Below are 576716 nucleotides of genomic sequence, written 5' to 3' on the forward strand. Positions count from 1 at the left end.
TTGCTTCAGAAGTCGTGGAAAGTCCTTCCTCACTGGCGGATAGTAGTGTTAAGCGTGTGTTGAGAATTGCAGTTGGAGGCTGGAAAACAAGTGAATTGTTCAAGCCCTTCATAGTTTACAAAGCCATTTAAGAGAACAATGGGTTGCAAACAATAGGAGCTTACTGTACATTTAGTGACCTATCCAATATGTGTAATAAACGTGACTCAAGAGGAAGAGTTGGCCAGAAGGGAACTCTTAAACATTCACAGACAGAAACTTCCTGCACTTTGGGTCTCTCTTTACTGACTGCAAAGGAAACTCAGGACTTCAGAACTGGGTCTATAAAAAGCTGGGCGACACCGTTTCACCTCCCTGGTCTGCAAGCAGCTCCACCAAGCTTGCTGTGGCATTTATGGGACTGATAACTGCCTCAGAGAAGGCTAAAAAGATCTTAAGGTGCAGTGGGAAGCAACTGGCAGAGTTCTCGTGAAAACAAATAAAACCTCAGATCTTCCACTGTTAATCTCTTTGCAGTTTGCTTTATTTATAACTGTGTAAATGTGTTGTAGCAACAACCCTGTTCGTAAACACAGCCACCTCATTGCTTATTAATAAACAGGAAGATATTAATAAACAGCCACCTCTCATTTCAAGGCAACTTGACATATAGAATTTAGCTAAGAAATAAGGATTGCAGAAGGAGGTTTTGATTTATTACATGCAGTTCCCTGTGTTTGTTTTAAAGGAATTTGGAGGTGGCCTTGACCCAATTTCGGGGTCCTTGCCAGGGTCAAAGTGGGAAGCCCAGAAGTCAGCCAGCGCCTTGTCGTCCAGGCTCTAAGGAAGCAGTGAGCAGAGGAGCGGGCACAGGGTGACTTCCAGTGCTTAGGAAACGTTTAAGAAAGCTTGAAAACCTTTTCAGACTTATTTTCTTTCTTTTAGCATACATTATGAACCTTCTCCCTCTGCCACTGGGGACATAAAAATAAATGGCACAGTTTCTGCCCCCAAAAGCCCACAGTCTCATGGGAAAGATGGTCCCATAAACAGCAACTGTAATGCGGGTGATAAGGACCATTCTAAAGTTTGTGGACTAAATACTAGGTGAGCAGAGATGAGATGTTTGATTATGTTGGTCACACTGGGGATAGGGGGGTGTAGTATGGGGTGAAACTCATGAGAGTTTGAGAAAAGAGAGGACTTTAAAACTGGGAGGGTGAGGGAAGATGTGCTTATGAGTGGGTGTGAGTGTTGGGGAGAGGGAAGAAAGCTGTCTAGAAAACACAGAACTCTTGAGTTTCACTGAGGTTAGAAAGAGATACTTTCATGGTTGGAATGTGGGAACCAGTTGGAGGGGCAGGTTGGGGAAAGAGTTTAATTGACCATATCTCATGTCCCTATTGCATCAGTGAGAAAAAACAAACGTGTAGAACATTTAGGTGACCTACTTTGCCTTCACAAAAATGAGAATGCAAAGAGTCATGGAAAAATGACGCGGAGGAGATGATCTTCTGAGATGCTATGAAGGACAAAGCTTCCTGTTTTCCTTGGAGTACAGATGATTTTATAATAGCATGATTTTAGATGTCAGGAGTCAGAAAACATACTACTGAAGGCCTGTCACAGCAAAAACGTTGTGGAGGGCAGGACTTGAATGTTAGATGTGGAGGTGCTGGTGTGGGGTGAAACGGGTCCCCGGCTTCTGGCCTCCATTTGTGGTCTTACATAGGATCGTGATTTCTTCACTTTCCATTTTCAGCAATTTTATTCTGAGATTTTGTTTTGGTGATTATTATTATTATTTTATTTATTTATTTTTATTTTTGAGACATCGTTTCGCTCTCGTTGCCCAGGCTGGAGTGCAATGGCGCGATCTCAACTCACTGCAACCTCTGCCTCCCGGGTTCAAGTGATTCTCCTGCCTCAGGCTCCCGAGTAGCTGGGATTACAGGCATGGGCCACCACGCCTGGCTAATTTTGTATTTTTATTTTATTATTATTATTATTATTTTGGATACAGAGTCTCCCTCTGTCACCCAGGCTGGAGTGCAGTGGCATGATCTTGGCTCACTGCAAGCTCCGCTTCCCGGGTTCAGGCCATTCTCCTGCCTCAGCCTCCTCAGTAGCTGAGACTACAGGCACCCGCCACCACTCCCGGCTAATTTTCGTTTTTGTATTTTTAGTAGAGACAGGATTTCACCATGTTAGCCAGAATGGTCTCGATCTCCTGACCTCGTGATTCGCCCGCCTCGGCCTCCCAAAGTGCTGGGATTACAGGCGTGAGCCACCGCGCCCAGCCTAATTTTGTATTTTTAGTACAGACAGGGTTTCTCCATGTTGGCCAGGCTGGTCTCGAACTCCTGACCTCAGGTGATCCGCCCACCTCGGCCTCCTAAAGTGCTGGGATTGCAGGTGTGAGCCACCGCGCCCAGCCTTGGTGATTATTTTCTATCATATATTTATCCATATTCACTTTAGATTTTAGGCTAATAATATTTTTGTTCAAATACATTTTCTACACTTTGCAGGCTGATTTCATTGACCTGAGCTTAACTTTTCTTTCCTTGGGAAATATAGTTTCATTCTTACCAAGGAATTCAGGGGAAAAATTCTACTTTAGTCTACAAATTCCTACCAGGTTCAAGTAATTTGAGTATTTCATGTATCAATTAAAATTCCATTTGCCAGAATTGAGAAATTGAAATATATTATTTATTACTATTTTTTTTTAGAGACAGGGTTTTACTCTGTCACCCAAGCTGGGGTGCAGTGGCAGGATCATAGCTCACTGCAGCCTCCAACTTCCAGGCTCAAATGATCCTCCCACCTCAGCCTCCCAAGTAGCTGGGACCACAGGCTCACACCACCACCCTGGCTAATTTTTTTTTTTTTTTTTTTTTTTTGTAGAGATGGGGTCTCCCTATATTGTTCAGTTTGGTCTTGAACTCCTGGCCTCAAGTGAGCCTCCCACCTATGCCTCCCGAAGTGCTGAGATCACAGGTAGCAGCCGTCATGCCCAAACAGAAATTGAAATATATGTGCTAAATATTCACCATTTGCCAATTGAAATGAGCTGTTTATCTCTCTCTCAATTCTGTTCTGTGCCCAGCACTGCCTGTACTTTCCTTGCTTGCTGGTGTCCAAGGCTATCTGAGGCAACCACTCCCTCTACTCCCCAACCCACCCATCCCCACCCCACTGATCCCCCAGGCAAATCAACCAAAGATGGTGGAAGCCCCTAGCCTAAGCATTACTAGGGCTCCTGCTGTCTTTGGTTGGTTTGCTAATTCCTTAAGAGCCCCACCCACATCTTTGTAAACAGTATATTCATTGAATTCTCCTTAATTGCTCTCTTTGAAAGCATGGTTTCTTGCAGACCCAACTGATGCATTATTTAGGTGTGCTCACAAAGTATATTGAAGATACATATATGATGCTTTGCATTTATGTGCTAAGCTTATTAAATAAACTGAATTTAGTAGGGTACAATTAGGAAACTGCATTTTTCTTTACATAAAAAATGTATTGCTTGATGACTTGAGATATAGATTTTTTTGTTTTGTTTTGTTTTGTTAGGTTTTGTTTTTGAGACAGAGTCTCGCTCTGCTGCCCAGGCTGGAGTGCAGTGGCGCAATCTCGGCTCACTGCAAGCTCCTCCTCTCGGGTTCATGCCATTCTCCTGCTTCGGCCTCCTGAGTAGCTGGGCCTACAGGCGCCCGCCACCACGCCCGGCTAATTTTTTGTATTTTTAGCAGAGACGGGGTTTCACTGTGTTAGCCAGGATGGTCTCCATCTCCTGACCTAGTGATCTGCCCACCTTGGCCTCCCAAAGTGCTGGAATTACAGGTGTGAGCCACTGTGCCTGGCCATGATACAGAAATTTAAAATAGTAATGTAAAACTTTAAAAAGTGTTTCCACAACGAATGTAAAATAATGTTCTTTTGGATTTTTCTTCCTCACCTCTGGAAAACAGCTTCAACAAGGTTTTGTGTTTTTTGTTTCCTTTTGTTTTGTTTTGTTTTTTGAGACGGAGTCTCACTCTGTTATCCAGGCTGGAGTGCAGTGGTGCCATCTTGGCACATTGCAACCTCCACCTCCTGGGTTCAAATGATTCGTGTGCCTCAGCCTCCCAAATAGCTGGGACTATAGGCACATGCCACCATACCCGGCTAATTTTTTTGTATTTTTAGTAGAGAGGGGGTTTCACCACGTTGGCCAGGCTGGTCTTGAACTCCTGACCTCAGGTGATCTGCCCGCCTTGGCCTCTCAAAGTGCCGGGATTACAGGCGTGAGCTACCGCGCCCAGCCTAGCAAGGTTATTTTTGGATATCAGTAGAGAGTGATGTTTTCAGGTACTTGGAAGCCCAGTTCAATCTAAATAAATCTTTCATCCTTCATACAACTTAAGGTTCCTACAACCTCCCACCCTCTGCCCAACACAATCCTGATGCAAAGCTTGGGTTCAGCAGTGGGAAGGATAGGCAATATCTGTTCTTTTACTTTCCCTTCCTCTCCTGACTCCCCTATACTCCAAGATTGTGGCTCTTGATAAATATCTAGTTTAAGAATAAGATACCAGCTTCTGACAAGCACCAGCACTCTATGAGTGATCCACTTAAAAGCCTTCCTCACTTGGCTCAGGCTGAGACCATCCATTTATTATCTCTACATAAAAATTCAGCTTTGAAAACTTCCTTCCTAATGAATCTCTAGTTTTCTTTTTTACAGGCTGCTGGAGAGAACTGCAGTGGATAAGTTTGGCCCCCTCTTAGTAATTCCTGAGAGGGTTTGTCCATGCCTCTGTGGGAGGACTCTGTCACCTGTGTCAACAGCTTTGAGACTGTAGCTAAAATTGTGAGAGATCAGAAAATGTCTAATCGTACATCCTGTTATGTTTGCATATATTAAAATGCATATTGAAAGAAGCAAACAGGACTATATAAATGGAAGGAAGAAAGTGAGAAAAAGAAAAGATTATCAACAAAATTGAGCGAAAGAAAAACAAGAGGAAGTGGAGAGAAAAAAAGAACAAGAAAAACTCCTAACTTAGATGTCTTGAAATGCCTCCTAACATTTTGCTTTGCATTAGTTGACTCTTAGTTTATGGTTGCCTTTGGATATTAAAGCCTAATATTTTATTTGGAAAGAGTCCAATATAGTGAAATAAGTAATTTTTTTTTCTTTTTTTTTTTTTTTTGAGACAGAGTCTTGCTCTGTCGCTCAGACTGGAGTGCAGTGGCGTGATCTCGGCTCACTGCAACCTCCACCTCCCAGGTTCAAGTGATTCTCCTGCCTCAGCTTCCCAAGTAGGTGGGACTACAGGCACCCACCACCATGCTCGGCTAATTTTTGTATTTTTAGTAGAGATGGGGTTTCACCATATTGGCCAGGCTTGTCTCAAACTCCTGACCTTGTGATCCACCCACCTCGGCCTCCCAAAGTGCTGTGATGACAGGCGTGGGCCACTGTGCCCAGCCTAAGTGATAATTTTAAAATGAAGAAAAGGCATTTAGGAGCCCTGCATTAAATTGCTAAAATTATTCTTACTATTATTATTATTTTTGGAGATGGAGTCTTGCTCTGTCATCCAGGCTGGAGCGTAGTGGCACCATCTAGGCTCACTGCAAGCTCCGCCTCCCGGGTTCACGCCATTCTCCTGCCTCAGCCTGCCGAGTAGCTGGGACTACAGGCGCCCGCCACCATGCCCGACTAAGTTTTTGTATTTTTAGTAGAGATAGGGTTTCACCGTGTTAGCCAGGATGGTCTCAATCTCCTGACCTCGTGATCCGCCCGCCTCGGCCTCCCAAAGTGCTGGGATTACAGGCGTGAGCCACTGCGCCCGGCCAAAATTATTTTTTAATTGTAGCAGACATTGAAATTATTCTTCTACTACCCATTTCAGTTCCCTTGAGTGACAACCATGATGTTTAGGAGGAGTGGACCTCATATTCAGATCCAGAAGAGGGACCTGATTTTCTAGATCACTGAGAATAATTCCATTTCCTTGTCATAGGGATTGATACGAATTTAAGTCAATTAGAGGATGGCACTTCCCTAGCTACAGAAATAGGATCAGAATCTATGGCCATATCACCCTGCGCATGCTTGATCTCAGAAGTTAAACAGGGTTGGGCCTGGGAAGTGCTTGGATGGGAGAAATAGGATCAGGGTAGTCCAATCAGAGTGAAGCTTGGGACTTCTGTATGGAGGTCCTAAAAACTGGCCTTGGCCTTAGCTCTGTGTTGGATGTGAATGAGAAACCATCACGAATGCTGTTAGCAGTCATTTTATGAGGCCAGCCTGAGAACAAAGCCAACATTTAGAGGCAGAAAAAACTGAGAGGATTGCAGGAAAAATTGAGCCAGAGCCTGGACCAAACCATCCCTGGATCAAGCCATGAAAAGTCCTGTGGACTTTTCAGTTACAGGAGCCAGTAAATTCCCTTAATTGTTTAAGCCAGTTGAATAGCTTTTCTGTTACTTGACACAGAAATAATCTCAATCGATAGTTCCTTTGTTGTGCTTGAGTAATTTAGGCTTAATTGAAACAAACAGGCCTCATTAAAAAAGGGTACATTTATAGCTTCAGAATATAAAATACATTTATTGTTTTTGTTATATGCATATTGTAAAGGATCAAAACTAAAGTCCCAAAAGCCAAACCTCACTGTCTCATTCACAAAGAATATGGGCTATGAAATTTTAAGAAAAGCAAACCATTATAATTAAAGTTGTTTGAAGATAAAGAAAAAATTATGGATGAGCCAAAGCTGAAGCAGTTTGAAAGAGCAACAGATATTTTGACAAACTTCTGCCGAGCTAGGCAGAATAGAAATGAAGAAAAATGGATACCAGTTTAAGATTTGTGGTTTGCTCATTACTTTCATGTATATTATCACACTGAATTCTTATAATAAGCCTTTGAGATTGCAATTATCCCCTCCCCCACCCCACCACCATTTGTGGAAAGAGGCTCAGAGAGGAAAAGTAATTTTTTCAAGATCATATAGTTATTTAGTATCAGAGGCAGGATTTGAGCACAGATTATGCTCTTTCTACAAACTTGCTGTTTCCTTATGATATATAGCTGGAAACTCTAGGGGTCCTTAATGCCAGCCAGGGTTGGAACAACTTAGCTGAAACTGTCATCCCCTGGTTTCGGATGCATGTAGCAGTTGCTCCATGTGCTGGAGGTGCCTTATATTTCAGATCCTAAGCTTTAGCTATTTTGGATATTATTTAATTTACAAACAAGACTGGCCTGTTGCCTTGGGAATTGCAATGCAAGGAAAGATTTGGACTCAGTAGTGTTTGCCTGCACATAACCTAACCAAACATAGGCTGCCTTATTCTGATGCATTGCCTTCTTCTTGTTTTTCTAAAAAGATTCACTAACCCTCTGCCAATATGATAAGTGTTGGGGGAAATGAGTTTCTGAATTGTCATTCTAGGAATTGCCTTTTGCAGCTGAAACTTCACCACTTAGTTAAGCCCTCCCCTGCCATCTGCTCGGCTCCAAAACTGCTGCAAAGGTTGAGAGGAACTGCTAAAATTACAAAAAACCATATCTATGATAGAAATTCCATGGCATGAAATCTTCTCATTTTTACATCTTATTGAACACTGGCTTCAGAGGACCATACTCTTAAGATCACCAAGGATACTGTCTTCAAAGGCAGTCCTTTCATCAACAGACGATTGTTCACAAAAATTCATCTGAACCAACCTCATAGTCCATGCTTGCTCATCTCATCCCCAGCTCTGGGGCCAATCAAGCCTGAGAGAATTCAAGGAGACCTCAGTCAGTTTTGACAGCTTACTGTTATCTTAGTCTGTTGGTACATATGAAAGTAACTTACACAGTGCTGGGCACACAGTAGGCATTGTTCCTCAGGTCTAATCGGTAGATCTGCCCACGTTTATGAGCAAATTCATTGTCTTGTGCCCTTGTTCAAGAATCCACATCATTATCTTTTCTCTATGTCTCCAGTCTATAATTTGTCAGGAACTGAAGTTTCTTTTTTTTTCTTTTTGAGATGGAGCCTCACTCTGTCACCCAGGCTGGAGTGCAGTAGTGGGATCTTGGCTCACTGCAACCTCCGCCTCCCGGGTTCAAGTGATTCTCCTGCCTCAGCCTCCCAAGTAGCTGGGATTACAGGAACGTGTCACCACACCTGGCTAATTTTTGTATTTTCAGTAGAGACAGTTTTACCATGTTGGCTAGGCTGGTCTTGAATTCTCGACCTCAGGTAATCCACCCACCTCAGCCTCCCAAAGTGCTGGGATTACAGGCGTGAGCCACTGCGCCCGGCCAAGAACTGAAGTTTCTTTTATGATCAGTTCAGTCCATCTAAAGTCCTGGCGAGGTCTTTCATACTTGCTTCCATGTCTCTCTAACGTTTACTCATTCAATATAAGTGTTTATTAGATAATTTTTGCCAGTGTCAATGCTTGCCATGGAGATCCAAAGCGTCGTAGGTCATGTTGCCTAGAAACAGAGATTGAGATAGGAATTCTTAGGCAAGTAATTTAGTGAGGGAATGCTGCAAAGGTAGGAGGGATACAGTATAAGGTAGGGGAAGAAGCAAGGCAATGATGTGATTTGATGGGGCACTATGGAGAGTGAATTATACCCATACAGGTTATTCTCCCCATCAGCAAAGGTGCTGGGCTGTGATATCCCTGCCACCACCAGTGATTGGCTATGGACCACCCTGAGAGCAGGGATGAGTGAAAGTCCATGCAGACTCTCCAGCTTCTCCAGGCCAAGTGTATGAGCATGTGTACTGGTGAACACAGCTGTGTGATGACTTTTGTGTGCTCTGGGCACTTTTGCCTTCTAAGGGCTCCTTCCTTCATTAAACAATATATTAAAAATTAGGGTGGTGGGGCCAGGCACGGTGGCTCATACCAGTAATCCCAGCACTTTGGGAGGCCGAGGTGGGTGGAGCATGAGGTCAGGAGATGGAGATCATCCTGGCTAACATGATGAAACCCTGTCTCTACTAAAAAAGTACAAAAAACTTAGCCAGGCGTGGTGGCGAACACCTGTAGTCCCAGCTACTCGGGAAGCTGAGGCAAGAGAATGGCGTGAACGTGGAAGGAGGAGCTTGCAGTGACCCCAGACAGCATCACTGCACTCCAGCCTGGGCTACAGAGCGAGACTCCGTCACACACACACAAAAAAAATTAGGGTGGTGGGCTGGGCATGGTGGCTCACACCTGTAATTCCAGCGCTTTGGAGGCCGAGGTGAGCACATCACCTGAGGTCAGGAGTTCGAGATCAGCCTGGCCAACATGGTGAATCCCCATCTGTACTAAAAATACAAAATTAGCCAGGAGTGGTGGTGCGAGCCTGTAATCCCAGCTACTTGGGAGGCTGAGACAGGAGAATTGCTTAACCCAGGAGGCAGAGGTTGCAGTGAACCGAGATAGCACTACTGCACTCCAGCCTGGGCAATAAGAGTGAAACTCCATCTCAAAAAAAAAAAAAAAAAATTCGGGTGGTGATGACCCCAACATTCCATCTGAATGCCTGTGCTGAAACCCAGAGGCTGTTTCTGAACCACTGCATAAAAAAGCATTAAAATTAAATTTTATGACTGCATTGATATACATATGAATATAATCCAGGTTGGAATATATTTGTTTATTTATTTTTAGATTTTGAAAGAGATTAAAACATTTTCATGGGTTTCTAAAAGTATCATGGGAACTTGGCATTGTGCCTACTGTGTGTAATGGATAAACTGACCCTGTTAGTGAAGTTGGAATCCTGTGGAGAGCCAGCCCTGTGTGGTTCAGGGATGCTGGGGTGCCAAGTGTGTAGCTGGTTCTGTGTCTGGTCTTTGCTTCCATTTCCTACCTGCCTGGATTCCAACTAAACCTATTACCTTCTTTTTCTAAAGTCCCTGCTCTACTGAGACTGTACTGGGTTGAACAACAGTGTCCCCCCAAAATTTATGTCCTCCTGGAACCTCAGGATGTGTCTTATTTAGAAATATAATCCTTGTAGATATAATTAGTTAAATTTAGGTGAATGTCCTGAATTAGGGCCCTAAATTAAATGACTGGTGTCCTTGGAAGTGGGGAGAACACAGAGGGAGGGCAACGTCACAGCCATTGACTATGGAGGCAGAGATTGGGGTGATACAGCCAGAAGCCAAGGAAAGCCAAGTTTCCCAGCAATTACCAGAAGCTAGAAGAGAGGCATGGAACAGTTTCTTCTTTAGAGCCTTCAGAGGGAGCATGCGCCTGCTGACACCTTGATGCTGAATTTCTAGCCTCCAGAATGATGAGAGAATACTTTTTTTTTTTTTTTTTTGAGACGGAGTCTCGCTCTGTCGCCCAGGCTGGAGTGCAGTGGTGTGATGTCGGCTCACTGCAACCTCCGCCTCCCAGGTTCACGCCATTCTCCTGCCTCAGCCTCCTGAGTAGCTAGGACTACAGGCGCCCGCCATCACGCCCGGGTAATTTTTTGTATTTTTAGTAGAGACGGGGTTTTACCGTGTTAGCCAGGATGGTCTCAATCTCCTGACCTCATGATCCGCCTGCCTCGGTCTCCCAAAGTGCTGGGATTACAGGCGTGAGCCACTGTGCCCGGCCTAAATTTTGTTGTTTTAAGCCACCTAGCTTGTGAAACTTTGATGTGGCAGCCCTAAAAACTAATACAAAGTATCCCTGCAAAATGTCTTGTTTGAATCTTAGGCCTCTGTGGCTTTGATTATCTCGGCACAGTTGGGCCCAGATTCCTAAACTCTTTGCCCGTTACTTTCTAGAGCTTGCTGTCCACTTCCCAGCACAGATATATAATCCTGCAGTACTGAAGAGCAAGCAGAGAATTGCACAGGTCAGAGAAGTTGCCAAGGTAGCCTTCACCCTACCAGAGTAGCTCCCTTCCTTCATTGCATCACACTTCCTATCAGCAGTGCTGGATGCCAGAAGAAAATGTAACAATGTCTTCAAAGTTCCAAAGAAAATTATTTGCTTTTGAAGACAGGAAGAGGAGAGGAAGCGAGGTGCACTTGTTTAATATCTTTCTATTATCCCCAGTTCAGAAGGAATAGCCATAAATACCTTGTCCATAAAACAAATGTTTTCTAGTTTTTTAGCTATGTTAACAACAACAAAAAAATTGGTTGAGAAATACATGTAGGCGGGGCATGGTGGCTCATGCCTGTAATCCTAGCACTTTGGGAGGCTAAGGCGGGGTGATCATGAGGTCAAGAGTTCAAGACCAGCCTGGCCAACATGGTGAGACCCAGTTTCTACTAAAAATACAAAAATTAGCTGGGCATGGTGGTGTGTGCCTGCAGTCCCAGCTACCCAGGAGGCTGAGGCAGGAGAATTGCTTGAACCCGGGAGGCAGAGGTTTCAGTGAGCCGAGATCGTACCACTGCACTCCAGCCTGGGTGACAAAGCGAGACTCTGTATCAAAAAAAAAAAAGAAAGAAGTACATGCAGATATGAAGATGATATGCTGCAAAATCTCATAGACTATGTGTTACTTGAGAAGAAGGACCATATCTTTTTACTCAATGCTCAGCATCTAGTAGAGTACCTGGAATATCATAATTTTCCAGTAAATGTTTGCTGAGTGAATTTATCTGCTATTGCATTAATCACCAAGCTTATTTAGCTCAGGTGGGTCACTGGGCAGATGTCCGGAGTTGCAGCACATGCACAAACCCTGAAGTTGCATCATTTGAATAGGATCTTGCTTTCTTTGGTGAGATGTGTGAATGAATACTTATGTTCTCCAGGTGGTACCCCCTGGTTTGATCTTGAAAACTCTTGAACAAGTCTTCAAGATCAAATACTCTCCACTTATCTGTTGATACACTTGTCCTTTAGATATAGAAATAATTCAGGAATACCAATACAAAGTCAAAATTTGACAAGGGAAAATTTTTGTAAGTGATTTAACATACTTTATTTCTAGTAAGTTTTTGTATATGAAAAGTAATTTTAACATTTACTGAGTACTTATTATAAACCAGGACTATGCTAAGCACAGTCTATGTAGCATGTCACTTAATCATCATAACTTGCCTATGAGTTTGTAAATTATCATTGCTTTATTGGTGAAAAAACTGAAATACAGATGGATTAATAAATATGCCTATATGTGGCAAAGGTGGGATTCAGATGGTTGTTTTCCTAAATGAAAAACACTGTGCCAGTTGGGTGTGGTGGCTCATGCCTGTAATCCCAGCACTTTGGGAGACCGAGGCAGGTGGATCACTTGAGGCCAAGAGTTCGAGACCAGCCTGGGCAACATGATGAAGCCCTGTCTCTACTAAAAATACAAAAATGAGCTGGATGTGGTGGTGCGTGCCTGTAATCCCAGCTACTCAGGAGGCTGAGGCAGGAGAATCGCTTGAACCAAGGAGGAAGAGGTTACAGTGAGGCGAGATCGAGCCACTGCACTCCAGTCTGGGAAACAGAGTGAGACGCTGTCTCAAAAAACAAAACAAAACAAAACAAACACTGTGCTGATGAAGCTGAAGCTTTAGTGTACTGAAAATCATCTAAGGGAGTTTAGGCCAGGCGCGGTGGCTCATGCCTGTAATCTCAGCACTTTGGGAGGCCAAGGCGGGTGGATCATGAGGTCAGGAGATCGAGACCATCCTGGCTAACACGGTGAAATCCCATCTCTACTAAAAATACAAAAAATTAGCCGGGCATGGTGGCAGACGCCTGTAGTCCCAGCTACTCAGGAGGCTGAGGCAGAAGAAAGGCGTGAACCCGGGAGCCAAGATCGTGCCACTGCACTCCAGCGTGGGTGACAGAACGAGACTCTGTCTCAAAAAAAAAAAAAAAGGAAATCATCTAAGGGAGTTTAACAAAAATGCAGATTGTTAGGTTTCACTTCTAGAGAATCAATGAGTCTAAGGCTCAAGAATGTACATCTTTAACTATAACCCCGGTAAGTTGGATCAAGTGGTCCATGAACCACACTTTGAAAAGCACTGCTCTGTACTATGAGATGCCAAATACACAGTGTGAATTATTTTGTATCCAACAATATTTTATTCAACACAAGTTTCCACCTTGTGTATATCTAGCTGTCCCAGCACCATTTATTGTAATGACCATTCTTTCTCCATTGCTGGTAGTTTCATTTTTTGTCGTAAATCAAGTGTCCATATGTACTCAAGTTCTAGGCATGACTCTCCTATTTTATTCTCTCTATATAATCCCTATCATCATCCATTGTAAACACACTTTGAGAAATTCTTCTGTGGATCAAAGGGCAAGAAACCTTGGAACACCCCATGAATCATTTTATGAGTGGGCATAATATCAGTAAAATTTAGAGATGGTCATTTAGAAAGCAGTGCCCAGCATTTCCTGGAATCCTCATTTAAATATATCCATATGATCTACCAAATACAATTTCTGATGTTTTCAGAAATCTGTATATAGTTCAGTAACACCCAGGAACTACTCTTTTTCCCCTCTCTATTTTCATTGCTTTCCTTCCCCAAAACCTCCTTTGCCAAATCAGTAGTACAACATTTTGGAAAACAAGTCCTCTTTTATTAAGAGCACCTTATCTGACATTCAAATGTCATCAGGAAAGAAAGACAAAATATAGACTTAGTTATTTATCTCTCAGCTGTTCTACCTTTGAACAAAGTTTTCTCCTCCCAGCAATTTGCTACTGCCTCAAATAGGGTGCCTGTTGTAAATGTAGCTTGATTGAGTTAGATTTAAAAATGAGAAAAAAGGCCAGGCACGGTGGCTCATGCTTGCAATCCCAGCACTTTGGGAGGCTGAGGCAGGCGGATCACGAAGTCAAGAGATCGAGACCATCCTGACCAACATGGTGAAACGTCATCACTACTAAAAATTTAAAAATTAGCTGGGCATGGTGGTGCATGCCTGTAGTCCCAGCTACTCAGGAGGCTGAGGTGGGAGAATTGCTTGAACCCAGGAGGCAGAGGTTGCAGTGGGCCAAGATTGTGCCACTGCACTCCAGCCTGGCAACAGAACGAGACTCCATCTCAAAAAAAAAAAAAAAAAAAGAGAGAGAGAGAAAAAACCCCTCAATATATTATACATACTTGCCTGCTGGAAAAAGAGACTTCTGTTTAAATGTAGTTTAATACCAGCAAAGTAATTTTGGTCAAGCAAGCTCTTAAAAACAACTTTTAGGCCAGGCACGGTTGCTCACGCCTGTAATCCCAGTACTTTGGGAGGCCGAGGCTGGCGGATCATGAGGTCAGGAGTTCAAGACCAGCCTGGCCAAGATGGTGAAACCCTGTCTCCACTAAAAATACAAAGCTTAGCCGGGCGTGGTGGTGAGCGCTTGTAATCTCAGCTACTTGGGAGGCCGAGACAGAGAAATGCTTGAACCCAGGAGGCAGTGGTTGAGCCGAGATCTTGCTACTGCACTTCAGCCTGGGCGACAGAGTGACACTCCATCTCAAAAAAAACAAAACAACAACAACAAAAACAAAACAAAAAACCCTTATTTTTATAGTATTATATAAAACAAGTTAAAAAGATTGCATTTGTGATGAATCACAGGTTAGGAAACTGAGGAACACAGCTGTGAAATTACTTAGCTAAAACCATGAAGGAAATTGTATAAACAACACGAGATTTTACTGCATTGCTTTTCAGTGAGTTCTGAGGTTGGAGGCAGTCACCCAGCTGGATTCCCAGGGAGGGCAGCAGCTTTCCATTAGAAATGGTTCAGGCTTGCAATACCCAGTTTCCATTTATATCTGTAGTTGTGGATAGTCAAGTGGTGACCCAGCTGGTCACAGGAAAAGTGTGTGGGCTAAATGAAGGGTTGCTATTCGCATGATTACGGTATCACCACCTCCAATTCTGAACAGCACAGAATTTTTCAACAGCACAGAAAGGGACTTTTTGTTTTTTTCTTCAGTATATGGGGTGTGATGGCCTCAGAATGAGCCATGTTATGTGGTATATACCATTTCTCCATTCTCTGTCAGTAAGAAGCCCAACAACTAAGTGTGGAAAGAATTTCAATTATTCTGTAGCCAACTGCCCAGCATGTGGGACCTCAACTGATGAACTGATGATCAACTGGGGAGAAGCAAACAGGTTTGGAGACCTAAGAAGTCACCCATAGCTACCATGCTAAGATGTGCATGGGCCCTCCACTTTCTGCTCTGAGAGCATAGTTCTCTACTTTTTTTTTTTTTTTTTTTTGAGACAGGGTCTCACTCTGTCACACAGTCTGGAGTAGGGTGGCATGATCTTGACTCACTGCAACCTCCACTTCCTGGGCTTAAACAATCCTCCCACCCCAGCCTCCCAAGTAGCTGGGATTATAGGCATGTGCCACCATGCCCGGCTAATTTTTGTATTTTTAGTAGAGATGGGGTTTCACCATGTTGTCCAGGCTGGTCTCAAACTCCTGGCCTCAACTGATCCACCTGCCTTGCCTCCCAAAGTGCTGGGATTACAGGTGTCAGCCACTGCGCCCAACTTCTCTACCTTTTGAGCATAATTGGCTGAAAATTTCCTCCAGTAGTGTGCATAATTATCCCAATGACCAGTACTTTCTCTGTGCTAGTCTAGTCATATTTTATTGTCATATTGGAAATAAAGGTCATTATGTTAATGGTTGAAGTGGATGTTTTGGGTAGCCATCATCCCTGATGGGGGAGTGGGCAGTGCTGGGGAACAGGATGGTGAGTCATATCTGTAAGAGAAAAGGGAATTCCCTTTGAACATATTTCTCAAGCTTCTCTGATAATACGGGTTACCTGCAGTGTTGGTTAGACATACAGATTTCCAGGCTTTTCCTTTGGGGATGCTCATTAAGATTGAGATATGTCCCTGGAATATGTATTTTTAATAACCATGTGATTTTTGTCATTAGAGAAGTGTGGGAAGCACTACCCTATGTAGTATGATTTTGAAAAAGTGGTCAGAGACTGGGAGTCCCTGATTCCCAAATATCCACCATCATTGCCTTAGAATATTTCTCTCTTTCTTACCACTTTCTCAAACCTCTATTGTCTACCTCCCACTAATTACCACTCAGTCCCACCTGGTTGTCTTATTCTTACCTCAAATTTATCGTGTCCTCATCATTTCACCTCTGTCAACAATTTCCATTCCATTTCAAGTCATACCCATTCTACACACTGAGTCATAGTGGCACCAAGTGATTTGCTATTCCACCCTATATCATGCTCTTCAAACCTTTTTACGTTTCCACGTTGCATTTTCTGCATACACTGCCTTCTCTCACTATTCAGCCCATTGCACTTCTGTTTCTTCTTCAAGAGTTCATACATCATTTCCCTAGGGAAAGCTGGCTAACCATATGCAGAAAGATGAAACTGGACCCCTACCTATCACCATAGACAAAAATTAACTCAAGATGGATTAAAGATAAATGTAAGACCTCAAACTATAAAGTTTCTAGAATAAGATCTAAGAAATCCCCTCTGGACATCAGCCTTGGCAAAGAATTTATGACCAAGTCCTCAAAAGCAATTGCAGCAAAAATAAAAATTGACAATTGAGACCAAATTAAACTAAAGAGCTTCTGCCAGAAAAAAAGAAAAAGAAAAAGAAAAAAAAAACTATCAAAAGAGTAAATAGACAACTGACAGAATGGCAGAAAATTCTCAAACTATGCATCTAATAAAGGATTAATATCCAGAATCTATAAGGAACTTAAATCAACACACAAAAAAGCATAACACCATTAAAAAGTAGGCAAAGGACATGGACAGACACTTCTCAAAAGAAGACATACAAATGGCCAACAAAAGTACAAAAAAATGCTCAGCATCACTAATCATCAGAGAGATTCAAATCAAAACCACAATGAGATACCATCTCACATCAGGCAGAATGACTATTACTAAAAAGTAAAAACATAACAGATGCTGTCAAGGCTGTGGGGAAAAGGGAATGCTTATCCACTGTTGGTGGGAATATAAATTATAGGTTAGTGCAAAAGTAACTGCAGTTATTGCCATTAAAAGCAATGGCAAAAACCTCAGTTACTTTTGCACCAACCTAATAGTTAAGCCACTGTGGAATTAATTTGGAGATTTGTCAAAGACCTAAAAGTAGAGCTATCATTTGACCCAGCAATCTAATCACTGGGTATATACCCAGAGGAAAATAAATCATTCTACTAAAAAGACACATGCACTCATATATTCATTGCAGCACTATTCATAATAACAAAAACCTGGAATCAACGTAGGTGTCCATCAGTGGTGGACTGGATAAACAAATCACGGCCGTAATCCCAGCACTTCGGGAAGTCAAGGCGGGTGGATCATGAGGTCAGGAGCTCGAGACCAGCCTGGCCAACATAGTGAAACCCTGTCTCTACTAAAAATACAAAAATTAGCTGGGCGTGGTGGTGCACACCTGTAGTCCCAGCTACTTGGGAGGCTGAGGCAGGAGAATCACTTGAACCTGGGAGGCAGAGGTTGTGGTGAGAGATGATGCTACTGCACTCTAGCCTGGGTGACACAGCGAGACTCTGTCTCAAAAAAAAAAAAAAAAAAAAAAAGAAAATGTGGGACATATACACCATGGAATACTATGCAGCCATAAAAAGAAGAAAATCAAGTTCTTTGCAGCAACGTGGATGCAGCTGGAGGCCATTATCCTAAGTGAATTAACACAGAAACAGAAATCCAAATGCTGCAGGTTCTTACCTGTAAGAGGGAGCTGAACACTGGGTACTCATGGACATCAAGATGGGAGCAATAGACACTGGGGACTCCACAAGGAGGGTGGAAGGGATGGGGAAAGGGCTGAAAAACTTCCTGTTGGTTACTATGTTCACTCTCTGGGTGACGGGATCATTTATACCCCACACCTCAGCATCAAGTAATATACCCATGTAACAAAGCAGCACATGTACCCACTGAATCGAAAATAAAAAATGGAAAACAAAAAATAAATAAAACTAAAATAAAGTAAAAGGAAATCTTCTGTAGCTCCTCCAGGAGGAGTTAATTCTTGCCTCTATCTTCTGACACTTTGGATTTCTGTTGTCTAGAATGCAGGGTGCATTGTAATTATTTGTTTTCTTGTCTGTCTCTCTCAGTAGGCAGCATGCGTAGGGACAATGCCTTTATCTTTATATTCCAGTGCCTAGCAGAGTATACAGTGGGAATTTTAGAGATATTTGCTGAGCAAACTTTAGACTTTTAATAACTTTATTAAATGTTACTATCCAATAAAAAGATATGGGTTAATTTTAAAAAGTCATTTGAGAAAGACACATGTACACACATGTTTATAGTAGCACAATTTGCAATTGCAATGATATGAAACCAACCTAAGGGCCTATCAAGAAATGAATGGGTAAAAAAAATGTAGTATATATACACACCATAGAATACTACTTAGCCCTGAAAAAGAATGAAATAATATTTTTTGCAGCATCTTAGATAGAGCTGGAGGCCTTTATTCTAAGTAAAGTAATTCAGGAATGGAAAACTCAATATCATATATTCTCACTTATAAGTGGGAGCTAAGCTATGAGGATGCAAAGGTATCAGAATGATATAATGGACTTTGGGGACTCAGCGGGGAAGGGTTGGAAAAGGGTGAGGGATAAGACTATATATTGGGTACTGTGTACACTACTTTGGGAATGGGTGCACCAAAATCTTAGAAATCACCACTAAAGAACTTATCCATGTAACTAAAAACCACCTGTACCCCTATTGAAATAAAAGCTATTGAAATAAAAATGGGCCAGGTGCGGTGGCTTATGCCTGTAGTCTCAGCACTTTGGGAGGCCGAGGCAGGTGGATCACGAGGTCAGGAGATCGAGACCATCCTGGCTAACACGGTGAAACCCCGTCTCTACTAAAAAATACAGAAAATTAGCCGGGTGTGGTGGCGGGTGCCTGTAGTCCCAGCTACTTGGGAGGCTGAGGCAGGAGAATGACATGAACCTGGGAGGCGGAGCTTGCAGTGAGCCAAGATCCCACCACTGCACTCCAACCTGGGCGACAGAGCGAGACTCCATCTCAAAAAAAAAAAAAAAAAAAAAGAAAGAAACATGAAAACGTTATGTATGGATTAATTTATTTACATAACTATTCATTCATGGGTCCATTTATTTATATGCTAAGCATAAAAGTGGAGAGATGCATATCTTTTACTTAAAAATTTTTTTCTTTTTCTTTTCTTGGGTTATCTTCAGACTGAAGAGAAACAAATATAAAATAATTATATAATGAATGAAAGATTTGCTGTAGTGAAAAGTGCCAAGAAAGATACCCAGTGGGTACAGTGGAAGTATATGGAGTGTGGGGTGAGTGCTGCTGATGAAAAGAAATGGTCTAGGGAAAAGGGGAGTGCAGAGCCTTCCAGGCCCAGGAAAGAGTCTGCTCAAAGGCCCTGAGATAGAAGGGAGCATACTCAGACAGGGAACCGAAAGACAGGGTATCTGGAGCAGAGAGAGCAAGTGGATCTATGTCCAGAAGAAAGGCTGTTTCCCAGAGCACACAGATTCTCACAGGCCCTTTTAGGAAGCTTTGTCTTTATCCTAAATGCAGAGGGAAACCAGTGAAAAGTGGAGTGGTTTTGGTATGTGTATTATTACATTTTTGTGGGAATTACATTGGCCAAATGATAATTTGCTCTATTGTTTATTTTTGTGTTGACTACGCCAGTTTCTTTAGGACAGGAACCATAGCTTACATTTCTTAGAGTTCCCAGCATTTCATACTATACAGTAAGTAGAGTTGGGGAACAAAGAAATGTGTGCTGCCTGTTCTATTTCAGATTCTTGAGGGTGAGGTTTTATGTAAACACACTTACAAAGAAACTAAGTTGGCTGGGCACTATGGATCATGCCTGTAATCTCAGCAGTTTGGGAGGCTGAAGCAGGTGGATTGCTTGAGCTGTGGAGTTCAAAACCAGCCTGGGCAACATAGCGAAACCTGTCTCTACAAAAAAAAAAAAAAAAAAAAAATCAACAACAAAAATTAGCTGGGTGTAGTGGCACGTGCCTGTAGTTACAGCTACTTGTGAGGCTGAGGCAGGAAGACCACTTGAGCCAGGGAGTTTGAGGCTGCAGTGAGCTATGATTTCACCACTGTACTCCAGCCTGGGTGACAGAGCAAGACCCTGTCTCAAAAAAAAAGAAAAAAAAAAGAACTTAGTTAACCAAGTCCATTGGATAGCTTGCTATGATATGCAATTTGTGTGAAAATGGTGAGAAATGAATATGGTGGATGGACAGCTGGTTATCCATTACTAACTTGATTGAAAAAAACTGTTTCTTAAGTGTTTGGGAAACTAATAGCCAGGGTTAGTTGCGGAAGAGCCTACTTCCTTTGTTCCATTAAGTTATTTTATTGCTCATGATGTTTCAAGTTTTGCCATTACAAAATCATTATTCAGGCCTTGAAAGACTCTTTGGTCTTTAAAAAATCCTCTTTGAAAATATAAGTACCTAATGTCGGGTAAAAGATGTACTAAATTTGTCAGCTGACATCTTTGGGATATTTTGATGGGCTCCAAATATTAAAGATACACACACACACACACACACACACACACACACACACACACTTGGGTTAGAGCAGACACATCTGTGATGTGGAAGTGAAGTTAGTTTGGTGGCCAGAAATGAGTATCATTTTGTGAATATTGGCAATGATTCTGCCATTGACTATCACTGAATCTGTCTGGAATTAGGTTTCACAGTAAAACAGAGTGCTTGTCTCTCTAATCTCCAGGACACTATGAAATTTAATCATATGATGAGGAAAAGTGTGATGAACTTTGGGACGTGAGCTGCTTTGTTATATAAGCTGAGCTGGTGGCACTGTCTACACAAAGCCTTTGTATTTCCTTCCTTCCTTCCTTTCTTCCTTACTCCCTCCCTCCTTCCCTGCTTCCCTCCCTCCCTCCCTCCCTTTCTCCCTTCCTCCGTTCTTCCTCTCCTCTCCTCTCCTCTCTTCTCCTCTCCTCTCCTCCCCTCCCCTCCCCTCTGCTCCCCTCTCCTCTCCTCTCCTCTCCTTTCCTTTTTCTTCCTTCTTTTCACAGTTAATCACAAGCCTTTAATGAGACAGGGCCACAGACCTGATCACTTAACATCTGATATAAGGAAGGGGGAGGTTAAATACATGTGCAGGGTGTCACCGAGCCACAGGCCAGGAGTGTGTTGGATGGGTCTACATGATCCATATGGACTACTAATCACGGGAGTTCCGTGTGGGGGCAGGACCAGGTGGGGTGGGGTATCCCAGTGCCTGCTGCATAGCTCTCTGGGGATCTGGCCTCCTCTCAGCTCAGCAGCCTGCAGGGTTTGCCTGCACCATGACACTCACTGGTTTTATGGCAGGAGGCAGAAGCCACCTTGGACTCTCAAAGTGCTGGGATTACAGGTGTGAGCCATCGTGCCTGGCTGAATGATTTTTTAATAACGACAATTTTAGATTGATTCTCAAAAATACCTGCGTCAATAGGGCAGACTCTGATCTTGGTGCCCTCCAAAGAGTTGCCTGTGTTCTCATTCCAGCAATCCAGGGATGGGAAGAGACCAATGTAACTTTTGCTTTACAAAGAGAATTTTCATACCTAATCTCCCAAAAGTATTTCTAAGGATGCCTCAGTGTCAGGTGCTGGGCAGCATGGCCAAGAAATAGCTAAGCCAGGATGCTGGGGATATTTGCATTCTCCACTCACTCTTCCAGCAGGCAAATTCTGTTTTGCAATTTGTTATTACATGAAAAAAAGGAAGTGTTTGGGAAGCAATGTAGCCTGTATTCTGTACTTTTTCTACCTTTGTTTGAATGCCCTTGGTTGACTTTGCCTACGAATGTAAATTTGAGAAATGACTGGAATGCAATTTTTTAAATTGATGTATTTAATACCTTGTTTGAGTAAGGATTGGAAAGGGCTCAGAAAAAATAATCTTGGGTAGTTTCCTTAATATCCAAGCCAAAGGTGGCAAATATGTAGCAAGTTTATTATCAGTCTGACCCCTTTCCTCCCTTCTCCTACCAGATGTCACTAACAGAGCACTGCATTTTTTTTTTTCAGACAGACCCTCCGAATCCTTAAAATGTGCCCAGATAGCCACCATTATTAGAATTGGCACATGAGGTGCACTTACCTTCCAAAGCTGATCTTTGGAAATACTCCCAAAGTATTTCTAGATGTGAGAATCTTGAGTGATGTGAGTCACGTTTTAGTTGGATTTTCATACGTTTTCAGATAGATTTTAGTTAGATTTTCACAAAAAGCATTACTATCTTAATTGTTTGTGAAGTTCACTTAGGCAAAAATTATGTATTTCAAGGCAACACAAGATAAAACTTGGTGCTTTTTGAGCCCTCCTCTTGGTGCTGGTAGGTTATTTAGGGCCTTGGAAAGGAAGAAATCTCATATTCTGTGTCTAAATTATGTTAAAACTGTGCAGACATCCAGTTTCCAAGGTCCCTGAGAGAAAACACACATACAGACACACACATACACACGTGCATGCAACAATGAATTAAGGAGAAAAGAATTAAACCTATGTTGGCCTCAGTTTCCAATTTGTAAAATGAGAAAGCAGACGGGGTTTCTCAGTCAGACTGGAAAGTTCTCCAAGGTCACTTCCAAGAGTGTAGCAGACATCTCACCTCCTGTTGCCCGTATTAGCCCTTCATGGACAGTGAGATTAAAAACACAGGTTGCTCTCCAGTGAAACTTTAATTGCAGAGCTTTAATTAGAAAAAGAAACAAAATACTCTTAGATTATGTTTTTTAAATTTTATTTTTAATTGTGTTTTTATTGTTTCCATTTTATTTCAAAAAGAGAAATGAAAACCTCAAGTTTCCATCCCCATACGACTTCTTTAGCAAGTTAACTAAAACGATTTTCTAAAATGTACTTTTAATGAAAAACTCCAATCTCTGAAATTTGTCTTGAACATTTTTTTTTTCTTCAGACCTCTTACAGGACTCTGGAGTTTCCATATCTCAGTGCCAAGAGCATAGCAAAGGAATTTGACTCAATTTAGTAATTACCTCATGTTAGTCTAGCTCAAAATTGTTTTGCTCTTAATGGCTTAGGAGAGCCATTTGGATACTTTGATTCTAGCAATAAAGTTCCAATGGGAAGGTGGGTGAATGGGCATGTAATGTTTAGCTTATTATAATGGCCATAGCCAAAGCTTTTCCAGAGTAAATTTTTACTAGACTCGGACTAAGGATGGGTCACTGTGGAGGAAAGCATGAGAAAATAGGAGGGAGAAAATAAGTCTGGGAGAGTCCTTTCCCTCTCCAAATTAAGCCCCAGGATTATAGTGGACATTTGTTTTAGTCCTTTCTCATAGCCAGAGGGAAAGGTTTCCCCAGCATTCTCCCCATGTGCTTCCCGGATCCTGACACACCCTTACTGTATTAGTCAGTGTTCTCCAGAAAAACAGAACCAGTAAGATACATATAAGCTATGGCCTGAGAACCAAAGGGGCCCATGGTGTAAGTCTCAGTCTGAGGGCGGGAGAAGATTGATGTCCCAGCTCAGGCAGGAAGGTAGAAAAAAGGGGCAAATTCTTCTTTCCCTTATGTTAACTCATAAAATTAACCACACACCAACGCTTCAGAGTGGAGCATGTACATTAAGCCACAGATTCTAAAACTATCTGTGGTGAAGGACTCCCCACCCCTGCATCCACTGTGGATTGATACTTGTGTAAAATACAAAAAAAATGAATCAACGAAAAAAAATGACACACAAGGCCGGGCGTGGTGGCTCAGGCCTGTAATCCCAGCACTTTGGGAGGCCGAGGAGGGCAGATCACGAGGTGGGGAGATCGAGACCATCCTGGCTAACATGGTGAAACCCCATCTCTACTAAAAATACAAAAATTAACCGGGCGTGCTGGCAGTAGCCTGAGTCCCAGCTACTCAGGAGGCTGAGGCAGGACAATGGCGCGAACACGGGAGGCAGAGTTTGCAGTGAGTTTGAGAGTGTTGGCAAGAGGGCAAAGTGAGGCACCCAGAGACTTGATGAAAAGTGCATTTAGACCCCAAAGCTCTCATTTCATAAAGATTCTAATATGGTTGGTTGTACTACAAAAATCTCAGAGAGCAACAAGCTTGGACAAAATGTAACTTTATTGCCATGTATACTGAGTATCCTCAAATGGTAGCATATTACTGTAGTAGCGTTTTTGGAAAAGACTCCTCCTTGGAGACAATATAACCAAGTGCAGTGTGAAATCCAAGAACAGACTTCTGGGTGGTGATGTAGGTAAATTGGGAAGATGTCATGGGGTAGTGGTGAGACAGTCCCACTCTACCAGAAGCCACCTCTGCCACCTCCCAAAGGCTGCCTAAAATGCTCTTGTAAGAGCTTATTACAAGGCATGGAGGTAGATACATGTAGAATGTGTGAAATGTTTTCCTGGGAGGAATGATATTTTAAACTTTTATACATTAATGGGAGTCATATGTAACATAGTTCTTGAAAGCAAGTTTTAAGAAGAGGATAGGAAAAAAAAAACCCTATAAAGAAAATGATGCTAAGTGTGGAAAGAAAAAGTTACCTAAGAGGTGATAGAGTACCAAAATAGTTTTTCATTACTTCTCAAATTTGTCAGCATTTAATGGGCAAAGTGAATATTCTTAGCTATACAACTGCTTTAATTTTAGGATTAGGGGATACTTTTAATTTTACAAAATTACATATTACTATTGTTTAAAGTGGAAGCATCGAGAATGTAGAGAATTTATTCATTAGAGCTCTAATACTTATTTGCTGTCTGATCTAGAGAAGTCACTTACCCTCTCTGAGCTTTGGTTGCATTCATTGATAAAATAGGCACAATATTCAGAGAAAATCTAAGTGCCTGTTGTAATAAAAGCAAATTAAAAGGGAAAAAAACAAAAAAAAACCAGGCATAATACCTGACCTGCTAACCTCATAGGTTGTGAAAATGCACTGAGATGGCTGGAAGTAGACCTCTTTATAAGGTAGACAAATCTATTATTTCTAGTTGGTGCTAGTGCAGAAAGGATAAGTGGTGTGAAGCACTGCCACTCAATGTCAATGGAATTTACTGTTGGTGGTACAAAAAAAGAAAATAAATATATCTCTAGTCTCTTGTTCCTTTAAATTTTGAAGGAGCTTCTACCAGGTTCAGAAAGGGAATCTTATTAGCATTTGGGGAAAAGCCTTTTTACTGAAACTTCTTGAAGCTTTCAACTGTGGGCACACGTATGTTTGTAAAGATATCTAGCTAATGAATGACATTTTAAAAGAGAGAAGCTGTTCTTTGACCATCTTCTCAAAGAATTATTAATTGGTATCAGAAAATTGGAGAGGGTGGACATGCAGGGATTTCTTGCTAAAGAGCATGATGTGTCTGAGGAGTTATGACCCACAGTATCTGATCTGTTCCAGAGATCGTTTGGCGATTGTAAATGCTGGAGGCGGGGGAACTCTCCTCTACGTTTGTATAGATCTTGAGCTGTGTAGAACTAATTGCTCCAACTGCACCAGGAGGTCAAGGGCAGAGCCGGTGGCTTACAGATGCTTGTGTCTCCTAGTTTCCAGCAGTAAATATTTATTAGATGAAAGCTTGACTGAGACTGCATATCAAAGAGAGGAGGAAGGGGCATCTCTTGGCAGATTTTATCCTCAAGGCAGGTTACCTTCTCCTGTATAATTGAAAGGAGACCTGGCCTGGCTTGAAGGCTGTCTTACCCCTTCAAAAGGGATCAAATAGCAGTGGTGGCCCATGGGTGTCAGATAAAGGGCTTCATAGTTTAAGAAAGACATGAGAAATTAAGAGACAGTTCAGAGGACAGCTGTCATGATAGAGTTTAGAAAAGAATGTGTAGGAAGACGGGTTAGGGATGGGGGATATTGGGATCATTCAAACCTGACAAGAGGAGCCTGAATAAAGTATGACAGGCAGTTGGTATTTGGATATTTGCACGGGTAATTATATAGAATATAGAGCAGTTGTTCTCAAGTTTTTTTGGATACCAAGGCACTCAGGAAAAGATCACATGTACATGGCCCACAGTGTAGTCAGGTGAGGTTGCTTAAGACTACGTTCTGCTCTAAGTCTTTGACACACCTAAGTCTCACTCTGCCACCAAACACTGATGGGATCAATAGTATCATCCAAAAGACTACCAAGATGGTTAAATAGTAGAAAGGAGAGCCTCATTGCTCTTATCAATTTGCAATCCAGGAGGGGAAAGCATCCACTGTGGAATGAAGGTGCTGTCTGTTGGAATAGGGGAAGGACAGGTTGGGTTTTATATTCATATTCACACATATTCAACAAGTTTGGGGGAAAAGCTATATATATTTATGCGGGAGCCGAGCACACCATAATGAGTAAACATATGTAACATACATCCCATGTTGACTTTGGAGTGGGGGTTTAGCACTAAAATGAGGTAGAATTTGGCCCTTTACATCATAAGGTGAACTACAGGATGCAAATGTGGTTCGTGTGCAGCCTCTATAAGCTGGTAGAAACTGGCAGTCTAATATTAGTAGCTTATCAGAAAAAGACGTTTGTAAGGCCGGTCCTCTGTCCAATCAGAGCTGATAGCTCGTTTGGTTAGAGGCAGTCTATTTATACAAAGTTAGAAATTTGCCATGCCATCCAGGCCCTGAACCCTTGACCCATCGGTAACTTTGTTTCCTTAACCTAAGGATCTGTCTTGGTTGATAAAGGGGCATCTATTTTGGTCTCTTAGATCACAATAGCTTAGGGCACTGTAACCTATCCCTGCTTTAAGGGAGTTGCATACTTGTTACCAAATTGATGTGGAGGGCTGGGCCTGGTTGTGTTTGAGGTAGAGTTAGAAAATGTGGGGTAAAAATGACAAGAGATTGAAATAAAAGGAGGAACTAATTGATTCTGGATTTGAAAATACTGATAGATTTGTCACAGGATGGGTGTGTGGGTGTGTTTGTAAAGAAAAGAACTTTTATCTGAGGACTGTGAGTCCTCTTAAGTTATCAGGCCTAGAGAGACATTAAAATGAGGCAGGAATCATGGCCCTACTTCCTCCTTGAGCTATGTATTCATCTCTTGAAACTGCCTGGTATTGCCACATGTAGCTAGACATTAATCAAATAATGCCACACCTGACAATATAACCCACCCCCTATAGCTTAACAACGTATAGCCAATCACTAACCAATGTCATTTCTGTAAACCAATGAGAATTCGTGATAACAACTTTGTATCAGCCCACTCCTTGTCCCCTTTTATGACTTTAAAAACCCACTTGTAACTGCTGCTAATTGGAGTGTATATTTAGGTCGACTTGCATCTGTGTTCCCAGGTTGTAATCCTCAAGCTTGACCCAAATGAACACTCTACTTTGATAAAAGAAAAACTTCAGCCAAATTAAATTTAAAGGAATTTAATTGAGCAATGAATGATTCATGAATTGGGCAGCCTCCAGAATCATAGCAGATTCACAGAGACTCCAGGGGTGCCTCGTGGTTAAAACAAATTTATAGACAAAAAAGGTAAAATGACATACAGGAATTGGAAGTGAGGTACAGAAACAGTGAGATTGGTTATAGCTTGGCATTTGCCTTATTTGAATGCAGTTTGAACATTCAGCAGGCTATGAGTGGTTGAAGTATGTCCGCTGGGATTGGCCAACACTCAGCTGTTGTTACATGTGCATACTATTGAGTTAGGTTTTAAATTTTTCTGACTATTAAGCTAGGTTACAGTTCATCTATGAGGACTCAAATACAGAGGTGCAGAGTCCTTCTCAGGCCATATTTAGTTTGCTTTAAAAATTCCCCCCTTTTGGTCATTTTCTCAATTTTGAGAGATTGTCCATAACATTAGTCATTGATGTTACTATCACGATTGTAAATGCACTTATATGGTTTTGAAACCCACTGGGAAAGAGTAGAACAGTAGGTTTTGCAAGGAGAGAATAAAGACAGAGTAGAGGGAACCTCCTTACACTGGAGCATCCTGTTTATAGGAGAAAAGCAAAACCTTGTCTGTTATAGGATCAATTTTCTTTTAAGCCTTAGTTTGATTATGTCACATTTAGCATGAGTGACTTCATTTTAGTTTGGTTTGGTTTGGTGGGGCCAAGTGCATGAGGTCAGTCCAAAATAATGGCCTCCCATAATTTTATTTAAAAAAAAATTCCCCCCTTTTGGCCAGGTTCTCACTTAAGTGAGAATGTGACCAAAACTTAGGGCCTTAGTGCCACTCTCAGTTACCATCATTTTGGTTTCTGGTCTCAGCATGTTATTCATAGGTTACTGTGTCCTCGTAGTCACACATTTCTTTCAGCTTTTGCCATTCCAGTTGAAGAGAGAACATTTGGTGTTCTAGAGATGGCTGTGTGCAAACATTTAAAACTTTTGAGGGAATACACCCCACCAGGGAGACTGTTATGACTACTGGGAGGATAATACCAAGAGTTTGGAGTGTGACCCTTACCCAGGGCCCCCATAAACCAAAGGACATAAAATTAAATAGATTAAAGAATGAGCTAGGTGAAGAGTCTACTCATGTGACTAAGTGGATTTTTCATTAATCCCTTGAAACTGAATTTTTATAATCTACATTTTATGTGTTTCTCCATAGGCCACAAGTGTCAGCAGCTGCAAAGGCACTTTTCTGTTTAGCCAATTCTATTATTTAGCATAACTTTCAGGAGAGAATTTAGTCTGTTGTGTAATGATAGCCTTTAAAGTAGAATTTGCTGTAAAGCCTATTACGAGGGAGACATTTCTAATTATTGCTTCTTTTATTCTAAGTCATGGAAAAAGGAACTAACAAATGATGTCCTTCTAGAAGAGTGAAGGCCTCATGGCAATGTTCTCTTTAATCCATGATGTGTGTTAAGAGGAGTTTTGACTGATTATAAAGCAATGTATGAACCACTAAACTTTCTCACCTACATTGGGCCTTCATCTTCTATCAATTAAAGTATAAGTTTATTCATATATAAGGCTGGCTGCAAAATCATTCACAAATAAAAGTTTACCCTGTAAGTTTACATAATAGACCTCCTTTTCATTTCTATTGTTCATAGAGGCATAAACACAGAAAAAATATTCAAAGATAAGAGTCTTGTGATAGTAGAAGTCTTGATCCGTGATCTTGGGAAAAGCTGTTCACATCAGGGATGCCATCTTCTTCTGGGGAGAAACTTTCCTGGTTAGTTTTACCTTAAGGGTACCAATGGAGGTACAGTTCCAGGAGTGTGGAGGAACTCTTCTCAGTTGTGAGATTATGACCCCAAAGTTCAAGGCTCCAGTTTTGCTGTAGTGTGGATGGCAAGGACAGTCTTTCTCTGATATTCTCAGAAGATCCAATCAGGTTCTAGATTGTGAAGGGATTGTCCTCAGTGAACCATAAAGAGCTTTCTTTACCTAGTGAAAATACACTGTAGCATAATAATCTACTGTTATAACATCAGCCTTCTTGCATGGGAAAGCTTTTATACAACAAGAAAATATGCATTGAAAATGACAATTGCATGAAACCCCTTTATAAATGTTTATATGGCCCATCAGGTACCTGAAGCTTTGATTGTCTTCCCAGGAATATGGAACCAAACATTGGTTTTAAGCTATTTCTGCAATTGATAAATCATCACATCAATATCTTCAATTTGGATTATTTTATCTCTTCCATGATGAGTCATGGAATGCAGAGCCTTTAATAACAAAAGCTTTAAGGACTCAGGAAGGATAAGGCAGCTGTACTGTTTCTTCATGAGTCCATGCTTAACAATGGTCTTATGTCCTCTTGAATACCAGTTGTTTCTCCAATTTGGGTGCATAGCACTGACAACTAATGGGTTATCATAGATAATTTGACTTAGACCATGGAGTTCATTCAAATTGTATGTTTAAACAATTTTAGTATTGGCTGATTTAGCATGATAATCCAGAGCTTGGTTTTGAAAGGTTTATTAAATACCACAGGTTTAAAATGTTGGATATTACAAAATAGAATCTTAGGTTACCATAAGTCATTCATTTAGCCAAAAAGATGACTGAAAACTTTTTTTTAAAGGAAAAACATCATTCTGATAGAGAAGAGACTCAGCTTCCCAAACAAGACCCAATGAAGATAGCATGAGGCCAACTGACTCTCTCTTCTTTCCTTCCCTTCCCCGCTTTGTCCTTTGTAGTTTACTTAAAAGGTAAACAAAAAACTTTCATCTTTTAATACTACATAAAAATCCTTTTTAAAAGAGAAAATCCAAATTTTATGTTTTTATTAGTGTATTTTTAATGCTAAAGCTAGTTTTTAATAACATCTTATAAATCTATTCAGTTTTAACTAATTTGACCATAAAGTAAAATTTTTATAAGCCTTTTACAACCCTTTACAATTTTTTTTTCTCAGAGCAGAACAACGTTCTAAGAAAACTCTGTTGTGCTTTTATTCCAATGTCCAATTTATAGAAAAAACTGAATAATGCCATTTTAACTTTAGCCAATTTGTTCACACATAGAATCTCTTACAATCAATTTTTCATAAACTTTCCACAACTTGTTCTAACCTTTAGCTTTATTTAATTTAAAACAATCCTTTAACCCTCTAACCTAGGCAAAAAATTTACATTCTCATACCTTCATATAATCTCTTATAAAAAACACATTTCATTCTCCTTACACATCTTGAATCTAAACCTATTTTTTCAGCAGTCTCAATTACATATTACAATGTTAACTCTTAGCAACTTTTACTTTTGGTGAAAGCCTTGGTAAGTAAGGGATTTCAATGATGTACTAGGTGTGGAGCCTGGGACCCAGACAGAAATGCAGATAAGGCCTGACTGTTTCCAACATCTAACTACATGTGTTCCAGGCCTTACCAAGCTGTAAAGCTTGCAGGCTGTACAGTTAAGAGTCATAGTGGCATTTTGTGAAGCATTTAGGAGGCCTAATCACCTTTAAATTGTACGACATTTCTGGCATAAATTCTTTTTTATAAATTCTTTCATGACTTACACAGACCATGTACAACATATTTAGACTTTCTGACTTGCCCTAAATATCCCTCTTTTTAAACAACCAGTCATTTTACTTCAGGACAAGAATTTACCATACAACATCCTTTCTTATATAAAATCTCTTTTTTTATAACGTTCTTTGCATAGCTAGGGGGCATGGTTAATTCCATAAATCCCCAGGCCTTATTTAGAATATAACATCTCCAAAATAAATTGAACAATTTTCAAAAGTCAAAGTAGTTTATGACCTTAAAGCATTTAGCAGACCTAATATCTGACCTGCATAATTGAGACAAAATGTCATTATTTTATTTATTTATTTATTTTTGAGATGGAGTCTTGCTCTGTCACCCAGGCTGGAGTGCAGTGGCATGATCTCGACTCACTGCAAGCTCCATCTCCTGGGTTCACATCATTCTCCCTCCTCAGCTTCCAGAGTACCTGGGACTACAGGCACCCAACACCATGCCCAGCTAATTTTTTTGTATTTTTAGCAGAGATGAGGTTTCACCATGTTGGCCAGGATGGTCTCGATCTCCTGACCTCGTGATCTGCCCACCTCGGCCTCCCAAAGTGCTGGGATTACAGGCGTGAGCCACTGCGCCTGGCCAAAATGTCTTTATTTTATCAATAATCTTTAAAGCTGTTTTTATTTCCCAAAGATTACTAAAGTTACATGAACTAAAAGGCATTACAGTTTTTATTTTGCTTTCAAAATATTTGATTTAAGTGCTTGTTTTTGCTTAAGCCAATTAATTAGAGCTCTTTTATATGAACATTACACACAACACATGTATAATTACACAGACAGAGAGAAGAAGATTACTACAATAATTGTAAGATTTTTCATTTGCCAGTTTTTAAGTTTCTCAATTGCTTACTGGCTTTATGGTGGAGTCCTTGGAAGAACAGGGCCAAGAAAGGGGTCTCTGGTTCCTCCTGTTTTTCCCAAGGAGTCCAGGCTTTTAGAGCTTAAATATCCACTTTTAAGTAAGCCGACTTTTAACCATAGTACTCTTTAATAAAGTCTTTTAAAATTTCTTATTACCTTATTTTAGCCAGGCCAAATGGCTGATATTTCTGGCTTTTGAACTTTACTGAAAGTAACCTCCCAGGTGCTCAGAGAAAGGAAAATTTAAGACACCTGTGGAGGAGAAGAGACTATACAAGGTCATGTAGATATTAAACCAGAAAGAACTTACTTTCTAAGTAGGGAATCAAATCTGACTGCCAGTGTGAAAGGGCAATACCTTAGCTACTGAGCTACAGCACAGGGCACATCACAATAGCTAAGGACACTGTAACTTGTATCTGGTTGAAGGGAGTCATAGACTTGTTATGAAACTGATGAGGAGGGCTGGGACTGTGTGTATTTGAGGTACAGTTAGAAAATGTGGGTCCAAATGACAAATAAGAGATTGAAATAAAAGAGGAACTAATTGATTTTGGATTTGAAAATACTGATTGATTTGTCACACTATAGGTACGTGGGTGTGTCTATAAAGAAAGGAATTTTATCTGAGGAATGTGAGTCCTTTTAAGTTATCAGGCCTAGATAGACATTAAAATGAGACAGCAATCATGGCCCTACTTCCTCCTTGAGCTATGTATTCATCTCTTGAAACTGCTTGGTATTGCCACGTGTAGCTAGACATTAACCAAATAATGCCACATTTGACAATATAACCCACACTCTATAGCTTAACAAAGTATAGCCAATCACTAATCAATGTCGCTTCTGTAAACCAATGAGAATTCCTGATAACAACTTTGTATCAGCCCACTCCTTGTCCGCTTTTTCAACTTTAAAAACCCATTTGTAACTGGTGCTAATTACAGCGTATATTTAGGGTGACTTGCATCTGTGTTCCCAGGTTGCGATCCTCAAGCTTCACCCAAATGAATTCTCTATTTATATTGATTTTGCCTGAATTCTTCTTTTTGGGTCGATGCGTATGTGTGTTTGTGTATAGAGCATGTTCCAAAGGTCTTTGAACAGTTTAAACTTCACTAACTTCAGAAAAATAAGTGTTATAAATTCACCCCCAAGAACCTTGAAGTTTTAATTATATATGTTTATTTTATACTCGTTTTAGTTTTGAAGATGTTAAATAATGAATTATTAGTTAAACCATGCCCCAGAGAGTTAAAAAGCCAATGACTAACAAAAATTATCAGTTTACAGGATAGCAGATTAAACAACAAGTTGCTAAAACACCAAAAATGTCTCTGCTTGTAAGATTAAAAAACCGGCTAAAATGGATTAAAACTAATAAGGCCAACTGGAGTTGGCCAGAACAGGCTTGCTGAAGTCATAGGCCAAATTTCTACCATGTTTCAAACTAACTCCCCCAAAATGTGCACATGCGATCCATGAAGTAGCGTTAAACAAAACTGTGCATGCCTGAGGATGTCCCAGACCTCCTCTTTCCTTCCACAGATCACCTACTAATCCCAGAGGCCACCTCCTAAACCTTTTCTAATAAAAAGATTGCATGAAAGCCAGCACACGGGACAGATCTGAGCTGGACTCCTGTCTCCTTGTTGGTGTAATGTTCAACATTCACAAAATGAAGTAAGTATAAAGGAAATTAAAGTTTCATATCTGGGTTAATGTAAGGCAAAAACATTCTGTAGATAAGACGGATTTGAGGACATATGTGATCCTGAGAGTAGCAAAGCCTGGGTACAGCAAATATTCCAGGCAGTATTTCAGGCTTTCAAGGCAGTGTAGTTGGTGGGGTCCAAGTTAAGGGCTCCAAACAGTAAAGGGGGACTCGGATAATACCTGGTTTACTGTTGGAACAAACCGAAAATTCGACTAAGGTAAATATATGACATGAAGAAAGGATGGAGTTGGGAAACAGAGTGTCAGGGTAGGACAGAGGGACCTAGAGGGCCCAGGAGGGGTGGAGACAGCTGGACGGGTAAAAGGCAGGGCTGTGGACACACCCTTCTCTTCTTGCTACCCCCACCCTCAGAAACCGTCTATGACTCTTCCATGCTCTGTGATGCAGGTCTGGGCCTATAGTTAAGACTGGGCACCTACAACACTCAGTTGCCTTAGGAAGCCATGCTATTCAAACCATGGAGAATATCCTCTGTTTTCTAAACAGCTATACTGAGACAGGGCTTAGCCCTGACTCACCTTGTTTGGATGGATATTGACCACAACTGCATCTACTTGAGTGGGTTGGGGTTGTTTATGCTGTACTTTTTCTATGTGGTATTGATGCTGTGTTTGTCAACCCTTGGGAAAAATAATGATATCCAAAAGGTAAGGAACTGTGGATGAACACCCAAGAGAGATTCCCTCTTGTTGTTTCCCAATCCCATTTCCACATTTCTAAATAAATTTGGGTGGTTCAGAGAGATGTCTTAGATGGGAAGTCTGAAGAGAGGATAGAACTTCATTCTTCTATGGAAGAGGTTGGGCAGATGTAGGGGTTCAGAAGGACTAAGGTTTCCATATGAAGCTCATAGACTACCTATCTGGCTGTGGTGAAGAGTTACAGGATAAAATCCAAAACACAATAATTCTGTGGTCCTGGATTGAATTATTTAGAAAATGTGGGCTCTCTGAAGGAGAATAGTCTCTCCTAAAGTTTGATCATGAGTCAGATTCCCATGTCACCTGTCACTTGACCAAGTCTTCCTTCATGTTGGGCTGACAAGAGGAGTAATGCTGATAGTCTCTGAGCAGAGGCTGGAACCAGAGTTCTGTCTGCGGGACACTTGTCCTGTGAGGGAGCACAGATGTGACTGTTGGCCTCTGAGTCTGTGCCCTCCTTGAGGACTGCTAACTGAATACATCAAGTGTGGTTTGCACAGACAAAATCCTCTTTGAGTCTTTCAGAGAAGGAAAAATTGGAAATATTTTATCACCTTCAAAAATTGATAACAGGAACACTTTTCTATTAATTACAGAGTCATATTATTCTTGTATAATGAATGAATGTGCTTCCTAGAGGAGTGAGATAAGTGAGTCCTAGCCTCTCATTATCTTTCTTTCATTCTCAGCATCAGGGCAGAGCCAGGAGGAGAAAGAAAGGTGGGACATATAAAGGTAATGTCGACCTGCTCTATCTGAGCTTCAGGGTGACCCTTCCTGTCTCTTTCATGAGGACTCAGTCCCATGACTTCTTAGAATGTCAGTTACTAGATACAGTCTCAGAAAACAGAGCCCTCAGAAGACAGGCTCATGGGAAAGCGATAAGACCTGAGACACCGCTCAGAGGCCCTGCTCTGCCCATCCATGGGCAAGACTTAGTGATGGACCTGAGCAATGAGTGTTGCCCAATAGGCAGCCAAGTTAGATATCGAGGAAGGACTACTGGTTGACTTGGAGTCAGAGCTTCTGTCTCACAACTTTGCATAAGTAATTTGACTTCCTTGATGCTCAGATTCCTCCTGGAGGTAACCACTGATGTCTATGTTTCACGTGGTGGTTTTGAGCATCACATGGGGTAATGTATGTGAAAGGACTTTACTAATGATGCCACATACACATGTGAACTTGTGAATATTATCAATGACTATTTGCCCTTTTCTACTGATTCTTGGGACTATCAGAGTTTAATATCCCAAGGGTCTTCCACAGAGTGACTTCTGTATGAGCCATGTGCCTCTACCTTCATTGCATATAACATACTGTTCTGCTTTCCCAGACCGGAAAAGTTTCCAGAGAGAAGCCGAAGAGGAAAGGAAGTTGCTTTCTATTCTGAAAAGGTGATTAATCATTCCCCTTCTGTCCTTGTTCCCACCCCCCCCTTTTTTTTTTTTTTTTTTTAGCACGTTCTATTCACTTCAGGGATTCCTTGTAGCCTGCTATAGTTGTGGGCGTGGGTCCCCACAGGAATGGGTATGTGAATTGAATGCACTGGGGAGAGGCTACAGAGTGCATAGTGAGGTCATGGGTGGGGGGCAATGTGAAACAGGTAGCAGGATTCAGGGGCCCCCACCCCTGCCAGGCTAACAGACCCTCCTTTCTTTGTTCTCGTCCTGGCTGCAGCTTTGGACCTCCTGCTTCCTGCAGTCCCCTGGGTCAGCATCATGATACCACCCGCTTTCATCGACTGTTATGCCCAGACCCCGTCTGTCAGGTGTGTAACAGAGCAACTGCTGATATCCAGCGACTGCTGTCTTGGGAGTCCCTGAAAGATGCTGTTCCCTTTGTGTCCCCTTTGGCTTCTTCAGCTTCTGCGACTGAGTCATCATTCACTCTGGCTTCCACCCCCTCAGCAACCACTCCAGAAGACCTAATATTGTCCCCGCAGCCTAAGCCTTCTCTACTGCCCCACTTAATTCTCTCCCCTGACCTGATCACCACCTTAGCTGACTTATTTTCACCCTCACCACTGAGGGACCCTCTGCCACCACAGCCTGTTTCTCCCTTGGATTCCAAGTTCCCCATAGACCATTCCCTACCCCAACAGCTTCCCTCTCCCCTTTTCCCACCGCATCACATTCAGAGAGCGGAGCCCAGTCTCCAACCTGAGGCCAGTTTGTCTCTGAACACTGTCTTTTTATTTGACTCCACCCTATCCCAAGATATGAACCCCTTATCAAATATTTCCCAGGCCATGAATGCCACTGATTCATGTGCTTGGCATCACGAACCACCAAACCCATCTGCTTTACCACTGGAGGACTGCCCTGTAACTCAGTCTAAAGCAAGTCCCACAGTATTGAAGCCTTTTCCGGAGATGTTATCTCTAGGTAGTTCTGGTGGATCATCCACATGTGCCCCAACAATCAGAGGCATTGACATTCATGCCCTGCATCTTCAGAATTCTCCTGGTGGCAGCCTCATGACAAGGACTTTTTTCCTTCCACTATTGCACCATATGATTTCATGCAAGAGCTTCTTACCCTTCATTCTTCTGAGATCACTATAGGAGGGCACTCTGTGGTCAACCTCACAGAGCCTATTAACCTCTCATTTATCAGTCATGACATTCTGGCACTCCTGGAGAGACAAGTCAAAAAAAGGAGTGATTTCCTGATGTGGAAAGAAAATGAAAATAAAGCAGAATCTTTTCCAAAACAACGTAGGCCAAACTATCAACTAAATTCTTCACAGAAAATGTTAGCCTCAATTGCAGATAAGCAAGACTTGGCAACCTCCCTTCCTTTTTGGGGCCAGTAAAGACAGACTAGAACAACTGCACATCCATCAGCAGCCCCCATATTCTAAGTGTTTTGAGGACCATTTGGAGCAAAAATATGTCCAGCTCTTCTGGGGTCTCCCATCTTTGCACAGTGAGTCTCTGCATCCTACTATTCTTGTCCAACGTGGCCATTCCTCCATGTTTGTATTCTTCAATGGCATTACAAATACATCTATATCCCATGAATCCCCAGTACTTCCCCCTCCCCAGACTCTGTCCTTGCCTAGTACCCAACCTCTACCCTCGCCTCAAACCCTGCCCAGAGGTCAGTCCCCACATCTCACTCAGGTCCAGTCCCAGGCTCAATATCAATCTCCAATCCCAGCCCTACTACCTAGTCCTCTATTTCTGTTTAGGTGTGTGGATTGTGTTTTCATAGACCCCAGGATGAGGCACGGTCTCTTATGCCATCTGAAATTAATCATCTGGAGTAGAACGTGTTGCAGAAAGTGCAGGAAAGTGTGTGGGGTTTACCCTCTGTGGTTCAAAAATCCCAGGAAGACTTTTGTCCTCCAGGTACCAATGCTGTATTGGTCAGAAAGTCTTTCAAGGTCCATGTTCCCATCTCCATCATTCCTGGAGATTTTCCACTCAGCTCTGAGGTAAGGAAGAAACTAGAGCAACACATTCGAAAGAGGCTCATCCAGCGCAGATGGGGCCTGCCCCGCAGAATCCATGAGTCTCTGTCATTGCTACGTCCTCAGAGCAAAATTTCAGAGCTATCTGTGTCAGACAGCATTCATGGACCGTTAAATATCTCTTTGGTTGAGGGTCAGAGGTGCAATGTTCTAAAGAAGTCCGCATCAAGCTTCCCTAGAAGCTTCCACGAGAGGAGCTCAAATATGCTTTCCATGGAGAATGTGGGGAATTATCAGGGATACAGCCAGGAGACTGCCCCAAAAGATCACCTATTGCATGATCCAGAGACATCTTCAGACGAGGATCTGAGGTCTAACTCTGAGAGAGACCTAGAAACTCATATGATGCATCTGTCAGGGAATGACTCAGGGGTGAGACTAGGTCAGAAACAACTTGAAAATGCCCTGACAGTACGTTTGAGCAAGAAATTTGAGAAAATCAATGAGGGTCGAATGCCTGGGACTGTGCATAGTTCATGGCACTCAGTCAAGCAGACAATGTCTCTTCCTGAGAAATCCCAAAGCCAAATTAAACATCAAAATCTGGTAGCATTGGTGAGTGAGGACCACTGCGTTGATACTTCCCAGGAGATTTCCTTCCTTAGTTCCAACAAACAAAAGATGTTGGAAGCCCATATTAAAACTTTCCGTATGAGGATGCTGTGGGGCCTTCCCTGCAAGGTCCTTGAATCCATAGAAATCTTCAAATCGGAAGAGGATATTTCCAATTCCTTTTCCCATTTCTACCTTCCCTCCTCAGCCAGCTTTATTTCTCAGGGAGATTCCAAAGATGGGGTCTCTAAGTCTTGTAGACGAAGCACTTTTCAAGGAGAAAAGTTGGGAACAACAAGCTCAGTCCCTGTCCTTAATCATCCTCAGCCTGTCTCCTCACCTATTGGCAAAGAAGGGCAGGGGACCCTGAGAAGACAATTTTCTGATATTGACCATGACCTTATAGAGACAGATGCCAAAGATGGTGCCTCCACGCCCCTTAGAAGAGGCACTACATATTTTCAAGGAGAAAAATTAGAAACAACAAGCTCATTCTCCATCTTGGGTCATCCTCACCTCGTCACCTCACCTGTTGATCAAGAAAAGCAGGGGACCCTCAGAAGAGAATTCGCTGATACTGACGAGGATCTTACAGAAAGTGTCTGGACAACTGAGGATGGCAGACAGACTTTTCTGCCCCCCACATACAGCATCATAGACGAAGTCAGTCAGAAACAGACTATACTTGCCAGTAGATGCAGCGCAGAGCTGCCCATACTGCAAGCTGGAGTTGGCCGTGATTCAAGGGATAAGAGAGAGAGTGCCAGTAATAATGTTAACAGGCTTCAGGGCAGTGGAAAGACCTTTCCTGTCACCAATGGGTCGAAGGAGATGTTCAAGGAAGAGGAGATCTGTACTCTTCAATCACAAACTAGGAACAACTTGACAACCAGCAAGTCAGGAAGCTGCTTAGTGACAAACGTGAAAAGAAGCACTTCTCATGAAACTGAAATTTTCCCACCAAGAATATCAGTTCCTCAAACTCCTAAATCATCATATCTTAAAAATCAGATGTTGAGCCAGTTAAAGTTGGTCCAGAGGAAGCATAGCCAACCTCAGAGCCATTTCACTGGCATGTCTCTTGCCTTAGATAACTTGAGTTCCAAGGACTTACTGACTCATGCCCAGGGCATCTCGAATCAGGACTTGGGAACTTCCCAGGTGCTGCATGTCCACTTGGAGGTCAGAGGAATCCGTGTGGCACAGCAGCAGGAGCACAGGGTCCCTACGCATGTCTTACAGAAATGCCAAGTTAAGAATTTTTCACCAGCTGCAAAGAGAGTGAGCCCTTTAAGACCCAATGGAGGAGAGCTTGGTGGAGGGGATGCAGGGCTGGGGACATCCCAACTCACTAGAAAGAGCCTCCCTGTTCATAACAAGGCATCAGGAGAGGTGCCTGGGAGCAAATCTTCCCCAACCTTGAAAACACAGCCTCCTTCTGAAAACCTTTTCAGAAAATGGATGCAGACCTTATTGCAGTGGTTTAATAAACCTAGCATAATGTGTGAAGAACAAGAAAGTTCTTGGGAAAAGGGTAGCTCCCTGTCATCATCTGTGCAGAATAGAAGTCGAGTTACAAGTAGAGCTGCTTTTACTGGTGCTACTGAAGCTCAGAAAATTAGGAAAGACACTGGGGAGTTCCTAGAAGAAAAGCTGGGGCATAGCCATGGGATAGATATCACCTGTCCCTAAGAACCCTTTTCCTTCCCAGTGGAGCTTGGGAAAGCTCAGCACAACCCAGAAGTGCAGGTCAGAGCAGAGCCTTTCCAGGGCTATCCCCGCAACTACACAGCTCCCTCCCGCAAAGTGACATGTACCAAATCTTGCAGCCAACAAGCTATCTTTGTTGGACAGAATTATCCTACAAGGATTAGACAGATCATAGACAAGGACAGACAGCCCCAGGAAGTTGAGGCATTTAAGGGGAAGATATTGTATCAAAGGCATCCCCAATCCATGCCCCACAGGGATCCTGTACCACATCTAAACCCCACTTGTCAGCGTCAAGTCACCCTGGTGTGTCCAGCTGTCCCAATTAGTGGCAAAAGCACTGTGTTCAGTGATGTGCCTTTACTAACTGGACACAAAATGCATTGGAAGTATTTGCAGGGAGGCAAATCTCCCCCCACAAAATAATTCACTACTTGTTGAGAATCTTGATTCTCCCTAATAAATGTTCTAATAAGATTGGTGTCTTTTCTGTGTACTGTGTTGGGAGGTATAGGTTTTGGGTAACCCAAGCTTGTGCTTAGGGAAAGGTAGGAGTTAGCTCAGCTCTTACTGACTCCCTCTTTTGACTTTTAAAAGGTGACCAATCCCCTGGAACTAGTGTGAAGGAATGAGTATCATGTGCCTCCAAAAGCCCCTTTTCTCCCTGATCAAGTCTGAGGAGATGGGCTCTTTTCTACCTCTTTGCTTTAGACTTACTGATACCGTATGGCAGCCTGCACCTTCCTCCCCATTCACTGCTTCATATCCTTTAGAGCAGTAAGGAAGGCAGCCCTTCCATATCTGAAGAGAGAGTGAAGGACAGATACATTTTTCAGAAATAGTGGTTTAATCACTATTTAAAAAAAGTTGTCACTGACCACAGGATCATATAAGTTGGTGGGAGTGTTTAGGGTATTGCTGGTTGGGGTAGGGTGTCAGGAACACTGTGGATGCTGCTTAAGAATTTGACAAGCAGGGCATGCTCATGATTTAGGGAGGCATATTTTGACCTCAACGTTGAGGTCTTTCTACTAATAAGTCACTTGGGAAAGTAGTTCCCCTCCCTGTGTATTTCTCTATGCTACCTGGATTGATGACATTTTTACAGAGCAAAAAGATCACCTGGCTGTCTGTGGCAGGACTGCTGACCAGACAACCACCTACCTCCTAGGGTAAAATATAGCTTACAGTAAGGAAAATATGTCTTTGAATGAGAAAGTAAGAAAAAAGTGAAGCTAGGAAAGGATGACCATGCTAGTCGAAAAAGGTTTATGCCCCATCATGCCCATATCATGACCCTTTCTCAATCTGGATCTAGGTACCACCACCTTGAGGATTACCAGGGCACTGAAGAGCTGACAGATGCCATTTTGGCAGAAGTGTACATGGGGCTGTTCTTTAAGGAGTAAAACAGTATCTGCAGGGCTGTTGTCAACATGGCATCCCTCTCTTTAGGGAAGGTGATCTTTGTGCCTTCTTTCTAGCCATGTTGATGGCAACATGCAAGATCTTCCCTTAATGTATACGGTGCACCTCAGGATGGATGTGTCACCTCTGATCTTCATGGGGTTAGTGGAATATAATAAATATTGTGTAGAACACCTGAAGCTCATGATCCAGAGGTGAGTCCTTGACTATGCATGAGTATTACAGACATTTGGAGGCTAGCTATGAATCTTTACAGAATGCTCCTTATGACTAAGAGTGTGCACATATGCACCCTTAAAATATTAGAGGTCTGAAGAGAAGGGAACTCCACTTATACAGACTGGGACTAATAAATGAGGTGAGTTTTCTAGAGGGCACTTGAGGTAGGTTTTCCAGAAAAATTTGTGAATGCTTGGTGTCAAAACAAAAGCAAAACAAAACAAATCAAAACAGATGTCCACTACAGCTCCCTCACTCAACCATCCTTCTCTTTTCCTGTCCATGCGTATGCCACTGACCCTGCAGTGTCTGAAGTTTGGGATTGCAGAAATAATTCAGATTTCAGGAAGGCTTTAAGAGAACAAAATTGGGATGAAGTCCAGGGCAAAGAACTTGTGGAGGTGGAGAATCAGCGACCCATGGATGCCTGGGGATTCTCCATGTTCTTCCCTGTAAGCCTGTCCCCTAAGTCTTGTAAGGCAGCCAGCCATGCTAATTGTTTTAAAATGACTGAAGGGGGCCCAGTATTTGGTTTGATTTGGTTCTAAAATGAAGGCCGAGAGCCTTGAAATGAAGGGACAGAGTTGGAGTCCGCTCCTCTATTCACCATGTCAATAAAGGTTGTACCTTGGTATCAGACATGAGCCCCCAGTTTGAAGGGGCTACATTATCTGGGGTATATGCCCTGGCGTTCATCATCTTGTGCCAGGAAAATTTAGAACACAGACACACACGAGGAGTTTAGGAGCAGATGTTTAATAGGCAGAAGATAAGAGAAAGAGAAACAGCTCTCTCTACAGACCAAGAAAAGTCTCCAAGTGGAAAAGACTGGCTGGCAGCGAATGCACCAGATTTTATAGTCAGGTTTGAGGAGGCAGTGTCTGATTTCCATAGGGCTCACAGATTGGTTCAATCAGGTATGATGTTTACATAGTGTACAGGCAAGGCTGGTTGCCCCAACGTAATCTTATTGCACAAATGGGCTTTCCAGTTGATCGGTGCCATCTTGTCTGCTCCTTACTGTACATGTGGCTGACAGAGAAAAGAAGATGGAGCCACCATCTTGAACATGTCTAGTCCCCTAATTCCTGCTGGCATTCACTTGTGCAAGCTCCCAGCTTGCTTATCTATGTCTGCAGCTCGAATTTACAGGCTGCTCTTTGTTAGAAAATGATTTGGGGCTGATTCTCATTAAAAAGAAAAGATTTACTGAGGACTCCCATACCCTTATTATCTGCCTAGGTAATTTCTTCTTAACTACTGTATCAGCAGCATTATAGCCCCAAAGTGAAAACAACCCAAATGTTCACCAACTAAATCAATAGATAAACAAAATGTGATATATCCATACAATGGGATGTCACTTGTCCATAAAAAGAAATGAAGTATCTATACATGCTGCAACATGAACGGACCTTGAAAACATCATGGTAAGAAGCCAGACACAAAAATCCACATATTGTATGATTCCATTTAGATGAAATGTCTAGAAATGAAAAATAGATAGAGACAGAAAGTAGATTACTGGTAACATAGGGAGGAAGGCAAATATTGAGGGGTGAAGGCTAAGTGAAGCAGAGTTTCTTTTTGGGGTGATGAAAATGTTCTAAAATTGATTGTGGTGATACATGCATAACTGTGAATATGCTAAAAACTGTTGAATGGTATACTTTTGGCGAGTGAATTGTATAGTATACAAATTATGTTTCAATAAATAATTTTTAAAAAGAAAGTTTATATAGTAGCTTTATTCATAATTGGCAAAATTAGAAGCAACAGAAATGTCTTTCAGTAGGTAAGTAAATTTTTTTGTATATCCTAAAATGGAATATTATATGCCATTGAAAAGAAATAAACTGGCAAAACATAAAAAAGGAGGAAAACTATTAAGTGAAAGAATACAATCTGAAAAGGGTGTATGATTCCAACTATATGACATTTGAAAATGGGCAAAACTATGAAGGCAGTAAAAAGGGCAATGGTTGTCAGGGGCTAGTGGGGAGGGGGGGATGAAGAAACAGCACAGAGGATTTTTAGGGCAGTGAACTATTCTACATGATAGTACAATAGTGGATATGGGTCATTATACGTTTGTCAAAACCCACAGAATGTACAACATCAAGAGTGAACGTTAATGTAAACTACGGACTTTGGATAATAGTGATGTGTAACAAATGTACCACTCTAGTATGGGATGTTGACAACTGGGGAAGCTGTGCCTGTGTGGGGATAGTTGGTATATAGGAATTTTCCCACTTACTTTTGCTGTCAACATAAAATATCTGTAAAAAATAAAAGTCAGTTAAAAAAAAGAAGAGGAGGTTGTTAATATCTCACAAGGCCCAACATCAGAGAGTTGGCATCAACTCTCTGAAGTATTCCCTGAACCCTGTTTTCCCTTCCTCCTGGCAGAAGAATTCTACTTCTTTATCTATCTTCCCATTGTGTATTATTTTTGCTTGTTTTACAGCTTTTTGTAGCATATTTAATTACACTTGTTTGCAGGTCTCACTTTCTGTACTATGACCTGTCCAAGGGCAGAGGCAATGTCTTATTTTACTGATATTTTTACAGTAGTAGGAATACTACATAGTAAAGTTCAATAAATATTTGTTGTGTGAATGTATGAAGAACATCTTACGACTACTGTTTTATTATTTTTATTTTTCTGGGACAGAGTTTCACTCTGTTGCCCAGGCTGTAGTACAGTGGTGTAATCTCGTCTCACTATAACTTACCCTTCTGGGTTCAATCTAATCTCCTGCCTCGGCCTCCCAAGTAACTGGGATTACAGGTGTCTCCCACCATGCCTGGTTAAATTTTTGTATCTTTAGTAGAGACTGGATTTCACCATGTTGGCCAAGCTTGTCTTGAACTCCTGACCTCAGGTGTTCCGCCTGCCTTGGTCTCCCCAGGAGCTGGGATAAAACTACTGTTTAAAAATACAATTATAAAGGATTTTGGCTCAGAACCTGTTCTGCTTCAGGCTTTTGGGGAACCTGAAAACAGCTGCCTCCAAGTGACTTATTCCAGGGACAGTGGTCAGGATGTGAGGGCGTGAGCATTGAGGAAACGTCCTAGGAAATTGGGAACATATGAAAGTCCTAAACTAATAGTTTATCTATACTGAGCATCCTCAAGTGGTAACATATTACTCTAAGAGCTTTTGGAAAAGATTCCTCCTTGGAGATAATAAAACCAAGTGCAGTGTGAAATCCAAGACCAGACTTCTGGGTGGTGGTTTAGGTAAATTGAGAAGATGTCATGGGGCCAATGGTGAGACAGTCCATCCTACCAGAAGCCACCTCTGCCACCTCCCAAAGGCTGCCTAAAATGCTTTGGTAAGAGCTTATTACAAGGCATGGGGATAGATATACGTAGAATGTGTGAAATGTTTTCCTGGGAGGGATGACATTTTAAACTTTTATTTTCTACATTACTGGGAGTCATATGTAGATTTTAAGAGGGGGCTAGGAAAAAAAAACTATGAAGACTTTGATGCTAAGAGTGGAAAGGAAAAGTTATCTAAGAGGTGATAGAGTACCAAAAATAGCTTTTCCCTTACTTCCCAAATTTGTCAGCATTTAACAGACAAAGTGAATATTCTTAAGCATCTAACTATTTTAACATTAGGGCATACTTTTTACTTTAAGAAATTACATATTAATATGTGTAAAGTAGAAGCATTATGAATGTAGAGAATTTATTCATTAGGGCTTTGATATTTACTACTGTCTGATTTAGAGAAGTCACTTACCCTCTCTGGGCTTCGGTTTCATTCATTGATAAAATAGGCACATGAGGTCAAGGGCAGAGCCTGTGGCTTACAGATGCCTGTGTCTCCTAGTTTCCAGCAGCAAATATTTATGAGATGAAAACTTGGCTGAGGCTACATATAAAAGAGAGGAGGAAGGGGCATCTCTTGGCAGATTTTATTCTCAAGGCAGGTTACCTGCTCTTGCATAAATGAAAGGAGACCTGGCCTGGCTTGAAGGCTGTCTTATCCTTTCAAAGGAGATCAGTAACAGTGGTGGCCCATGGGTAACTGTGGTGGCCCATGGGTGTCTAATAAGGAGCTTTATAGTATTAAAAGAAACTTCAGAGAAATTAAATTTAAAGTAGTTTAACTGAGCAATGAAAGATTTGCGAATCGTCCAGCCCCCAGAATCACAGCAGATTCACAGAGACTCCAGGGGTGCTTTGTGGTTAGAACAAATTTATAGACAAAAAGGCAAAGTGACGTACATGAATCAGAGGTGAGAGGTACAGAAAGAGTGAGATTGATTACAACTCGGCGTTTGCCTTTTTGAATGCAGTTTGAACATTAAGCAGTCTATGAGTGGTTGAATTATGGCTGCCGGGATTGGCCAACACTCAGCTATTGTTACAGGTGCATACTATTGAGTTAGATTTTCAATTTGTGTAACTATTAGGCTAGGTTACAATTCATCTGCAAGCACTCAAATATAGAAGCATGGAGTCCTCAAGCCATATTTGTTTGCTTTAACAATAGTTTAAGAAAGACATGAGAAGTTAAGAGCCAGTTCAGATGACAGCTGTCATGATAAAGAGTTTAGAAAAGAATGTGTAGGAAGATGGGTTAGGGGTGGAGGATATTGGGATCATTTAAACCTGACAGGAGTCACCTGAATAAAGTATGACAGGTAGTTGGTATTTGGACATTTGCAGAAGTGATTATATAGAATATAAAGCAGATGTTCTCAAGTTTTTTGGATGCCAAGGCACTCAGGAAAAGATCACATTTACATGGCCCACAGTGTAGTCAGGTGAGGTTGCTTAAGACTACGTTCTGCTCTAAGGCTTTGACACACCTAAGTCTCACTCTGCTACCAAACACTGATGGGATCAGTAGTATCATCCAAAAGAGCACCAAGATGACTAAATAGTAGAAAGGAGAGCCTTATTGCTTAATCAGTTTGCAAGCCAGGAAGGGAAAGCATCCAGTGTGGAATAAAGCTGCTGTCTGTTGGAATAGGGGAAGGACAGGTTGGGTTTTATATTCATATTCATACATATTCAATAAGTTTGGGGGAAAAGCTATATATATTTATGCAGGAGCCAAGCACACCATAATGAGTAAACATATGTAACATACATCCCATGTTCACCTTGGTTTTAGCACTAAAATGAGGTAGAATTTGGCCCTTTACATGATAAGGTGAACTGTAGGACAGAGGCGGTTTGTGTGCCGCCTCTATAATCTGGCAGAAACTGGAAATCTCTAATATTAGTAGCTTATCAGAAAAGAATGTTTGTAAGGCCGGTCCTCTGTCCAATCAGAGCCGATAGCTCATTTGGTGAGAGGGAGTTTAGTTATAGAAAGTTAGAAATTTGCCATGCCATCCAGGCCCTGAACCCTTGACCCATCGGTAACTTTGTTTCCTTAACCTAAGGGTCTGTCTTAGTTGATAAAGGGGCATCTATTTTGGTCTTTTAGATCACAATAGCTTAGCGCACTGTAACCTATCCCTGCTTTAAGGGAGTTGCATACTTGCCACCAAAGTGATGTGGAGGGTTGGGCCTGGTTGTGTTTGCGGTAGAGTTAGAAAATGTGGGGTCAAAATGACAAATAAGAAATTAAAATAAAAGGAGGAACTAATTGATTCTGGATTTGAAAACACTCATTGATTTGTCACAGGATGGGTGTGTGGATGTGTTTGTAAAGAAAAGAACTTTTATCTGAGGCATGTGAGTCCTTTTAAGTTATCAGGCCTAGAGAGACATTAAAATGAGACAGAAATCACAGCCTTATTTCCTCCTTGAGCTACACATTCATCTCTTGAAACTGCTTGCTATTGCCATATGGAGCTATATAGTAACCCAATAATGCCACACCTGACAGGATAACCCACCCCCTATAGCTTAATAATGTACAGCCAATCACTAAGCAATGTCACTCCTGTAAACCAATGAGAATTCCTGATTACAACTTTGTATCAGCCGACTCCTTGTCCCCTTTTTCCACTTTAAAAACCCACTCATAACTACTGGTAATTGGAGTGTATATTTAGGCTGACTTGCATCTGTGTTCCCAGGTTGCAATCCTCAAGCTTGACCCAAATTAACTCTCTACTTATAATAATTTTCCATCAACTTCTCCCTTTTAGGTCGATGCGTATGTGTGTTTGTGTACAGAGTATGTTCCAAAAGTGCTTGAACAGTTTAAACTTCACTAACTTGAGAAAAATAAGTTCTATAAATTTACCCCTAAGGTCCCTGGAAGTTTCAATTATATACATTTATTGTACACTTATTTTCATTTTGTAGATGTTAAATAATGCATTATTAGTGAAACCATGCCCCAGAGAGTTGAAGAAAACAATGACTAATGAAATTAATCAGTTTACAAGAAAGGAGATCAAACAAAAACAACAACAGTAACTTGCTAAAATGCCGAAACTCTCCCTGCTTCTGAGATTTAAAAACTGGCTAAAATGGATTAAAACTATTAAGGCCAACTGGAGTTTGCACAGAACAAGCTGGCTGGCGTCACAGCCCAAATTTCTGCCACATTTTAACCAACTCCCCACAAATGTGCCCATGGAATACATGAGGCAGCGTTAAAGAAAACTGTGCATGCCGAGGATTTTCAGACCTCCCCTTTCCTTCCAGCAATCAACTATTAATTCCAGAGGCCACTCCCTAAATGTTTTCTAATAAAATGACTGCATGAAAGCCAGCACACAGGACTGATTTGAGCTGGACTCCTGTCTCCTTTTTGGTTAATTTCCAATAAAAACATCTTTTCTCAAAAAAATCAAATTGGGCAGGGAGCTTCTTTTCCTTGATAACGTTAGTTTTAATCATTTGAGTCAGTCCCTCTGATTGGAAATAGTAAAAACTGACTTCAAACAAAGAATGTAATGTTCACCATTCACGAAACGAAGTAAGAATAAAGGAAGTTTAAGTTTTATATCTGCATTTATGTAAGGCAAAAACATACTGTAGATAAGACGGATTTGAGGACATATGTGATCCTGAGAGTAGAAAAGCCTGGGTACAACAAATATTCCAGGCAGTATTTCAGGCTTTCAAGGCAGTGTAGTTGGTGGGGTCCAAGTTAAGGGCTCCAAACAGCGAAGTGGGACTTGGGTAATGCCTGGTTTACTGTTGGAACAAACGGAAAATTCAACTAAGATAAATATATGACTTGAAAAAGGATGGAGTTGGGAAATGGAGTGTTAGGGTAGGACAGAGCGACCTAGAGGGCCCAGGAAGGTGGAGTCAGCTGGGCTGGTGGGGTTGGGGCTGTGGACACACCCTCCTCTTGTTGATCCCTCCACCCTCAGAAACCCTCTGTGACTCTTCCACGCTCTGTGATGCAGGCCTGTGCTTACAGTTAAGCCTGGGCACCCTCAGTGCTCAGTTGCTTCAGGCAGCTGAGCTATTCAGACCATGGAGAATATCCTCTGTTTTCTGAACAGCTATACTGAGACAGGGCTGAGCCCTGACTCACATTGTTTGGATATTGACCTCAACTTCATCTGCTTGAGTGGGTTGGGGTTGTTTATACTGTACTTGTTCTACATGGTATTGACCCTGTATTCATCACCCACCGAAAAAAATAATGACACCCAAAAGGTAAGGAACTGTGGGTGAACACCCAAGAGAGATGCCCTGTTTTTGTTTCCGAATCCTATTCCCACATTTCTAAATAAGTTTGGTTAGTACAGAGACATGTCTTAGATGGGAAGTCTGAAGAGAGGATAGAACTTCACTCTTCTGTGGAACAGGTTGGGCAGATGTAGGGGTTCAGGAGGACAAAGGTTTCCATCTGTAGCTCATAGACTACCTATCCGGCTGTGGTGGAGAGTTCCAGGATAAAATCCCAAACAGTAATTCTGTGGTCCCAGGTGGGATTATTTAGAGAGTCTGGGCTCTCTGAAGGAGAATAGTCTCTGCTGAAATTTGATCATGAGTCAGATTCCCATGTCACCCGTCATTCAACAAAGCCTTCCTTCTTGTTGGGCTGACCAGGGGAGTAACGCTGAGAGTCTCTGAGCAGAGGCTGGAGCCAGAGCTCTGTCTCTGGGATGCTTGCCCTGTGAGGGAGCACAGATGTGACTGTCGACCTCTGAGTCTGTGCCCTGGATGAGGACTTCTAACTGAGCACATCAAGTGTGGCTCTCACAGAAGAAATCCTCTTTCAGCTTTTCAGAGAAGGGAAAACAAGAAATATTTTATGACCTTTAAAAATTGATAACAAGAATATATTTCTATTAATTAGAGAGTCATATCATTCTTGTATAATGAATGAATGAATGAATGAATGAATGAGCTTCAAAGAGTGTGAGAGAAGTGAGTACCAGCCTGTCATTATCTTTGTTTCATTCTCAGCATCAGGGCAGAGCCAGGAGGAAAAGAAAAAGCGTGACATTTAAAGGTAATGTCAGCCTATTCTATCTGAGCTTCAGGGTGACCCTTTCTGTCTCTTTCATGAGGACTCAGTCCCATGATTTCTTAGAATGTCAGTTACTAGATAGTCTCAGAAAACAGAGCCCTCAGAAGACAGGCTCGTGGGAAATCAATCAGACCTGAGACACTGCTCATAGGCCCTGCTCTGCCCATTCATGGGCATGACAAAGTGATGGACCTGAGTAATGGGTGTTGCCCAATTGGTGGCCACCTGAGATATCGAGGAAGGACTACTGGTTGGCTTGGAGTCAGAGTTTCTGTCTTACAACTTTGCATAAGTACTTTGACTTCCTTGATGCTCGGATTCCTCCTGGAGGTAACCACTGATGTCTATGTTTCACGTGGTGGTTTTGAGCATCACATGGGATAATGTATATGAAAGAATTCTACTAATGATTCCACATACACATGTGAACTTGTGAACATTATCAATGAATATTTGCCCTTTTCTACTGATTCTTGGGGCTATCAGAGTTTAATATCCCAAGGGTCTTCCACAGAGTTACTTCTGTATGATCCCTGTGCCTCTACCTTCATTGCATGTAACATGCTGTTCTGGTTTCCAGACCGGAAAAGTTTGCAGAAGGAAGCAGAAGAGGAAAGAAAGCTACATTCTTTTCTGAAAAGGTGATTAATCATTCCCCTTCTATCCTGTTCCCACCGCCTTCTTTTTTTTTTTTTTTTTTTTTTTTGCATGTTCTATTCATTTCAGGGATTCCTTGTAGCCTGCTGTAGTTTTGGGAGTGGGTAGCCATAGGAACGGATATGTGAATGAATGCTTTGAGGAGAGGCTATAGTGAGGTCATATGACCTCACATACGGTGAGCTCATGGATGGGGGGTAATGTGAAGCAGGATTCAGGGGGCCCCACCCCTGCCAGGCTAACAGATCCTCATTTCCTTGTTCTGATCCTGGCTGCAGCTTTGGACCTCCTGTTTCCTGCAGTCCCCTGGGCCAGCATCATGATACCACCCTCTTTCGTCGACTGTTATGCCCAGACCCTGTCTGTCGGGTGTGTAACAGAGCAACTGCTGATATCCAGCGACTGCTGTCTTGGGAGTCCCTGAAAGATGCTGCTCCCTCTGTGTCCCCTTTGGCTTCTTCAGCTTCTGGGGCTGAGTCATCGTTCACTCTGGCTTCCACCCCCTCAGCAACCACTCCAGAAGACCTAATATTGTCCTCTCGGCCTAAGCCCTCTCCACCACCCCCCTTAATTCTCTCACCTGACCTGATCACCACCTTAGCTGACTTATTTTCACCCTCACCACTGAGGGACCCTCTGCCACCACAGCCTGTTTCTCCCTTGGATTCCAAGTTCCCCATAGACCATTCCCCACCCCAACAGCTTCCCTTTCCCCTTCTCCCACCACATCACATTGAGAGAGTGGAGCCCAGCCTCCAACCTGAGGCCAGTTTGTCTCTGAACACCATCTTTTCATTTGGCTCCACCCTATGCCAAGATATTTCCCAGGCCGTGAATCGCACTGATTCATGTGCTCGTCATCATGGACCACCAACCCCATCTGCTTTACCACCGGAAGATTGCACTGTGACTCAGTCTAAATCAAATCTCACCGTCTTGAAGACTTTTCCGGAAATGTTATCTCTAGGTGGCTCTGGTGGGTCATCCACCTCTGCCCCAACAACGAAAGGCATTGACCATTCATGCCCTGCATCTTCAGAATTCTCCTGGTGGCAGCCTCATGCCAAGGACTCTTTTTCCTCTAATTTTGTGCCATCTGATTTCATGGAGGAGCTTCTTACCCTTCATTCTTCTGAGGCCTCTTTAGGGGGGCACTCTGTGGCCAACATCATACAGCCTGTTAACATCTCTTTTCTCAGCCATGACATTCCGGCACTCCTGGAGAGACAAGTCAAAAGAAGGGGTGATTTCCTGATGTGGAAAGAAAATGGAAAGAAACCAGGATCATTCCCAACACAACTTAGGCCAAACTACCAACTAAATTCCTCACGGAATATGTTAACCTCAACTGCTGTTAAGCATGACTTAGCAGAATCCTTTCCTTTTTGGGCCAGTAAAGGCAAACTAGAGTGGCAGCACATCCATCAGCAGCCCCCATATTCTAAGTGTTTTGAGGACCATTTAGAGCAAAAATATGTCCAGCTCTTCTGGGGTCTCCCATCTTTGCACAGCGAGTCTCTGCATCCTACTGTTTTTGTCCAACATGGCCGTTCCTCCATGTTTGTATTCTTCAATGGCATTACAAATACATCTATGTCCCATGAATCCCCAGTACTTCCCCCTCCCCAACCTCTGTTCTTGCCTAGTACCCAACCTCTACCCTTGCCTCAAACCCTGCCCCGAGGTCAGTCCCTACATCTCACTCAGGTGAAGTCCCTGGCTCAACCTCAATCTCCATTCCCAGCCCTACCACCTAGTCCTCTATTCCTGATTAGGGTGTGTGGCGTGTGTTTTCATAGACCCCAGAATGAGGCACGGTCTCTTATGCCATCTGAAATTAATCATCTGGAGTGGAACGTGTTGCAGAAAGTGCAGGAAAGTGTGTGGGGTTTACCCTCTGTGGTTCAAAAATCCCAGGAAGACTTTTGTCCTCCAGCTCCCAATCCTGTATTGGTCAGAAAGTCCTTCAAGGTCCATGTTCCCATCTCCATCATTCCTGGAGATTTTCCACTCAGCTCTGAGGTAAGGAAGAAACTAGAGCAACACATTCGAAAGAGGCTCATCCAGCGCAGATGGGGCCTGCCCCGCAGAATCCATGAGTCTCTGTCATTGCTACGTCCTCAGAACAAAATTTCAGAGCTATCTGTGTCAGAGAGCATTCATGGTCCATTAAATATCTCTTTGGTTGAGGGTCAGAGGTGCAATGTTCTAAAGAAGTCCGCATCAAGCTTCCCTAGAAGCTTCCACGAGAGGAGCTCAAATATGCTTTCCATGGAGAATGTGGGGAATTATCAGGGATGCAGCCAGGAGACTGCCCCAAAAAACCATCTCTTGCATGATCCGGAGACATCTTCAGACGAGGATCTGAGGTCTAACTCTGAGAGAGACCTAGGAACTCATATGATGCATCTGTCAGGGAATGATTCAGGGGTGAGACTAGGTCAGAAACAACTTGAAAATGCCCTGACAGTACATTTGAGCAAGAAATTTGAGGAAATCAATGAGGGTCGAATGCCTGGGACTGTGCATAGTTCATGGCACTCAGTCAAGCAGACAATATGTCTTCCTGAGAAATCCCACAGCCAAATTAAACATCGAAATTTGGCAGCATTGGTGAGTGAGGACCACGGCGTTGATACCTCCCAGGAGATGTCCTTCCTTAGTTCCAACAAACAAAAGATGTTGGAAGCCCATATTAAATCTTTCCATATGAAGCCCATATTAAATCTTTCCATATGAGGATGCTGTGGGGCCTTCCCCGCAAGATCCGTGAACCCATAGAAATCTTCAAATCAGAAGAGGATATTTCCAATTCCTTTTCCCATTTCTACCTTCCCTCCTCAGCCAGCTTTATTTCTCAGGGAGATTCCAAAGATGGGGTCTCTAAGTCTCATAGACGAAGCACTTTTCAAGGAGAAAAGTTGGGAACAACAAGCTCAGTCCCTGTCCTTAATCATCCTCAGCCTGTCTCCTCACCTATTGGCAAAGAAGGGCAGGGGACCCTGAGAAGACAATTTTCTGATACTGACCATGACCTTATAGAGACAGATGCCAAAGATGGTGCCTCCACGCCCCTTAGAAGAGGCACTACATATTTTCAAGGAGAAAAATTAGAAACAACAAGCTCATTCTCCATCTTGGGTCATCCTCACCTCGTCACCTCACCTGTTGATCAAGAAAAGCAGGGGACCCTCAGAAGAGAATTCGCTGATACTGACGAGGATCTTACAGAAAGTGTCTGGACAACTGAGGATGGCAGACAGACTTTTCTGCCCCCCACACACAGCATCATAGACGAAGTCAGTCAGAAACAGACTGTACTTGCCAGTAGATGCAGTGCAGAGCTGCCCATACTGCAAGCTGGAGTTGGCCGTGATTCAAGGGATAAGAGAGAGAGTGCCAGTAATAATGTTAACAGGCTTCAGGGCAGTAGAAAGACCTTTCCTGTCACCAATGGGTCGAAGGAGATGTTCAAGGAAGAGGAGATCTGTACTCTTCAATCACAAACTAGGAACAACTTGACAACCAGCAAGTCAGGAAGCTGCTTAGTGACAAACGTGAAAAGAAGCACTTCTCATGAAACTGAAATTTTCCCACCAAGAATATCAGTTCCTCAAACTCCTAAATCATCATATCTTAAAAATCAGATGTTGAGCCAGTTAAAGTTGGTCCAGAGGAAGCATAGCCAACCTCAGAGCCATTTCACTGGCATGTCTCTTGCCTTAGATAACTTGAGTTCCAAGGACTTACTGACTCATGCCCAGGGCATCTCGAATCAGGACTTGGGAACTTCCCAGGTGCTGCATGTCCACTTGGAGGTCAGAGGAATCCGTGTGGCACAGCAGCAGGAGCACAGGGTCCCTACGCATGTCTTACAGAAATGCCAAGTTAAGAATTTTTCACCAGCTACAAAGAGAGTGAGCCCTTTAAGACCCAATGGAGGAGAGCTTGGTGGAGGGGATGCAGGGTTGGGGACATCCCAACTCACTAGAAAGAGCCTCCCTGTTCATAACAAGGCATCAGGAGAGGTGCCTGGGAGCAAATCTTCCCCAACCTTGAAAACACAGCCTCCTTCTGAAAACCTTTTCAGAAAATGGATGCAGACCTTATTGCAGTGGTTTAATAAACCTAGCATAATGTGTGAAGAACAAGAAAGTTCTTGGGAAAAGGGTAGCTCCCTGTCATCATCTGTGCAGAATAGAAGTCGAGTTACAAGTAGAGCTGCTTTTACTGGTGCTACTGAAGCTCAGAAAATTAGGAAAGACACTGGGGAGTTCCTAGAAGAAAAGCTGGGGCATAGCCATGGGATAGATATCACCTGTCCCTAAGAACCCTTTTCCTTCCCAGTGGAGCTTGGGAAAGCTCAGCACAACCCAGAAGTGCAGGTCAGAGCAGAGCCCTTCCAGGGCTATCCCCGCAACTACACAGCTCCCTCCCGCAAAGTGACATGTACCAAATCTTGCAGCCAACAAGCTATCTTTGTTGGACAGAATTATCCTACAAGGATTAGACAGATCATAGACAAGGACAGACAGCCCCAGGAAGTTGAGGCATTTAAGGGGAAGATATTGTATCAAAGGCATCCCCAATCCATGCCCCACAGGGATCCTGTGCCACATCTAAACCCCACTTGTCAGCGTCAAGTCACCCTGGTGTGTCCAGCTGTCCCAATTAGTGGCAAAAGCACTGTGTTCAGTGATGTGCCTTTACTAACTGGACACAAAATGCATTGGAAGTATTTGCAGGGAGGCAAATCTCCCCCCACAAAATAATTCACTACTTGTTGAGAATCTTGATTCTCCCTAATAAATGTTCTAATAAGATTGGTGTCTTTTCTGTGTACTGTGTTGGGAGGTATAGGTTTTGGGTAACCCAAGCTTGTGCTTAGGGAAAGGTAGGAGTTAGCTCAGCTCTTACTGACTCCCTCTTTTGACTTTTAAAAGGTGACCAATCCCCTGGAACTAGTGTGAAGGAATGAGTATCATGTGCCTCCAAAAGCCCCTTTTCTCCCTGATCAAGTCTGAGGAGATGGGCTCTTTTCTACCTCTTTGCTTTAGACTTACTGATACCGTATGGCAGCCTGCACCTTCCTCCCCATTCACTGCTTCATATCCTTTAGAGCAGTAAGGAAGGCAGCCCTTCCATATCTGAAGAGAGAGTGAAGGACAGATACATTTTTCAGAAATAGTGGTTTAATCACTATTTAAAAAAAGTTGTCACTGACCACAGGATCATATAAGTTGGTGGGAGTGTTTAGGGTATTGCTGGTTGGGGTAGGGTGTCAGGAACACTGTGGATGCTGCTTAAGAATTTGACAAGCAGGGCATGCTCATGATTTAGGGAGGCATATTTTGACCTCAACGTTGAGGTCTTTCTACTAATAAGTCACTTGGGAAAGTAGTTCCCCTCCCTGTGTATTTCTCTATGCTACCTGGATTGATGACATTTTTACAGAGCAAAAAGATCACCTGGCTGTCTGTGGCAGGACTGCTGACCAGACAACCACCTACCTCCTAGGGTAAAATATAGCTTACAGTAAGGAAAATATGTCTTTGAATGAGAAAGTAAGAAAAAAGTGAAGCTAGGAAAGGATGACCATGCTAGTCGAAAAAGGTTTATGCCCCATCATGCCCATATCATGACCCTTTCTCAATCTGGATCTAGGTACCACCACCTTGAGGATTACCAGGGCACTGAAGAGCTGACAGATGCCATTTTGGCAGAAGTGTACATGGGGCTGTTCTTTAAGGAGTAAAACAGTATCTGCAGGGCTGTTGTCAACATGGCATCCCTCTCTTTAGGGAAGGTGATCTTTGTGCCTTCTTTCTAGCCATGTTGATGGCAACATGCAAGATCTTCCCTTAATGTATACGGTGCACCTCAGGATGGATGTGTCACCTCTGATCTTCATGGGGTTAGTGGAATATAATAAATATTGTGTAGAACACCTGAAGCTCATGATCCAGAGGTGAGTCCTTGACTATGCATGAGTATTACAGACATTTGGAGGCTAGCTATGAATCTTTACAGAATGCTCCTTATGACTAAGAGTGTGCACATATGCACCCTTAAAATATTAGAGGTCTGAAGAGAAGGGAACTCCACTTATACAGACTGGGACTAATAAATGAGGTGAGTTTTCTAGAGGGCACTTGAGGTAGGTTTTCCAGAAAAATTTGTGAATGCTTGGTGTCAAAACAAAAGCAAAACAAAACAAATCAAAACAGATGTCCACTACAGCTCCCTCACTCAACCATCCTTCTCTTTTCCTGTCCATGCGTATGCCACTGACCCTGCAGTGTCTGAAGTTTGGGATTGCAGAAATAATTCAGATTTCAGGAAGGCTTTAAGAGAACAAAATTGGGATGAAGTCCAGGGCAAAGAACTTGTGGAGGTGGAGAATCAGCGACCCATGGATGCCTGGGGATTCTCCATGTTCTTCCCTGTAAGCCTGTCCCCTAAGTCTTGTAAGGCAGCCAGCCATGCTAATTGTTTTAAAATGACTGAAGGGGGCCCAGTATTTGGTTTGATTTGGTTCTAAAATGAAGGCCGAGAGCCTTGAAATGAAGGGACAGAGTTGGAGTCCGCTCCTCTATTCACCATGTCAATAAAGGTTGTACCTTGGTATCAGACATGAGCCCCCAGTTTGAAGGGGCTACATTATCTGGGGTATATGCCCTGGCGTTCATCATCTTGTGCCAGGAAAATTTAGAACACAGACACACACGAGGAGTTTAGGAGCAGATGTTTAATAGGCAGAAGATAAGAGAAAGAGAAACAGCTCTCTCTACAGACCAAGAAAAGTCTCCAAGTGGAAAAGACTGGCTGGCAGCGAATGCACCAGATTTTATAGTCAGGTTTGAGGAGGCAGTGTCTGATTTCCATAGGGCTCACAGATTGGTTCAATCAGGTATGATGTTTACATAGTGTACAGGCAAGGCTGGTTGCCCCAACGTAATCTTATTGCACAAATGGGCTTTCCAGTTGATCGGTGCCATCTTGTCTGCTCCTTACTGTACATGTGGCTGACAGAGAAAAGAAGATGGAGCCACCATCTTGAACATGTCTAGTCCCCTAATTCCTGCTGGCATTCACTTGTGCAAGCTCCCAGCTTGCTTATCTATGTCTGCAGCTCGAATTTACAGGCTGCTCTTTGTTAGAAAATGATTTGGGGCTGATTCTCATTAAAAAGAAAAGATTTACTGAGGACTCCCATACCCTTATTATCTGCCTAGGTAATTTCTTCTTAACTACTGTATCAGCAGCATTATAGCCCCAAAGTGAAAACAACCCAAATGTTCACCAACTAAATCAATAGATAAACAAAATGTGATATATCCATACAATGGGATGTCACTTGTCCATAAAAAGAAATGAAGTATCTATACATGCTGCAACATGAACGGACCTTGAAAACATCATGGTAAGAAGCCAGACACAAAAATCCACATATTGTATGATTCCATTTAGATGAAATGTCTAGAAATGAAAAATAGATAGAGACAGAAAGTAGATTACTGGTAACATAGGGAGGAAGGCAAATATTGAGGGGTGAAGGCTAAGTGAAGCAGAGTTTCTTTTTGGGGTGATGAAAATGTTCTAAAATTGATTGTGGTGATACATGCATAACTGTGAATATGCTAAAAACTGTTGAATGGTATACTTTTGGCGAGTGAATTGTATAGTATACAAATTATGTTTCAATAAATAATTTTTAAAAAGAAAGTTTATATAGTAGCTTTATTCATAATTGGCAAAATTAGAAGCAACAGAAATGTCTTTCAGTAGGTAAGTAAATTTTTTTGTATATCCTAAAATGGAATATTATATGCCATTGAAAAGAAATAAACTGGCAAAACATAAAAAAGGAGGAAAACTATTAAGTGAAAGAATACAATCTGAAAAGGGTGTATGATTCCAACTATATGACATTTGAAAATGGGCAAAACTATGAAGGCAGTAAAAAGGGCAATGGTTGTCAGGGGCTAGTGGGGAGGGGGGGATGAAGAAACAGCACAGAGGATTTTTAGGGCAGTGAACTATTCTACATGATAGTACAATAGTGGATATGGGTCATTATACGTTTGTCAAAACCCACAGAATGTACAACATCAAGAGTGAACGTTAATGTAAACTACGGACTTTGGATAATAGTGATGTGTAACAAATGTACCACTCTAGTATGGGATGTTGACAACTGGGGAAGCTGTGCCTGTGTGGGGATAGTTGGTATATAGGAATTTTCCCACTTACTTTTGCTGTCAACATAAAATATCTGTAAAAAATAAAAGTCAGTTAAAAAAAAGAAGAGGAGGTTGTTAATATCTCACAAGGCCCAACATCAGAGAGTTGGCATCAACTCTCTGAAGTATTCCCTGAACCCTGTTTTCCCTTCCTCCTGGCAGAAGAATTCTACTTCTTTATCTATCTTCCCATTGTGTATTATTTTTGCTTGTTTTACAGCTTTTTGTAGCATATTTAATTACACTTGTTTGCAGGTCTCACTTTCTGTACTATGACCTGTCCAAGGGCAGAGGCAATGTCTTATTTTACTGATATTTTTACAGTAGTAGGAATACTACATAGTAAAGTTCAATAAATATTTGTTGTGTGAATGTATGAAGAACATCTTACGACTACTGTTTTATTATTTTTATTTTTCTGGGACAGAGTTTCACTCTGTTGCCCAGGCTGTAGTACAGTGGTGTAATCTCGTCTCACTATAACTTACCCTTCTGGGTTCAATCTAATCTCCTGCCTCGGCCTCCCAAGTAACTGGGATTACAGGTGTCTCCCACCATGCCTGGTTAAATTTTTGTATCTTTAGTAGAGACTGGATTTCACCATGTTGGCCAAGCTTGTCTTGAACTCCTGACCTCAGGTGTTCCGCCTGCCTTGGTCTCCCCAGGAGCTGGGATAAAACTACTGTTTAAAAATACAATTATAAAGGATTTTGGCTCAGAACCTGTTCTGCTTCAGGCTTTTGGGGAACCTGAAAACAGCTGCCTCCAAGTGACTTATTCCAGGGACAGTGGTCAGGATGTGAGGGCGTGAGCATTGAGGAAACGTCCTAGGAAATTGGGAACATATGAAAGTCCTAAACTAATAGTTTATCTATACTGAGCATCCTCAAGTGGTAACATATTACTCTAAGAGCTTTTGGAAAAGATTCCTCCTTGGAGATAATAAAACCAAGTGCAGTGTGAAATCCAAGACCAGACTTCTGGGTGGTGGTTTAGGTAAATTGAGAAGATGTCATGGGGCCAATGGTGAGACAGTCCATCCTACCAGAAGCCACCTCTGCCACCTCCCAAAGGCTGCCTAAAATGCTTTGGTAAGAGCTTATTACAAGGCATGGGGATAGATATACGTAGAATGTGTGAAATGTTTTCCTGGGAGGGATGACATTTTAAACTTTTATTTTCTACATTACTGGGAGTCATATGTAGATTTTAAGAGGGGGCTAGGAAAAAAAAACTATGAAGACTTTGATGCTAAGAGTGGAAAGGAAAAGTTATCTAAGAGGTGATAGAGTACCAAAAATAGCTTTTCCCTTACTTCCCAAATTTGTCAGCATTTAACAGACAAAGTGAATATTCTTAAGCATCTAACTATTTTAACATTAGGGCATACTTTTTACTTTAAGAAATTACATATTAATATGTGTAAAGTAGAAGCATTATGAATGTAGAGAATTTATTCATTAGGGCTTTGATATTTACTACTGTCTGATTTAGAGAAGTCACTTACCCTCTCTGGGCTTCGGTTTCATTCATTGATAAAATAGGCACATGAGGTCAAGGGCAGAGCCTGTGGCTTACAGATGCCTGTGTCTCCTAGTTTCCAGCAGCAAATATTTATGAGATGAAAACTTGGCTGAGGCTACATATAAAAGAGAGGAGGAAGGGGCATCTCTTGGCAGATTTTATTCTCAAGGCAGGTTACCTGCTCTTGCATAAATGAAAGGAGACCTGGCCTGGCTTGAAGGCTGTCTTATCCTTTCAAAGGAGATCAGTAACAGTGGTGGCCCATGGGTAACTGTGGTGGCCCATGGGTGTCTAATAAGGAGCTTTATAGTATTAAAAGAAACTTCAGAGAAATTAAATTTAAAGTAGTTTAACTGAGCAATGAAAGATTTGCGAATCGTCCAGCCCCCAGAATCACAGCAGATTCACAGAGACTCCAGGGGTGCTTTGTGGTTAGAACAAATTTATAGACAAAAAGGCAAAGTGACGTACATGAATCAGAGGTGAGAGGTACAGAAAGAGTGAGATTGATTACAACTCGGCGTTTGCCTTTTTGAATGCAGTTTGAACATTAAGCAGTCTATGAGTGGTTGAATTATGGCTGCCGGGATTGGCCAACACTCAGCTATTGTTACAGGTGCATACTATTGAGTTAGATTTTCAATTTGTGTAACTATTAGGCTAGGTTACAATTCATCTGCAAGCACTCAAATATAGAAGCATGGAGTCCTCAAGCCATATTTGTTTGCTTTAACAATAGTTTAAGAAAGACATGAGAAGTTAAGAGCCAGTTCAGATGACAGCTGTCATGATAAAGAGTTTAGAAAAGAATGTGTAGGAAGATGGGTTAGGGGTGGAGGATATTGGGATCATTTAAACCTGACAGGAGTCACCTGAATAAAGTATGACAGGTAGTTGGTATTTGGACATTTGCAGAAGTGATTATATAGAATATAAAGCAGATGTTCTCAAGTTTTTTGGATGCCAAGGCACTCAGGAAAAGATCACATTTACATGGCCCACAGTGTAGTCAGGTGAGGTTGCTTAAGACTACGTTCTGCTCTAAGGCTTTGACACACCTAAGTCTCACTCTGCTACCAAACACTGATGGGATCAGTAGTATCATCCAAAAGAGCACCAAGATGACTAAATAGTAGAAAGGAGAGCCTTATTGCTTAATCAGTTTGCAAGCCAGGAAGGGAAAGCATCCAGTGTGGAATAAAGCTGCTGTCTGTTGGAATAGGGGAAGGACAGGTTGGGTTTTATATTCATATTCATACATATTCAATAAGTTTGGGGGAAAAGCTATATATATTTATGCAGGAGCCAAGCACACCATAATGAGTAAACATATGTAACATACATCCCATGTTCACCTTGGTTTTAGCACTAAAATGAGGTAGAATTTGGCCCTTTACATGATAAGGTGAACTGTAGGACAGAGGCGGTTTGTGTGCCGCCTCTATAATCTGGCAGAAACTGGAAATCTCTAATATTAGTAGCTTATCAGAAAAGAATGTTTGTAAGGCCGGTCCTCTGTCCAATCAGAGCCGATAGCTCATTTGGTGAGAGGGAGTTTAGTTATAGAAAGTTAGAAATTTGCCATGCCATCCAGGCCCTGAACCCTTGACCCATCGGTAACTTTGTTTCCTTAACCTAAGGGTCTGTCTTAGTTGATAAAGGGGCATCTATTTTGGTCTTTTAGATCACAATAGCTTAGCGCACTGTAACCTATCCCTGCTTTAAGGGAGTTGCATACTTGCCACCAAAGTGATGTGGAGGGTTGGGCCTGGTTGTGTTTGCGGTAGAGTTAGAAAATGTGGGGTCAAAATGACAAATAAGAAATTAAAATAAAAGGAGGAACTAATTGATTCTGGATTTGAAAACACTCATTGATTTGTCACAGGATGGGTGTGTGGATGTGTTTGTAAAGAAAAGAACTTTTATCTGAGGCATGTGAGTCCTTTTAAGTTATCAGGCCTAGAGAGACATTAAAATGAGACAGAAATCACAGCCTTATTTCCTCCTTGAGCTACACATTCATCTCTTGAAACTGCTTGCTATTGCCATATGGAGCTATATAGTAACCCAATAATGCCACACCTGACAGGATAACCCACCCCCTATAGCTTAATAATGTACAGCCAATCACTAAGCAATGTCACTCCTGTAAACCAATGAGAATTCCTGATTACAACTTTGTATCAGCCGACTCCTTGTCCCCTTTTTCCACTTTAAAAACCCACTCATAACTACTGGTAATTGGAGTGTATATTTAGGCTGACTTGCATCTGTGTTCCCAGGTTGCAATCCTCAAGCTTGACCCAAATTAACTCTCTACTTATAATAATTTTCCATCAACTTCTCCCTTTTAGGTCGATGCGTATGTGTGTTTGTGTACAGAGTATGTTCCAAAAGTGCTTGAACAGTTTAAACTTCACTAACTTGAGAAAAATAAGTTCTATAAATTTACCCCTAAGGTCCCTGGAAGTTTCAATTATATACATTTATTGTACACTTATTTTCATTTTGTAGATGTTAAATAATGCATTATTAGTGAAACCATGCCCCAGAGAGTTGAAGAAAACAATGACTAATGAAATTAATCAGTTTACAAGAAAGGAGATCAAACAAAAACAACAACAGTAACTTGCTAAAATGCCGAAACTCTCCCTGCTTCTGAGATTTAAAAACTGGCTAAAATGGATTAAAACTATTAAGGCCAACTGGAGTTTGCACAGAACAAGCTGGCTGGCGTCACAGCCCAAATTTCTGCCACATTTTAACCAACTCCCCACAAATGTGCCCATGGAATACATGAGGCAGCGTTAAAGAAAACTGTGCATGCCGAGGATTTTCAGACCTCCCCTTTCCTTCCAGCAATCAACTATTAATTCCAGAGGCCACTCCCTAAATGTTTTCTAATAAAATGACTGCATGAAAGCCAGCACACAGGACTGATTTGAGCTGGACTCCTGTCTCCTTTTTGGTTAATTTCCAATAAAAACATCTTTTCTCAAAAAAATCAAATTGGGCAGGGAGCTTCTTTTCCTTGATAACGTTAGTTTTAATCATTTGAGTCAGTCCCTCTGATTGGAAATAGTAAAAACTGACTTCAAACAAAGAATGTAATGTTCACCATTCACGAAACGAAGTAAGAATAAAGGAAGTTTAAGTTTTATATCTGCATTTATGTAAGGCAAAAACATACTGTAGATAAGACGGATTTGAGGACATATGTGATCCTGAGAGTAGAAAAGCCTGGGTACAACAAATATTCCAGGCAGTATTTCAGGCTTTCAAGGCAGTGTAGTTGGTGGGGTCCAAGTTAAGGGCTCCAAACAGCGAAGTGGGACTTGGGTAATGCCTGGTTTACTGTTGGAACAAACGGAAAATTCAACTAAGATAAATATATGACTTGAAAAAGGATGGAGTTGGGAAATGGAGTGTTAGGGTAGGACAGAGCGACCTAGAGGGCCCAGGAAGGTGGAGTCAGCTGGGCTGGTGGGGTTGGGGCTGTGGACACACCCTCCTCTTGTTGATCCCTCCACCCTCAGAAACCCTCTGTGACTCTTCCACGCTCTGTGATGCAGGCCTGTGCTTACAGTTAAGCCTGGGCACCCTCAGTGCTCAGTTGCTTCAGGCAGCTGAGCTATTCAGACCATGGAGAATATCCTCTGTTTTCTGAACAGCTATACTGAGACAGGGCTGAGCCCTGACTCACATTGTTTGGATATTGACCTCAACTTCATCTGCTTGAGTGGGTTGGGGTTGTTTATACTGTACTTGTTCTACATGGTATTGACCCTGTATTCATCACCCACCGAAAAAAATAATGACACCCAAAAGGTAAGGAACTGTGGGTGAACACCCAAGAGAGATGCCCTGTTTTTGTTTCCGAATCCTATTCCCACATTTCTAAATAAGTTTGGTTAGTACAGAGACATGTCTTAGATGGGAAGTCTGAAGAGAGGATAGAACTTCACTCTTCTGTGGAACAGGTTGGGCAGATGTAGGGGTTCAGGAGGACAAAGGTTTCCATCTGTAGCTCATAGACTACCTATCCGGCTGTGGTGGAGAGTTCCAGGATAAAATCCCAAACAGTAATTCTGTGGTCCCAGGTGGGATTATTTAGAGAGTCTGGGCTCTCTGAAGGAGAATAGTCTCTGCTGAAATTTGATCATGAGTCAGATTCCCATGTCACCCGTCATTCAACAAAGCCTTCCTTCTTGTTGGGCTGACCAGGGGAGTAACGCTGAGAGTCTCTGAGCAGAGGCTGGAGCCAGAGCTCTGTCTCTGGGATGCTTGCCCTGTGAGGGAGCACAGATGTGACTGTCGACCTCTGAGTCTGTGCCCTGGATGAGGACTTCTAACTGAGCACATCAAGTGTGGCTCTCACAGAAGAAATCCTCTTTCAGCTTTTCAGAGAAGGGAAAACAAGAAATATTTTATGACCTTTAAAAATTGATAACAAGAATATATTTCTATTAATTAGAGAGTCATATCATTCTTGTATAATGAATGAATGAATGAATGAATGAATGAGCTTCAAAGAGTGTGAGAGAAGTGAGTACCAGCCTGTCATTATCTTTGTTTCATTCTCAGCATCAGGGCAGAGCCAGGAGGAAAAGAAAAAGCGTGACATTTAAAGGTAATGTCAGCCTATTCTATCTGAGCTTCAGGGTGACCCTTTCTGTCTCTTTCATGAGGACTCAGTCCCATGATTTCTTAGAATGTCAGTTACTAGATAGTCTCAGAAAACAGAGCCCTCAGAAGACAGGCTCGTGGGAAATCAATCAGACCTGAGACACTGCTCATAGGCCCTGCTCTGCCCATTCATGGGCATGACAAAGTGATGGACCTGAGTAATGGGTGTTGCCCAATTGGTGGCCACCTGAGATATCGAGGAAGGACTACTGGTTGGCTTGGAGTCAGAGTTTCTGTCTTACAACTTTGCATAAGTACTTTGACTTCCTTGATGCTCGGATTCCTCCTGGAGGTAACCACTGATGTCTATGTTTCACGTGGTGGTTTTGAGCATCACATGGGATAATGTATATGAAAGAATTCTACTAATGATTCCACATACACATGTGAACTTGTGAACATTATCAATGAATATTTGCCCTTTTCTACTGATTCTTGGGGCTATCAGAGTTTAATATCCCAAGGGTCTTCCACAGAGTTACTTCTGTATGATCCCTGTGCCTCTACCTTCATTGCATGTAACATGCTGTTCTGGTTTCCAGACCGGAAAAGTTTGCAGAAGGAAGCAGAAGAGGAAAGAAAGCTACATTCTTTTCTGAAAAGGTGATTAATCATTCCCCTTCTATCCTGTTCCCACCGCCTTCTTTTTTTTTTTTTTTTTTTTTTTTTTTTTTTTTTTTTTTTTTTTGCATGTTCTATTCATTTCAGGGATTCCTTGTAGCCTGCTGTAGTTTTGGGAGTGGGTAGCCATAGGAACGGATATGTGAATGAATGCTTTGAGGAGAGGCTATAGTGAGGTCATATGACCTCACATACGGTGAGCTCATGGATGGGGGGTAATGTGAAGCAGGATTCAGGGGGCCCCACCCCTGCCAGGCTAACAGATCCTCATTTCCTTGTTCTGATCCTGGCTGCAGCTTTGGACCTCCTGTTTCCTGCAGTCCCCTGGGCCAGCATCATGATACCACCCTCTTTCGTCGACTGTTATGCCCAGACCCTGTCTGTCGGGTGTGTAACAGAGCAACTGCTGATATCCAGCGACTGCTGTCTTGGGAGTCCCTGAAAGATGCTGCTCCCTCTGTGTCCCCTTTGGCTTCTTCAGCTTCTGGGGCTGAGTCATCGTTCACTCTGGCTTCCACCCCCTCAGCAACCACTCCAGAAGACCTAATATTGTCCTCTCGGCCTAAGCCCTCTCCACCACCCCCCTTAATTCTCTCACCTGACCTGATCACCACCTTAGCTGACTTATTTTCACCCTCACCACTGAGGGACCCTCTGCCACCACAGCCTGTTTCTCCCTTGGATTCCAAGTTCCCCATAGACCATTCCCCACCCCAACAGCTTCCCTTTCCCCTTCTCCCACCACATCACATTGAGAGAGTGGAGCCCAGCCTCCAACCTGAGGCCAGTTTGTCTCTGAACACCATCTTTTCATTTGGCTCCACCCTATGCCAAGATATTTCCCAGGCCGTGAATCGCACTGATTCATGTGCTCGTCATCATGGACCACCAACCCCATCTGCTTTACCACCGGAAGATTGCACTGTGACTCAGTCTAAATCAAATCTCACCGTCTTGAAGACTTTTCCGGAAATGTTATCTCTAGGTGGCTCTGGTGGGTCATCCACCTCTGCCCCAACAACGAAAGGCATTGACCATTCATGCCCTGCATCTTCAGAATTCTCCTGGTGGCAGCCTCATGCCAAGGACTCTTTTTCCTCTAATTTTGTGCCATCTGATTTCATGGAGGAGCTTCTTACCCTTCATTCTTCTGAGGCCTCTTTAGGGGGGCACTCTGTGGCCAACATCATACAGCCTGTTAACATCTCTTTTCTCAGCCATGACATTCCGGCACTCCTGGAGAGACAAGTCAAAAGAAGGGGTGATTTCCTGATGTGGAAAGAAAATGGAAAGAAACCAGGATCATTCCCAACACAACTTAGGCCAAACTACCAACTAAATTCCTCACGGAATATGTTAACCTCAACTGCTGTTAAGCATGACTTAGCAGAATCCTTTCCTTTTTGGGCCAGTAAAGGCAAACTAGAGTGGCAGCACATCCATCAGCAGCCCCCATATTCTAAGTGTTTTGAGGACCATTTAGAGCAAAAATATGTCCAGCTCTTCTGGGGTCTCCCATCTTTGCACAGCGAGTCTCTGCATCCTACTGTTTTTGTCCAACATGGCCGTTCCTCCATGTTTGTATTCTTCAATGGCATTACAAATACATCTATGTCCCATGAATCCCCAGTACTTCCCCCTCCCCAACCTCTGTTCTTGCCTAGTACCCAACCTCTACCCTTGCCTCAAACCCTGCCCCGAGGTCAGTCCCTACATCTCACTCAGGTGAAGTCCCTGGCTCAACCTCAATCTCCATTCCCAGCCCTACCACCTAGTCCTCTATTCCTGATTAGGGTGTGTGGCGTGTGTTTTCATAGACCCCAGAATGAGGCACGGTCTCTTATGCCATCTGAAATTAATCATCTGGAGTGGAACGTGTTGCAGAAAGTGCAGGAAAGTGTGTGGGGTTTACCCTCTGTGGTTCAAAAATCCCAGGAAGACTTTTGTCCTCCAGCTCCCAATCCTGTATTGGTCAGAAAGTCCTTCAAGGTCCATGTTCCCATCTCCATCATTCCTGGAGATTTTCCACTCAGCTCTGAGGTAAGGAAGAAACTAGAGCAACACATTCGAAAGAGGCTCATCCAGCGCAGATGGGGCCTGCCCCGCAGAATCCATGAGTCTCTGTCATTGCTACGTCCTCAGAACAAAATTTCAGAGCTATCTGTGTCAGAGAGCATTCATGGTCCATTAAATATCTCTTTGGTTGAGGGTCAGAGGTGCAATGTTCTAAAGAAGTCCGCATCAAGCTTCCCTAGAAGCTTCCACGAGAGGAGCTCAAATATGCTTTCCATGGAGAATGTGGGGAATTATCAGGGATGCAGCCAGGAGACTGCCCCAAAAAACCATCTCTTGCATGATCCGGAGACATCTTCAGAGGAGGATCTGAGGTCTAACTCTGAGAGAGACCTAGGAACTCATATGATGCATCTGTCAGGGAATGATTCAGGGGTGAGACTAGGTCAGAAACAACTTGAAAATGCCCTGACAGTACATTTGAGCAAGAAATTTGAGGAAATCAATGAGGGTCGAATGCCTGGGACTGTGCATAGTTCATGGCACTCAGTCAAGCAGACAATATGTCTTCCTGAGAAATCCCACAGCCAAATTAAACATCGAAATTTGGCAGCATTGGTGAGTGAGGACCACCGCGTTGATACCTCCCAGGAGATGTCCTTCCTTAGTTCCAACAAACAAAAGATGTTGGAAGCCCATATTAAATCTTTCCATATGAAGCCCATATTAAATCTTTCCATATGAGGATGCTGTGGGGCCTTCCCCGCAAGATCCGTGAACCCACAGAAATCTTCAAATCAGAAGAGGATATTTCCAATTCCTTTTCCCATTTCTACCTTCCCTCCTCAGCCAGCTTTATTTCTCAGGGAGATTCCAAAGATGGGGTCTCTAAGTCTTGTAGACGAAGCACTTTTCAAGGAGAAAAGTTGGGAACAACAAGCTCAGTCCCTGTCCTTAATCATCCTCAGCCTGTCTCCTCACCTATTGGCAAAGAAGGGCAGGGGACCCTGAGAAGACAATTTTCTGATACTGACCATGACCTTATAGAGACAGATGCCAAAGATGGTGCCTCCACGCCCCTTAGAAGAGGCACTACATATTTTCAAGGAGAAAAATTAGAAACAACAAGCTCATTCTCCATCTTGGGTCATCCTCACCTCGTCACCTCACCTGTTGATCAAGAAAAGCAGGGGACCCTCAGAAGAGAATTCGCTGATACTGACGAGGATCTTACAGAAAGTGTCTGGACAACTGAGGATGGCAGACAGACTTTTCTGCCCCCCACACACAGCATCATAGACGAAGTCAGTCAGAAACAGACTGTACTTGCCAGTAGATGCAGTGCAGAGCTGCCCATACTGCAAGCTGGAGTTGGCCGTGATTCAAGGGATAAGAGAGAGAGTGCCAGTAATAATGTTAACAGGCTTCAGGGCAGTAGAAAGACCTTTCCTGTCACCAATGGGTCGAAGGAGATGTTCAAGGAAGAGGAGATCTGTACTCTTCAATCACAAACTAGGAACAACTTGACAACCAGCAAGTCAGGAAGCTGCTTAGTGACAAACGTGAAAAGAAGCACTTCTCATGAAACTGAAATTTTCCCACCAAGAATATCAGTTCCTCAAACTCCTAAATCATCATATCTTAAAAATCAGATGTTGAGCCAGTTAAAGTTGGTCCAGAGGAAGCATAGCCAACCTCAGAGCCATTTCACTGGCATGTCTCTTGCCTTAGATAACTTGAGTTCCAAGGACTTACTGACTCATGCCCAGGGCATCTCGAATCAGGACTTGGGAACTTCCCAGGTGCTGCATGTCCACTTGGAGGTCAGAGGAATCCGTGTGGCACAGCAGCAGGAGCCCAGGGTCCCTACGCATGTCTTACAGAAATGCCAAGTTAAGAATTTTTCACCAGCTACAAAGAGAGTGAGCCCTCTAAGACCTAATGGAGGAGAGCTTGGTGGAGGGGATGCAGGGCTGGGGACATCCCAACTCAGAAGAAAGAGCCATGCTATTCATAACAAGACATCAAGGGAGTCGCTTGGGAGCAAATCTTCCCCAACCTTGAAAACACAGCCTCCTCCTGAAAACCTTTTCGGAACATTGATGAAGACCTTTTTGCAGCAGTCTAATAAACCCATCATAACATATGGAAAACAAGAAAGTTCCTAGGAAAAGGGTAGCTCCTTGTCATCATCTGTGCAGAATAGAGGTCGAGTTAAAAGTAGAGCTGTCTTTACTGGGACTATTGAAGCTCAGAAAATTAGGAAAGACACTGGGGAGTTCATAGAAGAGAAGCTGGGGCATAGACATTGAATAGATATCACCTGTCCCCAGGAGCCCCTTTCCTCCCCAGTGCAGCTTGGGAAATCTCAGAATGTGCCAGAACTGCAGGTCAGAGCAGAGCCTGTCCAGGGCTATCCCTGCAACTACATGGCTCCCTCCTGCAAAGTGACATGTACCAAATCTTGCAGCCAACAAGCTATCTTTGTCGGCCAGAATTATCCTGCAATGATTAGACAGATCATAGACAAGGACAGATAGCCCCAGGAAGTTGGACATTTAAGGGGAAGATATTGTGTCAAAGGCATCCCCAATCCATGCCCCACAGGAAGCCTGTGCCACAGCCAAACCCCACTTGCAGTGTGAAGTCAACCTGGTGCCTCCGGTCATCCTGACCAGTGCTAAAAACACTGTGTTCAGTGATGTGCCTTTACTAACTGGACAGAAAATACTTCCAAAGCATTTGCAGGGAGGAAAATTTCCCCCCAAAAAATAATTAACTCCTTGTTGAGAATCTTGACTCTCCCCAATAAACGTTCTAATAAGAATAAGAAGGATGTCTTTTCTGTGTATTGTGTTGGAGGTATAGGTTTTGGGTAACCCAAGCTTGTGGTTAGGGAAAGGTAGGAGTTAGCTCAGCCCTTACTGACTCCCTCTTTTGAATTTTAAAAGATGACCAATCCCCTGGAGCTCTTGTGGAAGAATGAGTATCATGTGCCTCCAAAAGCCCCTTCTCTCCCTGATGAAGTCTGAGGAGATGAGCTCTTTTCTACCTCTTTGCTTTAGACTTACTGATATCGTATGGCAGCCTGCACCTTCCTCCCCATTCACTGCTTCATATCCCTTAGAGCAGTAAGGAAGGCAGCCCTTCCATATCTGAAGAAAGGTTCAAGGACAGGTACATTTTTCAGAAATAGTGGTTTAATCACTATTTAAAAAAAGTTGTCACTGACCACAGGATCATATAAGTTGGTGGGAGTGTTTGGGGTATTGCTGGTTGGGGTAGGGTGTCAGGAACACTGTGGATGCTGCTTAAGAATTTGACACGAAAGGCATGCCCATGATTTAGGGAAGCATATTTTGACCTCAACGTTGAGGTCTTTCTACTGTTAAGTCACTTGGGGAAGTAGTTCCCCTCCCTGTGTATTTCTCCACGCTGCCTGGATTGATGACATTTTTACAGAGCAAAAAAATCACCTGGCTGTCTGTGGCAGGAATGTTGACCAGGCAGCCACCTACCTCCTAGGGTAAAATATAGCTTACAGTAAGGAAAAGATGTCTTTGAATGAGAAAGTAAGAAAAAAGTGAAGCTAGGAAAGGATGACCATGCTAGTCGAAAAAGGTTTATGCCCCATCATGTCCATATCATGACCCTTTCTTAATCTGGATCTAGGCACTGCCCCTTTGAGGTTTACCAGGGCACTTGAAGAGCTGACAGATGCCATTTTGGCAGAAGTGTACATGGGGCTGTTCTTTAAGGAGTAAAACAGTATCTGCAGGGCTGTTGTCAACATGGCATCCCTCTCTTTAGGGAAGGTGATCTTTGTGCCTTCTTTCTAGCCATGTTTATGGTAACAAGCAAGATCTTCCCTTAGTTTATACGGTGCACCTATCAGGATGGAAGTGCAACCTATGATCTTCATGGGGTTAGTGGAATATAATAGATATTGTCTAGAACACCTGCAGCTCATGGTCCAGAGATGAGTCCTTGACTATGCATGAGGATTAAAGACATTTGGAGGCTAGCTATGAATCTTTACAGAATGCTCCTTATGACTAAGAGTGTGCATATATGCACCCTTAAAATATTAGAGGTCTGAAGAGAAGGGAACTCCACTTATACAGACTGGGACTAATAAATGAGGTGAGTTTTCTAGAGGGCACTTGAGGTAGGTTTTCCAGAAAAATGTGTGAATTCTTGGTGTGAAAACAAAAACAAAACAAAACAAAACAAAACAGATGTCCACTACAGCTCCTTCACCATCCTTCTCTTTTCCTGTCCTTGCTTATGCCACTGACCCTACTGTGTGTGAAACTTAGGATTGCAGAAATAATTCAGATTTCGTGAAGGCCTTAAGAAGGACAAAATTGGGATGAAGCCCAGAGCAAAGAACTTAAGGAGGTGGAGTATCCATGGAGGGCCCAAGCATCCATGTGGATAGGCTTCCAATAACCTGGCCTCCTAATTCCTCTGTCATTCCATGTTAGGTCCTTTACCTCCATTCCAGTTCAGTTACTGCCACACCCAGAAGCTATCATCAGAAACATCTAAAAGTTATCATCAGAAACCCTCTGTTTTTGGAGGCAGAGTCTTGTTCATTCGCCCAGCCTGGTGTGTAGTGGCATGTTCTTGGCTCACTGCAACCTCCGCCTGCCAGGTTCAAGTGATTCTCCTGCCTCAGCCTCCTGAATAGCTGGGATTAAAGGCACATGCCATGATGCCGGGTTTTGTTTTGTTTTTTTTCGTAGAGACAAGTTTTCACCATGTTGGCCAGGCTGGTCTAGAACTCCTGACCTCAAGTGATCTGCCTGCCTTGGCCTCTCAAAGTGCCGGGATTATAGGTGTGAAGCACTGCTCTCGGCCACCTTCCAAGGGTTTTATCTTCAGAGGAATTATATGTCCTGAAATGCATCTATTGAGTGGTAGCTAAACTCTAGTCTTGATGGACTGATCCATTCTTGCCTTGAAATAGGTACACAGTATATGCTTTAAATGGGTGAATTTTGTGGTTCATGTATTATATTGCAATAAAACTTAAAGGATTTAAAAAGAAGAAGTGCTTGAGGATAATAAGAATACAATACGATACACCAAAAAGGAGTTAACACATTTTTGGAAGATGAAAACCTGGTGGAGGAGAGAAAGCTGATTTAGCAAAGTAGACAAAGCACCAGTTATGCTTATTGCTGCTTCCTTCTCTTCATGAGGCACTGAACATGTTTTATTTCTTAAGTCCTTTCATTGAAGAGATGGTTAAACATACACAAGAGCAGGTAGAACAATATAACTCCCGATGTACCCACCACCTAAATTTCACAATTATCATTTAGTATGGATGATGCATCCCATGTTTTACATATGATTAAAGTGCAAAAGTCCATTTAAACATCTTGCCATCCATCTCTTAGAAGATATGCTATGTGCCATATGTCAATGCTGTCACATTCCTTTGATATTTATCACACGAGGAACACACTTATCTACAACAGATGTACACAGCATTGGTGACAAACACATTGAACTTTAGTGGCCTTTGCAATCAGTTCTCTTTAAACTTCTCCTTTAAGTCAACCCCAAGGAGTCATTTGAATTTTTACCCACAGTCCATACAAGAAGCAACCTTACAGAGCAAATTCAGTGCACAATATTGCAGTCCCTTAATCACACAGTAACTATAACACGAAAATAACAGTAGAAAACTGTGCATGTTGCTAAAAACTTGAGATTGCCATATAAGTGTTTTCAAATATTTAAAAGAAATTTTTTCTATCACATATTTAAAATGAGTATTCATGTTTCCACTTATATAAATTAGATCAAATATACATGTTTATCTACCCTCCTTCCCATAGTGCAATTAAGAGTAAAAGATTATATGAAAAGAGGCTCAACATCATTAGTCATCAGAAAAATACAAATAAAAATCAACATGAGATAGCACTTCATGCCCACTAGGATGGCTGGAATAAAATAGACAAGTGTTTGAGATAAGTTGGAGAAATTGGAAGCCTCATACACTGAGAGTGGGAATGTGAAATGGTACAGCTGCTTTGGAAAACAGGCAGTTCCTCAAAATGTTGGCATATAACCCAGCAAATCCAATCCTAAGTATATACCAAGAGAAATGAAAATATGTGAGTGCAAAGTAACTTGTACACAAAGGTTCATCGCAGCATTATTCAAATAGCCAAAAGATGGAAACAATTCAAATATCCATCAACTGATGAATGTATAAACAGAATGTGGTATATCCATACAACAGATTACTATCTAGCCATAAAAAGGAATAAAGTATTGACACATGGTACAACATAGATAAACCTTGAAAATTTTATGCTGAGTGAAAGGTCAATCACAAATAACCACAAATGATTCCATTCTGATGTCCAGAATAGAGACATTATTACACAGAGATAAAGTAGACTTAGAACTAGATTAATGAGGTGCAAGAAATGTAATAGCTAAAGGATATATGGTTTCTTTTTGAAGTCATAAAAATGTTTTTAAAATGACTGGTGATGGATACACAACTCTGTGAATATAAAAATCACTGAATTATACACTTAAAATGGGTGACTTATACGGTATGTGAACTGTATTTCAATAAAACTGCTTTAAAAACTGAAGGATTTAAAAAATAAATGCTTGACATGACAGGGACAGGAGAGGATACAACAAAAAAGGTCAACTCATTTTTGGAAGGTGGAAATCTGGTAGAGGACAGGTAATTGACTTAGTGCCTGCAAACCAATTCACACCATGTATTAGTCCATTTTCATGCTGCTATAAAGAACTACCTCAGAGTGGGTAATTTATGAAGAAAAGAGGTTTCATTGACTGATAGTTCCACAAGTTGTTCAGGAGGCATGGCTGGGGAGGCCTCAGGAAACTTACAATCATGGCAGAAGGCAAAGGGAAAGCAAGCATGTCTTCACATGGCACAGGAGAGAGAAAGCTAAGGAGGAAGTACTACACACTTTCAGACAATCAGGTCTTGTGAGAACTTGCTAACACAAGAACAGCAAAGGGAAGATCTACCCCCATGATCCAATCACCTCCCACTGGATCTCTCCCCCAACACTGGAGATTACAATTCAACATGAGATTTGGGAGGGGACAGAGAGTCAAACCACATCACACCACAAAACTGCAGAATACAAGTGACATGATGGAACCAAACAAGAAATTAGGAGTTACATGCCATAAACAAGGTTCATTGAAATTTTGATTCTTTTTTGTTTTACATTGTATATTAGTCTGTTCTCATGGTGCGGATAAAGACATACCTGAGACTGGGTAATTTTTAAAGAAAAAGAGGTTTAATGGACTCACAGTTCCATGTGGTTGGGGAGGCCTCACAATCATGGCAGAAGGTGAAAGGCACATCTTACATGGCAATGGACAAGAGAGAATGACAGTCAAGTGAAAGGGGAAACCCCTTATAAAACAGTCAGATATTGTAAGACTTATTCACTACCATGAGAACAGTATGGGGGAAACTGCCCCCATGATTCAGTGATCTCCTACAAGGTCCCTCCCACAACACATGGGAATTATGAGAGCTACAATTCAAGATGAGATCTGGGGACAGGTGCAGTGGCTCACGCCTGTAATCCCAGCATTTTGGGAGGCTGAGGTGGGTGGATCATGAGGTCAGGAGATCGAGGCCATCCTGGCTAACATGGTGAAACCCCGTTTCTACTAAAAAATACAAAAAATTAGCCAGGCATGGTGGCAGGCAACTGTAGTCCCAGCTACTCGGGAGGCTGAGGCAAGAGAATGGCATGAACCCATGAGGCAGAGCTTGCAGTGAGTGGAGATCACACCACTGCACTCCAACCTGATGTGACAGAGCAAGACTCCGTCTCAAAAAAAAAAAAAAAAAAAAAAAGATGAGATTTGGGTGGGGATAGCCAAACCATATTATTCCTCCTGTGGCCCCTCCTAAATCTCATGTACTCACATTTGAAAACCAATCATGTCTCCCAACAGTCCCCCAAAGTCTTGACTCACTTCAGCATTAACTCAAAAATCCACAGTTCAAAGTCTCTTCTGAGACAATGCAAGTCCCTTCAACTTATAAGCCTGTAAAATCAAAACAAGTTAGTTACTTCCTAGATACAATGGGGTTACAGGCATTAGGTATATACAGCCATTTCAAATTGGAGAAATTGGCCAAAACAAAGGGGGCTCCAGGTCCCATGCAAGTCCAAAATCCAGCAAGGCAGTCAAATCTCCAAAATTATCTCTTTTCACCCCATGTCTCACATCCAGGTCATGCTGATGCAAGAGGTGAGTTCCCATGGTTTTGGCATTTTCCTTCCACATTTCCCTAGCAGAGGTTCTCCATGAGGTCCCCACCCCTGCAGCAAACTTCTGCCTGGACATCCAGGAATTTCTATAGATCCTCTGAAATCTATGCAGAGGTTCCCAAATCTCAATTCTTCTGGGCACCCACAGGAATACCATGTAGAAACTGCCAAGGCTTTGGGCTTGCACCCTCTGAAGCCACAGCCTGAGCTGTACCTTGGACACTTTTAGCTATGGGTAGAGCAGCTGGGATGCAGGGCACTAAGTCCCTAGGCTTCACAAAGCAGGAGGACCCTGGGCCTGTCCCATGAAACCATTTTTTCCTCCTAGGCCTCTGGGTCTGTGATGGGAGGGGCTGCTGCAAAGGTCTCTGACATGCCCTAAATACATTTTCCCCATTGTCTTGAGGATTAACAATTGGGTCCTCATTACTCATGCAAATTTCTGCACCTGACTTGAATTTCTTCTCAGAAAATGGGTTTTTCTTTGCTATTGCATTGTCAGGCTGCAAATTATCCAAACTTTTATGCTCTGTTGTCTTTTTAAAACTGAATGCTTTTAACAGCACCCAAGTCACCTCTTCAATGCTTTTTGTTGCTTAGAAATTTCTTCTGCCAGACACCCTAAATCATCTCCCTCAACTTCAAAGTTCTGCAAATCTCTAGTGCGGGGCAAAATTCTCCCAGTCTCTTTGCTAAAACATAGCAAGAGTCACCTTTATTCCAGTTCCCAACAAGTTCCTCATCTCCATCTGAGACCACCTCAGCCTGGATTTCATTGTCTATATCATCATCAACCTTTTGGTCAAAGCCATTCAACAAGTCTCTAGGAAGTTCCAAACTTTCCCACATTTTCCTGTCTTCTTCTGAGCCCTCCAAACTGTTCCAACCTCTGCCTGTTACCCAGTTCCAAAGTCGCTTCCACATTTTCAGGTATCTTTAGAGCAGCACCCCACTACACCCGGTACCAATTTACTTTATTAGTCCATTGTCACACTGCTGATAAAGACATATCTGAGACTAGGTAATTTATAAAGAAAGGTTTAATGGAATCAGAGTTCCATGTGTCTGGGGAGGCCTCACAATCATGGTGGATGGTAAAAGGCACGTCTTACATGGTGGCAGACAAGAGATAATAAGAGCCAAGTGAAAGGGGAAAACCCTTATAAAACGGTCAGCTCTCATGAGATGTATTCACTACCATGAGAACAGGATGGGGGAAACTGCCCCCATGACTAAATTATCTCCCATCAGGGCCCTCCCACAACACATGGGAATTATGGGAGCTACAATTCAAGATGAGATTTGGGTGGGGATACAGCCAAACCATATTGCAGTGTATAAATTTTTTATACATAATTAAAATCTTTTTTTGGGGGAGCTCTTTTTCAGTATATTGTAAAACCCTGTTGAAATGTCAGCATGCTTCAAATGTGGAAAGGGAATCCCAGGTTCTTGCCTGGAACAGAACCTGAAACAAGTGTTTTAAAGTTGGCATGGCATACTACTTTGGTGTATTAGTACACCATGCCAACTTTGTACACTACTAGGTCCAGGTGTGGTGGTGGCAACTGTGGGAATCAAAGCCAAAAATCTCAAATGTTATATAAAAATGTAGTCAATGGTCCATTAAAAATGTATTTATTTGAAGTTTAATATAATTAAACTTGCAGAAGAGTTGCATGGATGGTAAACAACAATATATTGGTTCATTTGCATTGCCATAAAGAAATACCTGAGGCTGGGTAATTTATGACAAAAAGAATTTTATTTTGGCTCACAGTTCTGCAGGCTATACAGGAAAGGTGGCAACAGCATCTGCTTCTGGAGAGGGCCTCAGAAGATTTTTAATCATGGCAGAATGAAGACTAGAGCCAACATGTCACATGGTGGGAGAGGGATCAGGAGAGAGAGTGGAGGAGGTGGCACATTCTTTTAAACAGCCAGATCTCATATGAACTCATTTATTACCATGGGGAGGGCACCAAGCCATTCATGAGGGATCCACCCCTTTGACACAAACACCTCCCACTAGACCCACCTCCAACACTGGTGGTCATATTTTAACATGAGATTTGGAGGAAACGAAACATCCAAACCATATCACAACAGTGTAACTTTTATCCAGATTTGCCTATTCACATTTTGACCCATTTGTGATCTCTCTCCTATATCCCTCCCTCCTACCTCCTCTCTTCTCTCTCTCTCTCTACACACACACACACACACAAACACACACACACACACACACACACGAATTCCTGGACATCAGAGAATACTTTTCATACATCATCCACTTTCTTCTTGACTATTTCACTGTGTATTTCTTAAGAAAAGAATATTCTTTTACATAGTCAATTATCCCCTTCAGTAAATTGAGCATTGGTGTAAAACTTTTAATTAATCTCTTATCCATATTCCATTTTTGTCAGTAATATCCTTTGTGGCTTAAAAATAACCTCCATTACAGGATCCAGTCTAGAATTATGTATTGCATTTAGTTCTCATGTGTCTTTAGTCTCTAATCTAGAGCAGTTTCTCAACATTTTTTTATGGCATCACCCTTTTTGAAGAATATATTCAATGTGTAATTTTTATAATCCTCTCTTCTTAGAAAGTTTATGGTGGAGCTTATCTTGCTCTGGCTGTAAAGGACATTTTTACATTTGTGAGTTCTAGGGACCATACAGGCTGTTAGGACCAGACATTATAAACAAACAGAATGAAACCAAACATACAAAACAACAAAAACCATCAGGATGCAAGGCTGTATGGAGATATATTTCTCAACAGAGAGACCTCCTGTAGTCAAGGGAGGGTAGATGTGAGGAGGCAGGCTTAAAGTTTACCTCCTTTTGGGTAGAGAAAATGGAGAAGCTGTGGATACAGAAGACAGGCAAAGCTGTCATCACTGGTAAACCCTCATCAGATGAAAAGGATTGGGTGCCTGGGGTCAAGATGGAGTCATCAGACTCAGTGAGGGAATTTAGGCAAGCAGTGTAAGGCAATGACACAAGGCTTAATTTCAGCAGTTCATAACCTAAGTAGAGAAGCTTCAAGGGTTGTAACTGTTAAATGACTGGCTAACATGGGGAGATAAATACATATATACTATAAACAAAATAGACATTGTTTGAAAAAAGTATAGAGGAGCCATAGGAATTGGGGTGAAAAGTTAGGAAGTAGATGGAAAAAAATAATAAAAACTTTCATAAAAGAAGTAATCATAGGCATAATTCAAAACAAAATGCTATGCTAAGTTTCAGTTGTGCTCATTATAGGCTATATTACACTAAGGAGAAATCTGCTTCCTAAATCAGGATAAGTTTGGTTATGTGGGTTGTGGTTCAGCACAGTTGCTCTGTGAAATTGAGGCAGAATTTTAAAATGCTGGGAAGAAGAGAGGGGGTTTGGTAAAGAGAAGAAAGAAGGTGCATAGGATAGAACACTGTATAGGTAGAGGGAGCTAGATTTGAGAGCCCTTAGGGGTGAATAGCCTAAGAGAGATTAGAGGAGAAAAAATTACTGAAAGAGTTCCAAATTTTTTGCCAGAGATGGGCCATGCCTTTGTGTCCCTCTTTGTTGTACAGGTTACTCTGTTCTCTGATGGCTTTTGGTAAACATGGATCTTTTTGAAGAAATATGGAGGGGATAGGTTGCTGCTGAGTATATTCCTGGTTTTGTACAGGTGAAAAAAAAACATTGTGTTCATGGGGAGGTTATAGTTGAGGACAGAGTAGATCTTGAAGGTGTAAATCCATGGCCACGTCACTTTCAAAGATAGTGGGCTCCAAAGGCGGATCATGAAGCAGTAAAAGGTAATAGGTGGAATAAATAGAAAATGTTACTAATGTAAACATATAGTATCATGAAAGGGTGCAGTTGGAGGGTAAGATGAAGATCTAAAAGGACCCAGGGGAATGGACAGATCAGTTGGGCTAGATGATAGGGGGAAGAACTGTGGGTTCATCTTCCATTTGTTGTCCCCGCCCCACCCTCAAGAACTTCTGGTGTCTGTGTTAAAGTTCCATGATATAGGCCTGGAACTCTGATCTGGAATGGGGACTCAGCACTCAGCTTCTGATAATGAAGACTACCTTCTTTGTCTCAGAAGCCTTACTGCACCATGGCTGAGCTCCAGCTTGACTTCCTGGGTATTCCTATCCTTGCCTTCCTGTGTAGGATGGGGCTCCTCCTTCTATCTCTGTGCTACCTAAAGAGTAATCTGTGTTTTCCAATATTTTGGAAACAGAGAGACATCTGTCAGTTAAGTGAGCCAGAGCTGTACAGAGATTTTAGGTCTTTATTCTTTTCTAACATGTGTATTTAATGCTAGAAATTTCCTTCTAAACACTATTTTTGCTACAATTTTGATTTTGCAGCAAATTTTGATTTTTCCACTTTCATTTAGTTTAAAATATTTTAAAATTTCTCTTGATACTTCTTCTTTGCCCATGTGTGTTGTTTAATCTTCATGTATTTTGGGATTTTCTGGATATCTTTATGTTATTGATTTCTAGTTTTGCTACATTATGGTTAGACCATATGTAGCATTATATGAGTAGACATTATATAATTTCTTTTATAGTTATTAAGGTATGCTTTATGGCCCAGAATGTTATCTACCTTAGTTAATGTTCCATGTAAGCTTGAACAGAATGCTGTTGAATGAAGTATTCAATACATGTCAGTTAGATCAAGCTGATTACTAGTGGTGTTCTGATCAACTATATCTTCACAGATTTTCTGCTTTATCTGTCAATTACTAATAGAGACATTTTGAAATCTCCCACAATAATAGTGGATTTATCTATTTCTCCTTGTAGTTCTACCACTTTTGCCTCATATATTTTGACACTCTTGTTGTTAGATGTGTACACATTAGGAATTATTATGGCTTTTTGGAAAATTGACCCCTTTGTTATCATGTAATGCCCCTCTTTATCCCTGACAATTTTCCTTGTGCTGAAATCTGACTTGTTTTAAATTAATATAGCTGCCTCTATTTTCTTCCGATTACTGTTAGTATGGTATGTTTATCTCCATCCCTTTGCTTTTAATCTATCTGTGCCTTTATATATTAGATGGCTATCTTGTGGGCTGGACATGGTGGCTTACCTGAGGTGCAATCCCAGCACTTTGGGAGGCCGAGGCAGGTGGATCACCTGAGGTCAGGAGTTCCAGACCAGCCTGGCCAACATGGTGAAACCCCGTCTCTACTAAAAATACAAAAAATTAGCCGGGCGTAGTGGCGGGCGCCTGTAGTCCCAGCTACTTGGGAGGCTGAGGCAGGAGAATGGCGTGAACCCGGGAGGCGGAGCTTGCAGTGAGCCGAGATCCCGCCACTGCACTCCAGCCTGGGCGACAGAGCGAGACTCCGTCTCAAAAAAAAAAAAAAAAAAAAAAAAAAAAAATACAAAAATTAGCTGGGCATGGCAGCAGGTGCCTGTAATCCCAGCTACTCACTGGGGCTGAGGCAGAAGAATCACTTGAACCCGGAAGACGGAGGTTGCAGTGAGTCACGATCACGCCATTGCACTCCAGCCTGGGCGACAAGAGCAAAACTGTCCCTAAATAAACAAACAAATAAATAAATAAATAAATGGGTATCTTGTGGACAACACATAGTTGGGTCTTGTTTTTTAATCTACTCTGACAGTTTGTCTTTTAATTGGTTAATTTAGGCGATTCACATTTAAAGCAATTTTTAAAATACAGTTGGATTAATATCTACCATTTCTGCAACTGCTTACTATTCATTGTACCAGTTCTTTCCTTTTTCTCCCTCACTTTTTTGCCTTCTATGGTTTTAAACAAGAATTTTACACTATTTATTTTTAATTATTCATATTTAAGGTGTAAAACATGATGTTTTGATAAACATAGTGAAATGATTACTATAGTCAAGCCAATTAACATAGCCATCAGTTACTTTTTTTGTGGCAAGAGCATCTAAAACCTACTCTTTTAGCAAGCTTCCAGCATACAATACAGTATTATTACCTAAAATCATGTTGTACATTATCAAGTCTCTAGACTTTTTTATCCTACATAACTACAATTTTGTACCTACTTCTTCCCTGCTTCCTTCACTCCCACTGCCCCCACCCTGGTAACCACTGTTCTACTCTGTTTCTATATATTCAACTTTTTATAAAAAAAGATTCCAAATACAAGTGAGACCATGTAGTATTTTTCATTCTGTGTCTTGACTTATTTCATTTAGCATAAGCCCACCAGGTTCATCCATGTTTTTGCAAATGACAGGATCTCCTTCTTTTTTAAAGGCTGATATATATATATCTCATAATTCCTTTATTCATTAACTGATGAACAGTTTGGTTGTTCTTATATCTTGGCTATTGTGAGTAATGTTGCAATGAACATGGGAGTGTAGATATCTCTACAAGGTACTGATTTCATTTTCTTTTGGTATACATTATATCTATTTTGTCTGATATAAGTATAGCCACTCCTGCTCTCTTCTGGTTACCATTTGCACGAAATATCTTTTTCCATCTCTTTACTTTCAGTCTATGTGTGTTCTTAAAGCTAAAATGAATCTCTTGTAGGCAGTATAAGAGTTAATTATATCTTTATTATTATTATTATTTACTTTTTAATTTATTTATTTTTGAGACGGAGTTTCACTCTTGTTGCCTAGGCTGGAGTGCAGTGGTGCGATCTCAGCTCACCACAACTTCCACATCCCGGGTTCAAGCTATTCTCCTGCCTCAGCCTCCCAAGTAGCTGGGATTACAGGCATGCGCCACCATGCCCGGCTAATTTTGTATTTTTAGTAGAGACGGGGTTTCTCCATGTTGGGCGGGCTGGTCATGAACTGCCAACCTCAGGTGATCCACCTGCCTCGGCCTCTCAAAGTGCTCGGATTACAGGCGTGAGCCACCAAGCCTGGCCAGTTATATCTTTTTTTAAAACCCAGGCACTCTATGTCTTTTGATGGGAGATTCACATTTAAAATAATTATTGATATGTAAGGATTTCCTATGGCCATTTTATCAATTTCTGTTTTGTAGTTCCTTTGTTCCTTTTACCAACTTCCTTTATGATTTGAGGATTTTTTTTTTTTTGAGACAGAGTCTCGCTCTGTTGCCCAGGCTGGAGTGCAGTGGTGTGATCTCCGTTCACTGCAAGCTCTGCCCCCCGGGTTCATGCCATTCTCCTGCCTCAGCCTCCCGAGTAGCTGGGACTATAGGCACCTGCCACCACGCCCGGCTAATTTTTTTTGTATTTTTAGTAGAGACGGGGTTTCACCGTGTTTGCCAGGATGGTCTCGATCTCCTGACCTCGTGATCCGCCTGCCTCGGCCTTCCAAAGTGCTGGGATTACAGGCTTGAGCCACTGCGCCCGGCTGGTTTGAGGATTTTTTTTAAACAAGCATTTTATATGATTCAATTATTCTCTTTTCTCTTAGGTTGTAAATTATATTTGATTATTTTTGATATGGGGTCTAGCTCTGTTGCCCAGACTGGAGTACAGTGGGATGGTAATGACTCACTGCGGCCTTTACCTCTTGGGCTCACAAAATGCTCCCACCTCAGCCTCCCAAGTAGCTGGGATAACAGGAATGTGCCACCATGCCCAGCTAATTTTTAAAAAACCTTTTTGTACAGTTGGAGTCTCACTATGTTGCCTAGGCTGGTCTTTAACTCCTAGGTTAAAGTGATCCTCCTGCTTTGGTCTCCTAAAGTGCTGGGATTACAGGTATGAGCCACTGTGCCCAGCCATAAATTACATTTCTTAAAAAAAAAAAATTAGTGGTTGCCCTAGTTTGTAATATATTGCATTTACAGCCAATCTTAATTCACTTTCAAATAACACTATACAGTTTCACAGTGTAGTAGCACAGGTACCTTATAATAAAATGCTTCCAATTCTTTCTTCCTCTCACTTATAACATTATTGTCATTCATTTTACTCATCCATGATACTATAATCACAAAAATGTTGTTTTTGGTGTCGTTCTTATTATGGCAATTAAGAATAAGAACAATGAAAGTTTTATTTTACCTTCATTTATTCCTTTGTTGGTGTCCTATCTTTTTTTTAAAAAAATAGATAGATAGATAGATAGATAGATAGATAGATAGATGATAGATAGATAGATAGATCTGAGTGATCATTTTCCTTCTCTCTGAAGAGCTACCTTTAAATTTCTTGTAGGGCAGATTTGCTGGTAATTAATTCCTCCTGTTTTGTTTGTTTGCTTGTTTGTTTTGGCCAGGGAAAGTTTTTACTTCTTCTTCACCTTTGAAAGATAATTTTGCTGGATACAGAATTCTGGGGGTGGGGTGTGGGGTAAAGGGGGTGGGCTTCTAGGCTTCTAGCAACACTTTAAATATTTTACTCTATTCTTCTTCCTTGCATTGTTTATCATGAGAAATCCAAAATTTTTATTCTTGTTCCTTTATAGGTAAGGTGTTTTTTACCCCTCTGGATTCTTTCAAGATCTTTTTCACTGAGTTTTCTGCAGTTTGAGTATGACATGCCCAGCTGTATATATATATATTTTTTTTGAGACAGAGTCTCACTCTGTCACCCCGATGGCCCATCAAAGGCATTCTTCATGTCCATTGTGATTTTTTTTATTTCTAACATTCCTTTTTGATTCTTAGAGTTTCCATCTCTTTATTTACAGTCGTCATCTGTTCTTGCATGTTGCCTACTTCTTCCATTAGAACGCTTAATAATCATAGTTTTTTCTATTCCACGTATGATAAATCCTAAATTGGTGCCATATGTGAGTGCAGAACTGATGCTTACTTTGTTTATTTAGAATTTTTTCCTTGCCTTTTGGCATGCCTTGTGATTTTTAGTTGAAAGCCAGACCCAATGTATTGGGTAATAGGAAATGAGGTAAACAGGCTATTAGTGCTAGGATTTATGTTAATGTGGCTAGTACTTGAGCTGTGTTAAGTGTTTGCTGTTGTAGTATATGACAGAGCCTCCTGAATTTTCTCCAGTTTCCTTGTTTTTGTCTCCTCTGGTATCATTAGCTTTCCCTAAGATTACCTTCTTAAACAGAGTCTACACCTTGTAGCTCTTTGTGCCGTCATCCCCTGTTACTATACTGGAGCTCTGTTAATGTGGTGTAAGGTATGTAGGAGGTGATGCAATTAAACGTCAGTCTTTTAGTCCTGTGTCCCTGGGTTGTGATGTTCACAAGTGTTTCCAAGCCTTTTCTCCCCCACCTCTTAGGTGAGACACGAAGGCTAGAGAGGGCTGGAGTTGGGTAACTTCCCTTTCCTCATGTGGGATCATGCTCTGGTAGCCTTTTTCCCTAATGAGTAGGCCTCTATTATGAAGAACACTCAGTATATTTGAAAATGGTAAACTTTCCCTTGTCCCTGCCAGAAGCATGAGAGTTTTCTCATTGCTATTCATTGTGAGAACCTGATGGGTTTCCCAGGGGTAAAACCCATGAAAATGCAGGGGAGTCCCTAAGACTGTGACCCCAGGAATTTTCTCACTCTCATACTAGTTCACAAACATCCTCCAGCAATTTGTCAAAGTGTCCATTTAAATGTTCCTACCAGTTTATGGCTTCAGTGGCTTCTGCTCCAGGTAAGCTGATCTCAATTATGATTCTCTTTATTCATCTTTCTGAGGATTTTAGGAGGGTTTGCCCTACAACCTCAATTCCCCAGTGGCTCCAAGAATAGTTATTTTCAGTTTGTTCAGCTTTTTGCTTCCAAAGATGGGAGTGGTAAGTTTTTTGAATGTCAGAGCTGGAACCAGAAGTATCCCCTCAGAAAATGATTCCTTATTTTCCTGTTCTTCTTCCCAAATTTATAAATGAGTTTGGTTGGCTTAGAGAGACACTTGACATGGGAAGTCTGAGGAGAGGCTAGAACATCACTCTTCTAAGGGAAGATGTCAGACAGGGCAGGGGTTCAGGAGGACTAAGGTTTCCATCTGAAGCTCACAGACTACCTATCTGGCTGTAATGGAGAATTCCAGGATAAAATCCCAAACACAGTAATTCTGTGGTCCTGGATTAAATTATTTAGAGACTGGGCTCTCAAAAGAACAGTTTCTCCTGACACTTGATCATGAGTAATATTTCCATGTCACGTGTCACTCGACCAAACCTTCCTTCATGTTGGGCTGACGAGGAGGGCAATGCTGAGGGCCCCTGAGCAGAAGCTGGAGCTGGAGTGCTGTTTCCAGGACACAGGTTCTGTGAGGGAGCAAGATGTGACTGTTGGCCTCTGAATCTGTGCCTTCCTTGAACTGAGGACTGCTAACTGAGAACATCAAGTGCAGCTCTCACAGACAAAACTGTCCTTTGAATTTTTCAAAGGGAAAAATTGGAAATATTTTATCACCTTTAAAACTTGAAAAAAGAAGCGTTTTTTTTGTTTGTTTTTTTGTTTTTTTTTTTGATACTGAGTCTCGCTCTATTGCCTAGGCTAGAGTGCAGTGGCATGACTTGGCTCACTGCAGTCTCCGCCTCCCGGGTTCAAAAAATTCTCATGCCTCAGATTCCTGAGTAACTGGGATTACAGGCTTCCGCCATCACACCTGGAAGAAACACATTTCTTTTCTTTTCTTTTTTTTTTTTGAGACGGAGTCTTGCTCTGTCGCCCAGGCTGGAGTTCAGAGGCGCCATCTCGGCTCACTGCAAGCTCCACCTCCTGGGTTCACGCCATTCTCCTGCCTCAGCCTCCTGAGTAGCTGGGACTACAGGCGCCCGCCACCACGCCTGGCTAATTTTTTGTATTTTTAGTAGAGACAGGGTTTCACCATGTTATCCAGGATGGTATTGATCTCCTGACTTCGTGATCCGCCCGTCTCGGCCTCCCAAAGTGCTGGGATTACAGGGGTGAGCCATCGCGCCCGGCCGGAAGAAACACATTTTTATTAATTAAGATAGAGAGTCATATTATTCTCGTATAATGAAGGTCTGAGCTTCCTAGACGAGTGAGAGAAGTGATTTCTGGCCTCGCATTATTTTCTTTTTGTTCTTAGCATCAAGGCAGAGCCAAGAGGAGAAAGAAAAATGGGACATTTAAAGGTAAGGTTCTGCCCATTCAACTTCAGCTCGCCAAGGATGACCCTTCCTGTCTCTTCCATGAGGTCTCAGGTTCCCAATTTCTGAGGATGTCAGTTACTAGATACAGTCTCTCTTAGAAAACAGTCCTCACAGGAGAGGCTCACGGGAAAGCAATCAGACCTGAGACACCTCTGGGAGTCCCTGCTCTGCCCATCCATGCACATGAAAGAGTGATGAACCTGGACAATAGGTGCTGCCCAATAGGTGGCCATGTGAGATCTATTGTGGAAGGACTACTGGTTGGTTGGTTTGGAGTCACAACTTCTGCCTCTCCACTTTGTATAAGTACTTTGACTTCCTCCTCTTTGAGATAACCACTGACATCCGTACTTCATGTGATTTATTTTTATTATTTTTATTTTATTTTATTTTATTTGAGACAGAGTCTTGCTCTGCTGCCCAGGCTGGAGTGCAGTGGTGCGATCTCCACTCACTGCAAGCTCCACCTCCCGGGTTCACGCCATTCTCTTGCCTCAACTTTTGAGTACCTGGGACTACAGGCGCTGGCCACCATGCCTGGCTAATTTTTTGTATTTTTAGTAGAAATGGGGTTTCACCATGTTAGCCAGGATGGTCTCAATCTCCTGACCTTGTGATCCTCCCGCCCTGGCCTCCCAAAGTGCTGGGATTACAGGCATAAGCCACCACACCTGGCCCCATGTGATGGTTTTGAGCATCACATGGAATACTGTATGTAAAAGGACTTTATAAATGAAGCCACTTACATATGTGAACCATGTTAATATTATCAATGACAATTTGAGCTTTTCTACAGATCCTTGAGGTTCTTCAAGACCAATCAACTAAGGGCACCCCTAAGGGGCATTCTACTCAGGCTCCTATAAGATCTCTTTGCTTCTAACTTCATCACTATCCTGTTACTCACCCTACTGGCTTGTCAGGTTGGAGAACTTGCCAGAGTGAAGTAGAGGAAGAGAGGAAGTTGTTTTTTCTTCTGCAAAGGTGTCTCAACATTATTCTTCTTTCCAGTATCCCTCTTTTTAGTAGAGTTCATGTAATTATAGGGCATCACAAAAGCCTGGGGTTGAAATGGGAGGAAAAATCCAGTGTCAGAATGTAAGAGCCATAGGGAAAGGGGTAAAAGATATACTGTGAGATAAGGAAAGCGGAGGGGGTCATATGAAAAGACAGCACGCATTGTGAGGCCTTAGCTTTGCAAGACCTGTCAAGGTCACATATGTTTGGCTGCAGCTTTGTACCTCGTCTCCTGTAGTCCTCTGGGCCAGCATTACAATACCATCCATTTTCGGCAACTATTATGTCCAGACCCCCTCTGTGAGGTGAGTAATAGAGCAAGTGCTGAGGTCAAGTGACTGCTGTTCCAGGAGTCCCCAGAAGATGCTGCTCCCTCTGCGTCCCCTTTGGCTTCCACAGCTTTTGTGACCAAGTCATCATTCACTTTGATCTCTGCCCTTCCAGCAACCCTTCCAGAAGATCTAATACTGGCTCCTCTGCCTGAGCCTTCTCCACTGCCGTGCTCCATTCTCTCACCTGACCTGAATATCCCCTTAGCTGACTCATTTTCACCCTCACCGCTGAGTGACCGTCTGCCACCACAGCCTGTTCCTCCCTTGGATTCCAAATTCTCTGTGGACCATTTCCCATACCAACAGCTTGCTTTTCCCCCTCTCCCACCACAACACACTCAGAAGGCAGATACTGATTTCCAACCCAAGGCCTCTCTGTCTCTGAACCCCACCCTTGACCCCACCCTTTCCCAAGATATCAACCCCTTATCAGATGTTTCCCAGGCAATGAATCCCACTGATTTACGTGATTGTGATCATACACCACTAACCCTGTCTGCTTCACCGCCACAAGACTGAACTGTGACTCAGTCTAAATCAAGTTCCATCTTATTGAAACCTGTTTCAGAGATATCCTCTATGGAAAGTCCTATTTGGTTGTCCACTTATGTTCCGACAATCAGAGGCATGGACCATTCCAACTCAGAATTCTCATGGTGGCAGCCTTACGTCAGGAACATGTTCCTCCCCAGATTACCATATCCTTATTTTCAGCGGGAGCATGTTTCCCTTCCTTCACCAGAGACCTGTCTCTGGGGAGACTCTGATACCAAGCACTTGGAGGCCAGTAGATATTCGTTTTTGGCCTTAAGATACAGGCACTCTTGGAAAAACAAATAAAAAAAAGAATGGCTTTCCAGATTTTGGAGAAGAAAGAAAAGGAGAAGGGATTATTTTCAAAATAAATGTGGCCAGAATACCAACTGACATCTTCAGGAATTCTATTGCAGTCACTTGTTGATGAGCAGGACACCACAGCCCCCCAAAGCAGCTGGAACACCAAAGGCACAGCAGAGCAGCTGCAGGTTTGTCAGCAGCTCCTGTATGTCAAAACTTTGGGGGGAAATTTGCAACAGAAATATAGCTAGCTCTTCTAGGGTCTTCCCTCTCTGCATAGTGAGTCCTCAGTGGCTACTCTCCTGGTGTCTAGGAGCAGCTCCCCACTAGTGTGTTGCTTTATTGTATTCAATACAGTCCAAATGCATGATCAAGAATCTCTACCACTTCCTCAGTTCCACCATTATCCCCTCACCCCTATACATCCCCAATCCTTTCCTCAAACCAACCACCAACCCCAGATCCTACCTATCACTCAGGTCCATTCCCAGGCTCACCTTCACTCCTCACTCCCTACCCTACCATCACCTTCTCCATCCCAGGTTAAGGACTGTGGAATATCTTCCCATATACTCCAGAATGAGGCTGACTCTTACACCTCAAATCAACATCTGGAATGCCATGTGTTGCAGAAACAACAGGAAGGTTTGAAGGGTTTAGTCCCTTTGCTCCAAAAATCTTAAGAAGCCCTTCATCCTCCAGCTCCCAACCTTCCATTGGTCAGCCAGTCCTTCCAGGCCTATGTTCCAGTCTCCACCTTTCCTGGTTATTTTCATATCAGAAATGATCCCCAAGAGAAATTGGAGCTCCATGTTCCAAAGAGGCCAGTCTTACACTGGTGCCTCCATACCTGCAGGAATCTAGGATATCTAGCACTGATGAAGACTTGGTGCAAATCAACAGAAATATCTTAGCAGAATTGCAGACATACTCACTCACAACCCCTTGAACTTCAGGGTCACAGTAGCAAAAATCTAGGGAAGACAGAATTGAATCTCCCAGGAAGTTTCCATGAGAGGTCCCAACAAAGTTTCAGCTATGAAATGACATGGCAAAGAATCTTGGGTATATCTTAGCGAAGTGTTCATTACACAACCCACCAATGGTCTCAGAAAACTACCTGGTGAAGGGTTTGAGGGCTGTCTCTGACAGAAAAAGTAACTGGGTAGATAACTCAAGGAATGAATTACTAAGTTTATCAAGGAGGAACATAGACCAGAATCAAGTGAAAACCATTCTTAGATTACATTTGAGCAGGAAGTTTTGGCAGGTCACTTTGGATAGGATTCCTATCAGAGTATGTCATTCATGGCTGGCTAACAATACCTTGCCTCCTTGTGGGAGTTCCCATACCAATAAGGAAAACAGAAATGTGGCACCACTGGTGGGCAGGGTGTACTGCAAGATTACCACTCTGGAGCTTTCCTTTCTTGATTCCAAAACCCATCAGGTGTTGGAGGCTCATATGATGAGGGTTAGGGTAAATCAGAGGGGGGCTCTACCCTTCAAGGTTCTTGAATCCATAAAATTCTATATGTTGAGAAAAGCCAAAACATGGCCTCTTCCCCAGCTTAACTTTCCTTTGTCTGCCACCTATATTTCTAGGATGGTTTCTAAAGGTATGGTTTCAAGGTCTCTCGAGGGATGCTCTAATGCTTTTCAGGGAGACAAGTTAGAAATGACAAATCCAGTTCCCAGCTTGGATTGTCCTCTACCTGCCACTTCATCTGTAAACACAGGACAGGGAGCCTTGAGACAATCACCCTCTGCTACTCGCCATAAACTTACAGAGAATGCCCAGACAATTGAGAATGGCAGATAGACTTTTCTGCCCTCTACACACAGCATCATAGACAAAGAGAATCAGAATGAGACTGTACTAGCCAACAGACACAGCTCAGAGCTGTCCACAAGGCAAGACGGGGGTAGAGATGAATCAAGGAATGAGAAAGTGAGTCCCAGCAATAGTGTAGAAAGGCTTCAGGGCAAACAAAATGGTAGCAGAGACTTCAGAACATTTTTCTATGTCCAACGTGTCCAGGGAGATAGAGGAGCTCTGTGCTTTTCAATCACAATCTAATCATATCTTGACAACCAGTGAGTTGGGAAGCTCCTCAGTGATGAACACGAATACAAGTAAAGAAGAAACTACTCTGACCACCAAATACTCCCCACCAAGAATATTGATTGCTGAAGATCCTAAATCATCAGACTTTAAAGGACAGCTGGTGAGTTAAAGTTTAAATTGGAGAGTGGGGAACATAGTCAGGCTCAAGGCTGTCCCCGCGACATGTTCTTTACTTCAGATAGCTTGATTTCTGATTCCTCACTGGCTCACTCCCTGAATGTCTCCAGTGAGGATAGGGCAGCTTCCCAGGTACAGCATATACACCCGGATGATGACGGATCAGCATGAAGCAGTTGCAAGAGCCCCAAGTCTCTAAGTACGTCTTATGGGAGTGCCAGGATAAGAATTTCCCATTAGCCAAGAGGGGACCCAAAGCAAGAGCCTTTTGGGACCCAAAGCAAGAGAATGTGGGAGCGAGGACTTGGGATTAGGAACATCCAAAGCCACAAGGAAGAGCCATCTTGGCAAGGACAGGAAATTAGAGGAGACTTCAATGTCTCTGTCACAGAAAGAACCATTTTGTCTTGAAAGTTACTTTGGAAAAAAGATGAGGCATTTTCTTCAGTGGATTGATTTCAAGAGAAAAAGCAATGGGCAAGAAAGTCCCATGCAAAAAGACAAGTTAATGCCAGCCTTTCTACAGCACCAAGACCTAGTTGAAGGTAGACCTGTCTTTATGAGGACTCGTGAAGCTCTTGAGCTCATGACAGCCATTGGGAAGATACTAGAGGAGAAACTGGCATGTAGGCAGGAACCTGAGGACTTGGAATTAAGTCAGCCAAAGAAGAGCCACAGACTCAGGCAGAGCCTGACAACAGACAACCCTCCAACTATGGGCTTCCCTCTGAACAGTGGCAAGGGGAAGAGTCAAGTACCAACCCTTATAACCAAGAAGCTGTCTCTGATGGCCCAAGTTATCTTTCAAGTGTTAGATGGATCAGGACTAGGATTAGTCATCCTCAGAAAGTTGTGACATTTAAAGAGCAGCTATTATGCCAGAGTAATCCCCCCCCCCTGCTGCCCTCTAGTGAGCCTGTGTCCCATCCAAGCCCCATCTGCATGCAAGTATGCCAGGTGCCCCTGGCTGACATTAAACCAGCTTAAGGCACTGTGTTCAGAGATTTGGCCCTTCTTTGCAAACAGAAAATGCTTCTCCAGCACTTACAGGAAGGAAAAATTTTCCACAAAGAATAATCCAGTTCTTGTAGAGCCTCTCAGTTTTCATGATAGTATATCCTCTGATGAGAGCAATCTCTTTTTAGCATAACCAAGAATATTGACCCTCCCCAATAAATGTTTCTTTTAATATAGAGTGGTGTTCTCCATGTACTGCTCTGGAGGTGTGGATTTTGGGTATTCCAGAGCTTGTGCTCAGGGAAAGGAAGGAATTAGTTTAGGTCTTACTATTTTTCTCTTTTGGCTTCTAAAAGATGACCAGTCCCTTGTAGGGAGCCTGATAATGGCCTCCTCAGTCTTATCCTAGGATCTTTTGACACTTTTCAGATGTCCTGTAATTAAAACACTATTATTTCATAAAAGTACAAAAAGTTTACTCTAAAACCTTTCAGGAAGTTCCCCCTACCCTACCGTACCCTACCCTACCCTACCCTTCCCTTCCCTTCCTTTTTCGAGTTTTGCTCTTGTTGCCCAGGCTGGAGTGCAATGGCATGATCTCGGCTCACTGCAACCTCTGCCTCCTGGGTTCAAGCGATTCTCCTGCCTCAGCCTCCCGAGTAGCTGGGAATACAGGCATGTGCCACCACACCTGGCTAATTGCATATTTTTAGTAGAAACAGGGTTTCTCCATGTTGGTCAGGCTGGTCTCGAACTCCTGACCTCAGGTGATCCGCCCACCTCAGCCTCCCAAAATGCTGGGATTACAGGCATGAGCCACTGTGCCCGGCCTTTAGGAAGTTTTAGAGTTGGAAATGTGGGGGGTTTTAGACCCTAAAATCAGTGACATGGAGAAATCTTTTTCTTGGATCTCTTGGTGAGGAATAAATATTCCTCCCAAGAGGCAGCCCTTCTCTCCCTCATGAAGTTTGGGGCAATGTGCCATGTTCCCCACCTCCTACCTTACCCTAATGAAAATGGAAAATGGGTAGTAGTACATCTTTTCCCTTTCTGTACCCTTTTTGGAGCAGTAGTGGGGATAGAAAATGCATCTCTGAAAGAGGCCAGGAATAAAAATAATTTTCTGAAAATAGTGGTTTACTTTCATTTTTAAAAAGCTACTGACTCCAGAGCATCAGACAGGTGAGTGGTCATTGTATGAGGCATGAATGGGTGGATTTTGCTATTGTGGACACTTATTTGGCTGAGGTATGGTCCAGGCAGTGTGGGTCCTGCTGAAAAATCTGTTATATGTGGCATGTTACTGTGTCTAAAAAGAACATTTTGAAGTTGACCATAAGGTCTCTTTGCTTATGAGGTTATCTTGAGGAAAGAGAAGACTCCCTTCTCTAGGGAATCTCTTCAAGATGCATGGCTTGATAGCACTCTTACAAGACCAAGAGATTGCCTGGCAATGACTTGTAGGAATGGTCACCAGGCAGTTACTCAGAACTTGGGAAAAAAGGAGACAGAGACCAAGAAAAATGTAATGGGAGAGTGAGTGGGCAAGGAAAAAAAGAGAAGAGGGAAAAGTATAACCTCATCATCCCTGCTCATAACTCCATCCTGGCATCCACTGCACCCAACACTCCTTTACCTAGGCCTCACTTCCTAGAGTCTAATAAGCGATATTTAGAGCACAGTGATGCCACTTCAGTATAAGAGTATGAGGGATGATCTTTGAGCATAAAGACAATATTTGCAGGGATGTTGTCAGACACAATATCATCCTATTTGGAGAAGGTGATCTTGGTCCCTGCCTTCCAGCCATGCTACTACATCTTACACCAAGGTTATGATGATTTACAAGTATGTTAGATATGTATTGCTGTGTAATAGATACCTCAAAATTTAGTGGCCTAAAAATATATATTTATTATCTTACAGTTTGTGGATCAGGAATCCAGGCAAGGCCTAGCTGGTTTCTCTGCTTCAGGGTCTCTCACAAGGCTTCAATCAAGGTGTCAGCTGGGGCTGGGGTCTCATCTGAAGGCTTTACTGGGGAAGGATACACTGCCATGCTCACTTGTGTAGCTGTTGCAGGATTCAGTTCCTCAAGGTCTATTGGACTCAGGTCCTCAATTCCTTGCCAACTGTTGGCTGGAGCTAGCTGGAGGCCACCTTCAGGTCCTTATCATGTAGGCCTCTCCAGTGTGGCAGCTTGCTTCATCAAAGCCAGGAAAGGAGAGAGTCTGCTAACAAAACAGAAGTTACACCTTTTGTAAACTAAAATTGAAAATGATATCCCGTCATCTGTATCTTTTTTCTACTGGTTAGAAGCAAATCAGAATGTCCAGCCCACATTTAAGGGGAGGGATAATTACACGTGTGTCAATACCATGAGGTAGAGTCACTGGAGACTTCTTAGAAGACTTCCTAACACAAGGGTTTCTTTTTGGCCATCCCATTGAGTTCACTGAAGCCAAAGTGGCCAAAGGTGCCAAATAGGTCATCATCCTGATCCATATCCAGATGATCAAGGTGGAAGTTGTTTAACAGCTGTGTGGAGTGGTGGCTAGTTAAAAAAAAACACACATACACACACACAAACAACCCGCAAATATCAAAGAAGTTGTAGCATCCAAAGAAAAAGAGAAAGTTGGTATGAAGGTAGAAATTGTGTGGTAAAGTGAAAAGATCCCTTAGAACCACCTGAAATACCACTGCCAGTATTCAAACTTAGAGAAGAAATTAGGGGCAAAAAGTCTGGAAGTAAGACTGGCCCTAGGCAGGAGGGTTCATATAGGAACTCGATTAATTTCCTCAGCTTCCATTTCTATCCATGTCTTTGCTCTGTGTTATGAGTTGGCTTCATTAAGACTTTGTGTCTGGCAAGTTCATAGCTATATTCTCCAGGCTTCAAGTGCAGATAAAAATAGGTTGCCTCTCCCACTAGTTACTTCAAAAGTTCCATTAGTACCCTGCTGGCTCCAATCGGGTCACATGCCCATTCCTAACCAATCACTGTTGCCAAAAACGTGGAATGATCTTTTTGGCCAAGTCTGAGTTACATACCATCCTCAAAATAGGAGTGTTGGGAAAGGCAACTCCACCTGCACGTAGACTGAAATCGAAATTGGGTTTAGTTTCCCATAAGGCAATAGAGGAAATATTTCCAGAAGGTGAGTAAATTCTGGGTGACAAAAGTAAGATGGATTTACTAAAGCCCTCTCTCTTACTGCTCCATTTCTTCCTTCTTGTTCAGAGTGATGTCATTGACCAAAGCTTAGACGTTCAGGAAGAATGGTAATTCTGTGGATAGCCTTGGGAGGGGAAAAAGTTGGGATTGGGGTTCAGGGTAAGGAACCCTCAATGTGAAGGAAATCAGTTGAAGGCCTCAACATCCAGGTGAATAGATGTCATCTTAAAGCCCTTTACCTTCATTCCAGTTCAGTTACTGCCATACCCTAGAACTACCAGGAACATCTCTGCTTTTTGAAAAAATACAGTCTGACATTCCACCCTTTGTCCTTCTCACTTATGCCCTCAGTATGCCAATTCTTCAACCAATTCAGGAATTGCAAGCCACTTTAAACTTTCTCCTTGTCAATCCAATACCCTTTTAATTTCCTTCCTCTCCAAGAAAAACTTCATGATCCACACTTAACCACAAACCTGGTTAAGATCTGGACTTTATGGTCTACTCCAAACAACCTATCCCAGTGTCTTTTCATCTTTCCTGCCTGGGAAAATCCAACTTGCTACCTTTACTAGACCTGTCTTCTAAAAACAAGCTGATTCTTTTTGGATAAAATCACACAATTAAGTGTTTGGTGCCACCATTAATTTATTATCTACAACTAATGGCCAGTTTCTAACACTGCCTGAAAATAATCCATTCATTCCTCCAGTGAGTACTTTGTGCTAGGCAGTCTTCTAAGCACTTGGGACACACCAGTGAGGAAGCAAAGCTCTCTGTCTTGTGGAGTTTATCTTATTATTTTCTTAGTAAATTTCTTTGCTTTTCTACTCAAAATTACAATTTCACTTTCCTAATTTTCTCCACCCCACTCACCCATTGAACATATGTGCTGGACCACATATATTACAAAGGAATGAGAAGACAACAGATGGGAACCTTTCATCATAAAACTTAAAAATATCCCAAACACCTTGAACTCCCATCAAATAACTTTGCTCTTTCCTTCCATTATACTTAAAGAGGTTTCCCTCAGATACCTGCCTTGATCCTCCCAAGCTGTGATCCGTCCTTGGTTTCCAATTCACAACACCCTCCACAGTGTTTTGGAATATTTGGCTTAATAGTCTGTCTTCCAGACTGAGATCATGTCTCCCTCATCACGGCTCTGTGCCCTGCACTTGGTAATTAGATAGCTCAGAAACTTCTGGAGGAATGAAAGAGCAATAGGAAAGATTTCAGACAGGAGGCATACTACAGCATCTGTACAGCAAATTTGTATAGCGTCCTTTGGGGCCCAACCTTGCCTGGGGGTGGAGCCACGGCCAGGGGCAAGGCTTCATCCAGAGACCCGGCCTGCGAGGAAGCGCTGCTGGGCTTCCTAAAGGCGGCAGCGTTGGCCACAAATCTCACCTCAGGCTTCTGGATTCTGTCTCCATCGCTTCCGGAAGACAAGAGCTGAGATTTGCTTCAAAGACATGGTCCTGGAAAAGGTCTCTGGTCACCGAGTGCCCTTCTTCCCTACCCTGCCTGAAGGAGGATCTCTTCCTTTGTCCGCCAGTTTCTTTTCTTTTCTTTTTTTTTTTTTTTTTTTTTGAGATGGAGTCTCGCTCTGCTGCCCAGGCTGGAGTGCAGCGGCGCCATCTTGGCTCGCTGCAAGCTGCGCCTCCCGGGTTCACGCCATTCTCCTGCCTCAGCATCCTGAGTAGCTGGGACTACAAGCGCCCGCCACCACGCCTGGCTAATTTTTTTTTGTATTTTTAGAAGAGACGGGGTTTCACAGTGTTCGCCAGGATGGTCTCGATTTCCTGACCTTGTGATCCGCCCGCCTCGGCCTCCCAAAGTGCTGGGACCACAGGCGTGAGCCACCGCGCCCGGCCTCATCCGCCATTTTCATCCCAACTGGCAGCGCGCCTCGCGGCCTGGGAGCCCCCAACCGATCTCAACAGCCCCGCCAGCGCGTGAGGCCTCGGAAACCGCTCAGAGCCCTGGGCGCGGGGCTGCACCTGCCAAGGATACTCGATGGAACTCGAGGGAGATGATGGTATAATAATTAGAGTAACAATGTTGACCGCTATTAAGGCTTCGCTTTGCATTGGCTGCCTGGCTTTGAATCTCATATTTCACGTAATTTTTGAGGAGATACTGATATCTGCTAGTAGGGTTGGCCCTGAGTACTGCAATGAACAAGTAAAGAACTTTGTTCAGTTAAGGGCCGAAGTTAAGGAATGGGCTAAGGGCCCTGATGCAGTTACAACATGGGATTTTTCAGACACCAGAGAGGCCAGTGCCTTGGAAATAAATGCCTGCGCTGGACAGGAGGACAGTGTAAGATGTCAAAATGCTGGTCCACACACAAAATTAAGAGATCATCATCCCTCTCTGTAGGATCAGTAACCGGAAGAAGGATGCTGTCTCTACACGCTGTTTTTCAGAGGCGTCAACAAGTGCTTTTTCCCCTTCTCTGAGGGAGCCAGAAGTGTGTCTGGTAGGAACCGTGGCTGGGAACCCCAGGTAAAGGTCTACCAAGGCGCAGTGCCAGTGGACAGAGATTAGGTGTACTCCTGAGAGTGGAAGCACAGCCATTTGTCACGCCTTTCAAGATACAGAACAGCAAGACAGGAGGCTCTCCAGCAGAGAGGACTGCAGGCTTTTGCAGGACAGAAAATCTCAGGTAACTGTCTTTAATTACACAAATATTGATATATTCATGCATTTATTGAGAGCCTACTACGTGTCCGTGTTCCTTGTAAGACAGGAATATCACTATGTTTGCCCTCATAACAGGTGAGAGGGCGTCCTTTTTGTGACTGTTTCCCTTTTTAGAAAGTAGTACAGGCCGGGCGCGGTGGCTCATGCCTTTGTAATCCCAGCACTTTGGGAGGCCGAGACGGGCAGATCACGAGGTCAGGAGATCGAGCCCATCCTGGCTAACATGGTGAAACCCCGTCTCTACTAAAAATGCAAAAAAAATTAGCCGGGCATGGTGGCAGGCGCCTGTAGTCCCAGCTACTTGGGAGGTTGAGGCAGGAGAATGGTGTGAACCAGGGAGGCGGAGCTTGCAGTGAGCCAAAATCAAGCCACTGCACTCCAGCCTGGGTGACAGAGCAAGACTCCCTCTCAAAAAAAAAAAAAAAAAAAAAAAAGAAAGGAAAGTAGTATACGGACAGTCCCTGACTTGATGGTTCTACTTATGGTATTTTCAACTCATGATGGGTTTAATCAGATGCGACCCCCTTGTAAGTCAAGGAGCATCTGTATAGCAAATTTGAAAGATACGGAAAAGTAGAAGGCAGAACCCTGTAGATTTCCATCCTTAAAACAATTATTCTTAGCATTTTGATGTTTATTTCCAGATTTTGCTATGAAAAATTTTTTTACATTGCTTAAATAAGTACTTAAAAAGAAAAACACATCATGTACATTTTATGTGATTATAAACTTTCATAATCTTTTTATAATATATTAAATGGTAGAATATTAATTTTACTTTGTATCGATGTTTGAGTAGTTTCTAGTTTTTTAAAATATAATTTCAACTTTTATTTTAGATTCAGGGGGTACATATGCAGGTTCATTACCTGGGTATATTGCATGATGCTGAGGTGTTGGATACAAATGATCCTGTCACCCAGGTACTGAGCATAATACTCAATTGTTACTTTTTCAACGCTTTCCCCTTCCTGCCCCCCTCTAGTAGTCCCTAGTGTCTATTGTTGCCATCTTTATGTCCATGAGTACCCAGTGTTTAATTCCCACTATAAGTGAGAACATGCGGTATTTGACTTTCTGTTCCTGCTTTAATTTGCAAAGTGTAATGGCTTCCAGCTGCACCCATGCTGCTGCAGAGGACATGATTTCCTCGTTTTTTTATGGATGCATAGTATTCCACGCTGTACATGTACCACAATGTCTTTATCCACTTCACCATTGATAGACACCTCGGTTGATTCCATGTGTTTGCTATTGTGAATAGTGCTGCAACGAACATATGAGTGCATGCGTGTTTTTGGGAGAGTGAATAATTTTGGATATATACCCAGAGTGAGAATGTGGGACAGAATGGTGGGTCTGTTTTAAGTTCTTTGAGAAATCCCCAAATTGCTTTCCACAGTGGCTGAAGTAATTTACATTCCTCACAGCAGTGTATAAGCATTCACTTTTTTCTGTGGCCTCACCAGCACCTGTTGTTTTTTGACTTCTTAGTAGCCATTCTGACGGGTGTGAGATGGTATCTCACTGTGGCTTTAATTTGCATTTCTCTGATGATTAGTAATGCTGAGCATTTTTTCATGTTTGGCAGCTTGTATGTCTTCTTATGAGAAATATCTGTTAATTTTACTTTTTGTTGACATTTGAGCAGTTGCTAATTAAAACATTTTAAAAAATATTTTGCTTACTGTGTTTGTTCGTAATTGTACTTGCTTATAAACTGTCCTATTACAAACTGCAGAAAGCTTTTTTCTAAGTGTTTATTTTCTTACTGCCCTTGGTCTACTACTTTTCTTTTTTTTTCAGTTTCCTTAGATAAGTTATCCCCTCGTGTAGTTAACTATTTTAGCACTAACTTAATTCTTTGAATTTTAAGCCAGTGAAACCAACTGATTGCTAAACATCCTCAAGGTAAAATCTTACGAACTGAACTATCGTCTTCTGTCACCAAGCTGCTTTTCCTCTGATATCCCCATTATTAATTAGTAGCACCAGGACACCCAAGCTAGAAACAGAACAGCTATTCTATGCTTCTCTCTTCATTTTCTCCATAGCTAGTCTACTAATATGTGGATGAAGTGGAAATATATGCTGGGCAAAGAAATCCTAGAATTCTCACTGTTCACTATGCTTCCCCCCAATAGACTTTAAGAACCTTCAGATCATCAGCTGTACTTTGAAGTACATTTTTAATTATATTAGTAATACATGTTCACAATCTGAGTCAAAATTAAAATATTCTCGTTGAGGTTAAATGTCCCATTCCAAAACAAAAACAGATATGCAATTCCACATAAAATTTTCTATCTATTGACTTACTTTATATCAATGTAGATTCTTGTTTTCTTACTGAATCCAATTCAGTCTGTTACTATCAATATTTATTTTGATGCCCAAATTGTCATAGATTTAGCTAGTTACTTCAATTTGACTTCTGTGTTCTTTGGATATATCTCTGTTATTTCTTACTTTCTGATACAAAAAGATGTTTCAGGCTCATCGTATACTTTTGCTGCATCAGTCCTGGGTCCAGCCATTTCTCTTAGTACCCCTTGTTCCTTTATTGGAGAATGGTATTTAGAAGTCAAGGTCGGAGTGCTACTTGTGTTCATTATTATTAATCTTAGGTGGTGTTGGTTTTAGGCCCTCTCGATGGACAGAGCTAGTATACATACATGTTCACACATTTAAATCTCAACCTATTTCTCTACATATCTATGTATCTTGAAAATCATGAGTTTACATCAGTACCTCTAGTTGTAATTTAACACTACAGGGTTTATTCTAGTTTTCTTCCTTTCCACATTGGTGACTTCTTTCTCCAACAATGAGAAATCTGGTTCCCATTAGCCTAAACATATTTGCTTATTTAGTCAGTCCTCCTGTCTGTAAGCAATCTCTCATCACCACCATGGCCCTTCAGGTATGGCTGTCCTCTTCCACCCACTTGGGCTTAGACCTCTATGTGCCCAGCAGCTGTGTTATGTAGGCACCCTCCTCAACTCACTGGATATCCAAAACCTGGAACCAGGCAACCTTTCTATGATAAATGCCTATTCACCCTGCTTCAGCTCTTACACTCTGCTCTGGGACACTGTAACAGCTCCTAACTGCTCCCTTCCTCCTCTTTAGGTTTGGATACCTATTTTGCTTGACTTAACTAATGATTATAAGATTGAATTAGGAAGGGAAGAGGAAGAGACATACTGTATTCCCTCCCAGCACCCCACCCCTTATTTTATTGAGGAGTAATTGACATGCAAAAAATGCATGCATTTAAAGTGTACAATTTGAGGAGTTTTGATATACATGAATATGTACATGTTAAATCATTACACTCAAGATAGCAAACACATCCTTATTCCCCCATTCAGTTTGAGGTTTTTTTTTGAATTAAACTTTTTATTTTGAGATAAATATACATTCATGTGTGGTTGTAAGAAATAATAGAGAGATCTCATGTACACTTAACCCATTTTCCTCCAGTGGTAACATCTTACAAAATTGTAGTATGATATCACAACCATTGACATTGACATTGAAATAGCCAAGACACAGAACATTTCTCTCACCATGAGAACCCCTCATGTTGCCATTTTATAGACATACCCACTTCCTACCTCCCTCCACTCCATCTAATCTGTTTTCCAATGTTACATTTTTGCCATTTCAGTAATATTATATATATATATATATATGTACACATGGAATATATATATATATATATATATATATATATATATATATATATATATATATATATGGAATCATATAGTACATAATTTTGGGGGAATTTTTTCCCCCTCAGCTTAATTCTTTTGAGTGTCATTTAAGCTGTTGGATTTATCAGTAGTTTATTATTTTTATTCCATGGCATGGGTGTACTGCAATTTGCTTTACCACTCATTAAATGACAATTGGGTTGTTTCCAGTGTTGAGCTGTTATGAATAAAGCTTTCATAAACATTTCTGTACAGTTTTCATGTGAACATAAATCTTCATTTCTTTATGATAAATGACCAGGAGTATGATTGCTGAGTTGTATGATAGTTGCATGTTTAGTTTTTTATGAAGCTGTCAAGCTGTAGCCGTACCGTTTTACATTTCCGTCAGCAGTGTATGAGTGATCCAGTTTCACCTCATCTTTGTCAGCATTTGGTGTTGTCACTATTTTTTAGAAACAAAATGCGCTGCTCTGACAAGTGTGTAGTGATATCTCACTGTGGTTTTAATTTGCATTTTCTGAGTGGCTAATGATGGTGAACCTTTTTCATGTGCTTATTTTCCATCTGTATATCTTCTCTGGTAAAATGTCTCTTCAAGGCTTTTGTCCATGTTCTAGTAGGATTGTTTGCTTTTTTTATTGTTGAGTTGTCAGAGTTCTTAACATATTCTAGATACGACGCCTGTGTTGGATAGATGATTTGTTAAGAGTTTCTCCCAGTCTGTAGCTTCTTTTCATCTTCTCAATAGAGTATTTTACAGAGCAATAGTTTTAAACTTTGATGAAATTCAACTTAGCCATTTTTTCCTTTTATGAATTGTGCTTTTGTTGTCATGTCTAAGACTCTGCCTGGCCTTTGACCCTGAAGACTTTCTCTTTTTTTTCCCTGAAAGTTTTATAGTTTAGTATTTACATCCAAGTCTGTGATTCATTTTGAATTAATTTTTGTGTAAGGTGTGAGACTTAGGCAGAGGATTTTTTTTTGCCTCTATGGATATCCATATGCTCAACACTACTGAATTGAATTGAATATGTTTACTCCATTGAATTGTTTTTTGTACTTTGTCAAAAATTCATCGAGCATATTTGTGTGGGTCTATTTCTGGGTTTTCTGTTCTGTTTCACTGGTCTGTGTATCTCTCTGTTAACACTACAGAGTCTTGATTCCTGTAGTTACATAGCAAGTCTTAAAATTAGATAGACTGATTTTTTCTAATTTATTCTTCTTTTCCAAAATTGAGCTGTTCCTGTTCCTTGCCCTTTCTATATAATTTGTAGAATAATCTTGTGTATAAAAATATGCTGAGATTTTGATAGCAACTGTATTAAACATTTGTATAATTAGGGGAGAACTGACATCTTTATATATTAAATCTTCCAACCCATGAACATGCTATACTAAAGCTTTCCATTTATTTAGGTCTTCTGCATTTCATTCATTGGTACTGTGTAGTTTTTAGCATACAAGTCTTGTACATGTTTTATTAGATTTACACTTAAGTATTTTTTTTAGTTATTCCATATGATACTGCACTTTTAAATTTCTTGCCTATGTACTGATTGATAATATATAGAAACAATAGGATTTCGTCTTTATTTTGTATCCTTTGACTTTGCTGAACTAATGTATAACTTCTAGGAGTGTTTTTGCAGATCCCTTGATATGTAAAAGGGAGGTGATCCACCCACCCTGGCCTCCCAAAGTGCTGGGATAAAACTACTGTTTTAAAATACAATTATAAAGGATTTTGCCTCAGAACCTGTTCTGCTTCAGGCTTTTGGGGATCCTGAAAACAGCTGCCTCCAAGTGGCTTATCCCAAGGACAGTGGTCACGATATGAGGGCGAGAGCATTGAGGAGCCTTCCTAGGCAATTGGGAAGATATGAAAGTCCTAAACTAGTAGTTTATCTATACTGAGCATCCTCAAGTGGTAGCATATTACTCTAAGAGCTTTTGGAAAAGACTTCTCCTTGGAGATAATAAAACCAAGTGCAATGTGAAATCTAAGACCAGACTTCTGGGTGACGGTGTAGGTAAATTGGGAAGATGTCATGGGTCCAGGGGTGAGACAGTCTTATCCTACCAGAAGCCACCTCTGCCACCTCCCACAGGCTGCTTAAAATGCTTTGGTAAGAGCTTATTACAAGGCTTGGTGGTAGAATGTGTGAAATGTTTTCCTGGGAGGGATGACATTTTAAACTTTTATTTTATACGTTACTGGTAGTCATAAGTAATATAGTTCTTAAAAGCAGATTTTAAGAGGGGGATAGGAAAAAAAAAACCTATGAAGACACTGATGCTACGAGTGGAAAGTAAAAGTTATCTAAGAGGTGATAGAGTACCAAAAATAGCTTTTCGTTACTTCCCAAATTTGCCAGCTTTTAATGGACAAAGTGAATATTCTTAAATGTATGACTACTTTAATTTGAATATTACAGCATACTTTTTACTTTAAGAAATTACATATTGCAGGGCATGGAGGCTCACGCCTGTAATCCCAGGATTTTGGAAGGCCAAGGCGGGCGGATCACGAGGTCAGGAGATTGAGACCATCCTGGCTAACACGGTGAAACCCCATCTGTACTAAAAATACAAAAAATTAGCCGGGCATGGTGGCGGGCGCCTGTAGCCCCAGTGACTCAGGAAGCTGAGGCAGGAGAATGGTGTGAACTCGGGAGGCGGAGCTTGCAGTAAGCCGAGATCGTGCCACTGCACTCCAGCCTGGGCGACAGAACGAGACTACGTCTCAAAAAAAAAAAAAAAAAAAAAGAAAAGAAATTACATATTAATATTGTGTAAAGTAGAAGCATTATGAATGTAGAGAATTTATTCATTAGGGCTCTAATATTTACTACTGTCTGATCTAGAGAAGTCACTTACCCTCTCTGGGCTTCGGTTTCATTCACTGATAAAATAGGCACAATATTCAGAGTAAGATCAAAGTGCCTGTTACAATAAAAACAAATATTAACAATAAAAAAAATAGGTATAATACCTGACCTGCTGACCTTGTAAGTTGTGAAAATGCACTGAGATGGCTGGAAGTAGAATTCTTCATAAAGTAGACAAATTTATTATTTATAGTTGGTGCTAGTGCAGAAAGGATAAGTGGTGTGAAGCACTGTCACTCAATGTCAATGGAATTTACTGTTGGTGGTACAGGAAAAGAAAATAAATATATCTCTAGTCTCTTGTTCCTTTACATTTTGAAGGCGCTTCTACCAGGTTCAGAAAAGGAATCTTATTAGCATTTGGGGAAAAGCCTTTTTACTGAAACTTCTGGTAGGTTTCAACTGTAGGCATACATATGTTTGTAAAGATATCTAGCCAATGAATGACAGTTTAAAAGAGAGAAGCTGTTCTTTGACCATCTCCTCAAAGAATCATTAATCCATATTAGAAAATTGGAGAGAGTGCACATGCAGGGATTTTTTGCTAAAGAGCATGATGTGTCTGAGGAGTTATGACTCACAGTATCTCTGTTCCAGAGATCACTTGGCGATTGTAAATGCTGGAGGCGGGGGAACCTCTCCTCTGCATTTGTATACCTCTTGAGCTGTGTAGAATTAATCGCTCCAACTGCACCAGGAGGTAAATGGCAGAGCCCGTGGCTTACAGATGCTTGTGTCTCCTAGTTTCCAGCAGTAAGTATTTATTAGATGAAAACTCGGCCGAGACTGCATATTAAAGAGAAGAGGAAGGGGCATCTCTTGGCAGATTTTATCCTCAAGGCAGGTTACCTGCTCCTGCATAATTGAAAAGAGACCTGGCCTGGCTTGGAGGCTGTCTTAGCCCTTCAAAAGAGATCAACAAACAGTGGTGGCCAATGGGTGTCAAATAAAGAGCTTTATAGTGTTAAAAGAAACTTCAGACAAATTAAATTTAAAGGAGTTTGAGCAATGAATGACTTGTGAATTGGGCAGACCCCAGAATCAGAGCAGATTCACAGAGACTCCACGGATGCCTCGTGGTTAGAACAAATTTATAGACAAAAAAGGTAAAGTGATGTATAGGAATTGGAAGTGAGGTACAGAAAGAGTGAGATTGGTTACAGCTTGGCGTTTGCCTTATTTGAACACAGTTTGAACATTCAGCAGTCTGTGAGTGGTTGAATTATGGCCGCTGGGATTGGCCAACACTCAGCTGTTGTTACAGGTGCATACTATTGAGTTAGGTTTTCAATTTGTCTGACTATTAAGCTAGGTTACAGTTCATCCCCAAGGACTCAAATATAGAAGTATGGAGTCCTTCTCAAGCCATACTTACTTTGCTTTAACAATAGTTTAAGAAAGACATAAGAAATTAAAAGACAGTTTAGAGGACAGCTGTCATGATAAAGAGTTTAGAAAAGAATGTGTAGGAAGGTGGGTTAGGGGTGGGGGATATTGGAATTATTTAAACTGACAAGAGTCACCCGAATAAAGTGTGACAGGCAGTTGGTATTTGGACATTTGCAGAAGTGATTATGTAGAATATAGAGCAGATGTTCTCAAGTTTTTTTGGATGCCAAGGCACTCGGGAAAAGATCACATTTACATGACCCACAGTGTAGTCAGGTGAGGTTGCTTAAGACTACATTCTGCTCTAAGGCTTTGACACACCTAAGTCTCACTCTGCTACCAAACACTGATGGGATCAGTAGTATCATCCACAATACCAGCAGGATGACTTAATAGTAGAAAGGAGAGCCTCATTGCTCTTATCAGTTTGCAAACCAGGAAGGGACAGCATCCAGTGTGGAATGAAGGTGCTCTCTGTTGGAATAGGGGAAGGACAGGTTGTGTTTTACATTCATATTCATACATACTCAACAAGTTTTGGGGAGAAGCTATACATACTTCTGTGGGAGCTGAGCACACCACAATGAGTAAATATATGTATCATACATCCCATGTTCACTTTGGAATGGGGTTTTAGCACTAAAATGAGGTAGAATTTGGTCCTTTACATCATAAGGTAAACTATGGGACACAAAGGTGGTTTGTATGCAGCCTCTATATGCTGGCAGATACTGGCAATCTGTAATATTAGTAGCTTATCAGAAAAGAATGTTTGTAAGGCCGGTCCTCTGTCCGATCAGAGCTGATAGCTCGTTTGGTTAGAGGCAGTCTATTTATAGAAAGTTAGAAATTTGCCATGCCATCCAGGCCCTGAACCCTTGACCCATAGGTAACTTTGTTTCCTTACCCTTAGGGCCTGTCTTAGTTGATAAAGGGGCATCTATTTTGGTCTTTTAGGTCATAATAGCTTAGCGCACTGTAACCTATCCCTGCTTTAAGGGAGTTGCATACTTGTTACCAAATTGATGTGGAGGGCTGGGACTGTCTGTATTTGAGGGAGAGTTAGAAATGTGGGGTCATAATGACAAATAAGATTGAAATAAAAGGAGGAACTAATTGATTCTGGATTTGAAAATACTGATAGATTTGTCACAGGATGGGTGTGTGGGTGTGTTTGTAAAGAAAAGAACTTTTATCTGAGGCATGTGAGTCCTCTTAAGTTATCAGGCCTAGAGAGACATTAAAATGAGACAGAAATCACAGCCCTATTTCCTCCTTGAGCTATGTATTCATCTCTTGAAACTGCTTGCTATTGCCACATGGAGCTATATAGTAACCCAATAATGCCACACCTGACAGGATAACCCACCCCATATAGCTTAACAATGTATAGCCAATCACTAATCAATGTCGCTTCTGTAAACCAATGAGAATTCCTGATTACAACTTTGTATCAGCCCACTCCTTGACCTCTTTTTTTGACTTTGAAAACCCACTCATAACTGCTGCTAATTGGAGTGTATATTCAGGGGGACTTGCATCTGTGTTCCCAGGTCGCAATCCTCAAGCTTGACCCAAATGAACTGTGTGTTTATAATAATTTGCCTCAACTTCTTCCTTTTAGGTCGATGTGTATGTGTGTTTGTGTAGAGAGTATGTTCCAAAAGTGCTTGAACAGTTTAAACCTCACTAACTTCAGAAAAGTAAGTTCTATAAATTAACCCCCAAGATCCCTTGAAGTTTTAATTATATATATTTATTGTACACTTATTTTTGTTTTATAGATGTTAAATAATGCATTATTAGTGAAACCATGCCCCAGAGAGTTGAAGAAAACAGTGACTAATGAAATAATCAGTTTACAGGATAGGCGATTAAAAAACAACAACAACAATAACTTACTAAAATGCCAAAACTCTCCCTGCTTCTGAGATTAAAAAACTGGCTAAAATGAATTAAAACTATTAAGGCCAACTGGAGTTGGCACAGAACAAGCTGGCTGGCGTCACAGCCCAAATTTCTGCCACGTTTCAACCAACTCCCCACAAATGTGCACATGGAATACATGAGGCAGCGTTAAACAGAACTGTGCATGCGGAGGACTTACAGACCTCCGCTTTCCTTCCACCAATCAACTATTAATTCCAGAGGCCACTCCCTAAACTTTTTCTAATAAAATGACCCCATGAAAGCCAGCACAGGGGACAGGTTTGATCTGGACTCCTGTCTTATTGTTCGTTAATTTACAATAAAAACCTTCTTTTCTCAAAAACCCAAATTGGGCAGTGAGCTTCTTTTCCTTGATAACATTAGTTTTAATCATTTGAGACAGTCACTCTGATTGGAAATAGTAAAAACTGACTTCAAAACAAAAAATGTAATGTTCAACATTCACAAAACGAAGCAAGTATAAAGGAAATTTAAGTTTTATATCTGCATTTATGTAAGGCAGAAACGTTCTGTAGGTAAGATGGATTTGAGGACATATGTGATCCTGAGAGTGGCAATGCCTGGGTACAACAAATATTCCAGGCAGTATTTCAGGCTTTCAAGGCAGTGTGGTTGGTGGGGTCCAAGTTAAGAGCTCCAAACAGTAAAGCGGGACTTGGGTAATGCCTGGTTTACTGTTGGAACAAACCAAAAATTCCACTAAGATAAATATATGACATGAAAAGGGATGGAGTTGGGAAATGGAGTGGCAAGGTAGGGCAGAGGGACCTAGAGGGCCCAGGAGAGTCAGCTGGGCTGGTGGGGTTGGGGCTGTGGACACACCCTCCTCTTGTTGCTCCCTGCACCCTTAGAAACCTTCTGTGACTCTTCCATGCTCTGTGATGCAGGCCTGTGCTTATAGTTAAGCCTGGGCACCCTCAGTGCTCAGTTGCTTCAGGCAGCTGAGCTATTCAGACCATGGAGAATATCCTCTGTTTTCTGAACAGCTATACTGAGACAGGGCTGAGCCCTGACTCACATTGGTTGGATATCGACCCCAACTTCATCTGCTTGAGTGGGTTGGGGTTGTTTATACTGTACTTGTTCTACGTGGTATTGACCCTGTATTCGTCACCCACCGAAAAAAATAATGACATCCAAAAGGTAAGGAACTGTGGGTGAACACCCAAGAGAGATGCCCTGTTGTTGTTTCCCAATCCTATTCCAACATTTCTAAATAAGTTTGGTTGGTACAGAGACATGTTTTAGATGGGAAGTCTGAAGAGAGGATAGAACTTCACTCTTCTATGGAAGAGGTTGGGCAGACATAGGGGTTCAGGAGGACTAAGGTTTCCATCTGAAGCTCATAGTTTTCCATGTGAAGCTACCTATCTGGCTGTGGTGGAGAGTTCCAGGATAAAATCCCAAACACAGTAATTCTGTGGTCCCAGGTGGGATTATTTAGAGATTGTGGGCTCTCTGAAGGAGAACGGTCTCTGCTGAAATTTGATCATGAGTCAGATTCCCATGTCACCTGTCACTTGACCAAGTCTTCCTTCGTGTTGGGCTGACCAGAGGAGTAATGCTGAGAGTCTCTGAGCAGAGGCTGGAGCTATAGGCCTGTCTCCGTGACACTTGTCCCATGAGGGAGCACAGATGTGACTGTTGACCTCTGAGTCTTTGCCCTCCTTCAGAATTGCTAACTGAGTACATCAAGTGTGGCTCTCACAGCAAAATCTTCTTTGAGGATTTTTCAGAGAAGGAAAAATGGGAGCTATTTTATCACCATTAAAAATTGATAACAGGAACATATTTCTATTAATTAAAGAGTAATATTCTTGTATAATGAATGAATGAATGAATGAATGAATGAATGAGCTTCATAGAGAGTGAGAGAAGTGAGTCCCAGCCTGTCATTATCTGTCTTTTGTTCTCAGCATCAGGGCAGAGCCAAGAGGAGAAGGAAAGGTGGGACATTCAAAGGTAATGTCAGCCTGCTCTATCTGAGCTTCAGGGGTGACCCTTTCTGTCTCTTTCATGATGACTCAGTCCCATGATTTCTTAGAATGTCAGTTACTAGATGCAGTCTTAGAAAACAGAGCCCTCAGAAGACAGGCTCATGGGAAAGCAATCAGACCTGAGACACTGCTCAGAGGCCCTGCTCTGCCCATTTACGGGCAGGACAAAGTGATGGACCTGAGCAATGGGTGTTGCCCAATTGGTGGCCAACTGAGATATCCAGGAGGGACTGCTGGTGGGCTTGGAGTCAGAGCTTCTGTCTCACAACTTTGCATACGTACTTTGACTTCCTCAATGCTCGGATTCCTCCTGGAGGTAACCACTGATGTCTGTGTTTCACGTGGTGGTTTTGAGCATCACATGGGGTAATGTATGTGAAAGGACTTTACTAATGATGCCACATACACATGTGAACTTGTGAATATTATCAATGACTATTTTCCCTTTTCTACTGATTCTTGGGGCTCTCAGAGTTTAATATCCCAAGGGTCTTCCACAGATTGACTTCTGTATGAGCCGTGTGCCTCTATCTTCATTGCATATAACATACTATTCAGGTTTCCCAGACTGGAAAAGTTTCCAGAGAGAAGAGGAAGAGGAAAGGAAGCTGCTTTCTCTTCTGAAAAGGTGATTAATCTTTCCCTTTGTGTCCTGTTCCCACCCCACTCCTTCTTCTTTAGTACGTTCTATTCATTTCAGGGATTCCTTGTAGCCTGCTGTAGTTTTGGGAGTGGGTAGCCATAGGAATGGGTATGTGAATGAATGTGTTGGGGAGAGGCTATAGTGAGGTCATAGGACCTCATATACGGTGAGGTCCTGGGTTGGGGGCAATGTGATATGGGCAGCAGGCTTTAGGGAACCCACCCCTGCCAGGCTAACAAATCTCCTTTCCTTGTTCTGGTCCTGACTGCAGCTTTGGACCTCCTGTTTCCTGCAGTCCTCGGGGCCAGCATCATGATACCAACCACTTTCGTCGACTGTTATGCCCAGACCCCGTCTGTCGGGTGTGTAAGAGAGCAACTGCTGATATCCAGCAACTGCTGTCTTGGGAGTCCCTGAAAGATGCTGCTCCCTCTGTGTCCCCTTTGGCTTCTTCGGCTTCTGCGACTGAGTCATCGTTCACTCTGGCTTCCACCCCCTCAGCAACCCCTCCAGAAGACCTAATACTGTCCCCTCGGCCTAAGGCCTCTCCACCACCCCCCTTAATTCTCTCACCTGACCTGATCACCACCTTAGCTGACTTATTTTCACCCTCACCACTGAGGGACCCTCTGCCACCACAGCCTGTTTCTCCCTTGGATTCCAAGTTCCCCATAGACCATTCCCCACCCCAACAGCTTCCCTTTCCCCTTCTCCCACCACATCACATTGAGAGAGTGGAGTCCAGCCTCCAACCTGAAGCCAGTTTGTCTCTGAACACCATCTTTTCATTTGGCTCCACCCTATGCCAAGATATTTCGCAGGCCATGAATCCCATTGATTCTTGTGCTCGTCATCACGGACCACCAATCCCATCTGCTTTACCACCGGAAGATTGCACTGTGACTCAGTCTAAATCAAGTCTCACCATCTTGAAGACTTTTCCGGAAATGTTATCTCTAGGTGGCTCTGGTGGGTCATCCACCTCTGCCCCAACAATCAAAGGCATTGACCATTCACACCTTGCATCTTCAGAATTCACCTGGTGGCAGCCTCATGCCAAGGACTCTTTTTCCTCTAATTTTGTGCCATCTGATTTCATGGAGGAGCTTCTTACCCTTCATTCTTCTGAGGCCTTTTTAGGGGGGCACTCTGTGGCCAACCTCATAGAGCCTGTTAACATCTCATTTCTCAGCCATGACATTCTGGCACTCCTGGAGAGACAAGTCAAAAAAAGGGGTGATTTCCTGATGTGGAAAGAAAATGGAAAGAAACCAGGATCATTCCCAAAACAACTTAGGCCAAACTACCAACTAAATTCCTCACGGAATATGTTAACCTCAATTGCTGTTAAGCATGACTTGGCAGAATCCTTTCCTTTTTGGGCCAGTAAAGGCAAACTAGAATGGCAGCACATCCATCAGCAGCCTCCACACTCTAAATGCTTTGAAGACCATTTAGAGCAAAAATATGTCCAGCTCTTCTGGGGTCTCCCATCTTTGCACAGCGAGTCTCTGCATCCTACTGTTCTTGTCCAACGTGGCCATTCCTCCATGTTTGTATTCTTCAATGGCATTACAAATACATCTATATCCCATGAATCCCCAGTACTTCCCCCTCCCCAACCTCTGTCCTTGCCTAGTACCCAACCACTACCCTTGCCTCAAACCCTGCCCCAAGGTCAGTCCCCACATCTCACTCAGGTGAAGTCCCTGGCTCAACCTCAATCTCCATTCCGAGCCCTACTACCTAGTCCTCTATTCCTGATTAGGATCTGTGGAGTGTGTTTTCATAGACCCCAGAACGAGGCACGGTCTCTTTTGCCATCTGAAATTAACCATCTGGAGTGGAACGTGTTGCAGAAAGTGCAGGAAAGTTTGTGGGGCTTACCCTCTGTGGTTCAAAAATCCCAGGAAGACTTTTGTCCTCCAGCTCCCAATCCTGAATTGGTCAGAAAGTCCTTCAAGGTCCATGTTCCGATCTCCATCATTCCTGGAGATTTTCCACTCAGCTCTGAGGTAAGGAAGAAACTAGAGCAACACATTCGAAGGAGGCTCATCCAGCGCAGATGGGGCCTGCCCCGCAGAATCCATGAGTCTCTGTCATTGCTACGTCCTCAGAGCAAAATTTCAGAGCTATCTGTGTCAGAGAGAATTCATGGACCGTTAAATATCTCTTTGGTTGAGGGTCAGAGGTGCAATGTTCTAAAGAAGTCCGCATCAAGCTTCCCTAGAAGCTTCCACGAGAGGAGCTCAAATATGCTTTCCATGGAGAATGTGGGGAATTATCAGGGATACAGCCAGGAGACTGTCCCAAAAGATCACCTGTTGCATGGTCCGGAGACTTCTTCAGACAAGGATCTGAGGTCTAACTCTGAGAGAGACCTAGAAACTCATATGATGCATCTGTCAGGGAATGACTCAGGGGTGAGACTAGGTCAGAAACAACTTGAAAATGCCCTGACAGTACGTTTGAGCAAGAAATTTGAGGAAATCAATGAGGGTCGAATGCCTGGGACTGTGCATAGTTCATGGCACTCAGTCAAGCAGACAATGTCTCTTCCTGAGAAATCCCACAGCCAAATTAAACATCGAAATCTGGTAACATTGGTGAGTGAGGACCACTGCGTTGATACTTCCCAGGAAATTTCCTTCCTTAGTTCCAACAAACAAAAGATGTTGGAAGCCCATATTAAAACTTTCCGTATGAGGATGCTGTGGGGCCTTCCCCTCAAGGTCCTTGAATCCATAGAAATCTTCAAATCGAAAGCGGACCTTTCCACTTCCTTTTCCCATTTCGACCTTCCCTCCTCAGCCACCTTCATCTCTCAGGGAGATTCCAAAGATGGGGTCTCTAAGTCCCGTAGTCGAAGCACTTTTCAAGGAGAAAAGTTGGGAACAACAAGCTCAGTCCCCATCCTTGATCGTCCTCACCCTGTCTCCTCACCTGTCGTCCAAGAAGGGCAGGGGACCCTGAGAAGACAATTTTCTGATACTGACCATGACCTTATAGAGACAGATTCCAAAGACGGGGCCTCCACATCCCTTAGAAGAGGTACTACAGATTTTCAAAGCGAAAAATTAGATTCAACAAGCTCATTCCCCATCCTCGGTCATTCTTACCTTGTCACTTCACCTGTCAACCAAGAAAAGCAGGGGACCCTGAGAAGAGAATTCTCTGATACTGACAATGATCTTACAGAAAGTGTCCGGACAACAGAGGATGGCAGACAGACTTTTCTGCCCCCGCCACACAGCATCGTAGACGAAGTCAGTCAGAAACAGACTGTACTGGCCAGTAGATGCAGCGCAGAGCTGCCCATAATGCAAGCTGGAGCTGGCTGTGAGTCATGGGATAAGAGAAAGAGTTCCTTTCATAATGTAGACAGGCTTCAGGGCAGTAGAAAGACCTTTCCTGTCACCAATGCTCTTCAATCACAAACTAGGAACAACTTGACAACCAGCAAGTCAGGAAGCTGCTCACTGACAAATGTGAAAGCAAGCACTTCCAATGAAACTGAAATTTTCCCACCAAGAATATCAGTTCCTCAAGATCCTAAATCATCATACCTTAAAAATCAGATGTTGAGCCAGTTAAAGTTGGTCCAGAGGAAGCATAGCCAACCTCAGAGCCATTTCACTGACATGTCTTTTGCCTTAGATAACTTGAGTTCCAAGGACTTACTGACTAATTCCCAGGGCATCTCGAGTGGGGACATGGGAACTTCCCAGGTGGTGCATGTCCACTTGGAGGACAGCGGAATCCGTGTGGCACAGAAGCAGGAGCCCAGGGTCCCTACCTGTGTCTTACAGAAGTGTCAAGTTACGAATTTCCCACCAGCTGTAAACAGAGTGAGTCCTGTGAGACCCAAAGGAGGAGAGCTTGATGGAGGGGATGCAGGGCTGGGGACATCCCAACGCAGGAGAAAGAGCCTCCCTGTTCATAACAAGACATCAGGGGAGGTGCTTGGGAGCAAATCTTCCCCAACCTTGAAAACACAGCCTCCTCCTGAAAACCTTTTCAGAAAATGGATGAAGACCTCTTTGCAGTGGTTTAATAAACCCAGCATATCATATGAAGAACAAGAAAGTTCCTGGGAAAAGGGTAGCTCCCTGTCATCATGTGTGCAGAATATTGGTCGAGTTATAAGAGCTGCCTTTACTGGGACTACTGAAGCTCAGAAAATTAGGAAAGACACTAGGGAGTTCCTAGAAGAGAAGCTGGGGCATAGGCATGGGATAGATATCACCTGTCCCCAAGAGCCCCTTTCCTTCCCAGTGGGGCTTGGGAAAGCTCAGCACAACCCAGAAGTGCATGTCAGAGCAGAGCCTGTCCAGGGCTGTCCCTGCAACTACAGGGCTCCCTCCTGCAAAGTGACACGTACCAAATCTTGCAGCCAACAAGCTATCTTTGTTGGCCAGAATTATCCTACAAGGATTAGACAGATCATAGACAAGGACAGACAGCCCCAGAAAGTTGAGGCATTTAAGGGGAAGATACTGTGTCAAAGCCATCCCCAATCCATGCCCCACAGGAAGCCTGTGCCACATCCAAACCCCACTTGCCGGCGTCAGGTCAGCCTGGTGTGTCCAGCCGTCCCAACCAGTGCTAAAAGCCCTGTGTTTAGTGATGTGCCTTTCCTAACTGGACAGAAAATGCTTCCAAAGCATTTACAGGGAGGAAAATTTCCCCCCACAAAATAATTCACTCCTTGTTGAGAATCTTGATTCTCCCCAATAAATGTTCCAATAAGAAGGATGTCTTTTCTGTGTATTGTGTTGTGGGGTATGGGTTTTGGGTAACCGAAGCTAGTGGTTAGGGAAAGGTGGGGTTAGCTCAGCTCTTACTGACTCCCTGCTTTGACTTTTAAAATGTGCCGAACCCCCTGGAGCTGTTGTGGTGGAATGAGTATCATGTGCCTCCAAAAGCCCCTTCTCTCCCTGATGAGGTCCGAGGAGATGAGGTCTTTCCTACCTCTTTGCTTGAGACTTACTGATATTGTATGGCGGCCTTCACCTTCCTCCCCATTCACTGCTTCATATCCTTTAGAGCAGTGAGGAAGGCAGCCCTTCCATATCTGAAGACAGGGTGAAGGACAGGTATATTTTTCAGAAATAGTGGTTTAAGCACTGTTTAAAAAAAGTTGTCACAGACCACAGTATCTTATAGGTTGGTGGGAGTGTTTGGGATATTGCTGGTTGGGGTAGAGTGTCAGGAACACTGTGGATGCTGCTTAAGAATTTGACAAGCAGGGCATGCTCATGATTTAGGGAGGCATATTTTGACCTCAACGTTGAGGTCTTTCTACTAATAAGTCACTCTGGAGATGTAGTTCCCCTCCCTGTGTATTTCTCCATGCTGCCTGGATTGATGACATTTTTACAGAGCAAAAATTCACCTAGCTGTCTGTGGCAGGACTGTTGACCAGGCAACCACCTACCTCCTAGGGTAAAATATAGCTTAGAGTAAGGAAAAGATGCCTTAGAATGATGAGAAAGTAAGAAAAAAGTGAAGCTAGGAAAGAATGACCATGCTGGTGGAAAAAGGTTTATGCCCCATCATGCCCATTTCATGACCCTTTCTTAATCTAGATCTAGGCACCATCCCCTTGAGGCTTACCAGGATGCTGCAGAGGTTACAGATGCCATTTTGGCAGAAGTGTACCTCGGGCTGTTCTTTAAGGACTTAAACAGTATCTGCAGGGCTGTTGTCAACATGGCATCCCTCTCTTTAGGGAAGGTGATCTTTGTGCCTTCTTTCTAGCCATGTTGATGGCAATATGCAAGATCTTCCCTTAGTGTATACAGTGCACCTATCAGGATGGAGGTGTCACCCATGATGTTCATGGGCTTAGTGGAATATAATAGATATTGTCTAGAATACCTGCAGCTCATGGTCCAGAGGTTAGTCCTGGACTACGCATGAGGGTTACAGATATTTGGGGGCTTACTATGAATCTTTACAGAATGCTCCTTATTTCTAAGAGTGTGCACATATGCACACTTAAAATATTAGGGGCCTGAAGAGAAGGCAATTCCACTTATACAGACTGGGACTAATAAATGAAGTGAGTTTTCTAGAGGGCACTTGAGGTAAGTTCTCCAGAAAAATTTGTGAATGCTTGGTGTCAAAACAAAAACAAAACACAACAAAGCATAACAAAACAAAACAAAACAAAACAGATGTCCACTACAGCTTCTTCACTATCCTTCTCTTTTCCTGTCCATGCTTATGCCACTGACCCTGCAGTGCCTGAATCTTAGGATTGCAGAAATAATTCAGATTCTGTGAAGGCCTTAAGAAGCACAAAATTGGGATGAAACCCAGGGCAAAGAACTTGTGGATGTGGAGAATCCATGGAGGACCCAAACATCCATGTGGATAGACTTGCCAATTACCTGGCCTCCTAATTCCTCTGTCATTCCATCTTAGGGTCCTTTACCTCCATTCCATTTCAGTTACTGCCACACCCAGAAGCTGTCATCAGAAACATCTAAAAGTTATCATCAGAAACACCTCTTTTTTTGGAGGCAGAGTCTTGCTCAGTTGCCTGGCCTGGTGTGCAGTGGCACGTTCTTGGCTCACTGCAACCTCTGCCTACCAGGTTCAAGTGATTCTCCTGCCTCAGCCTCCTGCATAGGTGGGATTAAAGGCACATGCCATGATGCCCAGCTGTTTTTTTTTTGTTTGTTTGTTTTGTTTTTTTTTTTTTTTTGTAGAGATAAGCTTTCACCATGTTGGCCAGGCTGGTCTTGAACTCCTGACCTCAAGTGATCCGCCTGCCATGCCTCTCAAAGTGCTGGGATTATAGGCATGAGCCACCATGCCTGGCCTCATCAAAACCACCTCTACATCTGTAATAATACAGTCTAACATTCCACCCTTTGACCTCATCCTACTATCCTTCCAGCCTAGCCCCTCAATTTGTCAAATTTTCACACTGGGTTATTATTTTTCTACTTATCTGTCTACCAAGTTTTTGACTTAATTTCCTCCTTCTTCAATGCAGGTTTTACGGTCTATCCTATAACCAATATTTAACAAGCCCTACTTGAAATATGCCATATGCAATTCCCTTTAATCCTTCCTGTCTGACAAAATCCCATCTCTCTGCCTTTTCCATAAATGTCTTCCCTTAAATGACCTATCACTGTTGGATTAAATCTCACAATCAAGTCTACTGACACCATGATAAATGCATGGTCAGTCTTAGCACTACCTGGAAATAATTCACTCATTCATCCAAAAAATACTTATCCTGTGCTTACTAACAGAGAACAATACTAATGAAGCTTTGGTCATTTTTCCTTAGTCCACTTTTTCACCCATGTATTTCAAACCTTCTGCACTTTTCTCAAGTTTAGGCCATCTCCACTTGCTCAGCAGATGTGCTGGCCTCACCATTCGGGAAACTAGAATCCATTGGATAGAAACGTTTCATAAAAAATTCTTCAAAAAACTATATCCATCCCTCCTTTGTTTCCTTCCAAGGTTTCTTCATTTTTTTTTGAGACAGAGTCTCGCTCTGTTGCCCAGGCTGGAGTGCAGTGGCGCGTTCCCGGCTCACTGCAACCTCTGCCTCCTGGGTTCAAGTGATTTTCCCAACTCAGGCTCCTGAGTAGCTGGGATTACAGGTGCGCACCACCACACCTGGTTAAGTTTTGTATTTTTAGTATAGATGAGGTTTCTCCTTGTTGGCCAGGCTGCTTTTGAACTCCTAACCTCAGGTGATATGCCTGCCTCGACCTCTCAAAGTGCCGGGATTACAGGTGTGAACCATCATGTTTGACCACCTTGCAAGGTTTCTATCTTCAGAGGAATTATACTTCCTGAAATGTCTCTATTGAGTGGTAGCTAAACTCTAGTCTTGATGGACTGATCCATTCTTGCCTTGTAATAGGTACACAGTATATGCTTTAAATGGGTGAATTTTGTGGCATGTGTACTAGATTGCAATAAAACTGAAAGGATTTAAAGAGAAGAAGTGCTTGAGGATAAGAAGAATGCAAGAGGGTACACCAAAAGGAGTTAACACATTTTTGGAAGATGAAAACCTTGTGGAGGAGAGATAACTTACTTAGCAAAGTAGACAAAGCACCAGCTATCCTTATTGCTGCTTCCTTCTCTTCATGAGGCACTGAACATGTTTTATTTCTTAAATCCTTTCATTGAAGCGATGGTTAAACATGCGCAAGAGCAGGTAGAACAATATAACTCCCCATGTACCCACCACTTAACTTTCACAATTATCATTTGGTATGGGTGATACCTCCCATCTTTTATACTATGATTAAAGTGCAAAAGTCCATTTAAACATCTTGCCATCCATCTCTTAGAAGATGTGCCACGTGCCATATGTCAATGCTGTCACATTCCTTTGATACTTATCACATGAGGAACACACTTATGTACAACAGATATACACAGCATTGGTGACAAACACATTGAGCTTTAGTGGCTTTGGCAATCAGTTCTCCTTTGACTTTAAGTCAACCCCAAGGAGTCATTTGAATTCCTACCCACAGTCCACACAAGAAGCAATCTTACAGAGCAAATTCAGTGCACAATATTGCAGTCCCTTAATCACATAGTAACTATAAGTTGAAAAAAATATGAGTAGAAACTGTACATGTTGCTGAAACCTTGAGATTGTCATATAAATGTTTTCAAATATTTAAAAGAAATGTTTTCTATCACACATTTAAAAGGAGTTTTTGTGTTTCCACTTAAATAAAGTAGATCAAATATACTTGTTTATCTACCCTCCTTCCCAAAATGCCATTAAGAGTAAAAGATTATATGAAAAGATGCTCAACATCATTAGTCTGATCACAGAAATACAAATAAAAATCACTATGAGATAACCACTTCACACCTACTAGGATGGCTGGAATAAAAAAGATAAGTGTTTGAGATAATTTGGAGAAATTGGAAGCCTCATACACTGAGAGTGGGAATGTAAAATGGTGCAGCTGCTTTGGAAAACAGGCAGTTCCTCAAAATGTTGGCATATAACACAGCAAATCCACTCCTAGGTATATACCAAGAGAAATGAAAACATGTGCATGCAAAGAAACTTGTACGCAAAGTGTCTGGTGTGTCTGTTCTTTTCCCCAGTGGTTAATCTTTGGCCCTTTGACAGTGGCTTGTTCATTTGCTCTTTTGTGCTTTTGAGGAAAGTCCTTTGTGTAGCTACTTCTCTGCCCTGAGGAAGTTCTGAGTTAGGTGAAACAAAGGCAAGCCCCTTGGATCAGTTCTTCAGGGACTTCCCAGACAGATCAAAACAGACAAACTGAACTACTTAGAACAAGGTTTGCTCTGCTTTTTCCTCTGGAACCAGGTACCCACACTCTGTATGGGGTCTGATATCTTCAAGGCTGCCACTGGGCTGGGAGTGAGGTGGAGCAATGGTAAATTAAAATGCTACAATGCTTTGTACAGTGTTTTAGTGGTTTTTCTCCTTGTTAGCCTTTGTTTGGCTGCAGTAAACCTTTGGCCATCTTCCAGAGTTTTGACAAGGTTGACTCTGACTGTGTTTGCCAGGTTTCTTTGTGTATCTGAGGAAGGTCACCTTCTCAGAATTCTCTAGTCTGCCATTTTGCTGACATCACTCCCCTATGTCCAGCTTTCTTTTGATCAAGATAGTTTATCTTTTCCTATTATTTTATTGCATACAATTCATTTCTTTATATTTAAAGTGGTTTTCTTTTAGGCATCATATAGTTAGGTCTTACTTTTTAATCCAGCTGACAATTTCTGACTTTTAATGAGTGATTAGATCATGATAGGCACATTGCTAGCCCCCTAAAGATGTCCATGTCCCAATTTCTGGAACTTAAGAATATGTTACTTTACATGGCATAAGGGAATTAAGTTTTCAGATGGAATTAAGGTTGTTTATCAGTAGATCTTAAAATAGAGAAGATTCTGAATTATCCATATAGGCCCTATCTAATGATATGAGCCCTAAAATCCAAAACTTTAGAGAGATTTGAAGACAGAAGAGGCAGGAGCAGTTTAAACTGTGAGAGAGTCTCTGAATTTCTCTTGCTCGTCTTGAAGATGGAGGTAGGGGACCATGACCTAAGGCAGGAAGCAGTCTCTAGAAGCTCAAACAGCCTGACAGATAGCAGGTAAATGAAAACATCAGACAATGAATTCTACTAACAACCTGAATGAGCAAGGAAACAGATTCTCTTACAGAGTCTCCAAAAAAGAATTGTGTTCTCACCTTGCTTTTAGCCTAGTAAGACCAGTACCAGACTTCTGACATACAGACTGTAATATAATAAATTTGTGTTGCTTTAAGCCACTAAGTTTATGGTAACTTATTATGGCAGCAGTAGAAAACTAATGCAGACCATTTATATATAGTGTGATTATTGATATAGTTGGGTTTCAATCTACTTTATAGGTTCACAGCAAAATTGTATGGAAGGTACAGAGATTTTCCATACATCCTCTGCCCTCACACATGCACAACCTCTCTTGTTATCAACATCCTCCACCAGAATGGTACATTTGATGGAACTACATTGACACATTATTATCATCCAGAGTGTGTAATCTACATTAGGGTTCATTCTTGGTGTTGTGCATTCTGAATCTTCTATGATATCATTTTTCTCCTTTTGGGAGGCTTATTAGCAATAACTTTCTTCAGTGGTTGTAGTGGTTGTTTTAGACTTTACAGTATGCATCTTTAATTTATAACAGTTTTAGTTGTTGTTGTTGTTGTTGTTTGTTGTTGTTGTTTTTTTGAGACAGAGTCTAGCTCCGTCGCTAGGCTGGAGTGCAGTGACGCTATCTTGGCTCACTGCAACCTGTGCCTTCTGGGTTCAAGCAATTCTCCAGCCTCAGCCTTCCAAGTAGCTGGGATTACAGGCATACTCTGCCACACCCAGCTAATGTTTGTATTTTTAGTAGAGATGGGGTTTCACCATGTTGGCCAGGATGGTTTTGATCTCCTGACCTCGTGATCCACACACTTCAGCCTCCCAAAGTGCTGGGATTATAGGCGTGAGCCACCTCGCCTGGCCAACAGTCTAATATATCACTTCCCATAGTGTTTCTCTTACATTCACTTGGCTTATTCTCTTGAAAATACCTGTTTAAGTGTATGTCTCCCTGCATTTGTTAGAACTTTTTTTGGATGCAAGTTGATAGAATTCCAACCCAGTGTAGCTTAAATGGAAAACAATGATGTGATGGCCTTGTATTGAGTATTTGCTAATCCCTGAAACAAAAAATGTAGCCATATGGCTAGAAATGTTGATGGGCCAGATTGGGTTGTGGACTTATCTCTAGGATAAGAAGGGCACTGGGTTGAATGTCCCCAAAACAACATGAAGTAGGGGTATAACTCCTGGAAGATCAGGGTAGTTGGATGGGAAAGCATGGCTGAGAAATACTAGAGTTCTCATTGTCCATATATTCCTGAAATCAGTTTCTTAGGATAGGTGTTATTTTCTTTTAATTATTTTTTCTCATGTAAGTAACGCATCATTATATTATCTGAGTTTAAAAAAATAAAACAGTCTCCATAAGTCTAAACACCTCCACTGATAATCCCTTTCTAGGAGGTAAACTCTTTATTTATTTTATTTTATTTTATTTTATTTTTTGAGATGGAGTCTCGCTCAGTCACCCAGGCTGGAGTGCAGTGGCGCAATCTCGGCTCACTGCAACCTCCGCCTCCCGGGTTCACGCCATTCTCCTGCCTCAGCCTCCCGAGTAGCTGGGACTACAGGCGCCTGCCACCACGCCCTGCTAATTTTTTGTATTTTTAGTAGAGACGGGGTTTCACTGTGTTAGCCAGGACGGTCTTGATATCCTGACCTCGTGATCTGCCCTCCTCGGCCTCCCAAAGTGCTGGGATTACAGGCGTGAGCCACTGCGCCTGGCCGTCTTTATTATCACGATTTTCAGTGTGGTGTGCATTGCATTCTGTGCTGTGCATTGCATTTTGTGCTGTGCATTGACCTAGAATATTTATAGTTTATTTATTCATTTTACATAAAAAGAGATCACATTATGCATGTTACTCTGCAGCACGGTTCTTGTATTCAACAAATATCTTGTCATTCTATGTATAATAGTGCATATAGATATACTTCATGCTTTTTAACTGCTGTGTAGTATTTCTTTAGATGAATAGTTCATATTTTTTCGATTGTTGAATATTTATTTCCTATTTTTTATTATTAACAATGCTGCCATGAACATCCTTCTATATGCTTTATTGTGCATATTTTCAAGTGCTTCTCTAGAGTGTATGCCTAGAAATGAAATTTCAGTGTCAGACTTCACATTTAAAATACATGTATTATTATTTATTTAAAAAATATATATAGTTTGAATAGGAAATAAATGCACATGGTAAAAGAAAAAACACTGAAAAGTTATGTAATGAAAAGTAGTCTCCCTCAATCTTGAACAGACTCAGTTGGTGATTTACTTTCATTACGTGTTAAATATTACAAGCCAGCTATTAATATTTTAAATATATCTTTCAATTTATGTTTGTCGAATATTTCTTCATGTTTAGTTTCAGGATATATGCCTTTGGTATAAATAGCATACCAGTTAGTCTGACTTCTCATTTTATACTGTCAGGTGATACATGGTTTATAATCCTATTTCTGATGTTTTTCAGTTTAATTGCTTGTTAAGTGTTGTCTGCTAGACTTTAACATTGTAAAGTTCTCTCTTCTTTTTTGTAATTACTGTTTTGTATACTTTGAGACTGTATAAATATTTTGTTATTCGTCAAACTTTTCATTTATTCATTCATTTATATTCATATGAACTCACGGTTTTCAATTTTATTTAGTTAATTATAATCCGTTGCTATCATTATTTATTTTGGTGTTCATATTGTCATAGGTTCGAATAGTGGGAGCCCCTTCAAACTGATATCTGGGTCCTTTTGACATATCTCCATCATTGTTTGAACATTTTGTTACTTTGCTATCCAGCAATATGTGTTCGGGCCATCTTATATTTTTCCTGCACAAATCCTAGAATTAACCATTTCTCCAAGATACCCTAGTTCCATTTGCTGGAGAATGATATTTAGAAGCCAGTGTGTGGACACTAAGTGTGTTCATTGCTATTGGGGTATCAATGCTCCCATGCTTTCTCAGTGTACAGATTTATCTATCTATCTATATATAATATTATCTATATTATATTTATTTCTGTACCTATCTATATACATTGAAAACTATGAATTCATACCCATACCTTAAATTCTTACCAAATATCCAACACCACAGTGTTCATTTTAGTTTTCTTTCTCTCCCCCTCTTCTCTCTTTTTCCAGCAGTGAGAAATCTAGCTCTTATTCTTCTTAAAACAGGGAACACTTGTGATGTTTGATAGACTGATATTAATTCTTTCGCTCACTTGGGGTATACTAGTGGCAGTAATCATGCAACATGAAAGCATGGATGATAGAGCTTTATTTGACAGTTGAATCTGAATGTACCATCTTAGAACATAACAAAAGGAGTAAAATCTCTAATTTCACATATGTAGATATTTATACTGTATTATCACTACCAAGAGAAGCAAAATCCTAATTTGATATCTCAGGAGATAATTATATTATTATGCTTTTTAAAGTATAATGATGAAAATGAATTATGTGATATGAAACTGTCTATAAAACATCTTAGTGACTTTACATTTTTAATGACAATAATAGCAACTGATTTCAAGGTTCAACTATGAGCAACTCTGAGGGTGTATTTTAAGCATTTATTTAAATCATTTTCCCTTTAATTGGAAACTGTTTTTGATAATTGTTTAAGTGACCGTCTACCATTTTACTTTCCAAGATTTATGGTTAATATTAGAATCAGATATAAAACTTTATATACTTTTCACATTTATATGTTTTTAAATTAAATAATCTTTAATTGAAGGTGATATTTGATTCATTGATTATCTTATATTTCTTCCTAATAACTGCAGATATTTTAAATGCAATATCAATTATTCTTTTTCAGGTTTTTGGCCTGACATTTCTCCATTCACACACTTGCCTGTTCACATTTTTAAATACTGTATATTAATATATGTTGATGAGGCTGGATGTCTCTGAACTGAACTCCAACTTTGTATATCAAACAGTCTATTTCTATATTCATTTTATCAAATAGAAAGCTAAACTTAATATGTACAAAACCAAAACCTTGTGTTTGTTTCTTTTTAAGATCAAACCTTATTCTCTCACATTTTCCCCATCTCAGTAAATGGCAACATCCTTCTTTGAGTTTCTCAGGCCAGAAACTCTGGAGTCAGCTGTGACTTCTTTCTCATTCTTATACTCTGTAATTGGTCCATCATAAAATTCTTTATAATATATCCAGGATCTGTCCAATTCTATTTCCTTCTCATCTGTTATAGTGGATCAAGCCACCATCACCTCTTGCCTGAATTCTTGCTGTAGCATCTTAACTGTCCTCCTGGTTCCATGCTTGCCTTTGGGTCTTTTCTCCACCTTGAAGCCAGAGTGATCTTTTTCAAATATATATTGTATTATGCCACTTCTCTGCTCAAAACTTTCAGAAGCTTCTTTTTCAACTCAGAAAAAAGCCCAATAGCCTTTGAGTACCTTCTATATGATCTAACGTCTCTCTATTTCTGTAGAGCCATTTCCAGAATCTTTCCTTTACTTATTCTACTGTAGTCTCACTACTGGCCTTCTTGCTATTCTTTTAAAGTACCAAGCATTTGCTTACCTCAGGGCCCTTGCAGTCGTTATTCCCTGAGGCTAGCATGCTCTTTACCATGATATCTGCCTGGCTAGATCCTTCCATTTTGTTCAGATTTCTATGCAAGCATCACCTTATCAGAGAAAGCTTTCCTGACCACCTAAAGTAAAATAGCACCTACCTTTTCACACTTCCTATCTCTCTTATCAGGTTTAATATTTCTACATAGTACTTGTCACTGTCTAACATATTTTAAATATAATATGCTATATATATAGTTATATATATGTATAACATATACATATAATATGTTATATATATACTATATACTATATACAGTATGTTTACTTATAGCTCCCACTAGATTATAAACTCCATGCAATCAGGAACTTTGATTTTCTTAATACGTGCCTCCTGTGTTTAGAACAGTTCCTAGAAAGTGATTGCCGTTCCATTAATATTTGTGGAATAAATAAATAAATTAAAACTCTTTGTGAGAGAAAGAATCCATTGTGTTTGGATTTCAATAGTGTCAATCAAGTTAAGACATTTCCTGGTACTTCCTTCTCCTGTCTTTGCCTGACTCCATCCTGGATGAAAGCAGAGGCAGCTTTGTGTGTGGAGATGGGATTGGATGGGTAAGAAATTGCAAGGTGGGCAAATGGAGGAAAAGGTCATATCCTCTCCTCGTCCACTCTAGGTCTCCCTGCTTAAAAGCACTAGCAATCTGGCAGAAGGAAGACATTTTAACTTAAACTGAAGTTGGTGTTTTGATGGATACATTGTACAGGACGTTTTAATTACTGAGCTAGATTATTCTTGGCACTATGAATGACTTAAAAGAAGAATGTTTAAGAACAGTCTGGGACCTTCCATCACCTAATATTTCCTTCACAGGGCAAGAGAAAAATAAGTCTCCAGATTGTTTATGAAGGGTCTGTGAGGGGAACACGTGAAAAATTTTCCCCCTGCATCCTATGGAGTTCTGCTTATTTGTTTAACCTAATGATTATCCTTCTATGTGGTCTTCATCACAGTGCTAAGTAATCTACTGTTTACCCTCTGTCTGCCTTACTAGACTGAGAACTCAAGAAGACAGGGGCAGCATTTTTATTAATCCTGTTAATCCAAGACCAACTATGGTACTTGACATGTAGCAACCATTTAGTGTTTGTTGAATAACCTCCCTCCCATCATCTTGTTGCAAGGGTTACTTGAATGCCAAAAGTACTTTGAGTATGAGAAATTCAGTATTTCATGATACAAAGGAGGCAGAAAATGCTTAGGTATATAAAGAGATATTGTGTTCCAAGATTTAGATCCATTTACCCAATGAAAATTTACCATCACTCCATTCTATGGGAAAACACTTTACTTCTGAACTGTATCACAGTGTTGGCTTTATCCTTCCCTTCTTATTCAAGCTCTCAGCTACCTAATCTTTCTCCCCTATTGCAGCAGGCCAGGTGGGCTTTCATGAAGCCCAGTGTTTGGAATAAATGCTAAAAATAATCCCCTTTTCTCCACATCTTATTCTTCTTTAAAGGCAGAGCCTGAATCCTTACTGTTTAAAAGTTAACATCTCCTGTATTCTTGTGGCAAATGCAAAAAATATGACAATGTTTTGAAAGACTGTGGAGAGGGTTTGTTTCAGTATAAAAACTATAGCATTACTATCACTGTGATCCAGAGATGAAAAGTTATAAAACATTTTGACTCAAATAGATGCCACATGAATTTAATGATTTTCATGTGGATAATCATTTTTCAAACAAACTGTAGCCATGACTTAATCCCTCCTAGAAAGACAGGAGTGTATCTTCAAACAAACTGCCTAAGCTGTTTGTTCACAGTTTGCTTTTTGATTCAGCAAGATGGATTATGAGGGGTAACAACCAGAGCTGTGACAGCTCTGGCTAAATCCCACCTGGCGTTCCATCCGCCTCTCCTTTAAAAATCTCTCCAAGTTTATAATTCTACAAAAGGCTTAACGGTACTCACTGGAGGAATGCCTTGGCTTGGGAGCAGGGGTAGGGAGTGGGGATTTAATATGCCAATTAAAAAATTTATTGTTAATAACAAATTCTTGGGTTGTTTCATTTGCAACCCAAGTGTAAATCCTATGTGAACAATGCAAGCACTGGGCTGAAAATGAAGTGAAATAAACACTTAGGGCTTATCCCTAAGTGTTTCACTAACCTTAGTGAATCTTTTCTGGTCAGTGACAGCCTAGTGAACTTTCTTGAGGGACAGTGAAACTGCCATTTTTCTGGCCTCTAGACATGGTCTCGTCTATAGCACACATCCACAATCATATTGCTTATACAATACATTTATGAAACTTCCTTCCTCTTATTATTAGCCTCCTTTCTACTGTGATTACCATCAACTTCATTTCCCTCCCCATGGCTAAAACTGTCAGTAGGGAGGAAATAAAAATTATGATAATGTTTTAATACCTGCTCTCACATGTATTAAAAGAGAAGAGTTCCAGAGAGAAGAGTTCTCAAATAGGACACTAAACGGCGACTATGTATTCTATGACTTCTGTGATATCATACAAGATACTTTATAGCCTTTTGGTTAGAACAGGCAAGTTAGTTGTTAATTGTTTAATGCCAGGAACTGTCCCCTTTGGACTGTTAACATATTGATCAGTCTTCATCACTCATGAACTGTGTAGCAGATAATTTGCCATTAATAATTAAAATGCAGATGTTTAAGAATAAATTATTTTAAAAATGAGAGCTCAGTCTAAGCTAGCATTACAGTAAAATAATATTTCATTTACTTGCATTGAAACAGCAGAAAAGAAGGTAGGGTAAACATGGAGAATCCCATATTTCCATAACAGTATGATGTTTCTGGGAGTATAAAAAATGTTAAGAACCACTGATTTAGGCCAAAAGGTCCCCAAAAGTAGAAGCAATATATGGCAATATTAGTATAGACTCCCTCATTCCTTGTCATCATTCCCTGAATGGGAAGGTAATTCTGTACTTCATACTTTCTTCTTGACGTTATCTTTGAGACTTGGTTTCTAATATATAAGTATTTAGCATACATTCAATCACACATGCTAACAAGAAAGGGACACTATCAGTAAAAAACTATAAATCAAATTTTGCTTTGAGAATGAACTTTGGATTTCAGCCTACTCTGTCAGACTTTATTCCTGTTTTGTTATTAAATGCCAATATTATTTACATCTAACTTTCTTTCCCTTTATCACACACATATGATGGAAGTGCTAAGCAGGAGTACAGAGGAACAAGGTCTGGTAGCCTATGGGGAAAAAAATTAAATCTGGCATTTGGTTCCTGGACCATTCAAGAGTAGCAGCCTATCCAAGTATTGATGTTTGTATGTGTTAGAATAAAAGTGTCATCTGTTCAGGATATTCCATTAACAACATGTCTTTGAAATTTAGTGGGCTTAATATTCAGGAAAAGCATAAAATGAGAATATGGAATTATACAAGTCTTTTTCTTTCTTTAGATCTTTGATGGGTATGTGCAATCAACTTAAAGCCTTTTTTTGTCCTTTGATTATTCAATTTAATTATTGTATTCCATTGTTTTAATATATTTCTGTGGTTTCTATGTTTTGCACATTTCACACCATTATTTCACTTCATTGTATTTTAAGACCTGAGATTCAGGTACAATTTGTTGAAACTGTTAACATTTTTTTTTTTTTTTTTCCTGCCTGAATCAGGGAGACCCAGGATGCTGTTCAGGCCTTATCCCAACCAAATTCCCCTCTTCACTTTGCAGGGCCCATCGTAGTCAAATGTGCTAACTTCTAAAATAATAAATAGCACTAATTCAAAATTTTTGGACTCTTAAATTAGCTACTTGCAGGTTCTTGTTGAAAGGTATATAATATTGCATTGTAAAGAAATTTAAAATATTTATGGGTATTTTTGAAAAGCTGCATTATGTTAAATAATATTACATGTAAAGCTATTTAAAAGAATTTTTTTTTTGTATTTTGTGTAACAAAAATTGCTCAGGAGCATGCTAAACCTGAGGCCAAGTTGTTTCTTAGTATGACTTTTTTAAAAAACATCTGCTGAGTAACGACAGGGCCAAAGACTTGGAGAACTTGTTTCTGTTGCATTTGCATATCTTTTTTTTAAATTTTATTATTATTGTACTTTAAGTTTTAGGGTACATGTGCACAATGTGCAGGTTTGTTACATATGTATACATGTGCCATGTTGGTGTGCTGCACCCATTAACTCGTCATTTAGCATTAGGTATATCTCCTAATGCTATCCCTCCCGAAACTGTTACATTTTTAACAGTGCTTTAGGAATATATTAGAACCTGTTATAATTTTTTTAATTAACTTCTGTTTGCATATTTATTAATGTGAATGAGAAATTATAGCTTACATATACAGTTATCTATATGTAACACCATAAATGCATTTATAAATATACATATCGAAAGCATATTTCTAGCATCTATAAATGCCTATTTTTTAGTGTATACACATATGAAAACAATTTTCAGTGTACGTATAGTCACAAATGTTTCCTATTGGCATTTGAAATGAAATTTAAATTCCATTTTGTTTTTCTAAAAAATTGATCAATATAATTGATTAAATAATCAGCTTTCATCTTTTTGTGTATGAAATGAATGTTTTTTGCTTTTACCTGATACGGTCTTTTTAGGGTAGTTAGAGTTTGGGGAACGGAGAAGCAGCAGGGAGTTCTTAGAATAAAAGTGTTAATTCCCTGATGAAAAAGAGTTGAGAAGCAATGTAGTGACAATTGCTTGGCACTAGTCTAACAGAAGCAAGATTTAACATGCAAATCCTGTTTTGTTGCTCTTGTTTTCCTGGTACCCAAACAAAAGCAAGATAATCATTTTCACCCCATCCACAACTACTCAAAATGGGCTCTAATTCAATAAGAAAATAAAGAAACTTTTCTATTTGCTTTTGAGAGTCTGAGTTCTTCGGAGAGGGGCTGAAAACAGCGAGGAAAACAAATATTTGTTAAGTGATAAGAGTGTGCCTGAATTATGCTAAATGGTATCAGATAGAAAAGAAAAATGCTAACATTTCTATAAACAGGGACCCACAAACAAGGCACATAGAGGAGACAATGAATAAACAAGGCATTGTTTATCTACAAGATTGGCATTGTACAAAATTTGGGGTCATAGACCCCTGATAATCTATTGAAAGAATAATACACAGTCACACATAATTTGTACACAGTTTTGGCAGGGGAAGGTCCAAGGAAAAACCCTAACATGGAGGACAGGACTATAATTTTAGGTCACCATTTCTTCATTATTTATTCAGAGGAGTCCTAGATAAGGGCATATACGACTCTTATGTTCTTTCATAACACCGTATGTCTCTCCTTAGGTTTTCATTGTTATAAAATAGTATATATTTGAATAATTATTTGCTAAAGCCTGTACCCTCGACTATAAGCTCCATGTGGGCAGAAATATCCTCGCTCCTCATTTAATTCCCCAGGATGAACACAGTTCCTGGTACATAGTAATCACACAAATATTGGTTGAATGAAACAATGAATGAATGTGGATTTGACATGAAATATGGAAGAAGTTAGAGAAGACAGCATTATGTGTGCTAGAGTTGTTGGTAAGTTTCATAGGGGATGAGTCACCAGTGCAATCCATGATTCTTGAGGACCTATCATGGGCATGGCCTTGAGCTATTCATGCGGTAGAGCTTGTTTTTGAAAGGAAGTATTGATGGTCTCAGAGGCAGGGAAGAGGCATCTTGGATTAGGGGAAATAGGCTAAAAGAGTAGTGTGAAATAAGCACAGTGCATTAGAAAACTAGTTCTTCTGGTGGATGAAGGATAATTGTAGAAAATTTGGTGGGACCATGCATTGTTTTGATAAAGGTGTTGTAGTAGTTTGGATTCTTCATAAGCAGATCCTGCGGTGAGTATTTGTGAGCAAGTGATTTCTTAAATAAGTGCTTCCAGAAGAGATTTATAAGGGAGTAGAGGGAAAGGGAAGAAGCCAAGCAAGCACGTGTGTATGTTTAGGCAAAGTCTCAGTCTCAGCCTGATCCTGCCAGGGAGTTCTCAAGTATAAATGACACCTCAGAGTATGTGCAGACCCAGGCAAGGGAGCCACATATTCACGCTTCCACTTTAGGGCTATTCCAGGGCATGTAAACTTCCAGGTCCTTCCTGTTTTCTCTCAGGAGCAGGTATAAAGTAGCTCAGGAGAAAGTATCAGGTGCTGTGGGCCATTAGAAGCAAAACACACTGAGGCCAAAGGCTAGCCACACAGAAAGGTCAAAGTGGGGATGGGAAGGAATCTGGACAGAGGATTTGTGGGGTCTGCTTCAGGAATTCTAGCCTGACTTGATAGGCAACAGAGATTTGTCACAGGTTCGCAAACCTTGATGCACATTAGAAGCACCTGAGGAGCTTTTAAAGAAAAATTAATTCATCTGGCTCAAGCCCAGATGAATTAAATCAGAACCTCTTCAGGTACAGTTTAGGCATCAATGGTTTTTAAAAGCTTCTCCTGTGGAATCAAATGATTGCCTGGATTATAGACTCTTGGGTAAGGATGTGGCAGGATGCAAATAGTATTTTAGGGAGATATATTGGTAGGGACTTTTAGACTGGACTGAAGGGAGAATAAACTGGAGGAGACAATGGAGTTTTGGCCAAAGGTGATGACTTAGACTGTGATGGTGGCAGAGCAAATGGACATAAAGAAACAAATGTGAGGGATAGTTTAAGGAAAAATTCAAGAGACTTACTAACTGATTGAATGGGAGGGCTTGAGGGGATGGAGGAGTCAAAGATGGCTTGAAAATGTCCAGGCTGGGAGTCTGGCTTTGAAGCAATGTCTTTGAAGTACTGTGACTCTCAGACCATGTGGAAAATTATATCAGCATAGCCCTTTGACATTTTCAGTTGGAAAAGGAAAGATGCTATTATTAATGAGGAAGCTTCTCTCAGGGACTAGATTATTCTTTGGTCATGAATTAGACATTCTGTTACCACATTCAGGCTAAAAGTGACTGTTTAAATCATATGATCCTTAATATAACAAAACTAAATATACCTTATGTGGCCTGAAAAATTTGTTCCCAAGGAACTTGGACTTTGGGTATTCATAAAATGGTGTTCATAATTCCATCATACTGTGCTAGTGTCAATATTCCAGTTGAAAGTATTGGCATTGGTTAGTTCTGCTATTAATTTGGCTAAATATACCAGTTTACAGCCATCTATCTTTTCCTTTATAGTAGTCATAAATTGTAACCTTTGACACAACATATATTACTAGATATAACTTTAGCATTTTATGCTTTTTTAATATGGTAAGGTGCTTTTTATGTTTGGGGAGTGGTAAAGATAATAACCTTTATCTCAATACAACAATTATACAAGCATTGAGAGTTGCATATTTTACTTAACCGTGTAACATTTCTTTGTAGGGACAAAGTAAAAGATAAAACTAGTAATGGTACTCTTTTAACATAATGCTTTCTCAACAATTCACATGAAGAATTCTGTAGGATAGTAAAGAAGGTACTGTAATTATTTGTACCTTACAAATGAAATAGTTGAGGCCCACAGACCATGGTTACTCAGCACAAAAAGTGCTGGAAAAGAGACTGATGTCAGAACATTTGTTTCCCAAGTGAAATGTCTTTCCTTTATGGACTAGCAGTGATGTCATTCTGAAGCACTAAAAAGTGATTCTTCTGAGTTCTGCTTCTCCCAGGTAATGATCATTTAGATTTGGTTATCTTGCTTCTTGTATATGAACTGTGGCGTTTTACTGGGAGCAGCAGCAGCAGCAACAGTTATCAGTTTGACACTATCAGATGTTAGACGTTATTACTGGTACTTTGCAAACATTTTCTTTAATCTTCTTAAAAACCCTATATGGTAGATAAATAATAACCTCATTTTGCAAATAAGAAAACTGAGGCTTAGAATGATGTTTTTCTTTGACAAAACAGTGTATTTTTTTAGGCATTATGGTTCAAAGCAAAGAAGAAAAGAAAAAGTGTATTCCTGATTTAAAGTTTACGCTACAAATATGGGCTGGGCGCAGTGGCTCACGTCTGTAATCCCAGCACTTCGGGACGCTGAGGTGGGTGGTCACTTGAGGTCAGGAGTTTGAAATCAGCCTAGCTAACATGGTGAAACTCCATCTCTACTAAAAAAACAAAAATTAGCTGGGCGTGGTGGCGGGTGCCTTTAATCCCAGCTATTCGGGAGGTTGAGGTGGGAGAATCACTTGAACCTGGGAGGCAGAGGTTGCAGTGAGCCGAGATCGTGCCACTACACTCCATCCTAGGCAACAGAGGGAGACTCTGTCTCAAAAAACAACAAACACAGCAACAACAAAACAAACAAATATGTATTGAAACCATACTCCTCAAATAGCTTTCTTATATGCATGTTTAATGTTTTACTTAGAAGGATTTCTCTTTGATTAGTTTCTAGTCCTGGGATGTTTAGAATAATTTTTTCCTACTTCCCCTAAGACTCCCATTATTTTTTAAAGTATGAATACTATTAGGTAGTTAGGTAATATTTATGATCAATTGTGGACAACTGTGGCTGCAGGTTATGTCTGTCTTTCATGTATATTGTTCTAGCTTTCTTCTCATGGCTCCTTCCAGGAACTTCCTCTTTAGCAGCCTGTATTTTCACCACTGAGATATAAACATGATCCAGTTTGGCCAATCAGATTATTTGATTAACCAAGCCTTAATGATTGATTATTTTAGGGATGGGCAAGTAGGGCTGTGTAATAAAGAACTTGGCCTCAGCTCAGGCAGAGGTCTGGCTGGCCTTTGATTCCAGTTCCTGGGAGGTAACTTCTAATCCTTTGCATTTCCTGCTAAGATGTCCTTTGTTATTCATGGTGGGCACCTGGGACCACAACTGGTAGTTTATGTTCACAAGGTGACTTCTGTAGGTCTTTCAGGCCATGTGATGTCAGACTGACATCTGGAGAGTGTGGAGGGCTGGAAATTAAATTAAACTATGTGGATAATTATTTATTCAACCAGGCCTACATCATGAAGCCCCAATAAAAACTTAGGACACAGAGTTTGGGTTTTGTCATGTATTAGTGCTGCTGGGGTAATGCACCTCTAAGGATGATGGAAGCTTCACATCTGGACCCCTCCCAGACTTCACCCTGTGCATCTTTTCTGTTGGTTTGTTCTTACTTGTATCCTTTTATTATAATAAGAATGTAATCATAAGTATAATACTTTCCAGTCATGTGAGTTGTTCTAACAAATTATTGAACCTGAGCTGATCATGGGATCTACCAAATTTGTAGCCAGCTGGTCTAAAGTGAAGGCGGTCCTGGGAACCCCCAAACTTGTGGCTGGTGTCTAAGTGAGATCAGTCTTATAGGAACTGTCTCTTCTCACTTTGCACTTTGGCAGACTCATTGCAGTTGGTGTCTTGATAGACTTGGTAGTCTGGAGGACTGTGCTCTTAACCTTGAGTTTGACCAACATTGAGTAAGGGCCAAGCAGATTATTCCATAGAATTGAGCAGAGTATTCCATGTGGACTTAGAGAGGGAAATTCTGTTTCTGGAAATATTAAGCTGGAGATTTTAAGCTGGAAAGGTGTGGTTTGTTTGCTGGTAGCCATCTTGACTATCATATGATGATAGCCTGTGTGTAGATTGTAGCTAGGTAGAGTAGGAATGATGAAATGGAGAGAAAAACATCCCTTATAGTATTGTCTGAGCCCGTTGATCTCGCTGTGCTAAAAGCTGTATGTATCTATGGTTTCCTGATTCAGCAAATCATTAAATATCCTTTGTGCTTACACTAGTTTAGCTTCCACCATTGCAATCAGAGAGTTTTGTCAATATCTGTTGTTTGGACCTCATGTTTCTCCTGGAGGATCACATGTATTAGTGAATAAAACTTTGATTGAGAGTCTTCTTATTTTCATGTAATTGATATAGTTTGCATATTTGTCCCTGCCCAAATCTCATGTTGAATTATAATCTCCAGTGTTGAAGGTGGGGCCTGCTGGGAGGTGTTTGAATCACAGGGGCGTATCCCTCATGGCTTGGTGCTATCTTTGTGATAGTGAGTTCTCATGAGATTGGGTCATTTAAAAGTGTGGCAGGCACCCTCCTTCCCCCTGGCTCACCACACACACAACTTTTTCCTCTCATGCTCCTGCTCTGGCCATGTGACCTGCCTGCTCCCTCTTTGTCTTTTGCCATGACTGTAAGCTTCCTGAGGCTTCCCCAGAAGCTGAGCAGATGCCAGCCCCATGCTTCCTGAAAAACCTGCAGAACTATGAATGAATTAAACCTCTTTTCTTTATGAATTACCCAGTCTCAGGTATTTCTTTCTTTTTTTTTTTTATTATACTTTAAGTTTTAGGGTACATGTGCACATTGTGCAGGTTAGTTACACATGTATACATGTGCCATGTTGGTGTGCTGCACCCATTAACTCGTCATTTAACGTTAGGTATATCTCCTAATGCTATCCCTCCGCTCTCCCCCCACCCCACAACAGGCCCCGGTGTGTGATGTTCACCTTCCTGTGTCCATGTGTTCTCATTGTTCAGTTCCCACCTATGAGTGAGAACATGCAGTGTTTGGTTTTTTGTCCTTGTGATAGTTTGCTGAGAATGATGGTTTCCAGCTTCATCCATGTCCCTACAAAGGAGATGAACTTATCATTTTTTATGGCTGCGTAGTATTCCATGGTGTATATGTGCCACATTTTCTTAATCCAGTCTGTCATTGTTGGACATTTGGGTTGGTTCCAAGTCTTTGCTATTGTGAATAGTACCGCAATAAATATACGTGCGCATGTGTCTTTATAGCAGCATGATTTATAATTCTTTGGGTATATACCCAGTAATGGGATGGCTGGGTCAAATGGTATTTCTAGTTCTAGATCCCTGAGGAATCGCCACACTGACTTCCACAATGGTTGAACTAGTTTACAGTCCCACCAACAGTGTAAAAGTGTTCCTATTTCTCCACATCCTCTCCAGCACCTGTTGTTTCCTGACTTTTTAATGATCACATTCTAACTGGTGTGAGATGGTATCTCACTGTGGTTTTGATTTGCATTTCTCTGATGGCCAGTGATGATGAGCATTTTTTCATGTGTCTTTTGGCTGCATAAATGTCTTCTTTTGAAACAGAGTTGTTTTATAGAGTTTTATATGTGAGTTTTAATATATGTAAGTTTTAATATATGTAATGAGTTTTAATATATGTAAGGCAATTAATTCCAGGTACCTAACAATTGTATATGCAATTTTATATTCTTGCTATACGAGACAATGTTATAAATTTAATTTAATTTAATTTAATTTAATTTAATTTAATTTAATTTAATTTTTTGAGACAGGGTCTCACTTTCTTACCCAGGGTGGAGTGCTGTGGCATGAGTTCGGCTTACTGCAACCTCAACCTCCCAAGCTAAAGCAATCTTCCCACCTTTGCCTCCCTAGTAGCTGGTACTACAGCCTTGCACCACCATGCCTGGCTAATTTTTTGTACTTTTTGTAGAGATGGGGTTTTGCCATGTTGCCCAGGCTGGTGTCAAACTCCTGAGCTCAAGCTATCCACCTGCCTCGGCCTCCCAAAGTGCTAGGATTACAGGCATGAGCCATTGCACCTGACCTATAAATTTTTTTTCAACTATCAAACTTAGTTTAGAAGACTCAAGAGAAGAAGGAAAGTCAATTGTATTTACCCATGTTGTTGCTTACTCTTTTCTTTTTTCCTTCCAGGTTTTCCGTGATTCCTACTTTTGTCATTTGATTTCTGTTTAGAGAACTTCTTTAGTCATTTTCTTTTGTTAAGGATAGATCTGCTGGCAACATATTCTCTTAGTTTCCCTTCATCTGAGAATGCACTGATTTTCCCTTCACTCTTGAAGGATATTTTCACTGAATATAATATTCTGCTTTCAGAAGTATTTTATTTCAACATTTGAAAAATGTCATACCAATTGCTTCTGGTCTTCATGAGTTCTGATGAGGAATTAACTATCTTGGATTTGTTTTTCCTGTAAAGGTAAAGTGTCATTTCTTTAGTTGCTTTGAATATTTTTCCTTTGTTTTTAACTTTTCAAGAAGGTTTTATCTATAATTTGTCTTGATATGGATTTCTTTTTTTTTCTTTCTTTTTCTTTTCTTTTCTTTTCTTTCTTTTTTTTTTTTTTTGACACAGAGTCTCGCTCTGTTGCCCAGGCTGGAGTGCAGTGGTGCAATCTCGGCTCACTGCAAGCTCTGCCTCCCGTGTTCACGCCATTCTCCTGCCTCAGCCTCCCGAGTAGCTCGGACTACAGGCGCCCGCCATCATGACCGGCGAATTTGTGTGTGTGTGTGTTTTTAGTAGAGATGGGGTTTCACCGTGTTAGCCAGGATGGTCTCGATCTCCTGACCTTGTGATCTGCCTGTCTCGGCCTCCTGAAGTGCTGGGATTACGGGCGTGAGCCACTGCGCACGGCCTTGATATGGATTTCTTTTCTTTGAGACAGTGTCTTGCTCTGCTGCCCTCGCTGGAGTGCAGTGGCACAGTTACTGCTCACTGCAGCCTCTACCTCCTGGGCTCAAGTGATCCTTCCATCTCAGCCCCATGAGTAGCTGGGACCACAGGGGCACGTCACCTCGCTTGGCTGCTTTTTCTTTTATTTTTTGTAGAGGCGGAGTCTCATTGTGTTGCCGTGGCTGGTCTTGCACTCCTGGGCTCAAGCGATTCTCCTGCCTCAGTCTCCCAAAGTTCTGGGATTATGTGTGTGAGCCACTGCGCCTGGTCTTGACATGAATTTCTTTTTTATTTACTCTGTTTGAGATTTGCTCACCTTCTTAAGTCTATAAATTTGTGTCTTTTTGCCAAATTTGGGAAGTTTTAGCTATTACGTCTGTAAGTACTTTTTCAGCCTCACCTTTTTCCTCCTCTTCTCTGGGACTTTTATCAGGCAAATATTAGATTTTTTTTTTAATAGTCCCACAAATTCCTGAGGCTTTGTTCACTTTTTTTTTTCAGTCTATTTTGTCTGTTGTTCAGTTTGGGTAATTTCTATTGTACTATTTTCAAGTTCACTGATTCTTTCCTCTGTCACTTGCATTCTAATGTTGTACCCATACATTGAGTTTTTTGTTTTGGTTATTGTATTTTTCAGTTCTAATATTTCTACTTGATGGTTCTTTATATCTTTGATATCTTTGCTGAGATTTTCTGTTTATTTGCTGAGACTCTCAATTCTTTTATTTGCTTCAAGTGCATTTGTAGTTACTTGCTGAAGTATTTTTATGATGGCATTTTCAATTTTTTGTGAAATAATCCTCTCATGTCATGTTGGTGTTGGTATGTATTAGGCATTCTTTGTTTTCATTTAATTTGATCTTTTTCTGCTGTGTGGCATGTTGTGTTTGGCTGTAGTGAAGCTATTATTATATACGCTTTCTGTCTTGCAAGGCTACCCCTTTTCTGGTACTTTAACTAGAGAGAGTAGGTTTTTTGGGGGACTTTTTTTTGGCAGGCACCCTTTGGCATTTTCCAGTTTTCAGTTTCTTCAGCTGCAAACTCGGGATATATGAAGCAATAGGAAAACAAAGGGAACTCACCACCACTTGTCTTTTTCCTTGGGTCTTAAAGTGTCTAGCTAGTCTGTCTTCTTTTCTCCATTTCTCAGAGAATAGAGAAAAGGTTGGGTGTAGTGGCTCACGCCTCTAATCTCAGCATTTTGGGAAGCTGAGGCAGGAGGATCGCTTGAGCTTAAGAATGTGAGACCAGCCTGGGCAATACAGTGAGACTCTGTCTCTACACAAAATATTAATAAAAGGGTCCTCTTATATTTGTTTAATAGAAAACATCCAGGGCTTTTAAATTGTACTTAGCAGGAGAAATAGGGAAAAATATAACTACTTTAGTTTCTAGTAGTGGAAGTCCACTGGCTCTAATTTTTTTTTTTTTTTTGAGACAGAGTCTTGCTCTGTCACCCAGGCTGGAGTGCAGTGGCACTATCTCGGCACACTGCAACCTCTGCCTCCCAGGTTCAAGCCATTCTCCCTGCCTCAGTCTCCTGAGTAGCTAGGATGACGGGCTCCCGCCATCAAGCGCAGCTAATTTTCGTAGTTTTTTAGTAGATATGGGGTTTTGCAATGTTGGGCAGGCTGGTCTTGAACTCCTGACCTCAGGTGATCCACCCACCTTGGCTTCCCAAAGTGGTGGGATTACAGGCATGAACCACCATGCCCAGCCCATTGGCCCTATTTTGATAATTATTTTCTTTATGCCTTCTTGAAAGATAATAGCTATCTTTGACCTACTACTTGCCAACATGTATATGTGAAGATAGTTTCTTCTATTGTCTGCTCGAGAATGTATGGAGCCCATTTCTAGCTGAAAGGTAGGTAGACGTACTTAGTTCTCAGCATAAATTCTAGTAATTAATATTTATAGGCATTTACCAAGTTGATTCTTCTAGCTAAACAATGGTAGTATCACTTTTTAGCCCCAAGTCTGATTCTTTGGCAGCCTGAGTTAAGGGGGCATAGATTGGTCTCCTAAAATAAACTTTTAAAGGCTTTCCTAGTGTGTTTTCCTTACCTTATAAAATTATGGAATCATTCTACCTAGGATACATTATATGAATTCTGATCCTCATGTACTCTTTGACTACTCTGTCTTTTTATTTTTGGGGACTTGGAGGATATAAAAAGATGTTGAAGAGTCAGAGGAGGAGAAGTATTAAGTACTATGGCTGTCTCACATCACCTTCCATTCAGTTGAGAAATGACCACTTATTTTTCTTCTGATTGGATATAAGCATGTCTCTCCAAGCCAAAGGGGTAGAGAATGGGTGAAAAAGACAATTCTGTAGCCTTCAACTAGGCCATCTTCATTTTCAGAGTGATGTATTGATCAGCCATTGCCTTCTTTGCTCATTTCAGCTCCATTGCTTTAATAGTTAAAGGAAATTCCTTCCAGATTTAGACAATAGTTAGTCAGTTTTTAGCATTGCTGTTTTTAATCTCTTTTTCTGGGTCCGTATAGGTATTTTAGGATAAGGGAGCGGCAGCCAGCCAGATGCCATTTAAAACTAGAATCTCCCATAAGCTAAACTAATCTTAAGGGAAATTTAAAAGTGAGTCTGAGTGAAAGCAAGTTTTTTCAAAATTGAATTGAACAATTAAGTTGCTAAAATAATCTCTTCATTTAAAAATCAATGACATACAAAAATAATTTTATTGTTTGAGTTTTTAAACTTTTTCAAATCTGTGAATCAAGCTCCTCTTGGTGCTTGAATAGGTGCCATCTGCTGAGTTGTAACTGAGCCAGTTCTTGCATTTGGGCCTAAATTTAATATTTAATTCTGATAGATGAAACATGCATCTTTAAAAGCAGTGAGCCATTTGTAGATTTTTAGTTTAATACTTGCCTAAAACTTAGATTTACTTCTTAGTAGTAACTTACATAGATACATTTCTTAAATACACAGATGCTTCTCAACTTATGATGAGGTTACATCCTGATAAACCTATCATAGGCTGATTTATGGTGGTTTGACTCATGATTTTTAAAATTTATGATGGTATAAAAGCAATACACATTTAGTAGAAACCGTACTTCAAGTACCCATACAACCATTCTGTTTTTCGCTTTCAGTATAATATTCAATAAATTACATGAGATATTCAATAATTTATTATAAAAAAGGCTTTGTGTTAGATGATTTTGCCCAAATGTAGGCTAATGTCAGTGTTCTGAGCATGTTTAAGAGAGGCTAGGCTAAGCTATGATGTTTGGTAGGTTAGGTGTATTAAGTGCATTTTTGATTTACAGTATTTTCAGCTTATACTGGGTTTATTGGGATGTAACCCCATTGTAAGTTGAGGATCATCTGTACTTGCTTATACATAACCTATCCTAGGTATCAGTTAGCTATTATTTAAAAAAAAAATAATTGATATGCTTGGAACAATAACCAGAAGCTTAGAACAGTTGAATCTTTAACTCAACTGGGTGGTTTCTGCTGACTTGAACTGGGTTTGGCAAAGCTCACTCACATTTCTCTGGTCAGCTGTGAATTGGCTAGGTGACTTTGCTAATCTTGGCTACACTTAATTGTTTGTCTGGAGCTTTGCCTGGGACACTAGACTGACTCACCTCTGTTCCATGTGTCTCATCCTCCAGCAGGCTAGCCCAGGCATGTTCTTGTGATGAAGGCAGTGGAGAGTGGAGAAGAAAGAGAGAGAGTGAATAAGAGAGAACAAGTGAACACAGAAAATGCACCATACACCTTGAGGCCTAGGCTTGGAACTGACAAAATGCCACTTCCTTCACATTTTATTGGCTAAGCAGGTTGCAAGGGTCCATGAAATAGACTCCATCTCTTAATGGGATGAACTGCAAAGTAACATTTGAAAGGTTGCTGATATACAGAGGGGTGAATAATTATAGTCATTTCTACAATCAATACACTATTTTAGGAAAGGATGGAATGGGACTAGAACCCTATTTTATGCCTCTAGACCCGATTTCTTTTTATTGCACTAGTTTTTCTTCCTACTTACCTATACCATGAGTCTGAATGTTTCTGAGGAAAATAAAAAGCATTTATGTTTTCAGCATAGAGAATCTATATTGAAATGTTACCAATATAGAGAATCTTTTGAAAGTTAAGAAGGATTTTTTCACATTGCTTTACCTGTTTATTTCTTTTGACTATAAGTCTCTGGAAACTCGAACAATAATATTAGGGTTATATAACCCTAGTTATCAGGGTTTTAGGTTCACTTCACATCTTATATTTTTTATCATTAGTATCATTAGTATTTGTGACAGATTCTTTTTGGAAATCAAGTTATAGGATAAGACATAAAACTTCAGGGTGTGTTTTTTCTCACATTGATATTTTTATCATAGCCCACTCACCCCTTGTTACTGCCCTTGCCTTTGTGGACCTAGAGACGGATGAAAAAGATAAAATTGTTATTGAATTGTAGCAGCTTCAAGCTGTCCTGTTTGTTTGTCCCCAGATCTTTCTATGCCAGTTCCAAATTCCCTCTTGCCAAAATTAGGTTTGGAAAAATAATGTATTTCGTATATGACATATGTTTGAAATTAGCAGGAAATGCAGCCAAGATTTGGAAATTAACAAGGAAAAAGTTATTTCTGAAAACAGTTGGGAGCCAAAGAAGAGTGTTTGGCTTAAAACATTAGGGTATTTCATTGTTTAGCAAATTAAATAATTCAAAAAAATCCAAGAAGGAACAACACAGCATTTTTTTTCAATATATGTGGATAGTTCTTATTTAAGAACCTTTTAGACAGAAATTAAATGAGGAATCCAAATGTACCATCTACAGGATATATAATCTTCTAATATCTAGTAAATCTAATTCTTCATGAATTTTTTTGAAATTAAGTCACATACTTCTGTTTGCCCATATGTGAAAAAGAGATTTACTATTGATCTGCTACTTACAAAATAAACAGGAATAGTTGAGGGGACCCAGAACAAGAATCAGATCTTCCCTTTCCAATATGAAGGACTATTTGGACCTGACTTCTTGATAAACACATTATCATTTCTGTATTAAATGTTGAATTGTCTCCTCTAGCAATTTATCTCTTTGAATTAATTTAATTCAAGGTAAGGAACATTACTAGGCATTGTCTATACAGGGGAGTAAGATGATAAGGAGGCATGTAGATTGACAAACTGTGGTCCTTAACCACAGGAGACTTAAAGTCTGATTGAAGAGAATAGGATTATTTAATGCGAGGTATTGTTCTTTTCAGGCCCCATTTATAGAAACGTGCATTCCTTTAGAGTCCTAGATCAATTTATAAGAAGGTGAAGGCCTGTCTGGGCTAAGAATCTCAGAGTTGTTGATTTCATGAATCCTGGCTGAATTCATGAAAATTATACATTTTGAATACACTTTTATAATCAGAGGAAAACCTGTTTCGTTATTACAGTGTTTTGCAATGTCTTCCTAGTTTGTTTCTTTGCATGATTATAAGATGGGGCATTATCAAGGAGGTGTCAACCTGGCACTATGACCTTTGCCCCTAAAATAGAGATGTTTGTTCTGAGAAGTTAACTCGTATATCTTAGTAGTTCTCAGCATTCTGTGTCATTGAGATGGGATCCAGCATTAATAGATCAGACAAATCATTAGAATTATGTAGACATTAAATATCAACTAGAGGAATGATGAATTGGTCTCAGCCAACAAGATTTCAGAGTATGGCTTGTTGATAGAGGAGGAAATTCAAGATACTAAAGACCTTAATATTGTCTAATTCTGGAGCACAATGTAGAGGAAATACTGACCACTTGGCTTTGCCTGCCACATTAGAAAGTGAGTACTCCTTGTTTTTATTGATGATACCATTAGCAAGAAGCAGTGACTGGGATTTACAGACTGGATTAACTAGTTACCATTGTTTGACATTCATCAGGCCCCTTAGCTCTCTAATTTCTTTGATTTGTAAAATAGAGCTAATAAAAATAACCCTCAGAATTCCTCTGAGGACTAAATGAGAAAATACATTAAAACTTGTCAGCCAGGAGTGGTGGCTCACGCCTGTAATCCCAGCACTTTGGGAGTCCAAGGTGCACGGATCACAAGGTCAGGAGTTCGAGACCGGCCCGGCCAACATGGTGAAACCTCATCTCTATTAAAAAAATACAAAAAAAATTAGCTGGACATCATGGTGTGCGCCTGTAATCCCAGCTACTCGGGAGTCTGAGGCAGGAGAGTTACTTGAACCCGGGAGGCAGAGGTTGCAGTGAGCCGAGATTGTGCCACTGCGCTCCAGCCTGGGCGACAGAGCAAGACTCCATCTCAAAACAAACAAACAAACAAACAAACGAAACCAGCAAAACAACAACAACAAAAAACCCATGTCTTTAAAGATACAGCATTATAGATATGTCAGTTATTTTTATAGTACAAGGAATAAGTAGAGCCATTTTGCAAAAAGTTGAAGAGCCCAAAGGCTGAAGGCCTAACTTAGCCAGTGTTTCCTCTGGAATGGCTATGTACAATGTACCTTGTGCTCATAAATACTCTGACTCTCAAAGAGCTTGCTGTCTTATAGGAAAATTACTAGAATAATATGAATATCTGAAACTTCAAATGTAAAGTGACAAATGACATGAGGAAATTATTAGCAAAGATTTCAAGAGTACAGAAAATCCAGGGATCACTTTTTGCTGAGGCCATTTTTGAAAGGCTTCTTTGTCAGGCAAAACTTTGTTAGGCAATTTAAGGTGAGTCTCAAAGGACAAGGTGGATTTCAACAGGTGAAGATAGTAAGGGGAAGTAGAAGGGCATTCCATACATGGGGATGGATATGAATACGGCTGAGTAGATGAAGGTGGTGAATGCAGACTCTTTTAAAGGTCAAAAGAAAGACAGCTATGGTTTGTGATGGTAGCAGTCCTGAGATCCCTTGTTTGGGAAATCTAGGAATGGAGTATAGGTAGGAGGGAAGGAAAGAATGAAGCTTTGAAAAAAGAGGCAAAATGGAAAAAGAAGTGAGAGGAGACGGGGACCAAGAACATGGATAAGGAGTATCAAAGAATAAAACAAACATCAAAGGAACTTTAAGAGATAAAGCTGAGTCTATTTTTTTGTCAGACAGGGAACACATACTAGTCAAGAAATTCACTGAGTGGACACGGAGTGGGAAATGTGTTGTAAAGGGGGTCTCATGATGCCTGTGTTGATAAAAATTGAAAACTAGTACTCTGGGTAGAATAGAAGAGTTCTTTGGTCTGTATATGGCTGATTCAAATAAATCCTGTTATTCATTGCTCAGGAAAGAGTCTTTCATTAGTCTAGAAGGGTCTGGCATCTCAGGGTCATTCAGAGTTCATGGTCATTTATCAACTTCAGTTCCTTGGAATCAGTTGTGATAAAACACAATGTTCAATTTTATATCATTTAGGCAAGTGTTTCTGTAAGCAGAAAATTTTCTTTGACCTAGTTAGCCAGAGAAAAGATGAGTGAGATAACTTGATATGGAGAGAAACAAGATTTTTGGCTTGTCCTTTTTGCCTTCTCTTGCCTCATGATACATCTACTTCAATTCCGCACCATTATCTGAGTGGCCATTATTAAATTCTATGCTCCATGCATTCTTTTTAAAGAAATAGATTTATTGAGATATAATTAACGTACTATACAATTCACCCATTTAATGTGTAGAATTCCATAGTTTTAGTATATCCGCAGATAAGTGAAACCAACAGCAGTCAATTTTAGAACATTTTCATCACCTCAAAAACCCCCTGCCCTTTAGCTGTCATCCTCTAATCTCATTAACCCCCTTACCCCCAGAGCTAAGCAGACATGAACTTTCTTTTTTTGACCATCGCCTAGTCTGGAGTGCAGTGGCGTGATCTTGGCTCACTGCAATCTCCGGCACCCGAGTTCAAGTGATTTTCCTGCCTCAGTCTCCTGAATAGCTGGGATTACAGGTGTGTGCTGCCACGCTTGGCTAATGTTTGTATTTTTAGTAGAGAAGGGGTGTCACGATGTTGGCCAGGCTGGTCTTAAACTCCTGACCTCAGGTGATCCACTGGCCTCGGCCTTCCAAAGTGCTGGGATTACAAGTGTGAGCCACCACGCCTGGTCTCTACTTTCTATCTCTGTAGATCTCTCTGTTCTGGACTTTCATATTATTATATATAATTATATAATATCTGGTCTTTTGTGACTAGTTTCTTTTACTTAGCATAATGTTTTCAAGATTTATCCATGTTGTAGCATGTATCAGTACTTTATATGGCCAAATAATATTCTATTGTCTAAATATATTGAATTTTATATATTCAGATATTTCAGTTCTTTCCACCTTTTAGGCATTATGAATAATGCTGCTATAAAAATTTGTGTACAAGTTTATTTGTGAACACATTTTTAAAAAATCTTGGGTATACACCTAGAAGTGGAATTGCTGGGTCATATAGTAGCTATGTGGTAACTATGTAATTGTGTGAGGACCTGGCAGGCTGTTTTCCAAAGTGATTATGCCATTTTTCATTCCCACCAGCAGTGTATGGAGCTTCCAAATTCTCTAATTCTTGACAACACTTGTTATTATCTGACTTTTTGATTCTAGGCATCCTGGTGGGTGTGAAGTAGTATCTCATTGTGGTTTTGATTTGCATTGGTAATGATGTTGAGTATCTTTTCATGTGCTTATTCATCATTTGAATATCTTCCTTGGAGGAATGTTTATTCTCATCCTTTGCTCATTTTTAAGTTGAGTTTTTTAATTTCTGAATTCTAAATAGTTTTTTATATATTTTGTTACATATATATTTTTATGAGATATGTGATTTGCAAGTACAATTGATTCTCATTATTTGTGGATTCCATATTTGCAAATTTACCTACTCACTAAATGTATTTGTAACTTTCAAATCAGTACTGGTGGCAGTTTTGTGGGCATTCAAGGACATGTAGATGTGCAGATTGGCAAAAAGTTTGAGTCATCTGATAAGTTTTCAGCTGAGGTAGAACAAGTCAATGCTCTACCTTCTTATTCCCAGCATTCTTCCTGTAAACAAATTTCCCCTTTTCAATCTATTTAGTGTTATATTTTTCATATTTTTGTGCTCTTTATTGATCATTTTGCTGTTTAAAATAGCTCTCAAGTGGAGCACAAAACTGCTGTCTAGTATTCCAAAGCACATGGAGGCTGTGATGTTCCTTTTGGAGAAAATACATGTGTTAGATAAGCTTCATTTGGGTGTAAGCTATAGTGCTGCTGGCCATGGGTTCAATGTTAATGAATTAACAATATATATTCAATAAAGTGTCTTTAAACAGAAACACACATGAAACAAGTTTATATGTATGAACTGGTTGAATAAAAATGTGACCAGATGCACACAGGAACCTAATCCTGTATTTCCCCTAGGGGAAACAATTCAGTATTTGATAAGTCAGTGTTTGCAGTGACATTATAGAACATAATTACTGTGAATAATGGGAATCAACTGTATTTTCTCCTGTTATGAGGGTTGCCTTTTCACTCTCCTGATGGTGTGCTTTAAAGCACAGAAGTTTTAAATTGTTATGAAGTCCATTTTATTTAGTTTTTCTTTTGTTGCTCAAGTTTTTGGTGTTCTGAGAATCCTTTGCTAAATCAAGGTTGTAAAGATTTACCCCTATCTTTTCATCTAAGAGTTTTATAGTTTTAGCTCTAACATTGTCTGATCCATTTTGAGTTAATTTTTAAATATGATGTGAAGTAAGGGCTCAACTTCATTCTTTCGCATGTAGCTATCCAGTTGTCTCAGTACCACAGAGAAAAAAACTGTTGAAAAGACTGTCCTTTCCTCATTGAATGGTCTTGGTACTATTGTTGAAAATCAGTTGACCATAAATGTAAAGCTTTATTTATGTACTGTCAGTTCTATTCCATTGATCTATATGTCTGTTCTTTTGCCAGTGCCAGTGCGTCTTGATTACAGTTGCTTTGTTAGTAAGTCTTGAAACCGGGAAGTAAGAGTTCTACTTGGTTTTTCTGTTTAGTTTTGGCTATTCTAGCCCCTTGCAATTGCAGATGAATTTTAGAATCAATTTGTCAATTTCCATCAGCTGAGATTCTGATGAGATTGCATCGAATCTATAGATGTAGTGAATATTGCCATCTTAAAAATGTGAAGTCTTCTGATCCAATGAATGTGGTATTTTTTCTTATTATTTAGATCTTCTTTAATTTCTTTTAGCAATGTTATGTAGTTTTTGGAGTGTAAATTTTATACTTATTTTCTTAAATGTGTTTGTAAATATTTTATTCTTTTTGATGTTATTGTAAATTAAATTTAATTATTCGTTTTCTTATAGTTTATTGCAATCCACCCATTGTTAATTGTCTATCATCTCTCAAACATGCTCTGTTGTTTGAGCATGTTTGAGCATACCTCTAGGCCCTCATAAATTCTGTTCCTTCTGCCTAGAAAGTCTTCCTGCTGCAAGTCTCATTGTTGAATTTTTTATTGTTGAATTCTCACACACTTTTGATGAGAATGTAAATTGGTATATCCACTATGGAAAATAGTGTGGAGATTCCTCAAAAAATTAAAAATAGAACTACCAAGTGATCCAGCCATCCCACTTGTGGGTATATATCCAAAGAGGATGAAATCAGTATCTCCAAGAAGTATCTGCACTCCCATGTTCATTGTAGCATTACTCACAATAGCCAAAATATAGAAACACCCTAAGTGTCCATTGATGGACGAGTGGATAAAGAAAATGTGACCACACACACACACACATACACACACACACACACACACCAGAATATTATTCAGCCTTAAAAAAAGAAGAAAATCCTGTCAATTTTGACAACATGGATGAACCTGGAAGACATTATGCTAAGTGAAATAAACCAGGCACAGAACGACAAATCCTGCATAACCTCACTTGTATCTGGAATCTTAAAAGGTTGAGCTCAAAGGAACAGAGAGTAGAATGGTGGTGGTTACCAGGGACTGGAAGGTGGGGGAAATGGGGAGATGTTGGTCAAAGGGTGAAAAGTTTTTACAGGATGGATAAGTTATGGAGATCTAATGTAAAGAATGGTGACTATAGTTATAGATATGTTAATTAGCTCCATTGTGGTAATCATCTCACAATGTATACCTATATCAAAACGTTATGTTGTACACCTTAAATACATACAATTGTTTTTGACAATTATACCCCAATAAAGCTGGAGGAAAAAAGGCTCAGTTTTTCCTCTATAAAGCATTTTATGGCTGTTTTTGCAACCTTTCCTAAAAACAAGGAGACAAACAAACAAATAAATAAAAAACAGAGGAATTGAGAGTTTATAACAGTTTCCTTTATCAAATTTCACATTAAGGTAGCCTAACTCAGTGATTAAGAGCCTGGATGTTTTAATTGGACAATTCTGGGTCTAAATCCCAGTTCTACCATCACCTTTGACATGACTTTTGATTTTGAGCAAGTTAGTTGACTTCTCTCAATTTCAATTTTATTATCATACAGTGAGGGCAAGGTGTGTAACTTTTTGCATCAAATTTCTTATTTCATAGGCTTTTTGAGAGGATTATATTTGTTAATATGGGTATAGCACTTAGAAGAGTTTTTGACCCATAGTAATGCTTTATTATTTTTATCTGTCCAGTTTTAAAATCCATGCTATTTTCACCAATCCATACCACTCACATAAGCTGGGCTTGATAAATATTTGTTACTGGGAAAACTATGGTGATGGTGGTGGTGACAGTTAGAGGGGCAGCTGTTTTAGTTGGAACTCAGTCCTGAAGGGAAACATCAAATGCCTTTCTTTTCTAATGAAAGTATCAGGATAAGATCCAATTACTTGATCATAAGCCAAATGTCAAGCTTTTCCATCCATCCTCTGAGAGCTGCCTTATTGGAAATGACTGCCCTTTTATTAAATACACTTTTATGCTACAATTTCTTGATTTAAAAAAATTGTCAGCTGTACTGAGAATTCAAATGGCTATTACAAGTCAGTAAAATCTGCAGACCATAAATGCTTTCAGGTCTAGTTCTGAGTATTATTCACTTTCTATGAATACTTTAGCACCTAGTAGTACCATGGACACAATGTGATTAAAATGTGTGATGATGATTTAAGTAAAGAGCTCTAAATATAAAATTCTTAGAATATTCTCAAGAGCATATGATTAGAGAGTACATAGGGACTTGGAAAATATACCTTTTCATAAAGGATATCAAATTTCTTTCATGGTTTTAAAAATCATTTCATTTTTCAATAAACCTAAGACCTCAGAAGATGTTCTATGTCCCTGTTCAAATGAGCAAGTTGCTGCAAAAATTATAACTGATTATGCTCATTTATAAAATGTACTTGATTTACACTGACCATGCATGATTTATACCAAGAGCTATCGAAAATGACTTTGCCTCTTCTTTGGACAGAAAACCCTAAGAATGTGCCAAAATGGATCTTATTATTATGTGCTACAAATGTTGTGGAAAACTTACTATAGAAATGATCTAAAACAATGTTGACCTTGGAACCAAATTCAAAATATTTTCTCCCGTGTGTTCATAAATCCAATAAATAAATTTAGGTAAACATTTGTCCACTATTTTTTAAAACCAGGATACTATTATTATACCTCTATGGTTGGCTAGAGTCCTGCGGATGTAGAAGATGGATTATATTCATGGAAACCAGTTGAGACTATATGTTTCTAGAGTATTATATCACTGGGAGCTTGAATCTTGTGAGTGCTATAAGCAATGTAAGTATCTTTTCCACCTGTGAGATGTATTCATTTCCTCCCCTGGTACTCACTTCCACTCATGTACACATCTGCCAATTTAGGTCTTTATTCTTCTTCCTCACAAAATGTTCTGATACACCTGGACATCCTATCTTGTGACATTTTATCTGTTCTTTTTTTTGTCCAAAGGGTCATTTTGTAATGATCAGATTAGGTCACTTTTCAAGATAAATGTTTGTGTACCTAATTCCATTTCTTACAAGAGTGTTAAGTGCAGTGAGAACTAGATTGTTCACTTCTGCCTTACAATTATTTCTTGCACCCTGGAACAATGAGGGAGTTTCTGTGATGCAAATTTCATTCATTCATGCTCATTCATTCATTCAATGATTCTCAAATCAAAAATAGTTATTGTTGCATACCATCTTAGGTATTCTGCATACCTCTTAATATACACTCATAAATGAGAGCGAAAACCTGTTTTATTTAGTTATTTTCCTCTAAGGCTCTGTCTCCCTGCTAGACTATAAATATTACGAAGTCAGAGACCATATTTGTTTTGTTCCTTCTCATATGTCCTGCACCTGATACCGTCACTTAATAATTTGTTGATTGAATGATTAGAGGTTTCATGGAGATATGCTAAGAAACTGAAAAAAAAAAAGTTATTCAGTAACTTATTAGGAAGAAGGGCACTTTTGGCCTAAAATGAAAATAATTCTATTTATACTCATCTGTTAAACTCCACAGTTATCTTCAGTAAAAAACAGAAAATAATATTAGAATATCAGCTGATTATCAATAATCAACTGATAAAATTCCTCCCTCCGTTTTCAGTGAGGCTAGAAAAATTAAAGGGATCAACCAAGTTCCCACAATTGTCATGCAACAGATCTGGGACTTTAATCTGGGTTTTAAGAGTATCAGATCTTAGATCATCTTTCTACACCGTGACATTATGTGAGGATTACCTGAAGGCAGTGATTCTGTGTTTTACACTCAAGGCTTCAGACACCAAGGTGAAATTACATCACCCTAGATAAAGATCTTAACCTTGGAGAGAGTTATTTAAGCAAATCAAGATAATCAAATGAGGCAGATGTTAGTTGGCATCACATTTCAGGAAAAAATAACTTGAGTTGGCTGAGTCCTAAAGCTTATCCTTGTCTCTTGCATGAAAATGTTGCATGAAAATGTGTTGGGGCTTTGACATGTGTGGCAACCAATCCTCAAAAGAGTGAGTCACACCTCCTCCTACTCTGCAACTGTCAGTACTGGCTTCCGGCAAAAGGTTGGAAACACTGCAGTCACGTGGCTTGGCTTGCTGGGAGAGAAGAGGCCATGAGCCAGGAGAAGGCAGCACTAGAGGAAAGTCAGGATGAATATGGGACAAAATGAGTGTAAAAATGGAGCCCCCAGAGAAGGGGTCTGAGCATTGGATATAGAATCTAAAAAGGAATGAGGCTAATCTGGAGCATTTTATAAGATCCACCAGCTTCAGTTCCTGCACAGAGGAACGGGAGATACAATTTTGAAGATGCTGAGATAAAGGATTTCTGAGTGGGTTGCATTATAAGGGCTGTTAAGAGAGACTATAAGGGCTGATAAGGGAGACGATAAGGGAGAATGGGTCAGGCAAACAGGCTCCAGCCTCCTTGAGATACAAGATAGAGCTTCTCTTAGGGAATAGCGCTTGGGTTAGGCTTTCACTGGAGGGTACCTTGGGAGTGCCTGGCTATCCCTCTGCCAGCCAGAGGCAGTGAATTCATTTTACTCTTGCTGTGGGGCATACTGTTAGGCTACTGCTGCCAGGTTTCTCACTGGTTCTAAAGTAGGATTGTGGCAGGGGTATTCATGCTAAACAGCTGAGATAGGGCTCGGGTATTATGGGAACTGACTAGCTCAAATAAGAGTCTTGGAATATTTTGGAGTGAGGGAGGCTTCCATGACTTCTGATTTATGAGGTCCTCTAAGTTGTGATCTTCAAGGAAGGTAAGAGTTTTTGAAAATATAAAAGCTGTGTGCAAAGAAAGTTTATATATATATATATATACACACACACACACACACACACACACACATACCCCCCCACACAGAGGAGCAAGTAGTAATAGCAGGTTAATTGACATGAAGTATGGGTGGGGCTAATGGAAGAGGAGTAAACAACCAAAAGGCAGCCACTATTCATATGCAGAGTAAACTGCGTTCTGACTCAGGCAGGAGCATGTATTTCTGAGAATAAGTGGTACATACATATGACTTCCCATATGGAGAAGGAGCCAGAATTATGAGACTGGATACATAATGTATAAGTAATAATTCATCTCATTTGTATAGACTTTTAATGTTTGAAATTGCTTTCAAATGCTTTTTTTGTTTTTCCTTGTACAAAACATGTGAACAGGTATTATTTTATTCTTATTTCACGGATGAGGACATTGAGCCTCAGAGTCTCATATAATTGCTCAGTCATGCAAATAGTGAATCAGGGACTAACCTCAGATCTTCTGATCCCCAATTCTGACTTTTTCTTCCTAGATTATATGGCTTAATTCCCGTGAAGTATGTGCATTGCTCTAGATGATCTTGGTGAGGTCCATGGCTCTCTTGGTCACCACTGTGTCCACAGTGCCTAGTCTGATGCCCCTGGCATGCAGTAGGCACTCAGTAAATATATTTAAGGGAAGAGTAAACAAAAAATGGGTTAATAAAAATAGATGATGTTTAGTGATGACATGAATTTTATAATGATGTATTAGACATTTACCCCAGTAAACTCCACTTCTAGATATAGTGCCTTTTTACTTACACCAGTATTGACTACTTGACTCTCTTCTTCTCAATTACAATGAGAAAGTTAACACAAGGATGGGTATGGGAAATTAATTCAGAGTTCAACTAGTAACTAAGTAAAATTTTGGATTAAACACTGCTCCATATTAAGCCAGATCATGGATCAGCATCATCCATCCTACATTAAATACTGCTGGTATAGCACACCTACCCAGCCCATAATATTTTTGTTGTTTTCTTCTTGCCCTCATCCTCTTTCCCGGTGAAAGAGAGTGATAGCTTTTACTAATACCTTTCCCCTACTTTGTTTGTACTGAGTATTCCTTAATATTATTGTATAATAATATGTGTATTTTTGGCATTTTTAAAGTTGTTCTAACAGTATTGAAATCTCCTTGGGAAAAGGCAGGCTGTTTCATACTTTTTCCATTTCTCCTATAATGCTGAGTGCATTGCTAAGTATTTAATTGACACTTAGTAAGTACTTGCTGATGGAGTAATTTTCTGAAAAGAAAGTCAATATTCTCCTTAATTTTGCTCTTGTCTGTCACTGCATAGTAAAAGTTGTACATGTCATACAAGTATGACTTTGCTTGTCACGGAAAAAAATCTGGTTTTGGTATCAGACACAACTAGGTTTTCATCCTTCCCCAGCATTTAAATAGCTGTGAGACTTTTGGTAAGTTTTATAATGCTTGACACCTCAGCGTTATCACCTCTGAATGAGAATAAATGATTTTTATCTCATAAGGTTATCATAATTATCTGAGCTAAGAACTCTCTATAATGCTATATAACATATAGTAGGCAATTCCTCTTCCTTCTGTCTGTCTTTAAATAATATTCCATGGGAAAGGCCAGTTTTAACCTTAGCTCCCACATTTATGAGATGTATAATTCTGGACAAATGACTCAACCTCTCCAAATTCAGATTTCTGCAAAATGAGATGAATAGAGAGGATCAAACATAATGAGAATCAATTTTGTGAACTATAAATTTGTATACAAATGAAAGCTATTTATTGCCATCTGTGGTTTTATTGACCATGATAAGGCACTAAGAAAGGAGATTGTGTTTTTAATTTTCTTTCTTTTTTCAGTAGAAGAAACTTGCCCAGTGACTTAAAGGTTGTCCAGACTAACCTAATTTTAGGAGACCTGGCCTCATAGTAGAGTATTATCCTTTATCTCTTGACCACAACAGTCTAATTATGATGGAATACTAGTTGATATACACATTATTCAATAGAAATGTTAAACATAATTTTCTTCAGTTTGCAGCTAATGCCAGCCTTTTTTTTGCCATTAGATATACTATTAATCTATTGATACCATTCTAGAACCATTTTTTCTCTCCCCCTCACCGTATTTTCTAAAAATGATTTTTCATAGTTGATCATAGTAATAGACATATTATAAAAGCTAACAGACATCAAACACATTATCAAACACATGCATTTGTAAGCTTTAACTTCAGGAATGGAATGAGCAACACTCAGAACAGTCATAGCAAACATGGAAAGAAGGTGAATACACAATGCATGTTTCTTAAGGCATTACATGTAAGGCTTGTCGATGATGCAAATGTAAGGTTAGTATTAGGAATAACTCTCTTTCTGAACTACAGTGGCAACGTGACTATTTGGCTTCCATTCATTGAACTTCCAGAACCTCCTTAGTAGGATTTATCTTTTCACATGGGAGCATTAATCAAGACAAATTCCATCACAACTGTTGTCACACATTTCTTGCCATGTGCTATGTAGTTAGTTTACCCGGAGCCTACTTCAAAGGACTGTAATTTCAGTATTTCATCATTTCAGCATTTCATCTGTCATTCTGGCAATATTTGATGCCTCTTTTATCCTTCAGTTTTTTTCTCCATATGAACTATTAATATATATGAAAATGCATGTGTCTCTCTTAGGCTCTCATTACCATCTTGCCTGCTCTGCTAGTTTTGCATGCATACTGCAGTAAATTCGGAGTGGATGGTCTAAGTAAGTTATGGGAAAGCCAAATGTGATTGGACAGATTCATAAAATGTAGTCAGATCATACGTTACTGAATATATATTTCTTTCTTCTTTCTCTAAACCTACACACTAGGCAGCATGGCTGCATATATACATGGTCCGGGAACAAGTCTTGGCCACACATAAACAAGTTGATGAAGTCCAGGAGTCACACAGCACTTACCAGACATTGAGTTGCAGCTCATGAATCAGCTAGAGTTAACTATAAATAAACAGCCATGGGCTCATTACTGAACTGGTTATGGGCTTTTCCAGTGATTGGTTTTTAATCTAAAAATAGGGACCAGTGGGCTGTTTCAAATATTTCGTGTCAAGGGAGCAAATGCCCATAATCAGCTGCTCCATTTTTTTCCTTCTTGAATCAGGACTCATTGTTAATACATAATGGCTAGGGAGAATGGTTGGCTACAGGATTTCTAGGTTGTAATTTCACCTCAGATGCCACAGAAGAAAACCTATGTGACCCTATATTTCTGGTTTGTCATCCCTGTGTTCCTGTTTACTAATTTTCTGAAATGAATTTAAAATCATGTCATAAAATTAATCTCAGCTGATTAGCTGGTTGGTTTACTTTCTGGGCGCCCATTGCATTTTTCATCATTCTTAATTTCTTCTTTCTTGTGCAGTGTTATTTGTCAGAACTCTTTTGGTTGCAAGGGGACAGAAATACAATTTGAATTGGTTTAAGCAAAAAGGTAACTGATTGACTTACATGCTTCCTGACCTTATGGTGCTTTAACCAAGAACACGGTTTTGAAGAGCCGACATGTGACCTTTCTTTCTTGTTACAAAGGAGAATTTTACTTATTCTTCTTGAAATTTCCCTTTTCTAGACTCTGCCAGGTCTTCTGGTGGGTTTCCCAGAGCTTTTATCCCAGAATACCCAGGGTGTCTAAGCCCTTCATATGAAAGCTTTCAGCCAGAAAAAACAGATGGCAGTGGGAGAAAGATTTTCCTTGCTTCCTTCTGTGGGAGGAAACGAACCGTCCTTCCATGTTATATCAAAGGCCTTGTTGGGCTTAACTCAGTTAAGCTTGTTAGGCATGGTCTGCAAGGGACTAAAATGTGGTACTTCTCTCCCCGCCCCTGCCTTTTAAAAAAATGACATAATCAGAATTCTAAAGGATATGCCAGTTCTATAAGACTATGTTGTTAGACTTGATTTTACACCTCTCAGAATTTTGTTTCCTGCTTACTTCGTTTCCAGGACAATTCTAAAGGCCCCTGATATATATCATTTGATGAAAACAGTAATTTTGGTGACTGATATATATTTATACTCCCTATTACCCTCTTCTCTTCCCATATTATTTTCAGATTCTGTCACAATATTATCTGGTTTATGATGACAGATTGACAGATGGAAAACATGCCACATGGTTATCTTCTTTGGGCTCAGCATCCTTTGCCAGCAAAGAAAAGGCCTTTGCCTCCTTCCTACAGCTACCAGTGTTAAGATGTCCCCAACAACGGCCCTCTCATTGTCTTTTTGGTCAGGGATCACCATATGTATCCCCAACCTGGGAATCCTTCTAGTATTGATGGCTCCTTATAGAATTGTTTTCTACTCACCCTTTAGCCTACAGTTGCTTCAGGTTTGGTCTTCTCTATATCAGAGACCAGATGGTCTCAGGTGGGATTTGCTTAATTTCCAGGTTCCTTGTGTAACAGGGTCTTTAAATTAATTGAAGAAGGGAATCAGATTTATCTGGGAGATGTCTAATGAACTGGTGGGGCAGACTGCCAGGAAATTATTTAGATGGACCAATTTGCACCTGAGTTCCCATTTTGTTTGTTTTCTTGGCTAGAGGAGGCTGGAGAAGTATATACTTGAGATGGGAGTAGGGAATGAGGGAATGAGGATTATAGCACAAGTCTGTTTTTTTCAAATTAACCTCTGGGTCTGGCCACATCAATATTTATTTGTCTGAGCATCTCAAAGAGAACAGAATGTGAAAGCTGAGGAAGCCCTTTTCTTAGAGGTTCTGTGAAATGCATGGGCACTTACTTCACTACTTTAATCCTCTTGTGGTAAATGGTGTCAGAAAGTGGGGAAGAAGCACAGCCTTCCCACTTCTGCATAAATGGCATGGCTGTGTCAGAGCATTGAGGTTTCTGGGGAGAATTAGTATCGTTTTTGTCTTAAGGTTTTGCAGGCAGCTTTGCAAACAACAGGAGGCTATACCTTTCCACAACCATAGACATAGTTATATTGAGCTGCTGCTGTACTGAATTTAATAAATGCCTCATGTTATTTCTCCAGCTGCAGACATCATTGAAAGGGGTTAGAATGGAAAGAGCATGGTGGAACCCACTTGGTAATAGGGAGGACTGTTCATGAACTCCTGTAAAACACACCTGAGGGACTCCTAGGAATTACTGTGTAAGACTTGAGATCCTATGTGAGCAATCTGAGCTAATAGTCAGTGAAATGAGGTATTATTTTTAATTGAGCTGCAGTTATATTTGATGAGGCCTGGCCAGTTTACTCTTGCAAAGAGTTTGACTTCATGGTTCTCTTAAAGAGATATTTTAAGAATTGATATAAATATCTTGAGGGAAAAGACTTTAAGTAAATGTGGAATTACTGTTGTCACCTTATTTCTTAGATAAATTTTGTGATACACCAAAGGCATATATATCTCAAATACATAAATATACATGTGTACACACATATGTATGTATACATGTATATATACATATACATGCTTATGTGTATGTATACATGTGTACATATAAGTAAATGTACATATGTATATATGTAGAGAGAGAGAAGGATGGAGAAGAAGAATGACAGAGAGACAGTTCATTTTAAAGAATGGTTGACCATAGAATGATGCCAAATGCAGACTATTTTAATGTACTTTCATTGCTTTATTTACTATTTCTTAGAGACACATAATTTACATAATCACAGATGTTTGGAAATACTGCTATTTACTGAGACTTGCATTGTAGTCAACTTTTTTATTTTCCATAAAGGAAATAAGCTATGGGTGCCCCAAGAAATATTCTCTATTTCTCTAATAAGTAGGAATGCTTGGTGAGGTGAACCACACATGTAAGATCTTCACATGACTGGGTTTTGGGTAAGAGGAGCTTATGTTTGCTATTTTCCCACTGAGCTGAGGTAAGGTGATTGTTTCTAACATCTACCTGAATCCTTTCCTTTTTTAGGGGAAAACCATTAATAAAAAACTGATGGCATCAGTATACTCCATAGCTTCATTTGCTGTATCCAGTTGAGAATATTTAATTCTACTCACTAGAAGTGCTTGATTTGTTTTTCTAAACAAATCTGTACTAACCCATCTAGCAGCAGCTCCTTCCAACACATTCTTGGGTTCCCATTTAGTCAGCCTATTAACTAAGTCACATTTGAAGCCTGACTGATGTTGTACAATCTTAGCATGTCATCTTCATTATTTATTTACTATGGAAGGTCCATGAGAACATGATATTTTTTCTATGGTTGCCTGGAGTTTGTGTTTGGACACAGTTAACTTGTTTCTACTTCATTGGCTGTGACTTACATTTATGTAAAATTTTTTGGTCAAATATTTTAAAGATTTATATAAACACAGCCAAGACAAAGCCTTCCTTTCTCGAAGAACATCCTTTAGGAATAGTAATATTTATGCTTTAGCGTATTCTCCTCTCTTCTTGGTAGTATGCTGACAACCATGAGAAATGTGTTTTCTTTAGAGGGATCAGATGTCATTATTCTCAAGTCATTAGAGCCACCTCCTGCAGAAATTTGGCTCCTTTGCTTACCTTGAATTTCCCATTGATATTTCATTTAACTATAACTAGGTCAAGCAAAGCTGACTGGGTCTAGACAGGACTTCATTTTTTCCCTTCTTTGGCATACCTACTTTACAAGTAGGTTATTTTCAACCCTTCTCTTGTCTCTTTAAGCCTTAAGATCATATGTATCTTTTAAGAGATGTAAAAACAAATAGGAAGAATGAAAAAGATATATACTTAGTGAAGTTTGGAATCTATTCAGAAATGGAGAGCTTGACACAAGAAACCAAAACCAGTCTTCGTATATTAAGAGATTTTTGCCCATGATAATATGTGACTTCCTGTTTACAAACCTAATCCAAGTTCTTGAAAATTTACTTGGTTATTGAGGGCTCTTGCCAAACTGTTTTTTAGGTAATGTAACTTCAAGTAGTTAAAAAATATGGTCACAGAAAGTCTTATTTAAATATAGAACTGGAATATTGAAATATTTTTTGATGAGGCCGGGCATGGTGGCTCATGCCTGTAATCCCACTTTGGGAGGCCAAGGTGGGCGGGTCACCCGAGATCAGGAGTTTGAGACCAGCCTGGCCAACATGGTGAAACCCTATCTCTACTAAAAATACAAAAATTAGCCAGGCATGGTGGTGCACGCCTGTAGTCCCAGCTACTCTGGAAGCTGAGGCATGAGAATCACTTGAACCTGGGAGGTGGAGGTTGCAGTGAGCTGAGATCTCGCCAGTACACTCCAGCCTGGGTGACAGAGTGAGACCCCATCTTAAAAAAAAAGAAAAAAAAAAGAAATATTTCTTGATGAAATATAATTAAACAAAAAGTCGCTTCTATGACATACTCAAAACAAATAGGGCACATGTGTTTAACATTCTGTATAGAAACCCTATGTTTAATGTAAAAAATTGCAAATAAATACTTTAAAAGGTATGTGATTGTCAATATCCATAAATTGACAAGTTTGGTTTTCCTGTGGAATTTTTATATTCGTAGGCTGGAGTGATCACAGGGAAACCACATCCAACTGACCTTTGGAAAATAGTATACCTAAGCATTTTACAGAAGACAGATGACCTTCTGGGGGCAAGCAAAGGGCTCCTGGAATGTTGGGAGAGGTCAGTCTGTCAGGATAATCAGGTGCATAGAGACATAAGTGTACTAACATCTGAGGGTCTGATTACCTTTGTACAGTTTCATACTTTTTAACCAGCTGGAATGAATTTCTGTTTATGGGGCAGAGAGTGGGGCCCAAGATTAGCCAAGGCCATGGTAGGAGCAGTGGGAGTGAGGATGGGTGAGATTTTGCAGGCTCTTACTAGGAAGAAAATCTACTTTCTGCTTTAACCTTTTCTTACCCTGCCCCATTCACACCTTTTTCCTTTAATCTATTTAGCCTTTTCAAAACTCTGGTAAACAGACTCATACGTTAAATAAAGATGGTATATATTCCACTTCTAGAAGAAACATGTTATAAAAAAATGACATTGCAGATAGTTTAAAAAGTAACTATTGGAATATGACTTAAGTCAGTATAAATTCTTTTTATAAAAACATATTTATTGAGATATAATTCATATACCATAACATTAACCCATTTAAAGTATACAATTCAGTGGGTTTTTTTTAGCATATTCACAGGGCTGTATAACAATCACCTAAGTATAATTTTAGAATATTTTCAACTTATTTTCCCTAAAGAAATTCTGTACTTATTAGCAGTCACTCTCCATTCCCTCATCTCCTCCCCACCATCCTTAAGCTACCATTAATCTACTTTCTGTCTCTATAGATTTGCTTATTCTGGGCATTTCGTATATATAAATGGAATCATATAATTTGTAGCCTTTGGTGATGACTGGCTTCTTTGATTTAGTACAATTTTCCAGTTTAATCCCGGTTGTAGCACATATTAGTACTTCATTTTTTTTTGCCAAATAATATTCCATTGTATGATATACCATATCTTGTTTATTCATTCATCAGTTGTTGGACATTGGGTTGTTTTCTTCTTTTGTTTATTGTGAATAGTGTTGCTGTAAACTTTCATGTATAAATTTTCATTTGAACATCTGGTTTTAATTCTAACATCACCTGTGTTTGTAAATAAAGTCTTATTGTAACACAGCCACACCCTTAGGCATGTAGTTCTCCACTCTTTGTTCTAAATAAATCAGTCCCGTCAAGCAGAGTTGTAGAGCATTTTGCCCCTATTGTCTGCCTTTGTACATGGTCAGAACCCCTGAGCTGCTGCACTAGGTATAAGGACAGGGACTTGCTTGTCCACAGTGACCCTTTCCCCGCTACCGTATCTGTGTGCGAGGGGAGGTGGCAACCACTGTTATTTTTACATAGAATCTCCATTTTATGAGTGAGCTGTGGTGTGGTGGTTGAGGCCCCAGTTTTCTTGGCCTCTTGCTCCTGGGGTAGAGCTTCCGCCCTAAGAGTAGGGGCTAGTTGAGAAAGGGACCTTCTCCTCTTGACTGTACCAGCCAAAGAAGAATTTCTGAAACATGGGGCTAAGGGATATGAGAAACACTAGCAGCCTGCATGGGATGGAACTATAGCCCTAGACTGGAAGCTAGGGGAGAGGGCACATAATGAGTGAGTCCTGGCTCAAAACCAACAGACTCTTGCAGTTCTTACTGAGATTTAGTATATTTTCTTCAATGAATATTTCTCTGCTTGCTTATGCCCCTGGGACAATTTGCAGAAACTTTCAGGAATTACTTTTTAGAATTTTCACTAGTTAAATTGTTTTTTTGCTGAGGAGTGGGTCTCCTGAGCTAATTCACCATTGTGGATTCTCTGCCTCCTCCATTCACATTTAAGTTCAGATATTTGAGTAACGCTGATAAAATGAAACTTACACATTTCATTCATCATTGCTTTTTGGATTTTAAAAGAGTCTCTCTTTTTATTTTTTTCACATTTTTTGATGCATGCAGCCCAAGGGTTTGTTATTTTAAAAAATTGATTTATTTATCTTAAACATTTTTCTAGCTGTTTTGAGGAATAACTGACAAAGAAAAATTGTATGTACTTAAGGAATGCAATGTAATGTTTTGATTATATCTACATTGTGAAATGATAAACCCTATCAAGCTAATTAACATATCTATCGCCTCACATAGTTATTTTGTGTATGTGTGGTGAGAACATTAAGATCTACTCTCTTAGAAAATTTTAACTGTTTAATACAGTATTATTGACTGTAGTCACCATGCTGTACATTAGATTTCTAGAACTTAACACATCCTGCATACTTGATACTTTGTACCCTTTGACCAATTTCTCTCTATTTCCCCAACCCCCAAGTCTGGCAACCAATATTCTACCCTCTGCTTCTATGAGTTCAACTTTGTTAGATTCCACATGTAAGTGAGATCATGCAGTATTTGTCTTTCTGTGCTTGGCTTATTTCACTTAGCACAATGCTCTCCAGATTCATTCATGTTGTTGCAGATGGCACAGTTTTTAAAGGTGGAATAATATTTTGTTGTTTGTATATACATTTTCTTTATTCACCCATCTACAGACACTTGGATAGTTTCCATATCTTGGCCATTATGAATAATGCTGCAATAAACATGGAGTGTAGATATCTCTTTGACATACTGATTTCATTTCCTTTGGATATATACCCAGAAGCAAGATTGCTGGATCCTATGGTAGTTCTATTTGTAGTATTTTGAGGAGTCTCTATACTGTTTTCCATAAGGGCTATACCAATTTACCTTATCATCAGTAGTGTATAAGGGCTTCTTTTTCTTTACATCCTTGCCAACACTTGTCATCTTTTATATTTTTGATAATACCCATTCTAAAGGGTATTAATTATCACCTTAGATGTGAGGTGACACTGCACTGTGGTATTCATTTGCATTTCTCTGTTGATTAGTGGTGATGAGCATTTTTTATATACCTATTGACCATTTGTACGTCTTCTTTTGAGAAATGTCCATTCAGGCCCTTTGCTCATTTTAAAATCAAGTTGTTTTCTTGCTATTGAGTTATTTGAATTCTTTATGTATTTGTGATATTAACCTCTTATCAAATGTGTGGTTTCCAAGTATCTTTTCCCATTTTATAGGTCGTCTCTTCATTCTGTTGATTGTTACCTTTGCTGTGCAGAAGCCTTTTAGTTTGATGCAATCTCATTTGCCTATTTTTGCTTTAGTTGCCCATGCTTTTGGGGTCATATCAAAAGAATCAATGCCAAGACCAGTGTCAAAATATTTTTACATATGTTTTCTTCTAGTGGTTTTACAGTTTCAGGTCTAATGTTTTAATATATTTTGAAATCAGATAGTGTGACGCCTCTAGCTTTCCTTTTCTTGCTTAAGATGGCTTTGTTGATTCTGGGTCTTTTGTGATTTCATATCAGTTTTAGGATTTTTTTTCTATTTCTGTGAAAAATGCCATTGGGATTTTGATAGAGATTGCGTTGAATCTGTGGATCACTTTAGATAATATGGACATTTTAACAATATTGATTCTTTCAATCCATGAACATGGATAACTTTCCATTTATTTGTCTTCTTCAATTTCTTTAATCAATATCTTATAGTTTTCAAGGTATAGATCTTTCACCTCCTTGGTTATATTTATTCCTAAGTGTTTTATTTTTTGATGCTATTAATAAATGTGATATATTGGGATATATCACAATATATAAATGGGATATTTTCTTAATTTCTTTTTGGGATAGTTTATTTTTAGTGTATAGAAATGCAACTGATTTTTGTATGCTAACTTTGTATCTTACTGAATTTATTAGTTCTAACAGTTTTTGTGTGGAGTCTTTAGGGTTTTCTGTATATAAGGTCATGTCATCTGCAAACAGAGACCGTTTTACTTCTTCTTTTCCAAGTTAGAGTTCCTTTTGTTTCTTTTCCTTCTCTGATTCTCTCATTAGTACTTTTAGTACTATGTTGAATAAGGGTGTTGAGAGCAGGTGGGCATCCTTGTCTTATTCCTGATCTTAGAGGAAAAGCTTTGAGCTTTTCACTGTGGAGCATGATATTAGTTGTGGATTTGTCATATATGACCTTTATTATGTTGAAGTACCTTCTTTCTATACCTAATTTGTTGTGAGTTTTTTTTTCATAAAAAGATTTTGGATTTTGTTAAATGTCTTTTCTGCATCTATTGAGATGGTCGTGTCATTATTGTGGTATATCACATTTATTAATTTGTGTACGTCGAACCATCTTTGTATCCCAAGGATAAACTCCACTTGATCATGATATATGATCCTTTAATTGTGCTGTTGAATTTAACTTGCTAGTATTTTGTTAAAGGTTTTTGCATCTGAGTTCATGAAGGATATTGGCCTGTATTTGTCTATTCTTGTAGTGTCTTTGTCTGGCTCTGGTGTCAGGGTAATGCAGGCCTCATAAAATGAGTTTGGAAGTATTCCCTACTACTCAGTTTTTGGAAGAGATTGAGAAATATTGGTGTCAATTATTCTTTAAATGTTTGCTTGAATTCAGTTGTGAAGCCATCAGGCCCTAGGCTTTTCATTGTTGAGAGGTATTTTTTATTGATTCAGTCTCCTTACTTGTTATTGGTCTGTTCAGATTTTCTATTTCTTTGTTATTCAGCCTTGGTAAGTTGTATGTTTCTTTTCTTTTCTTTTTTTTTTTTTTTTGAGATGGAGTCCCTTTCTGTCACCCAGGCTGGAGTGCAGTGGCACGATCTCGGCTCACTGCAAGCTCTGCCTACGAGGTTCACGCCATTCTCCTGCCTCAGCCTCCTGAGTAGCTGGGACTACAGGCACATGCCACCACGCCTGGCTAACTTTTTATATTTTTAGTAGAGATGGGGTTTCACTGTGTTAGCCAGGATGGTCTTGATCTCCTGACCTTGTGATCTGCCTGCCTCGGCCTCCCAAAGTGCTAGGATTACAGGTGTGAGCCATCGTGCCTGGCAATAAGTTGTATGTTTCTATGAATTTATTCATTTCTTCTAAATTATCCACTTTATTGGCATATAATTGTTTTAGTAGTCTGTTACGCTCTTTTGTATTTCTGTATGTCAGTTACAATGCCTCCTCTTTCATTTATTTATTTATTTAAGATGGAGTCTCACTCTTGTCACCCAGGCTGGAGTGCCTTGGCATGATCTTGGCTCACTGCAACCTCTGCCTCCCAGGTTCAAGAGATTCTCCTGCCTCAGCCACTGGAGTAGCTGAGATTACAGGTGGGCACTACTATGCCTGACTACTTTTTTTTGTATTTTTAGTAGAGACAGGGTTTTGCCATGTTGGCCAGTTTGGTCTCAAACTGCTGACCTCAAGTGATCTGCCCCTCTTGGCCTCCCAAAGTGCTGGGATTACAGGCATGAGCCACTGTGCCCGACCTCCTCTTTCATTTATAATTTTGAGTCCTTTCTCTTTTATCTTAGTTTAGCTAGAGGTTGTCTCAATTTTGTTTGTATTTTCAAAAAGATCAAGTCTTAGTTTCATTAATCTTTTCTATTTTTCTAGTCTCTGTTTCTGCTCTTTTCTTTTATTATTTCCTTCCTTCTATAAACTTTGGGCTCAGTTTTTTCCTCTTCTTCTTGTTACCTGGAGAGTATTGTTAGGCTGTTTATTTGAGATCTCTCTTTTTTCTCAATGTAGATACTTATTATTATAAATTTCCCTCTTAGAACTGTTTTTGCTGGATCTCCTAAGTTCGGTATCTTGTATTTCCATTTTTATTTGTTTCAAGATATTTTTCCTTATTTCTTTTTTTGATTTTTCATTTGATCTACTGGTTGTTTAGAAGTTTGTTTAATTTTCACATTTTGTGAAATTTTCCAATTTTACTACTGTTATTGATTTCTAAATTGCATACTGTTGTGGTTGGGAAAGATACTTGATATGATTTCAATTTTCTTAAATTTGTTAAGAATTGTTTTGTGGGGTAACATATAACCTATCCTGGAGAATGACTCATGTATGCTTGAAAAGAATGTGTATTCTGTTGTTGTTGGATGCAATGTTTAGCATATATCGTTTAGGATCATTTAGTCTGTAGTGTTCAAGTCTGCTGTTTCCTTACTGATTTTTTTGCTTGGGCAATCTATCCATTGTTGAAAGTGGGATATTGAAGTTTCCTACTATTATTGTATTCCTGCCTATGTATCCCTTCAGTTTTATTAATATTTGCTTTATTTACCTAGGTGGTTTGATGTTGGGTGCATATATGTTTATTATTGTTACATCTTCTTGATGAATTGACCCCTTTATCATTGTATAATGGCCTTCTTTGTTTGTTGTGACAGTTTTTGACTTAAAGTTTATTTTGCATATTAAGTATAGTTACCCTGGCTCTCTTTTGGTTACCATTTGCATTTTTCCCATTTCTTCACTTTTATCCTATGCATGTCATTAATACTAATGTGAATCTGTTGTAGACTCTCATTAGTTGAATCTTTTCATTTTTTTAACCATTCAATCACTTTATGTCTTTTAATTGGAGAATTTAATTGATTTACATTTAAAGTAATTATCGATAGGTAAAGACCTGCCGTTGCCATTTTGTTAATTGTTTTCTGACTATTTTGTAGATTCTTTGTGCCTTTCTTCCTGTCTTGCTATTTTCTTTTGTGATTTGACAGTTTTTTATAGTGTTATGATTTGATACCTTTCTCTCTGCTTTTAGTGTACCTACTGTAGATATTTTCTTTGTGGTTACCATGAATTGTACATAAAACAACTCATAGTTATAGCAGTCTATTTTAAGCTGATAACAACTTCAACTGCATATGAAATCTCTACACTAACTTTTTCTCTCCCTGCATTTTATATTATTGATATCACAATTTACAATCTTTTTTTTTTTTTTTGACGGAGTCTTTCTCTGTCACTCAGGAGGGAGTGCAGTGGCTCAATCTTGGCTCATTGCAAGCTCCACCTCCCAGGTTCATGCCATTTTCCTGCCTCAGCCTCCTGAGTAGCTGGGACTACAGGCACCCACCACCACGCCCGGCTAATTTTTTGTATTTTTAGTAGAGATGGGGTTTCACTGTGTTATCCGGGATGGTCTTGATCTCCTGACCTCATGATCCACCCGCCTCAGCCTCCCAAAGTGCTGGGATTACAGGCGTGAGCCACCGCGCCTGGCCCAATTTACATCTTTTTATACTGTGTATTGCTTAACAAATTTTTGTAGCTGTAGTTATTTTAATATTTTTGTCTTTTAACCTTTATCCTAAAGTTAAAAGTGATTTAGGCACCACCCTTAAAATATTAGAGTATTCTGAATTTGACTATATTCTTACCTTTTTTTTTCTTTTGAGACAAGGTCTGTTCTGCTGTCCAGGCTGGAGTATAATGATGTGATCACAGCTCACTCCAGCCTCCAGCTCCTAGGCTCAAGCAATACTTCTGCCTCAGCCTCCTGAGTAGCCAGTACTACTGGTACACATTATATGGCCCAGATAAGTTTTAAATCTTTTTTGTAGAGACCGGATCTTGCTTTGTTGCTCAGGCTGGTCTTGAAGTCCTAGCTTGAAGCAATTCTCCCGCCTCAGCTTCTCAAAGTGCTGGGATTATACACATGAGCCACTGTACCTGGTCTATATTTTTACCTTTACAGATAATTTTGTACTTTTGTATGTTTTCATGTTGTTAGTATTCTTTCACTTCAACTTGAAGGACTTCTTTTAGCATTTCTTTAAGGCATTTTGAAACCACAATTCCTTAAGGACCCCTGTTTTTATGGATCTGAGTGTCTGTTCTTAAGCAGTCAATCAGCATTCTAAAAGGCTGAGCAAGTAATGTTTTCTCTGGTCTTACATTTGAGATTATTGTCCATTTATTTTACTGCACTAGAATTAGACATCTGCCAATGATCCTATTTTAGAATAAATATTATATCTCTTAGTACTTTTTACCCTTCTAATGAATACTTTCAAAATGTTTTATAAAAAGATGAGCCCATTTTATCCTTAAATGTGAGCTTTTTTAAAGAGATAAAGCTGCCCATGAACTTTGGGGAAGATTTGCAGATACCCGTGGTTAGTTTTGCCAGTGACTACAGAAGTGTTCTGGAGTTTCCCTCAGTTCTTGGATTGAGAGGGGTTTAGGATTACAGAAGGTAATAGAAAAGGTAGTAGATGGAATTTTAGCAATTTTTGTTCTGGTTGTGTTACTGTACTCTCTCTATTGTCTTTCTCCAACCTGGGAATGTCTATTTATTGAATAATTTCTATGTTCAAGATAGTCCATCCATATATATGTGCATCCTAGTATACTGTTTTATTTATTTAATCCTGAAAGTTAGCCAGGGAGGGAGGTGTTGCTTTTGCATTAAGAGAAGTTAGCTTGAGCATAGCCACACAGAGCACAAGTAGCAAAGCTATTTAAACTCGATGTCTTATTCCAAGTTGATGCTCTTTTCATTGTACTGCAGAGCATGAATGTGGGAGACAGTAACATCTGTGGGATGTAGGGGAGACAAATAGGAGGAGAAAGACTGCACAGGTTTTAGGAAATGAGGGCAAGGTAAGGTAAGCATGAGGCAGAGGAGAAAGGGTCTTTCCTTTTCTTTTCTTTTTGACATAAAATGTACCCCACTTAGGCTCCAAAATTTTAGTTTTCTAAATTCCCTGTAAGCAAATATTTAAATAGTTTACTAATACTTATATTTCTTTAGGTTAGGAAGATTAGGAAAATTTACCAGACTTAGGCTGGGCACGGTAGCATAAGTAAAATATACTATCTACCTCATTGTGTTGTTTGAAGATTAATATATGTAGATATATATATAAAGAAATTTGAGTTATTGCATGTATAGAAATGAATGGTGCCTGGCACACTGTAAGTACTCAATAAATATTAACTATTATTTAAAATTAGAAAATTTGAATGGAACTTATTAATTTTCAACATCTGGAATTACCCACAAGGTATAGATGACTTAATTGTAGTTATAGAATGAAATTAAAATGTTAACAGTCTTATGAAAATGCATCTATCAGAAGCTGGGAGGCAAAAGAGGAAAGGACAGGTGGAAAAAAGAGTGGGAGTTTAACATAAAGTAGGGAGTCAAGGGATATGGTCTAAAATTAAAAAATAAGAAACAGAGGTTATATGAAAATGTATATATTTATAAAGGAAACAAATGAGAAATCATAATAGTATTATCAAAAAATTAGGAAGATGGGGAGAAATCAAGGTGGGAAATGCAGTAAAGGAGCTCAATCCTCATATCATCTGTTATCTGTCACACTAGGAAGAATACATGTACAAATAAATTTTCAAGGCAAAAACTCAAGAATTTTTGGTCTATACATGTTTACTTAGAGATATAACAAGAAACATATAGGCTGCCTCTGCAGACAGGCTAGGATGGGAAAAGGTGAAACAATGAAATTTCTTTTATTATATTAGTTCTGTTACCTATTTACACATGACTTTAATAACTTTTCTTTTTTATAAAAGTAAGAGACAAAAAGATTCCCCAAACCAACTGTACTTTAGGTCAAAAATATAGTGTTTTTCAAAAACTAAGTCTGGTAAATTTTCTTTTCTTTTTTTTCTTTTTTTTTTTTTGAGCTAGAGTCTCCCTCTGTTGCCCAGACTGGAGTGCAATGGCGCGATCTTAGCTCACTGCCACCTCCACCTCCCAGGTTCAAGCGATTTTCCTGCCTCAGCCTCCTGAGTAGCTGGGATTACAGGCGTGCGCCACCATGCCCGGCTAGTTTTTTTTTTAAGTTTTAGTAGAGACGGGGTTTCAGCATGTTGGTCAGCTGGTCTCGAACTTCTGGCCTCGCGTTGGCTTCCCAAAGTGCTAGGATTACAGGCATGAGCCACAGCGCCCGGCCGACAGCAACCATTTCTTTACTTCACAATTCCATGGGCCAAAAATTTGGTCTGGCCTTAACTGGGCAGTTGTTCAGGTCTTGGCTGTGCCCATTCCAGCATCTGCGTGTAGCTGGGCAGTTCTGCTTCTGGAAGGTAGGTGGACGTTGGTTGGGGTTAAGCAGGAAAATGGGCCATGTGTGTCTTATCATCTAGCATGCTACTTTGGTCTGTTCACAAGGCTACTGTCAGGGTTTGAAGAAAGAGAGCAGAAGCGGGCCAGGCCTCTTGAGACCTGGGCTTGGAAATGAATGGCACACTGCTACTTTGGCTGCATTCCTTGGGTCAAAAGGACTCACAAAATTAGCCCAGATTCAAAAAGAAAGGAAGTAGACTCCATTCTTGTTATGAATAGTTATAAAGTTACATTGTTGTGGTGTGCTTTTACAGGAAGGTGGATTGTCATCTTTGCATTCTATCACAATTCCCTTGACCATGGCACATATTGCCCCTTTATTATGTAAATATTACACTGGAGAGCCAATATGTGTTTATTCTATACAGTTCCAATATCATCACTCAGTATGAAGAAAATTAATAAAAAAGAGATCTATTTCAGACTTCATCAATTGTTCCAAAGTTAGATTTTATTTTACTTTTATATTAGGCCATTGCTTTTTTGAAAGTTTTTTTTCCTGGACATTATTATTGCCCTCTTGCTTTTTTGAGCAGAAATACGTGCTTACTTTACAATACCTATAATATTTTATGGCACTTTAGTTTCTTTAATAAATATATTCCAATTTTTTTTCATAAAGTTATCCTGGATCTAAATGACTTTGGTTATAATTTGCACAGATTGCTTTGCAGGCTGTCATCCTGGGATTTCTTTTCGTGCATATTTTGGTTTGTTGCACAGTTCTTTGTATCTTACATCTTTTCTTGATTTTTACCATTGTTTTGCTGGGGGATAGCTTTACCATCTTCTGCAGAATGTAAGTAAATTTTCTGAGGTTTCGAGTGTCAGAAAATAGATTTATTTTCCTTCTATGTTTACCAAAAATTTGTCTGGATATAGAATTCCAGGATCAGAATATCTTCCTTCAGCATTTAAAAAATCTTGCACAACCATCTTCGAGTTTTTACCACTTCTAATGAAAAATTTGAAAGAGCATGACTTTCTTGTTCCTTTGTAGATTCTGTATTTTGTTTATTCTCTTTCTAAGATGTAGGATTTCTCTATCATTTTGCTTTGAAATTTCACAAAAATGTCTTTAAGCATGGATTTTCTGTTGATATTTCTTGGATCCTTTTAAAGTTTCTGTCTCTCAAGCTCTGGGAAATTTTCTTTTATTGCTTTAATAGTAATCTTCCCTTCCTTTTCTCTATTCTTACTAGAATTTCTGTTAATTAGATATTTTACTTCTTAGGTTGATTCTCTCTCTGTTTTTCTTTCTTTCTCTCTCACTCTCCCTCCTCTTTTTCATTCTCTCTCATTCCACATCCTGGAAGATTTCCTCAGCTTTACTTTTTAAACTTCTGATTGAATTTTAAAAATCTTGTTACACATTCAGGGAGTATATGTGCAAATTTTTTGCATGGATATGTTGTGTAATGGTCAGGTTTGGGCTGCTAGTATACACATCACCCAAGCAGTGAATGTTGTTCCCAATAGGTAAGTTTTCAATCCTTTTCCCCCTTTCTCCTTCCCCCTTTGGAGCCCCCAGTGTCTATGATTTCCATCTTTATGTCCATGTGCATCCATTGTTTATCTCTCACTTATAAGTGAGAACATGCAGTATTTGATTTTGTGTTTCTGAGTTAATTCAGTTAGGATGATGGCCTTCAGCTCCATCCATGTTGCTGTAAAAGACATGATTTCATTCTTTTTTATGGCTGCATGGTTGAATTTTAGATTTTTAAAATTATGCTTTTAATTTTTGTTTTTTGATTTTTAGATTTCTCTCCATACATTACTTTAAAAAAAGGAAAAAAAATCTTAACTTTATATTCTTTGCCCATGAGGAATATTCAGTCTTCTTTAATTGATCTTCTTTCACGTGTTAACATCTATGTTTGCTATATCTTCAGGTCTTTTCAGCTAATAGCTCTTGAAAAGAAAGGAAGATGCTGTTTATGGTTTAACATTTAGTGGGGTAGCAATGAAATACTCATATTGGATATTACTACATTATCCAGATGTCACTATACTACAGAATATGGTAAGACTGTTATATTCTCCTCTCCCAGCTGTCCTTAGATTGTGTGATATATGGGACAGGAACTCTTACCATACATGTATATAAATATGCTTAATTAACATAGACAGATTTCTTGTCAGTGGTTGGTATATTAATCTGGCAAATCCTCCTTCTCCCATCCTGCCAAATTTTTGATCTTTTGAAAGTCTGCCAATCTAGTTTTTAATGGCTCTAAATATGGGGAACCCTTTATTTGGGCTTTCTTGAAACAGGTGCCTGCCTTCTTGCTGCTCTTGTAGTAAGTCTTTTGGGTTGTTCTATTTTTGCTCATCCCTGTTCAAAATTCTAGAAAGTTGCTCTCTTCCTCAGTGGATAGATTTGCTTGGTTTACTCTCAAACTCAGTTCATATTTTAATAAGCCCTTTTTGAATTCTCTGAGGGCCATGGTTTCATGTTGTCATCTTTTGTTTTTCCCCTGTGAATACATCCAGCTCTGTACCTTCACCATCAGCAGAAGTGTCCCCTAGACCCCCCTTGAGAGCTTTCACCCACACTTTTTCCTGTGTTACTTTTCCCTGTCCATGATGAGAGAGTGTTTTCTTTGCTGTTTATGGTAGCCTTTTGGAAACACACAGATTAGATAAATAAGACGAGACCTGAGAAATCATTTGGACTTTCACTTTATTTTTTTGGGGGGGAAATCAATATTCAGGATTTAATATATTTTTTTAAAAGTCTGAAGTATCTTATTCAATCAATTTTACCTGTGAACATTCATTCATTTAAGAATATACATTGAATCATTCTATGTGACAAACATTTGCTGGGGTATTTGGTGATCAGAGAACAGATGTGTATGCGATTCAGGTATTAATAAAATAATCACACAAATAAATGTAAAATTACACAAGAACTATGAAGAGGAGGGAAAATGCCATGATAATTAATCATGGTCTTAGAGAGTGAGGAAGGGTAAAATAGACAAGACTTAATGATTGGTTAAGTAATGTCAAGGTGGGAGGGAAAGAAAGGTATCAAGGTGTGAGAGAAAGAACAATGTCCAAAGTAATTTCAAGGATCAAGGCATGAGCAGATAGATGGACTTGGGTGGGTAACATTGGATCAGGGCCAAGTTTGACAGGAAGAAAGAAGATTATGTGTTGAATTCTGGACATGCCAAATTTGAAGAACTGTTTCAACATTTGAGTATAGGTATCATATAGACATTTAATTATACAGTAGCTTCCCACTTATCTATGTGGGATCCGTTCCAAGACCCCCAGTAGGATGCCTGAAACTGTAGAAAGTACTGAACTATATACATTCTGTTTTTCCTATACATATATACCTATGATAAAGTTTAACTTGTAGGCACAGTAATGTGTCCAGAATTGGTGGGTTCTTGGTCTCACTGACTTCAAGAATGAAGCCGCGGACCCTCATGGTGAGTGTTATAGTTCTTAAAGGTGATGTGTCCAGAGTTTCTTCCTTCTGATATTCAGACGTGTTCGGAGTTTCTTCCTTCTGGTGGACTTGAGGTCTCACTGGCTTCAGGAGTGAAGCTGCAGACCTTCGCGGTGAGTGTTACAGCTCTTAAGGCGGCACGTCTGGAGTTGTTTGTGCCTCCCGTCTGGAGTTGTTCGTTCCTCCTAGTGGGTTCATGGTCTCACTGGCCTCAGGAGTGAAGCTGCAGACCTTTGCAGTGAGTGTTACAGCTCATAAAGGCAGTGTGGACCCAAAGAGTGAATAGCAGCAAGATTTATTGCAAAGAGTGAAAGAACAAAGCTTCCAGTGTGGAAGGGGACCCAAGTGGGTTGCCACTGCTGGCTCGGGCAGCCTGCTTTTATTCCCTTATCTGGCCCCACCCACATCCTGCTGATTGGTCCATTTTACAGAGAGCTGATTGGTCCGTTTTACAGAGAGCTGATTAGTACATTTTGACAGGGTGCTGATTGGTGTGTTTACAAACCTTGAGCTAGACACAGAGTGCTGATTGGTGTATTTACAATCCCTTAGCTAGACATAAAGGTTCTCCAAGTCCCCACCAGATTAGCTAGATACAGAGAGCTGATTGGTCCATTTTACAGAGAGCTGATTGGTCCGTTTTGACAGGGTGCTGATTGGTGTGTTTACAAACCTTGAGCTAGACACAGAGTGCTGATTGGTATATCTACAATCCCTTAGCTAGACATAAAGGTTCTCCAAGTCCCCCCTAGACTCAGGAGCCCAGCTGGCTTCACCCAGTGGATCCTGCACCGGGGCCACAGGCGGAGCTGCCTGCCAGTCCCGTGCCATGTGCCTGCACTCCTCAGCCCTTGGGTGGTCAATGGGACCAGGCGCCGCAGAGCAGGGGGCGGTGCTCATTGGGGAGGCTCGGGCCACGCAGGAGCCCACGGTGGTTGGGGGAGGCAGCTGAGGCCCGGTGAGAATTTGAGCGCAGCGCTGGTGGGCTGGCACTGCTGGGGGAGCCGGTGCACCCTCTGCAGCTGCTGGCCTAGCTGCTAAGCCCCTGACTGCCTGGGGTTGGTGGTGCCAGCTGGCTGCTCCGAGTGCGGGGCTGCTGAGCCCACGCCACCCGGAACTCACGCTGGCCTGCAAGCGCCATGCACAGCCCTGGTTCCCACCCATGCCTCTCCCTCCACACATCTCTGCAAGCTGAGGGAGCCAGCTCCAGCCTCGGCCAGCCCAGAGAGGGCTCCCACAGTGCAGTGGCAGGCTGAAGGGCTCCTCAAGTGTGGCCAGAGTGGGCGCCGAAGCCGAGGAGGCACTGGGAGCGAGCGAGGGCTGCAAGGGCTGCCAGCATGCTGTCACCTCTCAGTAAGAGATTAACAACAGTGACTAATAATAAAATAGAACAATTATAGGCCAGGTGTGATGGCTCACTCCTGTAATCCCAGCACTTTGGGAGGCTGAGGCAGGTGGATCACGAGGTCAGGAGATAGAGACCATCCTGGCTAACATAGTGAAACCCCATCTCTACTAAAAATACAAAAAATTAGCCGGGCGTGGTGGCAGGCACCTGTAGGCCCAGCTACTCAGGAGGCTGAGGCAGGAGAATGGCATGAACCTGGGAGGCAGAGCTTGCAATGAGCCAAGATTGCGCCACTGCACTTCAGCCTGGGTGACAGAGCAAGACTCCATCAAAAAAAAAAAAAAAAAAAGATTGTAAATTGCGATATCAATAATATAAAATAGGGTGACCTGGTCAGCGGGGATCTGAGCAGTGGGTGCCCATTCAGTGGGGCCTACTCACTAGGGTCATAGTCAGGGGCATCTGGTCACCTGGGGCCTGCTTAATAGGGGACTGGTAAGTGGCAGCCTGTTCCCTGGAGGCCTGGTCAGCGGGGCCTCATCTGTGGGGCCAGGCAATGGGATCATGATCGGTGGAAACTAATCAATGAGGCCTTGTCAGTAAGGACCTGGTCAGTGAGGCCCTGGTCTGTAAGGCCCTGGTCAGTAGGGCCCTGGTCATTGTGGGCCTGGCAGTGGGGGCCTGGTTAGTGGGGCATTGTCATGGGGTTTTAATCAGTGAGGGTGTGGTCAGGGAGGACCTGATGTCCAGGATCTGGTCAGCAAGTACCTGGTGCGGGGGCTGCTGAGCACTGCTGGGAGATGTCAGGTGCAATGCACATTATCGAAGGCCCTGTGGACAGCTCGGATGGGCCAGTGGTGCCCAAAGGCCCAGTCAAAAGTGGACGAAGCATGTGTTTGGATGGACCTGGGAGATCTTGCTCAGAGATTTTGACAGGACAAAGGCAAAGGAAGGGCCAGAGTGGCCGGTGAGATGGTCACAGTCTATGGGCTGCACAGGATGGAGAAAGCCAGAGAACAGGCAGGGTGGGCAGCTGGGGTGCAGGGAGAGGCAGGTGCATGCTGGGAGGTCAGACCCTGTCAGTGCTGTGGGGGCATCAGGTGGGGTGGGCTCCAGGTGTACCCTCAGTGCACTGGGCAGGTCTCAGCCCAGGCTCCCTGCACCCTGGCCGAGTGATGCGGTCACTCCCTGGGGGACTGCCATCAGGCCCCAGCCACCCACCCTGGGCAGTGCTGTCCCATCTCAGGACTGGACTTTCTCAGATCCTGCAGAGGGCACAACCTCCAGCCCAGGAGGGACAGCCCCATGATGCAGCCTGAGCTCTCCATGGGCCTGGAGCATCCCCTGCCAGCCCTGCACTCCCTCTTCTCCCAGGTCCCACTTTTCCAGTGTCAGCTAGCAGGGAGGCCCTGTCCTGGGCCTATGTGTCCCTTCCCTATGTGTCTCCTGGGCCGAAACTTGCGGCGGATTGGGACAGGGATGGTGCTTCCCTCAGGCCCATTTAGGGAGGGGACTGGCTCCCAGCCTGGCACAGGTCCTCAGCTCTGCCTTGGTTGCTGTAGAGTGAGAAGGATCAGTCAGTGCCCTCAAGGTAAATGTAAGAGACTGTCCATGCTGTGTGGGAGGCTGGTCTAGGGATGGAGGACTTAACAGGTCCTCCCAGTCTGTCAGGCCTGGGCAGTACTGTCCTGTCTCAGGACTCAGAATGTCCAGCCCTGCGATGGGACGGTGCTGCTCAGGGTGGGTGGCTGGGGCCTGACAACAGTCCCCCAGAGAGTGACCACATCACCCAGACAGGTCCAGGGAGCCTGGCCTCAGACCTGCCCAGTGCATTGAGGGTACACCTGGAGCCCACTCCACCTGATACCCCTACAGCCCTTACAGGGTCTGACCTCCTAGCAGGGTCATTCATTCATCTGTGGTAGGGGAGTTCACCGCCCTCAGCAGCCTCCATGAAGGCCACCCCCCAACCCCCCACCCCCCACCTACACATGCACAGAGCTGGAAGGTCTGTCCCCACCACCACTCCAGAGTGTGAGAAATGGAGAGGCAGTGGGATAGGGACTCTGTGCTTCACATGTTGGTTGAGCTAAGAGGGCCCATCTCCATCCCAGCCTTTGTCAGGGAGAGAAGGGGCTTCCCAGGGGCAGACATTATCTATTCTCCACCAGGATACCCAGGGTCAAGACTTCTCCCTCTTCTCAACTCAGGGTCCAGCACTCTCCCACCCAAACTTCCACTATTTTGTGACACATGAAGCTACTCGGCTGTGGTACTTCCTGGAGCCTGCATGGAGATGTTCAGCCCTGTGACATCTCTGCAAACCTTCTCCCTACAGCTGCATAAAGTTTGAGGTAGACAGTAAGTAGTGGAAAGATGGGTTGAACCTTATTTCAGAGTGGGATCTTCATAGGTTTTTCTCATCTTGTTTTTAGAATTTTTTGTTGTTTGTGTAAAGACAGTATTACGGAAATGTAAGATTCACTAAAGGAACTCAGGATGAAAGTGGGCTTACAGCACCACTGTCAGCATCCCTCCATGTCCTGTCGCTTCTAGAAACCAAGCCCACACCAAGCATGGCAAAAATAAAAGCCATCACCCTCTTATGAATAAAAAACCATATATATTGTGGAATATTAAATGTTCTGCATGTACTAACATGAGAGAAAATACTTTTTCTCTACATAGAGTGAATTTTTTCTTGGGGACTTGTTTTTCCCTAGGGAAGGCTAAAAAAGAATTTGTGACTGACCAAATTAGATACCTCCCCGAAGAAGACAGTGCCTTGGACAGTGGTGATGGTGGCTGGAGGCACCAGGTATTTTTGGCCCATGCTGAGGGGGACTGACTGGGGATACAGCTTTCTTGGGGAGCAAGAGTTGGGGATGTCACAGGCCCCATTGCTCATTGTTGCACCGGACACTTTTCAAGGGCTGCTGATCTCTGCTTTGCCTGTCTCTGTTGGGACAACTCTGGCTCTTGGGAGTGGCTTGTTGACTGCTGGCTGCATAGTTCAGCATTCTGCTGTGTTCTGAGTAGAAGGGGTGCCTGTGGTTGCAGGGAAACCCACAGACTGGGGCTTGAAACTGCTGTCTTTGCTGATTTACCTTCGAGGCATGGCACTCACGGCAAAGTGACATTTTCTCCTCCAGCATCTGTCCAACTGATGTCATGAGCTCCTGCACTTCAGCACTGCTGCAGTACACGCATGATCTGTTTTTTACTGTTTTATGGCTCTCGGCAGTGACTGGTGCTGGCTTCCTTTTTTTCTTTGAAAAAAACCCTCTGAAAAAGTTGCTTGATGTTTTCTCCAAAGTGGCTTATTGAAGGAGGCTGTTTCTTTGATGGCAGTAGCTGGATGCCTTCATTCTGACGGGTGTCTTCTGTCTTCCTGCCTGGGGTAAGTTGAGGCGTCCTCAATCCTTGATACATTTCTTCATGTTTTTCTAAGTTGGGCTTCCTAGAGTTCTCCCTCTTGTGAGTAGGGAGAAACATTGGGCTTTGGCTCTTGCATGAGCCTTGACAGTTTGGGTTCCTGGGCTCCTTGTGCCTCAGGTTGCTCCTTCTGGCTGCCATGAGGTCACATAGCCCCTGGGAAGCCTGCATGTTCCCAGTAGGCATGCTCTGGAGATGGCCCTGGGGCACTTGAGAAGCCAAATTCTCTGAAGCATGGGGCAGAACAGATGCTTGCCCATCTGGAAGGAGCACAACAGCGGCAGAAACTTGAGGCTGGGTCTCTGACTTCATGGCCATTCCAGGCTCAAATTCACTAACAACCTCCTCCATAAGACACAGCTTTCTTGGATCTTGGGAGACAGACATTCTAGGGAGTAGAGAGCTTTTGCTGGCCCCTGGAGCCTCGAAACCATGGACATCCTCACTTGTGGCTTGGAGGTTTGCCATCATACAGGTTGCCAAGGGGACTCTGGGTTGTGGCTCTGCCTCCCTGGTCTCTCCAGCCCTTGAAGATTGGGCTCCTAAGCTCCTGCTCTGCTGGGTGCTGCCTGTGAGGCTGTATGTGAGGGGCTTAGATGGCCACCTGCCCTCCTGTCCAGCTGTAGGAGCCTTCAAGGACCCATGATCATTCCAAGATGGGATCCCTCATGGGGCCCTCTGGAACTGCTTACATGCAGATGAGGAGGCCTGAAGACTCTCTGGCATATGAACAGATGCTTTGGTCAGCACCTGCTTTCTCAGACTTGGCATTGGTGGCTCTCTAAGGAACGTGGCCACCTCAACTTTTGAGCCAGCCCCAGGTTCACAGGTGGCTGAGGAGGGACCAGCAAGCTGTGTACTGCACAAGGACAAAATCTTTTCCAGTTTAAGGCACTGAATAGGCTTGAGGACCCTGAGGGGTAGACCCCACCTGTGTTTGGCCCAAAACCTCACAATATGGGCTCCCAGCACCTGCTGAGTACACGGCTCAAGGAAGGAAAGCACCTGCACTGTGTTCACACAGGCTTTCCCACTTTTCAGGGGAGCTAGATTGTTGGTTTTCACGTGGATGTTGGACATGGGAAAAGCCTGGTTGACAGCAAGCCAGGATCGACGCACATCACGGGGATCAAGCCCTTGTTGATCTGGCCCAACTTCCTGCCCATGTGGGCTTTCAGGGTGTTTTCTATATGATTCCTCTCTGTGCATCTTAATAAATCACTTCCCGAGTCACTCCTCAAGGGCTTCCTCAAGTTCCTTTCCGACTCCTCAGAGGTCGCCCCCAGAACCTTCCCTGGGAAGCTTTCCATGCCCCTGGATAGATTTTGTGGGGTCTCACCCAGAATTTGCCCCAGATGTGGGCACGGGTCCCTCTCTAGCTGGAGCTTCACCTTCTGTGTCTCCTTGCTGCTTTCACCTGTGGACATGGAGGACTGCCAGGGCCTGGGCTTGCCCTTGGCCTGACTTGTCCCTGGAGATTCATCCTGAAGCTGCATCAGATCCAGAGACTCTTGGATCCTTCCAGGTTGCCCCATGTGTTGCTCCAGTTGTCTCCAGAGTTCAGGACTGACTGGAAAGTTCTCAGGCAGAATGGATGTCAAGCTTTCCTGGGGAAGGTTAGGAGTGGAGACACTAAAGACGTCCTGAGATTTTTGGACCCTAGAGGGTAAAGCCAACCCACCTTCTAGTTGCTTCCTCAACAAAGGCCATTCAGGGTGCTGAGTTTCAGATAGGGAGAGAGCTTGCACTTTATTTTGTGACACAGGGCAAGCTACTCCAGTGTTCTTAATCGGGGATGGAAAAGTAGGAGATGGGACTGGGAAAGAGGATTGAAGATGGGCCTGAGCCTCAGCCTGAGCCATAGGTGTGGGCCAGAATTGGGGTGTGGATGAAATAAAGGGTTGGGACTCAGGCCCCAGATGGGACAGGGGCTGGGCCTGGAAAAGCAGTGGGGACATTGTAGTCTCCCTTTGAATTGGGCAGACATTGGAAATTTGATTGAAGAAAGGAGGAGACTGCAAAGTGCAAGACCGGTCAGTGACCCAGGCATTAGCCACCAGGGATTCTCTGTGCCGAGAGGGGAGGCCCCAGAAAAGCTGGCTGTAATTCTTCTGAAAACTTTCCTGCAAAAGCCTAAGATCTGAGAACTTCTGAGGACTGGGCAGCTCTTTCAAGTTCTCTCCCTTGTTCCAGAAGGATTTTGGGGTTGTGGTGTCCTGCTCAGCATCCAATGATTTAACCAAATTCCCCAAAGAATTTAAGTGCTTTTCTGGGGTCATTTGGTTTGTAAATGATCCATCATTTTCTTTTTCTTCCCAAATGTTGACCTTGGCTCTTTCTGTGACTTGTATCCCCACGACATTCTGGCCATCAGAGCTGAGCAAAAATGGGCTACCAGCTTCCATCTGACAGGTCTCTGGTGGGTGGCGGGAAAGATGATCTTGCTAGACTGATGAATTGAAGATGCACCAGGTTCTGGTAGTCTCCTGCCACCAGGAGAAGGCAGAAACTTGACTGTTTGAGCTGCCAAGGCCTGAGATGGCTGGGACAGAAGCCGCCAAATCCTCATGTGGAGACAAGCTTTGAGGGACGGTGCCCAGTGGAAGTGCCACTGAGTCACAGTGAAATGGAGTTATCAGAGTGGAGTCCCACAGGGGAGGAGCAGTGAAGTCTTTTGGAGGAGGAGGAGAGCAGGCCAGAGGATCAGGGGTGTGTGGTGGGTGAGGAAAAGTGCAGGTGGCTTGGGTGAGGGGCGTTCTAGGAGAAGGGAAGGTTCTGGTGGCTGGGAGGCACTTAGGGAGGAGACTGAGGTGGTCATTGGGCCTGGTGATGGGGTGGAGGCCAGATCCTGAGGATGCTTGATTCGAGGATCTGGGGAAGCTAACAGGTAGATAATGGGAGCAGCATCTTCCATAGGCTCAAGAGAGGACCGGGAGGCTCCATCAGGTGCTCTTTTGCCCACCTCACCTGGGGGTTCTGGACCAGAGAGCTGACCAAAGTCACCTTTGTCAAGGTGTGTCCCCAGGAGGCTGCAGGAGCCAGGAGGCACAAGCTGCAGCCAGAAGCAGGTGGGTTTGGAGGGCAGAGTGGGCGTTAGGGCCACAGCCCCTCCACCACCCCACATCCTGACCGCCCAATTCTCCTGTTACCCGTCGCCCCAGGCCTTTACTCCCATCCTCTGTCCCCCTGGTCTCCCCATCCCAGGTCAGCTCCAGGCTGCCTATGGCCCTGGGGTGGCATCCCAGCCCTGGTAGGAAGGATGCAGGGAAGGGGAAGTGCCTCACCTCTGCAGTTGTGAAAGCAGGTCCCAAGTCTCCTCCAGGCCTCTCGGGCACTCTCTACAAGCTGGAAATCAGACCGGGTTAGGGCAGTGAGGGAGGGGCCTGGGATCTCACAGGAGGCTGAGTGTATGTTTCTTTAGGGAAGACCTTGGGGAATTAGACCCTGGAATCCACCCATCTATGTCCAAAGCCACTTGGCCCCGACGGTAATAGCAAGGCATAGAGGACAGGGCTTTGTCATTCACAAAGGACTTCTACACACGGACCCTCCACCCCCACAGTCCTCACAACTGCCCTGTGGGGAGAAAGGACTGGGGTGGTCTCAAAAAGGAATCAGCCTTAGCAGAGTTGAACAGCTGTTCCCAGGGAGCGGGAGGCCCCCTCACCCCTCTCTGCATCCAGGCAGGCATTGGTCTCCCCAGGACACACACACTGCCCCCTGCTGGGTAACGCCCAGTCCCTGGCCCACCATGGCTTCATTCCGGCATGGAATCTGAGAAGGACCCGGGGTTCTGATTTCCCTCCTAGGAGCCCCCACCTCAGGCTTCTTCAACTGACTTCTTCAGAGTCAGTTCCCTCTGGGACAGACAAGATCAAATTAACTCTAGTGTGCCCTGGCAGAGCCTTACCTCTCAGACTGTGGTTTTTCATCCTGCCTCTGGGCCTCCCCCTCTGCCCTACTGGACACTGGGAGACACGATGACATGGGGAGACAAGATGATGTGGGGAGACAAGATGACACTGGGAAACAAGAAATGGCGAGGATCTAGGACCAGCTCTCCCTCTCTGCCTCCAGCCCAGCCGCAGCACGCTGCACTCACGAACCGTATGGCTCTGTCTTGCTCAGGGAGCTCTGTCTGCTTCCTCCCACTCATGTTTAAATGGATGATAAACTGCTTTTCTTTTTATAAAAACAGGAAGAGGGGGCCGGGAGCGGTGGCTCACGCCTATAATCCGAGCACTTTGGGAGGCCGAGGCAGGTGGATCACCTGAGGTCAGGAGTTTGAGACCAGCCTGGCCATGGTGAAACCCCGTCTCTACTAAAAATACAAAAATTAGCCAGGCATGGTGACGGGCGCCTGTAATCCCCAGCTACTCAGGACGCTAAGACAGGAGAATAGCTTGAACTCAGGAAGCAAAAGTTGCAGTAGCCGATATCGCTCCATTTCACTGCAGCACACGTGACAGAACAAGACTCTGTCTCAAAAAATAAAATAAAATAAATAAAAATACACACACACACACACACACACACACACACACACACACACAGACGGAGGGAGTTTCAATATGAGGTCCACCATGGACGCCATCAGTCCCTGTTCCTCGGCTCCAGGAACACCCAGGCTCAGGCCCGCAGGCACCACTGAGCTGTCAGATAGGATTCTGCTTCCCAGGAGACCAGAGGAGACACCGGGCCTGGTGGGAGGCCCTCGGGGGCCCAGCACAGGCCCAATATCACCCCACACAGAGGAGGCTAGGCCCAGAGTCACCTGCCCCAGGAAGGGGCTGATGAGCCAGGGCTCAGGGCCTGGCCTCGGACAGAGACCTCCCCTGTCTCATGACCAGAGACTTCACCTGTCTCATGACCAGAGACCTCCCCCGTCTCATGACCGGTCCTGGCCACTGAGCCCACGGGTTTGATTTTGCCTTGACGCCTCCTGCGCTTCCCCACAGATGGACTGAGAGCTTGGCATGGAAATCCCAGTACACGATCTACCCCTACCAACCCCTGGCTGCCCTGCCTCTCCCTGGAAGGATGATGTTCTGGTCTCTCCTGAGACTTCCCATCACAGAAATCTCTCCACTGGATTTGGAAAAGTGGAACTAATAATAAAAAGAAAGGAGAGAATCAAGCTCTGTGGGTCCAGACTGAGGGCTCCTTACCTTTCTCTTCCCAGGCGATGGTGAGGGTGGGTCATCACAACGGAGGTAAGAGAAGTAGGGGAGTAATAGGAAGAAGAACCCCAGGGCAAACACCAAGGTGAGGAAGATATCCAACACCCATGGTGTGGAGCTGGGGGTGTTTAGTGATGAGGCACTAAGTAATTTTAGAGGAAAGGGAAGATTCTCCATGTGAATAGGCGTGTTGCTTTCAAGCAACTGAGCTCTGGGCATCCCTGTGGAGACTAGGGACTGGGGCCCAGGCCTGCGTCACAGAGCTGGGGCTTCACATCGCAAAGGGCAACTTTGTTGGGGAGGGGCAGTGAGAGGGGAGGGGCAGTGGGAGGGAGAGGCTGAACGACAGCCCCTCCCCACCCCCCAAGCTGGGGATCCCTCCACCCTCCCACCTTCCAGATCCCTCCTTCCCACTAAGTTTTGTCAGTGATAGAACTCAGCCAATTTTCTATTCTTTCTCCCTGGAACACAGATATTACCTGGTTCCTTTTATCTGTTGGAGATGGTGGCTTGAAGTTACCTACTTTATAGCCCTTGAAAATCTGAAGTTGATTCTGAAATTTTGGCTATGTACCAGGGATTTTTATTCTCAGAATCTCGTTCGTCCTCAACTCCAGCTTTCCCACGCAATGTTTTTGTCTTATATCAATCCAGGAACAAAATGTAAATTCCTTTTACTCTTATTTAGTTTTGCAAATTTTGAATAGTAAGTTTAAAAAAATTATTTCTATCTCACTATTTTTTTTCTTTTTTTCTTTTTTTGAGACGGAGTCTCTCTCTGTCACCCAGGCTGGAGTGCAGTGGCGTGATCTTGGCTCACTGCAAGCTCCGCCTCCCGGGTTCAAGCTATTCTCCTGCCTCAGCCTCCCGAGTAGCTGGGACTACAGGTGTCCGCTGCCACCACGCCCGGCTAATTTCTTTTTGTATTTTTAGTAGAGACGTGGTTTTGCAGTGTTAGCCAGGATGGTCTCGATCTCCTGACCTCGTGATCCGCCCGCCTCGGCCTCCCAAAGTGCTGGGATTACAGGTGTGAGCCACTGTGGCCAGCCTTCTATCTCACTTTCAATCAAAGGGACCTACCCACATACAATTAAGATTTTTTTTATTTTTTTAAATTTTATTTATGTACTTAAGTATTTATTTTAAGTTCCAGAGTACATGTACAGGACATGCAGTTTTCCTTTTTTTTTTTTGAAACAGAATCTCGCTGTGTTACCCGGCTGGAGTGCAGTGGTGCGATCTTGGCTCACTGCAACCTCTGCCTCCTGGGTTCAAGCAAGTCTCCTCCCTCAGCCTCCCGAGTAGCTGGAGCTACAGGCGTGTGCCACCACGCCCAGCTACTTTTTGTATTTTTAATTGAGACGGGGTTTCACCATGTTGGTCAGGATGGTCTTGATCTCTTGATCTCATGATCCACCCTCCTTGGCCTTCCAAAGTGCTGGGATTACAGACGTGAGGCATGGCGCCCAGCCAGATTACAACATTTAATATTCTTAAGATGGCAATACTTTCCAAAGCAATTTGCAGGTTCGGTGCAATCCCTGTTTAAATTCTAATGATGTTTTTTGCAGAAATCAAAAAACGTATCCTAACATTTATAAGGAGTGTTAAGAAAGTCCAAATAGCCTGAACAATTTGGAATAAGAAGAATAAAGTTGGACTCATGCTTCCTGATTTCAAAACTTACTTTAAGGCTATAGCAATCAAAACAGCGTGGTACACAGTGTGGCATAAAGACAGATATATATGTAATCCCAGCACTTTGGGAGGCCAAGGTGGGCAGATAAGGTCAGGAGTTTGAGACCAGCCTGGCCAACATGGTGAAACTCTGTCTCTACTAAAAATACAAAAATTAGCTGGGCATGGTGACATGTGCCTCTAGTCTCAGCTACTCAGGAGGCTGAGGCAGAAGAATCGCTTGAACCCAGGAAGTGGAGGTTGCAGTGAGCCGAGATCATGCCACTGCATTCCAGCCTGGGTGACAGAGTGAGACTCTGTCTCAAAAAAAAAAAAAAAAAAAAAAGGAAGACAGATATCAGACATATAAATAAAAAGAACAGAATAGAGAGCCCAGAAATAAACCCTTGTACATATGTTCAAATGATTTTCAACCAGGGTGCCAAGACCATGTGGAAGGACAATCTTTTCAACAAATGGTGTTGAGAAAGCTGGGTACAGTGTATCCATATATAAAGAGTGACGTTGGGCCCTTATGTATACTATATACATAAACTAACTCAAACTGGATCAAAGGCCTAAACATAAGACTTAAAACTATAAAGGTCTTAGAAGAAAAAGCATAAAGGAAAAGTTTTTTGACTTCGGTTTGGCAATGATTTATTGGATCAAAGACACCAAAAGCACAGGCAATAAAAGAATAGATAGATTTCATCAAAATAAAAATATTTTGTGCATCAAAGGACACTATCAATAGAGTGAAAAGGCAACTCATGGATTGCAAGACAATGTTTGCAGATCATACATACTGATACAAGATTAATATCGAGACTATATAAAGAACTGCCAAAACTTGACAGCAAAAGATACAAACAAGATGATTCAAAAATGGGCAAAAGATTTGAATGGATATTTCTTCAAAGAACATACACAAATGCACAAGATGCTCCACATCACTAATCTTTAGGGAAATTTAATTCAAAACCACAATAAGATACCATTTCACATCCATTATAATGTATATTATCCAAAAAAAATAAGCAACAAGTGTTAATGAGGATGTGGAGAAATTGGAACACTTGTGCATTGCTGGTGGGAATGTAAAATAGTGAAGCTGGTGTGAAAAACTATTTGGCAGTTCCTCAAAAATTTAAAAATCAAATTACCATATGATCCAGCAATTCCACTTCTAGATAGGTATATACCGCCAAAGAATTGAAACCAGGAACTCAAACTATTACTAGCACATCAATGTTTATAGCAGCATTTCACAATAACCAGAAGGTGGAAGTAACCCAAATGTCCATCCATGGTGAATGGATTGACAAAAGGGGGTATATAAATACTAGGGAACATTACTCAGCCTTAGAGAGGAATAAAGTTCTGATTCATGCTACAATATCAACTAATTTTGAAGAAGTTGTGCCGAATGAAATAAGCCAGATACAGAAAAAGAAATACCATATAATTCTACTTATATGAGGTACCTAGAGTAGTCAAATTGTAGAGACAAAGCATAATGTTGGTTTCCAGGTTTGGGTGTACAAGGAATGGGAAATTATTGCTTAATAGATATAGATTCAGTTGGGAACATGAAAAAATTCTGTTGGGAAGATGAAGAAAAGAATGTCTGGGACGCAGATGGTGGTGATGGTTTTACAACAATGTTAATGTATTAGACTTAACACCACTGAACTGTACACTTTAAAATGGCCGGAATAGTAAGTTTTGTTTTGTATATTTTACTTCAGTAAGAAAGCCAGAATTATTAATGCCCCAAATAGGGAGATGAAGTAGAGGGTGCCTCGCATGTTAACCAAAATGATCTCTCTTTTAGACAAAGAGGATAAACATTTGCTTATGAGGGTTTTTTGTTTGTTTGTTTGTTTTTGTTATGTCGAGCCTCTTTAAAATGTTTACAAAATGTTGAAGTTCATACAATGGGATAATTTTTTTCAGTCCCTTTTTTGTTTACATACCATGTTTGCAACTTTCTGCTTTAGGCCATCAAGAAAAATGTCCAAGGGGCACTAAAACTGTCAACATTGGGAGCTAATTCGGAATATTGTCTAAAGATGTTGTTTAGGGAGATAGTTCCTCATATTTTACATTAGCTTTAGCTAAATAATATTTTAAGGATGCAATGTTTGAGTCCAAATTGTGCTTGAGGTCTCCTCATACCCATTAAATAGACTACTGAATGGTAGGAATATTTTGATATTGTTGTTTTAAGGTGCCTCTTAAATGAACAATCGCTGCTCTCTTAGTTATAATTCACAGTTATTATACTGGAACCCTGCTGATGTGGTGGTAAGGCATTGTAGAGGGAAAGCAGTGTGTAATTTTATGATTACATATCCATTGTCTAGTAGGCCTGAGTCCCTGGGCTCTGACCTTTAGAAGAATTTCATAGCCATTTTTTTAACCCTTTATGTGAGACAGGAAGTCTAGTGTGGGCTGAGTTGTGTAATTGCCCTTCCCCTAGGTCTGTTAAGTATTTCCTTTTGAGGACAGGTCTTTCTTAAACAGAGCCCTACGTTCTAGTTGTATGTCAAATGGTAACTTTCCCTCTCTCCCTGCCAGGTGCACAAAGGAATTTATTTTCTGTTCACAGTGAGCACCTGGTGGGGCTCCTAGAGGTAAAACTCATGTAAGTGTGGGAGAATCCAGGCTCTTTACATATGGGAGCAGAACCAGATCTTTTAATGTGCTTATTTCTGTTGACCTAAAAGTAAGAGGCTGGGCTGGGCACTGTGGCTCACACCTGTAATCCCAGCATTTTGGGAGGCCAAGGCAGGAGGATTGCTTGAGGCCAGGAATTCAAGACCAGCCTAGGCAACATAGTGAGACCTCCATCGCTACAAAAACCAAAAATAAATAGCCAGGCGTGGTAGTGCATGCTGTAGTCCTAGCTAATTGGGAAACTGAGGTGAGAGGATCACTTGATCCCAGGAGTTTAAGGTTACAGTGAGCTTTGATTGTACCACTGCACTCTAGTCTTCCAGCCTGAGCCACAGAGCAAGATCCTGTCTCTCCAACAACAACAACAACAACAACAACAAAGGAAAGTGAGGACAGCTGCCCAAAAGACTCAGACCCAAGAAACCCTGGATAGGAACTCTATATAGCCTTTATTAAAAGCAAAAAAGGGAGACAAGGAGTGGGCTGATACAAAGCGATTTGTCAGGAATTCTCATTGGTTATAGAAATAACATTGGCCGGGCATAGTGGCTCACGCCTGTAATCCCAGCACTTTGGGAGGCCGAGGTGGGTGGATCATGAGGTCAGGGGATCGAGACCATCCTAGCTAACATGGTGAAACCCTGTCTCTACTAAAAATACAAAAAATTAGCCGGGCATGGTGGCGGGCACCTGTAGTCCCAGCTACTCGGGAGTCTGAGGCAGGAGAATAGCGTGAACCCATGAGACGGAGTTTGCAGTGAGCCAAGATTGCGCCACTGCACTCCAGCCTGGGAGACAGAGCAAGACTCTGTCTCAAAAAAAAAAAAAAAAAAAAAAAAGAACAATTATAACAAATATGCCAGTTTCACTATTCTTGAGTTTTGGGGCCATTTGTAAGTGAAATAAGAGTCACCTGAACAGAAGCACTTCAGTATCTCAACAGGCACTCTGATAACCAAGACGGCTACTAAGTGACTAAACAGTGGTTACTGTATACGTATAGCATGAATATGCTGGACAGACAGATGACTGACATCCTGAGTGGGTCACAGCAGGATGCTTGAGATTTCATTATGCTAATCTGAATGATGTGCTATTTAAATTTATGAATTGTTTATTTCTGGAATTTTTCATTTAATATTGTAGACCAGGCTTGACTGTGGGTAACTGAAACTTCAAAAAGTCAAACCTTAGATAATGGGGGAGGACTGTAAATAGACAAAACTATGGGTTCAGGTCAGGCCACTAATGAGCTATTTAGACAAGTCACGGACAGGGAATTTTCCCAGATCAAACCACCTAGTGGATAACAGAGTTGAGATTAGAAGCCAGATATCCTGATTTATAGGAACAAGCTTCCTGCTACAACTCACCACAGATCACTATTTGAAGGTATTCTTTTACGCACTTCTCTACTTTGTAGTCTCTTAGTCTACACTTTTATTCTTACTTTTTATTCTCAAAACTGAAGTTCTTTTTTGTCATTTAATTATAGTCTATTTTTATAGCAGTTTTAGGTTCACAGCAAAATTGAGCAGAAAGTATAGAGAGTTCCATTGTATCCTCACAACCTCCTCCACTATCAGCACCACTGGGGCACATGATGTAATTCATCGTTACAATCGATGAATTCTACGTTGATACATCATTATCACTTAAAGTCTGTCATTTACACTAGGGTTCATTCTTGATGTTGTCCATTCTATGGGTTTTGGCAAGTATATAATGACATGTATCCACAATTATAGTATCATATGGATACTCTGATCTGTCCTCACAGAATGTCACAGAGTTGTAATCACACAGTACATAGCATTTTCAGATTGGCTTCTTTCACCTAGAAATATGCATTTAAGTTTCCTCCATGTCTTTTCTTTCTTTGTTACATTTTATTTTTATTTTTTTCTTTTTTACACTTTATTTTTTCAGTTTTATTGGGAGATATAATTTACAAATAGAAATTTGTAAAATACATAATTTACAAATAAAAATTGTATATATGTAAGGTGTGTAACACGATGTTTTGATATATGTATACATTGTGAAATGATTACTACTGTCAGGCTAATTAACACTTATCACATCACATAGTTATCTTTTTTTTTTTTTTTTTTTGGTGAGATCTACTCTCTTAGCAAGTTTCAAGTATTCAATACAGTATAGTCACCATGCTTCACATTAGATTTACAAAACTTATTCATCCTGCATAACTGTTGCTTTGTACCCTTTGACCAACTTGTCTGCATTTTCCTCACCCCCAGTCTATGGTAGCTACCACTCTGCTCTCTGCTTCTGTGAATTTTGACTTTGTTAGATTTAACATATAAGTGAGATCCAGCAGTATTTGCTTTTCTGTGTCTGCCTTATTTCACTTAGCTTAATGTCCTCCAGATTCAACCATGTTGTTGCAAATGGCAGAATTTCCTTCTTTTTGAAGGCTGACTACTATTTTGTTATTTATCAGTCTACACACACACACACATGCCAAAACCCATATAATGTACACCAAAATGTTGAGCATTTTTTCATTTGCTTTATTTGCTTTCATATATCTTTAGTGAAGTGTCTGTTTAGGTCTTTTGACCATTTTTAATTGGTTTATTCCATTTTATTATTGATGAGTTTTAAGAGTTCTTTGTATATTTTGGATAACATTCCCTTGTCAGATATGTCCTTTGCAAATATTTTCTCCCAGTCTGTGGTTTATCTTCTTATTCTCTTGACATTGTCTTTCACATCAAACTTAATTTTTGATATAAACCTTTATGTTCTGTAATGTCTGGTTCTGTGCACTCCAAAATACTTTTGAATTTTGGAAATTCATGTTGAAAGGAAGTAGTTTTGTGAATTCTGAAGTACTCCCTTGAGTGACATTCCAAACTTGATGTCTTAGTTTACCCTGAAAGGCTCACATTATATGTGTCAGTAGTCACCTCTTGAGCACAAGTTCTGTGCTCTTGACATTGGGCAGGTGTAGGTCTTTGGCTATCAAGTCAGAGCTAAATAAGCCTGGATTTTGGGTCTCTTATTGGAGGGAATGTAAAACTTACTCTCACAAAAATTAAAATCTTCTGCAATACAGTAACAAACATGCAGTGCAGCTAATGGAATGTGTTATGATGAGGAGCAAAAGGATCTACCTTCTAGTGTGTGCTCCAACATGTGGTGGATGGTAACTTTGGTTAAATAAGCCTTACAAAGCCTATTTCTTTATCTGTGAAACTGGAATAATATTAACTGTTGTGGTGGTTAATTTTATGTCAACTTGGCTAGGCCATGGTCCCCAGTTTTTGGTCAAACACCAGTCTAGAAGTTGCTGTGAAAATATTTTTTAGATGTAAGTGACATTTAAATAAGTAAGTAAAGCATATTACCTTCTGTAGTGTGGGTGGGACTCATCCAGTAAGTTGAAGGCTTTAAGAGAAAGGTTTTAGGTCCAAAGAAGAAATAATTCTGCCTCCAGATTACCTTTTGACTTAAGACTACAACATTAACTCTTCCTTGGGTCTCCATCCTACCCTTCAGATTTTGGACTTGCCAGCTTCTATGATCATATGAGAAAATTCCTTAAGATCTCTCTCTACACACACACACAAACACACACACATCCTATTTGTTCTGTTTCTCTGGGGAACCCTGACTAATACAACTGTTTAGGCAATATATATATATATATATATATATATATATATACACACACACACACACACACACACACACACACACACACACACACACAGTGTATATATATATATATATACACACACGCACACACACACAGCATATATATAGAGTATACAATGTGTCTACAGATAGTATACTATATATACACAATATATATGTAAATATATGGTATACATAGTATATATATACACAGCATATATAACACTGAATATATATCGACAGACTGTATTATACACAGTGTATCTATATATAGATATATACACACATAAAGTATATATAGTATGTATACAGCATACTGTCTATATATAGTATACTATATACACTATGTATGCTATATATATTTATTTGCTATATATATTATTTGCTATATATATATTTATAAGCTATATATATTTATATGCTATATATTTATATATGCTATATATATTTATATAGTATACATAGTATATATAATATACTATATATAGCATATATGGTATATATATAGTCTACTATATATAGACAGTATGTTATATCTCTATGTGTGTGTATATATCTATAGATATGCTGTGTATAATGGTGTGTATATATACACAGTGTATATTATATATACATATGTATATGTATATATACACAAATGTCAAATTTATATATAATATACACTGTGTATATATACACAAATGTATATTGTAATATATATACCTATAGATAATATATTACAGTATTATATATACACTGTATATACATCTACATGTATATTATATATACTATGTATACATATATGTACACATATATGTATATTATATACACACACACTCTCTCTTTCTCTATATATAGGCTTTTCTGTATAATGGAGTGATCATTTCCTTGTTCTTTATTGACATTTGTTGGCCATATTTCACTTCTACAAATTGTTATAAAGGTTAAAGAGCAGATCTAGCAGACAAAAATGAGCGTTGGAGGCTCAGTGAAGATTTGGAATGTGCTGGATTTCAGAAGCTTAAAGAACGTAGAGACTGTGATACGTATACACCATGGAATACTATGCAGCCATAAAAAAGAATGAGATGGGCCAGGTGTGGTGGCTCACACCTGTAATCCCAGCACTCTGGCAGGCTGAGGCAGGTGGATCACCTAGGTCAGGAGTTTGTGACCAGCCTGACCAACGTGGTGAAACTCCGTCTCTGCCAAAAAAATACCAAAAATTAGTGAGGCGTGGTGGCGGGTGCCTGTAATCCTAGCTACTCATGAGGCTGAGGCAGAAGAATGGCTCAAACCCGGGAGGTGGAGGTTGCAGTGAGCCGAAATGGCACCAGTGCACTCCAGCCTGGGCAACAGAGTGAACTCCATCTCAAACAAACAAACAAACAAAAAACAGATCATGTCCTTTGCAGCAACCACAACAAAAAAAAAAACAGATCATGTCCTTTGCAGCAACATGGATAGAATTGGAGGCCATTCTTCTAAGCAAACTAATACAGGAACAGAAAAATAAATACTGCATGTTTTCACTTATAAGTGGAAGCTACACAAGAACACGTGGACACAAAGAGGGGAACAACAGACACCAATGGTGGAGGGTAGGAGAAGGGAGAGGATAAAAATAACTACCTATTGGGTACTATACTTATTACCTGGGTGACAAAATAATTTGTATACCAAACCCCTGAGACACACAGTTTACCTGTGTAACAAACCTGCATATATACTTCCGAACCTAAGATAAAAGTGAAAAAATAATAGAAGAGAGAAAGTTGGTTGTGAGCAAAAGGATGGGATGAAATGAAGATGACTGGATTTAGCTATTAAAGTAGTAACAGATCACCTTTTGTGAACCAGGTTCCATAGACTGGTGATAGTAGAACTCCATTTGTATGGGTTGACCCAAGATCCCACAATGGTTTCATAAAGATTATATTTTCAGGAAGTACATTCTGGAAGAATAAGCTCTAGGACTAACACCCTGTAGAGTTATTGAAAACACATTGACTTTCAAAGGATGTCATGCATCATCAAATGAGCAGAACGATAAGTTAATCCTGTAGGGTAGGAGTTCTATTTGTGAGTTTAAGAGTGGAGAAGATATTTTAATATTGTACTTCTTTGTTCAGGTATCTCCTCAGATTGTGTGGGAAAGTTCTTAATAAGGAAGTTAAATAGAGAGGGATAATAACTTTTCTTAATATACAATGCACATTTGATGCCATCAAGATTGGCAAATTTCCCAGATCAAAAGCAGTTATTAGCTCACTGTTTCTTTAGCCAATATATTTTTATTCAAATTATCTACTGTGCACTGACATGAAAGAGAAACATCTATTTCTAATAAAATATGGCCTGATATTATCTAATGTGTTAAATCTAAGGGTCATCTCAAGAATACAAAGTTTAATATAACTCCTTAAGGACTGTACTAAATAAATATCATTCTTTTGCAGTAACCTCATGACCATATTTATTTACTTTTAATTGCTGTAATAAATGACTTCTGTTCAGATAGTTTCAGAAAGATCCTCCCAGAGTTTATTCATTGGTGCAAATGCTGATGTGCAAACAGCAAGAGGCTGAATGCATGCATAATCAATAATGCATCTAGAAGCTCTCCACAGAGTTTAGTCAGAGTATCTGTTAGATCTTGTCTCTCAATATCTCATCTCTCTGGCCAATTATTCATACATTTTGGGGAATCTTGACTGCAGTAAGCCTCCTTCCTTTGGACAATGAGGGGAAAGAAATTATCCCCAGAAGGATGAAAAATATTTTTCTGCAGTGGCTCCATATATATAAGAACCTATGACTCCATGGTTATGCATAATCAGCACATATTTCAGAGTCCTTCATTTATTCAACATTCATTCAAAAACACTTATTAAGTACGTTCTAGATGCCAGGCACTATTGGGAATAGAGTGGGCAAGTTCCCTGTTACCTGTATAGCATTTAGCAGAACACAGAAAAATAAACAAGTAAATCAATATATAAAGATACTTTACAGCTAGTCTAGATAGGCCTTAAAATAATAAAATGGAGTGTTATAATGCAGGGAGTGGGGTTGACTGTGCTTATTACATTAGACAGCTAAGGAAGACCTCTTAAAGGAAGTGACTTTGAGCTGAAGATTTGGGAAAAGAGATATCTGAGGCTTAGGCAATCACAATTTAAAGACCTTCAAGTAGGGTTTAGTATGTTGAAGAAAGAGAAAGGAAGCCTGCCTGACCAGAGTGTAGAGATCACAGGTAACAGTGGTATGCGGGAAGACTGTGTAAGGTCTTGTAGACAGTGATTGAGAGTTGGATTTTATTCTAACTGAATTTGGAAGTCACTGCAGTGTTTTGAGTCAGGGAATGACATGATTTGCTTTTTCTTCCTCCTGCCATTGTTCCCCTTGCTTTTTCTCGGGTGCTTTCTCATTCAGCTTTTTCACAGGTTTTCTGAGTCAATATTTCGGATAATATGTTCTCCAGATAGTTCCTGTCTGTTCAAGTAGCTTCATTCTATGAACTGGTAGTAGTTGTATTGCTACTCTTTTTTAATAATTGCATAATTACCTCCACATTTATGGTTTAATATCACATGAAATGTGGTACTATAAAATCATATGAAATGAGATTGATTTGGTTCCATTATATCGGAGTTTGCATACTGACAGCCTATGGGTCACAGACCGTAGACATATTTTACTTGGTCCATTCAGAATTTTACAAATAGAGAAATTTGTCATAAACACTGAGAGTAACATGATGATCTTTTTTTGTATGTTTCTAAAGGATCATATTTGGAAAATAATATTAGAGAAAGAGCTTACAAGAAGAGACATAAGGCAAAGCAAAAAGGTAAAGAGGCAGGGGAGGCAGGTTTTACAAAGTTAAAGATGAAAGCCTGGAGATCAGCACTCATTGTATATGACATGCATTCTTTGAGACACTGTCTCTTTACAGCCATTTACAGCTAAAGGGATCTAAGAGGCAATATATATAATGAACCCATTGAACTCATATTGCTGGGTTCAAATCCTAGTTCTAATGCTTATTAGATATCTGACTAGGGGACCCATTACTTTATCTTTCTATGCTTCAATTATTTTATTCTCTGCAAAGTTGGGATAATATAGTAAGTACTTTTTTCACAGGGTGGTTATGAGGATTAAGCGATTAATACATATGAAGCACTGGGAAAAATGTCAGTCACTTAGTAACATCCAATAAGCTATTATTGTTATTCTCATTTTACAGATGATTCAAAAAACACAATTCTCAAACAACTAATTGACATGGCTGAAGTTACCCAACAAGTTAATGAAAGAGTCAGATGCTGAAATTAGGTCTTTTAGAAAGCTCTGCTGGAAATAAGCGTTTTAAGAGTAATTTGAATAATTTGGCTTGGGAACGAAAAATTGCCAATTTTACCTTTGTTTAGCCCAAGTTTTATACCAATCATTCTAAAAAATATATCAAGACTTTTTACCAGTCTTAAAAATTATTAAGGACCAAAAAGAGGTCGTGTTTATGTAGTTTGTATCTATTGATATTAATAATATTAGAAATTAAAGCTAACAAACTTAAAAATTACTTATGAATACATTAAAAACCTATTAAATGCTTTCATAAATAGCATATTTTTAATGAAAATAATTATTTTCTAAGACAAAAATATTTAGTGAGAAAAGTGGCATTATTTATATTTCTGCAAATCTCTAATGTCTGTCAGAAAGACAGCTGGAGTCTCACATCTACCACTGCATTCAATCTGCTGCAATATCACTCTGGAAAACTCAAATGTACATGTATCTTCTTACTCATAGGAAAGTAGTTTTGACTTGACATACCTTCTGATAGTCTCACAGATCCCCAGAGGTTCCCAGACCATACTTTGAGAATCATTGATCTAGATAAAATCAGAAATTTGAGATGGGAGAGATACAAATCTTGCCCAAGTCTCCAAATCTACTTTGGAAGTGGAAACTCAGTGGCCAAGAAAAACCTTTCCAGGGAGAAAACATTTGTTGCCTTTGCACAAGATAACTCCAGTTAAAATCATCACAATAGATGTCTACAGCCACCTCAAAATATTCATTGCTTTGACTAAATATGAAATATTCCCCCTCCAAACCCTTTCTCCAGATTTGTGTGTCTGAAAGAGCTGAGGTGAAATAGAGATGGTGCACAATAGCTCAGAAGTAAATTAATGAGTAAAAGAGTATACTCTGAATTCACAAGAAAATGAGAAAAATTCCATGTACTCACCTTCTTGTCCCTCTAAGCTCCTTGGAATTCCTGAGTATTATATTAGTTTTCTTTGTGGTGGGAGTTGGAGAATTATAATGTCCTCTTCTTGCAGTTGATGGGCATAGATGAGGCATTTGAAAGATAACTTCTACTTGATAATAGACCCAATGACCTGTGAAGATTTCAATTCTCTTCTTCTTATCCATCAGATCTTTATAGTTCTGAAGACCTGCTATTAGACGGACTGCATTTAGAGAAGGAAAATTATTTTCTTATCTAAAAAAACTTTAGATAAGCCATTTTTGTAATGAGGTTCATTCTGATGAGGCCTGAGTATTTGTGGCCTCCTCAACAGACTAAATCTTTTATTTCTTCAGGCAAATCTTGAAGTTCCACATTCTGTCTTAATGCCGTCTGTAATTTATCCATATCCATTTATTCATTCAAAATTTGTTGGCTAGCTATTATGCCAGACATGGTATTAGATACTGCTGACTAAATATGAATGTCCAAATTTATATATTTGAAGAGTTTGGAAGAAGGTATAAATTATTTAAATATATGTGAACTATATGTGAAAAACACTGTGCTAGAGACATGGATACAGTTCTTTGGAAGACAAGCAGGGGAAGACTAATTGTAGTTGAATGATTTGTAAAAAGTTTCTCACTGGAGCTCGGTCCTGTAAGAGGCATTGTGATTCAGGGGATTCTTGATGAGAGAAGGGCATTCTTGAAGGGAACAGAGTGAGTAGAAGTTTGGAGTTGTGAAGAAGCCTGAGATGTGCAGGGAATGATGAGAAGCTGGAATGTACGGTGCACATGAATGGAGGCTAGAACAAGGTTGGAAAGGAAGGCTGTGGTTAAACTGGGGACAGGCTCTAGGGATTGAAAAGGGGGATTTGTACTTTATCCTGTAGGCCACAGGGAACCATCAGTGGGCTGTTTTCTGTTGCCATGTATGTTTTAGAAAGATCTTTCTGCTTGTGGATAGGCAGGAAGAGGAATGAGCAGTGCTCCATGTGAAGTAAGATGGTTCACTTTCACTAAGGCAATGGCAATGGGAAGAGAAGGGAGGCAGTGGGGACAGAGTTGAGAGGTATGTAGAAGCTTGCATCAACCAGACCTCATTCTAGATATGGAGAATGAGAATTCATCCTTAAGGACAACTTATAGGAGACTGAACTGGTGAATTAAAATAGTTACTAATTCAGGTGTAGAAAACTGGAGCAATGACAGGAGTTTGTGGAAATGCTGATACTGATTTTAAACATTCTGAATTTGACCCATCTATGGTTTATCTTGGTGACACTTAGAAATATGAATCTCAAGAGAGGTTGAGAAGAAGTTATGTGTTTTCTTTCTAGAAACATCTGTAACCAGCTTAATGTATACTACATATGAACTTGATGACAAACCCTTTGCTGTTGTTTGTACGGATGTCTTATGTCTTCAGCAAGAAATAAAAATTTCAAAGGGTTCCAAATATTTGTCCTTGGTAGTAAGCTTTTAAAAGGCAGAAACACTGGGTTCTACTTCTTTTTTTTTCTCACAGATCCTAATACAGGGGTAGGCACAAATTGGGAAATAAACACTTAAAGGTATTCTTTAAAGTAAGAAGATAGAATCAGAGAATGAAGGCAATAAAGAATAGTTTAGGCCAGGTGGGGTCCTCATACTTGTAATCCCAGCACTTTGGGAGGCTGAGGGGAAGATAGATCCCTTGAGTCCGGGAGTCCTAGACCAGCCTGGGCAACGTGGCGAAATCCTATCTCTACAAAAAAAAAAAAAAAGAAAAAGAAAATGCAAAAATTAGCCAGGAGTGGTGGCACATGCCTATAGTTCCAGCTGTTTGGGAGGCTGAGGTTGGAAGATCCTTTGAGCCCAGGAGGTGGTGGTTGCATGAGCTGAGATCACACCACTGCACTCCAGCCTGGGCAACAGAGCAAGACCCTGTCTCAAAAAAAAAAAAAAAAAAAGAATAGTTTAGAAAACTGAGCAATTAAAGTAATTCAGAGGACTTAAAAAAGAAAAAAAATCCCTCATAAAGATTCTTAGTAAGAAGTGGGGAGAAAAATAGAATCTAGAGATACAAAGAAAGATGAAGAATATGGGCAATTATGGCTTTAAAAAATATTTAATGCTAACAGTAATTGAAAGAAAGATTATTACCAGAAGGGATTTTTTTAGAAGGGAATTTTATTTATTTATTTTTTATATATATATTTTTATTATACTTTAAGTTCTAGGGTACATGTGCACAACATGCAGGTTTGTTACATATGTATACATGTGCCATGTTGGTGTGCTGCACCCATTAACTCGTCATTTACATTAGGTATTTCTCCTAATGCTATCCCTCCCCCCATCCCCCCACCCCACAACAGGCCCCGGTGTGTGATGTTCCCCTTCCTTTGTCCAAGTGTTCTCATTGTTCAATTCCCACCTATGAGTGAGAACACGCAGTGTTTGTTTTTTTGTTCTTGCGATAGTTTGCTCCCAAGCGCTACAAAGGACGTGAACTCATCCTTTTTTATGGCTGCATAGTATTCCATGGTGTGTATGTGCCACATTTTCTTAATCCAGTCTATCATTATTGGACATTAGGGTTGGTTCCAAGTCTTTGCTATTGTGAAGAGTGCCACAATAAACATACGTGTGCATATGTCTTTATAGAAGCATGATTTATAATCCTTTGGGTATGTACCCAGTAATGGGATTGCTGGGTCAAATGGTATTTCTAGTTCTAGATCGCTGAGGAATCGCCACACTGTCTTCCACAATGGTTGAATGAGTTTACAGTCCCACCAACAGTGTAAAAATGTTCCTATTTCTCCACATCGTATCCAGCACCTGTTGTTTCCTGACTTTTTAATGATCGCCATTCTAACTGGTGTGAGATGGTATCTCATTGTGGTTTTGATTTGCTTTCTCTGATGGCCAGTGATGATGAGCATTAGAAGGGAATTTTAAAAATATAAAATACTCATAAGGGTACATACTCTTAGAAAATTTAAACAAAAAAGTCATTGAGAGTTAATAATAAGGTAGTTGAATTTGAGAATTTCAGTAAAAAATCCTGGATCTCTGAATATAAAGACACTGAATAAACAAAAAGTGCCATTTATTATTAATATAATTAAAAGGGACTTAAACACTTTAAAAATAATGTTTTGGGAGTTTTTGCGCCCCATACAGAGAGGTTACTGAGTATTGATTGACTGAAGGTAAATTCCTACTGTCCAGAGACAAGAGATAAACTCAGTGGAATGGACTAGGTTTTTTTGCTACAGGAACAATGGTGACTTTGTCAAGCAAATTTTTCACTTTGTTTTATTTTCAGTCTATATCTTGTTTTCTATCTCATTTTCCTATATCACTACATATCTATGATTATTATGTAAAAATCACTTTTCTTACTTTGTAACAGATACTGGTTTGCTTTAGAAAGTGTTAAAAATCTAACTTCTGATCAGCTTTAAAGAACATAGTCTCTGGGTGGTCCATGTCTGATCCATACCATTACTTTAACTTTGTTTTGTTACTATTAATATTCAAACAAAAATAGCTTAAGAGGACCTGCCAGATGAATGAGATTGTGTCATATTCCTCTTCAATAATAAAAATCTTGCTAAGGCTGGCACCTGGGGAAAGGCTAGTGAGATTAAAATCAGTGACTCTTTCACCTCCCTTTGCTCTGTCAAGCATAAGAGAAAGAGGAACTGTGAAGCCTTGACAAGGAGAGCAGGGACTTTAATTGAGGGCAAGAAGGGCTCAGGCCTTGTTTCCTAATTATAGATGTTTTTTCAAACATCAGAGGTGCAAATTCAAAATATGTTGCAATTTATTGGTGAGTACAGTCTACTTAAATAAAGGACTGTTTAATTCAAATAAATTTAGAAGGCTTTTTCTTAAGCCAGCTTCATGTATATTATATTATTGTATCCCTGGAGAATGTAAAATTCTGAATGTGGACCTGCACCTTGCTATTTTTTCCCCCACTTGGATCTTCTTTGGTGTGTATGTGACTGTGTTTATATGTGTCTCCTATGTGTCCATCTTATTTTTGGGTGTAGAGGAGAGGTTCCTGATGACTCGCACTCTTTACTTCTCGATACAATCACATACATTACTTTTATAGCTTCCATCCTGCCATTTCAATGAATGGGAAATATGATCACAGGGTAATATGAGTTAATAAGTAATTTTAGGAGGATATTGCTTAAAAATGGTTTTTCAGTTATGTTCCAATTGGTTCCTTGTGTTGATAAAATGAGAGCTTCCTTAACAGTAGAATTCACATCATAAAGTTGAGTTGAAGTTTGAGGATTCTTGCTACCATTTAACATTTAATGGCACTCAATTTTCTGGACTCATATTTTTGACATAGTGTTCTATGTTTCATCTGTCACCGATGAGTCCTACTTGGACCTGTAAGCCAAATGAATGCCACCTATTAAGTGTTGTAGTGTGCTCTTCGATTGTTCATTTATTTAGTAGGTTATTATTAATTTAATGACTATGGTCCTAGTTCCTTTCACATATGGTGCCATCAGTGGAGGAGGGGTTCAAATGTTTCTATGGTATTTATATTTTTTGTTATGTGAATGCCACATAAGCAGCTCTGCAGCCAGAATTTCTTGGTGGCCCAAATATAAAGCCTTATAATTAGAAGTATATGGTGCTATAATAAAAACATTATCAAACCAGCTGTACTAGGTGTACAGATTTTCTGTTTTTATTCATGTGTGTGCATCTATTACAAACACAGCACAAATAGAATATAAAAATAAGTTAACACTCACAGCCAAACCTGTTAAATTTAGTTCAACAAATTGTATGAAACCCTCCATCTGTTTGCTACATTATTCTCACAATGATAATAGGCAAGGCAGATTTGCTAGCTGGGTTTTATAGAGAGAATGGCTTGTTCAAAAAATATGTAATGCACTCCCCTAAATGAAACCACACCAAACCGCATTATTTTCTTCTCTGTGGCTTCGAGTGTTTATGTTGTGATATTACATTTTCACAGATGTTATTACTGATCTGTTGTGCCAAAGAATGATTTTGAAGCTCATTTATCAATAATTATTGCTCTGGCCAGTATGAATGTTCCAAAAGAGCAAGCAAATGTGAGGAACAGATCTTTTGATTTCTTTAGTAATAGGTCATGAATAGCTGTTTCTTGCCTTTAGTACCTTTTTCTATGATTTGCTCTTGGCATTGCAAATACATTTATATTTTCAAAAATACAGGAGGGCCACAAAGGTCTTTACCATGTAATAATTTATAAATTGAATAATATTCACATTGTAGGGTTATTGAGGATTGCATGAGATAAAGAAGTGTCTAGCACCAATGCTGATTTCTTAGCTGATGAAGCTGACTTGACTTACTTAGCTGTCAGCACCTACATCCTGTTAGTAATAATTGTGAATTACTGCAGACATCTCTCAGAATTCCCATGACATGTCTTTCTAGAAAGCCAGAATTTTTCTGAATATAGTTTTATGAACAACTATCTTAGTTCTCAGGTACTAATTCTCTTACTGTCTGAGAACTAAGATAGTTCTCAGATACTCATGATAATTTTTATTTTTTCAATTAAAATGAAAAATTATTTAGCTCCTACTATGTGTGAAGAATTTGTGTACTAGATATATAGGGAGCAAAGATAAATGCATCACAGTCTACACAGGTTCAAACAGTAATTTGAAACACTAGTCACACTTTTATTCCATTAAACACTGATTTTTCCTTCCAGTTTTTGGATTTTTCTTGGCTACATGCCTGGAAAAACCTTAAAACCTATCAAGAAGACATATACCATTCATGCCACACATATAATATCATTCATTATTTTAATAACTCTTTTATTTATTATTATTTTTACATATAAACAGCTCTGGAGGCATCCTATAGAGAGAGAAACTATGGCACAGATCAGGTTTCACTGCCACTGTGTTTGTTAGTAAACCAAGTATCCCTAGGTCCTCTGGGTATCAGGGCCCACAGGCCCCTTTTGTATCTGAATAGTAATAGTAGATCTCCCCACTGCCACATTCAGCATAACCACAGGAAGACCTGTCTTCAGGTTTTCATCCCTCTTGTATCTGGAAATCCCCAAGGAACACATTCTGTTTTCCAAATCTAATTTTGGGGGATGGATTTGGGAGTCTTGTGGCAGCTTCTCCAGGCTGCTTCCACACTCCCTTGCAACTTTGCTCCAAATGTGAAAACAAGCCCCTCATCTGACCCTCTGCAGCATACTTATGGTTAAACGCAAACATTTTGCAAACTCTACTAAAGAGCTGCAGGTGATTCAGGAAATTACAACACAGAAAAAAATTTTAAATATGAATTTGCCTATTATAACTCCTAGAGTTCAGAGGCCATATTCTTTTACAGGATGATGTCTACTGGTTTTCCTTCTTCTCTGTTCCAACCCAGTGGCAGTGTTTACCTCCACAACAGGAGTGAGAACCTTTGACCAGGTTTTCTTTATTCAGAGACCTGACACCCCAACTTTCTCTTGGGCTAACTGTGAAGAAAAAAGAATAACAAAACACTTTCTCTTTACCTCCAGGCTGTGGTCCATGTTGCAGTAAACCTATAACCTCCTTTTCAGATGAAACTCTACCTCTATTTAAGAAGGCCTTTTATGTTATTAGATAGAAGAGTTTAGCATCTGGTTTTCTCAGCTCACGCATTCCTGAAAAGCAGGATTTATAAATTCAGATATCTTTGTAATCTGGTAAATATAAATGGGTGATGGGCTGGGCACGGAGGCTCATGCCTGTAATCCCAGCACTTTGGGAGGCCAAGGTGGGCGGATCACGAGGTCAGGAGATCGAGAACATCCTGGCTAACACAGTGAAACCCCATCTCTCCTAAAAATACAAAAAAAAAAATTAGCCAGGCATGGTGGCAGGCGACTGTAGTCCCAGATACTCAGGAGGCTGAGGTGGGAGAATGGCATGAACCCGGGAGGCGGAGCTTATAGTGAGCCGAGATTGTGGCACTGCACTCCAGCCTGGGCGACAGAGCAAGATTCCATCTCCAAAAAAAAATATATATATATATATATATGGGTGATGTGGGCTTGGTATAAGAAAATGTATGCTGTCTTCAATCTTTTTTTGAAATAAATGGTTGGACTTCTTGGGTGTACTTTTTAACACAACCTTTGATAGGAAAAAGTTTAGGAAATATTTAGCTTAAGTGGGATGACATTTATCTGACATATATAATAAATAGGGAAAGATGGGGACCATGGTAAGTGGATAACAGATGCTTCACCTACAGAGAACCTAGGACTCAGATTTAGCTGTTGACACCACATGAGAGCATGAGTGGGGCATTCCCAACTCTTCCTACTATTTGGAGAGACAACAGGAATTCCCATTTCTATGAGGTGACTGTTTTTTAATTCCAAAATTTAAAAAACACTATGAGGGTTGATATTGTATGTTTCAAGTGAAACATGTTGGTAGGCCACATCTGACCTTGAGAGTGCAATTTCTCAGCCTCTGTTGAAAAGGATTTGGGCTTCACTTTTGCAAAGCCAAAAGGCTAGAAGTTCAATGGAAATGTTTTTGTTTTTGATTTTGTTTTGGCCAAATCTATAAATAGTGTTTTTATTGTTTTGTGGAATAACAGGATCAACAAGTTATGACATTATTATAGTATTTTGTCCCTGCTACATAGACAAGATGAAGATTTTGGGAAGAACAGTAGTTTACCTGAAAATATTTGATTTAGTTACAGGAATTAGTTTGGATAGAAGAAAGGACATGAAAGGTTTGGAATCAGGCAGACCTAGGCTTAAACCCACCTCTGACATTCAAATGTAAGTTGGTGTAACAGACAAACTCTGTGACTCACCTTCTGATTTGTAAAATGGGAATAATAAAGCTTACCTTACAAATAAGAGTAAGGCCAGATAATTCATACAACTGGCTGGTCCATAGTAAGCGTTAAAAAATACCAGTTTCTTCTTTTCTACCTCCTGTTTACTTGGTTGTTTATTAATTCCCACCATTTGCCTTAGTTCCAAAGCCAGAACTTTAAGTTTGTTTTGTTTGTGTGTGTAGGTTTTGCAGTGTTTAGAAGTGGGATGGCTATCTCAACAAGTTCCAACGAATTCTTAGTTTTATCAAATGGAAGACTCTCTGGTCTCTTGCCCAGGATTTGTTATGGCATTGCCCCAGTACATTTTGTTGTATTCCTAGTACTGCATTAATCCATCTAGCTGTGCTCACTTGATGTCCAATGGCTGGTCCTGCTGACATACCCTTAGCAACCTTACTGTGCTTGTAAGTATCACCCACAGCAGGCAAGTAGCTCCTCCACCAATTACACATTTAATTGTTTCACTAGTTGCATATATTTCTCTGTTACATTGTCATTCATATTATTTTTAGTGGAATTTGGGGCAGAAAAGCTACTATCATTTTTTCTCTTTGTCATTATTGGTTTGCATAGCCAGTGCAAAGCAATCTGAAGAAAACACAGGTTGTTTATCAGGAATGCTATGTTCTAGTTGTTCTAGTAGCAGAAGGTCCGCCATTAACTGTATGCCATTAGGCAATTCTCCTGATTCTTGGGTGCTTGGTTATCTCTTTTGTAAATCCAAGTTAATAATAGTGTTTGCCCTGCTAGCTCTCTGGGTTGTCATGAGATAATAGATAACAAGGAATTTCCCTCTGCAAATGCAATGTGACTGAACAATAAAGGTCATCATTTTAGAATTTTAAGGAATAGGACAGGGTTCCTCAAACGTTGCTCTATACTAGAACCACCTGGGGAGCTTTCAAAGCACCCCATGCTCAAACACAGCTTATAGTCATTAAATCAGACTCTGGTGTGGAGCCTAGGTGTTGGTATTTTTTTTTAATAGGAAATATGTTTATTATTGATCATCTCAATTCAAAAATACTCATTCTTTCTCAGGGCTGGTCCATCATACTCAGTCTCTTTGCAAATATTAAATACATCAAAATCATGAGCAATTTTAACAGTAACATAGAAACTTCTGTACAGTAAGCGAGACAGGAATTTCTAACAATGACACAAGAGCTCCAGAACTTGCCAGTAAAACAAAGGAAGCATTTCCAATGACAAGGCTTAGGAACCCATGGATAAAAATCTAACAGAACACATGCTGGAAAATGGGGTCAGGAAATAGTATCATCTATCCTCGATCTGAGTATGCTCAGTGATGGCACAAAGCATGCCCTGTGAGAGGGACTTGGAAATACAATTGCTTCTATCCAGAAATGTGCCCTTTGGGAATGGGACATATGGTACCTAAGTGCCCCCAAATCAATTGTTTTTCAGCATCTTGTCTACACAATCATAACCAAGGTTTCAAGGAGAAGGCAGGCGCAGGAAGTATTTAGCTTTAACTTCTTAGCAGATGTAACACCAGCTCTTCATCCTCTGCTAAAGACAGGCCAGTATCCAAAGGCTCTAAAGTGTCCCACGTGGCCTTCTTTCTGTTATGACTTGTTGGTCCTACATCTTCCACTTCACTGTTCTTCCTCTTTTTCATTCCCTGCTTCTTCTTGGTATCACATTTTATTTTCCATATCTTCACTATCTGAATCTTCAGAGCTTCTGTACTTATCTGGATCTAGGAGTGTGCTTGGATCAAATCCATCATCATCATCATCACTCCAATCCAGAAAGTCTTCCTCTTCATCTTTGGCCTTTGCTTGTCTCGTGTTGGCTTCTCTTCTGGCTTCCCTTTCTTTCAGTCTTTTCTCCCAATGCTTTGCCTTAATTTTCTTCCTATATTCTTCTTTGTCAAATTTGTCCTCTTTCTGAAGTCTTCCCTTTGCTTTATCTAAGTTGATACCACCCGTGTCATCATCTTCCTCAGCATCCTTGATGGCAGATTTCTGCATTTGTGGCCACTGTTGAACCAACTCCCCTTCATCAGTACATGTTATCTTCTTATTCGCTTTAAAATTTCTCTTCATTACTTTTTTTGCTTCTGCAACTTTGGTCACTTTTTTCTTGATGCTGGATTTAGAAGGTTCTTTCTTCTGTAATGTTTTCTCCTCTTTAAAGTCAAATCCAAACACATTGTGCCACTTCACCTTCAAGAAATCAGCATCTTCTTCCTCCTCATCTCTGTCCAGGAACTGCATAGGAACTTCCTTGATCTTCTTTGCTTCACTGGTGTTAGGAAGAGATGGAGCTTGAGATCCTTTTGCTTTTGCCAGTTTCTCTTCCATTTCTTCTTCATTATCTTCCTCTTCCTCCTGTTCTTCATCACTAGTATCATTAGCCAGTCTGTGCTCTGTCCCTTTGAGTCTTTTTCCACCTTTCTGAAGGATGGACATTTTCTCATTGAAGAAGGCTCTAAATTCTTCCACTTTGTCATTGGTGAGGGAGGGAGCCCTTGGCTCAGTTACTTTATTGGCTTGGCTCATTACCAATTCTTTGGTGGGTTGTTTCTGCATTTTCTGAAGAAATCTTATGCATGGTGCCACAGCAAGCCCAAGAGACAGGGCATATTCAGGTATAGGTAACTTGCTCACATCAAATACTTCTTTATCCTTCATCAGATATACCAATCATATATCGGAGATGAAACACCTTTGAGCTCTTTCTTTTAAATCTTGATCTTCAGCTGAAAAAGATTCCAATTTTTTCTGGATATCTATAAGTTTTTCTGGATTGATTTTGATTTCCTTTATAGGTACTTTCTTCTGAAGAAGCTGCTGCACTATAGCTTTTTCTGAGGCAAGCAAAATTAATAAAGCTTCACCATCCTCTTTGTACCTGGCAGTTCTACCTGCTCTGTGAATATATGTGTTGGCATCCTCAGGACAATCAAACTGAAGAGCCCAATTCACAGCCGGGAAATCCAGCCCCCTGGCTGCAACATCACTAGCAAAGAGTACTGCAGCTCTCTTACGGACAAACTCATTATAGACTTCCATTCTTCTCATTTGCTGCTATCGACCATGGAGGGCAAGGATAGAAATACCAGGACGTAGCTGGCAAAACACTCGGTACAGATATCAGACCTTTTAGCAACTGGAAAAAAATACAATGCTCTTCTTCTTCAGGTGCCTTCTCAAAAAGGAATACAGCACACTTATTTTTTGCTGCTGCTCACAGACTATGTAGTTCTGTTCCAAAGTGGCAGGGGTGCTATATTTTGCATTTTTCATGAACCCAGACATACTCAGTGTTTTTCAAACTCAAGCGTGCAAGGTCCTTTACAGATATAGTTTGTGTTGCTGAGAAAAGTAAAGTCTGACGTTTCTTGGGGAGATTTTCAATAATAGCATTCATGGTATCAGCAAAGCCCACATCCAAGATTCTATATGCTTCATCAAGAACTAACATTAGGAGAGCAGTAGCATGAAAAGACACCGTTTCATCCATGTGTTGAAGAAGCCGACCTGGTGCGCACACGAGTATATTTATGTTGTTGATCCTCTCAGCTTCGTGTTTCAGATACTTTCCACCAATGATGAGACCAGCTGAGAAGTCATGATTCTTTCCTACCTTTTGGAGAACCTCAAAGGTCTGATAGGTCAGTTCTCTCATAGGTGATATTATGAGAACCCCCAGCCCATCTGTTGAGGTCTATTGCAGACGATATAAGGCTTCTAGCACTGGAACAAGGAAAGCCAAAGTCTTGCCAGATCCAGTTTTGGCCACTCCAGGTACATCTCTACCTTGCAAAGCCAATCCAATGGTCTGCTTCTGTATCTCAGTTACCAAACGGTACTGAGCTTCTTGCAAACCTTTCAATGTTTTTTTGGACAAGGAAAAATCTGAAAATCTTGTAATTTCATTTACATTTATCTTCTCATAGTTCTGCATGAGGCGGCTGTTACCCTCGCGCTCGACCTGCCATTCGGGTTTCTTCAGTTGCTTCCTCAACTGATTCTTTTTGTTCTGCCCGTGGCTGTGTTTTTTCTTCCAGCGATTGAAGCTCCGCACCGGGTCGGGTCGGGCTCCCGAACCCGGAGAGTCCGCAGTTTTGCCCATTGCGGCGGCAGCGACAGCTGGGATCACCCCCAGACACGAGACACCTAAGGCCAGGCTCATGGAACCAACATGCGGAAAACGCACAGAGGCGCATGCGTGAGTGTTGGTATTTTTAAACTACTCACGTGATGCTACTGCACAGCCAAGTTTATGACCAGTGCTCCAGCACCTTGCTGTCAGAGTATGGTCCATGGGGCCGACAGTTATCAGGATCACCTGAGAGTTCATTAGGAATGCAGGTTGTCAAGTCCATTCTAAATCTTTGTATTTTAACAAGATCTTCAGGTGATTCATTTGCATCTTAAAATTTTAGAAGCACCGCTTTAGAAGTTATTTCATCTGTTTTATTTTGAAGTTGAAGAAAAATCCACAGAAGTTACGGAGTTTGCTGATGGTCACAATTCTAGCTAATGAAGCCAGGACTAGAATTAAAAACTCTTGAATTCCAAACCTGTGCTTCTCTCCAACGCTGTGGATGAGGGCCTGTGTTATCCTTCACATAGAAGAAAAAAGTGTGGATAAATTGTCAGTAGTGTGTACACTTTGAGTGTACTCTGTCTTTTTGAGATGTAGCTAATGGGTTTGCTGTAATTATCGTCTCTCTCCAGACCTATCACCTTTGAGAACAATGTTCATGAGATGGAGAAACTGACTGAAAGCTGCACCTAGATAGATTGCTTTGAATATTTCGGGAGAGAGTGGAACAGTTTGCAATTTAATTGTGCTAGTTATTGAGTGTGTGTGTGTGTGTGTGTGTGTGTGTCAGGGTCTCACTCTGTTGCCCAGGCTGGAGTGCAGTGGCACGATCTCGGCTCACTGCAACCTCTGCCTCCCAGGTTCAAGCGACTCTCCTGCCTCAACCTCCCGACTAACTGGGATTACAGGTGTGAGCCACTGTGCCTGGCCTGTTATTGACTTTTCTTACTAGAATTCTCTACTTCTGAAGCATAAATGCTAATAAAAAATATTTATAAAATAAGACTTTTCTGCTCTTCATTAGCTGAGGGACTAGTCTCAAGACTAAAAGACCATGGTACGAGACAAGAATACTAGTCTAAAAAGATGATGGCATGGGAAAAGAATATAATTTTCTCTTTCAGTTATCTACTTGAAGCTTTTGGGAAAGGGGAAAACCTGGGAATTTAGGGATGTGGGTAGTTTTGTAAGAAACCAGCCAAACGTTCTAAAGACAGAGTTTATGCTGGGCTCTGTGCTCAAACTGATCTAGCCAGAGCATGAAGGAAGCTGGAGAGAAAATGCAGGCTAGGTTGGTGTTGATCTGTCCAATCAAACACCACATGGGTTTAGCAGATGTATGCCATGCACATCGATATGTGCTATTTTAAATTTCCTGGGGCAATACTTGTTAGAGAAGAGCAGTATGTTGGACTCATCAGGCTTCTTAGTAATATGTACCTAGCTCTCTCCTCCTCTCTGCACCTGCTGTGCTACTGATTATACTGTAAGTAATGGCAGCTTTGCCTTGGGAGGTTATGGATATGCTGCAGATGGGGCATCTCTCCCGTGAAGGTGTATAAATTTCAAATTGCTAGTTGCAGCTCTTTGCAAGGGAGCCATGGGGAGCAGGAGGGAGAGAACACCAGTAGGAGTGACACCCAAAGCCATAATAATTTCTGATGATTAACCTCCAGTTTTTCACATCCTCTGTTATGTGTGATTCCAGGATCATAGACAAAATGATTGCTTTGCTGTATGGAAAATCTGGCACTGTATAACTCTCTAATTTTCCACACATGATATCATAATACCTCTAGTAGCACTATTTGTAGCTAAAGCCTCCCTCTCCTCCTCCTTCTTCCTGTTTTTTCCTCTATTTGATGTATTTTCCTTTCTTTCATTAATTGCAAGGGGCTTTAGCCCAGGGTGAGGATAGTGAGTAGTGCGATAGGAGTGGTGGCTTCAGAGCCTCCTGTCTGCATGGTAAAAAATATATGTGTGTTTATCTGTTTAGGAGAAGATTCCTAAAGACCTAGAGTGATGTTATTACAGCTAGATTGCATTTAGAAACTCTAATGAAATGCATGTAAGGACAGAGGCAGGTAATAGAAATGAGTGACTGGATCAAGAGAACTGTGGTGGACTGGGTGGCTCCTAGCCTGTCTCAGAGGGGGATGTACCAGCCAGCTCCATCCATTGTTGCTATAGAGAGTTGCAACCAGTGCTATGAAATCTCATTTTTAAACAGAAGCTAAAAATTCAAGTTTTACATGAAATTTTCTGCTCTCTAAATGTTCATAGTTAATTGAGGTTTCTTTTTAACTCCATCAACTATGTAGGCCAAAAACCATGTCTGAAGGACTAGATTGGGCCTGTGGAGCAGGAGTTTGTAAACTTGATTTAGTCTGATGTCCTCATTTCATGGAAGAAAAGGAGTTTGTCCAAGCTCACTCATGACCTTAGTGAGGTGCAGAGTTGAGAAAAGAATGCGGGTCAGAATGCTCCTCATTCCTTTCACCTCTGAAGATACCTACAGTAGGACTTATGTGCCAGGCAGTGAGCCAGGTCAGGGTTAGGTTACAGATATGGCTCCAGCCCTCAATGAGCTCACAGTCTGGCAGGGGTGACAGACAAGCAAACAACTAACTATAATTCTTTGAGGTATGTGCAACAAAGAAGTAGCTATAAATGCAGAGGCAACATCAGGAGGAACAAGTTCATTTCATCTGAGGAGAGGGTGACATGGCATGGAGAATCAGGGATGGGCTTACAGAAAAGGTGATGCCTCGGTTGGGTGTTAACACTTAAATCTTTTGATAATAGTCACAGTGTTTTGTTTGCTTGCTTCTTTTACGTTTGTTAAGCAGCTGGTTTGTTACTGTGATTCTGATGAATTTAGGGGGGCAGAAATTGATAATAAATTGTCTCATATTGGCTTGATTTAAAGTTTGCACATACCAACTTACTTGGACCTCATAATGTTTGGTGAGGGTAAGGAATAGGGCAGGTATTAACTCAATTTCGTAGATGAGGAAATTGTGACTCAGGAAACCTAAATGCAAGGCCCAGTGTCACCTCATTATATATGCATCAGTAGAACTGGGTGGAAGGGAAATTTCTCATTTGCAGTTGGTGCTATTTATATTCTGGGTCCTGACTGAGTGTGGCAGCACAAATCATCCATCCTGTGCTGTAAACCAATTCCAAGTTCTGGAATCCTCGGGAGATTTTGCCTCAACTTTCCTGGGAAATTGGATTGGAAGAACTACCCTTATGTTCATTGGAAATAAGGTGAAGACAAAGGTTTGGCAAGATGCTGATTCAGAGTGCAGCAACACTCAGGCTTTCAGGCCCTGCCCCATTCCACAAGTTGTAGGCCTGCAGGGCTGCGTTCAGTGGGACACTGGTGAGGGTAGAAGGTTGGGGGATAGGAGGTCTAATTTTCACGGAGTCCCAGTGTAGGCTAGCAGGAACCTTGGGAATGCTATGGGCGTGGGGTTAAGTACATACAAACAATTTCACACTTATAGTTGGTTATTTTAGAAATTCATTGACCGGCTGGGCACAGTGGCTCACGCCTGTAATCCCAGCACTTTGGGAGGCCGAGGCAGGCGGATCACAAAGTCAGGAGATCGAGACCATCCTGGCTAACATGGTGAAACCCCGTCTCGACTAAAAATACAAAAAAATTAGCTGGGCGTAGTAGTGGGCGCCTGTAGTCCCAGCTACTTGGGAAGCTGAGGCAGGAGAATGGCGTGAACCTGGGAGGCGGAGCTTGCAGTGAGCTGAGATGGCGCCACTGCACTCCAGCCTGGGCGACAGAGTGAGACTACATCTCAAAAAAAAAAAATAAATAAAAATAAAAAAAAAGAAATTCATTGACCATGTGACCCAACTTTTTAGGAGAAAATTTAGATAGTAAGAAAGGGGGCACTTTAACTGAGTGCTCATTGTGTGTTTGCAACTGCACTAGGTATTTTTATGTCATCCAAGTTAACACTCCAGAAAGCCTGAAAGATGAACATCATCAGCAACATTTTCCAGAAGAAAAGCTGGGACTCAAAGAAGAAGTTATGTGACTTGCCAAAGGTTAGATTGATATTAAATCATGGAGCTTGTATAGAATTTAGGTCTGGTAGTCTGATTGAATCCAAAGAATATGTCATAAGAAACCTAAGAAATGGGACGTAATTTTCTGTGTAATGAAGGTGATTTATTTCATATAATAATTTTACTTGGGGTACCTATGCACACGTGTGCATGTATGTGTTTGTATGTGTATGCTTATGGTGATGGTGAGATGTCAACAGAAAACAGCATAGGAAAGTCGGAGGAAAGAACCAAACGGGTGAATTTACTTCTAGTCTAATTTACCATGTTGGCTATTCACTTTCAGTTACTCTGCATTAACGGAGGTAAAGAGTCTGGTGGAAAATCTCAAAACTGGATTAATGAAATTATTTGTATTTGGCATTGGGTGTGATTGTGTGTAATGGTTTAGAAAATTATAAAACAAATAATGAGACCATTTAGTCAATGTTCAACTTAGGAGGAAGAGAAAAGCTGTGCTTTTCATCAACTCTGCTGAATAACATCTCTCTCCTTCCTTCTTTCACATAGCAGTGTCTCTTAGGCAGGCACAATTTATCCTTACAAAGGGAACTGGTTTATCTCTCTCAATTTGCTTGTTTACTTTTTCAGATTTCCTGGAGGAGTTAAGGTAATTAAACAGCTTGGTGTAACTGCGATAATTTTCAGCTTTCTTTCCCAATTTCTGTTAAACTATAGCCTATAGTTGGGTGTAAGGAAGACTACCAATTAATTTATCTAACATAGTTTAATTGAACACCTACCATATGCAAGGCACTGTGCTAACTTCTGGGGAATACAAATATAAAAGTGATAAAGGCAGATATGCAACGAACTGTATTGTAGTTAGATTGTAACAAAAACAGGCCCAGATCATACCAGGTAGAGATGCTGGGAAAGATAATTTGATATCCTTAAAAAACAATATTTAAAAAATATTTATTCTGCATTTATTTAGCAGGGGAGAGATTATTACCAGCCTGAATTTTTAATATTCTATTCAAGTGTACCCTCAGCTTTGATGAGGAAGATCAATTTTTTTTTTTTTTTTTTGAGACAGGGTCTTGCTCTGTCACCCAGGCTGGAGTGCAGTGGCATGATCTTGGCTCACTGCAACCTCTGCCTCCCAGGTTCAAGTGATTCTCCTGCCTCAACCTCCTGAGTAACTGGGATTACAGATGTGTGCCACCACGCCCAGCTGATTTTTCATATTTTTAAGGTCAATTTATATGTATATATTTTCAGCTATTTATGGAACTGCTTGTGGGTACCATGGTACCATTTTATTTCAGTGAAAGCCCCCTCTTATAGATTGTTACTCTGGGCTACCACCCAACTGGCCCAGCCCTTAATTTTGCTCTCTACAGAAGAATGGAGCTCATGGAGACAGGGGAGGGAAACAGAGGAGGGAAAGACTAATTCTGACTGTGACTGAGCCAGGCCTCAAAGAATGATTAAAGTTTCTAAAAGCTGAGAAACTGAGGCCCAGGACAAGATAGGTCTGTCAGGAAGAGAGGGCAGTAGAGGCAAATGCAGGGCCAACTAAGCTAAGGTACAGGGGCCACAAACTGAAAGTGACATATAGGAAGTTGCTAGCTGACTGCAGAGGACAGATCTGATGAAGTATTACTGGCATATTCAAAGGTCTTACTTCTACCATGGTACAGTTCTCATGAAGTGATAAAAGCTGAAATTGGGATGAAGCAGGGAAGAGCCAGGCTGGAGTGCTTCTCTTACTGGAGGCTATAGTCACTCCCTTTAAGTTATGCCTGTCCTTAAGTATAAGCATTCTGTGCCAGCTTCTACACTACCCTCACTGTCCTGTGCCTTGCTTTGCTTCAACAGCCTTTCTTGAAAGGATGTGTCATTTGGTGGCTCCTTTGCCACTTTTTTTCCAGATTGCTGACTTAGGATTTTTTTGTTTATTTGTTTTAAAGACAGGGTCTTGCTCTGTTGCCCAGGCTGGAGTGCAGTGGTGCAATCATAGCACATAGATCATAGTTCATCAGATCCTCCTGCCTCAGCCTCCTGAGTAGCTGGGACTACAGGCATGCACCTCCATACCTGGCTAATTTTTTAGTTATTTGTAGAGACAAAAAACTCACTATGTTGCCCAGGCTGGTCTCAAACTCCTGGCCTGAAGTGATTTATCCCACCTCTGCCTCCCAAAGTGTTGAGATTACAGATATGAGCCACTGTGCCTGGCAGAGGGCTGACTTAGGAAGTGGCATGTCTTGAGATCATCCAAGGACTTTAGGTAGTCTGAGTTTGCTATTTTTATGAACATAAACAGGAATGACATTAACAGGACTGATCTGGGAAGTTAATCATGGCAAGGAAGGTGCCAGGCCTGAATGCCTGGAGGAAGTGAGTAGGTGTAGGTGTCAACTGGTTCTGCTTGAAGCAAAGGCTTTCCATCCGAGAGACCCTCTAGGAACACCTGGGAGGCTCAGCTTCTAGGCTCAAAGAATGCCTGGAGCTTTGAGAATGTGGTCTTGTGGAGAGGATCTGTCAGATCAGTATTCAAGATGGTAGATGCTACTTACATAATTGTAATTGCATTATAGATTCTTGGCCTTCATATTTAGAAACAAATTCATACTTGTAATAGTTCTTGTTAAGCATTAGTGGAACAACATTTTAGCATTCTTCCTCTACCACAGGCACAACACAAATACAATAGCTGAGGCTATTTAGAAAGGGCATTTAGAAAGTGGGATTACATGTAGACTTCCACTCCAAGTGTGTTGGAGTTGAGAATATTTATTCAGTCATCTAATTTTTCTATCATCTTTGATATTTTAAGGACATATTCCTAGCTTAATATTTTTAAAAGGGTATTTGGCAGAACAATAAATGGTATTTTAAAAAATAAAAAATTCTGCAGCTAAATAAGTTTGGAGAATGTTGGCTTAAGAAACTTAAACAATTTTTTTTAAGTCCAGGACTTTTCAGAGCTTTAAATATGGTAATGTGCTTTTAGCAATTATAAGAAGAGTATACCGTATTCATGGTCACCTATTTTATGGTAAACTGAGATCCACTAGACACAATATGGGAAGCATTGTTCTAGATCATAATTTACATGTAATCTCTTGGGAGAGTCACTTTACATCTTTTTTATTTATATACAATGGTTTTCAACTTTTATTCTAGATTCAGGGACTACATGTGCAGGTTTGTTACATGGGTATATTGCATGATGCTGGTTTGGGATACAGATGATGCAGTCATCCAGGTAGTTAGCATAGTACCCAATAGTTAATCTTTCAACACTTACCCCCTCTGCCTCCCTCCCCTTCTCCAGTAGTCCCCAGTATCTATTGTTCCCATCTTTATGTCCATGAGTACCCAGTGTTTAGCTCTCACTTATTTTTATTTTTATTTATTTATTTATTTTGAGATGGGGTCTTGCTCCGTTGCCCGGGCTGGAGTGCAGTGGTGTGATCTTGGCTCACTGCAAGCTCCACCTCCTAGGTTCCGGCCATTCTCCTGCCTCAGCCTCCCGAATAGCTGGGACTACAGGCTCCTGCCACCACGCCTGGCTAATTTTTGTATTTTTAGTACAGACACGGTTTCACCTTGTTAGCTCTCACTTATAAGTGAGAACATGCAGTATTTGGTTTTCTGTTTCTGCATTAATTTACATAGGATAATGGCCTCCAGCTGCATCCATGTTGCTGCAAAGGACATGATTTCATTCTTTTTTATGGTTGTGTAGTATTACATGGTGTATATGTACCCCATTTCCATCATCCAGTCCACTGTTGATGGATGCCTACATTGATTCCATGTGTTTGCTATTGTGAATAGTGCTGTTAGGAACATACAAGTGCAGGTGTCTTTTTGGTAGAATGATTTCTTTTCTTTTGGAATGAGATTTCTGGGTTGAATGGTAGTTCTGTTTTAAGTTCTTTGAGAAATCTCCAAACTTCTTTCCACAGTGGCTAAACTAATTTACTTTCCCACCAACAGTTTATAAGTGTTCCCTTTGATCTGCTGCCTCACCAACGTCTATTATTTTTTGACTTTCTAATAATAGCCATTCTGACTGGTATGAGATGGTATCTCATTGTAGTTTTGATTTGCATTTCTCTGATGATTAATGATGTTGAGTATTTTTTCATATTTTTGTTTTGGCTGCTTGTATGTCTTCTTTTGGGAAGTGTCTGTGTCTTTTGCCCACTTTTTAATGGGATTATTTGTTTTTTTGTTTGTTGATTTGTTTAAGTTCCTTATAGATTCTGGATATTAGACCCTCATTGAATGCATAGTTTGCAAATATTTTCTCCTATTCTGTAGATAGTCTGTTTACTCTGTTGATAGTTTTCTTTTGCTGTGCAGCAGCTCTTTAGCTTAATTAGGTCCTACTTGTCATTTTTTGGTTTTGATACAATTGCTCTTGAGGACTTAGTCATAAATTCTTTCTCAAGAGCAATGTCCAGAATAATGTTTCCTAGGTGTTCTTCTAGGATTCTTACAGTTTGAGGTCTTAAATTTAAATTTTTAATCCATCTTGAGTCAGTTTTTTAATATGGTGAAAGGTAAGGGTCCAGTTTTATTCCTCTGCATATGGCTAGCCAACTATCCTCACACCATTTGTTGAATAGGGGGCCATTTCCTCATTGCTTGTTACTGTTGACTTTGTCAAAGATCAGATGGCTGTAGGAGTGCAGCTTTATTCCTGGGTTCTCTAGCCTGTTCCATTGGTCTCTGTGTCTATGATGAGAGTGGGCATCCCCATCTTGTTCCAGTTCTTAAGGGAAATGTTTCCAGCTTTTTTCCATGCAGTATGATGATGCCTGTGAATTTGTCATAGATAGCTCTTTGTCTTTTAAGGTATGTTCTTTTGATGCCATGTTTTTTGAGGGTTTTTATCATAAAGAGATGTTAGATTTTATGAAAAGCATTTTCTGCATTTATTGAGATCATCATATGGTTTTTGTTTCTAATTGTGTTTATGTTGTGAATCAAGTTTATTGATTTGCATATGTTGAATCATTCTTACATTGCAAGAATAAAACCTACTTGATCATGATGAATTAATTTTTTGATTTGCTGCTGGATTTGGTTTGCCAGTATTTTGTTGAGGATTTTTGCATTTATGTCCATCAGGGATACTGGCCTATAGTTTTCTTTTTTCATTGTCTTTGCCAGATTTTGCATGAGGATGATGCTGGCTTCCTATGATGAGTTAGGGAGGAGTCCCTCTTCCTTGATGTTTTTGTATAGTTTTACTAACATTGGTACCAGCTCTTCTTTGTATGTCTGGTAGAATTCGGCTCTGAATCCATCTTGTCCAAGGTTTTTTGGTTGGTTGGTTTTTTATTACTGATTCAATTTAGGAACTTAATATTGGTCTGTTCAGGGTTTCAATTTCTTCCTGATTCAATCTGGGGAGATTGTGTGTTTCTAGGAATGTATGCATTTCTTCTACATTTTCCAGTTTGTATGCATAGAAGTGTTCATAATAGTCTCTGGGGATCTGTATTTCTGTGGGATTGGTTGTGATGTCACCTTTATTGTTTCTGATTGTGCTTATTTAGTTCTCTTTTTTTCTTTGTTAATCTAGCTAGCATGCTGTTGCTATTGCTTATCCTTTCACAGAACTAACGTTTAGTTTTGTTCATCCTTTTTATGGATATTAGGGTCTCAATTTTATGCAGTTCTGCTCTGATTTTAGTTCTTTCTTTTCTTCTGTTAGCTTTGGAGTTAGTTTGTTCTTGTTTTTCTAGTTCTTCTAAGTGTGATGTTAGATAGTTAATTTGAGATCTTTCTTTCTTGATGTAGGCATTTAGCACTATTAACTCCTCTTAATGAGAGGTGAAGCCAGCTGGACTTCCTGGGTCGAGTGGGGACTTGGAGAACTTTACTGTCTGGCTAAAGCATTGTAAGTGCACCAGTCAGTGCTCTGTGTCTAGCTAAAGGATTGTAAATGCACCAGTCAGCACTCCATGTCTAGCTAAAGGATTGTAAATGCACCAATCAGCACTCTGTAAAAACGCACCAAGCAGCGCTCTGTGTCTAGCCAAAGGATTGTGAACGCACCAATCAGCACTCTGTAAAATGGACCAATCAGCAGGACATGGACAGGGACAAATAAGGGAATAAAAGCTGGCCACCCCAGCCAGCAGCGGCAACCCGCTCAGGTCCCCTCCCATGCTGTGGAAGCTTTGTTCTTTTCCTCTTCACAATAAATCTTGCTGCTGCTCACTCTTTGGGTCCATGCCACCTTTAAGAGCTGTAATACTCACTGCAAAGGTCCGTGGTTTCATTCTTGAAGTCAGCGAGACCAAGGACCCACTGGAAGGAACCAACTCTGGACACATTAACATGGTTTTGCTGTATCCCAGAGATTTGGTATGTTGTGTCTGTTTCCATTTTTATTTAAAAGAACTTTTTGATTTCTGCCTTAATTTTGTTGTTTACCCAAACGTCATTCAGAAACAAGTTGTTTTATTTCCATATGATTGTGTAGTTTTGAGATCTTCTTGATATTGATTTCTATTTTTATTCCACTGTGGTCCAAGAGTATGCTTGGTATGATTTCAGTTTTTTTGAATTTATTGATACTTGCTTTATGGCTGAGCATCTGGTCAATCTTAGAGTATGTTATATGTACAGATGAGAAGAATGTATATTCTGTGGTTGTTTGTTGGAGTATTCTGTAGATATCTGTTGGGTCCAATTGGTCAAGTTTTGAATTTAAGTCCGGAAGTCTTTGTTAATTTTCTGCCTTGATGGTCTGTCTGATGTTATCAATGAGATGTTGAAGTCCCCCACTGTTGTTGTGTGGTTATTTCTTTTTATAGGTCTAGAAGTACTTGTTTTATGAATCTGGTGCTTCAATGATGGGGGCATGTATATTTAAAATAGTTAAGTCTTCTCATTTAATTGAACCCTTTATTGTTATGTAATGCCTTTCTTTGACCTTTTTTTACTGTTGCTGGTTTAAAGTCTGTTTTATGTAATATAAGAATAGCAACCCCTGCTTCTTTTTGTGTTCCATTTGTGTGATAGCTCTTTCTCCATTCCTTTACTTTGAGCCTATAGTTTTGTTACATGTGAGATGGTTCTCTTGAAGTTAGCAGATGGTTGGGTATTATTTTGTTATCCACCTTGCCACTCTGCGCTTTTTGTTTTTGTTTTTGTTTTTTGATGTTGTCTCACTCTGTCACCCAGGCTGGAGTGCAGTGGTGCGATCTTGGCTCACTGCAACTTCTGCCCTCTGAGTTCAAGTGATTCTCCTGCCTCAGGATCCCAAGTAGCTGGGATTACAGGTGCCTGCCACTGTGCCCAGCTAATTTTTTGTATTTTTAGTAGAGACGGGGTTTCACCATCTTGACCAGACTGGTCTTGAATCTTGAACTCCTGACCTCATGATCCACCTGCCTTGGCCTCCCAAAGTGCTGGGATGATAGGCATGAGCCACTGCACCCAGCCCACTCTGTGCTTTTAAAATGGAGTGTTTAGAGTGTTTACATTCAAGGTTAATATTGATATATGAGGTTTTGATGCTGTTGTGATGTTGTTAGCTGGTTGCTTTATAGTCTTGTGTAGTTGCTTTTACAGACTTTGGGCTATGTACTTATGTGTGCTTTTGTGGTAACAGGTATAATTCTGTTTTCATGTTTAGAATTCCCTCGAAGAATTTCTTGTATGACTGGTCTAGTGGTAATGGATTCTTTCAGTGGTAATAGATTCTTTCACTGTTTGCTTGTTTGGAAAGGATTTGATTTCTCCTTTGCTTATGAAGCTTAATTTGGCAGGATATGAAATTCTTGGTTGGAATTTCTTTTCTTTAAGGATGCTAAAAATAGGCCCCGATCTCAACCTGTTTGTGAGGTTTCTGCTGAGAAGTCTACGGTTAGCCTGATGGAGTTCTCTTTGTAATTGATCTGACCCTTTCCTCTAGCTACTAAGATTTTTTTCTTTTGTGTCAACTTTGGAATGTTGATGACTATATGTCTTGGGGATGGTCATTTTGCACAGTAATTAACCTCACAGGGGTTCTCTGAATTTCTTGAATTTGCATGCTTACCTCTCTAGCAAGATTCAGGAAAGTTTTATGGACTACATCCTCAAATATGTTTTCCAGGTTGCTTATTCTGTCTCCTCTCTCAGGAATACCAATGAGTTGTAGGTTTAGTTTCTTTACATAATCTCATATTTCTCAGAGGTTTTGTTCATTTAAAAAATTATTTTTTCTTTATTTTGGCTGACCGGGTTGATCTGAAGCATCAGTCTTTGAGCTCTGTAATTTTTTCCTCAGCTTGGTCTAGTCGGTTGTCAAGGTTTACAACTGTATTTTGAAATTTCTGTGGTGAATTTTTAATTCTAGAAATTCAGTTTGTTTCTTCCTTAATATGGCCATGTTGTGTTTTAACCCTTGAATCATTTTACTTACTTTTTTGGATTGGGTTTTAACTTTCTCTTGAATCTTATTGAGTTTCCTTGTCATCCAGATTCTAAAAGTCAATGTCTGCCATTTCAGACATTTCAGTCTGGTTAGGATCCAGTGCTGGGGAGCTAATGTAATCTTTGGAGGTAAGGAAACATTTTGACTTTTTGAGTTGCTAGAGTCCTTGTGCTGGTTTCTTCTCATCTTAGGGGGCTGGCATTTCTTTATCTTTTTGAAGTTGCTGTCATTTGGAAGGGGCTTTTTGTTTTTCTATCATTTGTTCCCTTGAGGATTTGACTGTGGTGTATATTGTGTATAGTTGACTGGCTCCATTTCTGGGTGCTTTCAGAGGGTTAAGGCTCTGTACAGGTTCTTTAGTTGTGGCTAGTTTCCTGCACTGGGTTTCACAGTCGATGCATGCTGTAGGAATTTATTTTTGTTGGTGGTGTAATTCAGGCTGTGATCCAGTAGATGTCCCTTAAGAGTAAGAGCTGGCAGATAGGCTTTTAACCCTGTGTCCTTTGTATTTCAGTGCATTCACAGCAATGCTCTGGTGAGTGGGAAATGGGGAGAGCAGGGATTACCCCTTTACCAAGTTTGTTCCCAGGCCTTGGAGAAGCTGCCTCCAATCACTGGTTCTATGCCTGCATTTCCTGAACCCAAAGGGCCCCCTCGTTGACTGCACTCTCCCCTCCCTTAAGGGAGGCCTGAGCTGAAGGTTAGGCCACCAGAAGACTTGCAGCTCCCCAGGGACTCTCTGGTCATCTGAGCTTGGCAGAGTCAGAGGAGGTTGTGGGGTATGTCTGTGGGTGGTCTGGTGATGCCCACAGGGTGGGCAGGATGGTGGGGCCAAGGGTGTGCAGCTGGTGTGGCACCTACAGCTTGGGGTTTTTGCCCAGAATACAGTTATAGGGACCACCTAGCTCAGGCTCCCCGAGCTGGGACTCTTTCTAGTGTCTGTCCCAGGAGTAGGCCTGACCAGCTAGTTTTGTCCCAAAACTTCTTGGCCCAGATCTCTGGGCTGGTCAAGGCCAGAGGGCTCCCTCAGGTAGCAGCTACACTGCCCAACAGGCTATACCCTTCCTGCACCCTTCTTGTGGAGGGAGGGACACCAAACTTTTGTGCTGGCACACAAACCCACACCTCACTCTTCTCAGTTTTCTGAGAGTGGGGGCTCCTTACCTGCTCAGGCTGAAGTCACACATCTCAGCTGGATACCCATGGGCAGTGTGCTTGAACCCTGGGGGATTCGAACCGACCTTTGACTTTGCCCTCTGGCCCCTTGGGGTTGAGTACCACCTGTGCTGGAGGCACTGAATTGCTCCCAGGCCACTGGCAAAACACTTGGCTTAGTGGAAGCTGTGCTGTGTGCACCCTCTTGTAGGAGTGGCCAGGCAGGGCCTTGGGAGGGGCCAGCTGACAAGGGGGCACACAGATCAGATGCGCTCCAGACCTGTGTAAAGGCAGCCCTGGTTTCTCCTGGCCCAGCAATCAGCAGGGGATAGAGTTACTCAAAGTAAAATGGAGAGCCTTGGGGATAGGCACATATAATCGCATTTTGCCGCAGCTGCCCTGCATGTTAAACCTTCTGGGCTCCATGGAGGTTCAAGCTCTGCCTCTGCCTATTCTCCAGCAGTTCCCTGTGCCAATTCAAATGTCTTTTCAGGTCGTAGGATCTCTTGTAGCTAGGACCCCAGAGGTCTGTGGCAGGAGTGTTGTGTCCTGGAGCTCTTTTACTCTCCCCTTCCTTAGTACCTATGAAGGACCAAGAGCTGGTTGGTCCTGGTGCTTGGTGATGTCATGCAGGCTTCCTAGCTTCCTCCCTCTTGGATCTCACTGTCTACATCACCTTCCTATTGACTTTCAGCATTTTGTCTCAAAAGATCTGTTTGAAGTATGATGGTTTACTCAACATTTTGGTTTCTCTCAGTGGGAGAGGCATTTCCTGGCTGTGTCTAGTCAGCTATCTTTACCTCTAAGCTGTAGTTTTGTAATGTGCAAATTGACAGTGAGAGCACTTGGGATAATTTGAAGTCAAGTGAGATCTTGTGAACTATTTAAAGTTAGTTATTGTTAGTCTAGAAAATTTGTATCTAAAAGATATTTTATGATTATTATTCAATACAATAACTTTTATGTTAAGGAAAACGGTACAAAATCAACTACAAGCTTATTTAATATTGAGTAATAATAATGCCCTCAGGTGAGGCTGGAAATAATTTACAGATATATCATAGCAGGCTTTACCAATAGAATTTCAGTAAACTAGAAGTACTAAGAAGATCAGGTATTAATTACCACACAATTAAACTTGGTTCACGAACTTAGAGATTCCACAAGATGCATCAATATAAATTGAGGGAATATAGAGTAATTAGACAATGAAAAAGAGATAAACAAGAGAGACCGCCTCATCTTCCTGATTATTTGTGCAAAATGTATAAGTTACTTTAGATTGGGGATTGGGTCTTATATCATCTTATAGTCATCTTTCAGCACCTGGAACAGTGCTGGATATAAATTCTATTAATACAAATTCACAGACAGATTTGTTCTGCATTTCTGGAAAAACATGGTTTAAATTAGATTACTGTTAAGTGGGTTCATACTTAGTTGACAACACGATTTGTAATGCTTCAGTGTCAATATAAGAATATTTATTATTTGAATGAAACTCCACAGTGGTCAGTCTTTGGGCAACTCTGTGGGGACCCATTAAGACAAATTATCTTGAAGCAGGAAAAAGAATCTCAGTATCAAGCAAATAAATTATTTGCTGTTTTTGTTTAAGTATATAAGAAAAAAGGAGCTAAGAATCAAACATCACATACTGAGGGTTACCAAATTAAGATAATTTAAGATACAATTCATGGAATAAGCAGGTCTTTGCCTAGAAAGGTGAACTTCTGAGGTCTTTGGATATACTGTTTTCCAAGAACATATACAATTTTTTTATGAGCTGCATTCTTTTATATAGGCCTTGTTATATTAGACTAGGTTATGTTTATATTTTAGTTATCTTTTTTTGTAAAGCTAATATGTCCCCACAGCAATTAAATTTAGTCATTGGCCTCATTGGCACCATGGTGCTATGAGTAAAATTAAATAATACAGTGTATGAAATCAATTATGTTCTTATTGAGCTATTTTCTGCATTTGGGGGATACTATAATTAAATAAGATGGTTAGGAAAAGGATAATGTCCAGAGCTACATTGTCCAATATGGTAGCCACTAGCCATATGTTTATATTTAAATTTGAATGTAAATTAATTAAAGTTAAATTTATTTTAAATTTAATTTATTAAATTAAATTTAAATTCAAAATTCAATTCCTCAGTCTCACTGGCCATAATTTAAGTGCTCAGTATTCACACGTGGCTAGTTGCTATCCTATTGGACAACACAGAAACAGAATATTTTCATCACTTCAGAAGGTTCCATTGGACAGTACTGTTTTAGAGAATAGCAATGTAAATGTTGAGATATAACTGCCAGATTTGAGTTTTTTAGCTTCAAGAAGAGGAGCTTGGAATAGAGGCTAAGTTAATAGTCATTGGCTACATGAGGAGCTTTGGTAATCATCCTGCAGTTTCAGAAATGAGGAATAATAAATTAGGACCAGGTAAAACTGTGGCAGGAAGGATTTAGATAGACTGTTTTTTTTTTTTTTTTTTGAGACAGAGTCTCACTCTGTCATCCAGGCTGGAGTGCAGTGGCACCATCTCGACTCACTGCAAGCTCCGCCTGCCAGGTTCAAGCCATTCTCCTGCCTCAGCCTCCCGAGTAGCTGGGACTACAGGTGCCCTCCACCATGCCCGGCTAATTTGTATTTTTAGTAGAGATGGGGTTTCATTGTGTTAGCCAGAATGGTCTCGATCTCCTGATGTCATGATCTGCCGGCCTCGGCCTCCCAAAGTGCTGGGATTATAGGCGTGAGCCACCACGCCCGGCCTAGATAGACTTTTTTTTTATTACTTTCCAACTTCTATTTTAGGTTCAAAGAGTACATGTGCAGGTTTGTTACATGGGTAAACTGTGTGTTGGGGGCGGGGTTGGTGTAGAGATAATTTTGTTACCCAGATAATCAACATAACACTTGATAGGCAGTTTTTCAGTTCTCACCCTCCACCCACCCTCCACCCTCAAGTAGGCCCTGGTGTCTGTTGTTCCCTTCTTTGTGCCATGTGTACTCCATGTTTCGCTCTCACTTGTAAGTGATAACATGCAGCATTTGATTTTCTGTTCCTTCATTAATTCACTTACTATGGCCTCCAGCTTCTAGATGGACGTTTTGAAGTCCTTCTCCCATGAAAAATTAAGCCTTGGAATAAACTAAATATGGAGAATGTGCAAATGTTTTCTGGATTGTTGATAAAAATGTATAAGACAGTGATTTCTAATATTTTAATACCCTAAATGTTTACATGGATGGATCTTACTCTTCTATAAAAAATTAACTTTAAAGAAATTCACATATCATTTGTCCCATGCCTCCAACCTTGAGTGTGGTGTTGCTTTTTAGTTAGTGTCTGTTTCTTGAGAAACCACTGAGGAAGAAAAACTGCTAGGAAACCAGTAACACTTTATAGTCAATATCTAAGTATAGTTAAAAAGTATTTTGTGTTTGTATAAGACAGACTGTTTAATCAGCCCTAGCCAATATTTGCTGCTCTCGTGGATTCTTGAACCTGTTTTAGTAACTGAGCCCCGCCACCTAGAGGAGGGTGGTTCTTGTCTGGGAGCCACTGGTCTACACATTCACCTCTGGGAGGGAGTTAAAGTGAGTTGGACTGGAGGGTATAGGCAGAGGTAAATGACTTTTAACATTCCTTCTGGACCTCCTCTTCATGATTAAGCACTTCTGCTCATACGTTTAAGTTTTGCTACTTTTTTTCTGGCCTGTATCCAGATTTTTACCAATCTGATCTGAAATGAAATTTTTCATTTGATTTTAAATCAGGCCATTGTAGGGTTTTGAAAGCTCAATGATAGCTTCTCATGTCTTAGCTTTAGTACCCTGAAAGATCATTTTATTAAATGTAAATCCAGATGATCTCCTTTGTCTACGATGTCCATTGGTATAAGTGATGTGCACACATTCTACACCTGGCAGGAACTTCAGTTATGCGTGAAAATCTTGAGTTCCCTTCTTAGTCATGCAACCTTGAATTCCTTGAGAATGTGATTTTTTTATTTTCTTTAAATCTACATTAATAACATAGGGCTGTGAACATCTCATTGAAAAGGATTAGCCCTTGAGAGAAAAGGGATTTGGATTCTTGACTTGTGCTCATAAGCCCAGGATGGGGAGTTCAGGACCATTGGTTATGGTTATGGGAAACTTGGCCATCCTGTGTGTAATCCCATGTGGACAACAAAATCTGTTTGGGAAGCAATTATGAGGGTTAATTTTCTTTTAATCTGCTTTATTCTGGGGACTGGACTCTGGTGGCAGGCAAATAGACTCAATAGTCCAGCCAAGGCAGCCTGCATCCTGGTTCACTGAAAGTCTAAATCCCTTCAGTCTCTTTAAGAACAATGTTTCTTTCAGAAGTGCCAGAGGCACTGTGTGTAGAAATCAACATTCAGGGCATTTTAGCTATAGGAATAGCTCAGGCTATAACTGGAGATGAAATATTCTCTTCCCATGACTCTGGCTTAGCCTAGGAAAAAGAAGGTTTTTTTGTTTGTTTGTTTGTTTGTTTGTTTGTTTTTTACTAAGTGGACTACAAAGACATGCAACTGACAAAGGTAAATCATTCTTAAGTTTTTAGCATTCACAAATCTTAAAAATGGCCATTTATTATCTGCTTTTTGCCAAGCATTGGAGATATGATTCTCTTTAATAAGGAAGCCAAACAAGTCAACATGCAGGTATAACATAGTACAGGAACTTTGGGGTTAGAGTGATGGAGATTTCCATGGTAGCACAGAGGAGAGGAATCTAACCCAGTCTGTGACAGTGAATGGGGGAGCTAGGATTAGGGTTTTCCAGATCTTCCTGGAAGAAGAAATATCTAAGCTGAATCTTGAATTATTATTTTTTTTTAAGGTAAGGAGTTGTAGTTGGGGAAAGTTGAAGTCATAAGGAGGATATAGTATGATGTATGCAGAATGCTAAAAAGCCTTCAGTTCTAGTAGAGCATAAATAGCACAATGTTGAGTATCAGGAGAATTAGAAGCAAAGAAGCAAACGTTCTCCAAATGTCACTTGATCATCTCTTTCCTTTTAGCACAATATCCCAAAGGAAAATAACTGAAGTGAAATACATATATATGCACACGTGCACACATTTTTTCAAATATAAGGAAAGTGGGTGCTCTGAAAACAATAAAGGTAGTGTTTGAACGAGGATTAGCTGAGGTCAAAATTAAAGCCATCAGCCAATAAGCCAGAACTCCAATCTTGTCAGAGCCAAAGAACAAAGAAAAAGTTTTAAGTTCTGACCAGTTCTTGAAAACCTGGAAAATTTTCCCCAATAGATCCTCAAATGGCCTAACAGCAAGTATTTTTGGGCTTTTTGATTACAGTCATGTGCTGCATAATGATATTTTTGGTCAACAATGTACTGCATGTATAACGGCAGTCCCATAAGTTTATAATGGAGTTGGAAAAATTTTATTGCATAGTGATGTTGTAAGCCATTGAAATAGCATAGCAAAACACATTACTTATGTGTTTGTGGTGATGGTGGTGTAAACAAATCTACCACACTGCCAGTTATATAAAAGATTAGCACCTACAGTTATGTGTGGTACATAATACTTGACAATGATAATAAACAACTATGTTACTGGTTTATGTATTTACTAGACTATGCTTTTGTTTAGAGTGTACTTCTTCTACTTATTAAAAAAAAGTTAACCGTAAAATAGCCTCAGGCAGATCCTTCAGGAAGTATTCCATAAGACAGCATTGTTATTATAGGATATGACAGCTCTATGCATATTATTTCCCCTGAAAACCTTCCAGTGGGACAAGGTGTGGAGGTGGAACACTGATATTGATGATCCTGACACAGTTTGGGCTTAGGTTAGTGTTTGTGTTTGTGTCTTTGTCTTTAACAAAAATGTTTAAAAAGTAAAAAAAAAAAAAAAAAGAAAGAAAATTAAACATTTTAAAAAGAGAAAAAAGCTTATAGAATGAGGATATAAAGAAAATATTTTTGTACAGCTGTGCAATGTTTGTGTTTTAAGCTAAGTGTTATTACAAAAGAGTCAAAAAGTTAAAATAATTAAAAAGTTATAAAGCAAAAGAGTTACAGTCAACTAAGATTAATTTATTATTGAAGAAAGAAAAATATTTCTTTATAAATTTATAGTGTAGCCTAAGTGTATAGTGTTTATACAATCCCAAATAATGTACAGTAACATTTACTAGATTTCATATTTACTCACCTAGCCCTTCACATTTATTCACTTGTTGACACACCCAGAGCAACTTCCAGTCCTGCAAGCTTGGTTCATGGCAAGTGCCCTGTATAAGTGTAGCATTTTTTTAATCTTTTTTACTGTATCTTTACTGTACCTTTTCTATGTTTAGGTAAGTTGAGATACACAAATATTTATCATTGGATTATAGTTGCCTATAGTATCCAGTGTAGTAACACGCTGTACAGTTTTGTAGCCTAGGAATGATAGGCTGTACAATACAACCAAGGTGTGTTCTAGGCTATACCCTCTATGTTTATGTAAGTCTACTCTGTGGTGTTCATAAGAGGACAAAATTGTATCATAACACATTTCCCAGAATGTACCCTCATTGCTAAATGACACATGACTACACTTTTTTATTATCCTGATACAGAAACAAGTGTGGAACCAGCAGAAAGAACAGTTGTCCCCTCATTTCAAAGGGGATAAGCTTTGTTGTTTTGATGATGAGCTTCTTTAGCAGACAGCTAACCACATGCATGCTCAGCTTCATTTATAGCTTGCTGGGCTCAATCTCCAACATAATATTGGCCTGAAATACTGCCAAAAAGAAAAAAGGGAGGTATTCTGTATGTAAATAAAATTCCATCCTTTTACTTAAAGGATTTGGGCATTTTAGTCCTTCATTAACAAACTCTTTGAAGTATGGGTCCCAGCACATCTGTAAAGGGTTGTAGGCTTTTGTAAGACTTTTTGGATTTTGAACAAATTTAACAATTTCTACAGCATGAATGTCTCGTTGTTTCTTAAAATCGTAGGATTAGAAAAACATATCACTTTAATTTTCCTCTGTCTTAGTCTGAGACTGAGATTTCCATATTGGTCAGAAAAGAACATTTCCCAAAAGCAATAGATTTTTACAAAGTCATGGCTAATTTTTATTTTCTTTCTCAGCACAGCATGAGGAGAATTGGAAAACTCTTATGAGAACTGATAAAGAATACAGAACATGTTCTTTGTTTCTTGGCAAAAGAAACTTCTATCCTAAGTTTTGTGGTTGAGGGAAGCATAAATCAATCCCCTAAAGAGCCCAAATCATAGTTGGACTCAAGTGGGAAACCACTTTCCTGGTTATGCTTGAGTGGCATCCTTTGGCTGGTTTGGGTAACACACAATTTCCCCACATTGGAAGGCTTAGGAGTTCCTCTAAGTGGGTTGAATATGCTATGCCTTTTCATTCAAAGAAACTCAATCCATATATTTTACAGAAGTAGGAGGTTGTCTTTTGAGGCTGCTTGGGAAAGAATGTCTTGTGGCAAATATCAAGCCACCTGAACAAACATGAACACAGCATGGGGCTCCCTAAGAAGGCTTTCTCAGGATGGAAGGCAGAGTAGTCACTCTGTCTTCATCTCTAGAAAAGCTGAGTGGAGTTTGCTTTCTTAAGAGTGATATGAGACCAAGGCCCGTCTGGCATCCTGTCTAAATCTTTAGAGGGAAAATGGTGGCAGCCAGGTACATCGTATCTTCTATGAGTTATAGAGGCTGACTTCAGGAGTGGTAACAATGCCAGATTTGGGAATGAGCCGTTAGACTCTTGTTAGTTTCTTACCCAGTCCTATTTTGGATGCCAGATCAGAAAAGGGGAATGGGAAAAGTCTGGACTATTGAAGTAAGGAAAGAATACAGATTGCTATTGCTTTAAGCATCTGTGCAAATATAGACAAAGAAGAAACAGGTATTAAACAAGACAGACCTTTACAATAAGAAACATCTTAGGTTAATATACTTTCCCATCCGGGATAACTGTGGCATTTAGCTATAGGCATTCAAATGGAATAGCACCCTAATTCTTCTGAGAACAGTACTCTTGATTTGGTGTTGAGGCTGCTCATGGAACCAGATTATGTAAAAAGGTCCTTGTAGTAGGCTACAAAATTACCCTCCAAAGGATATCCACCTCCTAGACTGTGGAAGCTATAAATGATAGTTTAGTTGGAAAAAGGGTGTGATTAAGTTAAGGATGTTGAGATGCAAGGATTTTTTTTTTTCTTGAGAAGGAGTCTTGCTCTGTTGCCCAGGCTGGAGTGCAGAGGTGCAATCTCGGTTCACTGCAAGCTCTGCCTCCTGGGTTCATGCCATTCTCCTGCCTTAGCCTCCCAAGTAGCTGGGACTACAGGTGCCTGCCACCACGCCCAGCTAATTTTTTTTTGTATTTTTAGTAGAGATGGGGTTTCACCATTTTAGCCAGGATCCTCTTGATCTCCTGACCTCGTGATCTGCCCACCTCAGCCTCCCAAAGTGCTGGGATTACAGGCATGAGCCATCGCGCCTGGCTGAGATGCAAGGATTACTTTGGATAATCTGGTGGGCCCTAAATGCCATCACAAGTGTCCTCATAAGAGAGAGGCAGAGGAACACTATACCAACAAAAGAGGAAGATAATGAGGCAAAGTGACCACAGAAGCAGATTGCAGTAATTTAGTCACAAGTTAATGAGTGCCAGCAGCCATCAGAAGCTGGAAGAGGCAAGGAATGCTTTCTCCCCTAGATAGAGCCTCCGGATGGAGTGTGGCCCTGCTACCATCTTGATTTTGATGCAATGATACTGATTTTGGACTTCTGGTGTCCAGAACTTGAGAGAATACCTTTCTAGTGTTTTAGATCACCAAGTTTTTTGTTGTTGTTGTTTTTAACAGCCACCATAGGAACTAATACAATCCTGAAATCAGATCATTGACAAGTCACTGGGAACTCAGTGCCATCAACATGGAAACGGGTGGTAAACTAGGGGAAAGGCAACAGTTCAGGAACTGGTGAAGCTGTTCTACTGCAGCCCAGGTCAGGAGGCGACAGGCAGCAGATGAGACTGGAAGAACAGAGAAAGAAGAGAAAGAGCAAAATGCAGCTAAGGAATAGGATTGGCTCATGAGAACTTGGATTCTGGTAGTTTTCGTGTAATTTGACCTGTCCCTGTAGGATTGGGAGAAGGCCCTGAAGTCACATGCCACCATCTCCAGATACTGAATCTACAATAGGGCCTTGTGGAATACAAAATAATACCCTTTTTCTTGGATTGCCACCAGAAGGATTAGTATAGCAGCAGTATAAGAGGGAATTTGATAGTCCTGAAATATTCGCACCTCTTTATCCTTAATGTCCAAACTTGTCCTCATTATCTTCCTCCATCCCCACTGCCTCAGAAGAATGAAGGTCTGCAGATGTCTGAAGATGACTTGGACTGAAACAACTTGATCCATAATGTGAGCCCATGACTCTAAGTTACTTATATGTTTTCCGCTCCTACTTTTCTGCTATGTGGGCTTCCAAAGATCGTTTATTTTCTCTTTTGTTTTCACTTTATGGGGCTAACGGTTACATTAGAGGAGTTGGTATTGAACTTTTAAAATGTATTATACAGTACTCTGAATTGTTTTAAAGGAAAACATAATATTAATATATATTATCTATCTATCTGTTGATGACCTGTGTGTTAGTACTAATAACAATAAAATCCCCTAGGCAAATGAATTTGAGGATTATTATAAGTGTGAAAGATCTCAGAGATAGTTTGGGGAACAGAGAAAGTTCAAATGAGTGAGGTTTACCACCTCTTATATTGTGAAGGTACAATCTAAGGTGACTATTTCAGCTCTTCCACTTTGGTTCATTTATTCACTCACTTCTTTGCTATTTCATCCGTTCCTTGATTCAGGCACCTACTAAGTACAGGTACTATGCTAAGTGCTGGGCCTACAAAGCCTGAGAAACCTCCGTCCTGTCCTTAAAGGGATGCAGAGGCTCTGACTTGGTAGCCTGCCCAGGTTTCTCTTTTTAAATTGGAATTTACATGATTTCTCCATTTAACCATAGATCTCATCTCTCCCTACTGTGTTACACATAAATTGATTTATATATTTACATTATCTGCCTAATCTCTGTAAACCATGAAGTTTTAAACCTCAGACTTAAATTTTATTTGAGAAGAACAGTCTCTGGGGCTGTCCTCATTCCAAACATTAATTCTTGAATTATTCCCAACCTCCCATAGCAACTGGAGACATAGAGTCTGGGAACCAAGACGAGAATGAGGGAGTTGATGTAAAATGCATGTACACCCACTGAATGAGGATGCAGTGGCAGAATTGGATGCCTTGGTTGGACATTCAGTTGGTAACAAAAACTCATAATGCTGAAAAGTCTGATTCTTGGTCCTCAGAGAAAAACATTATTCTTTGTGGGAGAATTGAGAGTCAAACTTAATCTTTGAGGAATATGAGAACTTCATAGGTAAGAAAACTAACCTAACTCCCAGATGGATGACACTGACCTGGTCACCTGGTCACTACAAGAACAATTAAGATCACGTTCCTAAGTGTTATTCATGACCTGAGGCAACTGGCAAAGACTTGGCAGTGTCAGCTGACAAACTTCAGGATATTCTGAGTGTGAGGAAAGATGACTGGCAGGTATAAGAATTCAGATTTGAAACAACACATATACTTGTTCTAATCAGTGCCTAGAATAGTATTGGTCACATAGCAGGTACTTAAAAAATATTTATTAAATTGGATCCTTTTGTGTACTTGGGGTAGGTGAGTTGGAGTTGGGCAGAGGTAGGCCTACGAGTGGAGCATGTGTAGTTTTTTCCTCCTTTTCTACAAGGTTTATTTCTAAAAGGCAGAGGGCCAAAGAGGGTAACTTAGTCTGTTGTGCCAGGGCCTGTGGGTACAAAGAGAAGCAAGTGGCTTAACTTCTGTGACCTTTTAGTTCCTCTATGTATCCTAAAGGATAAGAGAAAGTTCCTTGAGAAGACCACTGCAAAATTATGAGTTTTGAATAAAAGTTATTAAACATTATGTGTGTACTTTATACAGACAACAAAATTTGCTCTCTCAAATGGAATCTCAATAGAGAACAAAGAAGGTTTTATAACTGTCTTTTATAACTGTCTACCTAGCTACTAACCTCTAGGTTTTGATAGATCAGCCCCATCAACAAATAGCCACCATTTAATAAAACAATGATAATAATAATAATAAGTGGTAGTAGTAACAAAAACCACTAATATGGAGGCCTACTCTAAGCCAATCACCATGTTAATCTCTTTGCCCATATTCATTACTGCATTTCAACCTTGCAACAACCTTGAAAGGTAGGAGTAACTTTTCAATGTCATTAAATACTGAAGCTGGAGCTCAGTGTAATTAAAGAACTTGTCCAAGGCTTCACAGCTAGTAAAATATAACCAGGTCATAATGCAGGTCAGTTTTGTTCCAAATATATAGTCTTTACTCTTCATCACTTTCCCTCCCCAGCCTACACGCATAGGAATGGAAAAGATGAGCTTCTATTTTTGTGTCACATAATTTATATAGTCTAGGGTTGTTTAATCCAAGCCTTTTGATAACCTTGTACAATAAATATTATGGCAGAAATTGCTATTATCCCCACTTAACAGAATAGAAAACTGTGACTCAGAAAGGTGTTTAATTTCCCTACAGTTATCCCAGGAACTAGAGCTCATGTCATCTTGACTCCAAAGTTGCCTTTTTTCCATTATACTGATAGGTTTTCTGCTTATCGAGCAGCTCCGCTGTGTGAGGCACAATTCTAGATGCTTTTGGGGGAAAGTAATCATTAATTCTCACAAATATTCCATGAAGAAAATGTTCTCAGTACCATTTTGTTGATGAGGAATCTGATCTTTAGAGAGTTTAAGTAAGTATAAGTGGTCTGTCATCAAAAGTTAATAGACCTGGATCTGTCACAATTGCTGAGGTCTCCCATATAGCCATATTGTGATTATTTATATGATTTATTAGTCACTGAGGTGTCCCTTATAACATTTTCCCCTTTCCCATATGCCTATTGTAGGAATCATAATGCTACCATTGGACATTTATTTCTTTGGTATACATTATTTCTCCCTCTGGTTGGAAAAGCTTACTATGGAGATACAGATTTTGATGGAGAGCACAGAGGAAGGGATTTTTTTGGAACATGAGGTCTAACTTTTGGAGGGCTTACCCAAGTGGGGTTTCCCCAGTGGGGAGCTGAGGAAACCAGTGACCAGCAGAAGACATGGCAATGGAAAGTATGAAAGTGCCTTACTCTGCCAGTGGGGCATGCTGAGGGCATGTTGGTTAGATTAGAGATTCTCAAACACAAAGATCGTTTGGAGAGCCTCTTAAAACACAGATCGCTGGGCCCCACTCTCAGAGTTTCTGATTCAGAAGGTCTGGCTTGGTGTCTGAGGATCTGCAGTTCTAGCAAGTTCCCCGGTGATCCTAAGGTTGCTGGTTTAGGGACCACACCCTGAGAACCATGGTTCTATAGTCTGACTGAGAATCGTGAGGTGAAATGGTATCTGGAAGGGGAGAAATGCCCAGCACTATGGTGTCTGGTCATCTTCTACTAGGTAAAATGATGTCTATTGTATACAAAATGTGATGGGGGAAGACATAGATAGAGGAAGAAGAAGCCAGTAGGAATTGAAGACTTTCTTTACATGAACACCAGATATTTTATATTATCTCTCATTTTGTAGTAGGTAAACAGCATAGCTAAAAAATTTGTAAGGAAAACAGTTAATAAACACTAAACACTATCTTCCATGAATGTAAATTTAGACAACACAAAAATATATAGACCTGTTATTTAATACGTGTATTAGAAGTAACTCAAAAGCAACATACGTACACCTGGATAGAACTGAAACGGTCATTTATTAATAGGAAAAATCCCAGTTTCTTCCTTTTCCTGGCATATGTGGTTGACTAGAAAATCAGAAAACAGATCCTCATTATAATGCATTTGTGTAAAATGGTGAATTTTCTCTTTATATCCTTTACATTTAGAAGACTTTGATTTGATTCCAAATTTCACACACTTTGCTTGACCTCATGAATTTAAGGTACAAACGGGTGGCTCAGAATTCTTGGCTGTTTATTTCCTGAATCCCAGAGAGTAGTGTGCTTAATAACTGATGATGTGTGATGAATTTTCAGTGAATGCCTCTGGGGGGAATGTTCTGACTTGCAGCTCAGAGAGAAGCTGGAGCAGAAAGCAAAGGAGAAGGTTGCAAATCCCTTAATGAAATTTTTAATAAAAGAAGCTTTGAATGCATGCTTTTTTCAAATCATTGCATCCGACCATTTTTGAGAGTCGACATAACTGATCAAGAGAGTGAGTATTAAGAATGCAAAAAGACAGCACAATTAAAGAGAAAGGCACATCTGGGAGCAGGAGAAGGCCAGAAAGTAGCTTTGAACCTGGATGGGGAAGTTTTCATGGTGGCCAGTTATTTTGGAGACTTTTTCGGATTCCTATCTTTCAGTTTCTTAACCTTAAAGTAAAACTGCGCAGAACTTTGTACAGACCACCTCTACCACCACCCCATTCTATTCCTAGAGTTTCCTTAGTGAGCGGAAGCAAACTTTGTGCAAGAATACTACAGGGCCGATCTTTGTCAGGAGAGTGATGGGAACTGAGAATCAGTGAGGAAGTAAGCTGTGTGTAGGTGCTTCTTGAGAGCTAAGTCATCAACTTCACTTCTCTCCCAGGCTGTTTTTGCTCTTCACTCCATGGAGAGCCTCCTTTCCAGATGGCACTGAAGGCACCTGATGGATTTCATTTCTGCTAGTCAGATGTCAGACTCCTTCTCAAAAGGGATAATGAGCAGATAGCAGGGGTCTCAATGAAGAGATATCCTGTGATACCTAGATCCCCAAACTACACTTACCTCTCAGTACAAAAGGCAGTGGTCTTGTTTGAAAGAAGGGGAAACAGCCACTTTCTTCCATTTTTCTTTTGTTTGAAAACAGTAAGTATTGTTTTTAAGCCTTCCTCAGAGTCAGAACGCAGGTATGCATTGACCTCAAAGGTCCTCATGGTATTCTCTAACAAATGTAAATAAAAAGCTGTTGCAAGCCTGCTGAATGAGAAAGACAATGAGGAAAGGCACAGTTGTCTTCTCAACAATTATTTGCAGACTTCATTAATAAATTCTCCTCTGAAGCAGCAATCAAGCAGATTCTTCCCCTTGGCAAGATGTTTAACTGCTTCACAGAAACAGCTGTAATCAGACCAAGATTAGAACAGAGGGAGGCTTACTTTACGTATTTCCTCCTGTAGTTTGTGAACAAGCGTACGAGGTACTAGGCAAGTAGGTTTCCCAACAGTTCTGTGTATAGCCCCTCAGGAGTCCTCATTCATTGACATACTTATATGTGTGGTTGAAAGTTTCCCTCTGCCCTATTTTTGAATCTTTTGTGTTTTATCAAAAACAGAATGAAGTACTCTCTCTGTATGTTTACATTGAAAGTTGGGGAGGGGGTAACTCAAAAGACCCCACTGAGGTGTAATTCATTGCAGGTTGTGTTATAGGGTAGGGAAAATAAAGGGGTTGAGGAGAAAAAAAGATTTTTTTTTTTCAAAAAGGATTTTGTGGCTTTTGGCACTGTTAATAATTTGTGTGGAAAAATAATGTTTTTTTTGTGTGTTTAATCCTGTGCCAAGGCAGCTGCTGGTGCAGTAGCGTTCTGCAACAAATTAGAGGGCAGTTAAAGCGAGATTTTCCACCATCAAGAACAAAGCAAGGCCAGTTAGCATGAGGACAGCTTGTTCTAGTTGCTAATGTGCTTAGAAACTTGCTGCACATAATTTGAAACAGCTTTTGTGTGAGGATGCCGTGGCTCCGGTTTCTGAGGTCTAGTTCTAATTCCAAATCAAATGGAAGCAGCTGAATTAGAAAATGACAAGTTATGCACTGACGTCGTCTGTCCTGGCTACAGAGATAATTTTTTTCATCATTGCTATTGATATGAAAGTTAATTCCCTTCAATATTAAAATATTTAATGGGTGACAGCTGTCTGAAATATGAAGCCTGCAGCCCCTATTTACCAAAGGAGAGCTCTCAATAACTGTGTGGCAGCTCTAACACACTTACAAATTATTTAAAGATGTATTACCTTTGCTGGTAAGGAAGCAGATGTTAAAAAGCTTCAGTGCCTCCTTAAAAGTTGATCTGAACCTCAAGAGTTTTAAACAATGTTGCTTTTTATTTCACTGGCTTGGAATTAAATGGGATTCCTTGGTTGCAATGCATTGGAAAAGAGCATGCTGGAGTCCAAATACCTTTCAGTGCTTAGAATTTAAAACTTTCATTTGTAACTCGGATAGGCTGTAGAGAATTAAATCTAGGTGGGAGAGAAATAGGAGAAGGCAGATTTTTAGCTGGAGTTTTTTGCCTACTTAAAGACGAGCTGGGCACAGCTATAGTGGTGAGAGGTTTTAGATCCCGTGTGCGCAAGAAATGAGTTCAGTTCCTAAATTCACATTCATCAGGCTGAATATTAAGTACTTCTTAAAGGCCAAGTGCACTGCTGACACCCTCACTAATAGGATTTCAAATGGTATAGTTATAACTATTCTAGAAAATACTAATAAACGACATTAAGGTCTAAAGAAGGCCTTGAAGAAATTTCAGAGATCAAAATTTCTTTGTAGACTGTATACACATGAAGAAAAATGAAAGGATTTTAGCTAAGTTAAGATAAATAGAAGAATTTTATTCAAAGGAAGTTTCAGAAAACCTGTCTTTCATCCATATTATACCACTGCATCTGGGGTTGGAAAATTTCGCACTTTTTTTTTTCTACAGAATATCAAATATGGGCTTCTTGAATTCACTTACTTTCAGAAAAAATGCAAATTGACCAAGTATTTAGTATGTATAAGCAGTTATTTCTCTCGAGTTGAAGTTAAGTGAACTGGAAATTAGGGATTGGAGAAAAAAAGTGTGGGGAGGTCCTCTTAACACACAGGAAAATAGAGCAGCTACTCAATTGGTGAAGGGCTACTGAGTGTGGTTGTGCAAGTTGTACACTGCACAACTCAGGGAGTGCTATTCAGTTTGTAGTTAGACAGTGTATAATGTGTATGACCACCCATAGTTATACCTGAATTGGTGTGATTTTAAGGTACATGGACAGATTTATCTGTCTAGATATTCCCATATGGACAATCACAGTACCTGATTATCTCCTCCGAGTACCTTTATAAGGGATAAGATTTAAATATTTTATATAAGGGACATTATCAATGAAGAATGATACTGTAGTTAGCTAACATATTAACCTCCCCGTACTTTTCTTGGCAAAAGAGGCATTGTCGCTATTATAAATCAGGACGCTAAAAGAAATGAATATAGGACAGATCAGTTTTAATAGTGAAATAGGAAAATATTAGAAGCTTAAGGGCCTGTTTAGCCAAAGAAGATGCATAATATGGTATCTTAAGCAGCAAAGAAAATCTGGGGGTATTGAGGACCCGGGTTGAGAAGATACAGAAAAGAGGAGGAAAAGCTTGGCATATTTTAGAATTTTTCATAGGGCTATCTTAATTACAGAAACAAATATTCATTTAAAATTTCCAATTATTTCTGTCTCCAGATTAGTAGGAAAAGGCCTGCAAGAATATATTAAAACTTTTTTTTTCTTATTCAACTTCTATAAAGGCTAATTGGTCTTTCCAAGATTTAGCATTTCAACAAATACTTGTTGGGTAGCTCTTATCGAACAGACATGGTAGAACATATGCAATGGCACATGTCAAAGTTCTTAACCTCAACTGGCAGACATTTAAGTAAGAGACATAAAGTAAGCTAAGCACATTCACAACAGCATTAAAGAGTTATAGGGATTTAAAGAAGGTGGAGATCACATATGGTTGAGGTGGGGAGTGGGTCAAGGAAAGTTTTCTGATGAAGGTGCTGTATTTAGGTCAGGAGATCGAGACCATCCTGGCTAACACGGTGAAACCCCGTCTCTAATGAAAAATACAAAAAATTAGCCGGGCGTGGTGGCGGGCGCTTGTAGTCCCAGCTACTCGGGAGGCTGAGGCAGGAGAATGGTGAGAACCCTGGAGGTAGAGCTTGCAGTGAGTCAAAATCACGCCACTGCACTCCAGCCTGGGTGACAGGGCGAGACTCTGTCTCAAACAAACAAACAAACAAAAAAAAAGATGGGTCTCAATAGATGACACAACTAGTAACTGGGATTAGAACTGTGTTCCATGGTTTTAAAAGTCCCGAGAATTGTAAAAATTTACATGGGTTGAAAAATTTTCAAAGATCTTAATAAAATTAAGTTTGATTATAATTCCATTTGATTTGCTCATGTTTTATGCTAGCTATTCTTGCTACCTTTAGAGAGAGGTAGGTTAAAACAAATAAGAGGCTTGCAATGATAAGGGATAAAAGTAATATTTGGATAGGTATTGGTATAAGAACTGTTTTTGTGATATAATCTGAATTGTCTGTTTACCCTCAGGAAAATATAATTAGGTCATTTCCAGCCACACTCCTGTTCAATCTTTAGCTACTTAAATTTTATCAGCAGCATCATTATTTAACATTCTAACACACAAGTTAGCCTTATTTACTTTATTTTGTTTTGCTCAATCCTACTGACATCCTTTGAGATACTGTGCAGAACATAACTCAGAATTGTCCTGAGGGATGAGGAAGTTGTTACTCCCTTTCATAGGTTACTCCAGAGGGTATCAACTTCCTGGGACTTCCTGGTGGAATATACTCCAGTGGCCAGATAATGCTTTCAGGCAGAGAAATTCAGGAAGCCACTGGCTTGTAAGGGAAGCATCCACAGGCGATCTCCAAGAGGGCTGAGGGAATATGAGTGAAGCACCAACAGAGTTTGGCATGGTGTATATAAAAAGATAAAGAAACAAAGAGTAGGATTCTGTGGCCAATGCATAGTTGAATGGAATAAAATAAATTTCCTTATTATTAGACTTCTCAGTAATTTTAATATTCATCACGAACAGATTATATAGCTTTTGTCAAACTTACTTGACCAAGGAACACATTTTTGAAGGAATATTTCACAAGGCTAATAGTTCCTAGAAAATAGTTTGTAAATATCTCATTTCCTGCATTTACGCAGTGTCTTTATGTTCAAAACACACTCGCAGGCCCCAGATGGGATTAAAGAGATGTAGGGGTAAATCTGACTTAAATCTTGCCTTTAGGTTGCTTATGATCCAGTAGGGAAGATGAGGCATGTGTGAAACAGTCATAATGTACATATAAGAAATTACAGTGATATGGGAGATTAAAGATTATCTCTAGCTGGGATACAAGGGAGGCTTCCTGGATGAAGTGGCATTGACCTGGACCTTGAATTTAGGGTAGGCTTGGAGAATGTTAAGAGAGAGGGAGTACCACTTTACTCTAGGCTTAGGAAACAACATAAGGAGGGGATTTAATGGGGGAATAGTGTTGAAACACTAGTATAGATAGCCATAAAGTCTACAAAAGGTTGGCCAGATAAGAAACAAAATATTGTCTAAAACTTCTCTCAGTAATAAGCTGTACATATATATATATATATGTACACACACAATATATATATAAACATATATATGTAGTATACATATACACACAAACGTATCTTCAGAATCCTGATAATTACCTTTCCATGTTCACATACACCCTTATGCTCTTGGTTGGTGAATCTAGAAAATAGTTCAAAATGTCATGGAACTGCCTGGTAGTCTGTGGACAGCTCTCTTGAGATTTCTCATCACTTTCACCACATCTGGAGCTGTTACAGTTGTGGTATCAACTAGCAAAAGGAGGACATTGAAAACTCCCCTCCATAGAAGACTACCTATTCCAGGAGCAACTACACTCCAGAATCTGTCCCTTTAACCCCAAACTTAAAAACACTGTACTCCTTTAACTTAAGCAAGCTCTCGTAAATGCTTAGGTGGCTACCTGTAATATAAGGCCAAGGTGATTAGTTTAGTTCTCATGTCAGTGAGAGTATGAATGATTGGTTTCATTAAAGCTCTGCTCCTGGTAAAACAATTCAAATCATATGAAATTATATTGTTGAAAATATACCAAGAGCTTGAAGAAAAAAAATTAATGACTTCTTTTCATTTTTTAAATGTTGCCTTCTAATCCTTATCCAGATGCATACATATTTTTTTCTTACCATGAGTGATTACAATTTTGTAATTTTATTTATTGATGTATCTTACTTTTTGTTTCTCCATATTCTTTTAAATTTTTATTGAAGGATCTATTTTAAAATACTAATTTGATTGTTTTGTAAAAAATCATTGTAAAAATGTCAGTCAAAACTCAAAACTACAAAAAGAAAGTTAAAAAAAAACCCTCAAAATTCCATATCCCAAAATAACTATCATTAACATTTATTATATATAATTCTAGACATACTGGCACTGTGTTTCAGTGAGAAAGGCAGATAAAATAAAATTGAGGTAATTGCTGAACTTTAGATAAATCTCTGTTTAACAAAATATAGGGCTTCCTAAAGTATCCCTTTAAAGTTACTCATCAAAGTAGTATAGATAGACTATAAGAGATGGTAGTGGTTTCTTTGGTTTGGTTTGGTTTTTTAGCTATGAGTTTCAACTTTGATTCAGCCTTTAAGAAAGAAAATTAGGCCGACACAGTGGCTCACACCTGTAATCCCAGCACTTTGGGAGGCCAAGGTGGGCGGATCACGAGGTCAGGAGATCGAGACCATCCTGGCTAACGTGGTGAAACCCCGTCTCTACTAAAAATACAAAAAAATTAGCTGGGTGTGGTGGTGGGCGCCTGTAGTCCCAGCTACTCGGGAGTCTGAGGCAGGGGAATTGCTTGAACCCAGGAGGCGGAGCTTGCAGTGAGTCGAGATCGTGCCACTGCACTCCAGTCTGGGCAACAGAGTGAGACTCTGTCTCAAAAAAAAAAAAGAAAAAAAGAAAAAAAAAGAGAAAATTAGACTTCTTCTTATTTCTCCCACCCATTTTAATCTTTGTATTATTATATTATTATTCTAATATCATCAAGTTGTATTTGCATTATCTTCTGTAACCATAATTTCTGTAGTCCCGAGTTGTTTCTTTAGGTTCATCTCCAGGCTAACTGCATAAAGGGCTCTCAAGTTTTTTTTATACTTGAGCTCTTTCATGTTGTAGTGGAGCACTGTTTAATAGAACTTTTTGTGATGACAGAAATGTTCTGTATCTGTGCTGTTCAGTACAGTAACTACCAGCCATATGTGGCTTTCGAACACTTTAAATGTGGCTAGTGTGACTAAGGAACTGAATTGTAAATTTAATTTGATTTTAAATAATTAGTTAATTAAAATTTAAATGAACACATGTAGGTAGTGGCTACCACTGCCATACTAACAGTGGTAGTATGGTGATCAGCAGTTCTGCCTGTGTTTAATGCTTTGGCATATCTTCAAAGCTTTTATATGTTTATATCAAAGATATAGAATATTGGGTCATTGTTTCCATTAGAATTTTGTAAGCATTGAGTGTTGCTGTGAAAAGTTTGGAGGCTATTCTGAGTTTTTCTTCCTTATTTGACTTTTTTTTTTTTTTTTTTTTTTTTTTTTTTTTTACATTTTGAGAGATTCTGAAGCTGGGGTGGTCAAGGAGAGAAGGCTGCCTACATCTGTTAAAACAGGCAAGATCCATGATATTTTGAGCTATTTTACACATTTACCAAACAGTACTAATAACAGGGCTGCATGTCCACATAGGTGTGTCAACATGGGAAGGTTATTATATCTGCAAGGTAGTTGATATTTCAGTTTCACAAAAGAGAAACTTAAAAGAGGTTAAATAATTTGTCTAATATTACACAGACAGTAAATGGCAGAAATAGGATTTGATCCAACTAGTCTGTTACTGCTTTTTCTACCACCCTATAGATTTAATTTTTTTAGCAGCAAAAAATATTTCCCTAAAAATAAATTCTTGTGTAGAATTCTAAAATATAACTTTTTAAAAAACTATTTACGATTGTCTTAAATTCTATAAATTTATTTTATTTTATTTTTTCAAGACAGAGTCTTGCTCTGTCTCCCAGGCTGGAGAGCAGTGGCATGACCTTGGCTTACTGCAACCTCCACCTCTCTGGCTCAAGCAATCCTCCGACCTCAGCCTCCCAATTAGCTGGGACTATAGATGTGTGCCACCATGCTGCTTGGCTAATTTTCTTATTTTTTGTAGAGACAGGACCTTGCCATGCTGCCCAAGCTGGTCTTGAACTTCCTGGGCTCAAGCAATGCATTGCCTCAGCCTCCCAAAGTGTTGGGATTACAGGCATGAGCCACTGCACCCAGCCAATAAATGTATTTTAAATGTCAGGTTTTAAACATTAACTATTAAAAAGCCAATCCATGGTCAGGTGAGGTGGCTCACGCCTGTAATCCCAGCACTTTGGGAGGCCAAGGAGGGTAGATCACCTGAGGTCAGGAGTTCTAGACCAGCCTGGCCAACATGGTGAAACCCCGTCTCTAATAAAAATATAAAAAATTAGCCGAGCATGGTGGTGCGGGCCTGTAAACCCAGCTACTCGGGGGGCTGAGGCAGGAGAATCGCTTGAACCCTGGAGGCGGAGGCTGCAGTGAGCCAAGATCACGGCACTGCACTCCAGCCTGGGCGACAGGGCAAGATTCCATCTGAAAAATTAAAAAAAAAAAAAAAAAACCCATGAGAATAATAAAGCGACTTTAATTAACACCATAATTTGAAATCAGAGGTTGTGACTAACAATTACAGCCTTAACATTACTCAGCATCGAACCTACTTCTATCTGGTTTGGTTTGCCATGGCGTGGAATTCATGACTCATGCAGATAAATAGTTGTAATGGTCTCTCTGCTCAGGACATTCCTCAATTAAACTGATTCAGAAACTTAAAGGGGAGTAATAGAGAAAGTTTTGTTTTAAAGTTGAATCATCTAATAAGTGCTTGTATTTCTTTCTTTTTTTCTTTCTTTTTTTTTTTTTTTTTTTTTTTTGAGACAAAGTCTCACTCTTGTCCCCCAGGCTGGAGTGCAATGGCGCGATCTCAGCTCAGTGCAACCCCCGCCTCCTGGGTTCAAGCGATTGTCTTGCCTCAGCCTCCCGAGTAGCTGGGATTACAGGTGCCTGCCACCACGCCCGGCTAATTTTTGTAGTTTTAGTAGAGATGAGTTTTCTCCATGTTGGCTCGGCTGGTCTGAAACTCCCGACCTCAGGTGATCCGCCCGTCTTGGCCTCCCAAAGTGCTGGGATTATAGGCGTGAGCCACCACACCAGGCCAAGTGCTTGCATTTCTTAACTTAAATAGGAAGGTCAGCCCCCAACTTATAGTAAACATCAAAGTTCTCTGTAGTATGCTGTGTGTCACTGGTTCAGTTATAGTTGAATACGTGAATACTGAGCTATGCCAAGTGTTTGAGCCAAGTGAACATGTATGAGTGTTTCCTGGTACAGGACTGAGCAGAGTATCCCATGATGCACTAGATATTTACCTGAGCAAATTTTCAAAAGATGAGTTTAGACCTGTAACTTTTCCAATTAATTATACATTTATAAGAAGTTCATAAAATGTATAATGCAAGTAAAGGAGACTTTCTTCTGATATGTGTAGAAAATAAGAAAAAAGGATTAAACTGGCAGCATAGGTTAAATTTTGGTGATTTTCAGTGTCACATAATCTGATAATTACATATTAAAATCAGTAGCTCTTTTTTCTAAACACAGTTTAAAATGTTAAAATATGTTTGAAAATCTATTTGAACCAAATGACCCACAAAACACTGCTGAACAGTTTGAAATACCTTGTAGTCCCTCTATCAAGCCTCATAGGCTTTGATAGTTACAAATACTTAAGTCTATGTGGCATTTGTCAAAAACATTGCCCCAAGCTTTCGTGATTTTGCTCCTAAAATAGCTCCTAAAGCTATTAGTTTATGTTCTTTCTTTTGTGGCCTGGGTAAAAAGGTGGCTCACTCACGCTTGCTTGTTCTGAGTTGACAGAGTTAGAGGGGATCACTTTTCCTGGTTTCAGATCTTGTAGACATTGGAGCAAAGTGTGTGTGTGTGTGTGTATGTGTGTGTGTGTTTATGTGTGTGTGTGTATGTATGTTGTAAAAAGTTGTATACATTACTGGGGTTAGTGGTCCAAAAATTTTCTAGGCTGATTATATTGAATATTAACACAAATCCTGTATAAAGATCCTTACTTGGTCAGCTCTTTCTAGGAGAAGCACCTACATTTTTTTTTACCCAGCATGAATCCATTTTTGGTAGCTCTGGAAAGGAATCCCAGAAGTGAACATTCCTCTCCTCCGGCTTTCTCTTCAGTTGAAATTCTAAGCTTCTGTGGTCCCTCATTTTAGTTCTATTCTATGGCCCTTATCTCTTTTAATAAAGAAGGAGCAGGTCCACGCAAGCAGAGAAAGCAGGTGTCAGATGCACGCAGACATTGAAGTTTGAAGTATTCCGAACAGAGATCAAACACTGACTTCATGTATGGCAACAGGCACTTGTAAGTTTAGGAACAGCCCAAGCATTAGTCCAGACTATGAAGTCCTTTATTAAAATCTCAAGGGATAACTTTCAAAGTGGAGTTTGAGTGCCCATAGGAGGTAATATATTTTACATATAGCTCTTATATGCAATCTGGGATGTGAGATAGAGTCATTCATTAAACGAATGACGGTAGGAACCCTGGAGGACCTGTAGTCAACAATCTTTATCTGCTGTATGTGTCCCACTGAGGTGCAAGACATTCTCTAAGGCCATAGGCCTAGTGAGTGCCAGCTCATCTCTCACTTATTAAGTGCTTACTATTTAGCCAAATATTATCCTTGACTCTGGAAAGACAGCAAAATAGACATGGTCCCTGTTCTCATGGAACTGATTGTATTGTGTGAGAGCAGACACTTGAAGAGAGATTTCAGTACAGCGTACTAAGAGTGGGATAGATTTTCCTAAAGTGATTTCATCACTTCCTTTAAGCTTCTAAGGTCCTGCTGCTGCAGCTGCTTCTGCAATCATCAGCCAACATTTATATGCTCGATTATTTTATTCTTCACAAACCCCTTTACTATAGCTACTATTATTGGCCCCATTTTATGACTAAGTAAACCGAGGCTAAGGAAAGTAAGCAGCTTGTCTGAAACCATTCTTTTGTTTAACCTGCTAATATGAAAGGATATGACTGCTTCAAATACAAGAAAATACTGTCAAGAGAATGAGAAGACAAGCCACAGACTAGGAGAAAATACTTACAAAAGACATATCTGATAAAGAATGGTCATCCAGAATACACAAAATACTCTTAAAACTCAACAACAGGAAAATGAACAACCCAAATTAAAAATGAACAAAAGACCTGAACAGACATCTTACTAAAATAGTTACATAGATGGCAAATAAGTATAGAAAAAGATGCTCCACATCATATGTCATTCGGGAACTGCAAATTAAAACAATTAGATAATACTATGCCTGTTAAAATGGCCCAAATCCCAAACAATGTCAATACCAAATGCTGGTGAGGATGTGGAACAAAAGGAACTCTCATTTGTTGCTGGTAAAAATGCAAAATGATACAGCCACTTTGGAAAATAGTTTGGCAGTTTCTGACAAAACTAAATATTTTCTTACTATACAAACCAGCAATCTTGCTTTTTGATATTTATCCAAATAAGCTGAAAAGTTATGTTCTCAGAAAAACTTACATATGGTTGTTTCTATCAGTTTTATTCATAATTGCCAAAACTTAGAGGAAAAGTAGATATCCTTCAATAGGTGAATGGATAAATACACTGTGATACATCTAGACAATGGAATATTATTCAGGGCTAAAAATATATGAGCTATCAAGCTATGAAAAGACATAGAAGAACCTTAAATGCATATCACTAAGTTAAAGAGGCCAGTCTGAAAAGGCTACATACTGTATGGTTCCAACTATTCTGGAAAAGCTTTAAAACTATTTGAAAGATCAGTAGTTTCCAGGGCATAGGCAGGACAGAAAGATGAATAGGAGAAGCACAGAGGATTTTTAGGGCAGTGAAACTATTCTGTATGATACTATAATGGTGGAGACATGTCATTATACATTTGTCAAAACTTAGAGAATGTGCAATATCAAGAATGAGCCCTAATGTGAACTACGGGCTTTGGATGATAATGATGGGTCAATGTAGGTTCATCAGTTGTAACAAATGTACCATTCTCGTGTGGGATGTTGATAGAGAGGAAGGTTGTGTTTGTGTGGGGGAAAGTGATATATGGGAACTTTCTGTACTTTCCACTCATTTTTTTCTGTGACCTAAACTTCTCTAAAAATTAGGTCTGCTTAAAAATACTGTTAGCTCTTTTGTTAAGATTTATAAAGAAGGTTATTGTAGCAATCAATGGGCCCCAGGTTCAGCATTTTTTTTTTAACCCACATTAGGGTAAGGGTAACATTTTATTTAGTAGAGCTCTAGGTAGCCTTGAATCTACTAATCACTTCATTTATTTTTAAGTCTTATACAACTTTGGGCAGATGTCAGAAGAAGATGCTAAGGAAAAATACCCTTAAGCAAGAAGAAGAAGGTTATACACCTTAATTTTCTTTTTTAACTTTAGAAATCTCACCATGTTAAACTTCCTCATTTGAAATCTGTTGTTAATGGCTGTTTTCCTCCCACAGATGAGGGTGGGCAGATTATTACCAGTCCATGCTGACTTTGAACAGGGCATACATTATGGGAAGTCCCCACTGAGTTTATTATTAGTCCTGTATATAACAGAAGAAACCTTGAAAACCTCTACCCAACCTTGACCCTTTGTTTCCTGTTTGCGTTATTGTTTGTGGTGGTGTGCTGCTGCCTGACCTACTATAAATGCCAAGTGCACAGCTCCTTTGAATTTCACACTGCAGCCATAAATCGTTTGTCCATTTATAAATAAAATAAAATGTGGGATATGATGGAGCTCAAGAGAGCATATTGTCTGAAACTCTTGGATCTCATTCTCAGCGCAGATGTGCCAAAGCTGTTTGGCACAGTATAAATTGAGCTGGGTGTTAGGACTGTTCACAGCCCCCTGGGGACAGGTGGGCTGGGTACTTGGCTGAGATTGCCTCAGAGCATTAGAAAATGGTAATTGCCTGAGACTTCTTATGTTTTCTCCTGAAGTGTTACTCTCTTCCTGGTTCTCTAGTATAACTGTGAGGGTTGATTTGAAATAGCCAGAAGTATTAATGATTGAGAAAAAAAGTATTATACTCAGACTACATAAAAAGCAGACTCTACAGAGACAAATGTAAAGAGAAAACAAATTCTATTTCTAATCCTATTTTATTTGGTTCGAAAATGCTAGGAAGTTCTGGAAGATTGAACTCCACGTTGATGCTCTACTTTCTACGTTAGTGTTTTTTTTTTTTTTTTCCCATGGAGTTAGAGCAGGATATGGTACCTCATGAATTAATGCTAACTGGTTATTGAACAAGAATTGTGTGGAAGTGAGTTAAGAGATGGTCTTGTGTCATGGAAAGCATAGTAGTAGCTGGACACTGGGGTGCTGCCTCTAGTTTTACTACCAATTAGGGTTATAAACTGATGCTGCGCACTTAAATTTTAGGGCGTCTGATGCCTCCTGTGTAAAATCTGAGAAGAGAAGAAGGTTGACTTAGCCTGTGGTCACCAAGGTTCCTCCTTGTTGTACCTTTTTAGAGTTTTGTGAAAATAACCTGGGATGCCAGGTGTCAGCTTTGGATGTCCTCCTTTGAACAGTCTTCCCCAGACTTTTTTGTCAGCCTAGCGAGGGGTCCACAGTGGCATTGACACTGTCTGCCCTGCACTACAGGATGAACAGATCATAGGAGAGTACTGATTCTCCAACCTTACATGGTCTAACACTTTGTAGTTTAAAAAGCACTTCTGGGCTGGGCGTGGTGGCTCACGCTTTTAATCCCAGCACTTTGGGAGGCCGAGGTGGGTGGATCACGAGGTCAAGAGGTCTAGATCATCTTGACTAACACGGTGAAACCCCGTCTCTACTAAAAACACAAAAAAATTAGCTGGGCGTGGTGGCGGGCGCCTGTAGTTCCAGCTACTCCGGAGGCTGAGGCAGGAGAATGGCATGAACCCGGGAGGTGGAGCTTGCAGTGAGCCGAGATTGTGCCACTGCACTCCAGCCTGGGCTGCAGAGCCAGACTCTGTCTCAGAAAAAAAAAAAAAAAGCACTTCTGCATATATGATCATCTCGAAAATTCCCTGAGATGGGAACTGTTATTGTCCAGAGTTTACAGTGAGGAAATATCTGTAGAGACACAAAGTGTGCTTATCCACACCATACAGAATCATCCAAGGCAGTCGTAGCCCAGTAGTATAGGCTTAGGAGTTGAAATGACCTGGGTTTGAATCAACTGCCATTTATTCTTTTTGTGATCTCGGGTATTGCTTAATCTCTGTTTTTGCCTTTGTACAAAGAAGATAATAATACTCAAAGGAATGTGTAAATGCAATGTGAATGGGAGGGCAAAGATATGTTTTTATATAATATATGAAAAATGCTGGCTGTGAGTGGTGGCTCATGCCTGTAGTCCCAGTGCTTTGGGAGGCCAAGCTGGGAAGAATGCTTGAGGCCAGGAGTTCAAGGCCAGCCTGGGCAACATAGTGAGACCCCCCCACCCGCCGTCCATAAAAACATAAAATTAGCAAGGCATGGTGGTACATGCCTCTAGTGCCAGCTACTCAGGAGGCTGAGGTGTTCGAGGCTGAAGTAAGCTATGATTGTGCCACTGCACTCCAGCCTGGATCACAGAGTAAGACCCTGTCTCAAAAAAAAAAAAAAAAAAAAAAAGGGCTTTGCACAGTATCACCTCTGGAATATATTCTTAAAAATGATAGCTATAATTACTTATTATTAAGTGAAGGCTTTAGGCCTTCTAATTCTACATTCATGATCTTTCCACTATACCTTTCATTTATTGGTAACAGACATTTTTATGATCTCAGTTACATTAATGTTTGGAGATTAATGTGTCTAAAAATTGTCAGTTAATGGCCAACTAAGTCCTGTGTGTTTAAGGACCTTCTGAGAAGGCCGTATTAGTCAGCTATTGAATGGGGTGAAAATGGGTCATAGGTCAGCCTGAAAGAACCTTTTATTCCACACTTCTCAAGGAAAACAGAAAAAAAACCAATGAACCAACCCCCAGTTTTTTAAAAAATTGTTCTTATAAAAATAATACACAGTAGTTTATTTTAAATTGTTTTGGAAAAACAGAGAGTGCAAATAAGAAAGAAATTAATGCTTTTTCTTTGAGAAACACAAAATGGCAGATGATGCAGGTGCAGCGCATGGGCGGGGCAGGTGCCCTGGGGGCCCTGGGATGGGGAACCTCGGTGGCTTCCGCAGATGCTTTGTGGCATCCGGGGCCAGGGTTGTGGCCATGGTCAGGGCTGGGGCCGAGGCCGGGGCCGAGGCCACGGAGCTCGCGGAGGCAAGGCCAAGACAATGAGTGCATGGCCTTCACCAAGCTGGGCCGCCTGTTCACAGGGACATGAAGATCAAGTCCCTGGAGGAGATCTGTCTCTTTTCCCTGCCCATCAAGGAGTCTGAGATCATTGACTTTTTCCTGGGGGCCTCTCTCAAGGATGAGGTTTTGAAGATTATGCTGGTGCAGAAGCAGATCTGTGCAGGCCAGCGCACCAGGTTCAAGGCATTTGTTGCCATCAGGGACTACAATGGCCACGTTGGCCTGGGTGTTAAGTGCTCCAAGGTGGTGGCCCCTGCCATCTGTGGGGCCATCAACCTAGCCAAGCTCTCCATTGTTCCCGTGCACAAAGGCTACTGGAGGAATAAGATCGGCAAGCCCCACGCCATCCCTTGAAAGGTGACAGGCCGCTGTGGCTCTGTGCTGGTGTGCCCAGGGGCACTGGCATCGTCTTTGCCCCCATGCCCAAGAAGCTGCTGCTGATGGCTGGTATCGATGACTACTACCCCTCAGCCAGGGACTGCACCTCCGCCCTGGGCAACTTTGCCAAGGCCACCTTTGATACCATCTCTAAGACTTACAGCTACCAAACACCCGCCCTCTGGAAGGAGACTGTATTCACCAAGTCTCCCTATCAGGAATTCACTGACTACCTTATCAAGACCCACACCAGAGTCTCCGTGCAGAAGATCCAGGCTCCAGCTATGGCTACAACACAGGGTTTTTACACAAGAAAAATAAAGTGAATTAAGCTGGTTAAAAAGAAAAGAGAAAGAAATTAACAAAACATGTTGCATATGGTTTCATCGCTTATAAACAAATACAACTCACCTGATGGTATAATTTATTTGTTTTCTTTGAAAGGAATTATTTTTGTTCTTGTTGATCATAATTACTACCAACTGTATGTATAATTTAGTAGCCTAAAAATATGGGCCTCAGCTGTTGATAATCCTAATAGTGATTGTTTCTTGGTTTTGAGGAAAGTAAGGGGAGTGGGAACACAGAGTAGCTACTTTAGCAGTTTTTTTTTAAAGGCTTAAATTTTATTTCAAACTGCAAAGGAAAAGCCACAAAGTCTGCAGGTGAAGCTCAAGTTTCGAAGTTGGAAACCTGATTCCAGCCTGTTGTTGATACTGTGTTACCATAGATAAGACCACTCATTTTCTTTGAACCTCAGTTTTACAACCTAAAAGTCACAGAAGCAGGCCTAGGATTGCCCCAAAACTGATTTTCAATTCCTAAAGCCTCCTGATGTGTAACTACAAGAATAGAGCCTATCAACCTCACAAGTCTCTTCAGATTCACTTCCGCATAGCTGTAGATGCCTCCAGCTGTTCTCCAAATTCTAGCCACCAAGGGCAACCAGATGGACACTACATATAGGTTTGCTGTTGTCATGAAATCTGCTGCATGAGAACCATGTCAAACTCAGTAGCTCAAACCACAAGTATTTATTCTTACAGATATGCAGGTCCAATTGAGGGTTGACAATGAAGCTGAGCTTGGCTGGGTGGCTCTGTTGCTCTTGGCCAAACTCATTCAGATGTCTGGGATTCTGGTGGAGACTGGCTGATATAAGCTGCACTCAGCATGGGCAGTTAGGTCCTGTTGCCCAAGTCTCTCATCCTCTTGCTGGATCCAGTGGGTCAGAGGGTCATGTCGTGGCAGAGGCACAAGAGAGAAGGCAAGTCATGCAGGGCTTTTCAAGTCTTTGGTCACAATGCACTTGCTGACATTTATTTGGTAAAGGTAAGCCACATGGTCAAACCCAAAGCCAAAGGGTAGGGAAATGTGCTTCATCCTTTTAGGAGGAGGAGTTGCTAAATCACATGGTAAAACAGGTAGATACAGAGAGGGCTGAAGAGTTGGGCCATTGATGCAATCTACTAGATAGCATTCTCCTTTTGGAAACGTGAAGCTGCATATATCACCTCCCACATACATTTGCACTGGTTGGTCTCAGGAAAAGATTTTCTGCACCTGATACCTGTCCTTAAAGAATGGAAGATCTGGGTCTACCTTTCTTGGGACTCATTTTTCTTGCTAATCAGGTATCCAGGATCGCACAGATCAGTGCTACTCAAAGTGCTGTTCAAGGGCTGGCAAAATCAGCAATACTTTAGAGATTGTTTGAACAAATTCTTGGGCCCCATATCAGACCTATTGAATCAGAAATTCTGGGGATGGGGTCCAGGAATCTGCATTATGAAAAGTTTTCTGGGTGAGTCTAATGCTCAGTAAAGTTTGAAAAACACTGGTATGGATCAAATCTTTGCCACAATGTTTCTGGTAGCATCATTCTTATGTTACCTTGTCTTCTCTTATTTTGAACTACCATCATTCATTACCTGACCCTTCTACTGGGGGTGTCAGGATGATAATAATCCAAGGTATCAGCCTTCTTTACTGGACCACAGGCCAAAATGGGCTTCTGGATACTCCTATCCCCACTTCAAGAGTGGACTTCTAGGAGAGCATGTGTGGAAAATTACAGAACAGAGCACTGCCCCAGCTGGTGCCCTGAAGCTTCATATCAAGTATGGAAAACATAGGAATAGGAGGTCACAGGCATATGCAAATCTCAGTTTTTAAACTCTGCCCAATAGATATATACGTGCAATAGATACAAATGTGACACAAATAAATGTCACATTTGTGTTATCTCAATAATTTAGATGAATCACTCAACTTCACAGCTAGAGGTGAAGAAAATAAAAGACTGTTTCTTCATACTTCTAAGAGAGTGAAAGTCGTATTTTATGTGGTTGCAAAATTATCAGAGAGGGAGAACAGCATTGTTCCCCCTTGTCAGGGGAACTCTTGTCTAGGACTATGTCAATCCTAGTAGTTTTATGCCTCATCTAAGGTGAGAGGTGTTACATCTTGTTTCCATTTAGCAATTAATATAATTCTTTATTGAAAATATAATATTAAACTATGCTATATAATATGATATAATTTAATATAATAACTCCTAAACAAATATACTTCTTCCCCATTCTCTTCTCACTTTGATATAGCAGAACTGAATTTATAAGGTTGAGTATCAGCATTTAACATTCCTAAGATGAAAATATCCAAAGTGTCATAACTCAGCACAACTGTGTGTTAACTGTGCACATTGTGTTTCACAGGGAAAGAAATGAAAGAAAATAAAGGGAAAGTAGGTAATTGCTCACAGGATAGAAGAAGATATTATCCTGCCAGTTTCTTCCTGGAACTGTATGCATCATGTCCTGTGTTTGTGATATAGCACAGGGAGTCATTGCTAACAATGAATAACATTATTGGGATGACAGCAGTTTAAGTGCAAAAGAAATTTGAGTTCTGACAAACCAGGCAGACACACACAACATGAAAAATGTATAATGCATCACCATGGCTGGTTGTGTCTGTGGCAGTTAAGATACTGATACTGATTGAGAGGCTCATCTGTTCATTTGATTGTGTCTCATGGTTTAAATCTCTCTAAAGGGTCGGGGTGGGGGTGGAAGAAGCTAGTTTGCTCTGACTGACGGTGCAAAGAGGGGGTTTTGGTCTGCTTCTCATGTAAATGTAAGGAATAAGCTTCTCTGAGTTTGCATTGACTTTATTATCAGAGATAATAAATGGATGAATTCTAAAAAAGGAAAGGGAATGTAAAAGCCTTGAAAGCTTTGAAAGTTGCTGTGTTAACCACACAGCTGGTTACAGATACCTTTGCCAGTGTTGCTGTCACTGTTTATTTGATAACTTGATCCTTTATGGAAGAGAACTTGGAGCCACAGTTGATTTTTTTTCCTTTTTCTCTCACACCCAAATTCATAAGACCTGCCATCTTCCCTTTCTCAATGTTCCCATAAGGCATCTTTTTCTTTTCATTTTTACTCTCACTATCTTATTCATCCCCAGCCTAATCATTTCTCAGTTTGACCTTTGCCACAGCTACCTAGCTGGTTTCCCTACCTCCAGTATTGGAAGTCCTTCTTTAAGGTGGACATCAGTGACCTTTTTGTCCTTTAAATCATAAAGTCTTCCATGGTGCTCCATCCGTCACCCATAACAATGCCCTCCAATGAGAATGCACAAGAGGACAAGACAGATTATAGGAGAGACATTAGGAAACACACATATGCACACACAAATGATTCTAAAGAATTCAGAAATTATCACTTAATACAAGGAGTGATAATGGTACCTGTACTCTGTCCATGTGTCACTTCTGTAGTTGAGGTAACCAATGGAAAGAGAGGGAATTCCAAAACACAGAGCAGTAGACAGCAGTGCCCTTGTGAACCTGCTTAACTGGGCTTACAGATTACATCACCCAATTTTAACCAAAAGAACTCCCAGAAAAATGGGTAAGTGACTTACAAAGCAATAATAAGACAATGGCAGAGCTGGAACTTTGCCTTCTTTTGGCACAACCTCTTTCTCAGTCACATTATGGGGCAGAAACAATAATGAATGACCTAATTAGGTCTGAGAAAGAGTCAGCCAAAAAAGAAATGGAAACTATCAAGAAGATTATTTTAATCATTAACAAAGAACCTCTCCAGCAGTGTAATCTATGCCTTGAGATATTAGCTAATGATAGTAGTAGATATATGTAATGAGCATACATTATGTTTGTATATGTAATTCTTTTTAGCTGATGGGATGCACCATGAAAAGCTAGCTCACACGATAAGTTTCAAGCTCTTAGTCGTGGAATGCCAAACCATCACACCTCAGCTTCTAGCTTTAGCCTTGGTTATTATCTGTCCATTCCCTCATTTCACTAGACTCTCCCAACTGATTATCTGTGTGACTTTGGGCAAGTCACTTAACCCCTCTGGGCTTCTGATTCCTTACTTGAAAAATGTAGGAGTGGGACTGGAGGATTTTTGAAGAATTTGCCAATCCTATTGTAATAGGATTGCTAATAAAGACATACCTGAGATGGCTAATAAAGACATACCTGAGAGTGGATAATTTATAAAGGAAAGTGGTTTAATTGACTCACAGTTCCACATGGCTGGGGAGGCCTCACAATCGCGGTGGAAGGCAAAGGTGGAGCAAAGTCATGTTTTACATGGCAGCAGGGAAGAGAGCATGTGCAGGGGAACTCCCCTTTATGAAACCATCAGATCTCCTGAGACTTATCACTATCATGAGAACAGTAAGGGAAAAACCCACCCCCATGATTCAATTACCTTGCACCAGGTCTCTCCCATGACACATGGGGATTATTACGATTCAAGGTGAGATTTGGGTGGGGACACAGAGCCAAACCATATCACCTACACAGGTGTTTCTTGACTTATGATGGGGCTATGTATTGATAAACCCATTGTTTAAGTAGAGAATATAATAAGTTGAAAATACACTTAATAGCCGGATAAACCCATTGTAAAGTCAAAAAATTAAAAGTCTGGATGCTTCTTAATTTATAGTGGATTTGGGTCCCAATAAAAAAGTGGAAAAATTGTAAGTCAAACTATCCTAAGTTGGGACCATCTGTAATTCAATTGTAATTTTATGTATCACCATTTAGGAATAAGATTTTTTTATGTAAGTGGAGTTTATTTCTTCAATTATCAAAATTTTTAGAAATTACTCTATTTTTGATAGAATTTCTTTAAAATATCTCACACTTCCTATTCTTCTTAAACAGAAAACGGAACATAATTTGACTTTCTCTTGATAACATAGGATCATTAATATACTACAATTCACTATATTGCACTGTCCTCTTATATAATGTTACCTCTAATTGCCATTGAATCATGCAGCTTATTTGCCCTAATGCTAAATGGTTCCAGACTGCTATACTTTCCAATTCTAATGCCTGACTTTATACTTGTTTCTTACAACCAAGTTGTGAACTGGTACTTCATACTCATTCGTTGTATATGCCCTCCTCTCCTGTCTGTCATCTTTCAACTTTCTGGCTGTAAGGTGGAATAGGCTGGGAAAAGAGACCTATGTCTAAAGTAATAGTGGTTATAGAACCATTTAACCACCCTATACTATGCTTAAGTGCAGGGTGAAGGATAGGAAGTAAGACTGGGATTCGAAACTTAACTCCTGTATGCCTCAGTAGCCTCATCTGATAAATGGTGAGGATTAAATCAGATACTGTTTGCAACTTGCTAGGGTAATACCTTGCAGCCCTAAGCACCAACACATTTTAACAAGATAAATAATAATACATAAGGTTTATTAAATGATCATTATGTGGCAGACACTTTGCTAGGCACTTTATGTAGATCTACGCATTTAGTCCCCACAAAACTCTTGTGAGGATGTGTCTCCCAGTATGTCTCTTTTACCTATGAGGAAATGAACATTATTATTCTTTTTCTTTTTTTATGTGCTATTTTTAATTTTTTTATTTTAATAGTTTTGAGGTATAAGTGGTTTTTGGTTACATGGATGAATTATATAGTGGTGAATTATGAGATTTTAGTGCATCTGTCACCTGAGTAAGGTATTTTGTGCCCAATATGTAGTTTTTTCATCCCATACCCCTCTACCAACCTCCCCCTTCTGAGTCTCCAGAATTCATTTTATCACTCTGTATGCCTTTGTGTCCTCATAGCTTAGCTCCCACTTATAAGTGAGAACATATGGTATTTTTTTTTATTCCTGAGTTACTTGTCTTGGAATAAGGCCTCTAGCTCCATCCAAATTGCTGCAAAAGACATTATTTCATTCAATTTTATGGCTGAGTAGTACTCCATGGTGTATATATGACACATTTTCTTTATCCACTCATCGGTCAGTGGGCACTTAGGTTGCTTCCATATCTTTGCAGTTGTGAATTGGGGTGCAAAAAGCATATATATGCATGTGTCTTTTTGATATAATGACTTCTTTCCCTTTGAGTAGGCACCCAGGTAACGGGATTGCTGGATCAAATGGTAGATCTACTTTTAGTTCTTTAAGGAATCTCCATACTATTTCCGTAGAGGTTGTACTAATTTACATTACCACCAGCAATGTATAAGCATTCCCCTTTCACCACATCCACACCAACATCTATTGTTTTTTGATTTTTTAATACTGGCCATTATTGCAGAAGTAGGGTTATTCTCATTGTGATTTTAATTTGCATTTGCCTGATATTTAGTGATGTTGAACACTTTTTCATATGCTTGTTGGCCATTTGCATATCTTCTTTTGAGAAATGTCTATTCATGTCATTTGTCCACTTTTTGATGGGATTACTTATTTTTTTCTTGCTGACTTATCTGAGTTTCTTATAGATTCTGGATACTAGTCTTTTGTCAGATGCATAGTTTGCAAATATTTTCTCCCATTCTGTGAGTTGTCTGTTTACTTTGCTGATTATTTCTTTTGCTGTGCAGAAGCTTTTCAGTTTAGTCAGGTCCCATTTATTTATGTTTGTTTTTGTTGCATTTGCTTTTGGGGTTTTAGTCATGAATTCTTTGCCTAGGCCAATGTCTGGAAGAGTTTTCCTAAGGTTATCTTCTAGAATTTTTATGGTTTGAGGTCTTAGATTTAAGTCTGTGATCCATCTTGAGTTGATTTTTGTATAAGGTGAGAGATCAGTTTCATTCTTTTACATGAGGTTAGCCAGTGTACCTAGCACCATTTATTAAATAGGGCATCCTTTCCCTAGTCTATGTTTTTGTGTGCTTTGCCAAAGATCAGCTGGTTTTAAGTATTTGGCTTTATTTCTGAGTTCTCTATTCTATTCCATTGGTCTGTGTGACTACTTTTATAGCAGTACCATACTCTTTTGGTAACAATAGCCTTGTAGTATAACTTGAAGTCCAATAATGTGATGACTCCAGATTTGTTCTTTTTGCTTAGGCTTGCTTTGGCTAGACAAGCTCTTTTTGGTTCCATATGGGAAACCAGTGGCGTACCTTGGTTTCACCAAGGTTACACACCTTGCTGGCCATCCCATGTGGGGAAGGTGCTTTGCCTACTACCACTCTCCATCTTCAGCCAGGCTGTAGCAGGGATGGTGGAGTCTCCTTGATTTTTAATCTCCAACAGATCTGGTTGCTTTCTTTCCACCTGTGCCTCTGCCAGGCACCTGATGAACAACAACTGTAATGATGTTCTAGTTGCCTTTTAAATAATCTAACTTGTCATATGACAGTGATGTTCTCAGGGCAGGGTCTGTGTTTAGTCGTGTCTCTGGCCTCAGGAACTAGAAAATCATGCAGTTTTTATTAAATGTTCTGAGCAGAATGAGACTTTAAATTAAAATCAGTTTCCATATTTTTTTCCTCTATGTTCTAAAAATTAATTCTCTTGGCATTACAAAAAGTTGAGGGAAGTTGGGATCTTGGAAAGAAATTATCTGTCAGGAAGCGGTGACATTCACATTTTCCACTGTGGGATGACACCTGCTGCTCCTATAGGACAATTAACAACTCTTGGAGGAGGGGAAATGTCTTAAACAAGTGGTGTTTTCTAGGCTTTGGTCTTGATTCTTTGGCCACGGAGGAGAAGGGAACAGGAAGGGAAAATCAAGAACACAACTTATGAAGCCTCTGTTCAAGAATGTATCATATTTTAGAATTGCCATGCAAACAATCACTTCAGATGGGAATATGGGCATGCTCAGTTTGGAGGTGAATCCCCACATGCATGATGTAAAATAGTTCACAGGCGGACTTGAAAAACAGCAGGATGTAGCTGATTATTTAAGGGGTGAAAAGTCCTCTTGATATATCAACTCAGAGCCTGTAAATATGATAACATTCTCTACCTGTCCTTCAGATGGAAAGCTGGAGAAGCGGAAAGGAGGCTGGTCTCACCTGCTTCCTTTAGGAAATAGAGAATGAACTTGTGAATTGAGAATGAAGCAGGCAGCATCAGCTGTATGAAAGTGAGCTCTGAGAAGTGATGTGCTCATTTATTCTCCTCCCCTCCTTCCATCTCTCCCTCTTAACTCTCTCCCCCAAAATAATTAAATGCAAAAGCTACTTGAGTGCAATGGTAAGTTACAAATTTAAACCCACAAGAGTCAAAAACTGTAGAACTGAAGGTCCTTAGGGGGACGTTAACTTTGCCACTTTTATATCATTATAGTAAGCTATTCATTTAATAGCCTAATTTGTAATCACAAATACCATGGGAAATTTCGCTATACCAACCTCTGGCTTCAGTTTTCCTGACTTGGTTGGCGATTTTGAATGTTGTAACCTTCAGAAATGCATATTTTTAGCATTTAGCAGTCCAGATCACTGGCAGATTAAATTACTTATTAGCCACATTTTTCTCAGCTCTATACCCTTTCCAATATACAATAAACTTGGCAAAGTCTAGTGAAGGTACATCTAAAGGTAAGATTAAATAATATAATTGTGCTGTTTCCATTTATTCAGCTGATTTGTATGGCCTAATGAAAGCTTATTTTTACCTGGAGGATAGTCATAGGGAGCTATGAATTAACCAGTGATAAAGATTCTGTTTGGAATTTGTCCCTAAAGGACCTCTCTGCTCAACTGAGTGCACTAAGGGCCCCAATTAATGTATCCATACTCTTCGTCCTGTGAGTTTGTAACTCCTTCTTACTCCACAGTGGGCTTGATCATGTGATTCGCTTTGATAAATGTGACACAAGCAGAGGCTTGAAAAGCACTTGAGATTTTCTGCTTATTATCTTAAGCATATCCTTGAGCTAGCCTTCTAGATTTATAAAAGAGCCAAGTCATCCCAGCCAAGGCCACTCTGGACAAACCAGATCCCAGCCCACATTCTGGCTGACTGTATGCATGTGAGTGGGTTTGGCCAAGATCACCCAAACCTGGCCCAGATTAGGAGAACCACCCAGCCAACCTGTAGAGGCAAAACAGACGATTAGGTAATGTTTTAAGCAAACAGCTTCAGTATGTTTGGAATGCATTATTATCGTGACAATAGAAAACTGGTGCACTTCCCTAAACACTTTTTTTTTTTTCAGACGGAGTCTCGCTCTGTCGCCCAGGCTGTAGTGCGGTGGCGCAATCTCGGTTTACTGCAAGCTCCGCCTCCCGGGTTCACAGCATTCTCCCTCCTCAGCCTCCCCAGTAGCTGGGAATACAGGTACCCACCACCACGCACGGCTAATTTTGTTTTTCTATTTTTAGTAGAGACAGGGTTTCACCGTGTCAGCCAGGGTGGTCTTGATCTCCTGACCTCGTGATCTGCCCGTCTCGGCCTCCCAAAGTGCTGGGATTACAGGCGTGAGCTACCGTGCCTGGCCCATCCCTGAACACTTTCTAACGTTGGAAAATGAGTATACCCCAGTTTTTTTTTGTTGTTGTTTTTGTTTTTGAGATGGAGTCTCGCTCTGTCGCCCAGGCTGGAGTGCAGTGGCGCAATCTCAGCTCACTGCAAGCTCCGCCTCCCGGGTTCACGCCATTCTCCGGTCGCAGCCTCCACAGGAGCTGGGACTGCAGGCGCCCGCCACCACGCCCAGCTAATTTTTTGTGTTTTTAGTAGAGACGGGGTTTCACTGTGTTAGCCAGGATGGTCTCGATCTCCTTACCTCGTGATCTGCCTGCCTCAGCCTTCCAAAGTGCTGGGATTACAGGCGTGAGCCACCGCACCCGGCCAAACCCCACTTTTTAAACGTAGTTTGTTTGAGGGCTATGAACTTCATATGGTAGAATCAAAACTTCTGGCATTAAAACCTTCCTGCTGTTCCACAGCCTCTGCTCGTAGGTGTTGCAGCACCACTTTGTATTTCTACTGCTATTTCACGCTGCAGAGAGAATTGCTATTCAAAAACACCAGTGGGAGCTCTGGTTTCTGCAGCCTGCCCCTACGTTCCCCACTTCTGTTCCCATCCCCTTTCCCATTTGAGACTCGGCTAGAGACAGCAGCAGCTCTGTGAGTCTTAGATGATCTTGTGAATGAGGTCTTCACTTCTCCATCTAAAAATGTGTTAAAGGCAAAAGAGTTTCTTGACACTCAACAGCAGGGAAGAAAGCCCCTGTGTGAAGCAGCCTTCCACTTGACGGTGCATCTCGAAAGGCTTCATCAACAACCCCCAATTACAGCCAAGAAGTGCCCTATCTCTTCAGAATGAGGACAGATCGTCTCCTCTCATCCTGATTCAAAGGTCCCAAAGCACCAGATTCACACACCAAAAAATGCATTTCTGACTACACAGGGTTTTAATGATTTTATTATATGTCTCACAATCTGTTCCTAAATCTGCTCCCATGTAGTTTATATTTACCAATTATTAGCTGAACTTAAGGACCTTTGTTTGGGGCATTAAAGATGATAATGAGGGAATAAGCTTCATTAGAATGACCAACTTTGATTAAAATGTAAATTGAAAATGTCTGATACAGTATATTAGCCTTACTGTTCCAGACTAAATGGTTGTGATATTATCTCAGTCAGGGGAAAAGCCCCTGCCTGGACAAAAGTAAGCATCACCTTTAGTAACAAATAGCATGTGCTTAGCAATTGGAAATCTATGGTGAGTATTCTCTAGTGATATGGAAGTTATCTATGCTTCTGTTAGATGGCAGAGAGTACAAATACTGGAAATTTAGCATTTTCTACAGAACACTGAAAGTGCTCTGAAAGATGAGTGTGAAAGGTGCTTGGGCTTTTGGCCAATGGGAGGTTGCTAAATGCCAGTTGTGGGTAGGCTAAACAAAGAAGAAAGGGTGACCCACAGACTTCTTTTAGAACACACTTCTAGAAAAGGTAAGAGTCTGGCATTGCCTGATTGAACTTTATTTTTTTCTTACTACCAAGTTGTTAATTGATATTTCATACTACCTCATCGTGCATGTCCTCTTCCAGTCTTTCAACTTTCAAGTCGCTGACTGTTAGGTGTCATGGACTGGCTAGACAGACTTGTGTGGTTGTGCTCACACAGAGCTGGTGAGTGAGGTATATATGGAGTTAGCTAGACCTGTGTTCAAATTTTTTATTTACCATTTATTAGCTTCATGACCTTAGACAGCTCTGAGTTTCAAGAATCTCATTTGTAAAGTGGGCAAATGGAAAGATAATAGCTAACATAGCTTATTATGAGGAATAAATAAAATAATGTATGTATGTCTGGGGTGGGGTCTGGAACAGTGTAGGCACTTGCTAAATAATATTCCTGTGCATCTTCCCCCTGCTTTCCTCTATGTTTTAACACTTAGAGAAGCTCATGGTGTGCTATGGCAGAAAGAACTGGGCATATGAAATATTTTTTAGTACTCTGAATCCTCAGGGTAGCTCTACATGAAGCCAGCAGCTAGCTAATGAAGCCTGATTTCTTGGGCATTTGCCTCTTATGGCTGACTGGCTTGTTAACTGAATTATTCAAAGATTTTCATAATATGTTTGAATTTCTTATATCCATTCAGTGGCTAATGAATCCTAGCCAGGCCTGGGGCCTCAGTTGAGAGAGAAAAACATATCTGTTCAAAATATGAGTTGTTTTTTTTTAATTTAAGAAAATGATTATTATATCCTGCTGGATACCTGCAATTATTACTTTGGGATTCATTTGAAATTGGATGGTTGGATAGTGACAGTGAATCTAGACAGACAGCCTGGAAAGGAAGTTGCTTTATTGATTTATTTTCATAGGAACTCCCAGAGCTGATGATCACAAAAGGGGAGGAAGTTCGATGTTTGAATATTATAGCCCACAGAAGGAAAAGTTGTGTTGGTCATTTGTAAGCCAGAAAGCAAAATGTGAATTTTTCCAACTTGTTTAACCTCCCACTAATGCCATTGTTTTATATTACCATTAAGGTTAAAAATATCATCTATACAGATGTCATATCTATTTAGGGTGTTTATCTTATAAGCTCCCAGCCCTTGTGCTGAGCTCTGGACTATTCATCTACATCACCAAGATATGCTTCTTAGATTTCTCTAAGGTGTTATATGCTTGTTTTTAAATACAAAGATATTCTTGGGACTATCTCCAGAGAGACACATGTGCAACTGAAAAACGAACCTATCTGAGGTAACTACTGGGTCCACATTAAAAATACAGTGAGGAGAAAGTGTTTCTGACTTTGGCTGGGTAACATTTTTCTATTTTAATAGAAGGAATAGTGGATTGGATGTGTTATCAGGAAGGAAGCTATTCCCCTCTTTATTCAGATTATTTTCTTCTCTGGATCCAAGATGTTTGGGGATGCCAAACAAAACCCCCAAAATTTTTTAAAAGTTTACCATTAAAATTTTAGCATACTATCAAAGCAAGAAAAACTCATTTTTTTCCCCACTGGTGACTACTTAGCCAGATAAAAAAAGCTCTATCTGTAGGCATCTTCCCATTTAAAAGAGAAATATAAGAAAGAGAAGCACCCAGATTGAAGGAGTATACATGGTTAACCATAAATAGTTAGAATTTGTGAATAGCTTTACATCTATAATTCAGGTGCCTTGTTACCAAAATGTTTATACTTGTCTGTGAGCCAGTTCTCTCTAAAAAGTTTGTTTGTTTATTTATTTATTTATTTTACCTCATATCCTCTGAAGAAGGTTGGTTTGTTGGAATTTTTTTTTTTTTTTTTTTTTTTTTAGATGGAGTCTCGCTCTGTTGCCCAGGCTGGAGTGCAGTGGCACGATCTCAGCTCACTGCAAGCTCCGCCTCCCGGGTTCAAGCGATTCTCCTGCCTCAGCCTCCCCAGTAGCTGGGACTACAGGCGCCCGCCACCGCGCCCAGCTAATTTTTTGTATTTTTGGTAGAGACGGGCTTTCACCGTGTTAGCTAGAATGGTCTCCATCTCCTGACCTCGTGATCCGCCAGCCTCAGCCTCCTAAAGTGCTGGGATTACAGGCGTGAGCCACCGCGCCCGGCCGGATTTTTTTGAAGTTTTATTCTGTTATCAGTGATATTGTCTGTCCAGTGCTGCAATGTTTTCCAGATTGTTTTTCTTTCCCAAGAAACAGTGTGTTTTGGGAACCACTTCATCTCAAGGACATGTCAAAGGAGAAACATATGCCACATTAGTGACTCCTGCCTGGTGGGACATAGACTTTAAAGGTGAAGAGCTATGGAAAGAGGTCAAAGGTTCATAAACTTCCTAAGTATCTATTATGTAATGCGCTTCTCACATGGAGGCGTAGTTCTTTGTTTTTGAATGTGTATATGCGGTTATGCTGAAGAAAATGAGAATTCATTTAAGGTTATTGCTCAATTCTAATAACTTTCTGTTAGTTATTTTTTTTTCCCAGTCAGTGGTTCCTAAAGGTACATCTCTTACATGTGCTTTTTTTAAGTAAAAATGGAGCCCTCATGTTTGAAATGTTGGGACACCCCTGCCCTGAAGCGACAAAAGTGAAGATAAATATGTTTCTAAAAAAGCCATTGGTAAATCAGGATAGAAAAGGGGTTTGTATGAAGACTTAATGAACTGAAACAGGAAAATTAGAGAACCAGTCTCATGAGATGGTAAAAACAAGACAGGCTGGGAAACTGACTGCTTAGTATTTTGGTTATCTACTACTGTGTAGCAAATCACCTTGATCCTTAGTGACTTTAAGTAACAACATCTTTTGTAGTTCTCTGTGTTGACTGGGCTTAGAGAGGCTGTTCTACTCTATGTGATGTTGCCTGGGGCTGCACTCATCTGAATTAAGTGCTTGAGGGCTTCCTCACATATTTAGCCCTTTGGCAGGGACAGTGGGACTACCAGGTCTTTCTTGTTCTCTGTTATCTCAGGGTCTCTCCCTCTTCAAGCGGTCTCCCTAGTAAGGTAAACAGACTTCTTCCGTAGTTGCTCAGGGTTCCCCAAAGCACAAAAGTAGAAACTTCCAGGTCTTCTCAAGGTTTAGCTCTAGAACCGGCACAGCACCACTTCCTCCACATTCTGTTGGTTAAAGCAAGTCACAGGTCAACACAGTTTCATTGTGGAAAAGAACTATACAAGAGAGTAGATACCTGGCGGTCCAGTTCATTGAGAACCATCTTTGGAGACTAGTAACCACACCTAGTTATGGACATATTTTAAAAAGTGTGGCTAGGGTGTTTCTGCCGCCCTATAGCCACTGGACACTCATAAATGCCATGACTGGACTCTTAACCTGAATCCACTGCTGCTACCAGTATTTTTAATAGCCACTGCATTGTTTACATCATTCCTTCAAGGACTGTTAGTCTCATGCCTGTGCCCTAGCTGTCAGAGAGCAGGGAGAGAGATTGTCTTCTCTCTTTGTTTTCTGTTGTAGAAGGAAGGGAATGCTCTTTCCAAGATTCAGCTGACTGTATGTCCTGGTTTGCTGGGACAGACCTGACTTATGCTGATTGTTCCAACAGGATTATTAACCATGCCCTCTCTAATTCTTAATAGCTTTCCAATATGGATGACAAATTATTGTCATTCTATAGCCAAGTCCCACACAATGGAGGATTCCCCAAAACTAGGAAGAGGTTTAGATTTTTGGGTGACCGTAAAATGAAAAGTGCCCACTCGCACTCTCCATAGGCTATCCACCACCACACTTTTCTTCTTCTACCTATACCCTAAAAAGACAACTGTATGTACCTGATGGAATGCACCTAATGCATGGCCCTGAATCTTGTCAGTTGCTTCATCTCACTCCAAACCCAGAATCTCTAGGCATTGTCCATTTCTCTTCCAGGTCTGTCCTGATCCTCTTTCCATTTTCCACAGTCTAAGGAATAAACTGTAAAGTTAACCAATGCACTTCATATACAGTAGTTCTGGGACTGGGAGAGGGAAGAAAAAGAAAATTAGTTAAAATGTGTCAGCATGAATATAAACAAAAAGGAAGGAGGATATATTGGAGGATCTAGTCCTCAGATCTGCAGCTGGCACCTTACCCTGTACACTTGCCACCCCTCGGTCTCTGGATTTTCAATCCTGGATTATGAATACTTTCTGAATGTTCTTTCATATTCGTCTCTCTTATTCCAGGTTCAAAAGTGTGAAGCAATAATAGTGAAGCCTACATAATAAGCCAATGCTTGGCCTGCCTTAGAGAGAGAAAAGGGGATGTCTGCCTCTAGCACCACTTTGCATAAAACATGCATAATAGTGGATGCTCTCCGAGTAGGAAAGAGTACTAGTATTGCTACTCCCTTTCATCTAACATGTTATTGAAACTGGAAAAAAAAAAGATAATTGATAGGTAGGAGTGGCAGAGTGGCTAATCTAGCTTTTAAACTCAGTATCATGGGAATCTGCAGGTCACAAGATTGTTAGCTGAGGCCTGCTGCTACCGTTTGGGGATAATATAAGATGTCTGAGCTGGGAGAGGAGAGCCTTTGCAAGGGCAAAAGGGCAAGTGTGTGATAAACTGGGGGAAGAACGAACATGGATGGCTTGGGGAAACAGAGGCAGGGTGTTTGAGGGATGTGGACTTAGCAGAGTATTTAGCAGATGCTATGGATTTCAGTTATAGCATAGAATCAGAGTCTGTCCTTCAGTTTGATAAATTCCTATTTGAGCCAGGCTGACTGCAAGATGGGATGATTGGCTGGTGCTAAGAAAAAGGAGGAAACGTGGGTCAGATTCTTGTAATGGGTTAATGATCTCCACACCTAGTAGAATTCCCTTGTGTTGAACCATAAAACCTGAGTCTTAGTCTAAGCCTGCCTCAAATTGGATATATTAGCATAGATTATGCTTATTTCTTCATTCATAAACCAAGGGATTTATAAGATCAGATCATGGGTCCTAACATGAGGTCTCCAAATTCCAAGAGATCTTGAATATTGAATTGGAGGGTGTACTTAGACAGAATTCAGTTCATTATCCACAATATGGATTCATAGGTTAACTAAAAGGTGAATTACTGTAGACGGACATTAAAATTTAAATGTGATGAGTACACTGAGTTTTAAATGTGATGAGTAATGGTGTAGTATAAGGTGCCAGGGAAATACACCATGGGGAACTCAACCTATTCCAGGGGTCTGAGAAGGTCTCCCAGAGAAAGTGATACTTAGGTGAAAGGTGAAAACCAAAACTGAGTATGCCGAGTTGTATTTAGGAAAAAATTCAGTTTTGAGGCATGACAAAGATCAACACACTGCAGTGAGTGGATATTGCTTTATCAGTGTTCTAGTTTACACTGAGGAAACAAGGTTGTTCAAGAGGTTTGTTACTGGCAAAGAAATATTGCACAAACTATGTAGGAACTTGAATATCTCATGCAACCTGGAAATTTTCTCCAGCTCCTATCCCCTTAAATGCACCACAGTGCCCTCTTATGAATATAGCATTTCAGCCCTGAGGTTGAAGAGCTCCACAGAGAAATCTACCTCGATTTTGGGCTTTGAAGCCATTACAAAATAAATGTTGAGATGCTATAAATAGATCTCATTAAGGCTGGTGTATGGTTCTGTGCCTTTCTGTCATGACTGTGGTTGTAAAGGATGGTTTTAGATGTATAATTAAAGTTATTCCAGAAAGCATGATGAATCAGTCACCAATTTTATGAGAATTTCAAGAACTTGGGCATAGATCCTTCCTTTGCCTTCTTCCTGCTGCCAATCCACTGAAATTTATTTTTTCTTGAATATTTTCCAGCTGAATCTTGATGAAGATTCTACACATTGTCCAACACACTCACTGCAGTGTGTTGATCTTTGTCATGCCTCAAAACTGAATTTTTTCCTAAATATAACTAGGCATACTCAGTTTTGGTTTTCACCTTTCACCTAAGTATCACTTTCTCTAGGAGACCTTCTCAGACCCCTCGTACTTTTATAGCCAGGTTGCTGTGTCAAAGTGCTCCTCCCTTCTTGTAGAGTAATTGTTTAACTTCTGCCATGAACTTGTGGAGACCTGATTCAATAATGATTAATCCTAATCTTCTAAGTTGACATCTTCCCTACAAATTTAGCCATTCCCAAATAAAATCTTATGTGACTAGTGAAAGAAGACTCTCCCTGTGCCTCTCCTATAAATAGTAAAAGTCCAAAAGAGCAAAGGAAAATATTTCTTGGTAAATATGAAATGCAAATTACTTTTGGTTTTATGTCTGTCTGTGGATTATTATAATACATAACACCTATTATCTTTTCTATTTACATCTCTCCACCTTATCTATGCATTTTTAACACTCTGGATGGGCAGTGACCAGTATTTCCCATTTCGTGTGTCAGGGTGGTTATAAGTGCCTGTATCATATTACACCGCCCAAACTGTGGACTTTCTGTTCAGAGGGACAAGCAAGCATAATGATATCCATCTGGGAGGGAGCTTAAAATAGTGCCCATGCGTCATTTTGCAGTTAGGAATCTGGATATGGCTAATGGGGTGTTATCAATCAGGAGATAAAATTAAAATCCTACGTTAGGAACCGCTCCTGCCAGAAAGAGTGGATTTTGTAACAGCTGTTTTCTATTAGACACTATTGTGTTCTTTAGCAGCAAATTATATAGATTGGAAACGTACGGCTAACAGTTTCTCCAAGTGAGGTTGTAAATGAGCCTGTTGTCCTCTGAACAAAGATATTGCAGGGCAAGAAGAGGAAGCTCTGAGCACAGCCTTGGTGGACTTAGTGGGGCAGTTTTCTCCTCCCCTTGGAGACTAAATAGCTCCCTCAGAGGGAATAAATATATTTTTTGCTATTCTAGTGTGGGGAAGCGACCTTTTGAACTCTGAAAGAGATGGTATTAAAGCTTTTACTTGTCTAGTGTCTCCTAACAGCCTGCTTTTGATTGGTTCCAGAATTCATTAAATCTAAAGAGGGAAAAAATTAGCTGGGGGTTGGGTAGAGGGAGGAGAAGGAGAGGAAGCATGGTACTCAGCAAGCACCAAGTGTCTCAGCTCCAAATGAAGATAAGTTGTTTGAAATGAACAGCTAAGAGCCAGTCCGTGCATTCTCCTGCGTATTGCGGCTCAGTAAATTAAACTTAGTATGCTCAAAGGCTGGCTCCATACTGATGTTCTTGCCTTATGGAAAATAACATGCTCCCTCCTGCTTTTTTTTCTGTCTCTAACAGATGACAGTAATAATGAGGACTAAAATCACTCAAGTCAGCGTATGAAAGGAAACTGTCTATTTTTAAAAAAATAAAAAGACATCTCTTGGTACCATCTGCTGAGGTACAATAATGTTTTGTAACAGGTTTTGGAAAGCACATTAAAAGGCTTCATCTGTGCTTGTCCTTTCCAGTTAGTCAAGATATAGTTGTGTCTTTCCTGTCTGATGTGGATTCTTGAATCATGTAATTATTGCTAATTTATCTCTAAAATTAAGCGTCTCAAATACAATTTTAATTGGGATTTCATTAGGTACTTATTATATCATGTGTCAGATGATAGTTGATTATTCTGAGCATGGGTAGAAAATCTGAAAAATATAGTGGGAGAATGATGGGTACTTCTGAAAGCTGATGGTGCTCAATAAATATGTCTTAAAAATAATCAGTTGATATATAATTAACGTAAGTAATTACTGCAATTAAACTCTATTTATGGAATCTTGCTGTGTTGTTTCCCATCGTAAGCTTAAACATGATTGTTGTTCTTTTGCTCAAATAAAATTAATGTAATAAGAGAAAAACATAATAAATATAGGCCTGCATAACAGAGAGATGAAACGTTTTCTTTTTATTAGAGAGAGATGGCATAAAGGAAAAGGTGTATGAGGCTTTAAAAATATTCTCTTTACCTAAATGAATTAGGAACATGCAATGCAGAGTGTGAAGCAACAGGACTAGTAGGTAGGGTAAAGGTGTGTGGAGCTGGGTGAGGGAAGAAGAGAGTGCTCATCTGAATGACCCAACACTGAGAAACTAGGACGGTGATTCTGGCCACAGATTCCTTCAGCATGTGGTTGTATTTTAATTTGTGTCTATATCCTCAGTACTTAGGGCAGTGGCTGGCTATAGTAAGTATTAAAAAAATACATGTTGCATGATTAAGATTGGGTCAAGTGACAATTAACATGAATGGTTTACAGGAGGATGATAGAAAAACAAATTAAGGGAAAAAAATCAACAGACTCAAGTAAATGTGTTCCCTTGATCAAAATAAGCATTCCTGACTTCTGAGAAAGAAGGGATAACAGGCATCAGATTTTCCCTCCCACCTGAATCAGCTTAACAAAATAACAGATGAAATATATGGAACAATGGTTTCAAGATACTGAACATCAAGCAATAAAAGACAATTTCCTAAGAGATGGGAAGCAGATGAAAAGAGCCATATGATTACCCTAGCCTATTGCCTGGAGAGAGTTTCCAGATTGTAGCATGTGAGGGGGAACTCATGTGGAGTTGTTTTCCTGAGTTAAGGAGACAAAGCTGGGAATCTGGGGAGATGAAAGTAGCTAGAGTTTGTCAGGCAAGGGACCATAGAGGAGAGATCTGCATAGAGAAAGAACTTTAGAGATCTGCAGAGGTCTCCCTTGAAGCTTTAGCTGAATAATGATCAGTACATGCTATTAGGGAAACTTCCTGACGCCATGGAAAGAACCAGCTGAGAGCATTAGAAGGAATAATCACCAGAACACACACAGGCTGGGAATAGTTCCTGTTCTTACCAGCTAGAGTAGAACAGCTGACAGGAGAAAGTCATCAGGTGGAGTGTTCAGAAGACTTTAAACTCAGTAATGTGACAAAATTAGCTGTAGCCTAAAACATTGCCCTGTTCCCACCTACCAAAGCTTAAAAGAAAGACACAAAAGGAACAAATTATTTCCAATCAACTGTGTTTCAGACCAAAGCTCAAGAATATGTATAGGGATATACAGTCATCTAGCACCTAAGAATGTAAAATTCACAATGTTTGGCTTTCAATTAAAAGTTACTGAACATGCAAAGAAGCAGGAAAATTGATCCATAAGGAATAGAAAAATCAGTCAAGAAGCCCAACTTCTTTATTGTAGAATGAGGAGGGAGGCAAGTCCTCTTTCCCCAAAACATGGCCCTTGAAATCAATCAAAGTAAAAAACAAATTGAAAAGCATTTGCTTATGAAAAACTACTGAACTCCAGATAAAAACATTGGGAATCTATCACGTTATTGACTGGACCTTATTCCCTTCTTGCCAGCTTGATTAGTAGGGTAGTTCTACTGTGTGTGGCAAGCTATGAAAACCAGAAGCTTTGTTGCCAGAACAGATTCACTTGATTTTGTACAAAATATGAAAAACTCACTTTCAAAAGCATTCTCAGTAAAAGTACTGATCTTGGAAGCAAGCATATCAGGAAAGCTAGCAACTTCTCATCTGAGCTGTCAACCCAGTTTGAGCAAGCACCAGACCAACGAGCCAATTAGAAATAAAACAGGGAGATCCTAGCTATAAGACAGACTTAGAGGGGATGGATACTTTTTCTGTACCTTCTTCTAACTACATTGTATATGTAGATGGGAGACCATCAAGAGCTCAATCTGTCTACGTATCCTTGGCTAATTGGGAGGCTATATACCTGTAGAGTTGATCCACAAGAACCCAGCAGAAAATAAATGCTGGAGCAAGACTGAAAGTTCTTAAACTTTGAATGAACCCACACACAGATCCAGTGATTAACAGTATAAGGTTTATTGGTTCAAAGAGTTTGATTAAAACCACTGATGAATCATTGGCTGACTATTAAGCTAAACAGACACAGGGATGACCTCAAGAAAGCCAAGCTTAAAAATAAAAACAAGACTTAAATTACTGAGCAGACACACCAGGGGCCACATGTCATAGGGGAAACAATTCTACAGATTTACAGTGATAAGTTTCTAAAACAAAAACACAGCAACTCTAACTCTTGGGGAAAATATAAGAATCTAGAATTACTATAATATATTATCTAAAATATCAAATTTTCAATAAAAATAATAAAACATACAAAGCAACAGGACAAGGCAAAACATACCTAGGGGAAAAAAGCAGTCAACAGAAACCGAGTGGGTCCAGATTTTGGATTTAACAGAGGATTTCAAAGAAGCTATTTTAAATGTGTTCAAAGAACTAAAGGAAGCCATGTTTTAACAACTAAAGGAGAAGTATGATGACAACTACTTAGCAATTAGAGTATATTAATAAAGAGAGATACAAAGTGTCAAAAATAAATATATGGAAAATTCTGGAGTTGAAAGTACAATAAAGAAAGATTTATTGAAGGAGCTCAGTAGAAGATTTGAAAAAAAAAAACAAACCAGAAAACTTCAAATAAATCAGTTGAAATTATCTAGTTTGAAGAATGGAGAGAATAAAGATTGAAGAATAATGAACAGAGCCTTGGAGACCTCTAGGTCAATAGCAAGTTTATCAGTATACATGTAATGGAATTCTCAGATGGATAAGAGAGAAAGAATGAAATAGAACATTTTTAGGAGTAATGACAGAAAACTTCCAAAATGTAATGAAAAACATGACTCTACAGATTCAAGAATCTCAACAAACCCCAAGTAGGATAAATAGAAAGATTCACACATAGTCATGTCATAGTCAAACTGAAACATGAAGATAGAAGGAGTCTTGAAAGCAGCAAGAACAAAAATACTCACCAAGTACAGGAGAACCTCAATAAGATTAACAATTAATTTCTTATCAGAAATAATGAATGACAGAAGGCAGCAAAATACATATTCAAAATGCTGAAAGAAAATAAAATAACTCTCAACTAAGAATTCTCTATTCTAGGAAAACTTTTTCAGAAATGAAAGTGAAAAAAGACATTCTCACATAAACAAAGGCTGAAATAATTTTTTACTAACAGATTTGTCTTACAAGAAATACTAAAGAAAATCTTTTAGTCTGAAAATCACTAGATAGCAACTGAAATTCATGTATTTATTTACAAGAATAAAGAGCACTGGAAATAGCTAAATATATGGATAAATATAAAAGATTACATAAATATTTTTCTCTTAAATTTTTAAAAAGGTGTTATAATATATAAAGGTATTATAATATATAAATTATATATAATATATAAATATATAAGATATTATATATATAATAATTGTAACTATTGTTGAGTTTATAACATAGATGTAATATATATTACAATAATGGCACAAAGAGAGGATACAGGACAGTTTCTATATTTTACCAGAATTAAGCTGGTTTAAGTTTCAAATAGATTATGATTACTTAAAATGCATATTGTAATCCTTACATTAGTCACTAAGAAAGTAACTGAAATTATATAGTAAAAATATTAACTGAGGGACTTCTGCAAAAGATGGAGAGACAGGGACTACATTTACTCTACTGCCTAAAATAACCAAGAAAAAACCCACTCAGACAAAATATGTGAAATGATGATTCTCAAGATGTAGGACACATGAAGGAGAAATTATAAGGGAATATGAGAAACTTTTAAGAATAATGGATATGTTAATTACCCTGCTTGTCATGATTGTTTCACATGTATGTACATATTCCCAATCTTATCAAACTGTACACTTTAAATACATGGCATATATTATCTGTCAATAATATCTAAATAAAACTGTTGAAACCATTTCTGTAAATCATGGGTCCATGAACTTAAAACATACACATGTGTAATACACAGAATTTTTTGGAAGAGGGGTTATAGAAGTAACTCATTTTAACCTGGAATTCTCTTCCTGGAATAATTCTCTAGATTTGGAAGCAATGTGGAAAATATTTTAAAAATAGATTATTTGAAAGATGCAAAAAAGTAGATTCAGTTTTTATGCCTGTAAGTTTACCCTTTAAATTTAAGAATATGTTGAAAAATATCACAGAATACAATTTGAAAATAAAAACTATGTAATAACTCCACTGGCTTTGTAAAAAATAAACTTCTCTCAGACTCATGTAATTTCCTTTTTCAACGGAATAATATACGCAGGAAGAAGGAAGGGCTGACCTATATTTCAGGTAAGAGTTTGTACTGGCTATGGTAGTTGAGGTTGGGGAGTAGTTTCAAGAAGGATATGAAGAAAAAGAATTTCCATGACATAGTAACTAATGATAGTTCCAGTGGTCAAATAGAAGAAATCAAAGGTTTCTGACATTTCTATCTTAGATGACTGGGTAGGTGTGTTGTCATGAGATGAGATGATGATTAGAGGAACAGGGGTTGGAGAGAGGAAAGGGGATGATTTGGTCTTAAGCATAATAGAGATTTTCTTTTGCATCACATATTTGAGAAATATATAAGCACTGGTTTCTCATGTCTCTCCCCTGAAGCTGTTCATTCATTAAAAAATCTGTTTATGCATTAAAGCATGTTATGCCACATCCTGAAAATAGTATTCTCTTCTACAGCAATAATGGAAGTTGAACTCAAGAATGAATTGTCTGGAGGCTTTAGGAATCAATCAGTTAGCATATATTTACTGAGACCTTTTCTATGCTGGAAATAGTGCCAGTTTCAGAACAATGAACAAGATAGATAACGTTGCTACCTTCATGGGCCCTTTTCCTGGGGACATGGAAACTGCAGAAGCATTATTCTGAATGTCAGAATGGAACATTTCACCCCTTGTTTTTACAGTCACTGTTAGAAATGGAGACAAGTAGTTTGGAGGCAAGAGCCAGGAATACAGAATTGAGGCACTTCCTGTGGTCAAGAATTTAACTCACTGGGGCACGTGACAGCTCTGATTCTACTTCACTCAGCCTTAAAGTTTGCTTCATTAAATTCAGGAAAATGTCTAGATTTCCTAATTACAGAAAGCAGGAGAGAGTATGTGGAAATTCTGGGTACTTTGAGCCTTTTCTTTAGAATCAAATTATGGCATAAGTTCTACCACAAAACCAGGCTATAGTTACAGCAATTACAGTGACAGTTCTTTGAAAGGCAGAATAAATGTGGTATTCTTTGGTTCTCTGCAATAAGATCTCCCTCCATATTATAGACTTGATATTTGTTTGGTATGAATGGTATTGATGTTAAATTTGTGCTAGAAAACCAACTTGAATTTGTGAGATACCCAGTTCTAAAGTGGCCTTTTCCTGAGGCCTTCTTGAATTTCATTTAGTAAACATTCACTCATGCTTCTTATTCTCGGGGGAGAAAGGTGATGGTATAATTAAAAATAATACAATACTTATTGCTCTATTAGTAGATTTGATAGCACTGGTGGGAATTATTACAACATTTCTTTTGCATATTTTTGACTCAATAATTTAAAAAGTAAACCATTAAATTGCTTTAAATAGATTTAATCTAGAATTTAAATTAGATAAAGCAGGCTTTAAGTATTAAGCGATAACTAATTATTTCAAAGATATTTTGGTTGCTTTAAGAATGGTTGCATATGATTACCAAAAATTAGCCCACACTAAATCTTGAAAACAATATATTAGCTTCGAGTTTATCAATGCTTTTTACAGCTGCCCTGAATTTAAAGGCATTTAAATAAATGAGATTCTTTTGAAGATTTGAATACTTCAAAACCGTAGTGATATTTGGCAGCAGTGAGAGGGTCACATATATGTATTATTTTGAGAGTTAATTTAGGGTAAGCTTTGAGATTTAGGTCACAAGTTTGAACCACAGTCACTTTCATAATGACCAATGTTTAATACCATCTGATAACTACATGTTGGCTCTTGAAATGATTGAATGGTCTCAAAGTAACTTTTATAATTATTTCTTACCTATTTTTTAAGTAAAATATTCTATCTGAAAATTGTTAAAGGCTGACTTAATTTTTCTCAATCTCTAAAGATCACAACTGTAACTTACAGAAAGACAGAAGAAATAAGAATGATTTATTTCTTACCTGAGAAAGAAATGTAAATAGAAACGTTATTTAGCCCAACTTTTAAAGTTTGATATTTTATTGTGTTGTCCTTTGCTTTTAGTTAGAGGGAGGTCATATTAATAAAATCTACCTGTAGAGGAGGGAAATACACCTAATTTTTTTCCAGTAAATGTTATCATTTTGTTATGGTTTGGATGTGTGTCCCCTGCAAATCTTCTGTGGAAATGTGATCCCTAATGTTGGAGATAGGGACTAATAGGAGGTGTTTGGGTCATGGGGGCAGATCCCTCATGAATGGCTTGATCCTGTCCTCATGGTAATGAGTTAGTTCTCACTCTATTAGTTCACAACAGAGCTGGCTGTTTAAAAAGGAGCCTGACACCTCTCTTTCTTGCTCCCTCCCACCATGTAATATGCTGGTTCCTCCTTTACCTTCTGCCATGATTGTAAGTTTCCTGAGGCCCTCACCCAAAACAGTTGCTGACACCACACTTCCTATACAGCCTGCAGAAGCATAAGCCAAAATAAACCTCTTTATAAATTACCTAGTCTGATGTATTCCTTTATAGCAATGCAAACAGACCTGTACATATTTCATCCCAGGCTCTTTGAAATTTGGAGATCTAAGGGTGCATGTGTATAGCCAAGAAATCTTTTAAAGCTTTGCCTATTATTTGAACCACAGTTGGCACCTGAGTAATTTGAGACTTAATAATTATTGACAGAGGCCGGACATGGTGGCTTACACCTGTAATCTCAGCACTTTTGGGAGGCCGAGGTGGGTGGATCACTTGAGATCAGGAGTTTGAGACCAGCCTGGCCAACATAGTGAAACCTGTCTCTACTAAAAATACAAAAAAATTAGCCAGGCGTTGTGGTGCATGCTTGTAATTCCTTCATGGGCCCTTTTCCCGGGGCCACACAGGAGGCTGAGGCAGGAAGATCACTTGAACCAGGGAGGTGGAGGTTGCAGTAAGCTGAGATTGCACCACTGCACTCCAGCCTGGGTGACAGAGCAAGACTCCATTTCAAAAAAAAAAAACAAAAAACAACAAACAAACAAACAAACAAAAAAGAACTCTTGACAGAAAAAAATAAATCTTTGGGCATAGCTACACCAAGTAGGGTAGCCACTTATGGCCACACAGGTTGTTCACAGAATAATTCCAGGGAGAGCCATTCACACAGACTAAGAATGGCACTCTTTTCTTAGAGTTGTTTATTGCTGTCAAATGTTCAGCCTCCACAAAGATATACCCAGTAACTCGTAGAAGTTTTCATTTTAGATTTTGTTTCATTTCTGTTTATTTTTCTACACCTTATTCAGAGAGTCAGAATCCTTTTACTTAGCATTATCAAACACTAATTATTTGCGTCCCCATTGCTTCATTAGATCTGATTTTGGTTTTTCACACAATGTCTGAGGTAGTGAGAATACCTTTCCCCTGCCAAAGCACTCATGCACACGTGAGCATGAGTTCACTTGTGCACACACACACACCTACCCCAAAGACAATGTTAGTGTTTCTCTAACAAACATTAACATTTAAATCAGTGCTTTATTCCCTATAGAACTGTTTTGTTTTCTTCCTCCTATTCTTTTTCTCTCCTGGTGCCTAAGAAATTTATGACAACCGAATAGTTAAATATTGATTTGAAATCATTATATGTGTTATACGGACAAAGTAATAAAAATGGAATTTAAGAGATATTAACCTACACTTAACCTTTTTTTCTTTTGATATGCTTACATTCCTAGTGTTTAAAGTTGCAGCTTCCCAAATTAGCACATTACATTTCATCTGGAGTCTCTTTTGAAACTGTTGGTTTCTAAAGCTTCTTTTACAGATGTAATATTGAAATAATTTTATAATTGCATAATTCATTTGCCTTCAAGTAAGGAACTTTTGTGTGTACATTGAGTGATTATTTATTTGTATGTGCAGTTACAAGAGATACAAACCTAGAGAAAAGTGCATGAAATTCTTCATTGTCAATTTCAGTCAGTTCTCAGAACTTGAAACCCATTCAGAGAGTCTATCTCTGCACTTTCCCACTGTCAATTTTCTGTATAAATTCCTCACATAAACTGTAAACTTGGTTGTTCTCATAATGATTGGTTTGGTCTTTCTGCTGTAATTTTTGTTATTCCTTTTTCTATTTGTCTAGGGTTATAGGTAGTACTTTTCTTCTTGGATTTCCTGCCTATAAGTTAGAGGTTTACCTTTTGAGACTCAATAGAAATCACACTTGTGTTCTTTTTCAATCCTTTTTAAATACATCCATACTCCTTTGCTGTTTTATGATTCATTCACCATTGCTTCCAATAGATATTGATGCAATTCAGCAAAACCACTCCCTTAGGTTTGCTGAGTTCATGTTTGGATTCATGCTTCTATCAACTGGGAGAGTTGACTGTAAATGCAGTGCGTGATCTATATGGAATGGCACCAGGCTTTCTGGAGAGTGCAGTTTCTAGAAATCATGTATGGTGTGTGGTTGACTAAGGCAAGTCAATAATATCACAACTTAAACATAAACAGCAGCATGAATTCTGAAAAGGCATTATGACTGTAATTCATGTTAGTTATCATATTTAGTATATTATTACTATGAAATTTACTGGTACAGAATGTATTTGAGAGAAATTCACTGGCCAGACTTGATATCCCAATAACATAATGAGGGAAGAATTTGAGTAAATTAAGGAAAGATGTTCACATGAGAGCAGGAGTCCAGCTTGTAATCGCAGCTTCAGCCACAGCAGGACCTTCTTTCTAATCCTTTATCCCTCTGTCTCTTGAATATCCCTGTTACAAGCTAGTTGTTGGAGATAATTTAAGCTGTGGCAGCTGGATTTGTCTAAGTCAGGAAAACAGGCTAAATTGGGGAAAGCTGAAGGTTGTGCTTTTGCAAACCGTTGTCTCTCATAAAACTCTATCTCTATTACAGACATTTCTTTTAACTTATAACCCTTAATCTCCAATTGCCTCCAAGGTGGCTCTATGTGGATAAATGATGCCATCTCAAATTCAGAATGTTGAAAATAATTCACTGTGCTCTTTCTGCAATTGACTTTTCCTTGACTTCACTGTTTCTATTAATGATGTAATAATTGTTTTTCCCAGGAACTGAACATTAAAACCTCTCACATGTAACTCCTCTTTTTCAGTCATGATATCTAACCCCCTTCTACTGCATACTTCACATTTCTTTGCCAGCCAGTGCTTTATTTCTGACCTTTAATACTTCTCACATGAACCCGCTCAGTAGTTAGATCAGGAATGTCAGCACTCACTCACCTATTTCCCTTAGAATCCATAATATACAGGTAGGTACATTAACCTTCTTTACTAAAACATGGCTATTGTCATGGCATCTCCTTGTTCAAAAACGTTTAAAAATTTACATTTGCCTACCAAATTAAGTGTTAGGTCTCTAGTCTTGCATTGTAGACCCCAAGATAAAACTGCAGCTTATCCTTCTAGTTATATATTACATTTCTTCCCTTTATTAACCATGTTTTCAGCTAAAACAGACACATTTGAGGGGCTGTGTGATTGGTTATGTGGGAACAATAAGGAGATGGAAGGTGAGGAAATGGAGGGAGAAACTAGAGCCAGAATATAATCAAGTTTATATAATCATATGAGTTCGTTTTTATTCATCATCTACTAAATACAGGGCACTATGTGTCAGTAAATGCTATGTGATAAGAGAATATAAAGGAATATAAGGTAGATTTTTCTGCCCATGAAGAAGTTATATTTTCATTAATGATATAAGATTGCATGAAATATTAAGGAATAATAAAACATTTAAATTGACAAGAAGACATGTCACAATGCAAAACATAATTGCTTTCCTGATGAATTTTACAATTTCTATAAATTTTAAAGGACATAGAGATTAGACCAAGTGAGCTTTATGGAACAGATGGGATTTGAATGTTTCAGAGGCAGGATATTTTGATTTGAGTGCAGGGTGATAATAGAGATTGGTAAGATAAAGCAGGAGAGGCAGATAAGGGCTCCTCATGATAACTATGTATGGAGCAAGTGCTTTTCAGCTAGTTGCATGATCATGAAGGGGATCCAGAGTGGGAACCAGGCCCTGCCCTGTGGAGGAAGACCCAGGTGAGGTTAGTAGCTTGTCAAGGAGATATAATTAGGAATTCACTAGAGGAACTTAAAGCAGAAAGGTTAGAGGAAAGAACTGAAATCTGGACCTTGATATTTGCTTTTATATCCCTCATTGAATCTTTCTGTAAATTCCATTGACTCTTTCTTCAAAAGATGTACCCAAATACTTTCTCCCCTATTTCCTAGTCCAAGCCAGCATTATTTCTCACCTGTGCTATTGCAATAGAGCCAGTATGGCCTCTGTCCTTTATTCTCACCTCCACTTCTACTCCCACTAAGCCATGGTCTGTTACCACACTTGGCAGCCTCAGTTTACTTTCAAAAAGAGAGATCATTCTACTCCAGAACCCTCAGGATGATTCCTCATCTCACTAAGAATAAAAGCCCAAGTCCTTACCAGGGTCCACAGGGGTCCACCAGATTTAGTCCCCAGTTACCTTCTTACCTACCTCATTTCCCACCAGTCTCTACCTTATTCACTCTCTGCCTGCCACATTAGTTCCTAGTTTCTTTTTGTTTGTTTGTTTGTTTTTGAGACAGAGTCTTGTTCTGCTGCCCAGGCTGGAGTGCAGTGGCATGATCTCAGCTCACTGCAAGCTCCACCTCCCGGGTTCACACCATTCTCCTGCCTCAGCCTCCAAAGTAGCTGGGACTACAGGCGACTGCCACCATGCCTGGCTAATTTTTTGTATTTTCAGTAGAGATGGGGTTTCACCATGTTAGCCAGGATGGTCTCAATCTCCTGACCTCGTGTCTTGTCCACCTTGGGCCCCAAAGCATGCTCCTCCTCAGGGCTTTGACATGTGGCTGCCTGCAGTGCTCTTCTGTCAGTTACCTGTTTGGCTCTTTCCCTCAATCCTTCAGATATTCCATGATCTTCCATCAGGGCTTTGTGTCCACCAGCCCATCACTTTCTACTCTCTTATCTTGCTTTAATTTCCCCCTCACAGCGCTCATATGTCTAACAGGGTATATATTTATTCATTTGTTTATTAAGAACTCTTTGCAGTAATATAGAAACTTCATCAAGGCAGAGATTTGTTTTTCTCTACTGTATCCTAAGCGTCTAGAACAGTGTCAGATACATATTAGGTGTCCAACAAATATTAAGTAAGCTGAGGGTAATACCATTGAAACAGATGAACTAGAAGAAATAACCCTGAAGCCATGATAACTTTCAAAGGAGTAAGAAGGTACAAATTAATTTAAAAATGTATTGAGTATCATAAGTGCTCCAGGAACCATTCTAGATGTTGGGAATATAGTGTTCTGCTTTCATTCTCCCTGAAAGATACAGACTGTAAGCAAGTAAACAAATATAATTTACAGGAATTAGGCCTATGGAGAACATCTTAAAGATTGCAAAACAATAGGAAGTGATTGTGGAGTGTGGGGCATTAGATGGGGGTAGTTAGGCATACCTTCTCTGAGGGCATAACATTTGAGCTAAGACTTGAATCATAACGTTCCAGCTAAGTGACTTTTAGGGCAACAGTGAGGCAATGTTTTAGAATTCCCTTGTAGTGCCACCGTAGGGTAGTCTTTTCTCGCCATGAATGACCCTTGCCCATTCATGAGTATGCTAGCAGGGAGGGGCAGGGGAAGTGAGTGCTCCTGCACTTTCCTTTTTTAATTTAATTTAATTTAATTTATTCATTCATTTATTGATTTATTTTATGCTTTAAGTTCTGGGATACATGTGCAGAACGTGCAGGTTTGTTACACAGGTATACACGTGCCATGGTGGTTTGCTGCACCCATCAACCCATCATCTACATTCGGTATTTCTCCTAATGCTATCCCTCCCCTAGCACCCCACCCCCCGACAGGCCCCAGTGTGTGATGTTCCCCTCCCTGTGTCCATGTGTTCTCATTGTTCAACTCCCACTTATGAGTGAGAACATGCAGTGTTTGGTTTTCTGATCCTGTGTTAGTTTGCTGAGAATGATGGTTTCCAGCTTCATCCATGTCCCAACAAAGGACATGAACTCATCTTTTTTATGGCTGCATAGTATTCCATGATGTATATGTGCTACTTTTCTTTATCCAGTCTATCACTGATGGGCATTTGGGTTGGTACCAAGTCTTTGCTATTGTATATGTGCCACATTTTCTCTACCCAGTCTATCATTGATGAGCGTTTGGGTTGGTACCAAGTCTTTGCTATTGTGAATAGTGCTATAATAAATATACCTGTGCATGTGTCTTTATAGTAGAATGATTTATAATTCTTTGGGTATATACCCAGTAATGGGATTGCTGGGTCAAATGGTATTTCTAGTTCTAGATCCTTGAGGAATCGCCACACTGTCTTCCACAGTGGTTGAACTAATTTACTCTCCCACCAACAGTGTGAAAGAATTCCTATTTCTCCACATCCTCTCCAGCATCCGTTGTTTCCTGACTTTTTAATGATCGCCATTCTAACTGGCGTGAGATGGTATCTCATTGTGGTTTTGATATGCATTTCTCTAATGACCAGTGATGATGAGCTTTTTTTCATTTGTTTTTTGGCCACATAAATGTCTTCTTTTGAGAAGTATCTGTTCATATCCTTCACTCACTTTTTGATGGGGTTGTTTGTTTTTTCTTGTAAATTTGTTTAAGTTCCTTGTAGATTCTGGAGATTAGCCCTTTGTCAGATGGATAGATTGCAAAATTTTTCTCCCATTCTGTAGGTTGCCTATTCACTCTGATGGTAGTTTCTTTTGCTGTGCAGAAGCTCTTTAGTTTAATTAGGTCCCATTTGTCAATTTTGGGTTTTTTTGCTATTGCTTTTGGTGTTTTAGTCACGAAGTCTTTGCCAATGCCTATGTCCTGAATGGTGTTAACTAGGTTTTCTTCTAGGGTTTTTATGGTTTTAGGTCTTACATTTAAGTCTTTAATCTATCTTGAGTTAATTTTTGTATAAGGTGTAAGGAAGGGGTCCAGTTTCAGTTTTCTGCATATGGCTAGCCAGTTTTCCCAACACCATTTATTAAATAGGGAATCCTTTCCCCATTGCTTGTTTTTATCAGGTTTGTCAAAGATCAGGTGGTTGTAGATGTGTGGCATTATTTCTGAGGCCTTTGTTCTGCTCCATTGGTCTATATATCTGTTTTGGTACCAGTACCATGCTATTTTGGTTACTGTAGCCTTCTAGTATAGTTTGAAGTCAGGTAGCATGATGCCCCAGCTTTGTTCTTTTTGCTTAGGATTGTCTGGGCTATATGGCCTCTTTTTTGGTTCCATATGAAATTTAATGTAGTTTTTTCCAATTCTGTGAAGAAAGTCAATGATGGTAGCTTGATGGGGATAGCACTGAATCTATAAATTAGTGTGGGCAATATGGCCATTTTCACCATATTGGTTCTTCCTAGCCATAAGGATGGAATGTTTTTCCATTTGTTTGTGTTCTCTCTTATTTCCTTGAGCAGTGGTTTGTAGTTCTCCTTGAAGATGTCCTTCCCATCCCTTGTAAGTTTATTCCTAGGTGTAGTTTATTATTACTTAAGAATCAAAAGAAAGATCATAGGACTGCTAGAGTTTTCATGGAAAAGTCAAGGGAAGGATGACTTCTACTAACAAGGTTTAAAGAGATAGCAGGAGACAAAAATAATGATGATTTTAGGAATACCCTCCATTAGCCCTATAAGCTCATTGTGATGGTGAAAACTCTGTTTCCTTAGCCGAAGGTAAGCTGCAAGACAGCAGAATTCTTTACCATCTTACTCACCAGTTTCCATGGCTGCTGCATTTGTGCAGATTGTACGCTACATGATGGCAGCACAATTCAAGAGGATGTGATTCAAATCACAGACATCATAGATGTGCATGTTTATTGCCAAAATTATTCAGCAAAGGCAGTACAACACTCTCTTTCAATAAAATCAGGATATACAATGATTTCCAAACAGATATAAGTAAAATATCTTAAGGAAGTGAATTCTTAAAAAATACCTCCCAAGCTAATGATGGCCTGATATCTAGAGCCTTGAAGATTTCCTGACATATAGTGTATACTCAATAAATATTTGTGAATGAATGAATCCAAATATCCTAATTAATTTTCTATAAATCTATATATTAATGTGATGGCTAATATTTTTTAAAGCTCCAGAATTATTATATACCAATGAGGAAATTTGCAAAGTAGCTAGTAACATAATTAATATACAGAAATCAGTAGTCAGTAGACAAATGGAACAGATTAGAGACCCCAGAAATAAAGCCACACATCTACAGCCAAGTGGATCGTCAACAAAGCCAACAAAAATAAACAATGGAGAAAGGATATTCTATTCAATAAATTGTGCTGGGAAAACTGGCTAGCCATATGCACAAGAGTGAAACTGGACTGCTACTTCTCACTGTATATAAAAATTAACTCAAGATGGATTAAAGATTCAAGATGGATGTCACAATCTCAAATTATAAAAATCCTAGAAGAAAATGTAGGAAGTACTCTTCTAGATATTGGCCTAGGCAAATAATTTATGACTAAGTTCTCAAAAGCAGATGCAACAAAAAGAGAAATTGACAAGTGGGACCTAATTAAAGAGCTTCTGCCCAGCAAAAGAAACTATCAGCAGTGTAAACAGACAACCTACAGAATGAGAGAAAATATCTGCAAAGTACACATCTGTAAAAGGACTAATATCCAGAATCTGTAAGGAACTTAAACAGATCCACAAGCAAAAACCAAATAACCCCATTACAAAGTGAGCAAAGGACATGAACAGATACTTCTCAAAAGATATATATGTAGTGGCCAGAAAATATATGAAAAAATGCTCAACATTACTAATCATCAGAGAAATACAAGTTAAAACCACAATGAGATGCCATCTCACATCATTCAGAATGGTTATTATTAAAAAGTCAAAAAATAACAGATGCTGGTGAGGTTGCAGAGAAAAAGGAATGCTTATATACTCTTGGTGGGAATGCAAATTAGTTCAGCCACTGTGGAAAGCAATTTGGAGATTCCTCAAAAAACTAAAAATAGAACTACCATTTGAGCCAGGAATCCCATTACTGGTTATATACTCAAAGGAAAATAAATTATTCTACCAAAAAGACACCTGTACTCATATGTTTATTACAGCACTATTCACAATAGCAAAGACATGGAATCAACTCAGGTGCCCATCAGTGGTGGATTGGATAAAGAAGATGTGGTACATCACAGAATACTATGCAGCCATAAAAAAGCTCAGCATCACGCTCTTTGCAGCAACATGGATGCAGCTGGAGGCCATTATCTTAAACAAATTAACACAGAAACAGAAAACCAAATAACTCATGTTCTCATTTATAAGTGGGGGCTAAACGTTGGGTACACAGGGACATAAGGATGGGAACAATACATACTAGGGATTCTAAAAAAGGGGAGGGAGGGAAGTAGGGCAAGGGTTGAAAAACTACCTATCTGGTACTATATTCACGACTTGGGTGATGGGATCATTAGAAACCGAATTTTCAGCATTATGTATTATACCTGTGTTACAAACCTGCACATGTACCCCCGAATCTAAAATTAAATAAAATTTAGAAAGAAAGACAATAAGCTTGGGAAATCTTCTGTGAAGGAAATGTAAAAGTTTAATTGTTATAGGTTGAATTGTGCTACCCCCAACCCCATTCATATGTTGAAGTCCTTATCCCAAGTACCTCAGACTATGACTTATTTGGAAATGGGGTCACTGAAGATGTAATTAGAGAAGATGAAGTTATACTGGATAGGGTGGACCCCTTATCCAGTATGACTGATGGCCTTATGAAAAGGGGAAATTTGGGGACAGACTTACAGAGAAGGAGAATGCCATGTGAAGATGAAGGCAGAGACTGAGGTCATGCTTCTACAAGCCAAGGAATGCCAAAGATTGTTAGCAAATCTCCAGAAGCTAGGAGAGAAGGATGGAAGAGATTCTTTCTCAGAGTCATCAGAAGGAACGAACCTGTTAATACCCTGATTTCAGACTTCTAGTCTCCAGAACTGTGAAAGGATATGAGACAATATATTTCCATTGCTTAAGCCAACCAGTTTGTGATACTTTGTTATGGCAGCCCTGGCAAACTAATGCAGTAATAACACATGATAGAGAGTGACTTTAGATTAAGGGGTCAGGGAAGGGCTCTTGGAGAAGTTGACATTTAGGTGAGACTGGAACAATGAGAAAAAAACCAGCCTTAGAAGGACCCTGGGACAGGTATTCATTCAGAGGGAACAAGAGCAATCACTTAGAGGAGGAGAGTTGGGAGTCTTGTGACTGGTGGACTGGATAAATGACATTTTTTTTTTCCTGAATAAACATTTATTGACAAGTATTTTGGAAGAGTTAACACAGACTCAAACAGTAACCTTGTTACCCCCAGAGAGTAACTTGAACCTTTTGGTGTTTCTGTGATAGGTCAGCATATGTCTCTTTTGATAGTTCCACATGCCCAAGTATATAGGACTGAATTCAGTAGTTGTTCTCTTAATAGGATGAAATTTCAATTCAGCACTAAAATGGCAATTTGAGGGATTTCTGTTTTCTACTTTTCAATTAATTGCTTTGTACAAAGAGCAAGCACAGTGCCATGTGACTAAGACCTCTCTTAGTTAGAGCTGGAAAGGAACAAGGGAGATTACTGCAGTTTACAAGGGAACAGTCAAGAAATATGAAGGAGTTAAATCAGGGATCCCTAAGAAGAATGAAGACCCAGGAGTAGAACTCACTTTTTCTAATCCCAGTTGGGTGCAATTTCTGCTGGTCCTGCAACAGCCTCCTCCAGAATCTTCGTGGGCAGTGAATACATTTTTGTTGATGTGAGAACATCAAAACAGTGCCTTGATTTGGAAAATATAAAGCAAAGGGGAAAAGGCAATTTCTGGTAAGTGGAAGTAATTCTCGGCAGGCAATTCTTTTCCAGTTAGCGCTAAGGAATTTTGTTCATGTAGTGAGAATGAAAACACATTGAAACAAATAACCCAAGTTTTCCATAGCAGTTCCAGAAGACGAGGATATGGCTTGTTATTAATATTCTCTGCTTGATTGTTCCTTTCTGTTCTGCTGGAGATGAAAGTGCCCTGTGGCCCTACTCAAGCAGTTGTTCATTTATCTCCAGACAGGGCTGGAGGAGCAATTGGAGGAGCCCAGCAGGCTGGACACATGTGGAGAGTTGGTGAGAAGCCCATGAACATGACAGCCAAAGAGTGAGGCAGGCAAAGCTCCCCTTTCATGCCCTCTTTGTTTCCTTTTCTGCAGATACCTCTTCTAAGAAGGAAATTTATTTTTAATGATGATTACCATGTGTATTCACATTGAATTCTCACAGCATAGCTGGTACTTAAGTATTTTTATGTCCAGTTTTCTGAATTGAGCCTTGGGACTCAGAGGTTATGTCACCTACTTTATGGGGCATCATAAACTTAGCATAAAGTTTGTTGAAAACGTGGACTTTTTGATCCAGTCTGGTCTGGATTCAAATTCCAGCCTCATCCCTTACTAGCTGTGGGAAATTGGGCAAGTTACTGAAAACTTTCTGTAGCTTGGCTGGGTGTGGTGGTTCCTGCCTATAATCCCCGCACTTTGGGAGGCCGAGGTGGGTGGATAATGAGGTCAGGAGTTCAAGACCAGCCTGGCCAACATAGTGAAACCCCGTCTCCACTAAAAATACAAAAAAAAAAAAAAAAAAAAAAAAAAAAAAAACTAGCCGGGCATGGTGGCAGGTGCCTGAAGTCCCAGCTACTCGGGAGGCTGAGGCAGGAGAATGGCTTGAACCTGGTAAGCGGAGGTTGTGGTGAGCCCAGATCGTGCCACTGTACTCCAGCCTGGGCGACAGAGCAAGACTCTGTCTCAAAAACACACGTGCACACACACACACACACACACACACACAAAACCTTTCTGTAGCTCAGTTTTCCTATCTGTAAAATGGAGATAATAATACTAATAGTTCTTTTGTCCTAGGGTTGTTGGGAGGATTAAATGTATCACTATGTGTAGTGGTATTTGGAACACTGCCTGACAAATGATGATGAAGAAGCAGGAGCACGAACTCAGGCCTGTTTCACTTTAAGCCTCCAGTGCTGTTTGTACTATGCATAAGCTACTTCTCTTTTCAGAAGCCCAGCTTCCCTCATGACACCTGACTATTCTTCAGACATTTGCCTCCCTTCCCTCCCACCATAAGTTACCTTCCCTGAATGCCAGTTCTTCTGGAACTACCAGGTGTTTGGATTACTTAACCCGATGACTCACTGTAGGCTGAGATGTTACTGAGTACTCCTGGCTCGATGGTGTGCTTTTTATTATGCTGGTGGTTTGAGTTGTACAGGCTTGGAATAGGTTGTCTTAGAGGTTGAACAGCAAATGGTAGAGAGAGTGGACAGAGGATCCATGAGCTGGGCAAGAGATGGCTCTACTTTTCTATGTAAAGAGAAGACCAATGCAGGAAGTACAGTCATTGCAGCAAATTCTAGATGACAGATCTTTGTGCCACCAGGCCTTTACCTAACTCTCAAATATCTCACCATTTGTTAAAGGCCTTCCTTACTTGTGTGTAGGCCAGCCAGATCTGGCGGCAGTAAGTCATCTGAATAAAAGCTGGTCACTCCAGAATCTTTGTGGAAACTGATTGACTATTTTGATAGTCTTTTTGTGACTGAAACCATGTAAGATTTTCATTCATAGGTTAACATATTTTGGTGTTTGTTTTCTCAAGCTAAGCTAATTATTTATTTTAAAATTTATCTCAATCTATACCACAAGACTAGATGCTTGAATGATGGTTTGCCAAATAAGTAATTTCTTATTCAAAAGTTTGTTTCTCACTTTGGGAGGCCGAGGCGGGCGGATCACGAGGTCAGGAGATCGAGACCATCCCGGCTAAAACGGCGAAACCCCGTCTCTACTAAAAATACAAAAAATTAGCCGGGCGTAGTGGCGGGCGCCTGTAGTCCCAGCTACTTGGGAGGCTGAGGCAGGAGAATGGCGTGAACCCGGGAGGCGGAGCTTGCAGTGAGCCGAGATCCCGCCACTGCACTCCAGCCTGGGCGACAGAGCGAGACTCCGTCTCAAAAAAAAAAAAAAAAAGTTTGTTTCTGCCTAAACCTTTTTAGGCAGGAGAAGATTTTGAATGCAAACCCAGCCTGACCTCCTGATGGTGCAGAGGGTGCCCTGAAAGAAAAATTTTGGCAAGAATCAGAAAAGAAAACAAACCAATTTGGACTATCTTCTACTGTTAAAAACTGAACTAAACTGAACTAAGAAGGGAGGTGGGCTAAAAGGCTGCACATCTTTTAAGGAAACAAAGCGTGTGTGTGTGTGTGTGTGTGTGTGTGTGTGTGTGTGTGTGTGTACACTTTATTTCTGTTGACAGATGGGTCTTAGCTACCAAACTTGGAAGAAATGTAGGCAGTAAATCAGTTTTCCCATTTTATGACAGACTTTATCATGAAAGATGATTCTAAATGTAAACACAGTGGGTAAAATGCCACTTAGAGGGAATTTAATAAACATACTAATTTAGACCTCAGCAAGAGAGCACCTAAATATCAAGCATAATGATATACCAGAAATCAAATATTCAGGATATCTATTTTAATCTAAGAGGAAACAGAACTCTTTATCCTAATCTTGCTGTAAAGCCTTTGGCTTCCTAAAGTATGTGATCTTGTTAAATTAAAGGATTAAAGTGAATGCATCCTTTCTTTGGTATGTACTTACAACTAAATAAATAACATGCTTGTTATGACTGCAAACAAAATGAATTAAGTGAAACAAGACAGACAGAATGGACTTGCTGATGTCTTTGTTTTTGACAGCCTCTAATCCTGGAAACAGGAAGATGTTGAGATGAATAAACATTCTTTGTCTTTGTGAGCTCCCAAGTGGTTAAGTCTATGCCCAGAGTCATGCTAAGGAGTTCAGAAACTGTGACATCCAGAGACCTTGCATATGTATAAAGGAAATCTCTCCTTTCCATTGTCTTCTCTGTATCCTGCTTATCTGAAAATCCACTAATGCTTTAGCATTTGTTGCTCTCAAATAGAGTTAGGGGTGGGGGAGGGAGAAGAAAAATTCCTCGTGAGACTCTTCTGAAGAATTGTCCCCCTTGAATAGTGGTCCCAGTTTAGTCGCCGTCAGCTGTCACTGAACCTTTCAAACAAAAAAAAAGACCCATTGCTTCCCATGAAACCTCATTTTCAGCAACATTTAGCCCAGGGGCCACAGATGTGTGTCCCCTTTCTAAATGGAATGCTGTCCTGAGCCAAATATGTCAGCAGTTAAACGGCCCACAAACACACCACAAATATTTGTTTATTAGGAATCAAAATGTGAAGTGGGCTACAAAACCGAGGGCTAGATTATTAAGACCAGATTGAAAAGTGCTGTGGTGGTGCCTGGGTAAATATCACTAGTGGTACAATATTGAAAAGATTGGGAAGTCATCAACCAGCCCTTCAGAACTGAAACACATGATTTAACCACAAGCTGTACTTTATGAAATCTTAAACTGTAACACAAAGAGTGACCTAATTTAATCCATGTGGGCTACATGTTTGATGTCAACAGACTTTCCTTTTAAACAGTTCAGAGAATGCAACGGGGTCTTTAGTATTTAATAAAACCTGGACTGTTTCCTGCTAAGTCACTTATCTTGAGGGATTAATTATTTTTACATTATGATTGATATTCCATGGATTTTATGGGTTTTCCATACCTTTTTATGCATGTCCTTTTTGCAAGGGACAATTAACCATAAGTCTTAAAACATTAGTCTCCTGCAGGTGTAATGGATGTGTAAGTACGTCCTGAGGCAGACAGTACTGCTCTTGCTGACGGGCTTGTAAGAGACACAGAATGAAGACAATAGTTGCTGTCAGAAGTAATATACATGATGCTTGCTTCATACAGAGGCTACTTGTGGACTTAGCATGACAGATATGCACATATAGAAAAGTGCCTTCTAAACGACTCTTCTTAAAACAGTTTGATAATGCTTGTGGGCTGGAGCTTCCCCATAGTTTAAGTCCACAACATGTTTTTTACCAGAGTAACATTCTGGCAACATGATTATAAGTTTTTTCTTCTACTAGGTAGACATCTAGTCAGCTGTTGACCTTTTTTCTTTAACATTATGATCATTAGCCTTAAATATGCAAGATGAGCACATTTCACAAGTGTATATGAGCCTTTTTTTTTCTTTTTTTTTTCTTTTTTTGAGATGGAGTTTCACTCTTGTTGCCGAGGCTGGAGTGCAGTGGTGCAATCTTGGCTCACTGCAACCTCTGCCTGCCGGTTCAAGTGATTCTCCTGCCTCAGCCTCCAGAGTAGCTGGGATTACAGGTGCGTGCCACCACACTCAGCTAATTTTTGTATTTTTTTAAGTAGAGATGGGGTTTCACCATGTTGGCCAGGATGGTCTTGATCTATTGACCTTGTGATCCTCCCGCCTTGGCCTCCCAAAGTGCTGGGATTACAGGCATGACCCACTGTGCCTGGCCCCTATATGGGCCTTTTTAAAAGGCCCAGTGGGACTAAAATTTCTGGTATGTCTCAGTCCATCAAGAATAGTTGAAAGTGATACAGTGTCTGCCTTCGAGTAGCCCTGAGGATCTCTAGGTTGATAAAAGCAGGGATAAAATAACTAGTTTTTTGTTCTTCTTTTTTTTTAAAAAAAAAAAGGTAAGCAGGGGAAAACTCAGGCCTGTGCACCATCCTTAGCCATACTCGATCTTGTAGAACTTCGCTACTCAACCTGATGGTCTGTAGACCCCAGCATCAACATCACCAGAGGATTGGTTAGAAATGCAGACGGCTGCCCTTCCCAGACCCTACTGAATCAAAATCTGAATTTTAACAGTAATCCTAGGTGATTCATAGGCACAATTTAAGTTCAAGAGGCACTGCTTTAGAGGGCTTTTGGGCATGGTTTTAGGAGGCCATAACTAGTTGGGCTGATCCTTTAAAAAGTACCAAAGAGAAGGAACATTTTCTTAGTTGGATATTGTCTTTGTCTGTTTTGTGTTGCTCCAAAAGAATACCTGAGACTGGGTAATTTATAAAGAAAAGATGTTATTTAACTCACATTTTTCCTAGCTGAGAAGTTCAAGGGCATGGCCTTGGCTTCTGGTGAGGAATTTCATGCTTCCTCACAGCATGGTGGAGAAGGTCAAAGGGGAAGCAGAGAGGTGAAAAGGAGGGTAAACCTGAGGGGCATCCTAGTTTTATAGCACCCATTTTTGAGGAACTCATTCATCCCCATGAGAACTAATCCAGTATTTTAGTAGTGAGAACACACTCACTGTACCATAAGAGCAGAACCAAGCCATTCCTGAGGGATGCACCCCCATAATCCAAACACCTCCCACTAACCTCACCTCCTAACACCTTCACACTGGGGATCAGATTTCAACATATTTGGTGGGGGACAAACCATCCATATACAAGCCATTGCATCTGGATGTAACCCTGGAACATTAGAACAGATGAATTAGTATCAGGTGGTTTTGAGGTATTAAAAAAACTATATTTCAAATTAAGTAGTATAGGATGGTGTCCAGTATTGAACATGAACAAGAAAAGCCACTTTTTTTTTTTTATTCCTCTGAAAATGCCCGAGGCTGAGTACAGTAAGAAAGGAAGTAGGGTGGGCCCATTCTTGCTTCAGTTTTATTACAGCTTTAAAGTTGAACTCTGCTTTTCAATTTTGAATTTGAACATTCAAATATTTTGGACCAGCAGAGGCCTCATAATTTTAAGTTTTTCCTTTAACAGAAAATAAATAGGAGGAGTTTTTTTTCCCAGGGCCAGACCTTTAACATCTTAGGCTAATAGTATATAAAAACACACATTCTACATACTGGAGGAAATTTAATGTTCAAACCAAATTATAATATATTATTGTTTGTATTCACTCTGATGTTTATCATGTATAATAAAAGGAAATGCATCCTCATCAGATATCTTTCATTTTTAACTTATCGAAAATAAATTCACAAAGTAAAACATTTAAGGAGTAAAAGAGGTATAAAATGAAAAAAACAAAAAGCCTTTTTTTTCCTACCACTTCAGGCTCCCCTTCCAATACTGAACAAATAATTATAGTTAACAATCTGTTTTCAATATCTTTCCAGAGAAGTTTTAAAATTTTGCACACCCTCATCTATCTTTCTCTGTCTCAATCTTTTTCTGATTTTAATGTTTTTAAAATTTGCACAATGGAATTATATCATACAGATTTTATAGTACCTTGCTTTTTTCACATAATTTGTTTTGCAGAACTTCTGTGTCACCATCTACATATATGTGTCATTAAAAAAATTTTTTTATTTGGAAATAATTTCAAACTCACAGAAAAGTTGCAAGAATAAGAATGGTACATTATCCCCTTGCCTAGATTCATGTATTTGATAACATTCTTCCCTATCTGATTTATGATTTGAGCTCTGTCATCTCAATCTTCTTTCTGTCTCCCACTTTGTTTGTCTTTCTCTTTCTCTCTCTTTGTGTGTGTGTGTGTGAATGCGTGTGTGCGTGTGTGTGTGTATATATGGAAGGGTATATATTTTTTATCTGAATCATTGGAGAGTAAATTGCCTACATTATGGCACTTTGTCCCTAAATATTTCAGTGTATATTTTCTAAAAACAGGGAAATTATCTTACATTGCCATTATATTATTATCAGCTTCAGTAAATTTGACATTGGTACAATACTTTATTATCTGTATTTCAGTTTTATCAATTGACCTAACAATGAATTTTTCTAGCATTTGTTTTCCTCCAGTATGAAATTAAGTGTAGGACCAGGTATTACATTGAGTTGCCATGCCTTTTGGTTAGCTTTACATAGGAATATTGCCTTGGCCTTTCTTTGCTTCTCCTCTACCCCTACCCACACATTTTAAAATAGAAAATTCCTTTTTATGGATTTGTCTGATGTTTCCTTAGGATTAGATTTAGAATCTGTACTCCTTGGGCCGGGCGCGGCGGCTCATGCCTGTAATCTCAGCACTTTGGGAGGCCGAGGCGGGCGGATCATGAGGTCAGGAGATTGAGGCCATCCTGGCTAACATGGTGAAACCCCGTCTCTACTAAAAATACAAAAAATTAGCCAGGCGTGGTGGCGGGCGCCTGTAGTCCCAGCTACTCGGGAGGCTGAGGCAGGAGAATGGCGTGAACCCGAGAGGCGGAGCTTGCAGTGAGCCGAAATTGCGCCACTGCACTCTAGCCTGAGTGACAGAGTCAGACTCCCTCTCAAAAAAAAAAAAAAAAAGAAAAGAAAAGAGAAAGAATCTGTACTCCTTGCACTTATACTATGTAACTGACATGTCCTTTTCAAGATATTGCATCTGTAGACACATGATGTCCTTATGTTAATTTTAATTATTCATCAAAGGGTTATCCATTTTTTCTACTATATGTTAATAGTTTCTACTTTCTCCTTTGCAATTAATAAGCATTCTGTCGGGAGATAATTTAAGGCGATACAATCCTGTTGCTCATTAAAATTTCCCCCTCAGTTTAGCTTTCTTTGACCATTCTTGCCTGAAATAATCTTTAGTATGATAGTTGCAAAAGGATGACCTTCTGTCTTCAACACTCACTCAACATTTGTCTGTTAAACTTGGCATTTTACTGTAATCAAGAGCCATCCCTTCTCCCTTAATTAATTTGAATAGACTCTTTCTTTCCCCCCTAACTGATTATAATTCATTATTGAACTTAGTTTGGGCCTCCAATTTTCCAGTCAATTTCCAATTCCTGGAATTGCCTACTGAGTGATCTTTCAACTGACTCCTCTGTCCTTCTGTCATGTTCCAATCATTTTTTGTTTTGTTTTTTGAGCACTTTTCTATTTCTCATATAACAAGATGTTCTAGGATAATCTTGTATTTACCCCAGCCTTGGAATCAGCCACTTCCCAAAAAGCCCTGAGTGTTTTCAGTTAAGAATAATGTTAGATAGCAAGTGTGAGAACTAGGTGTGCTTATTTCCACTGGGGTGCCTTCCATTCATGAGATGAATCCCACTTTGTTGTGATGTATAAAATAGACTTGATTTTTTAGTGCAGTTTTAGGTTCACAGCAAAATTAAGTGGAAAGTACAGAGAGTTCCCATATACCATAGCCCCCCAACCAGTCTCCTCTGCTATCAATATCCAGCACCTGAGTGGTACATTTGTTATAATCAATGAACTTACATTGACATATCATTATCATCCAAAGAATTTTGTTCAAATTAGTGTTGTTCATTCTGTGGCCTTTGACAAAATGTTCAGTGACATGTATCCACCACTACAGTATCATACAGAATAGTTTCACTGCCCTAAAAAAATCTTCTGTGCTCTGTCTATTCATCCCTCCCTCTATTCTAACCCCTGACAACCACTTATCTTTTTATTGTCTCCATACTTTTCTCTTTTTGAGAATGTCGTATAGTTGGAATCATATAGTATCTAGCCTTTTCAGACTGGCTTCTTTCACTTAGTAATATGCATTTAAAACTTCACCAAGTCTTTTCATGGTGTTATTTCTTTTTAGTGCTGACTAATATTTCATTGTCTGGATGTACCATAGTTTGTTTATCCAAGCACCAATTGAAGGACAGATAGGTTGCTTCCAACCTGTGGCAATTATGAATAAAACTGTTAAAAACCTCTATGTGTAGGTTTTTGTGTGGACTTAGTTATTAACTGATTTGAGTAAATACCAAGGAGTGCAATTGCTGAATTGTATGGTAAGAGTATGTTTAGTTTTGTAACAAATTGCCAAACTCTTTTCCAAAGTGGCTGTACCATTTTGCATTCCTACTAGCAATGAACGAGAGTTCTTATTGCTCTGCATTCTTGCTAGCATTTGGTGTTAGTGTTTTGAATTTTGACCATTCCAAGGTATGCAGTGGTATCTCATTGGTGTTTTAATTTGCAATTCTCCAGTGACATAAGACATTTAGCATCCTTTTATATGCCCATTTGCCACCTGTGTATCTTTTTTGGTGAGATGTCTATTCATGTCTTTTGCTCATTTTTTATTCTGGTTGTCCATTTCCTTACTGTGGAGTATTATGAAGTTTTTTTTTGTATATTTTGGATAACAGCCCTTTTATCAGATGTGTCTTTTGCAAATATTTTCTTCTGTGGCTTGCCTTCTCATTCATTTAATATTATCCTACTTATAAATTGCTGAGTTTTTCTTTTTCTTTTTTTGTTTTTGAGATGGAGTCTTGCTCTGTTGCCGAGGCTGGAGTGCAGTGGCGCGGTCTTGGCTCACTGCAAGCTCTGCCTCCTAGGTTCACGCCATTCTCCTGCCTCAGCCTCCTGAGTAGCTGGGACTACCGGCGCCTGCCACCACGCCTGGCTAATTTTTTGCATTTTTAGTGGAGACAGGGTTTCACCGTGTTAGCCAGGATGGTCTCAATCTCCTGACCTTGTGATCCGCCTGCCTCGGCCTCCCAAAGTGCTGGAATTACAGGCATGAGCCACCGCACCCCGCCAAATTACTGAGTTTTATTTGCTAATTATTTTTAGTATGTTTGCACTTTTGTTTATGAAGAATATTTGTCCATGGCTTTCTTCTCTTTTAATGTCTTCGGTTTGTTATTAGAGTAACGCTTGCTTTATTAATGAGTTGGGAAGTGTACTGTCCTTTCTAGTACTATTTCTTCCTTAAATGTTTGGAGAATTCACTCATGAAACCATTTGGGCCTGGAGTTTTGTTTTTTAAATTTTATTTTGCATACAGTTTTTAACTGTTAATACAACTTATTTAATAGATGTAGAACTATTCAGTTATCCATTTAATTTTGAATGTATTTGATTGATGGTCTTTATTTATTTTTAATTGTATTGATTTCTGCTCTTATCTGTATAATTAACTTTCTTCTGCAGGTTTTGGATTTATTTTGCTGTTCTTTCTGTAGTTAAGGTGGAACTTTTGATTACTAATTTGAAACTTTTTAAATATAAAAATTTAATGTTGGGCGGCTGAGGTGGGCGGATCACGAGGTCAAGATATCGAGACCATCCTGGCCAACATGGTGAAACCCCATCTCTACTAAAAATACAAAAAATTAGCTGGACGTGGTGGCAGGCACCTGTAGTCACAGCTACTTGGGAGGCTGAGGTAGAAGAATCGCTTGAACCCAGGAGGCGGAGGTTGCAGTGAGCTGAGATTTCACCATTGCACTCCAATCTGGTGACAGAGCAAGACTCTGTCTCAAAAAAAAAAAGAAAATTAATGTGGTAAATTTTCCTCTAAGTACTGTTTTAGCTACATCCCACAAATTTTGACATATTATACTCTCATTTTGATTCATTTCAAAATATTTTTTAAAGTTGCTTTGATAGTTCCTTTTTGATCCAAATTTAGTAATATATATTTTTGATCTGTAAGTATATCATTTATTTTCCAAATGCTTGGAGTTTTCCAAGTGTCTTTTTGTTATTGACTTCTAGTTTAATTCAATTATGGTATGACATACTTTATTTGATTTATATTTGTTTTCAGGTTGGTCAGGTTTACTTTATGGTTCAAAATATGGTTTATCTCTGTCAATTTCCATGTGCACTTGAAAAAAAAGTGTGTTGTGCTTTTGCTTGATGTCATGTTCTATAGATATCAATTAGGTTAACTTGGTCATCTATATCCTTCCTGATTTTCTCCCACCTTATTCTATCAGTTACTGACAGGAATGTTGAAATCTCCAATTGTAATGACGTATTTGTTCATTTCATCTTTTAGTTCTATTGTGTTTTGTTTCATGTATTTTGAAGCTCTGTTTTTATGTGTTTACAATTTAGGATTATGTCTTGTTGGATAATTGATCTCTTTGTTATTATATAATGCCTTTCTTTATTCCTGATTATATTTCCTGTTCTGATGTCTACTTTGTCTGGTATTGTAGCTATTCCAGCTTTCTTTTAGCTAATGTTTGTCTTATATATCTTTTTTATCCTTTTACTTTTACTTTATCTATATCTTTATGTTTAAAGTGGATTACTTATAGACAGCATACAGATGGGTGTAGCTTTGAAATCTAATATGACAATCTCTTTTAGTTGTTGTGTTTAGACTGTTCACATTTAATGTGATTATTGATATGGTTGGATTAAAATCTGCTATCTTCAAAGCGCTTTCTATTTGTTCCATCTGTTATTTGTTTCTTATTTTCTTTTTCCTCCTTCTCTTATGTTAAGTACACACTTTTTAGGATTCTATTTTATGTTCTGTATTGAATTTTTTTTAGCAATTAGGATTTACAATATATAATTCTAATTATTAGAATCTACCTTGGAATATTTTTAATGCCATTTCATGTATACTGTAAAGACCTTACAACAGCATAGACCCAACCTGTGCTTCCCATTTTTTGTGGTACTGTTATGGTACATTTTATTTCTACAAATGCTTTAAACAAACAATTCATTGCTACCAAGTTTTTGCTTTTCACATTTATCTTTCAGAACAATTAAAACAGAAAAAATGAATTTTACTTGCATTTATTTCAAGTATTCTTTATTTCTTTGTATATTATATGTACATTATGTATATATATACACATATATGTATATGTGTATACTTATATACGTGTATATATAAATACATACATATATATACACACACATACACACACACATTTCTGTGTTGTATTATTCCTCCTTCTTTCTTTTTTTTTTTTAGGGGCAAGGTCTTGCTCTGTTGCCCAGGCTTCAGTGCAGTGGCACCATCATACCTCACAGCAGCCTTGAAGTCCTGGGCTTAACCTGTCTTTCCACCTCAGCCTCCTGAGTAGCTGGGATCACAGACATACACATTTTGTTTTTTCTTTAAATTTTTTTTAAGGGTAGGTCAGCTGGCAATAAATTTCTATAGTTTTTGTGTGCCTGTGAACATTTTTAGATTTTTATTTCTTTATTTTTGAAATTCATTTTTGCTGGGGATTGTATTTTGTTTTGATATTTTCATCTCTCAGTATTTTAGAGGTATTACTCTATTATCTTTGAGTTTGAATAATTTTTGAAGAAATGTCTATCTTTTAAAATCATTTTTCCTTCTAAAGTAATGTGTCTATTTTCTCTGGAGGCCTTGAAAGGTTTTTCTTGGTGTTTTGCTTTTAGGAATTTAAATATGATTTGCCTATGGTGTGTCTTTTGTTTTCTTTCCTGCATTTTTTTGTATCTGTGGTTTGGCATCTATCATTAATCTTGAAAAATTCTTGGTGGTTATTTTTTCAATTATTTCCTCTGTCCCATTCACTCTCTTCTCCTTCTGAGATTCCAGTCATTTGACATTGTCACATAGCTCTAGAATATTCTATACTTTATTTTTTCTTTCTGTTTTTATTTGGATAAATTTTTGACCCATTTTCTAGTTCACTGGTTCTTTCCTTGCCTGTGCCTACTCTACTTATGAGCCTGTTGAAGGCATTCTTCTTCTCTGTTACTATGCTTTTGAGTTCCATTTGATTCTTTCTATACTTTTGATCTAGGTGCTAAAATTACCCATCTGATATTACATGTTGTCCACATATTCCATTAGAGCCTTTAACATATTAATCAGCTGGGCGTGGTGGCTCATGCCTGTAATCCCAGCACTTTGAGAGGCTGAGGCAGGCGGCTTACCTGAGGTCAGGAATTCAAGACCAGCCTGTCCAACATGATGAAAGTCTGTCTCTACTAAAATTACAAAAATTAGTCGGGTGTGGTGGTGTGTGCAAATCCCAGCAACTTGGGAGGCTGAGGCAGGAGAATCACTTGAACCTGGGAGGTGGAGTTTGCTCAATCTCAGTGAGCTGAGATGGCTCCACTGCACTCCAGCCTGGGTGACAGAGCGACACTCCGTCTCAAAAAACAAAAACAAAAACAAACCATATTAATCATAGTTATTTTAAATTGCATGTCAGACATTTAACATCTTTGTTTAATCTCACTCCAGTTGTGATGGTAACTTGTCTTTTGGGCATGTATTTCTTCTTGCTTTTCATACACTTTGTATTTTTGTTGTTGTTGTTGAAAACTTAACATCTAGTGTAGAATGTTAGAGACTGAGGTAATTAATTTTTATACTTGGAAATGGCGATACAATTTCCTTCAACTAAGCCTTTAGTACCAGGATTTGAGATAATCTAATTGGGAGTTGGACTGGAATTGAGGTTTGCTGTTGCAATGATTACTCTGAGTGTAACATGAGCTTTATATTTGTTTAGGGATACCTTGTGTATAGGATAGGAGTTGGTTTGAGAGAGGAAGTTTATTCTCAATGATTGCTCTATCCTCAGCCTCAAGTCTTCCCTTTGTTCTGTGCCTCAGAGAGGTCTGTCTCTTGCATGCTGCTTGTGACTCAGTGCTGTTTAGCCAGGTAGTGGGGACTGAGGGGGCAGGGGGTTCTCTGTTGTTTTGTTCAGATCTCAGTCTTAGGCAGTCACTGTGTCCCTGTATCTTGGGAGTGTGGCCTTATCAGTTATCCTACCCTACCCCCAGTGATATTCTGAACTCTGCACGTATTCCTGCTCTTCCCTTAGGGGTCCAGGTTTATTTCTTGTTCTCTTCTCCCCAGCCGCAGTGGGCTTTAACAAATGTCCTAAGTGTGATGGCATTTTTGCTCTTCTCCCCACAGATTAAAGCTTTCCTCCCCCCACTCCCCATAGGTAAGATGGGAGAGAAGGGTCTGGGTAAATTTCTTACCCTTCCTCCAGTGATTGCTGTTCTCCTTCCTCAGTTCTGCACCAGAAGGAAGACTTTTTCAGGACTCCCGATTGCTTCTGTGAATGTTCAGTTGGACTTGTAAGGGAAAAAAGTCCCCTGTATTTGCTGCCACTTCGAGCTTCACCCTCCCATCAGTTTACTATTGGCCTCTAGGAATTTGCCTCTCTCTCTACCTGAACTCTTGTTACTGGTGTTTGACTGTATCTTACCCAGGTACGTTACTGTTCATTTCTTGTGTCTCCCTGTGTGTACCTCTTTCTCCCTGGATTCTGGGCCGGTTGGTTCCACTGTGACATTAGTATGCTAATAGATTCAAGAAAAATCATGAATTTGCTGTTTCTCTATTTTTTTCATTGAAATGTTGACAGTGATGCTCTTCTTACCTTTTTACATCTCTGGGCTGAGATTAAAAGTCTGCTATTGTTTTAAAAATTATAGTAGTGGATATGTATTTTCAGGAAGAAATAAAATAGGACAAACTATGCATATTCCAGAGGCAACTTCCCACTGTCAGTAAGAACAAAAAAAGAGATTGAGGAAAGCAAATAATGAGTAAAATACGGTCACATTCACATAGGATTACAGAGGGTTGGGTATGATGTTCTGAAATACCAAAGAAAAATATATGCGGCACCAATTCTTCCTTTGAGAGCTATTTACAAAACTTCTTAGAAATCAGTGTTTTGCAACCATATAGGGAGACGCCAAAAAGGAGGTATCACTGGCTTAGTCAGTATAATTTATGGATTCCAAACTTTTCTGCTTTATTACCTCTAAATTGTCATTAAAATCTAAATAATAAATGCTATTTATTTTTATTCATTAAATGACTAATTTGTTCTTCAGAATCAAACATGGACACTTTAATAAAATATTACTATAATTAAACATAATATTAATGTAGAGGGAGCCCAGGATTTGGAGGCAATAGAAGGGAGAAAGGAAGATTCATTTGGAAATAACTGTTTTTAAAAACAAAAATACCTCTAGAACACTGAACAAATATGAGCCATTCTTAGCTAAGAACTGATGGATTAACCTAGTCAAAACAGTGAGACCTTGTCTCTACAAAAAAAAAAGAAAAAAAAAATTAACCTGGCACAGTGGTGTGCACCTGTAGACCCAGCTACTTGAGATGCTGAAGCAGGAGGATCACTTGAGCCCAGGAGCTCAAGGCTGCAGGGACCTGTGATTGTGCCTCTGTGCTTCAGCTTGGGCGACAGAGCGAGACTCTGTCTCTAAAACAAACAAACAACAACAACAACAAACTGGTGGATTGTTGGGACTGTTGGCTAGCGGAGAAAGAACTGGCCTAAGAGCCTGGAAACTGGAGCTTGCTTCTCTGTGTAACTTTTAGCAGATTAATTCATATTTCAAAATCTCACGTATTCTAAATATCAAAAGATCTGTAACATTCCTCTTGCAGTAATGATTGTTGGAGTATGGATACTGTCTCCTGATATCTAATGTCTTCCGAAAGCCTGCATGGATACCCATAATAAACTACTGTCTACAATTTGTTATATGGCTTCACAGCCTACACCCGATCCGTGCACTTTTCCTCATGTTTCACCTGGTTGTATACTAGGTATTTGCAGTTCTCAGATGTTCATGTTGTTGATTGCTACAGGTTGTCCTGAAGTTAGACTCTAACCTCACCTGGAACCCAGCTGAAAGCTGAAATTTTTACAGTTGTGCAGAGTTTTCCTCTAGTGATTGAAAGTATGGTGGAATTGCTTCATTGCCTCATATTTTGGGGATAAAGACTCTTGGAGCGCACAGGCTCATATGATATAATAGTTTCTAGATACTCAAATCTAACTTGTGGAATATTACAAAGAAATCTTATTTAAGTACCTTCAGAAGGAAAAGGAAGTCTCTTCCATGCCCTGAAACAAAATAAAATGATCTTGACTATAGAAACACAAGGACTGTGTTGTATTATCTGCAGACACAGGGGAAAATATTGGAGGCTACATAAATTAAGTAGGTGTGAGCTGTTTGCCAAACTTGAGGGAAGTGAGTGCTCTCTGCAGAAGGAAGCATCATGGTAGAGAGGGAAGGAAGTCAGCTTTTCTGTAAGTACTCACAGCAGAGTCAGGAGCACCTGTCAGGGCAGCAGAACTGTAGCATCCTGACAGGTGTTAAAGGAAAGTTGGAGTCTTTGATTCATGGGACCCAGTACTCAAGTTTCAAAGCTTTTGTCCAGTTTATATAGAAATATGGGCTCTGTTGAAAGAAAAGCTGGAAAAGTGACAACATTCTAGCCAGACTTGCAAAAGTTGTTATTTCATGTGTCTGTTTCATGTGTCTGTTGAGCAAGTTTTGGAGGTGCCATTGTGCTTAGTGTGAAGAAGTTATTACTGATTAGTAATGCTTACTGTGAGCCTAGAATGGAGACTCTGATCCCTGGCCTTTTGAAGATCTCCAAGAGGGTTGCATTTCATTATTGAAGCAAACTTGGGACATTGTTTATAAACCAACTAGGAATACAGTCTTCCCCCCCCCTTATTCATGGTTTTGCTTCCTCTGGTTTCAGTTACCAGCAGTCCACTGTAGTCTGAAAATATTAAATGGAAAATTTCAGAAATAAATAATTCCTAAGTTTTAAATTGCATGCTGTTCTGAGTAGTGTGATGAAATCTCCTTCCATCCTGCTCCATCCCGCCTAGGATGTGAATCACCCCTCTGTCCGGTGTGTCTGTGCTGAAGACCCTCCCTGCCTATTATGCGCTTAGTAGCCATCTCTGTTATCAAAGTGGCTGTCATGGTATCACAGTGCTTGTGTTTAAGTCACCTTTATTTTTCTCCATAATGGCTTCAAAGTGCAAGAGTAGTGGTGCTGGCATGTTGTTATAATTGTTCTACTTTATTATTAGTTATTGTTGTTAATCTTGGACAGTGCCTTATTTATATTAAACTTTATCATAGGTATGTATGTATAGGAAATAACATATTATAAAAAGGATTCAGTACTATCTGCCATTTCAGGCATCCACTAGGTATCTTGGAACATATCCTCCTTGGATAAGGGGCAACTGCCATAATAAGTATATTTTAATAAATCGTAAATGCTTAGAGATTTTACCTGTCCCCCTGAAACTTTTCAGAGCTCACGTTTGTTTTTATCTTCGTACTGTCTAATTGAAAATTTTAAATAACCCCTTTTTCCACCACAACACAATTTAAAAATCTACTTTCCCTTTTCATTCTTCTGTAGACTTGAATGTAGAAAGTCTTATAAAATATGCATTTGTACAGGCTGCCCTATTTTTTTAGTTGCTGTACTAATTTGACTATAAGCTCTTTAAGCTTTGCACCCACAGAGAAAAGGTGTTAACCAGATTCAGCAGAAAATAGCAGAGAGGACCGTAGAATGCTTGCCTTGCTGTCTTGATGTCCATTTGAGCCAGAAAATAGTGCTAGGGCCACACCTGTTGTTTTGAAGATGAGAGGGAGATTTTTGTTTTAATTATTCAGGCCACTTCCTTGGGTAGTGGTGGCTTTCGGTGGTTAGGGACCTGAGGTTTTGAGACGATGTTGACATCTCAGAAATATTTTTACTGCCAAGAAATCCAACTGTACAGTGGCTTACAGAAATATCCTCAGACATCTCAATCCACCTTTTTTCGTAGGAGGTTCTATAGTGTTCATTCATTCTACCCCCTGCTTGCCACTGTGAGCTTCACCCATTTAACTCTTCATCTCCCTCATCATCCCTAATGGTCTATTTGCTTACTTTTGTTTCTATGGCCATTAGGTTCCCTCTTAATGGATGTTTACGATCACCTAATTGCATATAGGCTGTTGGCCTGTCAGGAGATTTTTTGAGTATGTGTTATTTTTATTCAGTTGCCTGTCAATTTCTTTCCTTGCTTGTCAATTTCTATCCTTCAGCTTTTATTTTTTCTGTGATTCTTAAACTTCAGTGTACAAAAAAATTCATTAGGAATACTTATTGAAATGCAGGTTTTTAGACCTTTTTTCTCAGGTATTCTAATTACTAGACAGGAGGCCCAAGAATCTGTACTTTTAACAAAGCACACAAGTAATTCTGATACAATAGACCAGAGCTCCAGCATTAGACTTTGAGAAATACTGCTCTTTGATGTTTAAATTATTTTAGAAAACTTACATTTTATCTTTGTGGGTTTTTTTTGTTTGTTTTTGTTTTTTGCTTAATACAAATAAAATCATTACAATAGCCTTAATTTTGTGTAAAAATTCAAAGTGCAACATATCGACTGCATTCCAGCATTCCCTTTCAAATGTACCACATTGCGTCTAGACCCCCAATACCAGTGCCTTCTCTTATCCCAACCCATGGTACACCAGGCTACTGGATGATCCTATTCCATGGCTGTGAATGGTTAAATTAAGTTTAAGCTCTGCCATTTTATTTGAAATCACTTTATTGTATGTGAAATTGTGCTTTTGGATCTGATTTCAAAAGTATTGTTTCTAAGCTTTAAATTAAATATCATTCAGAGCTATAAATAATAAGGAAAAGAATAGAATTTATTTCTAAAAGCTGCCCTTCTTGCCCTCACAAAATATTTATTTCCCTTATGAAAGTCCCAAGGGTTGGACAGGCCTAATTCAAGGCTAAAAGATAGCAGGGAGTAGCAAGTTTCCCAGTTACTGTGTGACCTCAGCCTGACAGATTCACAGTGAAGAAAAATAGATAATTAGTAAGGGTATAATCTAGTGGACAGAATTCTAAGTCAATAATCAAATCTCAGCTTTGTTCTTGACATTATGATTAATCTCTTGAAAATAATTTTACTGCTCTTTGTTTTCCTTTCCGATTCAGAAACAGAGCAAAGAAACACCTCTGGGTAGAACATGGCTCTCTGGGAATTTGATATCTAACAGAAAGATATCTGATAGCCAGAATGACAGTAGTAAAAATAGGCATAATTAGTTTAGCAAAAAAATAAATTATCAGCACTAGTTGCCAGTCTTGAAACTATCATATACATTTGTCTCTTAAAACTATATTTTAGTTTAAAGTATGTTTTAAACCATGTTTTGCACACATGATTATTTGAAGGGAAGCATAGCACAAGGTCAAAAATTTAGATGCTGTATTTCTCATAAGTCTCTTAGAAGCAATTTTATTATGATAATACCAATGGGCTTCTGATTTTAAAAGGTGTTGAACTCAGCATTTATTGATTCAGCATAATGAATTTATTGTAAAGTAAAATAGTAGTAGTATGTCCCTGCACTCCAAATACTATTTTTGGGAAGCACTAGACTTGATCACGGAAATAAAAGAAGAAAGAGTGCTATAAGTACCTGGGATGTAACAACTTAAAATGAGTAAATGACTGTAAATTAAGGAAATTAAGATAAAGGAGAATATTAGAAGATTTTTAGGTAATAGAACTGATACTCCCACTGTACTGTGTGTCACTCCATCTGATCTCTCACGGCACTTATCTCAAGGAGACTGTAATTACGTGTTTCTATGTCTTTCACTCTCATCAGACAGCAAGTTCTCTTGAGGCAGGCACTATGCCTTAATTATCTGTACCTCACAGCAACTAGTGCAATGCCTAGCATATAGCACACAGTCACTGTGTATTGGTGGATAAATGGATTGATGGGCACATTGAAGAGTGAATAGAACATTATACTGAGGGAATAAAATATGCAACACAAATGGAAACATTAGATTCACTTCAATAACTTTCTCCAAATTAAAAAAAAAATAAGAATTCTGAAAACCTTGCGTTTTGGAATCTGAGAGTAAGGGGTCTGAAATTTCCAGGAAAGCAAAGTATTGTCCAAGAGATAGGTTTTCTCAAACCTGTGAGATGATTACTTTACTATCATCTCGTTGCATGATAATTTGGCTGGTGGTAGATTTTAGTCTTAAAATAATTCTTCCTTGGAAATAGAAAGTTATTGCACCATATGTTGTTTTAGATGAGAAGTCTGATGGCAGCCTGATTTTCATTCCCTTGTAGGTTGTATTTTCTCTCTGGAACCTTTAAAGCTTTTCTCTTATTTTTAATGTTTGGAAATTTCATGGTGATGCGATGAAATGGATATCTTTTGTTGTGCTGGGCTTGACTGAAGAGTTGAGTCCTTAAATTCTGGGAACGTATTTTGACTGAGTGCTTACTGATGTTCTCACTCATTTTCTCTGTACTCTTATTCTGTGACTCCTACCATTTAAATTTTAGACTCTTGGACTACAAACTCTAATTCGTTTATATTTTCTCCTTTTTTTAGTCTTTTTGATCTACATCCTTAGTGATTTATTTTTACTATTCTTTAGCAGTTATATTCTTTATTTTAAAGCATTCTTTCTTTCTTCTTTCATGACTGTGTCTTTTTCGTAAACTATTAATCATCTTTTCCTAATGTGGTTTTTCAAATCTCTCCAAGGATGCAAATTCAACTTCTTATAAAATCCCTGAACTATCTTTAATTTCTAAGTTGTCTGTTTCTGCTTCTTCTTTTTCTCTTTCTCTGTAAGAGCTTTCCTTATATGTCTACGTATCCATGATTATCAGTTCATATTTAAGAGTGAGATGGTAAAAGATTATCAGCAGATTTGAATACATTGGCGAGAATATCTATATTCTCTTTGGAGTGAATGGTCTGGCAGAAGACTGGTGAATTGGGAATCCTCCTTATGACTGAATGTGGAGGTCTCTTCTGCTGTCATCTGATATCTTTAGAGAAGGCCTACAACTTTTTGATGTTGAACTCAAATTTATTCTGTATTGTGGGAATGGGCAGGATGGAGCTGTTGACAATTTCATATACAGACTTCCAATTAATCTTCTATTTCAACTCTATATCTCACTGCCGTGCTCACTTACCCCTCCCTGACCACATAGCATGTATATTGCTGAGTCCCAAGCCTCTTTCTGGTTCTTTTGGATCAATGGACAGTATTCTCCACTGGATCCCTCTTCACACATTATCCAGCATGTAGCTTCTCCTATCCTCTTTCCCTATGCCTGGAACCTCTTTGATTATTCCACAACTTTGTTGAGAAATCTTATTCACTATTGGCCCATCAATTTTGTTTACTGTTGAGGGTTTAACCTCATTTTTTTCTTTTACAATAATTTAAATAACTTTCAGGAAGGAAAAGATAAGCACTTATTATGTATTCACTATCTTTAATCAGTTATGGCAGCATTTTAAAATAAAAGTGCTTGATAAAATTTGGAAGCACTATGTACTGTGAAGAGTTCTCCATTTGGAGATTCATAAAGTTCATTAGCATAGTAGTAAGGAGAAGTCCTGCCAGAAATAAACATGTTAAACCACAGTTATCCCAATGTTTCCTGAACTTATTTTTACCATGGAATGCTATTTTATGAAGAAAACCTACTAAAACCTGCTATATACAGCATTCCACAAATTATAACTTAAGAAATAATACTCTAGAATACCAGTTATAGATAAGAAATGATAAAATATAATTTAAATAATCAGAAAAATATGATTTTAGAGTTAGAAGCAAGGGCACACGCCCCTCCATATTTTTCTTCTTTCTAAAAGATGGGAAAGCTAAGTTTTATAAAGTAGCTTACTTTGTTCTGCCTGTATGGGTCTCTTTGTTTTCTCTGAACAAGATCACACTGTGATTATTTGACGGCAATGACCTTTAAGCTGTAGGACATCATAAGATTGAGCCTTTTAATACCTACCATTGCACTGTTAGGTGTGATCATCCTGCTCTCTACCTGAAGGTGGGGTTCTTCACCCAAAGGAACTATCTCAGAACACCAGAGCTAGTGTAGAGTGAGCTCACTTGGCAATGGGGCAGATAGCAAGAAGTTCTGTTCTTGGCTTACCTTCCAACCCTACAAGGTCACCATATAATGGCTTAGGTTGGTTTTGGAGAGTAGTATTTCCACCTGTGATTATCAGTTATCTTTGTTTTTCTTCTCCTCCTCCTACTCCTTCCATTGCTCCTGTTTCTTCTCCTTTTCTTTTTCTCACTCCTCCACCTCTTTCTCCTTTCCTCCTCCTCTTCTGTAGTCCTTTTCTAGCCACCTCTTACTCCTTTTTCTTTTCAGTTTATTTGGGACACTGATGGAAAAATTTCTCATAATCTTTTATAGAAGCTTATAAAGCAAGCAAGTAAGATTTGTAAGGCAATGAAGTGCCATTTGATGGCGGGATTTGTAGGTGTTACACGTAGGTTTTCTCTTGGAAGGGACACAGAGATCTTGGCATACTTTGTTTAAGAACAATAGCCATTATCTATTAATTCCATGTGTGTTCTTTAAAAAAGAAAATCATTTTATGGGAGGAGTGGGACCTCAGGTTTTTATATGAAAAATGGATTTCCCCGAGGCTCCCTTTTTACAGGGTCATAAAGCATGTTTGAATCCTAGTCAGGAAGTTCACCTAAGTTTCCTAAATCTCAGTCCAAGTTTCATCTTGTATTGCTTTTTGTATTTCTTAAATTTCTAGTAAATTAGAGCTATTTTTGTCCAAATTGCCCAAGCATTATGACTCCTGCTTTTTTTTTTTTTTTTAACTTGAGTGTTAGGATAGTCTACTGCTTTGATCTCTTGGGGTTTTATATTTTCCAACAACCTGGAGATAAATATCTTAATTGTGCATTCATTAATTCCTTCATTAAAATATTTATCAAGAAGATACTCTTCTAGGTGTTGGTATTATATCAATGAACAAAACAAATCATAATCTCCTGACTTCAAGGAGTTTTCATTCTAAGGAGTGGTGGTAGGGAGAGATACAATGAATAAGTATACAAATTAATATGTAGCATAGTATTATAAATTGATACATTTTAGGAAGAAAAATAGATAAGGATAAGGGAATGGAGAGTAATGGATATGCTGGAGGGTGATCACAGAGGTGGCCTTTGACTGAGCTTGATTTAGTAGTTGTGTAATGTTACTGAATGTGACTTGTATTTTGGGTAAGGTGGATAAGAAAGGTCTTTCCAGTAAAGTGGAATTTAAGCTGAGACTTGAATAAGGAGAGAGAATGAGCTATGCCAGTATCTGGATGACAAGGATTCCAGGCAGAAGAAATAGCAAGTGTGAAGGCCCTGAGATCAGAATGTGCTTTAATATGTTCAAGGAGTAGTGAAGACACTGATTTGAACTGTAGTGGAATGTACTAAAAAGAGAATGGCAGAAGATGAGGCCAGAGAGGTGAAAAGGTTAAAGCTCATGTTGGGCATAGAAGGCTGAATCGGTGTATTTATCCAATGCCTATACTCCCATTGTATCTAGGAAATAACTAACTTGCTTTTGATTTTACAGGCTTATAGGCAGAAGGGACTTGTCTTGTCTCAGATGAGACTTTGGACTGTGGCCTTTTGAGTTAATGCTGAAATAAGTTAAGACTTTGGGGGACTGTTGGGAAGGCATGATTGTGTTTTGAAATGTAGGAACATGAGATTTGCGAAGGGCCGGGGTGGAATGATATGATTTGGCTGTGTCCCCACCCACATCTCATCTTTAATTGTAGCTCCCATAATTCCCACGTGTCATGAGAGGGACCCAGGGGGAGGAAATTGAATCATGGGGGTGAGTCTTTCCTGTGCTATTCTCGTGATAGTGAATAAGTCATATGAGATCTGATGGTTTATAAAGCAGAGTTCCCCTGCACATGCGCTCTTGCCTGCCGCCATGTAAGATGTCCCTTTGCTCTTCCTTCATCTTCCGCCATGATTGTAAGGCCTCCAACAGTCAAGTGGAACTGTGAGTCCTCCAAACCTCTTTTCTTTATAAATTACCCAGTCTTGGGTATGTCTTTACTAGCAGCATGAGAACACACTAATACAAATGGAAACATGTAACAAAATTTCAATATGTTTGCTACATATTTCTGTCAAAAATACAGATATAATTTGTTCTAGGTATAGAACATTAGCCCATATTGTCCAGGCCAGACTGACGTAAATTCATGTAGAGAATTTTTGTGGTTTTACTTTTGGAGCTGAGGCTAGGAGAGGAAGGAAACACTTCTCATATGCTTATGTGTCACTCTCTTAAACACTGGTGTACCTCATGTAGATAATTCTCAGCCGAAGGTGCACTCTGGATTATGGAAGAGGGTAAGATATCTGTAGTTGTTAAATTTCACCTTAACTTATTCTGAAATGGCCCTGAAAATGTGCAGTGACTTTGTCTTGGCCATCAAAGATAGAAATCTCTGATGCTACTCTATTTGAGCATTTGTTCACTTTATCTTGATGTCGGTTACATTGAAACAGTATTTGAATGATGTGGGGAAGGACACTTTTTTTCGTTTGTGGTTCTGGACAGTATCTGTTGCATGCTCTTCAGGGAACAAGCCACACAGATTTCATGTAAGAGGAACTTCAAGTGTTGTGAGAATGAAAGAAATGGAAAAGGAAGGTTCAGCAGTAATCAGACATATTTAAAAATCCCCTCCATAGGATGACTGAGCAGAGTATCTATGTCTGTACCATAAAGTACAGTATGGTAGCATTTAAATTTTAAAATTAAACTTTAAAATATTGTAATGTGTCACTTAAAATTGGGGTTACATCTGACAAATGTGGTGTTAGGTGATTTCATCATTGTGTGAATATCATAGAGTGCACTTATACAAATCTAGATGGTATAGGCTACTACACACCTAGGCTATCGTGGTGTAGCCTGATACTCCTAGGCTACAAGCTTGTACAGCATGTTATTGTACTGAATACTGCAGGCAATTGTAACACGATTGTAAGTATTTGAGGTAAACATATCTAAACATAGAAAAGATATAGTAAAAATATAGTATTATATCTTATGGGACAACCATCATATATTTGATTGGTTATTGACCAAAGCATCATTATGCCATACACAACTGTACAAGCAATTATTTTTTAATTATAAGAGTAATACATGTTTAAAGTAAAAAAAAATCTGACTACTGTTAGCAGCAGTGAATTCATATGGGTCTGCAGCAACCTCAGTTCTTGCCTCCTCAGAAGAAAGAATTCGACTGAGGGGCCTAAGGCAGAGTGAGAGATGGAGGCAAGTTTTAGAGCAGGAGTGAAAGTTTATTAAAAAGCTTAAAGCAAGAACGAGAGGAAGTAAAGTATACTTGGAAGAGTGCCAAACTGGCAGTTTGAGAGATCAAGTGCTCCGTTTGACTGTTGAGTTGGGGTTTTATACATTGGCATACTTCCAGGGTCTTGCATCCCTTCTCCTCAGTGATTCTTCCCTTGGAGTGGGCTGTCCACATGTGCAGTGTGTTCACTGGAGTTGTACAGATGCTCAGTTGAGGTGTCCTTCTCTTACCAGTCAAATGTTCCTGGAAGGTCATAAACTAGTTAAACTCCACCATTTTACCTCTTAGTGCGCATGTTTGAGCCCACTCGCCCAACTCCTAAGATATTTTGGGAAGCTGCTGATCACCAGTTTCAGGTTTTTTTCTGTCTATTGGGAGACTGCCTTTCCCTGGCACTAGCTGTGACCAATTATTATTTTAGAGCGACAGTGTGACAACTGCCTGACCATCACCTGTTGGTTACCTGATATTCCTGGTGGGTTGGGGGCTATCGCCTACCCTGCTCATGCCTGTCTAGCTACCTACAATAACACTATTAGATAAATGTAAGGTCAGAATAAAAATTCTGCTTCTAGGCTCACACCCTAAATAATAGTCTTACATTTTTTGTGTTTAGTTATGTTCAATACAAATATACCTCTACACCTAGTGGATGATTATTTATCTCAGAGTCTGAATATTGAAAATACCCTAAATGGAATTAATAAAAGGCTTTAAAAAGTTTTTTTTTAAATGTACTGAAACCATCTTTGCAAAAATTATATCAGCGGAAAACGATGTCAGTGAAAGAGATCTGAGTTAACCTATTACCCATCTTGCCTTTCTCTTAATTATTTCTGGGCTATTTGGCTAAGCCAACTTTGGAAGACATTTAGCCTATAGTTTAAATTATCATAGGCCTTGCCCCAAACTCAACTGCTTTTGTAAAGCTAATGGGAGGCCTTCAGGCTTGTGGGAAGGGGAGGAGCCTGAGTGCTGCTAAGGCACAGACATAAATGATTATCGGCCATTATTCCAGAGACTATAAGATATGCAACTTCTCCAATTACTCCTACAAATAACATTACCATTGTAGAACCTAAGATTGGCCTTTTTCGAGATCTTTTTAGGTACTTTTTGCATGTCCGACACCCACCAACCCCATGCCTGTTGCCCCACCCAGAGGCAATTCAGCCCACAGGAGGACAGCTCTGATCCTCTGTGATTTCATCTCCACCCCAACCAATCAGCAGCAAGTATTCATTACCTGGTGACCCCCCGCACCACCCCCAAATTGTCTTTGAAAAACCCCTTACCTACAAGCTCTGGACAAGATGATTTGAGTATAAACTCTATCTCCCGCACGGCATGGCCAGCTGGCCCCATGTCTATTAAACTCTTTCTCTTCTACAATACCGTAGTCTGTTTGTCTGTTTTTATGCATCAGACAGGAAGAACCCCTTAGACAGTTATAATACCAGTTGAATGATGGAAGAATGTTAAGCTCATGTTTCTGTTACCTTATCATGGAGTAATCAGCTTAATCCAAATGATCCATCAGTGACATCAGAGCCGCCTAAGCTGTGAGATGCAGATCAAATGATATGCAACACAGGAGTGGGTTGCAGTTGTTATGAACAGGAGACAGGGAAATACTGGGTAGAAAAGGGTGGTTCCCTGATAAAGGCCCCACCCTCAAGCCTGAAGACTGACCTCATGGCCCTAAACGAGGACAGGCATTCCTGTTTTCATGCCCAAAACATTGCCTTTTGGCCCACCACACCTCCTATTCTGCACACATATACACCCTGAACCCCAGGCTCCAGAAGCAGATCTGCAAGCTAGAGCAGCAGACAGACAGTGGAACAACATGGCAGAGAAAGAGAGAAGAGGAGTGTATTAGTCCGTTTTCATGCTGCTGATAAAGACATACCCAAGACTGGGCAATTTACAAAAGAAAGAGGTTTAATTGGACTTACAGTTTCATGTGGGTGAGGAAGCCTCACAATCATGGTGGAAGGCAAGGAGGAGCAAGTCATGTCTTACATGGATGGCAGCTGGCAAAGAGAATGAGAGCCAAGTGAAACAGGTTTCCCCTATCAAACCGTCACATCTCGTGAGACTTATTCACTACCAAAAGAACAGTATGGGAGAAATCGCCCCATGATTCAATTATCTTTCACCAGGTCCCTCCCACAACACATAGGAATTATGGGAGTACAATTCAAGATGAGATTTGGGTGGGGACACAGAGCCAAACCACATCAAGGAGGAACGTCTGAATGCTGAAAGGAGTCCAGCTGGGGGCATTCAGAGAGGAGTCGGGCCAATGGGTGGCCCAGCTCCAGGGGAAGATCACCTTCCCACTCCATCCCCCACCTCCAGCTCCCCATTCATCCTGCTGAAAGCCACCTCCACCACTCAGTAAAACCTCACATTCATCCTTCAAGCCCGTGTGTGACCCGAATTTTCTGGGACACTGGGCAAGAACTAGGGATACAGAAAGCTGTCACACTGGCCCTCTGCCTTTGTGAAAAGGCAGAGGGTCCATTGAGCTGGTTAACACTCAAGCTGTCTGTGGATGGCAAAGCTGAAAGAGCTTTGTAACATTGGGTTTGCAGGCACTCAGTCCTAGACACTACTGCAGGGCCTGAGCCCAATAGCACTCGCTCCGGGCTCTGCACCTGCCTGTCTGCATGCTTCCCCTCCTGCAAGGGGTTTGAGCAATGGGGCGACTGAACAGGTGAGCCATAACCATGTTGCACGTCCTGCGAGGAGGATCAGGGAAGTCTCCCATTTACTCTAGTAGTCTTGCTCGTAATGCATGAGTTGTCACAGTTTTCAATTATTTGTGTGTGTTGATATGTAAGTCACATTGAAATTCAGTGAATATATACGAGCAGGGTTGCAATCTCTTTTCTGAAATCCTTAGGCCAGTTTTATGCTGGAATAAGGAATCTTTCAGAATTTTAGAAAGATAGTTTGGTACACTGTTAAAGGAAACCAGAGTCAAGCAGTAAAGCGGTAAAAACAGATTTTATTCAGGAACTAGTGCAATATGGGAAGACAATCCTCAGTCTAGAACTGAGCTTAATTCCAAATACTGCATAGACAAGTGGGAATTTATAACCAAGGAGCAAGGTGAAGGTTAGTGAATGGGAAACTCCTAAGAAGAAACATCGGGGTAAGGGGAGATTCTGGCTGAACTGACTTAACAGGATTCTTGCTGCAGGCAGGCCAGGGTGATCAGATACCAAGGATGGGAATGAGGAATTTGATCAAATACTGAGAGTAATGTGGTATCAAGGATGGAGAATTCTTGCCAAACTTATTTAGCAAGACTCTTGCTAAAAGGGTGATGCTAAAAGGAGCACTGAAGCCCAAAGGCCAGGGCCTACTTGAGAAGAGGGTTCAGAGGAGGCCACATAAAGTTTTGTCAAGAAGAGTCTTCATCAGCACACACCATATATTTTGTAATATCAGCAGGTTTGGTTTGCAATATCACTTAATAAAATACATTAATACCTCTTCAGTGAAATGTAGGAATAATCAGATTTTGCTGCCAACTGAATTATGAAAAACTTTCAATTTTCAGATCTGTTTGGATTTCAGAATTGGGGACTGGTGAAATATCCTACTTTTAAATTCTTATAATAAAAAGGAAAATCAAGAGAACATATCTAAAAGATTTTGGCACTTGATCGAATCTTTCTTTTTTTCAAATAATGTCTTCTTTTGGAGTTAAGAAATGTGGACTCCAGAAATATCATTGATTATAGGTCAGATTTTAGCTATTTAGATCAGTTACTTTATGAATATACAAAATAGAAGATAAACACAAATGGGCGTATTAGGAAGCCTGTACTGAGCAAATCTCCCAGCCTGTAATGAGAGACCTTGGTGTAGTACAGAGGAGGATCTTTTTAAATAACATAATTTGGTTACGGTGTAGTAGGTTGGGGTATTATTTGGAAATAAAAGAAGTTTCTTACGTGAGGATTTTTGACTAAGAACACAAGTCCTTAATGGAGTAGTTTCCTAACCCATGCTTTTGTGGTTTCGACTGAGTGCGGTACATGTCTAAAGGGAATGTCTCATATAAAACTGAAGCTTGCTTTTATATTTCAAGTAGTTATTTAGATACCTCATCTCTATTGTATGATCCTCTGATTTGAACATAGCTTGTCTTTCGTTTTTATCCAGTTTCCGTGACTCAAACCCTCATGTTAGGCCAGAATGTGGTAATAGAGGCAATTATGCCATTAAGTATGCAGCCCAGCCCTCAGATTAAGGTTTCACACCTGGGTATCATTATTCTTTCCCATATCAATTTATTATTTAAGGGCTTATTATTTGAAAGCCCTTATAGCACATAAGCAATTAGGGTAGCTGAGAGTCTGTCTGTATTAAATGTATTTATTTTGCTTTCCTAGCTTTTTATGCCAGAATAATTAAATCTCCTTCTAGTGTGTCAGTAGCAGACTGTTCTGAAACTGACAGCACTCTTTCCTCCCCTCTTCAATAACAAAAAACCCACAGAGACTGACAGATTAATAATAAACACAAAGAAAGGAAAGAGAAAACAGAACACATACTAGTTGAGAGGATATTTCTCCTTTCAGTCAGCACTGAAGTACTGAATATATCTGATTTTTTTAAAAAACAGATTTTTACATTCTTAGTGGTGCTACTGTTGACTGTGTAAGAAACAACTTACTCTTTGGAAATGAATATTCAATATAGCAAATTTGTACAATAGAGTATGTGAGTAATAAGGTATTATACTCAACATTTAAAATGAAATGACCTGTTTCATAGGACATTTTTGGGATAAGGAAATGGGTTGACTTGACCTCAAGGGAATATTCATTTGCATGTGCTTTGGATGCAAAGAACACTTTGCAAATTTTGAATATTACCATGTGGCTGTTGTAGCAGAATAGCTGGTCTCTTTTCTAAAGAGTATATTTGCATATGATAGTTTAACAGCTTTTCCCTTTTGTTCCTAGAAGATTAAGTCTCAGTCCTAGGAGAAAATAAATTAAAGGTGGTTCCTTACAATTTGAAAAAGCATAATTTGAAGATAAGAGGAAACTCTGAAAAGCAGCTTTCACATCTGAAGGCTCAGAATAAGAAATACTGTTTTTCTCTGAATGTACCAGCATTGCTGTTCCTACTTTTTGGTGTGGTTGTGTCTCCAGAAGCCCTGTGAAGTCTAAATAACTCCTCAAAATCTTCTGCATCTATTGTTTGTCTACTTAGTGAAATCTAACCTTCAGCATTTCACTCTCTTGGGTCAGGGCCTTGACCCTTTGCTTAAAATTTAAATTTCCTTGGTGGGTTCATGGGAGAACACAGAGATAAGTGTTCTCTGAACAACAGTGGTGACCTTAAGATCTATATGGAAAAAGAACACTGGGCTTAAAGAAAAATTAGAAAACTGCATAGGTACTCTACCCTTGGATGTTCACAGTACTCATTAGCATTATTCAGTGGGAGGAATAGTCTTCTAATTTTTTTTCAGGTGTCTCAAACATTTGACCTTGGGATTTTTTTTTTTTTTTTTTTCCAGATAATACCTTTTAGAGTTCTTGGTACTAGTATCCGCTGGACTATACTTAGGGATATCATGCAATTTCCTGGATAAATACCTTAGAACTGTCTGTTGATTGCTTAAAGATATTCATTTTATCTTCACAAGAAGAGAATTTCTTTGGGGCTCTTCATAGTGGTGGCTCCCATTAGACTGTAGCCAATGTTTAAAAATTATTCATAACACTTGTTAAAGAATGGTAAGGCCGACTATTCAGGACCATCACCATAGGTGTAGGGACCTTTGCAGTAGGGTTTTGCAGTGTGGGAGAGAGATTAGGTTCAACTCGGAATAAACAGTGGAAAAGTGGGAATTTATAGCCAAGGAGCTAGATAGGAGCCAGTGGATGGAAAACTACTAAGAGGAAACATCAGAAGTAAGGGAGAATTCTGGCTAACCTGACTTAAGACTCTGGCTGAAGACAAGCTAGGGTGATGAGATATCAGGAACCCAATCAGATATGGAGGGTGATTAGTATTGAGAGGAAGAGGAATTTGGCTAACCCAAAAAGTCCAGGATCTTTGCTAAAATTAGACAATTCAGAGAGGAACATGGAAGCCCCAAAGTCAGGGCCTAGTGAGAAAACAGTTCAGAGGAGCCTGAGTAGTATTTGGTCAAGGAGAGAATCTTTATCACCAGCCAGGGACCATAGAATTCTCTTGTCTTTCTGCTGAGGAGCAAGTGGATAGGACACAGAGGAACTGGTGTGCTTCTTAAAGGTATTAGGTCAGCAATTAGGAAACTCACTGGCTGACATTTTTAGTTTTGCCTGTACTTTGACAAATATTATATAGAAAACCTTCGCTAAGCTTCAGTGAGTATCTGTAATCTATATTCCACTGGAGCACCGCCAATTCTTTGTGGTGACATTTGTTCTTTACCAAACTTTGTCTCCTTAAATATTCTGAAGGACAAAATGAGGTTTAGAAATACCATACAGAAATTAGAGGACTAAACTTTAAAAATCTCCATTAGGTTTTCCTGTGTAGATATTTGTGACTGTTCTTCTGCTAAATTTGATTCAGTTTGTTTTATTTCTCTGTTTTTTTTTTCTTTTTCTTTTAAGTTTTGGAAAAGAAGCTAAGTGTCACATTGAAGCAATTTTCAGATTAATTAAAGTAGAGAACACAGTAAGGCTCATCTATATTTTGTGCTTTGTTTGCAAAGCTTCTTAAAAATAATGTCTTTCCCAGTTACTGCTACATAGGCCTATAGTGGATGCAGCATCTTTCTACAATAGCAGATTAAACAATATTGTACTTTTGAATGAAATTAGGGAACTGAGGACTTGAATTGGCAATGTAACAAAAGTCTACTATCTCTGAGGGAATGTGTGCTATTGATTCTAACTAAAAATAATAGTAGTACACTCAAGGAAACCAGGAGAATAGCTTAAAAAGCCACTGGGATGTGGCGGTAGTGGTGTAGATTATTCATGATTTAAAAAACAGAGTACAACATTTTGAAAACATTTCTGATATTTTGTTAACTATTTTAGTAGAAGACTGTTTTTGACAAGACTCTCATACTCTGAACAAGTTATTTATTGTTTTATTAAAATATAATACACTTGTGTCTTGCTCCTGATGGGCCTTTTCCAAAAAACAAACAAGTTATACCTAGAGAGTTCTGCCTAGCACACATCTGGAAATTAACTTCTGTTATTTCTTTAATTGGTAAAATTAGATTAAGTCATACATGTCGAATGAGAATCAAATGAGACATAGAATCAAATGAGTTGAATATGTGAATAGTGATATTCCCCTCTACCTATTACTTCCAAATGAACGCAAGTAAGAATTTTAAGAAAAATAATGTTGGTCACATAAGGAGTGTTTGTTTTAGATCCAGGATATGTTTACAGGATGCCAGATACTTATGGAAATTTAAATATCTATGAATATTTGAAAAGCATTAGCTCCATTAGGACATAGAGTCTGACTTTTCTCACTGTTATATTTCCAGCACACAGCACTGTCTTGTAGTTAGCACTCAGTAAATATTTATGGCATGGATAGGTGAATGAATAAATGAGTGGAATATTTGAATCTTTCTTTGGTTTTAATCCTGATTTTTTGAGATTGTACAAACATAACAAGAGTATACTTTCAAACTGATTCATAGTTAATATGGGATACCTGGTGACCTAAGAAACAAACCTGACTTTCCTAACTACTGAAGTCTCATTTAGGAAAAAAAAAAAATACAGGATGCCTGGCACATACTTAAACTAAAAAATTCTTCGTTGTTGATCTGAACTTCAAATGTAAGTAGGCATCTGTGTTTTTTATTTGCTAATTCCTGGCAATTCTATAAAAACAGAGTGATGTTGCTGGTGTCCGAAGTTAGTTTCTGTAGAAAACTCTCTCGGGGCGCCTTTCTGTTCCCTTTGAATCACTCTGTCCACCCATCCTTCAGCTTTTCCAGGCTTTGCTAGTAACTTCTTCCGTCTTCAGTTTAGTCCAGATGATTGCCTTTGGGCTGGCTCTAGAGCCACCTTGTCCACAAGGGCAAGTTTTGCCCCCAGGATGAGGCTGAGTGTGGAGCTTGATCTGAAACTCCATTCTTGCTTGGCTGCTTCTTCTCTATTCTGCTTTTCCCACTCCCTAATTGGCTTCTCCTGGGAGCACTTACTTAGTGAATCAACTACAGGTGCAGGACCTGCTTCTAGTATACCTGATCTAAGATGATTTTTTAGGCTATTTACCTCTATGTAGAAAGAAGGTTTACCACCAAAAAAAAACAAGCAATGTAAATCTTTAAAAACGTTCTCACTTGAAAGAAGTCTTTCACTTTTCACTAAGCTTTAGATCATAAGCGAGTACTCTGTTTACCATGTGGTCCTAAAGAGTAGCAACAGAACTTCCTTCACCGAATGGGCTGTGGTAAGAGCACAGTGGGCCACAGAAATTCTCTTTGTCATGGTAAAATCAGAACTACAGCCAAAATGGAAGTGGGTTAACATGCTGAGGTTGCAGTATGGACTCTCCTGAGGATGAGAAATGCAATATGTCAGGTAAGTTCATTTATGTAAAGTTTTCTCTGGTGTGTTGTTTCTACAAATAGCAAATATCCACTTTAGTCTTACCTTTTTTTTTTTCCTGGAGAGATTTGTGGATTGTGGTTGGGTCAGTCATCTTGTTCTCAGATTGAACCTAGATTGCCATCTAATTTACATGACCCAATGCATGTTGGCTGGGGATATTCTAATGAAGAACCGTATCTTCATCATCTATTCCTGCATAGCAAATTACTCCAAAATTAGCAGCTTAAGACAACAAACTTTTATTATCTTGCACAATTTCTGATGGTCAGGAATCTGGCTGTTTACCTGGGTGTTTCTGACTTAGGGTCCTTCATGATGCTGCAGTCAGTCCTTCAGCGAGAGCAGTATTCTCTCAAGATTTGGCTGGGGTTGAGGGATCCACTTCCAAGCTCACTCACATGGTTCATTGGGCTGCCCATGACATGACTCCCACTCCAGTGAGTGACCTGAGAGAGGGAGAGAGCTCGCACAGGAGGCACTGAAGACAGAAGCTGCAATCTTTTGTAACCTAATCTCATAAGTGACATACCATTACTTCTGCCATGTTCTATTCATTAAAATAGAATGAGCTCATATTAAAGCGCAGGAGAGTTAAGCTCCACTTTTGAAGGGAGGAGTATCAGAGAATGTGTGGATATACTGTTTTTTTGTTTTGTTTTGTTTTGTTTTGTTTTGTTTTGTTTTGAGATGGAGTCTAGCTCTGTCGCCAGGGCTGGAGTGCAGGGCGTGATCTTGGCTCACTGCAACTTCCACCTCCCAGGTTTAAGGGATTCTCCTGCCTCAGCCTCCCGAGTAGCTGGAATTACAGGTGCCTGCTACCACGCCCAGCTAATTTTTGTATTTTTAGTAGAGATGGGGTTTCACTGTGTTGTCCAGGCTGGTCTCGAACTCCAGACCTCATGATCCACCCGCCTTGGCCTCCCAAAGTGCTGGGATTACAAGCATGAGCCACCGCTCCCAGCCATGGATATACTTTTAAAACCACCATAAGTGGTGTTCCCCAGAGTAGCAGTACTTGAATGGATTACTTTTATTCAGCAGATATTTAAAGAATACATTTATGTACCATATATAAAGAGAGCACATATATGTGGAAATCTAGAAGCTTCAGATAAAAAGGATGAATAAGACAAAGTTCCTACCATTAAGATACTGGAAGAGTGAACCATTTATTATCACATTATTGCAGTGGAAAACCACTTTGTAGCAGAGGTTCTCAACCCTGGCTACACAGTAGAATAGCTAGGGTGCTTTCTAAATATATGGATATCTGATCCCACCGAACAACACTTAGTAAAAATCTTTGTGGATGGGGTCCGGACATCAATACTTTTGAAAGTTTTTCAGGTGATTATAATATGGAGCCAGTTGAAAATTGTTTTCCAGTTTAAAATTTGCTCAGCATTTACTGTGATTTGACTTAGTTTGAGTTCCTCCAGAAGCTGACCCTGTGACAAAGATTTTAGTGGAGGTAACTTATTCTGAGGTGATCCTAGAAATTGTTCACAAAGGAATGGGGAAATGAGACAGGGAAGGCAAGGAAGCCTATCCAGAATGCATTAGCAATCAGGTTACCACTGCGATGGGGAACTATGGAGACAGTGTAGATCACTCTTCTTCTTCTTCTTCTTATTTTTTTTTTGAGATGGAGTCTCGCTATGCCACCCAGGCTGGAGTGCAGTGGCATGATCTTGGCTCACTGCAACCTCGCTTCCCAGGGTCAAGTGATTTTCCTGCCTCAGCCTCCCAAGTAGCTGGGATTACAGGTGCATGCCACCATGCCTGGCTAATTTTTGTATTTTTAGTAGAGACAGAATTTCACTATGTTAGTCAGGCTGCTCTCAAACTCCCGACCTTGTGATCTGCCCACCTTGGCCTCCCAAAGTTCTGGGATTACAGGCATGAACCACTGCACCCGGCCGATCACCCTTTAGTGTTATACTTAGCCTACATCTCCCACTTCCAGGGGCAGGGGAGATAAGGTGTTTGTTCATCATGTTCATTACTCAATGAGTATTCATTACATCATGTTTATTACTCAATGACTGAGGCTGCTCCCTGGCAGAGTCACAGGTTCTTATAGCTGAAAGCAATCCAAGTCAGTCTGCAAGAATGTAAGAGCTGAGGGGATATTCGAAGGGCACTAAGAGTGTCTGCCATACTCCTTAATTTTTTAACTTGTAGGATGTATTTACTGCTTCCTTCTTTGAAAGGTATTTGGCTAGGCTAAATGAGATAATTAGCCTGTATAAAGTTCCTAATACAGTGACTAGGGGATAATAGGACCTCAGTAAATGTTGGAGTGGCGAATAAGACCTTCTCTGTTACTTAGAAGTTTTTTTTAAGCAGGTGGGTATGAAGATGATCATATCACTTAAGTCAAGTGAAGTAGTGATCCTACATAGCTTAAGGTAATTCCAGGAATTAAGTGAATTTTAGCACTTATAACAGCAAATAACAGGGATACAGAGCTATGTCTGGGAGAGAATTTGAGCTTTGGATTTAGGCAAATCTGGGTCCAAAACTTGGCACTACTACTTATTAGCTGTTGTCATTGGGGAAGTCACTTAACCAGTCAGATTCTTATTTATAAAGTGGAAATAATACCTACTTTACTAAAGAATTGCATCTGGAAAGATATAAAATAAAATCTGTAAAGAGTATAACACAGTGCTTAGTATAGGCATTTAGTTCCCCAGTGAACCCCATGTTGTGTTTGGAATCATAGTCACATTAATTCCACTTTCTTACTAATTGCAAGCTCCCACCCATGGAGAAAATTCAGCAAGTTGCAGAGTTCTTTTACCAAAGTATTTCTAAGAACCCCCAGAAAAGTATCTTAGTTGTGCCTGCCGGTAGTCTTATTGCTGTTATGGCCAGGCAAGCAAGGGCTCCCAGACAGTGGTCTTGATTTACCAGTAGATATCTGTTCCCGATTGTGCCGAACCTTCGGGATTAAACTCTGCTGACACTGCCTGAGTAGCAAAGCTGTACTCTTGCATAATAACAGTTACTAAGTATTTACTGTGTTTCAGGCACTGTTGCGTTTTATGTAAAATTTAAAAATCTGATCTGCAGAACAAACAATGTTATTGTCTCCAGTTAACTGATGTGCTTGAGCCCAGCAGTTTGAAGTGACAGTGAGCCATGATCATGCCACTGCACTTCAGTTCGGGTGACAGAGTGAGACCCTGTTTCAAAAAATAAATAAAATAATAAAAAATAATAATTTTTAGAAGTCCTGCTTGGTATTACCTGTGATTTTTGGATCTGTGGTTTGGTGTCTGTCTTTACTTTGGAAAATTCTCCACTGTGATTTCTTCAAATATTTCTTTTGCTTTGTTCTCTCTCTCTTCTCCTTTTGATATTCCAATTATACTTACGTTAGACTTTTATATATTGTCCTACAGTATTGAATTATCTGATTTTTTCCCACCTTTTATTTTTTTCTATATTTCAGTTGAGTAATTTCAATTGACTCAGCTTCCAACAAATTAATTTTTCCCCTTGTGTTAAGTCTACTGATGAAACTGGCATTCTTCATCTCTATTATCCTTCATTTCTATTAGATTTGTTCTGATAGTTTCTGCTTCTCTGTTGAAATTGCCTACCTGATTTTGCATGTTATCTGCCTTTTCTATTAGAGCCTTTAACATATGAATTATAGTTATTTTAAATTCCTTATCTGATAGTTCTAATTTCTCTTCATATCTGTGTCTGATTCTGTTAATTTGTCTCTGACATGGTGCTTTTTTTATTCTTACTTTTCTGTAATCCTTATAATTTTTTTGGTTGAAAATCAGACATCTTGTGTAGGATAGTAGAAACTGAGGTAAATAGTTTTTGTGCTTGAAAATGAGTACACGTACACATTTTCTTCCCCTTTAGAGTAGGGATTTGTTGTTGCTGTAATTACTCTCAGTGTACTACAGACTACAGATTTCTCTGGGATTACTTTATATTTAGGGTGGGAGTTCATTTTCTGGAGGTTTTTCTCAATATTTGCTCAATTCGTAGCTTTAGGTGTCCCCTTTGTTCTGTGTCAGAGAGGTCCCCTCTTCATATTCCTGCCTCTCTTCCAGCCGGGTATCAGGGTTAATTGCTATTTAATGCTTGTTGGCCTGATTGAGGGGTGGGGTGGGTGAAAGTGGCATTATCTGCTGCAGTTAAGCCTCAGTCTTAGGCAGCTGCTGTGTCCATGGGTACAAGGGTTGGTCTTCTTAGAGCTGCTGCCCCATTCCCAGCTGTAGACCTGGGCCCAGCATATATATTCCTGTCCCTTCTGCATAGGTGAAGGCTATGTGTGTGTGTGTTCACTCATTAAAATAGGTTTATACCAGGGCCCTAAGGGTGACAGTGTTTATTGCACTTTCTCTAGCAATTTAAAACTTTGGTTCTGACGGGAAAATAATCTGGGTGACTGCTGTTCCCTTTTGCAAGTGTGCACCAAGAGGAACTGTTTCTCTAGACTTTCTCCAGTTTGTGTGTGTGTGTGTGTGTGTGTGTCTGTGAGAGAGAGAGAGGTCTGTGGGAAAGAGCCTATAAGTGTGTGCAAAATACCCTTGTATCTTTAACTTCCCAGGGAGTGTACATTCTTTCATGAGCCCACGCTTGGCCTTTATTAGTTTGGTAAAATTTTTGTTGAATTCTTCCCAGTGTCTGGCTGTGTGTCTCTTAGGTAAGCAAGTGCTGGTGTCCTGAATCTTCTTGAAAGCACCTGTCTTTCTGTACATTTTCAGTTTGTTGGTTGCCCTGAAGTTTTAGCCTTCTGATAAGTTCAAGAAAAATAATGAATTTTCACATTATCCGATGTTTTTTGGTTTTATTTTAGTAAGGGCAGGAGCATGTTCTTTTCGGTTTCCTACATCCCTGTCAAGTCCCACCTGTTTCTAAAGGAAGTTTTACCTTGTTGATGAGGCAGAACCAGGATACAAATTAGACAGTGATTTTAGGCTCCATATTCTTAGCCACTTGGCAACTGAGTTGCTTCATATGTCATTATGTCATTGTTAGTGTGTCATTTGATGTGATCTAAAATGTGGCACAGAGTCTGCTCACATAAGCTTCCTGGACTAAGATTTTGTTTAGGGATCCTACAACTCATATACCTTTAATTTAATAATCTCTGCAATATCATTCCCAAGTAAGAAAGCAGCAAAAAACTCAGAATTTCAGTTTTGTGCTTTTAACACTACTTAACAGTTAACAAACTCCACTGTTCTAAAAACCTGCTTCTGTTTAGTTCCCTTTTTTGACATATCCTCATCTGCCTCAGCCATTTTTCTTTTCCCCAGTGCCTGCATATCTTTTGGGTCAAATAATTACAATGATAGCAAACATGTAAACAGCACTTAGTATATGCTAAGCATATGCAAATTTACTCCTCACCACAATCCTATGACAGACACTATTAATATCATCCCTGTTTCTAGATGAGGAAAACTGAGGCATGGAGAGGTTAAGGTTCACACTGCTTATGGTAGAACAGGGATCTGAATCAATATTTTCTGGTTCAACACATCAGGTTTTTAACCTAACTACTAATTATCTAAGGTTGCTAATTACTTGCATAACATTTCTCTATTTTTTTTTTAGCGACTAGTTGTTCTGAGCACATCCCTCATAAAGAAAACTACTGGCTGTGTTTTCCAATCTGGGATGATCCTGGCCTCTTAGTCAGCGTTCCCCACTTTTGCTCTGACCACTTAGCTTTTATGCATCGTTCCCATACTCCATGCCCTAAGGCTAGTCTCTGACTCTCTCTGCTTTCTGGCTTTCCCTGCCCCAGATGTTTTATACTGTTTTCTTTTGTTTGTTGAAAGAAACAAATTCCCAATATCTCTAACATATAATCTTTAACAAAAAACCTTAAATCCTCAAACTAAACAGAACTTAAGTGACCATATGGTGGGTTTGTCCAAGGTAGGGAAGGTGGTTTTTTTTTTTTTTCATATGTATAAAAAGGAAAAACATAATTACATAATTATAATCATTAGTTCATATATCTTTGTTAGAAAACTTGAATGCCATGATTGAGGGGGAAATTACTAAACCACTCCACGTATTCACTTACCTCAATATTTTTTTCACCCCAACAATAGAACAATGATCTCAGTTCTGTTACCTGTGAAGTCATTCTGTTTTGGTACTTCCCATTATTCATTCCTGTCCTTCCACCACCTCCATTTTTGATATATCACTCACTTTGGTTGCATCTGCCTTTAGGGGCTATTTCTAATGACAATGCTTAAGTGTAATATTTACCAAGTTAATAATAATGTGTAATAATGAGGAAAAGTGGCACAAGTAAGCTGCATTCATACATTACCTTTTAAAATTAACAAATGCTAAGACAATTGAGGTGCTAAGCATGCTCAGTTTACATTCACTGAGTGTGTGCACTTGGTGACATTACCTTCTAATACATATTAAGGCTAGATTAGTTACTGTGGTGTGTCATTTATCTAAACATAATTTGTGACCTTAAGCTTCCTGTTTGTTCTCGTCTAAACTCACCTTAGGAGCCAAATTTAATATGATTTTTTCCTAGTACTAGTGCTTATAGAAACCCATATTCTCTGACATTTAGAAAACAGTGTTGCCCACAAAAGCCATTAAAATCTAAAGAGATTAAATTAAAATTCATTTAAAGGCTTCATATGTCCCCTGGACATTCTTATTTTAAGATTTCAGTGTAAGATGAAGTTTTGCAGAATTCCTGATTTTAAAAAATCTTATAGGAGTTATACTTGTCTAAACTCAGTTTTTCTCACCCTCTTTTTCTTCTTCCTGATAGATGCTGAGATAACATCTTAAATAGAATATTTGGCTAATTTTATAGATGGAAATTCTGATATAGAAATATCTGTTCAGGTCTTTTGTACAGTTTTTAATGGATTTTTTTTTTAAATTTTGCCATTGTAATTTTTGAGTTCCTTATATATTCTGGTTATTAATCCTTGTTGAATAGAGAGTTTGCAAATATATTTTCTCACTCTGAAGATTGTCTCTTTATGTTGATGGTTATTTCCTTTGCTGTGCAGAAGCTTATTAATATAATGTGATCTCATTTATCTATTTTTGCTTTTCCTTCCTATATCTTTAAGTCTGTTTTATCTGATTTGAGTATAGCTATTTCTACTCTCTTTTGGCTTCTATTTGCATGGAATATCTTTTTCATTCCTTCCCTTTCGGTCTGTGTCCTTAAAGGTGAAGTGAGCGTCTTGTAGACAGCATATAGCTGAGTCTTGTTTTTTAATCAATTTGGACATTCTATCTTTGGATTAGAAAATTTAATCTATTTACATTCAAGGTAATTATTGATAAATAAAAACTTACTCCTGCCATTTTGTTAATTGTTTTCTGGTTGTTTTATAGATGCTTTCTTTCTCTCTTCCTCTCTTGTTGTCTTTTAGTGATTAAGAAGTGATTTTCTCTGGTGATATACTTCAATTTTTTTTACATTTGTCTTTTGTGTCTCTAGTACAGGTTTTTGCTTTGTGGTTAACATGAGGCCTACATAAAACACCTTATAGTCATAATGGCCTATTTTGAACTGATAGCAACCTTTGATCATATTAAAAAATGTTACACTTTTACTCCACCTTCTCTTTCCTTCCTGCATTTAAATTTTTTGATGTCACAGTTTACATCTTTTAATACTGTGTATCTTTTAAAAATTATTGTGGCTATTATATTAATAATTTTTTCTTACCTTCACCCTAAAGGTATAAGTGATTTACATACAACTATTGCAGTATTACAGAGTACTCTGAATTGATTGAATCTGATTTGCTTTTACCAGTGAGGTTTTATATTTCATATGTTTTCATGTTGCTAAGTAACATCCTTTTCTTTCAGCTTGAAGAACTGTCTTTAATGTTTCTTTCCATACAGGTCTAGTGATGATGAGTTCCCTCAGCTTTTGTTTGGGAAACAACAGCTTTATTTTTGAAGAACAGCTTTGCTGGGTAAAATATTCTTGGCATCTTTTCCTTTAGCACTTCAAATATGTCATCCCACTCATTTTTGGTTTGCAACATTTCTGCTGAGAAATCCACTGCTAGTCTTACTATTCCCTTGTGGGTGATAAGCTTCTTTTCTCTTGATAATTTTCGGATCCTCTCTTTGTCTTTGATTTTTGACAGTTTTCTTATAATATGTCTTGATATGGTCTTATTTAGAATGAATTTGATTGGAAACCACTGACCTTCCTGTACCTGGATGTTTACATTTTCCCTCCAGATTTGGAAAGGACATTCCTCTTGGCACTGAGTCTAACTTGTGAGCATTGATGACTGATGAGTAGTGCTTGTAGGTTAGTCAGAGTTGAGTCTTGAAACACAGGCACACATGGAGGGACTATGGCTCAGGGGTACAGGAAAGTAATGGCATTATTTATTAAAGTAAACTTTCTGTCCCTTTGTCTCTCTCTTCTTCTTGAACTGCTATAACTCAAATATTTCTCTTTCGATGCTATCTCATAAATCCCATAAACTTTCTTCAGTTCTTTTTATTCTCTTTCCCTTTTTCTCCTGTGACTATATATTTTCACATAACCTACATTTCAGTTTACAGTGTTTTCTTTCTGCTTGATATGTTTGGGGGTTGACACTGTCAGTTGCATTTCTCATTTCATTTATTGTACTTCTCAGTTTCAGAATTTTTTTTTAAATTCAATCTCTGTTAAATTTCTCAATTTGTTCCATGTATTATTTTCCTGATTTTATTGAATTGTTTCTCTATATTTTCTTAATGTTCACTGAACTTCCTTAAAACAGATATTTTAGTTTTTTTAACACAGTTCTTACATCTCCATTTTTTGGGGGGTTAACTAGTGGGAAATTATTATGTTCCTTTGGTGGTAATATGTCTCTTTGATTTTTCATGTTTCTTGTTGTTTTACATTGATGCCTGCATATTTTTTGGAGCAGATACCTTTTATAGGCTTAAAGGCTAGTTTCAGTATAGAAAGAACTTCCCCTAGAAGGGGATGTGAGAGAACTGGCTGAGTAGGGTGCAGAAATTCTAGCACCAGTGAGGACACAGCTGTGTAGTCTCTATGCAGGTCTGTCAGCTGAGGTCAGTGTTGAGAAAGATTACAGGAATCCTCAGTGGCCAACACTGTGGATGTCTGCAGTGGTGATGGGGTTTTGGGGGTCTTTGGTAGCAATTGCTAGTAAGGTCTTCCTGATCTCTTTTCCTTCCACTTTGGAAGCTGTGCCTGAGGACATTTCTCTTGGCACTGGGTCTAATTTGTGAGCATTGATGACTGGTGAGTGGTGCTTGTAGGTTAGTCAGAGTTGACTCTTGAAACACAGGCACACATGGAGGGACTATGGCTCGGGGGTACAGGGAGGTAATGGCATTTGTGCTTGGTATGCAGGCTACCCTCCTGACATGTTGGTAACAATATATGATATACAAGTGCTTGTGAAGCATCTAGGGAACTGAGAACAGGAGTATAGGTGTGCACAGAGTAATAGTGGCTCTGGGAATGGGGCAGGGACCTAGCTTTTTATGGTGGCTAATTTGGTGCCCAGAGCATGGACATGCTCAGAGGGACCTTGGCTCCAGGCCCTGGAGTGTGAACTAGTTTGCTGTGGTGATGCTTGTGATGTCTGAGACATGGATGACTTTAGTGTAGCCACAGAGCTTAGGTCTAGAGTATGGGTATTCATGGGGCAGCCACTTATTGGTGTAGGGGCACAAGCTGGGCTGGGAGAGGTGATGCCTCTATTCCTGAAGTGTCACGATTGTGGCTGCATCTTGGGGGTGGAAGGGGTTGCAGCCACTTCTCCCTCCTTTCAAGCTTCCTGGTAGGAATGACTACTGGTTACTTCAGTGACAAAATATGCAGATATCTTCTATTCTGTGGAGCAGGTCACTGGGGACCATGGTGGTTCCTGTTGCATGGCTGATAACCACACCTTTCACTGTTTTTTGTTCCTAGCCATCTCCTGGCCTCTCAGGTATCCTGATCTCACCAGCAATACTTTCTGTATGAATATTCTGTGAATTTTTTGTTCCCTGTGTTGCTGCAGATTCTTTAATTGGCCCCTGAGCCCTCTCAGGTCTATTTTTGTTTGCAGATAGCTGTCTATATTTGTTTTCTTGTGGGAGGATGAAGGCTGGTTTCTCCTACTTTGTCATTTTGGTGATGCCACTCCAGTTGTATTTTATATCCTGCATACCAATCTGAAAATAAAATGGAGAAAACAATTCAATTTACAATAACATAAGAATGAATAAAATGTTTAGGAATAAATTTAACAAAAAATGTGTAAGACTTGTACATCAAAAAACTATAAAACATCATTGAAAGAAATTGAAGAAGACCTAAACAAATGAAAAGATCCATGTTTATGGATCAGAAAACTTAATACTCTTAAGATAGAAACAGTCCCTACATTCATCTGTAGATTCAATGCAATCCTGGTCAAAATTCCTAGCTGCTTTTTTTTTTTCCCCCAGAAGTTGCCAAGCAGACCTTACAATTTATATAACAATGTAAGAAACCTGATATAGTTAATACAATCTTGAAAAAGAACAAAATTGGAGGCCTCACACTTGTAGATTTTAAAACTCACTACAAAGCTGCAGTAATTAAGAGTATGTAGGCCAGGCGTGGTGGCTCATGCCTTTAATCCCAGCACTTTGGGAGGCCGAGGTGGGTGGATCACGAGGTCAGGAGATCGAGATCATCCTGGCTAACATGGTGAAACCCCTTCTCTACTAAAAACACAAAAAATTAGCCAGGCATGGTGGCAGACGCCTGTAGTCCCAGCTACTGGGGAGGCTGAGGCAGGAGAATGGCATGAACTTGGGAGGTGGAGGTTGCAGTGAGCTGAGATTGTGCCACTGCACTCCAGCCTGGGCAACAGAGTGAGACTCCATCTCAAAAAAAAAAAAAAAAAAAAAAAAGAGAGAGAAAAAGAGTAGGTAGTACTGGCATAAGGACAGACAAATAGATTGATGGTATTGATTTGAGAGTCCAAAAATAAACTTATATTTATGGTTCATTGATTTTTGATAAGGATTCTAAGACACTTCAATGGAAAAAGAATTTCTTTTCCAGAAATGATGCTGTAAAAGAATGAAACTTAGCTCTTACCTTATACCATATATAAAAATTAGCTCTAAATGTGTCAAAAACATAAATGCAAAAGTGAAAAATTTAAAGAAAAACATAGAAATAAATGTTGGTGACCTTTGGTTAGGTAGTGGTTTCCTAGATATGACACCAAAAGCACAAGCAACAAGAAAAAAAATAGCCCAACTGGAAGCCCTCAAAATAAAAACAAAATCTTGCTTTAAATATCACCATCAAGTCAAAAGATAGCCATGGAATGGCAAAAAATATTTGTAAAGTATGTATCTGGTAAGGGACTTGTATCCAAAATATATGAAAAACTCTTATAATGCAACAATAAAAAGGTACATACTCCAGTGAAAAATGGCTATTTCTTCAGTGAAGATTTACAAATGGCCAATAATCATATGAAAAGATGCTTAGCATCATAATTCCTCAGGAAAATGCACATTTGAGAGTGATCACCACATGGTGATACCGTTTTACCTCCACTAAGATGGCTATAAATAATAACAAATAATAACATAATAAGAAATGTTGGCCAGGTATGGTGGCTCATGCCTGCAATCCCAGCACTTTGGGAGGCCGAGGCTGGCAGATCACTTGAAGTCAGGAGTTCAAGACCAGCTGGGCCAACATGGCGAAACCCCATCTCTACTAAAAATATAAAAATTAGCTGGACGTGATGGTGTACCCCTGTAATCCAGCTACTCAAGAGGCAGAGGCAGAGTGAGAAAAAGAAGGAATGTTGACCAGGATGTGGAGAAATTGAAGTTCTTATATGTTGCTGGTGGAAATATAAAATAGTGTACTTGGCTTTGGAAAACAGTCTAACAATTCATAAAAGTATTAAACATGAAGTCATTATGTCATTCAGCAATTCTACTTTAAGGTATATATCCAAGTTAGTTGAAAGTATATGTTTATACAAATGTGTACACAAATGTTCATAGCAGCATTATTCATAATTGCCAAAAAGTAGAAATAACCCAATTGTCTGTCAACTGATGAACTGTGGTATATCCATACTAAGGAATATTATTTAGCCATGAAAAGAAATGAAGTACTAATAACTTCTACAACATGAAGGAATTTTGAGAACATCATGCTGAATGAAAGAAGCCAGTTACAGAGGACCACTGATATAGTTTGGATCTGTGTCCCCACCCAAGCCTCCTGTCTAATAGTAATCCCCAATGTTGGAGGCAGGGCCTGGTCGGATTATCCTGACTGGATTATGGGGATTATGGGGGTGGATATTTCTCTTGGTACTGTGTCACAACAGGAAGTGGGTTCTTATGAGATTTCATTGCTTAAAAGTGTGTAGCACCTCCCACCTCTCTCTATTCCTCCTGCTCCAGCCATGTGAAGTACTGGCTCCCTTTTTGTCTTCTGCCATCATTATAAGTTTCCTGAGGTCTCCCCAGAAGCCCAGCTGATGCTGACATGCTTACTGTACAGTCTTCAGAACTATGAGCCAATTAAACCTCTTTTCTTTATAAATTAACCAGTCTCAGGTATCTCTTTATAGCAATGAGAGAACAGACTAATATAACCACATATTGTATGAATTTAATTATATTAGATTTCCAGAACAGGAAAATCTCCAGAGACAAAAAAGTATGTTGGTGGTTGCTTAGAGTTTGGTATTTCAGGAAAATTGAAAATAACTGCTAACCATGTGGGTGTCTTTTGGGGTTCACGATAATATTCCAAAATTGATACGGATAATCTTATGACTGTACTTAAACTCATTAAATTTTACAGTTTTAATGGATGAATTGTATGGTATGAGAATTATATCTCAATAAAGCATTTATAAAAATAAATAAGCAAAGCATTTAAATAGAATAAACATTTCTTAAAAGCAAATACACAGTGGCTGAGTAGCACATGAAAAGATACTCAGCATCATTTGTCATTAGGGAAATGCAAATCAAACCACAATGTAATACTACTTCATACCAACTAGGATGGCTATAGTCAAAGCGATGGGCAGTAAGAAGTACTGGCGTGGTTATGAGGACAGTGATATCCTTCTATATTGCTGATGGGAATGTGAAGTATAGCTGCTTTAAAAAATGGTTTGGCAATGTCTCAGAAAGTTGAACATAGATTTACTATTCGACCAAGTAATTCCACTCCTAGGTATATACTCAGGTTAATTTAAAACCTATGTCAATACACAAACTTGTACATGTATGTGCATGGCAGCATTATTAATAATAGACATTAAGTACAAAGAACTTCAAATTTCCATCAATCGAAGAATGGATAAACACAATGTGATTTATCCATACAATTGAATATTGATTAGCCATAAAAAGAAATGAAGTTCTGATACAAGCTTTAACATAGATGAACCTCGAAAACATTATGCTAAGAGAAAAAAGCCAAACACAAAATACTACATATTACATGATTTTTTTTTTCTTTTTTTTTTTTTTGAGATAGAGTCTCACTCTGTCACCCAGGTTTGAGTCCAGTGGTGCGATCTCGGTTCACTGCAACCTCCAACTCCCAGGTTCAAACCATTCTCTTGCCTCAACATCCCGAGCAGCTGGGACTACAAACACGCACCACTATACCCGGCTAATTTTTGTATTTTATTTATTTACTTATTTTTATTAGACAGAGTCTTGCTCTGTCGCCAGGCTGGAGTGCAGTGGTGTGATCCTGGCTCACTGCAACCTCCGCCTCCTGGGTTCAAGCGATTCTCCTGCCTCAGCCTCCTGAGTAGCTAGGACTACAGGCACATGCCACCATGCCCAGCTAATTTTTGTATTTTTAGTAGAGCTGGGGTTTCACCATGTTATTCAGGCTGGTCTCAAACTTCTGACCTCAGGTAATCTGTCTGCCCTGGCCTCCTAAAGTCCTGGGATTACAGGTGTGAGCCACTGCACCTGGCCTACCTGATTTTTTTTTTTTTTTACATGAAATGTCAGGATATACATATCTATAGAAACAGAAAGTAGATTAGTGATTTCTAGGGGCTGAATAGCAGGGTGAGTGTATAAAGAGTGCTAATGCTGGGCTTTCTTTTGAGTTATGAAAATATTCTGGAGTTAGATATTAAGGATACTTGCATAGCCTTATAATACACTAAAACCCACTGAATTGTATGCTTTAACAGGGTGAATTTTATGGTATATAAATTATAAATCGACAACAATAACAAACAAAACAAAAACACATTACAGACAAGAACTGTTGCTGGCAAAGCTTAAAACCACCAGCCTATATCTGCTTATTTCAAATTCTGGATTCCAGTGTGTGTGTGACTATTTCTCAGTATAACTGACTGTAATGGCAAAGGGAACTAATTATGTTCTTTTGGAGTGACAGAGTGCCCTGGTGGTCAGCACAGTCAAGGTGTATTGTGTCAGTGAGTTGTCAGAAGAGAGCATGAGGGCACTGCATATTGTGGTTGAGACTTTTTGTTTAATTGAAACTATTTGATGATAGAGCATTTATGAAATCTCGTTGTTCAGGGAGTGTGGCATAAAGAATGATTGAAAGTTTACATTTTTGTTCAGGGTGGCAGGCAAGATGGCAATAGGAAAGGCTCCAGTCTGCAGCTCCCAGTGAGATCAGTGCAGAATGTGGGTGATTTCTGCATTTCCAACTGAGGTACATGGCTCATCTCATTGGGACTGGTTAGACAGGGGGTGCAGCCCACAGAGGGCGAGCCAAAGCAGGGTGGGGCGTCACCTCACCCGGGAAGCAGAAGGGATTGGGGAACTCCCTCCCCTAGCAGAGGGAAGCCGTGAGGGACTGCCATGAAGAACAGTGCATTCCAGCCCAGATATTACACTTTTCTCATGGTCTTCACAACCCACAGACCAGGAGATTCCTTCGGGTGCCTACACCACCAGGGCCCTGGGTTTCAAGCACAAAACTGGGCAGCTATTTGAGCAGACACTGAGCTAGCTGCAGGAGTTTTTTTTTCATACACTGGTGGCATCTGGAATGCCAGCAAACAGAACAGTTTCCTCCCTGGGAAAGGGGTCTGAAGCTAGGAACCAAGTGGTCTAGTTCAGTGGATCCCAACCCCATGGAGCCAAGCAGGCTAAGATCCACTGACTTGAAATTCTTACTGCCAGCACAGCAGTCTGAAGTAGAACTGGGAAGCTCAAACTTAGTAGGGGAAGGGGCGTCTGCCATTACTGAGGCTTGAATAGGCGGTTTTCCCCTCACAGTGAAAACAAAGCTGCCAGGAAGTTCAAACTGGGCAGAGCCCACTGCAGCTCAGCAAAGGAGTTGTAGCCAGACTGCCTCTCTAGATTCCTCCTCTCTGGGCAGGGTATCTCTGAAAGAAAGGCAGTGTATCTCTGAAAGAAAGGCAGCAGTCACAGTCAAGGGCTTATAGATAAAACTCCCTTCTCCCTGGGACAGAGCTTCTGGAGGAACGGGTGCCTACGGGCACAGCTTCTGCAGACAAACATTCCTTCCTGCTGGCTCTGAAGAGAGCAGCAGATCTCCCAGCACAGAGCTGGAGCTCTCCTAAGGGACAGACTGCCTCCTCAAGTGGGTCCATGTCCCCCATGCCTCGTGACTGGGAGATACCTCCCAGCAAGGGTCAACAGACACCTCATACAGGAGAGCTCTGGCTGGCATCTGGCCAATGCCACTCTGGGACGAAGCTTCCAGAGGAAGGTACAGGCAGCAATACTTGGCGTTCTGCAGCCTCTGCTTGTGATACACAGGCAAACAGGGTCTGGAGTGAACCTCCAGCAAACTCCAGCAGACCTGCCACAGAGGGGCCTGACTCTTAGAAGGAAAACTAACAAAAAGAAAAAAATAGGATCATCATCAACAAAAAGTACATCCACACCAAAACCCCATCTGAAGGTTACCAACATCAAAGACCAAAGGTAGATAAATCCATGAAGATGAGGAAAAACCAGTGCAAAAAGGCTGAAAATTCCAAAAACCAGAACATCTCTTCTCCTCCAAAGCATCACAACTCCTTGCCAGAAAGGGAACAAAACTGGACGGAGAATAAATGTGATGAATTGACAGAAGTAGGCTTCAGAAGGTGGGTAATAACAAACTCCTCCGAGCTAAAGGAGCATGTTTTAACCCGATGCAAGGAAGCTAAGAACCTTGAAAAAAGGTTAGAGGAATTGCTAACTAGAATAATCAGTTTAGAGAAGAACATAAATGACCTGATTGAGCTGAAAAACACAGCACAAGAACTTCGTGAAGCATACACAAGTATCAATAGCTGAATTGATCAAGTGGCAGAAAGGATATCAGAGACTGAAGATCAACTTAATGAAATAAAGACAAGATTAGAGAAAAAAATAATGAAAAGGAACGAAGAAAGCCTTCAAGAAATATGGGACTATGTGAAAAGACCAAACCTACATTTGATTGGTGTTTCTGAAAGTGACAGGGAGAATGGAATCAAGTTGGAAAACATTCTTCGGGATATTATCCAGGATAACTTCCCCAACCTAGCAAGACAGGCCAACATTCAAATTCAGGAAATAAAGAGAACACCACAAAGATACTCCTTGAGAAGAACAACCCCAAGACACATAATCGTCAGATTCACCAAGGTTGAAATGAGGAAAAAAATGTTAAGGGCAGCCAGAGAGAAAGTTCTGGTTAACCCAAAGGGAAACCCATCAGACTAACAGCGGAACTCTCAGCAGAAACCCTATAAGCCAGAAGAGAGTGGGGGCCAATATTCAACATTCTTAAAGAAAAGAATTTTCAACACAGAATTACATATCCAGCCAAACTAGTCTTCATAGTCAAAGGAGAAAAAAATCTTTTATAGACAAGCAAGTGCTGTGAGATTTTGTTACTGCCAGACCTGCCTTACAAGAGTTCCTGAAGGAAGCACTAAACATGGAGAGGAGCAACCTGTACCAACCACTGCAAAAACATACCAAATTGTAAAGCTCATTGACACTATGAAGAAACTGCATCAACTAACGGGCAAAATAACCAGCTAACATCATAATGACAGGATCAAATTCACACATAACAATATTAACCTTAAATGTAAATGGGCTAAATGCCCCAATTAAAAGACAGACTGGCAAATTGGATAAAGAGTCAAGACCCATCAGTGTGCTGTATTCAGGAGACCCATCTCATGAGCAAAGACACACAGAGGCTCAAAGTAAAGGGATGGAAGAATATTTACCAAGCAAATGGAAAGCAAATAAATAAATAAATAAAAAATAAAAAAGCAGAGTTGCAATCCCAGTCTCTGATAAAGCAGACTTTAAACCAACAAAGATCAAAAGCAACAAAGAAGACCATTACATAGTGGAAAAGGGATCAATGCAACAAGAAGCGCTAACTATCCTAAATATACATGCACCCAATACAGGAGTACCCAGATTCATGAAGTAAGTTCTTACAGACCTACAAAGAGACTTAGACTCCCACACAAAAATAGTGGGAGACTTTAACACCCCACTGTCAATATTAGACTGATCAATGAGACAAAAAATTAACAAGGATATTCAGGACTTGAACTCAGCTCTGGACCAAGCAGACCTAATAGATATCTACAGAACTCTCCACCCCAAATCAACAGAATATACGTTCTTCTTAGCACCACATTGCATTTATTCTAAAATTGACCACATAATTGGAAGTAAAACACTCATTAGCAAATGCAGAAGAATGGAAATCATAACAAACAATCTCTCAGACCACAGAGCAATCAAATTATAACTCAGGATTAAGAAACTCACTCAAAACAGCAGAAATACATGGAAACTGAACAATCTGCTCTTGAATGACTACTGGGTAAATAATGAAATTAAGGCAGAAATAAATAAGTTTTTAGAAACCAATGAAAACAAAGACAAAAAGAACCAGAATCTCTGGGACACAGCTAAAGCAGTGTTTAGAGAAAAATTTATAGCACTAAATGCACACAGGAGAAAGCAGTAAAGATGTAACTTCGACACTCTAACATCACAATTAAAAGAACTAGACAAGCAAGAGCAAACAAATTCAAAAGCTAGCCAAAGACAAAAAATAACTAAGATCAGAGCAGGACTGAAGGAGAAAGAGACAAAAAAATTCTTCAAAAAATTAGTGAATCTAGGAGCTGGTTTTTTGAAACGATTATCAAAATAGACCACTAGACAGACTAACAAGGAAGAAAAGAGAGAAGAGTCAAATAGAAACAATAAAAATGATAAAAGGTGTATCACCACTGATCCCACATAAATACAAACTACCATCAGAGAATACTATAAACACCTCTATGCAAACAAACTAAAAAATTTAGAAGAAACAGATAAATTCATGGACCATACACTCTCCCAAGACTAAACCAGGAAGAAGTCAAATCCCTTAACAGATCATTAACAGGTTCTCAAATTGAGGCAGTCGTTAATAGTTTACAATCCAAAAAAAGCCCAGGACCAGACAGATTCACAGCCAAATTCTATCAGAGGTATAAAGAGGAGCTGGTACCATTCCTTCTGAAACTATTCCAAACAATAGAAAAAGAGGGACTCCTCCCTAACTCACTTTATGAGGCCAGCATCATCCTGATATCAGAACCTGGCAGAGACATAACAGAAAAAGAAAATTTCAGGCCAATATCCCTGATGTACATCCATGAGAAAATCCTCAATAAAATACTGGCAAACTGAATCCAGCAGCACATCAAATAGCTTATCCACCACGATCAAGTCAGCTTCATCCTTGGGATGCAAGGCTGGTTCAGCATACGCAAATCAATCAATAAACGTAATCCATCACATAAACAGAACCTATGACAAAAACCACATGATTATCTCAATAGATGCAGGAAAAGGCTTTCGATAAAATTCAACATCCCTTCATGCTAAAAACTCTCAAGAAACTAGGTATTGATGGAATGTATCTCAAATTAATAAGAACCATTTATGACAAACCCACAACCAATATCACACTGAATGGGCCAAAGCTGGAAGCATTCCTTCTGAAAACTGGCACAAGACAAGGATGCCCTCTCTCACCATTCCTATTCAACATAGTATTGGAAGTTCTGGCCAGGGCAATCAGGCAAGAGAAAGAAAAAAAGGGTATTCAAACAGGAAGAGAGCAAGTCAAATTGTCTCTGTTTGCAGATGACATGATTGTATATTTAGAAAACCCTATTGTCTCAGCCCCAAATCCCCTTAAGCTGATAAGCAACTTCAGCAAAGTCTCAGGATACAAAATCAATGTGCAAAAATCACATAATTCCTATAAACCAATAATAGACAAACAGAACCAAATCATGAGTGAGCTCCCATTCACAATTGCTACAAAGAGAATAAAATACCTAGGAATCCAACTTACAAGGGATGTGAAGGACCTCTTCAAGGAGAACTACAAACCACTGCTCAAGGAAATAAGAGGGGACACAAACAAATGGAAAAACATTCCATGCTCATGGATAGGAAGAATCAATATCGTAGAAATGTCTGTACTGCCAAAAGTAATTTATAGATTCAATGCTATCGCCACCAAGCTACCATTGACTTTCTTCACAGAATTAGAAAAAACTACTTTAGATTTCATATGGAACCAAAAAAGAGCCCATATAGCCAAGACAATCCTAAGCAAAAAGAACAAAGCTGGAGGCATCGCGCTACCTGACTTCAAACTATACTACAAGGCTACAGTAACCAAAATAGCATGGTACTGATACCAAACCAGATATATAGACCAATGGAACAGAACAGAGACCTCAGAAATAACACCATACATCTACAACCATCTGATCTTTGACAAACCTGACAAAAACAAGCAATGGGGAGAGGATTTCCTATTTAATAAATGGTGTTTAGAAAACTGGCTAGCCATATGCAGAAAACTGAAACTGGACCCCTTCCTTATACCTTATACAAAAATTAACTCAAGATGGATTAAAATCTAAATGTAAGACCTAAAACCATAAAACCCTTGAAGAAAACCTAGGCGATACTATTCAGGGCATAGGCATGGATAAAGACTTCATGACTAAAACACCAAAAGCAATAGCAACAAAAGCCAAAATAGACAAATGGGATCTAATTAAACTAAAGAGCTTCTGTACAGCAAAAGAAACTTTCATTAGAGTGAACAGGCAGCCTACAGAATGGGAGAAAATTTTCGCAATCTATCCATCTGTGTAAGGACAATATCCAGAATCTACAAGGAACTAAAACAAATTCACAAGAAAAAAACGACCCCATCAAAAATTGGGCAAAGGATATGAACAGACACTTCTCAAAAGAAGACATTTATGTGGCCAACAAACATATGAAAAACAGCTCATCATCACTGATCATTAGAGAAATGCATATCAAAACCACAATGAGATAACATCTCATGCCAGTTAGAATGGCGATCTTTAAAAAGTCAGGAAACAACAGATGCTGGAGATGATGTGGAGAAATAGGAACACTTTCACACTGTTGGTGGGAGTGTAAATTAGTTCAACCATAGTGCAAGACAGTGTGGCGATTCCTCAAGGATCTAGAACCAGAAATACCACTTGACCCAAAAATCCCAATACTGGTTATATACCCAAAGGATTATAAATCCTTCTACTATAAAGACGCATGCACACGTATGTTTATTGCAGCACTATTCACGATAGCAAAGACTTGGAACCAACCCAAAAGCCCATCAATGTTAGACTGGATAAAGAAAATGTGTCACAATACACCATGGAATACTATGCAGTCATAAAAGGGATGAGTTCATGTCCTTTGCAGGGACATGGATGAATCTGGAAACCATCATTCTCAGCAAACTAACACAGGAACAGAAAACCAAACATCACATATTCTCACTCATAAGTGGGAGTTGAACAATGAGAACACATGGACACAGGGAGGGGAACATCACACACCAGGGCCTGTCAGGGGGAGGGGGGCTAGGGGTGGGATAGCATTAGGAGAAATACCTAAGGTAGATTTCAGGGTGATGGGTGCAGCAAACCTCCATGGCAAGTGTATACCTATGTAACAAACCTGCACGTTCTGTACTTGTATCCCATAACTTAAAGTATAATAATAATAAGAAGAAATAGTTTCACATCTTTTGGACACGAAAAAAAAAAAAAAAGACCTAGTCTTTGCTAGCAGAACTGGGTGACTATAGTAAAAACTAGTTGAATTGTACATTTAAAATCATTGAAAGAGTTTAATGGATTGTCTGAAACAGAATGCATAAATGCTTGGGATGATGGATATCCCATTCAACCTGATGTGATTATTATGCATTGCATGCCTGTATCAAAATATCTCATATAACCCATAAGTATACACACCTACTATGTACCACTAGAAATTCTGATTTATATTTTTTAAATTGAATGCATGATCTTGAAGAGATGTTTGCACACACATGTTTGTAGCAGCATTATTAACAACAGCTAAAACTTGGACACAACCTAAGTGTCCATCAACAGATGAATGGAAAAGCAAAATGTGGTAAATACATTCATGAAATATTAATTAGCCTTAAAAAGGAAAAAGATGTGACATATGCTACAACATGGATGAGCTTTGGGGACATTCTGCTAAGTGAAATAAGTCAATCAAAAAGACAAATACTTATATGAAGTACTTAGACTAGTTAAGGCCATTGAAAGACAGAAAGTAGAATGATGGTTGCGAGGTGGTGGGGGTGGGGACAATGAGGAGTTCTTTAAAGGGTATAGAATTTCAGTTTTTCAAGATGAAAAGCATTCTGGAGACTGATTGCTCAACAATGTGAATATACTTAACAATACTGAATTGTATATGTAAATCTGGTTAAGGTGGTACATTTTATGTTACACGCACAAAAGAAGTAGAAACGGAAGTAGATTCTCAACTAGTACACTATTGTCATGTTGGCTGGGACAATTCTTGTTTATGTAGAGCTATCCCTGCACATTGCAGAATGTGTAGCATCCCTGGTTTCTTCTCAATTAATGTGGTAATGTTCTCTAGTTATTGTCACAAACAAAGCAAAATGAAACAGCCCCAAACACTGCCAAGTGCCCTCATGATGATTGGGAGGGTTGGAGTGGATGGCAGCACTGGCCCCAAGCGAGTACCCGTGGATGAGGAAGGCTATAGATAGAAAATAGAAACACTCCAGGCAAATGGAGGAAGCTGTCTTAGCTCCACATCTTCAGTTCCAGAAATATCCCATGGCCTCTGCACAAGCTTAGCATCTTCTTATCCACCATCTAGTTTCTTTTCTCCCTTGCAGTCTCAGCTCAACCATCACTTCTGGGAGACACCTTCTTCAGCTCCTTCACTTCCTGCTTAGGTCAATTTTCCTGTATTATACCCTCAAAGAACACCATGTACCTCACCTTCATAGCACATATGCAGTTGTTTTACATATATTTATGGATTTTGGTCTTACTTATTGGAATAAAAGCTCTGAGAAAAAAGAATGGGTAAAAGATATGAATAGACTTTTATCCAAAGAAGATACACAAATGGCCATTAAGCACATAAAAAGATGTTCAACATCTTTAGTCATCAAGGAAATGCAAATCAAAACCACAATGAGATACCACTTTACAATCACCAAGTGGCTATAATCCAAAAAAGATAACGACAAGTGTTGGGGAGTAGTGGAGAAATTGGAATCCTTATACGCTGCTGGTGGGAATGTAAACTGGTGTAGTCACTTTGGAACAGTCTGGCAGTTCCTCAAGAGGCAAGATACAGAGTTACCATATGACCCAGCAATTCTACTCCTGGTTATATATAACCAAGATAAATGAAAAACATGTTCACACAAAAACCAGCGCACAAATGTTCATAGCAGCATTGTTCATAATAGCAGAAACAAATGTTCATAAACTGATCAATGGATAAATAATTGTTGTATATCCATATAATGAAATATTATTTGACCATACAAAGAAATGAAGTATTGGTGAATGCTACAGTTTGGATGAACCTTGAAAATTCGATGCTATGTAAAAGAAGCTCATCACAAAAGACCATGTATAGTATGATTCCAAAATCCAGAATAGGCAACTCTTTGGAGACACTAAGTAGATTATTGATTGCCTAGAACTAGGAGGTTTGGGGAAATTAGAGTGATGGCTAAAGAGTATCGGGTTTATTTTTGGAATAATGAAAATGTTCTAATACTGATGGTGGAAATGTTTGCACAACTCTGTAAATATGCTAAAACCACTAAATTGTACACTTTAAGTGGTTGAATTTTATGTTAAGTGAATTATATCGCAATAAAGCTATTACCAGAAAAAGTTTAAAAAAGAAAAAAAAACAAAGAAAAGAGGGGACTTTGATCAAAAATACATGTTCCCATTATTCAAGTTTCTATTCTTATCACAGAGAAAAGGACACAGCTAAATTTAAGAGTGATAATATTGTGGAACTGAAATAATACTATTTAATAACCAAAGAAGTGTATAAGTTGAGGAACACTGTCACAGAATGACAGACATTTTCTATTTGTGAATATCCATGACCCCATGATGGGGCCATTCACTTACCAGGTATTGAGCTATGAATTAATTCTTGTCCACTTTTCTAATTACTTCGTGGATTTCAGATTGCGTAAAAATAACCAGTTTAGGATCTGTTAGGCAGGGGATTGATTTCGGCTAATCTCACATCTATTTGCAATCACATTACAGACTTCCTTCAAGCTCTGTGTCCACACAGAAGCAGGGAGAGCCTAAGGTACTAGAAAGAGTCAGAAAATGTAAATCACTCCCAGAAAATCATATTTTTTCATGGTTTGGTTTTTCACTCTGGCCAATGGAAGTTTATTCATCCTGGAAGCATTAGCTCACTCACAGAAAGCCTAAAGCCATAAAGGACTTGGTTCTGTCTCGAAGTTTGTGAAAGCAGCATCCTATAGCCACAGTTAGTTATCAGATTACTTGGAGAAGTTTCTAACGAATGGCAATTTAAGAAGATAAACCAGATGTCTTTCACCTTTAACTATTCAAAGTGCAATATGAGAACCATGAGTATCAATATTACCTGATAGCTTTCAGAAATGCATAATCTCAATCCCACTTAAGACCTCCTAAATCAGCACCTGCATTTGAATGAGAGCCCCGGGGATTTATATGCACTTAAAGTTTGAAAAGCAGTTTCTAAAAGACTTTCTGCTCAAGTCTACACTATGATTCAGAAAGACATACCTCAACTACATCTGCTCCATTATCTTCCCCATTCACCTCTCTCACTGTGTGTGTGTGTGCATGTGTGTGTATACTACTCATCTATAAAAGAGCATGTTTTTCTTTTCTCTTCTTTAGGATCCTGAGTCTTACTTGCTATCATTCTAAGAGGTTTTATGGAAAAGCTATGGTTTTTCTCCTTCAAGTGCTCCTTTCCCTTAACCTTCTTATGGTAAGAGAATGCCTCTTCCCCTCTTTTCTTTCACTTTTTTCATGTGGTAGGAGACGAGGTGACCCCATCTTGAGAAAAAGATAAGTAATTGTGAAAACATTTCATGAGCTTCTGAATCCAGCCACGTCTGAAGACTACATTGTACATTACATTTATGTACAACAATAGGTTTCCCATTTTCACTTAATCTAGTTTAAACTGAGTTTATATAAATCATAAATGAAAAAAATCCTGACAAGTACAGTAACCCATCGATTTTATTTTTCTGATGCCTCCATTCACTGACAGCTAGGGGTCACCTGGCATTTAAAGAAAAACTCCAACATGAAAGCAAGCTTTTTTTTTTTTTTTTTTCTATTTCCAACTTGTTCCAACACATTCAAAGGTACATGTGCAGGATGTGAAGGTTTGTTACGTAGGTAAATAAATGTATGCTTTGGTGGTTTTCTGCACAGATCATCCCATCACTCAGGTATTAAGCCCAGTATCTACTAGATACTCTTCCTGGTCCTCTCCCTCCTCTCACCCTGCCCTGCCCTCCAACAGGCCCCACTGTGTGTTGTTTCTCCACCATGTGTCCATGTGTTCTCATTATTTAGCTCCCACTTATAAGTGAGAACATGCAGTATTTGGTTTTCTGTTCCTGCATTAGTTTGCTAAGGCTAATAACCTCCAGCTCCACCCATGTCCCTACAAAGGACATGATTTCATTCCTTTTTATGGCTTCATAACATTCCATGGTGTATATGTACCATATTTTGTTTATCCAGTCCATCATTGATAGGCATTTGGGTTGGTTCCATGTCTTTGCTATTGTTAATAGTGCTGTAATGAACATATGCATGCATGTATCTTTATAATAGAAAGATTTATATTCCTTCAGGTATATACCCAGTAATGGGATTGCTGGGTCGAATGGTATTTCTGCCTCTAGATCTTTGAGGAGTCGCCACACTGTCTTCCACAATGGTTGAACTAATTTACACTCCCACCAACAGTGTAAAAGCGTTTATTTTTCTCCACAGCCTTGCCAGCACCTGTTTTTTTTTGACTTTTTAATAATAGCCATTCTAACTGGTGTGAGATGGTATATTATTGTGGGTTTGATTTGCATTTCTCTAATGATCAGAGATGTTGAGCTTTTTCTCATGTTTGTTAGCCACATGTATGTCTTCTTTTGAGAAGTGTCTGTTCATGTCCTTTGCCCACTTTTTAATGGGGTTATTTGTCTTTTTCTTGTAGATTTGCTTAAGTTCCATAAAGATCCTGGATATTAGACCTTTGTCAGATGCATATATTGCAAAAATGTTCTCCCATTCTGTAGGTTGTCTGTTTACTCTGTTGATAGTTTCTTCTGCTGTTCAGAAGCTCTTTAGTTTAATGAGATCCCATTTGTCAATATCTGATTTTGTTCTGATTGCTTTTGGCATCTTTGCTATGAAATCTTTGCCCATGCCTATGTCCTGAATGGTATTGCCTAGGTATTCTTCTATGATGTTTATAGTTTTAGGTTTCACATTTAAGTCTTTAATCCTTGTGGTGTAAGGAAGGCGTCTAGTTTTAATTTTCTGCACATGGCTAGCCAGTTCTCCGAGCATCGTTTATTAAATAGGGGATCCTTTCCCCATTGCTTCTTTTTGTCAGGTTTGTTGAAGATCAGATGGTTGTAAGTTTGTGGCCTTATTTCTGAGTTCTCAATTCTGTTCCATTGGTCTATGTGTCTGTTCTTGTACCAGTACCATGCTGTTTTGGTTACTGTAGCCCTGTAGTATAGTTTGAGGTCAGGGAGCATGATGCCTCCACCTTTGTTTTCTTTGCTTAGGATTGCCTTGACTATTCAGGCTCCTTTTTGGTTCCATATGAATTTTCAAATAGTTTTTTTCTAATTCAGTGAAGAATGTCAATGGTAGTTTAATAAGAATAGCATTGAATCTATAACTCTGTCTGTAGAATACAGGAGGGGGTTGCTGGAGGCCCTGGCTTGGAGGACCCACCCAGCAAGGAAGAATAGATTGGGGTCCCATTTAATGAAGCAGTTTGGCCATGCCTCAACAAAACAGCTATGCCATGCTGGGGAACTGACTCTTCCCTAGTTAGCTTGGACTCTCCAAAGCTCACGAAGATGGAATGGCCAAGTCATCCAAACAACAAAGACAGCAGCCTGCCCTTCCCCCGGGGTACTTCGTCCCAGGGAGAGATTAGAGCTCTGTCCATAGAACACAGGCAGGGGTGGCTGGAGGCCCTGCTGGGAGGTCCCACCAAGTGAGGAGGAATGGACAGGGTTCCTGCTTAAAGATGCAGTCTGGCCACATTTTGATAAAGCAGCTGTGCTGTGCTAGGGAGTCCCTTCATTGGCTGGACCATTTGGACTCCAAGGCCTGCCAGCTGGAATGGCTAAGTCATCCAAACAGCAAAGATGGCAGCCTGCCCCTTTCCTGGGCACTCTGTCCCAGGGAGAGATCAGAACTCTCTTCATAATACTAGCTGACAGGGGTGGCTGGAGACCCCTGCTGGGATGGGTCAGTGTTCCATTTAAAGAAGCAGTCTGGCCACGTTTTGGTAAAGAAGTTGTGCTGTGCTGGAGGGAAGGGTCCCTTCCGCATCTGGACCATTTGAACTCTTCAAAGCCTGCAGGTTGGAACAGCTGAGTCATCCAAACAGCAAAGATGGCAGTCCATCCCACTCTCCTTGGGGTCCCTGTCCTGTCTCAGGCAAGCTGTACCCTGTTGCGGGTGGCTGGCTGGAATTCCAAGTAAGTGAGTCTTATCTTATGAGGTGCCGTGGTAGTGGGGCCCACACACTGATGCTGCTCGGCCCTCTGGGTTCAGCCCGATTTCTAGGGCTATATATGGACCTCCTGCCTTGCCTCAGTTGCAGTCACCTTTGTCAGGGATCCTGGAGTCGGAGTATGTAAAGCTCCAGGGTCTCTGTGCATGCCTGAGGAGCTGCCCTGCCAAGACTCTACATAGCTCTGTGTGTCGGATCCAAGGCCCTGGTAGAGTGGGCTCACAAGGGGACCTCCTGATCCAAAGGTCAAAGATCTGCATGTGAAGCATGTTTTCCTGGGGTTGCACATTCATTCACCACTTCCCTTGGCTGGGGGGTAGGGGTTCCCTTGGTTTTGTGTCACACTCAGGTGGGCCATCACCCTGCCCTGCATTTCTTCATTCTCTGTGGGTCGAGTTGTTTCCCTGATCAGTCCCAGTTGGGAGTACCTGGGTATTTCAGTTGAAGGTGCTGTATTTACTTGCCCTTTTCATTCCTCTCTGTGTCATGAATCATAGCTGTTTATAATTGGCCATCTTGGCCTCCTCCTCAGATATTTTTTTAAATGAGAGACTTCTAAAACTTCTCAAATACTCAGAGTAATAAAAGAAAAGGTCATGTCTATAATACAATAACCACGTGCTATGTAAATAGAAAAACAAAAATACTGTCAGAGCTCTTATAAATTATAAATATGCAGTCAAGATAAACATACTGTTTTAAATGTTGCAAGAGAAAGTTGAGAAAAGTCTTTCAGATAGTAAAATAAAATGATAGAGCTAGAAGAGTTGAGAAAAAAGAAACTGGATAATTAATTTAGGATTTTTACCTTCTCATTAAGAGTAATTCCAAAAAGAAAGAGAAGGAAAAAGAAAAGGCTACAACCTATCAAATAATGTAAGAAAATTTCCCAAAACTGAAATCCATGCATTTCAAATAATACAATTCAATTGAAAGCCCATAATGGTGAATGGAAAAATTATCAAAGTACATCATCATGAAATTTCAGATCATAGATAAAAAGATTATAAAACCTTTCATATAGAAAAAGAAATTGAGGCCATACTTGAATAAGACTTCTTAGTAACATTAGAATCTGTAAGATGATGAAGACCTCTTTTTAAAATTATAAGGGAAAACTATTTTTGACCTAAAAATCTCTGCTCAGTCATATTACCAGTCAGCATTTTTAGACATCCATGAAATAATAATTATAAGAAGAATAAGAGTAATTTCAATGCACCTTTTCCTAGAAAGCTCCTGAAGGACATGCTACAGAAGATGGGAAGGTTATCTATTACACATGGATTCTAGGAAACAGAGACTGAAAAACAGGAGAGTTGTAAAAAAGAGTCTCAGAATGACAGCTGCCACTCTAACAGGAGAAAGTAAAAGACTAGATAGAAGTAAATTGGAGAGATGTCAAAAAAAGTTTCATGGAAAAAAATTAACCAATATATTATTTGATATTTTGGCCTGCAGAAATATTGTTAGCACTATGATAGAACTGTTGAACTATTTTGGGAAAAATAACAATAAATTCATGGAAAACTAAACAAATCAATGTGTGAGGAAAATTTTAACTACAGAAAAAGAATCCTAAAATAACAGAAATCACAGCATATTACTTGGCTCTGCAATTTATAATATTTACAAGGTAAAGATCTTGTAAACTAACAACTGATTTAACCAAAACCTGTGATAGAACTATAATAGGATAATTGGATTATGGAAAGTAGAAGAATGGTGGAAAAAAAACAGTTGTGATGGCTTATACTTGTAAGTCCAGCAGCTTTGGAGGTTGAGTGAGGCAGGAGCCAAGAGTTTGAGATTACCTTGGGAAACATAGCAAGATCCCATCTCTTAAAAAATAAAAAAAATGAAAAGCTTACTAGGCATGGTGGCACGTGCCTATAGTCCCAGGTACACAGGAGGCTGAAGCAAGAGGATCAGAGGAGCCCAGGAGTTGGAGACTGCAATAAGCCATGATTGCACCACTGCATTTCAGCCTGGGTGACAGAGGGAAGCCTCAACTCTAAATAATAATAATAATAACGATGAAAAAAGATAAATGCTATACTGCCATATCAAAGTGGTTATATAGAGGAGGGGCTTCAAGACAGCTGACTAGAATCATCTGGTACTCACCTCCTCCACAAAGAACAACCAAAATTTTGAGGAGATAATCATACTTGGAATAGATAAGCTAGGAGAGAACACTAAAATTCAACAAAGAAGTGATAGGAAACCTCTAAAGTGAGGAAGGAGGGGAAAGTAAGGCAGCCTGCTAGCCTGGATTGGCTAGGAGCCTGGAGAGACTCCTCAGTGCAAGCAAAGGTTAAGTGAGAGACTCTCAGTGGTTCACATCTCCTCCATGGACTCCTCCAATCCTAGCCATGGGATAGCCCCTAAATCCTTGCGGGCCTGAGACTAACATTGGGAACTGCCTGGAGACCATGTGAAGGCATCACTCCAGGGAGAGAGTATATGCTGGTTTCACACACACCCCAAAGTCCCAAGCAGCTACAGTAAGGTGCCATTTTACCCAGGAGCCCAACAGATTTAGCAACTCCTTATCATAGGAGCCCCAGTGTCATTCCTTGCACACAGGCACTTCAGTGGCTGGCTGCTTCCATTAGGGCTGAAGTGTGAGCCCTTGTCAATGACCTCACTGCCTCCTGCAGCAAAGCTGCCATGCATTTTCACATGTCATGAGGACAAATTCCCCTGCTTACAGTAACCACTGCTGTGGGCTGCTGCTCTTGGGGCCAAAGAGAAAAGAAGAGCACACTCCCTAGCAGCCTGCTTATAGTGGCTTCCATTGAAAGCAAGCCCACCCTCCCCAGTATCAAAGTTGCAGGGCAGCCCCTCCCATACCACACCTGAGCATTCTGCCAGGGATCTAGAGATCACCCCACCCCTGCCTACCTCAGCCAGCACCTGCATGCACTACCAGGAGGGCTGAGGACTGGTCCACCTGGCCTTGCTCCTCACTCCTCAGTGTCTGAGGACACTATCCATGAGCTTGGGGATCACTTAGCCCAGTCCACCGCCATAACCATCTGAGCACTTCTCCCAAGGGCCTGAGGTCAGGACCACCCAGCCGATTGCTGCTACCACAAACACCAGGGCAGATTTCTTGGGAACCAGAGGATTGTCCTGTCATTGTTATAGCCATTGTCTAATGCTATGCCTGCTGCCTAGGACCCCAAACCGACCCACCCAGCCAGCCCATTTCTGTCACCACCAGCACCAAAGCAAGCCACCTGGAGGCCCAAGATTCAGCCACGCTGGACCTAGTAATTCCAGTGCCAGCACCTGCCACCATGGAGCCCAAGAATAGGTACAATTCAGCTGCCACTGCCACCACTGGATCCCAACAATAGGCCCATATGGCACACACATCTCCAGGAAAAGTTCATCACAGCCTCCACACCATAAATTACTAAGGAAATTACAGTCACCACTAATCTGTTTATAGCCAATAAATCATACAGAGATTATACTACTGCACACACCCAGAATTAAAGTCAAAATGCTCTATCCAACAAAAACCATAAACATATCTTCAGGAAAAAGTCCCTCTATGAAAGTAACTTCAAAATAGTGGAAGAAGTGACTGTTATACCAGATGCATCGATATCAACATAAAAACAAAACAAATATGAAAAAGGAAGAAAATATGATACCTCTAAAAGAACACAGTAATTATCCAGCAACAGATTGCAATCAAAATGAAAATTATAAAATCCCAGAAAAAAATTCAAAACAGTGATACTAAAGAAGTTACATCTCCATCCAATGTGATAGAAAAAAATTCTGAAAATACATAAAAAAAATTTAAGGTATAGATGAGAAATGTACCAAACAGATAAATAACATAAAAAACCAAACAGAAATTATAGAATTAAAAAATTTATCAAATAAAACAAAAATATATTTGAAAGCTTTAACAATAGAATAGATAAAGCAGAAGAAAGAATTTTAGACCTCGAAGACTTATCTTTTAAAATAACTCAGTGTATTAATCCATTCTCATGCTGCTATAAATAACTACCTGAGACTGGGCAATTTATGAAGAAAAGAGATTTAATTGACACATAGTTCCACAGGCTTTATAGGAAGCATGGCTGGGAGGCATCAGGAAACTTACAATCATAGCAGAAAGGAAAGAGGAAGCAAGAGTGGAGCAGAAGAGACAGAGATAAGGGGGAAGTGCTACACACTTATAAACAACGAGATATTGTGAGAACTCACTATAATGAGAAGCAAGGGGGAATCCACCCTCATGTTCCAATCACCTTCCACCAGATCCTTCCCACAACACTGGAGATTAACAATACAACATGAGATTGTGGGCGTTGACACAGCACCAAACCATACCACCCAGTCAGACAAAAAATAAAAAAGATTTAAAAGAATGACCACAGCTTAAGTGACATACAGGACACCACAGGGTAACAAAATATTCAAATTTTCAATGTCCCAGAAGATAAAGGGAAAACAAAAGAGATAGAAAATCAATTTAGTGCCAGGCGCAGTGGCTTATGCCTGTAATCCCAGCACTTTGGGAGGTCGAGGCGGGCAGATCACCTGAGGTCGGGAGTTTGAGACCAGCCTGACCAACATGGAGAACCTTGTCTCTACTAAAAGTACAAAATTAGCTGGGCATGGTGGTGCATGCCTGTAATCCCAGCTACTCTGGAGGCTGAGGCAGGATAATCGCTTGAACCTGGGGGTTGGAGGTTGTGGTGAGCTGAGATCATGACATTGCACTCCAGCCCAGGCAACAAGAGCAAAACTTTGTCTCAAAATAAATAAATAAATAAATAAATAAATCTAGTTAGTGAAATAATAGAAGAAAACTTCCCAAGTCTAGCAAGAGATTTTAGACATCTAAGTACAAGAAGCAAAAAGATCCCCAATATATACAACTCAAAAAGATCTTCTCCTATGGCATGTTATATTTAAACTACAAAAAGTCAGAGACAAAGATGGAATTTTAAAAATAGCTAGAGAAAAGCAACTATCATTCATAAGGAAATAAATCCCCATCAGTCTAGTAGCAAATTTCTCAGCAGAAACCTTACAGGCCAGGGGAGAATGGGGTAATATATTCAAAGTAATAAAAGAAAGAAACTGCCAGTCAAGAATACTATACCCAAATTATCCTTCCAGGAAAATTCCACTAATTTATATTCCAGGACAGTATGACAATGTGGAAGACAGTATGACAATTCCTCAAGGATCTAGAACCAGAAATAGCATTTGACCCAGCAATCCTATTACTGGTTATATACCGAAAGGATTATCAATCATTCTACACATGCACACGTATGTTTATTGCAGCACTATTTACAATAGCAAAGACATGGAACCAACCCAAATGCCCATCAATGATAGACTTGATAAAGAAAATGTGGTACGTTATACCATGGGACACTATGCAGCCATAAAAAGGAATGAGATCATGTCTTTTGCAGAGACATGGATGAAGCTGGAAGCCATCATCTTCAGTAAACTAACACAGGAACAGAAAACTAAACACTGCATGTTCTCACTCATAAGTGGGAGTTGAATAGTGAGAACACATGGACACAGGGAGGGGAACAACACAACCCAGGGCCTGCTGCGGGGCTGGGAGAGAAGAGAGGGAACTTAGAGGATGGATCGATAGGTGCAGCAAACTACCATGGAACACGTATACCTATTTTAACAAACCTGCAGGTTCTGCACATGTATTTCAGAACTTAAAGTAAGATTTTTTAAAAAAAGATGCAACTACTCTAGTAAAAACTTTAAATTATTAAATGTATTTTAAAAGGTAGACATCCTGGTGAGGTTGACTAGAGAGAGCGCCTCTTTTTTGAAGCATCAAGGCAGAGGAAAATATTACCTGCAATAAGGAATAGGGAGAAACCTACTTTAAGCCTCTACATAGGCCCACAACAGAATCCTGAAAGGTAAATCTAGGGGCAAATCCACCTAGATGTTGTGCCAGGTGTGGCAGCTACCCCATGGTACAAAAGCAAAAAGCCACTGAATTTCTAGGCACCTCGGTAGACTTGAACAATGAGGATTTTTTGGAAAGGATGAAAAGAAAAGCAATGTACTTGACTGAACTTGAACTCCAAGGTTTACTCTCTTAAACTGCTATTCAGAAACTACTGAAGGCAAACTGCCAGGGTGAAGAAAAGGAAGTGATAGCTGAGTTTGTTGAATGAGAAAAGCAGAAGCAGCAGTAATAGAAACGTGAGCATGGGTGAAAGCTGAGGATTCCAAGAAACGACAAGAAAGACAGGAAAAGAACAACAGGGGAACCAAGAGATTATATTGCTGCTTGAAAATTGTGAAGATCTACATTATAGGCAACATTCCAGGTGAGTTTACATAAAGTTTGAAGAACCTGACCCTGAGCAATCCAATTTACCCTTTAAGTCTCAGTTTCCACCTCTGCAAAATGTAGATAAAACCTACTTCAGAGTGTTGGTATGAATGCAACACTAAAATGATTTTAAATAGATGACAGCACTTAGGAGACTGTAAATTTCCATGGCAAAAGTTCCAGGATGAAAGGGAAACCTCCTCAAGGGAATCTTGAAAACAGAACGTTTACTGAGGTGACAGCAGAGGAAGCTCACTGTTTTGCTATCAGTTTTCACTGAGGAGAATATGTCAAGGCCATCATCTGTTTGAATATCCCAATCTCTGGCACTTCAGATTGATAAAAATAACCCCTCTTAATGTATCTAGAAATTGAAGAAAATTTTCCCTCAAGATTTAAAAATATTTCCAATGGCACAATAATTTAAGCAAAAGTGAGTATTTACATAATAAAAAACCTAGAAATGAAATAGTAGAAATAGGATTTTAGACAAAATAGCAAATATATGTCAGAAAAGCCTGTAAGTGATTTGTGGCAAGGGCTTCTTTTACTCCTATAATTTTTATATTATTTCGCTACAATTTGGTTTTCCTCTCTCTGATTTTCATTTCTTTGGCTATCTATTTGAACCTTCTGATTTTCTGCTTTAGTAGTTCCTTCACTGCATTGTAGTAGAATGCTTTAAGATGTGAGGATAATAGGAATAAATATTTAACATGATAATACAACTAACTACTGCCATCTAATTTCCTGCAGTGTAAAGGAGTCTAGGAACAGTAATCATTCCGCATTTTGTTGGATATTTCCACCTAGTTTTAATAAGAATGGTTATCAAACACTGTTTAAGCCTTTTAGACATTTATCACAGGAAAAAACATAAAAAGGATCATAAATTGAAGTCATGTGATGTAATTTTTCAAAGAGAAAATCTTAAATTTTTCTTTTTTGTGGGGAGGTGTCAATCCTTAAAGCATCACTGAATATCTCCCCTCTCCCCAAATCCTTATATTCATTTTATGATCCTGCAACTTCACATAGCACTGGTTAAATCAGGTGAGCTGTATCTAAGCTATTACCTAACACTGTCATTTGGTGAAGAAAATAAAGCAAAATGATAGGCTGAATGAATCTACATGCAACAGTTTGAATGGATATTTAAATTGCACTTACAGCCATTTTTGTCTTTCCTTTGGAGATTTTTTTTTTTTTTTTTAATTCTAACAAGAGAAAAAGCCTGACATTATCTCAGGGGCTTTGAAAGCTACAATGAATGGCCTACATTTAGGGAAACTGGCATTTGTTGTCTTGAATTTCTCATGAAACAACAGGGATTCCTGCCTAAAAATCACCCATTAATGCTATCCCCGTGTATTTGTTCAGCTTAGGGTTTCAAGTTCATTTTCAGTCTGAAATCCTAGCCTAATGCTTCCTTTAGTTTTAAATTTAAAAATGAAATTCAGCTAACATTAGTTTTTGAAAAACTATTGAAAAAACAACAATAAATGGATCCTATACTTATGCAAATTGCATAAAATCTAAGATTTGGAAATGTCCAATAAATACAAGAAAAACAAACACCTAAGTATATCCTATATATCAAATGTACCATCTATCCTGTGACTGTTAGGTAATGTGTAATTTGCATGACACTGAATCTGACTAATAACCTCTGGTAGATTTTTTTTTCTTTTAAAGAGGCCTCTACAATGAATAAATATAAATATCCAAGCTCTCAGTATAGATATATTTGCTTTTTGGTAGAGGGCAAAACAGATAATCTTTTTTTTTTAATTTGAAAAATAATTTTTTAAAACAAATTTTACTTTAGGTTCCAGGATACATGTGAAGAACGAGTAGGTTTGTTACATAGGTATACGTGTGCCATGGTGGTTTGATGAAGCTATTGACCCGTCCTCTAAGTTCCCTCCCCTCGCCTCCCACCCCACAACAGGCCCTGTTGTGTGTTTCCCCTCCCTGTGTCCATGTGTACTTATTGTTCAACTCCCACTTATGAGTGAGGACATGCAGTGTTTGGTTTTCTGTTCCTCTGTTAGTCTGCTGAGGATGATGGCTTCCAGTTTCATCCATGTCCCTGCAAAGGACACACTCTCATTGCTTTCTATGGCTGTGCAGTATCCTATGTTATACATGTACCACATTTTCTTTATCCAGTCTATAATTGATGGGCATTTGGGTTGGTTCCATGTCTTTGCTATTGTAAATAGTGCTGCAATAAATGTGCATGTCTTTATAGTAGAATGATTTATATTCCTGTGGGTAAAACACACAGTTGAGTTGGCAGATCATGACTCTGAGTGCCATTTTTGATGCTACATGTGCTCTCTCCAGAACCTTGTTTACTAGACACCTGGCGGTTCTGGTGATTGACTATTGAGGAAAACGTAATTCTCTAAGTTAATTCTTGAAATAAAGCCAGAAGCAAATATACTTCAACAGTTTGTAATGTGACAAACCTTTAACAAGCACCTTAAATTAAGCTTTGTGTGATTTTCCGCCTACCTTGCTGTGCTTTCAAAAAGAAAATCATAAAACTGTTAGGGGAAGCAATTACTTGGGAAGACATGTACTGGGCAAACTTTCTTTTTTTTTAAATTATACTTTAAGTTCTGGGATACATGTGCAGAGCATGCAGGTTTGTTACATAGGTGGTGTAACATGCCATGGTGGTTTGCTGTACCCATCAACCTGTCATCTACATTAGGTATTTCTCCTAATGCTATCCCTCCCCTAGATACCCACCCCACAACAGGCCCCAGTGTGTGATGTTTCCCTCCCTGTGTCCATGTGTTCTCATTGTTCAATTCCCACTTATGAGTGAGAACATGCAGTGCTTGGTTTTCTGTTCCTGTGTTAGTTTGCTGAGAATGATGGTTTCCAGCTTCATCCATGTCCATTCAAAGGACATGAACTCATCCTTTTTTATGGCTGCATAGTATTCCATCATGTATATGTGCCACATTTACTTTATCCAGTCTATCATTGATGGGCATTTGGGTCGGTTCCAAGTCTTTGCTATTGTGAATAGTGCTGCAGTAAACATACGTGTTCATACGTTTTTATAGTAGAATCATTTATAATCCTTTGGGTATATATCCATTAATGAGATTGCTGGATCCAATGGTATTTCTTGTTCTAGATCCTTGAGGAATTGCTACACTGTCTTCCACAGTGATTGAACTAATTTACACTCCCACCAACAGTGTAAAAGCATTCCTGTTTCTCCACATCCTCTCCAGCATCTGTTGTTTCCTGACTTTTTAATGATCACCATTCTAAGTGGCAGGAAATGGTATCTCATTGTGGTTTTGACTTGCATTTCTGTAATGACCAGTGATAATGAAGTTTTTTTCATATGTTTTTTGGCCACATAAATGTCTTCTTTTGAGAAGTGTCTGTTCATATCCTTTGCCCACTTTTTGATGGGGATTTTTTTTTTCTTGTAAATTTGCTTAAGTGCCTTGTAGATTCTGGATATTAGCCTTTGTCAGATGATAAATTGCAAAAATTTTCTCTCATTCTGCAGGTTGCCTGTTCACTCTGATGATAGTTTGCTTTGCTGGGCAGAGGCACTATAGTTTAATAGATCCTATTTGTCAATTTTGGCTTCTGTTGCCATTGCTTTTGGTGTTTTAGTCATGAAATCTTTGCCCATGCCTATGTCCTGGATGGTATTGCCTAGGTTTTCTTCTAGGGTTTTTATGATTTTAGGTCTTATGCTTAAGTCTTTATTCCATCTTGAGTTATTTTTTGTATAAGGCATAAGGAAGGGGTCCAGTTTCAGTTTTCTGCATATGGCTAGCCAGTTTTCCCAACACTATTTATTAAACAGGAAATGCTTTCCCCATTGCTTGTTTCTGTCAGGTTTGTTAAAGATCAGATGGTTGTAGATGTGTGGCATTATTTCTGAGGCCTCTGTTCTGTTTCATTGATATACATATATATATATATATGTAGTCTATATATAGTACCACGCTGTTTTGGTTACTATAGCCTTGTAGTGTAGTTTAAAGTCAGGTAGCATGATGCCTCCAGCTTTGTTCTGTTTGCTTAGGATTGTCTTGGCTACACAGGCTCTTTTTTGGTTCCATATGAAATTTAAAGTAGTTTAAATTTAATGAAGTTTAAAGTAGCCTCCTTGAAGAGGTCCTTCACATCCCTTGTAAGTTTTATTCCTAGGTATTTTATTCTCTTTGTAGCAATTGTTAATGGGAGTTCATTAATGGATTTGGCTCTCTGTTTGTCTATTATGGGTGTATAGGAATGCTTGTGATTTTTGCACATTGATTTTGAATCTTGAGACTTTGCTGAAGTTGCTTATCAGCTTAAGGAGATTTTGGGCTGAGATGATGGGGTTTTCTAAATATACAATCATGTCATCTGCAAACAGACAATTTGACTTCCTCTCTTCCTATTTGAATACCCTTTATTTCTTTCTCTTGCCTGATTGCCCTGGCCAGAACTTCCAATACTATGTTGAATGGAGTGGTGAGAGAGGGCATCCTTGTCTTGTGCCAGTTTTCAAAGGGAATGGTTCCAGTTTTTGCCCATTCAGTATGATACTGGCTGTGGGTTTGTCATAAATAGCTCCTGTTATTTTGAGATATATTCCATCAATATCTAGTTTATTGAGTGTTTTTAGCATGAAGGGGTGTTGAATTTTATCAAAGGCCTTTTCTGCATCTATTGAGAAAATCACATGGCTTTTGCCATTGGTTCTGTTTATGTGATGAATTATGTTTATTGATTCGTCTATGTTGAACCAGCCTTGCATCCCAGGGATGAAGCCGACTTGATTGTGGTGGATAACCTTTTTGATGTGCCACTGGATTCAGTTTGCCAGTATTTTATTGAGTTTCTTCGCATCAATGTTCATCAGGGTTATTGGCCTGAAATTTTCTTTTTTTGTTGTGTCTCCGCCAGATTTTGGTATCAGGATGATGCTGGCCTCATAAAATGAGTTAGGGAGGAGTCCCTCTTGTTTGGAATAGTTTGAGAAGGAAAGGTACCAGCTCTTCTTTTTACCTCTGATAGAATTTGGCTGTGAATCTGTCTGGGCCTGGGGTTTTTTTGAGTTGTAGGCTATTAATTACGACCTCAATTTCAGAACTTTTTATTGGTCTATTCAGAGATTCAACTTCTTCCTGGTTTAGTCTTGGGAGGGTGTATGTATCCAGGAATGTTTCATTTCTTGTAGATTTTCTAGTTTACTTGTGTAGAGGTGTTTATAGTATTATCTGATGGTAGTTTGTATTTCTGTGGGATCAGTGGTGATACGCCCTTTATCATTTTTTTATTGTGTCTATTTGATTCTTCTCTCTTTTCTTCTTTATTAGTCTGGCTAGTGGTCTATCTATTTTGTTAATCTTTTCAAAAAATCAGCTCTTGGATTCATTGATTTTTTCCATTTTTTTTTTTTGTTTCTCTATATCTCTATCAGTTCTGCTCTGATCTTAGTTATTTTTTGTCTTCTGCTAGCTTTTGAATTTGTTTGTTCTTGCTTCTCTAGTTCTTTTAATTGTGATGTTAGGGTGTTGGTTTTAGATCTTTCCCACTTACTCCTGTGGGCATTTAGTGCTATACATTTCCCTCTAAGCACTGATTTAGCTGTGTCCCAGAGATTTTGGTACTTTGTTTCTTTGTTCTGATTGGTTTCAAAGAACTTATTTATTTCTGCCTTAATTTCGTTATTTACGTAGTAGTCATTCAGGAGCAGGTTGTTCAGTTTCCATGTAGTTGTGCAGTTTTGAGTGAGTTTCTTAATCTTGAGTTATAATTTGATTGCACTGTGGTCTGGGAGACTGTTTGTTATGATTTTGGTTCTTTTGCATTTGCTAAGGAGTGTTTTACTTCCAATTATGTGGTCAATTTTAGAATAAGTGTGATGTGGTGCTGGGAAGAATGTATATTCTGTTGATTTGGGATGGAGAGTTCTGTAGATGTCTATTAGGTCCACTTGGTCCAGAGCTGAGTTCAAGTCCTAAATATCCTTGTGAATCTTTTGTCTCATTGATCAGTCTAATATTGACAGTGTGGTGTTAAAGTCTCCCACTATTTTTGTGTGGGAGTCTAAGTCTCTTTGTAGGTTTCTAAGAACTTGCTTTATGAATCTGGGTGCTCCTGTATTGGGTGTAGATATATTTAGGATAGTTAGCTCTTCTTGTGGCATTGATCCATTTACTATTATGTAATGCCCTTCTTTGTCTCTTTTGATCTTTGTTGGTTTAAAGTGTGCTTTATCAGAGACTAGGATTACAATCCCTGCTTTTTTTTTCTTTCTATTTGGCTGCTAAATATTCCCCCATCCCTTTATTTTGAGCCTATGTTTGTCTTTGCATGTGAGATAGGTCTGCTGAATACAGCACACCAGTGAGTCTTGACTCTTTATCCAATTTGTCAGTGTCTTTTAATTGGGGTATTTAGCCTGGTTACATTTAAGGATAATATTGTTATGTGTAAATTTGATCCTGTCATATTATGATGCTAGCTGGTTATTTTGCCTGTTAGTTGATTCAGTTTTTTCATAATGTTGATGCTCTTTACAATTTGGTATGTTTTTACAGTGGCTGGTACTGGTTGTTCCTTTCCATGTTTAGTGCTTCCTTCAGGACCTCTTGTAAGGCAGATCTGGTTGTGACAAAATCTCTCAGCATTTTCTTGTCTGTAAAGGATTTTATTTCTCCTTCACTTATGAAGCTTAGTTTGGCTGGGTATGAAATTCTGGGTTGAAAATTTTTTTAAGAATGTTGAATATTGGCCCTCACTCTCTTCTGGCTTGTAGGGTTTCTGCTGAGAGATCCAATGTTAGTCTGATGGGCTTCCCTTTGTGGGTAATGAGACCTTTCTCTCTGGCTGCCCTTAAATTTTTTTCCTTCATTTCAACCTTGGTGAATCTGCCGATTATGTGGCTTGGGGTTGCTCATCTCGAGGAGTATTTTTGTGGTGTTCTCTGTATTTCCTGAATCTGAATGTTGACCTGTCTTGGTAGGTTGGGAAAGTTCTCCTGGATAATATCCTGAAGAGTGTTTTCCAACTTGGTTTCATTCTCTCAGTCACTCTCAGGTACAGCAATCAAACATAGGTTTGGTCTTTTCACATAGTCCCATATTTCTTGGAGGCTTTCTTCATTCCTTTTCATTCTTTTTTCTCTAATTTTGTCTTCAGGCTTTATTTCATTAAGGTGATCTTCAATCTCTGATATCATTTCTTCTGCTTGATCAATTCAGCTAGTGATACTTGTGTATGCTTCACGAATTCTCGTGCTGTTTTTCAGCTCCATTAAGTCATTTATGTTCTTCTCTAAACTGCTTATTCTATTTAGCAATTCCTCTAACCCTTTTTCAAAGTTCTTAGCTTCCTTGCTCTGGGTTAGAACATGTTCCTTTAGCTTGGAGGAGTTTGTTTTCACCCACTTTCTGAAGCCTACTTCTGTCATTTCATTAGACTCATTCTCCGTCCAGTTTTGTTCCCTTGCTGGCAAGGCGTTGTGATCCTTTTGAGGGGAAGAGGAGTTTTGGGTTTTGGAATTTTCAGCCTTTTTGCGCCAGTTTTTCCTCATCTTTGTGGATTTATCTACCTTTGGTCTTGGATGTTGGTGACCTTCGGATAGGGTTTTCGTGCGGATGTCCTTTTTGTTGATGTTGATGCTATTTCTTTCTTTTTGTTAGTTTTCCTTCTAACAGTCAGGCCCCTCTGCTGCAGGTCTGCTGGGTTTTGCTGGACGTTCACTCCAGACCCTGTTTGCCTGGGTATCACCAGCAGAGGCTGCAAAACAAAGATTGCTGCCTGTGCCTTCCCCTGGAAGCTTTGTCCCAGAAGGGCACTCACCAGATACTAGCCAGATTTCCCCTCCATGAGGTGTCTCTTGACCCCTGCTGGGAGGTGTCTCCCAGTCAGCAGGCACGAGGGTCAGGGAGCCACTTGAGGAGGCAGTCTGTCCCTTAGTAGAGCTCGAGCTCTGTGCTAGGAGATCTGCTGCTGTCTTCAGATCTGGCCAGCAGGAACCTTTAAGTCTGCTGAAGCTGTGCCCACAAACGCCCCTTCCCCTAGGTGCTCTGTCCCAGGGAGATGGGAGTTTTATTTATAAGCCCCTTACTGGGGTTGCTGCCTTTCTTTCAGAGATGCTGTCCTCAGAGGGGAGGAATCTAGACAGGCAGTCTGGCTACAGTGGCTATGCCCAGCTGCAGTGGGCTCCACCCAGTTTGAACTTCCTTGTGGCTTTCTTTACACTGTGAGGGGAAAACCGCCTACTGAAGCCTCCTAATGGTGGATGCCCCTCCCCCCTCATCAAGTTCCAGTGTCCCAGGTTGAATTCAGACTGCTGTGCTGGCAGTGAGAATTTTAAATCAGTGGATCTTAGCTTGCTTGGTTCCATGGGGTTGGGATCTACTGATTTTGACCACTTGGCCCCCTGGCTTCAGCCTCCTTTTCAGGGGAGTGAATGGTTCTCTCTCGCTGGTGTTCCAGACATCACTGGGGTATGAAATAAAAACTCCTTCAGTTATCTTGGTGTCTCACCAAATGGCTGCCCACTTTTGTGCTCAACACCCAGGTCCCTGGTGGTGTAGGCACCTGAGGGAATCTCTTGGTCTGTGGGTTGCAACAACCTTGGGAAAAGCGTAGTATCTGGGCCAGAATGCACCATCCCTCACAACACAGTCCCACATGGCTTCCCTTGGCAGGGAAGGGAGTTCTGCGACCCCTTTTGCTTCTCAGGTGAGGTGACACCCCATCCTGCTTCAGCTCACCTTCTGTGGGCTGCACCCACTGCCTACCGAGTCCCAGTGAGATGAGCCGGGTACCTCAGTTGGAAATGCAGAAATCACCCGCCTTCTGCGTTGATTTCCTTGGGAGCTGCAGACCAGAGCTGTTCCTATTTGGTCATCTTGACAGCCACCAAAGGGTAGGTCTTATTTATTTTTTCTAACTATTTTTTATACCCATTAACCATCACCCAGCCCCAACTCGGTTCCCCCACTCCCTGACTATGCTCCCCAGCCTCTGGTAACAATGCTTCTGCTCTATGTTCATGAGTTTAATTGTATTAATTTATATCTTCCACAAATAAGTGAGAACATGCAATTATTGTCTTTCTGTGCCTGGCTTAATTCACTTAACATAATGACCATCCATCCATGTTGTTGTAGATGACAGGATCTCATTATTTTTTATGGCTGAATAGTACTCCATTATGTATATGTACCATCACTTTCTTTATTTATTCATCTGTTGATGGATACTTAGATTGCTTCCAAATATTGGCTATTGTGAATAGTGCTGGAATAAATATGGGAGTTAAGCTATCTCTTTAATATATGGACGTTCTTTCTTTTAGGTATATACCCGGAGGTAGGACTGCTGGATCATATGGTAGCTCTAGTTTTAGTTTTTTTTGGGGAGCCTCTGAACTGTTCCCCATAGTGTTTGTACTAATTTATATTCCCACTAGTATTGTAGGAGGGTTCTCTTTTTTCCACATCCTCTTCCCCATTTGTTATTGCCTGTCTTTCGGATAAAAGCCATTTTAACTGGGGTGTTTTGATATCTCATTTTATTATGATTTGTGTTTCTCTGATGATCAATGATGTTGAGCCCCTTTTCTTATGCCCGTTTGCCATTTGTAAGTCTTTTTTTGAGAAATGTTGATTCAAATCTTTTGCCCATTTAAAAATAAGATTATTTACAGCATTTCACTTTTATGAAAAATAGTGATGGAATATTCAGATTATTAGATTTTTTTTCCTCTGGAATTGTTTAAGCCCTTTATATATTGTTTATTAATCCCTTGCCAGATGGGTAGTTTGCAAATATTTTCTCCCATTTGATGGATTGTCTCTTCACATCTTTGTTGTTTCCTTTGCTGTGCAGAAGCTCTTTAACTTAATGTGATTCCATTGGTCTATTTTTGCTTTGTTTCCCTGTGCTTGTGGGTATTATTCAAGAAATGTTTGCCCAAACCAATGTCTTTGAAAATTTCCCTAATGTTTTCTTGTAGTAGTCTCATAGTTTGAGGTCTTAGTTTTAAGTCTTTAATCCATATTTTCATTTGTGTTTGTGTGTGGCACTAGATAAGGGTCTAGTTTCATTCATTTGCATATGGATATCCAGTTTTCCCAGCACCATTTATTGGAGAGATTCTCTTTTCTCCAGTGTATGTTCTTGGCACTTTTGTTTAAAAATGCATTTAATGTGTAGGTAAATGGATTTGTTTCTGTGTTCTCTATTATGTTCTATCGGTCTATGTGTCTGTTTTTATGGCAGCATTATGCTGTTTCGGTTACTATAGCTCTGTATTATAATTTAAAATTGGGTAATGTGATTTTTCCAATTTTGGTCTTTTTGCTTAGGATAGCTTTGGCTGTGCTAGATCCTTTTTTTGTTACATACAAATTTTAGGATTGCTTTTTCAGTTCCTGTGAAGAATGTAATTGGTATTTCATAGGGAGTGCATTGAATCCGTAGATTGCTTTGGGTAATATGGACATTTTAATAATATTGTTCTTTCCAATCCATCAACATGGAATATCTTTCCATTTTTTGTGTGTCTTCTTCAATTCCTTATATCAGTGTTTAAAAGTTTTTTTTATAGAGATGTTATACTTAAAGTGAAAGTAAAATTAATTCCTAGGTATTTAATTTTATTTGTGGCTATTGTAAATGAGATTACTTTTTTGATTTCTCTTTCAGATGGTTTGCTATAGGCATATAGATACGCTACCAATTTTTGCATGTTGATTTTGTATTCTGCAACTTTACTGAATTTATCAGTTCTAATAGTTTCTTGGAGGAATCTTTAGGTTTTTCCAATTATAAGATTATATAATCTGCAAACAGGGATAATTTGACATTTTTCATTCCAGTTTGGATGCCTTTTATTTCTTTCTCTTGTCTGATTGCTCTTGCTAGGACTTCCAGCACTGTGTTGAATAACAGTGGTGAAAGTGGGCATCCTTATTTTGTTCCAGATTTTAGAGGAAAGCTTTTCAGTTTTTCTTCATTCAGTGTGATACTAGCTGTGGGTTTCTTATATATGGCTTTTATATGTTGAAGTGTATTTCTTCTATGCCCAGTTTTTTGAGAGATTTTATCATGAAGGGATATTAAGTTTTATCAAATGCCTTTTCAGCATCAATTGAAATGGTCATATGTTTTTTATCATTCATTCTGTTGATAGGATGTATCACATTGATTGATTTGCATATGTTGAACAATCCTTGCATCCTTGGGGTAAATCCTACTTGGTCATGATGAATGATCTTTTTTAATGTATTGTTGAATTAGGTTTGTTAGCATTTTGTTGATGATTTTTGAATCAATATTTATCAGAGATATGTGCCTGTAATTTCCTTTTTTGATGTTTGTCTGGTTTTTGTATCAGGGTAATACTCTCCTTGCAGAATGAGTTTGGAAGTGTTCCCTCCTCCTCCATTTCTTGGAACAGTTTGAGTAGGATTAGTTCTTCTTAAATATTTGGTAGAATTCAGGACTGAAGCCGTCAGGTGCCAGGCTTTTCTTTCCTGGGAAACTTTTTATTACGGCTTTGATATTGTTACTTGTTATTGGTCTAGTCAGGTTTTGGATTTCTTCATTATTCAATCTTGGCAGGGTTGCGTGTGTTCAGGAATTTATCCATTTATTCTGGATTTTCTCGTTTATTTGCATATAGTTGTTCATAGTAGCCACTAATAATCCTTTGAATTTCTGCTGTAACAGTTTTAATGTCTACTTTTTCATCTCTGATTTTATTTATTTGTGTCTTCTTTCTTTTTTTCATAGTCTGGCTAATGTTTTGTCAATTTTGATTAACTTCTCAAAAATCCAACTTTTTGTTTATCATTAATCTTTTGTATTGTTTTTTTATTTTAATTTTATTTATTTCTGCTATGATCTTTACTATTTTTTTCCTACTAATTTTGGGGTTTGGTTTGGTTTTGCTTTTCTAGGTCTTTAAGTTGCATCATTAGGTTGTTCACTTGAAATTCTTTTTTTTCTTATTTAATGTAGGCAATTATAGGTGTAAACTTCCCTTAGTAATGTGTTTGCTGTATCCCATAGGTTTTGGTATGTTGTGTTTTCATTTTCATTTGCTTTACGAAATTTTTCAATTTTCTTTTGAATTTCTTCATTGGCCCCCTGGTTATTTAGAAGCATGTTGCTTAGTTTTCATATATTTGTATAGTTTTCAGAATTCCTCTTGTGATTGAGTTCTAGTTTTATTCCATTGTGGTCAGAGAAGATACTTGATATTTTCTCAAGATTGTTTTTGAATGTTTTGACTTATTTTGTGATGTAACATATCCTTGAGATAGTCCCAGGCAGGTCCAGAGGTACAGTCTGGGAGCTGGGGACTACAGTCTATAACCTGAGAAGTTGATATAGTTTGGATATGTGTCCCTGCCCAAATCTCATGTTGAACTGTAATCCCAATGTTGGAGGTGGGGCCTGATGGGAGGAGATTAGATCATGGGAGTGGATTTCTCATGAATGGTTTAGCAATATCCCTTGGTGCTATTCCTATGATAGTGAGTTCTTGTGAGATCTAGTTGTTTAAAAGTATGTGGCACCTCTTCCCTTGCTCCTGCTTTCGCCATGTGTTGTGCCTGCTCCCACATTACTTTCCCACTGAGTAAAAGCTCTCTGAGAACTCCCAGAAGCCAAGTAATGATGGTGCCATGCTTGTATTGCCTGCAGAACTGTGAACCAATTAAGCCTTTTTTAAAAAAATAAATTGCCCAGTGTCAGATATTTCTTTATAGCAATGCAAGAACAACCTAATACAAAATTCTGCCTTGGGTTCTATTGTACTGTGGCTGAGCTGCCACTCAAACCACAAGATGCAGTTTTTCTCACTCTTCTTTCCCCTTTCCAAAGGCAGAGGAGCCTCACCCATAGCCACTGCCACCACAGGATCATGGGGAGTACTGCCAGGCTTTTGCTAATGTTCCCTTAAGGCCAAGCCCCCTTCAGTCAGCTTGTGATGAATACTTCCTCTTGTGGGACTCACAGTTAAGGGAAGTAGGCTCCCTTGTGGTTTGGGGCAGGTCCAGAAATGCCATCCAAGAGCCAAAGCCTGGAAATGGGGACCCCAGGAGCTCTCTTGGTGCTCTACCCAACTGCGGCCAAGCTGGTAACTAAGGTGTAAGTCAAAGTCCCCTGTAATTTTCAAACTGGTAGGTTTTATTATTTATATAGGCTATATGTTGTTGAAGGCAGCAGCACGGTTAGCAAAAATAAGAGCTGGAGTGGATGTCTTAGTGGTTGAGGAGCATGTTTTGCTTCTTTGTTTTATTATGCCTAACTACTTTCTAACACAGGATTGCCAGGTTAGTATGGCAAGAGGACAGGGGAATCTGATCCCAACCCTCTCAGATGTGTTTTGGCACCTTAAATGGAGAGTTCCTTCTCTTATATCATGTCCCCCATTCTCTATTCCAGAAAGGATACTTACTCTGGTCTCCAGGTGCAGTTATGAAGCCTTTCTAAGTTCCTATTACCACCTACATTTCTTTGATTTGAGTGTCCTTTATCTTCTCCCAAAATCCTTTTTGAAACTTTGCTACCTTTGAACTTATCTGTTTCTTGGAGAGTCCTTCTTTGTCTATTTTCCACAAGCTTTAGAGACCCCACTTCCCCAGAATACTTTAGGGTTTATTCAGTGTTTTTAAGTTAGTAAACAGTAACTACATGTTGTAGGATTATGCATGAACCAAGTGTTCAACAGACGAGAGAACATAAGACCTCATGTGGAAGATCTTATGTGGAAGGCAATTCTCTGTCTTCCTCAATTCCTAACGTGGAAAGCATTCTCTGTCTTCCAAGAACCATGTGCAGTGTAGTCTATAGCTTACCAATATACCTCTGAAAACACATCCAGAAATTCAATCGAAATGCCAAGGCTTCACATCTTGAAAAACCTAAAATTCATTAATAGGCATATTTTACTAATTCTAACTGGTAAACTTTTAGTCTTGTTGCAGACCTTTGCAAATCAGCTATGGAAAACTGGTTTTCCATGTAAAAGCCTGTGCTTGTGTTTACATGCTGAGAAAAATTCAATTTGCCCTCTGAACCTCTTTCAAGAAAACTTCAAATGTGAAACATGTATTCTATGGTTTTTTTGGCTGCATATATTTCCAGACTTATTATTAAGTTTATAAAATTATGTGATCAATAGTCATAAAATTGTTTCTTTGGTTGTCTCTTAAGAAAACTATATTGGCAATCCTTAACTTATTATGAGCATAACACAGTATAATAATAGAATAAAAAAAAGTTGGAATCCAGGATTTTCATAAGCTTGAAACATGATATTTATTAATTTGGTGATTTATGCACTAACCATTTAGCGTGACAATTAGCTTGTTAAATAAAGCTTCACTTGGATTTGGTATTTGGGAACCAAGGGAAAGTAGTTTGTAAGAATCTCAGTCAGGGCCGGGTGTGGTGGCTCACGCCTGTAATCCTAGCACTTTGGGAGGCTGAGGCAAGCAGATCACGAGGTCAGGAGATGGAGACAATCCTGGCTAACATGGTGAAACCCCATCTCTACTAAAAATACAAAAAATTAGCCAGGTGTGGTGGCAGGCGCCTGTAGTCCCAGCTACCCAGGAGGCTGAGGCAGGAGAATGGCATGAACCCAGGAGGTGGAGCTTTCAGTGAGCTGAGATCACGTCACTGCACTCCAGCCTGGGCAACAGAGCAATACTCCAACTCAAAAAAAAAATAAACAAAAAACAAAACAAACAAACAAACAAAAAACAACTCAGTCAGGAAAATCCCTGTAAAAACTAGTTATTTCTATTAGTTTTTCTGTGAATCATCATCATGGAATCTTTTTAATCAAGAAAAATAGAGATTTGTTATTTATTACTCAGTGAATCTGAGATAGTCCCCATAGAAATTCAGAATGTTCAGAGAAACATTGGAATAATCAAATTGCCATTAAGACAGTCTAGAAATTTGGAATTATCTGAACTAACTGTGAAGACAACCACAAATTCACAAATTAACTATTTAGCTCATTCATTTCTTGCTTTGGTTATACTGACAGAGCAAATATGTTTGAGAATGAGTGTTTGGGGGTTTTTGCCCTCTCAGATTACTATTGCGTTTACCTATGGTGGTCCACCCGTCAAACCCAAAATATAATGGTTGAAAACAACAACCATTTCTTTGTTCATTATTCTTTGTGGATGTGCAATTAGGGCTGGGATTTGCTGGGATGGTTTGGCTCTGTACCACCAGATACTGAACTAGGCTCAATGTTGCATTTGAGCCATGGCTGGGGCAACTCAGGGTACTCTCTTCATGTTCTTAATTTCCAGGAGGTTAGCCCAATCTTTTCCACATAATGGTAGAAGAGTTCCCAGTAGGCAGAAAAGGTAAGTGCTAATGCACAACGTTTATTTAGCTTCTGCTTGTATCATGTTTGCTGATATTTCATTGGCCTAGCAGAGTCATCACGGGACAGGACTATACAGGAAATGGCTATAGAAAAGAATTATTCTCCAGAATTTATAGAAAGGAGTAAAAATTGATCACAATTACTAACACAAAACACATTAAACTGCTTTCTCTTTTAGAAGATGAGTATTAGGTCAGATCAGGTGGGCAAACTATGGCCTAGGGAACAAATCTGGCCTGCCACCTGTTTTTGTGAATAAAATGTTATTGAATCACAGCCACACCTATTTATATATTTGCTATAGTTTGGTTGTTTGAACCCCACCCCCACCCCACATGCACTTCTTGTTGAAATTTGATGCCCAGTGTTGGAGATCTAGCCTAATGGGAGGTATTTGGGCCATGGGGGTGGATTCTTACTTGGGGGTGAGTTAGTTGTTACAGAGAGCCTGGCACCTCTCCCCTCTCTCTCTTTCTTCCTCCCACTATGTGATTTCTGCACACACCAGCTCACCTTCTGCCATGAGTAGAAGCAGCCTGAAGCCCCCACCAGATGCAGATGCCCAACCTTACCTTTCCAGCCATCAGAACTATGAATCAAATAAACCTTTTTTCTTTACAAATTACCTAACCACAGGTTTTTTTTATAGCAACAAAAAATGAACAAAGACAGCTTTGTCTATAGCTCTTTTGCTCTATAATGGCAGAGTTGAGTAACTGCTACATAAACTGTATGGCCCACAAAGCCTAAAATATTTACTCTTGAGACCTTTACAGAAAAGGTATGCTGATACTGAATTAGATAATTTACCTTTTATCTGTCTCTAAATGGTAAAGCAAAAAGATTTTAACTGAATACTTTTTAACTGTAATCTAGTTCCAGGGTTAAAATTGAATTGTCTTTTGGGGAATAAAAAGTTAGGATGGGAAATGGAGTATTCCCAGTGTCCCTGAGACAATGATCTTTTTCCCTAGGAAAGAAGATATGTAAGAAGTTACTACTAAGATAGGTTGTATTTGGAGAAAAAGACAGGGAACTAATCATTTCCATGTATGTGTATGTGTGTGTACAGTTTAGATCTTATGGTCCAACACAGCAAGTTAATTCATAAGAAAGTCAATTTTCCACCCACCTTCTCACTTGACAATTTGAAGAGTTTCTGATTTTTACAAACAGCCAGTGAGTGATGGAAACCAGTGGATACTGCCAAATAATCTTATTAGATTATATATTATAAGACTGGAGAGCTGGTACAGAAGGTGACACATGCATATGGGTGCAGGTGTTTGCATATGTAGATTTTCATTGTCTTCTATATTATTAGCTCTAATTGGAGATGTTTCACATGAGAGAAATAATCTTACATGCACATACAACAAGCATAATATGATAATTTAATATAGTATATGCAATATATAATATATTGTAATATATCATTTGGTATAATATATAGAACAGTTTGGTATAACAGATATACACATAGAGAGATGAATAGACATACAGGTAGATAATATTGTAATAACATAATCTTACCAGGCCATGAACATTTCCTCAACTTGTTTTTATTCTTACTACCATCATCACAAATATGCATCTGATGGTAGTCTATGAGAAAAAGGATTCTGATTTTGTAATGCATTATCTTTATATTTTGTTGAAATATTTTGTTGAAGTTTTCTGTTGAATGTCACTTCAAAACTCTGACTCAGTCTAATTTCTATCAAGTTCTGAGTCTCGAGCAACCAAGTTGTTTGACATCATATATATATATAGGTTAGTATTCTATACCAGGTAAATGTCAACATTAGGTCAAGATACTGTTTAACAGTCAAGGATCAACACAAGTCAGAACAGGAGAAAACACATACTTTAAATGTGGCCTTCAATCTATGACTATTTTATTAGTCTTAAAAATTTAATGGTTAACATCTTTAAAGTTTGATATGGAGTTTTCTTTTGATTTGATGGTGGTGGCATTGTCAGGATTAAACTTATTTAACCAATGTGAAGTTCTTAGAAGAAATGAGGCATATACTGTTTGCTATTATTGTTGTTACTTAGCTTGCAATGAATATTAGTCTTGTAGATTCATGTTGATATCTACTACTGTGTTCACATATATATGTAAGTATATTTTTATTAGGTTAATGTGTATATACATACTCAACCCTATAAAAATATTAAAAACCTAGAGAAATAGGGCTGAGAGTTAACTCAGAAAGGTGAAGTGAGAATAAAAAATGAGAAACAAATAGTTATCATCTGGGAGAACTACAAGCAAGATGGAACATATGCAAGGAATTATTGCTGTGGGTGTTGAATATTTGTGGATTTCCCAATTCATCCCATATTGTAGATGCTGTCTGGGAGTGGACATGGTGGTTTAAAGAAAAACTTGATAAGACTGAACATAGATTTTTTTCTATCAGTTTTTAAAATAGACTTCATTTTTTTAGAGAAGTTTTAGGTTTACAGAAAAGTTGGCCATAAAGTGTAGAGATATACATCCCTTTTCACCTACCATCTTCCACCCAGTTTCTCCTATTATTAACATCCTGTAATAGTGGGGTGCATTTGGTACAATTGATTAACCAATATGGATATTTTATTGACTGAAGTCAATAGTTTACATTACGGTTCACTCTTTGTGTTGTACAGTTTTGACACATGAATAATGTCATGTATCCACCATGACAGTATAATATGGAATAGTTTCACTGTCCTAAAAATGCCCTATGCTCTACCTATTCATCCCTCCTCCTTCACTCTGAACCTCTGGCAACCACCAATCTTTTTACATCACTCAAAAATTGCCCCTATTACAACAGAATGAATAAGACCTATTATTTGATAGCACAACAGGGTGACTATAGTCAATACAAACTTAAATGTATATTTTAAAGTAACTTAAAGAGTGTAATTGGATTGTTGGTAATTCAGAGGATAAATGCTTAAGGGGATGGACATCCCATTCTCCATGATGTACTTATTTCACGTTGCATGCCTGTATCAAAACATCTTATGTATTGGATAAATGTATACACCTACTATATACCTGTGAAAAATTTTTTTAAAAGACCTATCAGTATCTATAGTTTTGTCTTTTCCAGAAAGTCATATAGGTGGAATCATGCAGTATGTAGTTCAGACTATCTTCTTTCACTAAGCATTATGCATTTAAGGTTTTTCCATGTCTTTTTATATCTTGGTAGTCTATTTCTTTCTATCACTGAATAAGATTATCTTATCTGGGTGTACCACAGTTTATCTATTCACCTATTGAAGGACATATTGGTTGCTTCCAAATTTTGTTAATTATGAATAGACATGCTTATTTGAAGACTTTTGTGTAGACATAAGGCTTCAATTAGCGTGGGAAAAAACCTATGAGTGTGGATTCTGGATCTTTTGGTAAGCCAGTATTTGGCTTTGAAAGAAACTAACCTATCTTTCAAGATGGCTCTACCATTTGCATTACCAACAGTGATAAATGTGAGTTCATGTTGTTCCATATCCTCTTCAGCATTTGGTATTGTCAGTATTTTGGATTTCAGTCATTTAATTTGCAGCTCCCGAACCATGTGCGATATCAAACATCTTTTCACATACTTTTTTTTGCCATATGTGTATCTTCTTTGGTGAGGTGTCTGTTCAGATGTTTTGACTATTTTTAAATTGGGCTGTTTGCTTTCTTATTGTTGGATCTTAAGAGTACTTTGTATATTTTGGATACAACTGCATTATCTGATATGTATGTCTTCTGCAAATTTTTTTTTTCAATTTGTGCTTGTCCTTTTATTCTGTTAACAGTGTCTTTTGTGGAGCAGAAGTTTTTAATTTCATTGCAGTTTAATTAATTTTTTTTATTTTATGGATCGTACTTCTGATATAGTATCTAAAAAGTCATTGCCAAACCCAGGGTCAGCTATGTTTTTCAGTGCTATTTCCTAGAAGTTTCCTACCAGTTTTAGGGAAATGATCCTTGCTGTTCAAAACTTTGTCTTCTTCAATGCTTTTCTCTCATTATATAATGGCTTTTTCTCTCTTGTCTATACTTAACTAAAGAAAACCTAACCATCCTTTGAAGAGTCAATTCAAGGCTCACAGCCTTTGAAACTTGTTCTGATTACATCAGACCACTTTGATCTCCTTTTTTGAACCCCTGAAGCTATGGCAATCTATACCACATTGTTCAGTACTGTATTATACTCTGCTTTTAAAAAATTATTTTCATGTGTTAATCATATCTTTCAGGCAAGATAACTTAGAAATTATTCATCCTTTATAACTACTAGCAAACTTAGTGTGGTTTGGACCTAGAACAAGTTCTTAAAAAATGCCAGAAACCAGGAAACACAGTGAAATTGTTAAAGGCTTGGGTTTTGAAGTTATAAGGTTTTTATTTCACCTGTGCAACTGATGCCTATATGATCTTGGCAAACAAATTATTGAACCTCTCTGACTTGAGCATATTTTTCTGTGACAAAAGGATAAGAATATTATCTACCTAATATGGTTGATGTAAGTATCAGCATGAGATAAATACATACAAAGCTCTTAGCATATATCCCGGCACATGGTATGTGCTCTATGTTGATGTTATTACTACAGTTGTTATCTTTATAATTAAAGTAGACTGACTACAGCATGAATGAATTAGGTTAGTTATAATGAAGATGAAAATATTTTTATGGCCTTTATATCTCATTATTATTATTGTTATGTTTAAAAGTACATGTTATTTAAAACTTGAACAAGAATCCTTTTGCCTTTGTCCTTCCAAATTGGATTCCGCTTTCATAACTACTACTAAGTATTCAGTTTAATGATCACATTTACTGTTAGTGATGAACACATGACCCAAGTGAACTTAGCCAGCCTTAAGGCAGTTCCTTTTTCTCCTTGTTGAGAAGAGGGTTTTTCTTGTTTCCTGCACAGAAACAATGAAGAATAAAGCCTCATTTGATCTTAGAACCCTGAAGGTAACTATCATCATGGATAGCAGTGCAGAGAGGTGAAAAGACCCTCTGCATGCTTGATAACATGTTTGAGTGTCTGTATAGGTGAGAAAATTTTGCTTATTGTTTAAAATCATTTTGAGACAGATTGCCTATTACTTGCAGCTGAAAGCAGCCAAAATAGTAGCTATTTATAACTTCTTTCTGCTTAATATAGACTGAGGTATGAAATAGTCTCCTTCTGACTCAGCAGTAAAATCAGTAAAAACCCTGTAACCATCTCCCTTGGAAATGAGAGCCTAACCACAGATATATGTATAATATTAATCATAGAACATCACTTTCTCCTCCAAAAGTGTGAACTATTGTTAAATCAGCAATCCACCCTGACTTGAGGGACAGTGAATAAAGAGAAGCTCTGCATGTGAAGGTGATAAGAGGATTCACCCACAGAGAGCAGAGAGCCATGCCTCTTTTCTGGTAGCCAAAAAAGTTGAATGTAGTCTGCCTTGAGGTCATTTCACTTTTTTCTCTAGATTGTCTGATGGTAGCTGAAAGCAAAATGTCTCCCTTAGGATGTAACCTCCCATAAGCTGAGGAGCTGAGCATTAACATGAGGGAGACAGAACAGGAAAGGAAGCCTGTATTCTTTCTTGGAGCTGTTAATAATGTACTGGACAAGGGCAATAAATAATTGATAGTCGTCACCTCACTGCTTCTTGGTTATTCATGGGCTTCAAGATGGTCCTTTATCTTAGCGCCATCTAATCGTGTTACATCACATGCACTACTCGTTGCCAACATTAATATGTCTGCCAGTGACATGTGCTGCACACCAGCTTTTCAGAGCTATCACAAACTGCTGATCTGTGCCAGTCAAGAGCAATGTAATTGTCACTCGCGGACAGAAATATTAACGCCAGACAGAATAGTGTAAATAATACAAAAAATAACCTCCAACCCCAACGACAAATCTCCATAATTAGGGAAAGGTCTCTTTCATCACATCCACCGTACAATTCCCCTGAATGAGAATTGCAGTAGTTGAGAGAGAAGCAGGCTCAATTCAGTCAGGCTGAGCACCTGCATTCTTTTGATTATGTACATTGCAGAGACAGAGTAGGTGTGTGGATTCTGGAGCAAAGCAATGGGAGATTGTAAGGGAATATTTTAGATTTTTCTTCCTGATACCTTTATATACACCTGCAGAGATACCACGGCAACCTAGCAGTGATTGCCTTTCATGACAAGGTGGCCACATTAACCCACATATGGTAATTTCTAAATATTGATTATAGGAAGAATGAGTGTGCCAAGTAGAGAGGTACTAAATTCAGAAAGGAGGAGAAGGCAAAAAATGTACTTTAATTGGCAGCTAAAACTACTTAGACATTATACAGCTCATTTTATTCTCAAAGTGTTCGAGAGAGTGTTACCTAATGAATCCTTTTTATCAGAGGCAATAAGATTCCCCCATGCACCTGTGGCAAATGCCATCCATTCTTCCTTCTTCCTTGCCAACAGAATCCCAATTATGAACAAGATGGCAGAATGCCTGGCTAAATACTAGCTTCCTCAGCCTTTGTTGTAGCTAGAGGTGGCCAAGTCAGAGTTCTGGCCAATGGGATAGGAGTGGAGGACTGTTGGGGGTTTCTGGAAATATTTTTTGTTTTCCTAATAAAAAGAGCATATGTTTCTGGAGCCACCCTTCTCTTTTCTACCCCTCCCTGTCTTCAATGTGTGGAGCTAAAGATGCTCCAAGTACAGGTTGAGAGATACACAGATATAGACCCTGACTTTGGTGAGCTGTGATTGATACCAGCAGTCAGCTCCTCTGAGATTCTTTTTATCTGAGAAAAATAACTCTCTTTTTTTTTTTTTTTAAAGTCACTACAGGTCATATTTTGTTACTTTCTGATGATCACATTCTTAACTATATCACCTAATCTAAAAGCCTTGCTAAAGCCCAACATTAAAACAAAACAAAAAATTTTAAAAAAAAACCTCTTTAATAGTCACATGGAAGTGTAACAACAGACAGGAATATACTAGTAGAACTAGCATTTATTGAGAATGTGCTATATGCCAAGCACTTTCTTTCTTTCTTTCTTTTTTTTTTTTTTTGAGACAGAGTCTTGCTCTATCACCCAGGCTGGAGGGCAGTGGCGCGATCTTGGCTCACTGCAAGCTCCGCCTCCCAGGTTCCCGCCATTCTCCTGCCTCAGCCTCCCGAGTAGCTGGGACTACAGGCGCCCGCCACCACGCCCGGGTAATTTTTTCTATTTTTGGTAGAGACAGGGTTTCACGGTGTTAGCTAGGATGGTCTCTATCTCCTGACCTCGTGATCTGCCCACCTCGGCCTCCCAAAGTGCTGGGATTACAGGTGTGAGCCACTGCGCCCGGCCAAGCACTTTCATAAGACCTTTGCATGCACCAACTCATTCAATTCTTACAGTAAGCTTATGGAGCATGTTCTGTTATATACCCATTTTATACATGGAACAAAGGCACAGTGAGGTCAAGCAACTTGCCTGAGGACCAAAGCTAAGAGGTGATGGAGCCAGGATTCTGGGTTCCAGAGTCTAGGCTTTTTTTTTTTTTTTTGAGATGGAGTCTCACTCTGTCACCAGGCTGGAGTGCAGTGGCACGATCTCAGGTCACTGCAACCTCCGCCTCTGCATCCTGGGTTCAAGTGATTCTCCTGTCTCCGCCTCCCATGTAGCTGGGACTGCCAGCACACGCCACCATGCCCAGCTAATTTTTGTATTTTTAGTAGAGACGGGGTTTCACCATGTTGGCCAGGATGGCCTGATCTTTTGGCCTCGTGATCCACCCACCTCGGCCTCCCAAATTGCTGTGGAGTCTAGGCTTTTAACCACTATTTTCTGATATGTATTTTCCATTTCATAAAAGCAGAAAACCAAGTCAAAGTCTTAATTGATGAATCCATGCCTACAGATAAGTTCTTTTTGATGTGTTCTGACTATTACTAGGAAAAAGATTCTTTTGTGAGATATGATTTCAAGCAATTTTTGTGTTGTGTGGAATTTTTGTTTCCAGAAGCTCTAAACAAAAAATCTATCCATCCATCCATCATATGGAGATTACCATGGCAACTATCTGCACTGCATCTAACATATTTGCATTGGTATATATTGAACTTGCCTGGTTCTTGAACTGTGGCATTTAAAACAACACAGTCTTTAAATTTGGATTATCCCAAAGTGGATTTCAAATCCAGCTGTATTGCTAATTTTTTTCCTCTGAAGGCTAGTACATTTGTTTGTTTATTCATTGATCACCAAAAATGAGATAGTTCATGTCAAAATGTTTGGAAGCTGTCAAACAAAAATCTATATAAATATAAAGAAGTATTATATTGTGGAGGGATTTTAATGTGATAAAATAAGAATTAGGAAACCCCAATTCTTCTGGTTATGTCCTTGAACTACTACGTGACATTGGGTGAGTCAATTATCCTTTCTGGGCATTGCTGACCTGACTTTTGTTCTCTGGGCCAATATAGCCCCCTTGCTCCATTTACCTACCAGTTAATAAAAATGAGCTAAGAACTTCAGTCATGTGTTTGGAGGTATTTATGCAGGACTCTACCCAACCTTGTTTTTTTCCAACTTGCTTTTACTAGATTTCATCTAATTCCAGGTCCAAATTCTTTCCTCTGTAACTCCAAGTTTAATTTCTTCTTTAAAAATAGGCTAATAATAATAGGTCATATTTATTGAGTGCTAGCTCTGTGTCAGACACAATGGGCAATGTTTTGCTTCTGCTATCTACATATCTCAACTAAGACATTCACCTATAAGCAGTGGTATGGCTTAGACTGATTTCTTCCCTCTGGTTCTTAGTGGCTGGTGCCAATATTCACTGGTTACTTAATATTTTTTATATCATCCTTGACTATAGCTCTAAAAAGGCAGGTCCTACTGTTATTTCTATTTTAGAGATGAGGCTTGTATAAACACTTGTATTTGGGATTCCTGGTAGCCCAAGGAGCACCATTTCCACTTTTGTAATTCATGTAGTAACAGGTCCCTTAGTGCATCTACCTTCTTACCTATATATAGATAAACTACTGTGTGAGTTTAGTCTCAATCCTTGAGTTTGGATTCTTAGAATTGACAGAAAAAAGCCACAGATGTATCTTCCCTGTATTTTCCAAAGGTTGTTCTCTTGCATATGGCAGAGGATTAAAGTCATTTTGAGATCTGAATTAAAAGATACTTTAGCACTTCTAGAAAGATGTGGTCTAAGCCAATATAAAAACTCTATCATTGTAAACCCTTCAACACAATAAGACAAATACAACAATTTCTTTTAAAAATTTATTATGTGGTCAGTAAGTAAGAAAGGAAAATCACTAGATGCCAGAAAAAAAAAAAGCAGTAAGTCCATAGTAAGTTCATGAACCAGTGCTACAACAGTCCTGGTTTGGAGGAAGATGAAGAGCAGATATTATATAACTGTTAATAGCTAAAGGCTGAAATTTTAAGATTCTGCTCACTGACCCAGAGAAATGACAAAACTCCTTTGCCTAGGATCTCTGTTTAAAAAGAAGTTTTATTTAGAGTCTGATTTTATGTTACCAGCATGGTGAGGAAACTCCAGTTGAATAGTGAACATAAAGGATGGCCCTCAGCTAATATTAGCCCCAGAGCACCTGGCATAGACAAACAGAGTCAGCTTGGAGGGAGACTTCCCAATTCAGGTTATATAGAATTCACATAGAAAAACTCAGGTTGAAGATGACCTCAGAAAAGTTACAAAAAACTTGAGGTTACAATTATAATTGAGAATCAGCAGATGCAGCATATATACCTAAGTATAAGAAAAGAAGAAGCTATTACATAAAAGTAGTATATCTGCAAAATATTCTTAAAAATAACTTTTAAGGACATAAAATATAATCATTGTTATAAAATAAAACCAGATAGATTAAACATCAGATCATACATAATTTAAGAGAGAATGGACTGAAAGATCAATCTGAAGAAATTAGGTTGATTACATTTCAGATGAAAATGATATGGAAAATATAGAAGAGAGGTTTACAAACATGTAGGGCAGAATAAGAAGTTCCAACATGTCTAAAAGAAATTTTAGAAGGAGAGAATCTAACATTCAAAGAGCATTGGGTTAGAATTTTCCAGAAGTGATCAAACATATCATTTTTATTTTAAGAGACACAAGTTCTGACAACATAAATTAATCCATACCTGGAAATATCATAGAAAAACTATAGCATGCAAAAAAAACAAAGAAAAAAATATAATGGCTACTACAGAGAAAAAAAAACAGATTACCTACAAAAGAAACAATGATTAAGGTGAAAGTGTATATAACTACCACAATAAAGGAAAGAAAACAATGGAATAACATGTTCAAATGTCAGTTTAGAATAGTTGTTTTAAATTGCCTGTCTTCTCTGATAATTCCAACATCTCTGCCATGTGTGAGTTAGTTCTGATGTCTCTTCATGCTGTGTTTTCTCAACTTTTAGTATGCCTGGTATTTTTTGTTGAAAGCATGATGTATAAGTAAAAGTAACTGAAATAAATAGGCCTTTAGCGTGAGGTTATATGTTTACCTGACTAGAGGTTAAGTTATGTGAACTGTTTACTGTTTGCTCTAGCAATAGGTTTCAGAGGCTCAAATTTCCTCATGTACCTGTATTTTTGTCTTCTCTGTTGTCTTTGCCTTTCCGTAGAGACTTCTTAGATAACATCTGAGATGGACAGTTCTTTCAGTTGTATTTCCCTATGATTAACGGGAATCCTATAGATGTGTTGGTGAGCAGGGAGGAGGGGAAGTGGCTTACAGTCCTATAAATATGTCTCAGTCTTTTAGTGAGCCTGTGCCCCTGGACTGTGACCTTCACAAATGCTTTTTAGTTTAGTTTTGTTTTTTCCCCTTTAGGTAGGACAAGAAGTTTGGCAGGGAAGGCGGTGGGGGTTGGGGCTGGAGTTAGGTATTTTCCTTTTTCCAGATCAGTTAAAATAGTTTTAACTCTCTGGTAAAATAGCTTCTCTTGAGAGCAGAGAAGAGAGCACTCCAGGCATTTCAAAATGGCTACATTTCCCTTCCTCCAGCACAAGAGGATTTTTCTCCAATCTTTATTATGAGAACCTAGTAGGATTCTTGAAGATAAAACCCATGTAAGTGTGGGGACTACCCTAAGACTGGGCACCCCTTAGTTCTTAACTCTCAAACTTGTCCACACTGAGCCTCTAGCAATTTAATTACAGTTTAGGTTTTCCTAAACTGGCACTGCTTTCTGCAGAGGTTTCTACCCTGGGAAGGTTTGGTTTTCTCTATCTGCCTGTCTCCTCAATTTTGGAGGCAGTGATTTTTTGTTACCTTAATTCTCTGATGGTTCTAAGGAGAGTTGTTGATTTTGATTTTATTCAGCTTTTTTCTTGTTATATTGGTAGAGGTGATGAATTCCAAGCTCCTTACATGCTGTACTGGACACTGGAAGCTCCCACAGTTTAGAATATATCTGATAAAGTACCATTCAAGAAAAAGAGAAAATAAAAAAATTTTAGATGCCCCCTGCCAAACTAAACCCCAAACACTACTACAAAAAACAAATAAAAGAAATCTCAAAGACAAAAAAGACAATCTTGATATGGTTTGGCTGTGTTCCCACCCAAGTCTCATCTTGAATTGTAGTTCCCGTAATCCTCATGTGTCGGGGGAGGGACCCAGTCGGGGTAATTGAATCATGGGGGCAGTTTCCCCTGTACTGTTTTTGTGATAATGAGTGAGTTCTCATGAAATCTGATGGTTTTATAAGCATCTGGCATTTCCCTTGCTGGCACTCATTCTCTCTCCTGCTGCCCTGTGAAGAGGTGCCTTCTGCCATGATTGTAAGCTTCTTGAGGTCTCCCCAGCCATCGAGAACTGTGAGTCAATTGAACCTATTTTCTTTATTAAGTGCCCAGTCTTGGGTATTTCTTCATAGCAATGTGAGAACAGACTAATACAGTACCCCACCCTGCAAAAAGGCTGTTAAACTTTACCACTCACAGATTCTCAATGAAAGAATATATTTTAGTAAGAAAGGAGTAATAGGACATAAAGAAACAATGAAAATAAACCTTTAAGCCTTTTTTTGATCATTGGTGATTCAGAATACAACAGGTTTTTCTAATGGTTGGAACAACAGAAACTTTACCATCCATGATTTTGGATTAATTTTGTGTAACCTATTCAAACACATTTCCATGATTCTCCAACATCATCTCTCATTTACTATCACAAGGAACTATTCCCCATTCTCTCCCCATTCCTACCTGCGATACCCATTCCCATGCTGTTCTTTTACTTTGAGTAACTTATTTTTCCCTGGTTACTTATCTATAATTATGCTTGAAGGTTCAGTTATGTTCTGTCTCCTCTGTTTGCCGCTGAATCATTTCCAAAATTTGAGAATTGAGAGGTCTTAAATCATGGGCCTTTTATGCCTTGGTGTCTGGAGTCTTTCATTCAGTGCTTTTGTTCATATTCTTAAAAGACAATTTTTTACAAACATTTCCATTAACAGCCTCCTTTTCCTCAGATGAAGTGTTATAAGGCTGTAGGATTTTTATCAAGTGAGATGTAACTTGTTTTCATCCCTGCAGATGGAGTGGAAGCTCCTCAGGTTCAGGAACGAAGATGTATTTATTCTTATATATAATAAGATCTGTCTGTCAATATCATAAAATAGGAGTGGCTATCTAATTTCCTTTTGACTAGTCAGACACAGAAACTTCAACCAAGTGATGCTTTTTGGGTCATTGTTTTCAAAAAGCCGTGAAACATGTCTTATCCTTCAGATACTCTTCTGTCTTAATATTTGGTCAATTTGGCTTCAGACTAGTTGATATTGAAAACCAAAATGATTTTTTAAAAATCGTGTCAGCTAATGTATGGCTTCTCAAACATGCCCATGTGGCTTCAAACATTTGCATTCATATTTGTGAGTACAAATTGCCTATATTTGAATGAGCCATTAGTAGACTATTGTATTAGTTCATGCTGCTGATAAAGACATACACAAGACTGGGCAATTTATAAATGAAAGAGGTTTAATTGGACTTACAGTTCCACGTGGCTGGAGAAGGTCTCACAATCATGGCAGAGGGTGAAAGGCCACTTCTTACATGGCAGTGGCAAGACAGAATAAGGAAGAAGCAAAAGCAGAAACCCCTGATAAACCCATCAGATCTTGTGAGACTTATTGACTATCACGAGAATAGCATGGGAAAGACCAGCCCCCATGATTCAGTTATCTCCCCCTGGGACCTGCCCACAACACGCAGGAATTCTGGGAGATGCAATTCAAGTCGAAATTTGGGTAGGGACATAGCCAAACCATATCAGCTATTAAAAAGTTCTGCCAGAGAACAACTTAGCTCCTTTTGATGTCACTTTGAAGATTTAAATTGCTGTAAGAACTAAAAGAACACCCATCCATGACCACATACTAATAAAACAGATATTCAAATGCACATATAAAGAATATTTTTTAAGCTTGAATTCTCACATTGAGCACACACACACATGCCCGTGCACACACACACACAATAAAAGCCTGTTCACATTTGTAATCACTTTACATTATCTACATATTTAGATAACTATTTGTTTGTCTTTTTTTTTTTTCTTGAGAAGCAGAGTGCAAATTAACTGCATTGACTGAACATTGAACTATCTTTTTCATTCCTCTCAGAAGTAATCAGTTCCCCATGCTGTGTCTGGTCCTTGGTGATTTTGGCAACTCATTAGACCTATAAGCAGTTGTAGGATGGGTTGTATCAGTTGAGTTGGTAGAATGCTGGTGCAATCACTGATGTTAATATTGAAGTCATTTACTGACATGATGTCACTGCATAAGTAGTGACCTCATTACCCTGTAATTTATGTTGTTTCCCTTTATTGATTTTTCAACTACAGTGTGCATGTTTATCTCAATGCTAATATAGTTTTATTTGAGAGATCTTGGAGTCATGAGCCTTTCACGCATTGGTGTCTGGAGTCTTTCAGTGTTTCTTTCCATATTCTTGAAAGGTGCTTTTTCCCAAACCCTTCTATTAGCAGCCTCCTTACTCTCATGTATAGTGTTGTAGGGCTATAGGATTCTCATCAAGGCTTCTTTTCTGCTTATTTCTGCTTTGTCCAACTAACAATGTTATCACTATTCGTTTTTTTCTTTTTTTTTTTTTGAGACAGAGTCTCGCTCTGTCGCCCAGGCTGGAGTGCAGTGGCACGATCTTGGCTCACCGCAAGCTCCGCCTCCCGGGTTCACGCCATTCTCCCACCATAGTCTCCCGAGTAGCTGGGACTACAGGTGCCTGCCACCACACCTGGCTAATTTTGTTTTTGTATTTTTAGTAGAGATGGGATTTCACCGTGTTAGCCGGGATGGTCTCGATTTCCTGATCTCGTGATCTGCCCTCCTCGGCCTCCCAAAGTGCTGGGATTACAGGCGTGAGCCACCACTGTGCCTGGCCATTTTCACTATTCTTAAAGGAAGCTTTGGTTTACAAAGGTTTGCTACTGTACTTCCAGGTTTAAAGTTTCATCTACGTCCTCAGTCACTCAGAAAGGACGTAAAGCACATTAGAAGGTTGAGTCAATGGGGAAACAATTACAAAAAACAGTTAATATGTGACTTCTCGTATCTCAAACCAACAGGAAACACTTTCAGATGAACATCTGTTAAATAAAGGTATACTTGTGTTCAGAATAACGTCCATTGCTTTAGTTTAGCAGGAATGACTTTCAACTTATTAACACTTTCAAGTTAGGTCTGAGAATCTGTATTCTCTCTCTTGAACTCCCTCTCTCTCATTTTCCATATGCAACTCTGACCATGCATGTGAAGATTTTATTTCAGTAAGTGAAATTTTTAATAAGCTCTTGAGAATAAAATGTTAGGGATAACTCAGGAAATTAAAATTCTACTTAAGATAGTTCAGGTAAAGTCTGTTGGAAGTAATTATGCAAAATGTAAACATACATTTAAATGATGTTTTATCTAATAATGATTGTTTAGAAGTTTTGGAAATAATTTTCTTTACCTTGATCAAATAAGAATGCAAATCTGAGTAATTCTTAGTGGGCCAATACACTGAGCAATTTTGTGGTAAGTCTAGTTAGTCAAAGCTCTGAGTGTGGCTTATGAAGCTAGATTTTGTGAGCTCAGATCTTGTCGTTACCACTTATAAACTGTATAAGTTAGAAAGTTATCTAATTTCATTTTTCCTGTTTTCTTATTTGTCACATAGGTAGATGATAATTTAACCTCAGAGGGCTGTTCTGAGGACAAATGAGTTAGTACCTGTAAATTACTTAGAGCAGGGCTGGGCACATAGCCCTGCTAGCAAGTACTCAGATATTAGTTTTAAAAGACTCAAATCATAGAGCTATATGCTTTTGAAGACGTTTTGTTTTCCTGCGGTACAGATAGAAACTGCAAATCTTTAAAATATATTTAGACTTTGCTAGCTGACAATTTCTATAACAATACATCATATCATTATAAATTGTGATCTTATACTGCAAAATATAGAAGCCACATAAAAGCTTAAATTTATAAGGCTATCTCAGGTACCTATCAGTAATACTATAGACAGCATAGTACATAAAAGTGACAACAAGCTTCAGCGTCTCTGCAATAACCATGGAATTCAAAGTTGTCTGAAAAGTAATTTTAAATTTACTAGTTTTCTAGACCTGTGTATATGGTAGTGGTGGTGGGGTCATTTATTAGAACAAAAGTTCTTTGTGAAGGCTTTCATGAATAAAAAGACAAAAATTACTCTAAATGTTAGGCTTTTATGTGTTACTTCATAGTGCATTTTCTAAAAGAAGCAAGTTTCATGTTCTTAATAATTTGAGTCTTGAAACCAGAAGCTTGTTTGCTCCCTGGGTGTACCAATAACCATTAACCCATCTAGACCTCAGTTTTTCTCATCTGTACAATGGAGATAATAATACATAGGTTTCTGAGACACAAGTTAGATAATATGTATGAAAACACTATTTATATTATAGGATTCATTAGACCACTGTATGACTGTAGTGTTTCTAAAACGTTGAAGTTCTCATGGAAGTTATTTAGGGCTGCATAAATAAACAAGTTCTGTCATCAAATGAGTTTGGGAAACACTATTGACTTGTAGCAGCTACTCTTAGCTCTGGAGGGATTCCTCAGGACTTCCCACTTCCATGCTGGAGCTGACTTCCCACTGCCTGTGCTGGAAGTACCCAGAATTCACCCACTTCTGGGGCAAAACCCTTCCAATGCCTGACAGCAGTTTTTGTATAAATCCAGAGCTTTCTTGCCCCTCAGATGGAATAGATCTAAGGTAGAGATTCTAACCTGTGTCCCAGCATTTCCCTGTGGAATTATGCTCCAGTTGTCCTCAGTACCTGCTGACTTTATAACACACCCTTGATTGCTTGTCTTTTCTTCCTTTTTCACTTTTCCATTCCCTACCCTTGTTTTCTGCACCTCCTGCAAATACCACTAGCATTTGAATCCTCTTCTTATGGTCTGCTTCTGGGGGATCCCAAACTAAGACAATAGAATAGCATCCTTTGTGGAAATTCACAATTACTTTTGCATATTAAAGACTTGGAGAAGCCCAGAAACACTAACTCACTGACATTTCACAGATTTTAGTCTTCCAACCTTCCTTACATCATCTGTCAAAAGAGGAGTTTTGGTCAGGTTAGTGGTTTTCAATCACTTTTTATCAATTATAAACCTTTAAAGACTGAAATATTATGTGGAATTGCAAATTACAAGGTATATATTTTGCATATGTATATGTATAAAATTATTTTATGTATGTAATTCATAACACTAACTTATTATAAATAAATCAATGAGAACAATCTAGCTATTTGGAATAACACCTGAACTTTAAAACTGGGATTGTAAACAGCAATTGAAGTTTTTATCAGTCTCATCATTGAATTTATTTTTATATTTTATTTGTTTTGACAATGTTGGAATGTTACAATTAAATGCTTACAAGTTGTACCAGTGTTTAAATGGTCTGTTTTGCAATTTCAGAAGTATTTTCAATTGAACTGAATCAAAACCTTGAAAGAGGTGGTAGAAACTGTTAACGCCAAAGTTAAATCAATGCCAAAGTATATGAACTGTCATACACCATTATTAGTAAGCTTCCAACTAAGAGTAAGTTCATGCTCATGTGCCTAAGTCAGTCATATTCACTTCTTTTATAGGGATATATGTTTCTAATATTCTTTATATCATCAAGAAATATTTAAAATAGTAATTTATATACTTTACATATTTTAGTGCCTTTGCTTGTTAGAAATCCAAAAATTTTCCACCAGTCAGTTTTACAGATATTTATGCTTAGCATATTATATTCAAAGACTTAGTTTGTGTCATTTCCCCATAAAATATCTGTAGTTGTAAGTCCTGTGACATTATAACCCTAACATGCCAAACTGAACTTGTTCCACTTGTTAAATATATCAGGTAGTGGAATCATATTGTGTTTGGAATATGCTTAGTTAATGAGGTTTATTTTATAAACAAACATACATCTGCATTTTCATTAGAAATAATCATATAATACATGTGCTTATTTTGATTAACATACCTAGTTAGGTTCCCTACGAAATGTGAATTACACTATTCTAGGCCATTAGAATCACAGATAATTCCCAAACTAGAAAATATAAAGAGAACACTTATTTGTGTGGCTTGTCCAGCTCTATTTGAATATCCTGGCATACAGCATCAGGGCTCATCTACACAATACATAGTTGAATATATTTTAGTAACCTTTTTTTTTTTTTTTTTTTGAGACAAGGACTTGCTCTGTCACCCAAGCTGGAGTGCAGTGGCGCAATCTCCTCTCACTGCAACTTCTTCCTCCTGGGTTCAAGCGATTCTCCTGCCTCAGCCTCCTGAGTCGCTGGGATTACAGGCACATGCCACCATGCCCAGCTAATTTTTGTATTTTTAGTAGAGATGGGATTTCACCATGTTGGTCAGGCTGGCCTCAAACTCCTGACCTCGTGATCTGTCCACCTCAGCCTCCCAAAGTGCTGGGATTACAGGCGTGAGCCACCGCACCCGGCTTTTAGTAACCATTTTATTTCTTTCTTTTTTTTTTTTTTTGAGACGGAGTCTTGCTCTGTCACCCAGGCAGGCTGGAGTGCAGTGGCTCAATCTCAGCTCACTGCAAACTCCGCCTCCTGGGTTCATGCCATTCTCCTGCCTCAGCCTCCCCGGTAGCTGGGACTACAGGCACCCGCCACCATGCCCGGCTAATTTTTTATTTTTATTAGAGACGGGGTTTCACCATGTTAGCCAGGATGGTCTCGATCTCCTGACCTCGTGATCCACCCGCCTTGGTCTCCCAAAGTGCTAGGATTACAGATGTGAGCCACCGTGCCCGGCCTTTAGTAACCATTTTAATACAAGCTTTAGCTCCTGTGTGTCACATCATTTTTCAGACTGATGCTATATTAAAAATGGGACTAAATGCTTAAAATTTTTTTCTATTTTGTCTGTGTACAGTGTTTTTACAAAGTAACACATCTATCTTTTCTTCCATGAAGTTATATAAAAATGAGCAAGGAAAGCTCTGCAATACCTTTTATCTCTGGCCAATTGATTTGTAAAGAAATGCACTAATGGGGGACTTTAAATTACTTCTTCATGTACCTTCTTTTTTATCTGAATTTTATTTTTCACATAAGGATACAAATTTTATTATTCTGCTCCATGCCGTCATAACATGCTTTGGAATGCCAACAGAGCAGGCTTTAGTAAACTCCACCTTGACCACCTCAGTGTTACAGTATGCTTCTCTATGTGTATTTATTATTCTATTTTTTTTTTTTTTACTTTGGATGATTCTTTAAGTGCATTTTCATTGTCAGATTTTAATTTTGTTTGTGTGTCTGCAAAGGCACATCCTCAAAGCTTGGCCTCCACAGGAAGCATTTTAAGATTCTCTTCCTTATAAGAAATTACAAATGAAATTAAAAATCAAGATTTCTTGAGTTCTCTCCTTCATTAAAAAAATTATTAATTATTTTAGAGATAGGATCTTGCTCTATTGCCCAAGCTCGAGTGCAATGGTGTGATCACAACTTACTGCAGGCTCAAACTACCAGGCTCAAGAGATTCTCCTGCTTCAGTCTCCCAAGTTGCTAGGATTACAGTAGCCTGCCCAGCTAATTTTTTTTTTTTTTATTAGTAGAAACAGGCTCTCCCTATGTTGCCCAGACTAGTCTTGAACTCCTGGCCTCAAGCAGTCCTAACACCTTGGCCTCCCAAAGCACTGAGATTACAGGTATGAGCCACTGAGCCCGGCCCCACTTTCACTTTTATTATTCAGAGATTGTGTTTGTTTCCTGGGACCAGATATAGAAGATTTTGCCCCAGGCTTGTCATCTATGAAATAAAATTAGTGCTGCTCTCTCAAATCAAACATGGAGAGGATAAAATAAATGCCTTACAGTGCCCTTTGAAGACACAAAGGAACCAAATCTAATATTTAATTATGATGTTTGTAAACTAGAAGGACAGAGATGGCTAGGTTGTTGGGAGAATTAGCAAAAATTATTTAGTACCAATTAAAGTAACAGAGCTCTGAAATAAAATTTATGTATTTGTAATGTATATTCAGCAAATATTTATTATTTATGTCATGCACTGTCTAGGCTCTAAAATACAATTGATAACAAGATAATCACCCTCTCTTTCCTTCTTAGATCTTACAGTTTTCAGTGTTACAATAAGGAAGTACAAGGTGGTATGGGAGCATATTATGGGAAAAACTAACATGGTTTACCTGGTAAAGGGAAGACCATGTTAGTTTATTTTAAGTTCGTTAGAATATTTATGCCATGAAATTTCATCCACAGTAATTGGGATCCATATGTTAGAAGCCATTTTCTCAGGTTTCAGAAAACCATCACGTATAGGTCATGCATCTTGGTAGAGTCAATGGTTTTGAATTAGCACTGTGTCTGGGTTTACGTATGTCATTAAGTTAAAACTAAGTTCTACATTCAGAACTGATATAGGTTCTAATTACTTTTGGTGCAAAAGTAATTGTGGTTTTTTGCCACAATTAAAATGGCAAAACTATAATTACTTTTGCACCGACCTCATAATATCATTGACTCTCGGAGAGAGCTTAGACCTCAGTTTCAAATGCAGAACTGAATTATTATCTGCTTCATTCACACTCTAGAAATGGATGATTGTGAAATAACTGCAATTGTATTAAAATAGTCACAATGGAATTAGAGAGCTGCTGAATAATAGTTTTAGTACATAAATGTCTCTGCTTCCTCCTCAGAAGCCAAATAGGCTTTCTTATAATGTGTTGATTCAGGTTAGGATAGCCGGAATGTTATGAATGAGAAAACTGGATTTGGAAAGAAGTCTTCAGTACATATTTAATCTGCCTGATACTGGTAGTAACTTTTTCTCTCACTTTATTAACAAGGATATGTAATAACATATCTTACCTTACTCCCTCCAATTCCTAAACTCGTAATTTCAGACTTAGGTCTTAGTGTTCCTGAATGTGTCACTAATCAATTTTCTGAAAAGTCTTACAGTACCACTAATTTATGAAAGAGATAGTGTGGGTTTTCTGATGGGCTGCTTTAAGCTGCTGGGGTGTGGCATTTGTATCACTGTTCCAAGAGAAGAGAGGCAGAAAAAAGCGAGTGGGTGGGTAACCCAAGGCTCCTTTTCACCTACTTTGGGTTTTTCCTGGGGCCAGGCTTGTGTGTGAGACATGTTAAAGCTAAACTTTCAGGTCTTTTTATTATTGCTATAAAAATTTGCATATGGTCCTGTTAGAAAAGGAAGAACAAGGAAAAATAAGCAGATGAAAAACAGGTCCATGGGTAAAGACATTTTCAAGTATTTCTGAGATCAATCACTCCACTTCCTATGTTTTATAGTTAGGGAAACTCAGCCCAACAAAGTAGATATATATTTATTCTTGAAATCAGAAACCAAATAAAAAGTTTTTGTTGTTTATTTTGAATTAACAACAAACTTTTTCTTCCTTTTTCCCCTTTGCTGAAAACATAAGAAAAATCATTTGTTGAATTAATCTAACCTCGGGTAAATAGCTATGACTCTCCCATGATGTGTGATCTCTAGGAGTCTTAACATTTTCTAGGTCTCTAATTCATGCAACAAATATTTCTAAGTGTGTATGTGAGGGTGGGTGGGTGGATGTTAGTGGTGGTAACCACACACATGTATTTAGAATATCCAAGATGCATTTGGCCCTAAGCAATTCCTTCTTCACCTAGTTTCTAAACCCATGTGTATTTCAAGAGAATCTTAATCCATATGTTCCTGATTTACTTTCACTTAGTCATCTGCATGTTGTTGTTAAGAGTCCTTTGATGTGTAAGAAGACTTATGAGCAATTTTTATGGCCTCTACGGGCCTTTGTTCTTTCAAGAGGCAAGATGTGCTTTGCTTGCATGGATGGCACTCTTAGTGTAACAATCCAAAAATTCCCTAAAATTTGGAAAGAAGACAGGGAATCCTAATCTGGACCAAAGGCCCATTCTTTTTCTCAAGGCCAAAACTTTAGAGAAAAGGTCTCATCTGACTCAAGAGAGGAATATGCTGTCAGCATTCCAGCATCACTTTATTTTGTGCTTTGATCCTTCTGTGTTGGTGCAAAGTGATTCCTCTTGGCTCTTTGGGAGGGATAGTTTATTAAAATATTATTTTGTGCTTATGATCCCTTCATTTTTTGTCTTTCCTCACTTCACATGGGGGACCAGGCCTTTAATAATCCCCTGCCTCAGAGAATGGTTTTTTTTTTTTTTCTTTTGGTAGGGTTGAGAGCAGAATCCTAAACTTATTAAAGTCATTACCCCATTTAAGTTGTAATTAGATAGCCCTGAAAGTATGGAGAGAGAGAGGGAATTATTTTTTAAGGCAGGGAGTCCAGGAAGGGTCATCCTTTTGGCTGAGATGGCAAAAGAGAATAATAGGTCCATTTGGAATGAGGCTCATATCCCACTTCTGGCAAAGTCCTGGAGAGGTGACAAAATCTCAGAAGCGATGACGAACGGAAGCACTGGGAGTTGCATCCTGAGTTTAGGAGTTCCAAATGTGGTCCAGTTTCCTATATTCCATGCAAGGCAGAGAAGCAGCTAAGCTGCCTGTGACCTACAGGAACCTTATGGACTGGCTCACTGGGCATCTCAGGAGGGACCAGTGTGAACAGTGTGAGAATTCCCTGACACTTTGGTGCTACACAACACCTTGGGACCTCTTCTCTCTGTAGGGGCAATAATGACTAACACTGAATTTTCTTCAGTACAGTAGAATGAAGCTGTTATCAGATTGAAGATGACAAAGAAAATGTGGACATGTGACATACCTGAGTCTGTAATAAGATTTATTTGTGCTACACTCACTTGTATTTATTTATTTATTTATTTGAGTCAGGGTCTTGCTTTGTTTCCCAGGCTGGAGTGCAGTGTCAAGATCACACCTCACTGCTGCTTGAATCTTCCAGGCTCAAGTGATTCTCTCATCTCAGCCTCCCTAGTAGCTGGGACTGCAGGCCACCATGGTCAGCTATTTTTGTTTGTTTGTTTGTTTGTTTTTCAGCAGAGACAAGGTCTTGCTATGTTGTCCAGGCTCGTCTTGAACTCCTAAGCTCAAGCAATCCTCCCATCTCAGCCTCCCAAAGTGCTTGGATTACAGGCGTGAGCTACCATACCCAGCTCTTTTTATTTTTGAATACTATAAATATCAGTCCATCTCCTAGGTGATACTATCAGGCTTTGGACTGGGGGAGGTGGTCAATGATATAAAAGAAGCTGCCCTCCCTGCCTTCAAGTTACTTATAACAGAGTCATAAACAGAGGCAAGGCTGTCACACTGATTTTTGTCAACTTTTATAAAATGCCTTAATAAATTCTAAGCACGATAATAATTGCTTTAAATGGATTATGTCATTTAATCTTTGCAATAATTCTACAAAGCAGAAACTTTTATTATCCTCATTTTACAGATAAGGAAGCTGAGGTTTAGAAAGAAGGCAACTTCCCAAATATCATGCAGCTGGTAAATGATCAAGCCAGGACCTGATCTGAGTCAATTTGATTCTGGTTTCTATGCTCTTAATCCCAATTTTATACTATAACACCCCACTTTCAATACTAGACAGATCAACGAGGCAGAAGGTTAACAAGGATATCCAGCTAGCTTTTGATAAGCTATAAACTAGTTCCTATAATTAAATGTGGTGGAGGACAGGAAGAGGGAGTGACCAAGTTAAAAAAGAAGAGTTCAGTGAAGGCTGGAGTGACCAGGGATGGGCTCATGAGGAGATGAGGTTTAAAATGAGTCATAGAGCAGTAAGCTTGTAATATAACTTAAATACCATCTAATTTGTTCACTGACCTTTACAGATATGGAAACTGAGCCCTCACACATGGACTGAATTCTGACAAGCAGAGGATAAAGGCAGAACAACATGACTGAAGGTATGGAGGTGGGGTTGCTTATAGCATAGTCATTTTTACGGTAAGAAATCAAGCCAGAGTACAACAGAAAGTGATTTGGGCAGAGACGTAAGTTACAGTCAACACTGTAGGACAGTGTGGTGGGCAGAAATTGTAGAGATCTGTGAACTGTAGGCCATAACCCTGGACATTATCTCAAAATATATTTCCGACCTTAGTGTCTTGAGCGTTTGTCAAAAATATTTATTTCTGGATCCCACGATATATCTAAATCAGAAATTTTATCTTGATAGAAGTTGGTTTTCGGCATTTTTCACAGGCCCTCCACTCCAGCGTCCTAGTGATTCAGATATTCACTGAAGTTTAAAAGCTATTGCTGTGGACAGTGGGGTCAGGTACATGGCAGTCACAGGAGATTCTGGGACAGAGAACAGGCCTATGAGAACTTATTGTGGTAGAACATGGATTGGAGACTATCATGATCAGCCCAGATATGGATGTCATTTAGGATACAGCACAGGGCTTATTGTCTTGGAAATAGCCTAGTGTCTAAGAGAACAAATAGAAACAGCTGAATAAAGCTTCATTTGGAAAACAAAACAAAACAAAACAAAACAAAACAAAACAAAAAACTAATAGACTTGGTGACCAGATAGAGTGTTCAAATCATTTACTAGTCCTGTCATCTGTAGCTCATAAATAGTTCTCAGCTGCTACTAGCTTTCTCCATTCTTATATCTTAGGCCTACCTTATTGCTGCTGTCTTTCTTGCTATTTTCCCTAATTTAATCCTGTCTGCTGCCCCGTCCCCATGCATTCCTCACTGTTGAGAGAGTGACGATTGTAAAATGCAAAACCTGCCATGTGACTGGTCTGCTTAAAAGTGTTTAACGCTTTTCTGTTGCTCTCAGAATAACTTAAATTTACTTAAAAAGCATACAGGGCCCTTCATGGTTTATCCTTTATGACTTCTGAACTCCTTTTTCTCTTGCCACTCCTTGTACCTCTTGGTCTCAGCTATGCTAAACTTGGATATCCTTTTCACAACTCTGAATCTTTGCACATGTTCTGCTCTCTCTTTCTGGAACACTGTTCCCCTCCTCTCTTCTCTAGTTAACTTAGATTTCATATCCTCCTGTAAGCCTTCCTTGACCACCACCACCCTGCTCCAGATGGGTTTAGGACCTCCTCCTTTGTGTTCCCATTGCACTCTGTTTTTTCACCTAATGTACAAGCTCCTTGAGGGAAGGCCATGTCTTATTGACGATTGTAACCTGGCAGCTAGTATGGTGCCTAGACCATATAGGTCCACATGAAATGTTTGTTCAATGAATGAACAAATGAGTACTCAAAAGAGAAGGAGGAGCCAAAGATTTCACCAAGGTTTCATGCCCCATTACCTGAAGGAATGATGATGTCAGAGCTCTTACTCATCTCTTCAACAAATTCTACCTTAATCTCAAAGAAGATACAGGGTCCTTTTCTTTGTCAGGGCAAAAATATAGTAACAAAAACTCCAAAATCTAAACCATTTTAACTGTACCTGTTTCTTGAGCACTTAGAAGTTGACAGCTCTTCCAATCAGAGGAATAATGGTCAGATTGTATGTGACAAGACTGAACCTAGTATTATCAATTCTATCTTGGATAAATCATGTTAAGACAGAGGGCTACCCAGTTTTTCATTAAATCGCAGGGTTTTGCCATTTAAAAAGAACCTTTGTTCCACTGGGAGAGGGTAAGGCAGGGAACAGGGTGCCTTGATCCTGGGAAGAAGCAGCAACCTACTTTGTGTGTTGACTTTCTGTTTGTGAGATATATAGTCAGCATTTCTAATGAATCTGCTTGAAGCGGCTGGAATATTATGATTTATAGCACCTTCCCACTCTCTATCATAGCATTTTATTAGATGGATGGGAAGCTGGTAGTAATGAGGTTAGGAATGAGAAAACATCCATCAAGCCCTGCTACATCTTCTCAGGAAAGACAACACACTATCTCATATGTCACAGGCAGTGATCTAGGTCACGATGATATAAAATGCATGATTAAAACCAAGCATTTGACACTAGATAATAGGCATCTAGTTAAAAAATAGCTCTAGTGTTCCCGACTTTTAATTAAACCCAACTCGTAAATATGCACTGTGGTAAATATACTGCAGAATGGGGCTTGTTTATATTCCACCACATAACAATTACCTCCAGAATGGGTGCTTTATTTCACTACATGGTGTTATTAGTCAGGCGATGGACTGAAATACAAATGTTAAGCCAGTGATGTCAGACAGGCATGCCAGAGCAGAATCATCCACCGACTCCTGCTGTCCCCTCCCACCTTCCTTGTTTTCCTCCTCCTTCCCTCTCCAATATCCTTTCACCCTCTCTACAAAGTTATCAATTTAAAATGAAACACATTTAGTCATTTCCAGCAATCTCTCACCATACCTTTGATTGCATCTGTCATAACTGGAAGAGAGAATATGTTTTAAATGCATAACTCTGGCATTCAGTAAATCCGTCCTATTAACAGGTTTATTCTTTGACAGAGGATTCATTTCTGAGAAAGTTTTAAAGATATCAAATCTGGAACTAATTAGTAATGCTATTATAAAATTAGATGATGAGGGGGTGGGGAACAGGCTAATAAAGCAGTCTAAAAATTTTTTATTAGGTACTTGGAAATTCTTGGCTGATAGAATGGACCATGAACGGAGCACTGGTGTAGGATCTGTCTGTCTGTCTGTCTATCTATCTATCTATCTATCTATCTATCTATCTATCTATCTATCTATCATCTTTTAGAGAAGGGATCTTGCTTTGTTGCCCAGCCTTGTTTTGAACTCCTGGGCTCAAGCAATTCTCCTGCCTTAGCCTCTGAAGTAGCTGGGACTACATACACGTGCCACTGTGCCAAGCCAGGATCTAGATTTAACTCTAACATTAATTGATCACTTGACATTTGTCTTAAGATGAAACTTTGATGAGTTTTCAAATTTGAAAAATGAGGGGATTAGGTAAGATCTTTTCTAATATCTCTTCCCCTCTAGTGTCTATGAATCTGTTAAATCACTGTGTCCAAACTTCAATGTCATACAGATCTCTTTGGGATCTTGTTAAGATGCAGATTTTGATTCAGCAGGTCTGAGATGGGACCTGACATTCTGCATTTCTGACAAGCTCCCAGGAAATGCTGATGCCGTTGGTCCACAGACTACACTTTGAGTAGCAAGTTGTTAAAATACAAGGATTATTTTTCACTGTTGCAACTTTTAAACTTCTGGGTCTTTCTTTTTCTCTCTCTCCAGTGTAATTACTTATTATTTATGTAATGTCCATAAAACACCTACCTTCTTTAAATGGTATGATGTTAGAACTGCTATCTTTTGGCTAACAGTATTAAGATCATTTCTGAATATATGATTACCCTCATGAAGTTCAGTTCAATTCAGTTAATATTTCTCAAGTGTCACAATCTAATTTAGTAACCTATCCTTGTGATCAGACAACTCTCTGTCAAAGCAATTTCTCATCCCTTTAGATCCAACATGTTCACATTTAAGCTCTTTTATCTTTCTCTGATTTCAAAGGCGATGAGGAACAGCTGATCACCTGTGGAAGTCATTTGTCCTAAATTGTCATGGACAGACCATGTGCCTTACAGCAAGAAAATTCTGTGAATAAACAGGAAGCCAGCCAGCCAGGTGTGTCCCCTAAGACTTGTGTCTCCCCAGAATGGAGGAGCAAATGGTTTCATACCCAGGATAGTCAAGCTGTTAACCAGCCACAAACAACTGTGTCTGGGTTGTTCTGTGCTGCCTGTGTGCACTTGGAATAAGGAGAGTGTATTAGTCTGTTCTGAGGCTGCTGTGAAGAACTACTGGCGAGTGGGTGATTTATAAAAGAAAGAGGTTTATTTGACTCACAGTTCCACATGGGGAGGCCTCAGGAAACTTACAGTCATGTCAGAAGGCACCTCTTCACAGGGTGGCAGGAGAGCAAATGAGAGCCAAGTGAAGAGGGAAGCCCCTTGTAAAACCATCAGATCTCATGAGAACTTACTATCACAGGAATAGCATGGGGGAAACTGCCCCCATGATTCAATTACCTTCTACCAGGTCCCTCCCATGACTCCTGGGGATTATGGAAACCACAATTCAAGATTAGGTTTGGGTGGAGACACAGCCAAACCATATCAGAGAGTTTCTTCCTGCATGAGATTTAACTTATTATTTTATTTCTTTTTAATGTGAAGATCACACCTCTATTCTCCTTTCCTTTATTTTCATTCAGTTTTGATGTGATTGCCATAATTATGTGTCAGCTATTACCGAGCACATTCTCATTACTCCATTTTTTGCTAGGATTGCTGGTACTGCATACCCTTTTGTTGATTAGTGAACTCTGAGGAGACTTCCTTGCACATGTCATGCTTTAGAGACAGTCTGATTTTACCTGATGAGTGATACTCAAAAGAACTATTATTTTGAACCAATTCACAAAATTAACATGTGATTTCAATTGGATTTTCCTAATGCAGTATTAGGAAATATATTAGGAAATATCAGTCATTAGGAAATATCAGTCATTATTTAACAAGAATACCAAAAAGAAAGAAAACAGTTATGAATCAATATTGTGCTTTCAGCTCTTAAAGATAGGAACCATGGTTTTTCTAAATTCTCTTTTTCTTTTTCTTTTTGAGACAGAGTCTCATTTTGTTGCCCAGACTGGAGTGCAGTGGTGCAATCTTGGCTCATTGCAATTTCTACCTACCATGTTCAAGTGATTTTCCTGCCTCAGCCTCCCAGGTAGCTGGGATTACAGGCATGTCACCACACCCAGCTAATTTTTATATTTTTAGTAGAGACAGGGTGTCACCATGTTGGCCAGGCTGGTCTCGAACTCCTGACCTCAGGTGATTCACCCACCTCAGCCTCCCAAAGTGCTAAGATTACAGGCATGAGCCACCGCGCCCAGCCAAATTTTCTTTTCTTTAAAGGTAATTCTGAGTTCTTTATTGTTCTCAAACATACCTTCTAAAGGTACCTTCTCGGAGATGTCTCAAAAACTTTCTTTTATACATAGCCCTGGTCCAGCACAGAATTTCACTGACATCTAGTCATTCCCCAACTTTCTGGATTATGCTTTAAAAAAAACTTTTAAGTTCAAGGCTACATGTGCAGGTTTGTTATATAGGTAAATTCATGTCACAGGGGTTTGTAGTACAGATTATTTAATAATGCAAGTATTAAGCCTAGTACCCATTAGTTACTTTTCCAGGTCCTCTCCCTCTTCCCATCTTCCACCCTCAGGTAGGCCCCAGTGTCTGTTGTTCCCCTCTATGTGTCCATGTGTTCTCATCATTTAGCTCCCACTTATAAGTAAGAACATGTGACATTTGGTTTTCTGTTCCTGCGTTAATTTGCTAAGGATAATGGCTTCCAGCTCCATCCATGTTTTTGCAAAGGACATGATCTTGTTCTTTTTATAGCTGCATAGTATCCATGTAGCCAAAAAGCACTTGTACCCCAAAAGCTATTGAAATTAAAAAAAAATTGAAAAGAAAAAAATGAAAACATTTTTCAAAATAATAGAAAAAATGATAAAGTATAATTTGCAAAATTAAAAACCCATATAACTGTACAACACAAAGAATAAGCCTAATGTAAAATCCTATGGACTTTAGTTCATAATGTATCAATATTGGTTCATCAATTGTAACAAGTATATTATAGTAATGGAAGATGTTAATTATATGGAAAATTGTGTATGGGGTGCGTGTTGTGGGAAATGGGAGAGTAAATGAGGGTGGAAGACAAAGGTGTTATTGGGAGCTTACCATACTTTCTGCTCATTTTTTTCTGTAAACCTACAACTGCCTAAAAGTCAAGTTTATTATTTTTACAAATATATAAACTCTATCATGATCCACACAATGTTTATTACAAATTGTCCCATTCTTGAATATAGATAGCTGAACTGTTTTCCATTTTACACAAAGAACTTTGCAAATTCAGCTTCAATTTCCATTTTTGATTAAAAAATGTCAGTACCTAATCACCTTTCCAGAAATTCTCAGGCAGCCACTAAAAGACCAGCATGCTTCAAAAATCTTCTCAACTCTTTAGAATCTTCCCGAGTCCTTCCCCACATCACTCTTCATGTTTCAGCAAGCTTATACTTCTTTTAGTACCCCAAACACGACAGGTTCTATACCGCCTTGGCATATTTTGGAATTTTTCTCTTCATTTTCTTCAAAGAGCTGGTTCTTTCTGGTTTTCCAGGTCTGGATTTCATTGTTACCCCGTGATAAGGTCTTCTCAGACCTTTTAATCTACATTTGAGCTACCCTGAGCCCTGTATCCCCACCCCAATTATTTTCTATTATTGTATTTTGTTGCCTTCGTACCACTTATCACAATTTTTAATTACTGTTTTATTTTCTTACTTATTCACCATTGTTCTTGCCCACTAGACTATAAGATCCCTAAGAGTCTGGAACCATAGATTTTGTTCATTAGTAATTACCCAGCACCCTGAGCAGTGCTAGGCACAGAGTAGAAGGTCAGCAATAGGGCAATTGATGGAGAAAATGATTTTAATATAAGATATGCAGGAGATAAAATACTAAAAGTATATGTCATTAATCACCTTTTTTGGTAATTAATTTGACAAGCTTAATAAAATGGACAGTTTTATTAAAGAAAATGTGAATTGCTAAAAATAATTTAAGAGGGAATAGAAAATTTGAATAATCACAGAATAAATTAAGAAGGTTGTTAAAGAACTAACTCTGAAGAAAATACCAGGTAAAGAATATTTTAAGGATAATTTTCCCCAAACCTTCAAGAAAAAAGCAATTTCTGTATTATTTTAAATGTTATTGAGCTTAGGAAAAGATGAATTGATCCCCAATTCAAATTTTATGAATAAAAAATATAGCCAGTTCACTTAAGAACAAAGATTCAAAAATCCTAAATAAATAATAGTAATTCCAATATAGACTGTATTAAAATAATCTGCTATTAATATTTTATTAAGTTTAGAAAAAGATGAATTGTTCCCCAGTTCATTTTATGAATTGCAAAAATAGCTAGCTTACTTAGGAATAAAGATTCAAAAACCCTAAATAAATAATATCGACTCAAATACAACATTATATTAAAATACTAATACATTGTGCACATGCTGACTTTATCTGAGACCTGCAAAGAAAATGTAAAAGTAAAAAATTTATTAAAACAATTCATCATATTAAGAGAACAAAGAAAGAAAAATTTTGTGATCATCTCAGTGTATGCTAAAAGGCATTTGTGAAATTCAATTTCACTGTATGAAGAAAATGTTTTGTGAAATCGTAATAGAAGGATATATATTTTGTATGAAGGAAAGTATTCTAAACCTAATGCAAGTATTCAAACTAAATGTGAAAAACTAAAGGAAGTATAGAGTAAGATTTGAAAGTACATTTTACCCCTATAAGTCTCAATTTCCTTATCTGTAAAATAGAAATAAAAAAGAGCATCTACTTTATAGGGTTGTGGTGAAGATTATATAATGTTTGTAAATAGCTTAGCACAGTACCTCGCACATAACAGAAATTAAATTTGCATTTATTTTCCCTGTTTATTATTAAAATACTGAGGGTAGTTTCATTTTGAATAAGTATATAGATGCTTAAGGCAACTTAAAAGGAAAGGAATGAAGCAAGATGGTCAGCAAAGAGTGTGATACTTGATTTTGGGTTGTGAGAGCCCAGAATAGTGAAGCTAAGGAGGGAGGGCCTTGGATTTAGAAATTCACATTCCCAAACCTTGACACTGAATGACCTCATACTAAATCCATAGCCTGGGAAATGCTGAGGCCAGTTGACTAGGGAAGAGGAACTATCATGGGAGTTACTCTGAGAAAGAACCAAAACACTGAATGCATTTGGCTTACCTAATTAAGCCAAACAAGGTATGTGTGTGGAGTCCTCACCTGCCCAGACTTTTTGAGAATCAAAATCTTGTTGTCTGTGCCTTGAGACCTTGCTTGATAGTCGTTTAGTTATAGTGGAGATAGTTTTGTGCCAATTTGGTGGTTTAAAATCTCATACTCCATTTGATACTGTTTTCTAGGGAAGATGCTTTTGTGATATATCCCAGCATGCTGATGACCCCAAGGAGGACCACTGGATACCTAGCAAGGTAAGAAAGAATAGTTTTTATTCCAAGATTTTTAGGTTTGAGGCTGGCCTAGGTAGGACAGGTTGGGCTGGGGATGCTGGAGAGTTATCATCCCTGTGACAAATATATGCCTACTAATAACGCAGGTCAATATTATTATTTAGCTTTGTTTTAGAATTTTTAGTCAGTAATATAATACAAGAAAAGGAAACTGTAAAAGTAATCATGTAATTCTTATTATTTATAATTATGGATTATTAATTATATTAGAAATATAATTATTTTTAATTTGTAGGATTGTTTACCTGGAAAAACTAAAAGAATTGATTGTAAAGCCCTGAGGTCTAATAGTAGAAACAGAGTTCAATAAGGGAACTCTCATATACAAAAATTCATAGAGTTCTTACAGCTCAGCAATAACTATCAAAAATATGAAGGAAAAAATGCCATTCAGAATAACAACATAAATTTATTTAAATGAAATTTGGAAGATCTCTTTTTAAAAAGTGCAAAACATTTAGTAAAAGACAAAAGAATTAAGTAGTTATCTACCCTATTCTCAGATAGGAAGAATCGGGATTTAGATACCAGAGTTTCCTCATTTTATATCAGTTATGTAAGGCCAATAGTATAGTGCATTTTTGGCTCTACCTGATGAAATGATTTGCAGTTATACAATATGATGAACTGTAATAACAGCTATAATATCAATATAGAGAGGATAAGAGGTTTCATATATGCACTATCAAATATTAAAGTAAGTGATAAATCTGCAATCAAAATAGTGTGTCAAGATTAGATCTATTAACAGAATAAAATCTAGTAATTAACACATGTATATATTAAAAACTGTATAGTAAGCAGAGGCTGGGTGTGGTGGCTCACACCTGTAATCGCAGCACTTTGGGAGGCTGAGGTGGGTAGATCATTTGCGACAAGGAGTTTGAGACCAGCCTGGCCAACATGGCAATACCCCATCTCTACTGAAAACACAAAAATTAGCCAGGTGTGGTGGCGGGAGGTGGAGGTTGCAGGAGCTGGAGATTGCAGTGAGCTGAGATCGTGCCACTGCACTCCAGCCCGGGCAACAGAGTGAGACTCCAACTCCCCCCAAAAAAACCCCAAAAATAAACAAAAAAAAAGTGTATAGTAAGCAGAAATTATATTTAAAAAGGTGCTGGAAATTTGGTTAATTAGTAAGGACAATGTACAAAAAAATCAAACCATACTTTACATTATATGATGAAATAACATTTAAATTTCAGATAGTTTACATATGTAAATATTAAAAATTAGATTACAAAGGTTACATTATAACCTTTAATTTATATGATATATAAAATATATACTGTATTATATAAATTTTATATTAGGATGTATTATAAATTTATATGAATCAAAGATGTGGAAATCTTTTATAAACTTAATTCTTTCTTAAAAAATTATAAAATAAAACAGATGATTCAGATTCTGTAACTATTTAACGTTTTCTTAAATTCTTAAATTTAAACTTAGGAAATTGAAATTTAAAATTAAATTTAAGAAAGTATACATTCTTAAAACTCACCGTAGTAAAGAAGATATGAGGACCTGGAGGAAAGCCAGAGAGACAGCTATTATATGGGTTAAAATTAGCAAAGACAATTCTTCAGAGTCTCTGGAGATTGATCATGGGGCTTGCTACATATTGAGGAATATTTAATAAGATCTATGGACTCTTTCATGAAGGTGTGGCAATTGAGTTAGGGACTGCCCCTGTTTATTTACAACTCTGTGTTCTGGAAAAGCTGTTCTATTCAGCAGCAGTTGAGTGCTAGATCCCATATCCCTCAACTTCCTTGGGTAGGAGAGCTATTCTTGGTAGATTGGGGAGCTGGTAAACATTGGCAAATCCGATTTTTCACAGCCCTGTGCTACAGAAGACGATATGAGTGGGTGGCAGCAGTGTCCATTCCTCCATTTCCAACTCTTATGAGGTATATAGTATCCGGATGAGGAAACTGGTGAAAAATACAGTCCCTCAATTCTACACAGCTCTGTGTCGCGGGAGAGCTGCTCTACTGGGGTTGGCATCCAAGTGTCAGATCCCATCATCCCCAACTCCCTGGGGCAGAAAAGCCAATCTGGTTAAATAGTAAGATGGCAAAACTCAGCAAATTTTATGCTCTTTGACTCTGGGCTGCAGAAGGTCTATACAGGGCTGTGATGGCAACTGGGTCGCAGAACCCCACCCCCACTATCCTCACACTCACATACAACTGCTCCGTAGAGAGGATCCAGCTAGAGCGGTCAGTAAGTTCACTATTCTCTCTCAGCTCCTGCTTCATAACAAAATTTCTGCTTAGGGAAAGGGGAGAGTTAGAGAAATGCTGAAAGACTGGCTGTGACCCATCTGTGCCAAAGATCCCCACATTATTTCAATCAGACTGTGGAACAATTTATGCCTCAGGGTATTGAAGCAATAGAGTGATCAGCTAGCAATAAATGATGGATAACAGCTGGGTTGATACCAATAGAGTCAGACCTGGCACAATCTTAACAGAGAGATTAAGTGAAGAAGAAAGTCAAAGAGAGCGTTGCAAAAACCATAGTTTTCCCTGGTGACTAGGAAGACTGTGCACATGCCCAGGGCTGCCTGCATTGAAGAGCAGCCAGAGAGACAGAAACATTAAGCTATAAGTTCCTGGCTGTATGCAGGGAAACTCACATACTTTGTAAACCATGAAAGCAATCTCCACCCCATTCACAGATTGAAGAGTAAAAGGTGAAAACCTCACTGGTTCACGGGGCTTGTTAAAACCTCTGATCAATCAGTGTCTGATCACTAAATGGTGATAACACACGATAACCTTCTAGGAAGCCAGGCCAAAAGATAAAAATAAAGAAAAAATATTTGAGTAGGAACATCAGAGGCTGTATGCTGCAGAAAAAATAGACTTTACTGAACTAGCCCAGCCTAGCCATTAAGCAAATATAAAACAAACAGCAAGAGAAGCCTCAACTAGCTTGTGGAGGTGAGTATTATCAGTATGCGGAGCTGCTGCTATAGACAGACGCAGAGCAAGATGGCGGAATAGAAGGCTCCACCGATCATCCCCTCTGCAAGGATGCCAAGTTAATAACTATCTACACAGAAGAAACACATTCATAAGAACCAAAAATCAGGTGAGCCCTCACAGTACCTGGTTTTAATGTCATATCACTTGTAAGAGGCACCAAAGAGATAGAAAAAACAGTCCTGAATTGTGGATGCCACCCACCTTCCCCCGAGGCAGCTGCAGCAGTGGATGGTGTGGAGAACATCTCTGGGCACTGGGGGAGAGAGAACACAGCACTTATGAGTCATTGAACTCCGTGCTGTCCTGTAAGAGCAGAAGGGAAAACTAGACCAAACTCAGCTGCTGCCTGCCCATTGAGGGAGCATTTAAATCAGGCCTGGCCAAAGTGGAATCACAGTGGTCCGCCAAACTTGAGCTTTCATTAACCTTACCACCATGGGCTACAGTGCCCTGTGTCTCTAAATGAACTTGAAAGGCAGTCTAGGCCATAAGGACTGCAACTCCAACTCCTAGGTGCTTCCTAGTGCTGAGCTAGGCTCAGACACAGTGGACTGGGGTCGGGGGCACATGACATACTGAGACATCACCTGGGGCAACAAAGGGAGTCCTGGCATTACCCTTTCTCTAACCCTGGGCTGCACAGCTCACAGCTCCAAAAGAGACCTCTTTCTTCCACTTTAGGGGAGGAGAGGGAAGAGTCAGGAGGACTTTCTTTTGCATCTTGGATATCAGCTCAGCCGCAGGGCACCAGTCAGAGTTGTGAGGCCCCCATTCCAGGCCCTAGCTCCAAGGTGACATTTCTAGACATACTCTGGGCCAGAAGGGTACCTGCTACCTTGAAGGACAGGACCCAGTCCTGGCAGCATTCATTATCTGCTAACTGAAGAGCTCTTGGGCCCCAAATAAGCAGCAGGGATACCCAGGTACTACATCAATGACCTTGGGTGAGCCTCTGATACTTTAACTAGTTTCAGGTGAGACACAGCACATTACCAACTGTGGTGGCTACGTGGCAAAACTCCTTTTGCTTGAGAAAAGCAGGGGGAAATGTGAAGGAGGATTTGTCTTGCACCTTAGGTAACACCACACAGCCACAGGGGTATAGAACATCAAGTGGGTTCTTGGGGTTTCTGATTTCAGAACTTGACTCCTGGATAGCATTTCTGGACCTGCCCTGGGCCAGAGGGGAGCCCACTACCCTCAAAAGTGAGTCCCACACCAGGCAGCATTCACAACAAGCTGATTTAAGAGTCCTTGGGCCTTAAGGGAACATTGGTGGTAATCTGGCAGTACTCATCATGGCCTGGGGTGGTGGTGGCTTCAGGGTGAGGCTTCTCTGCCTTTGAAAAGGGGAGGGAAGAGTGGAAAAGACTGCATCTTGTGGTTTGACTGCCAGCTGATGCACTGTACAATAGAACACCAGGCAGACTTCTAAGGTTTTTGGCTCTAGTTCCTGACTTCTGGATGACACGTCCAGACCCACTCAGGGGCTAGGGAACTTCACTGCTCTGAAAGGAAGGACACAGTCCTGGCTGGCTTTGACCCAGCTGATTGTAGAGCCCCAGGGCCCAAAGCAAACATAGGCAGTAGCCAGGGAATGATTACAGCAGGCATTGAGTGAGACCCAGTGATGTACTGGCTTCAGGTATGACCCAGTGCCATCATAGCAGTGGTGGCCACAGGAGTGTTTGTGTTACTCCACCTCCAGCTTTAGATGGCTCAGAACAGAGAGAAAAAGAGACTGTTTGTTTGGGATACAGTAAGGGAAGAGAACAAGAGTCTCTGCCTGGTATTCCAGAGAATTCTCCCAGATCTTGTCCAAGATCATCAAGGCGATACCTCTATGAATCTGCAAGAATCACAGCATTACTGGGCTTAGGGGTGCCTCTTAATGTGGATGTAGGTTAGAACGCAACACTCAAGTCCTTTCAAATATCTGAAAAGCCTTCCCAAGAGGGACAGGTACAAATAAGCCAAGATGGTGAAGACTACAATCAATATCTAATTCTTCAGTGCCCAGACAGTGAAGACTAAAATCAATGCCGAACTCTTCAATGCCCAGACACTGAAGAACATCTCCTAGCATCAGCATCATCCAGGAAAACATGACCTCACCAAGTGAACTAAATAAGGCACCAGAGACCAATCTTGGAGAAACAGATATGTGACATTTCAGACAGAGAATTCAAAATAGCTGTGATATGGTTTGGCTGTGTCCCCACCCAAATCTCATCTTGAATTGTAACTCTCATAATTTCCATGTGTTGTGGGAGGGACCCGGTGGGACGTAACTGAATCATGGGGGCAGGTCTTACCCATGCTATTCTCATGATAGTGAATAAGTCTTATGAGATCAGATGATTTTATAAAGGGGAATTTTCCTGCGCAAGCTTTTCTCTTGTCTGATGCCATGATTGTGAGGCCTCCCTAGCCAGGTGGAACTGAGAGTCCACTAAACCTCTTTTTTTTTTGTAAATTGCCCAGACATAGGTGTCTTTATCAGCAGCATGAAAATGGACTAATACAAGCTGTTTTGAAGAAACTCAAAGAAATGCAAGATAACACTGAAAAGGAATTCAGAAGTCTATCAGATAAATGTAACAAAGATATTGAAATAATTAAAAAGAGTCCAGCAGAAATTCTGGAGCTAAAAAATGCAATTGGCATACTGAAGAATGCATGAAAGAACTTTAATAGTACAATTGGTCAATCAGAAAAATTAGTGAACTTGAAGACAGGCTATTTGAAAATAGAGGAGACAGAAAAATGAAGGATATGTACAGGATCTAAAAAATTGCCCCAAAAGGGAAAAACTAACAGTTATTAGCTTTAAAGAGGAGTTAGAAAAAGATATATGGCTGGGCATGGTGGCTCACACCTGTAATCCCAGCACTATGGGAGGCCATGGCAGGTGGATCACCTGAGGTCAGGAATTTGAGACCAGCCTGGTCAACCATAGCCAACATGATGAAATCCTGTCTCCACTAAAAATACAACAACAACAAAAAATTAGGCAGACATGGTGGTACATGCCTGTAATCCCAGCTACTTGGGAAGCTGAATTACTTGAATCCAGGAGGTGGAGCTTGCAGTGAGGTGAGATTATGCCACTGCACTCCAGCCTGGGCGACAGAGCAAGACTCTGTCTCAAAAAAAATAAATAAAATATAAAAATAAAGAGCGAGATGTGGGTAGAAAGTTTATTCAAAGGAATAATCACAAAGAACTTCCAAAACCTAGAGAAATATGTCAATATCCAAGTAAAAGAAGGTTATAGAACACTGGGCGGATTTAACCCAAAGAAGACTACCTCAAGGCATTTAATAATCAGACTCCCAGAAGTTAAGGTTAAAGAAAGGATCCTAAAAGCAGGAAAAGAAACAACATGAAATGGAGATCCAATACATCTATCAGCAGACTTTTCAGGTCAAGAGACAATGTCATGACATTTAAAGTGCTGAAGGAAAACAGCTTTTACCCTAGAATAGTATATCTGACAAAAATATTCTTCAAATATGAAGGAGAAATAAAGACTTTCCCAGACAAACAAAAGCTGAGGGAATTTATCAATATCAGACCTGTCTTAAATGCAAAAGGGAGTACTTCAGTCAGAAAGAAAAGGATGTTAATGAACAATAAGAAATCATCTAAAGGTACAAAACTCACTGGTAGTATTAAGTACCTAGAAAAACACCACTGTAACTGTGGTGTGTAAACTACTCTGATACTAATTACAAAGACTAAATGAAGAACCAATCAAAAATAATAACTACAACTTTATAAGACATAGTACAATAAGATATAAATACAAATAACAAAGTTAAAAAGCAGGGGAATAAAGTTAAGGCACAGAGTTTTTATTAATTTTCTTTTTGCTTATTAATACAAACTGTGTTGTTATCAGGTTAAAATAATTAGTTATAAGATAGTATTTGCAAGCCTCATGGTGCCCTCTAACCAGAAAAATATACAATAGATACACACACAAAAAAAAGAAATTATATCACCAGATAAAAATCACATTCACTAGAGGAAGACAGGAAGAAAAGAAAGAAGGAAGAGAGGACCACAGAACAACCAGAAAATAATAAGATGGCTAGAGTAAGTCTTTACTTATTAATAATAACACTGAATGTAAATAGACTAAACTCTCCAATCAAAAGATACAGAGTGGCTGAATGGATGAAACAAATGAAACCCTTTAATCTGTTGCCTACAAGAAACACTTTACCTAAAAAGACACACATAGATTGACCATAAAAGGATGAAAACTGATATTCTATGCCAAAGGAAACAAAAAGAGTGGAAGTAGCTATACTTACATCAGACAAAATAGATTTCAAGAGAAAAACTATAAGAAAAGACAAAGAGGATCACTGTATAATGATAATGGGGTCAATTCAGCAGGAGGATATAACAATTGAAAATATATATGCACCCAACACTGGAGCATCTAGATATATAAAGCAAATATTATTAGAGTTAAAGAGAGAGATAGGCCCCAATACAATAATAGCTGGAGACATCAACACCCAACTTTCAGCATTGGACAGATGTTCCAGACAGATAATCAATAAAGAAACACCAGACTTAATCTGCATTACAGACCAAATGGATCTAAAATAGATATTTACAGAATTTCATTCAACAGCTGCAGAATACACATTCTTTTCCTCAGCACATGGATCATTCTCAAGGATAGGTGGTATGTTAGGTCACAAAACAAGTCTTAAAACATTGAGAAGATAGAAATAATATCAAGCATCTTCTCTGACCACAATGGAATAGGACAAGAAATAACAAGAGGGATTTTGGAAACTATACAAATACATGGAAGTTAAAAAAAATGCTCCTGAATGACCAGTGGGTCAATGAAGAAATTAGGAAGGAAATTGAAAAATTTCAGAGGGGCATTATGTAATGATAAAAAGATTAGTCCAGCAGGAAAATACCAGAATCCTAAAGATAGATTCAGCTAAGACTGGAGATCCCAAATTCATAAAGCAGTTACTACATAACATAAGAAATGAGATGGATAGCAATACAGTAATAATGGGGACTTCAATACTTCACTGACAGTGCTGGATAGGTCATTAAGACAAAAAGAAACAATGGACTTAAACTATACCCTAGAAAAATGGACTTAACAGATATTTACAGAACATTCTACCCAACAAATGCAGAATATACATTTTTTCCATCATCACATGGAATATTCTCCAAGATAGGCCATATGATAGGTCACATAACAAGTCTAAATAAATTTAAGAAAATGTTAATAAATTAAAGAAAATTGAAATTGTATCATGTACTCTCTTAGACCACAGTAGAATAAAACAAAATTAACTCTTGACCTGGCACAGTGGCTTACGCCTGTAATCCCAGCACTTTGGGAGGCTGAGGCAGGTGGATCACAAGGTCAGGAGATGGAGACCATCCTGGCTAACACAGTGAAGCCCCATCTCTACTAAAAATACAAAAAATTAGCTGGGTGTGGTGGTGGGCGCCTGTAGTCCCAGCTACTCAGGAGGCTGAGGCAGGAGAATGGCGTGAACCTGGGAGGCGGAGCTTGCAGTGAGCCGAGATGTTGCCACTGCACTCCAGCCTGGGCCACAGAGTGAAACTCTGTCTCAAAAAAAAAAAAACAAAACTTTATATTTCATTAAAATGTGATACAAATATTAATAGCCTACTCAAGTATATTTACCACCCAGCTTAAAAAATACTACTAATATTGATGAAACTCATGTTCCATAGTATATGTGTTCTTCTGTAACTTTCTTTTCTTCTAACATTACATTAATATGATTTATCCATATTTACATGTGCGTTTCACTTTTGCTGCTTCCTTGTATTCCATCGTATGACTATACCATAATTTATTTAGTGATCCATTCACCTATCAATGAACATTTAGATTGTATATCTATTAGGATGGGATACACTATGCTAAGCTCAAATCTCAATGGCTTAAAATATTTTATTTTGGTTTGGATTTTGTATTGCAGATGGTGGAGGTTCTGTCAGTCTGGGTCCCACCCAAGATGTACAGTTTATTCTACATGTCCACCATGGGTGGGACCCAGACTGACAGAAACTCCACCATCTGCAATACTCTGGTCACTGTAGCTGGGGAAGTCACTGAGGTAAATCATTTACAGTCTCTTAAAAACTTTTCACCCAGAATTGACCCATGTTCCTTCTATTCAGATTGTACTGGCCATAGAAAATTACATTGCCGCATTTAATTTCAAAGGATTAGGTTAGAGCTGTGTAATACTGCCACATACCCATGAGGAAAAGAATTGTAATACTAGCAAACAGCTCTAAGATAATTGCAAGTGGTTTTCAAAGTTTTGTCTTGTGGAGTGGCATTGTTAGGTCATGGGGTATAGACAGTTCAACTTTACTGGATATTATCAGAATGCTCTCCAGAGTTGTATGAGCTTGTACTCCCACTAGCAATGCATAAAAGTCAACTTTGTGCTGTGTCCTCACCAGCATATTCAGTTTTCTTTTTTGCTATTGTCTTATGCAATGGCACCTCATTGTGGTGTTAATATTTATTTCTCTTACTACTAAGGAGGTGGGGTATCTTTCCAGGTGTTTATTAGCCATTCTTCCTTTTCTATCAATTGCCCATTTAAGTATTTTGTCTGTTTTTCTGAGTTTGTTTTCATTTTTATATTAGTTTATTGGAGTCTGGCAGTTATTTTTGAATAATAATTATTTATGATTATTGGTGTTATAATTATCTTTCCCCAGTCAGCGATTTGTTTTGATGCAAACTTGACTTATGGTCAAGTTTGTCAAAAGTTTTTGCTAAGCTTTTTGAGTTCTTTGTGTGTGTGTGTGTGTTTGCATGCATGCAAGTTTACTTTAAAAAAAATCATTACTCTGATGTTGTAAAGATATTTTTCTCTATTTCATTTTACATGATGTACAGTTTTTCTTTCTATAATTAGCTACTTAATTCACCTGGGATTAGTATTTTGCATATAATATGAGGTAGGGATTTGAGTTTGCATTTTTTTCGTATGGTTAGCCTACTCTCTCAGCACAAAAGAATAGTCCAACATTTCACTAATTAGCATTGCTTTGTGATGTATGCTTGATATATGTGTAGGAATCTTTCTGGGCCTTTTTTTCTGTTTTGTCTATTTCTCTAAATCTTTATCAATTCCACCATGTCTTATTATTTTAGCTTTATAATAGCTTGACATTTGATAAGAAGTGTGGATATTTCATATTTATTCAACCAGTACAAAGAAGGCATATACTCTAGTCCAGGTAACTTTCTACATGTTGTAGATATAAAATTGGAAAAAAAAATTCTCCTTTCTGGGAATGTAGAATCTTTTGAGAAAGTCTGCCTAGTGAACATGTAAATTATAATACAAATGTTAATACTATAATATGTGCATATAATATGTGCTCCAGACACACTCTGTCTGGAATAGGAGAGAAGCAGAAACTATGTGTTGAGAATTAAAAAAAAATTAGATTACACGATTCCAAATCTATTCCCAAGAAATTGTAGCCTTATCTATAAAATCAAGAGTAGTGTTTGAGTAGGTTAAGAATGGACCTCGGGCTGTAGTTTAGATATATCTGACCTAGAGGTGAAAATGATGTATTTATTAAATAGATTTTGTATTCTATCATGTCTACTTGGCACAAAGATTCCACAGAGATTCCATTTTGCTGATCTTTTTACTTTCATTGGCTTTAGATCTATTTTACATTCTTCATTATGGACAGGCCATTATGAAAAACTCTTGAGGGTTGATTATATTTGTGCCTAATTCTGTAGGCCTAGAACTAGATTTAGGCCTATAGAATTTAAAAACTTACATGAAAGGAAGGCAACCAGATGATAACTCAAATTTTATTTTTATGAATGTGGCTATAAAGTTGTTGCTTGAGACACTAACAGAATGATAGATTACTTCAAAAGCATTATAGTATCTCATCTAAGGGAATTAATGATTCTAATCAACCCCTTTGTACAGGTACACCCTAGAGGTTTGGGTTGATTTCTATGTTTCACTTTTTAGGAGGGACAAAAGTAAACTGATACATTCTTGGAAGAGAGCCCTAGGTAGATGTGGACTTAAAATTCAGTGAGATTATTGATGAATGAAAGCATAGGGATTGTTTTGACAGGAATGGTAGGTAGTAGGGGTTGGGAAAAACAGGTTATCTTTTGAAGTATTTGTCTTTAAATGGCAGCAATAAGATGAATGGATCATGCCTGATGGAAATTCCTTCTTACTAGCTATGTTCAAACATGGATTCACTAGTAGATCTATTCAGAGAAGTCCTATAGAAGAGATTCAAAAGTATTTGTCAAGATGAGTTCTATGATAACACAAACTTCTTGAGATATTATATCGTTTTGCTTCTTTATTAAAATTTTCTTGATGTGCAAATGATACTACCCCATGTTTTGGAGTCTTGTTTTGTTTTAATTTTTCATTTTTTCCCCTGTTTTGTAAACAATGAAAAATAGAGTAAAATGCCCTTCAACTTCACATATATGTGACTATAACCTTAGTCTAACCTACTAATTCTGTGCTGATCTTGCATTTATCACTTGCCCTCACCGGCCAACCTATTCAGAGCTGCAAAAGAGCAAAACAAGATATGCAATTGTAATTTGAGTGTGTTACTAAGCTTGTGTTGTTGTAAATAATAGTTTTAGAAACAAGGAAGAGCAGTGAAGACAGAGTGTGAAATCTTTGGGTAGGAACTACATCTGATTTGCCCTTCTATTTAACTCTGTTGACTAGCATATTGCCTGGAAAATAAAAATGCACAATAAATACTGGTTTAGTTAAAAACAAAACCTACTTTAACCCCAGCACTTTGGGAAGACATGGCAGGCAGATCGCTTGAGGTCAGGAGTTCAAGGCCAGCCTGGCCAACATGGTAAAACCCCGTCTCTACTAAAAATACAAATATTAGCTGGGCACGGAGTGGCACGTGCCTGTGGTCCCTGCTACTCAGGAGGCTGAGGCATGAGAGTTGCTGGAACCCAAGAGGCAGAGATTGCAGTAAGCTGAGATTGCACCACTGCACTCCAGCCTGGGTAACAGTGAGACTCTGTCTCAAAAAAACAAAACAAAACAAAACAAAACAGAAACGGAAAACACAACCTGTCATTTCTCAATAATCATATAAATTGTGTTATCAGTGGTAAAGAGAACTTTAGATTCATAGTCATGTATTTGTTCTTTGTGCACAGAATTTCATGTAATCAACATTTATTGTGAACTATAGGGGAGGGGAAAGCAGTATTAGGTGCTGGGAGAAAATGGAATGACTTGAAAGGTTTGGAAGCCAGTGGTTTAGTTTTGAGCACATGATGAAGACATTATAAATACTTTACAATGCTACAAAACAACATGCATTCACTTTCTCAAGTGCAGAAGCATTTGTGAAATTCAGCAAAAAACAACTGAAAATTTTTGTGGCAAAAACCTTAAGCCTTTAATTTCTAACTTTTGCTAACCAATTCCTTTGTACTCCAAAGGGTATCAGTAATTTATATTTTGATTTACATATTGTATTCGTCTGTTCAGGCACTGCTATAAAGAAATACTTGAGACTGGGTAATTTATAAATAAAAGAAGTTTTATTGGCTGACAGTTCCTCAGGCTGTACAGGAAGCATGATGCTGACATCTGCTCAGCTTTTGAGGAGCCCTCAGGAAACTTACAATCAGGGCAGAAGGCAAAAGGAAAGCCAGCACTTCACATGACTGGAATGACTGGAGCAGGAGAAAGAGAGAGAGTGGCGAGGTGTCATACTCTTTTAAACAACCAGATCTCTGGATATCTCACTCACTCACTGTCATGAGAACAACACTGAGGGGATGGTGCTAAACCATTCATGAATAATCATCCCCATGATCCAATCACCTCCCACCAGGCCCCACCTCCAACACTGGGGATTACAATTCAACATGAGATTCAGTGAGGACATACATCCAAACCATATCACCTATTATTTGAAATGATTTTAAGTTAACTATTAAAGTTTTCTTTGATGGCTTTAAAAACCAAGTTATACCAACTTTACCACACTTAGGAATTGTGACTTTGAAAGAAATCTGGACATAAGCTCATCTTTTTTGGAGGGTACTGGCACATGTTATATATGAAGGTAGGTACTCATCCCAAACACTGAGATTTCATTATGAAATGGGGCAAGAATAGTTTTATGGAGAATAAGTAAATTCCTAGTGTGAGTGCAAGTTGTCATCTTGATGCCACTGTGATCCTCAGCAAAAGTGATTTATTGTATTGGATTATATTATCCACCTATTTTTTCACATGCTTCTTTTACTATGATATTATGCAGGCAACTATGACCACTGTCGAATGCTCTCTCAGCCACATCTTTTATACTGTGCCAATTAAGCAGAAGGTGGGGAATGTTGTCAGAGGGACTTAAATGTCTCATCTAAAGGTCAGCACCTAATGACAAGACAGCATTTATCCTGAACTGGACTGTAGAGTCAGCACTGGGTTTGAGCCCAGTTGCTGTTGTGGGACTTCAATATACAGTCCTCCAAATGAGAACAGGTGGTGTCAAAGGAACTATACTGGTGTTCAAGATATATCCTAAAATAGATTTAAGCCTCTCCATGACCTCATTTTGCCGCTCGGGCTTGCTTACGAGTGTGTTTTTGGGTGGTGTTAATGTTCCAGTGTTAGCCATTATAATTTATGGACTGACATAGGATCGTTAGCACTGAGCATGGATTGTGCTCAGTAGCCAAGGCATAACTTTTTCCCCTCTGTGTTTCCTACAGCTGGTCAGTGTTTTGTAACCAGGGCACCAACTCTGCAGCCAGTTCGTAACTTTAGATGTTTGATTGGGTGTGTAGTTGGCATCACAGACACGGTTAACCAAGGATAATATTAGAGTATGAGTGACAGTTTCAATATTTTATTCCTGTTAGAACTAGCTTTAGCACAAGTTGAAACCAGGTAACTGAACCTATAGTAAGATTTTATTTAATAAAATCATTTCATGCAAGGTAACAGTAACTGTGACTGTTTAGCCTTGGAGCAGGTGAAGGAGTTAACGATTTTGTCAATTAAAGTTTCATCAAAGTAAGCCATAGATGTTCTATTTCTGGAAAGAGTAATAATGTTACAAGGTTTACAATGAAAACCAGCAGACCTTTGACCTCTTTTTCCCTACTGTCAGTCCTGCTTTCAAGAACCACCACTTTTCATTCTGTCAATGCTTCTGGTATTTGCCACCATTTTTCTATATAACACAGTTATACTTGCGGTTCTTGATTCTTCAGTTTTAGATATTACATATTGAGTTTTTATTTTTATTATGACAGATATGAAAGATAAAGGTTTAACTCTTTTAAACTCCATTTGCCTCCAACATACATTATTCCCCTTCTCCCATCCTCTTTTTCACAATGTTTGGTGAAATCAGTATTTTGTTTCTCATTGTTACTAAATAAATTGGTTCTCAATGGGTGCAGGAATAGTCATTCTTAATGATTGTTCATTAAGACATTATAATAATTAGGTTAAGGGATTTGATGCTGTCAGGGTGATTCCCTGATAACACTGTAGACATAGACAGGGAACAGATACACAGAACAGAGAGAAACAAGCTGCTTCCTGGGCTTGATTGGAACACAGCAATGAAGACATTTGCCCATAACTGTGCTAGGGGTGAAGCAAGTGAGAAAGGGGTATGGGTTAATTAGGAGGGACACTGTGGAGGAGATTGCAAACGTCTTTGCAAGGATTTTTGAAAATGTATGGGGGCATTTTTTGGAGTTCACAATGGTTTGGGGCACAAGTGATGCTTAATGGATGGAGTCCAGGGCTACTAGACCTTGTGCAATGCATGGTCAAAGAGTTGTCCTGCACCCCACCTGAATGTCCTGCTGAAATGCTGTACATAGGTACCTTAGTGTAGATAAAAAACTCATTTATAAATATCTGAACCCAGAACCTGTCAGAATTTTACATAAAAACACACAGTATTCTAACAGCGTTTCACTATATGCTGAATTTTCTAGGAATTAACCACCAGACTAATCAATGAAAGATTGTCATTTGTTGTTTGGAGGTTTATTAAGACTTGCACACTATTTGGAAAATCATATGCCCCAAAACACCCCCGGTGCTATTTTAATTAATATATTAATATATGTCAATCTATATTTATAGCTGTTACATTCATGAAGATTCTCAATTAGATGCAATATCTGCTACTTTATTTTATCTGTTAATGTAATCAGTATCCAAATCTGTTTATTTACATATTAGAATATTTGTTATTTCATTAAATTTTACTTTTGTGTATTTCTTCATCATATTTCAGTTAGGATGTAACATTGATGTTTTTCTTTATGTTATGAACATAGGCAAGTTATATACCTATGAATTTCATCAATTCATTATAAGATATGTGTTATAAAAATATGAAATATGATCTGAGTTGAAAATAGAATTATAGCTGAGTCACAAAGTGACTTTTTTGAATAAGCTTTTTTTATATTTTCATTGTTTTTTTAAAATATAATTATCAAGAATTGTAAAACTCATCTTAATATAGTTCACATGTCAGAGAAAACACCAATATCATGATCTACTTAGTGAAATCCCCCTTCCTGTTGCGACCCTATCTCTTTTCTTTTCTTTCTAGGTCTGGAACATAGCTCTTATTCTGGGATTTCATCTGTGATCATCCTGGGAATTTTCTGTATGATCTTGGGTCCTGTTCCCATTTCTTCCTTTTTCTTACTTCATTCCCTGATTTTGATGGAACATTTTCTAAAATGGCTTCATCAGAAAGGGTAATAAGGTAAATTCTGTGAGACTGTATGTGTCTGAAAATATATTTATTCTATCCTCACACTTGTTTGATAATCTGACTAGGTATCAAATTCTAGGTTTGAAATAATTTTTCCTCAGAATTTTGAAGGCATTTTTGTTGAAATCTAATGCCAGTTTAGTTCCTAATTCTTTATATATTACTTGCTTCTCTCTCTCCCACTCTCCCCTCGCTATCTTTGAGAACATTTGTAATCTTCTTTATTCCTGGGGTTCTGATATTTTACAATGATATATTTTGGTGTGAAATTTTATATATTAGTGGAACTGAATATTCAGTGGGAGGTATGTTATCTGTTAATTTTTATACTGCACTCATTTTATGTATTATTTATCTGATACTTTTCTCCCATTCATTTTTTTATTCTCCTTTTTTCTGGAACTTTTGTAATAATGACTTTCAAAATTAATTTTTAATTATATGTCTACATATACATAAATGTTATATATTTAAAATCCTATTTAATGGATACTTTCTTCAAGTTTATCTATTAACAAAACCATTACTTTTTGATGTCCTATCACCTCTTCAATTACCCAAGCTCAGTTATGTTATCTTAGATATTGCATTTTGGCAATATTCTGTTCTTGTTCTTAGATGTACTCCTTTTTTTTTTTTCCTTAGTATGTCCATTATAATATTCTAAATTTTTCTTCAGTTCAGTGCACTGTTTACATTTCTTCTGAATTCTTATTTTCATCTGGCCTGGTTTGGTCTCTGCTTCTTTCATGTTAGACATACCCCTCAAATATCTAGTGATCTTTGACTATTCTTTGTACTTGTATTAGTTTTTTACTGCTGCTGTAATAAATTACCACAATTGTAGTGGCTTAACACAATACAGGTTTATTATCTTATAGCTCTGGAATTCAGAGGTTCAAAATAAATTCCACTAGGCTAAAATTAAGGTGTTGGTATAGCTGATTTCATTCTAGAGGCTTTAGGAGAATACATGTTTCCTTGCTTTTTCCAAATTCTAGAGGTTACCTGAAGTCCTTAGCTTGTAGGTCCCTTCTTCCGTCTTTAAAGTACATTACTCCACTTCTGATTCCATCATCACGTCTTTTTTTTTTTCTCACTTGACCCTCCTGGTTGCCTTTTATAAGGACCCTTGTCATTACATTGGGCCCACCCAGATAATTAAGGACAATCCCTACAAATCAAAATCCTTAACTTAATCGTATCTGCCAAGTCTTTTTACCATGTAGAATATAATATTCACAGGGTCCAGAGATTAGGATGTGGACATCTTTGGTCATGGGAGGGGAATTGTTTTGTTTATTGGTGTTCTTTAAGAAATGAATCTCTGATTATTGATAAGTTGTGTGTGTATGGTTAAGTGATTGCACCAGTGGCCCTTAATTTCATTCATTGGGAGACAACCCATTGATGTCTCCTAGAAGCTTTTGTCTCTCAGCTGATCATTTCTGTGACAGAGAAATTCTACTAGAGGGTTGTAAGCCTAGCTGTTAGAATTCTGCGAGCCATACAGGTAAAGGAGTTTGAGGGAGGCAATAGCAGTTCTCACCATTCAATATGCAGGATATTACTCATTCATCTTCTTTTCAGCACAGATCGCCATTTCCACCCTTAGCTTTGGTGTTTCCATGTCTTCTGTGATTGAATTGTCCTAACAGCCAGCAAAGATCAGGGTTCTCACTAGCAGAGAAAAGAGAAGGAAGGGATATGGTGGTCTGACCACTCCTGATACAGACTTTCACCCAGTCCTGCTTTCAGACGAACTCCATGCCCAGCTTTCAGAAGTACTCAGAACCTTCAATTCCTGAGTTACTCTGGAGTTCTACAGTGAATGTTTATTTTTTCACTGATTTTGCCCTATGTAGGCTTTCAGAAACAATGATTATTTATCTGTCCCATTTTCAGGCTTTAAAAAATGTTACTGTCTTTCATCTGCTGTTCTTCCCTTTTCTGTTCTTAGCCCTTGTTCACATCTATTTTTTAAAAATTCCATTACTATCATTTTAAAGCTGTTTTATAGGGAAGCAGGGATAAACTGCATGCTTAAACTGTCACATTTAACTGCAAACTTAAGAATTAGCAGTCTTAAAAGGAGGGGCATATCCAAACAAACACTGAAGGAGGTACAAAAGGTTGAATGGGTTAAATGTTCTGTAAATGTCTGTTAGGTCTATTTGGTTTAAAGTGCAGTTTAAATCCAGTGTTTCTTTGTTGATTTTCTGTCTAGATGATCCGTTCAATGCTGAGAGTGGGGTGTTGAAGACCCTAACTATTATTGTATTGGAGCCTGTCTCTCTCTTTATATCTAATAATATTTCCTTTACATTTCTGGGTGCTCTCATTTTAAGTGCATATATTTGCAATTGATATATTTTTTAAATGAATTGATCCCTTTATCATTATATAGTGATCTTTTTTGTCTCTTTTGACTGTTTTTGACTTAAATTCTGTTTTGTCTGATGTAAGTTATAGCTACTCCTGCTTGGTTTTGGTTTCTGTTTCTGTTGAATATCTTTTTGCATCTCTTCACTTTCAGTCTATGTGTGTCTTTACAGATAGTATGAGCCTTTTGGAGACAGCACATAGCTGGGTCTTGGTTTTTATCTATTCAGCTACTCTGTGTTTTTTATGTGGAGAATTTAATTCATTAACATTGAAGGTTTTAATTGATATGTGAGGACTTATTCCTGTCATTTTGTTGATTGTTTTCTGTTTTTATTTTTCATGTATCTTTTGTTCCTTTCTCCTTCTCTTATTGTTTATCATTACAGTTTTGTTGTTTTTCTGTAGTGATAAGCCTTGATTCCTTTCTCTTTCTCCTTTTTGTGTCTCCTTTATGAATGTTTTATCATTTTACGTGCTTTCATCATGGTGGCTATCATCTTTTTGCTTCCAGATGTACCACTCCCTTGAACATTTCTTGTAAGGCAGGTCTAATGGTGTTCGATTTTCTCAGTTTTTGCTTGTCTGGGAAATACTTCATTTCCTTCTCAGTTCTGACAGATCACTTCACTGGGTATAGTATTCTTGACCAACAAATTTATTTTTCTTTCTGTACTTTGAATATATAATCTGATTCTCCTGGCCGGTAAATTTTCTGCTGAGAAATCTATTAGTCCAGTTGGGATTCCCTTATATGTGACTTCATGCTTTTGTTTTTAGAATTCTCTATTTTTCTTTGGCTTTTGACAATTTGGCTATGTTGTGCCTCAGAGAGGATCTTTTTGTGTTGACTCTATTTGGTACATTTGAGCTTTCTGGATATGGATATACATATCTCTTCCATATGGGAAAGACATGGAAAGTTTTCAGCTATTATATAATTAAACATCTAGGTTTTCCACACCTTTTCCCATCTCTTCTCCTTTTCTAATGCCATAATGCAAATATTTATTTGCTTAATGGTGTTCCATAAGTCCTGCAGGATTTCTTCATTCTTTTTCATTTTTACTTTTTAAAAATCTGACTGAATAATTTCAAATGACATGTTTCAAGTTCAGAGATTCTTTCTTCTGCTTTATCTAGCCTGCTATTGATGCTCTTTATTGTATCTTTTATTAATTGATTTCTTCAGCTGCATGATATCCATTTGGTTCTTTTTTATGATTTCCATCTCTTTGTGAAATTTCTCATTTATATTGTAAATTGTTTTCCTGAGCTTTTTCCTTTACATTATAATTTCAAATTTCTTTTCTTGCAATTTGTAGATTTTCTTTTTTTTTTTTTTTTTTTTTTTTTTTTGTTGTTGTCTGCTACTGGAGTGTTATTGTGTTCTTTTGGTGGTGTTTTATTTGTTTTTTTTTTTAATATTTCCCGTGTCTCTCTGTTGATATCTGTTTATATGGTGGAACAATCACCTCTTTCAAATTTTATAGTGGCTTTGGTAGGGGAAGACTTTCACCTGCATTTGGGGCCTTGTATTCTGGTTGAGAAGGGTGTAGTGACTCTGGTTCTGAATAGATGTAGTGGCATAGTCTCTGTGCAGCTTCATCTGTGACCAATTCCAGTGATAATTGTGAGTGCCTCAGTGACCAAGGCTATAGAATTTTGTGACACAGCAGTGGTGGTGTAGTTTGTTAATGTTCTTGATGGCCAAAGGTTTCTATTCTTGTTTTCCCCATAATAGGGAGACTTAGCTTAGGGGATCCCTCTTGGTATTGGGTCTGACACAGCCTACAAGCAGTTGCAGTGCCATTGGGTTCCAGATGCAGGTGCTCAGTGGCTTTGGACCTAGGGTTCTAGGTTCAGGGTCTCGTCAACATATTGTGACACTTGGATCTTGGGGTTACAGGTTCACTTTCTGTGGCAGGGTTGGATGTTGATGTTGATTGCCCACAGATGCAGGATCAGTGACTCTGAAACATCCCTTAAAACTTGGGCCTTGGGGGCTGGGTTTTAGTTGTGATTCCATCCTTGGGGAGCAGGGTACAGCACTGGCTCTTTTTTAGGAAGAAGGGATGCTCTCCAAACCTCCAGGAGGTTTAGGCCCAGGAAGCGGGATATGGCAGCATTTTGGAAACCAAAGCTAATAGGGCAACTCAGGCCTTAGGGGATGAGGCACCATGACTTCAGGATGGTAGGACTTAGCAGTATCTCAGATTATATGAGGCTAGGCGCAGTGGTAGTGAATACCTCAGAATGGCAGAGCACAGAATGGCCGACCAAATGGCTGTCATTTGATCCCTGGGGGTCAGGGAGCAGCACATCAATGACTCAACTCCCCCAGGAGAGGAATATCTGAGCAATTCAGATTCTAGAGGGCTAATTCTGCTCCAGGAAGCAAGGTACTAAAATTATTTGGCCTGTAGGATAGGGTGTCTTAGCTCATCCACTGCTTTTCTTCCCTAGGGTGTAGGGTGATATGTCAGCTCAGCCCAGGGATATGGATTTGTTCAGCTCAGCCAAAGCACTGATTCCCCAGGGGATAATGTGCTACTTTAGCTCAGGCCTGGGGTGTGTGATTGCTCTAGATGGACCAGGCACTGTTTCCTCGGGATGCAGGGTGCTGCTTCAGTTTAGATACTGGGGTACATTACCACTCTGGATGACTTAGGCACTGTTTTTCAGGAAGTAAGGTGCTGCTTCAAATTAGGCACTGGGAAGGCATGACTGCTCTGGGCAACCAATATATAGCTTTCTTAAGGGGCAGGGTACCACTTCCACTCAGGCACAGAAAGATGCAACTCCTCTGGGTGGCCAAAGCACTATTCCTAGGATGCCAAGTGTTGCTTCAGCCCTAGTACAGGAGGGCAGGTGTAGAACTGAGAAGTATATGCAGAGCTGCTCCACCAAAGCACCATTTCCCTAGGAGGCAGTATACAGCTTCAGCTTCAGTCTAATGGGACTGGGCGCAGGGGTGATTGGAAGGAGCTTTCAGAGCTATTCTGAGAAGGCATAGTTTCCTCAGGAGGCAGTGTACAGATTAAGCTCAGGCCCCTAGGGTCAGGACATAGCAGTGACTAGGAAAGGGTTGATGGAACTGCTCTGTCAAGCACCATTTCTCCAGGAGGGAGTGCAAAGTTTCAGCTCCAGTGTGAGGGAGTAGGGCACAGCCACAACTGTGAAGGGTAGGCGGAGTGGTTCTGCCACTGCTTGGCCGCACAGGGAAGGGCGTAACAGCTGCTCCCAGCTCTGCTTGGGGATGTTGAGTCACTGAGTGGGAGTGGTTTGGTGGTGGTTAGTGTCAGGGGAAAGGGTGCTGTGGCCACTTGTCCCCACAATAAGATACTCCAACAGTAGTTCTAGTTCTGTGAAGGTACAGTAAAGTAGCTACATGGGCCACAGGAGCTGGAACATGATGTCAGCTCCTTCTCTCGGGGAAGCACAGCTATATGGAATCCAGGCAGCTCCTTCAACTGGGCTTAGTGCTTGTGAGGACTGCAGGAGTCCCCAGTGGTGAATGACTTTAGGTATTGTTGATGGGGGCTGCTGGAATCTTCTTGTTTGCCTTTTCCCTACAAGGAGAAATTCCTTCTGGTCCCCAGCTGATCCTGGCTGGAGAATGGGAGGTAGAGGCCAGGTATTTCCTTCTGTTCTCTATGTGGCTATCCTAAGTTTCTTTGCTTACCAGCGTTTCTGTTACTTTTTTAGTGTACCTCAACATTCTAGTTATTGTCATCAAAATGTAATTTGTTATTCATTGTTTTGGCTGTCTTTGTGGGGAGGGCATAGGCAATAGGGGCTTCTAGTCCATCATGTTGCTCAATCCACGGTTTGGGTCTTTAATTCATTCCTCCTCTTAAGGGAATAATGAAATATTTAGCTAGATTACATTTACAGAAATGTCTTCCTCTTTGATCTGTTTAGATCTTCTCTTATTTCTTTATCCTTTTCTTACGTTACTTGCTAATTTTCGTCTGTGCTCTGCATTGGGTTCATGTCCTGCATTTGTTTGTTGTTTAGGTATTAAACACTGAATTGTTATAATCTACCTATGTCTTTAGGTGAATATTTCATTTAATACTTTTTAAAAAAATCAAATGTTCAGTGTTTAAACACTGGAAAATGAAGAAAGTTCTAATGCTCAAACAAAAAAAATCTTCCTGCTTTATCAAAAGTCCTTTAACACATTAGTATATGTACTTCACTTTCTATGTATGTACAAATATTTGTGTGTGTGTGGATTAAAAATAGAAATCACATTATTTTGTAGCTTGCTTTCTTTTACTTAGCATATTCCCATATCAATACTCTTTTATAAATAGTATTATTTGTATTGCTTGCATTATGTTTGCTTTTATGAACATGGGCCACAGGAGCTGGAACATGCAACAGTTTGCAATAATAAAGCCATAGTTCTGAGACTTTAATATGTTTACAGTTGTTTTGGTCATTTCTATAGCCTCTGCTATTTTTGTTTCTCTGTATTACTACACAGCCTTTGGTAAAGCTGGAAGCAAAGAGGTTAGCCATCCTCTAATGGACAGAGCATGGTGAACATGTAATGTACATTATAAGATATGCTATCATTCCAAGGTACCCTGGCACGCATCCTTTCTCTTTCACTTGCTCTCACTCTTAGTCTTGCTGTCTCACTTGCTCTCCTACCATAGGGTGGTAGAAGGGCTATATTCCCAGGGTTCCTTTGGAAAAAGTAAAATTTCCTATTTGGGTTTTAGCTTAAGAGTCCCCCCTCTGCAAAACTATTTTAGCTCAAGAATCACAGCAATCTGAAGGTAGCAATTTGGGATTTGATGATTTAACCATTTTACTCAGTCATTTGTATTGTTCTCAGATTTGTAAAACTTGCCTCCTTTGGCTAAAACCTCTCCTTATCAACAGTTGATTATAGCAAATGTACAAGAAGTTTACAAGATTCAAGGGCTTTGGGATGCTGTGGAAGCAGGGTAGTGTAGTGGACAACTGGCCTTACTAGGACCTTTGCAAGCTAATAATTGCCTCTCAGCCTCTATTTTATCATCTGTGAAATGAGGATAATTACAACCAATCATCAGGTTTCTGTGGAGATTAAAGTAAATATATATTTATTGCTAATTTAGCACAGTGTCTTGGACAAAGTATTAATGGTAGCATTATTATGTTGTTCTGGTAAAGTTGCAGATGGAGAGAAGTATACTGATGCCGTGTTGAGGACCACAGACAGATAGGCAAAGCCAGATTGAAAATGATCTCGAGAACTGGTCTTCCATTGTCTTTATTTTCCTATTTTCTCTCATACGTCTTGGGAAAAAAGATCCAGTATTTCTTCTCTCCTGAGATCCAATATGATACTGATGAAAAGAAATTTTAAAAAATCATTATCAACCTGAAAACAGCACTCTGTGAGGCCAACATTTATTGGAGCTTTCCCAGTAAATTAGTATTTCCCTTGACCCACTCCCCATTATCCCCTAACCTTTCACCAGCTTCACTGTTGTTTTGTTATTAACAACAAAGCCTTGTTCACGGATAAAGCAGATATAGGCTTGGTCTTAATTGACTTGTTTAACCTTCACCTAAAGCTATTGCTCTTTGTAACCCAAGGCATTTCTAATATTTGAACAGGAAAAGTTTCAAGTGATATTGTCTTAAAATGGACCCTCTATCACCAATAAGCTAGCTAGCTGGCTAGCATAGAGTAGCATCATAACTAAGCTTATATTCCTGACCAAGGTCACCACATCTAATTAGTCCTGTAACCAATAAAATGTTACAAATGAAGATACTTTAAATATAAATCTAAATAATAATTTCAAATGGTAATGTTTCAAGTTCCATTAAAAGAGCATAAATATACCTTATGCATAGATTATTCAAGTAGCCTTTATGAATGACAAGGCATGCATATAACACATAAGATTACAAACTATGCCATAAATCTAGCCTACCTCAAATTAATATACTTGCTATGAAAAATGTTAACATTTAAGTCACAATTTTAATTTAGTTTCCTTTGGAGGCATTATTTGAATGATCAAAACTAGTTTTAAAAGCTATCAAATAAAGCTTGACCATTTTTTTTAATAAAATACATTTTGCTTTGGCAAGTAGGATTTGGAATCATTTCATTGGCCTTTAAGCTGCACTCAAATTTGATATGTTGATCTGTTTTTTTGGTTTTTTTTTTTTTTTGCCATTGAGATATCTAAATATTTCAAGGGCTCTCCAAGGATTTTCATTGTGAGAATTTGAAGAGCAGCAGACTCTTAAATTCTGGCCCTGCTGTTTATCTTCATTTTCTCTTCTCTCAGCAACTATAAGGGCAGAATGGGAACAAGAAAGAATTCACAGAAAGGTCTCTTAAGCAATAGGGAAGATGGGATTGGAGAAGGGTAGTCATACCTCTTTGCCCTTGAGGTGTGAAGTATTTATTGGCTGATATGTGTGTATGTCTCTGTGTGTGTGTACATACACACTTATACACATATATGCATACACATATATACATGACACATCATGTGATATATGTACGTGTATGTATGTGCATATATATACACATGAGTATGTGTGTGTATACACATGAGTATATGTGTATATGAGTATATGTGTGTATACACATGCATATACTCATGTGTATATGAGTATATGTGTGTATACACATGCACATAAATACACACACACACGATATGTCATGTATATATGTGTATATGTATATATGTGAGTGTATGTGTGTATGTGCATACACACACATATTATATATATAGATCAGCCTCAGAGTTTCAGATCTTTTTAAAGCCCATCTGACAAAGTTGCTGTCTTTTTCAGATTTAATTGTCTTCTGGTTTGGTATTATGCTGCAGAAACTTTATAAGCAGAAGTCACTGAAAAGAAAATAAATTATACGAGATGAGTTAATCCTAATTCTATCATTTATGAATTCTGTAAACTTGAGATTATTAATCTATTTGGGCATTAATGTCCTCATCTATAAAATGGAACTCTTAATACCCATCAACTCTTTAAGATTGGGATGAGGATTACTTGATGTAATGCATAAAAAGTACATAGCACAAAATCTGGTTATGACAGATAAATGCCCAAAAGAAGTAGTTATGGTTATTTTTTTCTATTATTCCTTTCAATATTAATAATACTGTTAAATAAGTTGAATTTATTCAAATATTGACTAAAAGGGACTATTTTATAGGTTAAATATTTACCTATGTTACTCAAGTTTCTTGAAACTATTCGCACAGTGTAATTACTGTTTATAAATATATTTTTAATTTGGGTCCTAATTTGATTTTTTTTCCTAAGCAATTATTCTTGTCCACAGTGATAAAGACGAGCAAACTGAGTGTGGATGTCAGAAAAGAAGCCATTGGAACTGAATCTTTTCAGTTTTTGTCTCTAACTCAACCTTGAAAAACTTCTGGGAAAGGCCAGGAAGGTTTAAAAAAGTAAAAGGGAGACTTTCCGGAAGTTGGCTAAAGAGGGTCTGGAAAGAATTGTAGTCTCACTCTTTCTGATGCTTATTAAAACACAACAAAATCCATATTTCTACTTTGATCTTGACTCAAGAGAATGTTATGAAATTGGCACCAAATTGATTAAGTCAACCCTATATTTGTCCACTTAGGTGTATCTTAAAGGCAGGTAGGAAGGTGGAAGAGGAACGATTAGATGCTGTCTCTTCTGAAAGTGTAATATCAACTAGATATTGGAAAGAAAATACAGCATATGCTGTGGCATTATCAGTCAATGTCCATCTAGTTATAAGAGCCTCAAGAACTTGGTATTCTGTTTGACTTCAAACATGTAAAAGGCTCAAGTCATTCAACTTGGTATAATGTTTTCTGAGGACTTGGTCAGATCATTTTCTTGCCTCAAATATTTAATTCAACCATTTGCCTCAAATATTTAATTCAACCATTTAATTCAACCATTAATGAACTCCGCTCCTTGCCAACTCCAAAGTAGTTTGAACACTCAGTTATCCTTAATCATACGTTGTATGTCGTCTTTGGCCTTCTGCACAGGCAGATGGGAATTTAGGGGGATATTCCATGAAAATACTGCAAGAAGTCTTGACTGTTTCACAATAGGCTGCTTTTTAGAATACTCATGCCCTATGTCAATATAAATATTAGAAGACTTAGAAGAGTTTGTAATCTTTTGGCCTCTAGTTAAATTATTATTTTAACCCTCCCTTTTCCCGAGTATCACTGACAGATCATTTTAGTTCACGTGGTTTATTTTTCTTATTTTCTTAAAGACTTTCCCACTTTATTAGAAAAGCAAGCCAAACAAAACGGTACAAAGCATAACTCAACTCAAAAACAACAATAACAACCAATAATGTATAACCCAGACTCCCTGCTTTATTGGAGTTGTGGCTTTTAATTTCTTATCTTAGAAAAATCTCAGCACTATTGCCTGAGTATAGACTTCTGTAAAAGCTCTAGGCTTACTGTGAGCAGGATTTTTCTTTTAACAAGGAAAGGAGATTACAGGAAAGAATACCAGTTGGAGGAAAGAATAGTTGGAGAAATGTTTTAACCTAATTTGCATATGAATAATTCCCAAGGATGTTATTTAGGTATAAGAGTATTGCAACTTCTCCAAAGTGGAAATGATTCCAAAAAAGGAAGTATAATTTTTATAGAATGTGTTTGAGAGAGTGTAAAATGGGAAGGGAAAGATAAAGAGGCCGATTCCTTTACAAATGTTAGATGCGTGGATAGTAAACACATTAGTAGCATTTCTGTATTTTGTTTTTGTTCAGTCCTACATAGTGCTGTTTTGGAAGCATAGTGTTTTTCTCATGATGCTGTCAGTCTCAGTTCAAACCTTTACATCCCAGATTGCTTGTCTCACATTGGCTATGTATTAAAATTGCTTTATGTCCAACACTCCGTGCAATTTAGAGAGATTTTCATTGTGGAACAAACTTGAAAAAAAAAATATTTCTATGAAAAGCAATTTGCTTTGCTAGGCTTTGCCTGTATTCCCAGTGCAATTACTGTAGATTATATGAGTTTGAAAATGAGCTTTCTTCTTTGCAACCCACTCTCTCCCTCTGTTTGATTCTCTTGTGAAGTCATAATCCTCTGTTTGCGCAGTAAGCCTGTTGCCATGGAGATTAATGTGATGTTACAAATTTACTATTATTTATGACTTCATTGTAGGATGGATCTGAATGAGAAATTAATCTCTGACTTCTTCACCAAATATTTGGTAAGCCGTATGAGAACAGGTGAAAGCATTTCAGTTTTCATTTCTTAATTGGGAGGTGAAAGTTGCTTTCACTGATGAAAAATGCAAATGTTAAGGAAATAATAATTTTTAGAAAATGTTAAATATTTTTGAAGAGGAGCTGAAATGTGAGACATTAGGATAAATTTTATATTCTGTCTTAAAAATATCTACTGAGAGCCACAAGGGTCCTCCACCTTGAGAAACCTGGCTTGTCAGTGTCATTCTCTGAACAAGTTTCTCCTTGGTACCGCCATGTTTACTTTCTTTGCAAAGAAAAGCTAAACAGTGAGCACTCTGGTGCATAAGCCCCTCAACCATTGAGATATTGAATTCTGATCTTTAATAAACCAACATTGATTTACTTCACTGCTTCTGTTTGCTTAGTTAAGCTCCATTGGCATAGGAAAAGGCACACATAATTTAATCAAATTGCTTTTTTTCATTTGATTTTTTATTAGTGTGCAAAGTAGGCTCTAAGCATTCAGAATTTATTTTTACCAGTAAAATATCTTTCTTCTCTCTTGGAAGAGAAGTTTGAAATTACAGTTAATTTTACCCCTCACTCCTGATATGTACAAGATAAATGAAATACAACAGAAGATCTTATGTTTTAATGTCAAATTCTCTTTTTTGACATCAGTGTTGACTCTTAAAGAATCCAGTATAACATCCAAGCAGGATTGAGCTTTGAGATTTTCAGATTTCAGATGCCAATGAACAAGTCAATATATTAATGTTTTTAATTAAGGAACATTTTGTTTTGTTAGAACTGAAATGTTTCTGATCATCTTGTTTAGCCAGTTAATAGATGAAAAAACTGAGACTTAGAAAGGTGAAGTCATTTGCCAAAGGTCATAAAGCTAATTGGTTGGCAGTTTGGGAATAGAATCCAGGAATCTCGAGATTTCAAGTCTACATTATCAATGCCACTGGAAAACTTTACTCATATTTCTTTAGAATTTATCTTAAAATAGATTACACTCATTTTTCTAAATATAAAGGTTAATATTAATCATATTTTTCATATCTAACCTTTTTTTGAGACAGAGAGTGTTTAGACTGTCCAAATAAAGGTGTTATTTCTGTGAGAAGGAAGTTGGTGAATTATTTTAGAATGTGAGTGGGATTCACGAAATAGCTTGTGATGTTGCACTTCTAGAGGCCTAGAAGCACATAGACTTGCCAACTTTACTAGAGAACGACAAGGTCAAAAAACTGTTAATTCTGTTTTTCTGCACAACACATTTGTTTCTTCTGACACCTTTTGGGCAAGGTTAAAAAATACAGGAGTAACAGCCGGGCACAGTGGCTCATGCCTGTAATCCCAGCACTTTGGGAGGCTGAGGAAGGTGGATCATGAGATTAGGAGTTTGAGACCAGCCTGATCAACATGGTGAAACCCCATCTCTACTAAAAATACAAAAAAAATTAGCCAGGCGTGGTGGCGGGCATCTGTAATCCCAGCTACTCAGAAGGCTGAGGCAGGAGAATCGCTTGAACTCGGGAGGCAGTGGTTGCAGTGAGTCAAGATCACGCCATTGCACTCCAGCTTGGGTGACAGAGCGAGACCCGTCTCAAAAAAAAAAAAAAAAAAAAAAAAACAACCAGGTGCAGTGGCTCATGCCTGTAATTCCAGCACTTTGGGAGGTGGAGGGAGGCGGATCACGAGGTCAGGAGTTTGAGACCAGCTTGGCCAATATGGTGAAACCCCGTCTCTACTAGCCAGGCGTGGTGGGGGGCACCTGTAGTCCCATCTACTCAGGAGGCTGAGGCAGAAGGATCGCTTGAACCCAGGACGTGGAGCTTGCTGTGAGCTGAGAATGTGCCACTGCACCAGCCTGGGTGACAGAGTAAGACTCCATCTCAAAAAAAAAAAAATCTATATCTATATACATACACATATACATACGTATGTACATATATATATGAGTAGCACTTCCGCTTTATGAAATTAGTCTAACCAAGTGTTGTAATTTTTATATATACAATTATTCTGCATCATTCTGAAACTAGAGGTATTCTTCCATTAATAGGGTATATTCTTATCTCTTAAAGTCGAAGAATGGGGAAGAGATTTTCTCTCTTGCCTGATGCAGACAGGAAATGTTTTTCCTACCTCCTTACCATGTGGATAAGTAAGCTTGGGTTGATGGATGCCATCCTATATGGATACATAAAGAGAATCTAGGACCCTGATGAACGCATTGAACTGCTAAGTCAAACAGCCCTAGAACCTGAACTATTCTTGGACATTTATATGCAATAATAAATATCCTTAATACTAGCCAATTTTTGTGCTTCCCAGATCTACTTGGTTCCATCTGCCTCCCAGCCCTCAACCATTATTCTGATTCTTGGCCAGAATGAGAGCCAGGCTATAGCAAAAGTTTTACTATGTCTTCCACGTCTGGAGCTGTGGCAGCCCTAGTATGTAGGTTCAACCAAACTGGACTCACTGAAGCTCTGGCTTCCTCTCCATTATCTGACTAGAAGGGCTAATGACACAACCCAGTTATGAGAAGGAGTTAGACAAAAAACATAAAAGAGCTGGCTGAAAAACTACTGGCCTGTATCCCCTCTACAGACTGCTTAAGAGATATAGTGGTTCCATATAGCAAACATCATATGTGATTAAGTAAATCAGTTGTGTTTTTATAAGGCTGTGGCTAATTGGGTAATGCATTACCTTATAATGATCTTTCTGCCTCATTCCCTCACTCTCGTTTTCCCAGGATTATACCTCCCAACTTCAATAAAATGTTAAGCAGATAAACTTTACCTCAGGTGCTGTTTTCTAAGAAACTTAGGCTAAAGATTCCCATCAAACCGTGATATCAAGAGAGGTCCTAGAAAGCACACTCTCAGGATACTAAATTGCCTGCATAGCAGAGAACAATAGGGACCTAAATGTTATTGCTGTGGGGAGTAGCCATAATCTGTGTCATACCTGGCCTTACAGTTACTAAAATTTCATTGTTGGTGAATTAGGATGAGGTGCAGATAAAGGCAAACCATTGGAAATAAAATGGCTACTGCATTTGATAGGAAGGCAGAAGAAATAATGTGAGAATTGTGGCATGAGATGGTTGTTTTTGATGGCATTGGGGAACTTGCAAAAAAGTGATACACTCATGTCAAATAATTAATTATATAAGGTATGCCACGAATGCCAGGAGACTTCTGTAGTAGTCCTAAGGAAGACTGAAAAACAAAAACTAAACCAAAACAAAAAGCCAGCAGGCTTAGGGTCTTACTATAAATATGACAGACAACTGTAAGGAAGACAAAATAAATATCACATCTCCAAAGTCAGGGCCCTGATCCAACAAGTATATGAAAAGATGCTCAACATCACTGATCATCAGAAAAATGCAAATCAAAACCACAATGAGATATCATCTCACCCCAGTTAAAATGACTTTTGTGCAAAAGACAGGCAATAACAAATGCTGGTGAGGATGTGGAGAAAAGGGAACCCTCATACACTGTTGGTGGGATATTGGTACAACCACTGTGGAAAATGGTTTGGAGGTTCCTCAGAAAACTAAAAATATAGCTACCATATGATCCAGCAATCCCACTGCTGGGTATATACACAAAAGGAAATCAGTATATGGAAGAGATATTTTCATTCCCATGTTTGTTCCAGCACTATTCACAATAGCTAAGATATGGAAGCAAGCTAAATGTCCCCCAACCAACAAATAGATAAATAAAATGTTGTTACATATACACAGTGGAGTACTCTTCAGCCATAAAAAAATGAGATCCTGTAATTTGCAACAACGTGGATGGAACTGGAGGTTATTATGTTGAGTAAAGTAAGCCAGGCACAGAAAGACAAATATCACATGTTCTCACTTATTTGTGGGAACTAAAAATTAAAACAGTTAAACTCATGGAGATTAGTGGAATGATGGTTACCAGGGGCTGGAAAGGGTAGTGGGGTTGGAAGAGAAGTGGGGATGGTTAATGAGTACAAAAATATAGTTAACTAGAATGAATAAGTACAACATAACAGGGTGACCACAGTCAGTAATAATTTATTGTATACTGTATAATAACTAAAAGTGTATAATTGGATTATTTGTAACAAAGGATAAACGCTTGAGGTGATGGATACTCCATTTATCCTGATGTGATTATTATGCATAGTATGCCTGTATCAGGATATCTCATATGCCCCATAAAGATACACATCTACTACATACATACAATAATTTTTTTTTGAAAGTGAGGGCCCTGATAAGGAAAGAGTAGGACACCAAGGCCGGTGATGGAGATATTTAAGTGGGTGAACCTAAGAATTTTGAACACTTCCATTACCTTGAATCTCTCAAGAGTATCAGAAGTAGGCCTTTTTCTCTTCATAAAGAAAGATGGTCTTATCGTGATTGGACTCTGCAATGTTTTTACATAAAGCAGTTTCCTGGCAGATGATGTTTGTTTTTACTGTCCATTACTACTAGGACATCCAGGTAGATAATCAAAGTCATTACTATAACTAATGTGCATAAGGAGGGAGCAGGGGTGGGGACTTGGAAAGAGTAGATCCCAGTGGGCCAACTGGACCCACTGAAATTCTGGCTTCTCTTCCCAGTGGCTGTTCAGAGGAGCAAATAACACAATCCAGAAATGAGAAGTAGCTTATTCACCATGGAGTGAACTTTGACCAATGAAGGACAGTAGATGGCAAATAAACTGCTGACCTATTCTCCGAAAGATGGATTGCTTAAGTTACAGTGGTTTTCTATAGCAAACATCCTGTGCAACTGAGAAAACCAGCTCTGTTTTCCTGAACACCTCTGGCTATCTGAGTGTTAAACTTGCGGGATGGGAGAAGGTAGATGTTCTGGCAAAGATCTCTGGAGCTGATTATAATAATTTGTTGTGATGGTTCCTTGAATCTTGAAAGCAACAATGGTTACCATTAAACAAGGGTGGACATACCAGAATGTCCTTGACATGGTATGAAGGAAGGAATCAGAAAACTCAGAGAAATGAGAATGTATCTGTGCATTACTATGTCATATCTGAGAATCTATCACATGACTATGTACCCTGGGGGTGGGGCTGGGGACACTACCTTCACTTAGGCAATAAAGAATGCACTCATATAGAGAGCAACAGAATCTTTGAGAAACTTTGTGATGGTTTTCTTCTGCAGTCTGGATGTGTTAGTTAGAAATGGTGCCATGATCCAAGGCTCCATAATATCAATGGAGATGATGAGATTCTAAAACAAAATAGTCTAAGTGGCAGCCCTTAACCATCAGATGCAAAATATATGTATTTACCATAATGAACAGCAAAAGCAGAGTGACAGTAACAGTGTCTTTGCCCACAGGAACCTATGGTAATGAGTAATAGATCATGATTATGTCCTTGGGTGGGATATATGGTTAGTGAATAGAATATGGCTCAACTTTTATAATAATAGTAATGATAACAGTAAGAACCCTGTAAAGTGATGAGCAGAAGGCTGACCCCCACTGGCACAGTAGAAAATTGTGATTCTTCATTCTGTTTTTAGATACATATCAGTTCACTGGCTCATAGTGAACTATGGTTCATTGACTGAAGGGGAAACTGGGTTTCCTTGATTATTGTGAGGACTGAAAGAAGCCACACACTAAACGGTATTATCTAGATCCAATGGGTTTGAAAATTCATTCTTTATTATTTCTCCAATTATTTGCAATACCAGCTCTGTTTCTAGTATTACATTTCCTAGTAGAAATTTTCTCTTATTTTCTGTTTGTCTATTTGATCAATCTTACATGAATAATAAATGTTTATTTTCTGTAGTTTTATTGCAATCCTTGGTATCTGGGGAGGGTCAGTTCCTCTACCATGTTTTTCTTCTTCAATAGTATTTCTATAGTATTGCTAAAAGTTCTGTCTACCAAATCAACTTAGTCATTTTTTAAACTTTTTTCCTTAGTCATTCTTCTCTTGTATAGCTTTAAATATATTAAACAAACTTATTTTTATATTATGAGCCTCATATTTTCAATTTCTGGAGTCTTATTTGCTCTGGCTCTCTCTTTTTGTGCCTTCTTGTGAGTTTTGAGATTTTTTTACTTCAAGTTCCTGTTCAATGGAACTCAACATTAATTCTCTGAGGTATTCTTGAAGATACATTCATCCAGAGGATTTTCTTCTGCCAGCAGCATGGGGCTACCAATCATTCAGGATGAATTTCATATAAATCTTGGTTTAAAGATTTTGGAAGTGTCCTGGAGATATGAATGGCTCATGATTACAAATTCTCAAAGGTGATTTTAACATTATCCAGTTCAAAGGTTGCAAATGGAAATTTTTCTTGTCTTTTTGTAAGGGTCTCATTTATTTCTAGTCCAGTGCTACACCATAAGTATAACTCTTTGAGATACCTGTTTATGCAAAGGTGTCTTTTTAGAACTGCCATCTTCAGTGGGTCCTGGACTTTGTCTCCTATTCCCAGTGCTCTACTTATTCATCAAGACATAAGCTCAATATGCCCAGGATTGGGTACATGTCCTTGGGGTGAAAACTGGTTTGCTTTCCTGTCTCTCCAGATTCAGACTTGACTTTATCATTGGCTTGTAAACTTTCCTGAACTTTCTTGTCAACTCAGTAATTTAAAATGTCTTTTCCTCCTTCCTTTTGTCTTCTTGCATTTGTTTTATTGTTTCTATGGTTTTCAGCAGGAGGGTCTATCAGAAGGTGTAGTCTAGTGTATTTCAAAGTAGAAATCTTTATGAGACCAACCTTTAAGAGATAGCGCAGGATAACTCCAAGGTTATAGACACATCATTGGCTCTGCTACTTACTGTCAGATTGGCCTGAACATGTGATCCAAACTCTAGGCAATTCTGTTTCCTTCTCTGTAAAATATTTTTGTGTGTCAGGATTATTGTCAGGATTAAATGAGATTGTGGAATTTAAAGCTCTAAGTAATGGACTGACACATATAAGGCTGTCATAAATTATTATAAAATTGTGTGATGAATTCTATACCTTCCCAAATCCATATCTTTAAGAATTCTTATATGAATCACACAAATATAAAGAGATAATCAAGTAAAGTATTCCATAATTGTAAAACATCAATACCAGCATATGGGAAAATAATGGTTTATCTTTAAAATATCAGTTATTAAACTGGACCGTGGGAAAAAGCTTCCACAATAAATACACATTTAAGAAAAGCAGTCTAATTTGAGGACATATCCTTTGGCTATGACAACTCTGAAACAGAGAAGCACTTGCCTTCTGTTTAAAAATATACAAATATTCTAAATCTCACAAGCATCCGATAGCTGTGTAATGAGATATGAGCAGAGATTAACAGCAGTGGCTATAGAGATCCCATCCAGAAAAATGGTTACTTTGGTAAATTCTCACTAGTACCATCTGTGTGGAACACCGAGCACAATTTCAGTGCACTCTGATATTTTAGCCTCCAGATTGTTTAAAAATATTTGCTTACTAAATTTATTATTTCAATAAATTCTCTACCCTATTTTTTTTCTATTTGGAATTTAAAACATTTTAATGATCTCAGATTAATTTTAGAGCAGGTAATATGTTGGTAACTGAAAAATACACAATTAGGAGAAAATTGTTTTGATTTTCCAGTCATGATAGAAAATTCAATGGTGTCAACATAAAACAATTATTGTGTTTATTAATTTTAGATGCCAACTTAACTAGACCACAGGGAGCCCAGATATTTGGTTAAACATTTTTTGGGGGGATGTGTCTGTAAGAGTGTCTCTGGAAAAAATGTAGCTTTTGAATTGGTAGACTAAGTAAAACAGATTACCCTCTCTAATGTGGGTCTGCATTGTCCAATCCATTGAGGGCCTGAATAGAACAAAAATGTGGAGGAAGGGAGAATTTGCTCACTCTCTGCCTATTTGAGCTGGGATATCAGTCTTCTCCTGCCCTCAGACTCGAACTTACACGATTGACTCCCTTGGACTTGGAAGGGAAACACATCTGGGTCTCCAGCTTGCAGATGGTACATGTTGGGACTTCTCAGTCTCCAGAATCTCGTGAGCCAATTCCTGATAATAAATCTGTGTGTGTGTGTGTGTGTGTGTGTGTCTCCTATTGGAAATGTTTCTCGGAAAACCCTGATTAATATAATTACATATGTATGTAGAATGCAAATTTTAAAATTTAGAATTATCTAAGAAAAAACGTAGCTGGATGACTATTGGTTTCTTTACATTCATATTTCTAACGCTAGTGAAAGTTAAAATTTGGCTCATAATCAGAATGACCTATTCACACATCTATTTTCTGAGAATATGCAGAAGAAATCTTAGTTGGAAAAGATGTTCCTAGCTACCTTTGCTGGTTTCTACATTAACAGTGTATCAGAGTTGTTTTATCAGCTTGATTTCCCACTTAGAAATTAATGTGCGTTTAATGTATCATTATGAGTAGGTCTCTTATATTTCAAGAAACATGTTTAACTTTCAGAATACCATTATCTTTTAATATATAGTGGTCCCCAAGTGCACAAAATCCGTATTATTTTTACCAATGCTAATGAATGCAAAGAAGCTGTCATATATAATTAGTCTTTCTTTTTCTGGAAGTAAAAACTAATATTAAGGAGCAAGTATTTATTGAACTAATGACAATAATAAAAATGACAATAAATATAAATAAGTTGGTAATAGTTATTAAGAACTTACTAGATATCCGATACTTCGCTAAGTGGCATCTATATTACCTCATTTAAAACAACTTCCTGTGAAGTAGATGTTGCCATATCATAGGTGAGGAAAACTAAAGCTTACTGAAGTTAAGTTTATGTAACCACTCTGATGCTTAAATTATGTGAGCCTAAGTATAGGTATAACAGTAGAGCTTATTATAAAGGCTTGAGTTCTAGTATTTCTTTTACATTGTCCAAGGAAGAGCTCCTAAGTGATTATTCTTAGTGAAAGTTCTGGAGTGACCAGTTGCTTCGAACTTATGGCTTGGTTCTTATGGCTTGGTTTCATTTGTCTAGAATAGGTCACAAAAGAGAAATCTAAAGGGCATTGCATAATCTTTGAAAAGCTACTTCTCCTGTTGTTACTAAGATTTACTTGGCAGAAATGCTAACATTCTAAGGTGATTGTAGAAGATGTACATAAAGCCTGATGTTCAAAAATAGGAGATGAGGGATTACTGCTTACCATTTTTGTGATTCTGGACAGTCAAAAAGTTTTGTTTTTCTTCTCTATTCAATATTTTCAATATTTGTATAGAATATTTCTTGTGATGCAGTTAAAGGTATTACATAGGTTAATATATATGAGCATTTCATAAATGATTAATTGATATACTAGTAATAGGAGCAGGTACATCAACAATTGTAAATACTAGTTTGGGTCTGTGAATTTTGGGGTGATTTGTTTATTTCATTACTTAAAAAGGTATTTCAGTGTTATACTGGAGAGAAGTAAAGAAAAAAGAAAAGGAGACTAGTATGTAGTGGGAAATTCATTGTAAAAGTCCTCACCATATTCAAGTTAATCATGATCTGTTATTAAGTTACTGTTTTTTTTTGTTTGTTTGTTTGTTTTTTGAGATGGAGTTTCACTCTTGTTGCCCAGGCTGGAGTGCAGTGGCACGATCTTGACTCGCTGCGATGTCTGCCTCCCGGGTTCAAGCGATTCTCCTGCCTCAGCCTCCCAAGTAGCTGGGATTACAGGCATGTGCCACCACGACCAGCTAATTTTGTATTTTTAGTAGAGATGGGGTATCACTATGGTGGTCAGGCTGGTCTCGAACTCCTGACCTCAGGTGATCTGCCTGCCTTGGCCTCCGAAAATGCTGGGATTACAGGCGTGAGCCACCAAAGTTACTGATTTTAGAATAGATGGGAAAGAAGGCTGAGAACAATGTTCAACAGTCTTCCCTCGATCTAGGAAGGAATGAAGGAAAGACTTTTTGGTGCCTCTTTTAAAAAAATTATTTAATTGTCATTTAAACAAACCACAAAGTTCTATTTCAGAAGAAAACTCTGATCTGTTGAATGTGGCCTAACGTATCTTTTTTATTTAGTTAGAGGTTGATGATAATCTTTATTTCTAATAATTATCATAAATTCTACTTCATGTGTAAACACTTCGAAATTTCCTGGAGTGTCTAATTTTTTTCGTTAACACAGCTGATCTGCAGATAAAAGTGAAAAGAAAAAATTTAGGAAACCAAAATATCAGATTTCCCTGCAGACTAGCTTTGAGTTTCTTCTTGGCAAGGGCATTGCTGTAAATCTTAGCCCTTCTATTGAATCTTCTGTCTTCCTCTCATAAGTGCATTGACATAGAATCCAGATAAAATTAAAACTCTGTTTCTCAAAGAGCAAGATGCTGGAATGGAAATTAATTATGAGCCATAGACACATATAGATATTGCCTTCACATTGGATGGGCACAAATCTAGAGGAATTTTACCTCCTCAAGTCCAAAATCATCTCTGGGCATTGTAAGGGGCTTTGGCATAATTTTTCCATCACAATTTATGCATAGTCATTCTCATATGAAAAATGCATATCTTTAATACTTTGGACAGAGTAGATATTACCAAAACATCCAATAAAAGGAGTCCTTGTATTTAATGTAAATTACTCATGAGGAAAGAGCACCAGCCTCAATCACTAAAAAATAAGGCTAGTTCTGACTTTGGTTAGCTTGCCACATGATTTGAAGAAGAAACTTAACTTCTCTGTGCCTTGGCTTTCTTATATGAAGAATGAGAGTTTTTTATTCTTTTTAATCTTTGCTTCTGAAATGATACCATTCATATATATAATACACTCCATTCAGTGCCATTCCTTATTCCATGTAGTGATTCTTAATAGGAATTCTGTCTATTGAGAGACAGGATAAGAATCACCAGGTTGAGAATCACTAGATTCTCTCTATGGTCACTCAGAACTCTTAAATTCTACACATCACAACTCCAGGAAGGTCAAGAGTTTCCAATGGAATGGTTTTAGGCAAACACTTATCTTTCATATTACTTTCATCAAAGAATGCTTAGTGCTCTTGTCAGGAGGATGCTTCTGTTGTTAAACTACTATTTTGGTGTATTATGAATAGTTTAGTTTTCTCTTTAGTATGTTAAATTCAGGCACCAGAAGTCAGCTTTAAGGATGCTTCTGTATAGTGAAAGCACTTTGGGACCTATAGAGCTAAATTCTCTGTCTGAATCAGCAATGAGAAATAGCTTATTCACTGTTGAATTAGCATTGAGAAACCTTTGCATTGATATGGAGGTATCTAGGGTATGTGTAACAGGACTTTATAAACTTTCATTAAAGATTTATTTTAGCCAGTCTTTTAATTTACATTTTATAAAAGGATTTTAATTTTTTTGGTGGAATTTGCAGTGAAAGTACTATTGTTAGAGAAGTGATTTCACTTCTAAGTCCCTCTAATCATAATTATAAGCTATTGGTTGGATGTCTATAAGTGAATTCTAATTATTGCTATGAAAAGAGGGAGGAAACACAGCAATGTTGTTATTCGCTCAGTATCTTTTTATGAAGGGATGTTTGGGAAATGAGCCAGCACTGCTCCACTGCCATTAAAAGAATGCAGTCTATTTGACTTTGGCATTCAGAAAGAAGAAATTATTTTTGGCCTTTAAGATCTGCCTTGGGTGTAGAATGGGGTGCACCAATCTCTTCCCTGCCTCACCTCTCATACTCCTAACATTTCCACAGAGGACAGAAATGTCCACTGTCCCAGAAGGGATGAGAATGGGAGGAACCCTTCTGGCCTCCATTCCTACATATCCTTGCTCCTTGCTTTCAGGAGAGAGGAAGAGCACTTTCTCTGACAGGAGAGATCCAGAGACATGTTTGGATTCTTTCCTTTACAATGGTCTGCTTCAGAAGCTTGGGTTCTGTGTTTGCTCCCACCTCCATGACTGGGCATGCAGCACGTGGACCAGAGCCCACACTTGTCTATCTCCACTTGCAGGGCTTACTGGCTGTGAGGCTGCAATTCTGATTCAGCCAGCATACTCTATAGAACCTTGTTCTTCTTTAAATGGGCTTCTGAAAGTCCAGATGTTGGGATGGGGTGGGAGTGTAGGGAGAATGAGAAAGACAGAGTTTGGACACATATCTAAGTAACAAAGCTTATATTTTAATTTTCATCAGTCTTATGCATTTCTCAATTGGTTTTTCAGTTGGTTTGAAATTTGGATGGGATGTAAGAATGTGAACAGTTGTCATTGTTACAGTCCCAACAGCCTCTTTTACTAAGTTATGAGTAAGAGATAAATGGTTATTATTATAAATGTCTGCATTCTTCCTTTCAAGCATGTGCATTAATCCATTCTAACTTTTATTTTTTATTTCCAACTGTTGTTTTAAGTTCAGGGTTCTATGTGCAGGATGTGCAGGTTTGTTACACAGGTAAATGTGTGCTATGGTGGTTTGCTGCACAGATCATCCCATCACCCAGGTATTAAGCCCAGAATCTACTAGCTATTCTTCCTGATCCTCTGCCTCCTCCCACCCCCTGCCCTCCCAGTAATGGGATTGCTTGGTCAAAAGGTATTTCTGCCTCTAGGTCTCTGAGGAATCACCACACTGTCTTCCACAATGGTCAAACTAATTTACACTCCTGCCAACAGTGTAAAAGCATTTCTTTTTCTCCACATCCTCACCAGTTTCTGTTTTTTGACTTTTTAATAATAGCCATTCTGATTGGTATCTCATTTCATTTTGATTTGCATTTCTCTAATAATCAGTGATACTGAGCTTTTTTCGTATTTTTGTTGGCCACATGTATGTCTTCTTTTGAGAAGCATCTGTTCATGTCCTTTGCCCACTTTTCAACAGGATTGCTTTTTTCTTGTAAATTTGGTTAAGTTCCTTATAGATCTGGATATTAGACCTTTGTCAGATGCATATATTGCAAAAATTTTCTCCAATTCTGTAGGTTGTCTATTCACTCTAATTTCTTTTGCTGTGCAGAAACTCTACGGTTTAATGAGATCCCATTTGTCAATTTTTGCTTTTGTTGTGATTGCTTTTGGCATCTTCATCATGAAATTTTTGCTCGTGCCTGTGTCCTCACTGGTATTGCCTAGGTTTTCTTCTAGGGTGTTTATAGTTTTGGGTCTTACATTTAAGACTTTAATCCATCTTGAGTTGATTTTTGTATATGGTGTAAGGAAGGGTTCCAGTTTAAATTTTCTGTATAATGCCTAGCCAGTTCTCCCATCACCACTTATTAAATAGGGAATCCTTTCCTCGTTGCATGTTATTGTCAGGTTTGTCAAAGATCAGATGGTTGTAGGTATGCAGTCTCATTTCTGGGTTCTCTATTCTGTTCTATAGATCAGTGCATCTGTTCTTTTACCAGTACCATGCTGTTTTGGTTACTGTAGTTCTGTGATGTACTTTGAAGTTGGGTAGCATTATGCTCCAGTGTTCTTTTTGCTTAGGATTGCCTTGGCTATTTGGGCTCTTTTTGGTTCCATATGAATTTTAAAATAGTTTTTTCTAATTCTGTGAAGAATGTCAATGATAGTTTAATGGGGATAGCATTGAATCTATGAATTACTTTGGTCAGTATGGCCATTTTCACAATATTGATTCTTCCTATCCATGAGCATGGAATGATTTCCCATTTGTTTGTGTCATCTCTGATTTCTTTGAGCAGTGGTTGGTAGTTCTGCTTGAAGATGTCCTTAACTTATTAGCTGTATTCCTAGGTATTTTATTCTTTTTGTGGCAATTGTAAATGGTAGTTTATTTGTGATTTGGCTCTCGGCTTGCCTGTTGGTGCATAGGAAAGCTAGCAATTTTTGGACATTGATTTTGTTCCTGAGACTTTGCTGGAGTTGCTTATCAGCTTAAGAAGCTCTTGGGCTGAGACTCTTGGGTGGGTTTTCCATATATAGGATCCTTGTCATCTGCAAACAAGGATAGTTTGGCTTCCTCTCATCCTATTTGAATACCTTTCATTTCTTTCTGTTGCCTGATTGCCCCGGCCAGAACTTCCAGTACTATGTTGAGTAAGAGTGGTGAGAGAGGGCAATCTTCTCTTGCGCTGATTTTCAAGGGAAATGCTTCCAGCTTTTGACCATTCAATATAATATTGGCTGTGATTTATCATATGTGGCTCATTATTTTGATATATGTTTCTTCAATATATAGTTGATTGAGAGTTTTTAACATGAAGGGATGTTGAATTTTATCGAAGGCCTTTTCTGCATCTATTGAGATAATCATGTGTTTTTTGTCTTCAGTTCTGTTTATGTGATGAATCACATTTATTGATTTGCATATGTTGAACCAACCTTGCATCCTCGGGAAGAAGCCTACTTGATCATGGTGGATAAGCTTCTTGATGTGCTGCTGGATTCGGTCAGCCAGTATTTTGTTGAGAATTTTTACATTGATCTTCATGAAGGATATTGGCCTGGAGTTTTCCTTTTTTTGTTGTATCTCTGCCAGGTTTTGGTATTAGGATAATGTGGGCCTCATAGGGTTGGGGAGGTGTCCCTCCTTTTCAGTGTTTTGGAAGAATTTCAGTAGAAATGGCATCAGCTCTTCTTTGAACCTCGGGTAAATCTGTCTGGTCCTAGGCTTTTTTTGGTTGGTAGGCTATTTATTACTGACTCAGTTTTGAAACTCATTATTGGTCTATTTAGGGATTTACTTTCTTTTTGGTTTAGTCTTGGAAGGGTGCATGTGTCCAGGAATTTATCCATTTCTTCTAGATGTTTTAGTTTATGTGCATATAGGTGTTCATAATATTCTCTGATGGTTGTTTGTATTTCTGTGGAGTCAGTGGTAATATCCCCCTTATCATTTCTGATTGTGTTTATTTGAATCTTCTCTCTTTTCTTCTTTATTGTTCTAACAAGTGGCCTATTTTATTAATTTTTTCAAAGAAATAGCTCCTGGATTCTCTGATCTTTTGAAGGGTTGTTGATGTCTCTGTCTCCTTCTGTTCAGGTCTCATCTTAGTTATTTCTTGTCCTCTGCTAGCTTTGGGGTTGGTTTGTCTTGATTCTCTAGTTCTTTTAGTTAAGATGTTAGGATGTTTACCTGAGATCTTTCTATCTTCTTTATTTATTTATTTATTTATTTGTTTATTTATTTATTATACTTTAAGTTCTGGGATACATGTGCAGAATGTGCAGGTTTGTTACATAGGTATACATGTGACATGGTGGTTTGCTGCACCCATCAACCCATCATCTACATTAGGTGTTTCTCCTAATGCTATCCCTCCCCTAGCTCCCTACAGGCCCCAGTGTGTGATGTTCCCCTCCCTGTGCCCATATGTTCTCATTGTTCAACTCCCACTTATGAATGAGAACATGCAGTGTTTGATTTTCTGTCCCTGTTTTAGTTTGCTGCGAATGATAGTTTCCAGCTTCATCCATGTCCCTGCAAAGGACATGAACTCATCCATTTTTTGTGGCTGCATAGTATTCCATGGTGTATACATGCCACATTTTCTTTATCCAGTCTAACACTGAAGAACATCTGGGTTGGTTCCAAGCCTTTGCTATTGTGAATAGTGCCGTAATAAACATACATGTGCATGTGTCTTTATAGTAGAATGATTTATAATCCTTTGGGTATATATCCAGTAATGAGATTGCTGGATCAAATGGTATTTCTAGTTCTAGATCCTTGAGGAATTGCCACACTGTCTTCCACAATGGTTGAACTAATTTACATTCCCACCAAAAGCCAAAATTGACAAATGGAATCTAACTAAACTAAAGAGCTTCTGCACAACAAAAGATACTATCATCAAAGTGAACAGGCAACCTACAGAATGGGAGAAAATTTTTGCAATCTATCCATCTGACAAAGGGCTAATATCCATAATCTATAAGGAACTTAAATTTACAAGAAAAAACAACCCCATCAAAAAGTGGGCAAAGGATATGAGCAGCCATTTTTCAAAAGAAGACATTTATGTGGCCAACAAACATATGAAAAAAATCTCATCATCAGTGGTCATTAGAGAAATACAAATCAAAACCACAATGAGATACCATCTCACCAGTTAGAATGGCAATCATTAATAAGTCAGGAAACAACAGATGCTGGAGATGATGTGGAAAAATAGATCTTTCTATGTTTTTGATGTGAGCATTTAGTGCTATAAATTTTCCTCTTAACAGTGTTTTAGCTGCATCTCAGAGATTCTGATACATTGTATCTTTGTTCTCAAGAATTTCAAAGAACTTGATTTTTGTCTTAATTTCAGTATTTACCCAGGAGTCTTTCAGGAGCAGGTTGTTCAATTTCCATGTAGTTGTATGGTTTTGAGTGAATTTATCAATCTTGAGTTCTAATTTGATCACACAGTGGTCTGAGAAACTATTTGTTGTGATTTCAGTTATTTGCATGGGCTGAGGAGAGTTTTACCTCCTATGATGTGATCAGTTTTAGAGTAAGTGCCATGTGGTGATGAGAAGAATGTATATTCTGTTGTTTTTTGGTGGAGAGTTCTGTAGATATCTATCAGATCAACTTGATCCAGAGCTGAATTCAGGTCCTGAATATCGTTATTACTTTTCTGTCTTGATGATCCAATATTGTCAGCGGGTGTTAAAGTTTGCCATTATTATTGTGTGGGTGTCTAAGCCTCATTGAAGGTCTAAGAACTTGTCTTATGAATCTGGGTACTCCTAAATTGGGTGTATATACATTAAGTATAGTTAGATCTTCTTTTTGAATTGACCCCTTTACCATTTTGTAATGCTTTTCTTTGTCTTTTTGATCTTTGTTGCTTTAAGATCTGTTTTGTTAGAAACTAGGATTACAACCCCTGCTTTTTTCTGTTTTCCATTTCCTTGGTAAAATTTCCTCCATCCCTTTATTTTGAGCTTATGTGAGATGGGTCTCTTGAACACAGCATACCAATGGGTCTTGGTTCTTTATCAAGCTTGCCATTCTGTATTTTTTAATTGGGGCATTTAGCCCATTTACATTTAAGGTTAGTATTATTCTTTGTGAACTTGATCCTGTTATCATGATGCTAGCTGGTTATTTTGCAGACTTGTTGATGTTGTTGCTTCATCGTTTCACTCGTCTGTGTACTTCAGTGTGCTTTTGTAGTGGCTGGTAACAATTTTTACTTTCCATATTAAATGCTTCCTTCAGGAGCTCTTGTTAGGCAGGTCTGGTAGTAACAAATTTCCTCAGCATTTGCTTGTCTGAAAAGGATCCTACTTCTCCTTCACTTATGAAACTTGGTTTTGCCAGATTTGAAATTCTGGGTTGGAATGTTTTTTCTTTAAAAATGTTGAGGCTGGGTGTGGTGGTTCATGCCTGTAATCCCAGCACTTTGGGAGGCCAAGGCCGAGGATCACCTGAGGTCAGGAGCTCAAGATCCGCCTGGCCAACGTGATGAAACCCCATCTCTACTAAAAATACAAAAAATAGCCAGACGTAGTTGTGGGTGCCTGTAATCCCAGCTACTCAAAAGGCTGAGGCAGGAGAATTGCTTGAACCCGGGAGGCAGAGGTTGCAGTGAGCTGAGATCACACCATTGCACTCCAGCCTGGGCAACAAGAGCTAAACTCCATCTCAAAAAAAAAAAAAAAATATATATATATTGGCCCTAATCTCTTCTGGCTTATAGGCTTTCTGCTGAGAAGGCTGCTGTTATTCTGATGGGCATTACTTTGTAGGTGACATGGCCTTTCTCCTTGGTTGCTCTTAACACTTTTTCTTTCATTTCTACCTTGTAGAATCTGATGATTATGTGTCTTGGGGATATTCTTCTTGTGCAGTATCTTACTGGGGTTCTCTGCAGTTCCTGAATTTGAATGTCGGCCTGTCTAGCTTGTTTGGAGCTCTTCTGGATAATATCCTGAAATATGTTTTCCAAATTGATTCCATTCTCCCTGTCTCTTGTAGGTACTCCATCAGTTGTAGATTTGGTCTATTTATATAATCCCATATTTCTTGGAGTTTTTATTCATTCCTTTTTACTCTTTTTTCTCTATTCTTTTCTGCTTGTCTTATTTCAGAAAGACAGTCTTCAAGCTCTGGGATTCTTTCCTCTATTTGTTCTTTTCTGCTATTAATACTTATAATTGTATTGTGAAGTTCTTGTAGTGTTTTTCAACTCTGTCAGGTCAGTTATGTTCCTGTCTATACTGGCTATTTTGGCTGTCAGCTCGTGCATTGTTTTATCATGATTTTGAACTTTCTTGAATTGAGTTAAAACATGCTTCTTTATCTCAGTGAAGTTTGTTTTTATCCACCTTCTGAAGCCTGCTTCTGCCATTTCAGCCATCTCAGCCTCAGCCCAGTTCTGAACCCTTGCTGGAGAGGTCTTCTGGTCATTTGAATTGTAGCATTTCCCTTACCTGCTTTTTTTTCTCTGTAGCACTTATCTCCATCTAAACGAATATATTTTCTTTCTTTAGTATATTTTATTTTCTTTGTTACCCTTACTAGACTATAAGACACTCCAAACTATATGATGAGGTGAAGAACTTTTTCTGTTTTGATCTCTGATACTGTATTCACAAAGGACTAGAACAGGATTAGCCTGTCGTAGGCAGTCACTAGGCACTGGCCATGGTAACCTCAGGTTAGAGAGTTGGCTGAGGAGGGTATATGACTGGATACCACAGTCTTACCACAGCATGTGGAGGCTGAGTGGAATGCATATCTGGGAGATTGGTTGGGATGGGGAGTGAACTCCCCTTCAGTGGGGCCTGCTAGCGCTATCTCCATCTCAGTGAGTCCATAAACTAATATGAGCAACAGTCATTACAGCCAAGGACAGGAATATAATCTTGCCTAGCCAAGTTGGAACTTTAATTTTTCTTTCTCTCACTTTTGTCCAACTCCTGAGCAATCAACACAAAGAAGGGAAAGGTGCAGGATGTAGGGTGGGTGGGTAGGGAAGATGAAGAGCTCACCACCCTCCACTCAACTCCAGACTGCCAGAGTCAGTCTGTCCTACCCTGGAGTCAGGAGAAAAATGCTGAATCAGATATGGGATTGATGTTTAGTTCTTGATAGGACTATGTCTTCTAATACTGAAGTAAGATTGTTCTAATAAACAATATTCACTGGACAATTATGGAATCTGCCACAGTTTCATTAAGGGAGTCACAACCCAGAAGGACAGGTCGATTCTACACAGTAGATTTGGAGAAATATATTAGGAAAAAAACTCCTATAAAACCGTTAATTGTTTATAATCCAGAAAATTAATACTACTCAATAGATTGGTTTGCTTTTTTTTTTTTTTTTTTTTTTTGGGTGACAGAGTTTTGCTCTTGTTGCCCAGCTGGAGTGCAGTGGCGCAATCTTGGCTCACTGCAGTCTCCGCCTCCTGGGTTCAAATGGTTCTCCTGCCTCAGTCTCCCGAGTAGCTGGGATTACAGGTACCTGCCACCATGCCTAGCTAATTTTTGTATTTTTAGTAGAGATAGGGTTTCACCATGTTGGCCAGGCTGGTCTTAAACTCCTGACCTCATGATCCACCCATTTTGGCCTCCCAAAGTGCTGCGATTACAGGTGTGAACCACCACACCTGGCCAGATTGGTTTGCTTTTACATTGGATATTATTATCCCATTTTAGAGAGGGTAGAAATTAAGGCTCAGAAACAAATAATAACAAATTTAAGGCCATACCACTAGAAAGCATTAGCCAGGATTAAATATCAGGCCTACTGACTACAATGTCTACACTTTATTGTTGAGGATATTTTCTCACCTGTAATGAAAAGGAAGGAAAAAGCAAAGGACACACACACCACACAAACACACACACCTCATCTTTTTCTGCCCAAATTAGTTTACATTGTTTCTATAAAGGTGCTGAATCCAGGTTTTCTTTCTCTCCACAGGAGTCTTCTTAAACAGTTTGATATTTCCAAATTCATGAAACTGGAATATTAACCCAGCAGCATCAAGAAATATTAATACACTAGCATGGTTTGGTTGTACTCACTCCTTCACGTAGTTTATGCCTCTGTATTTTTCAGTAACATGCAATTAATAACTAGCATTCAGTTAAAAGCTAGAATTACTTCATTAGCTTAGGCAAATTATCTTTTTATGCTGGTGATAAATAAGCAGCTATTAGCAATGATTCACATTAGTTCCATGGTTTAAAACAGCTAATTTCCTCCTGGAGGCTTTGCAGCACACGTGCTAATACTTTTCCTCAATGTACTCTTATTATGGTACTCATGCTAACAAGGTCCCCCTCGTCTCTTGAACAAAACTATACATTTGTGTTCACTGTAAGGCTAGGCTTGGTGGAACCCACTCTGTTAGAGGCAAGTATTTTTGTTTAGATCTCTAGATAGGTTTAAAGGTATAGAGTGAGATATGTAAGACAGACTAGTTGGTTCAAATGTTGGACGATTTTCTTAACATCACAAATTGTGCTGCAGGAGAAGGCAGTCATGCTGGGGAGAAGGGGGCTGACGGCCCACAGTCTTGTTCACGCTCCCTGTCACCTCTTCTGTTGTCCTTTGCCTTATCTTTCTACTTTGTTTCAGCAAGTCCTCAGGTAGCCTCAAAATGGCCTCAGTCAGCTTCTTTTCAAGGTTTCATGTATATATATCTGTAGAGTATAATACTCTTGCCTCTGGTGTTTAACCAGTAAAATGACTGGTCCTGAGAGTTTTGCCTCATTGACTATCAGAACTTAAGTAGACATTCAACTAGTTACCAAACTCAACATATACCTGATTTATTTATAGAACATTGAAAACAGACCTTACACAACATCCAAGTGCTACAAATGTATTAGGAGAAAATCAGCAGATAAAAGTATATTGAAAGAATAGATTATTCTGATTGGTGTCTTTGTTTATACTCATGATATTCTTTCTTGATAACTGGAATATATTTGATATTAGTTGAACAATGGTCTTATAGTCTAACAAACAAGGATTCTTATAACTTTCTCAACAGAGATAATACCACATTTTAAATTTAATTTTCCTTTTGTATAAAAACAACTTTTATTAAGCAACTAAGTCTAATTCTAGCTTAAAATATATTTATAAAGGATTTTAGAGGAAACTGTTAAAGAAACAAATGCCTAGATATAACTTGGTACTATTTTCAGTAAATTATTATTGTTAAATATAACCTGGGTTTCCTTCTGGTAGTGGTAGTGTTTCCTTTCATTCATTTTGAATCTCTTAATTAAGTCAAAGTCTTTTCTGTTTGTATTATGCTTCAGAGTCTTGGGCAGGCCAACAGAATTTATAAAAAAAATGGGATAAATGCTCTTCCAAGGTCTTATCGTAGTCCAAAGGAAGGAGTGACCTGTGATTCCATTGGAACTTTGAGGATAAATCAGAAAGGGAATCAGAGAGAACAGCATGCTTGGCAAAAGAAGGAGCGTGGGGAATGAAGCTGTAGAAGTAAAAATAACCTGGGAATTCCATAATCTAGGATGGAGATTAAGGAGAAATTGCTGGAGATACAGATGGAAGGGTACTTTGGGAAAAATCTTCAGTGTCATGGAAAGACATTCTAAAGCATTTGTACTTGATTGGCAATCATTGATAGGTGTCTTTATTATTATTAAAGTGATTTAGAGAAGATAGTGATACAATCAGGAAGTTTTCCATGATCTGTTGGAAACATGACTGACAGAAATGTAGATATTGGAAAGACAACTGAGCAGGCTATTGTAATAATCAAAACTACAGTGTTTGGAAGCAGGCAGTGGCCGTGCAAATGGAAAGAATAAGATGTATTCAAGTATTTGAGTCAACAGGACTTGGTGACCTTTTTGAAAGGATGATGTACAAGGAAAAGGAGAAACTAAAGAAGGCTCCTTAGTTTAAAAGGCTCCTTAGATAAAAGGCAGTGTCCTTTCCTGAAGGAGCACATCTTCATGTCTGAACTCATATATTATATTAGTAACATAATATTCCTTTCTCTAAAACAGAAAAACAATAGTTGTTTATTGTCTATAAATACCTTGGAATGATCCTTGCTGACCTTAATAGTGCCATAATAGTGCTATCCCCAAACTCATTGGCATATAAAATTAGCATCTTGTTTGCACATCTGTATATAATTAGAGCTCACGTGATATAGGAGGATTCAGTTGGGCTTTGTGCCATAGTGTCTCTCATCCTTCTTGGACTAGCAGCTACTGGAGACATTTTCTTCTTATGGCAAAAGGCCTGGGCACAGGAGAACCAGCTCAACTGTGCATGAAAATTTTAAACATTTTTTCATTGCATGGCCTCCAACACTCCATTGGCCAAAGCAAGTCACATGGCCAATCCCCCGTCAAGGGGAGAGAGGTATTTTCTACCCACTGTGAATCAATGACACAGGTATGTGTCAGAAGAATAAAACATTGAGACCAAAGTCAATCCACAGTACTCTATATGGCTGTTTTTGTTACTCTGAGAACTGAGATTCCCTTTTCTTACTGAATAAACATGTCTCAAGTTTTTATGGTTAATCTTAGGATGATGCAGGGCCATCCCAATTGACCCTAATCCAACCAATGGTACTGCTGGATTTTGGTGACTATGTAACTGCCTGTAAATAGGTGTCTAGGTTGGACTGTCATGCTCCCTTTAGGTTATACCACTCATCAGCAATACAGCTCTGCTGCTGTAGCAAATCTTAATATTTTCCCTAGAGATAGGCCAATTCCAAGGTATTGACCAGCTCTGATCCTGTTTAACTTACGAGAACAATCAAGCTCCCTACTTGAGGTGATACCATATTTACAGTTCTTGGGAAAGAATGACTAAATAAATGTCACGGAGAGGAAGCCATAAGAGGCAGTGTCTGCCTCTGCCTGGAAATGCTGTGTGTGTCTTTGATTCTGTCTCCATTGTCACCTGGAATGCTTTACCTCGGTTGTTTAAGGGTTTTCCACTGCAGTTTCTTTTTGCTATCTCTTGCATTCCTTCCCATAAAGTAGGCAGTTTACAGTAATAGCATTGGAATGAAGCTCTACTTCAGGCAGGAAAGGTTAAACATTTTAAAAATGCAAACCAGATAAAATTTTAAAAACCTCAAAATAGTCTTGGAGCCACAATGCCTCTGTGCCATCCCCAGCCATTCTCTTTAACAAAAGACATCCCTCTCTTATGCAAGCTTCTCATTTGTCAGAGGAGAGATTTCCCTGTCTCCTCGGCGCACACTCTGTATAATTTAAGATGACTCACTGTACAGGAAAGTTCACCTTCCATTAGCATGTTTTCTTTAGTAAGCACTCTCTTGCAAGTGCTGTAGTGTAAACATGAGTGCCTACGAATATGAACATTTATTAAATAGCACTGATGAATATTTCAATACCTCGGGGAGAGCAATTCACAGCTCAATCATTCAAGCTGTTTTAAGTGCAGCACAGGACAATTCCACTACATCTTCCATTAATATTTAATTGCCCATTTTATTCTGTTTACCTTTTTGGTTAATATATAATTTAAAGCTCTTCTACTAAAAAGGGGGAAAAGAGAACAGCTGTTCATCTGCTTTTAACAAATCTCTGGTGAGAGCTTTTACCTCATTTAAAATTCATTGCAAAGAGTTTTTATTTAATATCAGTAACACAAAACCTTAGGTATTAAAAGTAAAACTTGGAAGTGACTGTCATGCAAAAAGCTTAGCTGTGACTTGGGTTTGATTACACATCCATTCCTGAGTGGCAGGCATTGACAGGAAATGTCTGAATCGCCAGCAATGGCGCCATGTGTCACGTCCTCATGAAATAGAATCACCGTAACTCGACCTGACACATTCTGACAACATGTTGGAAAGTTGTTATGCACCCTGCAGAAAGTCAGTACTGTCATCCTGGCAATGCAGATTTTACTGACGAGATAAAACACATATCTGCTTGCTAAAGGACAAGGGAGTCAAATAGGTGCATGGCCTTGAGGATCTGGGGAATCCCTGAGGCACTAAAGATTCACTTCTCCTTGGCCCTCCTTTGGTGATTGCCACCAGTTTCTCTTTACTGGTTCAGATTCCCAAGGCCTATCTCTTGTCATGTGATAGCTTTCCTTTCCTTTCCTCCTAGTGGGCTGCAGTTTGTGTGTCACAAGTCTGTTTCTAAACTGCTCCCAGTGGCAGGGACCTTGACATTAATGACAGATCTCTACATTTTTGGGGTCTCCCAGGCCCCCCAGGTCAGTAAGTAAAACCCACCCCAGATCCACCCCAGAGAGAGTCACCATATCCTTTCTTTCTCAGTCACCTGGAATTAGCTGCTTTCTAGAACAATGAGCTACATAATCTGTTTTTTTCCTGTTCAACTTATTCGTTGCAGTGGATTCATTCCTCCTGTTTAAATATTCCCAGCATGGCCAAGTCAGCAGCAGCATGAACCTCAAAAATACCATCACCACTGTCATTTCACTTGAGCTCAGGAGTTTCTTCTCCAGGGTGGGCTTTCCTTATTTGCTTTTGCATCACTTCATTATTGCTTTCCCCAGTCTCTGCTGAGTTTGGTTCACTTTCTTCATCAGACTCTCCTTCAATAGACACTCTCACATAATGCTTCCTTTCACTCATTCATTTATTCAGCATCTGATCCAGTGTTCTGAAAATATAGGCATTCAGTAGGGAGGAAAGGAGAGAGGAAGAGAGAAAGAGAAGAGCCACCTGCCTTTATAGAGCTTACATTATTCGTGGAGGAGTCACTTGATTTTGAGCTGTATTGATGACTAACATAGGCATCATGGCACTCTACCTCTGTCCTCCCCTGGATACTGGGATGTTCCTTTAGCTGCGTCCAGAGTGCCTCAAGATTCATCTAGAAAAGGAAAGAGATCAAATACTATTATAATTAGATTGTGAAGACATCCCCAATGGTTCACTTCTCCCTGTATCAACACCCTCTGAGGCTCATCCAATGAGGTGAAGTCTGTTTTTTTACCTCTTGAATCTAGGTTATCCTTGTTACTTGCTTTGGCCAATAGAATATGGATAGAGAAATGATGTGTGAATTCTGAGCCTAGGCCTCAAGAGGCCTGTTTGCTTCTATTCCCTTTTGGACCCTGGCTCTGCCTGGGCTAGCCTCAGGAAGATCAGACACTCCTAAAGGAGCACATCTTCATGTCTTAACTCACATATTGTATTAGTAACATAATATTCCTCTCTCTAAAACAGAAAAACAACAATAGTTGTTTATTGTCTATAAATACCTTGGAATGAACAGAGACATCTCTGCTGAGGCCATTCTATGATAGCCAGCCAGCCTCTATACATGAGAGTGGGCCTGAACAAGATCAGCAAAGTGCTTACACAACACAAGTTGACCACAGATGTATGAGTGATCCTAACTAAGACCAGAAGAACTTTCCTAACAAGAAGGGCAGAAGGCCAGTTCTCCCATATACTTGTGAGCAATAAAAATGCATAATGTTTTAGGCCACTAAATATGGGGGTGGTTTGGAATGCTGTAATAGCTAACTGACAAAGGTATTCTCTAAACTTTTCTTATAGTCCACTTAGGTGAGACATACTCCTATACTCTCTGCCTCCCTTATCCTGTGGCAAACCCCACTCAACCAGATCTTAGGATTTGACAATTTGAATTTATTTTTAAAATTGTTTCAAGTTTCAGGGCCAGGCAACTGGATCAAATCCCTTAAAAATTGAGCTCAGACCACGGTGAGCTAGAAATAAAATGAGAACCAAAGGCTGAAGGAAGAGGAAAGACGTGGTTTAAATTTATTGGAAGAGAGAATTGTATAACAGTTTGGATTGATTTGTATCTCATCAGAAAGGGCTCACATATCTCTGGGTATAGCCATTTACCAACTTGAATGGAAAAACTGATGCCATGATGTAACTGTATGCAGTTCAAATTGTGGTTACAACTCACATTTCCATCCCTCTTCCCCCATTATCCTCTGTATTAATTCAATCACAGGAGTTAGGTGAGTTGGTGGGGAGACCTATGAAGTCATCTTGTTTTTTTCCCAAGAGCCATATCTGAGTTTCTACCCATAGTGTATTTTCAAATGCTTTCTCTAATATGCTTGAAAATGGCTTGAGCAATGATCTACCCTAAAAGCTTTAACTGGAAATAAATTCTATAAGCACTTTACCAGAAGAGAAATTAATGCAGAGAAAAATAATTGGAGTTATATCTGACCAAAACCCATGTAAGCAAGGAAATTTAGAGTAATGTTCAGATTTTCTTCCTCTCTTCTCCTTTCTTTGCTCTGTGTTTTGCTACAGAGGTATCAGATACCTTTCAGTGGGGCCTAAGAGAACATAAGGGTTAGAATTAGGTCTAATCATGATTCAGGGACTACTCAATTACATGACTGGTCTGAATTTCCTAGATATAGGCAAATCCTCAAAGGTTTACCAAACTCAACAAATTCAGATGATTTGTAAGGAGAATAATTTGATCTGTAGAGAATCACAATATTTTATTGCATTACAACTGAGCCTATGCAAGCATCTTATAGTTTGTAAATTATGGCCTTAGGAGTCTCAAATCCTGGGTTTGGCCCTAGTGTCATTGCTTTGACTTTATATAGAATATCCTTATTCCTAAAATATCAAAGTGGAATAAGGGGATCCAGACTGGAGTAATTTCTGAGCTGGGTGGATTTTCATGGGTTTCTACAATAGCTGGTGAGGAATCTAGAGTTGAGAAAACATGAGTATGAATCTCACATAAGGGTTAGCATAATCTTGGTCAAGGTTACCTAAATATTTGAAATCTCAATTTTCTTATTTTTAAGATGGAGAAAATAAGATATTTCTCCTATAATTATTAGGATCAAATAAAATAATATATGTTAGAGGAAATAGACCAGTACTTCCCCAAGTGTGTTCTATCCTGTGTTAAAAGGGGTTATGTATGAAAAGTACTCTGGGAAACTGTGTCAAGTGAAATTAAACAGTTTTCTCTGCTGTAGGACTTCATAGAGTTTTTAGTAGACTAGAAGTCAGAGTGAATCTCATTTTTTAGATCCATTTGACTACGGCACTACAATATCAGTAGGAAAGGTATTATGCAGAACATAGTAAGTGTCCAGAAATGTTAATTTCCTTGCCTGTTCCTTCATCATGGACTGGTCCTAGTGGCTTGGTAAGCTTTTAAAGGTGGATCTGTTTTCTGATTCTCTCGACCCCATTCTCCAATGTTTCCATAGTGAGGAGATTACTGACTTAAGCGTGGTTATCCTTTCAAACCTGTAAGACTAAGTTTTGCCACTCTGGGCATAGGATGTTGTTCCCAGTCCTCAAGTCCTCTGTTACAGTCTAAAAAAAAGTGGGGGCTTCTGTCCACCTGACATCCTTTGCCCCATCTCTCTAGATTTGCTGTTGTAACCATTGCATAGATCTGAAATAATTGCTTTTATGCAGAGTGGATAGTGTTGACTACATCAATACTTACTATTTTAACTATATGAAAGTGAGATAGAATAGCCTCTTACATATTTATTGATATGTTTATCTGTTTGCTGATTTCTAGCTATAAATTTTAAAAATAACATTTATTAGGTTGGTGGTAACGGAATGATTAAAATGCATAAGTAAAAAAGGCTCATCATACCATCCCACATCATGCTTGTTAGCATTAAAACAAATTCCCTTGATTAGAAAATTCAAATAATAGTCAAAAATAAGAAATTAAAAGTAAAAGCCCCTATAACTAGAGATTTAGAGCAGCTTTATTCATAATTGCCCAAACTTGGGGGCAACCAAGATGTTCTTCAGCAGGTAAATGGATAATCTGTGGTACATCCATACAATGGAGTACTATTCAGTACTAGAAGAAATAAATGATCAGACCGTGAAAAGACATAGAAGAACCTTAAATGCATACTACTGAGTGAAAAAAGTCGATCTGAAAAGGCTATGTACTATATGATTCAAACCGTATGGCATTCTGGAAAAGGCAAACAGTAAAGAGGTCAGTGTTTGCCTGGGGCTAGGGGGAGAGAGGGACAAATAAGCAGAGCACAGAAGATTTTAGGGCAGTGAAACTCTTCTGTATAATACTATAATGGTGGAGCCATGTCGTTATACATTTGTCCAGACTCACAGGATGCACAACACCAACGGTGAACCCAAATGTGAACTATGGACTTGGGGCGATAATGATGCATCAGTGTAGGTTCATCCATTGTGGAGAATGCAGCAATCTGGTAGGGGATGTTGACAGTCGGGGAGGCTATGCATGTGCAGGGGCATTGTGTATCTGGGAACCCTCTATACTTTCTGCTCAATTTTACTGTGAACCTAAAAATAAAGTGTATTTAAAAAAAAAAGTAAAAGTCTCTCTTTCTCACATTGGGCTCTCTTTCTAAAGGCAATCAAGTCTTACATATCTTTGTCAGACAGAATTGCTATACATAAATTGGCAGTACACATACATATATGTACATATGTATGTGCTTCTGTATATAAAATACATATTTTATTTATACAAGGGAATCTTATGTCTCTGTCTATCTTTTCCATTCTAATGGGTAAAAATAGCATCTCATATTTGTCTGAATTTACATTTTGAGCTTTGAATAAGGTTTAGTCACTTTTCATATGATTAATGCTCTCTTGTATTTGTCTTCTGTGTGCCTATCCTTTGCTCATTTTTTGATTGAGTTATTCTATTTTTAAAAATTATATGTTTATATTACCTCTTTTTAAATTAAGAAAATTATCCTGATATTTAATATATGTAAATTGAAAAATATTTTATATATATTGTAAAAATGTTTCCTATTTTGCCATTATTTTATTTTTCCATATAGAAATTAAAAATTTTTATACTGCTAAATTTATTATTCATTATTTTTTATATGTTCTTCATCATGTGCCTTGACCAGAAGACCTTTTATGTTCTAAGATTGTAATAATTTTATTTGAACTTTTATTGAGAACTTTTGAAGATTCATTCTTTTTACATTTAAATCTTTGTTATAGCCAGAATTTGTTTTGGCATAAAGAATAATAGAAGGATTCAACCTTCATATTTCCAAACAGCTATTCAATTGTTTTGACTTCATATATAGGCAATCCTGCTTTTCTCCATGGATGAAAAATGCTACATTTAAATTAGTATCCTGTATGTATTTTGTTCTACGTCTGAATTCTCTGTTAAATTACTTTGTATACTCCTATTCATAGCAGTTATCATTTTCTGAGATAGGTTTTCCCAAGAAAGGAATAAAATAAACGTTTTTTAAGTAGAAAAAGCTGGGTTTTTATAAGACTGAAGATTTATTATAAAATGAAACTTTTAAGCCTAACAATTTACCATTCAAATGTTTAGACAAACTTACTGAATTAGAAAATTTTATGTGTGTGTCTATATCTGTGGGTGTATGAGAGAGAAAGCCAGACAGACAAACAGAGAGACAAATGCAGAGAGAGAGAGGATTTTATCATTTTATTGATGTAAGACTTTAACACTAGCAGTAAAAGAAAAAAATACTAAAACTGGTTATTTTATACACCCCAAGTTCCAGTTCTCAACAGGGTAATTTTATTGTCAGGTTGCTATAATTCTAAAACTTAAAAAGTGATAATAAGCTCTGTAAAAATAAACATTTTTATTCACCAACTGGAAAGAGCAAAGTCAATGCAATTTACACAATTATCCTCCTAAAATTTCTGTGTAGTGAGCCAGTCTTACTATTCACATTTAAAGATGGGTGGGAAAGGTAAAAAGAGGTAAATCTTCTGATTAAAACTAGAAATGAATCAGGGCAAGGACTAGAACCAAACCCCCAAAGAGACAAGTGCTCTCTATATAATAGATACACTCATTGGAAAGAGCAAGGCTGGATATTTGCTTGGCTTTACTTTGTTGTTATTGTTAAAGGATACTAAAGTTAAAGGTCATAGCTAATGGTGAAACCTCACAGAGCATGTGAAACCTTCAACAAAGCTTTCCAAAATGACTCGACTTTACTTCCAGCATCCAAATGTGGGTATAATGATCCCTCAGAGATTATTAAATCAGAGAAATTTTAAATAAATCAAACCGAAGCTTCAGAACTATGGGGTAGGGCCAGGAGTATCCTCTTTATCTTTGGGCAGTTGCAATTATGCCTGTATGTTTTCACAATTTTCAGAGAGGAACTTGGGAGTAGATTCTAATCTAACAGTTCATTTCCTGTATCAAAAGGCATGGTACATATGCTATTTCCTTTCTGATTACATCCTTCCTAAATGTTGTTCTTTCACCAAAATTAAACTGTTTTGTTACCTTTCTTAAAGCAGGGATGATTCCATTCAGTTATGATAGTCACTGTCTAAGCCCCTTGCTTTTTATGAAAATAACACAAATTCAAAAACGAATCTCTTAAAAACCTGTCTGTTTCTTTCCCATTTCTTTCTGATGCTTCTTGTCTGGATTTATCAGATGAAAGATACTCTATCTTTATCAGCAGTAGCACTATTATCTGTTCACTTCCGAATTCTCATGCTTTCAGTAGAAGGAATCTGATCCCTAAATCAGACAAATCTCTAGTCTTTTATATTTGTAAAGACAGCTGCAAGTAATTTTTTAGTGTCTCTACGATTTCCTTTTCCATTGTCTCTAATTCCCCCTGTTGTTATTGTAAGTGCACACAATTTATCCTTGATGTTTGTCCTCTTAAATACACATAGCACTTGCAAAAACAGTTTTTAAAAATTGGTTATAATGTTCTGTTATTTCTAGTGCTTGCTATTTAAATTTTATCCTTTAATTTTTGATTACCTGTTTGCAATTTTGACCTTTATAAGCCAGACTTTTTCATTTTAACTTAATGACTATTTTTTTAACCTTTCACAATATGGGTAATTCAATACCCAGAAGAAAGGAACAAAACATCTTCACCAGCTAAATCCGCTTATGACCCTAGAAAACTTCCTTCTAAGTGACCACCATAAGCACAGGAGTTCTGAGGCTCCAGGGAAACTCCTTTTCCTTCTCATTCATCTCTCCCAGCCTGAGCATGCTGGTTGTCGACCAAGCTTCAGCGAGACCAGCATTGCCACCTACTTGGGTCCTCTATCTGGAGTCACACTCTGGCTCACCTAGTTCTGGGCACACTTAACTCTACTAATAAGCAATTTGTAAACTTCATACCTCTTTCAAAACACTAGAGGTATCTTACCAGGTTGAACAGTTCAGTTTTGTTTCAAGCTGTGCCAGAGAAGCACTGTGCACATTTTCAGGGTCTCAGATTGTCAACAGTCTTGGCACTGCTTTCTGTCACCTCCATGGTGGATGAGGAAGTACAAATGTTGTAGAAGAAACTATCTAGAGACTGCCCAATAACCCAGACTTAATGTTTTAGCAGTGTGGTTCTGCTCATAGTCTCCCACTATACCATGCTGTGACTCCATCACAGCCTTCGCCTAGGACACCCTCCTGCTGGTCCTCCTCTTAACATCCTGTTAACATCTCAGATAACTTCTACTTGTTCCTTAAGAAAATTTTCATTTTTGTATGCATGCACTTAGTTCAGAGGGCCAGCTATTTCCACAAGGCAGGTTAAGGCTAATCAGTGCCTAGTTTCCTTTCTTCAATTCCCCCACCTAGAGTCTATCACTTTTTACTTGTTTACCTTATTCTTTGGGTATTTACATTTTAGGTATTATTTGTTGACTTCCCAGTATGGAAGATGAGCATTTGGTTCTCCCCTACTGATCACTCTCTAATATGTCTATTCCAATATCTTTATCACTCTGTTTATAGCCTTAGAGTATTTGATAGTCCTTGGATGTCTGCTCATATTTCCAAGTAGGGGCACATCACTTATTGGAAGCTCTAAGCATGTGAGTGGGATTAATTGGCAGTATCATCATTGTAGGGTGACCTGGTTAAGGTGATGTTGGAGAACTCCAGATTTCATATCATTTTGTCTTTTCTCATGTCGCAACAGTTTTTCGAGAAGATCTCTGGATCTCAGTTTAATGGACTTTGAGACTTGGAAACATGAGCTCTAAAATTCCCTTCATATATCAAATATTCTACATATCTTTTCCCCCCTCTAACTAGAAATAAGCAATATGGTAGTAAAAAGGAATCCATAGAGCAAACTTTGTTATTTGTCCAGGCATCAAACGGTTATAATTGGCAAAAACAGTTGACATTTCACCACAACATGGGTTGAATTTTGTTTAAAAACAAGTAATAATTAAAATGTAATTAAGAATAAAAAATTAGATTTATGGTTTTAAAAAAGAATATGTAATAGTAATGTGTATTGCCCCTGCCTTTGAAGTCATGCCTGATTTTAAGAGATATCACGAGTGAAAACATTGAAGTGTGCTGAAGAAAGCAGTAACTTATTCTGAAGGGTCTCAGTAAATGCAGGAAATCTTGGGAAATTGCAGGAAAAAAATGATTCTATCACAAATTTTAACATCAGTTCACTGGATGCTTTCTTCCACATGCAGCTGAATCTTGATTTATTTTGTTAATGAGCACTGTGCTTTACTATAAATTTTCTTCTTACTGTGTGCATTACTAATACTTGCAGATTATTTTTCTGGTAAGGTATGATTTATTTTGAAGATTTTAATTTTTGGCGAAGGGAGTCAGATTAACATTAGGAAGTAGATTGAAATTTTGTTTTGTTTTATTGTTTAGAGTTTTTGAACTTTTTTGTTTTTGAACCAGAAAGAATATTGAACACAGAAAGTCATGGATTCTGTGTCAGTTTAATAAAATAGTAAAACTTTTTAAGATTGGCTCAGTGTGAAACAGCCTTGTTGCTTGGGGTAGCACCTGAAATTCTTGGTCTCATGGCCGAAGAAATCAAGAACGCAGACACACCAAATGTCAGGTTAGAGCAGAAGCAGAAGTTTAATAGGCAAAAAAAAAAAAAAAAAAAAAAAAAAAAAAAGAGAACAGCTATCTGCAGCAGAGAAGGGTCCCAAAAAGGGTTGCCATTCAGCAGTGAAATGCAAGTGTTTATAAGCTAGTGGGGAAGCAGCATCTTATCTACATAGGGTGTGAAAAACTGGTTAGGACCAGGTGTGCCATCTGAATAGAGGGTGAATCTCTGGCAGCCCCCACATCAATCTTTTATTACATAGGCAGGTCCTTTGCCTGAGCTACTCCATGTTGCTTTCCTACTGTGTATGTGTTAAAAAGCAGGAGGTGGAGCCCCCATGGTGACATGCCTGGCCCCCAGCTACCCCTTTCTATCGGTGCAGCTGCAGGCATTCCCCGCTTGCAAACTTCCAGCTTCCTTATCTATGTTTGCAGCCTGATCTTCCAGGCTGCTCTTTATTAGAAAAGAAGTGATTTCTTGGGCTGCTTTTTGCCAGAAGGGAAGTTCTGCCGAGGACTTTTTTCCCGAACTATTTGCCTAGCTAGTTTTTTTCTACCTCCTCTCTCAAATGCATATTCGTACCTCCAAAAGCATATTTTATTTTCTGAAGAGATAGCCTATTTCTTCACTTAGGATAAGAAATTAAAGTTTTAATCTCACAATTATCTAATATTCTTTACCACTAACCTCAAACAAAGGTAATGAATTACTTCTAGCAGTTTCCTCACCGAGCACCAAAGTTATTCTTAAAAACTAGATATGGTTTGGTTCTGTGTCCCCACCCAAATCTCACCTATAATTGTAATTCCCATAATCCCCATGCGTCAAGGGCGGGACCAAGTGGAGGTAATCAGATCATGTGGGCAGTTTCCCCCACGCTGTTCTTGTGATAATGAGTCTCATGAGATCTGATGGTTTTATAAGCGCCTGAGATTTCCCCTGCTTGTACCCACTCTGTGCTGCCACCCTGTGAAGAAGGTGCCTGCTTCTCCTTTGCCTTCTGCCATGATTGTAAGTTTCCTGAGGCCTTCCCAGCAATTCGGAACTGTGAGTCATTATATCTCTTCCCTTTATAAATTACCCAGTCTCAGGTAATTCTTCATAGCAGTGTGAGAATAGACTAATACACCACACTTCTGTTATCATGGCTTCAGGCTTGACCTGAACCCCTTCTTTTATCCTGCCAATCCACAGTGGCATGCATGCTTTCTTTACCTTTGGTATGTCTTCAGTTTCTATTCTCTTGTCTTCTTTTAAGACCCTATGGGCTACCCCTTTCTTCCCTATCTACCTTTGCCAGGCATGTAAAACTTCCTTTTTCCCTTTTTCATGCCCTGTGCCCATGGTCAGCAAAACTACCCCCATACTTAGCCTTGACTGCTGACTCCATTTTGGGCAGAATCTTCTCACTTAGGCCCTCCTCCATCCCAGGAGAAGAACTAGGTCACAAATACGGTTGTTTCCCAGCTGGTATTTCTGAAAATGTAAATGAAAGACAGTTTAAGGGGAAGAGCCTGGAGGAAAATGAGGCTAATTTGCTTTACCATTTTTTTTAACTGTCCAAATGTAACCACTACCGGAGGCCTTTAATTTAAATTCTGGAGCTCTAGGATCTGTGAGACTCCCCATCACATTCTCTCAGCTTCTGCTTGGGATTCTTGTCCTTAGCATTAGAGACTTTTTTTCTGCCTAGGTAATTTCAAAATGCAAATTACAATAGAAACAACAACAGTAAAATCATATAACATCTATTGAAAACTATGGTCTAATCACTTTTATATACATTTTCTCATTTAACACAACAACTTAATGACCGGGGCCTTATCAAAGTCCTCATTTGAAAGAAGAGGAAACTGAGGCTTAGATGTGTAAATAAATCAGCAAGCATGTGTTTAACCTTGGAATTGCATCTAATTCTACTTGATTCCAAAGCCCAGCTCTTAATTACTAGGAATATTGACTCCTTCTTTGCTCCATGATTTAACATTTCAAAGTGATTTCTGAGATGTACTGTTTGACTTCCTATTAATGTCAAATTAGAGGTTTTACATTAAAAAACTTTTATTTTTGGTAGAGTGTGACCAAGAATGAATGGCTCAATATATGCAATAATAATATTTTATATTTTGTGCAGTGTTTTACTATATAGGGCATATTTTCAGTATTTGTCCCTCACATGAATCCTGTAAGGATGCCTGCTCTAAAGATGAAAAGTTTGATTTTTGAGAAATCAAAGAATGTGCCTAAGGTCATATGTGAATGGCAAAATTGAAACATGGAGCACAGTGTTTTGACAACAACCATGCCTTTCTTCCTAATGCAGCATGGTATGTTACTGCTTACCAGGAATAACTGCTCCAAAGCATCTCTGATATGAAATTTCAGCTGTGTACTAGCCCTGCTATGTTCTGGAAGTGAGAAAAGGAGTAAAGTATAAGAATATTTCCAGAGTTTTATATATATATACCAGAAATCCAATAATCGTTTGAGGTCTTATATGCCAAGAAGGAGACTGGTATCCTGTAGGATATTCTGAAGAAATCTTCCCTCAGTACCCAGGACAAAGTAAACCTCTGATGCTGATGCCTTTATGGCCACTATTCCTGCCACATCCTCTGTATATCAGAAAGTCAGTGTTCTGTAGGCTTCCAAGTACAGTATATTCAGTATATATATCCATGCCACCAGATCTATGGTGAATTTCATGTCATAGATTTCATTTTGGTTTAATGTTGAAATTGCACTGTCAATTTTAGCAGCATCTTTATTAGAGGTACATCAGTTTTCCCAACTGCTGCAGCATGACAGTGTAATTTCCTGAGTAAGCCCTTTGATTAAAGAGAAAGTCTTTTAGGTGATACCACTTCAGGCTGAACAGAAAGTGCCAGCACCTCAGTAAAACCCATTCAATAACAAATCTCACATGCTGTTCTTATTAATAACTCTTGATATGGTTTGGCTGTGTCCCCACCCAAATCTCATCTTGAATTGTAACTCCCACAATTCCCACTTGTCATGGGTGGAACCCAGTGGGAGGTGATTGAATCATGGAGGCAGGTCTTTCCCATGCTCTTCTCATGATAGTGAATAAGTCTTATGACATCTGATGGTTTCAAAAATGAGAGCTTCCTTGCACAAGCTAGCTCTCTGACTGCCACCATCCACGTAAGATGTGACTTGCTCCTCCTTGCCTTCCACCATGATTGTGAGGCCTCTCCAGTCATGTGGAACTGTAAGTCCATTAAACCTCTTTTTCTTCCTAATCTCACGTATGTCTTTATCAGCAGCATGAAAACAGACTAATACAGTAAATTGGTACCAGTAGAGTGGGGTGCTGCTGAAAAGATACCTGAAAATGTGGAAGCGACTTTGGAACTGGGTAACAGGCAGAGTTTGGAACAGTTTGGAGGGCTCAGAAGATGACACAAAAATGTGGGAAAGTTTGAAACTTCCTACAGACTTGTTGAATGGCTTTGCCCAAAATGCTGATAGCGATATGGACAATAAAATCCAGGCTGAAGTGGCCTCAGATGGAAATGAGGAACTTGTTGGGAACTGGAGCAAAGGTGACTCTTGTTGTGATTTAGCAAAGAGATTGGTGGCATTTTGCCCTTGTGATAGAGATTTGTGGAACTTTCAACTTGAGAGAAATGATTTAGGGTATCTGGCAGAAGATGTTTCTAAGGAGCAAAGCATTCAAGAGGTGACTTGGATACTGTTAAAGACATTCAGTTTGTAAGGGAAGCAGAACATAAAAGTTCAGAAAATTTGCAGCCTGGGCCAGGCGCGGTGGCTCATGCCTGTAATTCCAGCACTTTGGGAGGCCAAGATGGGGGGATCACGAGGTCAGGAGATCGAGACCATCCTGGCTAACATGATGAAACCCCGTCTCTACTAAAAATACAAAAAATTAGCTGGGCATGGTGGCGAGCACCTGTAGTCCCAGCTACTCAGGAGGCTGAGGTAGAAGAATGGCATGAACCCGGGAGGCAGAGCTTGCAGTGAGCTGAGATTGTGCCACTGCACTCCAGCCTGGGTGACAGAGCGAGACTCCATCTCAAAAAAAAAAAAAAGAAAAAAAGAAAATTTGCAGCATGATAATGCAGTAGAAAAGAAATCCTATTTTCTGAGGAGAAATTCAAGCCAGCTGCATAAATTTGCATAAGTAATGAGGAGCTGATTGTTAATCCCTAAGACAATGGGGAAAATGTCCCCCCAGGCATGTCTGAGGTCTTCATGGCAGCCCCTCCCATCACAGGCCTGGAGGCCCAGGAGGAAAAAATGGTTTCGTGGGCTGGGCCCAGAGTCCCTGTGCTTTGTGCAGTCTAGGGACTTGGTGCCCTGTGTCCTAGCCATTCCAGCCTTGGCTGAAAGGGGCCAACGTAGAGCTCAAGCCATGGCTTCAGAGGGTGGAAGCCCCAAGTCTTGACAGCTTCCACATGACACAGAAGTCAAGAATTGGGGTTTGGGAACCTCCACCTAGATTTCAGAAGATGTATGGAAACACGTAGATGCCCAGGCAGAAGTTTGCTGTAGGGACCGAGTCCTTGTGGAGAACCTCTGCTAGGGAAGTATGAAAGGGAAATGTGGGGTGGGAGCCCCCACACACAGTCCCTCCTGAGGCACTGCCTAGTGGAGCTGTGAGAAGAGGGCTACCATCCTCCAGAACCCAGAATGCTAGATCCACTGACAGCTTGCACAGTGCACCTGGAAAAGCCAAAGACACTCAATGCCAGCCTGTAAAAGTAGCCAGGAGGGAGGCCTGTACCCTGCAAAGTCTCAGGGGCCAAGCTGCCCCAGTCCGTGGTAACCCACCTCTTGTATCAGCATGACCTGGGTGTGAGACATGGAGTCAAAGGAGATCATTTTGGAGCATTAAAATTTGACTGCCCTGCTGGATTTTGGACTGTGTGGGGCCTGTAGCCTCTTTGTTTTGGCCAATTTTTCTCATTTGGAATGGGTGTATTTACCAATGCCTGTATCCCACTGTATTTAGGAAGTAACTAACTTGCTTTTGATTTTACAGGCTCATAGGCAGAAGGGAATTGCTTTGTCTTAGATGAGACATTGGACTGTGGACTTTTGAATTAATGCTGAAATGACTTTTAGGAAGGAATGATTGGTTTTGAAATGTGAAAGGGACATGAGATTTGGGAGGGTCCAGGGGTAGAATGATATGGTTTGGCTGTGACCCCACCCAAATCTCCTCTTGAATTATAATTCCCACCCAGTAGGAGGTAATTGAGTCAAGGCAGTGGGTCTTTCCCATGCTGTTCTCATGATAGTGAATAAATCTCACGAGATCTGATGATTTTAAAACCAGGAGTTTCCCTGCACAAGCTCTCTCTCTTTTTGCCTGCCACCATCCATGGAAGATGTGACTTGCTCCTCCTTGCCTTTTGTCATGATTGTGAGGCCACCCTACCCATGTGGAACTGTAAGTCCATTAAACCTCTTTTTCTTCCCAGTCTTGGATATGTCTTTATCAGCAGTGTGAAAATGGACTAATACAGATCTGCTTATGTGGAGTACTGAAGATCAGCTGGCAACACTATTCTTCAAAATACTACAGCAGAATTTTCCCTCATATTTAAATATCAAAAAATCAGAGGTCATCTTAACAAATTGCCTTGTATGATTGTCAAAAGCAATAGCAAGGGAAATTCTTAATAAATTACTGATTATGAAGTGAAATCATTACTGTAGTAACTTAAAGTATTCTAGATATAGAAACAAAGCTGTCTTTTCAAACTCTTCTTTTTGTCTAAAAATTTTTATGGAATTAAAATTCACATAATATAAAAGTAACCATTTTAAAGTAGACAATTCAGTAGCACTTTTTATGTTCATAATCTAGTTCCAAAATATTTTTGTCACCCTAAAAGGAAACAGTTTAGATCCTGTTATAACTGAGAACATGTGGTATTTGGTTTTGTGTTCCTGTGTTAATTCACTTAGGATAATGGCCTCCAGCTGCATCTATGTGGCTGCAGAGGACATGATTATGTTCTTTTCTATGGCTACATAGTATTTCGTGGTATATATGTACCATATTTTCTCTGTCCAGTCCTCTATGAATGGTCACCTAGGTTGATTCCATGTCTTTGCTATTGTGAATAGTGCTGCAATGAACATGTGAGTGCCTATGTTCTTTTGGTAGAAAGACTTGTTTTCTTTTGATATACATGCAGTAATGGGATTGCTGGGTCAAATGGTAGTTCTGAGTTCTTTGAGAAATCTCCAAACTGCTTTCCATAGTGACTAGACTAATTTACATTCCCACTAACAGTGTATAAGTGTTCCCTTTTTTCTGCAGCTTCACCAGCATGTTTTTTGACATTTTAATACTAGGCATTCTGCCTGATATGAGATGGTATCTCATTGTGGTTTTAATTTGCATTTCTCTGATATGCAAATTAGTGCATATCTAGTGATATGGGAGCATTTTTTTATACGTTTGTTAGCCATTTGTGTGTCTTCTTTTGAGAAATGTCTGTTCATGTCTTTTTCCAATTTTTAATGGGGTTGTTATTATTTGTTCAATTGTTTTAGTTTCTTATAGATTCTAGATATTAGACCTTTGTTGGATGAATAGTTTGCTAATATTTTCTCCCATTCTGTGTGTTGTCTGTTTACTCTGTTGATAGTTTCTGTTGCTGTGCAGAAGCTCTTTGGTTTTCTTAGATCCCACTTGTCAATTTTTGTTTTGGTTGCAATTGCTTTTGCGAACTTAGTCATAAATTCTTTCCCAAGACTGATGTTCAGAATGGTATTTCCCAGATTTTTTTCTAGGGTTCTTACACTTTAAGATCCTACATTTAAATCTTTAATCCACCTTGAGTTAATTTTGGTATATGGTGAAAAGTAGGGGTCCACTTTCATTCTTCTGCATATGACTAGCCAGCTATCCCAGCACCATGTATTTAATGAGTCTTTTCCCCATTGCTTACTGATTTTGTTGATTTTGTCAATGACCATATGGCTGTAAGTGTGTGGCTTTATTTCTAGGTTCTCTGTTCCGTTCCATTAGTCTATATGTCTGTTTTTGTACCAGTACCATGCTGTTTGGTTATTGTAGCCTTGTAGTATAGTTTGAAGTTGGGTAATGTGGTGCCTCAGGTTTTGTTCTTTTTGCTTAGAACTGCTTTGGCTATTTGGGCTCTTTTGGGGTTCCATATGATTTTTAGAATACTTCTATGAAAAATGCCATTGGTAGTTTGATAGGTATAGCATTGAATCTGCAGATTGCTTTGGGCAATATGGCCATTTTAATGTTGATTTTTCCAGTGAGCATGGAATGTTTTTCCATTTGTTTCTCTTGTCTATGATTTTTTTAAAGCAGTGTTTTATTGTTCTCCTTGTAGAGATCTTTCACCTCTTTGGTTAGATGTATCCCTAGTTGTTTTATTTTATTTTTTTGGTGGCTATTGTAAAGGTGATTGAATTATTGATTTGGCTCTCAGCTTGCATGTTATTGGTTTATAGAAAATGCTCTGATTTTTGTACATTGATTTCTATCCTGAAATTTTACTGTTGTTATCAGTTTCAGGAGCCTTTTGGCAGAATCTTTAGGGTTTTCTAGGTATAGAATCATATTGTCCATGAAGAGAGATAACATACTCTTCAACACAGGAAAGAAAGGGAAAAGAGCTGGACACTAGGCTAAACATTTTGCATATGTTACCTAATTTTCAGTAATGAGCTAGTAAGCTGGCTCTTCAAAAAAAAATCCCAGATTTATCGCTCTTGCTAATTTCTGTGTTATAAATATTTCCATCCAGGCTGATTTCAAGTTACCCACAGGATGTCACTGAATGCAGAGTTTAAATGAAATGCCCACATTTGTTTCTCTCAAATTGTAGGAGCTGGCTGCAGCATACCATGAATCCTCACAGCAACTTAATGAGGTAGGTGTTACTTCAGATATTTAAGCCAATTATCCATGGTGACAATGGCTTAAAAATTATAGTAGTTGAATTGAAATTGGGATAGTCATTTCTGTATATGATTTTCATACTTTTCCTGCTACATCTCACTATGCCTGAAAAAAAAAAGTATATATTGAGAACCTTTTTGGTATGAAGCATTGAAGACCAATTGGTAATACCCACAAATAATGAAGAAGACATACATGAAACCTTAACACTTGGCCTTATGTCGATTTTCTACTCATCCACCTGGGACGTGTGACAAAAGTTTTCAGGATTTCTGAGAAATGTAAAATAGGAAGAAATTTCCTAAAAACACAATGTAGTGGAAGGGAAACATCTGATGTATCCTCCAGGTTTTGTTCTGTTTTGTTTTTGTATGTACATACTCATTATGTTACTGCTTAAAAGAGTTGGGAACTGAATCATGTCTATAATTTTTTTGAAATGGGAAAGAATTAAATGCAATGCACCCTTCCCTGTCATTCCACTGAAGAAATCTGAGCCCATTCCACTTTTCTAGTTTGTCTCAGAGAGAATTTGATAATGCCACAAGATAATATAAGACAACAAAGAAATGGGCCCATTTGCAAATCCCACCCAAGGTGATCAAAGGTGTTTCATTTTCTTTTGATTGATTTCTCATCTGTTCCTATTCTCTGTTTAATTGGAAGGAATTGGCTAAGAGTGCTTAGTGTCTAAACCTATTAGAATCAATTCCAAATTCTGTTTACCAAACTCAGATGGGTACTCAGGCTCATAGTCTTAAAAAAAAAAGCCTAGTAAGCCATACTTCTAATTATGTTACCTGGAGTAAGTAGTTTTCCTAAAATTGTGCCAAAGTAGAGTCTCACAAACATTTATGACATGGCCTAGTAGATGCGCATAGAGGTTTTAATGCCTCAATGGCCTGAAAGAATGAGAAGACCTCTCCAAGAGGCTAATTTACCACCTGCCTAACACTGTGTCCATGACAGTTGCACAGTCAGTGGAAAGAGAGCTAAATTGCCTCTTTGCTCACAATCTGTGGTCAAACTGATTGCATCCTGGGTTACAACGGCATTGTGAAGAGAGAGGCTTAGAGGCTCTTAGAATTTAAACTGTTAGTGAAAGTCAGCATGTCCCAAAATGACTGCTGGATTGTGTGGATTCTGAATAAAAATTCTAGCAAATCTACAGGTTATGGATAATGAGTAGAAGGTAGGTGATGGGAAAAATATTGTCCTGTAGGTCTTCATTTTCTAATGCCAAATGTGTGTCTTGGCTGACTGGGCAACAAGGTCAATAGAACCCAGGGGCTACTGTCTTTGGAGTCATTGAGAATTGATGAGGAAAGAGCCAGTATCTCTCCTTTCAGAGCCCTATGAGAAGCTCTCCCCAAACTCCTTCACTGTTCATGTGGGCAGATCAGTCATGGCCACAGTAGAGGAGATGTATCAAGGTAGTTAAGCTTGTGAATTCTGGAATCAGAGAGCTTGGGTTGAAATTCCAGCTGTGTGTCCTTGGGCAAGTCACTTAACCACTTTGTGACTAAGTTTTATCATCTGTAAAATGGGGATGGTAATAGTACTCTAGTCATAGACCTGTATGTAATATGCTGAGAGGTAAATGCTATATGGGTGCTCAACACTTTCAACACCTCACCCAGATAAAGCTGCCCAAACTGAGAGCCATAGGAAATGTCAAGGTTCTGGCTGTAGCTCCTTGGCTTTTTCACTCTGCATGCTGAAGACTGCTGTGACAACCACCAGCCTGAAGACTTTTTCAGCTCACAGGTTGGCCTGCCTGAAAGACAGGTCAGAAGTTCTGAAGAGGTAGTGTTCCTGAAATAAACCCTAAGCCAAAGACAGAAAGGATTATGGTGGATATTCAGCTCCCTTATCGTTCAGTTGAGATGAATCTGGGGTATGTTCCAAACTGTCTCCTGAGGCACCCCAGTGGGATTAAGCTCCAGTTACCCACAATGGTAACTGTTTACTGGCTTTCTTTCCTTTCTTTCTTCCTTTCCTCACTACTCAATTTCTTTACTGTTGTTTTCTGGGATCACCTTGCAAATAAACTACTTGCACTTGAATCCTTTTATCGAGATCTGCTTCTGGGAGAACCCAAATCACGGCAGGTTTCGTGGATTTTTTGGAGTGTCATAAATAACTATTGAATTGGATGCATTATTTTTAAAAATTTCATTGAGACAATATACACTCTTTGGAAACTTTAAAAGGCTAGTACAAGTTTTTATGCTTCTGTGTTTGTTATTGTTTTAGTGAGAAAAGATCTGGACTTAGAGGACTCAAGTTGCTGCTAACTAGCTGTATTTTTTTAAATCTCTGTTTTAACATATGATACTATGTACACATTATTGTAATAATTAGTTAATATATGTAAAATGGTTCCAAAAGGCCACATTTCACTGGGGTTTTGTTTTGGTTTTGAAATTTTTGCAAGTTGACATGGCTTCTTCATTTCTCATTACACAACATAGAGGATTCATTAATATTAAAAAGAGAACTAATTTGTCTATATTGTTATGACCTATCTTCGGTTATTCAATTTTGATTATCATTTCCATTTCAACTTTTCAACAATCTTATCTTCCTTGCCATTTTGGCAGTCACCTGAAAACCTAGCCAAGGTTTGGATGTCTTGTGGAAGCAGGGCAATGGATTTTGGAGCGGTGTATTTTAGATCCTGGTCTTTAAGCTCTAAGTTGTAAATTGCATGAGACATTTCAATTAATAATGTTAAGAATTTTTTTTTTTCCATTATATAAGCAATTCATGTACTGTTTGACTAATGCTTATGCCAAGTATGAGTTTACCAAACTACTAAGCCACAGGCAAATTCAAACCTTACAGCCTTTTCCTGTGATTCAAAAATAATGAAAATAAATATATATTCATAAAAAGTAAAGGAACATTACATTGCTTGCTATATTAGCTAGTTCAAAAAGCACTTTTCATTAAAACATTTAACTACTCACTTTAAAAAAATTAAATTTAGCTGGGCATAGTGGCATGCCTCTGTAGTTTCTCCTACTTGGGAGGCTGAGGCAAGAAGACCACTTGAGGCAGGGAGTTTGAGACCAGCCTGGCGCAAGATGGCAAGATCCTGCCTCTAAAGAAAAAAGAATTACATTTAAAAAGTTAAAAAAAGATGCAAAATGGCAATATAAATAATAGGGGGAATGGCTTAATTGCTACCATTGAAAGAGAACAGCAATTGATATTTTGATCTTCTTTCTATTTTATATATAGGTTTTGTTGTTTTTTTACTGGGTTGATTTTATCATGTAATGTGTATTTCACCATCATGCACATATCTAAGTGTATGTCTGGGGGGTTAATCAGCATGTATGTCTCAGTGCAAAGCACTTTCTTCCAGGTTCTCATTCGCCTTTTAGCTTCTCTTTTTCCAGTCTGGTTTCCTGCCCCTAGCCCCACCCCTACCTCCTAACTTCTCAGGTTGTCATCCATACAGCAACCAAGTGCCTGAGTTTTGTCATTTTGGTACCAGAGCTACAGTCTGGAGACTCTGCTTCTTTAGGCAGCCTGACTGCTTCTCATCCCTGGTGCTATGATGGCAACTTTGGGATGTATTTCTCCCTTCTTTCCTTCCCTTTCCCTTAGACAGGGATTTATGAAGTGAGGTTATTAGGAAAGGGCAAGGTCCCTGTAGGGCCCTGCCAGCTCCACTCTTCCCTTTAAAATTAGATATCCATTTTTTAAAACTTATAATTTTAAAAAATGGTTATAAGCATCAATACAACAAGGTGACTGGTGGGGTAGAATTTTAAAATATGATGTAACCTCTTCTTGTTCTAGAGGTTAAGCCAGCAAGTCAGCTTAGGACATATTTTTCTAATCGTGGGGGGAAATGGCCTGGCTTACCTTAGTTACATAACCATGTGTGCAGCCTGTTCTGGCATTTACATGCCCCTCCCTGAAACAAAGCAGAGGATTCTGGTTTGAGCAACGTTTTCCTTCCTTTCCTCCCTACCCTTCCTCACCCTACCTTTTGTGAAGGTTGTGAATCAGTTTTTCATAAGAAGTCTAGAAGCCTTGTGAGAGTGAAGAGACTCCAACCCCAGCTGTTTCTCCTTAAGATTCAACATTAGAGAAATTTGGAAGGAACCACAGTGTTCCTGACTGAGACCTCTTGGTGGGAAAGGAACATGACAATGATAGATGAGAACATACAGTGAGAGATAGGAAGTTGGGGCTTCCCGAAGTTTCCAAAAGGATCTAAGACAGGTCTGTCTTTGCCAGACCCTGTACTGAGCCTTCATATGGTCCCAGCCGTGGCCAGCCTAGTTCTGACATCGCGACTGGGCAACAGTGGGATGGCTCAGCGTTTGAAATGAGTGGTGACCTCCATGGTGGCCTCAGGATCTAAATGTACAAGGGCTTCACTGTAGCTGTGGACCCTTGTCCAGTGTCTGCAGACCCTGAAGTGACAATGCCAACAGTGCTGCCTCTGACTCATGGTTCTCTCACATTTAGAAGAGTCATCGAAGTCCTTTGGTCTACATCATTGTGATTGAGGGGATATGGGATACCAAACTGCCTGCCCACACAGGCTTCTGGGGTTTTACATGATTCATTAGAATAATAAAAAGGATGTGGCTACGTTTATACCTCCAGGCTGGTGAAGTAAGTCACTATTACTCAAGCATTCTTCATGTTATTACAAACATTAATGCCTGCCTAGCCATGTACTGAGAGAGTGTACTATATTTTATTTTCTAATTTCTCCTTTATTGGAAATTTAACTCTTTTGCATGAGACATTTCTGGTAGAACCTAGTATTTGTTTTAGCACTATTAGTGTAATAGTAGTAGGCATATATTTTCTAGTTGCTAAAAATATGCAGCTCCAAACATTATTTTTTGGGGTGTGAAGTTAACTTCCTTCTCTTGTATTTGAGGGGCATTAGGGGGTTTTGTCAAGAGTGGGGCATGAGGGAGAGGAGGCTCAGAGAACTAAGAGTGTACACCATGCTTGCTGGTCCCGGGTTCTCAAAGGCATCTTTGACCAGAAGGGGGGTCAAGGATAGTACTATCTGTTGGGAGGAAGCCACACATCCAGTGGATGTAAAAGAGCATGACTGTCCCCAGTGAGACCCTAGTAATAAGCAGGGCATGGCACATGGTAGGTGCTTGGTACTTACTCTTTTTTAATTTTTGGATGGTTGAATATTTCCACTAAGCATTCAGAGAACAGATTATAAACCTATGTAAGCATTCCAGAATTATAAGATTAGACTTGCATAAAGTTGCCATGTAATTTAAAAAATGCTCTTTAACCTATGGAAAGGTTTTTTTTTTCCATGAAAAAATTGGTAATGATATGTACACTAATCTATATAAAGAGCATAAGATTATAATACAAATAAATCCATGTGATTCCTTCCCGTGTGATGTTATGTTGTTTCAAGATAATATTTTTCCCCATAGTGGTTATGTGATCTTCTATATCTGGATGTAAACAACAACAATAACAACAAAAAGAAACAAAAAAACACTCATGCCAAAGGAAATAATGACTATAGCTCATGGTGGTGAATGATACTTTGGGGGAGATAGGAAACTACCTTAGACCTGTACTTCTGAGTGCACATTATTACTTTTGCTTGATTTCCCTCTAACTTCTATTTATTTGAGAACCATGATCAAATGAGACCACAGGCACCACTTTCAATTACAGAGATTAAGGAAATATAGCATGAGTTTTGTTTTGTTTTATTTTTCTAGAGGACATTTGCCCTATATTCTTGGAAAATGGCAGCCTGTGGAATAATTTGTCTGGTCAGGCCCCAGCTACTTTGCCTTGAAAGGGGAACCCATTAGGAGTAGCTGCCTTACAAATCCTGGCTCTGAGTCCATCTTTTAAAATTTCAGTTTATTTTTATTTTTTAAAAATTTTGTTTTTCCTATTTATTTGTTTATTTTTGAGACAGGGTCTCACTCTGTGGCTCAGGTCAGAGTGCAGTGGTGCAATCACAGCTCACTGTAGCCTCAACCTCCCAGGCTCAAGTGATCCTGTCACCTCAGCCCCTGAATAGCTGGGTCTACAGGTGTGTGCCATCATGTTGGCACACGTTGGCTAATTTTTAAATTTTTTTGTACAGACTGTGTTGCCCAGGCTGATCCCAAACTCCTGGGCTCAAGCAGTCCTTTCACCTCAGTTTCCCAAGTAGCTGGGATTACAGGCACACGCCACCATGCCCAGCTGTATTTTTTTATTGATTTACATTTTTTTTTGTAGACACCAGAAAATAAATTTTCTTCCACAACATAGAGATTGGATTTAAAAGTTCTTTTTTTGCTTTTTTTTTTAGATGTTTAAAGGAAACTGATTAAACAATGAGATAAAGCTCTAGACATAAGATAAATGGTAATAAAAACAGTATCTTAAAAGGGATTAGTTATCTGCAATCAACAGAGCGCATTTAACGTATATTATCACATTTGAATCAGAGAACAGCCCCCTGAAGCCAGGTGGGGAAGCATTTTGCTCCTCTTTTCATAGTGGAAGGAACTGACACTCAAAAAATTTAGGGGTTGTGTCCATGACAATAGAAGTTGTAACTGCAGATTAGAGTTCCAGTTTTCTCACTCCCCTTTCTGCCTTTTTTTCCCCACTTCACCATGTTGCTGTTGAAGGTGCCAGAGTCTTGGAATTTTTATGTCTTTTTCTCAAGAGTCATTCATAGTCCCAGAATATCTTTGCAAGGGAAATGAATGACCCTTCTGAAATTTAGAGCCACTCACATATTTATGTCATCAGTATAGCTCCATTTACAAACTCTTACAAATAACATGAAAGCTTGAGGCATTCCTTTTATTTTATTTTTCTCTTCCTTTCTGTCTTATACATGTCCAGAGGCACTCTTTTTGGTGTCATTTCCTAAGGGAAAAGAACATAGAAATTCTTGTTCTTCCTCAAAGCTGATAAATAATCTGGCAGCTTTTTATTTAAATTAAAAAAAAATGCTTTCTGTAGACTTGATCGGTTATGCCAAATTTCTCTCATAAGTTTTGGAGAGATTTTAAAGTTTTCTTTTATATTTTCTGGGCACAAGTCTTCTTGACAGAAAATTGCAACAAGAAAAAGGTCTGTTCCCTTTTGGAATACTTTCCACACGGAAGGCTTGGGAGGAAAGTTGCAACATATGTTAGAGACCCTATCTCTAGGAGCTGGGCCAGAAGAGACAGCATGAAACAGGGAAAGGTGATTCTCTGTGCTTTCAAGCTTCAGTTCCCTTTTTAAAGAACTCCATTCTCCTGGCCAGGAAAAGGAAATAGAATGGGTTCTGAAGCAGATGCTGCTCAGACTTGCTGGTTATCAGAGAAGGAGTGAGAAGGCAAAGGAGAAAAAATCACTGTATGTGTGTGCTCACTTGTGTGTGCTCACTTATGTGTGCATGCAGGGATGAGAGGGTGTCAAAACTTGGGAAACCAGTACAATCTCCAAAACAAGGCATCTTTTGAATTTTAAGTAAAAATTAAGGGCCAGGCACAGCGGTTCATGTAATCCCAAGCACTTTGGGAGGCCAAGGCGGGCAGATCACTTGAGGTCAGGAGTTTGAGACCAGCCAACAAGGTGAAACCCCATCTCTACTACAAAAAAAAAAAAAAATACAAAAATTAGTCCAGTGTGGTGGCACATGCCTGTAGTCCCAGCTACTTGGGGAGCCTGAGGCAAGAGAATCGCTTGAATTGGGAGGCGGAAGTTGTAGTGAGCTGAGATCCAGCCACCTCACTCCAGCCTGGGAGACTGAGCAAAACTCTGTCTCCAAAAAAAAAAAAAATTAAGGAAAGGAAAATGAGGATATCTTTAGAGCAAGAATCAGCAAACTTCTTCTGTAAAACACCAGATAATAAATATTTTTCATTTTGTGGACCATATAGTCTGTCTCAAATATTTAATTCTGACGTAGCACAAAAGCAACCTTATTTTAGGGACACCAAAATTTGAATTTTATATAATGTTCAAATGTCAGGAAATATTTTTGTTTTGATTTTTTTTCTCCCAACTGTTTAAAAATGCGAAAGCCATTTTCAATTGGGCTGTGAGCTGTACAAAAGCAAGCAGTGGACTGGTTTGGCCTCTGGGTTTGCCTAACCCTGTTCTAGAGGAAAGATGAGGCTAGCATGGTGTGGTGTGAAAATGTGAAGTAATTATTTTTTATTATTCTTATATGAAGTAGCAACTAGATGAGCACATTTCCCCCATGTGCCCCTTAACCGTCTTGCACAAAAATGAAAACAAAAAAAGAAAACATGTTGATTGCAATCTCATCTCTCTGAAATTTACTTAATTCTGAAATTTCTTTTTTTTCTTTTCTTTTTTTTTTTTTTTTTTTTTTTGAGATGGAGTCTTGCTCTGTCACCCAGGCTGGAATGCAGTGGTGCGATCTTGGCTCATTGCAACCTCCGCCTCCTGGGTTCAAGCAGTTCTCTGCCTCAGCCTCCCTAGTAGCTGGGATTACAGGTGCCCGCACCACACCCAGCTAATTTTTGTATTGTAATAGAGATGGGGTTTCACCATGTTGGCCAGGCTGGTCTTGAGCTCCTGACCTCGTGATCCACCCACCTCGGCCTCCCAAAGTGCTGGGATTACAGGTGTGAGCTACTGCACCTGGCCAATTCTGAAATATTCGCAAAAGTCACACCAAAATTTACCATTGATTGGAAGTTTAGTTGCCTAGCCAGCTTTATATTTAAGGCCTATAGACTTTAACTAATTTAGAGAAATCTGAAGACTAAAGGAAGAATGTCTGATTTTAAAGTAGTACTGTGTTTATTTGAAGGAACCATCCCCCCTTCCTCCTCTGATGGAATTATCCCGAGAATCCATATTAAACATCACTGTGTTAATTTTCTGCTCTACAATACAACACAACTGTCACATGATACTAAAAACATGGACATGTGTGGAATCAAGTAAAATAATAAGGTGTCAAAATGTCCTGCATATGTGGGGAAAGAACCTATGTTTTTAACTGAATTGTAAAAAAGAAATCACTCATTTTGAAAGGAAATCTTTTCTGATGAGCAGAATATAAGATGACTGTAAGTGCATATCTGTGAATCTTCATTTTCAAGGTATTTTCTCCTTACTTAATGTTCTTACCCTACTCATGTCTGTAACTATGGTACTCAGATTAATTAGGATATGATTTGAAAAGAATGTTGGACTATGACCATAAACACAGACCTTTCCACTTAATCATTGCCGTTAATCCCAGGTATGGCCAATAATGTAGACGTAAACTTGTGGAAGTGAGAGTCATCCAGATCCTCGCTACTCAGATGTGTTCTATAGACCAGGAGTATCAGCATCACCTAGACTTTTGTTGGAAATGCAGAGTCTCAGGCCTCAGTCCAGACTCATTGGATCATAATCTGCATTTTAACAAAATCATCAGATGATTTGTATGCGCATTAATTGTAAAGAGACATTCAGCTTGTAGTAATAGTTTTCAGCTTTGGTTGTATGGTAGAATTCCCTGTGAGACTTCTAGAAATCCCAGTGCGTAGGCTCTCTACCAGACCAATTAAATCAGAATACCTGAGGGTGGGACCTAGGCATCAGTATTTTTTCTGTTTTTTTTTTTTTGATATGATAATTTACTTCCTTTTGGGTACATACCCAATAGTGTGATTGCTGTATCAAATGGTAGTTCCAGTGGCATCGGTATTTTTTTAAGCTTCCTAGATAATTCCAGTGTGCAGTGAAGTCTGAGAACCACTGGGCTAGATGAAGGACTGCACATATTACTGCTCTGAGAGTAAGAAGAGAGCACTCTCATTATCAAGTGGAAATAAGGTCCCCAGAACTAGAGGAGTTACTAGAAGTGTTAAAAAGGTCAGCTTGGCATATATTACAAGAGTAGTTTTCGAGAGCCATTTCATTATTTGAAGGATGGAATAACAGCACATCTCAGGCCAGGCAACTGGGTCACATGCCCAGTTTCTTTAGTCTTTGCTTTTTGAATAAACCCTACAACTTTAATTATATAACTGTCATTAAGACTTCCCCTAATCTTAACAAAACTTTCTGAAAAGACTCTCATATAGGATACCAGTTTGTTAACCATCTTTTTGGTTGAGGATGAGGATAAATTCATGGTATGTGAGTTTTGGTAGAGTTAGCAAAGTTTCAAGTGTTTAAGTAGATTAACTGATCATTGAAGCCCCTTGCCTTTAGCTTAGAAATGGAATCTGAGAAAACAGAGAGATAATGCCATTCAAAAATCACTTTCTTTGGAACAGCAAGGAGCCCATCAGATTAATTCTTAAGGACAAGTGTAAGGGCTGGTATATATAAGAGGAAAAGGCATTATGCAGCAGCTTATAGGATATCACTTTATCAAGATTCCAGAAATTATCAAGTCAGTCCACTGATTTGGTACCCTCTTATTCATAATATCTGTTATATTATGCCTTTAAATAAAAATTAAGTCACATCTTTAAAGGAATTGAGCCTACATAATGAGATAAAATGTTCAGGTTACTAAATAGTTGACCAAAAGCAAACAAACAAAATTATAGATTAAGTTGAAGCTCTAGTGGCTTCTGGTATGTACTGATTCTTTCTAACTAGTGAGAAGTCCCTGTAGAGTCTGACAGGCTTTGAGTTGGGTCTTCTTCCTACCTGTTGCTAAGTGTGCATCATCTTTGGACCTTCCCACCCCATCTCATCCTGGTGTTCAGGTTTCTGGCACTAGAGTTGATCCACTAATTGCAGAGTTCTAAGTTTTGTCTTGCCATCGCTCCATGTAGCCCATCTACTATACGGCAAGTTCTCGAATAATGTCATTTCATCGTAATGTTGATAAGAAAAAAAAATTCCCAGTGGGAGCCGCTGTCAGTGTGGAGTATGCACATTCTCCCATGTCTATATGGTTTTTCTCTGCATACTCCAGTTTCCTCCCATATCCCAAGGCTGTAGATGTGGAGTGAACTGGAATGTCTATGTGGTCTCAGTGTGAGTGTGTGACTGTGCCCTGCAATGGGATGGCATCCTTTCTTGAGTAGGTTCCCACCTTGTGCCCTGAGCTTCCTGGATAGGCTCTGGCCACCCATAACCCTGAACTGGAATATTTGGTTTACATTTATTTCAATGTTTAATATTAGAAATGGTTTGGTTTTTATTTAGAAGTTCAGTAATGTTTTTGTGACCAGAAATATGCCACAGAAACTTAACTCTTGTTTATATCAGTTAGCCTATAGTAAAATTGGTTTTGTTATACAGCATTTTGCTTAAAGTCACAGTTTCAAGAACCTATCAATGGAGTTAAGTGAGGACTTACTGTATTTCTATTACTCTAGCTCTTTCTATTCTTAATTGCTAATTCCACAGACCTATGGAATGCTGAAAGTGCAATTATCCTCCAGTGTAACTGCCTTCTGCAAAAATTGCCTCCCACAAAACTACCAAAAAATGCATTCTGTTTGGTACTATGTGTGAATATCTAAGGATGCCTTTTCAGCTATACAGAGAGGCCTTCTATAGACCTCCCTGGCTTTAGACAAGAATAGGTTAGCTGTCTGGTTGGAACACCCTTTTATTTTTTTAGTATGGTTATTTCAGGTGTCCCATTATCTGACATCCTTCTTGGGTATAGCAGTTGATGTTAAAAGTTGTCTGATTGTTACCACTTGGGAGCTTTTGTCTGTTTAAATATTTCATGTTCACTTATAAAAAATTACACCCATTAAATAGCTCGTGAATTCCTAAGTATAACTTGAATACAAATACTACAATACACAAACACTCTTCTTAGGATTCCATTATGCATTAATTAATTTACTTCATAAATGTGAACAAAAAGAGCTTACTGTGTTTGAGGTAGTATTCTAGACCCTGTGAGGAACAAAAAGACTCAGAGTAGTGTTTCCTGTTCTCTTGGAGCCCCAGAGTAAGAAAAGCACATATTTGTTATCCAAAGCTAAATGTGATTTGGTGCTGAAAACAAACAGGCAGTAAGTGCTATAGGAGTTCAGAGAAAAAAGGAAGAGCAAGAATGCATGGCAGCAAAATTTCGTGGAAGGCTTTATGCCAGAGATGGCATTGGAGGTGGACTTTGAAGATGAATAGTTTTTCAGCAGGCAGTTCTCAGAATGAACAGAAACAGTTAACAAAGATGCCTTCTCTAAATGCCAAGAATGTAAGGACGTTCAGCACACACAACCATCTCTTCCTTCATCTGAACTCCCTGTATGATCTAGTAATTAAACACTAAGTGTTTGGTAATAATATGTGTCAGAGAATGTTCTTGGTCTCCTTTGAAATAGGAAAGAGATACTCTTCAAAAGTTAAAAGGTTGTGTCTCACGCCTGCAATCCCAGCACTTTACTGAGGCAGGTGGATTGCTTGAGCCCAGGAATTTGAGACCAGCCTGGAAAACATGGTGAAACCCTGTCTCTGCAAAACATACAAAAAATAAATTAGTTGGCATACTCAGGAGGCTGAGGTGTGAGGATTGCTTGAGCCCAGGAGGCGGAGGTTGCATTGAACCAAGATCACACAACTACACTCCATATTGGGTTACAGGGACCCTGCCTCAAAAAAAAAAAAAAAAAAAAAAAAAGTGAAAAGAATCACCAAGGGCACACATACTTGTCATAAACCAAGAAAACCAAATTAGAGAATTGAATAAAGCCGGTTGGGTAAGACCCCCAGAATTTCCAATGTCTTTTAATTGAAGTTTGCAAAGAGTTTACTCTTCCAGCTTGGAGAAATCAGGAACAAATCAAAAGGCATTTTGGCCATTGTTGATAAATATTCTAATTAAATCCTTCATTGACTGATGGCTGCCAAGAGTCAGCAGCAGGTGGTAACAGTTCCTTTGTAATCATTATAATTGTTTGAAATTATTCACTTTTCTGATCCAGGACTGTTTTTGGAGAGGAGGCCTAGGAGACACAGTGCAGATGGGCCTGATTTAAACAATATCCTTATTAAAACTGCACATTCTATTTTCTGATTAAGTTATTGGCAAATTCAAATATAGTATCAGTATATCAAACTAATCACTTGTTGAAAAATAATAATAGCTACAGCTGTTCTCCCTTTAAGTTTTAAGAGATAAAATATGTTCACTTAGATATGCATATCTGACATGACATATTTTCTTTCTATGGCACCCAGAGTCTCTGCTGTTACAATGTTTCTTTTTCATTATGAATAGAGGTGAGCTTTTCTTTTTCTTTTAAATTTATGGAACATATGCTGTATCCACTTCACTCAAAGCTATAGAATAATGACGCTATTATTGTAGCCATCTGTCTCTTCACATCAGTGTCTTCCATGGTTTTATAGTCCAGTTTTAGGGCTCTGTAAGAAACAATATTGGTTAACATTAATAACTGCCTTCATCTGACAATTTACATCTCTGCTTGGAGTCAGCTCCTGAAAGCATCTATCCCAGTAAAGGATGCAGGGGTGCCAGAAGAGGGAGGGACAGCTGTCTTGAGGGAGATGGAGGAAGAGCCGCCTATTTTGCTCCGCTTGACTGACGCCTAAAGGAAAGGTTGAGTCGATCTCCCACTTCCTATTATAGCGCTGCATTTGCAGGTTCCCACCTTGACAGGCAGAAACAGTTCCAGCCAGTGCTAATTTGGGTAACATCTAAAAGGCTTGCCTGACAAGGCAGATTCAAATTATGAAGCAAACCCCTCACATACTGAGACCTTGTTAGACAGATTAGTGGTGGATTGGCTTCTTGTGACAGCTTGTTTGCTAGAGGTGAGCTATCTGCATTTCCAATGCAGGCAGGTTATATCATCATTTAAAGAAAAAAAAAAAATAAAGATGTCGTTTTTCTTGTTTGTCACAGAGTTCATGTAATATTCCCTCTCGATTTTCTCATTGTTGACTTCAGAAAGAAATAGCAGCAAGTGTGTACCTTTGAGTACGACAGCTAATTTTGTTATGGATGAACAGAGTATTGTGACAAAACAGTGGCACAGCTGTCATAACAGCTGTCACACATTAATCATGACAGTGACAAATAGCATAATTACCTTATCTGGAATTCCTAGCATGCACACTCAGTATGCCCCACTGCCAAGCGAGCATATCACGCATGGTTTAATTAAAAAGACATCAATACAGGTTAGTTAGACAAGGGCTAGAAGACATTGATCCAAAATGAAAATAAAATTATTTATAGGTTGGTGTTTAGGGACACCAAAGACCAATTACTTAGCCGACATGATAATTTGAAACGATTTCCCTAACTGGCCTTTCTCAATGTGTACATCACATGGCGAGTTGTCTGTTCTGAACCAAACTAGAAGCCCTTCCTCCATTAAATGTTTGATCCCCTCTTTTTCCAGTCCCAGCATGGGTCTTTGAGAGCCATCTTTATATTCTGTTATATGATTAAAGGCACTCTATTGGTAAATATTTGATTACCAGTGAACACATTATAGCTGACTTTTTTGTTAACTTGCCTTCCAAGGCAGATACTGTGCAGAAGGAAAATAATATTAAGCAAAATGATTTTTGTTTTATTTGGAAATTCTTCCTAAGAATAAGGTGAAGTAAAGGCAGGTAAGACTGGGTTTGAGCCTAGAAATTACATTCTTTTACATGTGCAGTATTTTAATATAGGTACCTGTATTTGCGTGCATGCATGAGTCGCATCAGTATGTATAAATATGCAACCCTTCCAAATATATGTATATTTTTGCCCCCCCTGGTATTTTAAGCTCAACAATTCACTGAATTTACTGATTGAATTCCTGGGAGCTGGTTCTTGAATTGCTCTGAAGCTGCCTCGATGAAATATTAATGAATCAATTTCCATAGACATGGACTCATTATCTTGCTGGATGCCATTGGAAAACACAGTCCTGCCTGCGGTGTCCTTCCACCTTCCTGTGACATGATTTGATTTTCTCTCTCCCTTTTTTAATTAAATAAAAAAAATTGCTATCAGGAAAGTTTTGATAACTTTGGAACAGACATCTCCATTTCTCTTGATGGGTACCTAAATGGAGGTAAGCCATTTAAAATAAATTTATGTACCACTTACATGATATATTGAAAAGTGGGTCTGGAAACAAAGGAAGAGATGGCCAGTTTAGTTCTGTGGTCTCTGGAATGCCCTTTGGAAATGAAAAAACTGCTATTTTTCAGAACAACCAATTTATGAGAAATGTCTATATTTTAAAAAGCTGGGCCAACCATCTAATTGTTTACAAAGTTATCAACTTTAGAAAATGTTACAGAACACAAACACATTGTCACTTTAATTTAGGACTGATGGAAAGTAGATGAAACTATTCAAGCTGTGTCTACAAAATGCCAAAACAGCTGGTTAGAGCATGAAAAATTCAGTCAAGCTGTGATTATTTACAGGCATCATAAATAGCTGGTTTTAAGTATTTTGATTTTTGTTCACTGAAATTTACTGGTTTCTCATGCCTTATGCGAGTCAATCTAGGGGTGTAATAAAGTGTATTAAACTACAATTATACTAAACAAAGTTTTTAGCTTCCTTCCTTTCCTTCATTTTGTTCCGGTAAAGATTATTATTGCCTGCTCTGGGTACCATCAACATCCACTTTATAGAATTCTAAAAAATCCACTGGTAAATGGTTACCAACATGGTTAGACAAAGACTAAGATTATGTTCTCAAATTCAATGGCTTTCATTTTCATTTAGAACCAGTAATATATCTGAATGTCATGTGATCTGAGAACAATATTACCATTTCAACACATACATATTATTTGATCTGAGAATGATATTTCTATTTCAACACATATTCTTTTAGGGAAAAAGTGAAAGCCCAAGCTTGACCAAGTAAATCTTTTCAATACTAAGTCAAGAAAAAATTTTTTTCATCTTTGTTGAGAGAAAACCTGATTTGTTATTTGCTCACTCTACTGATTCCATTTCAATCTAAGTCATGGGGAACTCACCTGTAATTTGGTTACAGGTGTCTCCAGGATAATCGGATAGATACTGCATTCCAGGTATTAGGAATACCTCAGAGTAGCTCCTGACTTAAAACATTTTGATTAAAGCTATGAGAAAAAAAAAACAAGGGCATCTGCACACAGTAGTTTTGCACATAATGCCAAGGTACCCATTAACTGGGCAACTCATCTGTGGCCCCTGGCATAAATCCCTACTCTAGGTATAAGCAGGGGTAGAAACGACCCAGAACTGCTCTCAGAGGGTGGACACAATTCTAGGTCTTTAGTGTCAAGGTTGGGTTCCTATTGAAGCTAGAGACAGAATATCAAGTTTCTTGAGAATTAACCCAAGAATGCTTATTCCACTGGGAGATACATAAGAAGATTTTAATGAAGAAGAATCCATTTTAGATCTAGTCATAACTGACAAGAGGAAAATAAAAGCAGCTTTAGCATTTTTTGATCAAGCCCTTTGGAAGGAATTCCCTCCCTGTCTTCACTGTCTATCACACTTTTTGTTTAAGGGCACCTGTTTTCTACGGTGCTTTGCTGCTTTTTATATGGCATCACCTTAGTACATTGTAAGCTCTTTGAAAGCTGATTCTGTGTCTGATTCTTCTTTTTCTTTCTCATGGCACCTACAATTGTGCCTACATGGTGTAATTGCTGAGAAAATATGCACATCAGGAGTGGCAACATGTTGGCTTTAATAATTAAAGGCATGGATTTTTCCCAAAACATCCGGGTTATTTCTTGAATTCACCATATCACATTACTGAAATCTCTGAGAAGGTCAAACAGTTTATTTTTAAAGCAAGTTTTCTTCCACATTCTTTTCAGAGGACAGTTTTATTTCTCTTATTTCCTGCTTCCTAATACATGAACTGGCCTTTTGCATAAAGACTGGATGATTTTCATTGTTTCTAATAGAGCAGCAATATTAATCCACTGGCCAAGATACCAATGCATTTTTCTCCCAGATTTTCATATTTCTGACCATCCCTGATCTTGAAATATAGCTTGTATGTATTACACATAACCATATTTTACATATTTTATAATACAAGATTCCTGATTGTACTGTGCCTTCTAAACTTGCTCCATGCACCACCTAATGAAATCGAGTGGCATACCTTTACCCACCTTGAAAGAACTGGTGCAAGCCAAGATTATTACTCTCTATACCTCCGTCAGTCCTTGGATTTGTGGCCAGGCCTTTTACTCTCCATGCCTCGGAATATTTCAGTAGCTCTTCCTCCCTGCAACAGTGACAATCAGCAGGTTTTCCATGTAAGAACTAGCAGCAGCAATTGTGTTTATCTCCTTGACTAAAAGGTTTTGTATTTATCTTCCCTGAGGTGGTGCCCATGTGGCTGTCCTGATATTGAGCAGCTGGACAGATTATACCCTGGAGCCACATCTGCAAACACATAGATCAACACCATTTTCATTGCCTTGGTGCCCAAGAAGTTTATCTCCTGTCAGTTAGATTTACTGCTTTCTTCATGAATTCTTAAGGCTTTTGCTCCTCCCATGTTTCCTTTCCTTCTCCATTTTATCTGATTTCAAAGTACATTAGCATAATCTGATCTGGATTGTTAACAGCCGATTAGTTTGTTTTGGTTTCCTGCCATTATTAATACGTTTTTCCAATAGGGCTTCTGTAGAGGAATCTTGGATGGTAAAGAATATAACATTAACTATGTAGCATAGAACAAAACGACTTTATTGGTGTGTATATATCTAATAGTGCTGGTTTTATTTGCCACACCTAAGTGCATGGTAAAGACACTGCTTTAGACATTGTCTCACAGATCTAAATTTTGTTTACTGATGTTGCTTCAGCTGTTAAAACATAATCTCTCAAACTTGTGTTAATGCTTTTAAGTTTACAATATATTTTTAACTGATACTGTCTCCAATGATTCTCAACAGAGTCTTGCAAGGTAGGAGAGGCAGAAGAATGATTTTCAGCTTTACAGACAAGAATATCAAAGTTCAAAAAATCACAAAGTCAGCTATGAAGCCAAGACTCAGATCTGGGAAACCATGTTCACATTTCAATTTCTTCCCACTTTGCTTCAAAGCAACCTCCAAATAATCCTCCTTATGACTGTCAGTTTGACTTTCTCAGGCTTTCTCTCACCCGTCTCAATATCTGATGCCTTTTGCATTTCCAAAATTCTATGATTTGCTGCCTGGATTATGACAAATGATGTAGAGGTTAATGCAAATTATCTCTTCATTTATCTAAACTGTTAGGTGAAGCCAAAAAAAAAAAAGTGAGATAGTCCTTTGGACTATTGATTACTTCAATGGTTTTTCAATCCACACACACATTTGAATTACCTAAGGAACTTTAAAAATAAATAATGATGTCTGGATCCAACCTCCAGAGATTCTGATTTAATTGCTCTAGGGTTGATGTCCAGACATGAGTATTTTTTTAAAGCTCCCCAGATAATTCTAATGTGCATCCAGTGTTCAAAACCACTGGGGAAATTTCTTCTCTTTACCCCCTTCTGTTTTCTTCTCTTTATCTTTCCCCACCAACTTTTGAAAAATGTTTTGGTTTCTCAAATACAATCAAAGTTCTGCATCTTGGCCAACATTAATGGTGTTACTCAAAAATTTAACATCTAAATGTGTGTGCGTGTGTGTGTGTGTGTGTGTGTGTGTGTGTGTGTGTGTGTGTTTGCTTGCTTTGGCTACCATGGGAGGAAAGGGGAAAATTATGGAGAAGGGTGTTGTAGAAAGAGATCATGGGCTAGAGACATCTGGTAGCATACATTTATAATTACTAGAATGTAGACACCTCAAAGCCAGTGATTTGGTCTGTTTTGGTCATTGCTGTTTATCCAGCATGTTGAAAAATGTTTGGCACACAGTAGGCACTTAAATATTTACTAATGAGTATTTCCCCACATCTCCCTCAACCATGCTAATCCAGAGCTAAGTAGAACCCCATGAAGGTTCCCCATGCTAGGGGAATTCCAGTTTTGTCTCCACTTGGAATACTTGCCTGCCCATCTCTTCCCAAACTCTAAGTCCTGTCTTCCTTTAAGGACTAGCTTTAGTGAACTTTCTTTCACAAGCCTTTCTGGTTCTCTTTTGAACTGTTACAGGTGATTATTTATGTTTCACTCATTGCTGCTACTTCCCACTGCCTATCTTGTGTATATTACAGTTTATGTGGATGTCTTTGCTTTTCTTCTAGACATAACCCATTTTATCTTTGCATCTCTTCTAGTACACATGGAAATCTCTCAGTTAATATTTGTTTGAATGAATGACCATTGCTTCTGGTATGTGAAATTCCTACATTATACAATGATGAGGGTTTAAATAGCATTTCATAATGTTTGATTTTGTTTTATGCTTTGTATTTTTGAAACCCATATTATATATATGATATGTATGATATCATATCTGATTTGCTCCTCAACACAACCCTGGGGAATGAAACAGATGGACATTATTGTTGTAAATGAAAAGAAACTGAGGCATGAAAATGATATTAAGTGATCTACTCAAGGCCATGCCCTATCAAAGGCAGAATGGATGGAGTGGCTAAATTTCCAGCTCCATTTTTGCACACAGCTTTGCTAGGGAACATTGTGTTTTCCCCAGCATGAGGTAAGCAAACTGACAATTTGCTTTTGTTTACTTCCAAAGTCCGCACCTCTCCAGCTCAGTTATAAAACCTAAGTCCTATGCTTTTAGACAGAATACAATTCAGTCAGATCAGTTCTTGTTTTTGTTGATAGCTTGTGCATCATGTTCTTATTTCAGTGTATTATGACTTATTTATTTTACTTTTCATGAAACCTTCAATTTGTTAATTAGATCAAAATAATGCCAGAAAGGGAGATGCATGTTTGTGACAATTTGGATAGATAATAGCCAGGCTGTGAGAAGTACTGCATTCAAGAGAACTAGTAGAAAAGCAATGAGAACCAAGTGGTATGCAGCTTCCCAGCTGGTTTTCTCTGTATATCTTTTTTAAACATTTAAACTCTTGCCCTTGCCTATTCGGTAGTTTCTAATCACCCAATCAACAGCATGAACCTAGGGTGCAGAAATTCCATTTCTTCATATATTTTAGCCCAAAGGAATGATTATGAATCCATACTAAATGACACAATGTTTTATTTTTTCATAAATACATTAAACATGCATCAATGAAAACAGCATTTTAATCATGTGAGCAGGACTTTATTGATTTATCCAAGATGGAATTAAGCAATATTTTTTGACAACACAAGGAGTATAAATAGCTCCTCATAGTATGATTTAAATTTGATTATTACATAGTTTTAATCATAACTTGTGCACATTTTTCAAAAGTAGAAATAAAACATTGTCAAGTTCTCTGGAACAAAACAAAATTGTTTTTTGGTTTGTATTAGATGTAGTTACATTGAGAGTTGTGCTTGAGTGTATGTATGGTGTAATAAGGGATAAAGTAGCCTTGTGATACTTTTTTCATTTACATAAATACAGTTCAGGGAATATTACTAATGAAGTGGATGTGGGGGTCACCTAGCCACCTTAGGAAAAGGTTACTACTTTATTTTAAGTAGCCCATCAATCATTATGAATTAATGTCATACTGTAGGTGAAAGCACTAATAATAATAAATTCATTTTGTATTCATGAGGGTGTCAAATGTACACCCAAAGGAGTCCCGTGTCATTTGTCGATATGGAAAGAAAAATTAAAATATGACCTATTCACAATCTCTTTGCTATGGCTTATACCCAACTGCATGTTTTGGTGCTGATGGACAATAATGCATGTGGGGGAAAGCTGGGAACGTTCACTAACATTATTAAAAGTAGAATGAAATCTGGGTCAAGAACAAGGACCTGGGGCTGTGAGTTCACATTTTCATGTCCTCCAAGGAACTCCAGAGGGTCAAGGGGGTGCCGGAGGGCAGGGCTATGAGTGGAAATGTATGAGTCTACGACAAAGCTGCCTTATTTAACTCACTACTTCCAAAATCTGTCCACCTGCCATTTGAGATAATATTACTACCACTTTACCCATTACAAAGGTGACGTAAGAAACTTCTCTGAGTGGTTTGTAGGCATTCACAGTTTGGCTGGGCTTTGGATATTGTACAGGAAAATTTTTTTCTCCCTCTTCCTGTCTCCTCTGTTGAAAGTATTGGAGAGAAGCTCCTCTTTTTTTCTCTTCTCATGGAATCCATTTCCATGGCAAATGGAGTGATAGAAATGCCAGATGGGTGAAACAGTAAGTGTCTAACATACACTTAGAAATGTGTCTCTACTGGGTGGAACTAATGTGTTAATGGCTTGCTGACATTATTGTTTTGATTATTGTTATTGCTGATATTGTTATCTCCATTTTAAAAATGAGGAAACTTAAGTCACAAGTTGGCTAAGTAACTTATCTATGGTTATAAGTGGTGGCGTCAGAATTTGAAACAGTATTCTGTCTTTGTTATCATAATTGTATCTGCTACATGGGATCATTATGAAGATTAACTGAGGCTAGGAGTATATATTTATTAGCAGAGTGGTTAATTAATGTTAGTTAATATGATTAATTGCATGGTTTGGGGTGAGTACTCCTCCAACCTCAAGAGACTGAGTTTTTAATCTGGAAAAAGGGAAAGACATTGGACTTAAGCTCCTTTTCAGTTTGCTCTGATTGGTTCTGGCACCAAGGTAGCAAATAGTGTCATACTCAGAGATCCACATCTTCTCAAGAAGTATCTAATGCCATTATTGCTCAGATATTTTTGTGTCTTGTGACATTCAAGTCCCATGTCCAGAGCTAAACAATTCTCTGTATTTCCAAAACTCCTCAGACGTGTCAAATGGAGACTGCTGATGCTGCTCTGTGGCTTCTGAGCCCCAGAGGACTTCACATCTCACAAAATTTCCCTATTTTTGGTACCAGAGAAGAAACTCTTGTACAGACAGCATTTTCACCTTGGACCCAAATGGATGATTTTAAGCACCATGGAACTCATTTCTCTCATCTTATCACACTTTCTCTTTCTTTCCACCAACAACTCTCTTTGATGAAATAAAGACATACTTGTATCAGAAGAGCAGGACTCAGAAACAATGGAACTTCAGAACTTCACTCTGCTAATCCTAGAAATCTTTTAATGCTCACTCTGTTTCCAGAGATTTAATAGCAAAGAACTAACCTAAGGCAGTCCATGCACAAAAGTTCATTTCTCTAGCAAAAATGTACTATGAAGTATTAGATCAAATGAGAGGAAGTAGGGCTCAAAGCACTTGTCAAATGGCTGGAAATATGATTATTAGTTCTTTTTATATCTAAGCTTTGCCACTGAAATTTCTAACAGGCTTTGGTCAAGATATGTGTTCATGCTGCTACTAACCAGGTAGAAATGACTTTTACTCACATTTATGGGTATTCAAATATCATTTTATATCCAATTGACTTTCTTGGTTTAGTCTATACCTAATAATTTAAATCTTAATCATATTCTGAGTTGTATTATATTATTGTATGGTATTCTAGATTACAAGTTTTTACAAAGTAAGGCTTATGTGTTAATTTAAAAAGTGATATACTGTGATGGAAAGAATGCTGAAATATATCTCAGTAACAGTATAAATGTTTTGAAATGGGGAATGAACTTCATCAGTAAGTAACATATTGCAGGGAGTTTTAAATGACATCAAGATTTCTATCTGGGGAGATAGAACATTTTTTGAATTTTTTTTGAGGGATGCAGGCACTGCTCTTGATAAAATAATATACTCACCATATTGCTTATCCTATTTAAATATGTAAATGTTGATCAGTGAGGATGCTGGTGAGGAAGGTTCTGTAAGCAGCTTCATATATTTATGAAAAGGAGGTGAAGTCAAGATAAATGAGATATTTTATTGAGGCCAATGGGTAGACTTCTTAGCCTGGTACAAGCAAAGAACAATTTATATAAAACTTCCCTTTTATTTATTTAATATAAGTGGCATCTTTATCTGCAAATTACAATAATTAGATTGTTTTGTAAAAACATTCTTCATAAAGCATTCATTTAAAGCATAAATGTTGCATTAGATTACTGTTTCTTTTTTAAAAAAAATACATCAGAGTGTCAGTTCTTGCCTTAGATGTTAATATAGTACCAGTCAGGACACTGAAAGACAAAAAATAACATGCTCAATGGATTTAACTGAAGATATTTTAATGAAGACAGTATTTCAGAGGTATGGGCAGAATTCAAATAATCAGCAACAGATAGTGGAGCATCCTGTGACCAGCAACAGTGGAAAACCATTACTACCTCTAGGCCTGAATGGGCAAATGGAAGAAAGGTTGCAGAATTAAAAATACATGATAATATCAAAGAAAGTGGCAAAGCAACAAAGAAGAATTGAAGTGTTCTGAGGTCCTAACTTTGGCTGGGAACTGGAAAAATTAATAATTTGTATTAAACTGCCAAAAATCGAAGGTATATGTTATAATATCTAGGGAAACTACTAGAAGTACCTTGAAAGATTATATCATTAATTAGCTAATTGAAAGGGGAAGGGAATAATAAAAATACAGACTAATTCAGTAGAGGAGAAGCAAGGAGATAATACTAGCTGGGACAAATAAAAAACAAATAATAAGATGATAGATATTAACCCCAACACATTTTTAATTACATTAAATGTAATGAAAATATTTTCAAACTGCATGAAAACCCATTAGCTTACCAAAATCATACCTTAAATATAATCACTGTATAATGGAAAATAAAAGAATGGAAGGACATATTGCATGCAAACAATAACTAAAAGAAAGTGTAACTGCCCAAACCTTATATGATAATATAAGGTAGATTCTAAGACAAGAAGCATTATTACAGTTAAGGAGAGACATTTGATGTAGATAAAAGTTTAATCCATCAGGAAGATAGAATTCTAAATGTATATGCACCTAATAACATGGTGTCAAAATATATAAAGCAAGAAAAGACAGAACTAAAAAGAAAGATAAATCCACAGTTACAGGGAAAAACTTTAACAGACTTCTCTCACAAATGAATAAAATAAGCAGATAAAAATTAGTAATGATATTGAAAATTTTAACAATTTCCAATTATTATTGGTTCTTCCCTCTAGGTAATCAATATAAAAATGCTTTTTAGTATTTTGACCTAAATATCATGAGTAAAATATAAATCTTGGGATGTTTTTATAGGAAATCCTTTTAGCATAACTTTGGAGTTTTCCATTTAAATAAACCAGACCATTAAAATGCTTCATATTGAAGTTTTCCTTGATATAACCTTTTAGATAGCCTAAATTTTAAGAAATAGAAGTGAAAATTCTTGTCTCTAAAGGAGACAAGTATCATATTTCCACCACCATAAAAAAAAAAAAAAAAAACAGCTGCAGCTGGCCAGGCGCCGTGGCTCACGCCTATAATCCCAGCACACTGGGAGGCCAAGGCGGATGGATCATGAGGTCAGGAGTTCAAGACCAGCCTGACCAGTATGATGAAACCACCTCTCTACTAAAAATACAAAAATTAGCCAGGTTTGGTGGTGTGCCTGTAGTCCCAGCTACTCGGGAGGCTGAGGCAGGAGAATCACTTGAACCTGGGAGGCAGAGGTTGCAGTGACCCGAGATCACACCACTGCACTCCAGCCTAGGCGACAGAGCAAGACTCCATCTCAAAAAAAAAAAAAGAAAAATAATAAAACCAGCTGAAATTCCAGAATAAATGGTAACTACCATCAGGTATTGTTGTCTCTATATACTATCACTATATTGTGTGGCACATATAGCTACTGATTATCTCACTTATAATTTGTGTTTATCTGAGTTTTGATGATACATATGATATGGTAATTAACACTGTGAAAGTAATACCTTTAAATGGTTCTGGATTTGAAATATTTTTGCTGTTGGACTATTTTTGTTTTTATTATTTTATTTATTGTTATTATTATTATACCTCCTACATAACAGATGAAGTGTCAGGAAAGCACAAATTTGGGCTTAATGGCAGGAAATACATTCTTTATTAAGGAATATATTTAAAATTAGTGGCAATTAGAGTGAGTCATATGTGTTGCAAGTTCAATTCTGAAATAACTCCTAACCTTGGTTTTATGACATCCTAGCACATTTCCATTAGCTCAAGGAGTAAGACCTATTTCAAAGATTCTGAAAGATAATTTATGTAAACTTATTTTAATTGAATAAATACCATTCAGCACATTTATGGTAGCTGACACAAGAGGAGAGGCTTATGAATTTTAGAAACAAAAACGGTTTAATAAAATAGTAAAATATACATCATTACAAACTAAGGAAAAATAATGGACTTGTCCTCCTTATCCTTCCAGAATGCTTCCTTTCGTTTCTGAATATAATATAAAGAAATGCTTAATACATTATCTTTCAATATAATTAAGTCTGCCTGGGGGCAAAGGAGGTTTGCATTCTGAATAAGTCTATGATTGAGGGATACATTTACTTGATAATAAATCCAAGATTGTGATTCAAAGGAAATTAGAGATCTCAAAGTATGAAATATTCCTCTTATTAGAAGAAAAAGAGAATGTCACTTTACAAAATTATCAGTCATTTTGCAGAGAATAAGTTGGTCTCCATAATACAAAATAAATTTATTATTTGGTTAGCTAATTTTAAACCACAAGAATAAATTCTCTCATTGATGTGGCTGGAATTTATCCAGACATTTGATTGATTCTTTATTCAAATGTGTATGTATTTAAAGGTATTCAAATATGCTTTTATGGTTTTTGAAAACTCAAATATCTATTATCCCTTAAATATTTCTGAGTAAATAATACATTCTGTAGCTTTCATAATTAAACATCTATCCATATTTAACTGGCAGTTTTCTTCTTTGCTATCTGAACTACATACTATTGAGCTTATGTATATACAAACTGTAGGAAAAAATAAATACCTATAATTAACAATTCTATTAATAGAATTAATGCCAATTTTCTAATACTCTGGTGAGTAAAATATAATAAATCTTACTTTTTTGTTGTTTTTATGCAATTGTTTTCAAAAAGCCCATAATGCTAAAAGTTACAAAACAACAAAAGCAGCACTTTAAGTTTCTTAGAGATTAGCTAAGTTGGGGTGAGTAAACTTTTTCTGTAAACGGCTTGATAGTAATTATATTTCACTTGGCAGGCCATATAGTTTCTGTTGCAGCTACTCAAATCTGTCATTTTAGCCTGTGAGCATCCATGAACAATACGTAAGTGAATGGACAGGACTGTGTTTCAATAAAACTTTGAGAAAATAGGCAGTGGGTTGTTTTGGCCTATGTGTAATAGTTTGCCAACCCCTGAAAGTCAGCAATACCTGGACAGTACTCATTGATTACTTATTACTGTATGCCATGCCCTGTGCTGGGCAGTGGAGGTAAAGAAATATATCAGAGTTAGTTTCTGCCCTCAAGGAGCTTTCAGATTACATGTAAATAAGTGTAATATATTGTTTGAAGTAGGATGGCAGCTATACAGATCATGGGGTTGGAAGAAAATATGATTAATTAATGAACACAGAGAAAATTTCTTTAGGCACCTAAGAGGAGGAATTGCACTTTGAGGAGGGGAAATTGTGAGCAAGTTACAGAGGCATGAAAGAGTTTGACAAGTTTGAAAACTGAATGATGACTTAGTATGGTTGGAGCATAGTATGAATAGCCCGTAATAAGAAAAAAGGGTAGAAAGATTGGTCATCTGCAGGATCCTTGAGAAAGTCATGCTAAGGCACCCCTTCTGCCAAGTGACAGCCAGAGTGCTTTGTTAAGCAGATCCCTGATCCCGTGTCTCCTGACTGGGTGAGATCCCCCAACCGGAGTCACCAGACACCTTATACAGGAGCGTTCCTGCCAGCATCAGGTTGGTATCCTTCTGGGAGGGAGCTCCCAGAGTAAGGATTAGGCAGCCATCTTTGCTGTTCTGCAGCCTCCACTGGTGACACCTCCGGGGGCAAGAGGGACCCAGGTGACTAAGGTCTGGAGGGGACTTCCAGCAAACCACACCAGCCTTAGGGAAGAGAGGCCTGTTAAAAGAAAAACAAACAGCAACAACAGCAGCATTAACAAAAAAGTCCCCACAAAAACCCATCCAGAGGTCAGCAGCCTCAAAGATCAAAGCTAGATAAACTCAGGAAGATGAGAAAGAATCAACAAAAAAACGCCGAAAAATCAAAAAGCCAGAGTGCCTCTTCCCCTCCAAATGATTGCAACACCTCTCCAGCAAGGGCACAGAACTGGGCTTAGGCTGAGATGGATGAAATGACAGAGGTAGACCTCAGAAGATGGGTGATAAAAAACTCTGGTGAGCCAAAGGAGCCTGTTCTAACCCAATGCAAAGAAGCTAAGAACAATAATAAGACATTACAGGAGCTGTTAACCAGAATAACCAGTTTAGAGAGGAACATAAATGACCTAATGGAGTTGAAAAATACAACACAAGAACTTCACAATACAACTACAAGTATCAATAGCCAAATAGACCAAGTGGAGGAAAGAATTTCAGAGATTGAAGACTATCTTGCTGAAATAAGACAGGCAGACAAGATTAGGGAAAAAAGAATGAAAAGGAATGAAGAAAACCTCTCTGAACTATGGGATTATGTAAAAAGACTGAACCTACAACTGATTGGAGTACCTGAAAGAGGAGAACCAAACCAAGTTGGCAAACACTCTTCAGGATATCATCCAGGAGTACTTTTCCAACCTAACAAGATAGGCCAACATTCAAATTCGGGAAATTCAGAGAATCCTAGTAAGATATTCCATGAGAAGATCAACCCCAAGACACATGATCGTCAGATCCTCCAATGTTGAAATGAAGGAAAACATTATAAGGACAGCGAGAAAGAAAGGCCAGGTCACCTACAAAGTGAAGTCCATCAGAATAACAGTGGACCTAACAGAATCTCATATCTGGCCAAACTAAGCTTCATAAGTGAAGGAAAAATAAAATCTTTTTCAGTCAAGCAAATGCCGAGGGAATTCATCACCACCAGGCCTGCCTTGAAAGAGCTCCTGAAGGAAGCACTAAATATGGAAAGGAAAAACCATTGCCAGCCACTACAAAAACACACTGAAGTACACAGACCAATGACACTATGAAGCAACAACATTAAGTCTGCAAAATAACCAGCTAGCATTGTGATGACAGGATCAAATTCACGCGTAATAATATTAACCTTAAATGTAAATGGCCTAAATGCCCCCATTAAAAGACACAGAATGGCAAGCTAGATGAATACAGCACATTGGTGTCCTGAATTCAAGAGACCCATTTCATGTACAAAGACACACACAGGCTCAAAATAAAGGGATGGAGGAAAATCTACCAAGCAAACAGGAAGCAGAAAAAACCAGGGGTTGCAGTTCTAGTTTCTGGCAAAACAGACATTAAACCAACAAAGATCAAAAAAGAAAAAGAAGGACATTACATGATGGCAAAGGGTTCAATTCAACAAGAAGAACTAACTGCCCTAAATATATGTGCACTCAATACAGGAGCACTCAGATTCATAAAACAAGTTCTTAGAGACCTACAAAGAGACTTAGTCTCCCACACAATAATAGTGGGAGACCTTAACACCTCACTGTCAATTAGACAGATCATGGAGACAGATAATTAACCAAGATATTTAGAACTTGAACTCAGCTCTGGATCAAGTAGACTTGATAGATATCTAGAGAACTCTCCACCCAAAAACAACAGAATATACCTTCTTCTTGGCGCCACATGATGCTCTAAAATTGATCACATGATTGGAAGTAAAACATTCCTCCACAAATTCAAAAGAACTGAAATCATAACAGTCTCTTGTACCACAGCCCAATCAAATTAGAACTCAAGACTAAGAAACTCACTCAAAACCACACAACTACATGGAAATTGAACAACCTGCTCCTGAATTACTCCTGGGTAAATAACGAAATTAAGGCAGAAATGAAGATTTTTTTTTAAAACCAATGAGAACAAAGAGACAATGTACCAGAATCTCTGAGATACAACTAAAGCAGTGTTAAAAGTCAAATTTATAGCACTACATACCCACATAATAAAGCTAGAAAGATCTCAGATCAGCATCCTAACATCACAACTAAAAGAACTAGAGAATCATGAGCAAACAAACCCCAAAGCTAGCAGAAGACAAGAAATAATCAAGATCAGAACAGAACTGAAGAAGACACAGACACAAAAAGCTCTTCAAAATATCAACAAATCCAGGAGGTGATTTTCTGAAAAAAATGAATAAAAGAGATAGACAACTAGCTAGATTAATAAAGAAAAAAAAGAAGAATCAATAGACACAATCAGGAATGATAAAGAGGATATCACCACTGACCCCACAGAAATACAAAAAACTATCAGAGAATACTATAAACACCTCTGTGCAAATAAACTAGAAAGCCTAGACGAAATGGATAAATTCTTGGACACATACAATCTCCCAAGACTGAACCAGGAAGAAGTTGAACTGGTCATTATTGAATAGACTAATAAAGAGTTCTGAAGTTGAGGCAGTAATAGCCTACCAATCAAGAAAAGCCCAGAATCAGACAGATTTGCAGCTGAATTTTACCAGAGGTACAAAGTGGAGCTGGTGCCATTTCTTCTGAAACTATTACAAACAATTGAGAAGGAGGCACTCCTCCTTAACTCATTTTATGAAGCCAGCATCACCCTGATACCAAAACCTGGCAGAGATACAACAAAAAAAGAAAACTTCAGGCCAATATGATGAACATTGATGCAAAAGTTCTCAATAAAATACTAGCAAACTGAATCCAGCAGCACGTCAAAAAGCTTATCCATCACAATCAAGTTGGCTTCATCCCTTGAATGAAAGGCCTGGTTCAACATATGCAAATCAATAAATGTAATTTATCACATAAACAGAACTACAGGCAAAAACCACATGATTATCTCAATAATGCAGAAAAGGCTGATAAAATTTAACATCCTTTCGTGTTAAAAACTCTTAATAAACTAGGTATTTATGGAACATACCTCAAAATAATAAGAGCCACTTATGACAAACCCATAGCCAATATCACAATGATTCAGCAAAAGCTGGAAGCATTCCCCTTGAAACCCAGCACAAGACAAGGTTGCCTTCTCTCACCACTTCTATTTAACATAGTGTTGGAGTTCTGGCCAAGGAAATCAAGCAAGAGATAGAAATAAAGGTATTCAAATAGGAAGAGAGGAACTCAAGCTGTCTCGTTTTGCAGATGACACGATCCTATAGAAAACCCCATCTCTCACTCCATCTTTGCTGAAGTTGCTTATCAGTCTTATGTTCTTAAGCTGATAAGCAACTTCAGCAATGTCTCAGGATTCAAAATCAATGTGCAAAAATCACAAGCATTTCTACACACCAACAATAGGCAAGAAGAGGGCCAAATCATGAATGAACTCTAATTCACAATTGCCACAAAGAGAATAAAATTCCTAGAAATACAGCCTGCAAGGGAAGTGAAGGAACTCTTCAAGGAGAACTACAAACCACTGCTCAAGAAAATCTGAGAGGACGTAAACAGATGGAAAAACATTCCTTATGAATACGAAGAATCAAAATGGCCATACTGTCCAAAATAATTTATAGATTCAGTGCTATTCCCATTAAACTACCATTGGCATGCTTCACAGAATTAGAAAAAACTATGTTAAAATTCATATGAAACCAAAAAAGAGCCCTTATAGCCAAGACAATCCTAAGCAAAAGGAACAAAGCTGGAGGCATCATGCTACCTGACTTCAAACTATACTACAAAGATACAGTAACCAAAATAGCATGGTACTGGTACAAAAACAGACACATAGACCAATGGAACAGAATAGAGAACTCAGAAATAAGACCACACATCTGCAACCATCTGATCTTAAACAAACCTGACAAAAACAAGCAATGGGGAAAGGATTTCCTATTTAATAAATAGTGCTGGGGGAACTGGCTAGCCATATGCAGATAACTGAAACTAGAACCCTTCCTTATACCTTATACAAAAATTAATTTAACATGGATTAAAGACTTAAATGTAAAACCCAAAACTATAAAAATCTTAGAAGAAAATCTAGGCAATACCATTCAGGACATAGACACAGGCAAATATTTCATGACAAAAACGTCAAAAGCAATTGCAACAAAAGCAAACATTGACAAATGGGATCTAATTAAACTAAAGAGCTTCTGCACGGCAAAAGAAACTATCATGAGAGTGTGAAGAGACAACCTACAAAATGGGAGAAAATTTTTGCAATCTATGTGATCTGAACAATGAGAACATATGGACACAGGGAGGAGAACAACACACACTGGGGTCTTTCAGCAAGGTATGTGAGGGAGAAAATCAGGAAAAATAGCTAATTCATGCTGGGCTTAATACCTAGGTGATGGGTTGATAGGTGTAGCAAACCACCATGGCACACATGTACCTGTGTAACAAACCTGCACATTCTGTACATGTATCTTGGAACTAAAAATAAAATTCTGCTAAGGATTCTGGATTTTTTGCTAGTGCAGTAGAGACAACCAAAGGGTTTAAACCTAGTAAGTAGGGTGATCTTATTTGAATTTTTGAAAGACTACTCCCAGCAGCACTGCAAACGATGAAATAGAAAAAGCAAGACTTGAGGCAACGACACCAAATCATGGAATCTCTGTATATAGTGGTCCAAATCCTAATAATGAGGGTTTGAACCAAGGTGAGAACACCATGTGCATAGCATCATATTTAGTCTTTCCCTGCCAAGCCGTATCTGCTAGGGAAGGAAGTGTTAATACATAAAGCGATTAAAATCTTTCAGCAACACTTTAAAGGAAATACCTTATTATTAGATATTAAAAAATATTAATGAAAATGTGTCCAGGAAGGGAAACGTAGTTTGTGTATTATCATATTTCTAGTACTTGATTGGAAACCGTAAAATGTGATTTCTAATCTTAGCTTTGCCACATAAAGTCATGAGTTTAAGCACATTCTTTAATCTTTCTGAGCCTCACTTTCCATTTTGGTGAAAATTGGGCATTCTGACTTCTTTCCAAGTTTGTTGGAAAGAATACTTTTCCTTTCAGAACTGTAGGGGAAATTAATTGTTGTGAGAACATTTTCAAACTATATGATTCAAAGGTAAGTTATTACTTAATATATGGAGAAAGCATTGGAGACCATCAGTTATTCTTGGTTTTCTCCAATTGATAGTGGAGAGATCAGAGGCTGTTAATATGTTGGCAGAAATTCATATATCTTGAATTTTTAGCCAGCTCACAAAACAAGACCCATGGAAAACGAAGCACAGAGAAACCCATGGGATTAATTATCCTTGTAAATTGGATAATCAAACTGCAGTCAGTTTGATTCTGCTCCTCTGGTAGCATCACAGACATATACACACAACTACAACATACACAAACAGCTGTAGGGGCAGAGGGAAAGCTCTCTCTTAACTTACTGAAGGTTCACTGAAATGACTGACAATAGACAGATTTATAGGAGAAAAGGGCATACAAATATATTAACGTGCTCGTGGACACAGGAGTCCTGCAAATATGAGACTCAAAGTGGAGATTGTTGAAGCTTAAATACTCTCTTTACGGGGAAGAGGAAACTGGGGGCATGTAGGCAATTTATAGGGGAGTACTTAATGATTTTCACGGGAAATAAGGCCAAAGAATGGCCTGAAACAAAGTTCCTTGAGTTCTGGAGGAGGTAGTATGAAGGTGAGGGGCAGAACTTTATTGTAAATGAAAGTTGTTTTATTATGCATATAAAGTCTCTAAGGTAATCTTTCAAAGTTGCTCTCAGAAGAATAGGTGAAAAGGCTATCTCTGTGGCCGGGCGTGGTGTCTCACGCCTGTAATCCCAGCACTTTAGGAGGCCAAGGCGGGCGAATCACGAGGTCATGAGATCAAGACCATCCTGGCTAACACGGTGAAACTCCGTCTCTGCTAAAAATACAAAATATTAGCCAGGCGTGGTGGTCAGTGCCTGTAGTCCCAGCTACTCGGGAGGCTGAGGCAGGAGAATGGCTTGAACCCGGGAGGCGGAGCTTGCAGTGAGCAGAGCTTGCGCCACTGCACTCCAGTCTGGGCGACAGTGTGAGACTCCATCTCAAAAAAAAAAAAAAAAAGTCTATCTGTGCATGATCATGGACTTTTAGTCTCCTGTCTTTTTCAGTGGTTAGTCTTTTCTAGTTCTTTTATGAGATTCCTAAGGAGGGGGTCTTAGGACAATTGCATTTCTTTTGAAAAGAAGTTTCCTTCGTCAGATAAGGACATTCCAGAGGCAGTCCCATGCTGTGTTTGGAGACAGGGGAAGAAACAAGATTAGAAAGTCTTTGGTTCTGAGGCGTCTTCTAAGGCCTTCCTATTTTAGTTCAAAATGCTCAGCATGTCAAAGTGCCATACTTTGGGGGTATTGTCTTTTGAGCCCCAACTAGCACAAAATACAAGCAACACTCATACAGAACACACAAAATACACACAACAAACATATGTGACACACAAATATACCCAATATATATACTGTGTGATCATACCACACATGCAAAATGTGTGGTTACTACATAGATGACGCACAACACACACAAATAATACTTTATACACCACACATAAAATACATGTAATGCACACAAAAACCACAGACACAATGATGAGTTTTCCAAATATTAGTCATCCATCTACCACTTTCACATTATTTGCTTTATTTGCATATCATGTAAACATTCATTTACCAAATTTATCTTGCTTGTACAGGTTGTACTTCGAAATATTTTTATGAATCTTTTCTTTTGCTTTCTTTTTACGTCATCATGGTTGACAAACTTTTGATTACCTTATTTTTACATACTTAGCTCATCAAAAGTATCTGACGGAAGTGTTGGTATAGATCTGGTAAATATTATCTATTGGGTATGAAAATGTCAATTGTTCTAACCCGTGTGCTGATCTACTCACACTATAGTCCCTTTGTAATTTATGGAGAAAAATTCAAAAATATAAAGATTATTTTTTAAATTAGAAGGCACATAACAGGTCAACCAGCTCAGTCCTCTATCTTATGCCTGAGTTATTTCTGCCCTAAACAGCTAATGTTGAGAATAGCAAGTGTATTGACAACATTGATGGCACTTTGGGAAATCATCTGTAATACCCTATTAGTGTATTGAAGGCAAATTGCCAGGTTGATATGTCCATAATATGTCTCTCTGTCTGCTCAAGGACAGATTCTATGAATGAATGTAGTATAACTCATTAAAATATAATTTATGGTCATCAGAAAAAATTGGAAAAATACGCAAAAGCATAAATAAAAAATTTTAAAGCATGATTAATCTTAGTACTTAAAAAGGCCATTGTTTTTAGAAATAAACGTATTGAGTCAAAAGGACATGCACATTTTAATGCTTTGAAAAGATAGAGCACAATTGTTTTCCAGAATATTTGTGCCTACGTATATTCTTCACAGCACTGAGCACAGTCTAGGCCATCCTCTCATTAGGATTGAATATTGCCATTAAAATAATTTTTACCAGATATTACCTTTTTAAAATTAGAGTTTCTGTTTGAACTTGCCTAGATTTGCCTTTTGCTTTGATCTATTTACATAGAGGCTCAGTTTTGAGAAAAAAATAATTATTGTGATTAATACAATCATTAAAATGAATTGACACCTCGAGCAAGGAAATCTTAATATTGTAATTTTCTTTGGTGGAGAAATCTTTACTGTGGCATCTGGTATCCATGGTTAAAAGGAAAAAGGGGAAGACTCTTACTAGCTAACTTTATGTCCTAAACAACAAAACTCCCATTCCATTCTTGAAGTAAAATTGTGACAGATATTTGAAGAGATAAAGATATTCTTACATTTCATTTGTAATATATTTATTTTGAATTTTATTAATGCCTTATTTGTAGACTGTCTTTGAAAAATGTTTATGCAAAGTAACTTCTCATAAAGGTTGGGTTGCTTTTGAGCAAGCCAAAAGAGTGTATTTTATGATCCACCTGTTTATATATACGACTTTCTAGGAAACATGAAGGGCTGCCTTTGAGTTTGATGTATAATAAATGCAAAAATATACATACATTCAGGCACAAGTTCTCAGATGGAATGCTATGCTAATTGTTTAATATGCCTTAATGACATATCAATGAAAATTAGTTTGTGGATATTGCTCTTCACATGTATTTCATTCAGATGACTGTAACTTCAAAGCAAGTAAAGACCATTACTTTTCAAGTTTCAGATAGCTATAACTTTTATATTGCCCCATTATTTTTCTCACAGGTTAAATTCATTTAAAAGATGCATCTTTTTATACAACCATCTGATTTCAAATACAATTAAAATAACTTTCTTTTAAGAATATGAGGATAGTGAGTTCCTGACTCATAATTAATTTTTAAGTCTATAGAAATTTATTAAAGAACGAATTCTTGGGGAATAACACCAAGATGAGTAACAGTACATAATATAGTTTACTAAGTAAAATGTCCAAATTGCTAGGCATTTGAGATATTTTTAAAGTTTAGCATTAAAGATTAAGTTATTTTGTTCTTGCAGAATTAATACTCTTTGGTAATGCTGGTTCATCTTAGTGATAGCCTGATAAATGTGTGTTCAAAGAGGTTATATCAGGATGTTAAGAGACAAAAGCATTAGGAATATTGAACAAATTACTTCTAAGTTTCTTTTCAGTTTATCATAAGCCTTTGTTTATATATTTGTGTAACTTATTAATAAATAGCCTCCTGATCACAAAAAAAATATACTGTCCTTAATTTTGAGAAACCACTTAAGACAATGCAAAAAGGATTCTGCTGAAATATGCCAGCAGGATGTCCTGTAGTGCATATTCTGAAGAGTCCTTCTATTGTAATACAATTAGATTCTGGATCAAAACAGTTGTCAAAATATATTCTTAGGCTTACAAAAATGAAACCAAAACTCCAAAGGCCGATAACCTCAAAAAGATACAAAGGGAAAAAATGAGCTGCAAGTCCAAAGGAAACAGATTAGCACCTATATGCTCACCTGCTACTCTGATGTTAAACTAAGATCTTTGGGGAGAACAAAATTAAACTTGGATTGATAGTACCTTTGGATCCTGGAGGAAGAAAAAGCAAATGCTTATTGGAAAACACATCTCCAAGTTAAACCCTTAGGAATCTTACTCTCTGAAATCAACCAAATATAAACTCACAATCCAAGATCATCAGGCCTACAGTACAAAAGCCACCATATGGGTAATCAGAAGAAACAAGATGCCAAATAGACACCTAAGGATTTCATATATTGAAACAATCAGATGCAGAATAAAATGTGACTATACATGATGTTTATTTTTTTTTATTATACTTTAAGTTCTAGGGTACACGTGCACAATGTGCAGGTTTGTTACATATGTATACGTGTGCCATGTTGGTTTGCTGCATCCATTAACTCTTCATTTACCTTAGGTATTTCTCCTAACGCTATCCTTCCCCCTACCCCCAACCCCACAACAGGCCCCGGGGTGTGATGTTCCCCACCCTATGTCCATGTGTTCTCATTGTTCAGCTCCCAACTATGAGTGAGAACATGTGGTGTTTGGTTTTCTGTCCTTGTGATAGTTTGCTCAGAATGATGGTTTCCAGCTTCATCAATGTCCCTGCAAAGGACATGAACTCATTCTTTTTCATGGCTGCATAGTATTCCATGGTGTATATGTGCCACATTTTCTTAATCCAGTCTATCATTGATGGACATTTGCGTTGGTTCCAAATCTTTGCTATTGTAAATAGTGCCACAATAAACATATGTGTCCTTATAGTAGCATGATTTATAATTATTTGGGTATATACCCAGTAATGGGATTGCTGGGTCAAATGGTATTTCTAGTTCTAGATCCTTGAGGAATCGTCACACTGTCTTCCACAGTGGTTGAACGAGTTCACACTCCCACCAACAGTGTAAAAGCATTCCTATTTCTCCACATCCTCTCCAGCATGGGTTGTTTCCTGACTTTTTAATAATTGCCATTTTAATTGGTATAAGATGGTATCTCATTGTGGTTTTGATTTGCATTTCTCTGATGACCAGTGATGATGAGCATTTTTTCATCTGTCTGCTGGCTGCATAAATGTCTTCTTTTGAGAAGTGTCTGTTCATATCCTTTGCCCACCTTTTGATGGTTGTTTTTTCTTGTAAATTTGTTTAAGCTCTTTGTGGATTCTGGATATTAGCCCTTTGTCAGATGAGTAGATTGCAAAAATTTTCTCCCATTCTGTAAGTTGCCTGTTTCACTCTGATGGTAGTTTTCTTTGCTCTGCAGAAGCTCTTTAGTTTAATTAGATCCCATTTGTCTATTTTGGCTTTCGTTGCCATTGCTTTTGGTATTTTAGTCATGAAGTCCTTGCCAATGCCTATGTGCTGAATGGTATTGCCTAGGTTTTCTTCTAGGGTTTTTATGGTTTTAGGTCTAACATGTTAAGTCTTTAATCCATCTTGAATTAATTTTTGTATAAGGTGTAAGGAAGGGATCCAGTTTCAGCTTTCTACATATGGCTAGCCAGTTTTCCCGGTACCATTTATTAAATAGGGAATCGTTTCCCTAATTCTTGTTTTTGTCAGGTTTGTCAAAGATCAGATGGTTGTAGATGTGTGGTATTATTTCTGAGGGCTCTGTTCTGTTCCATTGGTCTATATATCTGTTTTGATACCAGAACCATGCTGTTTTGTTTACCATAGCATTGTAGCATAAAGTCAGGAAGCATGACTCTTCCAGCTTTGACCTTTTTGCTTAGGATTGTCTTGGCAATGTGGGCTCTTTTTTGGTTCCATATGAACTTTAACATAGTTTTTTCCAATTCTGTGAAGAAAGTCATTGGTAGCTTGATGGGGACAGCATTGAATCTATAAATTACCTTGGGCAGTATGGCCATTTTTCACAATATTGATTCTTCCTATCCATGAGCATGGAATGTTCTTCCATTTGTTTGTGTCCTCTTTTATTTCGTTGAGCAGTGGTTTGTAGTTCTCCTTGAAGAAGTCCTTCACATCCCTTGTAAGTTGGATTCCTAGGTATTTTATTCTCTTTGAAGCAACTGTGAATGGGAGTTCACTCATGATTTGGCTCTTTGTCTATTTTTGGTGTATAGGAATGCTTGTGATTTTTGCACTTTGATTTTGTATCCTGAGACTTTGCTAAAGTTGCTTATCAGCTTAATGAGATTTTGGGCTGAGATGATGGCGTTTTCTAAATATACAATCATGTCATCTCCAAACAGGGACAATTTGACTTCCTCTTTTCCTAATTGAATACCCTTCATTTCTTTCTCTTGCCTGATTGCCCTGACCAGAACTTCCAACACTATGTTGAATAAGAGTGGTGAGAGAGGGCATCCCTGTCTTGTGCCAGTTTTCAAAGGGAATGGTTCCAGTTTTTGCCCATTCAGTATGATATTGGCTATGGGTTTATCATACATAGCTCTTATTATTTTGAGATACATTCCAACAATACCTAGTTTATTGAGAGTTTTTAGCATGAAGGGCTGTTGAATTTTGTCGAAGGCCTTTTCTGCATCTATTGAGATAATCGTGGTTTTTGTCATTGGTTCTGTTTATGTGATGGATTACATTTGTTGATTTGTGCATGTTGAACCAGCCTTGCATCCCAGCATCCCAGGGATGAAACCGACTTGATTGTGGTGGATAAGCTTTTTGATGTGCTGCTGGGATTCAGTTTGCCAGTATTTTATTGAGGATTTTTGCATCGATGTTCATCAGGGATATTGGTCTAAAATTCTCTTTTTTTTTTTGTTGTGTCTCTGCCAGGCTTTGGTATCAGGATGATGCTGGCCTCATAAAATGAGTTAGAGAGGACTCCCTCTTTTTCTATTGATTGGAATTGTTTTAGAAGGAATGGTACCAGCTCCTCTTTGTACCTCTGGTAGAATTCGGCTGTGAGTCTGTCTGGTCCTGGACTTTTTTTGGTTAGAAGGCTATTAATTATTGCCTCAATTTCAGAGCCTGTTATTGGTCTATTCAGCGATTCAATTTCTTCCTGGTTTAGTCTTGGAAGGGTGTACATGTCCAGGAATTTATCCATTTCTTCTAGATTTTCTAGTTTATTTGCGTAGAGGTGTTTATAGTATTCTCTGATGGTAGTTTGTATTTCTGTGGGATCGGTGATGATATCCCCTTTGTCATTTTTTATTGCATCTATTTGATTCTTCTCTCTTTTCTTCTTTATTAGTCTTGCTAGCGGTCCATCGATTTTGTTGATCTTTTCATAAAACCAGCTCCTGGACTCATTGATTTTTTGAAGGGTTTTTTGTTTCTCTATCTCCTTCAGTTCTGCTCTGATCTTAGTTATTTCTTGCCTTCTGCTAGCTTTTGGATTTGTTTGCTCTTGCTTCTCTAGTTCTTTTAATTGTGATGTTAGGGTGTCGATTTTAGATCTTTCCTGCTTTCTCTTGTGGGCATTTAATGCTATAAATTTCCCACTACACATTGCTTTAAATGTGTCCCAGATATTCTGGTATGTTGTGTCTTTGTTCTCATTGGTTTCAAAGAATATCTTTATTTCTGCCTTCATTTTGTTATTTACCCAGTAGTCATTCAGGAGAAGGTTGTTCAGTTTCCATGTAGTTGAGTTGTTTTGAGTGAGTTTCTGAATCCTGAGTTCTAGTTTGATTGCACTGTGGTCTGAGAGACAGTTTGTTGTGATTTCTGTTCTTTTACATTTTCTGAGGAGTGCTTTACTTCCAACTATGTGGTCAATTTTGGAATAAGTGCAATGTGATGCTGAGAAGAATGTATATTCTGTTGATTTGGGGTGGAGAGTTCTGTAGATGTCTATTAGGTCTGCTTGGTGCAGAGCTGAGTTCAAGTCCTGGATATCCTTTTTAACCTTCTGTCTCGTTTATCTGTCTAATATTGACAGCGGGGTGTTAAAATCTTCCATTATTATTGTGTGGGAGTCTAAGTCTCTTTGTAGGTCTGTAAGAACATGTTTTATGAATATGGGTGCTCCAGTATTGGGTGCATATATATTTAGGATAGTTAGCTGTTCTTGTTGAATTGATCCCTTTACCATTATGTAATGGCATTCTTGGTCTCTTTTGATCTTTGTTGGTTTAAAGTCTGTTTTATTGGAGACTAGGATTGCAACCCCTGCTTTTTTTTTTGCTTTCCATTTGCTTAGTAGATCTTCCTCCTTCCCTTTGTTTTGAGCCTATGTGTGTCTCTGCACGTGAGATTGGTCTCCTGAATACAGCACACTGATGGGTCTTGACTCTTTATCCAATTTGCCAGTCTTTGTCTTTTAATTGGGGCATTTAGCCCATTTACATTTAAGGTTAATATTGTTATGTGTGAATTTGATCCTGTCATTATGATGTTAGCTGGTTATTTTGCCTGTTAGTTGATGTAGTTTCTTCCTAGCATTGATGACCTTTACAATTTGGCATGTTTTTGCAGTGGCTGGTACCGGTTGTTCCTTTCCATGTTTATTGCTTCCTTAGAAACTCCTGTAAGGCAGGCCTGGTTGTGAAAAAATCTCTCAGCATTTGCCTGTCTGTAAAGGATTTTATTTCTCCTTCATTTATGAAGCTTAGTTTGGCTGGATATGAAATTCTGGGTTGAAAATTCTTTTCTTTAAGAATGTTGAATAATGGCTCCCACTCTTCTGATTTGTAGTTTCTGGCAAGAGATACACTATTAGTCTGATGGGCTTCCCTTTGTGGATAACCCGACCTTTCTCTCTGGCTGCCCTTCACATTTTTTCCTTCATTTCAACCTTGGTGAATCTGACAATTATGTGTCTTGGGGTTGTTCTTCTCAAGGAATATCTTTGTGGTCTCTGTATTTCTTGAATTTGAATGTTGGCCTGCCTTGCTAGGTTGGGGAAGTTCTCCTGGATAATATCCTAAAGAGTGTTTTCCAACTTGGTTCCATTCTCCCTGTCACTTTCAGGTACACCAATCGAATGTAGATTTGGTCTTTTCACATAGTCCCATATTTCTTGGAGGCTTTGTTCATTTGTTTTTACTCTTTTTTCTCTAACCTTGTCTTCTTGCTTTATTTCATTAATTTGATCTTCGATCACTGATACCCTTGCTTCCACTTGATCGAATCAGCTATTGAAGCTTGTGCATGCGTCACATAGTTCTTGTGCCATGGTTTTCAGCTCTATCAGGTCATTTAAGGTCTTCTCTACACTGTTTATTGTAGTTAGCCATGCGTCCAATCTTTTTTCAAGGTTTTTAGCTTCCTTGCGATGGGTTTGAACATCCTCCTTTAGCTTGAAGAAGTTTGTTATTACTGACCTTCTGAAGTCTACTTCTGTCAGCTTGTCAAAGTCATTGTCCATCCAGTTTTGTTCTGTTGCTGGCGAGGTGCTGCGATCCTTTGGAGGAGAAGAAGCTGTCTGGTTTTTAGAATTTTCAGCTTTTCTGCTCATGTTTCTCCCCATCTTTGTGGTTTTATCTACCTTTGGTCTTTGATGTTGGTGAGCTACAGATGGGGTTTTGGTGTGGATGTTCTTTCTGTTGGTGTTGATGCTATTCCTTTCTGTTTGTTAGTTTTCCTTCTACCAGTCAGGTCCCTCAGCTGCAGGTCTGTTGGAGTTTGCTGGAGGTCCACTCCAGACCGTGTTTCCTGGGTATCACCAGCAGAGGCTGCAGAACAGCAAATATTCCAGAACAGCAGATGCTGTCTGATCCTTCCTCTGGAAGCTTCATCCCACAGGGGCACCCACCTGTATGAGGCATCAGTCAACCCCTACTGGGAGGTGTCTCCCAGTTAGGCTACACGGGGGTCAGGGACCCACTTGAGGAGGCAATCTGTTCTATCTTTCCAACCCATTCTTCAAGCTCCTTTCCTTCCTTATTGCCTGGGAACCATATGGTTTTCGTGTCTTTGGCAAATACACCAAGGTTATCCCCACTTGCTCTTTCTTCTCACTGGAATATTCTTCCATTAAAACTTCGTATGGCTCACCCCTCACTTCTTTCAGGTCTGCTCAAATGTCAGCTCTTCTGAGAGGCCTTCTCTGATCACCCTATCTACAAAACCATCCTTCTGTCACCTTTGATTTTTTTATCCTGTTCTTTCATTTATAATATAATTTATTGCTACATGACATACTGGTACACAATTATAACCATATTACAATTTTGCTTACTATAATCTGCCTCTTTAAATAGAGTGTAAGTGCTATGTAGGCATTCTTTCTCACCAGTAAATGCTCAGAACCTAGAATTTGGTTGAAACATAGGCCTTCCATATTAGTTTATTTCAAAATGTCTCATTACCATTATTTTATAATTTATAAGGTCATTCAGAGACAGCACATCCCAGGAGATAAGAGATTAAGCTGTGCATATTCAGTTTTCTTCCTGAATCTTTTTGGTCAAGCCATCTTCTTGCAATACCCTGGTCATTGTGTGTGCCCATTAGAACTGATCAATTCTTACAAGTCAGGTTATAGTGCAGCCCTTTTCTGGAACTTTTTGGCTTAGTCAAAATTTCCAGTGCTCACTCTTCTTCATCTGCATAGAGTGATACAAGTGTATACTTTAAATAAAACTACATAAAAGAAACAAGACAGGCATATATATCTAAGCCCTACCCCTAGAGCAAATAGCTAATAAGTACTGGGCACTTAGTGTATGCCAGGCATTGTTTAAGCACTTTACCTGTAATGACTCATTTCATCTCCCCTAAAACCCATGAGGTCCTGTTATATCTGTTTTACTGATGAGAAAACTGAGATCAGAGAAGCGAAGTAACTTGTCCAAGGCTATAAGATCTCTATTATGAGCCCTCATGTCTGTAAATGTGAAATAGGCATCTGCACCTTCCTTCTATCCAGGATGCAGGGCCACCAATGAGTCCATTTGCAAGGACAAGTAACTTTTCCCTTAAAAATACTGTATACGTTGGTATCCTTCTCAGCTGTATCTCTCTCCATGATACTTGCCAGCCCTACCCCCATCTTCCAGCTCTTCTTGTAAAACTCTCAAGGTTCTGTCTCTCTATAATGGATCCTCCCTCAATCCAACTTTCCCTACCTTTCTATTATAGAATGGACCTGACCCCTCTTATCTCTTCAACTGGAACCTCAATGAGACCCTCTACTCCGTGGTCTCTGCATTGTTTTCACATCTTTATTGGAGAGAGACTTTATTATTGTCAAGCAATGTGATGTTGAGCAACTTGCTTAACTTCTCAAATATGTTTCCTCAATTATGAGAAAGGAAGGGTAGATTAAATGAACCTGGAAAACACCATAACTTTAAGACTTAAATGTTTTTATTTTTGACAAACTTGTAGAAAATTTGCAAGAATAATGCAAAGAAATCTTAGCTGTTGATACCCATCACCCATATCTTCAAATGTTAACATTTTACTACATTTGCTTTCTCTCTTTCTTTCTTGCTTTCTCATCTATCTTTACTTGTTTTCTAAACTATTTAAGAGTAATTTGCAGTCATGATCCATTTTACTCTTAAATATTTCAGTGTATACTTCCTAAAAATGAAGAGTTCTATCATATGCGACAGCATAATTATAGAAACAAGGAAAATAACAAGTATAAAACTATTATGTATTCCATACTCACTTTAAGGGCCTTCTTATTTTAAATCAAATGACTAAAAGTGGATTGTGTTTCATATTGTGCTTCCAACAGGGTTGAAGTTTTAATCCTCCTAACCACTCAGTAAGACCTTGATATCAACCCCATTTCCTGTGGATTTGCTCTCAGAATGATATCTCCATATCTATCTGGTTTCTTGCAGGGTGGTTGCAAGCCACCCAAACTATCCTTGGTTATTGAAGTAAAAAATCAAAATTTAAAGGGACATATGGTAAATATATTAGGACCCACAGAATTAGTAAAAGACCAAGAAACCAAAATTTTAAAATCTGTGGGAAACAAGGGTGGTTATCCAAACAGAACAACAGCTAAGTTTACACTGCAGGTTCACATGGTGAGATGAAGTAACAGCCACCACCCTTCCCATTGACACTGCCACCACCATCATCATCAGTACCACTGTCACGACAGTGATTTGACCATCCTCTCTACCTATGTATCACACACCCTAGATGCAGAGTGTGTGATACAATCTAAAATTTTATGTTTAGGTCAATTCATCCTCTGGGTATCATTATCAGGACAGGAAGCCATAATGGAAGGTTAGCCTGGCTAACACTCAACCCCCAAGACCATATAGAAAGTGCAAGAGGAATAACTTTTTATGAAGCAATTAGGATGCTCCTGGGAAGGGGAAGCTGAGGAACCATATGCTTGTACATTAATCATTAAGAAAAAATATACAGCTTTTATTACATTGGATATATGAATATTTTCTACCCACACTTGCAAAAGACTGATAGTAAAATCCAGATATTATCATTACTAAAATCTACCCCAATCTTATAAATGCAAATGCTTATGGCAATTAAATATTTATTTCAAAAGAAGGGCCCATCTGCTTGGAAAGAAATTTACTTTAGAAAAGAGGGTTGCTATTTGAGATAGCTTTAATATGTATGTGCAGCACTACCTCCCTCATACCTGCCTTGCCCCTCTACCACCAAGAAAGTCAAATAGACCCACATAAGATTTATTACAGCTAAGTTTAAATGTACAAATGAAACACCTGACCCAGTCAGCAATGACATCCATTAGTTGTTTTATATAATATTGCAGAAGACTAATGTCTGGAACATTAAATAAATAAATTGAAAATATATCATGAAAGTATGAATTCTAAAGAACCCGACCAACCTCTTGTGACCCCTTTGAACCAAAAGACTACATATAAAAAAAATTAATGGGACAAAGAAAATAACTTGACAAAGAAATTGAAAAGGAAGGGAAATTACTACATGTAACCACAACTGGGGACAGATTGTATCACAGGATTATTAGAATTTGGAGGAAAACATTATTATTTTTTAAATTGAATTGGATTGTTTATTATAGTTCTAAAAAGTATTGAACATGAGGAAGATTCCTAGTAAATATTAGATTATACCAGGAAATAATGTATATGAGAGGAGCGTCTCAGAGATAAATCTCTATATAAACAGTACAAATATTAAATTTTTCTTCTTGTAGCACCAATCTGATAAGAATTGCTCTTATATTTTATAAATAGCAAGTACTGTAATTCTGGTTTCTTACCTTTGCATATGTGAGCAGTAATGTTTTTAGAGATGACAACCATGGCAGTATTTCATGAGCTAGTCTAGTTGATGATCATTTTGAGGGAAGTACAGAAGAACTCTCCTGGGGAAAGTGTGGCCTTCATATTTAATTGCAGCGTGTTAGCTGCTTAACATCTTTTATCTACACTTCCACCTTTCAAAATGCTATTCAGCCAAAATTTTATCTATCTCCTCTAGGAAGCCCCTCTGAATGCCCTCAGTGGAATTTTTCTACCCATGCCCCAGGCTCCCCTCGTGCTTTTTAATATAACTGTATCACTTTGGTTTAGTTTGGTTTTGTCTTGTCTTGTATGACAGAGTGTATTATGGGTAGATACCCACCTCCAATGGGTTTTAATTTATTTGTATGGATGTGTATGTATATATGTAGTATTTACCTTCAAAGAAAGAAATATGTATATATGTTCATACATACATAGATATATACCTATTTATTTATTGTAGCATTGTGGTAGCATGCCATGGGCAGAGAAAATGGTTAATAAATGTTATTTAGAAGAATGACTAAATAAAAGACTTATTGGGCAATTCCAGTAATTCTGGTAAGCAGGAAAGTTCATGGGGGCAGAGCTGCAGGCATAGAAAGCTTTTTTCTTCATATGAAATCTAGTTGTTCTTTAAATTGCAATCAAAATACATGTTTTTTTACCCCTACTTGTCCCTATCACTGGAAAAACCCAAATTGCCTCACAGGTCATGATAACTATGTAATCCTGGTCTAAGCTTCTCCTGCTTTAAAATATACCATGGTCCACAGGGATCCAGGTAGTCAAGCAGATATACTCTTTGCCATTCCTTGGATATCAGTGATATAAATTACATTCCCACTGCTTGTGTCTTCGGTGTGTGGAAAATGCAATCTAATATTAAACCTTGGACACAATTTTACAGCACTTTGCAGAAGCAAGTCCAGTTTCCAGAGAGCACTAGACAAAGAGGTGGAAGAGAATTCAAGCTGATATCAGGGAGTCTTGTAAATGAGAGGTTTTCTAAATAAGAATTGGGAAAAGTTCATTAAAACAAAACCACTTCAACCCACATGACTCCAAACACTGTACAATGAATATATATCTGGTTAGAAAATCTCAGTGGTTTCCAAAGCTTTTGTCTTAGATTTCTGTTTTTGTGTCTTCAAATAAATGTATAGGCTTTCATAATCCTTAAACCAAGTAAAACCTCTCTTGCCACAGTTGTACTTAAAATTCATGGCAGAAAAATAATGCAATGAGTGTAATCTGTTTGTTTGCTAACAAGCACAACTAGCTTTGCCCAATTAACTAAAACTGGAAGAGAAAGTCATTTCCCTCTTTAATGCTGTTTGGTGTTTTTATAAGTGTGAATAATTGGGAAATTTTAATACTGAAAGTGTCCTCTGAATTTTTGGTAGTAATTATGGTGGAAGGTCTGACCTTTTCAGCATTCTTCTGCGCTCTGCCTTGAGTTTCTTGAAGGTTAATGCTGTACATCACTGGTCTCATAAAGCATTACTAGATGATTTGAGGAGAGAATTTGTACATGATTTTTCTCATTCTCATGGGTTAAAGGTCCCGACTGAGTTTTTCTTCCATGCTGGCCTCAACTGACTGTATCTACTTCCAGGAGAGAGACAGAAAAAAAGTATCTGTTATTCATGTGCTTTTCCAGATACTGGCCTCAGAACTGGGAGTAGCTTCTTGTTTGGACCAATCCTTTGCCTCCTTCCAGTGTGCTCATTGAGATATTGGAAACCATGTCTAGGTCAGTGTTGTATTCTTACCTCCCACCCAGTGGGCATATGTGAAAAAACTGGTGATCTGGAAACATTTGGGAAATTGTCTACCCCGCCAAGTTGTTCTAAGCTACTCCAATATTAAAGCAAGCCTGACTTTATATTTTGTGCTTGTAAATATATTAATTTTGTAAATCCAAACCTGGAAATATTCTTAGGATTTAGACAGAGAAAAAAGCTGGACATATGCATCTAATTAAGCTAAAACTCTACTCACTGTTTATGTCTGGAGTTTTTTCTTTCAGAATGAGTACGGAGAAATTTTGATCAATGTTTTGAATATACACTAAGGCAAATTTTGCATCAAATGTTTAGAAACAAATAACTTTATGCATAATTTTGCACATAAAAATTGTTATAGGGCAATACTATTTATGAGGGAGCAATGGAAAACTTCTTGATGTGCATTTTTCCCCATATCAAATTTGGAAAGTTCATAAATAAGTTTTATTATAAGGAAAACTAAAGGTTATACCCTCTTTTATTAATTCAGCTTCAAATTTGGTGAAGTACAGCTAAATTTCAAGAGGCATTTCACATTAATTTGATGCTCAGCCTTTAGTTTATTGAAGAGTCAATCCAGTTTCAGAAATCATGGAGACAGACTAGTTAAATGAGTATATGCTGACCTAACAGGCCAGCCTTTTGAGGTTCACCTGTAACTAGTTTGTGTACTCCATGTTGTGGTCACATTATATTCAGCTGGGAAGGAGCCTTGTCTGAATGCAGTAAGGATTTTATTTCTCTTTTAATGTGCTTTGCAAGATAGAGTACTTCAACTACCAAATATGTGCCCACTGAATTGCTTTGAGGTTTGTTCTTTATGTACTGTGTGGAATTGTGGGGAAAGAAGTCTCTGTTGACTTGAGCTAGCAAAACCAATATTTTAATTCAAATAGAGCACTCACCTGGGAAACTGGCAAATTTGGACTACAGCCCTTACCCCAACCTTGTTTTCTTTCTTCTCTCAGCCTCATTGTAAATTAACCAATCATTGACATCCACTTAAAGCATGCTGCCTTTTTAACTGAGGGCAGTGTGTGACCTTACTTTGGATATATTGAAAATGGAGGAATAGTTTAGTTTTTAAAGAAAATGGAAAGGAGAAAGGAGGGGCCTTTACATCTTTAACACTGAGCTCATTAAACCTCTAAAATTGATACCTTGAACATTTTCTCACATCGCCTTTACAAGACAGCAGGTTTACTTTAACAATGCTTAATTGTAAATAACAACGTCAACAACAAAACAACCACTACAGTGTTTGTGTGGTTTTGTATATTGTAGTGCTTAGGGAAAAAAAGACATAAAAATAACTTTGCAGAAAACATGATGGATCTATACCAGGAAGGTGAGATTACATAACTTGAATCATATGGGCTTGTTAAACTCCTTCTCCTTGACTCACTCATCACTCAAGAAGCTGCCTCAATTGCAATCTAAAATTGACCATTTCAGGAAAAGCAAACCTCAGCCTTCTCCAGAGGGTCCAATCTGGGTTGTGGTCATTATTTTACTACCAGTAATTTTAAATCTTCTTGGAAACATTACCTTTCTAATTTACTGTAAATTTTGACGGATCTGTGAAACCACACTTGAGATGTTGGTAAACTAAGTAGATATGTAGAATATGGATCAGGAGGAAAACAAGCAGTGCTAAATAGAACTGGAAGAAAAAAAACCCACCCCCAAACCTATAGTACAAGCCTGGAAATCAGTCAGCTTCAAGATGCTTCATGAATTGCAGTACAGCAGAAAGTCAATCAATTTTTTTTTTTAATGTTTACCTGTGGACCTTTCAGCAAACTATAACAGGACCTGATGCCACTGGATAGTTATAAACAGTGACACTTCAAGACAAAGTAGGATCTCCTCATATTCACTCCTCAAACATGCAGGGTCCCAAGGAAGCCATTCAGAGAGACCAACTTGACACAGTGAAAGCATTTGTCAGAGTCCTTTTCTTCTTAAATAAAGATCTGTCTCATGATCTTCTCTAAGAAGTTGGAATATTGCTTATTTTCTAGGGCTGTTCTAACTTTATAAAGCAAAGAATATTCCATACTAGGGCAGTTCTTGATAGTTAAAAACCAACTAAGTTTCATCACTGTGCCTAGGAAGGACCAACTGAATTTCCTTGTGATTAGTTTTGTAATAGAAAGTCTGGGTTTAAGAGAATTCAGACTCTCAAGAGGTATTTGTAACCATTTATTGAGTGACAATTCAGAAAGCTTGGGAAATATGGAAACTTTATTGGGCAGTACGGTAACCATTAGCACAAATTTTTTTCCCACATAGAATAACACCATAAAATGTCCAATTACAATACAACAAAATTAAGAATAAAAACAAAAAGCAGTTGTATCTTCTTGACTGTAGAACAGGGGAGGTTTAATAAAGTCTCATTTTAATATATAGTTACCAACTATTTATAGACGTCCAATTAAAGGTGGTAGGTTGAACATAAGCATTTCCTTTCAGTCCTTCCTAACCCTCCACTAAAACATCAGTAAATATATATGTCTTTGAAAACGTAAACCTACAAAGACAAAGCAAAAAGAGAAGAGACAAACCATCACGTGGTTAAAGATAAAATGCAGATGGATAAAGCAATTGAATGCAGCAGACCTGAAAAAGTGAAATGCTAAACTGAGAGTGAGGAAAGGGGAAACAACAACTTGATTTACTCCAAAGAATCCTTAGTATTCTCAGGCATTGGTGATGCCAAGTAACTCTGGATGTGGGAGGTGAAGTAGAGCTTTAAAAAAAAAGAGGGTGAGTTGAAAGAATATGTAAGATGAAGGAAATCCCAAGGTTCTCTTCCCCGACGAGGGCTGTGGATGAGAGGTTTATTTTCTGGAGAAGTGAAACATAGGCTCTCTGGGCTGGGAAACAGCAGGGGATAAGGTTTCATACGAAACAGGGAGATTAAGTAAATGTTACTGATACTGGGATTTGTCTAACAAAATGGCTTAATCATAGCACCATACAGTGAAATCCACAGTCCACAAGGCTTTACTATGAAGGCAAAACTTTCAATCAGCCTCTTAGTGCCCTCCTCTTTGATAGGAGCAGACTGTAAAGGATCACCAAACATTCAAGGACATTATCTGATATAAAAGGCAGAAATCAAAATAAGCTGACTAGAACAATCTGAAGGAAACAGAAAATATACAGGGAGAATGAAACTAAAATCAACAAAGAAACCTATTATTAATACTATTATGGACGTAAGAGAAGATATTACAATTGTAGAATTGGAATGAAAGGCGATTTTTAAGAATAATTCAGAGGACAAGAAAACATGCAGAAGTTAAAATAGCAGAAATGAAACCTCAAAAGAAGATTAGGAAGACAAAATGAAGAATCTCCTAGAAAACTAACAAAAATGATAAAAAGTAAATGAGAAAGTTAGATGACTATTCTATAAATTCCTATAGCTAAATAACAGGAATTCTAAAAGAGAGAATAGAGACAATGAAATGTAGAAAATCATTAAATCAATTATTTAAGGTAATTCCCCAGAACTGAATACTGTAAGTTTCCAGATGGAATGAGGCTAGGCAGTGACCTAAAAATAGATTACTGCCATACCAAGGAGTATTATTGTAAAATTTCAAAAATATGGTGAATAAATGAAGAGCCAAATGCATTGCAGAGAGAAAAAAAATTAGATGTCATAGAAGAAAGAAGCAGCAGACTGGCTTTAGACCTCTCAACCCATTATTGGCCAGTAGAAAGTAATAGAGCAATACTTTCAAAATTTTGAGGAAAAATGATTTTTGATTTAGGGGTCTATCAATTAATTAACCATAAAGATGAACTCTCAACCATAAAGGTAGAATCAATTCATGTTGTGACAAGTAAAGTCTTAAAAATTTACCTTCCAAAAAGTTATTGAAGTTTGGAATATATGTACCCTGCAAGACAAGTGAGTAAACCCCAAGCAATGGCCATATGAGGTCCAAAAAACAAGAGATGTAACATAAGACATGGACAAATGCAGTGCCCTGAAAAAGGAGGAAGTAAACTCTCAAGATGAGTACTATTTAATATATGCCAAATCTAGAAGGCAGCCAGTACAAGCAAGTTAATCAAAAGGCTTTTGGAGAGTTTCTTTAAACAGATGATATTGACTAGATACCCAAGGAGTTTGAACAGATTGAGAGATTTTTTCACTGGAGGAGTATTTGGGTAGAAGTGATGTGTTTAGAGATCTAAGCAAATTTTTTTAAAGATTATTATCTTCAGGAAAAATAAGCAAAGAACAAAATAACACCAAGATATAAAAAATATACCTTGTGTAAAAGTATAAGAGTAATTATACTACGTGGTTCAACTATGCATAACATTTACATAGTCATAATAATGTAAGTAATGGGTACTGATCTAGCAAAAATTATGACATTATTCTATTGGGATGAAGGGGGATGAAGAAAGTACATGTTTGAGGTGTGTAGAAATAAGTGTAAGTGGACCCTTGGCCTGGCGTCATGGCTCACACCTGTACTGCCAGCACTTTGGGAGGCCAAGGTGGGTGGTTCACCTGCGGTCAGGAGTTTGAGACCAGCCTGGCTGACATGATGAAACCCCATCTCTATTAAAAATACAAAAATTAGCTGGGTGTGGTGGCCTGGCCTGTAGTCCCAGCTACACGGGAGGCTGAGGCAGGAAAATTGCATGAACCCAGGAGGTGGAGGTTGTAGTGAGCTGAGATTGCGCCACTGCAGTCCAGCATGGGTAACAGAGTGAGACCCTGTCTCAAAAAAAAAAAAAAAAAATTATAAGTGGGCCCACACAATCGAAAACTGTGTTGTTCAAGGTTCAACTGTAGTATGATATGCTAATTACTTAAAGATATGAAGATAAATAGCAAAATAATAAAGAATTTAAAGTGTTTCTGGAGAGTGGGAATTTGGGGAAAAGGGTTGGTTGGAGGGCTTGTTATTTTTCCTAACATGAAACTACTTACTTTACTTACTTGCCTTTAAATCATGCGTATGTTCAGTTTTAAAACATTAATTAAAATAATTTACCAACAGATTTGTTAATGCCAAATTTATGACAAAGACTGTCTCAAATTTTTTCTTTTTTTTTTTTTTAAGACAGACTCTTACTTTGTAGCCCAAGCTGGAGTGCAGTGGCGTGATTTCAGCTAACTGCAACCTCCACTTCCTGGGTTCAAGGGATTCTCCTGCCTCAGCCTCCTGAGTAGCTGGGATTACAGGCATGCACCATCCCACTCAGCTAATTTTTGTATTTTTAGTAGAGATGGGATTTTGCCATGTTGGCCAGGCTGGTCTCGAACTCCTGACCTAAAGCCATCCATCCATCTTGGCCTCCCAAAGCGCTAGGATTACAGGCGTCAGCCACTATGCCCAGCCCCAAATTTGCTTTAAAATCTTAAATCTGTTTGAATTTGGCAGTAAATATTGTCTTTGATTTCTACATTGTCATATGTTGCCTTAAATTTTGTTTTAGTAGTTTTAATAGATTTTTGTCATCACTACTAAGGTTACTTGATTAATAATGAAGTTATGCTCCTTTATAGGGGAAATATTTTATGTCAGTTATAACTACAAATGCTAATGTATAATCATGTAATGATTTAGGCTTTTTATTATTAAAATCTAGAAATAATATCACATGAAAATAAATGTCATAAATCACTCAATTTGAAGCCACAGATATAATCAATTTTTAACATTTTAGATATAAGCATAATTGGATGTATCAAATCATTCCAGATGTAGAGGTCAAGAGTTCTAATTTCTTTTTTAAAAGGATACCCACATCGGCTGGGCACGGTGGCTCACGCCTATAATCCTAGCACTTTGGGAGGCCAAGGCGGGTGGATCACCTGAGGTCAGGAGTTGGAGACCAGCCTCACCAACAAGCTGAAACCCCCTCTCTACTAAAAATACAAAAATTAGCCGGGCTTGGTGGCAGGCACCTGTAGTCCCAGCTACTTGGGAGGCTGAGACAGGAGAATTGCTTGAACCCAGGAGGCAGAGGTTGCAGTCAGCCGAGATTGTGCCATTGCACTCCAGCCTGGGTGACAGAGCGAGACTCCAACTCGAAAGAAAAAAAAAAAAAGGATACCTACATCAACAGTGAGTGTCTGTGAAAAACAGTTAAAATTTATTAGACACTGTGACAAAGGCTTTAATAAAGTGCTTCGTTATTTAACATATATATGTTGATAAAATTTAATTTTCGTTCATATAGATGAGAAAATACAGCTTTAAGTAACCTAAAACATCAAAAATTACCCCAATAATCAGTGACTATGCCAAAATACACCCTTTCTTTTAGAGATAGAAGTCTATATGGCACTGAGAGCTCAAGTTTGCTCCTTATCACCTTCTTCATGAGTCTTGGCCCTAACGTGTCAGTTAACTGTGATATTTAATATTATTTTGACACATTCCCTATAGGTAAATGGTCACAGTCTTGCCTATCTAAGTAAAGGCTTTCAGCAAATTAATATAATCCTTATGTAATATAATTCATTTAGATATCTTTCCTCTAAAAAACTCTGAGCCCTTTTTCTATGGCCATTTATACCAAAACGATTCTAATGACCTAGATAGACACTAGTCTCATCTAAATCTGGTATCTGGTTTTTATTATGTTGCTTAACCCTGGGAATGAAACCTTTAAAAGCTAAGTCTGAGGAATTGATGTGAATTTATCCATATAATGAAAGTGGGACTTAACCAACTCAAATGATTTTTCTTTGTTCAGATTCTCAGCCTGATTAGACCTCTATTTTGATACATTCATTCAACATATTTATCAACTGCTTGCTATGTGAAAAATGCTATCCTAAGTACTAGTCATGGTCTGATTGGTAAGTTTCATTACTTGCAGAAAAATGAAGTAATTGTTTATTGAATGACCAATGTGTGCTAGGCATGTTTATATATAATCTCTATATATGCAGTACCTAATATAATCCATATATATGTAATACATATAATCTAATTTAATCTGTATGAATCTCTATTATCATCCCTGCTTTAAAAAGAAGGAAGCTTCTGGCCAGGCTCAGTGGCTCATACTTGTAATTCCAGCACTTTGGGAGGTCAAGGCAGGCGGATCATCAGATCAGGAGATCAAGACCATCCTGGCTAACATGGTGAAACCCCGTCTCTACTAAAAATACAAAAATTTAGCTGGGTGTGGTGGCGGGCGCCTGTAGACCCAGCTACTCGGGAGGCTGAGGCAGGCGAATGGCGTGAACCCAGGAGGCGGAGCTTGCAGTGAGCCAAGATGGCGCCACTGTACTCCAGCCTGGGCGACAGAGCAAGAGCCTTGTCTCAAAAACAAAAAAAAAAAAAAAAAAAAAAAGAAGGAAGCTTTTACTCAATAATGTTAACTTGCCTAATAAATACTAGGTTTTTGTGTTGTAATACAAAGTGAAATATAAGAAATTATTCGGGTTTTTTCCAATGTATGTTTTGGCTGAATCCATGTGTCTTATATATCAGTAGTTTGGGAAATACTTAGAAAACAATTAGATTATCAGGGGCAAAACACCAAAATGCATAAACATCAGGGTGCAACATGGTGACAATTTGTCTACTAATTATGATCTCTTCCTTGTGTTCAGTTCAGTTGTGTTGCGACTGAATGACTTAACAAGACTGAGATTTTGGAGGTTATTCACCATAAGATCTTAAGGAGATGATAATGATCCTTTACAGTGATGATATAGAAATTCTTGAAAAGAAGTAGGCCTTTAGGGATTGAAAGAATGAAAACAAAGAGGATGGATGTTTTTTAACTGAAGGTAGAATAAATTACTCTCTAAGGGGAATGACATCACTTGGATAAGATTACCCAGATGATTAAAGGCTTGGAAAATGTCCCATTGAGAAAAGTCTAAACCATCTGAGATAGCTTAGTGTAAAGAATGGAAACTGAGAGATTACATATTAATGAATAGTTTTTTAGTTTATAAAGGGGTATCATTTAGAGGAATTTTCTGTCTAAATGGAAGTCTGTACATAAAGAATTAACTGATGATACAGCAAAGGAAACTTTTGCTAAATATTTTTGAGGTCATTAAAAACTGAATTAACTACCAAGCAATGTTGCAGGCTATCTTCAAAGGCGACTGTTACAAACACATACTTATTCAGCCATCTGGAATAGTTTATCTGTGATACGATAGAACATCATGTGATAAGGAATAAATCAGAATTCCCCTTAAGTACCCTTCCAGCTTTCTAATTTAAGGCTCAATATGAACTTTCACTTTGCTTCCTTTTTCAGGACTCTGCAACTGATAACTCAAGCGCTATTGTGTAAGGATACCAGATTTAGATGAGACTGTCAGCAGCCCTCTGGGTCCTCACTGCTCGCAGTGTCCACAGGCAGCAGCAGCAGAATCTGGGAGTTTATTAGATATGTAGGATGGCAGATCCACTGCAGGCCTCCTGAGTCAGAATCTGTCCTTTAAGAAGATCCCCAGGTAGTGCATATGTGCACTGAGGTTTGGGAAGCACCAGTCTAGTCCATTCTCTCTGTCACTAGAATAAACTGTCCTGGCCTTTTTCCTAAGCAGATTTCTTTTCAGATTGTTCCAAAAGATAATATGGAAAAAAAATCTCCCTTGACTCCAATGATTATATTGATGGGTATACATTGATTTTTATTGCCAAGTTTCTATTTTATGGGAAAACTATTCTCCAAAAAAATCAAAACAAGAGACTCAAGGTTGTCTCACTCAGAGGCACTTAAAAAATAAATAAATAACCTGGCCACCAGGCTTTCCACAAGGAAAAGGAACAATTAAGCATTATACCAGAGGTCTGGTATAATGGTTTCTATTTCATACAAAACTAAAGGTAGTTTTTGTCTCTCGTTCTCTGTTTCTGCTCAAATATCCATCCTGCTCTCTCTCTCTCTCTCTCTCTGCCCTCTCTCTCTCCTTGTCTTTGTGTGTGTATGTGTGCATGCAAAGATGTGTGTTTGTACAACCAAAAACCTTGGAAATTTGTGGTGTTTTTACTCCAGCATCCTGACTTTATTTAAATCAAGATGTAAATAAAACTCTTTTGTTTTGAAGACCAATAGGAATTAAATCCAAGAAGGAAGGCTTTGTAAAATATGGTGCAGGTCAACCACAAACATTTCAAAGGGCACCACCATTGAGACAACATGGAAGTGGAGGAAACAATTGAACAACATTAGAGTCAAGTGAGAGTTGACTGTGAAGGGCATGGGGAGTTTCACAGTGACTCCTGGGTTTTGAGCTTTTGTGAAGATAACAAAAGATGCCTCTTGATTTTAATTTTTCTAATCAGCCTTCCCAAATTTATTATGGAAAATTACTTTAAGTGTTTATACTTTCCACCTCTTCTCTGTATGATCTGTATAAAATAAAATTACTTTACATGACATTGTACCCTGTCTGCCTTCCTCCTTATTTGTCCCAGTGCCCTTGTAAGGAGAGAAGCACTGGACTGTAGAAAAATGAAATATCTGATGGTAAGCATCATTCTAAAGACAACAAGTAATGCAGTTTAAATTATGGAACATTCTCCCTAAACTAATTTAGAAAATGATTACCACTATAGTGGCCAAGTTAGCGCAAACTCATTTAGGCCACCTTGTTTTCCCTGAATGAAACATGAACTCCGGGGAAGCCTGTTGTAACTTTAAAGTTTTCATTTAAATAACTACAGCTTTATTTTAAGTATTTCTTTCATTTTTTTCAGTTTACAAACTAACAGATAAGAAATACCTCCCATGATGCTGTGCATTCGTCTGGTGCTTCTGCAGTAATTAGTGAGATTTCTGGATGAATTATGCCATTTAACATCTGTTATTAATTATAACCACATTTATTGCCTCATAACAATATCATTACAAAGGAAAGCTGTGCAGATGAGAAGCATTTCTTTGTAAACCCTAATAAGTGTACAATGTGTGTGTAAATATTTACTTTTCCATAATTCTCTCACTGTTTAATTGTGACTCTGTGTTTAGCCATTTTAATTAGGTTGAATTTCCAGCCCTTTGGCATTTAGATATTTAAGTTTAATGCTCTGTTGATGAAATTTTCTTGCTTTTAATCTATATTACATGTCACAGAAGCTCTGTCTGTGCTACATCAAAGTTTTTAAAAGGGAATTTGGTAAAAGGAAGGCTAGCAGGGCAATCAGAATCCATTCTGGGGCAAGGGGGGCCACTGTCGATTTCAGTGACCTGCTACAGTATTTTTTAAGTTATTATACTACTAGTCAAAAACTGGAAAATGTGCAAAGCTTGACATTAGTATTTTTATGAGAAGCATGCTAACCGCATTCTTTATTTTTCTTGTGTCCTTAGGTAGAAAAGCAATAGCTAAATAGAAAGGGCTGGTGCCTGGCTAGGAGGAAAACAGAAGCAAACTATGGGATGAAAGAGACCCTCATCTTTAAGCACTAGGGATTTCTCCTGGAGGAAGAAATATTCAGTTAAACACTTTACATGTATTTAGATTTGGGTTTAGTGGTTTTTGCAGTTGGGAATCACATATCTTGATTTTTAACCCTTCAAATTCTGGGAAAACACTTACCATAGTTCTATCATTGGTATTACCTTTATCTCAACCCAAATTGTTTGCATAGGAAACCAGGCATGGTTTTGATGATGGGCTGAGGGAAGGAAAGGAGAAGGAAGCCAGGAAACTAGAATGAGAAGGAGCACTATAAAGTGAGAATGGAGAACAATCTAGCTGACCTTCTCCCAGCCCTTTGAAGTAAGAGTGGAGTTACAGACAGAACCACTTTTGCTGGCAAAACTGCCACGGCTTTTGGAGAAGCTCAACAAGCAGGAGTGAAAGGATTTATTCTGTTGATGGAGAGTCTGAGCTCTTCAAGTCAAGAGGCAAGTAGGGAGGTAAGATAAAAAGAACATATTCTTGTGTGGAAGGAGGCTAAAAAAGTCATTGCCAGGCTGTGATTGCCAGGATGACTATCAGGAGCTCTCAGTGGAGATAAGAATTTGCAAGTAGTCTCTAAACTTATTTCATTGGTCTACTGAATGCCATACAGTCCACCAGGGGCTGTCTGCATCTGGACCTCAAGTCTTTATTTTTCTTTCTTTCTTTCTTTCTTTTTTTTTTTTTTTGAGACGGAGTCTTGCTCTGTCACCCGGGCTGGAGTGCAGTGGCGTGATCTCAGCTCACTGCAACCTCCACCTCCCAGGTTCAAGTGAATCTCCTGTCTCAGCCTCCCAAGTAGCTGGGACTACAGGTGCAAGCCCCCACATCCTGCTAATTTTGGTATTTTTAGTAGAGACGGAGTTTCACTGTATTGGTCACGCTGGTCTCAAACTCCTGACCTCAGGTTATCCACCCATCTCGGCCTCCCAAAGTGTTGGGATTACAGGTGTGAGCCACCGCATCTGGCCCTCGAGTCTTGATCACTGTTGATAGCATTCTGAGTCCTTGGGGGCCTTTGCATCTTCTCTCTTTGGGGGGAAGAATGCAAAAAGGATCTGCAGCAAAAAATACTGGGTCTTGATAACTTTGCTTGATGAAGCAAGGAGGAAGATATAAGGTCAGAAATAATTGCGCATTTACACGCCTAGAAGAAATGTCAGGAGAGCAAGCTTGTGTTGGCAAGGAAAAAAATATGCCTTGATTTGCATGTACTAAGTTTAATGGGTCCTAAATTGTGTGATTTTTCTTCCCAAACTACCTACATGGTTCTTCTCACCCAGTCTAATGTCCTTATGCTGATGTTCTGGTGCTACACATTAAGGAATAGCTATGATTGGTGTCACCTGGGCCAGACAGATACTGATCACCAGAAAAGTGGATGCAGTACTCAATTTGATGTGGAGCTTCAAACATTAGCCTCTTAACTGAAGTATGTTTAATTTCTTTGGTGAATCATTAAAATTCAAGGCCAATCTATAAAATTAGCTTCTATTACTACATCACAGTTGTACTTTTATTAAGTTAGAAAGCCTCATAACTATCTTCTGCCAGAATCTCAGCTGTTAAGAAGAGAATTTAAACCTTCCAATTTCTTCTCCCTTCTACCATTCACTCAGGCCCTCCATGATCATAATATTGATTTCATGACCTTATTTCCTCTTCTAAAGAGATACCGTCTTAACAGTGCTCTCTTTGGCCATCACTGTTACTGATGCTTATATTTATATAGCTGTATTAAAATATTAGATTGATGCTTTTGCGTTGTCCTGGATTCACAAAGCATCATCCAGAAGAAACAATCTAACAGGAGTGGTAATGTCCCAATTTTTTAAATCAAAATCCTAAGTTCAATTGAAACCCAATGGCCCCATAAGACCACTTATGTGTGGCATAACCAGAACTGAAATTGGTTTTCTGATCCCTAGACTGATGATTTTTTTTTTCATGTTGCCACTTTCGGACTCAACTCCAAAGCTCAAGAACCACTAAGATTGTAAAGACAATGACAATCTTATCTCTCTCTGGAAGAAGATGCACAATTCCCAAATTAACTCCGATGTAATGTAGGAAGACTTTTATTCGTCCTCGAGGGAAGAAAGTTTTTACATTTAACCCAAAGAGATTGAAAAACACTAGACTTTGCTAACAGCTCTCCATAACTTCTATACAAATCATATGAGCCTATTTCTAAGAATACTTATATCTGGCTGTCACACTTGATTTCTTCCTCTCAGAAGTAGAGTGGCTTTCTTTTGTAATCCTCAAATCACTTTGCTTCCCACTCTGAAAAGTCACGAGCAGGGCAATAGTTCCACAACATAACTAGTGGTTGAGAAACACAAGGCCATGCTGCAGTACTTCCCGAGTTTCAGGAATACTAGTCATAGTCCTGGGAGTCTCCCTGACCTGAAAATTTCATTGAAGAGTAGCTGACATTGTTAATTTAACCTCCTCCTCTTTATCCAGTATGGCAACTTCATGCAACAACAACAAATTCCAGGGACTTGCCAGTGTGGTGATTTTTATAAAGATGAGTTGTTGACAAATGTAGTAGTTTTCTTCCTCCTTATTAAACAAGACCTAGGCTAGATCTCCTATAGCTAATGTGTTGACACTCTAGTGTGAAGCACTCTGTTGAGCACTTCTAACACAGCAATCAGAAAAACAAATTATCCCCTGAGTAGTCCCCCTTACTAGCAGGTAAGAATATAAAAATACATTTGCTTTTTCCCAGTGGTTAATTTTCTGTTCCTCTGGAGATCAATATCTATTTACATTTACTTACCTAAGGAGAGAAAGGCTAGAAATTTTTCAGAGGACAAGGTTAGAGGTCAGGAAATTATTCAGTTGCATTCAGAAACTTCTAAGAAACACTTGAAACATTTGACATGTTGAAGCCAAGCTCAACAGCTCAAACAAGATAAATCTTATTCTGACTTATCAATATGAAGGAAAAACTATTAGCTTTGACAAAGTCATTGCTAAAAAGTATTCCAAAGCTGAAAATTTGGACATGTCATTGTCCTCCTAAAAGTTTTCCATATCTTTCTATCACCTATAGGATAAAACCTAAACTCTATAACATCATTTTCATAATCTGGGCTTCATCCATCTGTTCACTTGCATCTCTTGTCATCAAATCTCCCCACTCTACTGTATTTAAGAATTTACAATTCTCTGAATACTCTGTGTGTGGGCCTCTGGGTATTTGCTTATGCTATGCCTTTTGCCTGGAATGACTCATCACCTTGCTCAACTGGAAAACACCTACTCTTCTTTCTAAATGCAACTCAAATGACACCTGCTTAATGGAGTCTTTCCTGCCTTCTCCAGCTGACATAGAGGATCCAAGATAGGTTATACACAACTCTACCCTGATCATTATCATCATCCTCTATTAGATTTGTCTCTTTCCTGGCTGTCTTTATCCCAGAAGGCAACCTCCTTACGAGTAGGTATCATATGAGAGAATAAATGATTGTGTCCTATTCCCAAAATGATTCCCTCTATATACGTACTCCCAAAGGTGGGAAAGTATAGGTAACCAATGACTCTCACGTGTACTTCTTCTTCAGTAAAATGTTTACTGTCTTCAGTAAGTCTTTGCTTTTTGAGGTGAGCATTAACTTAAGACCTAGATTAAAACCAAAGCAGGTCATGAACTGTTGTGGTCATTCTCTTACACTTTGCCCACACTTCCTATCAAACTCCTGCCTCTGTTCCTCCTTCTCCATGTCAACCCTTGCCCAGAGTGACAACAGTAGAAAATGTCTTTCTAACCTCAGAGTAACAGTCAAAGGTAGCTAAGATTTCATAATCTCCCAACATGATGACAAAAAACACACAGGTAAAAGCATGCTTTATAGACATATGAATCCTAAGTAAACCTTAAATGTTTTTCTATTCACCTCCCTCCTTCTCTCTTGCATTTTTGGAATTAGTCCAAATTCCTTTTGAGATTACCTTGATCTTTAAGTCCTCAAACACATCTAAAACTTGTCTTGCTTCATCTGGTATAGTTTCTTTTTCATGACATTATAAGAATCAACTAAAATTTCAAGAGTCCAGAATGTTGCAGCTGAAGCACTTTCATATTTGAAAAAAGCATAATCACAATTCTTTCCCCATATGCTACCTTCTCAGCAGGGCTATTTTTTTCACCCTCAGAAATGTATAGTGTCAGAATTCCTCAAATAAGTTAAGAGTTGAGAATCAAACTCAGAATGATCCTGTCACTACATTCCAGAGGGAATGCCTCTTTGCCCAGGTCCCTGGAATCTCCCATTTCCAATTCTGTGCTGTAGACCTGGAACAAGCTTAAAGAACCACTGTTCAAAAAGGATACAGGTATCTATTTTCATTCAATTCAACATGTGGTCTGAGATGCATATCTGAAAGCATAGTTTAAAATTTTTTTTTGGTCTTATGATATTTAAAATTTTCTTGAGACCATCTGGAAAGAGGTTTCCCTTTAACAATGTCAGTCTTTCTCCACATTTCTCTAGTTATTGCTTCCTTTCTGTCTGTCCTTCCAATATTTCTAGGCTGTGGTTGGAAAGGCATTTTTTTCCTTTTATACTTAACATTTGGTGAACTTTTCCTCAGGTTACACAAGGTGCGGGTGAGGGTGGAGGTGGCTTTCGCTTTCTCAGCCCTGACCCCTCCAGCTCACACATCCTAGGTTTCTGTTCTTTCTAAGTACCTCTTCTCAGTTTCTTCCAGAACAGCCTGGATCCATATCTGCTTCACCTTGGTAACTTGAACCTTTGATGGATCTTGGGGAATAAGCAGCTCGTACTGTGAACTCTGATACCTTTTACATAATAGCATATCAATAAATGCTTGAATGAGGGAAAAAGTGAATGACTTTCACTAATTATGAATTTCTTTCCTTGAGCTGTTTGCCTCTGACTTTTTATATATTCTGAAAGGGAATACTACGTCTATATTTACTAAGTCCTTTCTCTCATTTTGTTACTTTTTATCTGGTAAGAGAGCATTGATTGGGGAAATTCTTTAATATAAAAAGGTGTAAAAGAGGTGATGATATAGAAACAACTATATGCATCCCCAAGTGTGCAGCAAGAGTGAGGACTGATTTGACATTGAAATGCTCTATGTCTATAAAATTCACTCATTAGAAGGCTTTTATCTTGAGGCTGTAATACCTCGAATTAGCATAACTTTGAAGTCTTCCTTCTATGAAGCTGCCCAAGTAAGTGATTCTCAGTCTTTGCAAGTCATCTTTTAGCCATGGCTTTGTTAAAGCAAGCTGACTTAAGCTTAGTCATAATTACAAAATTTTGGGTGGGCAAAGCAAGATACTTTGATATTTCTACTTTATCATCTGAAGGAACTTAAGGAAGATGAGCTCATTTGGAGAGAATGAATATCAATGGCCATTACAAGCTGTTACTGCTAATGGTCTCTGAATATCCCACATCACTTAGCACTGGAAGTGATGAAATTGATTTTAAGAAAGTTTGCTGTTCTAAAAAATTCCATGGTTTGTACGTGGGATTGCTTGTCTCTGAATTGAGGGCACAGACATTTCTACATGTAAGCATTCCATCAGGGGCCTTGGGGCATTGGAGCAAGTTTGGACTGGAACCACTGCCTCTGCTTCTGCCTGCATGGTCTTAATCCAAAGCACCCAGAACATGTATTCTGTAGTGGCAGCAGTTCATTGGAGGTGGAGATTCGCAAAGACTTCAAGTAGTTGGAGAGACTAAAGCCAGGGATAAGTTCCTTTGCTTATCTGCTATTGTAGCTAGAAGAGCTAATCTCAATGAGAAGCACAAGACTTTCCAATCTTGGTATTTATGGCTGGAGCATAGAACACATTTTTTTAAAAGAAAGAAAGTAAATGAGGTGTGTGCAGTTGGAATAGTGCTGTTATTGCCTTCCATTGCTTGAAATTAAGTCATTTGTGGGTAGGACCAGGACTCAAGCCTCCAGTAATTATATACTTGCAAGACTACACCAACTTAAACACAAAAATTGAGGATATACTTATTTATACAAATATAAATCAGAATTTTGTCAAAACAGAAATGTCAGTGCCCAGCTAGCTACCATTGTTGGTAGTACTGGAGTTGCCCAACCATGCAGTTCTTCCTCACCAACCTAAAACTTCATGTTTAGAACTGGAAACAATTGCCTGAATTGCACTCACCAAGGTTAGAATAAGTATTATACTTATTTCAGCATATAGTACAAAAGCTAGGTAATACAAGAGAAAATTAGTAAAACATTAAAAGAAAGCAATTAAATCTGAGTTGCAAGAAGGAGGGAAATATTACCTCAGTGTGAGGGAGTTGGATTTGAAACTCTTCTGTTATAATTTCAGCCTCAATCAGCCTCCTTTATAATTTTGCAGCCAGCAGTAAATTTCCTTTAAACTTACAGTATCTTTTATGGTCAAGTTATTGACAAAGGAAAAGCCAGCTTCTTAAAAGTAATCTTTTAGGCTTTATGAAAGTAGAGAATAGTCTATTTCTGATTTTTTGTTTTGTTTTGTTTTCTATTTTGTTTCCTTATTTACCTTAAGAAGTATAGGTTACAAAATCAATATACACAAATCAGTATCACTGCTATATACCACCAGTGACCAAGCAGAGAATCAAATCAAGAACTCAATTCCTTTTACAACAGCTGCCAAAAATTTTAGGAATACCTAGGAATATACTTAACCAAGGTGGTGGAAGATCTCTACAAGGAAAACTACAAAACACTGCTGAAAGAAATCATAGATGACACAAACAAAAGGAAACACATCACGTACTCATGGATGGGAAGAATCAATATTGTGAAAGAGACCATACTATCCAAAGCAATCTACAGATTCAATGCAATTCCCATCAAAATACCATCATCATTCTTCACAAAACTAGAAAACTTCTAAAATTTATATAGAACCAAAAAAGAGCCCATCTAGCCAAAGCAATACTAAGCAAAAAGAGCAAATCTAGAGACATCACATTACCTAACTTCAAATTATACTACAAGGCTATAGTTACTAAAACAGCATGGTACTGGTATAAAAATAGGCATGTAGACAAATGGAACAAAATAGAGATATCTGAAATAGAGCCAAATACTTACAGCCAACTGATCTTCTACAAAGCATACAAAACATAAATTGAGGAAAAGACCACCTATTCAATAAATAGTGCTGGAAAAACTGGCAAGACATATGTAGAATGAAACTTGATCCTTATCTCTCACTTTATGCAAAAATCAACTCAAGATGGATTAAATACTTAAATCTAAGATCTGAAACCATAAAAATTCTAAAAGATAATATCAGACAAACTCTTCTAGACATTGGCTTTGGCATGACTAAGACCCCCAAAGCAAGTGTAACAAAAATAAATAAATGAGACCTAATTAAACTAAAAAGCTTCTGCACAGCAAAAGAAATAATCAGCAGAGTAAACAGACAACCCAGAGTGTGTGAAAATATTTGCAAACTATGTATCTGACAAAGGACTAGTATCCAGAATCTATGAGGAACTCAAACAAATCAGCAAGAAAAGAACAATCCCATCAGAAAGTGGGCAAAGGACATGATTAGACATTTCTGAAAAGATGATATACAAACAGCCAACAAACGTGAAAAAATGCCCAACACTACTAATCATCAGGAAATTACAAATTGAAACCACAATGAGATACCACCTTACTCCTGCAAATAATGGCCATAACTAAAAAGTCAAAAAACAGTAGATGTTGGCATGGATGTGGGGAATGCTGGCACACTGCTGGTGGGAATGTAAATTAGCACAACCACTATGGAAAATAGTATGGGGATTCTGTAAAGAACTAAAAGTAGAACTGCCATTCGATCCAGCAATCCCACAACTGGGTATCTACCCAAAGGAAAAAGAGTCATTATATGAAAAAGACACAATTTGCAATTGTAAACATATGGAACCAACCTAAGTGCCCATCATACAGCATACAGATAAAGAAAATGTGGCATATATACACCATAGAATACTTCTTAGCCATAAAAAGGAACAAAATAATGTCTTTTGCAGAAACTTGGCTGGAGCTTGAAGCCATTATTCTAAGTGAAGTAACTCAGAAATGGAAAACCAAATATTGTTTATGTTCTCACTTATAAGTGGGAACTAAGCTGTAAGGATGCAAAGGCATGAGTGATGTAATGGACTTTGGGGACTCAGTGAGGGAGGTCTGGGAGAGGGGTGAGGGATAAAAAACTACACATTGGGTACAGTGTACACTGCTCAGGTGACAGGTCCACTGAAATCTCAGAAATCACCACTAAAGAACTGATACATGTAATCAAAAACCACCTGTGTCTGAAAAACTATTGAAATAATAGAAGTAAATTGGATAGGAATAAAAAAAGAGGAATCTAGCTAGGGTTTTCCAAAATTAATCATATACCAGAAAGGTGAAAGAGATAACTTCAGAAAAAGTCCACTTACTCAAAAGGAGAGTAGATTAATTCATTAATTTTATATTTGAGTGCCTGCCATGGGCCAGGGATGCATTTGTGCATCCTTGCCCATGTACCAGCTCATAAAGTCAGATACAATGTTAAAGAAAAAAATACTCATGACACTTTTTAAAGATTTTATTTAGTACTATCAAATAGGTATAGGAACCACTGTAATGGAGTTTTGTGGAGGCGAAAGATTGGGCTCAATTGCAGATACACCAAAAAAAAAAAAAAAACTGGGAATTTGGAGTCGGGGGTCAGTGGACGGAAATTGCTAAGAAGAAACATCAGGGGTAAAGGGATAATCTGGCTGAAATGACCCAATAGTATTCTTGCTGAGGACAGGCCAGGATGATCAGACATCACCTGGAGGATGGTGGGGAATACGAATCTGATCAAATATCGAGGGTAATCAGATACGGAGGGTGGAGAGTTCTGGTAAAACTGACTTTGCAGGATTCTTGCTAAAATTGCACAATGCAGACAGATATGGAGACATAAAAGTTGAGGCCTAGTTGGGAAGAGGGTTTAGAGGAGCATCACTAGAGTTTGGTTAAGGAAAGAATCTGTCAGTAGCCCCTGCCCATCCTAGTGGGAGATGATTGTAACCCGTGCTGTGAAAGGAAGGTCCATAATATTATGAGTACATACAGCAGGGGATCTGACCTGGCCTGGAGATCAAGAAGGTTTCTCTGAGGAAGCTGGGATCTCAAGGAAGGATAAAAGGGGACAAGAGGGAGAGTGGAGAGAGAGGAAGTTCCACTGTGAGACTTTGAACATAATGTGAGGAGTAGAACCCATTATTGGAACTGGAGGAGATGTGAGTACACAGAGCAAGGAGGAGAGTGGTAGGAAGCAGCAGCAGGAAGGGGGCATGAAACAGACCGTGAAGGGTATGGTGGTGGGTGGTGATCTGATCACATTTTCATTTTCAATGCTATCTCTAGCTGTAAAATGGAAAAAAAAAGATGGAGACAAATGCCAGAGAAAGATCAGGTGGTACTAGAGAGAGAAGGTAAATTCAAGAGATATTTAGTAAATAAACTTAATGTCACTTAGTGATGGGTTTAATAAGAAAGGAAAAGTGAATCATAGGTTTTTGGATTTAGATCTGGGTGAATGGAGGTGCCATTGTAATAGAAAATAATGGAAAAGGCCCAGGTTTGTGGTTGGGAAATTTCTATGATTTTTCTTTTAGCCATGTTGAATTTTAATGCCTTTAAGATGTGGCAGGAGATTTAACAGATTTTAAAATGTGGCATATGTAATTCAGATGTATAGCAAATATTGTCTTTATTTTCCATAATTGATTCTATCTTCCTCATAGACTCTTCCTGTTAGCACGGGTCCTGGAGTAAGTTGACAGCTAATATATTTCTGTTTATCTTCTGGTTGAAATAGTATCTTTTCATTTTATTCAGTCTCTTTGAGGTAAATTCAGTCTTTGAGATTTCTGCTCCTTCTTCCCTAGGCCTCCTAAGATTATGTCCAGATGTAGGGTTCAAAGGGGTTTCTGTGAGATGGCAGCAATGGGCAGAGGAGCGTTGGACTCTCACACTGATTTCTGGTTATCTCTGGGCTTTGGCCTAAGGATGGCCAGTCAAGTCTAGACCCATGATATTCCATGAAATGTAACTCATCTCTTTAGCCCCTGGGGCCATGACACAGGCCTCCATTTCCAAAGTAAGTTTAAGTATCATACATTCTATGAGTGTCTCAGGAAATTCTTGTTTCTTCTTTTACCATAGCACCATTTACATTTTTTCTACTTTCAAGTGTTAGATTATATTCTGACTTCTACTTCTTTCCACCACTACCAGTTAGAGAATTTACAAGGGTAGGGACTTTGGTCAATTTCTTTTCTGCATCTGAGCTCTGAGCATACTGCCTGTCATAATAGATACGTAAAGAATACTTACTGGATTGAATTGAAATGGGATCTCTTACTTCCCAAAGCTTGTTGGCACAAGTCTGAGGTACCAAAATTATTTCCATGTGCTGTTTCATTTTTTTAATGCAAAATCGAGTTTATTTTGTGATGCTGACTGGTATGGAGAAGAAATAGGGCAATCTGAATGAAAGAAAACTTCTTGTGACATTGGAAACTCTCTTAAATCTCTTTTGTCTCATCCTGAAATAGTTACCCCCTTTTGTAAGCATTAAACAGCAATTCTTATCCATTGTCCAGTTCAGAAGAATCATGGCTTAAGAATAGCAATGTCTCAAGGACCTTTTGAGCCCTGAGTTGGTGGGTTAGGAATTTAGACAGGATTTTTTGTGGGAAATGGGTAATCAGAGGTACAAAAAGAAAAGGCTTCCACGGCCTTTTGGTTTCCTGCTGCATACCTTATTGTAGAAATTTGCATGCTCTATTGTTTGCAAAAGCAAGAAAAAGGCAACAAAATAAAACTACCAAAAACCCAGAACTCTTGCCATCTTAATTCCTGGTACAAGTTCTCCCCTCCTGACAGGCTTTGGCAATAATGAAACACTGAATCTCAGCTCTGGGAACATTTTATAGATGATCTAGACTATAGGTTCTAGAATCTAGACTCTAGACCAAGTCAAAGAAAGTCCTTCCTTTTTCTGTTCACTAAATTGTCCCCAGAATATGAGTGTATTTAGTGCAATGGGAGCTCGATACATGTTTAATGAATGAGTAAGTGAATGAATAAAATTTCTTTCTTTGCAGTTGAGAAAGCATCGGTTGAGAAAGGCCAGGGGACTTGTGTAGGGTCACACCATTTGTTCGTGGTAGGGCAGGTGAGGAACCACGGTCTCCTGATATCTCATTTGCTGCACTTCAAGTTACACAATAATATTTCCTGCAGCTTAAACCACAGAAGCACTCACCCTTGAGTGCTGTAATAGGTTTCTAGAATTTATTTAAACTATAAAAAAACACAGGACGAATGGTTGTTTTGGCTCACGTAATGGATCAGATATCTAGGAATGCCAAAAGCATATTTATTTACTCACAGGTAGCAAAAACATCATATAATTCTTTTTGTGGCTGTCCAGGCAATGTAAATTTTTTTTTTCTGTTCCAGTAAAGTGTACATTGATTAGAAATTATTGTTGTAAAAAGACCACCACTCAAACAGAGGGTCTGCACTAGGCAAGATATATGAAACCCAAAGTGCCTGTTAGGGTGCTGTGAAAATGTACGCCTTCCTTTTATTTATTTTTTTAAAGATTTGTTCCAGGCCGGGCGCGGTGGCTCACGCCTGTAATCCCAGCACTTTGGGAGGCCGAGGCGGGTGGATCATGAGGTCAGGAGATCGAGACCATCCTGGCTAACAAGGTGAAACCCCGTCTCTACTAAAAATACAAAAAATTAGCCGGGCGCGGTGGCGGGCGCCTGTAGTCCTAGCTACTCGGGAGGCTGAGGCAGGAGAATGGCGTGAACCCGGGAAGCGGAGCTTGCAGTGAGCCGAGATTGCGCCACTGCAGTCCGCAGTCCGACCTGGGCGACAGAGCGAGACTCCGTCTCAAAAAAAAAAAAAAAAAAAAAAAAAAAAAAAAAAAAAAAAAAAGATTTGTTCCATGCAGGAATAGAAGCCTTTTTTGTGTGTGGTCATATTGCTGAGAATCATCTGGTAAATGAGCCAAGAAGAGAGAGCAAGCAAATAATCTTAATCACTTGGGAATATAAGAATCAAACATCACATTGTGTGCAGTAATGAGGAGAATACATTTTAGACATTGGTGCAAAAATCTAACTTCTATCTTTTTGCTATAGCTTACTCAATTTGAGCTATAGTATGGATTGGGATTAAAAGCTCTAAGTTAAATGGTGGTGTAATTATGTGTTAACATTTCTTATATATAAGTTTATTTACATAGCATATTTGGAATGGCTCTATTTTTAATTTAGTATTGAATCGCTGCACATTTGCAAACTGCTTCAGATGCACTTTCTGAAAAGGTGCTGTTCCTTGGGGCTCCCTGGAGGTAAAATCTCCATAGACTCTATAAAGCACACGTGGCCAATAATTGTTGCTCCTGATGGAGGGAAAGTTCCTTTAGCAATGGAAAGAATAATCTTCCAGACTTTTATTAAAATAATACTAGGGAAATACCTTCAATCACATTGTCTTGTTAGGTAACATCTCTTGCATATGGCTATGTATATAGTTTTTGTGCAATAAACATTAGAACAAAACTTTAAAATCATAAAACTTTATGATCTTTATGTGCTGTTAAACAAAGTTTATGATATACCTTTATGATCTTTATGTACTGTTAAACGAAGTTTATGGGAGGCTGTTGTTTTGTGCTAAGCTCCTGTATTAGGCCCTGGCACACCAGACCAAACCAGAATGGAGCCACTTGTGCTAAGTGCCATGTAATCAAGCTGAACCTTGAAATGGGCCAATTTTCAAAAATAAATAAATAAATAAAATAAAATAAAATAAACCATGGGATTCCAGTCAGCCTGAGTCAGTGTAATATGGAAGTCCCCTCTGTTAATGCTGTAAGGAAAGTTACCGTGAAATGACCAATCTGCTATTTGTCCACTGTTTCTGCTTTCTTTTTATTTTATTTTATTTTATTATTTTTATTTTCTTAATTTTCTTTTTTTTATTTTATTATTATTATACTTTGTTTTAGGGTACATGTGTATAATGTGCAGGTTAGTTACATATGTATACATGTGCCATGCTGGTGTGCTGCACCCATTAACTGGTCATTTAGCATTAGGTATATCTCCTAATGCTATCCCTCCCCACTCCCCCCACCCCACATCCCCAGAGTGTGATGTTCCCCTTCCTGTGTCCATGTGTTCTCATTGTTCAGTTCCCACCTATGAGTGAGAACATGCGGTGTTTGGTTTTTTGTTCTTCCGATAGTTTACTGAGAATGATGATTTCCAATTTCATCTATGTTCCTACAAAGGACATGAACTCATCATTTTTATGGCTGCATAGTATTCCATGGTGTATATGTGCCATATTTTCTTAATCCAGTCTATCATTGTTGGACATTTGGGTTGGTTCCAAGTCTTTGCTATTGTGAATAATGCCGCAATAAACATACGTGTGCATGTGTCTTTATAGCAGCATGATTTATAGTCCTTTGGGTATATACCCAGTAATGGGATGGCTGGGTCAAATGGTATTTCTAGTTCTAGATCCCTGAGGAATAGCCACACTGACTTCCACAATGGTTGAACTAGTTTACAGTCCCACCAACAGTGTAAAAGTGTTCCTATTTCTCCACATCCTCTCCAGCACCTGTTGTTTCCTGACTTTTTAATGATTGCCATTCTAACTGGTGTGAGATGGTATCTCATTTTGGTTTTGATTTGCATTTTTCTCTGCTTTCTTTAGCCCTTCTGTGCCTGTAAGACCAACCTCCTCTGCTCAGCTCATCAGAACACTCACTCTGTTATATAAAATGAGGTGTTACCTGATTCGAGAATCACAAATAAAAGCCAATCAGACCCTTAAACTAAATTTGTTGTAATTTTGTCTTTTGACAGTGCTAATGATTATTTTGTAACTAGCGTGTTTTTTATGGGAGTGGGAGAAAGAAAAGGGAGACAGGGTAACTGGTTCTTTCTGAAACAAGTAATCTCATAATTTTAAAAATCCTAGGAAATATCAAAAGCAGCTCAGGCTCAGTTTAGCCATTTATGCTGCTTTAAATAGCTGTCTACTTTTACAAAAGTTCTAATTTTTTTCTGATTCCTGCCACATTTCTGATATTGCCCAGCCATAAGCCCTGCTGCCTTGCAGGCGTGCCCCATGGAGGGAGCAGAGCTGAAATTAGACACAACAAACTATGTGCTCTCTTATTCATGGGCTCAATAAAAGCACTTCCTCAGGGAGATATTATATTTCCATCTTCAAGTCTGGGAGTTTGGGCACCCCAAAGCGATTGTCAGCAGCCCAGCCAGAGCAAATTTAACCTCGCCCTGAACCTTGGTGGGGCTCCAGCGGGACTGTCACGAAAATGTCGAATTTTGGCCCTGTGTCTCCAGCTCCAAAGTAGGGTTCGGACAGCCAAAGAAAACAGAGCCTGAGTTAAACAGTGAGAAGAGAAAGAGGCCAAAACTCTTACCTAAAGGTCTCTACAGCTCAGCAAACTCAGTGAGAGTCAAGGAGTTAGAAGGAAGGCCTTTCCCTTGTGCATGACACCTCTTAGTGCCTCTATTTTCCCTTCCGTAAAATGAACATTTTCTAAATCCTCACTACTCAAATTGTGGTACTCAGACTAATAGCATTGGTATCACCATGGAAGCTTGTTAGAAAAGCAGAATCTTAGGCCCCATCCTAAAATTACTGAGTCAAAATCTACATTTTAACTTATGCATCTTAAAGTTTGAGAATCTCTGATGTAAAAGGCCCAGATCCAAATGCACGATAACAAATCTATTATGGAAAACCCTTTTTTTTTTTTTTTGAGACGGAGTCTCGCTCTGTCACCCAGGCTGGAGTGCAGTGGCGGGATCTCGGCTCACTGCAAGCTCCGCCTCCCGGGTTCACGCCATTCTCCTGCCTCAGCCTCCCAAGTAGCTGGGACTACAGGCGCCCGCCACTACGCCCGGCTAATTTTTTCTATTTTTTAGTAGAGACGGGGTTTCGCCGTTTTAGCCGGGATGGTCTCGATCTCCTGACCTCGTGATCTGCCCGCCTCGGCCTCCCAAAGTGCTGGGATTACAGGCGTGAGCCACCATGCCCGGCTGGAAAACCCTTTTTTAAACATAAAGAGTGTGACCGTAAAGTTATAAGCTGCCCCTCAGATAGGGAGCATTTCACAGCCTTGACCTGTATAAACTAGATCAGCATGATTCACTGAGCTCCTACCAATGCAAGGACACACCCCGATATTGTTTGGCTGTGTCCCCACCCAAATCTCATCTTGAATTGTAGGTCCCATAATTCCCATGTGTCGTGGGAGGGACCTGGTGGGAGGTAATTGAATCATGGGGGGAGGTTTCCCCCATGCTGTTCTTGTGACAGTGAGTGTGTGCTCACGAGATCTGGTGGTTATAAGCATCTGGCATTTCTCCTGCTGGCACTGATTCTCTCTCCCACCACCCTGTGAAGAGGTGCCTTCCACCACGATTGTAAGTTTCCTGAGTCCTCCTCCGCCATGCAGAACTGTGAGTCAATTAAACCTCTTCTCTTTATAAATTACCCAGTCTCGGGTATTTCTTCATAGCAGTGTGAGAATGGACTGACACACACCCTGAAGGCTGCCTGACCAGAGTGGTTCCCTGAACGCCCCAAAGTTTGAAATCTGACTGTAAGGATGCAAGAAGCAAAGAAAAAAATACATTCATACACTCAGGAATCTAACCCAGGGGCACTATTAAACCTGAGTTTGCAAATCTATCTTGGGAAAGAACAGGATAACAGAGCTTGTGCTAGGTTTACTTGTAAAGGTGTTCCTGAGACTTTTCCAGATTTATGCAAAGAAGGATTGGGGACTTTTGCCAAATCCTCATCTTCTGAAATCCAGGGTTCAGACACTGTCAGAAAGGCACACTTGATGTTTATCTTCTGGAAGACAAGCCCTACAGAGACTGAAAGTTCTCCTCAGCCCTGAGACTCAGGAGACCCAGTCCTCCCCAAAGCCCGCCCCAAGGAGACTAAAGAGACAGATGTGATGCACCACCATGGGACAGTCACTGCTTTCTCTCTTAATACCACCCTGGGGCCTTCTCATCAGTTCCTTGAAGAGCGATGCTACCTTATCACTGCCCTTCCAGGGCTTAGCAAGAACCAGAGGGCTGACGCAAAAATAACCTTGAGTCTTCCATCTGCCCAAAGCTCTCCAAGGAAGCAGGAGGCATCAGGGCACTTAAGAAGCCACAGGCAGGAGACATGCGGCACATGGCTGGGCCCCACTGATGATGTAGCTGCTAAAAGCTCTAGAGAGTCATTTTGGATAGAAACAGACTCTGACAGGAGCCATCAGTTGCATGAAATTATGCTGAAAGCCTGTAGGCAAAATCCCTGCTGATGGAGGTTGCTAGCACCCAAAGTAGCAGAGATAACCATACTACTGGACTCTGTGTCAGGCACTTTATTATACAAACTCTAGGGAAAGTATTGTTATCTGCATTGGGCATATAAGGAAACCGGAGCTCTAAGAGCTCGAATAGTTTGTACACAGTTGAATCAGGGTTACTTTTGAATTCGGGCCATCCTAGCTCCAAAGTCCAAGCTGCTTTTGTTGCACTGCAAAACCTCCCCTGGGTGGATGCGACTTGCCAACAAGAATCAAGGCAGAACTTTGCAGGGAGGCATTGGGTGACTAGAGCCTTATACTGGGAGAAGCAGGTTGGAGTGCCAGGCTGGTGGGAATTTCTTGCTCAGAGTTATCCAGTTCAACCCATTTGTGGCCTACAGAGAGGTTAGGCTTCTGAGACCATCTTTTCCTCCATACCTTGACAGATACTTTATACCTCTTGAGAAGGAAGGAATGGTTCCTAGCCAGAAAAATTTAATGGCTGCATCAGGGCCAGCTTCAGGGACACTGCAGTCACATAGACCCCCTCACTTATGAGGCCCCTGTGCTTGGGTTTTAATCCTCTGCCATTGCTGTCTTGAAATGCTAAACAATTTTGTCTTTGAATTTATGTTGTGTAAGGAAAGTCTGATGGGACAATGACACATGCACCCAGGTCTTAGAGCCTTGCCTCATGTGCAGTCTCACCTCCCACCCACTCCCTGTCTCCCTGGGATGGGTTGTCTGCTGCCTACTTCCTGTCCCCTGCCACTCTTCACCCAGGGATCCAGGTACTGAGAGATCTAGGTACGCTTGGGGTGACCTGTCTGTAGAGCAGTAGGCCTGACTTTTCTGCCTCTGGCTGGGTCCCTACATAATTATTTTGCACTAGACCTGCAAATTATGTAGCCATCTCTGAACTACACTTTTCTAGGGTTGGAACTGTCAAAGTGATTAAAAGTTCAGCATGCAAAGGCTGGGCTCTTCCTGCCCTGAGGGAAGTAGTCTCAACCATCCTTTTCTCTCTTTCCTCAAATACTGTCTCCTCCTTCTAGGAGCAAGACTGCTGCCTGGTTTACAATCAGGGCCAGCTTGATACCAGGCAGTAAGAGCAAACTTCCTCTCTCTCTGCTTTTGTCTCTCTGGTTATAGATTCTTAAGCTCTGACAGGTGCATTTTTAATTAGCCTTTTGATATGGTTGTAAGATCTGAGATTAGGGTTTACACATTGGAGGTGAAATACATGAAGCAATCCTCTAGGAGTGCTTTGTTTCAACATTACTTGGACCTATTTAACTTCAGTAAAAGGAGCCTTCCACATAGTTTAACTCACTGTTATCTGAGGTTAAAGTCCCCCAAATAATGAATTACTATGTTGCTTTAGCTTTTTTGTGCATATATTTCCCTTAGAGAACTTATTGACAGGAGAAAACCCAGAGTCAAAGCAATATTCATATACTGCTAACCTCTGGCCTAATGTCATATTAATACCATGCTAATAATACCTAATGCCACTCTAAGCCCAGTGATGAGAGGAGGGGTGCAGATACGAATTTGCGATCTTTCAATAAGGTCTCCTTAGTGACAAAGCAATACATTTTCCTATCAAGAAACCTTCAGGGACCGAGAATATTATCCAGGGACTTAAGGCAGCTTTAGCAACCATAGGGTATAATCCAATCTCAGAATTCCAGCATGGTAGAATGAGTGAGGAAAGAATTAGAAGGTCATACAAACAACACTCAAGAGAGGTCATAATGTCACTCATGACTAAGTCATATTTTTGATACAGGTGACAAATTATAAAACCAGAGCTCTTTAGATCTTGAAGCAGCATGGGTACTACACATTTCAAAGCCCTCAAGTTTCAAATTAAGAAACCGAGGATCTAAGAGTTGTAGAAAGGCATATATTATTACTCAGGATATTATTGTAATCACTGGTATTTGAGACCCATAGCCAGCAGCCGAGACACCATTCTTTCCATTATACTGTATCCATTGAGGTTTATTAACCATGGTAGATAATTTTATCTAACAAGAGTAAAATTGTGTCTAATGTGAGATGAGCATTTCTTATACAACTTTATAAATTAGAATTAATCTCTGAACAAAGTATAAATGGAGAAACACATGTACCCTACTTTATTACGTGGGCATTCTTTATTAGTAGGGAGAATAATGTGATAGCCCTATGACAAGGTTTAGGGGTTCTAGAAAATCCTCAAAACTTATTGCCATACATAACAAAATAACTAAAATTCTAAAATTACAGGTTGAATTCTGTGAACTAAGCCAAAAGAGCTCGGTTCCTGGTAGAGTATGATCAATTCATGCATGAAACCCAGATCTGAGGGTGCAAAAGGGCCTTACCAGTTTTCTAGTCTAATCTTTGCATATTTACCTCCAATATATCAATGCCTAAAGAGTAGTGCCCTATTCTATGAGAATATATCCATCATCCATTCCTCCATCCCTCAATTATTCATTCACTAATTTAGCCAATATTTTTGCATCCCTCTTTTCCACCAGTATGCCAGATACTGTTTCTTTTCTCTCAGTAGCAAACCCACCCTCTTTATTCTCTTTAGATTCTCCCATTGAGAAGCATTTCTGTGAGCTCTGGAAGTCAGGTGAAAAGGAGAAGTCATAATCTATGGCAGCAGCTATGGGAAGGTACATTTATTAGAAATTAGAGGAACATCAGATATTAGAGGATATGTTAGATTAGATATTATTGATAGATATATTAGATATTATTGATATATTAGATATATTGATAGATTGGATATCATTAGCTAGATTAGATATATTTGGCAGATATTAGAGGAACACCAGATTTCATCAGTATGCTTCTGAGATTTATCCAGTTTTGCACTGCAAGCATCTGATAATTTTGTGGCAGCTTTTCTGCATTGCTGGTACTTCTAGACTTCCTCAGAGGCTGGGCCTCCCTGACCTTAGCTCACTAGTCCTTCTGAAGCTTGTGTAAACTTTTAATTCCCTGTATTAAATTCATTGTTGTTCAGAATACCTACAGTTTTTTGTTTTTTTGTTTTTTTGTTTTTTTGTTTTTTTGGTTTTTTTTCCTGACAAACCCTGACAGAAATAGCCAAGCACTGGGCAATGAACACAAGATACAAAATTGAGTCAACCTGCTCTACTATCTGAAGCCGTTCCTTATTTTGGAAAGCATCCTGGCTCTCTCTTATGTACATTGGTCCTTTGCCTGTCCTAAGTAGCCACACATATTAAGTCTTGCTTATTAATTTATATTTCAGCTCGTATTAGCCTTCCTGAGAGGAGGTGTCTACAGGGAGAGAAAGGTGAGGACATGGGTACATGATTGGTAGGAAGAGAGCACTACTGAGTTTGCAAAGATGAAACTTTTTCTTTTTTAGTTTTTCTGACACTTAGAACATAAAGGTTGGATTCTATTCTTAGAGAAGAGTGAGTAAATCCTACTATGTTCAGTGAGAATCGCATATATTTTGCAAGACAGTGGAGTAAGATAGATAGTCTTGGGAAGTCGGCCATGTCAATGTAAGGGTCTACGGGCTGGTCTCGAACTCCCGACCTCAGGTGATCTGCCCACCTCGGCCTCCCAAAGTGCTAGGATTACAGGGATGAGCCACCATGCCTGGCCTAAAATGAAATTTTAATTGGCAGAGAAGGCAGATGGTGAGAATTGTTGATCCAATAATAACATGAAGTCCATGAAAGCCTGTGGCTGTAAAGAATGTTGAGCTGTAGATTCCATCAGAGATAATAAAGGGGGCCTCGAAATATTCTGAGATTTGTGGAAGGGTGAAATAGACTCCTAAGAGGATTGTGGTAAGTAGTGCTTGAATTGTTTGTTTTTGGTTACCTTCTGTTAGGCTGTGATGGGCTCAAGTCATTGAAACTCCTGATGCAAGTAATACGGACGTATTTAGGAGAGGTACTTCTGAAGGGTTCAGGGGAAGAATACCTGTTGGGGGTCAATGTCCTCCTAATTCTGGGGTCGGTGCTAAACTGGAGTGATAGCATGCCCAGAAAAAACCGGCGAAGAAGGATACTTCTGAGATAATAGGAGCATCCTGTATCAGAGGCCTTTTTGGACAATTGCTGTGTGGTGGCCTTGGAATGTACTTTCTCGGACAATATCACGTCATCATTGATATATAGTCAGTGTGTTGGTTAGTAGGCCTAAAGTTAAAAGAGTGGTAGAATTAAAGTGAAATCCTATGGTTAGGCCAGATGTTATTAGGAGAGCCGAGAGAGCTCCTGTTAGTGGTCAAGGGCTAGGTACAACTATATGGTAGGCATGTGTCTGGTGGGTCATTATGTATTATGCGAACAAAGACTAATAGTGTGAAGACATAAGCTTGAATAAGAGTGACAGCGAACTTGAGAACAGTTAGTAGAATTAGAATAATAGGAAATACTGAAGTTGCAGAGACACTAATAATTGATAATATTAGCACTGCACTGTATTTTAATTCTTTTTCTCCTGTAGGAAAAAGAAGAACTGATTGAAGAGTGGCAACCAGAACCTCTTGTTCCTCCTGTCCCAAAAGACCATCCTGCTCTCAACTACAACATCGTTTCAGGGTAAATTGATTTTGCTACCTGAAGTACTTGTATTTGGCTTCTTGTAGTAACCTGCAGTCTATAGTGCTTTATATGTAGTAGTCCTTTTTTATCTGAAACAAAACATTTTGAAGTTCCCAGGAGTAACAGCTTTAGCTCCTGATTTTAAAAAATTTATTCTAGGGGTGATACAGGCATTTTTTAAAATCTCCAATTTAAGCATTAATGTTTGCCCTTTTTTCCAAGAATGCACACGTGTTAATATTTCAAATGGTTGAACACTTAAAATGAAAAGCAACAGACTCCTGCTTTTTACCCATCTGGTTATTTTCTGATTTTAAATCTGTCGCACGTTACCCTCATAATTCTAGATACTGTAGTATGCTTAACTACCATTTGTTAATGGTAGTTGTTGTTGTTGTACAGACAACACCTGTTGATCCCCACAATATGAATTATGGAGCTTCCACTCACTTATGCCTCTTTCCTCCTTGCTTCCAGTGTCTCATCTATTTTTTACTTTTCGTTCTCTTGGCTATCTTTGCTATATTGTATGTATTTTCATTAATTAAGAAATACATTAAGAATACAGAAAGTTATCAGATACAGATATAGATATAGATATCAGACACCTATATACCTACCACCCAGAATTAATTGGTGTTAACATTTTGCTATTTTTAATTCAAGCTTACTTTTACAGGTAAATACAATATTACAAATGCATCTTAAGAAATTCCTTCACATCCGTCACTTACTCTTGCCTCTCATACAGATAACCACTGTCTTGAAGTTGGTGATTGTTTTCTTTCTTTGCTGATATTTATAATTTTACCATATGTGCCTGTTGCCATAAAAATATTTGGTTTATTTTAAAATGTGATACAAGATATTTTCCTGAGTATTATTGTTCTGATTCTGATCTGATCAAAGAGGAGCTTCTATTCTTTACTTCTGTAGAACTCTTTAGTCTTATAAAAGTTTTATATATTCTGAAATCAAACCTACCAATCTTTTTTTTTTTTTTGAGACAGAGTCTCACTCTGTCGCCCAGTCTGGAGTGCAGTGGCGCAATCTCGGCTCACTGCAAGCTTCGCCTCCCAGGTTCACGCCATTATCCTGCCTCAGCCTCCTGAGTAGCTGGGACTACAGGCAAACGCTGCCATGCCCGGCTAACTTTTTGTATTTTTAGTAAAGACGGAGTTTCACCGTGTTAGCCAGGATGGTCTCGATCTCCTGACTTTGTGATCCGCCCACCTCGGCCTCCCAAAGTGCTGGGATTACAGGCGTGAGCCACCGCACCCGGCCCAAATTTACCAATCTTTTATAGTTTGGTCTTTTGAAGTCTTAGGGAATCGTTTCCTACCCTAAAGGTCTAATTTGATTGTTTTCCATATGATGGTCAGTTGTCTCAGCATTATTAGTTGAATAATCCAGTATTTACCTACAGCTTGGAAATTTCCCTTCTTTGGTAAGCCAGATTCCCTTCTAAAGGGTCTATTTCTGGCTTTTATTTTTATTCATTGGATATATTCATATCTCCATATACCAGAGACTCATTCATGTATACCACAGCTTTATAATAAACGTTGATTAGAGTGTTTTTCTACCTCCGTGTTCTTCAAAATTGCCTAGACTATTCTTGACCCTTCTTCACTGTGAGTTTAGGTTTAGGTGATCATATTTAACCAAAAAAAATGCATTTGGGTTTTTTATTAGAAGTGTGTTGAATTTATGGATTAATTTAGGAGGCTTGGTATCTTGCTGATACTTAATCTCACTACCCATTTACATGGTATATATTGCTTGCATACTTGGGTCTTTTGTTTTCTATAGTAAAGTTGCTGGAAGAGGAGTGGGGGAGGAAAGAGGAGGAGAGGAATGCACACATATGGGTGTAGGAGGCACCCTTCTGAAGGGAGGCTGGAAGGAGAAAGATGTGGGGCTAGGACGTGTGGGGCATGGGTCAGAGGTCAGAGGCACTGAAACTGCAGCTGAATGAGAGCAGCCTCCTTTTTCATTAGGTGGAACCCCCAAAATGGGGGCAAGGTCAGTGGGAAGAGCCAGGGAAGAGTTAGGAATTATGGATATCAAATTTTACTCAATTCTTGGTGTGGGAGAAGGTGGAGGGACAGGCAAAATGAGGGGCCCAACAGCACGTGGGCCGAGTCAGAGTAGGACGAGGAGCTGGGATCTGTGAAGTGTAGGTGGCCAGGGGCAGGGAGTCTCAGCAGGTGTGGAGACAGCAGGGGCAGGCTGGGTGCCACTGCAGTTTGCCATGTCTTACTTTTTTTTTTTTTTTTTTTTTTGAGATGGAGTCTTGCTCTGTCACCAGGCTGGAGTGCAGTGGTGAGATCTCGGCTCACTGCAACCACCACCTCCCGGGTTGAAGCCATTCTCCTGCCTCAGCCTCCCGAGTAGCTGGGACTACAGGCACAAGCCACCATGCCCGCCTAATTTTTGTATTTTCAGTAGAGACAGAGTTTCACCATGTTGGCCAGAATGATCTCGATCTCCTTTTTTTTAATTAAAAAGTAAACTTTAATGTCGAAAATGCAAGCTTGAGGAGGGCAGAAAGATCACACACAAGGCTGTCACTTCACACTTGGAAGGTTGCACAGCAGCCGGGCAGAGACGCTCCTCACTTCCCAGATGGTGAGGGGGCTGGGCAGAGGCGCTCCTCACTTCTCAGACAGTGCAGGGGCTGGGCAGAGGCGCTCCTCCCTTACAAACGGTGAGGGGGCCGGGCAGAGGTGCTCCTCACTTTCCAGACAGGGGGGCGGCTGGGCAGAAGCGCTCCTCACTTCCCAGATGTGATGGTGGCCAGGCAGAGGCGCTCCTCACTTCCCAGAGTGTAAGGGGGCTGGGCAGAGGCACTCCTCGCTTTGCAGACTGTGAGGCAGCCGGGCAGAGGCGCTCCTCACTTCCCAGACAGGGCGGCGGCCTGGCAGAGGCACTCCTCACTGCCCAGACGGGGCAGGACCCAGGCAGAGGTGCTCCTCACTTCCCAGACTGTGAGGCAGCCGGGCAGAGGCACTCATCACTTCCCAGACAGGGCGGGAGCCGGGCAGGGGCGCTCCTCACTGCCCAGACAGTGCGGTGGCCAGGCAGAGGCGCTCCTCACTTCCCAGAATGTAAGGGGGCCGGGCAGAGGCACTCTTCGCTTCACAGACAGGACGGTGGCGAGGCAGAGGCGCTCCTTACTTCCCAGACAGGGCAATGGCTGGGCAGAGGCGCTCCTCACTTCCCATACCATGAGGTGGCCAGGCAGAGTTGCTCGTCACTTCCCAGATGGGGTGGAGGCCAGGCAGAGGCAGTGCTCCTCCTCAATTCCCAGATGGTGGGCAGCTGGGCAGAGGTGCTCCTCACTTCCCAGACAGGGCAGTGGCCAGGCAGAGGCGCTCCTCACTTCCCAGACGGTGGAGCAGCCGGGCAGAGGCGCTCCTCACTTCCCAGATGGTGGGGCGGCTGGGCAGAGGCACTCCTCACTTCTCAGACGGTGGAGCAGCCGGGCAGAGGCGCTCCTCACTTCCCAGCTGGTGCAGGCAGAGATGTTCCTCAGGTCTCAATCTCTTGACCTCCTGATCCGCCCACCTGAGCCTCCCAAAGTGCTGGATTACAGGCGTGGGCCACCACGCCTGCCCTGCCGTCTCTTCTTTCTCCTCATAAGCAGCTCTCTTAGTCTCCTGAATTTTGATGTTCTACTTAACATCCTCATGTTCTTATGCATGTTGCCCTGCTGGAGGCGTCCTTCTCTTTGGGAAGCCTGACCCACCAACAGTGCCTCAGGAGATAGAAATGGAAGCTTAGCCAGTGGGGGACCCTCATCTCTATCCCACCTCAGTTGCAGGGGAGGGGTTGGTTGCAGCTGCAGCAGTGGCCCCGACAGTTTTCTTTTGCAGGACCTGTGGCTGGCAGCTCTGGGTGGAGAAGACCTACTTGATCCAAGAGCTGCAGGATCCTTGGGCTGCGTGTCCTCCCCCACCATCACCATCAGCTGGGCAGGTGGTCTTTACCCAGCACCTTCAAGGCCGCCTTCTCTGGCCACAGGGAGCAGCCCGGAACTGGGGCAGGGAGCACCGTTGGAAGTGGGTCAGGCTTCCCAAAGGGAAGGATGCCTCCAGCAGGGCTGTGTGAACTGGCGACTCCATGGCCCTTGGAGTAGAAACTCACTGCATGCACCTGGGCCTTGTCAGTCTGGTTGTTTTCTGTCAAGCTCTTGAGGTGGACATTTCCCTCCAAGGGCCTGGGATTGTACAAGGAGGAAGTGAGGTTTCCCTGAGTCTCCAGGGGCCTAGAGGTGGAGGCTGCTTCCCCATTGCTACAGGGGCCCCTTTTATTGTCCTCCTGCCCCTGGGTCTCTACCTGGTCTTTCACCTCCGTTGCTTCTTTGGGCTCTTTTGCCCTCACCTCCATCTTCGGGAGCCTGGCTGGGATCACCTGCTCATCTAATGAAGGAAGTCGGAGGTTAAACTTGCCTCTGAGACGAGGGATCCTCACGGGGCTGAGGTGTCCAAACATCCTGGAGTTGTGAGCAGACAGCATGGGTTTCTTCCTTGAGGGGGGGCTCCAGACCACAGGAGGCAGGACCCTCTGTGGGGTGCCCGTGTTCCGAGGGATAAGACAGCCTCATAGGGGCGCTGTCCCACCTGACTGGAAAAGAAGGCCTAAGATGTCACTGTCAGTTGAAGAGGAGTGGGAAACGGCCCCAGATTCCCGGGGCAGGCACAGGTGCAGGAGCCGCGGGGTGAGCCCGGCCAGCTGGGAAGGCCTCACGGACAAGACGAGCAGGTTGCCGATGGCATGGCCAGGACCTGCGGTGGGACCAGGAGCAAAATATGCTTAGTGAGTTGCCCATTTTGAGCAAGTTGTGCACAGATGAAACCAAGGGTCAGAAGTGGAGAGGATACTCCTAAGTCACCCACTTCTCTGTGGCCGGGTGCACACTGGGCATCTGGGAGTTTATGACATCACCATGGGGCTGGTGACAGAGCCAGGGTGTGGAGGAGTGCTTAGGAGCCCAGCGAGGGTGCCTACAAGAGGAGTCAAAGGGCAAAGGGTGAGACCCTTCCACTGGTCCCCCTGGACTCTAGCCTCAGGGACATCCTGCTCCTGGGGGCAGGTGTGTGGCCTTGGATGGGCCTCCCTGTGGGGCTGTTGGGGGTGCGGGACTGATCTGCCAGAGCCCTTCCGCCTGGCGTCTGGCCCAGGTGCTGGCTGGCACCCAGTGGCCCTGTCTTGGCCGGCCCTGTCCCACGGGTTACAGGGCCAGAACCTGGAAGCAGAGCGCAGGACCAGCCAGATCCCGCCAGGCTCCCCGGGGGCCTCTCCAGTGCCTCTGTGCCACCTGGAGCCAGGCCCACCTTCTCCATGGCTGCTGTGGCCTCAAGGGCCACCAGCCTCACTCCGCAGGTTTCCAAAGAGAGGACGCGGTGCCCTGACCTGACTGGTTGCGCCTCTTACCACGTGCCTCCCTGGCAGGCAGGGTCTCCACTTTTTACAAATTTGCCTGAGACCATTCCTCAGGTCATTCAGGTGGTCATGGCCTAGCCAGGCTTTGAACCCGGGCTGTGCAATTCCACAGCTGGTGCTCTGGCCTGTGTGCCTCATGATCATGGATACAGCATCTATTCTTAATTTTTCCTGTAGTCCTGGGGTACTTAGCACCGTGGCATATCTGTAATAAGCACATGCACACCTCGAAGGAGGTCTTCACTTCAACATACAAGTTGACCATGGCATGCTCTGGGCTCCAGTCCTCTACAAAGTTGTAGGGCAGGAACTACCAGTTGTCAGCACAGCACCATCCCACATTGCTCTTCTAATGGAGCCTTTCACCCCAGATGTTCTTTCTCGTCTGATGGGAAGGATCCAAGTATGTAAATATTATGTTCTAGATCAGCTTTGGTCTGTCCTAAAAGAAATTTGCCAGTGGATTATTCCATATGGATAAAAGTCAGTTTCTCTGGTCTTCCTGGAATGTGTCTAGAAAGCAAATACATTATTTACAAGTTCATAGTAGATCAATGTATTGGATTAAAATATGACAAACATAATTTGGTCATTGTGAGAATGCCAGCTCGGTCAACTATTCACCACACATGATGCCCTAAATATAACTCTAGGTTTTCTTATGCCCAAGAGAGGGACATACTCTTGGGTGTCTGGACTAGGGAAACATGTATGAAAAACCATTTGGCCACTCTACATCTTGTTATTGGAGAATCGAAACCATCTATATTCAAAGATATTATTAAAAGGCAAGAAGTTAACTTCTGTCATTTTGTTAATTGTTTTCTGGTTGTTTTGTAGATCTTTTGTTTCTTCTTCTTTTATTGTTTGCTTTATGGTTTGCTGAGTTTCTGTACTGATAAGCTTTGATTCCTTTATTTCATTGACATATCTGGTGTAATTTTTTTCTCTGGTTACTCTGGAGCTTACATTTAAAAATGAATAGTTATGATAGACTATTTAAAGCTGATAAAAATTTTGATCACGCACAAACCTGCTATACTACCCCCACATCCCTTGTCAGTGCCCAAAATTTGTAATTTTTTGCCTTAATTTATATTGTTCTGTATTGGGTGTTTATTAAGAACTCATTGTAGATATAAATATTTTTGACTATTTTGATGTTCAGCTTTCTCAAGGGGGATTTGAAAGATTCTAAAGCATAATTTCAGTAATGTAGAATTCTCAGTTTGAATATGAATTTACTTTTAACAGTTAGGTTGATAGTGTCCTGTATTTTTGCATGAGTATTGTTCTTTCACTTGCGATTGAAGCACTCCCTTAAGCATTTCTTGTCAGGCTGGTCTTATGGTGATGAATTCCATACGCATTTGCTTGTCTGGGAAAGACTTTATTTCTTTAATTTCTGATGGGTAGCTGTGCTAAGTACAGTACTCTTTGCTGACTGATTTCTCATTAGCACTTTGAATATATCATCCTCATCTCTCCTAGAATTCAAGGTTTCTGCTGTGAAAACTGATAGTCTAATGGAGACTTGCTTATTTGTGATTTGATGCTTCACTCTTGCTAATTTTAGAAGTTTTTCTTTGTGTTTGACTTTTGACAAATTGATTATAATGTGCCTTAGAAAAGGCCTTTTTGGGTTGAAAATGTATGGGACCCTTTAAGCTTCACGGAACTGGATGTCCGTATCTCTCCCAAGAATTGGGAGATTTTCAGCTATTATTTTGTTAAATAAGTTTTCTGTGTCTTTGTCTCTTCTCTCTGTTTCTCTTCTATATTTTCAAAATCTGTTATCTTAATATCATGGCACAAGTCTCATAGACTTTCCTTGATTCTTTTTACTCTTTTTTTCTCCTTTTTTCCCTCAGGCTGGGTTATTTCAAAAGTCCTGTCTGCAAGTTCAAAAATTCTTTTGTTTGATCTAGTGTGCCATTGAAGCTCTCAGTTGTACTTTTTATTTAATTCATTCAATTCTTCATTCCTAAGGTTTCTGTTGGTTTGTTTTCTTTTTTTCCTTTCTTTTTTTTTTTTTTTTTTTGAGACAGAGTCTTGCTCTGTCACCCAGGCTGGAGTGCAGTGGCACGATCTTGGCTCACTGCAAGCTCCGCCTCCCAGGTTCACACCATTCTCCTGCCTCAGCCTCCAGAGTAGCTGGGACTACAGGCGCCCACCACCACACCCAGCTAATTGTTTGTCTTTTTAGTAGAGACGGGGTTTCATCGTGTTAGCCAGGATGGTCTAGATCTCCTGACCTCGTGATCCACCTACCTCGGCCTTCCAAAGTGCTGGGATTACAGGTGTGAGCCACCACGCCTGGCCCGTTTGTTTTCTTTAATGGTATCTATGTCTTTGTTGAATTTCTCATTCAGGTTATGGCTTGTTTTTTTTATTATTTGATTAAGTTTTCTAGCTGTATTCTTTTGTATCTCATTGAATTTTCTTAAGATCAATATTTCAAATTCCTTTTAAGGCAACTTGAAAATTTCCATTTATTTAGGGTAACTTTGTGAAGAATTATTGTGCACCTTTGGTGGTGTCAAGTTTCATTGCATTTTCATGCTTTTTATCTCCTATGTTTATATTTATGAGACTGTTGACACGGTCACCTGTTCTAATTGTATAGAGTGGCTTATGTAGAGAAAGATTTTCACCTGGAGATGTGTCTTAGGGTGTCAGTTAGATGGGCTGCATCTGCTTTAGTTCTAGGAGGACACACTAGTGTAGTATCTGTACTTTTCTCTTGCCTTTTTTTTTTTTCTTTTGCTAGTATCCATTTTGGTGATACCTGTGAGTGTCTTGGTGACCTAAGCTGCAGGAGCATGTGCAATTTGTTTTTCTGCTCAGGATTGGGGGCTGGGGGAGAAGGTGGCGGTGTCAGGAAGCTGCATGACTATCTAGTGAATGTGTTACTGAGTCACAGGGGTTGGTTCACCAGTTTGAGATGGGACTCCTCTGGAAACACTCGCCTGGCTGTGGATTACTGGGGCTGCTCTGCAGGTTTGAGATGGGGATCACCTAGAAACACCAGGCCCAGTTGGTGAGCACACTGATGGCACAATAAATCAGTAATCAGTCCACAGTTAGAGTGTTGCAGTCACTAGGATGTGGAAGGCAAACCTCTTTGAGAGTTTGTTTCTAGGATATAGACAGCAGCAGCTGCTTTCCTGGAGAAGGCTGTTGTAATGACAGGGTAGCCTCTGGGATGGAAGGAGGCAGTGACCACTAGTTCATGGAGCAGAATATACTCAGCTATGGCTTGGCTTTCTAGATGGTGCTATATGTGGACTCCTTCTCTGGGGCAGTATAGCCTTGTGGGCATCAAGCAGCTTCCTAAACTAGGCTGCTAGAGATGGGGTTTCACCGTGTTGGTCAGGCTGGTCTCAAACTCCTGACCTCTGGTGATCTGCCCGCCTTGGCCTCCCAAAGTGCTGGGATCACAGGTGTGAGCCACCATACCTGACCTACCTTTTTTTTGTTTTGTTTTGTTAAGAAACTTGCTTATGTTGTTCTTTATTTTCTTCTTGACTTTTTTTTCCCCAGGTTTCCTTACAGTCATGCGTCACTTAATGAGGTAGATACGTTCTGAGAAATGTGTTAGGCAATTCCATTGTCATGCAAACATCGTAGAGTGGACTTACACAGACCTAGATGTGTAGTGTGTACCTATAAACCTGGTACACACCTAGACTATATGGTATAGGCTATTGCTCCTAGGTCACAAACTATACAGCATGTTACTCTACTGAATACTCTAGGCAGTTGTAGTAAAATGGTATTTGTGTATCTAAATATATTTAAGTATAGAGAAGGTACAATAGGGCCAGGCATGATGACTCATGCCTGCAATCTCAGCACTTTGGGAGGCTGAGGTGGGCAGGTCACTTGAGCCCAGGAATTTGAGACCAGCCTGGGCAACATGACAAAACCCCTTCTCTACCAAAGAATCCAAAAAATTAGCTGGGTGTGGTGGTATAGGCCTATAGTCCCAGCTACTTGGGAGGATGAGGTGGGAGGATGGCTTGAGCCTGGGAGGTGGAGTTTGCAGTGAAACAAGATTGTGCCACTGTGCTCCATCCTGGGCAACAGAGCCAGACCCTGTCTTTAAAAAAAAAAAAAAAAAAAAAGTACAATAAAAATTCAGTATTTTACTCTTATGGGACCACTGTTGTATATGTGGTCCATTTTGTCAATTGAGATGTTGTTAAATGGCACGTGACTGTATATCCATTAATAGTAGGTGATTGAGACTGGCTCTCTGAAAACACATCTACACTCACTGTCCCCAGGCCTGGAATAGCTCCCGTCATGCCTTTGTGTGGATTAGGGGAAGGTACTCTTCCTCCAGCAAGTGCAGCAGCCTGGTGCAGACCTTGGGCTGTGGTGCCGATCCCTGAGTGCCCCTAACAGGACCCCAGCTCATGCAGCAGCCTTGCTCTGCCCTTTCTTCGGAAGTCTTCTAATGAGATGTGCATGCAGTGCCCCCACTTTTGCCTCTTACAATCACTCAGGAGATGACGGCAGGTGTACTTTCCTGCAGAAATAGAGAGATTGTAATCTTCTCTATTCTTTACTAACTGGCTAATAAGACAAAATGTCATGAACTCAAGAGGGGCCTTCACATTCCAAAAGAACTATCACACGGCTGGGCTGTGAACCAGGTTTGACTCCTCTGTTCTCCTTAAGCTGCTGGAAAACTTCGTGGCCATGAAATGCTTTGGTCATCTTTCATAGTGGCCAACTCTTGGCCATGTGCTTAATGCGAGGAGAACTGGAATTAGGTGGATAATATTTTATGTGAATCAGGAAACTCTTTAGGCATGAAGTTATTATCAAGTCAGCTCTGAATATTCTATAAATATTTATTCTCTCAGAGGAAAATATTACTTCAAGACTGCCCAGTTTTTCTTAGATTTTATAGCCTTCTCAGTATTTTCTGGCTACATATATGGGGTTTCTAAAGAGGCTGTTACCTAAGCAATGACCTGTGTGTGTGTATGCACATGTATTAGTCACATTAAACACCCTAGTGGTATTTAATACCCAATGGAATTGAAGAACAATGGAACCAATTGCACAATAAACCATCTTATAAGTTAAAATGGTCTCCATCTAATCAGGCCATAAATGTTGTGAAGAGTGTGTAGTTTGATGTTTCTCCTATATCTCAAGCTTCTAATGTAAATGAAGAGAACTTGGAGATGACAGACAGTGAAAATGACTTGCAGGAAAATCCTGAAGACTGTTAAGTAACAGGAGAGTTTCATGTTTGACAGTGTCTGGAAATGTTGAATCTGTTTCACTGGCTGACCTTGGCTTTCATGCGTGTTTGTAAGAAGGCTGCCTCATTTTTACCCAGAAAAAAATGATTTTACTTTTTGTTTATCTGGGCTAGTTAATCTTTTTCCTCCAAAATATTTATTTAATATTTACTCTGGGCACAGCATTGCCTTGTGCAGTGTGTAAGGAATTCCTCAGTGGATTTATAACTGAGATGGGTATTTACAACATCATACCCAATATATAAAAATGAAACTTTTGCTCTTAAATACATGGACTAATTTTGTAAAAAAAAAAAAAAATTCTTGTGCCTTTTCTTTGTGCAAGGCATGGTGCTAAGCACTTCTCTGCATATCATTTGTTTTTCTCCAGATTAATTATCCACTCTTTCCTCAATTGCTCTCAGCACAGGATGGTGAATCTTCATAGATTACATTCATCCAGGGTCCCTTGCCTTTTGGCTTCTGATATAGTTTGGATATTTCTCCCCTCCAAATCTCATGTTGAAATGTAATCCCCAATGTTGGAGGTGGGGCCTGATGGCAGGTGTTTGGATCATGGGGGTGGATCCCTCATGAATGGGTTGGGCCATTTCCTTGGTGATAAGTGAGCTGTCACTCTGAGTTCACAGGAAATATGGTTGCTTAAAAGTGCATGACACCTCGCCTCCAACCCTCTCTCTCTTGCTCCTGCTTTTGCCATGTGACGTGGCAGCTCCCACTTCACCTTCTGCCATGAGTAAAAGCTTCCTGAGGCCTCCCCAGAAGCCAAGCAACGTCAGTGCCCTGCTTTTACAGCCTGGAGGACCATGAGCCAATTGAATCTCTTCTCTTTAGAAATTATCCAATCTCAGATATTTCTTTATAGCAATGCAAGAATGCCCTAATACATAAAATTGGTACTAGGCATGGAGTATTGCTTAAGATACTGGAAAATGTGGAAGCAGCTTTGGAATTGGGTAAAAGGTAGAAGTTGGAAGAGTTTGGAGGGCTCTGAAGAAGACAGAAAGATGAGATTAAGTTTGGAACTTCTTACAGACTGGTTAAATTGTTGACACCAAAATTCCGCTAGTGATATGGACAGTGAAGTCCAGGCTGATGAGAACTCAGATGGAAATGAGGAAGTTATTGGGAACTGGAGCAAAGATCAGCATGTTATGTTTTAGCAGAGAGGTTAGCTGCATTGTGTCCATACACTAGGGATCTGTGGAAGTTTGAACTTCAGAGTGATGATTTAGGCTATCTATCAGAGAAATTTCTAAACAGCAAAGCATTCAAGATGTGGCCTGGCTGCTTCTAACACCCATGCTCAGATACAGGAGCAAATAAATGACTTAAAGTTGGAATTTATATTTAAAAGGGAAGCAGAGTGTAAAAGTTTGCAGCCTGGCCATGTGGCAGAGAAAGAGAAAACCTTTCTGGGAGAGTAATTTAAGCAGTCCATGGAGCAACCACCGGCTAGAGATATTTGCATAACTAAAAGGGAGCCAAGTGCTAATAACCAAGACAATGGGAAAAAGCCTGGAAGGCATTTCAGAGACCTTCCTGGCAGACCCTCCCATTGCAGGCACAGAGGTCTAGGAGGGAAAAATGATTTCATGGGCTAGGCCCAGAGCCCAGCTTCCCTGCACAGCCTCAGGACACTGCTCCCCATATCCCTGCTGCTCCAGCTCCAGCTGTGGCTCAAAGGGCCCCAGGTATAACACGAATGACTGCTTCAGCAACAAAGGGTAAAAGCTGTAAGCATTGGCATCTTTAATGTGATGTTAAGCCTGTAGGTGCACAGAGTGCAAGAGTGAAAAAGGCTCAGCAACCTCTGCCTAGATTTCAGAGGGTGTATGAGAAGGCTGGAGTGCCCAGGCAGAAGCCTGCTGCAGGGCTGGAGCCCTCACAGAGAACCTCTACTAGAGCAGTGTGGAGGGAAAATGTCGGGTTAGACCCCCACACAGTGTCCCAGCTGGTGCACTGCCTAGTGGAGCTGTGAGAAGGGGGCCACTGTCCTCCAGACCCCAGAATAGTAGATCCACTAACAACTTGCACCGTATGCCTGGAAAAGCTGTAGGAACTCAATGCCAGCCCAGGAGAACAACCATGGGGGCTGAACCCTGCAGAGCTGCAGGGGCAGAGCTGCCCAAAGCTTTGAGCACCCACACCTCATATTAGTGTGCTCTGGATGCAGGACATAGAGTCAAAGGAGACTCTTTTGGAGATTTAAGATTTAATGGCTGCCTTGCTGGGTTTTGAACTCACATGGGGCCTGTAGCCCCTTTGTTTCAGCTGATTTAACTCTTTTGGAATGGGAATTACCCAATGCCTACACCCCCATTGTATCTTAGAAGTAAATAACTTGTTTTTTATTTTATAGGTTCATAGATGGAAGGGACTTGCCTTGTCTCAGATAAGACTTTAGACTTTGGGCTTCTGAGTTAATGCTGAAATGAGTTAAAACTTTGGGGACTACTGGGAAGGCATGATAGTATTTTGCAATGTGAGAAGTCCATGAGATTTGTGGGAGGAAGGTGGGAATGATATAGTTTAGAGATTTGCCCCCACCCAAAACTCATATTGAAATGTAATCCCCAATGTTGGAGCTGGGGCCTGGTGGGAGGTGTTTGAATCATGGGGCAGGTTCCTCATGAATGGCCTGGGCCATCTCCTTGGTAATAAGTGAGCTTTCACTCTGAATTCACAGGAGATGTTGTTTAAAAGTGTGTGGCAACAACCCCCCAACTCTTTCTCTCTGTTGTTCCTGTTTTTTCCATTTGACATGCCAGTTCCTGCTTCACCATCTGCCGTGAGTAAAAGCTCCCTGAGGTCTTTCCAGAAGCCAAGCGATGTTGTTGCCATGCTTGTATAGTGCACAGAACCAAAAGCCAATTAAACCTATTTATTTACAACTTATCCAGTCTGAGGCATTTCTTTATAGCAATGCAAGAACACCCTAATATAGCTTCCGTTAAATTTAGCCAATGGGAGATGCTGGCATGAGATCTAGGGTGGGAAGAGAATGAAGTTGCAGTAGTTATCCTCCTTGCCACCTTCTTGCTAAATCATCTTAGATGGGTTGCTTTACTCACAGAGCCACCGTCCTTAGGTTCTTGTAAATGTTCACTGCTTTGCCCCTTAGGACTCAATAATGGCTCCCCATAATTTCTGCTGTTAGAGTATTGAACTGTCTTCTCTTGGCTAGGGAAAACATAAACCCTGCCCTCAGTTTTGCAAATGGTCTCTTTATTAAATTCAATACAAACTACCTAATTTTAATTTGCCATCTTTTCCTAGCTAGTCCTGAACTCATACAAAAGTAAATCAGATGGGTATCTAGTCTTCAAGGTGAAGATAAGCCATGTTTCAACATAAGTATGACAAGATAGAATTTAAGTAAGAGGCAGTGTAATACACCAGTGAGAACAGTCAACTTGAAATTAGGTTGTATAGATTATAATCACTGCTCTGCTTCTAGTTGTGATTACCTGGGTATATAAAGAAACTAGATGTGCTCAAAATTCTCTCCAATGTTGAGATTTTATACTGACTGCTCTCTTTGAGTTCTTTAAGAAAGTAGCAATTAAATGCTAGAAGGGAGTGGCAGCTAAAGTACCATGGAAACCTGGGGAAAACATAGATTAACTCGTGACAAAATTACTAAGAGCAATGACATTTCTGAGGAAGAAGAGATTGCTGGAATAAGGGAAAGCTTCAGGGAACAGATGATGCATGGGAAATCTTTATTTCATATGTTGGGTTAGAAAATCATTAAGTGAGTAAATAAGTGTTGGTAAATCTTCCTGAGTTAAAGCAAAGTCTGTGGAGTTCCTGACATTCCTTGTAGAGCCATCCAGCTATGGAACATGACTTAACTATGGTAGTTAGCAGGTACATGATGCCAGTTGTATTAGTCCATTTTCACACTACTGATAAAGACATACCCAACACTGGGAAGAAAAAGAGGTTTAATTGGACTTACAGTTCCACATAGCTGGGGAGGTGTCAGAACCATGGTGGGAGGCAAAAGACACTTCTTACATGGTGGTGGCAAGAGAAAATGAGGAAGATGCAAAAGCGGAAATTCCTGATAAAACCATCAGATCTTGTGAGACTTATTCACTACCACGAGAACAGTATGGGGAAACCAAGCCCATGATTCAAATTATCTCTCACTGAGTTTCTCCCGCAACATGTGAGAATTATGGGAGTACAATTCAGGATGAGATTTGGGTGGGAACACAGCCAAACCATATCACCAGTGTTTCCTGAGTTGTCTCTGCAGAGACTCTTGTATCCACTTTAGGATACCTAAGATAACTGCTGCTCTTGCCAGAACATGTACTTCTGCTGCCTTTATATTTTCCTTAAGATCCCCTCTTTGCCTTCCATGTCACATGACATTGGATTTTCCAAAGCATCTGGACAGCTTCAGTGCTTCTTTGCTGATAATAACAGAGACTCTTCCAGGAGCAAAAAAGTTCTAAGCAATCTCCCTGTTGTGTTGAGCAAGAAGGGAGGGAGATAGTGTATTTCATGGGAACTCCTGAAGACAGAACTTGTATGACTGCCAGTTATGTAACTATTTAAGAAAAATTACTGATCTATTATTTATTAGGCATGATGTTGACCAAGCCCTCAGGGAACTTAAGACTAGTAGAGGAAAGGGAAGGTTAATAAGAATACTTTAATCCAATGTTGTAAGCACTATGGTGTGACACAGTGGATGCCTAGATTATTATGGGAACCCAGAGACCCTACATAACTCAGCTGGAAGGTGGGTGGGCTTGGAAGGAATCAGAGAAACTCCCTAAGAGATAATGCTAATATTAGCTCATTCAGAAAGGTTGTACAAGAGTTAGTCACAAGGAGAGAGAAGGGAAGGATGTTCACAATGAGAATAGGATGACCTAAACCTTGGAAGTATAAAATAGTGAGGGATGTGTTTGAATTGTGTGCGTATGGGTGTATCATGTGGACATAGACTAGCTTGGTGTATCAGAAGTATAATATAAATGTGGGTAAGTGTCCTTTTAAGGGTTAGTTGGGTGTTTATGTGCTAGCTGGAGAACCTAACCACACAAGATAGCCTTATTTGTCTGGGAAGTACATTTTAATATCCATTAAGTCAATTTAGGAAGGAGATTGTGAGTGTAGTAGATGGGTAAGTTGAGGCTCCCTGTGCAGCATTTTTTCCCACACATCTCTTGGCAAGGAGCCTTGACAAATAGCAACAATAAAAGCTTTACATCTTTCAATCAATATATAATGGAATAATGTAATTCCATTCATGGATGATTTGGCAATCATACCGTCTTGCCAAAGAGGGGGAGATTGATGCACCCAGCCAAACAAAGGTCTGTGTGGCAAGGGAAGCTTGGTAACATGCTCTTGCAGTTTTCTCTGGGTTTGGGAATTATTGCTGTTTTTCTCACTTCTTGGTTTTAATGGGTGCCTGAGAAATACTCTGACTCCCAGGGCTTTGCAGGAAGGGGAAAAAACAGATTTAATGCTATTCTAAGTCTTTAGACACATTTACACATCCTCCATCTGCTTGGGAGGGAAAAAAATTCAGATTTCAATAACAAAAATTGTACAGGTCTTCCTTAAGGCAACAGAAAATGCATATGATAAGGGAATAGCCATGAAGTGCAAAGGCGCATTTAGGTCTTAGTGCTTATTGACTGGAGCTGCAAAGAAGATGTGAAGGATGTGTGAAAAATCCCAAATAAAAGAGCTCGAGTAACATACAATATGGATAAGAAAATGTGCTTTAAAGAAAATGCAACTGTAACAAATGAACATGGGTTATGGAAAAGAAGTGGGGCCGAGGACGAGCAGTGTGTGACAAGAATGACGATAAGCAATATTCTCTTCTTAGAAGTTTGGCTCGCAGAAACAATATTCTGTTCTGCAGTTATTGGTTTGCATTACATTTATTCAAAATACAATTTGAAATGCAAGAATCATGAACTAGACCTACTTTTCCTCTTCTCCCTTGCTACCTGTAAGGGAGATTTCAATCTTACAACCACTGAAAACCATAATCAATGTGAAGAGGGATTGGGATGGCTACAGTACCAGTCCTAGGAGGAGGCTAGAAAGCACAAAACCTCACAATTCCCTGTCAGGCTGGTATAGGGCATGTTGAACCAACAATCACATTCAAGGTAGACATTTGATGGGAAGTATATTAAATGTGTGCTACTGCTTATAAAGACTTTCTGGGATGAAATACTGGATGTGTTTTAGGTTGGTTACAGCCAATCTGGTGAACTTGTGCAGCACATTGTGAAATGTCACTTTTCTATTTAAACTCAAAAAAGGCAATGGATTCACGTGCTTACCAGTTGTCATTTACATGGTATTCTACAGCATAAGCCCATCTGATTCATAGCATATACCTTGTGTGCCAGCTATGTATAACAGCCTTGATATTAGCACCTGGCCAACTGTTTAGGACCTTAAAGAATTTTTAGAGTCCCTCTCTCCCCTTCACCATAGGCCTGGAAGAGATTTTTTAAAAGACTGCATATAAGTTCCATCATTTTTGGGGGGTGGATTCTTATGAGATTTTAGCCACTGGGATTCATGTCAAACCAGATAAATTTCCATTAGCCCACACCCTTGGCTTGGTGAGACAGAACGGTGCCTATACGAAACGAATATCTTGGCCAACAACCAGCCTCTGCCAACAGAGCCCATGTCTCACCTTCTTGTATGACAGGCAACTCTCTGGATCTGCCTTGCTCGTGGCTCACCCCTGCTTTTTGCCACCCATCCTGCTAGCACCCTAACCGTGACTCAGCCACTTTGTAACTTCCAGCCCTGACATGGTAACTATTTGTGTTTCTCATGCAGCTTGGTGAATCCCACTGACAAGTTTTGGGGCATACATCCAGTTTACCTAGTACTTAGTCTAGGAACTCCTGCAGCCAGACATTGTATTCACTGGAAGTTCTTTACTACATTTCTCTCTGCCGTGTAGGCAGAGCTAAAGGAATTTCCCTGACATTGAATGTATACTCTCAGGGTAGGCATTCAGAGTTTTTTTAAGACCACTTAATTCACAAACATTTACTGTATTCTTAAGAGATGCCAGGTATTGTTAGGGTTATAAATTATAACTGAGGTGTGGCTAAGAGTGTAGTAGGAAAGAAAATGGATGCAGGTAGCTGTAATTAGAAGATGATTGACAGTAGGTCAGTAATCTTAGAGACAAACCCTAAATGGAGACACCATAGGAAAAAAAGACATAATTTCTGTAAGCTGTATCACAGAAGGCTCTAGAAGGGGCAGCTTTTGGGATAGACTTCAGTGGATGGATGGAATTTCAGAAGGAGAAACTTACCAAAGTGTGCATTCAGATAGAAGAAATAGAGTAGGCACGAAGGGCATGAAGACAGGATGTATCTAGGTAACAACAATTGGGATAAATTTGCAGGAGCAAGGAATGCACACAGAAGAGATGATGTAGATAAAATAAATCTGGAACTTTGTCCTGAAATATGTTGAGCCAGGGAGTTACCCTATCAAAGTTAGCTATGCATTTGGATGCTTAACTGTTGATGGTGACTAGTATGTATCGGTGGTTCTCAACTAGAGGTTAGTCTTGCTTGCCCTCTGCCCAGGGATGTTTGGCAAGATCTGAAGTCACTTTTGGTTGTCACATATCAGTAGGGAGAGGAAGTAGATAATCTGAGATGTGGTTGTTACATCTCAGTAGGGGGAGGAAGTGGACTTTTCCACTGCTACATGTCCCATTGTGCATCCAATAACAAAGAATTATCTGGCTCCAAGTATCAGTAGTGCCAAGGCTGAGAAACCCTGCAATGGATTAAAGGAGGAATTGACTGCTGAAAGGGGAAACAAGGGTTAAAACAGTATTGGAAGGGTCTAGCCAAGAGAAAGGAGGATCTCTACAGGGCAGTGGTGGTAAAAATGGAAGAGGAGAGACAGCTGTACTGAATATTTAAAGGTAGAATTGACAAAAATTTGGCAACAAATTCTTTGTGGTGAGGAGGAAGGAAAGAATAAAAAGAAAATCCAAGGCTTTGAACTGGTTTTGCTGGGAGAATGATTTGTCTAATCACAGAAGTGAAAAAGGCAGCAAGAACAAAAACTATATATCCTTTCGATGGGAAAAAACTATATATCCTTTTGTCTAACAACATTGATATAAAGCTGGGTTCAGATCCCAGCTTTTCCACTTACTATTTGTATGGTTTAGAAAAATTTCTTTAGTTCCATGGGGTTATTTTCTCATTAGTAAAATAGTGATAATATCATCTCCCTTACTGGTCACCATTAAAGTAAAATCAGATCATGTTCATTCAGGGAAGTTCTCTAGGTGATCTTAGACTAACCGAGTTCTCCCCACTTTCTCCCTTGTATTTCTCAAGAATAACTGTGTAATGTTCTGGGAATGCAACACTGTGAGACAGGGAAGAACTGACCTTAACAGTCAGCTCTGTTCCTGTACCCCTGAGAGACAAGACGTCCGTCAGTGCTTTAGCTCAGCAATTCACAGTGTCACAGAGTATAAAACCCATGTGGGCTACTTTCCAGAGTCTTTCAGCTGTGGTACAAGTGGCGAATGCACAGATGAGACTTCATTCACCTCAGGCAACTTTTCTGAGCCTTGGAGGACTGTTTTTTCATGAGCCTCTAGGTTTCCGTTGTCTCCTGCTGCTTACTCTAAGTAATCCATTTCATGTAATTTGTTGTGTCTGTGGGTGTTTTGTCTCATATCACTCAAGGCAAGGTGGTAACCAGTGCACAGTGGATCTTCTTTACAGTCCATAGAACACATTGCCAGGCACATAATTTTGCTCCATAAATGGAGCTATTATTCTGCCTCTGCTGCTCTTATCTCTTATTGTCCAGCCTGGGGAGATGTCAAATGTGCTTGAGAAAAATCTTAATGACAGCTCCTTTGATAAACACTGATGCTCAATAAAATCAAAGCTACCAGTTGCAGTGATTTGAAAGACATTTTGGCAAAATTCTTTCATTTGGAAATTCTACTGTGGTTTTGGACTCAAGGAACAATGTGGAAGTGGTCCCATTTGTTGTGTTTATGACCTTTAAGTTAATTAAGATGTTAATCCTTGACAATAGCAATTCTAACTGAAGAACTGAAGACCAGGTGGTCTTGAAGAAACTTAAGACCCGACTTGCATGGCTTAATGATAGGAGAAGATTGATTAATGTATATTAAGTACTTGCCCTATACAAACAAATTGTGAGAAACAAAGTACCCAGTGCCTTGTTTGCACTGTGAATGACAAGTAATAATTTAATCACAAATATCTTGTTGTGGTCAATGAGAAGCAAAAATAGACTTAACATCACTTGAAAAGTAATTTGACTTAACTTTGTTTTTTGAAAATCTGATAGACTTGAAAGTTTGTCTTTGATATCACTATATTAGAATATATTGCTATATTAAAATTATTTTTATTTAAAATATGTAATGTATACTACTTTTTTGTCTTTCTAGTTGACTACTGTTATTTTTGAATGAAAATGTGCTATTATTTTCTATTCTGTTATACATCTGTGTATTTCTGTGTCTGTAAGTGGAAGAATGCATCTCACCAAGGAAACTTAGACTCTCTCTTTGAGAGTTTTACAGGTGCCCTCTATCAAATGACCTGGGTATAGTCACAGTACATTCAGTAGACATGATGATTAGGGTGACATGGATTTCTGAGCATTTGGATTAGGTGGCTCTTTTTCAAATTCTGAATGTGTTGCCTTCATATTATCATCTTCCTCCTGCCACCATTCTCTAAGATTTCTTGCATTTATTTATTTTATTGTAGAGTGCTTTTATCTGAAGATTTTTTTCAGGTGCTAGACAGAAATGGGTATTTATTATAATAAAACAGAGACATTACCAAGTGGGAAAAAAGACCAGAAGAAAAGAAGTAGGTGGGGAAGGGCAGCAACAGGTGAAAGAATTGCAAGGTAGATGAAAGGGAAGAATGAGTGAGAGGAAGACAAACAGCTAAGTTGTTGGTTGCAAGTCCCTGTTACCTCCGAGACAGACCAAACAGGTTCTGGGGGTGTTGAGGTTGATTTTGCAGATCTTGTCAGTTCTGAGAGCAGAGCAGCACTTCTTTTTCAGCTTCATCATCTTTTAATATTATTGTGTGTGTGTGTGTGTGTGTGTGTGTGTGTGTGTGTGTGTGATTCTTTAATTATTGTTTAATTGAGCACAAAGAGTACTTGCAAAGGTGTGGCTTGAAGTAGTAACTAAATTATAGTCATGCATCACTAAAGACAAGAATATCTTATAAGAACCATGTTGTTAGGTGATTTCATTATTGTACAAACATCATAGAGTGTACTTAAACAAACCTAGATGATGCTATACACCTAGGCTATGTATTCTATTGTCTCTAGGCTACAAACCTGTACAGCATATTACTGTACTGAACACTGTGGGCAGTTGTAACACAATGGTTAACTATTTGTGTATCTAAACATATCTAAACATAGAAAAGGTACAGTAAAATACAGTATCATAATCCTATAGGATCACCATTGTATATGCAGCCCATTGTTAACTGAAATGTCATTGTATGGCACATGACTGTAGTAAGAGTTTTTTCATTCTTTCCATAGGTAGATAAAAATTTGTAAATACAAAGAAATGCTTATTTTCCATTAACAATCCTTAACCATGGGACTAATATTTGTCAAGGCAGACTCTTACTTAGAACTTGGAAAATATTGTTTGCCATTTCTTCCTAAAAATCTTCTACAAAAGGTAACACATTCTCTTTGTTACAAAACATCATTTCCTTTGCAATGCCTGTGATGCAGTTCAATACTGTGTCCAATGTGGCATATCATAGATACTTAATAAATATTTTTTGCATACATAAACGAATTAATTCAAAATTAGATTTGTAGAGTTGCCAAGGCAGTCATCTCCCAATATTTTAAGCTTTCATGGAAACAATTCTTGGTTGTATACTAACATATCTGAGTGTCTATATATGCATATATATGCACATTTATGCATATGTATTCCTATAATTATATGCATGCACACACATATTCTGGACTTCTTTTGAAAGGTTTATGTGTGATGATACACTGTATATAAAGTGTATCTTATGTTGCTATCCTTTCAAGACATGTATACCAACTGTACATATGTTGCACCATATGGCAGAACTTCAATGCCCATCTCTCAGCCTTATTCTTAGAGTCACTGAAGAGATGCCTCTTGAGATAAGACAGCCTTAAAATAGGTCAGAGACTTCAGATGTCAATTTTTTTCAATGGTAAATGACATCATGAGGAAACAGCTAAAACAGGGAAATACCCTTGCTAAATAAGCTAGCTTCCATATGCAGAATGCAAGCTATTGAGGCTCCTTTTTCCTGGCATACTGCTTTTGCAAATACTGCACCTATCACTTCTTTCTTTGGTTGCTGTGACCCAAGGATTGATGCATTTAAAGCTCCTACAATCATAGAAGACATGAACTTGAAAAGTCCACAAAGTACTAGTTTTGGTAGCTACATAATGTTGGGCAAATCGATTGAATAGACAGTATATTTTGTCTTCAGTACAAGCAAATTAAGAGCAAAGTGTGTTTATGAATTTTTTTTTTTTTTTTGAGATGGAGTTTCTCTCTGTCGCCAGGCTAGAGTGCAGTGGTGCAATCCCGGCCGGCTCACTGCAACCTCTGCCTCCCAGGTTCAAGCAATTCTCCCACCTCAGCCTCCCAAGTAACTGAGACTACAGGCATGCACCACCATGCCCAGCTAATTTTTTATTTTTAGTAGAAATGGGGTTTCACCATGTTGGCCAGGATGGTCTCGATCTCTTGACCTCGTGATCTGCCTGCCTCAGCCTCCCAAAGTGCTGGGATTACAGGCATCAGCCACTGCGCATGGCCTGTGAATATTTTAATATCATTATTCTAATCCATATTGCAAGAAAACCAAGCTTTAAAAAACCCATGCTAAGTGGCTACTCACTAATTCATTTATTAAAATAATCATCTAGCATAATATACCTACCACCGATAATGTGCTGCAGGCTGTGTGTTTTATTCCATTTTCACAACCACCTTACTATTTAGGTACTATTATTTTAATTTTATAGATGAGTAAACTAAAGCTGAAGAACATTAGTAATTTACCTAAGCTCACTCAGCTAGTAAGAGGCAGAGATGGTTTTCAATATTTTTTAATGAATAGATGAATGAAATAATAAACTTGCTTGAAAGCATCTTCCAGTTTGTCTGATTCTTAAACCTATAATGTCTGTCTGATACATTGTACTGACTCAAAATAAATAACTTCTCTTTCGTATGCTAATAAGCAGGAGGAGAAGAAATTGTCAATTTAAAGATCCCATTATAAATTGTAAGGGCATGGCTTTTGACAGGCCCTTATCATATCGTATTTGATCTCATTAGATATTCAAAACTACCATACAGGGAAGACTTAGTATCCTCAGGTATAGATGAGCAAAGTATAACTCACTGAAGCTTACATTGTGTCTAGGCTTGCACAGCTAGGACATGCATTATATAATTAATAATCAAACTAATGTTTGTCTTGTCAGCTTTTTAGTGCACCATTCATAAATATGAACAGTATCCAGTAAATACCAAACATTTGAAGAAAGGGTCTACAATAGAAGAGAGATCAAAACAAATGAATAGAACAAAGGAACTTAGAAGAAATGTCAGGTGAAGAAGAAAATTTTAATCAAACAATTCTATAGCTATTTCATCTATAAATACTAGGGATATGTTTACTCAGAATCTCTGTTGTGTAATACTTGTCATCCAAGGCTGTACTCCCCTGTGAGAAGGTTCTGGGAAGGTTCCTGAGATGCCTACGTCCTTCCATACCAATATTCCATTCTTGTGTGCTTTGTGTAAACTGGCTTTGTAAGTTTCCAAACACTTTGCCATCAAAAAACGTTTACATCCTCTAATTGTGATTCTTTGTATATTTTCATCTATTCATGTTTTATTGTAACTTCCATGCTGGTTGGAAGTTAGAAGATAAAGTTAAAAAAAACACTATCCTCAAAAATAGAACCAATATGCTCAGAGATGGGAAAAGGGAGTAAAAAGATAGGATGAATTATAGAGGTCTTGAGTAGTAGGAATTCCAGAAAAGAAGATCATATTGGAGACAATTAGCCAAAAAATTATTCCAAAAAAATGCCCCAGAAATGATAGCCATACATTTTGATATTGAAAGAATCTATTGATTCTCCAATACATTGGTAGAAATAAGAACAACAACAATATGCATCATCATAAAATTTCCAGACACTGGAGAAAAAGAGAAAAATCCTGAAGGCTGCCAGTAAGAATAAATAAGTCACATAGGAAAGATCAAGACTTGGAATAAAATCATATTTCTCAATTAGATTTAGAAGCTCAAAGAAATAAAGATATGGTTCAAAATTCTGAGGGGAAAATTCTTTCTAACCTAGAATTCTATACCCAGTAAAAGTATCAAAAATATATGTGGATAAAATAAAGTCATTTGAGGTACCTGCATGGTCTCAAACAATTGACCTTCAATTCACTTTTTCTTGGTAAGCTATTGAAAGGATGATGGAAAGCAAGAAAGACATGAGAGTGAGGAAAGAAAGGATTCAACCTAGGAGAGAGGTATGGGGAAATGTCAGGTAATGGCTTTGCAGCAGTTGTACACAATCTCAAGTCCAGATTAAAGCAAGAGAATCAAAATGTATGGGAGGAATATTTTCAAGAAAACAAAAAAACCGATAGATCACCTGATACAAGACCAGGGGTCAGCAAACTGAGGCTCAGGCCAAATCCAGCCCCCAATCCCTCTTATTTTTGTAAATAAAGGTTTATTGGACCACAGCCTTGCCCAGTAATTTACACTGCTACAATGGTAGAGTAGAATAGTTGCAACGGAGACCATGTGGCTCACAAAGCCTAACCTATTTACTCTCCAGTCCTCTATAGAAAAAATTTTCCATCTCTGTATTGGCTATTAAAAAAAGCTTTAACTCTTGGGGATATATTAATTATAGATATATGGAAAACAACAACAAAAAACAACAATTATTTACTCCACAGAAAACAAAAAGTTGAACAAGAAAGGCGCTATGAATATTAGTTTAACTAAAAATTGTGACATAGTTTTACAATAAAAAAAGTGGTGTGTGAGTATGTCTTTTTGGGGTGGATTTGTAAGGAAGCTGAGATCCTACTTCCACATATTTGTTCCACAAATTGAAAGATAATGTATGCCACAAATTGAAAGATAATGTATGCCATAAAAACAGATTTTTTTTCTGTTTTTTTATAATAGAAAAACATCAAGAAAAGGGCAGTAAGAATGTTATTTAAAAATATGGAGGTAAATTTCAGAAGAAAATGCCGAAAATGTTTGCCTTTGGAAAACGAGAATCAAGGGTGAGAATGGGTAGGTCAGGGAAAACTTTTTAAAATACCTTGTAGTAGTATTTGATTATGTAAATCATGAACACATATTACTTTGCTAAAAACAAAGTTAAAAGTGTGGCAAATATTAGAGAATCATTGAAATGCAGTGAACCTCGATTGTGATGAGTTATTTGAATCTTGGTATATAATTTGTTTTAGAAACATCTGCGTGAGAAGGGCCCCTCTCATAAAATGAAAACAAAGGACAGAAAGCATTGCTGAGGGCTTAAGGTGTGGATGAAATGACACATTGAAGCTGAAGAATCCCCATGTTGACAGCATTCAATCCAAGAAAAGCTCCACTGTACACATGTTCTAACATATGGTAAAATTTCAATCTCTTATCTCTTGATATTAGTGTTCATCCTCAGAATCACCAAGGGACCATTTTGCAGAAGGAAGATCTACTAAAATAAGTCAGGGACTTGGTGGCTAGGAATCAATGCATTTTTTTTTAACATGGAAAAAGCATATGAATCAGTACTCTGTAAATAACCAAACAAATACAGTTCCCAAACTCTGAATATATGAGACAATTATTTAAATAACTTGTCACTTTTTATATTTTGAGAATATTGCATCTGTATTTTTTTTGTGTCTTTCTGTATTTTTGGTTTATGCAGCCAATATTCTTGATCAGAGAGCAGGATCATTCATTTTAGTTTATTTGGTTTTAAAAAATACAAATGGCTATATTAAAGTGTAAACGCATTAGTCTCACCACAGGTGAAAATTAGTCACCCTCATCTGCCAGGTTTATGGTATTTTACAATGAACTAGGTCAAAAGGAGATCAGATGTACATAGCTGTGAATTTTTCTGTGTGAAAAATGTATTTAAAAAGTGTGTGTGGGTATAAACCTACATACATACATATATATACATATGAACGTATGTACACATGCATATATACACACTGTCTGTTTATATACAAATGTGTATATAGATATATAATTTTAAGAAAAATATTTTAATAAATGGTTTGTTTTATTGTAATATGATGCCATCCTTAATATTTCTGTAAGAAAAATATAATGTTTAAGCAATAAGTCAATGGACAGACAAAAATAACCAATAAATTAGCTTTTCTTTTTCTAAGGCCCATAGGATGTTGGTCTAATGCTATGAGCTTACTAAGTAGAAAACAAGTCTAGATTGGAGTCCCTGGAGGACTTTCAAAAGGTCAGAACAGTACCTGGTTTCCCACATGCCTGTGCCTGGACTTTGCTACTCTGGTAAAATGTCTCTGTAGCAAACAAACTAGCAGTTCAACCTGAAATCTGCAGAGTGGATCACAATGGTATTCACCAGAGTGAATGTTGTTCTTACTTCTTATCTTGTTCCACACTTCCAAAGGGCTCATCCAAGCGTTGATTTACAGGGACAGTTTGTGATTTGTTCCAGATTAGCTTTTTTTTTTTCTTGACAGAGTGATCCAAAAGAGAGAGCTTCACATACAATATCCTATGCCTACTTTCTCAGCTCAGAGAGAGAGGCTCAGTCATTCATAAACTGGAGCAACATTCATGTACTGCGGACCACTTTGAAAGACTTATCTGTCTCCTGTTTACAGATGTGTACAGCAAGCTGCAAAGCACTGCCTGTCCTTTTACTCACAATCAATTGCAGAGAACATGAAGTACAGAAGACAACAGCTTTTTTTTTCTTTTGGAAAATCCCTTAAGTCCTTTCCGTGCTGTGCTATCATTGTTCAGGTGCTAAAGTGAAATAAATGTGTCGTCTAATCACTAAGGTGTCATGAACTCAAAAATTTAACTGGCAGTGAAGAGTCAGGGAACATTGTAATTTTGCCTTGTCACAGGAATACTAGTTCAAAAGTGGGAGGAATGTATTTGCCAATATGGTCTACATCTTCAAATGCACATTGTTTACTCAAACTTCATAGGCACATGTTCAATGAAGGGCATAAAAAAGACATTTACAAAGCTCATTGAAAGCTGGCATTAGGAAGCCCTGCCACAGAATAAAGGACCTATTAATCATATTGGTGATCATAGTGCTTTCTGCACAAGGACAACTGATGATTTGACTGAAGTCCAGGGTAAAGAGCAGAAAACATTAAGCTTGCTAGAGACTTAGCTGCAAGTCCTGCTCACTGCTCCAGGGTGGAAGGAGTCTTGGAGTGTTACCTGAAGCTTTGTTTACCTGGGGTACATAATTGAATATTCCTGTTCAATAACTTGTTGATTTAATTAAGCAACAGACCTGACACTTTAATTAATCAATTATTTACTGGGCATCCATAGCATGAGTGAGTGGGTGATGGTATAGTGGATTGAAATAGATCTCTGTCCTAATTTTTTAAGTCCTTTTTTCCTCATAGCAATCAGGGCATTAAAATAGTAACAAAGGCCGGGCGCGGTGGTTCACGCCTGTAATCCCAGCACTTTGGGAGGCTGAGGCGGATCACCTGAGGTGGGGAGTTTGAGGTCAGCCTGACCAACATGGAGAAACCCTGTCTCTACTAAAAATACAAAATTGGCCAGGCGTGGTGGTACATGCCTGTAATCCCAGCTACTTAGGAGGCTGAGGCAGGAGACTTGCTTGAACCCGGGAGGCAGAGGTTGCAGTGAGCCGAGATCATGTCATTGCACCTCAGCCTGGGCAACAAGAGTGAAACTCCATCTCAAAAAAAAAAAAAGTTAACAGTAGT

At 39.3% G+C, this 576716-nt stretch overlaps 3 protein-coding genes, 5 long non-coding RNA genes, 1 other non-coding gene and 9 pseudogenes across 15 annotated transcripts, besides 4 other annotated features; 11 read left to right on the forward strand and 7 right to left on the reverse strand.

The window, feature by feature from the left end:
* RNA5SP287 (RNA, 5S ribosomal pseudogene 287) lies at positions 6061 to 6163 on the forward strand (annotated as a pseudogene).
* On the reverse strand, positions 6563 to 97654 carry LOC105376105 (uncharacterized). Of its 2 annotated transcripts, none has more exons than NR_188610.1 (6): positions 97173 to 97654; positions 94506 to 94812; positions 88101 to 88253; positions 66955 to 67051; positions 51674 to 51959; positions 6563 to 8470 (listed from the first exon to the last, which is right to left on the reverse strand). It is a non-coding gene; the product is annotated as an uncharacterized LOC105376105 (long non-coding RNA). The 2 variants fall into 2 exon arrangements; NR_188611.1 differs by having other exon boundaries at positions 66766 to 67051.
* Positions 9483 to 9550, forward strand: LOC124900283 (small nucleolar RNA SNORD95). Its single transcript, XR_007061914.1, has one exon. It is a non-coding gene; the product is annotated as a small nucleolar RNA SNORD95 (small nucleolar RNA).
* Positions 28891 to 33910, reverse strand: LOC124902187 (uncharacterized). Of its 2 annotated transcripts, none has more exons than XR_007061607.1 (2): positions 32148 to 33910; positions 28891 to 29350 (listed from the first exon to the last, which is right to left on the reverse strand). It is a non-coding gene; the product is annotated as an uncharacterized LOC124902187 (long non-coding RNA). The 2 variants fall into 2 exon arrangements; XR_007061606.1 differs by having other exon boundaries at positions 28891 to 29364.
* Positions 34002 to 40492, forward strand: SPATA31D5P (SPATA31 subfamily D member 5, pseudogene; annotated as a pseudogene). Its single transcript, NR_026851.1, has 4 exons — positions 34002 to 34222; positions 34966 to 35011; positions 35613 to 35673; positions 35957 to 40492. The product of NR_026851.1 is annotated as an SPATA31 subfamily D member 5, pseudogene (transcript).
* SPATA31D4 (SPATA31 subfamily D member 4) lies at positions 48993 to 55563 on the forward strand. The gene is made up of 4 exons (NM_001145197.1): positions 48993 to 49264; positions 50021 to 50066; positions 50665 to 50725; positions 51020 to 55563. Exons 1-4 carry the CDS (start codon positions 49079 to 49081, stop codon positions 53478 to 53480), a joined length of 2754 nt encoding a protein of 917 aa, NP_001138669.1. The 5' UTR covers positions 48993 to 49078; the 3' UTR covers positions 53481 to 55563.
* On the forward strand, positions 64065 to 70658 carry SPATA31D3 (SPATA31 subfamily D member 3). The gene is made up of 4 exons (NM_207416.3): positions 64065 to 64336; positions 65093 to 65138; positions 65737 to 65797; positions 66112 to 70658. The coding sequence occupies exons 1-4, from the start codon at positions 64151 to 64153 to the stop codon at positions 68570 to 68572; spliced, it is 2754 nt and encodes a 917-aa protein (NP_997299.2). The 5' UTR covers positions 64065 to 64150; the 3' UTR covers positions 68573 to 70658.
* SPATA31D2P (SPATA31 subfamily D member 2, pseudogene) lies at positions 87128 to 91856 on the forward strand (annotated as a pseudogene).
* A 155-nt stretch (positions 97655 to 97809) lies between the features above and the next one.
* On the forward strand, positions 97810 to 475951 carry LOC105376107 (uncharacterized). Of its 3 annotated transcripts, none has more exons than XR_002956914.2 (5): positions 97810 to 98433; positions 393972 to 394046; positions 397614 to 397727; positions 402147 to 402215; positions 470369 to 470426. It is a non-coding gene; the product is annotated as an uncharacterized LOC105376107 (long non-coding RNA). The 3 variants fall into 3 exon arrangements; XR_002956913.1 differs by lacking the exon at positions 97810 to 98433 and adding an exon at positions 288279 to 288339; XR_002956915.2 differs by lacking the exons at positions 97810 to 98433; positions 397614 to 397727 and adding an exon at positions 288279 to 288339 and having other exon boundaries at positions 470369 to 475951.
* On the forward strand, positions 107970 to 115818 carry SPATA31D1 (SPATA31 subfamily D member 1). 2 transcript variants are annotated; one of them, XM_017014710.3, is made up of 4 exons: positions 107970 to 108179; positions 110343 to 110388; positions 110982 to 111051; positions 111338 to 115818. In XM_017014710.3, exons 1-4 carry the CDS (start codon positions 108105 to 108107, stop codon positions 115764 to 115766), a joined length of 4620 nt encoding a protein of 1539 aa, XP_016870199.1. In that variant the 5' UTR covers positions 107970 to 108104; the 3' UTR covers positions 115767 to 115818. The 2 variants fall into 2 exon arrangements, with proteins under 2 accessions (XP_016870199.1, NP_001001670.1); NM_001001670.3 differs by lacking the exon at positions 107970 to 108179 and adding an exon at positions 109337 to 109569.
* On the reverse strand, positions 177962 to 184409 carry SPATA31B1P (SPATA31 subfamily B member 1, pseudogene; annotated as a pseudogene).
* Positions 206206 to 209415, reverse strand: DDX10P2 (DEAD-box helicase 10 pseudogene 2; annotated as a pseudogene).
* Positions 251299 to 252237, forward strand: RPS2P34 (ribosomal protein S2 pseudogene 34; annotated as a pseudogene).
* Positions 290825 to 291354: an enhancer, noted in NCBI's record as "NANOG hESC enhancer chr9:84785175-84785704 (GRCh37/hg19 assembly coordinates)". NCBI's record gives its function as "activates a minimal SCP1, AML or CMV promoter by ChIP-STARR-seq in primed H9 embryonic stem cells {active_cell/tissue: H9 hESC(primed)}" and the evidence as "EXISTENCE:reporter gene assay evidence [ECO:0000049][PMID:30033119]".
* Positions 393032 to 394231: an enhancer, noted in NCBI's record as "P300/CBP strongly-dependent group 1 enhancer chr9:84887382-84888581 (GRCh37/hg19 assembly coordinates)". NCBI's record gives its function as "activates an origin of replication core promoter dependent on BRD2, BRD4, P300/CBP, MED14 and CDK7 cofactors, with strong dependence on P300/CBP, by STARR-seq in HCT116 cells {active_cell/tissue: HCT116}" and the evidence as "EXISTENCE:reporter gene assay evidence [ECO:0000049][PMID:35650434]".
* Positions 452543 to 453686: an enhancer, noted in NCBI's record as "VISTA enhancer hs752". NCBI's record gives its function as "enhancer in: neural tube[4/7] | dorsal root ganglion[4/7] | trigeminal V (ganglion, cranial)[4/7]" and the evidence as "EXISTENCE:transgenic organism evidence [ECO:0001131][PMID:17130149]".
* Positions 483924 to 484781: an enhancer, noted in NCBI's record as "VISTA enhancer hs800". NCBI's record gives its function as "enhancer in: dorsal root ganglion[5/6]" and the evidence as "EXISTENCE:transgenic organism evidence [ECO:0001131][PMID:17130149]".
* LOC112268046 (uncharacterized) lies at positions 517273 to 526744 on the forward strand. The gene is made up of 3 exons (XR_002956916.2): positions 517273 to 517365; positions 524144 to 524249; positions 525677 to 526744. It is a non-coding gene; the product is annotated as an uncharacterized LOC112268046 (long non-coding RNA).
* Positions 547915 to 548590, reverse strand: MTCO3P40 (MT-CO3 pseudogene 40; annotated as a pseudogene).
* NPAP1P8 (nuclear pore associated protein 1 pseudogene 8) lies at positions 550683 to 552071 on the reverse strand (annotated as a pseudogene).
* LOC442427 (putative UPF0607 protein ENSP00000381418) lies at positions 552297 to 553466 on the reverse strand (annotated as a pseudogene).
* A 374-nt stretch (positions 553467 to 553840) lies between these two features.
* Positions 553841 to 555109, forward strand: LOC107987086 (uncharacterized). The gene is made up of 2 exons (XR_001746781.1): positions 553841 to 553896; positions 554487 to 555109. It is a non-coding gene; the product is annotated as an uncharacterized LOC107987086 (long non-coding RNA).
* The last annotated feature ends 21607 nt before the right edge of the window (positions 555110 to 576716 follow it).

The sequence above is a fragment of the Homo sapiens genome, chromosome 9, assembly GCF_000001405.40.
Source record: "Homo sapiens chromosome 9, GRCh38.p14 Primary Assembly".
In the NCBI taxonomy this organism is placed as follows: Eukaryota; Metazoa; Chordata; class Mammalia; order Primates; family Hominidae; genus Homo; species Homo sapiens.

Excerpts from the sequence above, each read along its gene's own strand:
- SPATA31D1 (NM_001001670.3), top strand. The coding sequence starts at position 109,384 with ATGGAGAATATCCTCTGTTTTCTGAACAGCTATACTGAGACAGGGCTG. Across the intron at positions 109,570-110,342 it reads AAAATAATGACATCCAAAAG|CATCAGGGCAGAGCCAAGAG; the intron begins GTAAGGAACTGT and ends TTTTGTTCTCAG. Across the intron at positions 111,052-111,337 it reads CTGCTTTCTCTTCTGAAAAG|CTTTGGACCTCCTGTTTCCT; the intron begins GTGATTAATCTT and ends TCCTGACTGCAG.
- SPATA31D4 (NM_001145197.1), top strand. The coding sequence starts at position 49,079 with ATGGAGAATATCCTCTGTTTTCTGAACAGCTATACTGAGACAGGGCTG. Across the intron at positions 49,265-50,020 it reads AAAATAATGACACCCAAAAG|CATCAGGGCAGAGCCAGGAG; the intron begins GTAAGGAACTGT and ends TTTCATTCTCAG. Across the intron at positions 50,726-51,019 it reads CTACATTCTTTTCTGAAAAG|CTTTGGACCTCCTGTTTCCT; the intron begins GTGATTAATCAT and ends TCCTGGCTGCAG.
- SPATA31D3 (NM_207416.3), top strand. The coding sequence starts at position 64,151 with ATGGAGAATATCCTCTGTTTTCTGAACAGCTATACTGAGACAGGGCTG. Across the intron at positions 64,337-65,092 it reads AAAATAATGACACCCAAAAG|CATCAGGGCAGAGCCAGGAG; the intron begins GTAAGGAACTGT and ends TTTCATTCTCAG. Across the intron at positions 65,139-65,736 it reads AAAAAGCGTGACATTTAAAG|ACCGGAAAAGTTTGCAGAAG; the intron begins GTAATGTCAGCC and ends TCTGGTTTCCAG.